Source organism: Malaclemys terrapin, chromosome 7, assembly GCF_027887155.1.
Source record: "Malaclemys terrapin pileata isolate rMalTer1 chromosome 7, rMalTer1.hap1, whole genome shotgun sequence".
Classification (NCBI taxonomy): domain Eukaryota; kingdom Metazoa; phylum Chordata; order Testudines; family Emydidae; genus Malaclemys; species Malaclemys terrapin.
The window spans coordinates 55305977-55809282 of NC_071511.1; the positions used below are offsets into that span (position 1 = coordinate 55305977).

A 503306-nucleotide genomic window follows, 5' to 3' on the forward strand; every position below is an offset into this window, starting at 1 on the left:
TTACTTGTCTTCTAATTCTTAAAGGCTGCTTTGACTGGGATGATTGATAGCTCCCTAGGCCCCCTTAGAAAATGTATTCATCAGAAGTGTACAAGGAGGCAGCTCCTCTCATTTTGCTCTGAGACCTCTACTGACTGGATGAAATTAATCAGACACAAAACCCTTTTAGTGATATGACTAGCTGAGCCAAGGCATGTCTCATGCCTTAACAAACTGCATTTCTCCTTCTATGACTCTGACGATGTCTTAGAGCTGGCACTTGAAGCACTGCAGGCTTCAGGGAAGGGGGTGAGAAGAGCAGGCCTGCGAAATGCTTTTCCAAAGCCCTGATGTGACTGGTATACTAATTTGTATGATTACTCAGATTTCTGTCCACAAACTTTTCTCTACAACAGTATAAAAGTCTGTACTGGAGAGCGGCTGGGCTTGAGGTGGCTCAGGGCAGCTACAGACTAATCTGCATATCTCAGAATAGATCAAAGCAAATCTTGATAACTTTGGAGAGTTCAGATAAAAATGTGAGCGCATCAGGGATAGTGTAAAAATAGTTTTGAGTAGATAGGCCTGGATAGAAATAGTTCTGAGCAGTTTAGGATCAGGATCAATTGGGATAGCCTGGAGCAACTCAGAACAAATCAGGGGGGGTTCAGGGTAGTACAGGAAGAATTAGAGAGGTCTGGGATCTAATTGGGATTGCTAGAAAAAGATTGGGGTAGGTAGTGGCAGCTCAGATTAGATTTATATTCTATCATGGTGGTATCCAAGTGTCAATATGGGTCAAATGGAATAGCTTGGGCAGATGGAAGTAGCTGTGGGCTGGGTGGAATTGATGCTCTAAGCATCTTGGATCAGATCAACACAAACCAAGTTTATTGGGGAAAGTTAGGGCAGTTGTAGACAAATGGGGATAGCTTGGGGGTAGAGTAGAACAGCTAGAAACAGGTTGGAGCAAGTTGGATTCCTTGAGAAGGACCAGGGCAGTTCAAAATGGATTTTGAAGTCTTAGAATGGGTTGGGTGGTCTTGAAGCAGGCTGGATCAGGGCAGCTCAAGAGGTCTTGTGGTCTTCATGCATTTATTTGTTTGCACCACATTCAAAATGCTGGGCTCAAAATGTTGAGGAAATGAGGCAGCCCTTACTCCATTTGGAAATTGCTCTGGGATTTTTAACTTCCTCATGGATGGATGCTCAAGACAGACAGAAGAAACCTTAGTCTAATTTCTCACTTGTTAAATAGGTAAATGACAACTTGGTCTCATCTGAAGGGTGGATTTATTATAGCATGGTGCTAACATCACTGTAGTTGTGATGGAAGAGGTTCTTGCACTCTAAGCCTGTTTCAGGTACATATAATTTCCTGAAAACAAAATTATCTTTTGAGCTGAAATTTCTCATGCCTCTTTTCAAGCCCAATGCTATTTGAGACTCAGACCAGGATCCATCTCCTAACCATGTTTATTAAAATTTGTGGTCATTAGATGGCAAATGCATTTTGAATTTTGCATGTTCTTGGGTTGTGCAGCCAGGATTTACAGTAGCACATGAAGCTCTGTGGTTCTTTAGAAAGGCTGCCAAATAGATCAGACCCCTTCTGAGTCCATCTGAATAGTAGGAATTTCTCCTACCCCTTCCATTTGTGATTCTGTTATTACTGGGGTGGTGTACAGCCTGGAGCCACCCTTACCCTTGAATGTTCCCTTCTGTTGTTCCACTGCATGCCTCAAAACTGACTTCCTTTTCTTACTGCAAGCATGTCTCCATGGTGTACGCAGACACTGTCATGTATGTACTTCTATCTGCTCGAATGGATTTTATTGGAAAGGGCTGAGCTGCAGAGGGGATCAGGTAAAATAGGAGGGGGAGTGAGCACTGACCTCCAGCAGCAGCATGACACGTGTTCACAACACTATAGGCTGAATCATGGGTAGGGTTACCATATTTAAAAAATAAAAAAAGAGGACACTCCAGGGGGGCCCGGGCCCCACCCCTTTCCCACCCCTGGCCCTGCCCCAACTCCACCCCTTCTCCAAAGTCCCAGCCCTAACTCCGCCTCCTCCCCTGAGCGCCCCGCATTCCTCCTCCTCCCTCCCAGCCACACAAAAAGGGCTGCCCGAGCGCTACCAGCTTCATGGTTTGCCGGCTAGCCCCCAAACCCCCCGGTGCAGCTGGAGCCCGGGAGGGGAAGCGCCCAGCTGGGGGTGCAGGGTCTGGGGGATGCCCAGAAAACCATAAAGCCAGTAGCGCTCGGGCTTCGGGCAGCCCCCATGCCTCCGGACCCTGCGCCCCTGCCAGGCACGTCCCCTCCCGGGCTCCGGCGGTGTCTGTGCTCCCTGAACTCCTGGGCTCTTTAAGCGCCGAGCTGCCCGAGCGCTACCAGCTTCAGGCAGCCCCCATGCCTCTGGACCCTGCGCCCCCGGAGCCCGGGAGGGGAAGTGCCCTGGTAAGCCAGGGAGTATTTTTCCCGGACATGTTCAGCTTTTCTGAAATTCCCCCCGGACAAGGGTTTGATTACCAAAAAGCTGGACATGTCCAGGAAAAACTGGACGTATGGTAACCCTAATCATGGGAATGCATCGTTAAGGCCTTGTTTGCCCTGAACAACTGAATAATTTGAAAGAGCACTGTTTTGCACCAGTTAGGGTGACCAGATGTCCCGATTTTATAGGGACAGTCCTGATTTTTGGGTCTTTTTCTTATATAGGCTCCTATTACCCCCCACTAGGGTGACCAGACAGCAAATGTGAAAAATCGGGACAGGGGGTGGGGGGTAATAGGAGCCTATATAAGAAAAAGACCCAAAAATCGGGACTGTCCCTATAAAATCGGGACATCTGGTCACCCTACCCCCCACACTCTCTGTCACGATTTTTCACATTTGCTGTCTGGTTACCCTAGCACCAGTTGAAGCACAAATGCTTCTAGTTAGCCATTCCTTGGGTCTGCTGTAGGAGGTGAGATAGGATGTGAATTTCCAAAGCTATTATCATGCTTCCCAAAACATGCACCATGCAGTTACTTATCTTGTATGTACTTAAGGTTGTGGAGGAGGGATGGGAGAGAGAGAGGGACAGACATGTCCTGGACTGAATCCATTTTTGGTGTAACTTCAGTGGTTAGCTAGAGTATCAATTCAGTTTACTGACCACTGCAGCCATGTTCTTCACAACTGCACATGTAGTATCATAGCTTCAAGGACTGGCTCACACACTCCAACCTCCTCTATACATGCACTACAAGTTCCCATGGAACTTCCTCATGGAAGCAGCGTAAATGGGGTGAGATATTAATGTGGCTCTGCAGGGTACTGCCACAGCCTGGACACATGGTGAGTTTGACATGACATCACTGCAGCTGTACTACTACCTGGTGGGGTCTGAAGGGATGTAGCTCTGCAGCAGGATTAGCAATAGAACGTGATGGGGTTTTTCAATGCAGGAAGACTTGGTGTGGCATTGTTGCAGCCCTAGGCATGATGCCGGTTGATGCAGTCTCCATGAAACAGTAGAGGTGTGGGGGGAGGTTTTCTGTGACCTTGCTGTGTGCCAATCTTTGCACATAGTGGGCTTTCTGTTACCATCTGACATGGGGGTGGAGGGGGTGGGATCACAACAAGGCAGCAAGGAAGGGGGAGGCAGATGAGGAGTGACAAAGAGGAGGGTTGCAGGATGGCAGGCCACAGCAGGGCTGTAGGGGGTGGGTGTGCAGGTAGGGAAAACGAAGGGGGCTATGGGGTGGCAGGGCACAGAAGGGCTGTGGGAGATGGGGGATCCAGGCGAAGGGCATGGAAATGGGGATGGGGGTTGCTCCATGAGGATGCAGGAGGGGGCATGGAGGTAGGATGCATGTGGCAGGACATTGCAGGGCTGTGGGGGTGGGGAATGCAAGTGGGGGACATGGAGGAGGGATGTGGCAGGGCCTGGGAGGGCTTTGGGGGATGCAAGTGGGGGGCACGGAGGAGGGATGCACGTGGCAGGGCACAGAAGCGCTGTGGGATGCATTTGATGGAACACAGCAGGGCTGTGGGGGAGGCAGGCGGAGGGCACAGAGGAGGGATGCATGAGGTGGGGCACAGCAGGGGTAGGGGGTGCAGGCAGGGAGCACAGAGATGGGATGGATACATGTGCCGGGTCACAGCAGGGCTGTGGGGGGTGGAAGGATGCAGGTGGGGGCACAGAGGAGGGATGCACGTGGTGGGGCATGGCAGGACTGCTGCGGGGGTGGATGCAGGCAGGGGGTACACAGGCGGGATGCACGAGGCAGGGCTGCGGGGAGTGGCGGGGTCAGGGATGCACGTTGCGGGACCCCGCGAGGCCGCAGGCAGGGGGCGCTGCGGAGCACTGAGGGGGCGGAGCGAGGCCCGGCAGCCCTGTGGCAGGGATGGGCGTGGAGCTGAGTCTGTCACTTCTCGCGAGTCGGAACGGGGGTCACGTGGGACTGGGCCTCTCTCACTTTACGGCCCGTCGCGAGGGTCATGGTGGCGCCCGTGTACCCGGCCTGGCTCAGGCGCTTGGCCGCCGGGAGGCAGCAGCAGCGGCGGGCTCCCGCCGTGCGCCCCGCCCGCCCCCTGGTGCTGGCCAACCAGGTGGCGAACCGCCGTCTGCGCCTGGGAGGTGAGTGCGGGGCCGGCGGGACCCAGGTGTCCGGCTGCCCACCCCGGGGGGGGGGAGGCACTGAGCAGTGGCTTACAATCCAACGCAACGCAAACCTCGCTCCTCCGGAACAGGCCCCGGGGCGGGGTCCCCATCCCTGGCAGGCTGGAGACCGGGCTTCTGCCCCAGGAATTTTTGTGGGCCGTTTCTTTGGCCTGTGTCACCCAGCCTGGGGCCCGGCTAGGTTAGGTGCTCACAGGGCTCCCTCCTGGCCTGGAATCTGTGGATGCAGGCGGGGGGCACGGAGTATTGTCTGTGAGCTGCTCCAAGCGTGCGTGCCTGCGCACACACAAGGGAGAGAGGCTTGTTGTTGATACATTTACTATAACAAACATTTTTAATGTAAGGTGACTGAAAATGTTTGGCTTTGAAGAAGGAGTCGCCAGCATGAAAATGTGGATAAACACCAGTTTGGGTGGTGATGCTCCCTCTTCCAGAGGCTGATCACCTTTAATCTTTCTGAAACCCCCTTTAGACTAAAGAGGTTGCTGCTGGTGCAGTGTAGCTGCCTCTGGGGAGAGAATAGGGGGTACTTTTATATGAAGAATTTATTTAGGGCTTGATACATGCTGGGGCTCCATAAGAATGATCTAGTATCTTATGTTCTGAAATGCTCTTATGTAAAGAGAAGTAATTTAAATTATTTTGTGCTGTTTCTTCTATGATATCACTGGTATTCAGTCATGAACAAATGGATTTACTTATGTGCCAGCTGCTGTGTTCATTACATATAGAATCATAGAATATCAGGGTTGGAAGGGATCTCAGGAGGTCATCTAGTCCAACCCCCTGCTCAAAGCAGGACCAGTTCCCAACTAAATCATCCCAGCCAGGGCTTTGTCAAGCCTGACCTTAAAAACCTCCAAGGAAGGAGATTCCACCACCTCCCTAGGTAATCCATTCCAGTGCTTCACCACCCTCCTAGTGAAAAAGTTTTTCCTAATATCCAACCTAAACCTCCCCCACTGCAACTTGAGACCATTACTCCTTGTTCTGGCATCTGCTACCACTGAGAACAGTCTAGATCCATCCTCTTTGGAACCCCCTTTCAGGTAGTTGAAAGCAGCTATCAAATCCTGCCTCATTCTTCTCTTCTGCAGACTAAACAATCCCAGTTCCCTCAGCCTCTCCTCATAAGTCATGTGCTCCAGACCCCTAATCATTTTTGTTGCCTGTATATCAACCTTTCTGGTCTGCAAGGAAAAATGATAATAGCCATCCCACACCCATCATCCAGTCTGCCGTATGGAGAGACCTACATAAAACAAATGATTGATTGAAACATTTTGCACTGTGACCTGGCCTAGGACTAACAGTCAGAGGGAGCAAATTCCACACTTGGATCATTAAATACCCATAGGTGCTCACTCAATGTTTATAAAATATGCATAAGAAAAGTGTCTTTGAAACTTGGTAAGAACCCCCTTTGGATGGATAGCAAAAGGCTGAAGGCCAAACTGTTACTTCCGCAAATCATGGCCCTAATTTCAGGTGGTTTCTGGGGTATCCAGAAGTGATGTGTGTTTGTAAAGTATGTTATGCACAAAACACTATGTAAATGGTCGACATCATGAAGACTGATTGGATATCAGATAACTGAAATGGCTCAGATCCTTGGACTGAAAGGGATGCATAGCATCTTGCTGTGAGCAAAGTGATGCTGAGATTTCTTCTCTCCTGTGGTTTATTTTTTTTTTCTTCTTCCCCTCTGCCCCTCTCTCCACCTACTTGTTTTATCTCTCTCTCCTGGGAGTTATGCAACACAGAGGCTGTTAATGTGAAATATTCCTGAGTAACTGAGATTTTTTTACTGCAGTATTTCTTCCTTCCAGAGGCAACGTGTACTACAGAGATATCATTACTGATGGCTTGCTGGAAGCAGAATGAGTTCAACGATTCAGCTTGTGCCAAGGAAATCCAGACATTCTATGATTGTGTGGCAAAGACAGATGTAATTAAAGTCTCTTTGGTTGTCCTAAATTAGTGGCGGGAGGGAGGAAGCCGCCTTCAATTAGTCTCGTAATAGTGCCAAGGACACTCACTGTGCAATTTAATTTGTAGTGTACTGATCTGGGGGAGGGAGATGATCCACATTAGATAAGACACGCATTGCTTCTTGTGTGTTGGAGAGCATTTGGATGTGAGTAGTTACGTGTTTACCAACCTTTGATGAGTACAGCAGGTGCACTTTCAAACTAAACAGATATTGAGTAAAATATAAAAGGGGGTTTTGATGTCCGTTATAGTCTGATAACTATGGACTCTACAGTAGTGGAGATATAGAAAACATTTTTCCCCTCTGCACCAAGAGATAGTTTTGAATGAGGGGTGTAAAAGTCTTGGTGCAAATGATGTACAGTAATCTGTGCTATTAGTTCTGGGCCTGCCATTAGCCCTAATAGAGTGAGCTGCAGACTGATTAATCTGCTTTTTAAACTTGCGAGTTAATGTTGGTTCCTAAAGATGCGTGAATGTCTGTGCAACACAGGGGGCAGATTGAGAAGGCAGTGGAACTGGACTCCAAGCTCTGCCCACGAATCCCAGAATAGCTGGATTTTTTTCTGCTTGACTGTCTTCATAGTAAACAACTCACTGGGATGCATAAGGCAGTTTTGTCTATTAAAACCATTATGCCCAAACTGTCTTCAGACAGTTAAACTATGATGGACGGTTATAAGGTTTGTTATGTTGTTTTGGGGCTTTTTTCAACTATAAAGATTAGAAATTTTATTTAAAAAAAAAAAAGTTCAGTTACTTCAGAAATACTGGAGCTGATAGACAACTGGTGTTAGTACAGTGTACCAGACAGTACCTGCTCAATCTGACCCTGGGCTTCAGAAACATTCACTTTCATGAGTAGTGGTAGGATAGGTGGTCTTAATCTGTCACTGGAGAGCAATGGAAATCCAAACCTTCTGGTACTGAAAATGGTAATGAAAATTCAGAAGTCTTATAGAGCCATCCTTGTGGTCATGGGGAAGAAGCCAAAACGTACTTCACAGGGTGATGAGGACCCCACGGAGGTGAAAACTGAGAAATCTGGAGAAAGTGGAGGATCCAAAAGTAGTAAAGTAAAGCATAGACATAGTAAGACTGTGTTCTTACTTAAAGGAACACATTAAATTTGAAATCTAGTCAGTATTAAAAAAACCCTCCTAAAACTATTTTTATGTACTACACTTGCCTTTAAGGTGCCACAATTACTCCTGTTCTACTTGCCTTTAAGTCATTCTACTCTACTGTGTGAAAGATCTGCATAAACAGGAAACTGACTAGATATGAAGCATGTCAAATTCCAAAGTAAACAAATTGAAAAATAGAGAACAATATTTTTAACTCCCACACTGGTACTGTTTCAGTAAACCTAGAAGTTACTTATAACAGTAGTAAACTAAAATATTGAAAGCTGTTTGGGATTTTTTTTTAAGTTGACAGTGCTCTTTAACTTCATAATTTCAAATGAGAAACAAGGTGGGTGAGGTAATCTTTTATTTGACCAACTTCTGTTGGGGAGAGAGAGAAGCTTTCAAGCCACACAGAGCTCCTCTTCAGGTGTGGAAAAGGTACTCTCAGCAGCACAGCTAAATGCAAGATGGAACAGATTGTTTAGCATAAGTAATTAGCACATATTCTGAGGAACCATTCAAGTAGAGTGGTCCATTAACTCCTCTGCAGTCATAGGATTAAAAGGGGGGTTAGTGGGTTACAGATTGTAAACCAGCGTTTCTCAAACTGGGGTCTGGGAGGCTACTCCAGGGGGTCTGCAGGCCCCCCGCTCTTTAACTCTTCCCCCTCTCTCCCTCAACTTCCCCCTCCCTCTCAGTGCCTCCTGCACACTGTTCCCTGGCATGCAGGAGATGCTGGAAGGGAATGGGGAGGGGGTAGAAAGGGGTGGGGCCTTGGGGGAAGGGGTGGAGTAGGGGTGGGGTCTGGGGCTGAGCTGGGGGCTTGGGGGCACCTGAAATTTTTAAAATCAAAATGGGGGTCCTCGGGTTGCTAAAGTTTGACAACTGCTGTTGTAAACCATAAATCCAGTGTGTCTCTTAAGGCTGATTTTTAGTGTCTAGCAATTATGAATTTAAGCTCCCAGGCTCGTCTTTTGAAAGTGTTGTGCTTCCTTTGAGGGTGAGGGCTGATAGGTCAGATATAGAGTGATTGCTTCACAGGTGATGGGGTGCTTTTGTTTTTTCATTTTCCTGTGTGACTTCATTCAAGAGCGTAGTGATTGTCTGGTTTCACCCACATAGTTCTTATTTGGGGCATTTAGTGCACTGGATGAGGTACACCACATGTTGTGATTGGCATGTGCGGGATCCATGGATCTTACAAGGTGCATTGTGGGGGGGTGTTGATCATTGAATCAACCTTGAATGGTCTCTTAGATTATATGCTAGCTACATACACTAAATAGTCTGATCCATCTTGCATTTAGCTGTGATGCTCAGAGTACTTTTCCCACATCTGAAGAAGAGTTCTGTGTGGCTTGAAAGTTTTGTCTCTCTCACCAACAGAAGTTGGTCCAATAAAAGCTATTACCTCACCCACCTTGTCTCTCTAATATCTTGGGACCAACACAACTTCAACTACTGCTGCATTTCAAATAGACAGCAGTCACTGGCTTCTGAAAGCAATCCTTAGGATTATCCTGGCAATTGGTACCATAACTCTCACTCAGTGGGCAGATGGTATGCTTTTGAAATGACTGTATCATTAGAAGTATGGCTGGGGTATGTGTATGAATCACTTCAGCAAATAAAGGAGGCTAATTCTTTGTGTTTCAGGTGGAGCACAAGGAAAGACTTAAACAGGAGTCCCTGGGCCAGATGGGAAATTTATCTCCAAAGACAGTGAACAAACTGTTGAGAAGGTTCCCTAATATCACAGATGATTTTTAAAGGAAGACTTGCTTTCCCAAGTAACTGGAGACCAGTAGCTAAAGCTGGTATCCTCTTTGGAGAAGGAGTTAAAAGTAGTGATCAGCGAGCATTTGGGGCTGATAGTGGGCTGTCAGCATTCCTCGGGGGTTCTTGACTTGAACATTTCTTTGGGGGTGGGTCACTTTCTCCATTAGTTGAGATTGTTCTATGGGGTCACAGGGTTTTGTGATGACAGGATGGATGTTTGCTAAGGGTTATTCAATCACCCATAATGTGGTCTTGAGTCTTGCTTCATTGTGAAATAAAGCCTTCTAAGGAATGAAATAAATGAATTGTTTTCACAACTAGGATGTGAACAGTTCTTGTGTGTGTTAGTACATGCAGACTCTACAGCAAGCCTCCTGCCTGACTTGAGTTGCTGGTTTGTGACCCAAAATTGAGTTAACTTACAATTGATGAGAATGGTAAAGGTGTGCTTCACCAGATGTCTATTAATCTTTCTTCTCTTAGCCCTTGTCAATTTTGGACCTTCCATTAATCTATGAAGAATGACACAAATCCAGGACCAACTCCCAGAGTAGCATCCTTTTTTCATAGAATATCCGGGTTGGAAGGGACCTCAGGAGGCCATCTAGTCCACCCCCCTGCTCAAAGCAGGACCACTCCCCAGACAGATTTCTTTTTTTTTCGCAGATCCCTCAATGGCCCCCTCAAGGATTGAACCAGAACCCTGGGTTTAGCAGGCCAATGCTCAAACCACTGAGCTATCCCTTCCCCCTTTTTACCACAGAATATATTGGTGGGGAAGATATCAAATGTGACTTCCACCAAGGCACTTCTAGTTTAGACCACCTGCTTTTCAGGGGAGAAAAACAAAGGGTTTGCCATGCTCTGTTCTTCTTAGCTGTCGTATGGTAACTTCACACAAGAAGACCTGGCCTGGATAGCTTATTATAGTTGACATAATTTATGTCACTCAGGGGTGTGAATAAACCACTCCCCTGAGCGACATAAGTTACATCGACATAAGTGCTCGTTCACAGCACTATGGCGACGGGAGAGCTTCTCCCACCGACATAGCTTCTGCCGCTCACAGAGGTGGGTTTTTTTATGCCAATGAGAGAGCGTTCTTCCGTCAACATAAAGCGTCTTCACCAGACGCGCTGCAGTCACGCAGCTGTATTGGTACAACTGGGTCGCTGCAGCACTGCATGTATAGACATGGCCTTAGTGGACAATAGAAAGAGGGAGGGGGCATAGCACAGATGTAACAGTAATAAGATAATGCGGATACAGACTAACACGGCTGCTACTCTGAAACCAGTAATAAGATAATGTTACCTAAATTCGTTTCTGCTGTTACTTGTATTACAGTAGTGCCTAGAGGCCGCAACCAAGATCAGGTCCCTGTTGTGCTATACACTTTATTTACAGACAGACCCTGCCCCAATCAGCTTACACTCCACATGGACAGGACAAAACAAGTAGTGAGAGAGGAAGCAGGAACAGAATGGCAAATTGACTTATCAAAGATGACACAGCAGGACAGAGTGAGGAATTGAAACAAGGTCCCCAATTCCCAGTCTGGTGCCCTTCCCACTGGAGAATTTTTGTTCAGTCTGATAGTTCCAAATTGTGGTTTTCTCTAACTATAAATTCATGATCATTGGTTGCATTGGATTGTCCCACAGCCTAGCCAGTATAAGATGGCAGACATTACTTGTTGGTATCATGGGTCTTGAAGAGGAATCTGAAAGAGAAAGAGGATGATGTCCCTACCTGTTGGTTCAGGGAGGAAGTTCTGTGTATAAGGGCACATCTCTCACCTGGCCTGGATTTTGTGGTGCATTCTGCATTTCAGGGTTGGTCTCCTTGGCCCACAACACTCAAATACCCTTTGGTTAAATAGAATGTGCACTAAGCTGAGAGCAAAGAGGCTGTGAATTCTCAGATCACCTCTCCCCCTGACTGGTCTGTCTATTCTGTACTCTAAAACCTTTAGTATTGAGCATAGCCTCATGCCCCTTACTCAGGTGGAGAGACAAGTATCTTGTTCTAAATGTATCTGATATGAACATCAACAAATAGCCTTTTATTACAGGATAGGGTGAAAAAGAGGGAACTCATCAGTGTTTTGGGGTTTTTTTTGTTTTTTTTCCTTCACCCTTCATCTCAAATAATTCATTCAAGTGACTTTAACTGTATGTTCCATGCTAACTAATCCCTGATTTTACAGTTGCATTAGTAAATATGCAGTGCTTGTCACTGATGTAGTTGCCTTCTCTGATCATTTCAATCTCTGCTATATCTTTACCATAGCCATAGTATGCCACACTTGGATCTTACAGTTGCTAAAGTATGGAATGTGCTGTTTTTTTTTTTCTTTTCCATTAATGCACTTAGGCATTACAATACTTGTTATTTGTTTAAAAACTACTTTTGACAGTTCACTTGGCTCTGGATTTGATGCTGTGATCATTAAGTGTTGATGCTGACTATGTCCTGGGCAGTTATAGCTGCTGTGATCACCCTCTATCTGACTATTACACTTGTAATTAAGCAGAGTGTCTGGGGTGTTGAGACATTTACTTGCTCACTAACAGAAAAAGTCCCTGGGATGCTTACTGTGTGCAACTGTGCAGAGGATGATTATCTCCTCTTAATGAGTTCTGTGGGAGCACTGCTGGATGATGTACAGCACTGCTGGATGATGCTGGTGATATTGCTGGATTATGGAAGCTGGATGTACGTGTTAGATTCTGTTGCTCCATGTAGCACCACAGACTTTCTCAAGAGTGCCTCACCTTCATAGTAGGGAAGTGGGGAAAGTGATAATTAAATGAAAGTTTACTTATCTGTTTTTCCCTCTCTAAGTAAGATTTATAGGATTTAAGCAAACCTGTTGGAATTCCTTGATCTTATTCTCCCTGTTTCTTCTACTCACCTTACAGCCTGGCTATCACCAGCTCTGGGCATGATTGCGCTCTTAAATTCCTCTTATCATTTTATCATATAAGGTGTATGGAGGAGGCAAGAGGTGTATCTCTTTACTTCCCTGAACACAAACAGTGATCTCATAGGAGGCAGGAAATCATTCAGAATTCCTGAGGAGTACACAGACATGAAGGCATGGGGTAACTTTCTTCTTGCACCCGTTCTACCTTTGATGGGTGTGAGTAATATTTAAAAAAAAAAAAAAAAAGGCCTAAGGTAATGCCTGTAACTTGTAGGCTCACTGACTTCTGGGCACCGTGCCAACGGGGTCTGTATTGATATAGTGTGGACTTGCTAAATAATAGGTGTGATTATTCAGATTTATTTTAATACCTTCGTGCTTCAACCTCTTTCTTGTGGGAGGGGATATCCCTTGACATCCCCACCGCACATTCATATCACTAGAGTCTTAGAAGGAAGAGAGTAACTTGACTCTTTGGCTGCTAAACATTCTCTTCTCTCCCTGCTATCCACCCACCCAAATAACAGTCACCGGGAAATCCACTGCACTACAGTTATGGTTCAGGCAGCAAAGCTGATCTGGATTAACTTGCTCGATTAGTTACAAGCACATAGATGAGGAGGTTGGGGAGCGGGGGTGTACAGCTCCTGTGTTAGGGTGTGTGACCTCCACATTACTGAGGAAGTAAAAGATTGCCTCTCAAGAATATGAAGTCAGTGACATTTCCTGATCTTTAAACAAATGATGTTCTCTGTGCTGAGCCCACAAGAATGAGGGACTAAGGCTATGTCTACACTACCCAGCTTTTGTTGCTACAGCTGTGTTGCTAAAAGTCATGCAGTGTAGCCGCTGTTTGTCTGCTCTCCTGCCGACATAAAACTTCCACCCCCAAAGACCAGCATTTGAGTTGTCAGCAGGAGAGTGCTCCTGACGACAACGCGCTATTCACACTGGCACTTGTCATGGCAAAACTTTTGTATTTTTTGGGGGAGGGGAAACACCTCTGAAAGACAAAAGTTTTGTCATTCAATTACCAGTATAGACAGCCTAAGTCCCAAAGCTTGAGGCAATGAAGTCAGGAGGAGTCTTGCCGTTGACTTCCATATGAACAGGATTTGACACTACGGCAGCAGCAGAAAGCAATTCCACCTCCTTCCTTCTTCACAAAGGGGGATTGAGATTGACACTACGCCCCATATTCTTCAGAGAAATAGTTATAATGTGATTATAGCATATCTAAGATGTATTTTATGCAAGATGGGTTGTGTGAGATATCATTGGAAAGGTTATGATTTACTGAATATGATCATCATTTGTATGCATGTATCATTTTGGTATCTGAAGTTAGGTCTATGCACCTATTACAAATGTGTTTACACCTGGTGAATGCCCATGAGACAGAATACAATCAGTCTAGATTGCTGGCTGGAAAGGGCCATCAGGAAAAATGATAGCATCTTCAAAGACCTAATCTCCCACCTTCCTGGAAAGCCTTCCTGTGTATGCTGTAAATAGACTGAGTTATGGCTGCAGGGCCATGTGATCATGTCTCCTGATACTGGACTCCATGATAAAATTAGTACTTTTCCACTGACGGGGGTGGGAGGTGGGAATCACACTGTAAGACAAAGGATTCCTGCCATATGTAAAATCTATTTAAGGCAGGGGAATGACATAATCATGGTTCCTTCTTCATTGTCTGCCTGCCCAAGATGACTGCCTAAGACTGAACTGGGGAAGAAAGGATTGAACCTAGACTGGAGGGTGTCTTGTCTGTGAAAGAAATACCTGGAGTTTTAAGCTGCAAGCAAGAGCAGTTTGCCTTCAAGAACCTCTGCAATCTGCCTAAAACAACATTTTAGGGTGAGAATTTGCTAGTTATAACCAGTTTCTTTAGAATATTAAGCTTAGCTTGTGTGTTTTGTTTCATTTGCTAGGTAATCTGTTTTGATCTATTTGCTATCCCTTATACTCACTCAAAATCTATCTTTTGTAGTTAATAAACGTGTTTTTGTTTTCTCTAAAACCAGTTTGTGGAATTCATAATGGGGAGGGGGGACAAAAGGCTGTGCATATCTTAGAATCATAGAATATCAGGGTTGGAAGGGACTTAAGGAGGTCATCCCTGCTCAAAGCAGGACCAATCCCCAACTAAATCAATCTCCCTTCACATTGAGGAAGGGGACGAATTTCAATGAGCTTACGCTGCATAGTTATCTGTGCCTCACAAGATGATATAATTTTGGGTTTACATTCCAGAGGGCGTATGCACTTGAGTGCTGGGCAATTCCTTAGGTGAGCTTTCTCATGCAGAGCTGATCTCCGCATCTGTGTGAAACTGCAGCTAGGCATGTTCCTACCTGTTTGTGTGCTGGTAAAGCCTGAGGGCTTGGCTGATTTGCCTCAGCACTACAATGTGAAGGGAGCCCAGCTGGTGGGACAGGCGGGCTCAGTGGTACCCCAATTCCAAGTGGCACCCCAGGGGAAACCCATCACAGGGATGTTGCACCTCTAAGGGGAAGACCTTAATCCTGAGCTGTGCTCATTCAGTGCCCACAAATAGGTCAAAGGGAAGGATAACTCTGTCTCTGTGGGGGCAGAGCAATGTGCAGTGTGGGGGCAGTTCATCAGTGCTATGGTTACTGCTTGCCACTACTATGGAGGAGACCAGGATCAGCTCCTCAGGCCAATAGCACTGCAGGGGAAGGGAAAGCTTTTCCTTGCTCAGAGGGGTCAGTGCAGATCATATAGGAGCAGCATGGGTAGGTTGGCTCTGGAGGGATTCTAGTCTGCTGGCTATGGCTGAAAGGTTTGTCCCACAAAGGGACCAAGGGATGTGCTTTCATCAAAGGGGGTGGGATTTCTCTACAGATACACACTGGACTGAGGTGATTTTCACCTAGTTAGGTCTTGTCTACACGGGAAAGTTATAAAGTAAGGTGAGGACTTTAACTTGTATAGCCCCCTCTCCTCCCATTTGGACACTTATTTTAGTATAAAATGGCCCTTTTCAGTTTAGTTTGTCATTTTGGACAACCAAGCTGAAAAAGCCACTCTTATCTGAAATAAAGGTGTCCACAGGGGGAGTAATCCTGAAATACTATAGTGGTTTAATGATACCACTGTAATTACTCGGGTACAACTGGTAAAACTTTCCTGTATGGACATCCCTGAGCTCACTTGGACAGCAGCAGAGTACAAAATGGTGTGTTCTGGTGGGTAGGGAAAGGGCAGATGGGCAAAACCCAAAGGCTTCCAATGGCCAAAGTCAGTTTCATTTGCTACCACATGTTTGTATCCTTGATGCAGTTGCCAAATTAAAATAGTGTCAGGTCTCAACAAGAGTGAAATTGTAGCCCTGATAACAGTCCATTGCGAGAGGCACATGCTGCAAGTTCAAGTGTCTCATTGTCTCTAGATCGTTGGGCTCAACAGGAACTGATCAATGACTCCATGTCTAGTTGGCAACCGGTATCAAGTGGAGTGCCCCAAGGACTGAGTTGCCGTTTTACTCGCTCAGTTTGAGCACACTCCTCCCCTCAGCTTGCATTAATAAAAGCAGCCCTAGAACTCTGAAATCCATGGGCAGTGAGTATTGTAGGCCGGGGGAGGCTGAACTTCCCCAAATAGCCAGGCGTGGCCCCGCCCACACTCTGCCCCCAGACCCCCTCTTCCATGGCCCAGGCTGGCTGGGGCGACGCCACCCACCTAGTGATCTGGGGCTGGAGGCTCTGCAGTCGTGCTGCCCGGCTAGGGTTACCAGGCGTCTGGTTTTCGACTGGAATGTCCAGTCGAAAAGGGACCCTGGTGGCTCTGGTCAGCACCGCCGACCGGGCCATTCAAAGTCCAGTCGGCGGTGCTGCAGGTCGAAGTCAGGCTAGTCCCTTCCTGTCCTGGCACTGCGCTGCACCCCGGAAGCGGCCAGCAGGTCCGGCTCTGGGCACTGCCTCCGCCCTGAGCACTGGCTCCACACTCCCATTGGCCGGGAACTGCAGCCAATGGGAGCTGGGTGGTGGTGCCTGCGGGTGAGAGCAGCAGGTGGAACCTCCAGGTCCCCACCTCCCCCCACCTAGGAGCTGGACCTGTTGGCCGCTACCGGGGCGCAGCGTGGAGTCAAGACAGTTAGGGAGCCTGCCTTAGCCCCACTTACCAGGAGCCGCCCGAGGTAAGCCCACACCCCAACCCCGAGTCCCAACCCCCTCCCCAGCCCTGAGCCCCCCCAAACCCGGAGCCCCCTCCTGCACCCCAAAGCCCTCATCCCCAGCCCCACCCCAGAGCCTGTACCCCCAGCCGGAGCCCTCACCCCTCTGCACCCCAACCCGCTGCCTCAACCCACAGCCCCCTCCTGCACTCCAAATCCCTCATTCCCGGACCCACCCCAGAACCCGTACTCCCTCCCACACCCTAACCCCTTGCCCCAACCCGCAGCTCTCTCTCACATTCCAAATCCCTCAGCCCCACCCCCAGCCTGGAACCCTCTCCTGCACCCCAAACCTCTCATTCCCAGCCCCATTCCAGAGCCTGCACCCCCAGCCGGAGCCCTCACCCCCTCACTCCAACCCCTTGCCAGCCCAGTGAAAGTGAGTGAGGGTGGGGGAGAGCAAGCCACTGAGGAAGAGGGAATGTAGTGAGTGGAGGGTGGGATCTCAGGGAAAGGGCGGGGCAGGGAGTTTCGGTTTTGTGCAATTAGAATGTTGGCAACCCTATGCCCGAGCGCGTGGCACTCCGGGGCTGGGGGAGCTCGGCTGGGGCAGGGGTGTCAGCTGCAGTGGGGGTGCTCTGGGCTCCTGTGGGGGAGGAAGGGGCAAAAGGGGAGAGGCGGGGCCTCCGGCAGAAGGGGACGGGCTGGGGGTTAGCCTCCCCCAATGGCCGGTTCACCAGCCGCCCATGCTGAAATTCCTTTCTTCTCTTCCCCTCCCTGCCACTGCTGCTTTCTGTAGCAGGGCCCTGCTAGGGGCAGAGCCCACTAGGATGACCAGACAGCAAGTGTGAAAAATCGGGACGGGATGGGGGGGGGGGTAATAGGAGCCTATATAAGAAAAAGCCCCAAATAGCGGGACTGTCCCTATAAAATCGGGACATCTGGTCACCCTAGAGCCCACTAGGGTGAGGCTCTGGTTTCAGCCTCTCTTCTTGTCTGCCTTCTGCTTCTCTGTCTGCTTGCTTAGTGCTGTCAGTTCAGAGATTTGTTCCCAATTAAATGATTGCAATTCTTGGCCAGACAAGCAATGCCCAGCGCACACTGCAGTAGGATCCACCCAACAGCAACTGCTCCCTCCTCCCATCTTCTAACAGCATTGCATTGCATTTGATAAGCAATTGTGGATGAGACAAACCAGCAAGACTGGAATCAATGATTGCTGGTAACGAGCAGGGAGAGAGAAAGAGGCTTTGCATCCAGTCAAGAGGGACTTCAACAGCCTGTTCCATGTTTTTGTGTTGAAGGTCTCCTGGAAATCTTATCCAGTGGACTAGTGGATTTTCCCCTTTTGAGATGCAAGACGAACTCTTTTCTAAGGTGAATTCCACATTTCCATGCTGCAAAATCCCAAAAGAGTTAATTCCTGAAGAATAAAAAAGTACAGTTATAGGGAATGTCCATTGCATTGAACTGAGAGCAGCACATAGAAGGTGTAAAGACACTTAAAATTCCTGAACTATGTCAAATGGATCCACTCAACAGAAACTGGGAAGTGGACAGGGAAGCAGGCCCTCTGCTTATATTTATTAATGATAAACATTAAGGGGTGTATAAATAAATTGACTAGCACTGCCCATAGTGGGCAGCAATAACAGCCAACCCCTGTGACAATTTGGGGTTCCACCCAGACTAGTGAGGGGTTGTGTCACCGCCTGCCCTGCAACTCTGGATGCCTTCAATGCTGTGCTGCTGCGGACTCCAAGAGCCAGCAAACCTGCAGGTCCTACCCTGCCTTCCCCTGTCCAGTTACTGTTTGAAGAGTGATTCCAACACCTCCTGTAGTCCTAGATTTCCCTAAAACTGGCTCCAGCAATGTCCAGCCCTCTTCTGGAATGCTCAACAAAGTTATTTAGTTTGCTGCTCCTTTAAAGAGCCAGAAACACCATCTTGTGAGCTTGGCTGGAGCTAACAATCTCTTCAAGTCAGTCAGAGTACTGGGCTGGTTTAGAGAAAACGTAAAACAAATTTACATAATCAGAGAGTTTTTAATTGAGTTTGGCATGCCAATGTGCGTTTCCTTGTCTTTGGTCACACCTTGCTCCATTTATATGGGAGACCCATTCCATCAGGCAGAACTGCATTCCTGTGTCTGGGAAAAACCCTCTTTATTAACTCCCCCCGACATGCCTGGTTTAAACACATTTTAATCATAATTCCAGCAGCTCTGTGTAATTATTTGTGGGTTGACTGTACATACGTTACACACGAAGATTAATCATCAATGAGCTGTTAGTTTTATTACTTGACATCTTCGAGATGCAGATGATAACAGTAGCGAGTTGGGGTACATTGAGCTGGTCAGGCCAGCTGACACTTAGTGCTAGACACCAGTGCTTCTGGCTTAAGGCTGCTCTTTGGGTCTTATCCCCTACTAAGCACCCCCACCCACCAAGTGGAAACAACTTTCCAGCCTTAGCCCAAGGTTAAAGAAATGCTTGGCTGAAAAGATGAACCTTGGAGGTAGGGTGACCAGATGTCCTGATTTTATAGGGACAGTCCCGATTTTTGGGTCTTTTTCTTATATAGGCTCCTATTACTCCCCACCCTCGTCCCGATTTTTCACATTTGCTGTCTGGTCACCCTACTTGGAGGTGATCAGGATCTGGCAGACCAGCAATGGGAACACCCTCGAATTGGGGTGGGGGTTATCCACTGAGAGTTCCCTGTCACCTATGCTGTTCTCTTAGGAGACGTCTTAACCTGAAATGCTCTGTCTCTGATTTCCCTGGGTTCAGAGACCAGAGAAGAGGGTGTTCTCAGGGAGCTGCAGGTGGTTGAGCAAGAAGACAGAGGTTGGAGGATAAAGTCCAGTTTCTTCAAGACATAATCTCATGCAAGCACACAAAGGATTTCCCCCCACACCTTCAGTTTTATTGCTGGAATTTTTCTAGCTGGGAGTTCCAAATCTTCCACCCAGTTCCACCAGTCCCTTGCAGGCAGGAGAGAGATGAGGAAGAGAGAAGAATCAGTGGGGGAAAGGAGGGAAGTGTCAAGAGAGGAGAGAACTGCTGGGTTAGGCAGCAAGGTAGGCAGGGGAAGAGAAGGAGGCTTGCACTAAAGAGAGATGCATACCTAGAGCAAAAAAAGAGGCTGGGACAGCAAGAAAGAGGGAGGGGAGAGAGCTAGGGTAGGAGGCAGAGAGAGATGAGGTGTGGAAGCAGCCTGGAAGGCTGAAGGCTGTACCCTGCCCGTCTGCACTTGCCTCCTGCTGTTTTTGAAGGTGGATCAGAAATTCTCAGGACACATTCTCTTCCCCTCACTCCAGAACAAGGAAATAGAAGAAAGAAGAAAGCAAAATCACAAGCTGCTGCTGTGAGCTTTCATTCCCTTCCTTCCCTTCCCTGCATCGAAACGACGGAGTTGTGCTGTACAGATCCTTCCAGTGCTGTGCTGCTCCAGCCCTGCTCCCTGGGAAATAGAACAAGGGAAGGAGGGAGAGGAGGAGGCAGCTGAGCCCAGCAGCAGCGAGAATGTGAAGCCTGAAGAAGCTTCTGCCCACTTTGTTCAGGAAGAAGAATGGAGCTTCCCAAAGCTCTCAGGTGCCTGATCCTGCTGCTGAGTTTGTTACCCTGCCTCAGATGTGTGGAGGTAGGAGATTTTTTATTGTATATCTCCCTATAATGTCACATGGCTTTTTAATATCCTGTGCAAGTGGACATTCCACTTAGCAAATATGCTCTCTGAAGCACCCCGGTATCTTCTGTCCCTGGACCAGAGGGTTTATGCTGGAAGGAGGGCTATTTATCTTCTTTTGCCTCTGTAAATGCATAATCAGAAAAAACAACCCACAGGAAGCTGAGCAGGGTGCATGGGGTGCAGCTGCTTTGGCTCATGTTTTCTCAAGCTCTGCAGTGACCAAAGCAGGAGGGTCTCTTTGTCTCTGCCCATTGCCGATAGATTGATCTCAGCTATTACTGTTGTGGACTGATAATTTATAGCTACATGGACCTGGTGCCAAGAATGTAGGACAGGGTATTTGCACTCGTGCTAAAATGTGGGGGGATTGACCCTGCTAAGGGGACCAGTCTTTGGTGAGAGGGCTTTGGGAGGAGCACATTGCTCCATGGGTCTGGACTGCAGTCCCTTCCTTCATGGTCAGTCTCCAAGTTGTGGTGGATCAATTGTCCACACGGTCCATTATTAATCCAGCCTATCACATGCAGACTGGCCTGGGCATACACATCCTGTGGGAGCAGGGAGTTGGGAGACATGGATTCTGGTTCTGTCACCTGTCTTGCTGTGGGAGCTTGGACAAGCACAGGACTCCTGTGGCTCAGCTTGCCCGGCTCTGAAATGGGGAGAGTCATTCCCATCTCTGTAAAGTGCTTTGAGATCTTCACATGACTGTCGCTATAAAAGTGCAAAGTATTGTTAGTTTACTCTCCATTGTGTGGGCTCAGTGCTGTATGATACAGAGAGAGAGAGAGGCTCCCTGCTCAATGGAGTGTAAAAATCTAACTGCTGTCTACACACACACACACGTACACCCCCCCACACACACAAATCCCCCTCCTTGTCCCAGCTGATCTGGCATTTCCAAAAATGTCATTGATACATTTCTGGTCTAGAATTTCAGGTCTGGCTTTTCTGGGGTGATCTTGATGCTGTCCCATTGTCAACAGCACCTGCTGATCAGATTCAGTTCTGGCATAAGCAGGTCTGACCCCTGTTAAAACCAATGGGAATTGCCTCAGTTTACTCCAAAGATGGATGTGGCCCAGAGTCTTTAGTACAGCCAAAGAATTAGCTTCAATCACAAATTGTTCTCTCCCCTCTTTACAGAATGAGAGGTGAAGCTGAGAGAGATGAAACCATGGCAGCTCCAGTAAAAAGAGAGAGTGAGAACAGCTCCCGATGGCAGGGCCGCCCAGAGGATTCAGGGGGCCTGGGGCAAAGCAATTTTGGGGGCCCCTTCCATAAAAAAACGTTGCAATACTATAGAATACTATATTCTTATGGGGGCCCCCATGGGGCCCGGGGCCTGGGGCAAATTGCCCCACTTGCCCCACCCTCTGGGCGGCCCTGCCCGATAGCTAGGCTTCTAAAGATACACTTGCCCCCACTCTGTAACTCAGTGATCCTTGCTCATGTAAAAAGCTGCTGGTTATTTAGAAATAAACTGGAGTGTGAGGATCTAGCAGAAATACTTCAGTCTCTTTGCCTCACTCTGTTGCCAGTGGTCTGGGAAGAGCTTACACCTGCCTGCAAACCCTGTGAAAGCACCAGGTCACGTCAGAGCGGAGATCTCCACCCCCCCAGCCAGCAGTGGTGTTGATACCACCAGAAAGCATCTGCTCACACCACGGTATGCAGCTGGAGCTAGGCAGCAGCCACAGAAACCCCAGAGCTTTGTTTCATATCCCTTGTGCTTGTTCCTAATATGTCAGGCCCTGTTTGGTGTAGTGTGGTGTGAGGTATCATTGCACTTCTTAAAGGCCCTGTTGAGTTCCCTCTTATAGACACTCATCGTTTTGTATGTGGGTGTCCTCTCTGAGTGTGAACACTGACTCCTGAGGGCACCACCTCATCAGGTAGATGCCCTCTCTTCTGTTCACTATCACTGCCATAGGAAGTTGCTCTTCCATGCTCGTGCAGGGAGAGAGGGAAGGACTGCTAATACATTTTTAGAGGGTATTACCATTTCTTTCAGTCTCCCCTTTTTCCCTCTACATTTTGCCCCTATTTGTCCCTTCCTCTCCTGCTTGCTCCAGCTCCCCATGCCTCCCAGAGTACTTGGATAAAAGCCTGAAAATGACGCGCAGCAGCCCTTTAGCGGCATAGTTGTTGTATGAAGGGTAAGCTTCTGCAGCCCACAAATTATTCATTTTGTTGTTCGTGGGCAGAGCTTTGATTGGGTTCTAAGAGGGGTAATAGGGGAATCAGGGAAGAGGTGGTTACTAGGGTGTGTTTCCTCAGAGCAGCCAGAGACTGAGCAGCTTTCATGACTTGCCCACATTTATTTCAAGGGATAATCATCTCTCTGCTTTTGCTCTGTGTTTCTTTCCCAGGCTCTCCTGGGATCGCAGCCCAGCCAAAACCATTTGCAGAGTGCAGGTAAGAACAAGAAGTTATTAATTCAGTCACCCAGTCAGATTCCTCACTGCCGCAGTGCCCTGAGACTGTGAACAGAATGTAAACTGTTGGCTTGCTCTCATCCTCTGTCTCGTCCCATCGTTGTGCCATTTTCTGTTCTGTTGCACTCTTGGGTTTCTGTTTCTCTCCCTCCCTCACATTTCCAGCCTCATTTTTTCTTCATCTCCAATACTGCTGCAGTTTTCCTTTCATCCCACATTTTCTTTCCCTTTCCTCTCGCTTTGTCTCTTTCACACTGTCTCCTTCTTTAATCTATTTTAATAAATATTGAGGTCTCACCGACCCCTCATCATGGCTTTGTCAGTGAATCCAAGTCAGGCTACACATCGTCTTCCAAGTGACTCTCTCTAGACATTTATATTGCTTTCTTCACAGTGTATTGGTACCTGCTGATATACACTGCACCACAGCCCGTTCCAGCTGGGCTTGCAAACATCTCTGTTGTTTTCAAGGTCAATGGCACCAGGGCCGGCTCTAGGCTTTTTGCCGCCCCCAAGCAAAAAAATTTTGGCTGCCCCCACGCCAGCCCCGGGCTCTCCCCGCCACCTGCACCCCCTGCTGCCCCACCCTGGGCTCTCCCCCCCACCCGCACCCCCTGCCGCCCCAACCCTGGGCTCTCCCCTCCAACCCACATGCACCCTCTGCCGCCCCAACCCTGGGCTCTCCCCCCCCCACCCGCACCCCCTGCTGCCCCAACTCTGGGCTCTCCCTCCCACCCCACCCTACCTGCACCACCTGCCGCCCCAGCGCTGGGCTTCCCCCCACCAGCGCTGACTCCGCCCGCTCCCCCCTCACCTCCAGCCGGTCCAGCGCTGGCAGTGTCACGGAGTGTGGGGGAGTCAGGACCCTGCACCCCTCTCTTCCTGAGATTCACCGTGACTCTCAGCCAGCCAGTAAAACAGAAGGTTTATTAGATGACAGGAACACAGTCCCAAGCAGAGCATGTAGGTACAACCAGAACCCCTCAATCAAGTCCTTTTGGGGGGTTTAGGGAGCTTAGACCCCAGCTTGGGGTTCCATGCATTGCACCACCCAGCCCCGAAACTAGGGTTACCATATTTTGTGCCTCCCAAAGGAGGACACTCCACGGGGCCCCGGCCCTGCCCCCAGCCCCGCCACCGCCCCAAATCCGCCCCCTCCCCAAAGTCTCCGCCCCCTCCCCTGCTTCCCGCGAACATTTTTTGAGTCGCGGGAAGCCTGAAGCAGGTAAGGGGGAGTGTGGGGGGAGGAGGCGCGGCCCAGGCTGTCCCCGGCCCTGGGGTGCCGGCCCTGGGCCCAGCCCCCAGCCGACCACCCCCGTCCCGTCCCCCAGACCCCCGGCCGAGCACCCCCGGCACCGCACCGCCGGTCCCCAGCCCGGCCCCCAGCACCGCCGGCCCGTCCCCCGAGCCCCCTGCCCGGCCTGGCACCGCCGGCCCGGCCCCCGAGTCCCCGGCCCGGCCCCGCCGGCCCGGCCCCGGCCGAGCCCCCGAGACCCCGGCCGAGCCCCTGAGCCCCCGGCCCGGCCCTGGCGGAGCCCCCGAGTCCCCGGCGGAGCCCCCGAGCCCCCGGCCCGGCCCCACCGGCCCGGCCCTGGAGCCCCCGGCCAGGCACTGCACTGCGGGCCCGGCCCCGGAGCCCCTGGCCCGGCCTGGCACTGCGGGCCCGGCCCCCGAGTCCCCGGCCTGGCCCCGGCGGAGCCTCCGGCCGAGCCCCCGGCCCGGCCCCGGCCGAGCCCCCGAGCCCCCGGCCCGGCCCCGCCGGCCCAGCCCTGGAGCCCCCGGCCCGGCACCGCACCGCGGGCCCGGCCCCGGAGCCCCCGTCCTGGCACCGCACCGCGGGCCCGGACCCGGAGCCCCTAGCCCGTCCCGGCCCCGCTCCGCCGGCCCGTCCCGGCCCCAAAGCCCCCGTCCTGTCCCGGCCCCCAAGCCCCCGGCCCGACCCCCGAGTCCCCGACCCGACCCCCGAGCACCCGCACGGCCGGCCCGGCATGTCCCGATTTTCCCGGACATGTCCTTTGTTCAGTCTCCCGGGCAGAAGGTGTTATTTCTCCCAACCCCCCTCCTGGCTCAGGTTACAGCTCAGGTAGGTTCCTTCAAGGGAAGTCCCCCATCCCCAATGCAACCCCCCTGCAACATTCCCAGGTCAAATCTGCCCCGCTCCCTGCTCCATCACACGGGGTAAGCAGCGGGGCTCCCGGGCCGCGCCTCAGCCCAGGGTCCCTCCAGCCGGGGCTCCCGCCTCCAGGACCGGCTGGGACCGGGGAGGACAGAGCTGGGAGACCGCCCCGGCAGGGGGCTGAGGAGCGGGGCAGGGCAGCCCCAGAGGGAGCGGAGCCCCGGAGAGCGGGACGCGGACCCCGCATGGCAGCACCCCGCCCTCTATGGCCCCGCTCCTGCTGCTGCTCCTGGCCGCCCTGCCGCAGTCCCTGGGCGGCTCGGGCTGCTTTGCCCAGCCCCGGCTGTGGCACTGGGGGGCGGCTGCCCTGCAGCACCTGCAGGCAGCTCCGTGTGCCCCGAGGGGCAGCCCCCAGCCCGAGTGTCCCGCGCTCGGAGCCCGCCCGGCCATAAGGTGTGGGTGCTGCTCCCCGACGTGAACCGCAGTGGCCCCAGGGTGCCCCCGGTGCAGGACGCACTGCTGCTGCCAGGGCCGGCTCTAGGCTTTTGCCGCCCAAGCGCCAAAAAAAAAAAAAAAGAGGCTGGCTGGAATGCCGCCCCTGAAAATGTGCCGCCCCAAGCACCTACTTGGTTTGCTGGTGCCTGGAGCTGGCCCTGTATGGCACAGTGTAATTCTTTTGTACACATCAGCTCTTTGTCATACAAAACATATTTATCCTTGCTGTTGCAGAAGGGTTTTCTAAGAGTGTTGGCTTCTGTCTGTTTATTAAATGAATAGAGCTATTATACTGAAATTCATTCCAGAGTCTTCTCCCACATGCTGCGCTTGGAGAGACCTATCTGGTATAGAAAGCCAATTCTGTTTTTCCCTCTCTTATTCCAGATGAATGAAGGAGGATTTCAATCTGTCACAAAAACTACATACTTAATTTACTGACATTTTTTTCACAGGCAGGAATTTTGGATAAACACTGGTCTGGATTTTTGTGCCTGCTTAGAATGGGTTCTCTGTACTCCCTGGAAGCCCACTGCTTTCAAACAGACATGCTTCTGTACTCACATAAATAAAGAACATGTATATAGTGCATGCTGGAATAAGAGTCTTCACATGGGGGACTATAAATTCACTGCCTCCTTTGCAGAATCTGATTTCACAGGATCCTGGGTATGGCTCAGCTGAAAGATGAAGTGTGGCTTTCAAGTAGGCTTATGTCCAAATGTAGGGCTGTCTTATTCAGGAGTCAGAGTGGATGGGATGAGAATTAGTATTAGTGGAGCTTGGGTTCTGCCTACCATCCCAGAGTAGCTGGGAGTCCTCATTAGGGTCCAGAGTTAAGAACATAAGAACAGCCGTACTGGGTGAGACCAAAGGTCCATCTAGCCCAGTATCCTGTCTACCGACAGTGGCCAATGGCAGGTGCCCCAGAGGGAGTGAACCTAACAGGTGATCTCTCTCCTGCCATCCACCTCCACTCTCTGACAAACAGAGGCTAGGGACACCATTCCTTACCCATCCTGGCTAATAGCCATTAATGGACTTAACCTCCATGAATTTATCCAGTTCTCTTTTAAACGCTGTTATAGTCCTAGCCTTCGCAACCTCCTCAGGCAAGGAGTTCCACAAGTTGACTGTGCACTGTGTGAAGAAGAACTTCCTTTTATTTGTTTTAAACCTGCTGCCCATTAATTTCATCTGGTGGCCCCTAGTTCTTGTATTATGGGAATAATACAAGAACTAGTATTATAATACTTTTCCTTATCTACTTTCTCCACATCACTCATGATTTTATATACCTCTATCATATCCCCCCCTTAGTCTCCTCTTTTCCAAGCTGAAAAGTCCTAGCCTCTTTAATCTCTCCTCATATGAGACCCTTTCCAAACCCCTAATCATTTTAATTGCCCTTCTCTGAACCTTTTCTAATGTCAGTATATCTTTTTTTGAGATGAGGAGACCACATCTGTACGCAGTATTCAAGATGTGGGCGTACCATGGATTTATAAAAGGGCAATAATATATTCTCTGTCTTATTCTCTATCTCTATCACTCATTTCAGATGATGGGGGAGTTCACAGCTCTCAATGCTATTATTTTTCAGGAAACATTTGATCAGATCACATTTACAAGGCTTTCTTCACAACCCCAGGGCAGAGAATCTTGATTTGTAAAAGAAAATGAAGGTTCAATGTTGCAGAAATGGAAGGATCCAGCAGAAGAGGGTTGTTATGTGACACATACTGGCTTTATCCAAGCCCTTCTTGGCAGCAAGCCATCCTGAAAGCTTCCTTTCTGTCTCCAGGGTCCGGCTTGTGTGGCGTTGGGCCCCTCGGGTATTACAATGGCTCATTGGCTGTCACTGAGTCTGGGTCAGAATGTTTGAATTGGGCAGAGTTCCCTGATTATGTCCAGCAGTACCCAGACCGGGGCTTAGGGAACCACAACTACTGCAGAAATCCAGACAGGGGAGCCACACCTTGGTGCTTCTACCGGCTTGCTTCTGGAGCAATTGGCTGGGCCAGTTGTGACTGTAACCAGGGTAAGTACCCCTCAGCATCGCTGTTAGGGTCTTGGCTGCGTGCTCTCAGACCTTACCCATGGGCGGGCGGGGGGTGAGGGGAGAGGGACGGTGGAGGTGCCAAGATGCATACAGCATGGTGTTGGACCCAGAACGATGAGCACAGCACAATAGTTGGTCAGAATTTTCAGAAAAGTTTGGCTTCAGTTTAGGCCACTAACTAAGGACTTGTCTCAATGAGAAAATTATACAGGTCTAAGGTGAGGTGTGAATTTATAACCCCAGTGTGGACACTCTTATGCCAGTATAAAAGCATCTTTCTCCGCTTAGCTTAAACTGCTTCCAAAGCGACATAAGCTAAAGTCAAAAGAAGCCACTCTTAGGCCTGGTCCACACTAGGAAGTTAGGTAGCTATAAATATTTTGTTTAGGGGTGTGAAAAATCCACCCCCCTGAACAACGCAATTGAACCGACCTAAACCCCGGTGTAGACAGTGCTAGGTTAATGGGAGAATTCCCTCGTTAACCTAGCTATGGCCTCTCGGGGAGGTGGATTACCGACGCTGACGGGAGAACCTCTCCTGTTGGGGTAAGTAGCATCTTCACTGAAACTCTACAGTGGTGGTGCTGCAGCATTTTAAGTATAAACGCCCTTGTTCTGGAGTCTGAGGCTATGTCTACACTATGGACCTTACAGCAGCACAGCTGTACCACTGTAAGGTCTCCCCTCTCCTTGTCAGCAGAAGAAAGCATAGGCACTGGAACTAGAGATGCTGCTGCAGCGCCTGGCTTGAAGTGGTTTCCATCATATCCAGGGTTTACAGTTTGGTTTAATGATTCAGCACCCCCACTATACAAATTGTTCCAGCTTCCCAGGAGAGAACTCTCCTGCCAACATAATTAAATCACCCTGAACAAGCAGCATTAGCTACGTCGGCAGGAGAGCCTCTCCTGCTGACACAGCGCTATCCACACCTGCACTTTTGTCGATGAAACTTATGTCGGTCAGGGGGACGTTTTTTCACACCCCTGACTGACAAAAGTGCCAGTGTAGACAAAGCCTGAGTGTCCACATGGGAGCTATACCAGTATAACTATAGCAGTTTAACTCTGGGTATGTCTACACTTAAAGTGCTACAGGGGCGCAACTTCAGTGTAGACACTCATTACAGTGATGGGAGGGGTTCTCCCATCGCTGTAGTTAATCCACCTCCTTGAGAGGTGGTAGCTAGGTTGACGGAAGATTTCCTAGGGGTTAAGTTAGCATAGCTATGTCTGTGTGGATTGTTCACCCCCCTTAGAGACATAACTATGCCAATGAAAGGTCCTAGTGGAGATCAGCTTTACAGCAGTGTAATTATACTAGTGTAACTATAGCAGTGTATGGAAGAAATATATAGAAGCGGGCCTTTTGTGAAAATCTGGCTATTAGTGTCACAAGGGAAGCCCCTTATTTCAGTGCCTAAATGAGAGCTGAGCCCTTTAGAAAATCTGGCCCCAGTTGTGGGTGCCGAGCCCTTGAACATTTGGCCTCACAGCCTTATTTGCATTGTGTTAAGAAACAGTATTTCTACCCCCTTTTAAAAATACCATTTTAACAAAACTAGGCTCCACCTTCTCCCGCCAACGCAAACACTTTCAAATATGGCTTCCTCCAAATGAGAGGTGCCTCATGTGGGTGGGGCCTATGCCTGCCCCTCCCTCCTGTGTCACTTTCTTTTTCCTCAAAGCCATTTCTATTTGAGGCCAGCAGGGTATAGCTGTGTGTTTCTGTCCCAGTGCTCAAAGCATGTGGGTGAGGTGGGGTGGGGTGAGGTGGGGATGGAGGGCAGGCCCTTCCCAGTAACCCTCAGTGGGGTGAGGAGCTCTCCAGGTGTTGATGGAGATCTGTTCTATTGTAGCAATTTAAAGGGAGTGAATTCCTGCCTCCCCCTTTTCCTGGTGCAATCGCAGAGGAACAGCCCACTGTTACTAGCCCTCTAGTCATACTACTTCCTGTGGGACCATTGACCTTGGGGACAGTCTAGTGCACATTCAAAATTCCTGATTGGATACACAATCAAGTGTCTCAGTGTAGGAGTTTCAGCTCAGCCACAGCATGGGAAATCAGGGTGTCCAGCCTGTTTCCAGAGCCACCTCGCACAGGGCCTGAGCAGCATGCATGGCTGCTGAGAGTGCAGCAGGGAGCACTTTGGCATCAGAGTCTTTCTTTCGGAAGGTGCTGTGCGGCTGTCTGAAGGCGGCAGGGTGGAGCTATACTTCAGCGGACTCTGGGGCACCATCTGTGCTGACCGTTGGACAGACTGGGATGCCAGTGTGGTCTGCAGGCAGCTGGGAGTCAGGTAGGAACTTCAGAGGCAGATTCCAGGGATCACCCGCAAAGAACAGTCTCTGTCTCCTTGGTGTCTGAATTTGCTCTGTCCCCTGGTCTCCCAGTTAGCAGTGCTTAATGTACACTGCTGTTTTCCTTCTGTGGCCATGGCCCATCCCCTATCCAGACTCCCAATCACCACTGGCAAGAAGAGAGTCTAGACTATCAAAGCTCAGTGAGTTTCTCTGAGAGATTCCGTCCCAAGCCCCATCCCTTTCCCCTCCCACCGGAACAGGAGAAGGAAGGAGCTTTGCTAATTCACACTGGCACGCCCCACCTGCCTTGCAACATGAAATAATGGTGAAAATCCCATTGGCTCTGCTCCCGCAGCAGGCGAGAGACTGGCTCCTCTTCCTGCCAGGGAGGCCTGGCCCCTCTCTCTGGAACCTGCAGCCTTCCTGAAAAAGGAGCAACTTGGCACAAAGGCTGCCTGTGTGGCAGGACGGTTTTTGCCTTGGCCTAGAAGGTTTCTACTGAATTTTGTATCCCCTGGGAGTGGTGCTGGCTAGTGACCTGGCAAAGCAGCGTTCATCACCTTGGGGGACCCAGTGAAAAGCTCAAAGGGCCCCCAGAAGGGGAGTGCCGACACAGTGCCACCAGTTCTGTGGGAAGAGCCAGGAGCTTATGCTTAGCACTGGGGTTTCAACAGTCAGTCTGCTGAGCTGCCCCTGATTTGGAAGGGAGGAGGGGATTCTCTCCTTATGAAGGGGGCTCAATGCCTGCCGAGCATTCAGGGTGGTGTTTCAGCACTGCCCCAGATTCTCCAGGGGGAGGAGAAACATGCTCCTGTCTCCTCCTGAACTTGCCCCATCTCAGGGATTGCTGCCCTCCCTTCAAGCAGCTGGCCCCACCCCCTGGTGATGTACCTGAGTTGGGGGCAGGGCTTCTACCTGAAGGAAGGAAAGAAGGAAGGAAGGAAAGAAAAGAAGAGGGTCATTCAGGAACCACTAACATCCACATGAACATGAAAATAAAAGGAATGCCCATGACTTACCCGCAGCCTTGCGTTTATGATAACTGAGACCAGTGGAAATGAGCACAGATGCACTTTAAGACAACCTACAGCTGACAAACTCCACAAAGAGCAAAACCTGTCAGGGTCCTGTAACACGGTCCTACAGAGCTGCCAGTGTCCCCTGGAGAAGCCGCTTGCCAAGCCTTCCTTAAGAGCAGTGATTTGAATCCTCTTCCAGCCCAGGCCCCACGTTACAAATAGAAGTTTCAGGACTCATCTGTCCAGAGTGGAGGATGGGTCATCATATGCCTCCTTGCGAACCCATCCTGCAGAGAATCAGCCCTGCTCCTCTCCCCGCTCTTTGTTTCTGTGCCTCGTTCTTTATCACTAGCATGATGAGCAGATCCTTTTAGACCCACCTGCTCTCACTACTTTCTGCCTTTGAGACATGATCCTTTCTGCATGACATCCTTATGTCTTCCGCAGCAGCTGCTGGGAATGGGGAAGGCCTCTGTGCCCATTGGTGGCTTGCCACTTGGTTTCAGATGGCAGCTCTGGGTGCATGCCCGCCTCTTTGGGCTTGGTGCGTATACAGTACATCGTGGCTGGGGTCCGATTTAAGTTCAGGTTACAGGCACCACATGAAAATGTGGGAGTGACAATGAGGGGGGATGGTGACTCAGACAGTGCCAGAAATGCTAGTATTGTCCTTGTGCTCTCCTCTCTTTGCTCAGTGAGATAGGCACAGCTGGGAAGAACAGCCATGCTGCCTTGGGACCAGTTCCACTCCATCTGCAGTCGGCAAACTGCCATGGGGATGAGAAGGCCCTGCTGCAGTGTGGCTACCAGGAAGCTACATCCGGAGCCTGTAACCAGGGAATCGCAGCAGCAGAGTGCGTTCCTCCTGCAGGTAAATCCCCAGGGAAGGGAGCTGGGAGAGAACATGTGGAGGGGACCCCCATCTCTCAGGGCCAAGTGACCCAATTCACAGTGTTGCCACCAGGATATAAAATCCCAGCTGGTAAAGTTGCAGCAATGGACAAGATGATGCAGGTTCGGCTTGGGCTACTTACTGCTGTAAAAATGGGCTCCGGTTTCCAGCTGAGGAACAACCAGCCCCTCCCAGCCCTGAGCACCCAGAGGGGAGGCATGTGGGGGCAGAAGGGAGCTGCTCCACTTCTCCCACAATCTGTTCATAAAACAGTGGAAAATGTCAGCAGTGAGCAGCCCCTCGCCCTCAGTAGGGGTTCCCTGAGCCAGGCCTCTGCCCAGGGAGCATAGCCCCTGCTCATCGACGTCCCTTGAACATCTGTGCCTGGGCTCACCTTTGGTGAGCCATCTCTTGGCAAACAGCCCCCCCACCACCACTAGGGGAGGGCTAACAGCACAGTCACTAGTGTTCAGAGGTGGCTGGGAGAGGCCAGGGCAGGTGCTGGTGCATCCTGAAGCCCTGTAATGGGTCTGCATCCCCAGCCATCAGATGCACTCTCTCTCTTCTGCTTGCTCCCTTTTCTGAAGAGCAGGTGCCGGGGCCCCGCTGCGGCTGGCTGGGGGAAAGGAGAGCTTTGAGGGGCGAGTGGAGGTCTACCATGACGGCAGGTGGGGCACCATCTGTGATGACCAATGGGACGACCGGGATGCCGAGGTGGTTTGCAGGCAACTGGGGTTCAGGTAAGTACCCTTCTGGCTGGTGATGGGGTTTGGGGAGACTTTGGGACGTAAGAATTGCCAGGGTAGATCAGACCCATGGTCCATCCAGCTCAGGGTCCCATCTCCCACAGTGGCCAGCAGCAGCTGTGTCAGAGGGAGGATGTTCTTGTCATCCATGTAAATGTCTAGTCCTTTGATGAATCCTTCCAATCACTTAGCCTCAGTAATACCTTGCAGCAATGCGCTCCACCTGCCACATGTGAATGGTGCATATTGACTTTGATCAGTTTTAATTGGATTGCCTTTCAGTTTCACTGACTGTCCCTTTGTTCTTGTGCCACATGAGAGGTAGAGGTAGCTCCTATTCATCTTCCTCTAGACTTTTCAGTGCTTTTATGGGAGCTGCTAGGTGCTCAGCACCCCTGAAACTCAGGTCACTTAGAGAGGTGCCTAAATAGAGACTTTGGAGCCTAATTGTAGATTTGATTTTTGAAAATCTTGGCCCTGGGTGTTTGAGTTTTGCCCATCCCTGCTGTTGAAATGTGATTGTCTCATTGACCTGCCATGTTTCTGGGTCATCCACGTTGCCAGCAAATTGCCAGGATATGATGTAATCATGTCACCAATGTTCAGACATGAATAAATGGATTTTACTTATTTACTGTCATGTACCAATTGCAAAACCTGCCTTTGAGATACTGAGGTTTCACATTGGGCTAGTCAATGGGCAGGTCACTGTGACTGAAATGCAGAGAGGTGTGGAATTAGCTGGAGAATCCCGGACTGCCAGCCCCCTTGCTGTAACTAGGGCCCCAACCAAGGTAGCATCCCTATGCACAAGACTTTGTGTCCCACTGTAGGTGAGGGTGGGGGCGGGGGGAGGTGTATCTTCCCTCCCTCTGTGTGTGTCTGTGTCCTCTGTAGTGGGACTCCAAAGGCCTTGTCGTGGGCTCACTACGGGCAGGGCTCTGGCCCAATCCTGCTGGATGAAGTGGAGTGCTCAGGGAACGAGCTGTCACTGGACCAGTGCAAGAAGAATAACTGGGGACAGCAAAACTGTGATCACATTGAGGATGCGGGAGTGTCCTGTGATCCCTTCACAGGTACAGATCCACCCCACCTCCCCCTGTGCATCCTGTCCCACCCCTGTATTCCACAATCTTCTCAACATATAGTCTGTCCTCCTTCCAGCGCAGGCACCTCTTTCCCGCTGGGCGGAGAGTGGGGCAGAGGCAGGAGCAACTCAGAGCCAGACAATGTAGCCTTTCCACTGTCTTGCATGGGTGCAGCAGAGGCCAAGGGGAGTCCTCGCCTGTGCCTTGTGGGCGAGCGCGTCTGCAAGGCCTTTCTGCAAAGTAATAGGGTGCTCCTCTGCTGAGTCTAACATGCACTTGCTCTCTCTTCCCGCTCTCAGACTGCACACAGCTGTCAGCAGAGGTGTGGCTGGGGATTGGTTCCTTTCTCCTTTACTAATTGCTTGCCTTTTCCTCTCCTGTCCCCTGCAGAGGGCACGGTCAGGCTGGCAGGAGGCCGCACCCCCAGCGAAGGGAGAGTGGAGGTTTATTACAGGGGAGACTGGGGCACGGTGTGTGATGACGGCTGGACGGCTCTTAGTGCCCAGGTGGTCTGCAGGCAGCTGGGCTTCAGGTACTGGAAGGATGGTATTTCTAGAGAAGCTGGTTTTACAGGTGGCTAAGTTCCCTATTGGAAAGGTTTAGGTGCCATGTCCCCTCACTGGGAAAGCTGGGCCTTAGCGTCTCCTGCCCATGCTTTGTTAGAGAGCTGATCTCCATGCTACCAGCCTTTCCAGGGAATGGTGAATCCTTTCTCTGGTACCTTCCAGGTTAGAGAGCGGGGCAAGTGCCAGTGCCCCTTTCTAGGGAATGCTAAGCTTGAGCCTCTCTGCCCCTAGCCCACTTAGAGAGCAGTGTACATGCCTGGTGCCACCTTCATGGATTCCTCCCATTAAAGAAAGAAAGATCTGTGCTTCTAAAGGATACTCCTTACATATCCAGCCATATGACCTTGGGCTGTGGGCTCATCAGCTCTCAGTTCAGATGGGTTCAGCTGGCTCAGTACTTGAATGGGAGACCTGCAAGGAAAATTGCAGTGGTATTTGTGATTGTGGAGATGGTGCTTCCCTTTAAGCCAGTACTGAACTGATGCCCCAAAGGGGTGTGGGGAAGTGCTGTCTTTTGGATGAGATTTAGAACTAAAATAGTCTAGTCATTAAAGATCCCTTGCACATTTTGGTATGAATTGGGGTGATACCCGGTGTCCCTGTCAAATTCCAAGTTAGACAGTTGGCAAAATGGCAAACTAAATTTCTCCCTGCAGTTTCAACTGGAAACAGTGTTTTTCACTTCCTGTCCTAAACTGCTCTGTAGTTTTAAACAGATGCCATGTTCTACTCCAGAGTTGGCTGCATTTCAGTGGTGGGTGAGACAATTCCTGTATGTGTATCTTGTCCATAAAATAGTATAGAAATATAGGCTATTTTATACTTAAAGTTGATTTTTTTTTTTTAGCAAAGGAACAACTCCTCTCCCTGCCCATTCCCTCCTGCTGGGCCCCTGGTGTCATACCTGTGAAGCAACCCCTAGTGAGAATTGCAAAGCACATGCAAGTGTGATTGTATGACCGATGGACACCAAGCAGTGGATTGGTTTTATCAGGTCCCCCGGGAAGCTGAGCCTATGGAGATGTCCCGGCTCCTCCCACACTGTCTCCCATGTCACGTCAGTCAATGGAATGGGTTAGGAAGGTTTGTCTCCTTTACCATCGAGTTTTTCTCCATGTTGGCCTCCTTGGCTGTGCGGGTTCTTGAGGAAACAGGGCTCCAGCTAGCTCTGGGAGTTGGGTCAGCATGCAGGGTTCTGGGGAGTGGTGAGAGATGATGTTTGATGTACTTTTCCATTTCCTTCCCCTAGTGGCCCTGCCAGCCTGGCGTCTGAGGGGGAGTACACACCCGGCCAAGGCTTTATCCTACTGGACGACATGGCTTGTACAGGCACAGAGTTCTCTTTCCTGGACTGTCCCCACAGCAACTGGGGGCAGCATGACTGCTCGCATGCCGAAGATGTGGGGGTCCGATGCTCCCCTGAAACCAATAAGATCATCGAAGACACTACTGGTACCTTACTCTTCCTCTTTCAATAGAGGGTGCAGGGAATGGCTTACTGTTCCATCCCTTCTGGAGATTAAGGGAGGGGCGGGAGCTCTCCTAGTCTGCAGACTGCTCCATGGATGAGGTTGCTTATTAAGGGATTCCAGTGGCCTTCCTCCTATGATTATGCACCTGCTGTGAAGAGTCCTAGTTATCCCATAGCCGGACCACCGAGTTGATGGTTCCACATGTTAAACGTGATGCACAGTGTGACCATTTCCTGCTGATGCTAAAAGATTACATTTTCTAAGGCATGTTCCGCATGGCCATTGGCCTGTTCTTCTCAAGTCCCCACCAAGCCCATGATCCCACCCTCACACTTCTCCTTCCCACTGTGCTGGCCTATCTCCCCCTTCCCTATGTGCAGTTTTCTTTTGCAAATCTGCGTGAATTCCACTGGCAGTGACTCCACCTTGTAAATAGAAATGAAACCCTGGTAGCCGCAATTGCGGAAGGAGGAGCTGCTGCCCATTGCTCAGTAGTGGGACGCTTAGACCTTGTTTACAGAGGAACATTGTACCCTTTTGACTAAACCAGTTTAGAAACTGTTAAATCAGTGCAAGGACTTTGCAAAGACAAATGGACTTAGGCTAAATGGATATCAGGGGCTGTTAAGTTGAAATCAGTGTCCATGCAAGGGGGTTACACCCATTTAATGAAATTGGTATGTAAATGGATTTAGTTAAATTGGTTCAATTTCCTCATGTACACAAGGCCTTATTCCCCATGGCCTTCCCTACAGCAGGCATACCCTGACTCTCCAGCTGGATTTTGTCATTTGGCTTTACAGCGGGACTTTCTGACCTTGCCCAGGGGGAGAAAGTCTCTCTTCCCACTTGAAATAAGCTCATCATTCTATTCCCAAGGTGCATGTGCGCATGCCCACTGTTGGCCCCATATTTATTAACTTTCCCCCCTCTCTTCCTTTTCATGTTCCCCTCTTTATTCAGCTTGTGGTAAATTAATTTCTTACACCCAGTGCCCTACTTCTTCAGCAGGGATGTGGTGATTGGTGGAGAGTGTGGACGCTGCTTTATAGATAGAACTATTGGTGTTTCCTGGCTTCTGATGTCAGTTCTGTGGGATTCAGCTTTCTGTCCAGATCCCCGTCTCATTTGATGCATTTCCCTTTGTTATGATCACTGGGCTTATTCTTGTGCAGGGCCCCCTGTGCGGCTGGCAGATGGAGAGAGCACCAAGGAGGGGCGGGTAGAGGTGTTCCTGAATGGGCAGTGGGGCAGTGTCTGCGACGATGGCTGGACAGACAAGGATGCAGTTGTGGTTTGCAGGCAGCTGGGTTACAGGTAAGAGGATCGGTCGGTGTAACTTGTAAGCAGGGGTCATTTCCTTCTGCCTTGTCCTCCAGGAGGGAGATTTGGGCTGTTTTGTATGTTTGAGCATTGCTGTGTGTACAGGATAGCTGTACGCTGACACACACCCTGCAGCTGTGGGGTGCTGGGCATACTGCAGGATTGGAATAGTGTACGTCTATGCAGAGAAACCGATATTATTGCCACAAGAGTCTTTTGCTTCACATTCAAGATATGTCTACAGTACAGCTGGGACCGTTCTTTCCAGCCTGACTAGACAGACATAGGTTAGCTCCGCTCAAGCTAGCATGCTAAAAATAGCAGCATAGCCAGGGTTTGCATGGGCAGTAGCTTGGGCTAGTCACCTGGGTACAGAGTTGCCTGGACCCCTGGGGTCCATACTTGGGCCTGTAGCCTGAGCCGCTGCTCCTGCTACCCCTAGCTACACTGCTATTTTTAGTGCGAGTCTGTCTACCCAAGCGTGAACCACACCTCCCTGCTGCAGTGTAGACGTACCCTCTGTGTAGATGGGTCATCCCTTCTCTCGTTGCAGTGGCGCAGCAAAAGCCAGGACGATGGCGTATTTTGGGGAGGGGCACGGCCCCATCCATCTAGACAACGTGGAGTGCAGTGGCACAGAGCGCACACTGGGGGAATGTGTCAAACCCGACAATGAGATTCACAACTGTTGGCACAGTGAAGATGCTGGTGTGATCTGTGACTATATGGAAGAGAAGGCCCAGGACACCAGAAACGCAGGTGCTCCTGCCCCTTGCCCTGAAGAGTCTCCTGCTGGGAGAGGCAGGGCCTCCCAGAGGGGGGGCAAGTGGGGCAATCTGCCCCAGGCCCTGGATCCCGCAGGGGCCCCCACGAGAGTTTTTGGCGGGTCTTCGGCGGCACTGAGTGAAGGACCCGCTACCAAAGACCCAGAGCTCCTTCCACTCCGAGTCTTCGGCGGCAATTCAGCGGCGGGTCCTTCACTCGCTCCAGGACCCGCCGCCGAAGTGCCCCGAAGACCCAGAGCAGAAGGACCCCCATGACTGAAGACCCCAGGCCCCTGGAATCCTCTGGGCGGCCCTGGGGAGAGGCTGGCACTGAGCAGATGTGAGCTTCCCAGCCGCTAGTACAGCTATTCCCCTTATCTCAGTGTCTTCTGTTAGAAATGTGGCCTGGAGTCACTGTGCGCTGCCCACAGCCACCACTGCTGCTCCACCCCTTATAGTGCCTCTGAGCCTGCAGGAAATCCAGGCCACCAGTGTTTCTGCCCCATTGTGCAGTGCAGAGTGGCAGTAACTGTGCTCTCCCTTTGGTCTCTAGCAGGCTGAGGAAGTGGATTCTGCAGAAAGGGCTGAATGGCTCCTGCCCCAGGCTTGGAGCTAGAATCACAGCGAATAACCATCTCCAGTCAAAGGCAGGGCCGGATTAACCTTTTGTGGGCCCAGCGCCAAACATATTTGTGGGCCCCCATGGGGGTAATGGAACATGGTGTGGAGAGGTCGGGTCCCTGGAGGTAGGGGCCGGCCAGGGGCAATGGGGCATGGTGCGGGCGGCCCCACTCTGCTCAGCCCTGTGTGAGGGCACTGTTTACAAACTGGCAGTTGCCAGACGCACACAGGCCCACCTGGCCCTATGCTGCCAGTGGGCCCTTTCCCCTTGGGGGGGCGGGCTCATGCCGTGCCACACAGCCCCGCCCCCCGCGCCCAACAGCCCCCAACTCCCTACGCCCAGCGTCCCCATCCAGAGACCCCCCACAGACCGCTATGCCCAGTGCCCCCGACCCACTATGCCCAGCACCCCCCTGCCCAGAGACCCCCCCCCCCACAGAGCCTCCCTACCAGAAATGCAGTGCCTTGCACACCATCATCCCTGCCTGGTGCCCCCCCAGCCCCACAACTGCCCAGCACCCCCCCACAGCCCCATCACAATTGCCCAGCACCCTACACAGAACCCCCACTCCCTAGTGCCCCAACACACACACAGATCTCCCCCACCCCCCATTGTCCTTCCCTGCAGCCCCACCTCCACAACTACACAGCACCCCACATAGACCCCCCACTGCCCAGCACCTCAAAACACACAAACCTCCCCCACTGCCCAGCGCCCTCCACCCCCTCACAGAGCCCAGCACCCCCTACAGACCCACTCCCCCCACCCTGCACCCCAGGTTTCCCCCCGGGGCTAGCGGACCCAAAGCAACTCGCATTCCCAAAGCCCTTTCGCAATCCAACTCCAACCCCCAGCCTGAGTGGTGCTGGGGCAGGCGGGGAGGAGCGTCCAGCCTTGCGAGGGGGATGGAAGTTCTGGCCCGGGGCCCCCCACACACCCAGCTCCGGGAGGAGACGCTGCTCTCCAGTGTGCACAGCTCCTGGCACCCATCACCCCACACCGGCTCCTACCTTGTTGATCTCCCAGGGGCAGAGAGAAGCCCCCGTGGGGGGTTGGCAAGGGGGAGGGGAGCTAGTGGCCAGATGGGAGTTTATTCCTCTTCCCCGCCAGGGAGGGACAGCAGAGTCAGAGTGCAGCGCAAGTGGAGTGGGCTGGGGCCCCTTCTGAGCATGGGCCTGGCACCATTGTAAACCCGGTACTGGTCAAATACCATTCTCACCAGCCCCACAGAAACAAGTGTGCTGCACATATGGCTTTCACAACAAAGTTCTTAATCAGACCAGTCTACTTCCTGGAGGATGAGGGCCCCCCAGGGAACAGGGAGTGGTGGTTGATGCTTGTCAGTTAAGCAAAGGGGGGGCTGCCTATAGGGTGACCAGATGTCCCTATTTTATAGGGACAGTTCCAATATTTGGGGCTTTTTCTTATATAGGTGCCTATTACCCCCCACCCTCTGTCCCGATTTTTCACACTTGCTGTCTGGTCACCCTAGCTGCCTAACTGTTCTGGTTTTGCTGTGCAGGCTCAGCATCTGGCATGTGTGGGATGCACTTGCTTCACCGTCGCAAGAAAAGGATAATTGGTGGAAACAAGTCCCTCAGGTACTGTCCTTTGATGGCTGGGGAGAGCAGAGCTGGCACCAGCTTGCCTGCAAGGAGGCAGGGATGTGGCAGGCCATGCCAAGAGGCAATGGTGTTTTTGAGAACCCTATTTTCTTCCCATAGGATGCAGGTTTCCTTGGGACAGCCACATACCATAGTGGGCCAGAATGGGGATGCTGCTGTTTTCTGTTCTGTGCTGCTGGCTCAGCAGCCCTGGAGACTGAACTCTATGTACTCACAGGATAGGGGCTGCAGCTGTGCAAGCTTTGCCCCTGCTACTTGGGTACAAGTGGTTCAGTCTCCATGGCAGATTCAGCCTGAGGCCCAGCCAGAGGCTATCATGAGGGGCAATTAATGCCAGTTGTGATAATGCTCTCAGTGACAGGAATGCTTTCTGCCTGGGAACAGAGCCACTGGGCTAACTCATTATACACAGGTTTCAGAGTGGCAGCCGTGTTAGTCTGTATCAGCAAAAAGAACAGGAGTACTTGTGGCACCTTAGAGACTAACAAATTTATTGGAGCATAAGCTTTCATGGGCTACAGCCCACTTCATCAGATGCTTGGCATAGCATCTGATGAAGTGGGTTGTAGCCCACAAAAGATTATGCTCAAATAAATTTGTTAATCTCTAAGGTGCCACAAGTACTCCTGTTCTTTTCATTATACACAGGCCACCCAAAAAACACCCAGGATGAGTCTGGGTCTCTGATGATCTGGCCCAGATTTTAACGGATGCCTCTCACAGCCAATGTCTCCTAATAGAAAGCAGCCTGGAGCAAGGTGTGTTATTGATATATGTTTAAACTGCCATCAGCGCACAATTAGTTAGAACAAATTACCAGGGGAATAATCTCCGTGATCCCGTATTGCAGTATCTATCTGTAAAAGTGGGGGGATGTTGTTGTGCCCAGGGCAGGGCCGCCCAGAGGATTCAGGGGGCCTGGGGCAAAGCGGGAGAGCTGCGGTGCTTGTACTCACCCGGCAGCGGTCCGGGTCTTCGGCGGCATTTTGGCAGCACGGGGCCCTTCAGTCGCTCCGTGTCTTCGGCAGCACTGAAGGACCCGCCGCCGAAATGCCGCCGAAGACCCGGACCGCCACCGGGCCAGGGCTCGTGGGGCCCCTGCGGGGCCCGGGGCCTGGGGCAAATTGCCCCACTTGCCCCCTCCTTCCCCCGGGCAGCCCTGGCCCAGGGTCCCAGTGGGGGCCAGCTATGGTCACTCAATTAGGGTAGACAATCCCCATAAAGCTGGTGGATATTCCAATACTTAGATTTACCAAGCCAGCATAAAACAGCTTCTTTATTACCTTACTGGTTACTCAGAAGTCCAAACAACACAGTTCCCTTAAAGTGATCCAGCCTCAGGCCTCCATCCAGGTACCCACGTCAAATATGATGAAAATTTCTGTAAATCTTATTTCATCATATAAAAGAAAAGGTTCCAACAATCCCAAAGGATTGGACACATTACTTCCCAGATTAATGAATGTTTCAGATCTTACCCATATACACGCTACAGCCATTTCTTAATAACTAAACTAAAATTTATTAAAAAACAACAGAGAGAGTATGGTTAAAAGATCAATATACATACAGACATGAGTTCAATTCATTGAGGTCCAGATTCATAGGGGATTTGATAGCTGCTTTCAGCTACCTGAAAGGGGGATCCAAAGAGGATGGATCTAGACTATTCTCAGTGGTACCAGATGACAGAACAAGGAGTAATGGTCTCAAGTTGCAGTGGGAGAGGTTTAGGTTGGATATTAGGAAAAACTTTTTCACTAGGAGGGTGGTGAAGCACTGGAATGGGTTACCTAGGGAGGTGGTGGAATCTCCTTCTTTAGAGGTTTTTAAGATCAGGCTTGACAAAGCCCTGGCTGGGATGATTTAGTTGGGAATTGGTCCTGCTTTGAGCCGGGGGTTGGACTAGATGACCTCCTGAGGTCCCTTCCAACCCTGATATTCTATGATTCTATGATAGCATAGATGGTGAGCTTTGTAGTTGCAAAGAGTTCTTTCAGAAATAGTTCATAGGTTATAGTCCAATGTCCAAATATCATATTCAGGGTGTACCAGCTTAACTGGGACTTCAGTCTTGTGACACAAACTTCCCCTGATGAAACCTAAGCAGATCTGAGATGACAGAATCAGGACCCAATGATCTTTTATCCAATTTCATGTCCTTTTTGACAAGTTGGAATTCAGAAGGTAATGAGCATGACTTTGAAGGAGGTCCATCACCAGTACTTAGCTATAGAATTAACATAAGGCAACTTGCTTGTTCCTCCACCATTCACAGATTAGTTGCTATAAATCTCAAAGAGAGATGAATGCAGAGATATCCCTTGTTTACAATTCATTTAAATGCTAGGATGTTCTTTTGATCTCTGAATTATCAGAATACAGCATAGACAGAGACTGTTGATTACATCATTGATCCTACTCATACATATGTAAATACACAAACATTATCCCTCCACATGTCTTTTGAGGGTTATTTATTTTGCAGGATGTTTAACCCTTTCTGGCCATGCGTCACAGTTGTCAAGGGTGGATCATTGTTAGTTATGTGGGATTATATAAGAAATTAGCCTTAGCACCATCCATCACAAGGATGGGGCAATAATAATATATTACTGTATTCTAATGTTCAGTTGAATTAAGAAATGATTGCTACAAATTGGCAGGAATGCTATTACCCAGGGATACACCTTCATATGTGAGGAACAGAGATAAACTATTTGTATATAAGAATATGCCCACTGATCTTTAACTCTACATAACCTATTGAACTGAAGAGTACCTAGACTTGCTTCTTTCCGGCAACCACACTTAAGCCCACATCCAGCCTTGGACATATAATTGCCTATTGTTCATGGTGGGGATCTTACACCTTTCTCAAGCAAATCAAGTGCCTGCCTCTCTTGGAGACAGGATACCAGACTAGTTGAACCATTGGTCAGATCTGGTATGGCAATTTTTTTGTTCCATCTACAAGCAACCTGGAAAATACCAGCAATTGTCCTTCCTTGCCAGCTTTGGGCTGCAATTGTTCTATTACCCATTTCCCTAAGGGCTCCTGGAGACTTTTTCTGAAGTTCAAGACTCTTCATGCTCAGTCCCACCACCACATCATGTGTGTTAAAGCAACAGTGATGCCCAGACTCTAGCTGTGAATTGAAAGGCATTGCAATACTGGTTTCTATTTTCTGCATTTTGCCACTTATGTATATTCCAAAGTGCTTGTGGGACAGTCCATCATGGACTCCAGTCCTTGTTACCTGCCCCCAGCAAGTCACTTGGAATGCTGGTTTCTGCTTTCAAAGCTGAGGACAGGGATCCCAGGCATGTTTCCTGTCTTCCCCAAAGCAGTGACTAGCAATGCTGAGGAAGCTGGAGGTGATATGGCTGGAATCGCTCCTTGATTTTTATTGTGCTCCCAGTGGTGAGTACAGCTTCACTAACTACCTCCCTCCTGATTCCTGATGTTACCTTGACTGAAGAGCAGCGCTAAGGGAGGATGAGAAGTGGCTGAGGCGAGATGGGGCAGTGTGGGTGGGGTGGGAGAGGACAGCACCATGCCATTGTGTGCGTACTGCCCATTATTCCCCTGTTTCTCTTTCAGAGGTGGTTGGCCATGGCAGGCCTCACTGCGGCTAAAGGGGTTTCACAGAGACACTCGTCTGCTGTGTGGCGCCACGCTCATCCACAGCTGCTGGGTCGTGACTGCAGCGCACTGCTTCAAAAGGTAACGGCGGGGAGGGGGAGTTCTGGTGGGGGGGGGGATGAGCAAGGGACAAGGAAGATAATCCCATCTGACTCAGTCACCGCCCTGCCTCCACGTATAGCATCAGTTCCTTCCAAAGAGGATGTGATCTCTGAGGAGCGTTGTTCCTGTAAACAGTTGCAGGAGCCATGAGCTCTGTGCACTCCCAGCACTGCTGCTGCTAGAGAGGCCAGCCGAGAGCTAAGCCATGACCCAGGGGTTACTGAGCTATTTGTGTGGGGCACATGAGCCTGTAACTTCCAAGTGCTATAACGTGGAATAAACCTGCTCTTTGGTACCCTGCCTATAGTTTGAGGAACAGTAAACTGGGGTGGTCAGGAGCCTGGAGTGGCTTTGGTCCAGTCACATGTTCCTGCTGCCTCAGTCTAGAGCAAAGGTCCCCAAAGTGTGGGGTGCGCACCCCTAGGGGGACGTGGAGAAACGTCGGGGGGTGGTGGTGCAGCGGGCCCGGGACAGCCCCCACAGGGGCAGGGAGGGAGCACCACCCAGCCCCTCCCCGCCCCCAGCTCTACTCCGGTCCTGCCCCTAGCCACGTCTGCCAGCCCCATGCCTGGCCCCATCCCCAGCCTCAGCACAGCTCTGCTCCTGGCCCCATAGAATCATAGAATATCAGGGTTGGAAGGGACCTCAGGATTTCATCTAGTCCAACCCCCTGCTCAAAGCAGGACCAACCCCCAATCCCATGCCAGCCCCAAGCCTCGGCTGCTGGCCACAGCTCTGTTCCTGGCTCAGGGCCAAGGCTGGGGGCAAGGCCAGGAGCAGAGCTGCACCTGGCCATGGGCCTGGCTGCTGGCCCCCACAGCCCAGCTGCGGCTCCGCTCCCACTCCCAGCCTCGTCCCCAAGCCATGGCCCTGCTCCTAGACCCACCCCTAGCTGTGGCCCCAACCTTGGACCCCTTATCCCGGCCACTGCCCACCCCCTTTCCCCCACCCCCCTGGAGCCACAGTACTGCTCCCAGCCCGGTGTGTGTGTGTGTGTGGGGGAGAAGGGCATGGAGATGGGTAAGGGGGGTCACGACCCTCAAAAGTTTGGGAACCACTGATCTAGAGGGTCCAGAAGATAATTCATAGCCTGGTTCATGTCAGACAGAGAGTTGGGGTGCTTGGTGGCGGCATGAACAGATGTTCCCTTCACTGCTAATGGGAACCACCAGTCCCCTGCTTAGCACTGACTTGCTGGGGACTGGGAGGAGCTGGCTCTGAGGCAGCTTGTGAAGTGACCAGACAGCAATGCTCTTGCCTGATGCGCTTGTGGGCACTGTAGTGGTACTGAGGCCTTTCTGCCAGGGGCATGGCCCTGGATCCAGCAGTGCAGTGCTCATGCCCCAGGTGGTCACCACGTGAGCTCTTAGGCGGCTCTTTGTCACCTGGCCAGGTTTGGCACTGATGTGCACCGCTACCTGCTGCGGGTAGGCGATTACCATACAGGCGTGAGGGAGGCGTTTGAGAGGGAGATTCCCGTCGAGAGGATCATCCTTCACAGGAACTACCGGTCCAGCAGCAATGACAATGATATCGCCCTGGTCAGGATGCGGGGCAGGGGTAGCCACTGCCTCTCCTTCAATCGCCACGTCCTGCCCATCTGCCTCCCTGACAGGAAGGAGAAGGCTGCCATTAACAGGCAGGCCTGCATTATCTCTGGCTGGGGAGACACAGGTGAGTCAGAGGCAGGGCCGGCTTTAGGCACCAGCAAAGCAAGCAGGTGCTTGGAGCGGCAAATTTGCAGGGGTACAAAAATCCAGCATGGGAGCTGAGAACCAACAGGGAGCCCTGGGAGCTGTAGTTCCTTGGTTAGCTCCCTGCCTATAGAGCCAGCCCTGGAGCAGGGAAAGAACTACATTTCCCAGCATTCCCTTGGCCTCAATTAACAGGAAAGGGAGGGGGAAGGAGTGTGGAACTGAAACCTCATGCTGCAGCTTGCTGTAAATGGTAGGGACAGAGCTAGCTCTAGTTTTTTTGCCGCCTGCCCACCCTAGCCCTGGGCTCCCCCTGCACCCCTGTGTTGCCCCAGCCCTGGGATCCCCCACACCCCCTGCTGCCCCAGCTCTGGCCCCCACCTGCACCCCCCTGCTGCCCCAGCCCTGGGCTCTTCCCGCACCCACATCTCCTGCCACCCCAGCTCTGGCCCCCACCCACACCCCCTGCTGCCCCAGCCCTGGGCTCTCCCCCCACCTGCACCCGCACCCCATGTTGCCCCAGCCCTGGGCTCTCCCCGCACCCACACCTCCTGCTGCCCCAGCCCTGGGCTCTTCTCCCTCCCCCTGCACCCGCACTCCCTGCTGCCCCAGCTCTGGCCCCCACCTGCACCTCCTGCCGCCCCAGCCTGGGCTCTTCCCTCCCCCTCACCCCCCCGCACTCGCACCTTCTGCCGCCCCAGCCCTGGGCTCTCCCCCAAAGAAAGAATTGGGTGGACTAAATGGACATTGCACCTCTCTATCTGAAGCCTAGCAAGGCAGGTACATGGATCCCACTAGAATTTAAAATGAAAAGTAAGGGAGGGCAGGCTCTACTAGACTGGGCAGTTTTAGATACAGTACCAGGCATGTAGGAGGATTTACACTTCTGAGCCATGGAAGCAGAAATTGACTTTTCTTTTCCAGATTTAGCTAATATTCAGAAAGGGAATCCAGCATCTGCCTTCCAGATTTGAACACCCTCAAAATTCAGGAGTGCTCAAGCTCAATTTGGGCAGCTGTTACTTCATTTCTCCCAAATCAAATATACTGATCCACTGTAACTTGCTGTAGAAAAAGTAGAATAAATTGAGCAAGAAATGCTTCTCAGTGGTTATTAGGACTGGAATTGCTATTTTCAACAGCCATTGCCTCATTATTATTATTATTATTTATTATTATTTTAAGTTTTAGTTTTATTTGTTTAAAAGGAAGACAGTGATATTGCATTGGCAAATTCCCCATAGAAACAAAGAATGCAACAAAAGAATAATAAAGGCACCTCAACTTTTCCTCATTTATGTAGGACATTCTTATAATATGCATCCAGATAGCCTTCAATCACACAAGCTGAAAATTGTTCCACTTTACTGCAGTTCTGTAACCATATGGGAGCCAATCCTTTCTATGTGTTTGTGCACATCCAAAATTCCTACTGAATGACCCGCCCTGGGAGCAAGTTACCAGTGACCCAGGGCTGGGGCGGCAGGAGGGTGCAGTGGAAGGGGGCAGCAAAAAACCTAGAGCCGGCCCTGGTCAGAGGTGGATGATGCTCATGGGAACAGCCTCAAGGGAGCGGGGGCTCAAATGCTGGGATATTCCCACGTGAAAGGACTTGTGAGGAAGAAGCCCAGACAATAGAATGGTTGAAGGGATGGGCAGATACCATGGTGCAGTATAAGAACCTGAGCAGAATGGATGCGCTGAGATGGAGGCAGCATGCTCTCCTAGAACACCTGTATTCAGTAGTCTGCACTGGCTACTAATTTATTTCTCGATACAATTCAAGGCAGTGTCCCTGATTCTCTTACTCTCTTTCTGTGCCCAGTGCCATTTTGTGTTCTCTTTTTCTGGGGTCTCCTTTGGAGCTGTGAGCAGCAGAGACCAACATAAGTTTCAGTGATAGAAGCGCTAGTGAGGACAGCACTATGTCGGCAAGAGATACTACATCGGCGGGAGAACTACAGCTGCTCGTTAGGTGTGGTTTAATTACGCCGGCCAGAGAACTTTCTCCCGCCTGCATGGAGCGGCTACATGGGAGACCTTACAGTGGTGCAGCTGCAGCAGTACAGCTGTGTTGTTGTAAGGCCTGTAGTGTAGACATAGCCCGAGTGGTGAGTTGTGCTGTTCTGTTCTGTTTCAGGGAAATCCTATTCAAGAACATTGCTCCAGGGCGTGGTGCCCCTTCTCCCAAGAGAAGATTGTGAGGCTCGTTACGGGGGCAAGTTTACTAACCATATGATCTGTGCTGGAAACCTCTCTGAAGATAAGCGGGTGGATAGCTGCCAGGGTGACAGCGGTGGGCCACTCATGTGTCAGAGGTCAACTGGACACTGGGTCATTCTGGGGATCATTTCCTGGGGTTATGGGTGTGGCCGGAAGGACTCCCCTGGAGTTTACACTAAGGTCAGCAAGTTTGTGCCCTGGATCAAGAAAGTGACCAAGCTATAATGCAAGTCCCTGAGCTCCGAGATCTTCATCATTTAATCCCTCTTGCCCCTACAGAATTAAAACTTTGGCCCACACTTGGAAACTGTAGCTTCCTTCTACCTCCACGGGGGCTGCTGCTTCTGTGTGTACCTGGCAGAGACTTGTTTTGTCCTTGAACACTGAGAAGAGACTTAACCACTGGGGGAAATAATTATGCCTGTCTCTTGGAAGTCTTTGCTCTCATCGTAGTCCCTAATCTCTGAAGCAGGGAAGTGGATATGAGCTGGCAAGACAGACTGCTCCTGTAGCTATCAGAATCCTGTAGAAAAATCATACATGTCCCTCTGCTCCCAGATGGGGGGATGGCTCTGTCAGTATCACCTACAACTTTTGCATGTTCACGCATTTTGGACTTGTCTACACTTGGAATGCTATAGCAGCACTGTTGCGCCACTTCTGTGTAGACACTACGTACGCTGATGGAAGGGGTTCTCCCATCGCCATAGGAATCCACCTCCCCAAGAGGCGGTAGCGCTGTCTACACAGGGACATAGGTCGGCTTAACTACATCACTTGGATGTGCATTTTTCACAGCCCTGAGCAACGTAGTTGAGTCAATCTAAAGCTCTAGTGTAGACCAGTCCTTTGATGGCACTGCAGAAGAAGATGAGATTCATGAGAAATGCCACCAGGCTTTGCTGCAGGGATCTTTGTAGCAGATTGCTTGTAGCCACTTCCCAGACCCTACCTCTTGGACAGCAGGACTGGGTTGGGAGGAGCAGGACGAGGAGGCTGCACATGTTCTCCTCTTCCCCCCCACTCCACCCCCTCAAGAGGTTTTTTTCTCCCTTTTCATATCCCCATGAGGGACTTGCTCTCTTTTGAATATGAGCTCCACTCCCTTTTTGTCCCTGGGAACATCTCTATCCCTGCTAGGAGATTCCCGCCTTCCACATGTGCTCCCCTGACCCCATATGCTCCAAATTCTCTCAGTGTTGTGAGACTCATGATAAAATTGCAAGAGCTGGCAATGTTTGTTGTTTTTTCTTAAAGCTCCAGCTCCTGGAGTCAGATGATCACATGAGAGTCTGTCCTCATTTAAAAAAACCCAAAAGTATCTAGCCATCATGGTTGCAAAGGGAAGCTTGAAAATGTGACCACCAAAGGCTGAAAACCCAGAAGGTAAACAACTTCCCACCCAATCTATTGTTAAAGCCACTCTCAAATGTTTGGGTCATGATTTGGCAATACCTCTATCTACCTGAGGTAAACCCCCATACCCTTAGCACCTCACAGTCTTTAGTGTATTTACCCCTGTGAGGTAGGGAGAGCCTGTAATCCCCATGGGGGAAAGAAAACAGAGACTTAGTGATAGGAAATCCGTAGCAGACCAGGGACTTGAACTGATGTCTCCTGCAGCCTAGCCTAGCCTAGCCCAGTCCTTTATCCACTGGGCTTGTTTTTGCAGCATGACCCTCTTCATCCCCCTCAGAAATCAGAAGGCCAGTTGGTATAAATTGATGTAGCTGTATTGAAATAGCTACACACTATGGATCTGGCCTATGGTCTTATTATGAATAGAATTAATGTGATCTTAAGAGAAAAGATGGGTTGTGATACTCACCAAGACTCTTCCTTGTTTTCTGTTTCTTCCACCCTGGGGTGGGTGACCAATGTAAGAAAATCCTAGGACTTCATTTATTTATTGGAGACAACTTATGCTTTTTGAGTAAGTGGAAGCAAATGAAGACAGACAGGAGTTCTAAGTGTACCTGTAGTTCTAGCTGCACACAGCAGAGCCAGGAGCGAGAGGACAAATTAAAACTACAGATGGTAAGCAATAATACCTGACCAAGGGGTTGAAGATGGTGCCAAATATCCACGCCTTCAGTGTAATGCTTGAGGATGGGACCAGTGGTTCTTGTGCTAGCTGTGCATGCTTTGGGTTCAGTGTCACTTTGGAGGGTATGCATTTTCGGGGCTCACATGCATGCACCCACTGCCATTACGCATGGGAGGGTGTCTGCACACATTGCATGTAAATATACTACCAGTGTACAATAGCTGTGCAAGAATAGGTGACTGACACAGGGCTTACGCACATAGTGGGTGAATTAACAAGACAAGTGTCGCTAGTGTTACAGTGCACGAACACTATGTTACAATAGTAAACCTCAAGGCACATAGTGGTGGGGTTCCAGACACGTGTTTTAGGTTTGATAGGCAGCAACTGTATACCACATTTGCCTTAGCTCCACCGAGAGACCTTAGTTTAAAGGGAATCTACCAGATTAAAAATCTAGCAGATTTCCCCACTTACATTAAACTGAATAGTTCTCTCTCACTCTCTCCCCTGTTTGCATGGTGGTTGGGTTGTGAATACTATAGTGGCAGAATGTTTCAGACAAGTTTCTGCTGGGATTGTTAAACTGTGTTGGTTGAGGGATGGGACTTTGTACAGAACTTGACTTTGAGTCAGATCTGATTTGTCAGTGCCCCGTTAAGGGCTGAGTGTCTGCAGTGCCATATATATGAAGTGCATCCACAGTACTGTAACCATGTGACTGTACCACCAGGCCTGACCTGTGTAGAATGGGGTGTGTGACTCCTTGTGGGTTTGCTGTCCCGCAACTGCTGGCAGAAAATCCCCATCAGACAGATCAGCTTGCTTCCTCCCTCAATTTAAATGACATGTTGCAGGGAGGGGAGGCCCTAGGGAATGCGGGGGTGAATATTTCCTAGAATTCTGGTGTTTACAGTGGAGTGAATTCTGCCACTGATTTCCATAACAGCAGTGACAGTAACTGACTGGGGAGCACACTGTGGCTTGGCTTTACTTGGGGCTGACCAAAGACACTGTTCTCAGCTCATGTGGAGTTTCTGCTTCTCTAGCTGCTGACACCTGTCCTTTACAGCCTTGCTGAGCTGACCAGCTGTGCCCAGAATCCCACCAGGCAGAGTTTTTCTTGTGAAGGGAACAAAACTCTCTGTATTTAGCTGAGCTGGCAGACAGGGTTGATGCAGGTGACCCACATAAAAAGTTACCATTTAACAGACACAGGCCAGTGTCTCCTCTTTGAGCCTACCGCGTTCACATTGCTGTTTCTCCTGGTCTTCACAGTAACCATTGAAGTTGTGAGAGGCCTTCAGTAAGTCCCTGGGATGCTACGTAGGGCAGAATGAATGAAGGGGTATCACTTGTACATCATCTCATTCATTTTCCACGCTCCTTACCAGTACCCAGAAACAAGTCAAGTCTGTAAATACTGTTCTTAATTCTCCTGACCTGCCTGTTTCAGAACAGCTCTCTTGCTAGTTAATTTGGCGTATAATTCCACATTAAGTCAATGTACCTTGTCACAGGGGAGTAATGGAATGGCCTGGCTGGATCAGACCAGTGGTCTAGTCCAGTCTCCTGTGTCCAGGAGCAGCCAGTATCAGAGGCTTCAGAGGAAGGTGCAAGAAACTCTGTGCTGGGCAATTAGGAATAACCTCCCCTTAGGGAAGCTTGTGCCTGACCCTTGTACCCAGTTAGTGGGTAGTTTATGTCTGAAGGGGGTGGTTATGACTGTTTAAGGAGAGGTAGTGCAAAAGGTTATAACTTTTTTTTGAATCCTGGCTAAGGTGACTTTCCCCACTTCCCACGGAAATGTCTAATACTTCATTTAATTCAGCTAAGCTCTTGACCTCAATGCAATGTGCTGGCAATGCGTTCCACATATTAATTTTGATGCTACACAATACGTAATTTCCTTGTATTGGTTTAAAATGTATGCCTTTCAGTTTCATTGAATGGCCCCTGATCATGTGTTCTTACTTATTAGTGTAAATAGGAGTGCTTGTTTTCTCTATACCATCCATTATTTTATGGGTGGCCTCTTCTCTAAACAGTCCCCGTCTTTTCAGTTTGTCTTCATACAAAACTATCCATGTTTCTAGTTTCAGGGTAGCAGTCGTGTTAGTCTGTATCCTCAAAAAGAACAGGAGTACGTTAGTCTCTAAGGTGCCACAAGTACTCCTGTTCTTTTCATGTTTCTAGTAACTTTTGTTATCTGTCTCCTTCATGCCTTCTGTGTCTGCTAGATCTTTGAGCTCTAGTAACCAGAACTGAACAGTCCCCCAGGATAGGCTGTATCATCAGTTTATTTTCTAGTGTACTTTTTAGCTATGTTAAAACTTTGCCCACTGTTTTGATGGCTGCTGCGTTTGAGCAGAGCTTTTTGTCATAGTGGGGCTCAGGTCTCTGCCTCAGTGGCAGTGCTTTTTTCAGAACCCAGGAAATGGACTTGGACGATGTGCATTAGTCAACATTGAGTTTCATTGGCCACCGCATTGCCCACACGCCTAGCTTTGTTAGGTCCCTTTGAAGTCCCGCATAAACTTCTTCAGTCTTGACTAATCTACATAATTTTGCCTTTTGCAAATGTTACCATCTTGCTGTTCACTCCTTTGTCATATCCTAAATAAATACTGGTCACTGCCCCCAAAACAGCACATGGAGGGAGGCGGGAAACCTTTTATTTCCTTTTTGAAAATGGACCATTTATCCCTACTGCTTGCTATCCATCAGCTAGTTTCTAATCTATGACAACACTCTAGCTTCTCACCCCTTAACTGATGAGTTGTCTTGATAGCTTCTTATTAGTGACTTTGTTAAAGGCTTTTTGAAAGATTGAACCATGTCAACCTTATTCTTCTTCATCCTCCCTCTTGTGGACATGGTCAAAGAATTCTAGTAGATTAGAGAGGCAGGAATTTCCACAACAGAAGCTGTGCCCATTGTTTCCCTAGGATGTTCATCCAAGAGTTTATATTTGTGTTTTTAAATGTTCATTTCAAACAGTTTAATCAGGTACAGAAGGGAGGCTCATGGATCTGTAATTCCCGGTAGCACTTCAAGCACCTTTTTAAAGTTGGAGCCATCAGCAGCTTCTCCTTACACAAGTGCTGAAGGGAATGGCTAAAGGAGTGAAAAATATGTCTGTGGGAAGGTTAGGCTTCACCACCAGCATTAGTCATCTGGGTTGAATCCTAAACTTGGGGTAGCGATGCTGCATAGGTTATTTCTCTTTTTGTGATGGATACGAATTCTTGAAGATCCCTGGCTGACTAAACAGTTTGTTTTTTTTCTGTTTTATTCCAGTGGTTTAGGTGCCCCTTCTTACCTGCCCCATGCCTAGTAGAACAATACCTGTTTTGTCCTGGAAGATTGGCAGCTGTCCTACATTTCCTGGGCTTGCAGTATGGGAAGAGGAGTTATACTTTGATGCTGCATGAAACAACCTCACATTGTAGCATGACAGAGCTGGTGCTGGCATGGGAGTGCATGCCCCACTAGGACAGAGTTTGGAGGCAGTAACTATGCCAGCTTGACTGTTTAAGGAGAGGTAGTTCATGCTGCACAGTTGCCTGTCATCAGGGAAAGTGTTCCAATCCTCCATGAATCCAACACCTCCATCCACAGTCAGTGGTTGGCTCTGGTGTTCGCTCCCTTTCTGACCTGTAATGCCTGCACAGGTGCCCTTATCAGCCCTCTCTTGAAACCAGTCCAGGCTCTGACCAGCTGGTGCTGGATTAGATGTCTATCCCTTTGAGCTGTATGCTGTGCAGATAATCTCTATGAATTACATTCCCTGCTACGGTTAATCAGGCAGCTGTTTATTAACCTCTGCAGGAGGCCGATTACCCTTGTATTGGAGGGTAACAGCTGTTACATACATGGCTATAGAAATGGGTAAGGAAATTGGGGGCATGGCTTATTTGAAGTGCTATCTAAGCCGCTGCAGCACAAGAAGCTGCTGTGACCCAGTAACAATGTGGAGCAGCGTGTTTACATTCACATGCAGCGGGCATTGGGGGAGATTCTCTCTGTGGATGGGCCTGAGAAGATCAATGGGTTACAGTGTGATTTTTTTTTCTGAGTCACCTTGACAGATTCACAAGAGTCTCCTGCAGTCAGAGAAGGTGGATACATGAGCGGGCACAGGCATTGAACAATCTCAGGACTAACAGAATGCTCCCAGGTTCTTGGGTGCTCCTTGTGAAATCGGTCCAATTGTGACATGCTCAACTGCACCCCCCCGTGCTCTGTTTTTACTTGTTTACAAAACATTTAAATCCCCAAATGCAGGGAGAATGTCTCACTTGGGGAGGAGCCAACCTAGTCTTGTTATAACCCTCTTCTACCATCCAGGGGCTGAGCCCCTCCTCTCAGCGCTAGATGGAGTACCTCTGAAATTAGTTAAGTGCTAAAAGTGTTACATCCACCTGGATGAACAATGACAGCTCACAAAACATGTTAATAAACAGATTGCACTGTCACTGTGTGGGATTGTATGTTATTTTGTGGTTAGTTCTCCTATGTGGGTAGGGTTACCACCTGGCTGGTATTTGACTGGCTTGGCTGGTTTTTTTAAAGGATTTGCCAGTGGCCAGAAAAATAATTTAATCTGCCCCGGGGGGGGGGGGGGGGCAGGAGTGGAAGGGGTTTACATGGGCTAAAGCTTTCCATTATTACCACAATACAGGGGGGTAGCTACTGGTAAAAGCTTCATGTCCAGCTAAAGATGCTGCCATGTTCCCACTGCCACCGTTTAAGCAATAACAGATCAAAACTGTTGAACATACAGCAGCTGTCTGCCCATGGACACACAAGTGCACTGCGTGTGTGTGAGAGAGGGTTTGAGTCACGCGAGAGTGAGGAGATGTGCGATGTTATCAATCTTATCTATGTGTGTTCTCTGTCTAGACACTATCAGTGGCTGTTCAAGGTCGGGGGTTGCGGAGTTGGCTTGTGGTTGGGGTTGCCGAGGGCTTGCCTTGTGGGAGGGCATGCCGGGTTTTTTGCATTTCAAAGGTGGTAGCCCTACATAAGAACATAAGAATGGCCATACTGGGTCAGACCAAAGGTCCATCTAGCCCAGTACCCTGTCTTCCAACAGTGGCCACTGCCAGGTGCCCCAGAGGGAATACACAGAACAGGTAATCATCAAGTGATCCATCCCGTCGCCCATTCCCAGCTTCTGGCAAACAGAAGCTAGGGACACATCCCTGTCGATCCTGGCTAATAGCCATTGATGGACCTATCCTCCATTAACTTATCTAGTTCTTTTTTGAACCCTGTTATAGTCTTGGCCTTCACAACATCCTCTGGCAATGAGTTTCACAGGTTGACTGCATTGTGTGGAAAAAAATACTTCCTTTTGTTTGTTTTAAACCTGCTGCCTATTAATTTCATTTGATGACCCCCTAGTTCTTGTGTTATGAGAAGGAGTAAATAACACTTTTTTATCTACTTTCTCCATACCAGTCATGATTTTTATAGACCTCTATCATATCCCCCCTTAGTCGTCTCTTTTCCAAGCTGAAAAGTCTCAGTCTTATTAATCTTGCCTCATACGGAAGCCGTTCCATACCCCTAATCATTTTAGTTGCCCTTTTCTGAACCTTTTCCAATTCCAATATATCTTTTTTGAGATGGGGTGACCACCTCTGCATGCAGTATTCAAGATGTGGGCATACCATGGCTTTATATAGAGGCAATAGGATATTTACTGTCTTACTATCTATCCCTTTCTTAATGATTCCCAACTTTCTGTTCACTTTTTTTGACTGCTACACATTGAGTGGATGTTTTCAGAGAACTATCCACAACTCCAAGATCTGTTTCTTGAGTGATAACGGCTAATTTAGACCCCATTATTTTATATGTACAGTTGGGATTATGTTTTCCAATGTGCATTACTTTGCATTTATCAACATTGAATTTCATCTGCCATTTTGTTGCCCAATCACCCAGTTTTGAGAGATCCTTTTGTAGCTCTTCGCAGTCTGCTTGGGACTTAACTATCTTGAGTAATTTTGTATCATCTGCAAATTTTGCCACCTCACTGTTTGTCCCTTTTTCCAGATCATTTATGAATATGTTGAATAAGACTGGTCCCAGTACAGACCCCTGGGGGACACCACTATTTACCTCTCTCCATTCTGAAAACTGACCATTTATTCCTACCCTTTGTTTCATATCTTTTAACCAGTTACCGATCCATGAGATTCCATCTTATCCCCGACAGCTTACTTTGCTTAAAAGCCTTTGGTGAGGGACCTGGTCAAAGGCTTTCTGAAAATCTAACTACACTATATCCACTGGATCCCCCTTGTCCACGTGCTTGTTGACCCCCTCAAAGAATTCTAGCAGATTGGTGAGGCCTAATTTCCCTTTACAAAAGCCATGTTGACTCTTCCCCAACCAATTATGTTCATCTATGTGTCTGACAATTTTGTTCTTTATTATAGTTTTAACCAGAAGTCAGGCCTACCGGCCTGTTAATTGCTGGAATCACCTCTGGAGCCCTTTTTAAAAATTGGCATCACATTAACTAGCTTCTAGTCATTTGGTACAGAAGCTGATTTAAATGATAGGTTACAAACTACAGTTAGTAGTTCTGCAATTTCATATTTGAGTTCCTTCAGAACTCTTGGGTGAATACCATCTGGTCCTGGTGACTTATTGCTGTTTAGTTGATCAATTTGTTCCAAAACCTCCTCTAATGACACCTCAATCTGGGACAGTTCCTCAGATTTGTCACCTAAAAAGAATGGTTCAGGTTTGGGAATCTCCCTCACATCCTCAGCCGTGCAGACCAATGCAAAGAATTAATTTAGTTTCTCCGCAATGGCCTTATCATCCTTGAGTGCTCCTTTAGCATCTTGATTGTCCAGTGGCCCCACTGGTTGTTTAGCAGGCTTCCTTCTTCTGATGTACTTAAAGATGTTTGCTATTACTTTTTGAGTCTTTGGCTAGCTGTTCTTCAAATTCTTTTTTGGATACATGTGAGTATCAGTGTAAGCAGAGTCAGGATAAGCTCTACCCTGACATCTGGTGGTGAATTATGGCGAGGGTGGAAAAGAACTTCAGGGGCTGATCTTGTTTGCATAGGCATACCCACCCACCTAGCCTGACACAACAACAACTGAAAGTGGTTACTCTGGCTGGTGTGGGATCCCCAGTTTCTCTGTTATTGGGGGTGGGGGGAGAATAAAGTGTTGTTACCCTGATTCTGTGAATCAAGGCCAGTGGAACTGTTGTATGACAGAGGGACTCACCAGTAACTAAGTAGCACTCGCTAGACAAGGGGCATGGGTTACAAAACCCAGTGAATTGAGAGAGGTTGGGGACAGGTATGTGTACCTGATGGTATGGGCCCCTTTTGAGGGCCTGGAACACAAATTGCACTACCCCCTCTCTCCAGTGTTGAATAGCAGAGCTAAGTTTGCTTCCATTAGGAGTCTAGCTAGAAGTTGCTGAACTGAATTCACTTTGGGCCAATGGTGCACCAGCACTGGGGCTCCCCTACTATAAGCTGAAATCGCTAAGAGCTGAAATCACTAAAAGAGCTAAAATTGCTGAGCTGAGATCACTGAATGCTGTGTTAACCAGTGGGGGAGCCTGAAGATATCTTGCTAAGCAGCTGGCAGAGCCGAGGAGTTTGTGGGACGGTTGGAGCGGCCCATGGAACAGCGAGCGGAGCGGTGCAGAGCAGAGCTGAGCCATTTGCAGGGGCAGCTGGAGCGGTTCATGGGATGGCTGGTGGAGTGGAGAGGCTGGCAGCGCTGAGCAGTTTGTGGGATGGTTGGAGCGGCCCACGGAACGGGGAGCAGAGCGGAGCAGTTTGCGGGGGCGGCTGGAGGAGTGGCGCGGCGTGGCTGGTAGAGCGGAGCCATTTGTGGTAAAGGCTGCAGCAGAACTCCACGGAGAGGTGGGGCAGTCGGCCTCGGACCACATAAGGTGCCCCTTAACATCCCGTGTGCCCCCCCCTTTTCCGCCCAGGCTGGGGGGGTAAAACTCTGCAGATAAACTTTTGAACTCTGGTGCAGCACTGACCAGGGACAGAAACTTTGGGGTTGTTGGACTTTGGCATTATTGGACTTAAGACCCTGAGGGGAAAAGGACACTGCCAAACTTACTTGGAGGTGGGTCTCTTGCTCATGGTTTGTGTTATGAATCCTGTTTGTGGTGTTTCCCCAACATAATGCCGCATTGTTTCCCTCCTTTATTAAAAGGCTTTTGCTACACTCAGACTCTGTGCTTGCAAGAGGGGAAGTATTGCCCCCTAGAGGTGCCCGGGGGGTGGTATGTAATTGTCCCAGGTCACTGGGTGGGGGCTCGAGCCGGTTTTGCATTTTGTTATTGAAGCGGAACCCCTAGATACTGAACCCGGCCCTTGTTGCTGCCAACTCAGAGGGGCAGAAGGGTTACATCAGTATTTTGATCAGTGCCAGACTAAGCCAGTTGAATTTTTCTGTTAATCTTACATTGAGAGAGCAGCTTGGACCCTAAAGCATTTTACAAACATAAGGGATCAGTGTCGCTTCATTCACCACCAAAATGCAACACAACAGCTCTTTCAGCGGCATACTCTGCAGCCCTTGAGAATGAGCAAAGGCTATTCTCACACTTCAAAATCAAACCTCTTACATCTAAAACTCAGAAAGTTTTGGTTTAAATCACCTTCATAATCTGTCAGTGTCAGAACTAATTTTTTTCTAATACTATACTTTAAACCAAGTCATGTACTACAGATGGAGAACCACTGCCCTGCTCTATGGGAAGTGGAAGGAGGGGAGAAGTGACCCCAGTTTGAATTTGGCCAGGACACTTGTGCTAACACTCCTATTTTTACAAAACTCGTCCTGAGGTCTCTTCCAAGGGGTCTGTATTTATGTTTGAAATACAGTAGCTGTATCAGCACCAGACCTGTAAGAATCCTGCTGGGGTACGTATGCAGTAGTGACTCAGCAGGAAAGACAGTCCCCTTCCCAAATCAATACAACTTGATTGCATGGGCTAAGCAAAGTCCCACTCACAGTACAAAGTGTTATGGCTTCAGGCTGTTTACACATGTCTGTTATCTCCAGGCTGCTACTGGGAGTTTTGCACTGAAGGGAGAATAAACCTGTTTGTGGTTAACACTTCAGCAACTTCATATCTGACTTTAGGGTTCCCGCATGGACCTGTATTTTTTGAGGGGAGGGCAGGGGAGGAGGAGAAAGGGGAGGTAATTTGATTTAACGGAAACACTCAATTCCATTACATCCTCAACTTGCCAAATTCATCCCAAGAGCATTTTGAAAGTATATATCAAAACCAAATGGGGGCTTAGTGCCAAAGCAGATGGCTGGTGGAATGTTTGATGTGGATGTTGAAACCAAAGCCTGAGTCAGCAGAACAGGAGCCCCAGCTCTACCATTTTTGTAGCAATATAGCTAGTCCCGTTAGAGAATACCAGCCCAACCCCTATAATGGACACAGTTACACTGAGGTAAAGGTGTCATAGCAGACTAGCTTATTCTCCTTCCTGCATGGGAAGAAAACATACTGGTATAAGCAACTTTATACTGGTATCAATGCATCTGCTCAATGGGGTTGTGCCTCTTTAAGTATCATAGTAATTCGTAAAACGTGTGTATAGGAAAACATTTGGCCTTCAGAGTTGCTGGGGATGGGGAGATAAAACCCAAACAGGTGTAGTCTTTTCCCTGGCCTCCCTCCCCTCTTGAAAACCCACCTGTTGTGTGCAGGGAACATGAGAAAGGGGCCCCTCTTTATCCTTGCAAGATTGTAGCCTGTCTTCTGACATGAAGAACAGGCAGCTGCTGTTTGCCAACTTTACCGAAAGGGAAGCTATATTACCATAATGTGTGAACCAAGCATAAGGTCTGATTATTTCTCTTCCTATCCATAGCTGCCGGTGCCCTGGTACAGGCACCAGGGTGGCTTTGGCTCAAAGAGCTGAGCTGGAAAGAAGATGTCACTCAGGCCTGCACTCAGATTAAGGAGCAGGCCGGGGGAACCAGCTGGCAAGAATTAAAACTGCAACAAATTAATTCTGCTGCAAAGCCCTTGCTGAGCACCAGGGATCCTAGAAACTTGTTTGCTGTGGGAAAAATACAGAACCCAGTTTATCTGAGCCTCTACTATCCAGCTCTCCATATTAATCAAAACGCGGCGGGGCTTGGGCTGTCAGCCCCGGGCAGCCGGATTTCTGCCTGGGGCTGACAGACATAGAAGAATGTGGTATATGTAAGAAATACAAATTACAGTTCTATTAATTGTATTATACTGATTGATAGCACTGGCATGCTTCAAACATGCTTAAAAATTGTAAATATGTCAAACATTGCATTCAACTGATACCTATATATATTAGAGACTAACAAATTTATTAGAGCATAAGCTTTCGTGGACTACAGCCCACTTCTGCAGATGCATATAGAGTGAAACATATATTGAGGAGATATATATACACACATACAGAGAGCATGAACAGGTGGGAGTTGTCTTACCAACTCTGAGAGGCCAATTAAGTAAGAGAAAAAAAAAAAACTTTTGAAGTGATAATCAAGATAGCCCAGTACAGACAGTTTGATAAGAAGTGTGAGAATACTTACAAGGGGAGATAGATTCAATGTTTGTAATGGCTCAGCCATTCCCAGTCCTTATTCAATCCTGAGTTGATTGTATCTAGTTTGCATATCAATTCCAGCTCAGCAGTCTCTCGTTGGAGTCTGTTTTTGAAGTTTTTCTGTTGTAAGATAGCCATACATATACATATATAGTGTGTATATATATCTCCTCAATATATGTTTCACTCTATATGCATCCGAAGAAGTGGGCTGTAGTCCACGAAAGCTTATGCTCTAATAAATTTGTTAGTCTCTAAGGTGCCACAAGTACTCCTGTTCTTTTTGCGGATACAGACTAACACGGCTGCTACTCTGAAACCTATATATATTGCGGCTAGAGAAACTAAAGTTCAGCATTTCATTTGGATTTTTATGTCTTTTTATTGGAGAATTTTGGGGGTTTTTTTAATCATAGAAAACAAGGATCACTGCTGAACAAATTGAAACTCCAAACCCGTGCGAGCCCAGGAGGGGTCAGGAGCAGGGGCGGCTCCAGGCACCAGCACTCCTGGAGCAGCAAGCCGCGGGGGGCGGCCTGCCGGTCGCCGTGAGGGCAGCAGTCAGGCCACCTTCGGCGGCTTGCCTGTGGGAGGTCCGCTGGTCCCACAACTTCAGTGGTAATTCAGCGGCGGGTACGCCGAAGGCGCGGGACCGGCGGACAACCCACAGGCATGCCGCCAAATCCACGATACCAGCGGACCTCCCACAGGCGTGCCGCCGAAAGCCGCCTGCCTGCCGTGCTTGGGGCGGCAAAATACATAGAGCCGCTCCTGGTCAGGAGCCAGATAGCTCGCAAGTGCTTTGCTGTATAGAGGTCATACAGCAGCTTCTCTGTATTTGTGTGCATCAGATATCATGCTGGATGTTGGGCACTCCTCCCCTTGCTGGGTAGGGTTATAAGCACTGCAAAGAGATTTGCAATAGCAGCTTGCCCTGATGTAGGGTGGTCACAAGAAGGTAAAAACAGTGACCAAGATGGATCTTTAGATGACTGGATCAGCCTGCTGGAGTCATCTGCAGAGAGCTTACATTTCTTCTTCTAGTGACATCCCTGTGGGTGCTCCACTTCAGGTGTTGATGTGTTTCTGCGCCTTTGATCAGAGAATTTCAAGACCAGTGCCTGTCCAAGTCGCACATGCATAGTCCCTGTCTCACGGAGCCATTGGTGCCTCATGTAGCATGTGTGTGACCTGATCCCCTCAGTTCCTTCTCAACTGTCCTTGGCCTGAGATGGAGCTCCCAGCAGTGTCACGAAGTTAGCTCGTTTAGCATTAAAATAGTTTGCTTAGCATATTTTTAGCTTAGCAGTTTGATTACTTACCCTTTTCCCCATTTTCCTTCCTAGTTACAAAAAAACAAAACACTTTTTTTTTTTTTTCAGAGACTGACTAAGTTCATCCTTGGAGTGAACCGCTGACTTTTCAGTTATGCCTGGTTCACCAGGCTTTAAGCACTGATGGCATGTCAAAACACCATGTCAGTGTTGGGCGGGCACGCACAGTTTGTCCGCTGCTTGGGTGAGTCACACATCCTTCAGAAATGTGCTCATTGCAGCAACCTAAAGGCTTGAGCGTGGAGGGACAGGGATCTGCGCCCAAGTGCCTCTTAATGGAGGAGTCTCTGCATCCAGCTTCAGACCCAGGCCAGCAGACTCTCTCTGGACAAAGATCTCCAGAGACCTCACCCTCTTCTCAGAGGAAGGCTTATTCCTTTAAAAAATCAAGGAAACGAGCAATGACTTCTCCTCAAAGAGAACCAACCAAAAAGAAGCGATCTCCAGCTCGGTCTCTCTCCTTGGTACCGACCGCACCGCTATGAGACACCAGAATTCTCCATTGTCGCCCGCACAGACCTCTGCTGATCCCAAGCACTCCGGTGTGGAGTTGAGAGGCAAGAGCAAGCCTACCTTCTCCACTGTGGCACCGTCAATCCCGCTGAAGGAGATGGCACAGAGACCTCCAACACAGGCTGTGCCACCTCTGCCTGCTCTGCCAGCTTCATCGGCACTGATGACCATATCAACATCAGCACCGGCAACTCTACTGCCAAAACCATCAGCACAGTCTACTGCAACACCGAAACTCTGAGCACCAACCTCTTTGGTGCCAAGCCACTGGCACCGTGCCACTTCCTTCATCAGAAGGACCTATTAGTATCGTCAACGTCAGATTCATCACTTTTCAGCACCAATGGCTCCTTGGTGCACATGGTACCAGAACAACTTATCTCTCCAATAGCCCCTTCATTTTCCAGCAAGGAGGAACAGGATGAGGAAGAAGGTGTTTTTTCCTCACACCACTCCTCATCCATCAGCAAACCTAACCCATGGATCTCTATGATCAAGGTCTCACTATAGGCAAGACATACAGCTATGGTATAGGCATCCATGGATGGGACTATCCATGCTGTTTCCCATACAATGCCTTACTAGGCAGCAGTCCCTATACAGAGGGGATTAGATTGCCCCCAACACCGTCGGTGCCTGCAACGTCAGAGCCCACAAGGAAACAGTCCAGGAATGTGAGGAGAGCATAGAGCAAGACACCACACGACCTACTAACAATTCCTGCTCTTCCCCGGATGAGACCATAATGCCTCCGCCGCCCAGAGCCCCCACTGACTTTAAGCAACTTCAGGAACTTTTTAAATGTGTGGCTGACAGATTAGAGATCCCTCTTGTGGAGGACCCAGAGGCCCAACATAAACTGCTGGGCATCCTGGAAGCCTCCTCAACTTCCAGAATAGTGCTCCCGATTAATGATGCCTATTTCCACATAACAGTACATCCCACTCACAGGAGGTTCCTCAGATTTACCCTGGGAACAGACCATTACCAATACAAGGTCTCACCTTTCAGCCTATTCACAGCACCATGAATTTTCTCCTAAATTCTCACAGTAGTAGCGGCACACCTGCGCAAGCAAGGGGTAATAATATTCCCCCACCTGGATGACTAAAAGCTCCCACTCGGGCAGACACTGTCGACATTACTCACAGGATGATTGCCCTTTTCCAGAGTTGGGAGTTACAGATAAATGCACAAAAATCAACTTTAAAACCCCGTCAACAGCTGGACTTCATCAGGGCCCATCTCGACTCCCTGGAAGCCAAAGCGTCATTACCAACAAATAGGTTTATTACTATGATCAATCTCATCTCTTCAGTAATTAATAGTCCACACACATCAGCATACACCTGCCTTCAACTCTTAGGCCACATGGCTACAACCACATCTGTGGTATGACGTGTATCTCCACATGTGCTGTATTCAGGGCTGACTCAGAACTGTGTATATGCTACACAAACATGGCCTAAACAGACATCTTACGATGCCAAACAAAGTCAAAGATTCTTCACACTGGTGGACACAACCCAACAACGTGTGCATGGGGGTTCATAAGAACATAAAAATGGCCATAATGGGTAAGATTAAGGTTCACTCAGGCTACATCCTTTATGATACTGTGACAAAGTTCCTCCTCTACCTTGGTGGGTCCTGCGCTTCTTGGCGGATTTGCTCGCTTCACAGATTCACCCTGTGGGCCAGGAAACAGTCCAGAGATCTTCCCTTCTGGTAGAAGCTATAGTCCAGGTCAATTCCTCCTGTGTTTGATCAAGAGTTGGGAGGTATGGGGGGAACCTGGGCCCGCCCTCTACTCTGGGTTCCAGCCCAGGGCCCTGTGGACTGCAGCTGTTTAGAGTGCCTCCTGGTACAGTTGCACGACACCTACAACTCCCTGGGCTACTTCCCCATGGCCTCCTCCCAACACCTTCTTTGTCCTCACCACCGGACCTTCCTCCTGATGTCTGATAACACTTGTACTTCTCAGTCCTCCAGCAGTACGCCTACTCACTCTCAGCTTCTTGCACACCTCTTGTTCCCAGTTCCTCACACACACTTCCTCTCCTCTGGCTCCCTGGCTCCCCCTGGCTTGACTGGAGTGAGCCCTTTCATAGCATCAGAGGGGCCTTAATTAGAGTCAGGTGCTTAACAGCCTCACCTGACTCTTAGCAAGTTAATTGGCGTCAGGTTGTTGGTGTCACTAGGCATAGCTACCAGGTAACTCAGGGGAGTGGAAGGCCATAAGTGCCGATGAAACTCCTTTGCTCTGGGTCTAAGTGAGCCACAGTGACTCCATCTTGTGAACTTTCACCTATTTCCATGCTAATTGCTTACATGCTGAAGCAGGCTAAAGCAGTAATGTAATGGTCAGCTTTTCTAGCAGATAGCTGCTGTTTCGTTCATACTACCAAGGTCAAAGATAAGCAGACAAATGGGAATTTTCCTAACTGTAACTGCTTGAGGAAGGAGGGGAAGAAGGGGTAGGGGGAAAAGTAACAGACAAAGCCTACACAGAAACTGCTTGGAATATAAAAGGGAAAACTTGCTTGTACGTGCTGCGCTTGATTTGAGACATGGGACGCCAGACAGTGTACACGTGATAAGCCATCGGCGTTGCCATGGCGACTCCCTGCTCTGTACTGTATGCGGAACTGGAAAGGTTGGAGGGATAAGAACCACCTTGTTACCCTTGTGTTCTTTTCCTTGTTCCGTTGCATCTACTGAAGAGGGGCATGGTCGGTCACGAGGACAAATCTGCGCCCCAGCAGGTAGTAACGCAGTGTTTCCATGGCCTATTTTATGGCGAGGCATTCTCTTTCCACCACTGCATATTTTTGTTCCCTCGGAAGGAGTTTCCTGCTGAGGTAGAGAATTGGGTGTTCCTCTTCCCCAGCCATCTGCGACAGGACAGCCCCTAGCCCCACCTCGGATGCATCTGTCTGAAGGATGAATTCCTTGGTGAAATCCGGGGCTATCAATATGGGGTTACTGCAGAGGGCAGTCCGTAGGTCTGCAAATGCATTCTCTGCTGCGTTGGACCATCTGACTGGATCCGGACCACAGGCCTTCACTAAGTCCATTAGGGGACTTGCCCTTGTGGCAAAATGGGGAATGAAACGCTGGTAATACCCCCACCACCCCTAGGAATGCTTCTTACTACTTGGTCATGGCCAATTTTGGATGGCCTCTAACTTGTTCAGTTGAGGTTTCACCAGACCTTTTCCTACCACATAGCCAAGATATGTGGCCTCTGAACCCCACAGCACACTTAACAGGGTTTGCCGTAAGGCCAGCTTGCCTGAAGGTATCAAGGACCGCCCCCACCTTCTTCAAGTGGGTTTCCCAGTCTGGGGTATGAATCACCACGTCATCCAAGTAAGCCGCAGCATAGCTGGCATGGGGGCATAATAACTTGTTCATGAGGCGCTGAAAGGTAGCTGGGGCCCCATGTAGTCCAAAAGGAAGGACCGTATACTGGAAAAGACCCTCTGGTGTAGAGAACGCCGTCTTCTCCTTTGCATCTTCAGCTAGGGGAATCTGCCAGTACCCCTTTGTCAAGTCTAGGGTCGTTAAGTACCGGGCATTCCCCAGACGGTCCACTAATTCGTCTATGCGGGGCATAGGGTAGGCATCAAACTGGGATATCTCATTTAGTCGCCGGAAGTCACTGCAGAACCTCGTGGTGCCATCAGGTTTGGGCACCAACACTATTGGGCTGGACTACTGACTGTGAGATTCTTCAGTGAACCCCATCTCCAGCATTTTCCTGACTTCCGCTTTTATTTCCTCCCTTTTGGCTGCTGGCACCTGGTAGGGCCTCATTGTTACTCTGGCCCCAGGGTTCTTGACGATGTGATGATATGTCCCAGTTGTGCAACCTGACTTTGTTGAGAATACATCTTGATATTGGGAGATCATCTCAGTTACCTCTTTCTTCTGGGCTGTCGTTAGATCGGGAGACACCCTCACCTGTCCAGGGTTTTTGTTCCCTGGTTGTAGGTCTTCCTGAACCACTATGCACGCCTCTCGGGTATGCCAGGGTTTCAGAAGGTTGACATGATATATCTGTTCTAGTTTTCGACGTCCCGGTTGTTGCACTTTGTAATTTACTTCCCCTATGGGTCAAACTATTCACTATGGGAGTGACCCAGGCTATCCGGTCCCTCATCTGTAGCACATGCTCTATTATGTTCTTCCCCTCACTGGGTTCCTCCTCACAAATTTCCTTGGCTATGTCCAGGATGCCTCGGGGGTTGCGCCCATATAACAGCTCAAAGGGGGAAAATCCAGTTGAGGCCTGAGGTACCTCCTGGACAGCGAACATAAGGTAAGGTAGTAGGGTTCCCAGTCCTTCCTGTCCCAACTTACCACCTTCCTTATCATAGCCTTGAGGGTTCGGTTAAACCTTTCTACCAACCCATCAGTCTGCGGATGATAGACTGAAGTTCTCAGGGTATGTATATCGAGCAGCATACAGAGGTCCTTCATTAGCCTCGACGTAAATGGGGTTCCTTGGTCTGTTAATATCTCCTTTGGTAGCCCCACTCGGGCAAAGATCCCCACCAACTCCATAGCTATCGTTTTCGAGGCCATGTTTCGCAGGGGGACGGCTTCTGGGTAGCAAGTAGCATAATCCAGAATGACAAGTATATATTGGTGGCCCCGGGCTGTCTTCTCCAGGGGTCCCACTAGGTCCATGGCTATTCGCTCGCAGGGGACCTCTATGATGGGAAGGGGTACTAAAGGTGCCCTCAAGACGGGACGGGAACTGTGCAGCTGACACTCCGGGCAGGATGCACAGTACCTCCGCACTTCTTCATGTACTCCGGGCCAGAAGAACCATCGTAGGACCCTGGCCAGGGTCTTCTCTATCCCCAAATGTCCCCCAAAAAGATGACTATGGGCAAGACTTAATACAGCATTCTGGTGTTTTTGAGGTAGTAGGATCTGCTGTACCTTCTGCCCCTGTACTGGTGCAACCCGGTATAAGAGATCCTTCTTCATTATGAAGTAGAGTCTCTGGGTTTTCCCTTCCATGGGGACCCCATCTATTTCAGTCACCTCCTTCCTAATGTTGTCATACCTTGGGTATTCTGCCTGGTCCCGTCCAAAATTTCCTCTCCTGGGGCTAATCTGCCCGAGATCTAGGGGGCCAGTCTCTGTTGCCTCTACTGGTTCAGAAGTGTTAGGGTGGGGGTCAGACTCGGGTGCCTCTCCCTCCTGGGTGGCCTCCTTTTCAGTTGCTCGGGTCAGCCTATCTACGAGAGCGACCCTCTGGCTTTGGGTCAGTATTCGGGTTCCCAAGGCCTTAGCTGCCCTCCTTTCCCTTTTTGTCTTTCTACCCTGTCTGGGAGTGGAGAACAAATCTGGGGATATTTCAGAGAAGACTGGGGGTTGACAGTCTACTGTGGATGCCTCTCTAACTTCAGGGTTTCCCCCTTTCTCCAATCCCCTTACTGGGAGTAAGTCTCCAAATCCTGGGAAATCCCTCCCTATGAGCACTGGGTATGGGAGTTTAGGGACTACACCTGCTGCTACCTCAGTAGTGTTCTCCTGAATCTTGATTTTTACTGGGATGGTAGGGTAATAACCAACTGTCCCATGGACTCAGGTTATCCCCATATGCTTAGCCCACAGCAGCTGACTATGCTTCACGAGCTTCCCTGAGACAAGCGTGATAGCACTCCCTGAATCAACCAGTGCTGTGGTCTCTACCCCATTTAGTTTCACTGGTCTGGTATACATATGTGGGGTTAGTGAGACCCCCACAAGGTGGATTAGGGAGCCCTAGGCATTCCCAGGTCTCTTGGTTTGGGCAGTCTAACATCCCGATCCTCTTCTCCCTCAATGCTCTGACTCTCTGTGGCCTCTAGTGGGCCTTCAGCCCCGCTCTTTTTAAACCTGGGCCCTCTTGGTGACCCAGTCACCCGAGCTTTGGGGCTTGGTGCTGCTAATTTAACCTGGGGTGCCTCTTCCTTAACTGGTCGGGTCAGCTCCCTCGCCGTCCTTCGCCTCTCTACCAATGCGACGACCCCGTCGTAGGTGCAGGGTTCGTTCTGGCTTACCCAGGCGCGAAGGTCTGGCGGTAGTCCCCTCATGTATTGGTCAATGACCAGAACCTCTAGTATCTCTTCCGGATTCCGGGACTCAGTTTGCAATCACTTTCGTGCGAAATGGATGAGGTCATACAATTGGGACCGTGGGGTTTTGTTTTCCTGGTACCTCCACTCGTGATACCGCTGGGCCCACACTGCAGTCATTACCCCAGATCTGGCCAGGATCTCTGCTTTCAGCTGGGGGTAGTCTGCTGCAGCCTCTTTAGGCAGATCATAGTAGGCCTTCTGGACCTCCCCACACAGGAATGGGGCAAGGATGCCAGACCACTGATCTCGAGGCCAGGCCTCCTGTAGGGCTGTCCTCTCAAAGGCCAGAAGGTATGCCTCTACATCATCCTCCCGCATCATTTTCTGCAGCCAATGGCTGGCCCGTATGAGCCGCATCCTATCATGGCCACGGTTCAGCTCTGTAAGGGTCTTTACCTGGCTTACCAGTTCTCGCAACGTAGCTTAGTCTTGAGCAGCCTGGTCCATCAGCATGCGATTAGTCTCTTGCTGCAGCCGCACTGCCTCCTGTTGGGCGGCTGCCTAGACATGGGTAGCCTCCTGCTGGGCCGCCGTAGCTTGTATCAGTGCCCGCACTAAGTCATCCATTGTGGTGAAAAAATAAATAAACCCTCTCCTTTTTATTTATTTTTTTTTAAATCACCCTCCTTCTTCCACCGCGCTGTGCACCCTAAATCCCACCTCTGACACCAGTTGTGACAAAGTTCCTCCTCTACCTTGGTGGGTCCTGCGCTTCTTGGTGGATTTGCTCGCTTCACAGATTCACCCTGTGGGTCAGGAAACAGTCCAGAGACCTTCCCCTCTGGTAGAAGCTATAGTCCAGGTCAATTCCTCCTGTGTTTGATCAGGAGTTGGGAGGTATGGGGGGAACCTGGGCCCGCCCTCTACTCCGGGTTCCAGACCAGGGCCCTGTGGACTGCAGCTGTTTAGAGTGCCTCCTGGTACAGTTGCACGACACCTACAACTCCCTGGACTACTTCCCCATGGCCTCCTCCCTTCTTTGTCCTCATCACCGGACCTTCCTCCTGATGTCTGATAACGCTTGTACTTCTCAGTCCTCCAGCAGTACACCTACTCACTCTCAGCTTCTTGCACACCTCTTGCTCCCAGTTCCTCACACACACTTCCTCTCCTCTGGCTCCCTCTGGCTTGACTGGAGTGAGCCCTTTTATAGCAACAGAGGGGCCTTAATTAGAGTCAGGTGCTTAGCAGCCTCACCTGACTCTTAGCAGGTTAATTGGAGTCAGGTGGCCTATTAGCCTGGAGCAGCCCCTGCTCTGGTCACTCAGGGAACAGAAAACTACTTATCCAGTGGCCAGTATATCTCCCTTCTGCTACTCTGCTGTTCCCAACTGGTCTCGGTCTATCACAATACTCACAAACCTCCTTGATAGGCTGGGGAGCTCATCTGCCACACCATATAATCTAGGGCAGGTTGTCTCCCTCCAAAACACTGCTACACATAAAGCTATTTGAACTCTATGCAATTCACAATGCATGTCTCCACTTCCTGCCATTGATAAGGAACGAGACCATAAGAGTAACGACCAACAACATCGTTTGCATGTTTTCTATAAATTGACAGGCAGGAGCCCAATCCCACTCCCTATGCACCGAAGCCATGAAACTGTGGAATTGGTGTATCTGAAAAACAATATCAACATCTCAGCCTCCTATCTCCCAGCCTGTCAGAACACTACAGCAGACATATTAAATAGATAATTTTCTCATGATCACAAATGGGAACTAAATGACGTGGTCCTGCAGAACATACTTCAACAATGGGGACACCTATCTATTGATCTCTTTTTGACATCACAGAACTGCACATGCCTACAGTTCTGGTCGAGAGCAGGTCTGGGGCCCCAGTCACTGGGGAATGCCTTCCTCCTCAAATGGGAAGTGCCACTTCTATACGCGTTCCCACCAGTAACACTACTATTGAGGGTAATAAACAAAATACATCTGGACAAAGCGAAAGTCATACTGATAGCCCCAACATAGCCCAGAGAGACTTGGTACTTTTACCTGCTGTGGATGGTGCTATCTGCACCATGCACTCTCCCACTCCAACCGGGCCTGCTATCACAGAATAACGGACAGGGCCACCAACCTGGAGAGACCTCCTGAAGGCGTGGCTCTTACATGGTTCCATCATGGTGAACCAGCCTGTTCGGAAGAGGTTAGATACATATTACTAAACGGTAGGAGGTCAACCACATGCAAAACCGACCTTCAGAAATGGAAGAGGTTCGCCATATGGTGCCAAGCCAAGCAAGTCACTTCGGTTTCCGCACCTCTACCCTTGATATTGGACTAAATTGTGGAGCTAAAAAACTCGGGACTATCCACTATTAATGCCTTTCATCACAAGATTGATGGAATGTCACTGTTTGGGCACCCAATTACCAAACGCTTCCTTACAAACTTTCAGAACATTTACCCTGAAGTACATGCACCCACGTCACCATGGGACTTGAAGCTGGTATTATGCTGCCCCCCCTGGGGCCCCATTCAAAACCTTAGCAACATGCTCTCTGGTACATCTATCAATGAAGGTAGCATTTTTAGTAGCTCATTGTGTGGGTGAGTTAGGAGCTCTCATGGCTCACCCTCTTATACCATTTTTTTCAAGGACGAGGTCACCCCAAGACCACCTCTGAGATTTATATCTAAAATATCTTCATCCTTCCACATAAATCAACCAATCCACCTGTGACATTCTATACCTTAGGGGAGAGTGCTGTAACTCTCATATTCCTCATTTTCATATAATCGTGAGCTTACATATAAAGCATGCCTTGTAAGGTATCAGGGGAAATGTTATGATCTGCTGAAAGTCATTTCTCTATCCATATATTTATATCATTAATGCATATGAAGTTATGAGAATTGTGTAGTATGGTTGTCACTAAAACATACTGTAAATTGGGTGAATCAGCCAGATATTAGCTCCCTAGAGGCAACAGCAAGGAAAGTAACAAACGCCCGGGTGGAGTGTCAAACAACCCATCAGCAGCCATTGTCCAGCAAGGGAGCTACAATGCAGTGACTCACCTGCATGAGGCCAAAACAGGGGAATTGCTTGCTTTGAGAGACTCAGTACTGCTCACCTGACTCTGAAGGGAGGGTGGGGGACAAAGCCAAGAGGGAGGAAAGGACATGATAAAAGGGAGAGATGTTTGCCATGCTCTTCCTCTCTCTTCCACCTATATCTACAGACACCACCACATCAAGCGACTGAAGTGCTGATCAAATGGGAGAGCCTGGCTGAAGAACAACCAGCCAGCCTGTAGTGAGAAGCATCTAAGTTTGTAAGAGCATTGAAAGTGTTAAGATCAGCTCAGAATGCATTTTGCTTTTATTTCATTTGACCAAATCTGACTTGTTGTGCTTTGACTTATAATCACGTAACATCTATCTTTATTATTAATAAATCTGTTTGTTTATTCTACCTGAAGCAGTGCATTTGGTTTGAAATGTGTCAGAGGCTCCCCTTGGGACAACAAGCCTGGTACATAGCAATTTCTTTGTTAAATTGATGAACTTATATAAGTTTACAGTGTCCAGCAGGCATTACTGGACACTGCAAGATGGAGGTTCCTAGGGTTGTATCTGGGACCAGAGATATTGGCTAGTGTCATACGGTTGCAAGTAGTCGGGAGCAGCTTACATGCCAGAGGCTGTGCATGAACAACCCAGGAGTGGGGGTTCTCACAGCAGAGCAGGGTAAGGCTGGTTCCCAGAGTTAAGGATTGGAGTGACCTAGCGGATCACCGGTCCAGACAACACCTTCCTGTATTCTTTCCAAAACTTCAGAAGAGCACACAGGACTCAGTACTACATATCCTGGATGTTAGACGTGCACTAGCATTCTACCGCGATAGAACTAAGCCTTTCAGAAAATCCCCAAAGCACTTTGTCTCCACTACCAAATGCTGTAAAGGAGCCGCAATTTCCACACAGAGACTTTAAAAATGGATCTCAGTGTGTATTCACCTCTGTTACCAACAAAAGAACCTACAAACCCCATCCGGGATCAGAACTCACTCTACTAGATCTGTTGCTACCTCAGTAGCCTTTCTAAACAACGTACCACGCATAGACATGTGACTGGGGATCCCAGGGGAACCAACTGAGGTCACTTAATTAGGGTGAACTGCAAAGAATGGGGCAGACAATCCCCAAAGCTGGTGGATATTCCAATACTTAGATATTTACCAAGCCAGCATAAAACAGCTTCTTTATTACCTTACTGGTTACTCAGAAGTCCAAACAACACAGTTCCATTAAAGCAACCCAGCCTTAGACCTCTACCCTCTACTCATATAAGAAAGTTCTACCAATCCCAAAGGATCGGACACATTACCTCACAGGTTACTGAATATTCCAGATCTTACCCAAATATACGCTTACATCCAATTCTTATTAATTAAACTAAAATTTATTAAAAAAGAAAAGAGAGAGAGTATTGGTTAAAAGATACATACAGGCGTGAGTACAGTTTCTGAGACCAGATTTATAGTAGAGATGGTGAGCTTTGTAGTTGCAAAGGGGTCTTTCAGAATAAATTCATAGGTTATAGTCCAATGTTCATAGTCAGGGTGAATCCAGGTTAGGACTGGAGATGTCAGCCTTTTGGTTTAAGCTTCCCCTGCATGAAGCATCAAGCAGATCTGAGATAAAAAGGATCAGGACCCAACGGACTTTTATACAGTTTCAGGCCCTCTTTGTCAGGTCAGAGTCCCAAGGCGAACAACAGGCAATCAGGGAGACTTTGAAATAGACCTATTTGGTAAACATCCCCGGTCATTAGCTGTATGGATTAACATAAGGCAATTGCCCATTTTCCACCATTCTCAGGTGATTTGCTATACATTTCAAAGTGAGATGAATACAGTGATATCACTATGTTTACAGTTCATTTAAATGTTAATATTTCATTTTGATTTCTGAATCAATAGCTATAGTGACAGACATGAACTGTCTGTTTACATGTGGCTAATATCTGACAAGATATAAGTACACACATAAAATTAGTATCACCTCCAATTCTCTAACAATACAGGTTTGCATTTCAAAGTTCTAGCCTATCTAGCATGGAACGGCCCTAATTACCATTTACATACTTTTCTAACATGTCTCTAAAGGTTGGCTCTGGGTCATTTATCTTGCAGGATGCTTAATTCTTTCTGGCCATGCATCACACTTTGTATAAGATTCATTGCAATTATATCACAGTGGTAGCAACAATGATTTGCATGGTCACATTCTAATTAGATAATGTCACAAGACATATGTAGAGCTACCATCTGGGCCTCTGAACATACGTTCACAAAACACTATGCAATCACCCAGAGTTCAAGATCGGATGCACTGCTAGGGCTAACAGTGCTGTCTTCACTCACTAATGCAACTCCGAAGCCTCTTCCATCCAATGTGGGGCACTGCTCTACAGTCACCTGAAGTAGAGCACCCACAGCAACATCACTCGAAGAAGAAGAGAAGGTTACTCACCCTGTGCAGTAGCTGAGGTTCTTCGAGATGTGTGTCCCTGTGGGTGCTCCACTACTCACCCTTCTTCCCTCTACTTTGGAGTTCAAATTCCGGACTCCTCAGTAGAGAAGGAATTGAGAGGGTCAGGTCATGCACACGCTAGATGAGGCACCAACAGCACCGCGAGACAGGGACCATGCATGTGCGACCCGGATGGGCACTGCTGCTGAAATTCTCTGATCAGAGGCCCAGGGATGCACCAACACCTGAAGTGGAGCACCCACAGAGAGACACATCTCTAAAAACCTCAGTTTCAAAAGAGAAGGTTTCTTACCCTGTGCACTATCACCTATCCATCAAAATATGGACCTGCCCCAGCAGTTGAAACAATCTGCTCTGTTTACACAGGAAGAGAATGGGCTTGTCCTCTTTTCTTTAGGAGAAGTTTTCGAGGAAGGTTTTTATGTTAGAATATCAGTTTCTTCCTGCTGTTTTTCCCCACAAAGTCTTTATAGATGGCTAGAGAACAAGTAAGACTATGATCTATCATAGAATCAAGACCTGATTGAGAGAGGAAGTGTGTATTATTCAGACTGTTTAAATGTTTTGTTTCTGTTAGTTCCAGTAACCAAACACAGAGGCGGTCAGAGATGCTCTTTTTTTAAGGAATCTCTCATTCTCTTCTTGGCTATTCTATCATATCTGGTTGGTCTTGTTCAGAATACTTGCTATTAATGATACTTAACAGGGATTTCCAAAGAATGAACTTCACTTTTCTTGTTCTAACAGTTTGTCCCATTCAAACTTACTTTAACTCATCTACTGTAAATAATGGATTCTCTGTAACTTGAAGTCTTTAAATCATGGTTTGAGGACATCAGTAACTCAGCCAGAGGTTAGGGGTCTATTACAGGAGTGGGTGGGTGAGGTTCTGTGGCCTGCAATGTGCAGGAGGTCAGACTAAATGATCATGATGGTCCTTTCTGACCTTAAAGACTATGAGGAAACTAATTAAAGAGTCAATGCTTTCAATAGCTGAGAGCTTCCCATTTCCTCCAGCAAGACTAGGGAAAGGAAGGTCTTGTGTGCTGCATAGCTATTGAACAGTTTCGGTGAGCTCTCAGTTGAATCCCTTTAGCTTCCCAAGCAGTTAAACCACAAATAGCTTTCTAAACTCTGAATATCCTTTTCTGATCACTAAGGCCTTGTCTACACTACAAAGTTTTGTCAACAAAAGTGACATCGACACTCAAATCGACATAATAAAAATCGGAATGTCATGTTCACCCTCGCTCCCATTGTTGGCAGAGTGCATCCACAGTGGGGGCACTATCATCAACAGTGTGAGCAATGCACTGTGGGTACCCATCCCACAGTCTAGCTCGACACCTTCTGTCGCTAGGTGTTGTGGGAAGGCGGAGCAAATCGTGGCACATCTTGGGACCAGGCTCAATGTCCCATGATGCATTACGTTCTATCCCAGTACTCCATGGGCTTCCAGCTTTCTTTCACGGCATTTTTGCAATGGCCTTTGTTTGCTGTCCATGCCGGCATCTTTGTGAGAAGGGATGGATCCCGCCCTGTTCTCCTATGCTCTGTTAACTGTCATCTGGACATCGCAGTTGGCAGTGCAGTTATTCGTGAAATTCCTAACTGAGGAAGACTCCCAGGTGCCTGACATTCTGCGTGATCTGGATAGGAGCAACTTTAGATTGCTTTTGGCATTCACAGAACAGCTGCATAGGATAGATCATCACTTTTGGGCTCAGGAAACAAGCACAGAATGGTGGGATCATATTCACATGCAGGTGTGGGATGATGAGCAGTGGCTACAGAACTTTCGGATGCGGAAAACAACTTTCCTGGAACTGTGTGCGGAGCATGCCCCAGGTGTGGTGCAAGGACCCCAGAATGAGAGCTGCCCTATCGATAGAGAAAAATGTGGCAATTGCTGTGTGGAAGCTGGCGACTCCAGACTGCTACCAGTTGGTTGCGAATCAATTTGGAGTAGGGAAGTCGACTGTTGGGGCTACGTTAATGCAAAAGTGTTCCGGGCAATTAATCACATCCTGCTATGAAAGGACTGTGACTCTAGGAACTGTGTGTGAAATAGTGGATGGTTTTGCAGAAATGGATTTCCCTAACTGTGGAGGGACGATACATGGCACACATATTCCAATTTTGGCACTAGATGACCTTACCACGGAGTACATCAACATGAAGGGGTACTTCTCCCTGGGGTTGCAGGCACTTGTGGATCACCACGGGCATTTCATTGACATCAACGCAGGGTGGTCCGGGAAGATGCATGACGTGCACATCTTCAGGAACACCAGCGTGTATAGAAAGCAACAAGCAGGGACTTTCTTTCTAAACCAGAAGATTACAGTGGGGGATGTTGAAATGCCCATAGTGATCCTGGGAGACCCGTTGTACCACTTACAGACATGGCTCATGAATAAGGCTACATTTTAGCCATGGGTATTTTTAGTAAAAGTCATGGACAGGTCACGGGCAGTAAACAAAAATTAATGGCCTGTGATCTGTCCATGACTTTTACTATATACCCCTGACTAAAACTTGGGGGGAAGCATCTTGGGGGCGTAGCCCTGGGAGCACTGCAGGTGCTGGAGGGGGCAGCCCGGGGGGATGACACGGGTGCTGGGGGGGTGCACATGCTGGGGGGGGCGCAGCCCCAGGAAGCACCACGGGTGTTTGGGGGGGCTCGGGTGCTGTGGGGGGCACTGTGGGTGCTGGGGAGGGGGTGCAGCCCGGGGGGCACCTTGGGTGCTGGAGTGGGGGACAGCAGCCAGTGTGAATGGCCCAGGGGCTGCCTGAGCTGCTCAGGTGACTTCCGGGCCAGATGCACTGGGCTGCTGCAGAAGTCACAGAGGTCACAGAAACTCACAGAATCTGTGACTTTCGTGACAAACACGGAGCCTTACTCATGTAACTTGTCTAAGTCATTTTTAGCTTGTTCTTTCCCTATTTTAGCCTCTGATCCTACCTCATTTTCACTGGCATTCACTATGTTAGATGTCCAATCACCACCAACCTTCTTGGTGAAAACTGAAACAAAAAAATCATTTAGCACTTCTGCCATTTCCACATTTCCCCCCCTCATTGAGTAACGGGCCTACCCTGTCCTTGGTCTTCATCTTGCTTCTAATGTATTTGTAGATGTTTTTTTGTTAAACTTTATGTCTCTAGCTAGTTTAATCTCATTCTGTACGTTGGCTTTTCTAATTTTGTCCCTACATACTTGTGTTATTTGTTTATATTAATCCTTTGTAATTTAACCTAGCTTCCACTTTCTGTAGTTGTAGTCTTTTTTGAGTTTCAGATCACTGAAGATCCCCTAGTTAAGCCAGGGTGGTCTCTTGCCATACCCCCTATCTTTGCTATACAGTGGAAAGTTTGCTCTTGTGCCCTAAATAATGTCTCTTTGAAAAACTGCCAACTCACCTGAACTGATTTTCCCCTTGACTTGCTTCCCGTGGGAACTTACCTACCAACTCCCTGAGTTTGCTAAAGTCTGCCTTCTTGAAATCCATTTAGGGCTGTCGATTAATCGCAGTAAACTCACATAATTAATCGCAATTTAAAAAATTAATCACAATTAATCACGCTTTTAATTGCACTGTTAAACAATAAAATACCAATTGAAATTTATTAAATATTTTTGGATGTCTTTCTACATTTTCAAATATATTGATTTCAATTACAACACAGAATACAGGCTGTACAGTGCTCACTATATTATTTTTTTACAAATATTTGTACTGTAAAAATAAACAGTATTTTTCAATTCACCTCATACAAGTACTGTAATGCAATCTCTTTATCGTGAAAGTAACATTTACAAATGTAGGGGTTTTTTTGTTACATAATTGCACTCAAAACAAAACCATGTAAAACTTTAGCGCCTGTAAGTCCACTCAGTCCTGCTTCTTGTTCAGTCAATCGCTAAGACAAACAAGTTTGTTTACATTTGCAGGAGATACTGCTGCCCGTTTCTTATTTACAGTGTCACCTGAAAGTGAGAACAGGCATTTGCATTGCATTTTTGTAGCCGGTATTGCAAGGTATATATGTGCCAGATATGCTAAACATTCATATGTGCCTTCATGCTTTGGTCACCATTCAGTATCAGGTGAATTGAAAAATATTATTTCTTTTGTTTTTTACTGTCCAAATATTTGTAATAAAAATAATAATATAAAGTGAGCACTGTACACTTTGTATTCTGTGTGGTAATTGAAATCAATATATTTGAAAATGTAGAAAACATCTAAAAATATTTAAATGAATGGCATTCTATTATTCTTTAACAGTGTGATTAATCGCGATTCATTTTTTTAATCACTTGACAGCCCTAAATCCATTATGTTTATTGTGCTATATAGTATACAGGTCTGTCGCATCTTAGGCGCATTTATCATGTGCGATTTCAGCTTTACACGGCTGGCAAAACCAAACAAAAAACAAAAAAAAAAGAGAAAAATAACAATTTAAATACTGTTTCTGTAGTGCGGGCGATTCCGCCTGCCATTACACTCAATGTAATTTTGACTATACGCGATTTTCGCTTTAGGCGCTGACTGCGGAACGTAACCCCAGCATAAGATGAGACAGACCTGTATACCTATTGGCTATGTTTAACAGGAGGTCAGACTACATCAGCAGTGCTCAAACTGTGGGTCGTGAGCCCATTTTAATGATATCACCAGGGCCAGTATTAGATTTGTTGGGACCCAGGGCTGAAGCTGAAGCCTGAGCTCTGCTTCCACCCAGGGTGGTGGGGCTCCAGCCCCCTCTTTACCAACCCAGGGTGGCGGGGCTAGGGATCAGGCTCTGCCTGGGCTCACATAGTAATTCTGGTTGTCAGAAGCAGGTCGCAATGTAATGAAGTTTGAGAACCGCTGGACTAGGTTATCATAATGGTCTCTTTTGACTTTATAATCTATTAACAGCATCCTGCTTAGGTACCAACTCTTGCAGCCTCCCTACCAGAACCTCCCCCTCTCCCCAGTGCCTCCTGCCTGCCAGCAGGCCCCACCGATCAGCGCCGCCCCCTCCCTCCTGACGCCTCCCGCCTGCTGCAATCAGCTGTTTCACAGCATCAGGAGGCGCTGGGGGGGGAGGGGGGATGAACAAGGGTGCAGCATGCTCGGGGGGGAGGGGGCAGGACTGGGCAGAGAAGAGGCAGGGCAGGGGTGGAGCGGGGGTGGGAAGAAGCAGGGCGGAGGTGGGGCCTTGGGGTAAGGGATGGAGTGGGGGCATGGCCTGGGTGGAGCCCGGGGGAGCACCCCCCAGCAGATTAGAAACTCAGCGCCTATGGCTTCCTGTGCTAATTGAAGGGGAGTTACTACATTCATACATCAAATCTTATCCTGTGGTTACATTAGTCACTACTGAAGAGAGAAGTTATTCTCTTACTTTCTATCACAATGTTTAACAGTAATTTTAAGATCTGGTATATATAATATCTTTGATTACTCAATTTTGTATCAGAATTATGTACCAGTGACTCATTTTACAAATAATGAAACCATTTTTGAAGTAGCCTTTAATATTATGCTAACACCCATATTATATACCAAATTCCACTAAAGAAAAACTCGCTGAAGCCTTCTTTCTAACTTTATCAGGAAAGGATTAGACAAAGACTGGAGGCTGCTAAATCCAAAAGGAAGCGTTTCTATTCCAAAATTCATGATTCCTCAGACTAGTTTTTGTTTTTCCACTGTTTTCAACCTCAATGTTCAACTTCTGAGATCATTTCAATGCTTCTCAGATCATGCACCTGTAAATGTCTGGCTAGAAGCACAGGAATCAGAGACTAAATAACCACATGAATATTCCCTTTCTACATGATAAAAAAAATAAAGAAGTACTAATAGAACAGAACTACTAATAAGAGAATCACTCTTTGCGGATTGTGCCTTCCTAGCACACATACAGGGAGATCTCCAATGCATCGTAGATCGCTTCGCTGAAGCATCAAAATTGTTTGGCCTCACAATCAGCCTGGAGAAAACTGTGGTGTTGCAGCAATCATCTTCACCACTCCGTGCTATATCCCCTAGCATATCCATTAGTGGAATCCAACTAAAGCAAGTTGGCAGTTTTACCTATCTCGGCAGCAACATCTCCAATGATGGATCTCCTGATAAAGAGCTCATGAACAGAATACAGAAAGCTTCTCAGTCACTAGGAAAGCTACGTAACAAAGTCTTGAAATCCCACAACATAACCCTCTCAACAAAAATAAAACTTTAATATGCTGTGGTGGGGCAGCTGCCCCACCCCTATGAGAGATTGGGCTAGGGCAGGCCAGAGCAGCTGCGCAAAGAAGCAGCCAATCAGGGAAGGCCTGTGGGAGAGCCGATGAGGGCTGAGCAAGTGGCGGCCAATCAAGGGCAGGCTCAGCCCTATATAAAGGCTGCCTAGGTGAGGAGCAGGCAGTCTCTCCCAGACCTCTAACAGGGAAGGTCTGTTTCCTGAGCTAGGAGACCAGCACCTGGGACAGCGCAGTACTGGGCAAGCTTGGGGGAGCCAAAGGAAACTCCAGCCCACTACCTGCCAGGCTGTGGGCCCTGAAGGAAAAGCCTAAAGGGTCAGAGGGGAAGTGACTCAGGGAGAGCGGACAGCAAGCAAGGGGAGAGAATGAGGGCAGGGAGGCTGCTCCTAGAGGGCCCGAGGGTCGGGACCCAGAATAGCGGGTGGGCCTGGGTCCACCCCTGCCCCCTTATATTGCACCTGGCTGTGGGAAGTGGCCATATTGGACTACACCATACTCCTGATGGAAGGGGTTAGACCTTGGGGTGTGGATGGCCACTGCAGCAGGTGGAGGACTGCTGTTAATCTCCCACCCCCCGGAAGAGGGTTAGAACGGACTAGGGGGCACTGCTGGAGGGCAGTGTCCTGAAGGGGATGCTGCGAGCAGAAGGGAGCAACGCAGGTCCAGGCACCAATGGAGGGTGAGAGATGGATGGGACACCACCAGGAGAGGGCGCTCCCCCTGGACTGAGCTAATTCCCAGAGCGACCTGCGGGAGGCACCGCAGGGGTGAGTCCCAACCCCGTCACAAATGGTTTTGTGCTCACATCTCTCCTCTGTGGCAGTGAGACCTGGACACCATACAAATGGCATATCAAACAGCTAAAGGCCTTCCATTTGTGGTCTCTGCACGCCATTATGGGGATCCGCTGACAGAAGAAAATTACTAACCTGGAGGTTTTCCAAAAGTCAAATGCCATAAGTATCGAGGCCATGCTGATAAAAGCCCAACTACGCTGGGCTGGACACATCATTAGGATGCCTGAATATCGACTTCCCAGAAAAATTTTCTATGGAGAATTGGCACAAGGATGTTGGAGTCAAGGCTACCCCTGAAAGCACTACAAGGACAGCATCAAGAAGAGCATACACTTTGGTGCAATAAAACCAGATGATCTTGAGAAGACTGTGTTAAATAGATCAGCCTGGCAACACACAACACTCAGAGCTTTTCAAGCCTTTGAAGAGGACAGAAATAATCGACTGTTAGCTGCAAGGGAAAAGTGTCATACTACTGGTATAGCTACCAAGAGGCTCACCAATGACTTTCTGTCCGATCTGCTCACGAGCATGCACGTCACACTTTAGACTTCAGAGTCACTCCAGAACCCACAAAAAGAGAGAGCATGAAAATGTCATCATCAAATCGACAGACTACACACACACACGCTGAAAAAAATAAAGTATTTGTTCAATCCATCAGTGAACATAACAGCAATATTTTGAAATAAATGACAAGGGGACAGTCTATTCCCCATAGATTTTGAGGGAGGAAGCATTTAGTATATTATAGGAATGACCATGATGACAAATCAACAGTCCCTCTAGCAGACAACTGATCTTGGAAAACAAACTACTGTCTCCAAAAGCAATTGATCATTGGAACTTCCCAAGAAAAAAGAACTTAAACTGAACAAGTTCAGTTGCAACTTGCCAAAATTACCACATACCCCAGGGCATGCTCATTCTTTATATCTCCTCTACTCGTTTACTTAGAAATAAAGTCAGCTGTATGCTTTTAGAAATCTGCAGGGCCGGCCCACAACATTTTGGCACCTGAGGTGGGGAGCTGAAATGACACCCCCATGCCCCCTCGCTTGGGCCAAAACTTTGAAAGGTCTCAATTCTGCCTTCTTTCTGTTCTACTCCTCTCATGGTACTGCTCTGCTACCTATCCCAATAAAGGAGAACTAACAACTTAAAATGCCTTGTTCAAAAATTTTAAGTAACACTTAATTTTCAAGGAAGCTCCCTGAGAAGCTGGTGTTAATCAGTCCAGGCTCCTGGGAGTGCTAGAGAGGTACATAAAAGGCTCCTCCTCCTCTCTCTCCCCTGCAGCTCTTGCTACTTTCTGTTATTCCCTCTCACCTTTTCTCCTGCCTATCTGTTATGTCTCTTGTGCCCTTCTTCCTCCAGTACAGCACTCCACCATCTCTGTGCAGAGAGAGCAGAGAAAATACATATGCACCAGCAGCAGACACAATTTTCTACACTCTGGGTCCTAGTGGCACCCCCCCCCCCCCACAGTCTGGCACCTGAGGCGGCTGCCTCAGGGCATGTCTTCACTACCCACCGGATTGTAGTGTAGATGCGATAAAATCGATCCACGATCGCGCTGCCGTTGATTCCGGAACTCCACCGCAGCGAGAGGTGGAAGGGGAGTCGACGGGGGAGCGGCAGTGGTCAACTCGCCACCGTGCTCACAGCCAGGTAAGTCAACCTAAAATACGCAACTTCAGCTAGACTATTCGCGTAGCTGAAGTTGCGTATCTTAGGTCGACTCCCCCCCCTCCCCCGTAGTGTAGACCTAGCCCCAGTTTGCCTCATGGTAAGGCCAGCCCTGGAAATCTGCCATTCCACCAAAGCCCTGTCTGCTTTATCCATACTACTTGTAATGGCAGACAACAAAAATAAGTGATTTAGATCATGATATTTTAAAATTTTTGCAATAAACTATTCTCCCTCAGAACTCCAATAGCAATGGGGGGGGGGGGGGGAAGGAAGGGATTTGAGAACCTAAAAATGCCACAGATAATGGAAGAATAATACAGTTTGCATGAGAAATAGCAGTTTTGAATTTAATAAACAGACCTTTCAAATGCAGAGCACAAAGCAAAGACCCATCCCATTTGTTCTCCTTTGCAGGTCACCTTTAGTGACTTGGGGAGGAGGGATAGCTCAGTGGTTTGAGCATTAGCCTGCTTAAACCCAGGTTTGTGAGCTCAATCCTTGAGGGGGCTACTTTAGGGATCTAGGGCAAAATCAGTACTTGGTCCTATTAGTGAAGGCAGGGGGCTGGACCCAAGGTCCCTTCCAATTCTAGGAGATAGAATAGCTCCATTAATTTTATTTATTACACAATGTGTGAGAGGGAAATTAAGTCTGGTTAAAATCAGACCTTAGATATCTCAGCTGGGAGAACCTCATTGTTGCAGGATATGAAATCCCAAGCTCAGCTGTTCTTGCTGTTGAGTTTGTCTAGCAGACTCCGAAAGGATAAATCTTACATTTGAAGTGCTTTCCATACCACAGGAAAATGAAAGCACCTTACAAGTTCTATCCATTATATCACTCACCCATCACTGTAATGCAGCCATTTCTGGGATGGACTGTGCAATGTTTGATAGTGCACAGCAACAGTTTAGAACAGGAAATGGAGCAGGTGCAAGATCAGTTTTCCCCAACTTGCAGATGCTGAATTTGGAAAAGCAAGTATAAGGAGGAAGAATAAGATTTGTCTAATTCACTTTCTTTCCCCTTCTTAAATACTGTGGTACTGTCTGCACAGCATCCTAAAGAAGAAAAGCTCACTGACTATTGAGTCATCTCTGCAGGGCTCGTTGCTGAATTTTCTCCTGACTTGCAGAGAAGAGTTGAAACTGTCAGATGTAGTTTTTCATGCTGTCCTCAAGAATAATTTTACCCTTTGTCTATGGGGAGAACTTGATGGGAAAATATGCCCCTGCCTCATGTAATGCACATAGCTGGAAAAATTAACACAAAGGAACTTCTTTATTACAGTGGGGGTTCATAATCACACCTGTACTCACCTGCATGCTGGCCAGAGGAAAAAGCAACACACTCTGGATGGGTTGTACCAGCTTGAAGCAGCACATTTCTTGTCAGTTGAAATGCTTTTCCAGATCTCTGGCCACATGCCGCTTGCCTAATGACTTTCCTGGCATCTTCCATACTATCATCTCCCTAATGTTTCCGTGAAAGCCACAAAACATCACTTCACGCAACAGTCCCACAACTTCCACTTGAGATGTTATGGAGATATGAGGGGAAATCAATGTGGGGCTACTCTTGTTTTCCATGCTCACCTATTTAAGCAATTGCTTTTAATACACCTTAATGTCAAGGCCCCATGTCAGACCACAGAATCCCACCCTTAGAGTTATTTTCTATTCATATTGCCATAAAAGTACGTCTCTTCCCATCCCCCTTAGAACAAATATCTTGGGTAGAGATTTTTCAGAGCAGATGCAATCTGACTGACTTGAAAGTTTCAACTTTGAGCTTTATTTCTTCAGATCCCCATGATCTTTTAAGTCACAGTAGGTTCAAAGCAATGCTAGCTATGATCATGTCTATTGTTGGGAGAATTGATAAGGCTCCCATCTCTGTAGTAGAGGGATACACTTTAAATAGCTGAGATTAAAAGCTGACACATTTACCCTAGTACCTGGAGCAGACACCATGACCACAGAGTGCTGCTATTTTAAACTCCAGAAGAAAGCTTTCTGAGTGAGATGAAAGTAAGAGCTAGCAGTTAATAAAGATTACTTTATTAACCAGGCGTTACTGTATCAGACAATGCCTCCCCAACTTAGTTCAGGCTTAAATCTACTTCTGACAGGAGTAAATTCTAGCTGTGAGGTCCTGGTAGGGAGACTTCCTTGACCTTAAGCTTTCTTGAGCCTCATGGGGGGATAGTTAGCAAAATTGTTCTACTTAAAACATAGTTGTTGCTAAAATGAGAAGAAGGCTGTTTCCTTGAACGATAAGGATAGGGATTCATGTTAGATAACTTACTATTGTCCAGCCAAGGGATTTGGGTATGCATAGTTTATCAAGTAATACCAAATCCACTGTGGTCAGGAAAACTATCCTATGAACTTGCTAACCACAATGGTGGTAGAATATGGCTCCCAGCAAAAGATGTGAGCCAAAGAAGAAAAATGGAAATTATAATGGACCTCAGTTCTCTGGTTACTCACAGGCTACAGCCATTGAGACACTACACTCCTTCCAGCAGGAGAATCCTTTTCTTCTCGCATTGTTCAGTGACTTTGGATGCCTGCATCAACTTCCGCTTTGCAAGCTAGCAAAGAAAACTAATTCATTGTATTAAAGCTCACAGGCAGTGCTTAATTTCTAATGAAAGGTGCCATGGCTCAAGCAATTATTTTACATTCATAACTGATGCAGCAAGCACCAGAGGTGCCAAGGCTCTGAACTGCCAAGCCCTGGCATAAATTAAGCACTGCTTGTAGGCCAGATTTTCAGCTGGTTTATGTTGACACAGCTCCCTAGAAGTCAGTAAGCCACAGCTGTTTATTCCAACTGGGGATCCAGGCCCTTGTGTTCAGTTAAAAGCAGCCTTCTCTATCCTCCCCTCAACACTGTACAAGGACCAAGAACAGTAATTACCCAATTGTCTGACTATGTTATTAGCACAAAGAGTAATTACAGCAGCCATTGTTAATTAATAATATCTCTTTTACTAGCAAGAAAACAGGTCCCAGGCAATCTCTTTTCACATGGGAAAAGTCTCTGCATATTGGAGATTTTTAATTGGTTGAATAAAATTATTGTAAAAATCTACCAGAGAATTTTGTCTAAAGGAATATTTATTTAAAAAGATGGATTTCTATCCTCCAGAAACATACTCGGACCCCCATCCTACACACCTTTATGTATGAGCGGCTTTAGTTTAAGCACACGAGAACTTCCTTTGAGATCAACAAGGATATTTATGTACTTGAAGTTAAGCATGTGTTCAAGTATTGCAAGACAGGGGCTGTAGTGAGGGGCTTTAACAGAAATCCCTGACAAGAGCAAAGCAATCATATTAAAGGAATAAACTGACAGGGCATTATGTAGTAAAAGTCTATGTAAAAGTACATTAAATAAATAAATTCCCTACATACCCAGCCACCATCTGAGATACCTTCTTATGAAGAGAGTCTAGAAGAATTGTTCAGATTTTTTAGAACACACCACCACATTAGGTTGCATGAAGTCCTGAGCAGGATCATCTTAATCGACTTTAGAGCCGGTGGAGTACTTCTTTTCTTTACTGGCTAGGACAGCAATCTCCCCCTCTTAGCCAGTATTCTGGACTCAGAAATAGAGTAAGGGAATGATACTAGACTTATGCCCCACAGCCCCCCACCTCTGCAGACATTTACATACACATAAGTAGTCCTACTGGAGTCAGGTGAACTACGTACATATATAAGTTAAGCATATGTTTGCAAGTTCAGGATCTTAAATGCTATGGCGATAGGTACCATGGGAACCTAGATAGAAAGTGTAGCCTATAGCCACAAGAGTAGTTCCCTTGAAATCACAGATACATAAAATAGCAATGTTAAGGAAGTGCTTGCCGATCAAGGCCTGCATGCTAAATTAATGTGTAAGATTAGACCAGTTCTGAGAGTTTCTAAGCCAAGTAGCTTTGCTCCCTTTATAGAGGTTTACATCCTCTCCCCCCACCACCACTGTTTCTCATTACTTCTGTCTTCATCTCCTTAGTTCCTTTCCTCCTAGACTCTTACCTCCCCCCCTTCCAGCCATAAAAAGGGCAATGCATACTCTGCCTGAGTTTGCTTGACATTCATTTATTGTAGTCCAGAGAGAAGACTTAGTACGGAGTATTCCCCAAATTCACATATTGGCTATAAAATAATCTCAGACAAACAATGTAAAAATAAGCACTTTCAACACTGGGATAACAGGGGAAAAAAGGCTTATATAGAGTCAGTATGCTTTTACTTCATTAGCAGCCTGGTTTTTCTAGGTCTTCCCCCACAAAAGTGTAATTCTCCTAGCTCACTTTTATTTATAACTTTTGTCCAGCTGTAGGTGAGATCACCTGTGTTCTGGGCGGAGCAATGTATCTAGCACCACCTTAGCTGTCTCCTTATATAAATGGAATGGGCGGTGGCTCATTCTTCCTAATATTAGTGTTACTCTGAATATCTAAACCCATTTCACCCCACACACAGGCCTATCTTCCTCCAAGCTTTGTTGGAGCAAGAAGATTCTTTCTTGGTCTGAGGTAAGCGGAATGGGCTTTATAGTTTGATTCAGACTGCTGAATATGACTCCTTCCACCAAATATTATTCCAGACATAATATTCATGCAGGAATTCCCATCATCTTATTTCTTTTGTGTTCTCTTCTTTTCCCATAGACTTTCTTCCCCAATTAAAAACATGTACTTTTAAAGTTAAAATTTCATTGTGGGGTTCTTTGCTTGTTCTGTGTCAAGGACTTCAGATCAAATGAGAGTGAAGCTAAGGTATCCATGTCTCATGCAGCATCACCAGTAATAGATGTTATGAGCCAAATTCTGCTCTCAGTACCAGGACAGGCTCTGGCTTTTTTGCCGCCCAAAGCAAAAAACGCCTGGCCGGCCAGAGCAGCAGCGGGAGGGGAGGGGAGGGGAGGAGGAAAACAAACCTACCCCCAGCCGGAGCGGCGAAGGGGGAGGGGGGAGAACAAACCGGCCAGCCGGAGCAGCAAAGGCAGGGGGGGACAAACCTGCCCCCGGCCAGAGCGGCGGGCAGGGGGATGACAAACTGGCCCGCCTGCCGGAGCACCGAAGGAAAGAAAAAATAAAAACAAACAAAAAATACCTGCGGGGCGGTGGGAGCGTGGGTGCAGGGGGACTCCCAGCCCTGCAGACCCTGGGCAGTGGAGTGCGGACCCCGGCTAGCGGGGGGGGGAGAGATAAGGGGGGTGGCCAGGGCTTCCTTAAGTGGGGCGCTTGCCACGCGGCCCCTTCTGCTGTGCTGCCTGCTGGGAGGGCTCCGCGCCGCTCCATTCAGCAGGCAGGGAAGGATGTGGGCTGCCCTACTGGGCTTGATGCAGGGCACTCCCCTCCTTTGCCCCCTACAGGGTGGCAGGAGCAGTAAAGCAAAAAGAAAAAACCTGCAGGGGCGGCCGAAGCGATGAAGCGCAAAACAAACCAAAACCAAAAAAAAAAAAAAAAAGGATTAGATGGAATGCCGCCCTTTGAAATCTGCCGTCCCAAGCATGAGCTTGCTCAGCTGGTGCCTGGAGCCGGCCCTGCTCAGTACCATGTGTGCAGCTCCATTGTGTTCAATCTGTTTGCACAGGCATAACTAATAAACAATTCTGTTGATGCACAAGAAGGAATAGAATCCAGGTCACTTCCTCTTGGTTATGTTGGCTCTGCAGGATTAATGGAGTAAAAAGTACCAAACATGTATTTTAGTCACTCAAGTGATTGATACTGACTGACTGATACATGCGTGAGCAGATCTGCTGAACAAAGGGTGCTTTTTTCTTTATAGTGATGCTCAGAGTAGAATTACCCTTCAAAAAAGATAATTTATCTCGGCAAAGAGTGCTTGATTCCCTGTCTCTGTTTTTGAATTGTTTGCTTAGCTTGGTGCTCTGCTCTGCTACATATGTGCTATGGACAGAGGCCAGCTATGCAAAAGGAGAGTATTGGAGCCATTTACTGTGGTTATCAAGATACATTTACTTCTAGAGTAATCTTAGACAGACATTCTAAAAGGTGTTAAAATTCCCACATACTGTTTGTAATAAGACTGTGGGCTAACCCTGCTGTTTTGGGCCTGCCTACTGGCAATCAGTTTCTAATGCATGTGTGTAAGGTACTGGCCACCGACTGTCAAAGCAGCCACCTGAGCAAAATGAGCTCGCCTTTCCTGAGGAATTCCAACAATATAGAGGGCCTTTCCCACCCAGCACAGAACTGGATCTATGCCCAGCTTCCCATGTACACGTGAGCACCCCCCTGTTTGCAAGGGGTTATCCAGAGAGTATTGCACTTTGGGGGAGCAGTGAGGTGAGGCCTAGGTGTCCTGTACCTTGGCTGCTGCAAGACCCATAGAGGCCTTGGATGGGGATGCAAGTTAGAGCATCCCTGGGAAAGTGGGTGAGTTGCAATTTTCAAGGCTGGGCCTGTATCTGGAGTCTGACCCTCTCAAAGATGGGGGCCAGGACCCAGGCTCTGGAGCTTATTCAAAGAGAAGAGGGGAGGGAAGCCCAAAGCTGATAGAAGGGGAGAGCATGATGGGGGAAGGTGCACCAATGTTGTACATATAACAGGAGGGAAAGCGGCATCAGCAGAGAGATCTGGCAGGAGCTGGGCTAGAGAGGCATTTATTAAGTGATCGCTGGAGGGGTGTAGCTGAGTGGGAGGAGTGAGGATGAGCAAAAGCCTCAGGATTCGGTGGGTGGGGGGGAGGAGAGGAAGCAGTGCCCATCTCCCTGTGCTTTGGGGAGTTCTGTCAGCACCTGGCCCTGAACCGTCTTCAGTGGGGACTGCCCACATGTGTCCTGCAGGGGATAAGCTTTCCCTGCTTGTATTGGGTGGAGACAGTACCTGTTCTCTTCCATCCCTTGGGTGTTCTGGGTCACCCTCACTCTGAACTGTTCCCTGGTAGAAGACTACAAATCCCAGTATGCACTGTGAGCCCCCCCCCTACATATCCCAGTATGCTGTGTGAAAGCCCACTCCCTACAGGAACTACACATCCCAGCATGCATGGTGAGCACCTCCGAAAGGTGACCAAGTGTCTGGTTTTCAACCAGAACACTCGATCGAAAAGGGACCCTGGCGGCTCTGGTCAGCAACGCCTACCAGGCCATTAAAAGCCTGGTTGGCAGTGCTGCGGGTCTAAGTCAGGCTAGTCCCTACCTGTCCTGGGGCACTGCACTATATCCTGGAAACGGCCAGCAGGTCCAGCTCCTAGGTGGGGGCCCCCCACTCCCATTGGCTATCAACCGGCCAATGGGAGCTGGGGTGGCAGTGCCTGCGGGTGAGAGCAGCATGCGCCGCAGAGCTTCCTGCCTTCTCCCCCCGCCTAGGAGCTGTACCTGCTGCGCCGCTGACCAGGAGCCGCCCGAGGTAAGCCCGTGCCCTAGCCCTGAGCCCCCCCAAACCTGTAGTCCCCTCCTACACCCCAAACCCCTCATCCCTGCTGCCACTACAGAGCCCACACCCCCAGCCCAGAATTCATACCCCTCCTGCACCCCAGCCCTAAGCCCCCCCAAACCTGGAGCCCCAGCCCAGAGCCCATAAACCCTCCTGCACCCAGCCCTTAGCCCCCCCCCAAACCCCAGAGCCCACACCCTCACCCCCCCACACCCCTTCCCCAGCCCAGAGCCCCCTCCCGCACTCCGAATCCCTTGGCCCCATCCCCCAACCTGGAGCCCCCTCCCCAAGCCCCTCATCCCCAGCACCACCCCAGAGCCAGCACCCCCAGGCCATAGTCCTCACCCGTCCCACACCCCAGCCCAGTGAAAGTGAGTGAGGGTGGAGAAGAGCGAGCTACCGAGGGGGGAGGGGAATATAGTGAGCAGGGGCAGGGTCCCAAGGAAGGGGCAGGACAGGGGCAGGGCCTCAGGGGTGGGGCAGGGCTAGAGTGTTCGGTTTTGTGTGATTAGAAAGTTGGCATCCGTAGCCTCCCACCCTATAGAAAGTACACATCTCAGAATGTCTGGTGAGTGCCCCCTCTCCCTACAAGCACTACATATCCCAGCATGCCATGTGAGGGTCTCCTCCCTATTGGAATTGCACATCCCAGCATACACTGTGAGCCTCTCCCCCCGGAATAACATATCCCAGAATCAGAGGGGTAGCCGTGTTAGTCTGAATCTGTAAAAAGCAACAGAGGGTCCTGTGGCACCTTTGAGAGTAACAGAAGTATTGGGAGCATAAGCTTTCCTGGGTAAGAACCTCACATGTCTGGTGAGCACACCCTCTTCCTACAGGAACTACATATCCCAGTATGCACCCTGATGCCAGCCCGAGGTGTTGTCCTCCGGCCGGTGGGGACTGCCAGTCCCAGCATGCACGCGGGCCCCGTGGCATGCTGGGACTCGCGGTGTCCCGCGGGGCGGGCGGAAGCCGGAAGCGGCGCGGCGGAAGCGGGTCCCGGCTGGCGGGGGTCGGCAGGTGATACTGTGCGGCGCAGAGCCATCTTACCCGGCCGGGGAGAGGAGTCCGGCCGCTGCCTGCGCCAGGAGAGGAGTCGGGACCGGGCTGCGGGGGAGCCTTCGCGGGGAGCTGGGGCCATGGAGCGCTAGAGACCGGCACCCCGGAGCCGCGCGGTCCCAGCCCCGGGAGGCGGCGGCGGCAGCAGCTCCGCGTCCGTCAGCCGCTGGAGCGGCGCCCCCGCACTTGCCCGCCGGCCCCATGGAGCAGGAAACGCTGCCAGCGCTCTGGTAGCCACCCCCGGGACACAGATTCCTATTCCCCCTCGGGGCACCGATCCGGGGCATCGCTCCTCCTATCCAACATCTCCTGGGCAGCCCCCTCCCCGGGAACTGACCCCTGGGGCCACCGCGCCCCCCACCTCCTGGGCACTGACCACGGCTATCACTGCTTTCCTTCCTCCACCCCAGGGACCGACCCCAAGCGACACGGCTCCTTTCCTTCCCCGGACACCGAGTCCTGGGACACTGACCCGGGCACCGCTCCTCCCCAGAGCCCTCCAACCTTCCCCTGCCCAGGGCGCTGCTTTTCCCTTCGCTCTTCCTCCTACACCTGGGGCTGTTTCACCCGCGACGCGCCCCCTGCCTCCCAAGCAGTGCGTGAGGACCACCCCCCATCCCGACCCCTCACGAGAACAGGGGAGGTTTTACATCCATTCAAACACAGGAAGTGTCCCACCTCCAGCCCCCCACTACTTTTTTTTGTGACGGGGAGAAAGCAGATTTTTTTTTGTTGCACTTGTAGTGAGAGAAAAGCACAACCTCAGGGAGACCTGAATCTATAGTGAAACTTAAAAGAAACAAACAACCCCTTTTCCCCTATCAGACTCACCAGTCACTTGCAGCTGAAACCTTCAGACTTTCCTGTGTCTGTCAGACACACGCCTGTGTCACAGCTGGAAGCATCATTCAATGGACTAACCAAGTCCTAGGGTTTAAGTATGTTTTGTGGACATAAAACTTTTTAAACTTTTTAAAGAACTTGGTATCTTTGGGATTTTTACGAGTTTCCCTTATTTTATGTCACTTTCCTGATCTCCCCGCTTGAGACAGCTGTTGCTCTGTTTTTTCCCTGGTATTGTAGTATGGGGACCTGAGTGGAGCTGGACTTTTAATTATCGATAAAAGTTGTCCTGGAGTCACGTTCATCCATCTGTCTGAGTGATCAGGTCTGTCCCTTTCCTTCCTCGTGTCTATTGGATGTGATGGAACTCATGTTTGCGGAGTGGGAGGACGGGGAAAGGTTTTCGTTCGAAGACTCTGACCGCTTTGAGGAAGACTCCCTTTGTTCCTTCATCTCTGAGGCGGAGAGCCTTTGCCAGAACTGGAGAGGATGGAGGAAGCAATCGGCTGGACCCAATTCCCCCACTGTCAAAATGAAAGGTGAGAGCACTGAGTTTCACTGGGATGTTCTGGGAGTTTGAGTGAAACTTTTGGGCCACGTGGGGATGGGGAAACAGACATGTTGGAACCACCCAAGGCATGAGCCAAAATCAGTTTGCTAGTAGGGATAGCTTGTGAGTAGAGGTTGCACAAAATTGTGCTAGAAACTTGGATGCAATGATGGTTTCCTATTGGAGGAGATTGTTAGTGCAGGTTTTCTGTAGTGCTCTTCTGTCTCAGACCACATTTGCCAAAGCTGCTGTTGGAAATCTGGAGGGAAAAAAACAAAACCTATGTTGCAATAAGCGAGGTGCATACTTCAATGGAAATAATTAGTCACAGGTTCCCAGTTGTGTTTAACTGAATAAACTGCTACATAAAGATTCTTACCACAACAAATGCTATAATGAAGTTGTGTGTAGGCTTCCCCCCCCACCCAATGTACAGCAGTCCATTTTCATGTTCACTCTTCCGTATTTCACTTTATTCTTCTAGTGCCTATAGCAACTTTCAGCAGTAGCTGTTGAGCAGGCAGGTATAGAGATCTTATTGCAAGGAGTGACTGAACCAGTAGTGTCAGTTCTGCCCCAAGGTTGATTATATTCCTGCCCTACTGACAATTATCCCCGTCTGGCTGGAGAAAGCCTAATATACAGTACCAGCCTTCAGAAACTGATTTCCAAATAGTGGTAGCTGTTAACTTTTTGTCTGAGCTGACACATATTTGTATTAAACCATTTTATTGAACAATTGTATTAAATCACTTGTCTAAAGTGACTTTATCTCAGAACTCAGATACCGATCATACTGAATAGAGCCAGGCATAATGCTAGCAGAGCTAGTTCAACCTTGCTTACATAATGACCATTTCTCTTTGTCCTGTGTCCCTCCATAGCTCTGTCAATCCCCATTAATTCTGACCTGTGTGACCTCACCTGCTTTTCTATTACTGCACTCCCCACAGCTCTGCACCTCTATTCTGAGCTACAGCACTTGCTGCTTTTCCAAGCCTAGGGTCCTTCGTGAACAGAGAATGTTGTTTGTAATACATTGTGCTGAAATATGGTAGTTTTGTGATGTACACAAATGTCCTCTTGGCATTAGATTAGGACCAGAAAATGCGTTTTACTTTGAACCATCGTCTTCACATGACAGCCTAATTTTTCTCTGCTTAGTGAACTTGAACACTGGCACTAGTTCAGGATACTTAACCTCCTTTGTCTGTCTCTGCTGAGTGTCATGAGGCTATGAACAATGACTGGGAAGGAAAGGAGCTTGGAAATCTTGCTGAATGAGAGTGCAAGCTGGATGGTTTTTTGAGATGCTGCTGTCATGATACATTTTGGTTTCAGTACTGAACACTCCCAGGTAAAATGAATAAGGAATGGTAGCACCATGAAGTGTCTAGCAAAGCCATGTTATACTGATAGGTAGACACCAGAGCCCTGTTCAAAGCAGCATATAGACAACATGGCTCTTTTGTTTTTGTGTTTCACTTTAAACCCAGTTGCACACACTGGTGCACTGAAAGAGGAGGTGTTGTAGAGCTGAAAAAGTCCCAGTGCAGAGAGGAAAGTCCCCTCGAGTACTACAAAGATAGGGGTGTGAGACTGGTCCATGCAGGGTCAGGGGTCAGATTGCAGGCAGTGGTGTAGCCAGGTTCTAAGTGTTGGGGGAGCAAACATTGGGGGCGCCCCCCTTGGCTCCTCCTCTGGCCACGCCCCCCTTGGCTCCTCCCGTTTCCTCCCCTCCACCCCCAGATTAACCCCGGGGCCCAGCTCGGGATTCCTGCGGGCTTCCTGGGGGTGCAGATACCCCATCCCCCCGCGGTCCCAGGAGAATCTCTCCTGCCCAGCCTGCTCTGCCGGTGTCCCCCACCGGGCTGCGCTGCCCGGCCCCACCCGCAGGGTCCCGTCCCTCCTGCCGCGCCAGGGCCCCCCGTCCAGATAGCATGCCCTGCAGCCCTGGCCCCGGGGAGCCCCTCGCCTGGATCCCCCAGTGCAAGGCACCGGACCCCTGCCGCTCACCTTCCATCCTGGCCGCCTGTCCCCGGCCGATCCTGGCCCCGCGCCGCGGGCGGATCCCAGCTCCAGCTCGTGAGTTGTTGGCCAAGCCTCGCTCCATGGCGCATTAGCAAGGGGCGGGGAGCACTTGGCCGCCGAGCCCTGACCCGCTGCAGGAGGTGGCTGCGGCGATGTTGGGGCTGCGCTGAGCGTGGGGCGTGATGGCTGAGGAGCCGATCCCCTTCACGCGCCACTCCCCTGCCATGGATCCTCTGGCCGTGCTGCTCCCAGCGCCGGCCCGGCAGGCACCGCTTTTGGGAAATGTGCTGAGGGGAAGCGGCTGCTTTCCCTGCACCCCGCTAACTATGCTACTGATTGCAGGAGAAAAAAGGTGGAGGTACTTTTTCAAACTCCGCCCACAAAATAAGGCCTGCCCACGAGTCGCCAAAATGAGGCAGTGTTCACTATAGATTGTGCAGATGTTCAAGATACAATTGTGTGTGCTGCTAGGCTCTGTTGATTTCTGCTCCCCCTCAGTGGGGCTTGAATATTCATTCCCATGGACTCTTCTAGGATACATTGACATGGTTTCTTCTTAACTGAGTTAGAAATAAGTGGTGATATCTCCCAATTGTCATCCACTGGTGGCACCAAAATGAGAAGCCACTCAGTCAATTGTGCAGGTCTGTGATCCTCACTCTCCTTTCTAACATGAAAAATAAAATGGTTAAAATATATAAATTATCACTAAAGCCTTATTGAGAGGAATGGGGCAGTTCACACTTCTGAGAGTGATAGTTCCAGGCTTTCTGCAAGTTCACATAGAGAGCTGTACTGGTTATACTTGGTTCACATTTCTGAGGTTTTCTTTGCAACCATAACTACTAGAGATTTATCTTTTTCTTTTTAAATGGAAACTGATATTCTGGAGAACAAGATGGTAACGTCAGAGAGGTGCTAGTTCTGCATATGGTATGTACTGGCTGTTTCTAAGCAGTAGTCAAGGTTAATCTGTGAAATGTAAAACGTGCACTTTGTTTCACTTCATAAGCATAAACATAGAGGTACATCGTTTAAAGAAATGAAAAGCACACACAAGAACACAGCATAATTAGGGCAGTTGGTAGCAAATGTAGACTGGATTTTCCTGAGAGTTCCACTGAGTTACTGGAAACAGGGCTGTTAAATCCTTTTTATGCTCACTCAATCCACCTACCATGAGACTGATCATAGAAGTGTAGGGCTGGAACGGACCCTGGGAGGTCATCAAATCCAGCCCCCTGCACTGGGGTAGGACCAAGTGAACCTAGACCAGCCTTGGCAGGTGTTTGTTTAACTTGTTCTTAAAAACCTCCAATGATGGGATTCCACAACCTCCTTTAGACGCTTATTTCAGAGCTTAACTGAAAGTTTTTCCTAATATCCAATCTAAGTTTCCCTTGCTTCAGATTAAGCCCATTACTTTTTTTGTCCTACTTTTAGTGGACATGGAGAAGAATTAATCTCTGTCCTCTTTATGACAGCCCTTACCATATCTGAAGACTGTTATGAGGTCTCCCTCAGTCTTCTTTTCTACAGGCTAAACGTGCCTATTTTTAACCTTTCCTCACAGGTCAGGTTTTCTAAAGTTTTTATCATTTTTGTTGCTCTCCTCTGTACTCTCTCCAGTTTGTCTTATTGTGGCACCTACCCCAAACTGGACACAGTACTCCAGCTGAGGTCTCAGCGGCGCTGAGTAGAGTGGAACAGTTACCTTCTGTATCTTGCATACAACACTCCAGAATGAGATTAGCCTTTTTCATCACTGCATTACGTTGTTGGCTCATGTAACCCCCAGATCTTTTTCAACACTACTGCTGCCTAGCCTGCTAGTTCCCAATTGTATTTGTGCATTTGATTTTTGTTCTTCCAGAGCGAAGTATTTTGCACTTGTCTTTATTGAATTTCATCTCGTTGATTTCAGACCAATTCTCCAATTTGTCAAGGTCACTGTGAATTCTAATCCTGTCCTCTAAAGTGTTTGCAACCCCTTCCAGCTTGGTGTCATTTGCATATTTTATAAGTGTACTCTTTGCTCCATTATCCAAATCATTAATGAAAATATTGAATAACACTGGATCCTGGACAGATTCTGTCTGGAATTCTGCTAGATACGTACTCCCAGTTTGATAGTGAACCATTGATAACTACTCTTCGAGTACAGTTTTTCAGTCAGTTATGCACTCTATTATAGTGATTTAATCTAGACCACGTTTCCCTATTCTGATGGGTGGTTTGGAAGAATATTTGAACTTCTTCAGTGTGATTTAAGGACTGATATGTGTACTACTTTTTCAGCAATGTTTAAGTGTACTGAACACTCAGACATCAGAAATTTAGGATAATTGCACCTGCTAAACTCTCATCTCATTTTAATTGCTCAGTATGAGCCCCTTCTTGTCATACTTTCTCTGTATTTTGGGATGGCATTTTCAGCAAATTCACACAATATATTTTTGCTTTCTTTTCAGATGAGGAATCAATAATGTTAAGTAGGAATGCATTTTGTCCCCCATATGGGTACTAGTACTTGTTGAATCTACACTAGCACTCATTAATTTAGCTGAACTGGTAATAACTTAATTAGGGAATTTCAGGAAAACATTCCCACTGTAGTCAAAGCTTTTGAGAGCAACTAAAAATCCTTCCTAACTTGCTATTTAACAACTCTTGGCAATAGTATACATTTTACTTCAGAAGAATTGTTGATTTCATTACTTCAGTCCATTCAATTGCTTGTTCCTGCTTCTTAGACTCAGGTCATAAGGGGCTATCATGATCTTCTAGTCTGACTGCCACACTGCAGACCACAGAACCTTATCCACCCACTCCTGTATTAGACCCCTAACCTCTGGCTGAGTTAATGAAGTCTTCAAATCATGATTTAAACACTTGAAGTTACAGAGAATCCACCATTTACACTAGTTTAAACCTGAAAGTGATCCGTGCTCCATGCTGCAGAGGAAGGTGAAAACCCCCCAGGGTCTCTGCCAATCTGACCTGGGGGAAATTCCTTCCTGACCCCAAATATGGTGATCAGTTGTACTCTGAGTATATGGGCAAGACCTACCAGACAGACACCTGGGAAAGAATTCTCTGTCGTATCTCCGAGCCCTCCCCTTCTAGTGTCTCCATCTTACTCAGTGCGCTGAAAGTGAAGAAAGATACAGTCTTACACCTGATGTTTGGTAATTGCCTTTTTGCAGTATTGATCAGCAGCTTTCAAATTTACTAGTTGGACTGAGAAACCAGGCACCCAGTGAATTCAGCACTGTGAAGACTGGAAAAATAAGTTGAGCTAGCCAGCTTTCTACTGAACCATGTTATTAAATGACTTTTCCACCTTCCAGAAATTTATGGAATTTAGCAAACCAAGCCCCTGTAATGTTTCACAGCTCCACCCCTCCCGTATCATTTGATCCCATCCATTAGCCATTCAAGGACTGTGCCCAGCCTCCTTTCCTCTAAGCTTCAAGGCAATTTTTTATTTTCTAATAGGCATAACAAAGACCTCAGTGATCTCATCATTGACCTTTTAATTTGTTTAAAATAATTAATTTACATTTGAAACTAGATGCTAATATTTCTAGTATGAAAAATCTTTTCAAGCATATGATCATGTAAACACTTCCGTGGTAGATAAAACAGCTCAAAATCCAATTGCCTCCCCTGCACATATGCACACACAAATCCATTGTGTTGGGTTTTTCTGAAAAATGTTTTTCACGTTCCTGTCTTCCCACCCCCAATCTCTTCTGTCTCAAGTCTCTCAAGGACAGATGTTTACCAAACACTTCAGAAGGCTACCAGGAATACTGAAGAACTGTGAAGTATTGTATTCCCAATTCTTTTTGCTCAATTTGTATTTGTGCTTTCGCACCAGCTTCTCCTGAAAGTATAGTGACAACTCAAACCTGTGTAGTAATAAAACTATTCATATACAGGCAACTCATGTGAAGAAAAAGCTTACATTTGCTTTTACAGCAAACTTTAATAGTTATACAGTGTGTTCTGAAAGGCTAGAGCTTGTACAGAGAAATTGTGGCAGCAGGTGGTCATCTAGATAACATCCTCATTAGTTGCAGAAGGTTAGTAGCAGCAGGTTTAAATTAATAGGCACCAGGTTTAAAACAAACAAAAGGAAGTATTTCTTTACACAACACAGTCAACCCATGAAACTCTTTGCCAGAGGATGTTGTGAAGGCCAAAACTATAACAGGGTTCAAAAAAGAACTAGATGGGCAGGGATGGTGTCCCTAGCCTCTGTTTGCCAGAAGCTGGGAATGGGCGACAGGGGATGGATCACTTGATCATTACCTGTTCTGTTCATTCCCTCTGGGGTACTTGGCATTGGCCACTGTCGGAAGACTGGATACTGGGCTAGATGGACCTTTGGTCTGACCCAGTATGACCATTATTATGTTCTTATGGTAGGACTCCTTTGAAGAGGTTTAAATTATAGTATACTATGTCAGTTGGAAAAAAGCCTCTGCCAAACTACTGGGACCACCCACTGTGTTAAGTTTGGGGTGCCATGCTTTGAAAAATCAAACTGGAGCGAGACAGAGGAGAGCATCTAGAACAGAGGTGGGCAAACTATGGCCTGCAGGCCACATCCAGCCCGCAGGACCTTCCTGTCCGGCCCCTGAGTCTAGCCCCCCGCTCCTCCCCTGCTGTTCCTCCTCCCCCGCAGCCTCAGCTCACTCCGCTGCCGGTGCAATGCTCTGGGCGGCAGGGCTGTGAGCTCCTGGGGCAGCGCAGCTGCAGAGCCGGGACCTGACCTGGTGCTCTGTGCTGCCGGTGGTGTGACTGGCTCCAGTCGGGTGGCGCGGCTGCCTATCCTGGTGCTCTGGGCGGCACGGCTGTAGCACCGCCAGCCACCAGTGCTCCAGGCAGCACGGTAAGGGAGCGGGGGGTTGGATAGAGGGCAGGGGATTTGGGGGTGGTGGTCAGGGGCCAGAGGTATGGATAGGGGTTGGGGTGGTCCTCATGCCAAAAAGTTTGTCTGCCCCTGATCTAGAACACTAGAAGGTTTGGCAGAGAGACCTGAGGAAAGGCTGAGGGCATGATCGGTTTTGAGAGAAGACTCAGTGATAGAACAGTGTCTAAATTTGTAAAATGTGATGTAAAGAGGACAGTGGCTAAGGGTATGTCTTCACTAGCAACGTTAAAGTACTGCCACGGCTGCGCTTTAATGTGGCTGTGTAGTCGCGGCACCAGCGCTGGGAGAGAACTTTCTGTTTAAAAAAAAAAAAAAAAACCACCCACCCCAATGATGGGAGTGTAGTGGCAGTTAATAAGGAGAGAGAGAATTAATGGGATCCAGAGAGCAACAGCCCCTCATTCTGTGCTGTCCCTTATGTTTTACTGCTCTCCACACTCGAGAGGTCTATGGAGATATCTGAGGTATTGTCTCTGTGGTGTATTATATACAGATGTAGAAGAACTTGGGGGTGGTGATATTTAAAATGTGCACTGCGTAGCCTGCTTCTGTGGTGCAGCTTTTACTAGTGTGTTGCATGACCTGAACTTAATTCCTCTAGTTTGTTTGTGTTGTGGGAAGAGGGGTTTTTGCAAATATAACCCAGTCTTTATGCATATAGAACAGACAGATACAACACATCTGCTCATCATGTCTGAAATGGTTAAACGAATCTGCCCACATAGAACTGCAAATATTATAGTGCATTACTGCTCCCAAATATATTAACAAAGCAACTATTAAAAACCTGGTGGCCGGCGTGTAAAAGCCACATATAAACACTCAGCGAAAGTTTCCTGTAGAGAAGTAAAGTAAACCCTTTAAAAACTAGAGAAAATACCACAAAAACGCATGATCTGATGAGAGATCAGATACTGCTGAAAATAGGTCTGCTCACATGGTGATGTTGGGGGAGGACTCAGATGCTAGCAGTACGTAGACTTTTCTAGACCATTGTTTCTCAAAAAACGGTCCATGGACTGGCGCCAGTCCCTGAGATCTCCCTGACACAGTTTAGGAAGGCAGCAGGCCGGTCCCTGGTATAAAAAAAAGTTAAGAAACACAGCTCTAGACTATCAGTCAACCCAGGGAATGTTGTTTCACCTGTTTTGTGGTGGATATTGCAGGTGTCAGTGACTCTTTAAATAGCAGCAGGGTAAACTAAAGTTAATTAGGAAACAGTTCGTGGATTATTAGAATAATTGGGGCTATGGAATTAGCTTCATGGGGAGGTTATGGAATCACCAGCACTGGGGAGACTATAAGCGAGGCATTAGGTACTATTTTGTCAGGATTGGTTTTGTAGTGTGCCTAGCACTGTGGGGCTTGGTTTATGACTAGGTCCCCTAGGCACTACGGTAACACCACTGGTACTGCAATTACTGTAATAATAATCTTCAGTGCAGAAATGTGGGCCACAGAAGCAACACAGAGTTCTTTCCCAAACTCAACATTTTGCTTTTGTGATTCAGGTGGTACCCAGCGATATCTCCATCTTTTAGGAGTCTTTTCCTATTAGGTGAATAGCTACCTAAAGCATATGCCTGCCTCTTCACCTTCATTATATTCCCCACCCCCTTTAGAAGCCCAAAGTAATTATTTCCAGGCTCCCTTGAGACCATTTAGTGTGTGTGTGTGTGTGTGTCCCCGTCCCCCTCCCCCAAGAACGAGATCATAAAAAGTTACTGGGGAGAAGTTTGATTTTTTTTGTTTTTTACTAACTACCATTGGGCTGGACATTGGAAAAACTCAGATATAACCCTCCCCCTAAAATTACACATTGCGATTCCCTTTCTTTCACTAGTGTCTTATGGGTTTTTGTCTTTGCCTTGGTTTGGAATTTCTCTCACCTTTTTATTCATAGGTCTTCCTGGATTCCCTTTTAGTACTTAATATCTATCCTCACCAACACGCCTTGTAGAGACCCTCCGATTGCTAGAGGATTGGAGATCACAGATGAGTTTCCAAAAGAATTATGGTAATCACGCCTTTCCTTCTAGGGACTGAGTGCAAGGCTGTTTTACCCCAGGGGATGAGGATCTGTGTTTGGTCCTAAACTCTGATTTGCTGCTAAGCCCCCTTCTATTTTCTTCCCTTCCCTTTCTACCTTCTCTGTTTGTCCTTATACTTATTTAACCTGTGCTCCTGCTCATAGCTCATTTCCCAGTGGTAACAGCAGAAGTGGCATTATCTTTGTCAGTTTCATTCTGCTGGGCCACTGGTATGATCTGGTGCTGTGGGCATGGAGAGCAAGGAGAGACTAATTATATTGCTATCACAGCCACAGCTAGGCCGGCTCCTGCCCAGAGTTCTGCCCCCAGTGCATCCCTGGATCACCAGTTAGAATAGCAGTGTGGAACTAAGAAAGAGCTGCTGCTGCTCTGATGGTTACAAATATAGGTATGGGGAACATGTAATTCCTCCCTCCATTAAAACTGTGAGGTGTGGTAAAACCATGAGCTTTGCTGCAGTGAGAAGAGCTTCTACTATGTAAGAGTATCCCAGGTGATTTTATTGAATCTCAACTTCTAGATTTGCTAAGCCTGTTCTCAAAACAGCTAACCTTTCTAAAATGAAGATGAATATTTTCAACTCTCTCAGCTGATCGTTAGTGATGTTACATATATATTGTTCTGTCCCCAAAAGCAGCTATTTGGCTCCTTAAAATTTCCAGACTTGGTTCATCTCCAAAATGGTTTAGTGGATTCATGAGACTAAACTGGCAATAGTCCAAGTTATACAGATCTGTGCTCTGTATTTGCACTGTCTCTGGTTCAAATGTGGTGAATGTAATCTGCTTCAAGAGCCAGTGGTCAAATGCAACATACTGTGACAATTTATAACTTGGGAACTCCAGTTCAGTTTGAAGAAGAGCAACAAAACCAGAAGATGATGTTACATAAACTATTTATAGGGAAACTTTACTCTTTTTATGTTTTTCATGGAAGCTATGCCTCCCAGAATGCTTTAGTTAAACAGAGGCATTAGGAGGGCATAAACAAGGGAGGTTTTCAGGTGAGATTTGAGAAGTAAAGCCTGTTCCACTTACCAGGTAGCTACAGAAAAGGCTTTCATGTCAGTAGTGGCAAGACTGAGGAGGGACATGAAGCTTTGCATTACTTCACTGAGAAAAATAGTTAGTGTGTGGATTACTTTGTTCTTTGTAAGGTGTGGTGTAATAACCATATTGTAGTATGTCAGGCCTTGCTCTGCTTCCACAGTAGTTACCTTAATGTGTCAGCAAATGCATGCTCAGTATAATGACTTAAATATTCAAAGTATTTCTTCCTGAAATACTGAAATGCCATATGAAAACAGCTATTCGGTATAACTGAGATGAGGCATATGGGCTGCTATGATGTCTAGGTTTTCTTTTTAAAAATATATGTATAATTAAGGGTTACTGTATAGGATATTCATGAAAACTGAGATGCCCTGACATGTTTTCATATGTGCTCAGAGTTGAAGGCAGTCCTAATGGCTCACAGTAGGTTGTTGGCATGGATGTCATGTAATGCTACTGATTAGTCTCTAGTCCAGGGGTCGGCAACCTTTCAGAAGTGGTGTGCCGAGTCTTCATTTATTCACTCTAATTTAAAAAAAGAACAGGAGTACTTGTGGCACCTTAGAGACTAACAAATTTATTAGAGCATAAGCTTTTGTGGGCTACAGCCCACTTCTTCGGATGAAGAATGAAACTCTAATTTAAGGTTTCGCGTGCCAGTCGTACATTTTAACATTTTTAGAAGGTCTCTTTCTATAAGTCTATAATCTATAACTAAACTATTGTTGTGTGTAAAGTAAATAAGGTTTTAAAAATGTTTAAGAAGCTTAATTTAAAGTTAAATTAAAATGCAGAGCCCCCGGACTGGTGGCCAGGACCTGGGCAATGTGAATGCCAATGAAAATCAGCTCGCGTGCCGCCTTCGGCACACGTGCCATAGGTTGCCTACACCTGCTCTAGTCCATACTAGGTTTTTTGATTGTTTCTGGGTGCTGGATGATAGTATTTTTACTAGTTTGCTGTGGAAAAAGATACACACAAGCTCTGGAATACACACCTAAATATAAGTAAAACTGCCTTCACTAAATAAGGACACTCCACCAGAGAGCTCGCTCGCATTATGGAACCTGCTTCAGGGCGGGTGGGGACGGGACCCACTAACTGCTCACCCCTAGTTGTCCCTGACCACCTCACACTGGAACCCATATGGGGTATCACAAAACAATTACGACTCATACTTGAGGAAGACTGCATCCTGAAATAAATCTTTCCCATACTCCCTCGTCTGGCCTTCAAACAACCCCCGAACCTCTCCAAGCTCATCATCAGAAGCAAGCTCCCCACAGACCAGTACCCATCAACTCAAAGCAGCACCAGACCCTGCCAGAATAACAGATTCAAAACCTGCGGACGTATCTCCACTGCTACAATGATCAACACCTTCCACAATGCACCTTTCAAGATCCATGGGTCCTACACGTGCCTATCACAACATGGGGTGTACCTCATCCTGTGCACTAAATGTCCCAACAACAGCAGCTATGTGGGTGAAATCAGGCAATCACTATGCTCTCAAATGAACTTGCACAGGAAAATGATAAAAGGCAAAAACACCCCATCACCTGTGACTGAACACTTTTCACAAAGCCATTGCTCAATATCTGACCTCTTACTCCTGGTCCTCAAAGGAAACCTGCACAACACTTTCAAAAGGCAGGCCTCAGAGCTTAAATTCATAACTCTGCTGGACACTAAAAACTATGGATTTAGCAGAGACACTCTTTTTAGGGCTCATCACAGCAATGTGCAACAAACCCTGTTGTCTGCTAACCTTTAATTGCCCTCTTCATTTTAAGTGGTCTCCTACGGCATGTGTGAAACCCCTACGCTAAACAGTTTGTCCCGCCTTGTATTTAGCTCTGGTTACTTTCTCCAGATCAGACAAAGAGCTCTGTAAAGCTTGTCCCTTCCACCAACAGAAGTTGGTCCAATAAAAGATATTACCTCACCTATGCTGTCTCTTTCATATCCTGGGACCAACACAGCTACAACAGTGCTACAAACAGGAAAAAAAGATAATCAAACAAGCAAAATGTTAAAAAGAATTATGAAGCCACTGGAAGACTTGCAGCAAAATTGAAGAAATGAGAAAAGTGCACAGGAAGGATCAATGAGTGCTCCCCAGGACCATTGTGCAAATGACACCTGGGTATTCCTGGGAGATCTGGGAAGGCTACTACCTGAGCTGATCATGGTGAGACACGTTATTGCTCCATAGTTCGTATTGAAGCTAGCTTTCCATTATAAGCTTGATTATTCTTGTACTTGGACACACACATACTTTTGCTCATTTGTTTCATATTGTAAATATGACATTTCATGGTGTCTTATCAAAGGGTGGGTATTTTTATGAAGACTTGGAGAAATCGTACAACTATCTTGGATTTCAAAATTTCCACTGTTAACTTAGTTCAAAGGTTTTGTGAGGCTTTTTTGTCTCTCCATAGCTCAGAAGTAGCCTATCCTAACAGTCAAAACTGATTAATCTTTTGGTGCTTGAAGTGTAGGAATGTCTTTTAGTATGATTTCAAGGGTTATTATAATAATTAAAGATTTACAACTCATTTCACACAAATACTGAAATCTGTTTAAGCCTAAAATCCAATTATAAAAGTTACTTAAACTGTTCGTCATGGTAAAAAAGCAAATGTTGCAATTTTAGTTGAAACCACCTTAACCCATTCATCCCTTTCCAACCCCCCCCCACCCCAAAGTTAATGGCACACATCTTATCAAATAGATTAGATTCAATAGTCTTTCCTTTGAATGCATTGATCTTTAACATTTTTAAAGAGGAATATACACAGAATATTGATACAATTATTATCGAAATGGTAGTGGGTCTTGTTTTGATAAAACATGTTCTACATAATCTAACTTATCTCTTGTGAAGCGCTGTGCTCTGGAGGAATGGGCAGCAGTCAAGAGGCCCTGGTTCTCGCCAGGACTTGTGTGGCCTTGGATGAGTCGCTTTTTTCTCAGTTTCCTGAACCGTAAAATAGCCATACTTATTTATCCACCTCACATATGTTTTGTGAGGCTTAATTAGCTAATGATTGTATAGCTCTTAACACACAGTACTAAAAATGTGAAGTATCACTACTTTTTCTGTCCTCTCTAAGTACACTTTTCTATAGAGCAGGGATGGGCAAACTTTTTGGCCCAAGGGCCACATCTGGGTATAGAAATTGTATGGCAGGCCATGAATGCTCATGAAATTGGGGGTTGGGGTGCGGGAGGGGTTGAGGGCTCCAGCTGGGGGTGCAGGCTCTGGGTTGGGGCCAGAAATTAGGAGTTTGGGAGGAGGAGGGCTCTGGGCTGGGGCAGGGGGTTGGGGTGTGGAGAGTGAGAGCTCTGGCTGGTTGTATGGACTCTGGGGTGGGGGTGCAGGAGGGTGCTCCGGGCTGGGACCAAAGTGTTCAGAGGGCAGGAGGGGGATCAGGTCTGGGGCAGGGGTGCAGGGTCCGGGTAGCGCTTACCTCAAGCAGCTCCCAGAAGCAGCGGCATGTCCCCCCTCTGGCTCCTACATGGAGGTGCGGCCAGGCGGCTTTGCATGCTGCCCTGTCCGCAGGTGCTGCCCCTGCAGCTCCCATTGGCCGCGGTTCCCGGCCAATGGGAGCTGCGGGGGCACTGTGCAGAGCCCCTTGGCTGCCCCTACATGTAGGAGCTGGAGGGGGGACATGCCACTGCTTCTGGGAGCCGCGCAGAGCAGGGCAAGCTCCCAACTGCGCTCCCGGTCTGGAGCTCGAGGGCCGGATTAAAACATCTGGAGGGCCGGATGTGGCCCCTGCGCTGTAGTTTGCCCACCCCTGCTATAAAGCATTAGGACATTCTGCAGAAGTAAACTGCTTGTTTGAACTTACAGAGACATCCCAGCAACTTTATCTTGGCTTTTAGATGACTGCAGGAAAAAAAATTCAAACAAGAACAACATTTTGTAATCAATTAATTTTAAAGCATAAGCACTATTTTGGCAAAGCTGTCAGCTGATTTCTTTATATCTTCCAAAAGCCTGAAGTTGCTGAATAGATTCAGTACCCTGGGGAGTTTCTAAATTCTCCAGGTCACAGGAAATTAGGAGGACCCATTAATTCTATCAGCTGGTTAAAATTTAGGAGATGTGAAAGGAAATTGACTCATCTGAGCCAATGAAGTACTTGCATTTAAAATTAAGTGCTTACGATTTTCACTGGCTCAGCCAGGAGGTGGTTTCCTATTACTGCCCAAAAACTTGGCTGCGCTTTAAGCCAGTTTATCTGGCTATCAGCCACTGGAATTTTAAGACATGAAGCAAACGTAGATTCAAAAATTAAGGCAGTGTCCAGTTACGCTCCAAGGAAAAGTGTGGTAGAAAACTTTGTGAATGACAGTTTCCCAACCTATAGCTGTTGGGAGCCAGGTGCACTTGAAAATATCCAAGATCCAAAACTGGAAGTGAGGGATGGGTAGAATAGCAGAGACATCTGCTTGTAGCAGCCATGAGCCTCTGGGGTAGGATAGAGAACACGGACAGAGAGAATGTGCTTCTCCCTGGTAGCACGCTTGCCATAGAAGATGGAGCCTCAACTACGATCTAGGGACAGGACCTTAAAGTGGAATTCCAGCCTCTTTCCCAGTTGAAGTGGGTAGGGGATCTGGACATTACTTCTAGATGGTCCAATATCTTGTATCATTCTTTTGTTTGGGTTTAGTTCTCTATCAGGTGTCTGGTAAAGTTTCCCAGCCCCTCTTTGTAAGTGACTGGGGGGAAATGGAGAAATTAAGGGAATAACATAAGAACGAAATAACATGGGATTTTTGGAAGAAGAAATGGTATAAGGGAAGCGTTGGATGCCACAATGCAGGGGGAGAGAGAACTGGAGAGAGAAGTTAAAAAAAAAAAAAAAAAAAAAAAAAAAAAAAGTCACACTGATAAGAATGTAGCAATGTCATGATCTACTATAGACTATAAAGTAAAATGAAGGCTGTAAGGAGATGATGTAACAAAAGGAACCTTATCCAGAATTTCCAAGTGTATGTAATGAGAATCTCAATGACATAGTCCATTCATCCTGCATGACTTCCAGATGGAAAAGATGGAAAACAAGAATTGGGTGGGGAAAAACTGGAGGCACAAGTTCTTGCTCCATCTCCTGTGCAGTGATATGCAATATTGAAACTCCTTCTGCATTTATCATGGCCGTGCCCCTTCTTTCAGAAATCTTCGTAAGAGATACATAGTGCACTAGTGGAATTGCAAGGACTAAAAGGGCTAGTGTTCCAGAATCTAATTTATTGCGGTTGTTACTTGACTTCCCACTAATAAATTACTATAAAGAGTTAATTGTGACTCTGTCTGCTACACTTGTGATTTTTGGGGGTAGGCATGTCTTCACAGTTGGAGATCTAGCCAAGGAATGGAAAAAGTGAGACAGCCTTAACAGTAAATATAGCCAACTTACCATCTTGGCCTCTTTAAATATATTAATGAAAACAATACCAGCATGTGGCCAAACCATTCTCACTGGCATCTTGTCAATTTGTATGAGAGAACCAGACTCTTCCTTGAAGTAAATATGCTAAGGAAAATTTTGCTGAATCTGTGAATACTGAGTGTGACTTTATGGAATCTTCACGCTTTATTTTTTCCATATGTTGGACTTACTGTTCTCAGTAATGTGTGTTTTCTATTAAGTGATGGCTACCAAGTAGACTAACTCTTCCATCGTCTAATTTTCTTCTTACCTAAAGAAAATCACCTTTATGATTGGTATTGGGACGTGTTTGGACTAGGCAACATTCTGAATAGTCTTACCCCTAATTTACAGAATTTCATCTGGTTCATCCCCTGGAGGCCAGTGCAAGGGGGGGTTAGATTTTTCTAGTGCTTTCTCCAGACTAGTTTAAATATGCCAAGTGATATTTCTCCTCTCTTGGGGTACTATTCCACTATCTCACCTAAATCTCGCTCTTTTTTGAGTGTCTTCTGCATATTATCACTCATGGGATGCTCTGACTGGTACAGCCTGAGCAGTAGAACTCAGGCTTCAATGCCTTCCTTACCCTTTCCCTTAGTAAATGTCAAATGTTTCTGGGCCAAGGTATAAAAGGGGATGGTATTCCAGCTGCCTAATTTCCTTCCAACCATGAGTGGCTGAACGAAAGTGGAACAGTTCTGGAATACTGCCAGACTGCACAATTACTAGTTAGTTTAGTTAGTTATAATTTTAGATTTAACTTAGAAAAGTCTTTAGTGCCAAGATGGCATAACCGAAGACAAAAAAGCCCAGATTTAAGAGATGCATTTCATGTCCAGCTGTGTTTCTGGTGTCCGATACACATGCAAGATGTTTATCGTGTTTGAGTGAAGGGCATTTCCCTTCAAAATGTTTGCTTTGCTTGACCTTCATGACGTGAGCGAAGAAGGAAAGACAGAAGAGGCTTCAGGCCATCTTACTCCAAAAAGCTCTGTCAGCACAGTTGACTGGAACTGAGAGACAGCAAACCTCCAACAAGTCTCAGAGACTGCCATAGTCTGAGCAAGTATGTAGGAAGGAAAAGTAAATCTGCATCTTTGGCACCGAGTACTAAGGAATCTGTTAGAGGAAAGAATCCAAAGATCAAGACTATTGCATACATACAGTACCTAGTGTTATCAGACTGTCTCTAGGGCCAATCCACAAGAGAAGAACAAGGCTATTATAATGACTGCAAAGGACTCCATCCTTGTTGTTGTCGGCCTCCTTGTTAGGGGGCAATCTATGCCCACCAAGTCTGAGTGTATTTAAAGAACCTGGCCCCAGTAAGGAGACTCCGTCTAAAATCGGGAGACACTTCAGATCTGATTGTTTTGGACACAGAAGAGCTGGATCAAAAAGAGAAGATGAAACAACCTGTTATGTAGGCTGAGGATACGACTCCAAATACTGAGGATCCAAGAACCTGGTACTGCTATGGATGAAGGTTGTGATGCTGACATGCCAATGCCAGCACATGCCAGTCTCGGGACAATTCACTTGTATGTGAATATTAAAGAAGTGTTAAGTGTTAGTATAGGTTCAAACTAATTCACTCCTATGCTAATGGAGGTAAGTGACCAACCCTTTGGGGTTGGTAACCTGAAATGGTGTGATTTTTGGTTTATGTAACCATTATCACTAAGTCCAGTTTGTCAGGGTGGTAAGACATGCTGGAGAGTCTTAAGGGTACTGTCTGTGACTCAGTGGTAAAACTAATATAGTGATCCAGGAGTTCACATTTGTTGTTGGCATGGTGAAATCAAATTATAAACTGTACCACCAGTTTTGGGTGTCTGCCCTGTTTTCTGACGGTCTGATCGGAGATTGGCACTTACAGTTCAGAGCCACTCCAGACAGCAGGACAATGGTTACGGCACAGATTCGTCGATTGGCTCTGCATCTGCCTTGGTTGCTAGTGAATGCACGTGTGTCACTGGAACAGAAACCTGAGATTTTACTGGCACCAATTCAAATAGATAGTCCTCCAGAGAAGTGGAGGAGGATAGATTAGGTTAGAATATTTCTTGTAATTCTACCACCAAAGACTCCTTTTGGATCTCCAGAAAAAAGGTTTATCTCCATATCCTTCATTCAGCATAGAAGGTTACTATCTCCAGTTCCCTCTGAACCAAGAATGGGTCTAGATCAGAAAATGAATCTAAAGAAGAAATCTTATAAGCAGACTTGGTTACTTGTTCTGTATCTGTATGGTCAAAGGTATTTTCAGTTGGACCAGCGTGTGGAGTTTTGGCTGGAGCAGCAATCCCCTGCTTGGTTTAGGATGTTTTATTGGTTTTCTGTACCTCATCAGGAAATTCCAATGTATATTAATACACCTTTGCTGACTTGGTACCATGAAGGGATTCAAGCTTTGGATCCAAAGGAGTTGGATCCAGTGGTCCATCAAAGTCCTACTAGATCTTCTACATTTGTAACAGATGTTTGTCAGAGGAAGAATAAGTAATGAAGATTCAAGAGTCAGATCCAGACTTGAGGGACTTTACTTCTCCAAATGAAAGGCTAGGGGTTTGGCTTCATCATCTTCATATGGTGCAATGCTCTTCTGTCAACTAGTGAGTCAGAATTCAAGGACATTATAGATTCCTTTGATTCATATTGAGGAAGCTTTACATCCTGTATTTGACATTTTAGGAGGAGCTACTTGACAAAGTTATACTTCCTTTTATTGGAAGGACTGTCAACCTGCAAAAACAACTTGGATTACATCCTCATCAGCTCAGCCTATGTCAAAATAGGCTGATAAACTGTACAGGAAGGTCTTGTGGTGTTTCATACTCACCCTTATCCTAATTCACTGGTGGTAGATGCTGCGATGCACAAATCAGAGTGCTCAAGTTAATTCTACTCCTTCTAATAGACTGGAAGAGACTGGATGTTTTTGAAACATAAGTATTTTCCTCAGCCGCTTTAGGCATGAGAATAGCGAGCTATCAAGTTGTGATGGTGAGATATCAATAACATCTGTGGGGAAAGATGATGTCTTCATGAATATTCTGCCTGAGGAGCACAGAAAATTAGCAAATGCTCTTTTGATATAAGGGCAGAATGTTGCTAAGTATCAGTTGAGGGCTACATCTGACTCATCAGCTGCTTCGGCCTGAGCAATAGCCTGTTGTTTCCTTATTTCTTTAAGAAGGCCTGCTTTGCTGAGATAGGTGGGTCTTCCTACTGAGACAAGGATCAGAATTGAGGATCTTCTGTTTGAAGGATATGGGTTGTTTAGTGGACAGACAGCTGAAGGGCTGGAGAAAATGAAAGATGTTAGATCTATGGCTAGATCTTTGTTTTTTTCCCCCTCTTACAATTAAGTGATTGTCATCTGTTCCACTGTCAGAGACGATCCGCACATTCTTCATTCCTCTTTACTCATATCAGAAGGAATTATTAGCCTCAACATTATTCTCATAACTGCAACATCAGCAAAAGAAGAGGTCCTTTAAACATCATAATAATAAGGGGAAACCTGCAACTACAATGTCTGCTACTACTAATGACTACTAACTGTGGTCTATAACCTATCATTTAAATTAGCTTCTGTACCAAATGACTAGAGGACAGCTAATCTGAGGCCAATTTTTAAAAAGGGCTTCAGAGGTGATCCTGGCAATTACAGGCCTGTAAGCCTGCCTTCAGTATTGGGCAAACTGGTTGAAACTATAGTAAAGAACAAAATTGCCAGACACGTAAATGAACATAATTTGTTGGGGAAGAGTCAACATGGTTTTTTTAAAGGGAAATCATGCCTCACCAATCTGCTAGAATGCTTTGAGGGGGTGAACAAGCATGTGGATAAGGGGAATCCAGTGGATATAGTGTACTTAGATTGTCAGAAAGCCTTTGACAAGGTCCCTCACGAAAGCCTCTTAAGCAAAGTAAGCTGTCATGGGATAAGAGGGAAGGTCCTCTCATGGATTGGTAACTGGTTAAAAGATAGGAAACAAAGGGTAGGAATAAATGGTCAGTTTTCAGAATGGAGAGAGGTAAATAGTGGTGTCGCCTAGGAGTCTGTACTGGGATCAGTGCGTTTCAACATATTCATAAACGATGTGGAAAAGGGTTTAAACAGTGAGGTAGTGAAGTTTGCAGATGATAAAAAATTACTCAAGATTAAGTCCCTGGCAGATTGCAAAGACCTACAAAAGGATCTCTCAGAACTGGGTGACTGGGCAATAAAATGGCAGATAAAATTCAGTGTTGATAAATGCAAAGTAATGCACATTGGAAAACATAATCCCAACTGTACATATAAACTGATGGGGTCTAAATTAGCTGTTACCAAGAAAGAGATCTTGGAGTCATTGTGGATAGTTCTCTGAAAACATCCACTCAATCTGCAGCGGCAGTCAAAAAAGTGAACAGAATGTTGGGAGTCATTAAGAAAAGGATAGATAAGACAAAATATCATATTGCCTCTATATAAATCCACGGTACACCCACATCTTGAATATTGCATGCAGATGTAGTCACCCTATCTCAAAAAAGATATATTGGAATTGGAAAAGGTTCAGAAAAGGGCAACAAAAATGATTAGGGGTATAGAACAACTTCCATATGAGGAGAGAGTAATAAAACTGGGACTTTTCAGCTTGGAAAAGAGACAACTAAGGGGGGATATGATAGAGGTCTGTAAAATCATGATTGGTGTGGAAAAAGTAAATTTAGGAAGTGTTATTTACTCCTTCTCATAACACAAGAACTAGGGCATCACCAAATGAAATTAATAGGCAGCAGGTTTAAAACCACGAAAAGGAAGTATTTTTTCACACAGTGCACAGTCAACCTGTGGAACTCTTTACCAACGGATTTTTGTGAAGGCCAAGACTATAACAGGGTTCAAAAAATAACTAGATAAATTCATGGAGGTCCATCAATGGCTATTTTTCGGGATGGACAGGAATGGTGTCCCTAGCTTCTGCTTGCCAGAAGCTGGGAATGAGCGACAGGGAATGGATCACATGATGATTACCTGTTCACTCCCTTTGGGGCACCTAGCATTGGCCACTGTCAGAAGACAGGATATTGGGCTCGATAGACCTTTGGTCTGACCCAGTATGGTTGTTCTTATGGTCTATACTTTCTTCAAGACAACAGCTTTTACATGAGGACACAGAGCTGCAGTCCAGTGTTATTAAACACTTATGCCCCTCCCCACCAATTTGGGGACTGCTTTTCCCATTTTACTGTCAGGGCAATCGATAACATCAAACAGGTGGATTCTAGAGAAGAATGCATGTGATTACTCCATGCTGTTCAAAACCCTTTCTTATTCCAAGTCTATCCCTTTCTGCCCCCCCAGTCAGGGATGCAATTCAAGAGAGCCTGCTGAGGGAGGAGATCAGTTTCCTGTTGCAATCAGGGGCAAGAGAAGGCATCCCTCATAAGCACAAAGGGAGAGGTTTTTATTTGCATTATTTCTTGATTCTGAAAAAAGATGGTGTCTTTGGCTCCATTTTAGATCTCAGAAAATGAAACAATTTTATAAAAATTTTGTTTCCGCATGTTGTCTCTAGCTTCCATAAGCCCCTTCTCTTCCCCTCCAGGGTTGGCTTGCACCTTTGGATTTAAAAGATACATATTTCAATAAGACCACGTGTGCACAGGTATCTAAGTTTTATGGTAGAGAGAACTGCTTTCAGTACAGAGTCCTATGTTTTGATCTGTCCTTGGTTCCAAGGGTATTTTACTCCCGGGGGAATTCTGAGCCAAAAAATTAAAAATTCTGCACACAGTATTTTAAAATTCTGCATGTTTTGCTGTCAAAATAACACAGTATAATCATGCCAGTTTCAATAATTTGGGTAATTTATTTCAAAATATATCTCAGTAGATATCTGTTACAATACAGACAACACAAGAGATTCAGGAAATGTTTTTTGGCGTAGGTTTCTTATTAGACATATTAATACAGAACTCTATGTAATTTATTTAAACTACAATACAGAAATTTATTTCTCACACCCCTCAAAAGCAGTGCAAAGGCTTGGGGGAGTCAGGGGTAACGGAGGAGCTGAGGGAGAGGGAAGTAATTTCTGGGAAGGAGCCTGGTTGTGAACTTGGAGGATTGTTGGGTGTGGGTGGGAGAAGTATGGAACAGGGTTGTGTTTTTGTTTTTTGGGGTGGGAAGGGGTTGTTAGGGAGCCTCCACCATGCAGATCCTGGTTGATCCCTAGCCTCTCTCATTCAGTCAGGCGCATCCGCCCCTGTCCCCATGTGTCCCTGCACTCCCACTCAGCCAGCCAGGCCCCATCCTATGTATCCCTGCACCCCCCTCCTCTGTGTCCCTATACCCTGTTCTCCTGTCCCAACGGCTGCTCTTTGTTCTGAAGCTACAGCAGCCCTGGTGGGCAAAAGGAGTAACTCCAGCGCCTTTCCAGCAGAATGTATTTTCTGGGGGGGGGGGAAGAGTGTGTGGGGCACACGAATTCTGAGCATACGCAGTGCTGCAGGATTCTCCCATGAGTAGTATTTACAGAATATCTGTCTTTGGCAGCATACGTAAGGAAGTGGGATTTTTGTATATCCATACCTAGACTATTGGCTAATAAAAGTATTATCAAGGAAGAAAATATTACATAGGATGTAAAGCAGATATGTTTATTTTTTGCCAATCTGGATTTACGCATACATTGGGAAAAAGCACTGTCCAGCACGGAGGATTCCTTTCATAGGGACCATACTGGACTTCGCGGTGGTCAAAGCCTTTCTTTCCAAAGAAAGGTTTGTAAAAAATAAAATCAACTGTACTTCTGCTCCTGCAGTCTCTACAACAGATGTTATTCCTCTCCCCTTTGATTGATGGGTCTTTCAGCATTGACCACATCAGTGACCATCCCTCCGACTGAGGGAACTACAGCACTGGTTATTTATCAGCTACAAATCAGGCATAGACATGCATCAAAAATTCAAAATTCTACAGCAGATGTGAACAACATAAAGTGATGGATGGAAGGGTCTAAATGTAAGAGAGTATAGCATTCACTCTTTCTATGCCATCATTAATAGTTACCAGAGATGTATCTACTCTGGGATGGGGGACTTATTTGGGTAACAATCTGATAATCAGGGGGCATGGTCACCAGGAGAGAGAAACTTCAGTGCTCTGGAATTGAGAGCAATAAGATGGGCTTTAAAATCACTTCTGCCTTGTGTAAGACACTGTGGTTCAAATGATGACTGACAACAAGGCAGCATTATATTATGTAAACAGGCAAGGGGAGAACCCATTCTCTAGAGCAGTGTTTTTCAATCTGTGGGTCACAACCCAGTACATGTCAGGCACTGGGTCGCCTTGCTCTGGTCAGCACTGCTGACTGGGACGTTAAAAGTCCTGTTGGTGGTGCTGCCCAGCTAAGGCTAGTGCCTACCTTTTCTGACACCGTGCTGTGCCTTGGAAGCGGCCAGCAGCAGGTCAGGCTTCTTTCTAGGCAGGGGGGCCTCTGGGCTCTGCGCATTGCCCCCGCCCCAAGCACCACCTCTGCACTCCCATTGGCTGGTGCCTGCGGGTGAGAGTTGCGTGAAGCTGCTTGTGCGCCTTCGCCTAGGAGCGGAACTCACTACTGGCTGCTTCCAGGGCCCAGCACAGTCCGTGGTGCCAGGACAGGCAGGAAGCCTGCCTCTGCACCCCAGCTGCGCTGCTGACCGGGAGCCGCCGGAGGTAAGTCCGTGTCCCAATCCCCAACCTGGAACCCCTTCCTGCACCCCAAACTCCTCATCCCTGACCCCACCCCAGAGTCTGCAGCCCCAGCCCAGAGCCCTGACCCCCTCCTGCACCCCTACCCCAGCCCTGAGCCCCTCCCACACCCCAAACCCTCATCCCCAGCTCCGTTGGGTTGTGGTCATCAACAGTTTTCCTCAACTGGGTCCCCAGAAAAAAAGTTTGAAAACCATTGCTCTAGAATTGTGCAGAGAGGTAATGTCTTTATGGAATTGTTGTATAACACACAAGATTCACCTGAGAGCAATTCATGTAGCGGGGAACTAAATACGTTAGTAGACCATCTGAGTGAGTCAACATCTCAAATACACAACTGGTTGCTGAAAGAGGAAGTGGTATCACACCTCTTCAGCTTGTGAGGAACCCCTAAGAGATTTTTTTGTTTTGTTTATGCCTCCAGCATCAACAAGAAGCATCAGAGCGTTTGTAAAATTCAGACAACTTTGAAGGTGTCAAAAAACATGTAGCAAGGGTGATATAGTGTACCTGGACTTTCAGAAAGTCTTTGACAATGTCCCTCACTAAAGGCTTTTAACTCAAGTAAGGAGTTATGGGGAAAAATGAAAGATCCTCTCATGGGGTTAAAAGGTAGGAAACAAAGAGTAGGAATAGATGGTCAGTTTTCACAGTGCAGAGTAGTAAATAGCAGCATCCCCAAAGGATCTGTACTGGGACCAGTGCGTTTCAACATATTCATAAATGATGTGGAAAAGGGGTTAAACAGTGAGGTGGTGAAGTTTGCAGACAATACAAAATTTCTCAAGATAGTTAAGTCCAAAGCTGACTGTGAAGAGTTACAAAGGGATCTCACAAAACTGGGTGACAGGGCAATAAAATGACAGATGAAATTCAATGTTGATAAATGCAAAGTAATCCACATTGGAAAACATAATCTCAACTATACATACAAAATGATGGGGTCTAATTTAGCTGTTACCACTCAAGAAAGAGATTGTGGAATCATTGTGGATATTTCTTTGAAAACATATCTCAACATGCAGCATCAGTCCAAAAAGTTAACAATGTTGGGAATCATTATGAAAAGGTTTCAGTGTGGTAGCGGTGTTAGTCTGTATTAGCAAAAACAACAAGGAGCCCTTGTGGCACCTTAGAGACTAACAAATTTATGTGGGCATAAGTTTTCATGAGCTAGAACACACACCATCAGATGCATGGAGTGGAAATTACAGGAGCAGGTATAAATACATGAAAAGATGTGATTTGCTTTACCAAGTGTGAGGTCAGTCTAATGAGACAATTCAATTGACAGCAGAATACCAAGGGAGGAAAAATAACTTTTGAAGCAGTAATGAGAGTGGCCCATTTCAGATAGTTGACAAGAAGGTGTGAGTAACAGTAGGGGGAAATTAGTATTGGGGAAATTAGGTTTAGCTTTTGTAATGACCAAACCACTCCTAGTCTTTATTCAGGCCTAATCTGAAAGGGATAAGACAGAAAATATCATAATGTCACCATATAAATCCATGATATACAAATGCCTTGAATACTGTGTTCTTCACACAACACACAGTCAACCTGTGGAACCCCTTGCCAGGGGATGTTAAGGCCAAAATGATAACTGGGTTCAGAAAAAAATTAGCTACGTTCATGGAGGATAGCTCATATAATAGCATTAGCCAAGATGGTCAGGGATGCAACCCCATGTCTGGGTGTCCCTAAGCCTCAGACTGGGCTGGGACTGGATGACAGGGGATGGATCACTCTGTTTGCCAGGTTCTGTTTATTTCCTTTGAAGCATTTGGCACTGGCTGCTATTGGAGACAGGATAGTGGGCTAGATGGACCATTGGTCCAACCGAGTATGGCCGTTCTTATGTTCTTAAAGATTCTGCTTGTGAGCAGGCAGAGGGTATGTCTATGCTACGGGACTAATCCGAATTTACAGAATTCAAATTTTGGAAACAGATTGTATAAAGTCGAATGTATGCGGCCACACTAAGCACATTAATTCGGCGGTGTGCGTCCATGTACCTGGGCTAGCGTCAATTTCCGGAGCGTTGCACTGTGGGTAGTTATCCCATAGCTATCCCATAGTTCCCACAGTCTCCCCCGCCCATTGGAATTCTGGGTTGAGATCCCAGTGCCTGATGGGGCAAAAAACATTGTCGCAGGTGGTTCTGGGTACAGCCTCACCCCTGCCTCCATGAAAGCAACGGCAGACAACCATTTCGCACCTTTTTTCCTGGGTGAACACAGCAGACTCCATACCACGGCAAGCATGGAGCCCGCTCAGCTCAAGACAGCAGTCATGAACATTGTAAACACCTCGCACGTTCTCGTGCAGTTTATGCTGAACCAGGACCAGAAAAATGAGGAGAGGAGGAGGCAGCGATGGCAGCGCAGCGACAAGAGTGATGAGGACATGGACGTGGACACAGAATTCTCTTTTCTGCGGGCCCCAGTGCTTTGGAGCTCATGTTGTTAATAGGGCAGGTTCTATCTGTGGAACGCTGATTCTGCGCCCGGGAAACAAGCACAGAATGGTGGGACTGCATAGTGTTGAAGGTGTGGGACGATTCCCAGTGGCTGCGAAACTTTCGCATGCATAAGGGCACTTTCATGGAACTTTGTGACTTGCTTTCCCCTGCCCTGAAGCGCCAGAATACCAAGATGAGAGCAGCCCTCACAGTTGAGAAGCGAGTGGCGATAGCCCTGTGGAAGCTTGTAATGCCAGACAGCTACCGGTCAGTCGGGAATCAATTTGGAGTGGGCAAATCTACTGTGGGGGCTGCTGTGATGCAAGTAGCCAAAGCAATCACTGAGCTGCTGCTATGAAAGGTAGTGACTCTGGGAAATGTGCAGGTCATAGTGGATGGCTTTGCTGCAATGGGATTCCCTAACTGTGGTAGGGTGATAGATGGAACCCATATCCCTATCTTGGCACCAGAGCACCAGGGTACCCAGTACATAAACCGCAAGGGGTACTTTTCAATGGTGCTGCAAGCATTTGTGGATCACAAGGGATGTTTCACCAACATCAACGTGGGCTGGCCGGGAAGGGTTCATTTCTCTGGATGATCGCTTTATCCCTCCCCCCACCGTGTGGCTGGTATCAGGGAAGATCCCTGCAGGAACCAAACTAATACCCCCAACCCTGCCATGAATTCTCTGGGATGATCACTTTACACTCCCCCCCCCCCCACGTTGCTGGTATCAGGGAAGATCCCTGCTAGCCAAACGCGAAAAGCTCAGGGCCAATTCCCCCCCCCCCCCCCCCCCCCCCCGCGCTTGGCTAATTGCAGGGAAGGATTTCTTTTCAGCCACAGGCAAACAGCTCAGTAGGAAGGGCCACCTCTGTCCCCTTAATTAAATTCCCATATTTCAACCAGGTTACCATGAGCGATATCACTCTCCTGAGGATTACACAGCGAGATAAAGAACGGCTGTTGCTTGAATGCCAGCAAACACCGGGACCATACGCTGCCAGGCTTTGTCATGCAATGATACCAGATTACTTGCTACTAGCATGGCGTGGTCAAGTGTCCTACCATGGAGGACGGAATAAGGCTGCACTGCCCAGAAACCTTGTGAAGGAGAGCTTCATGGAGATGTCCCTGGAGGATTTCCGCTCCATCCCCAGACATGTTAACAGACTTTTCCAGTAGCTGTACTGGCCTCGAATGCATCCCAAGTCCTCAGGGCAAAGTAATCATTAAAAAACGCTTGCTTTTAAAACAAGTTTTATATTTTAAAAGGTAAACTCACCTGAGGTCCCTTCCATGGGGTCATGGTCTTGGATACTGGCTTGGGAGGTTTGGGAGGGTACTTCAGTCAGGCTGAGAAAAAGATCCTGGCTGTTGGGGAGAACGGAGTGCTGTGTGCTCTCTGCAAGCTCGTCCTCCTCCTCCTCCTCTTCCCCGTCCGCAGAATCCTCAGGTGTAGCTGATGAGACTATCCCCGCCTCGGAATCCACGGTCAGAGGTGGAGTAGTGGTGGCGGCCCCCCCTAGAATTGTATGCAGCTCGGCGTAGAAGCGGCATGTCCGCGGCTCTGACCCGGAGCGACCGTTTGCCTCCTTTCTTTTTTGATAGACTTGTCTGAGCTCCTTGACTTTCACGCGGCACTGATCTGAGTCCCTATTGTAGCCTCTCTCAATCATGCCCTTGAAGATTTTTTCAAAAGTTTTGGCATTTCGTCTTTTCAAACGAAGTTCTGCTAGCACTGAATCCTCTCCCCATATAGCGATCAGATCCAGTATCTCCTGTACGGTCCATGCTGGTGCTCTTTTTCGATTATCGGCCTGCATGGTTACCTGTGCTGATGAGCTATCTGTGGTCACCTGTGCTCTCCACGCTGGGCAAACAGGAAATAAAATTCAAATGTTTGCGGGGCTTTTCCTGTCTACCTGGCCAGTGCATCCGAGTTCAGATTGCTGTCCAGAGCGGTCACAATGGTGCACTGTGGGATAGCTCCTGGAGGCCAATACCATCAAATTGTGGCCACACTAACCCTAATTCGAAATGACAATATCGATTTCGGTGCTACTCCGCTCGTCGGGGTGGAGTACAGAAATCGATTTTAAGAGCCCTTTATTTCGAAATAAATGGCTTTGTTGTGTGGATGGGTGCAGGGTTAATTCAATTTAACGCTGCTAAATCCGAATTAAAGTCATAGTGTAGACAAGGCCAGAGACAAAGGCTCAAGCTCAGGGATCAAGAGCTTATATATGCGTTTTGCCTCATTTCCCCTCATTCAAAGGTTGCTAAAATAAAACAAGAGAATCCCAGAGTAATTTTGATTGTGCTTTTTGTGGGACAGGAAGCAGTGATATCCAGATTTAGTTCATCTGTGGTTATACAAACTTTTGCCATTAATATTGGACTTGTTGACACAGGAAAAAAAGAAATTTGTGTACCATTCTGCTCTTTAGTGGTTTCACCTAACTACGTGGGGGGCAGAGACTCTGGGTCTACTAGAACAGTCTTGTTCTCTAGAAGTGCAAAATGTATGTATTAATTCAAGGAAAGATTCCACACAATTTTTAATGAACGTAGGGGTTGAGATTCAAAAAGTTAAAGCTTTATAACTGTTAAACCACAAATTGTCAACATCATGTGTCAAAATATACAAAGTAAATATCTTTAAATGAAACTCAAATATGTGCTCAAGCAGCATTTTTCGTACTTTGCCCCTTATGTAAATTTCAATTATCAGTGGAAGTATTTTTCGTTGGTTTGTGTGTGTATGGTGAAATCAAAGTTTACCAACGTTTACTAATAAAAATTGATGCTTCCAGGCCTACTCAAGATTCTGGAAAGGTGTTAATCTATATCCACCATTCAGGAATCCTGTACCATCTTGGCATTTAAACATAATGCTTAGGTTCAAACAGATATTTAATTAATTGTCTATGTAGAGTTGTACTTCGTTCTATTTATCTATTAAGATAGTCACCTTGATGGCTATTCCTTCAGCAAGGTACATAAGTGAATTAAAAGTGCTAATGGTGGACCTACCATTGACTGACTGTTTTTCAGGAGGATAAAGTAATTCTCTACACGCCCAAGATTCTTACACAAATAATATCAGCTTTTCATATACATCAATCTATATTACTACTGGTATTTTTTCCCAAACCTCACATGCAAGAGAGTGGGGCTATATTATGTGCACTAGATGTTAGAAGGGCGTTAGCTTTCTATTTCGATCAATCTCCAAATTCCTCTAATATGAAAAGAGGAATAAAGGGAGAGCTGTCACTGTTCAGACTCTTTCAAGATGGAGTAGACCAGCGGTTTTGAAATTTCATTGCACTGTGACCCCCCTCTGACAACAAAAATTACTACACTACCTCAGGAGGGTGGACTGAAGTCTGAGCCCGCCTGAGCCCTGCTGCCCCAGGTGGGGGTCTTGTAACCTGACCCCCACCACCCAGGACTCAAACCCTTGGGTGTCAGCTTTAGCCCTGGGCCCCAGCAAATCTAACACTAGCCCTGGTGACCCCATTAAAACGGGATCGTGACCCACATTGGGGTCCCGACCCACAATTTGAGAACTGCTGGGTTAGACTATGTATTAAGAAAAGCTGATAAGATAATGGATCTCCCTCTTCCTGAGGGAATTAAAGCTCATTCTGCTGGATCAAAAGCAGCTTCTGTGGCATTCCCTGGACTTATGCCTTTAATAGAAATATGCAGCACAACAATGTGGAGTACAGTCCACACATTTACTATGCATTACTCACTAAACTTAGAACCTATATCAGATGCAAAATTTGGTGAGGTAGTATTGCAGTCCTTATTTGATTAGGACTCCATGTTTCCCCCATCCTGGGTCTGAATTACTGCTTGTTAGTTCATCTGTGAGTGGGACTATGCAGAGGACACTCAAAGAAATGAAGGTTACTTACCTGTAACTGGAGTCCTTTGAGGTGAATTCTGCATATTTACACTCCCCACCCACCTTTTCCTTCTCCTTGGAGTCCTGCTTACCAAAAGAACCAGGGCCCAGGGGAAGGAACTGAATAGCTGGAGTGCCCACTCCCCTTTTATACCTGTGACAGATATGGCAATTTCCTGCAATATCCTTGGGAGACCTTCCTGAATTAAATTTAAATGTATTTGGGGTCCTTTGTGTTAAATGCAAATATGTATTATTGTGGTCCAGGTTTATACGTAACCTCTCTAGAGGGGAGATGTGATATGAGACTTGGGAGTTCAAAGGATTATATTGAAAATGTGCCAGACAAGAAATGTACTTTTGGGACAATAAGTGTTAAGTGGATTTCTTGGGGAATTCATAGGGGACGGTTAATGAAAATTCCTCACTGGTTATGCAAAAGCCGTGCCTTTTGAAGCTATGCCCTGAGGAGAAGGTTTTTGCTGGGGACTGGAGATCAAAGGCCCAAGCTGTATAAAGAAATGGATGAACTGCCCAGCTGGTGAATCTGGTTCTGAGTCTGAGAAAGTGATGAACTTGTAACCTTGGGGAAAACCCATTTGTGGGTTTTGAAGGACTCACATCTACTAGAGCACGAGGTTGGAGTTAGGGTGACCTCTGGTAAGCTTTTAGCCCGTCTGTAGGTTCTTTTATTGTTTTTAATAAGATTTCTTTGTAATGCTTTCACCTTAAGAATAAGTGTGCTTGCCTAGAAAGAGGTGGGTGGTAACTGGTAACTGCGGCAGTTATGCTGTTGATAGCCGTTGGCGAGAAAGCAAAGCAAAGGTGCTGGTCTGTTTAGGAAGTCTGGCTTGCTGGGGACAGTAGCAGTGTAGGCAGAGAATTCTGCAGCCTGGAAGTGCCCCAGTCAGGAGGGAATGATACGTGGGTCTCCACCAAGGTAAGTAATGGCTGAGAGCCAGAAGAAGTTTGAGTGGCTGCCATTGGTAGATCACAGAGGGGAATTACAGGAAACTGTGACAGTACCCTCGCCCAGCATATTCAGCATTCGTTCACTCACGGAAAGGGTGAGGGAGGAAGGTCAACGCTCCCACCAACACTGCTAGTAGCTGGAGTTCTACCCTTCAGGTCAAAGCATCCCATGAGTGTGAATAGGCAGAGTTCATCTCAAAGAACTCCAGTTATGGGTAAGTAATCTTCATTTTTATACCCTCACCCCTTATGTCTTGCTAAACAACTCCTTTTTCTCCTTGGCCAAATATATTCTGGCTATTCTCAAGGCTTGAAAATCACCTTGTCTATGGCAAATAAGCTTTCCTGAGAGACTTCCACAGAATCTAAGTTTTCACTGAAAAAAAAAAGTCAGTTTTTAGGTCTTATGGTTGCTAAAATAATCTTCCAAACATGAGTGGAGTGTAAACCAATGCAGATCAGTTTTGGATTTGCAGACATGTCCACTGCTTGTGCTTCTGTGCAAAGCTTTTTCTTTTGCAGCTGCTATTCTGAACCCAGTGGGCAGCAGTGAAACTAACAAAAACTATGTCAGTTTCAGTCTGCTGTTGCTTGGGGAAAGTCCTGAGCAGTAGCAGAGGCAGGCAATGGGAGGTATTCACTGGGGAGGAGGATCCAAAAACAGGTTGTGGGGAGAATAGAAAAGTGTATGGCTTGTGTAACATCCAGAAGACCTAGGGAGGTGTAGAATAACAAAGGCACACACCAGTCACAGCAACCAAAAAGCAGGGGAGTTGGAGGCAGGAACTAATGGAGAGAATGTTCCTTCTCTTATAGTAGCTGATGTGGGTTAGGAAGGAAGCTTCAAATATATCCTACACCTACTAGTCAGGCTGATTGGAACCTCCAGGCAGAGTCCATAGGCAGCACCCTGGTAGGATTCTCAGCACCCTTCCCGTCAGTAACAGTTGGTTGGAAAGATAAGCTTCTCACCTGGTTATTGTCCCTAGACAGTAGAGTCCCACCACATCTTTTGTATCTTTTTTTTTGGGGGGGGGGGGGGCTAGTTGGTTTGGTTCTCTTGTATTTAGTTGTTTAGAAAGTTCTTCAAACGCTGTGTGGGCAGCTGGTAGTAAGGCAGATGGGCGAATGAGTAGGAAGAGGGAAAGACTAGGTTAGACAAGAAAAGTGTTGCTAACTATTTGCAGTGGGTGGTTTAAGTTCCATATTGCCTAAAAGCTGTACCTTAGCAGTAGGCTCCGTGTATCTTTGAACAAATGGCATTGTTAAAAAACAAATTTCAGAACAAATTTCCATTCCAAGCAGTTCTCATCTCACAATGAAATTATAAAATTTGCAGCTTCTGCTTCCATCACACTTTCTCCAAGTTCTGTGGCTCATGTTACCTGCATGGAACTGTATTTGTCCTTAGGCTGTTCAGTAAGCACAAAAACAAATACTGTGCTTTTGACTTCCAAGTGGATCCTTGAGCGCGCGCGCGTGTATGTGTGGGTGGTTCTCCCCTCCCCCGATGAATAATCCATGCACAAGCTTGAATTGGTGTTGCTACAGGTTGATCCAAATTAGACCCTAATTGAAGAGCGATAGAGTTTGAATGACTGTAATTTCCAATCAAATGTTTGTGGGATGCTTTGATTACTGATGAAAAGAGTTGGGTAACCATTTGGCATTTTAAATGCCATGACGTTGCTGTTGGTGAGTTAATTACAATCAGCAACTGCAGCGATGGACTGAACTTGGAATTTTATGAAAATCTAATATCTTGAAAAGTCCTAGAGGGTGATTCAATAATTCTCTTTTCAGTTGTTGCAGCAAATTATATGGAACTGTGTTCATCATTACCTGATATGTGGGTCAATATGTGCTGAGGTGACGGAGGCTATAAATCTGTTGAAAGGGCCTTTTCCGGAGTTCCAGGGAAGCCGCACTGAGGTTACTCAATTAGAGTAAACTGCAAAGAATGGGGCAGACTATTCTCAAAGCTGGTGGATATTCTAATACTTAGATTTACCAAGCCAGCACAAAACAGCTTCTATAATACCTTACTGGTTACCCAGAAGACAACATTGTAGTTCCCTTAAAGTAGCTCAGCCTCAGGCCTCCACCCAGACACCCAAGTCAAATATGATGAGGATTACTGAAAATCTTATTCAGCATATAAAAAAGTTCTACCAATCCCAAAGGATCAGACCCATTACTTCCCAGGTTAATGAATATTTCAGCTCTTACTCAAATACACGCTTACAGCCAATTCTTATTTAACTAAACTAAAATGTATTAAAAAAGAAAAGAGAGAATTGGTTAAAAGTTCAATATACATACAGACATGAGTACAGCTCTGAGATCAGATTCATAGTAGAGATGGTGAGCTTTCTAGTTGAAAGAGTTCTTTCAGAATTAGTCCATGGGTTATAGTCCAATGTTCATATTCAGGATGATCCAGATGGGACTGGCAATCTCAGTCTTATGACTTAAGCTTCCCCTTCATGAAGCGTCAAGCAGATCTGAGATGAAAAGGATCAGGCCTTCTATACAGTTCCAGGCCTTCTTTTGACAGCTCGGAGTCCTTTATCGAACAACAGGCAATCATGGAGACTTTGAAGTAGATCTATTTCCTAAACATCACCAGTAATTAGCTTCAGGGATTAACATAATGCAATTGCCTGTTTTCCACCATTCATAGGTGATTTGCTATACATTTCAAAGAGAGATGAATACAGTGATATCTCTATGTTTACAGTTCGTTTAAATGTTAATTCAGAGATCAAAAGGAAATATTAACAGAATACTGCATAGAAAGGGACTGTTCAATTGCACTTAAAGAAGGTCTGTACAAAGGTCAGCTAAGCTGCTTATTCCTCCAAGGACAGGGGCAGTTTGATTTCTCTGGCAGGTGGTGAGCAACAAGTGTTTGAAAACTTCCTGCATAAATGTAAGAGGGTTCTCCCTGAAGCAGTTGGAGAAAATTGTGGAAAATCCACACCCCTGAGTGATGTAGTTATACCAACCTAACTCCTGGTGTGAACAGAGCGATGTCGTTGGGAGGGATTCTCCTATTGACATAGCTACTGCCTCTCAGGGAGGTGGAGCACCTAAGCCGGCAGGAGAAGCCCATTGTCATAAGTAGCATCTTCACTAAGTGCTGCAGCACTGTAAATGTTGACAAGCCATAATATGTTGCAGAGGTCTTGGGAGAATCCTTCCATCTGACAGAGCAAATGTCACCGCCTATATTTGACAAACATCTCATAAAGCTGTTGTGCTTTCTTTATCTTGTCTTTCCCTCCTTGCAAATGTTAAAGGTGTGCTTGTGGTTAGCTTTTCTTCCACTACAACCTTATGGGAAGGTGTGTGTTTCACACCTTCCCTGACTTTCCCTTAAAAACTACTATACCAATTACCTTTCCATTGTCCCACTCTCTTATCTTTTTCTTTAAAAACCCCATTGGATCACGGAGGAGGAATCTGCTGTAACTTTGTGACATCAGGTAATGCATACTGGGAGTCGCATAAGTATCCTGTCCTAGACACACAAAAATCGAATTGCTGGCTTAATGTAGGGCTGGTGGAAGGTTCTGGATTGACAGCCTTGGAAACTGGTGTCTACAGCAAACCCATAGGTGGCAGTACAAGCTTCCCCGCGTCCCTGCCAGTGTGCTGCAACTCTGAACTGGAATGGGGATAACTAATTTTCCATGGTCCACTCATTTTTTGATATCTCTGCTAAGGCTATCAATAACATTGCTAATTATGAGTGGGTTTCATGACACCTCTACAGGCCTGGAACCAGATTTTTAAAGGCTTTTAAGCTCCTAAAGATGTACATAGGGGCCTAGTGGGGTTTTAGATGTGCCTAGACACCTACCTATGCACTGACTTTAATGGGAATTAGGCACCTAGGCTCTTTTGGAAATCCCACTAGGTCCCATCTGCATCTTTAGACACTAAAATACCTTAAAATTCTGGCTCTTAGACCTCCAATTCATATTCCATTGGTCACCAAGCCGTCAACAGATGGTATCTGCTTTTGGTTACTGATCTGGGCTGGATTTGAACTTTTGACTTGGAGGTGAAAATCCCCATATACAATTTCCTGAGCCATCCATTTAAAACAACCTACAAACTACCATGATAAAATTAGCCTTCCTGACTCATTCAGTAATAAAGCACTTCAGTGTTTGCCATCACATTTGTTTGGCGGTAAGTGATACTACAGTGGGATTTAGGCATGAGGAAGAATCTGGTTAGAGATTAATTGTGCACACAACTCTTCATAGCAGGCACTGATGGGAAAAGAAATACAATAAAAGTATAAGCTGCATGGTATTTGGTAAGGCTGTCTAATGCGCTGGAGATGGCAGGGGTTCTCCATAGAAACAGATACCAGGTCAGAAGTGGAGTCTGATTTTTCTGGTTTGGGTTCCACCATTTATTTTACCTATGTTTGGAAAACACTTGGCTCATCTCTACCATTGATACAGCTTTGAAACAGGGATATTTCAAATGTTACGATATGAGCATGAGTAGCTAATTCTGTGATCTGTGGCCTCAGTGTATATTGTATGGGGGAGCGCAAAGAACTGGCAGCACTGGGTATTCCTATAAGAGAACAGCAGCTGTTTGTTCTCTGTGCTCTGAATACACAATATCAAGGTTATGCAGCACATGTTCTGCAAGGAGAGAAAGTAAGATTAGCAGTGCAGTGAAAATGGCTAGCCTGAAGCTGATCTGCTTCATTGGCTGTAGAGTTATTCAGAATGCAATCTGCCCAGTTTATCATGCAGCCTTGGCCAGCTCTGGCACAAGTACTGATTTGTAGCACTGTCTGGCTTTACAAAAACCTGCTTTTCATTTTAGGATCCTAACAGCTGTGGGTACTTGCCACTGCTGCTCTTTTTCTGAAATGAACCCTTGCGGCGACGGGATTGAAAAAAATGTGCTCTTGGATTGATCTGCTCTGGAGAACCCAGACAAGTTGTGTATGCCTTGTTTTTGCTGATGCTGAGTGGCACATTTTGGATCTCAATCATGCTTGAGATTTGACTGGATGAAAGAGAGTCAAGGAAACGGCTTCTTGATATTTAGCTCTTTAGGTTCTGAGTTCATGCAGAGAAAAATTGATCTCATCTGGTGTGCTTAGATCACTCAGAAGGCATCAGTAGAATACTAGACACTGAGAACTTGGCTGTTAGCACAGACACAGCACAGAAGATTCCCTGGCAAGATTGGGTAGATGTGGATGGGAGAAGCAGTAGAGTTAAATGGGAAATGTGAGTTGTACTTCCTTCCTTCCTTCCTGCTTGAGATTGGACTTGTGTTTGGAGAAGTTTTATGTTGCCTCAAAGCTAAGGTCCCCTGAAGTTACTTTGTACATGTGTGTAGCCAGCTACCTGGAGTAATGCACATTGGGAAAAATAATCCCAACTACACCTATATAATGTTGGGGTCTGTTACCATTCAATAAAGAGATCTTGGAGTCATCATGGATAGTTCTCTGAAAACTTCAGCTCAATGCGCAGCAGCGGTCAAAAAGCCTAACAGAACAGTAGGAACTATTAGGAAAGGGATAGAAAATAAGACAGAAACTCATAATGCCACTATATAAATCCATAATATGCCCACACCTTGAATATGGGGTGCTGTTCTGATCACCCTGTTTCAGAAAGGATCCCAGTGGAACTGGAGGAGATTCAGAGAAGGGCAGCAAAGATGATCAAGGGTACGGAATGGCTTTTATACGAGAAGAGACTAAAAAGATTAGGGCTGTTCATCTTAGAAAAGAGACAATTAAGGGTGATACGATAGAGGTCTACAAAATCATGAAAAGTGTGGAAAAAATGAAGAGAAGTGTTACTTACCCTTTCCCACAATACAAAAGCCAGCAGTTACCTGATGAAAATAATAGGCAGTGGGTTTAATACAAATGAGGGAGTACGTTTTCACACAATTAACCTATGGAACTCATTGTCATCAGATGATGTGATGTCCAAAATTATAACTGGGTTAAAAAAAAAAAAAAACTAGATAAATCCATGGAGGATAGATCCATCAGTGGTAATTGGCCAAGATAATCAGGGATGTAACCCCATGCTTGGGGCGGTCCTAAATCTCTGACTGCCAGAAGCCAGGAGGGGAGGATGGAGGTGGGTCTCTTACAAATTGCCCTGGTACTGGCAACTGTCAGAGATGGGATACTGGGCTAGATGGACCATTGGTCTGATGCAGTATGGCAATCTTATGTTCTTAACTAAAATTGTGCACTGGGCTCTTCTCACTAAGCCAGTACCTTTTTCTGGGAGTTGAGTTCAGTAATAGAGGAATGTGCTAGGCTTCGTGTCCTGGAATTAAGAACTTGCAGGAGCTGGCTTTCTCTCCCTTTTCCTAACATGTTTGCAGTTATAAAATGTAACATGGAACAAGTGAAGGGGAGCGGACACCTCCCAGTGATATCAGTGGGTCGCTTCTACTTATGCCAGATGTGAATCTGGCCCCTTGTTTTTAGGATTTCATATTGTATATGATGAAGGGGTGATTCTTTCGAACGACTTGCCACTAAAATGATCATTGCTGATGTTGGAAATAGAAGGTGGAAGAAAGGGCAACCCCCTTACTCCCTAGAGGCACTGCTTCCAAACACATCCATTGGCAGGTGTGCTCACTCTTGCACATATTGCTGATTGATCTCTTGAAGACATACTCTTGTATCATTGTACCAATAGGTGCTGCAGAAGAATGTGGCAACCTTTCTTTTCTAGTCTATGGGTAGTCAGGAGGCCTGGGACCCCAGTAGTACTTTCTTTAGTTAATTTGTGATATCTCCCCCTTTTTGATTATACTGTGGCTAGCGTAACTCTTGCCAACTGTGCTGGCTGTTTGTGCAGGTATGGCAGCTACTCTTAGTTTGGTGGATAGTAGAATATTACAGTACTACGGATCAGGACAGTAGATTATTGGTTCCCAGACCATTTTAAATCTCTGGTATTGCATATGTGTAGCATGGCGAGCTTCAAATTGATGGATCTGGCAGCCGAGTATTCTCTCTCCAACGCTCAGCTAGGCACTGAATTTGTTGCCTCTGGTGTTTAACTCTGCTCTTGTGTGGGCATGGGGCTGTCAAAAACTCCAAGAGTCTAGTAAAGAAAAATTCTGAACTCTTCTCCAAAGGAACCCTTTTCTTACAAATGTGCCTAAAATTCAGAAGAAGCAGACGCTGCTCTTATTGCTGCATGCTATAAAAGAAACATCACCTATGTCCAGCTTGCGTACTCTTTTCAAGACTGTTTTAGTCTTAAAAAGTAGGAGAGCTGTGGTGGTGGTGGGGGTTGGAACTAGAGGGTCTCAAAGGAAGCTTTTATGCAGTTTGGTCGTGACTGTTTTACATAAGAACTGAGGGTTTTTGCTGTGGGCTGCAGAGGAACAGGAATAGAGGGGAACTGGCATAGAAGCAGAGATGGGATTTGATGAATGTTAGCAGCTATTTTAAGCAAAGCTGCAGTCAGGGGTTTAACACAATGTCCTATTGATCCTACTTCTACTCTCCAGCTCAGTGTGTGAAGAAGAGGCAAGTGTTGACTAGTGAGAAATAAAATAGTGTAACCCCTCTTAGGCCTGGTCCACACTAACCCTCCACTTCGAACTAAGGTACGCAACTTCAGCTACGTGAATAGCGTAGCTGAAGTCTAAGTACCTTAGTTCGAACTTACCGTGGGTCCAGACGCGGTAGGCAGGCTCCCCCGTTGACTCCGTGTACTCCTCTCGTGGAGCGGGAGTACCGGTGTCGACGGCGAGCACTTCCGGGATCGATTTATCGCGTCTAGACAAGACGCGATAAATCGAACCCAGAAGATTGATTGCTTACCGCCGGACCCGGAGGTAAGTATAGACGTACTCTTAGATGCCAGCCCCTGACTATCTGCTATCTTTTCCCTGCACTTGGATCCTGTTACCTAATGAAGTGCTCTGATAGGCACTCTGCTGGCCGAGTGTGATACTGATATGATGTTGGGCTTAAACCACCATGTTATGTCTGGACCTTGCTAATGGGGGTGCTCTGGTGGATTTGTTTTAAGCCCCACCAGCTATCTTGTTGAAGTTTTTTGAAGTCTCTTTTCTCTTTAAAGATAAACCTTTCACTACTCAACCATATTTCTGTTCGATGAGTTAGCAGAAGCCTGCCTCTTTCAGACATGCCCACTCCACCTGTTCAGAGCTGCTAACATGTTGGGTGAGGGAGAGACTTTGGAAACCATACTATCTAGGAACAATTCTGTAAATCTGTATGTGTCAATGGCCAACAGCAGTCTCTGTAGTTAGGTATTCAATGTCCGTTTGTAATCATCCACTTTCAGTTGGTCATGACTTTCTCAAACAAATTCCTTTGGGGCTTAAGTTTCCATGCTTAGCACAAAGGTTCTTTCTTAAAGTTGAGCAAAATTAGCCTAGCCATTTTTTTTTTTAGTTAAGTGCTCAGGGAAAAACCAAACACCCTATAAAGATGATCAGAAATGTTGTGCTTTCATAACTTAGATGGCCAAAGCTAGAAACTTCAAACTTGGCTGATTTGTGCCTATTGATACCTAAAAAATTTATCCAAACTCAGCCCAGTTTTCTTTAGTATTTTTAAAGTTGTGTGTTTAAAATCTGAAACTTTTTGTTTGTGAAGTATAAGAAAATGAATATTCCTACTCCAGTTTTTGGATGCATTTTCAAGAGTTGCCAGAGGAGAAACCTCACTTGTTGCCTCAAAAAATCAAATGGTTCCTAAACTCAAAACCAGATAGGGCATGTCTACACCACAGGCTTAAGTTGACTTAAGTCAATATCCAGCTGCCGAAGTAATTAAGTTGGTAGTTCATGTCTACACCACAATTCTTGTATTGGTGGAGCACGTCCTCACTAGCAGCACTTGCATCGATGCTGAGAGGAGTGCACCGTGGGTAGCTATCCCATAGTGCAACTCACTGCAGGGGATTTTGGGAATGGCTTGCAATGTCTAATGGGACCAAAACATTTTCTCAGGGGGGACTGGGAACATGGCTTCAACGTCCCATAATGTGGTTTTCTCCCCCCACTCCCTGATCACAACTGCAACCCATAATATTTTGTGCCATTTTTCAAAAGGCTGGCATAGCCATGAGTACGCCATCTCCTGAGAAGCATGGATCCCACTCAGCTGTGCACTATTATTGTGAGCATTAAAAATACCACAGGCCTTATCCTACAGTATTTCCAGAGCTGGGGGAGGAGCCGCCACGCGGAACATAGCAACGTCCTTCAAGTAGTCTTTCTGGAAGCCAAAGAATGAAACAATTCCCAGTTGTTGCTGGCAGTTGCGCAGCATCTGATTCTGGTCCTGAGAAACAAGCTCTTATTGGTGGGATCGCATCGTTATGCAGTTATGGGATGACGAGCAGTGGTTGAAGAGCTTTCGTGTGTGGCCACTTTCCAGGAACTATGTGCAGAGCTCTCCCCAGCCCTGTAGTGCAGTAACACTAAAATGAGACCCACTCTGACAGTGGAGAAGTAAGTGGCAATCACAGTGTGGAAGTTTGCAATGCCAGACTGCTACCAATCAGAGAGGAAAAAATTTGGAGCTGTGGGAGCTGTTGTGATCCAAGTATGCAGGGCCATTAATCACCTTTTGCTAAGAAGGATAGTGACTCTTGGCAACGTGCAGGAAATACCTGATGGTTTTGCCGTGATGGGGTTCCCTAACTGCAGTGGGGTGATAGATGGCATGCATATTCCTATGTAATGGTCCTCACTCAGGTTCTGGTTGAGAAGTGTGGTCTAGTGGTCCCAGCCATAAGCCTGGACTGCCAAGGGGTTTGTGGGGAGGGGAGCCTGGGCCGCTCCACTCCACTGGGCTCTGGCCCAGGGCCCTTTGGGCTACCAGTAATCTGGCAACCAAGGCTGCTTAAGGCTGTCCTCCCTCGGTCTGTCTCTTCCTCTCATCTCCTCCCCCGGGGTCAGCTCAGTCCAAAGCCTTTGCCTGGTGGGAAAATCTAAATGAAAAGAAGTAAAAGGGAATTGCCAATGTCCAAGGTCACAGGATACTTCCCTCTCTTTCTCTCGGGTGGGTCCTCCCTTCCCTCAAGGAGGGCCTCTTTAGGCCTCTGCTCTGCTGAAGCTGTGGGCTGCAGGTCTGCTCACCTCCATCTCTGCCACCCAAATGAGCTACTTCCCTGCCTTTTAATTCCTCCAGCAGATGGAGCATTTCCTGCAAGTGATCCCTTAATCCCTTGTTGCTCAGGGTGTGATGGAATGTACAAACCCCTCGCTATCTTGACACCAGACTGCCTTGCTGAAAGGGATACTTTTCAATGGTATTGCAAGCACTGGTGGATCACTGGGGGCATTTTACTGACATCGATGTGGGATGGTCAGGGAAGGCACATGATGTCCACATCTTTAAGAACGCAGGTCTGTTCAGAAAGTTGAAAGTGGGGATTTTCTTTCTGGAATGCAAAATTACCATTGTTGACGTTGAAATGTCAATAGTGATGGGAGACCCATCCATACACCTGGATAGCAGCAAGGAACAGTTCAACAATAGGCTGAGCAGGTGCAGAATGGTGGTTGAATGTGCCTTTGGCCATTTAAAGGGTTGCTGGTGCAATTTGCTTACTATGTTAGACCTCAGTGAAAGCAGTCTCCCCATGGTTATAGCTGCCTGCTGTGTGCTCCATAATATCTATGAGGCAACAGGTGAGTAGTTTTCACAGGGATGGAGCATGGAGGCTGATAAGTTGTCTGCTAATTTTGAGCAGCCAAATATCAGGACAATAAGAAGAGCATTTGGAGCACTGCTTCTTAGGGAGGCTTTGAAAACCCGATTTAGTAATGACCCACAGTAATGTGTGCTGCTTCTTTAGTTGTGCCTTCCCATACTGTGAACCCTAGTGTGCCTGCTGGGTTTGATGCAACCCTGTTCTCTAGACTGGAATGACTCTCAGCCAGCCTAAAACAGGAGAGTTTATTGAGCATTGAACACAGCACAGGAAACTCTCAGGGTCTCAGGCCTGGCCTCCCTCAGCACAGCACATCAAAGTCTCCCCTACATCCAGGTGGGATCTGCCTGCTCACCCTCTCCAGCCCAGAGCCCCCCTGCTTCCCAGCTGGGCATCTGATATCACCTCCCCCAAGCCCCACCTCTGTCCATTGTCTTCTCTCCAGGTAAACCGGGTTGCCTGGGCCTCCTCTCCTCTCTTCTGTCCTCAGGCCACTCTGGCTGGAACCGGCTGGTTAGGTCACCGGGGTCCTCTCTTCACAGTCCATTGTCCTCCTACTAGCCAGAACTGGCTGCGACTCCTGAGCTGGACCTCCAGGTCACCAGTCGCTGGGGTATCCATTCTCCAGGCCATTGGCCGGGGTCCCAAGTTCTCTCGCTGGTCCTCTGTAACAACAAACTCCTTCTCCCCTCACTTCGTTAAACCAGTAACACTCAGGGAAACTGAGTCTCACCTCCTCTGCCTGCAAACCATTGGAAAAACACAGAAAAAACAAGAAAATCCCCCACTTCATCACACCAGTACCTCTCCTTCCCCCATGGTGTGAAGTAATAACAATTATTTCATTTTCAGGACCTGGACTTTTATTGCACAAACGTATTAGAAGTGAAAGATCAAAAAAAGAATGTAACCTTGGACAGTCATTAGAATAAAATTTGGAGGAGAAAAACACAGTGATCTAGTCTTTTAGATACAGTGGCCTTTTATTGCTAGTACCCTCCTCCGTGGTGGAGTGGAAGAGATATAGCTGTTCCCCACCCCACACCCCCCCCGCCTCCTGGAACGTTTGGGAGAGGGGGAAGGGGAATATGGCGATGCAGGAATACCGTTCTGCAGGGGCTGCAAAGGGAGTCTACCCTCAAGGTGTTTCTCTTGAAGTTCTACCAAATGCCTCAACATGTCTGTCTGTTCCTTCAGAATCCCCACCATCTGCCGCTGCGTGCCATACTCGTGCTTCTGGGCTTCTCTCCTGCTCGCAAAGTCCATATCCAGTTTTTCAGAGTGAGAACTCCTCCATGCTCTCTGCTCGGTGTCAGCTGTCTCAGAGGCATTCATAATCTCATTTAAACATGTCATCACCTGTTCTCTTTCACCTTCTTCTAATCTAGGACAGCCTTCTGCTGGTGTGGAGGATGAGCTGAAGGCTATGCTTTCATCTGTAAGACATGGAAAGCACAAAGCAATTATTGTCAGTGCATAATCAGGGTCTAGTGCACAACTGATATATAAAAATCACCCCCTTTATTCCACTGAAGTACAATGCAGAACATTTTCATTTACACAAGGTGTTCATTTAACTGGCTTGCTATACCAGGCATGGTGAACATGGCCTGGGAACATGGGCATCGGACCGTCTGGAGCATTGGGTGGGCAACCCACAATGGGAGCACAGATGGCATTGGCCCCCTGCTCTTTGTAACATGGATGTTGTGAGGCAATCGGGGACCACTGTTGACCTTACCAAACTACAAGCCTTGGCAGAGGCAGGCTCAGGCAGTGGGCCTGCGCAGCAAGAATGTGCGAGCAGATTTCCCTTTCTCCTCCACCAACCTCCCCAACTCTTCCCCTCCCTCCCGTCCACTGCTGTTAGTCATGGCCCAAGGCTTGCAGCTTCTAAGCTCAATGCCAACCGCTGCCATCCAAACCACTAGCATGTCTGGGAAACCGTAAAAGAGCAGAAGAAAAGCACAATATGGGTGAGATCACATGCACTGTTGTTTTGTTGTCCAAGCAATCAAAATGAAAACTGCCACCATCTTCCCTAGGTGAGCTTAGCTGATATCACTCTCCTGAGGGTAAGAGGTGGCAAAGGTACAGATGCTGCAAACATATAGGGTATAGACTGGGTCCTTATGCTGCTATGCGATGTACTGCGGTGAGGCCAGCAGAATTAATACTGGAGTGGTGTGGGAAAGTGTGCTGCCGCAGTGGAAGACGTAAAGCAGCCTTCCCCAGAAACCTCCTGCAATGGATTCCAGAGTACCATCATGTATAGAGCCCTACCAAATTCATGGTCCATTTTAGTCAATTTCATGGTCAGAAGATTTTTAAAATAGCTGAACTCATGACATTTACTATTTAAATCTGAAATTTCATGGTGTTGTAATTGTAGGGATCCTAACCCAAAAAAGAGTTGTGAGGAATTTGCAAGGTTATTGTAGGGGAGTTGCGGTATTGCTACCCTTACTTCTGCACTGCTGCTGGCGGAGGTGGTGCTGCCTTCAGAGCTAGGCAGCTGGAGAGCGGTGGCTGTTGGCCGGGAGCACAGCTCTGAGGGCAGCGCTGCCGCCAGCAGCAGCGCACAAGTAAGGATGGCATAGTGTGGTATTGCCACCCTTACTTCTGTGCTGCTGCCTGCAGAGCTGAGCCCTCAGTCAACAGCTGCCACTTTCCAGCTGCCCAGTTCCAAAGGCAGCAGTGCAGAGGTAAACGTGGCATGGTATGGTATTGCCACCCTTACTTCTGCGCTGCTGCTGGTGGGGCACTGCCTTCAGAGTTGGGCGCCTGGCCAGCAGCTACTGCTCTTCGGCCATCCAGCACTGAAGGCAGTGCAGAAGTAAAGGTGGCAATACCATGACTCCCCTAAAATAACCTTGTGATCTTCCCTTTTGAGTCAGGATTCCCAATTTGAGAAACGCTGGTCTCCCCTGTGAAATCTGTAATATTGGGTAAAAGCACACAAAAGACCAGATTTCACCGTCTGTGATGCATTTTTCATGGCTATGAATTTGGTAGGGCTGTAGTCATGAAACTTTCCTGGAGATCTCTTTGGAGGATTCCCGGGCCATCCCTGTGTGTATAAACAGTCTTTTTTGTGGGGCACCTTCTGCCTAGCAAGTGCGGCCATTGGGAAGCAGATAGCCACTGTACTTCATCATTTTTTTTTAAATTACACATACAGTATAAGAACATGAGTCCTCCAGATATTAATTAGAATTGCATATGCACCAGAGGTGCGTTCCCTAGCATCACGCTCAGCCGCGATGCTGTTCTGCGACTGGCTTGACTGCTCCAGGGTTTCAAACAGCTCCTGGCTATCGGGGAGGATGGATCCCTGCTCACCTGTTTCCCATTCCCCTCTTCCTCATCCTCGTCCAAGACCACCATCTCAGTGTTGCCTGTGGTGGCGAATGACTCAAACTCCTCAGAGGTATCCACGCTGCTCTTGGGGATCGTTGTGGGTTTGCCACTGTGAATTGCATGCAGCTCATTATAGAAGCGACATGTCTGTGGTGCAGAACCAGAACAACTGTTCACCTCCCTTGTCTTCTGGTACGCCTGCCAAAGTTCTCTGATTTTCACACAGCACTGCTGTGTGTCCCTGGTGTAGCCCTTATGCCCCATGCAATCTTTTCATATATGTCTAAGTTTCTATGACTGGATCAGAGCTGTGCTTACACATATTCTTCTCCCCACTGACCAATAAGATCTACCACTTCTGGTGTACTCCAGGCTGGAGCGCGTTTGAGATGTTGAGTTGCCATGATCAGCCATGCTGCCGAGCTCCAGATGCTGAACAAACAGGAAATGGGAATTCAGAAGTTCCCGGTGCTTTAACAGGGGATGGGCTGTTTCCTGTGTACCTGGCTGCTGAGCCGCGGAGTTGAAAACACTCACCAGAGCGGTCACAGCAGAGCATTGTGGGGTGCATTGTCTACACTGCTGCTTTGTTGACCTACCAACATTGATTTAAGTGCTATGCCTCTTGCGGAGGTGGAGTAATTAAGCCGACATGGCAGGAGAGTTTTTTGTTGGTGCAATAGACCTGGTAATGTAGATACAGACATTATTAAGTCGACATAAGCTGCCTTACATCAATCTAACTGGGTAGTGTAGACCAGGCCTCAGTATCTCAAAATGTATACGCTTATCTAAGTTATCTACATATCATCTGATTTCTAAGGAAGCTGTGAAGCCTGCAACAGAAAACAGAAGAACATATTGAGCCATCAAATATTTTGGCTAAGCCAGAGCTGTTTTTGATGGATCAAACAGAACCCTCAACATTGATTCTATATTATAAGAGAGACAACGTGGGTGAAGTAATATCTTTTGTTGGACCAACTTTTGTTGGTGAAAGAGACAAGCTTTTGAGCATCCTAGGACCAACATGGCTACAACAACACTGCAGATCATATGTGTTATAAATTATTTGTCTGGAAGATGGAGCTTCAAGGTCTGTGTACATGTAAGGGTGAATTAGTTATCCTATTCTTGTAAAATTAGCTTTTTGCAATATGTGAGACCATATGTGAGACCACTCCTTAAAAATATTTACTGTGGTGGCTGTAACTTAGTAGAATTCATGTAGAGATACTAACTTATTTTTCCAATTAGAATAAGTTTTTAATCCCTGACCCTAACATGGTATCTGGTATTCACATTTCCAGCAGATGTTGGCTCTTGCCCACATCTGTCCAATAAGTTCTTAACAAAATTCTGTGGTGCTTATTCCACTTCCCAGCTGTGTGTTGTTCATAATCTAAGTCTAAGGCCTTGGCTACACTCGAGGATTCACAATGCTGCTGCGGCAGCGCTGTGAAGCGCGAGTGTAGTCGTGCCGCCAGTGCTGCGAGAGCTCTCTTGCAGCGCTGCAAGTACTCCACCTCTCCGAGGGGAATAGCTTGCAGCACTGCGAGAGAGCGTGCAGCGCTGCAGGCGCTGATTACACTGGTGCTTTACAGCACTGCACTCGCTGCGCTCGGGGGGGGGGGGGTGTTTTTTCACACCCCTGAGCGCAGCAAGTGCAGCGCTGTGAATTGCCAGTGTAGCCAAGGCCTCAGACATCTTCCTGTGGCTTAGCTGTGATGTGGGTACCAAAGCTGCTTCCTATTTAGTTTTAAATTTTAAAATGATCTTTCCATCTGCTGCTTATCTCTCATGGAATCATACACCTCTATTTTTACATGTCTATTAACTGCTGTGGAGTGAATTATGAAATCCGAGGTATATGACTTCAGATGGGAGAAAAAGCAGCATAAACAGATGATCCCTTAAATGCAGATCCCATTTTCATTGCAATGTTGTTAGTAAAGTGAAAGGGAAGTAACAGAAGCAGAACTGTTTCTAAATAAAACAGAGAAAACCAAAAAAGTGCCACCTTGGCTAAACAACAAAGTAAAAAACTGGTTGAAACTATAGTAAAGAACAAAATTGTCAGACACGTAGATGAACATAATTGGTTGGGGATGAGTCAACATGGTTTTTGTAAAGGGAAATCATGCCTCAACAATCTATTAAAATTCTTTGAGGGGGTTAGCAAGCATGTGGACAATGGGGATCCAATGAATATAGTGTACTTAGATTTTCAGAGAGCCTTTGACAAGGTCCCTCACCAAAGCCTCTTAAGCAAAGTAAGCTGTCATGGGATAAGAGGGAAGGTCCTCTCATGGATTGGTAAATGGTTAAAAGATAGGAAATGAAGAGTGGGAATAAATGGTAAGTTTTCAGAATGGAGAGAGGTAAATAGTGGTGTCCCCCACGGGTCTGTACTGGGACCAGTCCTATTCAACATATTCATAAATGATCTGTAAAAAGGGGTAAACAGTGAGGTGGCAAAATTTGCAGATGATACAAAATTACTCAAGATAGTTAAGTCCCAGAAAGACTGCAAAGAGCTGTAAAAGGATCTCTCAAAACTGGGTGACTGGGCAACAAAATGGCAGATGAAATTCAATGTTGATAAATGCAAAATAATGCATATTGGAAAATATAATCCCAACTGTACATATAAAATGATGGGATCTAAATTAGCTGTTATCACTCAAGAAAGAGATCTTGGAGTCATTGTGGATAGTTCTCTGAAAACATCCACTCAATGTGAAGCAGCAGTCAAAAAAGCGAACAAAAAGCTGGGAATCATTAAGAAAGGGTTAGATAGTAAGACAGTAAATATCCTATTGCCTCTCTATAAATCCATGGTATGCTCACAGCTTGAATACAGTGTGCAGATGTGGTCGCCCCATCTCAAAAAAGATATATTGGAATTGGAAAAGTTTAAAAAAAGGGCAACAAAAATTATTAGGGGTATGGAACGGCTGCCATTATGAGGAGAGATTAATAAGACTGGGACTTTTCAGCTTGGAAAAGAGACAACTAAGGGGCGATACATTAGAGGTCCATAAAATTATGATTGGTTTGGAGAAAGTAAACAAGGCAGTGTTATTTTTTTACTCCTCATAACACAGGAGCTAGGAGTCACCAAATGACGACAATAAGCACAATGCACAGTCAACCTGTGGAACTCCTTGCCAGAGGATGTTGTGAAGGCCAATACGCCTGATTTTAAAATTTCTCTTTCTTATAATAGAGGGAAAATGGGGGTAGGGAGAGAATCTATACAAACTTGTATTTTTAGAATTCCCAGGTTGAGATCTAGTGTCTGATACCATGATCAAGTATCAAAATCAACACACTGAAAAATTAGGATTTTTTTTGGCTCTGTGGAAGGGGGTCCTCAAACTGGTGTGAGCTATGTTTGGCTTTTGAGAGAGAGAGAGAAAGACACCTTTCCTCACAAAATGCGCCATAGCCTATGGAAAGGAGCAGTGGCTGGGGGTCAGGACAGCTGCCCTGAGTTCATCTGCTCTGCCACTGATTGCTCTTAACATATCTGTACACTTAGCAGGCCTTGTTACTGCCCATGGTTTCTTGGAAAGCAGCAGCTATCATTCCTTCCCAACATCTTATAGATAAGAGAGCTAAGAGGCTGCACAAGGCTGATTTAGGTAAAGCTGGGACTAGAACTCAAGTTTCTTATATGGTGGAACCAGGTCTCAGTTAGTCAGTCACATTCTGCCCTATGGAATGGTCAGCGCTGTTGTTAGCATCCACTGCACTAATCGCGAGGCCACATTTCTCTCTCAGAGCCAGTAAGAGAACCCAGGAATCCTGACTTCTAATATTCTACTGCTGTCTAGCTGAGTAACTCCTTTGCAGAGTATTTTAGCTGAAGTGGAAGAGGGATGTGATGTGAATTCGAAGGCCCCATTTCAGTCCCTTACTGCAAAGGAGCATTGACTAGGTGACCCTTGAGGTCCCTTCTAACAGTATGGTTCTATGATTATGGTTCCATAAGATGGTATTGCGCTTAAGAACATAAGAACGGCCATACTGGGTCAGACCAAAGGTCCATCTAGCCCAGTATCCTGTCTTACAACAGTGGCCATTGCTAGGTGCTTTAGAGGGAATGTACAGAACAGGTAATCATCAAGTGATCCATCCCCTCTCGCCCATTCCCAGCTTCTGGCAAACAGAGTTCTTCTGCCAATTGAGTTCATTTTGCAGCTAAATTTCTTTTTAAAACTAGGGTTTTGCATCCTCTAGATATACCCAAAAAGTCAAATAAGCATTAAAATTGTTAGGTAAAGGGCCAAATAGATGCTTCTGGCAGAGCCAGGAATAGTACGTAAGGCCCTCTTATCTACTTGGGGAATGTTTTTATGACAGATTGACAATATCCTGAGCGTACCTTGTGGAATTAAGTTAAACTTTATTGAACTTTGGGTACATTGTATTAAAAGTGCAATTGTGTATGTGGTGTTAGGGCACTGTAGGTACTTTGTCTAGTAAAGGGGGGCATGCTAGTGTTCTTCCTCTGTTATTAGTCCTCTTAAGCCATGCCCCTGGTGAGGTGTGCATATACTAGTTCAAACTGGATTTTCCAGGGACCAACAGCCAAAGAGAGGGTTTTTGGATAAATAGTCTCATTTTAAACTGGCTCATGGCCTTCTTCCTGATCCTGCAAACGGACAGGACACCTGGTACACGGAGGGCCCCAATCCTTTGGGAAGGGTTGGAAGGACTGGGCTTACTAAAGTCTCATAAGACTGTATGCTTGTTCTGAGCTGAAGTGGTGATGAACTGGTAACCACAAGGAATCCCTTTTCCGTAGCAAGTTGAAGGACTGTGCCTGCTAGAATTTATGTTCAGAGAACTCTGGTAAGCTTATTGGCATGCATGATTCCTAAGGTTCCTTTATTGCTTTTAATAAATTTTTTCTGTAATGCTTTTTACTTTAAGAATACAGTAGACTTGCACAGAAAGTGCTGCATGACACCTCTTACCTATAGCAATTACACTTGAAACGACAGCAGACAGGTATCCTCGGGCAACCTGTCTGTGCTGAGAGTAGCTGTTCATGGAGCTGTGCAGCCTGGAAATACTCCTGTCAGAAGGGAGGGCGACAAAGGTCTCCAGCCAGAAAGGCAACAGCTGAGGAGCACCCTTGCTTTACCACTGAGGGGAAATATAGATGCATTTGCCCTGAATTGTGATAGTTTTCACTGCAGAGTTAACTCAAGTTATCCACACTGAGTTGCTCCTCTCAAGTTAGCCTAATTTGAGTGGAGTTGGCCTGCATCCACACTGCAAGGTGGTCGTTTTAACAGCTGACTAGTTGTGCTAACTTGAGCTGTATCCTGTACCCCTCCAAGGGTCAGACAAATATAATTAAAAGGACCACCATGCTCGATGTAAGGGCTTTTTGTGTGGATGGGACTTGAGTGAGGGGCAACACTCTAGATAACTTTGCAATGAAGACAAGCTCTTAACCATGCTGACACAGTAAGAGTAGACTAAATCCACGTGCTTGGCTATGCTGTCTGTACAGTGGAGCGCCTGCTGCATACTCACCTATGCTAAGCATTGTGAGAGAGACAGATGCATTTGCCTAGCAAATAATTGCACTTAAATACATTTCTGTGTGTCAAATGAGGACGGCAACTACAAGAACACAAAGAATGATCCTGTGGTTAAGACAATGGCCTGGGAGCCAGGAAAATGGCTTTATCTTTGACTCTCTATGTGAGGTTTGGCAAGTCACTTAAACAAGGACTCTTTGGAGGAGTCTACTAGTTTTTGCTCAGGTCTCTGTACTTCAGAGTCTTGGTGTTTCAGCTAATAGTGAAAGGGTTGGATCTGTGCCAGGGATAGGTGTAAATCAAGAAAATTCTGCTGTTCAAGGATGAGGAGGCAGGGGATCAAATAGCCATGAAAAAAGTGAGCTGAATGGCCAGGGATAAGGCCAGGTCTACTTGTCTGAGGTCAGTATATAGAATTCCTTGGAAAACTGGAGGCGGAAGGATGGTCTTTTGGTTAAGGTACTGGACTGGGACTCGGTTCAATACCTGACTCTGCCACAGACTTCCTGTGTGATGTTGGCAAGTCACTTAATCTCCCTGCCTCAGTTTTCCCCCTCTGTGGTTGACTTGCAACTGAGGAGCATTCTAAAGCATTGGGAGATCCCATATTGCCAATCATGCTCTGCTCTGGAAGTTTTCTGTACTGGGGGGATATTTGAGCATCTCATGGGTTAGTGTTGTTGTGCTTTGTGCAACAGCAACTGCTGTTAATTTTTTTTACCTGACAATAGTGCTTACACTCCAGGTTTTTGGTAGCCATGCGTGATTTTACATGTTTTCCCAAACTTTTTGTGAACTGGCATTTCAGCCTTAATTCTTAATAGTCACCTTATTGCTGTATTCCAGTGGTGATCAAGTGTGGGAATGATGTAGACCAATGTTTTGCTTAGTGTGATGTATTTAATTGTCAGTAGTGCTTATGCTCTGTCCTTTGACAAAATGAAGACTCTTTAAAAAGAGCTGTTGTACATGCAAGTTCTCTGTGTGGTGACTATGTCTGGAGCCCTGTTGTCAAAGGATGACCCTGAGGCAATATTCAATATTGTCTGTGAAGATATGATTTCCCAGCCATGAGAGAGTAAACCTGTCTTGTTGACAGAGAGAGACTCTTGCCTACATGCTCGGGGTCTTACTGATCGCCATATTTGAGGTCGGGAAGGAATTTTCCTCCAGGGTAGATTGGCTAAGCCTCTGGAGGTTTTTTGCCTTCCTCCGCAGCATGGGGCAGGGATCACTAGCAGGAGGGTCTCTGCCGATTGAAGTCACTAAAACACAGGATTGGGGACTTCAACGGCAGAGTCCAGGGAAGGGTCTTGTGGCCTGCAGCATGCAGGGGGTCAGACCAGATGACCATAATGGTCCCTTCTGACCTTAAAGTCTATGAGTCTATGAGATGTTAGAATCTCATGGCAGCCTGGCTCATTCACATGTTAAATAAACAAACAAACAACAAAAACAAGGAAATTTCACTTTACTGTAAACTTGAGGGATGAGACATGACCATTAGAAAAATTAGTGACAGACTTTCAGCCCTGGCCACTGGTTTATAAAGGCTTACACTTTTAAAGTGATCTTTTCAAGGCAAATCATTTGAATCATTTTTAAAAACACAAGTTGAGATTGCCCTTCTCATTCGTAGGTTTCTCAAAACGAGGGGCTCTGCAGTTGTGGGTTTTGTGAGCCCTGAAATCAGGCTCTGCCATGCTGTCTTGCCCTTTGCAGTAGGATGGTGATTGTGTCAGTGTTTTGGGGACTGGTGAGTCAGGATATTGAATAGAGAGCACCTCTCAGTCACCCATTTAAATCCTCCCAAAGCTAAGCAGCGATTTAAGGGTATGTCTGCACTAAAGTAAAACACCCACGGCTGGCCCATGTAAGCTGACTAGGGCTCTGGCTGCTTGGCTATAAAACTGCAGTGTAGACATCTGGGTTTAGGCTGGAGCCCAATCTCTGGGCGTCCCAGAGCCCACGCTCAGCCCAAGCCCAAACATGTACACTGCAGTTTTATAGCCCAGCAGCCTGAGCCCTGCAAGCCTGAGCCAGCTGACACAGGCCAGTCGCAGGTGTTTTACTGCAGTGTAGACATACCCTAAGTTGGTACCATCTGATAGTTGTGAAATGGGTTTGTGATCTATAATAAAGTGGCAAGTATCAGAGGGGTAGCCGTGTTAGTCTGAATCTGTAAAAAGCAACAGAGGGTCCTGTGGCACCTTTGAGACTAACAGAAGTACTGGGAGCATAAGCTTTCGTGGGTAAGAACCTCACTTCTTCAGACTTGCATCTGAAGAAGTGAGGTTCTTACCCACGAAAGCTTATGCTCCCAGTACTTCTGTTAGTCTCAAAGGTGCCACAGGACCCTCTGTTGCTTTTTATAATAAAGTGGGAATTTTCTGAGTCCTGTGTGTGCCTCGGTTTCCCCTGTATGTTTTATGGCTACCCAGTGGGGGGAAAGGACTGATTTTGCTCTCAGGGAAGGCTGAGAGACATAGGGGGGTGTGTGTGTGTGTGTGTGTGTGTGTGTGTGTGTCTCCGTCCTCACTGTCTGGATGGAATAAATAAGGCTTGTCAACAATTGAAATATAGACACTACATACTCTGATGGAAGGAAGGGGTTCCTTTGTCAGTGTAGATTATCTACCTCCCTGAGAGGTGGTAGCTAGGGTGATGGCAGAACTCTCTCATCAGCCAGTGCTGTCTATCCTCGTGGTTAAGTCGGCTTAACTATGCCATTCAGGGATGTAGATTTTTCACACCCCTGAGCAATGTAGTTAAACCGACTTCAATTTTCTAGTGTTGACTATGCCATAGAGTCATTATGGAACAGGCTGAATCAGATCCAGATCAACAAGGGGTCCAGAGAGACAATACAAGCTCCAATGACCCATGGGTTGACACACTCAGCATGGAAGCTAAGCAGAGACCCCCAGCTCAAGAACAAAGAACTGGAAGGCATGACATGGGGGCTAAGTTGGCCCTGGAAGAACTAAGCTCTGGTCTACACTACAGACCTATATCAGTATAACTACATTGCTTGGGGGTGTAAAAAATCCATATCCCTGAGTGATGCAGTTATACTGATCTAACCCCCTATGTAGACAGCAGTATGTTGGCAGGAGAACTTCTCCCGCCGACATAGTTGCCGCCTCTCGGGGAGGTGGATTAACTAAACTGACGGGACAACTCACTCCTGTCAGCTTAGAGCGTCTTCCTTAAAGTGCTACAGCGGCGCAGCTGAATCCGTGCAGCTGCGCCAATGCAGCATTTTAAATGTAGATGTGTCCTAAGAAGGTCTGAGAGAGAGAGAGAGCCTGAAAGTGGAATTCACTACAGTTTGGCTGGAACTCTGGGCTGATCAGAATGGTCTATGCTTTAACCTTCATTTTTCTGTTAACCTAAGGATTTCCTATGCTGTGTGCCAGTTGACTAATAAGCCCTACTGTTTTGAAAAGCTGTTTGAGTACCCCTGCAAATACTGCATTAGTTGCTGAAGAGTGTGCAAGTCTCTACCAGGAGTCTGTCTCAGTTGGACTCACTGAGCAGAGCTCACCGTGTGAAGCAGGAGTGCTGAAGCCCCAGAAGTTCAGATCTGGTCTGCACTAGAAAATTAGATCGGTTTAACTACATCGGTTAGTGTTTTAAATGTAGACAAGCCCTTGGTCTCAGGAGGTGGTAAGGATATGTGGCCTACTCTGAAGAAAGAATGAGATCTCTTGAGGGTTGAGCACTCTGAAGGGGCTACTCCAAAAGACTATTCCAAAGCTGGGGGCATAGCATCGATCCTGTGAATCCATGTCATGGTCTCATTCCCACTCCCAGTGGGTAGATATGCACATCACATAAACCACCATAATAACTGGCACTCATTCACTGCCTCCACTGAGATTCAGTTGTTATCAATTCAGTTTTTGTCACCAGCCCTAAATTCACTTAGAGAGAGACAGCTTCAACTTGCCCTCTAAACAGGTTTTTTGAAAATACTAAGGCTAGGTCTACACTGGGGGGGATCGATTTAAGACACGCAAATTCAGCTACACGAATAGCGTAGCTGAATTCGACGTATCCTATTTGACTTACCCCACTGTGAGGACGGCAGCAAATCGACCGCCGCGGCTCCCCTGTCGACGGCGCTTACTCCTCCTGACAAGGTGGGAGTACGTGCGTCGATTCGGGGATCGATTTATCCGTCTAGATGAGACACGATAAATCGATCCCCGAGAGATCGATTTCTACCCGCCGATCCGGGCGGGTAGTGTAGACTAGCCCTAATTAAAAGTTGTTTTAGATACTTCACTTGCCCCCAGATCCCCTTGTCAGCTTTTCCAGTTTCATAATCACATTTCAAACTTTTTAGATCTTTTCTTCTCCTCTGGCACTGTGTGAAAGACCCAGACAAACAGGGAAAACTGACTCAATACTAAGTGCTGCTGAAAGGACAAAGGAATGATTTTTTAAAAATATTTTAGTTATAGTAATCTCAGGAGTTAATTTGTGCCTGCATTTTTACCTAGTGTAGTAACAAATATGATTTTAAAATTTCATAGTGTCTCACAAATAAAATGGCCATGGGGTTTTGAAGGCCAGACAGTTCCAGATGGTAGGAAGCACTTGACCGAAAATGAGAATAGGTCTGATCTATCCTCCTCCAAACTCTGGTTTCACTGTTAAATGTAAAGGAAGGGACACCCCCTTTCCTTCATAATTCAGTTATGCTCAGATTTTTTGGATTGAACGATGGGGATTAATGCACCACAAAATAGGGACCCCCCCCCTCTTCAATGCAGATTAAAGGTCACTGTTTCACATCCCTCTGGTTTTGGAAAAACAATGCTAGTCTGTAAAGGATTGACTCCCTTAACTGCCCCTCTAATCAAAGGGAATGCTGCTTAGCATGTCTAGGAATTTCAGTGTAATCAGATGATCAGAAATGTAGACGTTTGGAAGCTGTGTATGCTCTTTCCATCTGTGTTCATGTAATCCCTCAATTTGACAGGCCTGTTTGTGTTGGGGGAAATCTTGGCTGTTCTGCTGCGTGCATTTTCATCCCATCCTATCCCATTCTCTCAAGTTAAGAGTGCCGACTGTTCTGACTGGAGGACTGTCTCTGGGCAGAGTGAGGGAAAGCGCTTGGTGACATCAGTGCTTGGGTTTTCCTTTGAAATGTTGCCTGGAGGCTGGTGGGCAGGGAGAGGCTGGGGCTGGATTGGTTTACATTCTGCCTGCCAGCGGAGGTTTAAAAGCTGGTTAGGGAGATTGAGACATAAAACATGGAATATCAGAAACTGTATTAATTAGGCACTGGACAAAGAAGGTTTTGGCGGGAGGTTGGGGGTGGGCAGTGTCTGACCAGGGCCGCTGTCCCAGTGGGGGGATGGGAGTGGGTCTCAGCAAAGCCGTGGGGTGCTTGGAGATGAGGCCATTCCGGGATCTCTGGTTTTAGGGCCCAGGGCTGCAGTTTCCAGAGTGCAGGGTAGGCTGGATCTCTGCTACTCTGAGTAGTTGTGGGATCAGATTCCCTTTGTCCGATAGCTAAAAAATGTATGGGCTGCATATATAAAATGTATCTGACTGCATGGTTCGTCCCCTTCATAAGGCACTTCTGTTCTTGGGTAATTATTTAATATTTGTATTACCCCAGCACAAAGTGCTCCCAGTCAGGATCAGGGTTCCATTGCGCTGGGTGCTAGATAGATGTGTGCAGAGGCACTGTGCCCCTTCACTTAAGAATGAACAATCTAAAGAGAGGTGGCAGTGAAAGGACTAAAACCATACACTGATGTGTATCTATTAGGGCTGTCAATTAATCACAGTTAACTCAAGTGATTAACTCAAAACAAATTAACTTGATTAAAAAATTGATTATGATTAGTCACAGTTTTAATCATACTGTTAAACAATAATAAAATACCAGTTTAAATTTATTATAAATACTTGTGTATGTTTTCTTCATTTGCAAATATATTGATTTCAATTACAAACAGAATACAAAGTGTAGAGTGCTCACTTTATATTATTTTTATTAAAAATATTTGCACTGTGAAAAAGAAACAAAAGTAGTAGTATTTTTCAGTTCACAAGTACTGTAGTGCAATCTCTTTACTGTATCATGAAAGTGCAACTTACAAATGTAGAATTTTTTTACCGTAACTGCAACTTAAAAAAAGCCTACAAGTCCACTCAGTCCTGCTTCTTGTTCAGCCAAACACTAAGACAAACAACTTGGTTTACATTTACGGGAGATACTGCTGCCTGAGTCTTATTTACGCTGTCACCTGAAAGGGAGAACGGGCATTCGCATGGCACTGTGGTAGCTGGCATTGCAAGGTATTTACGTGCCAGATAAGCTAAATATTCATATGCCCCTTCATGCTTTGACTTTGTCATCTTTTTTACAGTGCAAATATTTGTAATAAAAATATTAATATAAAGTGAGCACTCTACAGTAGTGCCTACTTAATGTCTGTGTATCTGCAGTTAATACCAGTCACAATTGGTGGTATTTTGTGTGGAATAAACAAAATCCTATCATAATTCAGTTTTTCCTTACCAATTTTCTGGAAAGGGGGAGCATGAGATGGCAGAGTATTGCAGCTGAATCCCTTGGAAAGTTTCTTCTTTCTGGTTACCATGAGACACATGTATCATGCAATAGTAAGGCTCCTGGAGTATGTGGAACTATGAGTACTTTACAGATTTCAATTTAGCCTTGCAGAGCTCCTGTAAATTAGGAAATAATATGTCCATTTTATAGTTGGGGAAAGTAAGATTAGCCCAAGGTAACAGACTGACAAAACTGGGATTAGAACCTTGGTCTCCTGACTCCCCTTCCTTTGCTTTAGCCACAAGCTCATCCTTCCTCCATTTTAAAGTTTCTGGGGATGGAAGGGAAGATGTTTTCGCTTATTGGCATTTTTAGATATGAAAAAACTAACCCTCTTATTAGGATTCATTGGGGCCATTGAAGAGCCTGTGGGGGGAACCCCAGACATTAAAATAAAAATCTGCATCCCTTTATAGCACTGACTATCGTAGCCAGGTGTGTCCACCAGTATAATTAGTGAAGTCTCTGCAGCCTTGGGTATGTTAAACTGATTCAGAATTAGCAGAGAGGGCTTGTGCAGTTTTTGGGGTTATACTAGAATGAAAACATGCAATTTCTCATCTAGTAAATGGAAAAAAAAGCCTAACTCCCCACAGGGTTTGAACAGAAATATGTGACATAATTTGTTACCTTTTCAATAAAAAGTCTGGCATGATTCAGCACACCTAGGTAACAAAACATCTGGGTCATTGAAGCCTTATTGGGCCAACAGAACTCTCCACACACAAGCAGGTGGGTTCACAAGAGTGTGCAACTCCTGTGCCCTGGGACTGGGAACAGACATTGGATTGGCAGGTGACTCTCCAGAAAAGTCTTATGCTGCCACTCCCTTGTATCTAAACCCAATTGAAGGAGAGAAATAAGAGGAGTAGCTTCATTCCTTCTGTTTTCAGCCTCTGATTAGTTTGGCTCTATCTATGGGTAATTGTATCTAATATTGCTTGTCCTGTTAGATGGTTTGGTGATTCCACTGGTGGAACTGTCTGCAAAGCAGGTGGCGTTTCACATTCCATTCGAGGTAGTGGAGAAAGTCTACCCCCCCGTACCTGAACAGCTGCAGCTTCGGATTGCCTTCTGGAGCTTCCCAGAGAACGAGGAGGACATCAGGTAATATATTCTGTTCTGGTCGCATTTGTGCTCTGAAACAAATTGATCTCAATACAGGAGAGTCCTGGATCAAATTGGGGTCTCTCACTCTCTTGGTACGATTCTAATGCCTGCATCTTAGGCACATTTTGTGTGGTTTTTTCCCTAGTTTGAATCTGTTGCTGAAGAGGCAGGATTTAACAGATCTGAAATTCTGAAAGACATGAATTCCTATGGCGGTCTTTCAGGGTGCAGTGAGACTAAGACTTGGGCTTGCACTCCGGCGCTAAAAACAGTTGTGTAGATGTTGTGGCTTGGTCTGGAGCTTGGACTCTGAAGCCCATCATAGTCCAAGCTCCAGCCCAAGCCTGAATGTTGACACACTGTAGTGTGAGCCCAAGTCTGTAGATCCAGGCTTTGAGACTCACTTCTGCTAGTTGTGTAGACGTACCCTTAGTCATAGCAGTTCAAGAATTGGAAAGGTTCTGAACTCCTGGGTGGTGGACCAGAGAAGTGGTTTGATTTCTTACATGGTTTCAAATATATCAGTGGTTATTTGATCAATAATCTTTCTGCTTTCGGTTCTTTTGCAATTTTGACTATCGGGTGGTTCTTCAGGAATTTCCCGTAAATCTCTCCAGTTGTGGGATGCGAGCGTGTGCATTCAGTGTGCAGCCAGAACCCTCTAGTAAAGCAGTGCTCCAGGAGTTCCTTTAGAAAGGGGCCCCCTTTCACTATTTAGATGAGAGTAAACATTTCTCACGGGCAGGGGAAGGTCCCTACAGGAGGAGGAGTCCCAGATGTGCACAGTAGAGCTGTAGAGGAATACAGGCAGCTAGTTTCCTTATGTGATGACCGTAAAAAACATCCAATAACTTGCCTAATGGGTGCAATGATAGCAAATCTCATTAAGCATTTTGGTGACTGTCTCTTAAAAAGGAATCTGTAGTCATGGTACATATTTGGAACCAGTGACACTGGGAACTGAAAAAGGGCCTGTAAAGCTAATCTGAGTCTCTGAAGAAGGTTTAACTTCAAAGCCTGTATGGTAACATGCAGGGTTAGCAATTTCCTGGGGAAAAACTGGTTTAGGTCAGGGTACGATAAATACCTGCTTAAACCCAGTTTGAACCAGGAAAGTGGGGGGGGGGGGGGGGAGGGGGGGGAGAGGGGGCGAATTGCTTAGTGTCCAGCAAGCATAGAACAATTTTTTTCAAACTTTGGATACATCCATTCAAAACTAAGGAATAGACTCGGTCTATCCACTACATCAAAGAATGCTAAAGAATGCTGTGTGCCCAAATGGACCTGGACTGATAATCTGCAACTCTGCATGCTTCTGATTGATTAATACTTCAAGCCTACAACTCTGTACTGTGGTTTTCATACAATCGAATGTTTTTGACTTTTGTTTATATATGATTAAATACTGAAATGTGAATCATGACATGTATAACTTGTGTATTAATATTGCTCCCACTGCAGTTTTATTTTTATTTGTACAATCCTAAATTAATCTGCGAAACTGCTGCCTTGTGTAACCACAATTTGAATATGTAACTAAAACTAAGTATAATGTGGTGTTCATTAACTAAACAGTTTTTAACATAGAAAATGCCTTAAACTGTGACTAACTAGTTTTTCCCAAAGAGGTAAAAACCATGATTTTCCCTGGGAAAAAATTGCCTCTGGTAATGACTTGCCATCTCTGGTAAAATGTCTAGAAATGTCAGTGATTACTCACAGGATCAGTTAGACAGCGATTAATGATTTTTGTAGATAAGGTGTTAGAGAAAAATGACCGAAAAGGATGGACCCCACTTTAAAAGTGAAGCAAGAATGAATTTCTCATCCTTCATCCCAGCTGAATTTTTTTAAGTTTAAAATAAAATCTGTGTAGTCGATTTGCGTTAAGCCTGCATAAAAATATATATGCCTCTTTACAGGATCAAAGCACTGTACAAACAATAGTTCATAAATTTCCCTTTAAATTTAATTTTCTATGAATGTAGTTTAAGTGAGGCAAAGTGCTCTTGACATTTTGTAAAGAATTCCGTTAACAAAATCTTAAAATTTTAATCTAAAGCTTAATTTGAATTGCTCATATAGTTTGTGAACCAAATATTTTTTCAGATGTGTTCAATATTAAATTGCTTCCCAAACCTTAAAATACGAACTTCAGATTTTCGAGACGAGGGGATCAAATAACATTCCTACCCACTCACCCCAAATCCCTAGCAAAACCAAAAGATAAAGAACAACAACTATGGAAGACTGATGACCAGGTCTGATGGTGCATCAGCTGGACTCTGTTTCTAAATGATGCATCTGTCTCTGTCTCTCTCATACAGAACCACAGAGCCACTTACAATGGATCTTCCCTCTATGGTGCTATGGAGGCAGAACTCTTTACTGCAGTCACTCATCTCTTATGCCTCACCTACCCAAATAACCAATTAAACAAATTCTCCAAATTTCAGTTTTCACCCTTTCATGTCTCTTGGCTAAAACTATCCTTATGAATTCAAAGCAGTGAACACTTAGTGCTCCCGTAGGTTGGGAATGGGATGCAACTCTGCTTTTTTCCAGTGAAGATTGTGTTTGAAAGGGAACTATGTTTGCTTTGCTTAGGTTGTACTCCTGCCTGGCAAATGGCAGTGCGGATGAGTTCCAGCGGGGGGAGCAGCTGTTCCGGATGCGGGCTGTCAAAGACCCTCTGCAGATAGGTAAGAATGCTGCATCTGAGCTCCTATAGGTATTTTATAATCTCAGACAAAGGAATAATGGTATGACCAGAGCCTTAAGATGAGCCTTCTTTTCCCAAGGACTCCTGTAGTTTAAAGCCTACAACAGAGGACCAGTAACAAGAAGCATCCTGGGTTAAACTCCCTGCTGAGCCATGCACTTCTTTGCGTTAGAGTTCTGGACAAGTTACTTTGCTTCTTGGAGCCCCATTAGTCCAGGTGGAAAACTGAGTGAAAAGCAGGCACTTCCCTGAAATTAGATCTGAGCATCTCTTGGGGAAGTTTCATAAAATGCATTTGTCTCCATGATATTCTACTTCTTTATCAGTAACTTAATATATAATCTGGCTTTCTAATGGCAGGATGAAATTCATGCTGCTAGTAAAATAAGTGTATTGCAGAGAAGAAATGTGCAATTCTGATGAATCCTTGTATGCAGGTGAGGGCTGTATGTATGTAATTGTACTACAAGAGGGGAAGGAAATCTGGTTTTCATCCCCCTCTATGCTCATCTTGTTCTTCTGCTTGTTACTGTAAGGCAAATCCTTATTTGTTGCATTTCTTTACTAGGAAAAAATTACCATAACCCTCCTCTTTATAGGCAAGACAAGAAGGAATATCAAGTTAGTTGGCCACAGACTGATTTTAGACTGGATGAAATTAGGAGAAATAAGGACTTTAGAATGGCAAATGAAAGAACTAAAACACTCAGATGCAGACGACCAAGGGAATATTTACAATGTAATCAGAGGTTTGAGTCTAGCACTGTAGACATTTGTGAGCTGCCTTTGCTCTAGCTAGCTCGAATGATGATAGCAATGAAGCCTTGGCAGCATGGACTAGCCGCTTGAGTACATTTCCCCAAGTTCCACGCAGGTTTGTAAAATGTGTACTTCCCTGGTTTCATTGCTGCTGTGCCTACACATGCAGTTACACCTCTGATTGGAAAGTAGACATTCCCTTAGTGTTGCTGTTTCTGGAAGACGAGCAAAATCAGGAGGGGGCTACACATGCATGAAATGTAAGCTGCAGGAAGACTTACAGCGGCTCACACATCTGCTGAAGATGTTGAGAAACTGGGGAAGCTGAATGCATGTGATATAGAGGCGGAAGATGGGAGAAGGTGGCAACAAGGAAGGGAAATTTGTATGGAGCTGTTCAATCTCACCATTGCTGACAGATGCTTTGCCCTGGATGGATGTGAAATGAACAGATTAAGAAGCAGAGGACCATCAGCCTGACAAGCTATTGAAAGGGAGCCACAAAGCAGGGGAAAAGAAAATGGTCTTTGAGATGTCTGACTCAGAGCAGAATGGCAAACAGCCCCTTGGGTGTTGAAGCAAGGAAGAGGGATTTGAGAAAACGACCAAGGCATCTGGCAGGATTCTAGGGAATGTCCACTTAGTGCAGCCCACATGGGAAGAATCTCTTACGTGCATGAAGTTTTAACGGAACCAAGGACAACTTCAGGGGTCTTAGTAATGGACTGATACAGGGTCAGTGAAGGTGGCTCCCATTGATCAGGGAGGTGACATAATTTCCACCATTTCCCCTGATTGTTTCCTCTATCCTGTAAGCATTACTCAGACTTGTCTGGGTTGAGTCTGTTAGCTAGTCTACATCCATGCCACGGTTTCTGTGAGACACTAGATAAATTGCTCAATAGCACGGGCAGGATTGGAAGAGATTTATAGACCTGATGCCATTAGCAGCCTAAAGGCATTGTAACGGCCCCTAATGGCCCTCTGCTGCTATAGACCTCATGGGCAAGTTGGAAGGTAGATCACAATGTTTTTTGCATATAGAGGCAGCCTGTAAAAATGCCACTGCTCAGCACTCCTAAGGGATTTCAACTAGTCCAAGACTGACTGTAATAACAATAGTTGGAGCTCTGGGGAAGGAGGCAATGCTTCCTCATATTCGCAGAATATGGGCTATCAACCAGGTCAGTGACTAATCTCGAGCTAATCAGTGGAATCGAGCCAAATATGATTCAGTTGAAGTTTGAGAGCACTTACAAACCACTGATATCAGGACTAAAATGCTGACAGGGACCTGAAGAAAGAGCCGTACAGTAGCTATTGGACTTCGAAGAAATGCAGAATGTGTTAAAATGAAATTGGCTGAAATTCAGTAATGCCTGGGAAACTAACAACAGAAAAAGACAAAGTATTTAATGTGGGGAGCAGGGCCGACGAGGGTGTGTGTGGAGGAAAGCCGGTACAGATTACCGGGTCCCGGCTTCCCCCCTCTCGTTGCCTTACTGGGGCCTGGCGGTCCGGAAGGGGGCCCAGCTTCCCCCCAGTCTGCCCTTGCTGGGGGGCCCGACAAATTTTTTCACTGGGGCCCGAACCCGCTCTAGGCGGCCCTGGTGTGGAGGCTACCATCAAAACTTGTTCTAGTAATAAAAGGGCAACAGGGAAGTGTAGAGCAATGTTGGGAACCTTTAGGAAAGGGATGGATAATAAAACAGAAAATATAATGCCACTATATAAATGCATGGTAGGCCCACTCCTTGAATACTGCATGCCATTCTGGTTGCCTCTCTCTCAAAAAAAAGTTAGAATTGGAAAAGGGCAGAGAAGGGCAACAAAAATGAGTAGGAGTATGGAACAGTTTCTATATGAGGAGAGATTAGAAAGACTAGCACCATTCAGCATAGAAGGGAGATGACGGAGGGTGGGGGAGATATAGAAGTATATAAAATCACGAATGCTGTGGAGAAGAAATAGGCAAGTGTTATTTATTCCTTCACTTAGTCATAACATAACAACTAGGGTCACTCGATGAAATAAATAGGCAGCAGGTTTAAAACAAAGGAAGCACACAGCACACAGTCAACCATTGGTCTGACTAGTATGGCCATTCTTATGTTCTTAATGTAAAATTAACAAAGGCCAGTAAAAATCATACAACTGGGCCAGTGGAGGAGGATGGGGAGGCTTTAAAAAAAGGGGAAAGGGGGACGGCAAACTGCATAAGATAAAGTAAAGGGACTTTTCATCTCTATATGCAACTGGGCCTCTTTCAACCAGTTATGCACCCACCTTAAAGCCTCACTAAAATCAAGATACATCAACTGTATTGCTTACTTCCTATCCAGTAGGCCAGTAACCTTGTCAAAGAAGGAAATTAGATTGGTTTGGCATGATTTGTTCTTGACAAACCCATGCCGATCATTCCTTATAACCCTATTATCCTCTAGGTGCTTATGGATTGTTTATTAATTTGTTCCAGTATCTTTCTATGTATCAGAATTAAGCTGACCAATCTATAATTCCCTGGGTCCTCTTTGTTCCTTTCTTTAAAGATAGGTTTTCTATTTGCCCTTCTCCAGTCCTCTGAGACTTCATCCATCCTCCTTGAGTTCTCAAAGAAATTACTAACAGTTCTGAGATGGCTTCAGCTAGTTCCTTAAGTATCCTAGGATGAATTTTATCAGGCCCTGCTGACTTGAACACATCTAACATAGCTAAATATTCTTTAACTTGTTTTTTCCCTATTTTCCCTATTTTGTCTTGTGTTCCCTCCCACTAGCGAGTAATATTTATTGTGTTGAGTATCTGGTCACCATTGACCCTTTTGGCGAAGGTATTAAACACCTCAGCCATCTTGATGTCATCAATTATTAGCTCTCCTTCCTGACCAAGTAGAGGACCTATGCTTTCCTTCCTCTTTCTCTTGCTCCTAATGCATTTAAAGAACTACTTTTATGGCCTTTTATGTCCCTTGCTAGATGTAACTCCTTTTTTGCCTTAGTTTTTCTGATTTTGTCCCTATATGCTTGTGCTATTCTTTTGTATCCTCCTTAGCAATCCATCCATGTTTCTACTTTTGGCATGATTCCTTTTTGATTTTTAGATCATTTAGAGAGCTCACCACACATCTAACAACTGTGACAAAGTCAGGCCAGAGGGCTGCAAGAAGATGCTCATATTAGGTTGCAGGAGGTAGAGAGCAGCCTATGGGGAGCATCCACTGAACCCGGGGCTCAAATAATTATGGTGGGCAACAGAAAAATAACAAGGACGGGTGTGAGGGTCAAAGGGTCAAAACTAGTGACCCAAAAGAGGACACCAAGCAGAGAATCCCGGACAGTGCCCACGGTTCCTCAAAGGTGTCAAGGAAGCCAGCGGATGCTGCCCAGAGGAACTCTGCCTGGAGACATGAACGCAGGGAGGACAGGAAATAGGCCCCACAGTTGTAGAGAACTCCCTCAGCCAACATTCTCTCCCTGGTTTTATAGATAGCCACTTCAGCCATCGCGAAGAGGAGGTTGACGAGCAGGTCCTGCAACTTTGTGGGGCCACAGATAGAGTGTGTGTATATAAAGAGGTGGGGGGGAGAAGTGTAGCCAAAAACCTAAAAGGAGGTCCAGGAGAAGCCAGAATAGGGGCTGTAACCTGGCGCATTCAAGATAGGCATGTTCAGGGTCTCCCTCATGCTGCAAAAGGGACAGGCGTCAGGGATGGAGGTGAACCGCACCAGGTACATGCCCATTTTCACAACTCTGTGAAGGAGCCGCCAGCTGATATCCCCATGGGCCATGGGAGTAGGTTAGAATACAGGCTGGCCCAACGGGGTTCCTCACCCTAACTATGTGGCAACAGGTTCCGTCACTTAGTGTCGGGGCAGGACACGAGAGTGAGGCAATGGAGAGTATGGAGCATGAGCATGTACAGATGTGCCCTTGGTGCAGTTCTGAAGCAAACCGGTTGCAGGTCGTGCAGCCGGCTTGAGGCATACAGGTGGGGACGGACAGGAGGGGGCTTATGGGACAGGGGCCAGAGGAAAAGGACCAGAGGGCCCGGGGGGTGGGGTGGGCAGGGAACACCCTCCTGTAAGACCCGCTTGAGGTAATGTTAGCCCTAGAATGTTAAAGGCCCCTTTTCCTACAAGCTGAGAAGGGGTTACCTCAGTTTAGGGACACCTGAATCCAATTAAGAGCTGCCTGAGACCTTTTAAAACACCTCCTCTGGTGAGAGCAGATGTGGGAGAGAGAGAGAGATACAGGCTATTGGCAGCAGGGAAATAGGCTTCTCCAGGATGAGAGGCTGTGCTCCTTCCCATAGAGGAAACCAAACCTGAGTGTCTGCTAGGGGGAAGGACTGACACCCCTAGGCAAGCAACAGGACAACACCCTGCCCCACTGACAAGGCAGGGAAAGGTATCCCCTTTGTTTTTGTGTTTGTGAGACAGTTTCCTTTTTGTTGCGTGGCGGATCACCACGTAGGCCGACCCCGAGGCCTACCCTGAAAATACGGCCAAAGGAGCACAGAAGAGGGAAGACAAACACTGCCCAGAGTGGGGCTGATTTACCCCAGGCCCGCCATGGCCAGAGGGGGAAGTGCTAAGTCTGGTGAGACAAAGGAGTTACCTTCCCACACAACATATTTATCATATTCATAGTGGCACTTCCCATTGTTGCCATGTTACAAGATGAAAAAAAACACATACTTGAAAGCAGTCTGTTCACCTCATTTTGCTTGTAAAGAGAGACATTCATAATGCAGTAATGACAGCAGCACTGACTGCTAGGTGGCATAAATGCTTCCTTTCTAATCCTGTTTTCACTTGCTTGTAACTTTCCAAACTTCTGCCTTTCTGACTTGAGTCTATGGGACAAATAGAACCTCAGCAACACCAGTCAGCAAAATGGCAACTTTATTGTGAAGGAATAGACGCTATATACATAAGACATCAGTTTAATAACTCTAGTGGTCTGGGTTAAGATGCCTTAGATAGAGCTAAGAAACATTAGTGTGGAGTGTTCTGCCAGTGAGGATCACGCCTTCTTCTTAGCTGTCAAATTTGAAAGAAACTCGAGGGTTTGGTGTTTAGATATTCATAATGATCCTCTTTGGTGTCAAACTCAAAAAATGCCACATGATCTTCATACTTGTTGACTGAACACTTACGCACTTTCCCTCATAACTAGCTTTCTGGAGCCATTGCATTTTTGCAGGGATGGCAGATAACCTCCAGTTTCTTGTACCTGATTTTGGAAGTTATGAATGTATATGAGTATATAGCTCCTTGTAATGTGCTCTTCTGGGGATGTGTAGAAAAATGGCATATTGACAAATATAGGGGTAAAGTGGAGAGCGAGAGGGAGAGAGACAGTTCTTTGTGTTTCTATAGCCTTCTAAAAGGTGACCAGCTCAACCAGGTGTGCAGTGGGCATGCTTCTCCCCATGCTTTCCAGCACAGAGGGGAGAAATCGCAATTATGATGCAGTGTGATCTTCTAAGCAAACGGCTGGGTACAATGGCTATTGAATGTTGAAGATACTAAAGGACTTTCCTCCTCCTTTGCTATTAGAACCATTCTCCCCTCCCCAAACTTCTGTAAGTGATCTTTCTTCATATACACACAAAATGTCACTACAAGCTCTTGACATGAAGGTGTCAGCTTGTCCATCCGCCCTTGTTCTCTGGAATTCTTCTGATGGCTCTCCTAGCATGCATAAGCTGAGTATTGCTGCAGCTCAGACTTGTGACATGCTTAATTTTTGTTGTCTCCCCTGATATATTTCCTAGAGTAGTGAAGAGACTATTTGAGCTGTAGCATCCAAATGTAGAGCATAAATTAGACCTGTAGCTGGTGATGAGCAGTAATTTTGTGGTGAATGCTTCCTTTCATTTTGATTTTGTTCCACATTTTTCTGCCACTTTAGTGATTGGGTGACATTCAAATGCACTAATCACGCAGATCAGGAGGAGGATTTGAATCCCAGTGCACAGCAGCAATAAAAAAGATATAAACAAGGTACTAGCAAGTTTGTATTAGCATAGAGATTAGTACCTCTTGCTTGGTACTTACACTGTATATGAATTGTTAGAGAATATTGTGTGCAGTGATTATAGCAGTCTTGTAAATCATTATAAAATTTCAGTAGCCTGGGTGTGCGGTCTGCTTGCCCACCCTGACTGTGATGCTTCTGGGAGAACAATTTTACATACCTGTCCAAAAATACAATTTTTTGTCATCCCAGGGCAGTGAGTGTGTCGGAGTCTCCAAGGTAGAATATTATTATTTTGGAGGTGGTCCAGCAGAAAAGAGCACAGATACCAAGTCTGAGGAATTTAATTGAGGCTACATTAAAGGAGTTGGGACTGATATTCATTGCTAAAAAGGGATATGTCCAGATGACAGAGACTTTTGAAAAGGATTGGCATGCTTTGTTAGCTTTTTCCTGCTCCTGGCATTTAAAATATCTCAGTGAGTAACCAGTATTTGTAGAGGAAGTTGCCTTATGAAGAGAATGTGTATGCACTGTATGTAGTAGTTATTCCTGAAGCCAAGGGTCAGTGAGGTTTTTCCAGCCTTCCTGAACGTAAATATTAGGGCTGTTGATTAATTGCAGTTAACTCACACAATTAACTCAAAAAAATGAATCGCGATTAATCGCAGTTTAATCACACTGTTAAACAATAGAATACCAATTAAATGTATTAAATTTTTTGGATGTTTTCTACATTTTCAAATATATTGATTTCTATTACAACACAGAATACAAAGTGTACAGTGCTCACTTTATATTATTTTTGATTACAAATATTTGCACTGTAAAAATGATAAAAGAAATAGTATTTTTCAATTCACCTCATACAAGTACTGTAGTGTAATCTCTTTGTTGTGAAAGTGCAATTTACAAATGTAGATTTTTTTTGTTACATAACTGCACTCAAAAACAAAACATTGTAAAACTTTAGAGCCTACAAGTCCACTCGGTCCTACTTCTTGTTCAGCCAATCGCTCAGACAAACAAGTTTGTTTACATTTACGGGAGATACTGCTGCCTACATTTACAATGTCACCATAAAGTGAGAATCCCCATGGGATTTTTGTAGCTGGCATTGCAAGGTATTTATGTGCCAGATATGCTAAACATTCGTATGTCCCTTCATGCGTCAACCACCATTCCAGAGGACATGCTTCCATGCTGATGACGCTTGTTAAAAAAATAATGCATTAATTAAATTTGTGACTGAACTACTTGGAGGGGAGAATTGTATGTCTCTGGCTCTTTTTTGCCCACATTCTGCCATATATTTCATGTTATGGCAGTCTAGGATGATGACTCGGCACATGTTGTTCCTTTTAAGAACATTTTCACTGCAGATTTCACAAAATGCAAAGAAGGTACCAAAGTGAGATTTCTAAAGATAGCTACAGCACTCGACCCAAGGTTTAAGAATCTGAAGTACCTTCCAAAATCTGAGAGGGATGAGGTGAGGTGCATGCTGTCAGAAGTCTTAAAAGAGCAACACTCCAATGCGGAAACTACAGAACCCGAACCACCAAAAAAGAAAATCAACCTTCTGCTGATGGCATCAGACTTAGATGATGAAAAGGAACATGCATCGGTCCGCAGTGCTTTGGATTGTAATCGAACAGAGCCCATCATCAGTATGGAAGCATGTCCTCTGGAATGGTGGTTGAAGCATGAAGGGACATATGAATCTTTAGCGCATCTGACATGTAAATATCTTGCAACAGTGCCATGTGAACGTCTGTTCTCACTTTCAGGTGACATTCTGAACAAGAAGCAGGCAGCATTATCTTCTGCAAATGTAAACGAACTTGTTTGTCTGAGCGATTGGCTGAACAAGAAATAGGACTGAGTGGACTTGTAGGCTCTAAAGTTTTACATTGTTTTATTTGTGAATGCAGTTATTTTTTTGTATCTAATTCTACGTTTGTAAGTTCAACTTTCATGATAGAGATTACACTACAGTACTTTGTATTAGGTGAATTGAAAAATACTATTTTTTTTGTTTTTTACAGTGCAAATATTTGTAAGCAAAAATAAATATAAAGTGAGCACTGTACACTTTGTATTCTGTGTTGTAATTGAAATCAATATATTTGAAAATGTAGAAAACATCAAAAAATGTTTAAATAATTCTATTATTGTTTAACAATGCGATTAATCGCACAATTAATTGCGATTAATTTTTTAAATTGCTTGACATCCCTAGTAAATATGTAATAGAAGGAATTAAATGTTTTCTCATGGAATAATTGGATTGGTTTCTTTTTAAAAGGGTCACTGGAATTTCTCTTTACCATTTATTTTAGTTTCATACAAGAAGATGCTTTAGTGCCAGAGAATACAAGTTATAAAAATAGGATATCTACAAAATCACAAAATACAAAAGGCATGGACTTACCTTTACTCCTTCTGGAGCAATAATTCCTAGCTTGTTGGTGGTTTCTGTAGTGGAATAAGTGCTAACAGGTGCTCATGCATAACAAAGAGCTGCCCTATTTTACTCATTTCAGCATTCTGAAAGTTGATCTGGTTAGAAGTTTTTTCTTAGAATCATTTGGTTTGGCAGTAGCATCTGAGGGTTCATCTAGCCGATTCATCTTCAATATAGCAGGACTGAATTAAGTCATCCTAAACCATGCCTAATGCAGGTATCTAGTCTAGCCTTGAACATCTCCGCTGATAAAGGTTCCACAATTTTTCGTGCAAACTTGCATGGCTTTCCTTGACTATAGATTAACATTTTAGATTAAAACTGGTATTTCTGAATCTCTTTCAAGGTGTAGATGGCTTGCTTCTAAAATGTGATATACATCTGACATCAGCCAAATGGGAAGAGCCCAGTGCTGGAGACTTGACTTAAATTGCTGTCCCAGTGTGATTGCTGTTCTAATAATCAGAAGAACTTTACTGTTTAACATTAAAGTACAATGTTAAAGTGCACATGCACAAGTGTTCCTTTCCATTCTGCACAGTGTCACACACTGATGCGCATGGGACAGTAACTTTGGCCTATTCTCCAACAGGTTTCCACCTGAGTGCCACAGTGGTACCTCCGCAGATGGTGCCACCAAAAGGTGCATACAACGTGGCAGTGATGTTTGATCGATGCAGGATCACTTCGTGCAGCTGTACCTGTGGAGCCGGGGCCAAGTGGTGTGCCCATGTCGTGGCCCTCTGTCTCTTCCGGATACACAACGTAGGCCTTTAAATACAATTCTGTCATTTTCTACGTATCTTCCTGTAATGACATAGGGGCTTTGGATAGAAGCTCCATAATGTGATCCCTGCTTAGTTCTCTCTAGTGAAGTTATTCTTGACTGTTCCTTATCTAATGGCATGACAGTTGTGAGTCATGCAGCTTTTGAGACTGGAGTCTTTGTATGGTAATGCAGGCCCTATGCATTCACAGTTTGACTCTAAAGTTGATACTGTACATCCCACTGTGATTAGATAAGATATCCCACTCTGCCCTATTTAATGTTTCCCTAATGTTTCTTCCTTCAACCTGCAAGGGTCAGCAGTGGAGTAAATCTTGTGCTGGAAGTCTTTACAAGCATGGGATTTCTTGGGATTTGAAAGCTATTGTGCTGTTCAATCATCCTGAGTTGCATTTCAGTCAATCTTGGTCTTCGTATGCACTCACTCATTTAACATGCTGTGGGTAGGGTGTCTGCTACCTACCAATCTGACACCCAAAGTGCGAGTCTTGATTTTTTTATTAGTGCCAGCCATATGCATGGCAATGTACAAACCTAGTGAAGAGGCACTCCTTGCCCCAAGGTGCTCCAGTTGAAAACGGCCAGAATATAATATTAAGACACACAAAATATACACGTGGAGGGTCTAGTCTTTTGTTGCAGATTTATCTGCTTAGTGGATTGTTTTTGAGAAGCTTTGCAGAAATACATTTTAAGGAGGGATTTGATTGTGGAAAGGAAAAGAAGATTCTGCATTGCCATGGAGCAATTACGGTCCATAGTGGTTTTTAATCAATCCCAGGCCCTCTGAATACATAAATAGATGCTAATTACCTGTTGAAATTCACTAATAGTTTATCAGTGGTATTTCACAATGGATAATCATCATAAGCTTAAACTGATACTTGCTGCCTTTAGTCTCCAGGTGGCAGCTGAGTATTTTAAACCCAATTTCTGCTCTGAAATGGTTTCTCCATTGAAAAGTTGGTGCGGGAGGCTGAGAGTAGGCAGCAGCTTTCCTGATTCACAGCATTAGGTAAAAGAAGGTTTGGAGCCCCCTGTGTGACAAAAGCAAACCAGCATCTCTCCCACCAGAAAGGCTTTGCTTATTATTGAGAATATTGTGTTGTTTGCATACACTGAGTGCAAACAGGAAGCTGCATGTAAAGGGTATTGCTATATGCAGACATACTCAGATTCAGAACTAAACCAATTATCAATGCTATCTTACTCATTGAAATGCTCTTGCTTTATTCCAGTTTACATTTAGGTGGCTTCTGCTGGGAGATCTTGTTCTGCACAGTGAAAGAATTTATAGAATTGGCTTTTGCTGTCTCTAATATATTTTTTTAAAAGCCTCTAATGAAGAGAAACTGAATTTAGAATTAGAACGAATAAGCATCTAACAGTGTAAGTGGAATGAGTGGTGATCCACAGAGCTGTTTCCTTTGCCAAAAGCTAAAAAATAATGGCCTGTTTTAGAGGTTTGTTTGTGAATTCTCTGCCAGTGTTTGTGCAACTACTAGCAACAACAGAGCTTATGCACAGCTGTTAGCAGAATTTCCATGACAAGGATCCTTTTCTTAAAAACAGGTCTATATAACCAAGCCATAGATGGTTTGAATTTAGGCTACAGCATTATCTTACATGATTACAAGAAAAATCCATATCCACATAGAGCCAGGAACCTGTGTTAGGACCGTGCTGGAAACACCTGTGCTTAAACATGGCTGTTACTAGCACTGATTCAATCATCTGGTGGACAGGGCTTAGTTCTGTCTGACTTGTTGACAATAGTATTCTTACATCTCCTCTCCTCTCTCTCCAGGCATCTGCAGTATGCTTGCGAGCACCTGTTTCAGAGTCCTTGTCTCGGCTGCAGAGAGATCAGCTACAGAAATTTGCTCAGTACCTGATCAGTGAACTTCCACAACAGGTAAGTGGAGACAATCCTATACCAATGGAACCCTGTTAAACTGAGATCCTCCTGGGTTGCTTTGATCTCTGTGTGTAATATTTTCCTTCCCAAACAGCCAATTACTGTATGTGATCACTTTCTAATAACTGTATGTGATCACTTTCTAATAACTGGGGAGGCTTTCTTTTGTTGTTTACCACATGGTTTAATAGTTATTTGTTGTCCGGTAAAGGATTAGAATTGAGCCCTAAAAGGGGAGAGGAGAGTGATGCTTAGTCATCTCAAGAAATTGGATGTCACATGGGCATAAACAGGTGCGTAGCTCTTGGTTATGAAGATCATACATCTGCCAAAACAAAATAAATTAACAAGGGGGAAGGGCATAGTGTTCAAAGTACAATTCAGTGTTTGTTGCCTCTTTATTGTGTATGAATTTAGTGCTGATGAAAGCTGCCTGATTTGACAGCCCTGAGAACTGTCTACAGAACATATACAGCATGGCCAACGGCAGTGAAGGATTCCCCACCCTGCCTCACCAGTGTTTCAGCCCTAATCTAAAGAGACCACTTCACCTGTAAGGGTGAAAGGATAGTTCAGTTTCTGATTCTGAGCTGTTCAATCTTGCCATCTCTGCTGAGGCTTGCAAAGCAGAGAGACAACTATGATGGGCTTTGTGATGCGGATAACACAGTACTTTCACACAGGCTGCTGAACAGTCATTGGATCGTAATAACTTTTGGTCTCTACTAGCCTGGGCTGCATTCAAACCAGCGAGGATGAGATGTAAGGTTTTTACGTAAGCTGGTATTTCTTAACCAGTGGGTCAGGAGCTGAGAAGGGTTGAAAATTTTAGCACAGCTGGCAAAGAAAATCTCACTCCCACACACACCCTTACCCTTCAAGGCCAAGTGTTGTCTGTCTGCCTCTTGAAACGCACGCAAATTACATAGGTTTATTGTTGTTGGTGATATATTTTTTTATTCTTACTTTTATAGTAAATGTAAGGAGGTCTTGAAAAGTTTGAACTGAGAGTAAGGGTTGCTAACCTGGAAAAGCCTCTCAGTCCCCCTGCTTCCTCTATTTTTGAATGTATGTGCATTCAGTGCACAGTGGGTGCACAGCTTATTTCCACTAGGGGTTAGGACACTCAAAATGTGCACAAAGCACCTTTAGTAACTCATGGAACTTTAATAAGAACAATGTAAGTAAGACCCCAACCACCAAAAGTATTAAACTGCTTACGAGCAAAAAATAGAGCAATCACATCAATGTAAAGACAATAACATACAGGTACTGTCCCTTTGCTGTAGATAGACCGTGAACCACAAACAGTTACATTTCTTCCTGCTGGAGTATGTAAGAGAACCAGCCTTTCTCGCCTCCCTCCCGATTTTGTGGATTTAGGTATTTGGGCAGTGATTAGAAAAAGGCATCCTGAAACATGAGTAGTGCTGCTGTCAGTTGTTCCTTAGCAATGAATGAGCTGTCTGGTTGGTATAATGGAAGGTGTATCATCTCCTCCAATAGTGCATGCCCGCTGTGACCCCAGGAACAGCTGGATGATTAAATTATTGCCATTTTACCAGATGATCTGATGGGATGTTGCCCAACAGGAAAGTTTTAGGCTTTATTGGAAAATCTATCTTAATCTGTTTAATAGAATCTTGGATCATTTTCACTTCCCAAAGGGCCTTCAATAAGGGAGGGAATGCCCCAAACTCATCCCACAGCCCCCAGAGTGTTGGGGATCAAGGTGTCTTGAATGTGGATGCTAGTGAGGACTTTGTGTATATGATATAAAACATCGGTTCTGTGAACCACTGGTGGTCCACGGAGAGCTGGAGTGTCACATGAGGTGGCTTTTTCTCCTTATTTCCAGCTGATGAAATATTGCCACAGGGAAGCTATTTACTCACTAATGTGGAAGAGAAGTGGTCAACTGGAGCATGAATGTAACAGGTAGAGTTCTTGAGATAATCTCTCTGAAGATGATGTCTATGCTGTGAAAAGAGAGAGCCCTGATGTCGAGCATTTGTAATTTGTTACCCAGTTCTCCTTCCGAGGGCTTCTTGCACTGGGGAACACAGTCTCCCTATTTCAATTAAGCACACAAGTTTGTTTTGCTGAGGTATTGCTCCCTCAGGCACTTGTTGCGTGTAGTGAGTATTCCCTTCCTGCTGCAATTCCTCAGTGCTGCAGCCTTCAATGTGTGAGGTGGTCTTAGCAAGTGATCTCTCACCTCTTGGATTTCTCACCTCTCTGCATCTTGCAAAATATAGTAATGGGAAAGCTGCAAGAGGCGCCTAATGCCTAGCATGTTTCTCCAGGTGCCTCATAGACACAAAATGTCCCCACTGAACAGTTCTGGGTATTGTTTTCCTTCAGTTTGTTTATAAGTGAAGATTGGCCCATATTGTTCACAAATTTCTGACTATGTAGGAGGGTGTGCAGTGAGTATTTTATGCTTTAGTCTCATGTACACGATCACCTTTACCCCAGCATTTTGCTATGCAAAGTGGGGGTGGGTTGAGAGAGGAGGCCTGTCTTTGACCCTCTGTTGTATCACTCTTAAGTCTGAGTTATCTTCATAATCCATTGTGTTTATTGTGAGCATGAATCCTGGTAACAAATGGATCCAAGACTGCAGCTCTGTACTAGTTTGAAAATCAGGAAAGCCAGCCTTCCTCCCTGCATTGTGGCTCCTAGGAAGGCTGGACTAAACCTAGAATTTAAAGCTCCAAATCACCTGGAGACAGTGCTATTCAGCTTCTTAGGGAACGAGTTGGGGATAAGAAATGGAACCATATATAGTGGTTACAAGAAAATGGTGGTGGTGACATCTCAACTGCAGCCACTCAAAAGAGAAGCTTAGAATTTTACTGCTGTCTCCCACTCTCCCCCAGAAGGTTTGATCAGCCACTCCTTTCCGTGTTGCTTTGGTTTACCTGTTAGGATGCAAATTCTATGATGCAAACTTTGCATAAAGGTTTACATTAAAAAGAAGAAAGGTGAAAAAGTGGAATGACTAGGGTTATACTATGGTATCAGCAATAGCACATGGCGTTCCCTCCACTCTCCTGTTTTTTAAAAGGGCTATTACACGTGTCCGGCATTCAGGAACCTCTGGGTTGAAAACAAGGAAAGGAGCCTTAAAGGGTAACCTGTATTTAAGTGTTTTTAAACTGCTCTGACAAGCCAACAGTTCCTCAGTAACAATAATGAAAATCAGAGTAGCTTCTTGGTTTGTTATGACAAGGCAAGACATGCAGATTTACTTTCAAGTCACGTTCAACATGCTTCTCTTGTGTTTTAGATTCTTCCTACTGCTCAGCGCCTACTGGATGAGCTGTTATCATCTCAATCCACTGCCATCAACACAGTGTGTGGAGCCCCAGGTAATTTGGATAGTTTTTATCTGATCTGATTCTCTGTTATTTGCCTCAAAGATGGGAGCAGATATTTCTCCCTTGGGTGATGTTACTGAATTACTGGGACACTGCTCCTGAGATTGCTGTGGGAAGACAAGGAAAGGGGATAAGTATATGTGTAAACAGAGTTGCTGGAGGGAACTGCTGGTGCTGCAGACTGATGAGAAGGCATGGTGTGGAATCTTTAGATACTGCACAGCTTGGCTATTTTCAATGGAAGATATTTTCCATTAACCCATTGTGCAATGACTGCAATATGTTTCCAGGCCCCATGAACAGTTCTGAGACTGTTGCTTTCTGGAAGGGATGAAGCTAAGGTGCATTGCTTATATGCGGCCTGCAATCTCTTGGGTTGTGGGGTGTAGACTGCATCTCTCCGACACCTGCAAACTGTGTATGTTCTTTCTCAAGATCCCACTGCTGGTCCCTCAGCCTCAGACCAAAGCACCTGGTACCTGGATGAATCTACTTTAAGTGACAACATAAAGAAAACCCTTCACAAATTCTGTGGGCCCTCTCCTGTTGTCTTCAGGTAAACTGCATCATCTTCAGAGTAAGGACTGTATCCCTGCCTACAAAGGGTTGCGGAACATGGACTCAGAGTCCATGGGAGTGCTCTCCTTTGCTTCTACATGGACTGTATGGTGTATAAGTGAGCATCGTGCCATGAAACTAAGGATGCTTAATTGTGGGGTCACTCTCCCAGGTAATGTTCTCTGTCTGTGCATGTCTGTTGCAATGTTGAGTCTCAGTAGATAAAAACCCTCTCTAGCACTCATTTAGTCTTTTCACAACGTGTGTATATATATAACTTGCCTGTTCCTGTCTGACTCCTGTATGCTTACTCTTAAGTGATACACATTTGTCAAAGCCCTTCTCAAGCTGCAAATATTTGATGGCCCAGAATCTATTTTTGTGCTGCTGTGCTCTGTCTTGTCTTCATTCCTGTACTCCCTCCCCTTTCACTCTCTCAGTGATGTGAACTCTATGTACCTCTCCTCCACGGAGCCACCAGCCGCTGCCGAGTGGGCATGTCTCCTGCGTCCCCTGAGAGGGAGAGAGCCTGAGGGGATCTGGAACCTGCTGTCTATTGTTCGGGAGATGTTCAAGAGAAGAGACAGCAATGCAGCCCCTCTCCTGGAGATCCTGACTGACCAGTGTCTGACCTATGAGCAGGTATTCAGTTCCTCCTGGGGAAGCAGATCAGTCACTGGGGAACCAGTCAATGGTGATGACTGTTCAATGCTGTTAGAATTCATGGCTTGAAAAATTTACAGTCTTTATGTGCATTGTGGGAGAGGCACATTCCCTCTAAAATGAAATGCTCTTCAGTTCTGAGCTTCTGTGGTCTGACTTTGGGTGCTGGATCGGTGATGCTCACAACTCCATTGCATCCCATGATGATGTCATATGTGTGTATTTGTATTAACACTGATATGTGGTTTTAAATCCTTTTTGTCATCTCTTGCCTGTGCCTCTTCTGTCCAGTCAGTGCAGTTTACTCTGTTGATTTTTCCAAAACAAAGTCCATCTGCTATGATCATTACTTTTGCATTGACTTTAAGGGATATGTTGGATGGCAAAATTTCAGACTTTTCAGTTATTTAGTAGAAAATAGCTTTTGGAAGCTTTGAGCCTTTACTTTAAATCTGTTAACAATAGTAATAGTAATAACAATAACAATTTTGTGTGAATTTAGTGGTAGGGAAAAGGTTCATTTTGGCAATCCTAGACACTGAGGTTGTCACTCCACAGTGCAGGTGCAACCATGAGTTTCTTCAGTGCATGCTTCTCTCTCCCTTACCCTATCATATGCCTCTACCTTAGTTGGAGTAGGAAAATCAAAGCTTTCTCTCTCCATGCCCATTCAGTCCTTGCTCTTTCTGATGATGCAGCTAAGAGGAGAACCATTTGTGAGCGTGGATATTATCTAGGCATCTGTTCTTTCGCAACCAGACTGAGCCTACAAAATTCATTTCACATATGTCACTCAACTGCAACCAGGTGGTGGTAACTTTAGTCACTACCAGTGTGCTGGATTTGCCACTATTGTACTGCAGAGTATATTTTTATAGCTCTTTTCCCCATCTCCAGTCATTCTGCTCTTGTTTTCACTCTTGTGTGAGGTTCCATCCAGCCCTATGTTTCTATGGGTCCCTTCTTTGTGTGCCTCTGCTTTAATGCCCATAATTCATTTAGAAAGAAATAAAAAACAAGGCATTGCATGCCTAGCAACAGAATTTACTATTTCTGATCGTCATTTACGATTTACTTCCAGAATTCAGGTCCTCCAGCCTGTGCAAATGTGGGGTGGGTGGGACTAGGGAATCAGATGTTTGGCCACAGCTGCATTGAATGTATCTTCTTCTGCAGATAACGGGTTGGTGGTACAGCGTGCGAACATCTGCATCCCACAGCAGCGCTAGCGGGCACACTGGCCGCAGTAATGGTCAGTCAGAAGTGGCTGCTCATGCCTGTGCCAGCATGTGTGATGAGATGGTGGTTCTCTGGAGGCTGGCTGTCCTAGACCCAACCATCAGCCCACAGAGGTGAGCACCAGGATCTGATAATCTTTAATGGATTCCTTAAAGAGTCCAGTCCAACCCCCCTGTTTGCTCTGTGGTGCACACACACTCTTAGCTTTCTTTCCTTACATGTCTAGTGATTGAATCATACTTTCCTCATTCGGCAAACTGTTCTGCTGTCCATCCTCATGGCCAAGATGGGCTCTAATATCCAAGATCAACTTAATCACTTTCAGCTTTAATTGCTAGTATTACTCTTTGTTTTTAATCCTGTTTTCCAGAGTGAATAATTTGTCTCTTGTCTGTGTGGTTCCTTTTAACATGCAAGTATGGTTATGCACTTGGGCTGTCTCCATCAGGAGAGATTAGAAAAACTTTCTGGAACGGCAATGCGCTGAAGGATTCAGTTCAGTGATAACACCCAGTCTCTTCTTCATAACTGGTTTCTGGGGTTCCTAGTTTATAACTGACATAGTCTTTGCTAATTATCTTGCACTGCTTTGCATTACATTTCAGCTCACACTGGATCAGCCAGGTGGAAAAGATGTCCAGATACAACTGTATTTTTGGTTTATCCTGCTGTACTTGCTGTATATTTTAGCTTAGTATAGACTGCTGATTTGAGCCCTACTTGCATATATGTATATTCATTAGGGTATTGATGTATGTTTAAGAATACTGGCCCCTGCAGGATACCATTTTTGTCTCTGCCCCATTCTGATGTAACAACTGATAACTCATTGCCTCTTATTAGTCAGTCCTCCTTACTATACTAGTCAGACCATACTTCTCCAGTGTCTGTGCAGCTTGGACAGTGCTGTCAAATGCTTGGCTGAAATCCAGTTTAACAACGCGCCCAAATTGCCCTCACCGATCTACCCTGTTTCTACATTGAAAATGCTTATTCAGTTCAGTATGGCATGATTTGTTTTATCAATCTGTAGCTGTAACGTGCTAGATTCCTCCACATGTCACACATACATTGTAATGCTTTTTTAGTACTTTAACTTGCAATTTAGTAGTTTCACAGGTTTCTTCTTTACCCAGATTATTCATTATTTTAAATCTTTTTTTAATGTTTGGAACTATATTTTGCTTTCTGCAGTCTTGGGCAACCTCGCGTGTATTCCAGGATGTAGTGACAATTATTGCTAGTGGTCTTGTTTCCTCAGCCAGTACCTTCAGGCCTCTGGGACGAAGCATGATGCTTCTGTAGGTTTTATAAATCACAAAACCTTGCTAACTTGCACACAATTGACTACCCTCTCCATTTAGCAAAAATTGAATAGTAAGTGCTGTGTTCAGGGCTCATGTTAAGACTTCTTTAAGTTTTACAAAATGTAATAGCTTATTTCATGTTTTACAAAATATTTGCAGTTTGCAGTATTAGGCAAGATATAAGGCAGTGCGTTGTCTGTGTGTTATGAAAGATCATAAACAAGAAAAGTTAACTCTCGGTTTGTCAGAATGAATGAAGCCAGGATGATCTTTTTAGCTCTTTGTTCACTTTCTAATCTTCTAAATTATTATTAAACATTAATGTAAGGTCATAACTTTGTAGGGTACATCAGTGAGATTAAAAAATTGTGATCACTGCCCCTAGAGTGTTTACAGTTTGAAATAGAAAAAAAAAAAATATGCAGAGACAAAGAGAAGACAGTAGGGAATCAGGGACAAGGTTTAAAACAAACAAAAATGTGAGTCATGTTACGTAGTCAATAAAACATAAAAGTTGTTTTGTTGTTTATAAGGCAGGGTCAATTCATTCTTCCCTTCTATATAGTGGTTGTCTATCTTAATATGCCAGTCATCTGATTAATTCCAAATTGTTAAAAGTTCGTATTTCATTTCATGCGTAATTCAAATGCCTCTTGCTTTATTTCCAGTTCTCCTAGAGTTCTTATAGAGTCACCAGAACGGTGCCCACTTTCAATTCCTTTGACTTGTTTTATTCTCATTCCTGCATGCTGTTTCTCAGCTGCTACAGCCTTCCCAGCTTGTTGCAGCTTCCCCCTATCCCAATGGCACCTTTTCTATGAGTAGTTCCCCTCCCCCTTGCTACTTTTTTAACTAATCCCCCCTCAGCCTATTCCTAGCTAATTGGTTTTCTTAGTGGTCAAACGGAAACAGTTGGTGTTGTAGAGCTCCTTTTATCCTAATAAGTCCAAACTCTTACATCCTTTGCTCAGTTTACCTCTACCTTCTTTTGCTTCTGGGTCTGATAAAATCACTAGAAGATTGAGGTGTTTAGTGTTGTTCCCCAGAACTCTGGAATCAATGGCAAAGGTAGGAGGGGAGTTAACTGAGAAACTTGGGATTTCCCCTGTGATTTAGAAATGTTTTCCTTGGCACTTTGGATGGTTTGTGTAGGCTTTAGTGCTCACGAGAGGAGGACCAATAGCACTGATTGGAGCCGGGTATGGTACAGCTTTCTTCCCTATGCAAACTTTCTCACTTTGCTTTGCCAGTGATTCTTATTCCTGTTGTAGTCCTTCGCTGTTTTAGCAGAGTGCTAATATCACATCTGTGATGGGTGAACTACAGGATGTAGCTGTTCAGGAGCTCACAAGCCAGTGCTTCATCCTGAGCCCCCAGTCTACAACACATTCCCCTGTTTGACTTGGCAGCATTTGGCTTCCATGGCATAGGCCTGTCATTGACACGTCTCTTTCCTTTATCTTCTCTGTGCTGTTTTCTGACCGACTAATGCCATTTACACTAATTCAGCAGAAGGATTTCTTGGGGGGAGGGGCAGAGGGGAGGATGAGGTATTCTGTGAGGTTGTTTTTTTTTTATCATGGTGTGTTTTATGGCTGCTTTCTGATCTGTCTTCTCTTCCCTCTCCTCTTCCTCCAGGCGCAGGGACCTTTGCACCCAGCTCAGACAGTGGCAGCTGAAAGTCATAGATAATGTCAAGAGGGGGCAGCACAAGAAGTCCCTGGAGAAGCTCTTCCAAGGTTTCAAGCCAGCTGTGGAAGCCTGTTACTTCAACTGGGAGGAGGCCTATCCCATCCCTGGCATCACCTACAGCAGCACTGATAAAAAGAATTCGTTCTGTTGGGTAAAGGCTGTCCAGCAGAGGAACTGTCGGTTGCAGTGTGTGGAAACCACGTGTGAGGCTGGCAGAGGCCATGGGCAGGAACCTGGAGGAACCTGTCTGCAGCCAGGGGACAGGTCACGCCCCTCTTCGCAAGAGCCAGCTGTCCGTCCTAAGGAACTCATTGGGAAGCGGAAAGTTGTCTCTGAAGCCCCCCAGAGGGCTCTGCGCCGACTTTCAGCAGAAGGAGATAAGGCTGTTTATAAGACAGCAGTAGGCAAGGCCAAGCTGCCGGTGGGGAAAAGCTTAGCCAGTAAACATAGTGGGAAACGCCGCATGAGCAGTGAAGACAGCTCTCTGGAACCAGACTTGGCAGAGATGAGCCTGGATGACAGCAGCTTGGCTCTGGGGGCGGAGGCCAGTAACACCTTCAGTTTCACGGAGAGCCCCCTGAGTAGGAGCTACAGGGACACTTTTGAAGATGATGGGGGGGTGTACTTCTCGGAGGGTCCTGAGCCCAGCGTCAGGAGCAATCCCGCTGCCAAGAAAGCTCCAAAGGATCCCGTGGAAGAAGTGGGCAGCGGAGACGACGATCTGCCTTCTGCAGATGAGAACGGTGCAAGCCGGAAGCCAGAAGTGGGAGAGAATGGTGCAGCAGGGGGTGGGGAGGAGGGAGAAGAGGAAGATGATTACCAGGTATACTATCTGAATCCACAGGAGGTGGCCAAGGAGGAGGAGGACAAAGCAGAGGGTGGGAATGAAGAGGAGCAGGACATCTTTGCTGGTTTAAAGCCCCTGGAGCAGGAGAACAGGATGGAGGTGAGCGAGCTCTAGCTGGAAAATAGCAACGTGATTATTTTTCTTAGTTTTTGTGAATGTAACGTATCTAAAGTAAGTTAAAAGAACATCATAAAGTTTGCAAAGTCAGGCAGTCAAGTGAAGAAAGGCAGGAATTAAAGTTGGTTGTGCTACATTATTTTGGTCCCCATTATGATAGTCTTTATACTGTTTTTCTTTTTCCCCTGACCTCAGCAGAAGGGTGAGATTTGGAATCATAGGTTCCATTTGAGGCTCTGGAGGGCAGTGTGTTCTAGTGATCGCTAGCGCTTCTGCCCATTTCCCCCAAAGCTTGACTCTTCTGTCCCTGGCTGCTTTTTCCAGTCTCCTCACCTAGCCATTTCTAATCTCCCCTGCCCCTAGATTCCTTGTCCCTAGGTTCCCAGCTCCCCATCCCAGCCTCCTTGCCCAGTCATTTCCAGTCCTCCATAATCACCCGGTTCCTTGTTCCCAGCCCTCTCCTTCCCCCAGCACACACAATCAGCCCAGCTCCTTGTTCCTAATATCTTTGTCCAACCAGTTCTAGTTCCTCCCTTCCATCATTTTGTCTGACCAGTCTCATTCCGTGTTCCCACTGGCTCCCAGGCCCAGTCTCCCTCCCTGGATTCCTCGTATAATCTCAGCATTCTTTCCCCCAGCTCATTCTTAGATCTGTTTCTCCTTTTCCTCACTCCACTGGTTCCCAGTCCTAGTTTCCTTGCTCTGCTGGTCCCAGTCTGCCCTCCTCCTCAGCTCCTCATCCAGTCTGTCTCCTGCCACCTGCTGGCTCCCAGTCCTAGTCTCTTGCCCAGCCAGTCCCTCCAACTTCCAGCCTCAGTTTTCCTCTCCCTCACCAGCTTCCAGTCCGAATCTTCCCTCCCTTCTTCAAGTTGTATTTAGTCCAATCTGCTCCCCAAACCCCAAGTCCAGCTCTTGTCACCTCTGCATTCGAATTACACAGGTTCCTTCTCCATATTGCTTGGGCTCAGCAGAGCAGACATTAAGAGCACAGGAGAGGCAGGCTCCCTGCTCTCAATACTGTTGCCCAGCCCTGGCTGCAGCAATCCAGAGGGGCAAGTGCAGGGAAGTGCTTCCTGTGAAGCTCAGCCCTGTGTGGATAAATTTTGGAGGAATTTAGCTGTGAAGCTCCAAGTCTCTCATGAGCATGGCCAAACAGTGCTTTTTTCCCCAAAGGCTATAACTTGGCTAAATTTCGGTGGATTTTAATGGGCACATCCAAAGGCACATCGCTGACAAAGGCCACTCCCCTTCCAAATTTCAAGTCTCTACTCCTAAGCATGGGGGCACTAGAGCGTCTCAAAGAAAATGTTAAACATGAACAAAACTAACATATTTCTCCTAGCCTCGCTCTGGAACAGCTGAATTGCTGAAAATGTATTCCTCTTAGCCTGAGGCAGACACCCAATCAGGAAAATTTCAGCCCAAAAAGTTAGTTTGACAAAGTGACAAGCAAATGAAAACAGGGTCTTATAAAGATAAATGTCAGGCAATAGGTTGTGCTACCAGCCCCGTGTATCAAAACCTCAAAAGTATGCCTGGAACTTTGCAGATGAGTGGGAGGAGCTTATATCAAAGTAGACAGTGCACTGACGAAGGGATATTGGGATGCTGGGAAAGGGAGAGAAACAATTAATTATACACGTTGGTTTTGTTTTTAATTTTTGTTTGGGGTTTTTCCCCAGTCTATTCATAGACACTTAGATATCTATGAAGATCAGAAGGGGCCCCCATGATGATCTAGACTGACCTCCTGTATAATGCAGGCCACAGGACTTCACTGAATTGATTCCTGTTTGAACTAGAGCATACTGTTTAGAAAAATGTGCAATCTTGATGTAATTGCCTGTGTTAGTGCTTTGAGGGAAGGGGACTAGACCCCTTGGAAGCTGTGTTTTTGAGAAGCGCTGGAGAGCATGGTGGAGCTGTTCCAGGCAGAGGGACTGCATAACAGAAGGCAGGAACATGAGTGTTAGCTACAAATCTGATCTGAGATCTGTGTTTAACTCTGTCTTTAGTGACACCAAATAAGAAAGTGGGCAGGGTGGGGTTGACTCCAGCTGTGAGGCTCATGGACTAAATCTGATCCTCTATCCCTTTATTTTCAGATCCTCTTTGCCTGTGCAGAGGCTCTCTATGCACACGGATACAGTAATGAAGCATGCCGTCTGACTGTAGAACTGGCCAGGGACCTACTGGCCAACCCTCCAGATCTCAAGGTGGAGCAGCCCCCAACCAAGGTAGAGAGGTGCCCTTGTGAACAGAAGGGAGAATGGGGAGGAATACACAGGATTGCCAGACTCAAAAATCATGAGTCATACGGAAAAAGATCATGAAGTTTGCCCTAAAATCATGAGGTTAAAAATAATTATATTGTGTTTTGGTCTATATTTTGATTTTTTTTAACTCCCTCTGCCTGTTCACTGTGTCAAGGGCACAGAAACACTCAGGCAGCTGAACAGAATTTCACCATGCAGCAAGCCTCAGATGCAGTAACATTCGCTGGTGATTCCTCTTCTCTCTGCACAGGGCTGTGCCGGGCCTTGACCTGCCCTGCACCCCCTTTAGATCAGGTTTCTCTGGCTGTTCAGCATTTCACCTGAAAAGGGGCAATGGGTCCTTCAGCATGACTTGAAGGGACTTTCAGTCATCCCTACACTCACTAGGCCCAGCGCCTCACACAACCTTCCTCTCCCTGGCCTGCACTCCAGTGTTCTTGTCTGCCGGATGGGAACCACAATGAACAACTCCTACCAATGGTCCCTTGTGGATCTACACCTTCCATTGGAACAAAGCACTCAATTTAACATTGCTTTAAACATGCTTCCAGAGTGCAAATGTCACTGTGTGCTACATAATTAAATGCCAATACCAAAAATACGGCCTTGTTTTTCCATAGCCTTTCATTCGCTTCACTTACCTGGTCTTCATGGATTTTCCACACCTCTTCCGTATTTAAACCCTCTGTCTCTTCCTTTAGAACAGGCACCATTGCTTGGACCCTGAGAGAGCAAACTCCTCTGGAAATTGAGCACATGTTAACAATGCATTTTTAGTCTCTAGAGTTGTCTTCTAATGTGGTGGAAGCTTTGGGATCTTGGAGTAGAGAATTGGAAGTGGGAGGAAATGAGAAAGGAAAGAATGGCTGGGAATCCACATGGCATTAAGCAGACTCTGCTCGTCTTGGTGGTGTCCCTGCCATTGAAAGGGAAAAGGTTATAGAATCATAGAATATTAGGGTTGGAAGAGACCTCAGGAGGTCATCTAGTCCAATCCCCTGCTCAAAGCAGGATCAACACCAACTAATTCATTCCAGCCAGGGCTTTGTCAAGCCGGGCCTTAAAAACCTCTAAGGATGAAGATTCCCACCTCCCTAGGTAATACATTCCAGTGCTTCACCACCCTCCTAGTGAAATAGTGTTTCCTAATATCCAACCTAGACCTCCCCCACTGCAACTTGAGACCATTGCTCCTTGCTCTGTCATCTGCCACCGCTGAGAACAGCTGAGCTCCATCCTCTTTGGAACCCCCCTTCAGGTAGTTGAAGGATGCTATCAAATTCCCCCTCACTTTTCTCTTCTGCAGACTAAACAAGCCCAGTTCCCTCAGCCTCTCTTCGTAAGTCATGTGCCCTAGCCCCCTAATCATTTTCATTGCCGTCTGCTGGACTCTCTCCAATCTGTCCACATCCTTTCTGTAGTGGGGGGACCAAAACTGGATGCAGCATTCCAGATGTAGCTTCACCAGTGCCGAATAGAGGGGACTAATCACTTCCCTTGATCTGCTGGCAATGCTCCTACTAATGCAGCCCAATATGCCATTAGGCTTCTTGGCAACAAGGGCACACTGCTGACTCATATCCAGCTTCTCATCCACTAATCCCCAGGTCCTTTTTTGCAGAACTGCTGCTTAGCCAGTTGATCCCCAGCCTGTAGCGGTGCATGGGATTCTTCTGTCCCAAGTGCAGGACTCTGCACTTGTCCTTGTTGAACCTCATCAGATTTCTCTTGGCCCAATCCTCCAATTTGTCTAGGTCACTCTGAACCCTATCCCTACCCTCCAGCATATCTACTTCTCCCCCCAGCGTAGTGTCATCCACAAACTTGCTGAGGGTGCAATCCATCCCATCATCCAGATCATTAATGAAGATGTTGACCAAAACCGACCCCTGGGGCACTCCGCTTGATACCGTCTGCCAACTAGACATCGAGCCATTGATCACTACCGATTGAGCCCAACAATCTAGCCAGCTTTCTATCCACCTTATAGTCCATTCATCCAATCCATACTTTTTAAACTTGCTGGCAAGAATATAGTTATATAGTAATAGTTTGTCCAAGCCAGCATCCACCTGCTAAAGTGGTCCAATATTGGAAGAATTGGCTTAGTGAGGAGGCAGGAGCCCCCATTGCATTGTCATTTGAGGGAAAGGTAGACAGATGCTGTGGGGGAGGAGCCATCCATAACCAGTGGCAGTTGGAATTCTGCACCAAAAGGAGATAGTGTGCAAAATTGGGTCTGTTTCATCACCCAGAAACTGCTGGATTATGGAGGGGGACAGGGCAATAGGTAGAGCCAGGACAAAACAGTGCTTCCAAAATAATGGATGCGCGCTTTCCTCAGTGCACAGGTGGGGAGGAGCTCCTGCAGGCAGGAACCTAGGGGGAATCATTGGCACATCCTCACACTGCTGGGATCAATTCATTTCCTAACAAACCTGTTATGAACTACTCCTCTCACAGGGGAAGAAGAACAAGGTGTCGACCAGCAAGCAGACGTGGATGGCAACCAACACCCTGTCCAAAGCTGCATTCCTGCTGACTGTGCTGAGTGAGAGGCTGGAATACCACAACCTGGCCTTCCGCATTGGCATGTTTGCCCTGGAGCTACAGAGGCCTCCTGCCTCTACCAAGGCCCTGGAGGTATAAAGTGGTTCAGAAAGACTGTACGTGTGAGCAGCACCACACTGCTGGGGTTTCCCCCTTCATGCTCAAGTATTCCCCATTTGAGTTCTGTGCATCAGGTCCTGCCTTTAGGAGTTCTCTCAGAATTAGTCTACATAGAGCCAAGCAGGCACTGAGTGAGTCAGTGAGTGACCTAGAATTTTTGTAGCAAAGGTTACTCCTATGTTGAAGACACCTTGGGCTAAATCTGTGGGAGGAAATTCAGTGCTTGTCTACAGGAGAAAGTTGCAATTGTTTACTTTAAGAGGTAAACTTAAAATGATTTAATTAGACCAATGGAAAACCCTGTGTGGGCACTCTAAACTGATCTGAAATAAAGCCATTCTGGAGCTCCCCACAGGGTTTACACTGGTTTAACTAACTCATTTTAAATTCACACCTTAGGGTAAACTGGTGCAACTTTGTAGGCCATCACACTTGCCCATACTATGTATTTAGACACCTAAATGCATACACAACGGTAAGTACACAACTTCACACACTTTAACTAATGCCCATAGGCCGCCTTCTGTAAAAATGTGATCTGTTCAGACCTTGGTTTTGTGAGTTGCTGCTCCTGTCACTTTCTAACTAGCAAGATTGCAGAATCCCCTGAAGGTGCAGATATTACCAGGCTACTACTGAGGAATAAACTTGTTACCCTAAGGTTATCTACATTCATACTTAACAGTGTCTGTTGAGAAGATTAAATGTGGGTCTGGCATTCACCGGATGCGTAAGCTGGCATGGGAAACAATGCTTTAAAAATGGAAAGAATACTACAGTGGAGAAAAACACACTGTAATGCAACAATCTTTGTTCAGTGGAATATGTACTGGAATATTGTCCATTCCCCTCCTGGACAGTCCTTTCCTCCTCAGCTGTTGTATTGCACAAGGTAACATCCTTCTCTGTATCAGAGGGGTAGCTGTGTTAGTCTGAATCTGTAAAAAGCAACAGAGGGTCCTGTGGCACCTTTAAGACTAACAGAAGTATTGGGAGCATAAGCTTTCGTGGGTAAGAACCTCACTTCTTCAGATGCAAGTCTCTTCTCTGTAGGATTGGGAATGATCTACCTTTCTAGTGACCTATCTCGCTGGATGCTTCTCCATATGTCCTTGTGAAGACTGACCTTTTTTCCCCAACCAGACCTCAGAGTAATTGGTTGGAAAGGGAAGGTGAGGAGAAGGTTGTGTATAGAGTAAAGCAAGTCTATTAAACTTGCATGTCCTATGGGACGGCGTCCAGCTGGGCACCATCCTCACTATTGTCTCTGTGTGGGAGAAGGCAAGGAGTGGCATGAGATCAGTGGATTGTATACTAATGAATCAATAAAAACTATTTCAGGGTTATTCCTATATTAAATCATCTGCGTAGGACAAGATGGTTCTATGTCCAATGGTCTCTGATGGCTTCTTTTTGCTTCCTTGTGGATACCCTCAGGTGAAGCTGGCATACCAGGAATCTGAGATTGTGGCCTTGTTAAAGAAGATCCCTTTGGGCACTAATGAGATGAACACCATTCGAGGAAGGGCTGAAGAGCTGAGAGAAGGGACCTTGTGTGATTACCGCCCTGTCCTTCCTCTCATGCTGGCCAGCTTCATATTTGATGTCCTATGCACTCCAGGTAATGTCTCGGTTGGTATGTATGCAGAAGGGGCACGTTCCTAGACTTTGAACCTTGGGGACAAAAAGAAGCTTTCAGGGAAAATCTGCACTTCCCTTATGATGATTGCAGCCCTATTCTTACCTGTTCACCCTAAAGTTATACCTACTTCTGCTGTTCCCTCCACACTGGTATGGAGACTCTCTCTTCTTCAGTACTGACCTCCTTCCTAGCTCCCCTTTCATACAAAAGCATTGGGAATCTTATCACATTTCTGACCCATCTGTGTCCCTGTAAAATAATCACGGAGCCTTTAAATATATTTTTACGACCCCACTGCTGCGTCTGTTGGGGGAAACAAATACATTAACCATCAGAAAGAGAACTGGGCTTCCAAAACCATCCTGAAGCAGAGCTTGCTAGGGTTGGAGGGGTCCAGTTGAGGGAGAGAGAGAAAGCAGCAGACCTGTGCTATGACCTTAGGGCCGGAATGGTGGTTTGAAATGGGAGCACAAACCCCAGACAGATCCTAGAATACTTTCTGCTTTTTGGTCCTAGCTTCATATAGCTAGGCACTAACTGCCCTCTCCTGTCTCTCCAGTGGTTTCTCCGACAGGATCCAGGCCCCCAAGCCGTAATTGGAATAACGAAATGCCTGGAGATGAGGAACTTGGTTTTGAAGCAGCTGTTGCTGCTCTTGGTAAGAATCCAGCTCTTCCTCCACCTCAGAGGAGGAGGAGGGATTTTCTCATTCACATTCCGAATCCTGCCCCTTTTTGTGGAGTGAATTGGTGCCTGTTGACCTGGATTCAAATTTGGTGCAGAAGTGGAAGTGTTTTAGTGGGACATTGTCAGAGCTGGGGAGGGAATCTGGGACTGGGATAACAGGAGATCCTGTGTGCCAGGTGGGTCGTGGGAGAAATGCAGCTGAGAACTGAAATTGACAGGTGGGCTGTTAAAGGGGTTAGAGAGAGTGTTTTCAACCATCTTTGCTGCTATTTGGCCTGAAAGATTTGACAGCTAAGTATAGCTGGAGCCTGAACAGTGCAGAGATTAACAGGCAGTCAGTTCAGCAGGGGTTAAAACTTGACAATAAAAACCCAGTAGAATTACTCTGTGGGATACTCACTGTTAGCTCAGACTTTGCTCAAAATCTTCATGGGTGAGTTGCACAAAATTCCTGGCTTCCAATTCATGTGTTTTAGCATGGAAGTGGTGGTGTATATAGCAGGCTTGTGGTATTACGTACGTGAATTTAAAGTAGTGTATGCGTGGTGTTATCAGAACAATTTTCTCTCCACCACCTCCTCCCCAGAAGGAAAGATACACTGATGGTGTTTGAATGTTTGCTAAGTGGCTGCTGTAGAAACTGGAGGCGGCAAAGAGCATGAACAGTCTGAGTGTCTAGTATTCCACTTCCTTTGTCTCCAGGAAGGAGCCTCAGGCAGGCCTGCACATTCACCTTTTGGCCTGTCAGGATCAGGTTGCCCTGGCAGTTGCAGTGCAGACTTCTGGGACAGACTCCAGCTTTCATTCTCAAGGGCATAAACTATGTATAATGTCAACAAGCAAAATAGGACAAACTCTTTCCTTCATGACTAATAGGGGGAGATGAGCAAAAGGGTACAGGGAAAGAGGTAAAATGTATCCGATGCTCTTAAGCCTCTTGAATTCACTTGTCTCTGCATTTTTCTCTTCTTGGCCCTGCAGGCATGAAGACGACTGTGAGTGAAGCAGAGCACCCTCTTCTGTGCGAAGGAACCCGAAGAGAGAAGGGTGATCTTGCTCTAGCTCTGATGATCACATACAAAGATGACCAGTCTAAACTGAAAAAGGTGTGTCCCTTTAAGTGATCAGAGCTGAATTACCCTGTGTCATATCCCACTCATGGCCTTGGGGCTGCATTGTATTGCTTATATTATCCTTCCAATGCAAAATCTGAGTGCATAGCGTACTTTACTCTGCAGAGGCATAATTTCCAAGGGGTTCCTAAATTCCAGCATGGCAGCACACATCTCTCACACTTAGTTCTCGTTCGCTACATATGATCTCTCCCTTCATCCATTAGGATGCTGTCGCCTGTGCCCTTGGATTTTCAGGGTAGTTCTGTATCTGCCCTGGATGCTGGCTCACTTTTGCCCCAGGGATATTGGCCTGCATTCTTTGCCTTGCCAAAGTGTTAGTCCTGTGTTCTTTGAGGTATTGGGCTCTGTTTTACATGTTGTCCTAGTGCCAGTCCACTTTGCCCTGTGACCTGGGTGCCTGTATAGAAAATTGTAACCAACATTTTACTTCATACAATAGAACCTCAGAGTTACGAACACCTGGGGAATGGAGGTTGTTCGTAACAGTGAAATGTTTGTAACTCTGAACAAAACTATATGGTGGTTCTTTCAAAAGTTTACAATTAGTATAACTTTGAAACTTTGCTGGGCAGAAGAAAAATGCTGCCTTTAACCATCTTAATTTAAATGAAACAAGCACAGAAACAGTGTTCTTACTTTGTCAAATCTTTTTTTAAACTTTCCCCTTTTTAAAAAAAAACCTCTGCTGCTACCTGATAGCTTCTGCTTCCAAATGAGGTGTGTGGTGTGATGGGTTGGATCACAGAAACCCTGTTGGGAACTGCCAACTGATGTGCCAAGACTACTTCTGCCCCTGCTTTCCCTGCCAGCTCGGGACTCCAGCAACCTGTCTTGTTAAGCAAACATGCTAGTCTGCTCCAGCACAGACCCACGTGCCCCAAAGCTGCAGACTTAACTGAAAGCAACTTACAGAAGTTTTCTGTCTTTAACACTCAGATGCCCAACTCCCAATGGGGTCTAAACCCCAAATAAATCCATTTACCTTGTATAAAGCTTATACAGGGTAAACTCATAAATTGTTCACCCTCTATAACACTGATAGAGAGAAAGACATGCATAGCTGTTCCTCTCCCCCCCACCCCCGCCTCCCCCCATGGCTTTAATACATACTCTGGGTTAGTTAATAAGTAAAAAGTGATTTTATTAAATACAGAAAGTAGGATTTAAGTGGTTCCAAGTAGTAACAGACAGAACAAAGTGAATTACCAAGTAAAATAAAATAAAACATGCCAGTCTAAGCCTGATACAGCAATAAAACTGAATACAGATAATATCTCACCCTCAGAGATGTTTCAATAAGTTTCTTTCACAGACTGGATGCCTTCCTAGTGTGGGCACAATCCTTTCCCCTGGTACAGCCCTTGTTCCAGCTCAGGTGGCAGCTAGGGGATTTCTCATGATGGCTCCCTAATTTGTTCTGTTCCACCCACTTATACATCTTTTGCATAAGGTGGGAATCCTTTGGTCCTTTCTGGGTTCCCTCCCCCCTCCTTCTCAATGGAAAAGCACCAGGTTAAAGATGGATTCCAGTTCAGGTGACATGATTACATGTCACTGTAAGACTTCATTACCCACTTGCCAGCACACACATATACAGGAAGACTTACAAGTAAAACAGAGCCATCTATAGACAATTGTCCTGGTTAATGGGAGCCATCAAGATTCCAAACCACCATTAATGGCCCACACTTTGCATAATTACAATAGGCCCTCAGAGTGTATTTTTTATTTCTAGTTTCAGATACAAGAATGATACATCTATACAAATAGGATGACCACACTCAGTAGATTATAAGCTTTGTAATGATACCTTACAAGAGACCTTTTGCATGAAGAGTATTCCAGTTACATTATGTTCATACTAGTTAGCATATTTTCATAAAATCATATAGAGGGCAACGTCACATGGTTGACCAGTCAGTTTGTAACTCTGGTGTTCGTAACTCTGAGGTTCTACTGTAATATATCCCAACTCAGCTGCATGTGTATACGTGTATATCTTATTTGCACTTGGAAGGACATAATTTTGGAGAACAATTAAAGAATTGCTGATTCTGCATGAAAAACTTTGAAGCCCATTCTATTGCGAGACAATTCTATTCTTCTAGAGTATTTTCAGTATTCTTCTACCTTCTTAAAGAGTTTGCCTGTTCTGCTGCTCTTTCCCCTATTTCATGTTACAATCCTCTGCCTGTGGCATTGCCAGTAATCTAGACATTAATTCACTGAGACATCAAAATTGGTTACTTTTGTGTGAATGAACAACACAAATGGACAAATTCTTAAAACCCAGATTGTTTTCATGCAAATGTTCCCTAGTAATAAAAATAGAAAAGTGAGGATCAGAAACTATTGTTAAAGAATAATAGAGTGCATTTCTCTAGTATATAGAAGTCTCAAAGGCCTTTCAACACTTCTGTACAGTAGGTCTGTATTTTACAGTTAGAGAAACTGAAGCACAAAAGTGTAATGACTTGGCCAAGGTCACCCAGTGAGTCTGTGGCAGAACTGTGAATAGAACCCAGATCTCATGGCTCCCAGTTCTGTGATTTAACCACCCGATGAGAATCAGAATTGTTTCTATATTGAATGTTGGAGGGGTCATTGGCTTTTTAAGATGCGTGTAAATGGAGAAGGAGCAGTCGGTACCATTTGAGTCTACCCTTCCAGAATAGTGCAGTCATGTGAGTATGGAACCTGTCTGGCTGATCTCAGAGCCTGCTTTTCCTAAAGGAGCTGAAAAGGACCTAGGGGTTACAGTGGACAAGAAGCTGGATATGAGTCAACAGTGTGCCCTTGGTGCCAAGAAGGCCAACGGCATTTTGGGCTGTATAAGTTGGGGCATTGCCAGCAGATTGAGGGACGTGATCATTCCCCTCTATTCAACACTGGTGAGGCCTCATCTAGAGTACTGTGTCCAGTTTTGAGCCCCACACTACAAGAAGGATGTGGAAAAATTGGAAAGAGTCCAGTGGAGGGCAACAAAAATGATTAGGGGGCTGGAACACATGACTTATGAGGAGAGGCTGAGGGAACTGGGATTGTTTAGTCTGCAGAAGAGAAGAATGAAGGGGGATTTGATAGCTGCTTTCAACTACCTGAAAGGGGGTTCCAAAGAGGATGGATCTAGACTGTTCTCAGTGGTACCAAATGACAGAACAAGGAGTAATGGTCTCAAGTTGCAGTGGGGGAGGTTTAGGTTGGATATTAGGAAAAACTTTTTCACTAGGAGGGTGGTGAAGCATTGGAATGGGTTACCTGGGGAGGTGGTGGAATCTCCTTCCTTAGAGGTTTTTAAGGTCAGGCTTGACAATGCCCTGGCTGGGATGATTTAGTTGGGGATTGGTCCTGCTTTGAGCAGGAGGTTGGACTAGATGACCTCCTGAAGTCCCTTCCAACCCTGATATTCTATGACATGTATTTTCTTGACACTCTTGTCTAACAGAATTTATTTTCCCCCAGTAAGAAACTGAATTAGTACCTTGCCTGTATCCTTTGGGATAATGGGTGTTCTCTCACTCTGCCTCTAACCCAATTTTTCTCCCCCTATTAAAGATTTTAGACAAACTGCTAGACAGAGAGAGCCAAACACACAAGCCACAGACTCTGAGTTCCTTCTACTCATCCAGCAAGCCCACAGTAGCCAATCAGAAATCTCCTTCCAAACATGCTGCCCAATCCACCACAGCTATCCAGCAGCTTCCAGGGACGTCGGTCACTCAGCAAGCAGGTGTAACCACTGCAGTCCAGAGCAGTCCTTCTGAAAGCTTTGTGGAGAAGAGTGCACAGGGTAAGAGATCTGCTGTTCCAGTGGGATCATGCAGAATGCCCTGTCTTTACTGACAGGAAGGGAAACTAAAGTACTTGTTCCTTTTGGGAGGAGGCCAGGGCTGATTTGTGTATGGTCTGGATAATCGACTGTCACTGAACTCCTTCATCTATTGTACCTCGCTCCTAGGGTAAAACCCACTTCAAGCATTTCTGTCCACTCTGGTATTACAGAACAATTCACTCAACTCTTCAAGCTTCCCGTCTCTAGAGAGCAAATGGTAAACTGGTTCCTGATTCATTGTAAAAGAGATTACTCTAGTAACGTCTTTTATGTCGGTATTGCAATGCTGTGGAGTTACCAAAAAAACCCTATGTACAGCTTCAGGGGCATCTGTGACATCAACAAACTAGAATAGCAAACTAGATGAGAGTGGGAAGTAAAGGTGAAAGGGAGTTAACTGTGGGAGAGAAGCATAAATTCCCCTCCCTGAAGTTTGTTTCCCCAGGTGCTCTGTGTCCTTGCTTTAATGGCAAACGTCACATGACATGTATGGGAATGGCAAGCAGTGCAAGAGAGATGTTCCCTTCTAACTTCTTCCTACCAACACATGATTTGAGGACTTCAATGGCTCAGACACAGGTTTGATACAGGAGTGGGTGAGTGAGATTCTGTGGCCTGCGTTGTGCAGGAGGTCAGACTAGATGATCATAATGGTCCCTTCTGACCTTAAAGTCTATGATTCTATAGCTGGAGACTATAGCAATAGCTACAGGAAAGGTTCCTGGAGCATTTCCATTCTAAACCCCTGGCTTCAGCTGCATGGAACTCTCTGAAAGTTTGAGCTGTTAAACTGAACCGTTCTAAGCCTGATCTCTGACAATGGTTTTTTTAACTTTGAAGGAAAACAGTTCATTGATTGTGAACAAAAGGAATTAGAAAAATACATTTTGCTCCCCTTTATTTAAAAAAAAAGGTCTTGACCTTTCTTTGAGCAGCTAAAACTGCTGGGGCAGGAAGTTTAGCATGGAAATAAATCTTGGTTGGCTGCAAAAGTACAAGCTGTCCCCTCTAAGTGTGACACGATGGCTGCATCCCCCAGGAGCTTGGGGGGAGGCATTGTCTCTCTGTGCTCTTGCTGGGACACTGCAGTTCTGTGCAGTCCCATTGCAAGGCTGAGGCTTAATGCCACAATTTGTCCTCAAGTTTTGAGTGGCAGAAGTGTTTTGCTGGGTCTTGTGGAAAAACTTCATGGCTCAGTAAACTTTAAGTGCTGAGTGTGATTTTTTTTTTTTTTTCCATGTGACCCCGTGGAAGCCTGACACCACTGGAAACATTATGCATATCTGTAGCTTTACCTCTTCTGCATATGCATTACAGTATAGTATAGTTTTTAATTACATGACCATGTACTAATTGCTGTATTTTCCCCCTACAACCTTATTTATACATGATGAGGAAACAGCTTAAATGGCTTGCCCAAAACCCCATAATAGGTCAGTGTCAGAGCCAGGAGTAGAATTCAGTCTACCTCCCTTCAGTATTGGTTCTTAACCACTAGATCATCTTTTCTTTAATTGCTAAATTAGAAACTCAGCGATTTTGACACTCCTGTGTTTCTTTCATTTGCATGTCCTAGCAACCCTATCCTGATTCTCAGCTAATACAGTCCCATGTGTTCTGATTCTGTCTTTACAGGAAAAGAATCTTCAAGAACATTTTTGGAAAATAAGTGATTATTTAATACTAGCAGTGTCTTTAAAAAAGAATTGTGAGAATTTAAAAAGACATTAAAACCTCTTTGTTTAAAGCTCTTCTAATGTAAAACCCTCTTATTTTTTTTTCTTTTTAAACAGCCCCACAAGAATATTCTGTTTTTTAGGGACCTTTTAGTATGAAGACTTAGCCTAAGGATGTAGGAATACTGTAACTGAAAGCTTAAGAGAATTCATTATCGATGTGCTACCACTGTAATGTAAGAAGGGATCATTTGGATTTTCCTTGGCAGTTGCAATTGGGACAAGTGACCTTTTAAGAGTCGCTTCTAGAAACAACTCTTTTCCTGTTGTATGCTGAATCCTGGCCTTCGCTTATTGGAAATGTCCTGCTCTTCTTCTGAAGAACATGAGGGGCAGGTGAAGGTGGACAGGGCAGGACCTGAAACACAATGTAAAGTGTATTCACTCTCAGTCTGGGGCAGGATTATGTATGTGGAACTCAGATAAAAATACCAGAGTACCCTGTCTTAACTCGACTGAGGAGTAAACCTGTACATGTAAAAGCCAGCTGTGCTTTTAGTACCCATCTCCTAGGATGAGAAAAGGGGGATCTGTATCAAAATCCAGGTCTGGCAGATTATCCTTCACCTGGCTGCATTTCTTTTGAGCAAGAGAAGCCGCGTTTATGCCTTTACAAAGGCATGGTAGTGTTCAGAGACATCTGGCTTCACATACGTTTCAAGACTTGTTTCATTGTCTCTTGCTGCTTTCCCGTTTGTCCAGAGAGCTCTCAGAGGTCTCCTTGCGAGCCGCCTGGGGAGTCCACTGTCGTGAAACAGGAGGGGAAGGTTCCCAGTCGTCTGGCCCTTGGAAGTCGAGGTGGATACAATGGGAGATGCTGGGGCTCACCTGTCAGGCAGAAGAAGAAACACACAGGTAGCTGTGCTAGGCCCTCTGCAGGGACAAACCAGTTCACCCACCATTCCACTCTCTTGTCAGTCTCTCCCCTCAGTGAAAAAAGCAGTTCTTGTCTGTCTGAAAGCTCTTTGGGATGGGGACACACGTCTTGCCCTGTAAAGTCCCTTGTGTTTAACACTAGCTGTGTTCTGGCTAGCGAATTAGGTATGTTGGAACTGAATGGGTGCATTGTTTCCATGGTGCCCCCAGCTCCTGCTGGCCCAGGGAGCAGGGCACCATGATTTTGGGCTCTGTGCCAAACTCAGATATGCTGCCACTGGCTCACTGGCTGAGTTACCCCTGCTTTCTGCTGCTTTCTGTGGGGACTGGGTGTGTTTGGGGGTAAGTTGCCTTGGGATTGCGGGTGGGGAACTCTTCTGTTTAAATTGGATGGGATGTTAAATATCGTATATACAATGGGGACGTTGTACTGCACTATTTCGATAAAACCATAAAATAAATACGCAGTCTGCTGGGCTTGGTGGTTGATATGTACAATTGCTTCGATTCTCGTCATCAAAATGTACCAAAGATCTATGTGGAGTGCGCGTGGCAGGGAAATGTGTGCAACAGGCTTCCCTTCCCCGTCTGTCGGGACGCTGTGGACTTCTCTGTATTTTGAAACTACAAAATCAGTGCAGGGTTGGTTGGATGAACTGGCCAGTTTTGTCTATGAATGTACATTCCAGTTGTAGTTTGCAAAGAAATGAAACCCTCCTCAGCTGTTTACACTGCCTGTGGTGTGAATGGCTTGGAACCTGTTCAGGTGTGCAATGGTCCTGGAGAGGAGCTTGCCCGTTGACCTGCCCTTTGTTGTCTGTGGTGTTGTAGGCATGGCCAGTATTGACAGCAGTGCTCCCGAAACCACCTCTGACAGCTCTCCAACCCTCAGTCGTCGGCCCCTTCGTGGGGGATGGGCAGCCACCTCCTGGGGCAGAGGACAGGACAGTGACAGCATCAGCAGCTCATCCAGTGACTCACTGGGCTCATCGTCCTCGAGTGGCAGCAGGAGAGCCAGTGGTGGAGCACGTGCAAAGACTGTGGAAGTTGGCAGGTAAGATCCACTTTCCTCCCTCAGTACATGACACCTCGTGGCTTCCTTGGTCCGGAGTCAAGTGTGTACACGGGCATGTGTACATCTGTGGAGTGCCTGCTGGTGAGAGCTCGCTGAGCCTGAAGAGAAGAGCTCTGTGAGTGCTTGCTCCTGTCCAAGTGGCTCCTGTATCTTGTCATTCCAGGTATAAAGGGAGGCGGCCGGAAAGCCATGCACCTCACGTCCCAAACCAACCCTCGGAAGCAGCTGCTCACTTCTACTTTGAACTGGCCAAGACCGTTCTTATCAAGGCGGGTGGAAACAGCAGTACCTCCATCTTCACTCATCCCTCTTCCAGTGGTGGACACCAGGGGCCCCACCGCAACCTCCATCTCTGCGCCTTCGAGATTGGGCTCTATGCACTAGGGCTGCACAACTTTGTGTCTCCCAACTGGCTCTCTCGAACCTACTCCTCCCACGTCTCTTGGATCACAGGTTAGGGCAGCATTACTAGGGTTCTCTTTATCTGGTGGGGTGGGGAGCTTGATCTTAGTAACATCACTGCTGAGACACCGAGGCACACAGCTGCAGCCTGCCATGGACAGCTGCACACACCAGGTGGCAAGGATTTGCAAAGGCGGTGCTTACTACAGCTTGGGGAGGATTCCGGTGCCAATACCTGCTTCTTGACTTTGCACCATAACCAGCTGCAATGCTCAGAAGTCTCTGGGCAAGGTGGGGGCCCATAGGATTATCTTAATGGGATAGGGCCTCTCTGAGGATCTCTGCTGATGAGAGACACTTGCAAAGCATTGTTGTGGCTGAGCGTGTTGGAGACTTTGACCTTCCTCCTCTACCCCATTACACTCAGACTAGCTTCCCCCCTGTGGCTTGGAGAGCTCAGATAGCCGTAGTGGAAAGCTAAAGGAATGTTTATGAATTTCTCATATAAGGAAAAATTAGTTCCCTTTTCTCAGGCTGGAATATCCCCCAAGCCCTCTACAAGTGTCTGACTCCTTCCTGTGCATTAGCATACATTCAGGCATTCTCCAGGTCATCTAAGGGGAATGTTAATCCAGTGGCAGTGGGGGACACTTGGCTAGCTTATCCTGTTGCTGCCTTCCATCTTCCCCCTGTAGACAGTGCTCTGGCCTACCATGCCTGACTTGCTGGTCGAGCAGCTGCACAGAGCTGTCTCTAGGATTCCGCAGTGCTACTGTGTCACTACTAGCATGATGCAAGAGCGTGAGCTCCCTGCTTATTCAAGGCCCTGCCTTTGCCAGTCGGACATGAAGCTTGAGGAGAGCACTTGGGTTCCACCTGCCTTCCCCAAGGGGTCTTGTACTTTGGGAAATTCCAGGCTTCTCTCCCTGCAGAGCCATGGCGTCTCTAACCTTAACCCTCCTGATAATATCCAATGGCTGGAAGTGGAGACGAGACACATTCAGACTGGAAGCAAGGTGCACATTTTTAATCATTGGAACAGTTTACCGAAAGGCGTGGTGGATTCGCCAGCACTGACAATTTTAAAATCCAGACTGGATGTTTTTCTAACAGATCTGCTCTAGGGATGATTTGGGGGCAGTCTCTGGCCTGTGCTATACAGGGGGTCAGACTAGGTGAGCCCAATGGTCCCTTCTGGCCTTGGAGTTGATGGGTCTATGATTCTCCCCAGAAGAGCTGATTGGTGCTGTGATTGAGTCTGTGGAGGATGGTGTGTGATGCTCGTCCTTCTCTTCCCCTCTGGTTACTAGGGCAGGCCATGGAGATTGGCAGCGCAGCCTTGAACATTCTGGTGGAGTGTTGGGATGGACACTTGACTCCTCCGGAAGTGGCATCATTGGCAGACAGGGCTTCAAGGGCCAGGGACTCAAACATGGTGCGAGCAGCTGCTGAACTGGCACTCAGCTGCCTGCCCCATGCCCATGCCTTGAACCCAAACGAGATCCAGAGGGCCCTGGTGCAGTGCAAGGAGCAGGTGAGCATCGCTTCCTGGGGGCAGTCTGACCTCCAAAGGTCCTGGACATGCCAGGGAGTCAGCTGGTATCAGTGGGATTGGCTCCTCCCTGCCTTGTGAAGACAGAGTAACACAGCACTGATTTCAGTGCTGCATTATAGAGATTTCTCCTATCCTTTGTGGGCAGTCCCTGGTTATTATCCTGCTGGCTGGCTGCTTTGGGCAGCATTGGCCATTCTGAGGCATGTTGCAGTTCTTGGTATCTTACCTGCTGCAGTTTTCTCCTATCCCTCATGCTGTTGGGTTTGTTTTCTCCACTCTCTGCCCCCTTCTCAGGATAACTTGATGCTGGAGAAGGCCTGCATGGCCGTGGAAGAGGCAGCCAAAGGAGGTGGGGTGTACCCAGAAGTCTTGTTTGAAGTGGCACACCAGTGGTACTGGCTCTATGAACAGACTGTTGGTGGGACCCCGGCGCAGAGAGAAGGAGCCACTGGTTGCAGCGCGAGTGGTGCCCGGGCAGGCTCTGAAGCAGTGCGCGGATTGACAGACAGCAGGGTGACTGCTGAGCCCACCACTGTGACAGTGGCAGCTGCAGTGACAGCAGCAGCCACAGTAGTGCCGGTGATCTCTGTGGGGTCAACTATCTACCAGCAGCATACGATGGCTGGGCCGGCAATGGCACATGCACACACCCAGGGCCTGCACCCCTACACTACTCTCCAGACCCATATACCCTGTAACCCCCAGTATATTGGACACCCAATCCAGCACATGCCACGCCCAGCAGTCTTCCCTGTGCCTGGCTCAGCGTACCCCCAGGTGAGTCACCATCAGTGGCCTGGTGTTCTATAGATAATCCTCTGTGTTCGTGATAACCTAGCTCAGCTTCTTCGAGAGGGAACATAGTCTAGTGGGGTGAGCTTGGGGTGGGAACCAAGATCTCTAGAGCTCCAGTCTCAGCTCTGCCACTGATTCACTTAGTGGTCTTGGCAAGTCACTTCATGTCTCTAACCCAGCTTTCCCATCTGTAAAGCAGATTTATTTACTTACCTCCCAGGGGTGGGTAATGCATGTAAAGCAACTTGAGAACATTAAGTGTAGTATTAGCTTTTGGCATTACAACTGTATTGCTATAGTGCCCAGAGTATGCTAGGCACACTACAGAAATGTCCCATCCCTGAAGAGTTGGCAGTCTAGGCAGCAGAGGTGTAGGGAGGAGGGCGTTAGATTTATTAGGAACTGGGTAAACTTTTGGGAAAGGGGGAGCCTATATAGGACGGATGGGCTCCACCTACACCAAAATGAAACCAGATTGCTGGCGCTTAAAAAGGTCGTAGAGCAGTTTCTAAACTAAGGGCTGGGGGAAAGCCGACAGGTGTGGAGGAGCACATCGTTCGGACAGAGACATCCGTTAGGGGAGGATCTATTAATGGAGATTCTCTATGTTCTAGTAAGGAGGAGAGTATGGAAGATAAAATACAGGTAGGAGAAAAAGTCTCATTCAATTACATCGGTAATGGGTGGCAGCTAAAAAGTGACAAGATTTTAAAGTGCTTATATACCAGTGCTAGAAGTCTAAATAATAAGATGGGTGAACTAGAGTGTCTCGTATTAAATACATATATATTTATTGATATAATAGGCATCACAGAAACTTGGTGGAATGAGGATAATCAATGGGATTTGTACCAGGGTACAAAATATATCGGAAGGACAGAACACATCGTACTGGTGGGGGAGTGGCACTATATGTGAAAGAAAGCGTAGAATCAAATGAAGTAAAAATCTTAAATGAACCAAATTGTACCATAGAATCTCTATGGATACTAATTCCATGCTCGAATAATAATAATATAGCAGTAGGGATATATTACCGACCACCTGACCAGGATGGTGATAGTGACTGTGAAATGCTCAGGGAGGTTAGAGAGGCTATTAAAATAAAAAACCTCAATAATAATAATAATAATGGGGGATTTCAACTATCCCCATATTGACTGTTTATGTATCGCCTCAGGAGGGGATGCAGAGATAAAGTTTCTTGACACCTTAAATGACTGCTTTTTGGAGCAGCTAGTCCTGGAACCCACAAGAGGAGAGGCAATTCTTGATTTAGTCCTAAGTAGAGCAAAGGATCAGGTCCAAGAGGTGAATATAGCTGGACTGCTTGGTAATAGTGACCATAATATAATTAAATTTAACATCCCTGTGGCGGGGAAAACACCACAGCAGTTCAACACTGTAGCATTTAATTTCAGTAAGGGGAACTACACAAAAATGAGGTTAGTTAAACAAAAATTAAAAGGTACAATACCAAAAGTAAAATCCCTGCAAACTGTATGGAAACTTTTTAAAGACACCATAATAGAGGCTTAACTTAAATGTATACCCCCAAATTAAAAAACATAGTAAGCATAGTAACTCATGGCGATCGGGGGAGGTCCCAGATGACTGGAAAAAGGCTAATGTAGTGCCCATCTTTAAAAAAGGGAAGAAGGAGGATCCGGGGAACTACAGGCCAGTCAGCCTCACCTCAGTCCCTGGAAAAATCATGGAGCAGGTCCTCAAGGAAACAATTATGAAACATTTAGAGGAGAGGAAAGTGATCAGGAACAGTCAGCATTGATTCACGAAGGGGAAGTCGTGCCTGACTAACCTAATTGCCTTCTATGATGAGGTAACTGGCTCTGTGGATGAGGGGAAAGCAGTGGATGTGTTATTCCTTGACTTTAGCAAAGCTTTTGATACCGTCTCCCACAGTATTCTTGCCGCCAAGTTAAAGTAGTATGGGCTGGATGAATGGACTGTAAGGTGGATAGAAAGCTGGCTAGATCGTCGGGCTCAACGGGTAGTGATCAATGGCTCCATGTCTAGTTGGCAGCCGGTTTCAAGCGGAGTGCCCCAAGGGTCGGTCCTGGGGCCGGTTTTGTTTAATATCTTTATTAATGATCTGGAGGATGGTGTGGACTGCACTCTCAGCAAGTTTGCAGATGACACTAAACTAGGAGGCGTGATAGATACACTAGAGGGTAGGGATCGGATACAGAGGGACCTAGACAAATTAGAGGATTGGGCCGAAAAAAACCTGATGAGGTTCAACAAGGACAAGTGCAGAGTCCTGCACTTAGGACGGAAGAATCCCATGCACTGCTACAGACTAGGGACCGAATGGCTAGGTAGCAGTTCTGCAGAAAAGGACCTAGGGGTCACAGTGGACGAGAAGCTGGATATGAGTCAACAGTGTGCTCTTGTTGCCAAGAAGGCTAACGGCATTTTGGGCTGTATAAGTAGGGGCATTGCCAGCAGATCGAGGGACGTGATCGTTCCCCTTTATTCGACATTGGTGAGGCCTCATCTGGAATACTGTGTCCAGTTTTGGGCCCCACACTACAAGAAGGATGTGGAAAAATTGGAAAGAGTCCAGCGGAGAGCAACAAAAATGATTAGGGGTCTGGAGCACATGACTTAGGAGGAGAGGCTGAGGGAACTGGGATTGTTTAGCCTCCAGAAGAGAAGAATGAGGGGGGATTTGATAGCAGCCTTCAACTACCTGAAGGGGGGTTCCAAAGAGGATGGAGCTCGGCTGTTCTCAGTGGTGGCAGATGACAGAACAAGGAGCAATGGTCTCAAGTTGCAGTGGGGGAGGTCCAGGTTGGATATCAGGAAAAACTATTTCACTAGGAGGGTGGTGAAACACTGGAATGCGTTACCTAGGGAGGTGGTGGAGTCTCCTTCCTTGGAGGTTTTTAAGGCCCGGCTTGACAAAGCCCTGGCTGGGATGATTTAGCTGGGAATTGGTCCTGCTTTGAGCAGGGGGTTGGACTAGATGACCTCTTGAGGTCCCTTCCAACTCTGATATACTATGATTCTATGATTCATAGTAAGAGAACCAAAAAAGTACCACCGTGGGTAAACAACGAAGTCAAAGAAGCAGTGAAAGGCAAACAGACATCCTTTAAAAAGTGGAAGTTAAATCCCAATGAGGAAAATAGAGAGGAGCATAAACTCCGGTAAATGAAGTGTAAAAATATAATTAGGAAGGCCAAAAAAGAATTTGAAGTACAAGTAGCCAAAGGCTCAAAAAGTAATTGTAAAATTTTTTAAGTATATCAGAAGCAGGAAGCCTGCTAAATAACCAGTGGGGCGACTGGACGATCGAGATGTTAAAGGAACACTCAAGGACGGTAAGGTCATTGCGGAGAAACTAAATGAATTCTTTGCATCGGTCTTCATGGCTGAGGATGTGAGGGAGATTCCCAAACCTGAACCGTTCTTTTTAGGTGACAAATCTGAGGAACTGTCCCAGATTGAGGTGTCATTAGAGGAAGTTTTGGAGCAAATTGATAAACTAAACAGTAATAAGTTACCAGGACCAGATGGTGTTCACCCAGGAGTTCTGAAGGAACTCAAATGTAAAATTGCAGGACTACTAACTATCATTTAAATCAGCTTCTGTACCAAATCACTGGAGGACAGCTAATGTGACGTCAATTATTAAAAAGGGCTCCAGAGGTGACCCCAGCAATTACAGGCCAGTAAGCCTGACTTCAGTACCGGGCAAACTGGTTGAAACTGTAGTAAAGAACAAAATTGTCATATACACAGATTAACATAATTTGTTGGGGATGAGTTAACATGGTTTTTGTAAAGGGAAATCATGCCTCACCAATCTACTAGAATTTTTTGAGGGGGTCAACAAGCATGTGGACAAGGGGAATCCAGTGGATAGAGTGTACTTAGATTTTCAGAACGCCTTTGACAAGGTCCCTCACCAAAGGCTATTAAGCAAAATAAGCAGTCATGGGATAAGAGGGAAGGTTCTCTCATGGATTGGTAACTGGTTAAAAGATAGGAAACAAAGGGTAGGAATAAATGGTCAGTTTTCAGAACGGAGAGAGGTAAATAGTATTGTCCCCCAGGGGTCAGTACTGGGCCCAGTCCTATTTAGCATGTTCATAAATTATCTGGAAAAAGTGAGGTGGCAAAATTTGCAGATAATACAGAACTACTCAAGGTAGTTAAGTCCCAGGCAGACTGCGAAAAGCTACAAAAGGATCTCACAAAACTGGGTGACTGGGCAACAAAATGGCAGATGAAATTTAATGTTGATAAATGCAAAGTAATGCACATTGGAAAACATAATCCCAACTATACACATAAAATGATGGGGTCTAAATTAACTGTTACCACTCAAGAAAGAGATCTTGGTGTCATTGTGGATAGTTCTCTGAAAACATCCAGTCAATGTGCAGCGGCAATCAAAAAAGCAAACAGAATGATGGGACTCATTAAGAAAGCGATAGATAATAAGACAGAAAATATCATATTGCCTCTATATAAATCCATAGTATGCCCACATCTTGAATAGTGCATGCAGATATGGTCACCGCATCTCAAAAAAGATATATTGGAATTGGAAAAGGTTCAGAAAACGGCAACAAAAATGCTTAGGGTTATGGAACGGCTTCCATATGAGGAGAGATTAATAAGACCGGAACTTTTCAACTTAGTGAAGAGATAACTAAGAGGGAGTATGACAGATGTCTATAAAATCATGACTGGTGTGGAGAAAGTGAATAAGGAAGTGTTTTTTACCCCTTCACATAACACAAGAACCAGGGGTCACCCAGTGAAATTAACTTTAAACAAACAAAAAGAAAGTACTTCACGCAATGCACAGCCAACCTGTGGAATTCGTTGCCAGGGGATGGTGTGAAGGCCAAAAGTATAACTGGGTTCCAAAAGGAATTAGATGTGTTCGTGGAGGATAGGTCCATAAGTGGCTGTTAGCCAAGATGGTCTGGGATGTAACCCCATGCTCTGGGTATCCTTAAACCTCTGACTGCTAGAAACTGGGACTGGATGACGGGGGCATCACTCAAAATTGCCCTGTTCTGTTTATTCACTCTGAAGCATCTGGCATTGGCCGCTGTCGGAAGACAGGATGCTGGGCTAGATGGACCTTTGGTCTGACCCAGTATGGCCATTCTTATGTTCCTATGACTGATATCCAGCTTCCTTTCTAGGGTGTCCACCCAGCATTCATAGGAGCACAGTATCCCTATTCTGTAACAACACCATCTCTGGCAGCTACAGCAGTGTCATTTCCCGGTGTGCCCGTCCCATCCATGACACAGATTGCAGTGCACCCGTACCATGCCGAGACAGGACTGTCACTGTCTTCCAATGTAGCAAGTGAGTATCTTGGCCCCCAGACTCTGTATGTAATAGAAGTGTGGGTCATAGTCCTCCCAGTTTTATCCCAGACAGGACCGATGCGCCTGGGACAGGACTATCACTGTTTTGAAATGTGCCCAGCGTGTGCATCGCAGTCCAGAGATGTACATGCAGAAGGAGGTTAGGCCCATGATGGGGAAACACCTAATGCACCAATCAGAAGTAAACCAGCAAGTGGAACTTCACAGTGTCGATCCATTGAAGTTTCCAGAGTTTCACTCCCTCAGACTGAATTGAGGCAGATACCTGCTAGCAGTCTGACTCCAGATAACTGGGTGAGCTTTATTTCTCTCTCCTCCCATCTGCAGCCCTTCAAGTAAGGGAAGGCACGTGTGTCATTTGTGATGCTGTGAGGTACTTGGGGCAGGAGGCAGCCAAACTTCTGCCACAGAGACTTCCAAAGCCTTTGTCATCTTCGTGAGAGCTTGGAAATGGTCTTGCCCCAAATGCACTTGCTTAGGAGAGAGGGTTTTGTCAGCAGGAGTACGTCAGGGACAGTCTCTGAGTGACTCTGCCATGCTGCAGTCTGGCTGGAGTTCAGCCAGTGTGCAGTGCTGGGAATAGCTGCTGTGTGTGACTATCACTGATCTGCTCCTGTGGGGCATGGCTCTGGCAGGTGAAAGCTGGACCTGGGCTGAATTACACCATCATTTTCTACAAGAACAGTATTGCAATTGGAAGTGGGCTGGCTCTTACTGTAAGTACTGCCAGTGCCTCCCAACTGATAAAGTTCTGGAAGAGCCAGCACAGCGGGGGCATTTGCTAGACATGTTGTCCTCCCTCCCATCCAGATGCTCAGGGAAAAGGGGCTCTTCTTTCTGCTTTTTTTTAAAATGCACTTTCACTCATTTTAACTAATGTAAAAATGACTAGAAAAACCTTGGAGGTCTCAGGATCTTAAAACTCCCCAGGTCTGCTCAGCCCAGCGCCTTTACTTTCAGCTTCAGACTTCAGCTGTGCAGTGGCTGTAACTCTCAGCTTAGAAAAGCAGTTGCTGTTCTCTTCCCTGATGTGCTGGAGTCTGCAGGCTGCTTGCTCATCCTAGGTTAATGTAAATGAATACAAAATGCCCCCTCTCTGGCTGCCAGGATGCGACTTACCTGAGTTTGGATTCTCTTGCAGTTTATGTACTCTCTAGTTTTTAAAACACTGTTGCCAATGCCTGGATACTGTTCAGAAAGTGCTTACCCATGCGATGGTGTCTAGGTCTGGGTGATGCTCAGCACTCCCCTAGGGGTCAGTCTCCCTGGCTTGCCTTGGCAGGGATTTCACTTAGCTTTGTAATTTGTGTTTCTGACATCTTTCTGTCTGCTTGTGTGATGAGGTCAGATAGATCTGGTCATGAGACACACATTGTCTCCTGGGGAGCGTGCATCTGACACATGCTCATCTCTTAACTAATGTATACAGCAACAGAGAGCATATTTTGAAAAAAACATGAATGAGAAGAAATGAGAACATAGACTCCTCCCCAGGCTGACTCGCTTAGCCAGATGGATGTAGTTGCATATAGGGAGGCTGTGAAATAATGGCATCTACTCTGAAGCTGTGAGGCATGCCACAACTCTCCCTATTAATGCCCTTCTCTGGGGGAGATTCAGATAAACTTTGATCCCTTGCCTGAGTCCATCTTATTGACTCACTTAATGTTACTTAAGATTGTACATGCATAAATTGACATAACATACCAGCTTCTATCATGTGTACTTGGGGAGATGTTTCCCTCAATTCCTTCTCTGCCCTCACAGAGCTTTTTTAGAAGTTTTCCCTCTTGAGTATTGGTTTAGCTTTATTGATGCTGGCTCTGGTGGAAGCTCAGCTGTCATCTCCATGGTCAGAGATGTAAAAGCACCAGTGGCTGGTCTACAATAGGACGTTCGCCATACTGAGCTTTGTTGGAGTCACAGCGATGCTACAACGACACTGCAGACGTAGCTGAGGGAGGGGGAGTGGATCCCACCTCACCTACTGTTCCACCCTTCTTAATAGCGTTCCTTCTGAATGACTGTCCCAGCCAACTCTCAGTGGAGAACTCAGCTGAGGTACCCTGGGCAGAGACCCACCTCCTTGGGCAAGTCACCATCAGAGGTGTTACTTAAGCCCAGTAAAGGCACTGGAGTCAACAGCTCTCGTGACTCATGCTGCCCTCTCTGTTCAGCTGAGTTGCCCACTGTTCGCACAGACATTGGTCTGAAACGTCATTTCAGTTTTCCTCAAGCCCGAGTTGCAAAGAAATCAAATGGTGTATTAATGAGTCCTACCGTCTGTAGCACATGGTGTGCAGAGTGGGGCAGGAATGCATGCAAACTGACCCTCTTTAGAAGACTCAGTTCCTGTTTCTTAAGCAAAATATGGATCTTATTTCCATTCTGTGCCTTGCAGCCCAGTTTTTTCCAGTCCACTTAAAAGGGGTGTCTGCTGTTCTCCACCAGTATGATTGCAGCTTTCAAATGGGGGCAGTTAGCAGGATGGCATGGGTGGAGAAAGGGGTGCATGTGTCATGAGGGAGAAGGTGAGTTAAGAACCTTTTCCTAGGCTTGGTTGTATGTCCTAATGCTGCTGTTTCTTCTCTCCAGTAGGGAGTGTCCATGCGGGGTCAACATTCCCAGCAATTCAGGGGGCTCCCTTGACGGCTCTTTCCTCGCAGCCCAATTCCCTTGTTACAGGAGGCTTTCCTTCAGAGGATGAACAGCACAGTCAGCCTGTGAGCCCCCAGGGTCTGCACTACCTCCACTCTGCCTACCGAGTTGGTAAGGACAGCCAATCATGGCTCCCATGCCCTCTCGAGAGGGATTCAGGGCAGGGCTGCAGGAGGCTCTCACCGCTGTATGGTAATTCCCTCCTGCACCAGTCTGGTGATTATGGCACCCTGGGGAAGGATTGTTCACTGTCGCGTGTTGATTCTGAGGTGTGGAGACAGGGCAATTTCAGACTGTCCAGTATCTCTGCTGAGCACTGTCAGTCTGCTGTAGCTACGTGGACAGGAAGGGTAGATAGACATGCAATGGGGAAACAGTCCAATAATCCAGCAAATGAATGTTCAGGAGTTTGGGTAGGTTATGAAGGGGATGAAATGAAATACAGCTCTGCAGGCAAATGAGTGTTCAGCAGCCATGTGGAAGACTGGGATTCAGTTTCTGCTACTCTTAGCAGAGCTGTTAAGCTATGGCCATGCCTCCAGTTCTCGCTCTCCCTGGGCCACACATGTGCATTCCTGGGCAAACTGGCTACAAGACAATAAATAATCCCCCAGAAACCCCACCTGGACTGTCACTGGCCTGGGGGTGTTGGAGTCCCAGGGCCTGTGACTGGTCACAGATCATATTAATTTATATGGTGCTGTAAATTTTACAAATACGTTCCCTGAAGGATGTCTACTGCGAGACAGGTACAACAGACACAGGGCAGTAGGTTGAGGCAGGGAGAGCCAGGGTAAATCTGGGGCTAGAAGCTGTAAGGGAAGGGTGACTGGAAGAGAAGTGGCTTTTCAGGAGTGCTCTGAGGGAGGAGAAGGTGCTCATCAGCCAGTAACCGGGGGAGTTCTTCGCATGATTGCACGTCTATTCCATTTCAGGGGTGCGCATGCCCTGTGCACTAGCATCAGAGATTTTTCCTTTAGCGGTACCTGTCCATGTGGCGCATGCACCCTCGGCAGGCTTGTGCTGCCGTGCCATGGTATAAAGGGCAAAGCTACCCCCAACCCCCTAGATCCTTACCGCCTGTGATGGTTGTCGGTGCAGTCTACCTTGCGACTGCAAGTGTTCTCCCTGTCTGAGTGTTTATATTAGGTGTAGTTTTTTTTACTAGTAGGTTTCCTTTTTCTTCAAACTGGTGTATTAAATGCACACTATGGTTCCTGGCAGTTTGGGGTGCCAACGCCCAGTACCGGGGCATGCGTCAGTCCCCAGGCTTCAAACCTTGTGATGGATGCAAGAAGCCAGTGCCAGTCAGTGACCTGTGCTCCAGGTGTTGAAGTGCCTAGGAGAAGCTCACATCAGGGACAGGGAGGCACCAAGCTCCTCTGCTTTGGGTAGAAGCGCTCCTCCTGTCATGGCAGAGTCTCGATGCTGATCATCTTCTCTGGTAATGAAGAAGCAGCATTGAAGACTGCACAGAGGGACCTGTTGTCTAGGAGATCATGTTTCCCTGGCACTACAGTCCAATGAACAAGCTGGGAAGGAGGGTAGCGTGTGCTTGGTGCCAAGGCACTCCCCAGTCCAGACAGCTCCAGCACTGGTATGGGTGCCGTTGAGACCCACCTCTGAGGAATGCCATTCAGTGGTATCGTCATCTCTCCCTGTGCTGTCAATGCTTGAGGCATGTGCTGCGACAAGCCATCTGCTGAGTCTCTTGGTGCCAGCTATGCCCGCGGTTCAAGAGACATCTCATCTGGTACTGAGTGATTCTTGCATGTATTTATCAGCTACAAGAATTCAGTACCCGGTTCGGCAGGCACTTCTGGACACTCTGGGTAACCCCCTTGTACAGTACTGTTGAGACACAGGCAGGCAAAGATTTCCCTGATGCTGTCCTCTCTGGACTCCTGGCACCAAGAGGTTCCATACCTCCTTGGTCAGATGATTCAGGATCATTGTCAGAGTCAAAAATTGGGTTTTATGTGTTGCAGCCACATCACATAAGCCATCATTCTTCTCCAAGAGGTTTTCACCTCAGGTATCCAGCAGAGCCTCCGTGTTGGTTGGCCAGTAGGGAGCCACTCTGTGACCATATCAGTGGCTCTCTTGGAACCTGTGGGGTTTTCCCCCTGCCTCCAGATTGTCTATGAACCCTCCCTCCTCTGCATCCTTCAGCAGGTGTCATGAAGCATGCAGGCAAGAGCTGCTTCCGGTACCGAGCTTGGTACTGAACACGGGTAGTCTGCCTCAGTGACTCCCCCTTTGGAGGAATTGGGGGAAGCTCCACCTCAGCCAACCTTGGGTGTATACTCCTGATTGCCCAATGGGTGATTGCCCAGTGTTTCCTCACCACCCCCAAATGATTACAGGGCCCACCAGGGCTTCTTAAAGAGGGTGCCTCCCTCCCGAGATATCCCAGTCTCCTGCATGGCTGCTGAATGCTTGTTTGTCTCCAGGAGTAAAGGGAAAAGTTGCAGGAGGGTATCGCCTGTGCTGCCTCTTTCGTTCGCCGTGAGCTCATCCAGACAGCCTGGGAACACCAAGCAGTTAGTTTGACATTCTCATCAAGGACAGGTTGCCAGTTTCTCCTACCCTGGTGCTTTCCGAAATGCTAGCCTGCTTCCTAAGTGATTGGTCCCACATCCAAAGCCTCACACAACCAATGAGGAGAGGCAGCTGCATGCTCTCGATGTCAAGCATGCCCTGGCGTTCTACCTGGAACACACCAAGCCCCTCCGCAGATCGAGCCAGCTCTTTATTGCGATAGCACAAGGATTAAGGGCCTTCTGGTGTCCTCTCAGAAGATTTCAAATTGGATCACCACCTGCATCCGTACTTGTTACGAGTTGGCACAGGCTGTGCCTCCACCGATATTGAAGGCTCACTAGACTAGGGCTTAGGCATCTTCTGCTGCCTTCCTGGCACACATCCCTATCCAAGACATCTGCAAGGCCGCAACGTGGTCTTTGGTACACACGTTCACAATATATTATGCCATTACCCAGCAAGCCAGAGATGACGCTGGATTTGGCAGAGCTGTGTTGCAATCCATAAACTCCTACCTGACTCTGATGGTACTGCTTGGGAGTCACCTACAATGGAATGGACATAAGCAAGCACTCGAAGAAGAGATGACAGTTACTAACCATTCGTAACTGTTATTCTTCAAGATGTGTTGTTCATGTCCATTCCATGACCCGCCCTCCTTCCCCACAGTCAGAGTTCCGGCAAGAAGGAACCGAGGGCGGGGGGAGCTGGTGGTGCCTCTTATACCAGTGCATTCGTGCAATACTCCATAGGGTGCCAGAGCCGGTCCCCTATGGATACCACTGAGGGAAAAACTTCCAACACTGATGCATGTGGCAAGCACGCATGCCTAACGTGGAATGGACATGAGCAACACATCTCGAAGAACATCACTTACAAAAGGTAACTGTCTTTTCTTACAGACAACACTGTGGTGATGTTCTGTGTGAACAGAGAGTAGGGGCCAGTCATCGCTTCTGGGCCAAGAAGCAATACTGCTTTGGGAGTTTTGCATCAACGGCTCAATCCGCCTCAAAGCCTCCTGCCTTCTGGGTGTCCAGAAGAGTGTGGAAGACCTGTTGAGCAGATCATGTACCATGAGTGGTCTCTCCACCCAGATAGTCAGACACATTTTCCAACCCTGTGGCGTTCCCCACATAGACCTGTTTGCAATCCGACGACACATCAGCTTTGTTCATGAGGAGGTCATAGTTTGGGGTCTCTGATAGATTCTTTCCAGGACAACAGAAAAGTGTCCAACGTATCCATACCTTTGGTTCAGCTCCTACCCTGGGTGCTGTTAAAAACCAAACACCTGCATTATCCTCATAGCACCGGCGTGGCCTCGCCATCATTGTTTTCCACACTGCTGACCCTCTCTACCAGGGTTCCACTGACACTACTGCCAGACCTGGACCTGATCTCATGGGACCACGGTCACCTCCTTCATCCCAACCCGGAGCCCTTCACCTTACAGACTGGATGCTCCATGGTTAACACCTCAGGAGGAGTTCTGTTCAAGGGATGTGCAAAATGTCCTCTGGAATAGTAGAAAATCTTCTAGGTGTACTTACCTCTTAAGTGGAAAAGATTCTCCCTCTCGTCTCAGCAAAAAGGTGTTTCTTGGTTCCAGGCTCCAATAAAACATGTACTGGACTATTTGTTATACCTGCAACAGCAAATTCTGCCCATTAGTTCCATCAGAGTGCACCTAGTAGCTCTCTGCTTTCCGCTGTCCAATTGGTAATCACGCACTTCTTTGCAACCCCATGTCACTTGTATCTGCATCCGATCCGCAAAAATGACCTGCGGATAGCCACAGATTTACAAGGTTTTAGACATAAAATTTGGATCCGCAATCCACAGAAATGGTCTGCGGATGTGGATATCTGTGGATATGAAGCGGATAGCTGTGGATTTGCAGAGCTCTATCTATTGGGTTAGGGTTAGGGTTAGAAGGAATTGAGGGGACTCGGGTCAGGGGTAGCTCTGTCCTTTATGTCATTGTGTAGCAGCGTGAGCGGAGGGTACATGTGCTGCCCTGACAGGTACTGCTAAGGGAAAAATCTCTGGTGCTAGTGCACTGGGTGCACACACCTGAAGTGGAATGGACATGTGCAACACATCTCATAGAACAGCAGGTACCAAACAGGTTCGTAACTGTTTTCTGGTTGCAGCCACAGAGGCAGGATGATGACAGTCACCGAGTGGAAACGGTAAATGAGAGCACTGAAGCATGAGGGCTGAGAGGGAGCGTGAGTTGGGGGGGGGGGGGGGGAATGTGGTGGAGGCCTGTAGGTGAGGACAAGGAGCTTGAAATTAATGCTGTAAGTGATAAGCCAGCGAGAGGATGGGGGAGGGCACAGCTAGGAAGAGGAGCGACCAGACTGGAAAAGCTGAAATGACAGAAGTGTGGGCATTGCAGCATAACTGCATGGTCTGTCTCTTGCAGCTGAACGTGCTGCTTTAGATAGTCTGTTACTGCGGGGCCACTGTGCCCCGTTCTGGTGTCCGCAACTCAGGAATGGTTAGCTGGAGAGGGTTCAGAGCAGAGCTACAAGTACGATTAAAGGGCTGGAAAACGCACTCAATCTGGTTAGCTTAACCAAAAGAAGATTAAGGGGTGACTTGATTTGTCTAGAAGTACCTACATGGACAACAGATACTGGATAATGGGCTCTTCAGTCTAGCAGACAAAGGTATAGTAATGTCCAAAGGCTGGAAGATGAAGCTAGACAAACTTGAGACTGAAAGGAAGGCACAGATTTTTAAGAGTGAGAATAATTAACTGTTGGCACAATTTACCACGGGGTGTCGTAGATTCTCCATCACTGGCGATTTTTAAGTCAAGATTGGATGTTTTTCTAAAAAAACATGGTCTAGTTCAAACAGGAATTATTTTGGGGAAGTCCTATGGCCTGTGTTATGCAGGAGGTCAGACTACATGATCACAACTGTCCCTTCTGGCTGTGTAAGCTCTGAGTCCATGAACAAAGGGGAACCAATAGCAATGCTATTAAGATGTGCTGCTAGGATACCAAACTGCCAGCTCACCTAGCAAAACATTTGGGGTCTCGCATGCAACCAGAACTGCCAAGAGCGCTAATAAAATCCCTTTGCAGCCCCAGGGAGCTGTTTGCTCGGCAGAGATTTCCAGCCTGGGATTGGTGTGGGATTGCTAGCTGCCCTTCTGTTAGTTATCTTCAAGGTGTGCACTTTATCTCCTGTTTGCTGCCAGAGGATCTGCTCTGTATGCAGTGGTGGTGTAGCCATGTCGGTTCCAGGGTATGGTGGGTGAGGTAATGCCTTTTATTGGACCAACTTCTGTTGGTGAGAGAGACGAGCTTTTGAGCTTACACAGAGCTGTTCCCCAGGTTGGGGAAATGTACTCATTGGATCTGATGTCGGCCTACAGGATGATATAGAGCTAGGTCAGCTGGATAGGGGAAGAATCTCCATGGGGTCAGGGTGCCTCTTCCTTGCTTGTTTGGAATGCTGTTTGACTCTGACTGCCCCCTTCCTGCAGGGATGCTGGCACTGGAGATGCTTGGCCGGAGAGCTCACAACGACCATCCCAACAACTTCTCCCGCAGCCCGCCCTACACAGAGGATGTGAAATGGCTCCTGGGTTTAGCTGCCAAGCTAGGTAAGGAGCAGTGGAGCTCTCTGGCCCTTGCATGCAGGGTTCTTTGCCCTGGAGGGAAGGCCCTGTTTTCTCATCTCCCAGGGTAGAATCAGTGGGCCTCAGAACTGAACAACTGCACCAAGAAAGAATTGGTTGGGTCCACTTCTGCCTCCATTCCCTGGGGTGTTTGGGAGAATCCCAGCTCCCCTCAGCCCATTCAATGGTGATCTCTCTGGAGCACATGGAGTTGGACAGGACACAGTGCTCCAATAATTTCATTAATTGGCATTTTCAACAGCCCCTAGGTGTTGCAGTCCAGGCCACAGACCTAAGACACCCCGTGCCATCCCTGCCTTTCCTGGTATTCATGCTCTCTGAGACCCTCTGTAATGATAAATGCCTGACTCACCAGGAGAACTGTGTGGAGAAAGGCAATTCCATTTCACTGAGGATTTCGATATTTCCAAAGTTACTTTCAATAAAGAACAAAAATAAAAAATGGAAATTCTTTGTGAAAGGAAATGGAGCCCAGGGGCAGGTGGATTGCACCACAGCTTTGGACCCTGGAAGCCCTGGCTCTCCAGCCCTGGGGCAGACTGAGTGGCTGGCTGGGACCATGGAAGCCTGGGAACCCCACATACACCCTGTCTGGTTTCTTTGGTAGTTCAGCAAAATGTCACCATCTCCACAAAACGTTCCGATTTTGCCAGCTGACAGATTGCAACAAAACAACGTTCCGTCAGGATTTCTGAACAGCACATGTCTCCAGTTCTATTTCCCTAGCCCTCTTTGGCCTGGTCTGAACAGCAAATTTCTGATTCTCCCACTTAGCCACCCCTGCAAGCGGGAAGAGCAGGCCTAGACGACAGCCCAGCTATACTAGGGTTTCCACTGTTAGTGTCACTGGGGATCTGCACTGGTTATAGTGCAGTGGTGGAAATTCCAAAATTGTCCAGTTTTACCAAGGACTTGATGTTGTGTGTCCATGTGTCCCAGGAGGGAAGGCAGAGGGAATGGAAATGGAGGCTAGCTAAGTGTCTTGGTGGTTGGATGATCCCCCCCAATGCACAGTTTCCTTTCATGTTCCTTTAAAGGGATGTAAGTTGGGAGAAACGCCAGGAGTGGGGCCGTCTCTCCTCACCCCTGATAGATACTTATGAGTGTGAACTCTTGTCCCCTGGAGTGTGGTTGTGTTTCCTGGTCTCTGCCTCTCCCTCGTACGGGAAGTACAGCTCCAGACGCTGGTCTCTCCAACTGGAGCCAGTGCTGCCAACTTGGGAGCTGATTGATTTCTCATGGGTTGGTTTCTCCTCTCTCCTTGACATCCTGTTGCTCTTGCCCCCCTTTCTTGTGCAGGTGTAAACTATGTACATCAGTTCTGCGTTGGTGCAGCCAAGGGGGTGCTGAGCCCTTTTGTGCTGCAGGAGATCATCATGGAAGCACTACAGAGGCTCAACCCTGCCCATGTCCACAACCACCTGCGCACTCCAGCCTTCCACCAGCTGGTGCAGCGGTGCCAGCAGGCATACATGCAGGTAGGGTGCTGCCTGACCCCTGCTGCCAGGCCAGTTTCTCTGAAACTGCAGGCACTGCTCTGGCATGGGGAGGGAGGGGAATCCATTGGCTGTCTGATTGGGCTGATCTGTCTAGCTTTCTGAACTGGTGCATCAAATGGGAAATCTCTTCCCAGCACGGAGAGACTGTCTCCAAAGCACGCCACAATACCCATTCTTCCTCTCCCTGTCCCACTGGCACCTGCCAGCTGGAGTGTTTGCCTCAAGGTGCCTGCTCCTGTCTCCAGCCCTGTGGTGGAGCGTCTTACCCCATTGCTCCATGCACCCTATACCTTTCATTGTTCTCTTCCTTCCCCACTTCTTCCTGCCTCCAAGTTCTACCTTATTTTTCACTCTTGCATCCTCCCCTCCCCCCCACTCCAGGTTTTCTTCCCACATCTCCTGCCCAAACTGGCTGCCTCTTTCCCTCTGTTTGGGTCCCCTCTCTTACCATTTGTAGCTCCCCTTTTTCAGGTTTCCAGACCGTTTTCTACCCTTCTCCCGCACTTCCATTCACAGGTGTGTAGAGGAGGCAGGCTGGCCGGTGGCCCTGGGAGTGCCTAGGTATCCCAGGTTTATTGAAAACAGGACAAATCCCAGTTTGTGGCCAGCTGGGATGGGATAGGGCTGTGCCTCCAACCCAGGGCAGTCCTGGCAAAAATGGCCAGGGGACCAACCCACACACCTGTTGCTCTGTGAATAAATTATCAGAGGGGTGAGGACACTGATCTAATAGCTCTGTTGAATATATTAACCTGCCACCTAGAGACTGTTTGGTGTAACAGATCTCTGTGTGAGAACTACCGAAGCTTGACTTGAAATGTTTTTACAAAATACGTGAAAGGAACATCCTCTCATGCACTGGGCCAGCAGCACTGGGGCCTCAGCCAAGAGACTTGTGGGGGTGACTGTTTCAGGCCCCTGGAGCAGAAAACGTGGAGTTAACCTGCAGCAATTTAGCATCAGTGTTACTCAAAAGGGATAGGTTTCAGAGTGGTAGCCATGTTAGTCTGTATCAGCAAACTGGGAGTGGTTGGGTCATTACAAAACCTAAACTTAATTTCCCCAATACTAATTTCTCCCTACTGTTACTCACACCTTCTTGTCAACTGTCTGTAATAGGCCACTCTCAATAACACTTCAAAAGTTACTTTTTCTCCCTTCGTATCCTGCTGTTAATTGATTTATCTTGTTAGAATGACTTCACACTTGGTAAAGCAACCCCCATCTTTCATGTATTTATACCTGCTCCTGTATTTTTCACTTCATGTATCTGATGAAGTGAGTTCTAGCCCATAAAAGCTTATTCCCAAATAAATTTGTTAGTCTGTAAGGTGCCACAAGGATTCCTCCTTGTTTTTTCAAAAGGGATAGCTTCCCTTGCCCTACACCGTGAACGTGCTGGGGTGGATGGAACTATAAATGGCCCTTGTGTGTAACCTGCAGAATGCACGTGGCCTGCTGGAGGCTGCGTCTGTGGAGCTGACTGGGGTGTGGGGGATTTCCTTATCCCATGGGAATTTTCTTTGCTGCACTCTGATAGGTTCTCTCCTTCAGGAGCTTTGTAGTAGCTGCCTGTTGCAGAGTAAGGTGGAAGACCTGGATTTTCATTCAGTGTCCCCGTTGGTTTCCGTGGGGTGTGAGGCATAGCGCTGTCATCTGTTGTAGCAGTTATCCTGCTGGTCAGAGCCTCTGTGTCTTGGTGCTGGTTTTGGTAACCCTTATTGCAGAATCCTGCGATGTTTCACCCTGGGAGCAATTGAGCCCTGTGCTGAGCACTTCACAGCCAGTGTTAAGGGGAAGAGAGCAAATACCTTAATGCTGTCTCCTTGTCCCCCCAGTACATCCACCACCGGTTGATCCACCTCACCCCAGCTGACTACGATGACTTTGTGAATGCCATCCGCAGCGCCAGAAGCGCCTTCTGCTTGACTCCCATGGGCATGATGCAGTTCAACGATATCCTCCAGAACCTAAAGCGCAGCAAGCAGACCAAGGAGCTGTGGCAAAGGGTCTCTCTGGAAATGACCACCTTCTCCCCGTGACAGTAGGCAGAACACTACAGACTTGCAGACCCCCACCCTGGGTAGCTTTAGTTCCAATCACACCATCGTTCTTTATGGTGTCTTTTTTATTTTAGTTTTAACTTGTTGGAAACCACTGATCTGATGTATTTATACCGTGACATTCCTCTCCAGCGCCACCGCATAGTAGTGCTCGGCATCACTTGCTCTTCCTCTGACCCCCTGCAGGCCATGGCCTTCGTAAGGGGGAGGAAATAAGAAGCAGTTGAGCTGGCTTCCCTGCGGTGTATCCTTGATTTCGCTCCGTGCCCCCAAGGCTGTCCCACGAGCGGTTTGCAGTGTGTGTGCGCGTGTTTGAGGGCGGGGAGAGTCTGTCTTCAAACAAATATTTATTTTGGCATTTATAAATGTGTAAACTTCTTTTTTTGTATGGGCTTCTCTCTCTCTCTTCACACGCCAGCTTCTGTCAGGGAGGCTGGGGCTGTGCTCTGCAGAGCCAGAGCTCCCAGGCCATTCCTCGCAGCACCACCTGCTGAGAGAAGCTGGAGTAGCAGGGAGCTCCTCGCTGCCCACCCACCTCCACAACTCCCTGCAGCAGCTTCTGATGGGAGAGGCTGGGACTTGGAGAGTTGTGTACCGGGACTGTGCTCAGCTGCCTGGAGGCCTGGCTGAGCTGCTGGGGCTCTTTCCCAGGAGTCTTGCTGCCCAGCCACTGCTGGCTCCGTAGGATGGTCTGAGTTGTACAATTGTGTTCCTTTGGCTGGGGTATTACTCTCCTGTAATCAGTTTCTTATCCCTGGTCTCTTCTCGTTTCCTGATTAAACACTCATTTTCTTAGACTGATTCCCTCTTCTCTCGGCTCTGGTGGAATGTTCCTGCTGTGGGCCAGTGATAGCTCTTGAAGGGCTCACAAGTACTTTGCACTTGGGCAAATCCAGGCTGGTAGAGGTGGGCGTGGGGGTCGTCGCTTTCAGTAAAACCGTGGCAGGTTGGAGAATCTTTTGCCTGGCACAGCACTGGAAGAGGACTTTTCTCCAAACCGTTCAATAGACAGCACCTTAGCTGGCCTATCTATCGGGGGCTGGGAAGTTCCTTCTGAATTCTCATGGCTGAGTGTAAAAGGAGTGGGGATTCCCATGTGTTCTTGCTTAACGTTCACTGACAACCAGGTTCCCTCATAAGGGCTTGAATGCCAAGGCTCCTGTTTGTTAATTTATTAGTGAGCGATAGAATAATTGGCTCTTACTGTGCATAGAGCGTCACGTCTCCAAAGTCCTGTTCTAACAGAAACTACTCTCCCTTAACCGTACCTAATCTTTATAAGGTATGTAGTGACAAATATTAGCTCTCTGCTCAGTTTGGAGAGATGCTCAGCTGAATAAGTGGGTGAGACTGTGGTGGACGTGCTACGGAATGTTCATTTGAGAAAACATTTCTTTTTATATCAAGGAAACATAAAGAGTTGCTGCCATGTTAAATAGACGTGTTAAAAAAATCCTTTCATGTGTTACTGCTGGCTCCTCAGATCATTAAACCTGAAAGGAAATTAAGAATCTCCTGCACTTTTCACTAGTTGTGCATTTTGCTCTTCATTTGCCTTGGCCAGTACCAACAGAGTTTCACACTCTGGCTCTTCCTGCATTTGAGCTTCGAGTGCCATCGGGGGATGTTTTAATCCAAGCGAGCTCCAGTGACATTCGGAAAAAAATGTCATAGATTTTAAAGCCAGAAGGGACCATCTTGAGTGCTGGAGAATCCACTGCACTCCTTGGTAAGTTGTTCCAGTAGCTATTGACTCTCACTTGAAGTGGTTGAGAACGGTTTAAGTTTGGTGGTTTGGTGTTGGTTCTCCCCTGCCTGAGGCCCCTGTTAAAAGCTCCAACATTGCCCTTTTGTTTCCTACCCTAGACAGGTGAAAAACAGATTAAAAAGCTGCTGTAATAATGAGCCTCCATAAACATCTGCGTTTGACAGAGGTGAGGTTTTTGCTGGTGTCTCACTGAATGTGAATTCAAACTTTGGCCCCCTTATGAACTCTGGAGCTTTCAGTACCCTGGCTATCCACTCAAGTACGCTGGAAGACTGGCATTGTAAAAGGTAACAGGTGGTGCTGCATAACTGACGGCTGGGTTTGACTCAAGTTATCTGCAGTGCTGAAAATGGAGACGGCCAGGTGATCCAAAGAGAGGTTTGGGTTCCTGGCACATGGGTGTGCTCTCTGTGCTGGGAGGTGGTTGTCCGCTCAAAGTAGGGCTACGTCCTGGGGTCACTGCTGGGTTATCAGGAAGGCTCTGAAAGAAAACTGTCTCCCAACCATCCCACTTCCCCCAGATTTAAGTGAAGAACAGTGGGGGCGGGACAGGGGAGACAAAGGAGAACATTTACTGTCATCTCCAAGAAAGGCAGGAAGTATAGGAGAAAGTGGCAAAGCTACACCCCTTACATAAGTGCTAGGAGCACAGGTGATAGTCCTAGATTGAGGATGTGGGTTTAGCTTAAAATGTGCGATAAAGGGAAAGGCAGAGACTTGGTTAAACCACAATATGGAGTTGGAGACTAAACTTACAGTGGGGAGATTGTGTGTGTCTAGATTCACCTGCACCACCATCAGGAGGAGGTGGCAATGCGGAGAAGAGTATTGTCACTGGGATCTGTAGTTTGGGCTAACACAGCAGAGACTGCTTGTATGAGGTTAGTGGGGAATTTCTCACTGGAAATGTACCAGCTCTAATTCCATGTAGCCCCTATGATCCCTGTAGCCAAAAGGAGGTAGTGGGACAGGTGATCTTTTTCTGTGCGCATCACTGTGTATGTCTCACAGTCTCACAGTGGTGTCTTATACTCGTTTTCTTTTCTGCTTCTGTGGGGGGGAATGGGGAGCCTTCTGTGTTCATGTGATTGGCCACTGCTCCCAGTATAGGGAGAGGAGCTGCAGCCACACCAGAGCCTCAGCAGGCACAAAGCAAAAGGGATAGGGGAGTTCACCAGATGGGACGGGATCTCACTCAAGACAAACATGGACTGAGCAAAATGGCCAAGCCAGGCCGGGGTCCAGGTAAAAATATTTTTAGGGGTTTCTGTCTGTCTCTCACAGGACTTCCCCCAAGGCCCAGGAATAAGGCTTCTAGGAAACCGTCTCCTTGAGCTATGCTGGAGTGCATGTCTGAGCGCGAGTAGGAGCATTTAATGAGGAAGGTATTTTTTCCCCTGCCATGCGATCTAAGGGGCTCTGAAGTTTCCTCCATGTTCCTGGGAGAAGGCAAACAGTCGCCCTCACAGGATACCTTGGAAATGGCACATTCCCACCTGCTACCACAAGAGCTTTTGGGCAGCTTGAGCAGGCTGTGGGGCAGTCAGGACATCCCTGATGAGTAGCAGTGTGGCTGTGGCTAAGTTGAGCCCCAGTGGCACCCGGCAGCCTTTACTAATTTAATAACATTCTATTATTAAATCAGCATTTGTTGCCCAAGATGACTTTCTTCCTGCTGGTTACTTCTGAGAATAGGGGTGAAGGAATTAGCCTCACAAATTCATCTTCTGAAGTGGCAGAAAACCTGGCAGGGGCAAAGGATGACATCAGTTAAGATTTGGTCTCGCTTCTACTGAACCGTGAGGTTTTTTTTCTGAGGCCCTGCCCTAAACTCAAGGCCAGAGGAGAGAATGTGGCATTGCTTAGACCTGAGTAGGGCTCTAAATCTCACTCAGTCTGAATCCTGGAGGAAGCTAGATTTACTCTCAGCCTTCTCAGAGTGCCTCATGTCCCAGCAGGGTGCATTTCAGTCACTCCCCTCTAGGAAGAGTTCTGCATGGCTGAGGACCTGTGGCCTTACAGGGCAATTGCATATTCAGCCTCGACCAAGGGTTCCCACAACACAATTTTTGGTGGCCTTGAGTCCAGCCACCAACTCTTGCTTGTGCCTGCACTGACACTCCCCTCCCCCCTCAAGGAGCCAGTGGGGGCCCGGGGTTGGGGGGTGGGTGGATGCAGGGCCAGAAAGGCAGTGGAGCCAGAGGTGAGGAAGAGATGGGGGGATGGATGTGGGGCTGGGGGAGGCAGCGGAGGCTGAGAGGGTGTGGGGTGAATCCTGCTGCTGTATGACCAGAGTTGAGGATCAGGTACTATACCCTACCTGGAGCAGTGGGGCAGGGTGTGTGTGTGTGACATCGAGGAACAATGGGAGGGACCAGTTGCACTTTTGTGGCCTGAGTGATTTATGGCAGTTCTCAATTGGGGAAAGTTGGCGCCATATTTCCAATCAAGGCCAATACTTAGTGAATAGCCCCTATGCCAGATGAGGCAGGAGGCTAGTTCATGTGCTCTAAGGCACAAGTGCTCCATTACAGTCATGGGTCATAGTATATGATCCTGTTACCCCCCACCCCCAACTGGAGACCAATGGCAGGTTTGTCATAATAGCCCTTGCTGAGAGGCCAGTGAGGCAGGGGCACCATTTCAGATGGGGGCGGGGGGCAAACTTTAACTGTGATTCCAGATAACTTGGCAATTAAGTGACAAGAGCTCTGTATCTAATTCCTATTCAAAAGAAAGAAAATTAAATCAATATTAGACCTACTCAGCTCTAATCATGGAATCATAGAAGATGAAGGTTGGAAGAGACCTCAGGAGGTCACCTAGTGCTACCCCCTGCTCAAAGCAGGACCAATCCCAACTAAATCATCCCGCCAGGTTGCTGGGCTGGGTGAGGGCAGGGAGGTGGGTACCAGGGCCATCCCTAGATATTCTGGGGCCCTATGCAGCCCCAGTCCTCCATGGGGGGGGGGGGGGGGGGCAGCTTCCGGAGGGTCAGGGCTGGCTTGAGGGCCAGGGTGGCGCAGCTGGGGCTGGGTCTCTGTACTTCCTGCTACCCTGACCCTGCTGCAGCTCAGGGGAGTGGGGGCAGGGTGGGGGCTGAGCCCTGGGGAAGAGCAGCAGGGAGCAGCGCCCCTGGCGGCTGAAGGAGGAATGACATCACTTCCCGGCCAGAGCTGATCAAAGCCGCAGCACCCCCTCGCACAACGGCAGGAAGAGGGTTACACGTTTAGCCAGCGCCGGGTGGGCACTGCTTTTTGGCGCCCTAGGGGATGGGATTCTGCACTTCTCCTTGTTGTACCTCATCAGATTTCTATTTGTCTAATACTAACATGTTCTGACATCTTGTGGCAAGACACTGGTTGGGTTTAAAATTTTAATGTATAGTCTTACTTTGTTACTAATTCTGCGGAGAGAGAGACACCCCCATCAGGACTCCATCTCAGCTCTTGGAGGGGAGGGGGTCTAAGTGGGTTACAATGGGGGAGGGGAGCAGCTACATCTGGGTACTACTAAAGAACATCAGAATGGTTATACTGGGTAAACCAATGATCCACGTAGGCCAGCATCTTATCTTCCAACAGTGGCCAATGCAAGGTGCTTTAGAGGGAATGAATAGAACAGGTAATCATAAAGTGATACACTCCCAGCTTCTGGGAAACAGAGGCTAGGGACACCATCCCTGCCCATCCTGGCTAATAGCCAGTGATGGACCTATAACTTATGAGAACCCTGTTATAGTTTTGGCCTTCACAACATCTCTGGCAAAGAGTGCCAGAGGGTGACTGAAGAAATACTTCCCTGTGTTTGTTTTAAATCTGCTGCCTATTAATTTAATTTGATGACCCCTAGTTCTTGTGTTACGTGAAGGAGTAAATAACATTTCCTTAGTCAGTTTTTCCACAACATGATTTTATAGACCTCTATCATATTCCCCCTTAGTCATCTCTTTTCCCAGCTGAAAAGTCCCAGTCTTTTTAATCTCTCCTCATATGGAAGCTGTTCCATGCCCCCAATTATTTCTGTTGTCCTTTGCTGTACCTTTTCCAAATCCAATATTTTTTTGAGATGGGATGACCAGTCTGTTCACTTTTTTGGCTGCCGCTGCACCTTGAATGGATGGTTTCAGAGAACTATCCACAATGACTCCAAGATCTCTTTCTTTAGCAGCAACAGCTAATTTAGATCCCTTCATTTTATATGTACAGTTGGGATTATGGTTTCCAATGCGCTTTACTTTGTATTTATCAACATTGAATTTCATCTGCCACTTTGTTGCCCAGTCACCCAGTTTTGTGAGATCCTTTTGTAGCTTTTTGCAGTCTGCCTGGGACTTAACTATCTATCTTGAGGAGTTTTGTATCATCTGCAAATTTTGCCCCTCACTTTTTACCCCTTTTTCCAGATCATTTATGAATATGTCACAGTGCAGACCTCTGGGGAACACCACTATTTACCACTCTCCATTCTCACCATTTATTCCTACCCTTGGTTTCCTATCTTTAATTATGCCTTTTGTTATCTTAATCACCCTGCCTCTGTTTGTAAACAAACTCCCTCCCCCCCACCCCCCAGGGTGGAAGCCAGGAGCAGCACAGAACGCATCACATTCCAGCTGTGTGCAGTTAAGAGCTCCATCTGGGGCTAGGCCCTGTGCTGTGAGCAGACCTCAGGTACAAAACTTGGGGGGTAGGGTAGAGGCCCCCTGCCCTCCCTAAATGGCACCCCTGCAGTTAGGGTCTCTCCTGCTAGCAGGGTGGTATTTCCCCTTTGAGCCGGAAACAGGAGACAAGAAATGTGTGCACCCAGGAGAGGCTCTTAACACAATGCAGAGAATAGACTCTTCCCGAGACTCAACTGCTCTCCTGGCTACTCACAGGCATGGCTTAGGTTCACCCCATTTCCTGGTGGTCTCCTTTTTCACATTGCTACCAAAAATAGCCAGCCCACATCCAGACTTTGGGCCGCTGTGCTCAAGAAAGGGCTCTCCCCGCCCCATCACGAATCTGCTCACAGAAAGCTACTGGCAAACAACACACCCTTTAAAATACAATGGGTGCTTGTGGCACCTTAGAGACTAACAAATTTATTAGAGCATAAGCTTTCGTGGACTACAGCCCACTTCTTCGGAAGAAGTGGGCTGTAGTCCACGAAAGCTTATGCTCTAATAAATTTGTTAGTCTCTAAGGTGCCACAAGTACTCCTGTTCTTCTTTTTGCGGATACAGACTAACACGGCTGTTACTCTGAAATGGGTGCTTGGTTCTTCCTGATTTCTGTCAGCTTCCCAAGAGGAAGGTTGGTTTTGGATGTAATCAGTTCAGAGACTCTAGCCTTAGGATGAATGCTGTAGGCAAGCTGCTCTTACTACTTACCTCACAAAAGTTTTCTTAAAGTGATTTTTATTCCAGTGACTCAGTTTGTGGGGGGGGGGGGGGGGGGGGGTGTTCCACTCTGCACCAAAACCCTGATCATATCTGATCACAGCTCTGGAGTTCCTGCCTGGTTGTACTCATGTCTCAGAGTCCTACATGGAAGGGAAACTGATTGCAGAGGGTGTCCTGATATTCCAACCCTGCTGCAAGGTGACTTTCACATGGTAGTGCCCCAGAGCTCCTGTCTTGTGGCTTTCATTTTTGTGGGGCAGGTAAATGAGCTGGAATTCTCCTTTCATGTGTCGAGCCTTACTTTAAATTTGCTAGATATGGTGGGCTGTACTTATGGCCTAGAGTAACTAGCCTAACTCAGAACTCAAATGCTCCCTAATGCAGCCAATTCCTTTTGGGTCATTTTACCCTGTCAGTCCCAGGCCATGGTTAATACATTCTAAGCTGGCATGAGCCCCCTGGCTCAACTGATTGCATTTTTGCAGCTATTTAATTTTAGGCTTGTTCTAGCTTCTGTGAGAGGTCATTGGTGTGGGTTACTTCCTTTCTCTGCAGTAACGTGTGTGTGTTCGCTTGTTACTCTATGCGGTTCCTGGGCTGTTATAGCTCCTGGTGATTAGTTGTCCAGAGCAACAATGCAGGACAACTAGATAAATTCATGGCAGATAGGTCTGTCAGTGGTTATTAGCCAGGATGGTGTCCCTAGCCTCTGTTTGCCAGAAGCTGGGAATGGGTGATGGGATGGATCACTTGATGATTAGCTGTTCTGTTCATTCCCTCTGGGGCACCTGGCATTGGCTGCTATTGGAAGACAGGATATTGATCTAGATGGACCTTTGTCTGATGCAGTATGGCCGTTCTTCTGTTCATTTTGCCTAAGTTGGAGCAACTGCTCTGACCAAACCCTTTTTGAATCTCTTGGTAATTTTGAATCTCCCTTTTTGAATCTCTTGACAAAAGGAGGCAGATGTTACAACCAACAGCACCATTACCATTGAGCCATAAAATTAAATGGGGCAGGCCAGCGAAACAGTTCCCTCCCGTCTCACTACACATTGTGGGTGGTTGCAGTGCCAGGAGAGCTTCATCACTCACAGTCCTGCCATGTTTCACCAGCCGGCCAGCTTCTGCAAGCCCGAAGCTGTTGGTAAAGGCTTGCTCTAGTCAAGAAACTGCAGGCAGAAGTCTTGCTGGCTGCTGGGTGGCAGCATAGGAATGGTCTTTATCTGACATGCAGCAAGGAACAGGCTTTTCTTTAGGGCTGGCACCAGCTTCAGAGGTGGTCCAATGCTGCTCAGAGCTCACTGGCCAGCAGCCTGAGCTTGTTCACATCACGTTAACCTCAATTCACTGGGTAGCTAAAACTACCCCAGCAGCAGGGAGTTGCTATTACACTTCAGAAGCAGGAAGCTGCATTCAGCATAAGCAGCGTAGGTATCTTTACATCCTGCCTTCCTATGGAACTCTAGTGGGTGTTCTCCAAGAGGAAGGCCCTGGCCCCACTAAGCGCCCCTAGGGGAGTGCTCTGTGCATTGTCATTACTTCCTGCCGCTGGGCTTGCACTGTTTCTTTTCCTGTTACCTTGATTGTCTCAGGTTTGAGTCCGAGACTTCGTCACAGCTGTTCCATTCAGAGTGGGAAGGGGCTATTTTGTCCAATAGAGATGTCAGCAATTTTACCACACAAACTAGTTCACTCCTGTGGAAGTTCATTCTTAGCTCTTATGCGAGAGCCACTGCTCTGGACAAATCACATTTTATGGCTATTCATATCCACTCTAGTTGATGGAGAAGAGTTTATTTTAAAACAGAAACCCCCACCGGCACATTTGTTGAAGTAGCCCCCCATTCCCCAGCCAAAGCCTTCTAACCCTACAAACACAAAACCAGGTTGGACCTGAAGAACCAGCACACTCAGGTTGGGGTGGCCTTAGTGTGACCCTGCTAACTTGAAGTCTGACAGTGTCTCATGCCAATAATACATAGAGAGATTCAAAAAGGGAGATTCACTTTTGTCACTGTACATCTTCATAGAATATCAGGGTTGGAAGGGACCACAGGAGGTCATCTAGTCCACCCCCCTGCTCAAAGCAGGACCAATCCCCAGAAAGATTTTTGCCCCATATCTCCAAATGGCCCCCTCAAGGATTGAACTCACAACCCTGGGTTTAGCAGGCCAATGCTCAAACCACTGAGCTATCCCTCCCCCCATGACCCTGTTCCTAACACCCACCGCACCCTTCCCAAATACCAGCTTAGGTCACTATTCTAAGTTGTAGCTTCTTTGTTTCCTGCCTTTGCCCAAGCACAGGGATGCATGTGTGTGGTGGGGAAGGGGGTGATCCCAGAACCAGAAAGAGGACAACACTCCAAACCGTCAAAACTCATAGAAAATAAGTGGTACATTTATTGAATCCACTGAATGCTACTTCTAGCCTTTATTCAGACACTTGTGCTCAGCTTCGAGAGCCAAGAATTTCTCCATTATCATCATTCAATGTGAATGACACTATACATGAATCCAGTGCAGGAAGTGGGGCTCTCCTCTGTTCTAACGGGGGAGATGGGTTTCTATTTCTGTTCCTCTTTTTGGTTGCACAAGGTTAGCCCTTCCTTAGGGCACATGGAATAAAATACTATATTGCATACTATATACATTTACATACAATGGTAAATGCACCATTTAAAAATACACAATACCTAAGGCTCAATGGAAAAGCTTGGTTGAAACAGCTTCTCTCCCCTTTAGAAAAAAGGAGACCGCAGAAGTTGCCATACATTGTATTCCTGTCTGGGTCAGATACCAGTCCAAGACCCCTGCCATACTATAAGGTTGGAGAAGAAGTAAAAAAGCTGTTTCCAGAGCCACTCTCCTCCGTGCAGTGAGATGGGGGAAGTTGGAATTTAGATGCCCATGGCTCAGTGAGAAAGAAAACAACCACTCCAGACAGCGGCAGACGCAAACATGCAGGGACTAGCTCTTCCAAATTCTAGTCATAATTAGTACCCTGCGACAGCCTAGCACTCTGGGTATTCCCTTGCCAACCTCAAAACCCCCCCAATGCAGTTGGACAATTGTCTCCGCAATAGAAGCCCCAGCCCCTTGGCAGCGGAGCTGCTTTTACTCTCACTAAGCTATCTGGCTTGGTACAGGGGTGAGAGCGTCTCTTCCCTTTCAATTCACAAGGACCAGGGCCTTGTTCTTTTGCACTGAGGGAGGATCAACAAGCTCTGCTCTGAGTGCCCTGGATCTTGCCTAGATTGCTCCTCCTCAGCTTTTGCGCAGATGACATCCTCGGGCGCCAGATCTGTTGAAGGGATCGGATAGATAACTAAGTGCTAGTCAGAGGATGTTCCTGTTTGACTCAATTCCTCTCTCACTGATGTCCACTGAAGAAACTAGCTTTGCGGCCTGGTATCTTCTGGCACCTGCCATCACGTGGATGCTGATGCAGCCCCAGAAAAGAACTGGACCAGTCTGCCTGGTATCAGTAATGCCTGGGAAATATGTAAGAGAGGAAGCAGCCACCAGGACACGATCCTCAGTTGTATTCAGAAACAGCAGCACCGCTTAGAGCCTTTCCAACCAGGGGCCTTAGGCTAACTCATCAAGCCCATTCCCAGGAGGAGGTAGAGGACATATTTGGCAACCTCTATTCCCCTCCCTCTGGAAGACAACAGACAGATTCTTTATGACAACTTCTGCAAGCCTCTGCCCCTTCACCTAGCTCCCTGGACACACTATCCCAAGGGCACAGCTGCAGGCAGAGCCAGGCAGTCCACTTTACATCACCCCCCTCTCTGAGCAGGGAGCCTCAGCTGAGGGGAGCCACACAGGTGGCCAACAGCAGGACCCGTCTCTGAAGAACAAACTCCACATGCAAGGCGGAAGAGGGAATGTTGCCTTTCATGACTGGCATTAAAACTGCTCCCCAAAGCTGGGGTTCTCCCGATTCCCCCCTCTTGGGGCTGCAGCGGCTCTTCCTGGTACAAAAGTGCAATTACCACCTTGCTATCAACAACAAAGGCCAGGTGCTGCACCCAAACCTGTCACAACTGGAAGACATTAACCCCCTAGGTACTGAGCATTTCAGACAGTAGTATTATAGGAGTCTGAAAAATCCCAGTCTTTAAAGGGTTAGCATGCTCTCCTCTGGGTGGGGGGGAGGGAAGCCCACGGATGTTCCCTGGGATCACAGTCCTCCTGGAGCAGCCGCTACACTTTGTGCAATTTCCTTTTCTTTGTGTCTTTCTTACCAAAGTTTTGTAACAAACCATTAATATTTAGGGGCTTGATTCGCACTGGGTGCAACAGTCTCGCTGGACCCCCTGCAATGACACATCCCGGGCAGCAGTGGGAGGGGGAAGGGCTCCTGTCACAATCCCAAGATCCTGGCTGCCGCTCTTTTCTCTAGTTTTTTGACTGACAAGAGATGCCATCATAGTGTATTTTCCACCTGGCTTTTATACCCATGGATAGACAGCACCATGCATCCCGCAGCTCCGGGGCAAGTTCTGCCACCTCAGCTCCAGCTGGAATTCTGCAGTTCCTCGCGGAGCCACGTGGGAAGGGGCTGCCCAAGTCTGTTCATCAGCTTGGATAACTCGATGTTGTACTCCCGATAGAAGTCTGTGAGGAACAGCCGAGACTGCAGGGGGAAGAGAGAGCACACGTTAGCGAGGGGTACACGCAATCCTGTCACTGCCCTGAAAGGCATCGCTCTAGCACTTACTTAAGGCCCTGTCTGCCGTCACTGGCATATAGTCCCCATAGCTCAGAAAATCCACCGACACTGCACCTGTCCCTAATTGCCCGAGAGTGCTCTCCTTCAACCCACTATGCCTCTTCCAAGCAAGGCACATTTCCCCAAGCTGGTTACTCACCGAGGAATCCATGTCAGGGTACTTCCTTCCTTTACTCTTTCCCAAGCATTTAGTCTTCCCTCCGTCTAGCACCTGGCACCAAAATCCTTTTGCTTCATCAAACCTGAAAGGGACACACATAGTTAAAAATTCTAGGGAAGGAAACGTGTGTCTGTCTGTGTTACTGATCCCTTAGCTGACTCCAGTTCAAAGATTTTAAAATCAAATTAGTTTCTCACTTTGTTTCCTTTTTTGACACGCCTCTTGGCTTTGACAATGAAAAGCACTAGTTTTACTTTTGGTTATAACGCATGTCAAGTCAATTTCACATTCAAGTTCAGGCAAAATGTTGTGGTGACCAACAGGAAAATTTAATTTTGGAGGCTGTTTCCATAGGAACTTACACCAATAGAATTTTTTTTTAACAATTACTTTAAAACAAACAAAAACACCCTACCTTAATGCCACACTGATTTGACAGCTTCCCATGGTGCTCAAAGCCCCAACTCATGGGCACCTTATCTTATTAAAATACAGATCTAATACAACTACGAAAACCACCATCTTGTCCCTAAAATGGGCTACATATCAACTTACCACACAAATTTTCAGGACTGCAAGCGGACCAACACTGCTTCCTCCTCCTCTGCTGCTTCAGCAGTTGCAGGTCATCAGTGACCCACGGCAACTGAAGATGGAGGAGTGTCTAGAATTCCGCTAATCCATCACAGCTGCTCCAACAGAGAGCCAAATAGTCCTAATCCCTGACATTTCTCTAATGCCATTCTCCCAAGTGAAGTCTCACTGCACTGTTTTGGGGGGGTGAAGTGACATGTCCGCTGTCACACAGGGCCATATCTGTGTCTGAGCTGGAAAAGGAACCCAGACCTGACCCTGAAACCTTTACCACTAGACAATGCCTCTGCTAACAATTTCTCAGGCATATCTGGGACCCAATCAGATCCATCAGTCTCCTACATTGAAAACAGGCCCTCCAGACCAACACCAATGGGAAAGGTCCCTCACCTTATAATAATATATAGCCTCCGATTTAATATATAGCTTACCAGAGATTCAAAAAGGGTTTCGCCAGAGCAGTTGCTCCAAATTAGGCAAAATCAACATAAGAACGGCCATATTGGGTCAGACCAATGGTCCACCCAGCCCAGTATCCTCTCTTCCGACAGTGGCCATTGCCAGGTGCCCCAGAGGGAATGAACAGAACAGGTAATCATCAAGTGATCCATCCCCTGTTACCCATTCCCAGCTTCCGGCAAACAGAGGCTAGGGACACCATCCCTGCTCATCCTGGCTAATAACCACTGACGGACCTATCCTTTTTGAACCCTGTAATAGTCTTGGCCTTCACAAAAATCCATTGCTAAAGAGTTCCACAGGTTAACTATGCGTTGTGTGAAGAAATACTTCCTTTTGTTTGTTTTAAACCTGCTGCCTATTAAGTTCATTGTGTTATGTGACGGAGTAAATAACACTTCCTTAGTCAATTTTTCCACACCAGTCATGATTTTATAAACCTCTATCATATCTCCCCTTAGCTGTCTCTTTTCCAAGCTGAAAATCCCAGTTTTATTAATCTCTCCTCATATGGAAGCTGTTCCATACCCCTAATCATTTTTGTTGCCCTTTTCTGTATATTTCCAATTCCAATATATCTTTTTTGAGATGGGCAACCACATCTGCACGCTGTATTCAAGATGCGGGTGTACCATGGATTTATATAAAGGCAATATGATATTTTCTGTCTTCTTATCTATCCCTTTCCTAATGATTCCCAAAATTCTGTTTGACTGCCACTGCACATAGAGTGGATGTTTTCAGAGAACTATCCACAAAGACTCCAAGATCTCTTTCTTGAATGGTAACGGCTAATTTAGACCCCATCATTTAATATGTATAATTGGGATTATGTTTTCCAATGTGCACTACTTTGCATTTATCAACATTGAATTTCATCTACCATTTTGTTGCCCCGTCACCCGTGTACCCCCTTTTCCAGATAATTTATGAGTATGTTGAACAGCACTGGTCTCAGTACAGACCCCTGGGGGACATCACTATTTACCTCTCTCCATTCTGAAAACTGACCATTTATTCCTTGGACTAGATGAAGTTGTGATCTGACTTTCTACCCCTTGTATCTCCCAGCCCAGCCCAAAAATAAGATCCAGAGCGTGTCAAACTACAGGAATGAAGCCAGCAAAAGTCCCAGTTCGTTGGTGATACCATGAGGTACTGAATAAAAACTCAAGGAATTACGGTTCCAGGTAATTTCAACATCCACACCAACAACACTTGATTACTTCAGTGTCAATGTCAAAAAGGGCTCAGCTCAGGGAGGGATGTAGGAAAACATTAGGTTACTTCTCCATCAGCAACCGGAGGACACCACAAAACGAGACCACAAGTCCAAATATGGGGTGCTGTACTGCCTACAAAAAGAATAACCAGACCTCTCTACCATCCCACGCTCATTCTTGGCTCACATGAAGCTAAGTGACAGGTGGATGAAGGCAAGCAGCATTTTCCAGCCAGCTCTGGGAATCAAGTGCTTAAGCATGTTGTTAGATCACATAAAGCACAGTAGAGAAGCTTCTTTAAACTCACCACACCAGTCAGGCCAACTTGCAATCGCTTCTCAGGAGAGGCCAGGGACAGAGCTCATGACAGACCACCTCCCCTTTCACCTGAGGTGAAGGTCACGAGCAAGCTCACAATGCAGCTGCCTAGCAATATTAGCAGTGGTACGTTCATACTGACGAATCCTTACTTGAGGGCCTGGGTGTAGTTGAAGAGTGGTGTCACCCCCAGAAACTTCTGGATGTTCTCCATGATGGAAGCAGGGCTGTGCCGGAGCTCCTGGCCATCCACAATCAGAATCTGAAACAACAGAGAGGCCACAAAGCTTTCAGTGTGAGTTAAGTCAGCCTCTGGCACCAACCCAGAGAGCAGCCCCTCTGGAACAGGACATTCCCCCAAGAGCCCTAACGCTTGCGGCTTCCAAACCCTCAAAGAGCCTGAGGGGAAAAGCTGGTGCTGTTCCTCTTTTGGGTGCCGGCCCTTTGTTGCTGGAGACAGAAGAGTCCTAACGTGACCAACATTTACAACATAAAAGCAGCTCAAAACAGGGTGTCAAAATTTTTAGCCTGTAACTGAGCACCTAGCCTCAGCGCTAGCCATCAATTACATGCATCCTTTTTGACAGCTGATGCTTCCTTTTTACATGACCGTCTGCTCTGGCTCATTTCCCTCCCTCGGAGGATGACCGACAATAACCATCAGCCTCTTTGTACTAGCTGGACTAGCCATTAAAGAGGAAATTGTCCAAAAGAAATGACTTGGGGTGAGTTCTGGGGAGCTGGGGCCTAGACCACTCCAGATCCAGTAATGAAGCAGAAGTACTTGGCCACAGAAGGAGATGGCTTCTGGCAATTTTGATGGTAGGTCAGGCACTGTGGGGAAGCGATGTATCTCTTTGCAGACACTGATGTTGACCTCAGAGTGGGCGATCTGCTTTTCCTCTCCTGCTCTGGGATGGGTATCTTCTAGTGGCAGGAGGAGGTGATGGAAAGGCCCCTGCCCCTCACCTGTGGAGTCACTCTGTGATAAACCTGCATGGACGCAAACCATTGTAAAGAACTGTGGGGTATTTGCAAAAAGTTTGAGAATCCTTCTCCATGCAATTAGTTCATTGTCCAGGGCAGACCTGGACAAGGCTCTGCTCCTTGTGTGCCCAGAATCCCAGGCCAAAGAAATAGTTACAGGAAGCTGTGCTCCAGTTCTGTACAACCATTACACCATTAGCGGTTTTTGGGGGGTTCCTTTTTGGAGAAACCCAATTTTTAGGACCAGTTCTTTCTTAAAGGGGCCATTAAACCCACCCAGTCACCCTGGCCGTGAGACTGGAAGGTGCAGGGCTTCTGCAGGTGCACCATTTCAGCCAGGAAAGGGGGGCAATCTTATGCAAATCTCTGTTGCCAGTTATGGTAGGTAGCTTTTGTAAAGCAAAGTGGAGAGATCCCATTGCTTATATAGGGAGAGAAAGTCTAGGCTTCCAGCTCAGACAGCAGGTCACGGGTCCACAGTACAGTTCTAGTAATAATGAGGATTCAGTGAATAAATAATATATCGCTTTCCATCCATCACTGCCACAGCACTCTCCCAAATCACTTTGTGTTGTTATCCCGTTTACTGGGTGACTGCAGCTCAGCAGATCTGTGACTTGGGCAGTGGCTCCATACTGTCAGCCCTGTGCTCACTCCACTCAGAGCCCAGTTGCCTGACCTCAGCTCTGCAGATCTGTGCTTGTAACTAAGCCCTTTGCTTCTCTCCCTGATGGACCGTGCCCTTTGTGGTGTCCTGGAGAAGCAGTGTTTCCTGGGTCGGTCTTCCAAAGGGGACATATCCATGTCCTTTTGCATAACCAGCTCCTTCAGGGTATGTCTTCACTGCAGAGTTTACTTGGGTGTTGTCCCTAGCCCCACTCCTGTCCCCCCATGAATGCTCTGAGTTGAATGGTGCTTTAAACCCAGGCTAGCTGGTTTCTCTGGGAGCATGGGCTAGTGGGCTGCTGCTGCATTCAGACTGGTAACCTGCCCACTTTGCAGAGAGGACACAGACAAAATCACTTCAGTGCCAGTAGGCCTCCAGCACCTCCCACTATTCCCCAAAAGGGCAAACGTTCTTCTTCAATTGACTAGAAAAGGATGATAGAGAGGCTCAGCTTACTGCAGCGCTGAAAATCATGGGATATGCCCCCCAAAGTAAGTGACACACACAAGGGACAGCAGCACCAGTGAGGACGCAGTTACTTGAGTAGGGCTTTGCAGTGTGGTTACTCACCCCCAGGCCAGGCTAACCTAAGTGCTGATCACCCAAGTTAACTCTCCAGTAGGGATACCACAGTCTTATTCTAAAGAGTCCTAGTCCCTGCTCAGTGTGGTAGCCGGTGCTCTGATGCTCATTCTGTAGAGAAATGCAAAGTCAGCCAGAGATGAGAGCTCAGGTGATTTTGTACAGAGCAGGAGGGTTCCCAAGTTCCATGTTTTCACAGTGCTCCAGGGTGGTTGTGATTAGTTCGGCTGAAGAGTTTTCTTGCTGTATTATGTCCTGACATAATTTTATGTGCCGTCCTCTACTAAGAGGGTATTGTCCTCTCTTCACTCTCATCTGCTCTAACAGTCCAGTCAGCTTGAATACGAAGGCAGGGAGATGTGAGCCCAGGGATGTGCCCGCACACTTTATGCAGGACAGATTCCTTCCACCATCTCCCTGGCTCTGACCACCAGATGAAAGCCCTACCCTGTCTCCTGCGCTGGGGATCCTGCAGTTGCTGCATTTGAATTAACTGGTGGGGTTTGCAAGCTGTTGGCTTAAGCCAGAATTTTCCAGGAGATGTGGAGGGAACAGCCCAGGGCCGGGGCTCTCCCTGGACAACATCATGCCTTAGAGGAGTTCATATCTGTTACTCCTCCTCACTGCAATTGCACAACTCATCTGCTCTTGTCAGGCACTGGCTCTGCTCTGACAGCAACCAGGCCATGTATACAGATTCTGGCTTTGTTTTACCTTTGCCTGTTAGTTCTATAGCAGTACTACATTTTCTGGAAGCAGAACCACTGCCTGGTCTTAGAGCTATTGCTGCTGCAGGGAATAAGTGCCTGAAAATGCATGATGGGATCTGCTGGTTCATAACTCTGGCAACAGAAGCCAAGATCCAGGCAATCTTGCTTTACATCTGTCAAAAAAGAGAAGTTGCTAAAATGTTTTCCGACTCCAAGCACACGGGACAGTTTGTAAATGTCTTGTCACAATGAAGGCAGATTCAGAGACGGAAACAAGCTGTAGTTTGTGTTGACCGACCTAGAAATCTATAAACAGAAGGCAGGCTGCACTCCAGAATTCAGTAGTCTGCGGACTCCAGACACCTCCGCAATAAAATCCACACTCAGCAGCGCTACAGGCTTCATGAGATGGGGAAGAAACAAGTGAATGTGACAAGCAGCAGAGCCCAAAGCCTCTGGTGAAAGCTACGGTATCACGGCAGTAGCTGAACACCCACTGGGCATCGTGAGTATCCCAGGGGGACACACTGCCAAGATAAAAGGAAAAGAACCTAATGCTGCAATAAGCTAGTGCTTCCTGGTCCTCCTAACGCTGCTGTGCCGTTTGGGCACTCAGCCACCTACTACACACAGGCATTTGGAAACCTATAGACACTCGATCATGACTGGATAGACACAATCAATAACAAATCAGCCTGATTCTCTATCAGGTAACATGGAAGGAAGGAAGCAGCAGTTTATATCCCCTTCCCCAAAAAAGAGTCATAAGCTAAAGTAAAGAGAGAATGAGACAGACAGGGAGTTTCCTGTCTCTACAGCCACCAAGCTGAACTCTGAACCTATTCCCTGTGCACCATGCTTCACTCGGGACTGTGACACCCAGCCCCTGGGCACTAGGGCTTTCTGACCCTCTTCCCCAGAGTTGCTGATGTCCAAGCAGCGCTGCTCATTAATCCAGAACAACCTTCTGCCAATTATTAGAGATGCTGCCAAGCGCACCAGAGTTCTGTACCTGCCCAGAGGGGTAATACGTCAGCCATCGTTCCAGGTGAGTCGAATACATTCCAGGGAGTAGGCATCGGCTCTGCAGGTTGCGCAGCTCCAGGTGGGCCTGGGACTTGGCAGTAATCACCTGGTAGAAGGTGTAATTGAGAGCCACAGGGTCGCTATGAGCGCGCTGGTGCTGGGAAACAAACACATAGTTAGGAGGTCAGAACACAGAACTCTGCCCTTCCCTAGCCAATGTGCATGCAGCCCCCTGCTCTCTGCTGCCCTTGGGCAGCACAAACACACCCCAGTTCTCCTGTGAACAAATCCACATGCTCCCATCAGTACTAACCTACCCTGGCCTCCTGGAGAAATCCATTCACACAGGGGCTGCATGCCACACTGGAGCATATCTCCAACCCTCCCTAGGGCCCCCCGGGAAGGAGTGATACCTGGTACCAGGAGTAGGCTCGGATGGCCGGGTTGATCAGAATGGAGATGATTTTGGCTCGTGGAAGCAGGGCCGCGCCACGCTTCGGTACCACCTCTGTATCAAAGTAATTGGCACTTTTCTCAAACATGAAGTCTGTGCTGGCGTTGGAGGGGATGGGGAAGAATTCCATGTACCTGCCAAGCAGAGCAAACCAGGAGAGCCTGATGGTACACGTGTGGGGAGCACAACCCAGCAGAAAAGTGGCACAGGGCAAACCAGCCTGCTGGCATCTCAGAACTGTAGAGGGCATGCAGAGGAGCTTGGGGTGGCCAGGCTCATGGAGAGTCAATGAGGGGATGACATAGAATGGGGATAGTGGGGAACAGGGGTAGGGTCTGATGTGGAGTGGGGGGGATGCAATAAGAGGCAAAGACATTGCCCTGCATGTATGGCAGAGCACCCTCGGGTGGTGCCTGGAACTAGCTGGGGATGCAGACAGGCCTCAGGATTATTGCCAGAGTCTCTGCTTTCAGTAAAAACAAGTGAGCCTTTAGCTGTTGTGTGAAGAACAAAGGACGGCCCAGTGGGTAGCATGTAGCTGGGACTTGAAGATCTGGGTTCAATTCCATGCTCTGCCACTGACTTGCTGTGTGACCTTGGCCAAGTCACTTAGTCTCTCTGTGCCTCAGTTCCCCCCTTTGTACCACAGGGACATGAGTCCTGCCCTGCCTCACAGAAGCGCTGTGAGGATAAACACACTGTAGATTGTGAGGTGCTCATATACTAGGGGGCTGGGGTACATACAAGAACCGTAGGGCTTGTCTTCACTGGAAAGTTATCTTGAGTTATATCCATATAACTCTCTGAGTGGATACTTTTGTTCTGGATAAGAGTGCTCACATAGGGGTCTACACTGGTATAACTAGAGTAGTATAAAAATTCCCCATGTAGACAGACCGACCGACCAAACCAAGTGTAGGAGACAAAGACATCTGCTTGGGTCTGTAGAGAGCGTGGAACAATAACTCTGAGGTGTGAACCACCCTGTCCATCTCAATGGGCACTAATTCAGGCCTTGTCTACACTAGCTATACTGGAATAGCTATACCGGCAAACCCTCCTAGTGGAAATGCAGCTTATGCTGCTAAAGGAGTGCTTTTGCTGGTCCTGGGTGATCCAACCTTTTCACTGCTGCGGGCCACATGCAGTTGTCTGGAGCTCTTCCACGGGCCATGTACATAAATACGTGCTCTACAAAATGATGTCCTCCAAGCAGCATGACCTTGCATGTACTGTGCGTGCAAGGCCATGCCACACAGAGGACGCCATTTTGTTGAGCAGATCTGTGGCAGGCTGGACATGTTTGGGCCTGGAGAGAATCGGCCCGTGGGACACATCCGGCCCACAGGCCACGAGTTGGACCACTCACTGCTTCACCAAACAAATTTAGCTATACACTGGTGAAAGGACTTATACTGGCAACCCCTTTTTAGTATTGGGTTTTTGCCATATTTGTAACTATGCCAGCAAAACCTTTGCGTGTAGCCCAGACCTCAGATGCCAGTGAGACTACGTTAAACGTGAACACATCAGAGCATGTGACAAAAGAGAGCAAGTATCGTATGGAGATTTCCCCAATCTGTTCGTGGGCAGACTTTCACAGCACGTGCAGGGTTGCAGGGGCATGCGTGGCTTCATTTCCCTAAACGGGGGCTCTGCTTTCAAAGTTTAGGAAAACCTGGGCTAAGGGCTTATAGCAGGGGTGTAGCTGGGGCATAGCAAGTGGAGAAACGGAGCGAGCTCTTGTGAGACTGTGAGCACCCAGAGGTGCAACGTGCCAGACAGAAATGGAGGGCTTGCCAAAACGCTTGAGGTGGATGGAGCCCAGGGACATTCAGGAGGACGCGACATGACGACTGATCCCTATAGGGGAGCACAAGAGCTAGGATGCTTACCAGTCAATTCCTTTATGATAGTTGGGCCCATTGAAGAACTGGATCTCTTCGAAGGTGGCTGGACTCGGGAAATTACTAGTGACCGCTGGGTGCATGGTCAGGAAGAAGTGCACAGCTGTTGTGCCTACAATGAGCAACAACAATTAGTGGAGCTGGGGTCACCCAGGGTAATAAGAGAGGCTGGCGTCTCCTGACGACTCTGCTGAGCACAGTGAGAGCTTCCAGCATGCCGATGGTCAGCCAAGCCAGGTACCCTTACCACGCAGCGACAGTGCGGCACGGGCACAGGGCACAAGAGCTGCCAGGGGCATAGGCACACCAGCAGAGATCCCCAATGGCTCATGTGAGGGGGATGGCAGCTGGGTTGGGAAGAGGTTCGCCCATAGGGCTGAGGCCCCCATTCTACACAGGTGGCTGGCACCTGTCATTGCTGGAAGTGGCTCCTCAGTTCAATACCTCTCTAGCCCAATCACTGCCCACAGCAATCCCAGATGAGTTACTGACCCCATGTTCAGACCTGGTCCCAGATCCCTGTGCAGTGTGTCAGCGTGAGAGGGCACAGACCTGTTACTGGGAAGGCACTAGAGGAGCACATCGGCTCAGCTAAAGAGGGTAAGGACTTGTGTGGGTAAACCAAGAGCCTGCACTACTTCTCACAGTGACTTAGCAGGTGCAGCTCTTCCCTGTGAGTTCGGATTATGACCCAGCAGGGTGGTAGGAGCATTGTGCTGATGGAGGTGCTCCACTTGGGTGGGACAAACCAGAGGCCCTAATCACATGATCACTGGCTGCTGCTGTGCAGATCTACGAATGGTCTGTCTGCACAGGAGGCAGCCAAGCCAGGAGTTTATCTTTAAATGGGTTATACAATTACCAGTTTTCTGGGGTCCAACGACAAGGAATTTGGGGAGCCGGTCACATGTTTTCTCTTTGGACCAGATATCCTTGTGCCTCTTATCATCACAGGGATTCTGCACAACAGAGTGAACAGGATTTAATATTAGTGAGGGAGCTGATGAGGGCTCCTGCGGATAGAGCGTAACACACAAGGAACAATTCACAACTACATCCCCATTCCACTGAATGCCAGCACGCTGCACTGCACAGACCAAGCCACGGGAACATCTTCCAAAGCACCCAAGTGATTTAGGAGGGAGGGTCCCTTTTGAAAGTGCTACCCGCAATTCCTGTCCAAAGTAACCAAGATGTGGGCCCATCATCACTGCTGGGCTGAGAAGCAATCCCTTCCCTGCTGCATCCCAGCACAGCAGCTCTGGCGGACTGACAAGTCCATCACCTTCACTTCATTTCATTTGCTTATTAACATGCAGAGAGCTGCTGTGCTGGGATGAAGTGGAATAAGCATGTTTTTATTTAACTAACACGAATTCTATACTGTGAAATTATGTCAGGATAAGTCACATTAACATGCCTGCAAGCTCTTCCAGCCCCACGGACATTCCTCCCCCCACAGTTACATCCTCAACGAGCCAAGTACCTGGGACCCCTTCCAGGCCAATGAGAGCTCTCTCTGTCTCCACAGCTCACACCAGGAGCGTGGCCCATCACTCCCTTCCCCCAACGTCCTATCTTTGGGATCTGGGGAACGAGGCAACAAGGACCAAACCCCACGGCCATACGTTCGACCCTTCTGGGCACTGGAGCGGCAGTGTCACCATGGTAACCCTTCCCTCTCCATGTACCTTCCAAAGAGAAAGCAGCCTCCTGCAAGAGGCCACAGGGAGGAGTCCCGAATGGCCAAGGGAGATCAGAACAACCTACTCACCTGCCACAGTGGGTTCTTCTCCTGGGGAAAGATTTCAAAGTACTTCTTTGCTAGCTGGACAGGAGGCAGAGTCTGCAGGCGAAGGTTGGTCCAGCACTGCACAAACTTGACCAGGCTCTCAAAAGTGTACAGCCCCAGCCGGTCATTCCCATAGTTAGACAGGTGTGTCATGAAGATGCTGATCTGCAAACAGGGAACACAAGGAGCATTTACAAGTCAGCCCTGCGTCATCCCAGCCTGCTCTCTGCCACCCTTTTGCATCCCATCGCCAGACAGAAGCTGCTGGCTTCCCAGGTCTGCTCTGGCTATCTGAGCTGGTAAATATGCATCTCTCCTAGGCTATGGGGCAAAGGCAAGAGAATATATTGTGCCCCCTGGATTACTGCTCTGCAATCCACACCTCTGCTCCAGACAATGGGCACCGCGGGGAGAGGGAAGTGGGTTATTTTCCAAATAGCCCCAATTGGGCTAGTCCTGGGAAATCCCAAGTGCAGACCATGTGTGAATCAGAGTGCGTTCTCTGACAAAGCCCCAGCGCAGATACTAGTGCCACAGACAGCTGGAACAGGGACCCTGTTCGGCCCTTACAAAACACTGACTGGTGGGGACAGGGTCTACCATGGTCTTAGCTACCTGGTCCTAGCTCTCCTGGCAAGTGCACTGTGCATTCCCAGAGACAGCAACTCACCTCTCCTAGGAGCCCCAGACCCGGACACTCACAAGTCAAACACATTCCCATCCTTAACGAGCTACGGCTCCACATTCCAGGTGACCACAGGACAGTTTTGGACGCTGGGCTGAGGCCAAAGTAGTGATTTGTCCACAGTGACCCTTTTCAAGCAGTCAACAGCTTAGAAAGCCCCTGTCCAGGAGGGAATTGGGAGCAGAATCTCCTGTATGCTCAGAACTGGAATTCAGTTCTTCCTCCTCTTCCCATTGTTAGAGGGGATGCCAAGCCCTGAGAGCAGGGCACTCCCTGCACTGGCTGCGGCATGTGCCAGCTTGAGCAGGGGACACAGAGCTGGGCAGGGGAGTGCTGAGGCTGGCTTTGGGTGTCAGGCAATGTCCTGGAAGAAGCAATCCAGGGCAGAGTGGATGATCTCACAGGAGCATCCCAGATCCCGAGTCTGTGGGAAGCCAGCTTCGACTCACTAGCAGCGTAAGGAACAATCTTGGGTTCACTCTTTAAACCACTAAAAAATACACTGGGACCTTACGCTGCTGGTGAGGGAACAGACATTCTCCACCAAAAGGTCCTCCTAGGGGGTGTGGGCATCCCCCTGCTGAACTTCTTGCCAACTTTTGGGCATGGGACCCTCCCAAAGCTCAGGGGCATACGCATATCCTCTCTAAACTCCCAGGAGGGCACCTTCTGCCCACCAGGTTACAGGGCTCTGCAGAGCTGGTATGAGACGCTCACAGACCTACAGCCAGCACGAGCTGGTGCATTCACCCTGCCTTGCTGAACCGCCTACTCCCGTCATTGCATTCATTTGTCCCCCAGATAGTTTGCTGTTAAGAATTTTAGCGCTCGGCTGAAAGTGCTGCCAGCTCGAGTTCTGCACACGGCTTTGACGGCTCCAACGCACTACCGGGCACAAATGCTGCAAGGCCAAAAGGTCAGCAGCACAGCAGGAGAGTTCCTCACTGGGAAGGAAGCAGGTGGTTTAGCACCCCAGGGTGCAAGAGGGGCGTAGGCAATCACGTGGGCACCCACTGCTGGAAAGCTGGAGGCGAATCACTGTGAGGCTCGGGGAGCAGGTCCACCTGGCAAGGTGAGAGGAACAGGCTCAGGAGTAGCTGTCCGTATATCAGGAGAAAGCATCCATTTCTCCAACTGCTTGCGGAGCCACTTGATAGACAGGGATCATTGCACAATGACCCCTTTCCTCACCACTGACACAGCCCTCCTGCACTGGGGGTGGGGATTCAATCACCACACCTGCTCACCCGGAACACTGCCTGCGTGACAAATGTGGCATACAACAGGGGCAGTCAAATCTCCAGGCCTGCCATGACCAGTTCTGGTAAAATCATTGCCCATAAATGGTCCCAAGCAAGAGGAATCGCAACCAGCCAAGCCAACCAGGACTTTGCAGGGCCACTGCCCTCCTCTTCCTACTGAGTCCGGCTGTCTTGTAACAGTATAACATGCATGCCCCATCAGATCAGCTCTGGTGGCCTGCCCTGCCCTGTCTGGTTCTGCCAACACAGCCCTGAGCGAACCTGCTGATGTAATCTATGACCAAGCTCTGCCCCTCAACTGACCCATGACTAGCTTGGCAGTAAGCCCCCATCTGCAGCATGGCATTATCTCCCCTGCTCAGCCCTGACAAGAAGCTGTAGACAGAGAAGCCTGGAGTTCAGAGAATAGATGATGAGGGAGTCTTTAGCAATATAAAGCAACAGCTGTGGGTACAGCAATGGCCTTAATGGCATGTAGTGTGAACAGAAGGGCCTGTGAGAAGTGCTCAGAAACATCCCCTTCTGCTGCTAGGAAATACAGCCAGGGCACGTGGCATTCCTGAAATTAAGGCTTGCTCACTAGTCAGAAGATCAAACATCATCTGTTGACACTGCAGAGTTATCCATACACCCAGGACTCCTGCACGTGGGCCACACTCAGGCGGGCTGGAAGCACCACAGAGGAGTGCAAAGATGCTGTGCCCTCAGTCTGCTATGGATCACTGACGCAATGCGGGGCTGGCGGCTTTCTCCAAACACTGAGATGTCTCTATCACTGGGGTTGGAGAGCAAAGCTCTGGGCTCCCTCTGCAAACAGGAGCAGTGAAGATGTGCTGATAGCATAGCCCTCCTCTGCTTGCAGGGATGAAGGGAAATGAGGGAGAAATACCCAGCAGAAGGAAAGGTGCAAATACAGGAAGAGACTGAAGGGGTTCAGAGGAGGCTAGAGAGTCACAGTGGGGAGCCAAAGCCAAGGGGACAGTTTTATCTGCTAGAAGACACCACAGCCCTTGAGAGATGCCAAGGTGGTGCCTGCAGTGGGCAGCCAAGGCCTGGCTGTACTGCAGCGGGGCTCTTGGAAGGGTGGAGTTCACCTTACACCACACTGAGGGCACCAGATAATCTGACAGACCATGAGGCAGTGAGCTACAGAACTGAGCCTGTCCAGAGTGATGCCGATGATACAAAGACTGACTCTCTAGACACAGGCTTGTGTATCTCCTGCTGAAGGGGACAGATAAGGCGATGACAACTGTTAACATAGGTGGATTTGCTGGCTGTGTAAAGGTAACGGCCTCAATCGTGGCCAACACCTGACTTCAGAGCTGAAAGCAGGAATCTTTACAGCTTGAGCTAGAAAGCCAGGCTGGGACTGTGGAGCAGGTACAGCAGGCTGCATAACACACACTGACCAGTGGGTTACAGGAACAGTTACATTATTGGTGGGTCAGTCACAGCCTGTGATCGTGTCAGGGACCCAGCGTGTGTTATAAGAATTTATCATTACACTCCCAACCCTGCCTCTAGCACCAGAGCTGAGCTAAACAGGAGGAAGGTGGCTGAATAGAGGGCTGGATTTCCCACAGTGCTGCGTTCCAGCCAAGTCAGAGGGAGGTGCTGCCTGTACTGACCAGAGGATGTTTGGATTCTGATGTCAGCCCAGTTCTGCAGCCTGACAGAAATCAGGTGTTGTCCCCAGTGTATACAGAATTCTTCTTTGCAGCCAAACTAGTCTAACATGCATTTTGCTAACTGGAATTGGAGCAGCAAAACAAAGAAAATAAATGCTTCATTTTCCAGCTTTGTGGGTGAGAGAACTATAAGTCAAGATTATAATGAAGCTCCTTCTGACCTGACAGCTCAGGCATTGTCAGTTTCATCCAGAACAATTTACAAACTTGGAACCTAATTCTGTAAACCCTTAATCATTTGATCAATCCCATTGAAGACAATGGGATTATTTGCATGGCTATGGACCACTTTTGTAGACTGGTAAGAGTTTCAGGAGTTTGTTCCTATAAAGGAAGTTGAATCACCCATTGAAATGCAATGTTTGGGTGCAATACCATAAAGCAGTTTAGGATACAGTTCTATTTAAAATTTGTCTTTTAATAAGTCAAGACATATGCTGAAATGGCTCCTCACCCAACTCCCATATTCCATATAAACAAACCGAATATTACATATTTGTGGGGAAGTGAGTAGTTAAGCATGTTGAGGTCTGTATGTACAAAGGGGGGTGTCCGAGGAGACAGGGAGAGAGCAAGGGGGCCTGGGCTGGGCGGAATCATATGGAGGGTCATGTGAGGAGGTCACGTGCCCCCCCTTGTGTCCCTCCCATAAGTGCAGTACCAGCAAGAAATGATTTCTACTTGCACCACTGACTGGAAACCACAGGCCAGGAGTCTGTTTGCGGGTGACTGAAGGAGGGGAACAGCCAGCGTGGGTTGGTGCTTTGCGCATTAGGACACAGTCATCTGGTCACCACTTTTTACATAACAAATCTGCCCTCTTGGATAGAGAGGGGGAGCCCAGTGGATTGTGATCTCTGGATTTCAGCAAGGCTTTTGGCCCAGCAGTGCCCTCACTCCCAGTGCAGGCTCTGGGGTAGGGAAGGGAAGGAAAGATGAGCTGAAATGATCCAAGGGACCAGAGAATGATGAATTTATGAGAGAAGATGAGAGTAATAATGATGGTTTCCCTTAAACTGTGAGGCTGGTTATAGGGGTGGAAAACACAATAACTCTGACTGGATAATAATACCCATACCAAGACAGGACACTTCTAGGGGACAGGGGGAGTAAACTGGTTTAAGTTTAACAAAGGAAATTAGGGAAGATCTTTGGACTCGAGACCAATGAGAAAGGGGAACATCTTGCTTTGACACACTCACTAGGTATCTGTAAGGAAAGAGAACGTCTGGGAAGTTTAGGAAGGGAGTGATAGAGGGATGGACTAGGAAATGCAAGGCCCCTTCGGCTGCCTCCTTCTCAATTTTCTGAACCGGACAGTCTGAGCGCACCGTCTCTCTGTTTATTTCTCTGGATTTAAAAAAACAGAGGTGGGAAAGCCCCCAGCTGCCATCCGCAGCAGAAAGCTGGGAAGAGACTGGAGAGTGCAAAGACAGTGCATTACTCAGGAGTTTGCTGGAGCCAGGCAGTGACTGGGGAGGGCGCGGGGGGGGGGGGGGGGGGCAGGAAAGAGCTGCATCAGACCTGGAGCTCCTGAAAATGCCTCAGGCAAGACAGCAGCATCACAGGAAAAACTGTTTCACATGTATCCAAGTTTCAAGGAAATGGATATGGGGGGTGGGGAGACACACCCTAGCAACGAAAGCCCAGAGGAGGATTTGTCACAGCACCTGGAGACAAGCCAAATGCAGCCAGATGCACAAACCAATAAAGGGAGCCAAGGACTTTTGGCTCTGCAATTCGTTGGGGGGAAGACTGCAGCACATGTGAGAGGAGCTCCAGCATCTGGCTGGGCTCAGCACGCCAGCCCCTTCTTCCAATCCTGTGCTTGAGGAGGTTTGCTCTGGCTGACCCTGAACTCTGATATGAATTGACAGGGGACAAAAGGGAAGCAGGGTTTGCTAAGAATCCCCCTAAGTAGCAAGGGCTGCTTTAGCCTTCTCTGTCCAGGTGAGCGGCTGCCGCACCCTTCCCCCAGCTCTCGCTCTCCCACTCTAGGCAAACCTTGCGTATGAGAGCTTCCACCCCCGCACTCTCCATGGACACTGATAATGGGCCTTGCTTTCCATGCTGGCAAGCTTACTGGGTTCAGAAGCACAGTCAGGAAGAGTTCACCACCCCGAATGCTTTTGTCCAACTCCTTGGAGCCCCCAGGATATTCGTTGTAGAAGATGGTGTGAGTAAAAAGCCCACACGTCTGTCGAGGCAGCACCTAGTGGAGCCAGAGAGAGGGAACATTAGAGAGGAGGCTGAGACCATGTGCATGGGTGTGTCGAGGCAGCACCCTACAGAATGACCTGGAGAGGACACCACGAGCGAGGGACCCAGAGCATCACAGGTTTACAGGATTCAGACATTCCCCTCATTCACTTGCTCATCCTGCTCTGAGTAATGGCGCAGGGGGTTAGTGGGATCTCAGCTTCATGCTAGTGTGCATGGTTCTCCACCACATTCCCACAGGGGCTGACCCATCCATCCGACACACAGGTCAGGGCAGGTGCTGCAGACGTGCCTCCTCGGAAAGAGCCCTGGAGTCTGAAGAGGAAGAGTTGGCTCCTGCAGAGATGGTGCTTTCATGGGCCCGGGATGCATGGCTTTGTAGACATGTACTTGCTGGCATTTGGGAGTTTTCATTCTAAAACCTCACATACGGTAGCCTCTGCACTGCACTGACTCCGACCACAGAAGCACAACAACGGGCTCTTCCTTAGCTTTGATGGATGGTTTTGGGAAGGTTCAGCACTCAAGGTACTGGGTGGAGCTTCTCAGCACTAGTCACCTAGAAGCCTCCCTCAGCTGATTGCCGCCATAGCTCCTCCCAGAACTAACCCAAAGGGCTCCACTCTCCCAGCTGGTAACCACTCACCATGATGCTGTTATGGATGAACCCTCGCCGGTACCGGGCGGGCCGCAGGTGGGGATACTCCTCAGTGCTGGTCACCTGGATGCCCCAGACAGATTTCCAGGCCTCATAGAGCTGTGTATGGATGGGATAAACTCCAGAATGATGGGGGGCCACAGCATAGCCCAAGTCCGTGGGGATCCCATGTTCCTGGAAGCAGAACACAGCTTTAGCTCAGTATTTAACTCCCCATTGTCTTTAATGAGAACCACAGCAGTGCGAGCAGTCTCCCCGGGGACCCTGTGTGAAATGGGAAGCTCGGAGTGCTGCCAGAATCTATCCATACAGGTAGCAAAGGTGCTTATACATCAACCAGGGCATTCAGCACCGCAGCAGCTACTCAACAGCCACGGGTCACTTGGAGCTGTGATGAACAGGACTAATTCACCAGCCTGACCTCAGCCCCATCGGTCACAATGGCCAAACCAATCAGTGCCACTGAAGAGGCAAATCCCGCTCCTATGCTGTCCAGAGGAGCGTTACCAGAGCAGAAAAGCAAAACCATGCCTGCCAAGTGTGGAGGGAAGGGAAGATGCAACTTGGCTCTGTCTTCGAGAGAGAAATGCTAGAGGCAGCAGGGAGCAAGAGGGCTGTGCAGAGTGGATCGGGAACTTGGAGCCAGGTATTACACCAAATCAACAGGAAAAATTTGAATTTTGTGGTTAGAACTTCATTGAATGGTTCTGGTAATGACAGGAATTAGGACACCTTTGCCGTGGTGGTTTACAATACACCGGGGCCCCCTGACGGAGTCACAGCCTGTCAAGCTCATTGGCTAGGGTATTCTATATTGTGTGTTTAATTGCTCTCTGAGTTTTGTATCTCTTTGCAACGGACGGTCACGTTTCTGGGCCTGTGTCTGAAAGAAAATAAAATCAGATATTTAAGCGGGGAAGAAAAGAGGTGAACTGTCGTTATAGCACTGTGGTAGCTGTGCTCTGAAGTTAGGAGAACCCATGTTACCCAGGGTCAAGAGGTCCAGTGACCTGGGCATGAAACAACAGACTCTTACTCCAATGGGGCTTGGCTTATAACTAATAAACCCATAGCATGGGCTGAAGAGAGGCTTGTTTTCAAAGGAATCTGCAGATGTTTCACCCCCATGCCCTGTGCTGTGAGTATTAAGCATAGTGGCCCCAGCAGCCCAGGACTTTCCAGATGGTCCTCTCCCTCCACTTGACAACAGGGAACTTCCCTTAAACTGAAGTGACTCTCTGGGAGGCCAGTATTCCAACCTCGAGCACCCTATGCTACTGATCAGTTGAGGGTAATGCCATGTAGCCCCCTGAAAAACCTCAATGAAGCAATAAAGACAGAGCAGGAAATGCTTCTTTACAGTCTGAGTTTGTACCATACTTTGAATTGATAGTAGAAGTAGCACCAGAATGACTCAGCAGTCAATGCCCCATGTCCACACCCAGCACTGCGTTGGGAGCCATGCTTTGTAATGTAGTAGGAACCACACACTGGTGCACAAGTACCAGGACACACGTTCCCCTGGACACTAATGCTTGGTGTAATACTTTCAGGCAGTAGGGACCATGCACCAGGCCAGGGATTCACACTCAGCTTTTCAATCCACCAGGAATACCACATTAGTGCCTGGGCTCAGCAGGAGCCAAGCACCCATTCCCGGGTGGATGCTTTGGGATTTTGAAGCAAAGTGAATGAGCCCACGGACTATTGACGTCACCTCTTACCAGCGCAAATTGCTTGTTGAGCTTCATTTGCTCAGCCAACACGGTGACGTTGTGGAAGAGGTGAGGCTGCATGTGACTCCACATGTGCGGGAACCACCAGAACTCCTTCCTGTGTTTAAGTAGCATGTCATCACCTTCATCTTCCTCATCTGTACCTGCAGGGAGCAGAAGGTCAATAGCAGGAGGGTGGTCAGTGACCTGAGGCAGTAGCTAATCTCTTGTAATTCAACACTGGCAGTGCCCAGAGACATCCTGCATTAGTTTTACTTACTTACTTACTTACTTACACACACACACGCACTGCTGCCGATACCACCATCCTGCTGGAGGCAGCCCCACTATGCTCAGTTCACAAGAGCTGAAGGAAATGATTCGATCAGACAGACAGCATTTTAGAACCACAGGCTGTTCCCAGCACCCCAATACGCTGTTGGGGAGCTGTGCTACACTATGGGACACTGCAACCAGAGGACAAAGACTCAGGGGAATGTTAGGTGGGTGGAAGGAGCTTACCTGTGTGGTAGAATTTCCCAGAGAAGCCCAAGTTGAAAGTGAAATTGGGGACTAATGTTCTCAGCTTGTTCTGAGTGTTCAGGAGAGCCTGTTCGAATGGAACGGGAGAAAGAAAGATTCACATTCAATTGCTCAGTCACATCTCTGCTTTGCTGCGTCCAGTTCAGTTCTGGAAGGAGGTAGAGTAGCATGGAATCCTGTTGTCCTCCATTGTGGCAAGGCACCGTAGCCCCTGCAGCAGTGGTTCTGAATCCGCGGCCCAATCAGCACACAGCTGCAGCCCATGTGACATCCTCAGGGCCATACTGATATTTTATATATTGTGTGGATGCGGCCCACATAGCACAGAGAGAACTGCATATGCGGCCCACAATGATAAATAGGTTGAAAACCACTGCCCTGGAGTGAACCATGAATCAGGACCATGCCACAGAGGAATTTCCTCAATCCCACCCAGAGGGACCCTATCCCACTTCTCTAGGTGAGGGATGGACTACGCTCCATTACATGGAGTCTAGTCTTGTCTCCTGCACAACCATATCAGCCCAAAGGCCACAGTCAAGTGATGCCCCCTTGTCCACGGTCTCAAAACCACTGAAATGGATGTGAAATGCCTGTTCTGAGACACAGAAAGGCAGCAAATCCCACCTCCCCACTGCAGCTTCTTAAGGCGTCTCAGACCCAACATCAAGGCTCCCCTCCTCACCCCTCCTAAGCTGGCCGGGACCATGTTGTTGAGTTCCCACCCCAGAGCAGACTAATGGAAGGCAAGTTTCTGTGCACTCTGCTGGGTCGGGCTCTCGAGGGTGGAGAGACAAAGGGGGAGAATTCAGTGCTGCTGCAGGGATGAACATAAGGGAGTGCTCTCTGCTTTAAAAGGGACCCAGAGCTCACAGCATCGCTCGTGACGGGTTACCGGATATACATATACTGCTGGGGCAGGCCTCTCCCAGGTGATCCTGCCACCGGCTAAGTGCTTTAGAGAATCATAGATACGGGCAAGGTATTAATTCAGATTCTTACTGGGGGAAAATAAATTCTGTTAGACAAGAGTGTCAAGAAAATACGTGTCATAGAATATCAGGGTTGGAAGGGACCTCAGGAGGTCATCTAGTCCAACACTGCTCAAAGCAGGACCAATCCCCAACTAAATCATCCCAGTTACAAGCCTCCCTAGGTAACCCATTCCGGTGCTTCACCACCCTCCTAGTGAAAAAGTTTTTCCTAATATCCAACCTAAACCTCCCCAACTACAACTTGAGACCGTTACTCCTTGTTCTGTCATCTGGTACCACTGAGAACAGTCTAGATCCATCCTCTTTGGATCCCCCTTTCAGGTAGTTGAAAGCAGCTATCAAATCCCCCCTCATTCTTCTCTTCTGCAGACTAAACAATCCCAGTGCCCTCAGACTCTCCTCATAAGTCATGTGCTCTAGCCCCCTAATCATTTTTGTTGTCCTCCGCTGGACTCTTTCCAATTTTTCCACATCCTTCCCGTAGTGTGGGGCCCAAAACTGGACACAGTACTCCAGATGAGGCCTCACCAATGCCGAATAGAGGGGAATGATCATGTCTCTCAATCTGCTGGCAATGCCCCTACTTATACAGGCCAAAATGCCGTTAGCCTTCTTGGCAACAAGGGCACACTGTAGACTCATATCCAACTTCTTGTCCACTGTAACCTGTAGGTCCTTTTCTGCAGAACTGCTGCCTAGCCACTCAGTCCCTAATCTGTAGCAGTGCATGGGATTCTTCCGTCCTAAGTGCAGGACTCTGCACTTGTCCTTGCTGAACCTCATCAGATTTCTTTTGGCCCAATCCTCTAATTTGTCTAGGTCTCTCTGTATCCTATCCTTACCCTCCAGCGTATCTACCACTCCTCCCAGTTTAGTATCATCTGCAATCTTGCTGAGGGTGCAGTCCATGCCATCCTCCAGCTCATTAATGAAGATATTGAACAAAACCAGCCCCAGGACCAACTCTTGGGGCACTCTGCTTGATACCAGCTGCCAACTAGACATGGAGCCATTGATCACTACCCGTTGAGCCCAATGATCATGAAGCTCCCTCTCAGTGCATCTCTTAATCAACAGGGACCAGGCAGGAGTGCTGGAGCTGGTGAATTAGGAGCTACCTGGTGACGGAGATGGCCCAGTCCCAGGTAGTTATTTACATTTTCATAGTTTTTCTAAAAAGTGACGGATCAGTGACTGTACCAAGGTGAAGGTGGTAACCTAGCAATAGCAGATTTGGGCTAAATGCTAATGCACAGCGAGGTGGCCACATGGAGCGTGCGCACAGCTCCTCTGGGCCACAGGCACAGAGAGGAAGATCTCCCTGCATCAGCAACATTTCACAAGTTCCTAGGAGTGTTGGAGAGTACATTGGGGTGCCCCAACATGGCTCATGCCACATGGGACATTGGTAAGGCACACTGGTCTCCAGCTGGTAAAAATCACATCCACAAACCCATACTCTTGTGCCATGGAGGGACCACGCATTTAGTAACCAACTGGCATGCATGCAAATCACTGCAATTATAGTTATTTCCAAGGGATGCCTTGTGTGCAGTGCCTGTGCCACTAATTCAGTAGCTCATGCTGACTGGCAGAGAGAATGAATTTCTGTCTCTTCCCACCTGCTGTGCGCTCACATCCCCTGGAGAGGGAGTGGGAGTGCTGGAAGATGTAGGAGTTTATTATCTGAGCCCTCCAGCATGAGCTCTTCAGTGCAAACCTATAAACTGTATTCACTGGGCTGGGAAAAATTCCTCCTCCCCTCTTGCATGCATGTGCTTCTTGGTGAGAGCTAAGAGGAGGAAGGAAATGGGCTCTTAGTGCTGCCTGGTGACACAGGGCAAGGTGCTGATCATCATCACCATATTGATTATTTCTGGAGTGCCAATGATGCACTTGAAGCTGTCCAAGAGCCTGCACTAACCCAGCCACCCAACTCCTTTCTGGTCAAGGGGCTGCTGGCCTCTCTCCCAGCACAAAAGGCCAGAAATTTCAGCTCCCCCTCCTCACTCAGATGTCAATGGCAACAAATGAGTAATGAGCCTGGGACAAAAGGTAAGAACAACAGTAGAGGCTAGGCGCCAATCCCCACTGTGCTCATGGGACTATCCCATTCCTAATCCCCCAAGAGAACCGATGCATTGGGGAAACATGGCCTACGGCATCTTCTGGACAGGGCCTGCTCCAGGCACCAGCCCACCAAACTTGTGCTTGGGGCGGCACCTGGAGGGGGGCGGTGCGGCGCTCCGACTCCGGCCGCCGGGGAGAGCGGAGCCCCGGCAGGGCTCGCCACCCTCCCCCCGGCGCTCTGGCCCCCGGGGAGCGTGGAGCCCTGGCCGGCTCGCTGCCGGGGAGAGCGGAGCCCCGGCAGGGCTCGCCGCCCTCCCCCCGGCGCTCTGGCCGCCGGGGAGAGCGGAGCCCCGGCTGGGCTCTGCGCCCTCCTCCCGGCGCTCTGGCCGCCGGGGAGAGCGGAGCCCCGGCCGGGCTCTGCGCCCTCCTCCCGGGGCTCCAGCTGCCAGCAGAGCCGCAGCGGGCTTGCCGCCCTCCCTCCGGCGCTCTGGCCCGTCGGGGAGAGCGGGCCCAAGGCCGGGTTCGGCGCCCTCCCCTGCCGCACTGGGGGTGGGGAGGGGGGCAGCGGGAAGCTTTTTTGCCTGGGGCGGCAAAAAAGCCAGAGCCGGCCCTGCTTCTGGAACCTATTGTAAGGGCTAGTTTACACTAGAAGCGCTAGAGCGGTGCAGCTGCACCATGTCCGGTGAAGATGCCCTATGTCAATTGGAGAGAGCTCTCCTGTCAGCATAATATAAAACCACCTCCGCGAGCGTGTCAGCAGGAGACATAGCACTGACCACACCGACGCTGAGGTCGGTGTAACTCACGTCACTTGGGGGTGGCTGATTCACAGCCTTGAGCGACATAACCTGTAGTGTAGATAAGCCCTAAATTCATCCAGTGCTTTGGAAAGATTCAGCCTGGCTGTTCTGGGGCTAAAGGCTACACATGGTTCAGAGCAACAGCTTTCGGTCACACCAACCAAATGAACAAGGGGAGGCAGTTCCTGTGCTACTCGCTGCTAGCTGTGAAAAGCTCCATCTTTATTACCATCTCCAGAGCCACCCTCCTTTCTTTGTGGGAGTGAAAGCGGTCTCCAGCTACTCCTGTTTGCTGGGAAGGTGAGAGAGAAGAGAGGAGGCTAAGGAGCTTAACATTCCTTTGCAGAGGGAAGTTTAAAGGCTGGCTTGGGTTACCAGGACAACCCTTCTGTCAGCTAATAAATCCTAAATAACCCTGCTTCAGAGTGGGCAGCAAGTCTACTGCTTAGAGAGAGGCACCCTGGGGAAGAGGTGGGGCAAAGGGAGCCCAGGAACTCAGACTACGGAGAGTATTATGCTGCTTTCTGGGCAAGTCTGTTCTTAATGATGTGCTAGATCTTCTACGGATTACTGGTCCTTCGTAAGAGCTCACTCAGAAAACAGCACCACACAGGTTCAATCCCACTCACACAACTAACTGCTGAGCAGGAGAAGAGAAATGATAGGAACCAACCAGGGCCTGCAGTGGAAATTCCTCCAACCTTCTCCTGATGAACTGATACCCAAGTCAGGAAAGCTGAGTGTGGGGGGAAGATGGTGTTTGTAATGGAAGGGAGAGAGTGTGAGGACTGGCAGGCAGGAGACCTGGGCTCTAGTCCCATCCCTGCCACTCGCTCAGTTTATTTTCCCTTCCTATACTCACCTCTTAGGGGTGCTGTGAGGTGTAGTTCATTACTATGTGGAAAGTGCTCTGAGATGCTTGGAGGAAAGGTGCCAGAGAAGGGCACAGTGTTAGATTTACTAGTACATGAAGTAACCAAACAACTGCAGGCAGGTCCTCAGCCCCAAACTCAGCTCACATGACACTGAACTTAGTCTGCTAATTGCCCTCTACCCCCAAGAAACTGCCAGCTTCCTCAGCTGGTGGGAAAGGGGGAGCCTACCTGTGGTCCTGGCTCTTCTTTTCAGCAGCCTGACCACAGACCAGAAAACCTCTTCTGGATTCCAGCAAACTCAGACCTAGCCTTATTTTTGCTCTGAATCCCTTGGAGAGCTCTGAGTATCTCTATTTGATATCCTCTATTTACCACCATTCGAAGGCTCCTACTGGAATGTAATAATCCTGCCCTTTAGCTGGCCAAAAGGGCCACTGTTGGCTAACAAGCAGTGCTGGCTCCAGGAAACAAGAGACTGGGATTCAAGTGCAGCTCACTACCATTAACTCGCCAGGCCAGCCTAGATCCAACCTACCTTACAATTGCTATAATCTGATGGAGAATGTCCTCCAGATTCTAAGGACTGATTTTTCAGATGTCTCACTCCAGCCTGTAATTTAGCTCCAGTAATCAGCTGAGAGAACAAAACTGCAGGCACAAGCAATGGATACCTAAATTCCACCACCCAGATTTGTATGCACTCAAGAGGATGTCTAAATTCTATCACTTGGGCCTGCAATTAATTACCCTCACAACTGGGGGGGGGGGGAGGGGGGCTTTAAAAATTATCCTAGGGCCCTAAATATTTACTTAAAAAAAAACATTGGAAAGAAATTAAAAGAAAAGCCCCCATCTTGGTGTAACCCTTTTAAAACAAAGTTTGCAAGCTCCCACTGCTGGCTCTGCAGAAGAATACACCAACAATCACTACAAACTCCTGATGCTGCTGGTGCACAGACACAGCCCCTTCTATGGAGGTTAGGAATTCTGTGTGAGGAGACAAATTAGCTCTGACTGTATTTTGTTCAATGTGGCTATTTAAGCCGCCAATCCTTTTCTAACATGGCATTATGGTCCTAGACATCACAGTGTTATATGGCTGAACAGTTCTTTATATGACTGGGCCTTTTTTAGATGTAAAATGTTTCACTGAATAGAGATTTTCACTATTCAGTACAAAACCTCTCTCTCTCTGTCACACACACACACACAAGAAGAGAGAAAAGAAAGATGAAAGGAGACAGGTAAGAAATGGGGGATGGGGATGGGGTGGGGAGAAGAAGAAAGAAACAACAATGCTGAGGGGGAAAGAATGTGCGGAAGAAACAAGAGAGGAGTCCACACAGAGAAAAGCAGGAGGGAGGAAAGCAGAGCGCCCAGCTTGGCTCTGAGCTGCTGACAATCCTGGCATACGTGCACACAAGACAGACTCCTCTGTGTAGAAACTGCGCCCATGGCAACTGGACTGCATCTACTTTGGCAATTTTCTGCAGTTTTCCCACTGTTGCTCCAGCACCGGGTGCAGCTCAAACAATGCTAGCAACTGTGAAAGTACTGGTGGAGACAGAGGCCAAGCATTTTTAGTGCTCCAACCAACACTAGCACCAGAGGGAGAATTGCTAAATATTCTCTGTTTAGGTAAGGACAGATTGTACGATTCAAAGGGGCAAGTGCCAGGATGCCCCAGCCACCCTCAGACAGTCATTTGAATTCCTTTCTTCTATCTACATTCACTGGTGAAGTGCAATCATTGGCTTACACCAACAGCTAAGCTACCAGACTCACCAAACAAGACTGCTCACCAAATGACTAGACAACCTGTGTTCTTTTAAATGTGATCTGCAAAGGAGCAAACATTAGACTTGTGGGTTTGGTTTCGGTTTTTTTTGGGAGGTGCTTATTTGTGGTGCATAAGGAGGGCCTGAAAGGATTGGGGAGGTTAGATAGAAAAACGGGGCTCTGTTATATTAGAAATATCTCGCCTCGACTTCCAGTTTGGCTGGCAGATTCTGTGGCGGATGGAAGCACTAGCAGGATTATGGATTCACAAGAGATTGAAAACCGAACAAGTGAGAGGTGAAAGGATTCTCTGAACGCTAGGAAAACTTTTTTTGTTTTTGTTGTTAACTATGTAACTCCAATACCTGACAAACACTTGGGAGAAAAGTTCACCCTATGAAAGGTCCACCCCAGCTTTAACTGAAGGTTGAGAATGCTCCCATGCCCATTTTTCAGCAAGAACAAGTAGTCAAGGGCTAATATTTATAACATAAAAACAAGAAGGGAATTTTTTTTTAAAAAGGAAACATTCCCTCTGCCCAAGTCACCTATAACTGGCACACATCTGGCCAAGAAACATGGAGGGTTTTCATCCTCCCTGGGATCTACAGAGTTCCTTGAATGTAGATCTGTGAACTGAAACAGCCTGGCTGAAACAGCAGTAATATCTGGGACCTGAAGCAATGTTCACTTCCCAATCTGCCCTCCCTATCCACTGTCATCTAATCTAAACTTTCAAATAAAGAGCTGTGGTGGTGCAGTAATGTCCCTGAAACCCAGAGTTCATGTTAAAAGCCCAAAGAAACACCAGCTGTTTTGTCATGGTTAGGTTCCCCTCCCCACAGCACAAGGCCATTAACAAATCCATGAAGTTAGTTCTTGCTTTAAAAAAAATAAAAATTCATGAACCTCTCCTGGTGCTGCAATCACAGAGCCTCTTTTAAATGGATAAATCTGGGCTTTATCTGCTTTGCCTGAGATTCTCTGTTTACTGATCTCAGATTATTCCTCCATTTCACAGTTAAAACCCAAAATGAAACATCTTTTAGAATTATCTGGTCTGGTTGGTTTTTAAAATCATTAGGACAGACTTGTGTCCTGTCTCCGGGGCTTAGACCATTTGTTTCCTGCTTCCCTCCCAGGGTCAGTGCTCTGCACGGCTAGGAATGGGGTCCCCACCTTTCCCAGTTTGGGGAGGGGTGTCCTGGCTGGGATAATGTAGACCAGTGTCCTTTGAGCTAGACTTTCATGACATCTGAATGTCCCAAAACACAGAGCTGCAACCAGGATTCATAGTGCCTGGGGCAAGGTGTAAGTGCAGCCCCAAGGTGAGTGTGTACACATACAGAAATAATTGTTTGGCACATACTGTCAGCAACCACTTAGCAAAACAATTAATGATTTATTTACAATACCTGCTCCCTGGTCCGAGGCTTGTGCCTTCTCTTTCTCCCCCTTTGTGTTTCCCTCTATCTCCCTTCCACCCTCATTTCCTTTTATTTTACACTCCATAAAAACATTTCAGTTTTTCTTTCACATTCACAAGATCTTCAGGAAATTATTGCTATTTCCTATATAAAAAACAATTAAAAAAAAAAGGTCACCAGACAAAGTAGCAGCACATACTGAACTTAGGGTGACCAGATGTCCCGATTTTATAGGGACAGTCCCGATATTTGGGGCTTTGTCTTATATAGGCGCCTATTACCCTCCCCCCCGGTCCCAATTTTTTACACTTGCTGTCTGGTCACCCTAACTGAACTCCCTGTGGACACAGAAACTCAACACAAAAGACAGTCAGTCCCCTTGCAAGAGACAATTTTACCAGAAGAAGCATTAGGTGGGAGTGACCATACATATGACAGCAAGCCATGTAACACTGAACAAGACCACTTTTCTGCACATAGTACGAACCAGTAACACTTTGAAGGGATGAGAGGATGGGATTTTTAGTTGAAATTCCATCAATTACAGTTTCAATGGATGGCAGAGTAACTTTGAGGAGGGTTAGATAGATGTTCAAGTATTATAGGGCAGTTCTTAAATAACAGATGAGATATAGTAGCTCAGCAGGATAGCCCGATCACTTCATTTAAAGTCCCTGATTCTCTGCGCTAGGTAAAAGCACATACAATACAAAGGCAAATGCAGAAACACAGGAAATGCCACACCTAAATAGATTCCTGTCCAGATTCCACCCCACTCTCTCCCTGTCCTGTACCTTTCTGACTCCTTCCTCAGTTATATCATCACCACCCAGTCACTCAGGGCTGCGATCAACAAACCCCCCAAAATGGCCCCCCTCAGATTCCTCTCCAGCAGTGAGGCCAAGGGTAGAGCTCCTGGCCTGAGCTCTGGGAGCTGCTCTGTGCATCTCCGCTGACCCTTATTCCAGGATTGCTGGACACTCCTTACTCCCTACACAACAGGTGATCTGCAGAACTGGGGACAGACGAGCTGAGAGGAGTAGCTGAGTAACCTGAGGCGAGAAGAGAGCTCCCCACTCTCCCAAGTGCTGTCCTGAAAGGTCACAGGAGGGTTAAACACTAGACTCCAGCAGTTTTATTGGTTGGTGTGCCAGGTGCCAGCCTTTGGGGCTGAGAGAGGACATTAGGCTTCTCTGCATGTGATGCTCTCAACAGAAGCTGCTCAAATCAAGATGGAGCTGCTCAGATCAAGTTGCATTCTGGGACCCCCATGGACTCCATCACTATATTAAAGATGAGAAAGAGTAGACTGCTGCAGTCATTCTCACCTTTAACCTACAAGTGCTATTCCTGAGGGACCCACCACCCTCAACCCTCCATTCCAAAAGCCCATCCCACTGAAACTCAACTGCTGCATCTGGAGCCCCCCTGCACCAGACCCCCACCTCTGCACCCAGACCACCCCCCACTGAGCTCTCTGCACTCAAACCCTCACCATGAGACCCACCCCCCTGCACCTCCCTGAGGCCACACATCCAGAACCCCACCCAGTAGCACCAGACCCCCCACCCCACCAAGCCCCACTCCCCCAGGCCCCCCTGCTGAGACCCCACACCCAGACCCACCCACCTTCACCTGGAAGCCCCTGCAGTCCCATTGCCCCTGCACCTAGAACCCCCCCAATGAGCCTCTGTGCATCCAGAACCCCCCACACCTAGACCCCTCACTGAGCTGCCTGCACCCAGATTGTCCCACACAGAATTCTCTCACCCCACACCTGGATCCCCCCCACACTGAGCCCCTCCACACTTGGATCTTGCCTGGTTAAGTCTGCCCACCCCACACCTGGTGCGCCTGGTGCAGAAGGGCAGGGCCCCAGAGTGTTTCTGGGGCAGGCCCAGGCCTTGTGCTGTGTCAGAGGCGGGTGCAGCCTCACCACTGAGTCCATGTCCCCAGGGTGGGAGGTGAGGAGGCTGCAGGGTGATCTCCCACCTTCATGCAGCCTGTGGCCTGTGCTCCCACTGCCATGCTGCAGTCTCCGTATTTATTTATTGACAAATAAAACTTGCAGAATTTTAAAATATTGTACACAGAATTTTTAATTTTTTGGTGCAGAATTCCCTGAGGAGTAAAGTGCAGCCCATGAAGGCTACAGGTCCCAGAATGCAATGCAGCATCTTGATCTGGGCAGCCTCTGTTGAAAGCATCACATGCTGGGACATATAATCTGCATGGACTACACTTCTACGATTGCAGCAATCTTAGGGGCAGCCCTGCAGCTCCTGGCAGATTGCCAATGCAGCCCTTGATTGGACCAAGGGGCCTTATTTAGGTGCCACTGGGTTATCCCTTCAGGCTTTACCTCCACATCAGACACCTTCATGCGAGTGCCCTCTTTGCCCACAAATATGTCATCGATGTCCACGAGGATGTAGCGGTCAAGAGTGAGGCAGAGGCGCTTGCCAGTCAGGTAAGCAATGGCGTCCACAAAAACAAGTTTGTGCAGCCAGAAGTTGAGGTTATTTCCAAAGAGGACCCGCTGGATCCCATCATGCAGACCCAGGTCCTGCACGACAGTGGCATGCAGTGCTTTGTGGGTGGCCAGATGAGGAATGGATTCTGAAGACTTTGTGCTGGCCAAGAGCACAGGCTCATAGGTGCTGTGGTTTGATTGGAACACAGTCCAGTCGTCACCGGGCAGGGGACCCTGCTCCACCTCGTTGGCCCGAGTGATGTAGAGCAGAGGGGCACTGGGGTTGATGTGATAGTCCCGGAGCCCTAGGTTAGAGTGTAGGAAGAGGGGGAATCCCTTGAGCTGAGCACTGAGCAAGCTGTTCTCATTGGCTTTGAAGAACCCTATAATCCCCACTCCATACTCCACACAGTATTTGTCCAACAGCTCCCGGTTCCAAGCATCTAGGTTCACATATTTAAGGACATTCTCATAGATGATAAGAGCATAGCGGCCCCTGTCCTTGTCTGTCAGGGTGGGCATATCCCCCTTGCCAGGGGCAATCTCTGTCCTATATTTAAACCGGCTGGATTCCAGGATGGCCACAATTTCCTGCCCCAGCTGGGAGTAAATGCTTTCCACAAAGACTAGCACCACAGGCTCAGTGCGCGAGGTGTCAACGGATTTGGTGAGCCTCCAACTGGCCTGGGGTGGGATCGGGACCCTGTGCTGGTTGCTGCAGTCGCTGAAGGGCAGGGGCAGTGGCTCCTTGATTTTGGGGCTGTTGGTAACATAGTAGGCCAGGAAGCACATGGAGATCAGGCTGAAGGCAATGAGCACCAGGATCAATCTGTGGAGCTCCAGCTGTCGCACGTGCCGCACCACTTTCCACAGCTGAATCATGGTGAGGCGGGCGGCCCACCCCCTCCTCAAGCTTTGCACTCAAGTCGTCCTGGAGACCTCCAGCGCCACCGTGGCAGCACCCAGCGGCAGCTCGCGAAGAAGAAACAGTGGCTGCAGAGCGAGGGAAAACTAAAGCGAGCAGCTTCTAGACTAGACTCCCAGGGATCTGCCATTTATCTCAAGTAACCATGGTCCTCAATTCCCATCGCTCCTCCGTCTGCTGCCCCCTCCGCCACTCCTCTCTCTCAGCCAAGTCCTAGAGAGGACGGGGTGCTTATAAACGCCTTTGTTTCCAAGCCCAAATCAGTCAGCCATCCTGCGTGCTGTGTGTGAAGCCGGGGAATCCCACCTGGAGTCTATTCCTCAGCTAGCCGCTTGCCATTCACATGATGGCACCTTCTGGCTACACCTGCAATTAAAGAGAGAGAGAGAGACTTTCAGTAAGGCTACAGGGATCAGAGGGGCTGGGGTAGCAGGTGGGCATGGAGGCAGTGGAAGGGCAGTCACAGATCAGACCAAGCTGCTGGTGGTAGGAAATGCACCATTAGTAAAGGAATTCAGATGAGCTGGGGAATGATTCTGTTGGGCTTTCTAGGAAGGGATCTGCAGGGAATAGAGATGGTGCTGTTCCCTCTTCTGGGATTCTCACACACTGTGATGCCAGAAGCCTGCAGCATTTGACGTCCCCTACCCCTCCTTGTACCATCTATGGCACTGGGCACAAGAGAGGAATCCCCTCTTACCCAAGCCTTCCTCTCACAGCAGCATCACGGGCCCTCACTTCCCCCCTTTTAACCTGCTCTTGTCATAATAATGTCCGTCCCCTCTCCTCTCCTCCCTTCCCACCGTTGCCTGCTTCCTTGTGGACTCTAGGGCTACTGCGGTCCCCACTCCCAAGGGAAAGCCTCTCCAATTGCAGCTAGCTCTCTCGCTCCTCCACCCTTGGAACGACACCATCCCATGTTCCCTGGCTCCTGCTTCGTGAGGCTGCCCTGATTCCCACAGGAGACCCTGCTCCTCCTGAGCTCTCAAGCTAATGCCTTCTCGAGTCCTGAGGGACGCTGTCATTTTAACAACAGAGGACATGTACTCCCCGTGTGCACACCGTGAGCTATAAAAGGCAAAGGCAGGGACAGCAGTTTCATTTTTATACGTGAGGAGGGTGCCCAGCAGTGATTCCTTTCCCCAGCATAGGAACTCTGATGCTCAGGTGAGTCGTCCAGCTTTCATTTAAACATATGCACACTCAGCCAGTGACGTGTGCCTGACTGACAACCTTGGAGACTAGTGATCTACCTAACAGGATCCTTGATGCATCACCAAACCTTCCCATGGTACCAATGTGCCTCATATACTGATCTGGAGGCCTTCTCCAGGGCACCTCTAAGGATGAGAGGGGAGTTCAATCAATCTTTGGTCTCTGCTGAGACTGCCAACAAGGTCAATTAGTGCCAAGTGACTGGATGGTGATGGGGAGGGAACACCTGCTTACATCTCCCACTTCCCGCTCCATTTTACATACACCACTAAAGAGCATCATGCCATCTTTCAGTCCCACACAGCCTGGGTGCATTTGGGCCAGGTTAAAGTTGTATATCTCATTACTGATCACCAGCTCTCCTGTCATTTTTATACCAGCAGCCTTGTTTCACCACATGCTGTTATTTTTATAGGAAAAGATCCCCACAAGGACAGACAAGCACCAATCCTTCCAAGATGCAAACACCAGGGAACTTACAAGATCTGCCCTGATTTCAAAATCACTGCTTCTTTCTCCTTGCCAGAAACACGGTTACCTAATGCAAAGCAGCTTCCCAGGAACTCACAGGAGCACATGGGTCTCACTCCCTCTCATGCACACCCACCCCTTCCCAGCCAGGCAGATGCTGAGCAAGCACCAGGGCCCTGTCACAAGGAAGTACCAGATGTCCCACACAGAGTTAGTCACATGTTCACAATGAGTTTTTTCTGAAAGTCACAAATAAATCCAAAACACATAGTTGCACAACACACACACAAACATTCCCTCTTCACCCTATGCAACTGGCACAGCACGTCACAGCTGTTTCCCAGCAACAATGAGAAGAGAAATGAGGGGCTGCTGAAGTGGACCATTCAGCACCTTTTCCTTGTACCTCCCTCTTTTTAGCCTTTTTGCTGTGATTTTTATTATTCTAATGTATTTGTAATTTGATTAGCCCTATTTGTCTCTGATTGTAAAACAGACACAGGGCCTGTTTATCAAAGAAGGGCTTTAAAATCAAATGCCACCAGAGAAGAAACTGCTCATGATTAAAAGATGCTGACTTTGTAATGTGCATTTCGCAATAGAAAAAAAACTACATCAGAGAAAAGATCAATTCACAGCTGGGACCAAAAGTCAAACTGTAAAGGTTCCCACCAGGTTACTTTCTAAGCTCCAGGTATTACTTGAGACAGAGATGACAAAGCAAGTGGGTTGTGATGTAAATATATAGCACCACCATCTTTTACCTGCGGAATGGGATCAGAATGCTCTTTACTATCATTAAAATTCACAATGCCTTTTGATCTCAGCTCATCGAGGCAGGGACCACTTTTTTGCATACGTCTGTGCAGTGGCTAACACAGTGAGGCCCCAAACCTGATAGAAGACATACTTTACACAGGGGAAACTGAGGCATAGCAAGGGTGACTTGCTTAAGGCCACAGTGGAAGGGTCAGGACTAAGAGACCCAAGAATCCTGCTTCCCCATCTCCTGCTGTAATCCTGGACAGCCCTCTTCACTGACAGAGCTGGATTTGGAAGTCCAGCCCAGCCAGCGGGAAGGTGCTGCATTACCTTCATCACAGACATACTGACTATTTTTGAAAGCCTGGATTCTAGATAAGTATACTGTGGGGGGGCTCAGCACCTCTGAAAATCAGGCTCTTAAGTGTCTCAAAGTTGGACATCCAAAAATGCAACACCAAAACTCACTGGCCCTGTTTGAAAAACACTCAAGAAAATGACTTTTCTCCCTCCACTGTGAGCCTTCCTGCACTAACACTGCAAAGGGGGCCCCAGCACCATCACCCTCTTGTTTGGCACCAGAACTCTGGAGGTACTTTACATTAAATGGAATAGCACTGAAAGGAGCCGGTGTTCAAAAAAGGGAGGACAGTAGCTGGACAGAAAGAGCCAATGTGCTATGTTCTTTCTATCAGGGAAGTTCCTGCTCTATAGTTGGGTCTACCAGGCATTATAACCCACATGTCAATGGGCATTAATTGCTATGAGAAACGCCCTTTACTCTGCTTACACAAATGAACTTCCAAGCCCACTTGGGGCCTTGGATACTCAATCCTGCCTGTGAGAAGGGGTTTTAGGACTGAGAAGCCAACTGCATACCACAGAGCTCACCTTTTCCTCATCCCCCTGCCTTGGGCTGCCAGGGGACACACATCATCTCCACATACATGGCACAGGAGGTTCTTCTTGCAAGGATGGCTTTAAGAAGAATGTAAGGAGGTATTTGTAAGCCAAGGAGCCCATGGGCTGGGCATAGAGGTTACCAAATAAATGCTGATTGGACAGAATTTGCAACCCAGAGGCTACTATCAAGGAAGATCCCACAGTGCATCCTCAAAAAACAGCCTGGAAAGCAGCACTAGTTCACTTCCCTGATTCTATTTACCCATCTATTCACCCTCCCCTGTCAGTGCTGAACCGTGTGTCTCTACAGCACAGCACTGCACCTTCAGTCTTCTGGTTACACTTCTCAAAAGGAGAACTGCAAGACAACTGGATTGTTCTTTTTAAAGTTGGGGTGACCTGGGATTTAAGCTAGCCTGCTGCACCTGCAGTGCCCAGCTGAGGGGCACGAGGGAAGGATACCCCCTGTACTGGGGACTTCTGAATCATGTGAGTGTTTGGATAACAATGACTCCATTCAATGGTCCAGCGACGCTCCCAAACAAGCCCCCATTTGTTACATGGGTGAGCGCAAAAAAACAAATTAAAAAGAGGCCTGTATCAAATCGCTGCTCAAGAATCTGTCAGCTCTGATCTCTCTAACAAGGCCTACCAGCCAGAGGGCATGCCAGCTGGCACACCCTGCACTGAGCTCTTTGGGGACTGCTTCAGCTGGTTTAGTTAAGAAAAAAAAAAAACCCCACAACAAAAATTACATCAGAAATGGTGAGGGAGGCATCTAGCCGCCATCCCTACCCAAACCGCAAAGCCCAGGCTGATTTCCAGGAGGAGGAATTAAACAGTTCCTTCTTACGGGAGAAGAAATTACCTGTGTGGTGGGTCAAACTCATGAGGATCTAACACTTCAGAAATATCAAGTTCATGGAGAAGTCAGGGTCTGTTCCAATCTGGATGTAAGTTTGCCAAGACCGCTTGATCTCAAAAGGTATGGAAGCAGGAGGTCAGAATGTGCAGCCAGGACTAAAAATTACATTAGTCCAAGGTCCCAGCCTCACTGTGTTCAGTCCTGCCACAGAAGCGCTGCTAGATGAATGCGCCAGTAACAATTTTAAGGTCAGCTATCACCAAGGCTAAACCAAATGCTTTGTACCACTTTGAAGCTAAGATTCTCAATTCCATAGTGACACACAGCATTAATGTTGAATTTCAGCTGTTTGTGAAATAAGAAGTACTAAAATCATATTGCTACTGTAGTAGTATAACAGCAAGATAGTAATCAGAATGATGTGGTTTTAGATCTGCTACGCAACCATCTGCAAAGGACTGGAAATTATTTTGTGGGATCAGTCCAAAAGCGTTCAAGACCAGTACATGTTCCTAAGCCGTGACTCTGAACCAGTGATCAGAAACAGAGAAGGTCGATCTCCACATTGAGGTGCACAGAAACTGGAACCCATCTGGGATTCACAGTGTGTCCAGGGACAGGGGAAGTATTGAAAGTCTGATAATATCAGCAAGAACTCCTGTCATGTAGAGGACCCACCTTCTGACTGCACTGCAGAAGGCTCACTGCCCTAGGAAACAAATTTTCTGGTGCAACATTCTCCTCCCTCCCCCATTAATCACCATCTAATGGATTTCTAGACTCCACAATGGCAGGCTCCTCTCCTTTGCCACAAATGACTCCAGTTCCATGCTCTCCTCCCTATACTTCCTATGCAACAAGAGCTGCTCTGGACACCAAAGACAGCACAAACTGGTTTATACAGTAGTTACAGAAGGAATCTAATTGATTTTCTCGTCTATTCCATTCCACCTTAATACACCATCTCCCAGGAAACACCGCGTTTCCTTTGTAAGAAGCAGCATTTTTTTAAAGTAGAAATTCCAAATTCTTGGTGCCATCAGGATAAAAACAAAACAAAAGTACCTTGCTTGTCAACTCCATAGTGGAGCAAAACTGTCAGACACCCCTGCCTCTCCACTCCTCTACAGCTGTATCAGCACTAGGATCTGGAACTACCTGACAATGGTTACCAACCATGCATGGCTCCCCCTCTCCTGTGGCTGTGCAGCGTCTGGTCACTAGTGTAGACAGGGCATGTTTAGCTCCAACTGCAGAATGGGCAGTCAGCCCTTGGGTAGGCAGGAGGCTGATTACTCTTTGTGGGACAGGTAATGAGCCTGGTGTGGCCTCTGTATGCTATGTGTTCAAACACAGCTCATTGTGGGGGTGAGGGTGGAGCCATAACTGACACTCATTGCCAGCTAGCGCCAAAGTCTTGGATAGACAAGGCCCAAAGAATGGAGAGCTCAAGCAGGAGATCAGCTCCGGCAAGAAGCATCAGCAGTTGCTGCCCTGACAGACGCTGAGACAAAGTCAAACCAGTTTTGTGATCTGCCTGGGTGAGTCACCCTGAGGAGATAGGCCTCTTCTGGCAGGGATCCAGGGTAAGTGGGAAATCTGCCAGCTGGCCGACAAGCCCTAAGGCATCAGCCTGAAACATGAGGAGAAGGGCTGGAAGAGGAGATAGCAATTACTTCTCTTCAGACAGGTGTGTAACTTCACACCCTCTGCATTAGCACAGCCTGCATTAACTCCGCCCAGTGCAGAACTGAAGGGAACTGAGCAGTAGCCTGGAGCTCAAAGTCACGCTGCCAGATCTCTGAGATGCTCGCTAAGCTGCAGCAGGGCAGCTCCGAGCTATCTGCCAGGGGTGCGGCTGCACAGGACCCCATGATTCCCGGGGGCCCCGGCTGTCAGCAGCTCCTTCCAGCACACCCTTCTGACCTCCCATTCCCATGACTGGCACCCTGATCCAAGCCACACACTCCTCCTGGCTTAACCCCACTGACAAGCACTCCAATGCCATCCTCCCAGTTGTGAAAAACCTTCCTGATAAGCACCTTCAGCCAGGCCAGCTGTCAACCCAGCCCCCACCAACCTGCTACACTGATTGCCTCTATGGTGTCGCTACACCTAATCTAATCTAATCTACAAAACTAATAAATTTGTTAGTCTCTAAGGTGCCACAAGTACTCCTGTTCTTTTTGCTACACCTAGAGTGGACCTGACTCATCTTCCTAGGCCCAGGAATTTCAGACTGTTGTATGCACTGATGTGCCACTGGGCTTGGCTGTCAGCACAAGCCCCTACCTGTGTCGCACGAGCTGGGAGGGGAAGGCAGTCTGTCCCCACCTGGCATCCCAGATGCACAAATCAGAAAACAAAAGAAACCTTTACAAACAAAAATCAGATACTGCAGCATTCAGCAATTTTGAGTGCTACCTACCCCAGTGAAAGGAATGCAAAGAGGCAGCTTGCCAGCTACACACACTGGCTGGAATGAAAAGGAGAGTGTGTGTGTGTCCTGGCAAAGCAAGTGCATGGAAAGGTCAGTGCTCTCAGCAGCTGAAGTGACGTAACTGCTCGGTGGCTGACCAAGCCCTGAAGTTAGAAAGAAGTGGGATTTTCCTCACAGCTTAGGAGTCACAGGTATCCAAGTGGAACCTTCACTTCCTCACCTCATACTTGCCAGAGCTCTCACTTCAGGATATTAGCCCATTCCAAAGGCTTTATCCCTTTATTCTGGTATTAGCTTCCCTTCTCTCCTCTGCCCTTCCTCACACTCTCAGACCCCACACCAACTGCTTGGAGTGGTGGGGAGGAGGAAAAATGCACTGGCTCCTTGTTCCCCACACAAAGACAGAGCAGTGAATGATGCTCCCTGCCCCACCTGAATGATGAGTCAGGTCCCCCCAAACTTGGGATATTTCCACATTAAGCACAGGTTCCCAGTACACTAGCCATCAACCCAAATTCTTTACCATGTAAAATCCCTCTGGTTTGGACACGAGCACAGGAAATAGCTGCTGTGCCTTCAGCACTAGATATGGACAAGGATCTACCCTCCATTCCCTAACACGCCTCTCTGCCACCACTCAGACAGAAGACTGGTGAAAAGAACAAACATCTCTCTCTGCAACCAGCCTCTGACAGATAACCTAACCAGGCAGGGAGATGCAGCAAGCACCAAATACGGGAGCTCATCAGACCCGAGGTGTCTCAATCGCAACACCCGCTGGAGCATCCAAAATCAGGACCATTTTCAAAAGTTTGGCTCTAAATAGCCATGAGACCAGTCCAAACGTCTTACAGCTTTTCCCTTTGCTTTGAGTATTTCCTCTTAAAATCCTGTCTTTAACCACCAAGATCAAGCCTAGATTGTGTTCTGTCTCTTATACATCCCTGCTGAGGGGCTGTGCCTTGCACCGACCCTGACAGAGGGACTCCAGGATCTAATATGTCTTTCCCATCTTGAACATCTCGGTGCATACAACAGTAGGAATCAGTAATATCAGGGTAAGAACTGTCGCACTGAAATCTCCCGTGAGATAGCAGAGGAAGAAAGCTCCAGCAGAGGGTGAAAACCACCAGAGAGGCCTCCATGCTTACCTGTCCTTGTGGTTTAAACCTTGCAATTACAAGGGAGCCACAATTGCTTAGGTTTGCAAAAGAACAAGTTGCATGGCTGTGTACCAAGGCTCCTTCCCGCCTGCCAGGGCTGGCTCGCATGAATGGAAAGCTTCCAGCAGACAAAGCACACAGTTAAAGGAATGTTAGTCCTACCATTCGGTTCTCGATGGACAGACCTCCAGCTAAGCACACAGCTCCCCGATCCCTTTGGGGCACTGTTAAATATAACCTGAAATATAAAAGGAACCACATCCTGAGCCCAAGCAACCCCAGCTGCCATTCCATGGGATGTACATGTGCTTTCCAAGGTCTCTCCTAAGGGAAGAAGGGTGGCCACCCTGGAAGCCCCATCTGTGGAAAGATGTTAGGGTTCTATGGCCACTCCCTTGGTCAACTCCCCAACAATATCTACCCCATACGGGTCTAGGGGGCAGGCAGGTGGGGGACAGCTCAGGGGAATGAATCAACCCAGGTCTGAGCTACAAGGGGGACCTTGCACTTGGAGGACAGTCCAAGGCCTAGTTATGAAGGGGATCAGTCTGGGCCCAGCTATAGAGGTGTCTGGGACACAAAGGGATGCAGTGTAATTGATCAAACTTGAAAAGTGGCGTGGAGCCAGTATCATTAGTCATTGCTAAATCAAGCAGCAATTTCAAGCCCCAATCCATTTGCTTATGTCCCAAACCCCGTTAAATAATGCATTGGGATTTGATACACAAAATGCACATTCTTTGGCAGGTTTCGCTATCGCAGGATAGCTCTTCATATTATCCAAAGAAATACACACATTTGGGAGCGGACAAAATATCCTGTCTCTCTGGCTGTTTGTTTTAACACATGACAAACACCAAGTTTCAGAGCCTGGTGTCTTTATTTCGGCAGCTGGAAGAGCTAACACAAGAGCCCCGGGCTGCACAGAGAAAGGAAGACATTCCCTGCCTCTGTGGAAGTGGAGATGTTCTGCAGTGGGCAATCTCAGTATATGCAGGAGGAAGGGTGATAGAGAAAGACATAACTAAATTCTAACATATGGCTGCAACAGACCATCAGGGACACATCAGTTGCGTTCCTGGAGAGGACTATCCAATCCACCCCTTGCAGTGGGAAAGGTGAGCCAGAGTTCTAGCATCTCTCAAGGAAAAGCACTTGGTCCCTACTCAAGGGATCAGACACCATCTCTTGATGCTGAGACTCTCACAAAGTATCATCCTACCTTTAACCTTCCTCTTTGGGGGAAGGTTACTGAAAAGGAATAGCAAAGCAATTTTGGTAACACCTGGAGTACTCAGATATCATTGATTCCAGATTGCTTTAAGCCTGGGTATGGTCTGGAGTCTGCACTGGTTTCACTGGGTGACAATACCCTGATGGTGATGGATGTATAGCAAGACACAGCCCGGTTGCAAACAGCTTACACTCCAAATTAAGACAAAATGCAGTAAGCGGGTGTTACAAGGAAGGGAAGGGAAGGGGTGAGGATGACCACAGTTATGGTGACAGGAAGGTGAGTTACACGGACTTAGTCAGGCAAGCAATCTGCAGGCGTGAGGGGAGTTTGGATTCTTTAAAGATATAAACAGATGAGAGACACTGAATGTCATCAGTAATCTGCTGTCTTGCCTGTATCAGTTAGGGGCATTATTTCAGAAACATGTTGGGGTGGGTGCAAAACTGTTAGCATATGTGATTATACTAGATCCTGCAAAGTTGGCGGGGGGGAGGGGGAGGAGGGAGCAAAGCATACAGACTTATGAAAAGCCAGTGGGGGACAAACCAAAGTTGGGGGGGGCAAATACCTCCTCCTTGCCCCTTAGCAAATGGCACCCCTGGTATCAGCTGCCCGTTTTTCACAGGCAGCATGGCAGAAGTGAGAAGTGAGGAAGGATCTGGAGGAGGACAGCATAGCAGCTTGGGGAAGAGGCATGAGAGACAGTGCGAATGCGCCTGCTGGAAGACCAGGCATATGGGTAATAGAGAGCTGGAAGCTATTGTTAAATTTGTCTTCCTCTATGTGGGTGGAATTATTTCATCTTTCAAACCATCTGCACTCATAATCATTAAAAAAAATATCACAGCAATGCAGGCAAACACACAGTTGCTCCCACAGTACAAGGTTTGCCTTACCACCAGCTTTACTCCTACTCCCTACAAAAAATCCAACACCCCCCTTTTACGAATGAACGCCCACCACACAGAAAGGTCCTGTGCTTAGACACTACTTAACCAAGGGTAGATAAAAATCATGATTTAAAAACAATAAATAAAAGTGATGGATTTTAAATTTAAATAATGATTTTTATTTAAAATTGATTTTGTAATTACATGTTGCTAGCTCTTCATTTTCTTCACATTTTACAGACTTTAATTGCCCAAGTGGGTGTTTTGTCCTTGTTTCTTTAATTAACTAACGAACAGCAAGTAGAATTTTTGATTTCACCTACAGATGTTTTTTCTACTGTGAAATTTCACATTTAAAATGCTGCCCTATGCTAAAAAGACAAGTCCAGGGCCTCATTAATGTCATTACTATGAGAACAACAAAAACTGAATCACAAAACTCTCAATAGCCCATACTATATTTGTTAATCTCTAAGGTGCCACAAGTACTCCTCGTTCTTTTTGCGGATACAGACTAACACAGCTATCGCTCTGAAACCTTCCACAAGTCAAGCAGCTTTGATACTGTGACCAGGCTTTGTTCCTCCATCAGCCTTTGCATTTCCTAATACACTTGGTTAAAGGACAAACAGCCTAAATAATTTTTACTGTTAATTCTGAAGCAATTTTATTTGGAAGATTTTATGCCACTAAGAAAAAAAGTTCTTAATAAAAGTACAATTGTAGCCTGTGATGTTGAAAGCAATTAAACATATGCTTAATTTTAACTTTGAAGTCAATGGGGCTATTCATATGAGTACACTTACATACCTGCTTAAATGTTCCCAGGTTCCTTAATTTTCAGTATTTGTTTTTTTGCCTATGGTAGTTTTGTAAATTCAAGTAAGATACCCTGCTAGCAGTGGCTTAACTAAACCACAAAAAACACAGTATTTACGGCTTAGTTTATTATAAATTTAATCAAACGGCAATAACACACATTTTCAAATTAATTTTAAAAAGCCTCAACCTGATGTAAATCAAATTATTTAAATTGCCCTGCACTCGACTCTGGATTGGGGAGGGTCGGAGAAGCTGGAAAACAGAATCCCTCCACAGACAGGGAGGCAGATTTCAGCCTTATTGAGGAAGACAAAACTCCAAGACCCGCTAGAGAATGGAACCAATTGGTGTAATTCTAGACTTTGTTTTCTTCAGCATGTAAAACACATACGAGCTGACAACTGCACCCACCATTTGAATCCTGATATCCAAGCAGCTACTGTAGAGTGATTACACCAGTATAGTGGGTCTCATGCTCTTCCTTGAATTTTTTCAAAGAAGAGACGTATTCCAGAGTGTAGAAGATGGGAGTTCATTCTGCACAAATATCTTAATAACAACGGACTCTTATGTTTACATTGTATCTTTCACTTTAAAGAATTCCAAAGCATTTTGTACACTATAAAGAACAGTCATACACAGAGAAATCTCTACATTCACCGCTAGGGCCTTGTCTACACTAGAAACAGCAACTGTCACCACCAGAGGAGCAACGGTATTTGGGTCCATGTGTTTTTACCACTGTGAATACCCCTGAACCCTGTCTATACTAGCAACCTAGAGGCTGGCAGGTGCTATAATACCGGTACTAATTTTACTCATGTAGCAATTCCCTTAGGATGAAACATGGCAGCTGTTTAACAGCACACAGACAACAGTACATGACAGTTTAGTGAAGAACACTGCACTCAAATAAAACTGTAAGAAGAATTTACTACTAATCATGTATACAGTGCTTAAAATGTACACAATGCTCTACAAAACCAAGTCAGAAGTGCTCCCTGCCCTGAAACACTTACAGTCGTAGATAAGAGACAAGATCTGGAACAACAGTAATGAGAAAGGAGCATACCGAGTGATTATTGGTCAGGAAAACAAAGTGGGAACAGTTGCTGGAAGGAGACAGAGGGTTTGGCAGAGAATAACAGAGACTGTTCTAAGCAAAGGAGGAGCACAAAAAAAAGGTGCAAAGGGGAGAGTGGGAGGAGATGAAGGGAGCAACAAGAAGTGAGAGAGGGGAAGCAAAGCACAGAGGTAAGCTAGGAGCAACTACTCAGGGAGGCAGAACACCGTTACAAGAGACGGAATTTACCCAGGACTATAGTGCTAGATGCCCTCTTCTTTATAAAATAAATAAATAAATAATCACATCACAGGTTCATTAATCAGCACAAGACGGGTGAACGCCTAGACCAGGGGTAGGCAACCTATGGCACGTGTGCCGAAGGCGGCACACAAGCTGATTTTCAGTGGCACTCACACTGCCCGGGTCCTGGCCACCGGTCCAGGGGGAGGATCTGCATTTTAATTTAATTTTAAATGAAGCTTCTTAAACATTTTAAAAACCTTATTTACTTTACATACAACAATAGTTTAGTTATATATTATAGACTTATAAAAAGAGACCTTCTAAAAATGTTAAAATTTATTACTGGCATGCGAAACCTTAAATTAGACTGAATAAATAAGACTCGGCACACCACTTCTGAAGGGTTGCCAACCCCTGGCCTAGACTGTTTAACATCTCATCTGAAACACTGTTTCCAGCAGCAGTTCCCCTATCACCTTTCAGGGCCACTGTATTCAGTACTGACTCGGGAAGGAAACGTGAAGCCTGTTAAAAATCACCAACTCCTGCAGTTGCCTAGATGGAGCTTGCGGGGTGGCTTCCCATCCAAGTATTGACCAGAGTCTGTGCGGCTTGGCTTGTGTACCTGGCACATTCACAGCCCAAAGGGGTATGTCTAGTAGAGCTGGGTGAAATTTTTCAACCAAAACTTTTTTTGGGTGAAAAATGCAGATTTGGCTAAACCAAAACATTTGCTGAATTTGTGTCAATTTCACCAAACTGTTCCTATAGACAAGTTTCAGAGTAACAGCCGTGTTAGTCTGTATCCGCAAAAAGAAGAACAGGAGTACTTGTGGCACCTTAGAGACTAACAAATTTATTAGAGCATAAGCTTTCGTGGACTACAGCCCACTTCTTCGGATGCATATAGAATGGAACATATAATGAGGAGATATGTGTGTATATATATCTCCTCATTATATGTTCCATTCTATATGCATCCGAAGAAGTGGGCTGTAGTCCACGAAAGCTTATGCTCTAATAAATTTGTTAGTCTCTAAGGTGCCACAAGTACTCCTGTTCTTCTTTTTGTTCCTATAGAAATTCTCAAAAAAAGTCAATTAATTTCAATTAAGTTTTGCGTTTTTGATCCAACACATTATTATCATTATTAATTATTATTATTATTATTTAGTTATCATAGTTCCTACGAACTCCAGTCATGGCCAAGGAACCCCTGGGGCTCAGTGCTGTACAAACACAGAACAAAAAGACAGTCCCGCCTGAAATGAACTTTTCTTTTTTGAAATTCCCAGTGAATCAAAAACATCCGTTATTCTCCCTGCTCTAGCATCTGTGTTCATCAGCGTCTCTTGCCAGAGAAGCAGCATTTGGGGAATGAGAAATAAGTCAAAAAGAGTGCACACATGCAAAGAAACTGCCTAACTATGGTCTCCCAATGCTCACTGCCAGCCCAATGGTAGCGCATTTCCTATGGCGAGAGAATCAATTAATCATTGAGTGGTATCACAGCCACATTTTATAGATCCCAGGCAAAAACTATGTTGAGTTGGAGTTATGGTTAAATATCAGCTATTTAATTAAAATATGCTATTGGAATGATGAAAATATCCTAAATACAAGTGTTACAAATCCAGGAATTTCAGAGTCAAGGTTAAAACTTAAAAGAAATCCAAACATATTAAAGGTATGGAAATTATTTCAGTAACAGCATATACAGACTCTTCAAACTTGCCATATAGCTAAAAATCATTGAACCAGGGTCGGATTAACTTTTTGTGGGCCCGGCGCCAAACATATTTGTGGGCCCACCTGGGGAATGATTGTAAAAGGGGCCGGGGGTAAAAGCACAGTGGGGCAGGAGCTAGGGTTGGTCTCTGGAGCAAGGGAGGGGTCAGGGGTAAACTGCAAGCGCTGCAGGACTGGGGAGGGGGTAAACAGGATCCCCCCCCCCCGCACCTGCCCACATAGAGCGGGTACCTACCTGGTTCTAGCCCATTCTCTTTGTCTCTCTCTGCACTGAGCTGTCCCTCCTCCCACAGCAGCAGGACAGATTCTCTTCCAGCCCTCTGGGGTGGGTGTTGGGAGTGGGAGGAGCGGAGGCTAAATGTGGTTACTCCTATAACTGGACATTTAGTTTCCAGTCAGCACTGCTAACCGGACACTCAGGTCCCCTTTTCTACTGGAGTTTCCAGTCTAAAACTGGATACTTGGCAACAGGGGTGCCAGAAAAGCCTGACGGGGGGAGAGGGGCAAGCAATAATTTTTAAAAGAGGGCTAAGCCTTAAGGTGGGGGGGGGGGCAAGTGGTGGGTGGGCTAGGAAGTGGAGAGGAGCTAATGGGTAGGGCCGTGTCTGCTGTACTGCCCAGGTAAGTTGGAGACTGTGGGGATCAGCTGACACAGTATCCAGGGCCGGTGCAAGGATATTTTGCACCCTAGGCAAAACTCCTACCTTGCACCCCCAGCCCCGAGCATCGCTTATTATAAATTTTCAAAAATGAATACAGTGGAGTCACATCTTACGCGGGGGTTACGTTCTAAGGTCAGCGCGTAAGAGGAAAATTGCATATAGTGAAAATTACCATAAACTACAGTACACACAGTATACACTAGAACAGGGGTCCTCAACCTATGGCATGCATGCCAGAGCTGATTTTTTTTTTTTTTTAATGGCAGGTTGTGGGTCCCAGCCACCGCTGAGCCTGCTGCCGGCCTGGGGTTCTGTTCACTCAGCTGCCAGCTGGGGTCCCAGCCAGCGACTCCGCTCAGCCTCCTGCTGTTCACCCAGGCTGGCAGGAGGCTGAGGGGGGCCGGTGGCCAAGACCCTGGCTGGCAAGGGGCCGGCAGCTGGAACCCCAGATCGTCAGCAGGCTGAGCAGGGCCGGCGTCCGGGACCCCAGACTGCCTGTGGGCTGAGCTCCTCAGCCCGCTGCCGTTCTAGGGTTCCATCTGCCGGCTCCTGCCAGCCGGGGTCCCAGCTGCCCGCCCCGCTCAGCCTGCTGCCAGCTGGGGTCCTGGCCGCCGGATCCACTCAGCCTCCTGGCGGCCTGGGTGAATGGAACCCCAAGCCAGCACGAGGCTGAGCGGCTGGGACCCCGACTGGCAAGGGGCCGGCAGCTGGAACCCCAGACCAGCAGCGGGCTGAGCAGGGCCAGCGGCTGGGACCTCAGCCTGTCCCAGCCGCTGGCTCCGTTCAGCCTCCTGCTGGCCTGGGTGAACGAAACTCCAGACTGGCGGACAGAACCCTGGGTGAACGGAACCCCAGACCGTTCACCCAGGCCGGCAGGAGGCTGAGCGGAGCTGGCTGGGACCCCAGCAGGCTGAGCGGGGCTGGCGGCTGGGACCCCGGCTGGCAGGAGCCGGCCCACTGCTGGCCCTGCTCAGCCCGCTGCCGGCTCAGTGAACGGAACCCCAGGTTGGCAGCAGGCTCAGCGGTGGCCAGGACCCGCAGCCTGCCATTAAAAAAAAAAAAAAAAATCGTCTTGCGTGCCACCTTTGTCATGCATGCCGTAGGTTGAGGACCCCGTTCTAGTGTGTACTGTACTTCATAGTAATTTTCACTATACATGATTTTCCTCTTATGCGGTGACTTTAGAACCTAACCCCCACATAAGATGTGACTCCACTGTAGCGTAAAAAAAAAAAAAAAAAATTGGGGCTCCGCTTTTTAGCGCCCCCAAATCTTGGCAGCTGCCTAGTTTGCCTAGTGGTTACACTGGCCCTGACAGTATCCCCAGCCCAGGTGACGTGACAGCCAGTGGTGGATTTAGAGTTAGTGGGCTCCCCCAGCCCTGGGCTCAGCTTCATTTTTGGGGCTCCTCCTTGGGATCCAGCCAAGAAAAAGAACATTCTCTCGTATCTCCCCCCGCCCCCATGTTTCATTCTTTTTTTCTTCATCCTCCTCCTTTAAGTAATAGGAAGTAAATGAAAATAAAGTGAGGTACCTTGATTGTTCTTGTAGTCTAACTTATTTTCCCACAGACCACTTGAAAATCACGGAGGGTCTCGACGGACCACTTAATGATCTTTCCAAATATTGTAAAAAAAATGTTGGGGTGCGGACTCTGGCCAGGAGCGAGGACGGGGGCTCAGGGTTGGGGCAGGAGGTTGGGGTGTAGAGCACTTACCTGGGGCAGCTCCTGTTTGGTTCTCAGGATCGGGGTGGGGATGTGGAGGGGTGCAGGAGTCAGGGCAGGGGGCTGTGTGTGTGTGAGGGGGTGCAGGAGTCAGGGCAGGGGCTGGGGGGGGCGTGAGGAGTCAGGGCTGGGGAGGTGTGGGGGTTGCAGGGGTCAGGGCTGGGGGCGTGAGAGGGGGGTGCTGGGGGCTGGGGAGGTGTGAGGGGGGATGCAGGAGTCAGGGCAGGGGACTGGGGAGGTGTGGGGAGTGCAGGGGTCAGGGCGGGGTTGCAGGGGTATGTGAGGGGGTGCAGGGGTCAGAGGGGGCTGGAGGTGTATGAGGAGGGTGCAGGGGTCAGGGTGGGCAGAGGGCTGTAGGTGTGGGCTGGGGTTGTGGAGGTGCTCACGCAAGGTGCTGGAGGGGGTATGCCCCAATTCTAGCCCCTTCCCCAAGGCCTTGCCCCCACCTCTTCTCCTCCTCCTCCCTGGAGTGGCATGCATGCTGCAGCTCCGCTCCTCCTCCCCCCTCCTGCCGGAAAGCAGCTGATCGGCGGGGGGGGGGGGGGGACGGGGGGGACGGACATAGCATGCTGGGGAAAGAGGTGGGGGAGGAGCTTGGCTGCCGGCAGAGCCTGCCACAGAGCCCCAGCAGCCGGCAGCATCAAGCTTCTGACCCCACAGGAGAGAGTGGGGGGCAGAGAAGAGCGGGGGGGGCCCTTTCGACCATGGGCCCGGCACCATGGTAAATCCGGTACTGCTGTACACTGGCTACTCTGAAGAAAGTACAAAAATACACTGTTAGGGCACCCACATAATTTTAACTTTGCTCTACAGTGATGTCAGACAATAACTGTCCGATTTTGGTTAATGTATCTCAGTGCCTGTAGTCCCAGATTAGATTAAACTCAGGTTAAAAAGAAGAGGATATTTTTTCTTTTTCCCCTCATGGTGTCACTGCACAGGGCAGAATTAAGGCTGTTTGGGTGACCTACTTGCATTTCTATACCTTGCTCGGTGCAGCCAGTGCCCAAGAATTACACAATTTTTAGCTACAAGAGAAGTCTGAAGAGTCTGTTATTCTGTTACTGAGGTTATTCAAGGCAAAAAATGACTTTTAAATTCTCACACTATTACTTTGGCGTTCATTCTGGAGAAGACAGGTTGTGTTTTTCATACATAACAAAGAGACCGAGTCCCTACTTTAAGTGCAAAACTCAAACTTAACTATGGAGCTGTGACCAGCGTTTTCAGAATCACATGAAGAGTTCACAGACTGCACTCCAACCCCACCTCGGAGCACCAAGCTGTCCTTCAACACTACTGAGGTGGGGCTGGTTGATGCAAGCTGGTGACCTTTATTCAAACAATACATTCCCAATCTGCTATACCTGTCACCACTCAGCCTCGCTGTTGCGCTGCCTCTTGACTGCACTTCACCTCTCTTGTGCCTGCACCTTCCATTCCAGCTTATCCAGAGCGACCATACAAAATGTCACAGGCAAATGCATCTCAGCCCCAGCTCTTCACTCGAGCGAGCCTGTCAAGCTCTGAAAGAACCTGTGCATTCCACCTTCAGAATCCTGCTCAAAATGGAGAAGGAGGGGGACACAGCCAAACACATAAGTTGAAAGGTACACCTCAGTGCCATGACAAGGTGCACCTTCCCTTCAGCCACACTGGGCCATCAGCTTGACAAATATCTCTAATTTCAGCTCCAGGAAATCAACCAATGCAGCCCTCTGGTTTCAATCCCCTTGATTCCTTCTGCTCCGGTGGGCAGCCTTTTACTAGCAGTAACTGATAACTATCTGAGCAAAGCCAAGGGGTGTGCGTAAGGGCTATCCAAAAAGATGCTGCTCTCACTCACATTGCCAGTGTAGTTAATGCAGGGGCCCTTTTCTGACACATTCCCGCACACACCCTGGGGCCTCAATCTTCTCCTGTTCCTCAGAGGTTATCGGACAGTAAGTTCTCCTGAGTACAGAAATGATTAATCTTGAGTGGAGAAAGAAGCCAGTAAGGAAGGCCAACTTCTGGAAATGCATGTAATGAGAAAAGCCCTTTCAGTGCTACTGGCCTCCATGTCTCCTTGAACACTCAGGGGAAGGGATGAGGGAAGAGCAACAGCATCAAAGAGATAGAAGCAGAATGAGATATTTGGGTCTTCGCTCCATGTTTGGTCCCCAGTCCACAAGCATTAGAGGCAAGGTCACAGATTCACTACTCACGTCGGCTATGATAATGTGAGGGAGTGGGGTGAGAATTAGGACTTCTGGTTCTAGCTTCAGTTTTGTTATAGACTGTGTGGCTCAACTTTGTGCAAGACACATGAACTTCCTGTGCTGCAGTTACCCCAGAGGTGAAAGTAAGCCAGTACGCCCCGGTACGACATACCGGCAAGAGCCAGTTTGCCGTACCGGGGTGGCCCAGCTTCCCCAGGGGGCAATTTAAAGGGGCTGGAGCCCCAGGCCCTTTAAATTGCTACCAGAGCCCCACTGCTGGAGCCCTGGGGTAGGGCTGCAGGGCTCTGGGGGCTATTTAAAAAGTCTGGGACTCCCGCTGCTTCTACAGAAGCAGGGGATCCGCAGGCCCTTTAATGGGGGGAGGGATAGCTCAGTGGTTTGAGCATTGGCCTGCTAAACCCAGGGTTTTGAGTTCAATCCTTGAGGGGGCCACTTGGGGATCTGGGGCAAAATCAGTACTTGGTCCTGCTAGTGAAGGCAGGGGGCTGGACTCGATGACCTTTCAAGGTCCCTTACAGTTCTAGGAGATGGGATATCTCCATTATTATAAATTATAAATAGCCCCCAGAGCCCAGGGGTAGCGGGGGGCTCCAGGGGCTATTTAAAGGGCTAGGGGCTCCAGCTGCCTCTGCTGCCCTGGTCCTTTAAATAGCCGCTGGAGCCCCGCCGCTTCCCCAGGGCTCCCGCGGCTATTTACAGGGCCGGGACGGTAGAAACAGGGGAGCCCCGGGCCCTTTAAATAGCCCCCAGAGCCCCGGGCTGCTGCTGCTACCCCGGTGGGGGGGGGCACTTACCTTACAGGGTGGACTGGGGCTGGCTCTGACTCCCTCAGCCACGCCCCTTCCGCCCTAGGCCCTGCTCCTTCCGGGGGCCAGAACTGGCCCAGGCGTACTGGTAAGTCACTGGACTTACTTTCACCCCTGAGTTACCCCATCTGTAAAGTAGGGACACGTCTACACTGGGGTGCTATGAAAAATGATGTCTGCATGGCACTCAGACGGAAAGAGCTATATTAATGTGAACTATTTTCTAACTGAGGGCAACTCACACACTTCCGTACACTGGTAAAAGATTTTTATTGCTGTCTGCTCTGTTGTAAACATTCTGGATTATGAAATTTGAGACAGTTACAAGGTGGAAAATCCCTCAGTAGTTTCCAATTAGAAAAACAATTCTAGCTTTACACACTTGCTTATAACAACCCCATGGATGAGAGAATTTATTTTCCTTCCATTGCACCTATCTCAGTTCTTGTACTGCACCCATCATTAGGGGGGAGGGAGAGCTGCAGACACTCATGTACCACTCTAGTATGGGGCTATGGAGGTTAAACTGCTGGGAATGGCATTTATTTGGGGGTGGGGGCATTTTCTTTGACTAAAACCCCACATATACAAAACTACACAGGACTTTGCAAAGGCACAAAATAGCAACAAAGGAAGATGCTATTTTTGGCCTCCTATCTCTTACAGAAAAATACCCCTTATCTCTTCCATGCATCGCAACTTGAGGAGCCAAAACTAAGCACCAGGCTAATTTCAATCAACCAATTCAACGTGAGTGAAATGAACCAAGAGATCCAGACCAATCCCCCAGTAAGAGATCCCATGTTGTGCCTAATCACTTCCACCTCCCTCTGGAGCTCCCATCAGAGATGCTGTGTATGTAGGCCAGAGGGGGACACTAGTGACCTATGCAAGATGCTCTCTCTCCCCATTCCCTCTGGGGTTACATGTGTGGCCACCACATGATAAAACTGGTATTTTAATTTTCAATGTAAAAAGGCTTCCTACTCCCCAAAGCTCCCACTGGTATCATTCAATGGCCATTAAGGACCAGGGACTGCCACATAAAAACCTCCCCCAAACAGGAACACAAAGCAAATGAAGAGGTTAATGTCTTCCTTTTGTCTTCCCCTTCTCCCAACCCAGTTTGCTGTTTTACAGAGCAGGGACTTTACATCACCCCAACACATGTAATGGAGTGAAAGACAAGTGCACCCTTTCTGCTGTGAATTAACCCCAAACCTTACTGTCTTTTGTTTAGGAGAAGGCACGGTGCTGGCTTGAATGTGACTTCTGAAATGGTTAGCAATGAAAACAAATCCCTTGGAGGAATATTTTGCATTAAATATGGCTTCAGATTCACAATGAAACATTCCAGTACCAGCCGTATTCACATAGAACAATGCGGGGTCTCTCTCTGCCAGCCCTGCACCTGGCTTGCTTGCTCTACAGAGAGTTTGGTACTGCCCTGAGGGAGTATTAGATAAGCAAGAGCTCTGCGCCTTCCTTTCACCTCATGCCTGGGCTCATCCTATGTATGTGAACAGGCTTAGTTCATAGACTTTGCTTCTTATCTCTCCCCCCAACCCTGCATGTTTTGCAGATGATTCGCATGAATGAGCAAGAGGAATTGCAGCTCTGGGATCCCTGGCACCCTATTTGGAATCAGCATCAGGGATGCTCTCCCCATCCCCCCTCTCCACAGGCAGGACAGGATGCGGCACATTCCCAAGCTGGTATAGAACTGGATGTTTGGGAAGGAGCTTCACAGTCACTCATCCTGCCTGCACGGCAGCTGCCAGCAGAGAGGAGACAGCCTGTGTGTGCTTTAGCAGACTCTGGAACAATAAGGTGCAGGAGCCAGCATGCTTAAGGGGGCTGAATGGGACAAGATAACTGTCCCAGTCTGTAGGGGATATTCCATACATACCAGTCTCCCATCTGAGGGCAATCGACTTTGCCAGCTTTCAAACAGACCTAAAGTCTTATGGGCACAGGGATACTCCCTTATGAAACATTGCCAGGAACAAGCACCCTGCAACATGACAGACACTGAAATACCCACCCTATTTTAGGTTTCAGAGTAGCAGCCGTGTTAGTCTGTATCAGCAAAAAGAACAGGAGTGCTTGTGGCATCTTAGAGACTTTTGCTTATGCTCAAATAAATTTGCTAGGCTCTAAGGTGCCACAAGTACTCCTGTTCTTTCCACCCTATTTTAGTACAGCTGCAGAGGTCACACGCCAGGAGTGCTGGAACAATTTGTACAGTGGGGGTGCTGAGAGCCATTGTCCAAACTGTAAACCCTGGATATAATGGAAACCACTTCAAGTCAAGGGGTGCAGTAGCACCCCTAGTTCCACTGCCTATGGCATTACTTGAAGAAGAGAACTTCCAAGAGGCCCAGGTGTGTGGGGTGGGGGTGAGTAGCTAATCACATCTACACACCCTGAAGCAATACTACCTGACAGAGCGTGAGGTCATGTGAACAGACCTCATCTGTGTTTGGAGACGCATGGCTGCAACACCTGAAAAGCCTGCCATACACAACCTGAGACATGCTACTGGGCTTGTAAAATGGTTGTTTCGGTGTTAGGGATAGTAATGGGGCTAATGACTCTAGCTCTGTGTAGGATTTTGCTTCTTTACACTGTTGAGAATCCACATAAGACGGGCAGACTGTGTGCTCCGGAGATCGTAAAATGATGGAGAGCAGAATGATCATTTTTATTTTTATAGCCACTGCTTCCAAATAATGAAAACAGATAAGCCTTTTAGAGTGTTGTCTAAGGATTGCAGCAGGGAAATGGGAAGCAAGATTCCTGGCTCTGTCACAATGTGACTTTTGACAGGCTGGTCACACTCTGTGCCTCAGTTTCTTCATGTGTAAAATGGGAATGGCAACAATACATGCCTCATTAATCGCTTTGAGATCTTTGGATTTAAGGGATTATAGAAAGGCAAAGTATGAGTATTCCTCCTGTGGCAATGCAGGGAAAGAACTCCAGCACAGCAAGCACTGCTGCTCACTATCCAAAGACACATCAGATTCACAGCTCAGATGTCTTGTGCTGCTCTACTGTATTCCAGCAGCAGACATGCACTGAATAGCCCTGGCATATTCCACCCTCTCCTCACCCTTCACCTACATTTCCCTAGGTTAGCGGTGGGCTGTGACGCAGAAGGTGTGCACTTGGCCCATCGGGTGGTGTCAGCACTGTATGTTCAACAGGAACTTCACTGGTTGATTAAAGAATATTGTTAATGGTCTTGGAATTAAGTTCCATCTAATGTCCCTCGACCAGCAGGATGGTAGCTGCATTATGGAGTTCCGTGATGGGGGAGAAATCCTCCAGGAGAGCAGTTTAGACCTTTCTCCCCAGAAAACCAACACTGAAGAATCTGTGATACAAAGTTACTCAAGGCTTTGCTTTCACTAATTTTATTCTCTGTTCTTCATATACATTTATATGAATCTCTCTTTTGAAGCTTTCAAGTTACCAAACATTACTTTTAAAGCCTCTGGTTTTGCTCCTGACATGAAAATGAAGATTTAAACAGCTGTATAACAAAGCTCTAGAAAACAATGTAGAGAACAATACTGCCCTGGCCCTTGGGGGATCGACAAGATCTAACCTGATCTTCAAATTTTCCATCTCTAATTTCTCTGGTCTTTAAAATGACTTCACCAGTTACTGATTTCGCTGCAACGTGTTCCTCCCCAGAGCAGTCTGCTTACCCAGGACTAAAGTGACTGACTGATAAGGGTCAAGAGTGTGTTTACTTGTAATATAAGTGAGTTTAATAGGACAAGACATGCAGTTATACTAGGATCCCTGTGCTGTTCCGATGCACCGTGAGCCACCAAGAAAATATCTGAACTCCACACTGGGCAATCAATCAGATTCCTCCTTTTATCCAGCACATTTTAGAACCTAAATTTAACCCAGTAGCAAGCCAAGACAAAGCAACAACCTATCAGCGAGGGGCAGAGAGGAGGAGGAGGGGAGAGAGATAACAAAGAGTCTTAATGGCCATGACAAGCCAAATCACCTAATACAGTTACTATACTGCAGCCTCTCATCCCTTCTCCTGCAGCATGGCTCTTGCAGATGAAGATTTGCTAAATAAACAGTCAAATGACAGTGCACAAAAGCAAGCTAGAGACAAGCTCCCTTGTACCTGCCAGAGTATAAATGACAATCGATGTGAAACACTACAAATGCTTTCCAACTCCCTACCTTTAAAAAGCGTGTTTCAAAGTGAAGTGGGATCTCTCCAAGGTGTCCAGGAAGCTTGGTCTGATAACTCTGACAGCCAGCAAGCCAAGGAAACACACCCAAGAAAAAGGGGAAGTGAGGAAAAGCACAAGTCCCAGAGCAAGTCTTCACAAAGACATGAAAGAAGCAAGCTGGCCCTTCCTGAAAAGGCAGCTGGGCTGCACAGCCGGTGGATGGCTGAACAGTCATTTGTAGCAGTGGCTCTTTTCTTTTCCCTTGGAGTTGCCAAAACCTCTCAAATCAGTTTGTGAACATGAGGACACTGGAATTTTACACACAGAGAAAAAATGTAAATAAATCTACACTGAAAGCAAGAGCTTCACTGCTGAGCATGGTGAGCACCGGACAGAGAGTAATCAGCTTGCAAGGAAGGCTGTCTGCAGCCACAGGTGAGCTAAGCAGGGTCCTATATAATAGAGGGTCCAGCAGCACAGTTTTTTTCACCTCATTTCACAGCTCCTATCTGAAAAGCTTCCACCTTATTCTCTGAAATCCCAGAAATAAAGTAGGGATAGTGGTGTCCAGTGGGAGGCAGAGAGAAGTCTGGCATGAAGCTAGGGTGACCAGATGTTCCGATTTTATAGGGACAGTCATGATTTTTGGGTCTTTTTCTTATATAGGCTCCTATTACCCCGCACTCACCCCTGTCCCGATTTTTCACACTTGCTGTCTGGTCACCCTACATGAAGCAGTCATCAGTCACTCCTGTGGGGTAGGAAATCACAGATTAAATTGCTTGTCCTTTTACACATACTGCGTATCTACTCACAAGAGGGCTTTGAACTCTGCTCGCACAGCAGCTGAGGCGATCTGGCGGTGGTTCAAAGCATTGCTTGCGAAGCCACTAAAGCTCCCCGTTGGTTCCGACACAGAACGAGATGCAGAGAATCCCCCAGCCCCTCTGAGACAGCACAGCCTGGTGCTGCACCACTGGAAACGAGTTCGCCTTTTGTTTCAACGGGGAGAGAATCCGGAAGAGGAAAACGAAAAATGTAGTGCCAGGGAGAATGACAGCATGAAAAGCCACATCAATCAGATAAGGAGCGAGGGAGGGGTAGGGACGGGAGGAATGGAGCCCACACAGACAGCAGCGCCTGACACCCCAGTACACATTGATATGTTGCTGGGGGAGTTTGTCTTTTGAAGCGGTCATGTGTTTATGCTGCCTACAGATATGAAGCTCTCAAGGTGAGAAGTGCTAACCTAGGGAAATTTATTCACCAGTGGAAAATTACTCCTGTTGCCACACTGTAGCTTACAACTTCACCCAAACCAATATCTATTCGATGAACAAATCTCATAAAAAAAAAACAAATTTTCCATATGACATATGACCAACAAGCCTCCAGTCAAACATACTGAGGCCCTACTATAGGAATTTGAGTACGGGAATAAATAATAAACATGGTAAAAGGATCAATTCCTTGTGCACCAAAAGGGAGAAACAAGTGTGTGTGTGTGTGGGGGGGGGAATCAGCACATGAACAGGTTGTGCATTCATTAAATCTAACCGTGTTTCACTAAACTCTGAGCCTTATTAAACAGGTCCATGATAGAATGGTCTTAGAAATAAGAGTCTAGAGCAATGCAGGGGGGGGAGCAGAATGTGCTAGAGGAAAGGATGGTTATGAGTAGATGTAAAGCTCTGTATATGCTTAAAGTTTTATTCTTTGATAGGCAGCGCATCAGGGCAAGGGGGTTTCAGACAGGACGACACATTGGCATAGCTCTCCAGAGGTTAATTTAACAGCTAGTGATAGAGAGCACAGAACTAACACTTCAGTAATGAGACACCAAAATCTTACAATGAAGCGAAAATAGAAGAATGCAGAGAAATCAGGGAACATTATGGAAGGATGTTAAAGCAAACATCACAGGAGGCCCAAGCCTGACTGATTTAGATGATGCACTCTCTGTTAGCTGCAGACAGCATCTTTCAAGGTTTTTCCAACAGCTATGTACAGTGCTAGAGCGAGAGACACTAGGGCCAGTTAGACTGTTTGGGTCACCTGCTCTGATTCCTGCACTTTGCAGGATGTCTCCCTCTTCTACACATACCAACATCTTGTATCTAAGTTGATCATGAGAAAGTGCAGTGATGGCACCTTGACCACCTCTGCTGGGATTCTTTTCCACTGTCTCACTGAAGCTAAATGAGGAAAAGTTTAGGTAATATATTAGGACCAGACTATTTTCAGAATTTCAGAATGCACTCAAGGAATAAATCCCTCAAAAGGAATAAATATAAGTTAAGAGGATATCCTGAACCTTTTTAAAAAACGTGTTCCACAGCTAAAAGTGAACACTATGTTTTCTGCCATTGTGCTCCAAGTGTTTTCACTAATACGCCATCACCACTAAGCAGTGTTGTTTTACTTTGAAAGTTAAGTAGAGGCAATAAAACCATTAAGAGAGAGTATCAGAGGGGTAGCCGTGTTAGTCTGGATCTGTAAAAGCAGCAAAGAGTCCTGTGGCACCTTATAAACTAACAGACGTATTGGAGCATGAGCTCTCGTGGGTGAATGTCACATGAATCCGACAAAGTGGGTATTCACCCACGAAAGCTCATGCTCCAATACGTCTGTTAGTCTATAAGGTGCCACAGGACTCTTTGCTGCTCATTAAGAGAGAGACATTCCTTTACACCTAACTAAACACGTTTCAATCTTTAGCTTCAAGACACTGCTCCCATCTCCAGTGACTGTCAATGAATTACTTCCCTCCAAGTTATTGTATGCAAAAAAATTATGTTAAAATCTCTCACCACTGCATTAATGGCATGGAAGTCAGCAAATTCACTGTGAACCTTTCCTGGCTCCACACTATTTAAGAATGATTTTCAGAAGAGCCAAGATTTCATTTGTTAGTTCTCTTTAAACTCTTGGGAACACTTCCCCCAAGCCTACAGATTTATACAGATACAGGTTTGCTGAATACTCGTTAACGATCTCTTTAATTTTATTCACTCGAGGAAGATTAGAGAAAGCCTTTAATGTTATTGTGTACCTGTCATAATGACCAACTTTCTTGCCGCCAAGTTAAAGAAGTATGGGCTGGATGAATGGACTGTAAGGTGGATAGAAAGCTGGCTAGATCATCGGGCTCAACGGGTAGTGATCAATGGCTCCATGTCTAGTTGGCAGCCGGTTTCAAGCGGAGTGCCCCAAGGGTCGGTCCTGGGGCCGGTTTTGTTTAATATCTTTATTAATGATCTGGAGGATGGTGTGGACTGCACTCTCAGCAAGTTTGCAGATGACACTAAACTAGGAGACGTGGTAGATACACTAGAGGGTAGGGATCGGATACAGAGGGACCTAGACAAATTAGAAGATTGGGCCGAAAAAAACCTGATGAGGTTCAACAAGGACAAGTGCAGAGTCCTGCACTTAGGACGGAAGAATCCCATGCACTGCTACAGACTAGGGACCGAATGGCTAGGTAGCAGTTCTGCAGAAAAGGACCTAGGGGTCACAGTGGACGAGAAGCTGGATATGAGTCAACAGTGTGCTCTTGTTGCCAAGAAGGCTAACGGCATTTTGGGCTGTATAAGTAGGGGCATTGCCAGCAGATCGAGGGACGTGATCGTTCCCCTTTATTCAACATTGGTGAGGCCTCATCTGGAATACTGTGTCCAGTTTTGGGCCCCACACTACAAGAAGGATGTGGAAAAATTGGAAAGAGTCCAGCGGAGGGCAACAAAAATGATTAGGGGTCTGGAGCACATGACTTATGAGGAGAGGCTGAGGGAACTGGGATTGTTTAGTCTCCAGAAGAGAAGAATGAGGGGGGATTTGATAGCAGCCTTCAACTACCTGAAGGGGGGTTCCAAAGAGGATGGCGCTCGGCTGTTCTCAGTGGTGGCAGATGACAGAACAAGGAGCAATGGTCTCAAGTTGCAGTGGGGGAGGTCCAGGTTGGATATCAGGAAAAACTATTTCACTAGGAGGGTGGTGAAACACTGGAATGCGTTACCTAGGGAGGTGGTGGAGTCTCCTTCCTTGGAGGTTTTTAAGGCCCGGCTTGACAAAGCCCTGGCTGGGATGATTTAGCTGGGAATTGGTCCTGCTTTGAGCAGGGGGTTGGACTAGATGACCTCTTGAGGTCCCTTCCAACTCTGATATTCTATGATTCTATGATTCTAACTTCATGTTCAGTGCTGGAACTACAATTCCCAGCCTGCTCTCCAAAGACTATATCCTTCTCAAAAAAGAGGCATGCTGGAAAGAAAGCCCCTTTCCCCAAACTGTCACTTGCGTTGTCCCATACTTACTGGAAGTAAAGAGGCATTTAGGTCAGCAGCGTCACCACCATTTAGCATCCTTGGGTGGATTGTACACTAAACTACCTTTCCATCTGCCTTATCCTGCTTTAGACATCAGGATCTTGGCATCAGGTAAATACCAGGATGTTCAAGGGATACTTGCCCTGGGAGTTCCTGGGCTGTGGAGAAGCAATTAGTTCTGCCTACCCAGACTGCAGGCTCTAGCACAGTAAAGGCACATTCCCACATACCTTCACTACAAGGAATGGGGTGCTCCCCCCTTTTAGGGCTCTGAAACTAAAGCCTGGGAAAAACATGGTGTGTGTTGCTACCACCACAATCACCACCTTGTCTACCTCACTTCAGAGGCCACCTCTTCTGACAAATTCCACAGTCACAAAGACTATGACAAGTTACAGGAAAACAGGGTGGAGGGCCCTCTGTAATACTCTACACTATGTCTACAATAGGACTAGTTTACCAGTACAGATATACTAGTGTGGATGCTATCACAGTTCAGTGCAACTGCACCTGTATTCCCTCTCCATGGTCCCTTGAGGGCACCAACTGTAGGCTCCCAGCTCCTCAGTCACCCCATCTCTCTTGGATAGAGACCTGTCTCTCTCCCCTTTCTGACTGGGATTTTTCTCAGGCTGCATAGTTCCCTGTCTACACTTTGATATTAGTGGCAAACCAGACTGCCTAAATATTCCTGCATCTGTTCTTTGCCTTCTCTCTGAAGGCTATGAACAGCTGTAATTGCCAGCAGCTATGAGTTATCACACAGCTCTTTATAAGCAAGCACATTTATTCTTAAGGTGAAAGCATTACAGAGAAAACATAAAAATAATAAAAGTTTTTTTTACACAGGCTAAGAGCTTACTAGAGGTCACCCAGCAGTCTTACGGGGTCTCAGTAAGCCAATGTCCTTCCAACCCTTCCCAGGAAGGACTGGGCCCCCTGGGACAGAAGGTCCTGTCAATTCACTAGATCAGAAAAAAGGCCCTGAGTCAGTTTAAACTCAGGCCATTTATCCAAAAGCCCTTTCTTTGTCGGTCAGTCCCTGGAGAATCCAGTTTGAACTCATACATCTGAGTGTCTCCAGGTGGTGGAACTTCTCTGAAGGTGTTACAACCTGAATGAATTTGTCTCATCACACCATACTGTTAATTATTCTTGGAGGTGGTGTGGTCAACTCTTTCATAGACCCTGGCCACAATAATACATAAACTTAATACAGTAAGATTTCCCAAAGATATTGCAAGCAATTGCTATACCTGTCATAGATGTAACTATACCTACGTCTCATAAAATCATGGACCATGAGCAGAACGGACTACACTAGTAAAATCACGTTTTGCCAATATAATTGTGCCTGCTACACTAGTAGCTTTTGCTGGCATAGCATCAGTCAGGAACCACACCTCTTCACACTTCTGACAGACATACCTATGCCAGTAGAAGCCTGCAGAGTAGACAGACTTGGAAAGCTCAGATCTACAAGATAGGCCTTCTCTGCTACCTTCAAATGACCTATAGCCTCTATAGAGAGAGTTTTGATAAGCCAGGTATTTTAATTATTGCAGTGAGGGCTGAAGCAGGATCTCAGTGCTGTACGGTACATTAGGGTAACATTGGGGAAAAGGAAGGTAAACCTCAATCCCCTCACAGGCTTGGTACTCCAAAACAAAACCCCTTCTCTAATCACTGAAACAATGATTTGGGAGAATCACTGAGAACTACAGAGGAGGTGTGTTCATTCTGGAGATGAAACCAGTTTAACCCTTATCTATACCCCTCTCTCTGGCTACCAATACTGAGCTTTAAAACTGAGAATTCCAGCTGACAGCAGTGAGTGCAGGGAAAGAGGATATTACTGGCCTCTGCAACCCTCCAACACAAGCAAAGACTATCTTTATAAAAATATTACTGCAACAGTACACCTGACATGTTTTGGCTCATTGCTGTGCAACAGCACAGTTGTGGGGATGTTTCGTTAAAGGGTAATGACAGTTCTGAGTCCATCACAGCAGCTAACTCTGCATGCAGGCCCAGCCTGCAACTTCAGAGTCCTTATTTAATCAGCACAGAAGCACCAGCAAGGTAAATATGTTTGGGGTTAGTGGCCTTGTTTGTAGCTAATCCAATCCTAGTAAATTAAACAAAAGGGAGCAAAACCCCATCCTCCCAAGTAAATCTCTTAATAGATCTAGATTAAGATCTCGGCTTCATACCCCATGGAGTCCTGCTAATCCTCTCTCAGATGTCCCCCGCGTTAATTGGGCTGTGCTGGCAACTTGTTTACATGGACTTTTAAAATGACTTTAAATAGAAAAGCAAACAGCCTCTTCCTGCCCTGTCTCCTTCCCTGGAATGCCAGCACATAGCTCACCAGGCAGCTTCAAAGGCAAAACCGCTATCAGCATACTGGAATGGACCACAGGACAGCTCTGGAAACCACTCTCTCTCAAGTCACTGGTTCCAATCCAGCCCTGGCAGCTAATGATTGAAGATCAGCCATCTGATGGCACACTGGCATGTACTACATAGGACTGGTAGAGAATACAGGGTATTTTGTGGAAATATATCCCATTCCTTGCAAAGAGAATCAATTTCAACCACTGAATATCAGCTGCTTCTCAATTTAAAGTCGGAAGTGTCTGTCAGAATCACTTGACACACAACTTCTTAACAAAAACCAGAGCAGCTCAGTGACTCCTGACTTTGTCACTTGTGAAGGGAACAACTTGGAGGGGAAAAAAAGCAGAAGTTAAACAAAACCTTTTGAAGTAAGAGCACAGGCCACATCTAGACATTGGCTTGAGGAGAACTGCCGGAGTCATCACTATTCTCCATGGCAACATACTTTAATAGAATAGTCTCCCCATTTATCCAAGAGAAAAATCACTACTTCTGGTAAGCAAGGTTAAAGGAGCAGGATGAGGGATCAGAGTGGTGAGAGAGATCAGACAGACTACAAACAACACACTTCTGAGCTTTCGTGTAAGACAATTTTCTTTCTGACGCAGATTTAGGCCTTGTCTACACATGGTTGTATTTGTGGTATAGGTAGGGCCCTAGTGATTCTGGACACAGCGTCATTACACTAGTAGCCAGACCCATGTTTATTTTCTTTTCAGTCTTTGAGAAGTTTTCCTGGTTCAGCCTTGAACACTTTTACTCGTAAGCCTTCCCTGCCCAGGCTATGACAACCAGCCAGGAGCAAATAGCAAGTCAACAAAGGTTACAATAATCTGCCAAAATTGGGCACTGAATCACTCTCTCTCTCATACACACAGACCAGTCCTATCTGTGCAAAGGGCCCCACCCCTAACTCTTAATTGTTTTGCTAGAGTTTACAGGTGAGAGGCAAGAACAAAGCGAGACACAAGAAGGTTTAGCTGCAGCCAGTCAAATAAACCTTGGGTAAGAAATAGGTCCCAGGGACTGCAGGTGGTGAAAACTGAAATACCTTCTGTCCGGTGAGAGACAGTGAGAAGCAAACCGGTTTGTATGTACATTTCTTTGGAAAAATACCAGCATCCACTGCTGTTCTCTCAAAGAAAGGGCTTAAGGTAAGTTCAATGTCTTCAACACGCTCTCTGTGATAAATGCAAAATTAAGTTCTTAAGAATAAATTTGGTTTTCAAATTAAAAATAAAAAATCTGTGAAGGATGATCTACGTTTCCAGATTTTCTCTTGAGGATTCTCCTGTTTGCCCTCAACGCTGTGCTATCTACACATATCTTAGTCAAGGGTTTATAATCCTGGCAACCCACACAGGGGCAAATATCTTCTATTCTTCCTTTCAGGCAGACTTCTTGGATTCTGAGCAAATATAGATCAGATTTCCTTGCACCTCCCTCCATATTAAAAGGCGGAATCTGGTTCCCTTAGTTCCTCCCAAAAAGTCAGAGACTTGGACTTACTATTCACTTGCCTGGGGCTTGCTGAGGGAGGACGGGGAATTCCCCATCCTCTCTCCCAGCCTTGAGCGGGTAAAGATAGGAGTGAGTGTTTTATCCACAGTTCTTCAATATTGTCTGGTTTTCTTGGTTCAAGGATTAATGGAGGAACCCAGTTTCTCTGTGTAAATTCTCCCCAGAATCAAGGGAAACTGTCCCAAGCACCACCTGGCCTCAGGAAGACAACAATTATATCCAATAATGCTTTAATGGCATGACAAGCCACACAAGTATTGCCAATATGCAAACAAGATAGACCCCGTAGGTACACATCAGAGGTAGATACTATCCACTCAATCCGAATAGGCTTGTTCTTTTTCTGGGACATTTTGGTAGATTTCCAGTTATACTGAATGTTTATGAGAAATTTTGTGTGGAGAGTGTTTCACCCATGACAATACGAGTCAAACTCAATCACGTCCTATTTGCTGTCTTGTGAACAGAAGAGAGAAAGAAAAGTGAGTTTCTCTCATGGTACATCTACACTGCAAAAAATCCCCCGCCACAGTGAGTCTCAGAGCCCGGGTCACCTGACCTGGGCTTGCACTACAGGGCTAAAAAAGCAATGTGGTCATTCCCGCTTGGGCTGGCACTCACTGCTGCGTGTTATGTGGGATTTTTGTTTTTTTGTAATATAGACCCTCAGGTCACTTACTGAACAGGGAATCAGGGGACTAGGAATGCAGAGACTCCCAACAAAACAAAGCCCAGAGTGGTTCTTGGGAGAGCGTGGATGTTAACGAACATCAGATTAAAGGGGCCAGTTTAAGAGGCTCAGATTCCTAAGGAAACACCTCTTTCCCTCTCTCAGGTCAAGTTACAAGTAACCCATCTCACTCCTCTTTGGACTAGAGGGCCTGTCTGATCGGTGACCATCACTCCTGGGGCAAGGAGGCTCATGTGCTCTCCCCATGTCACTGAACAGGCTGTTATAGCCTAGGTATCACTTCAATCGTTAGTACTTGTGGGTGATGTGTGACAGGAAACAGCATGCTGATCAGTTTTCCATTTGTACGATCTGTACTGTTGAGATTGGGCAGTTGTGTAGTGGCTGCAGCAAGATGCAATCAATGAACACAAGATCACTCATCTTTTGATGACTCGTGCATAGATAGGTTCTTTTTAGGGGGCTCTCACAATTATCCCTATTCTGCCATCTGATGATGTCCAAGCCTGTAAGAATGGCCCTGGAATGATCTTTGCAGCATAGCAAAGCTCAGTGCCTCAGTCAGTATCCAAATGCCAGTGCAGAAGCTGTAATGTGAAGAGCTGAATATACTTTTCTAAACGTGTGTGAGCGCTGACCTGCACAAGCATGGCAACTTTGTTTTCACACCATGCAAGAAGGAGAAAGAAAGGAGTCTGTATTATGTTCAGATGAGGGAGCAGAAGGGAAAACTGTCTCACTGATAACTGTATGTCACTCTTCTTCTCTATCTCAGAACAGAAAGCACTCCCACAATGAATGGAGTAACAAATACGCTATTATTATGTATGTTATCATAGCATCTAGGAGTCTCAGTCATGGACCAGGATGCCACTGTTCTAGGCGCTGTACACACAAACAACAAAAGACAGCTCCCGCCCCAAAGAGCTTACATTGTAAGCACCAAACCATGAGAGTACATTCATTTCAAAGTATAGAGCAAGAAGGGTGATGAGGGCCACACATCAAACTACTACCTGATGTATTTAAGAGAGAGGGTGCTGCTGACATGGCATTTTCCATGCAGGGTCCTCACCTTTGGAATCCATTTCCTCCCTTCCTTCAAAAGAGCTCAGATTTGGTAACCTCCCAGAAAAGCTGCAGCACCCACTTGGTGGTGATGCAAATTAATTGGGTGGGGTATATAATGGGTTTAGTTATGGATACCATGTGAGCAGCTTGCTTCAGATATTGCACACAAGTAAACAGCATGCATTAATACAACTAAATGTAAATGTACATGTGACGCTGTGCAGTCTATATGGTTTTATAAAAACAACATAAGAAGTGAATATAATGTAACTGGAATATGCTTCATGCAAAATGTCTCTTGTAAGATATCATTACAAAGCTTATAATCTACTGAGTGTGATCATCCTATTTGTATAAATGTACCACTCTTGTATCTAAAACTAGAAATATGAAATATAACGCTGAGGGCCTATTGTAATTATGCAAAGTGTGGGCCATTAATAGTGATTTGGAATCTTGATGACTCCCATTAACCAGGACCATTGTCTGCAGATAGCTGTGTTTTACCTGTAAGTCTTCCTGTATATGTGTATGCTGGCAAGTGGGCAATGAAGTCTTGCAGTGACATGTGATCATGTCACCTGACCTGGAATCCATCTTTAACCTGGTGCTTTTCCAGTGAGGGGGGTGGAAACCCAGAGGGACAAAGGGTTCCCGCCTTATGCAAAAGATATATAAAGGGGTGGAAGAGAACAGAGGGGGAGAGGAGCCATCATGAAGAATCCCCTAGCTATCACCTGAGCTGCAACAAGAGCTGTACCAGGAGAAAGAATTGTGCCCAGGCCTGGAAGGTGTCCAGTCTGAGAAAAAACTTACTGAAGCATCTCTGAGGGTGAGATTATCTGTATTCAGTTTGATTAGACATAGATTTGCACATTTTATTTTATTTTGCTTGGTGACTTACTTTGTTCTGTCTGTTACTACTTGGAACCACTTAAATCCTATTTTCTGTATTTAATAAAATCACTTTTTTCCTTATCAATTAACTCAGAGTATGTATTAATACTTGGGGGGAGCAAACAACTGTGCATATCTCTCTATCAGTGTTATAGAGGGCGAACAATCTACGAGTTTATCCTGTATAAGCTTTATACAGGATAAAAACGGATTGATCTGGATTTAGACCCCATTGGGAGTTGGACATCTGAGTGCTAAAGACAAGCACACTTCTGTGAGCTGTTTTCAGGTAAACTTGCAGCTCTGGGACAAGTGATTCAGACCCTGGGTCTGTGCTGGAGCAGACGGGCGTGTCTGGCTCAGCAAGACAGGGTGTTGGAGTCCTGAGCTGGCAGGGAAAACAGGAATAGAAGTAGTCTTGGTACATTAGGTGGCAGTTTCTGTGATCCAACCTGTCACAGTACACATCTGAGAACAAAGAATGTTGGCCATACTTACAGGATGGTGGGCTCTGGGAAGCAGTGATTCTGAAAAAGATTTGGGGGTCATGGTAGATAATCAGCTGAATATCAGTGTGAAACTGGCCAAAACAAGTAATGTGATCGTGGATGCATAAATAGGGAAATCTTGATTAGGAGTACAGAGGTTATTTTACCTTTGTATTTGGCACTGATGTGGCAGCTGCTGGAACCCGATGTCCAGTTCTGGTGCCCTCAATTCAAGAAAGATGTTGATACAATGGAGAAGGTTCGGAGAAGAGCCATACGAATGATTAAAGGATTAAAAAACACATTTTATAGAGATAGTCTCAAGGAGATCAGTCTATTCAACTGAACAAAGAGAAGGGTAAGGGGTGACTTGATTACAATCTAAATATCTGCACAGGGAACAAGTACTTAATAATGGACTCTTCAATGATCCAACAGGTGGAAGTTGAAGGTAGACAAATTCAGACTGGAAATAAGGTGCAAATTTTTACTGGTGAGAGTAATTAACCATTTGAACAATTTGTCAAGGGGCCTGGTGGATTCCCCATCACTGACAATTTTTAAAGCCAGATTGGCTGTTTTTCTAAAAGATCAGCTCTAGGAATTATTTGGGGGAAGTTCTATGGCCTGTGTTATACAGGAGATCAGATTAGATGATCACAATGGCCCCTTCCGGCCTGGCTTTTCTTTAAATTGTGAAGTACTAAAAGTTTGAGATAGATTTATTGATATCAGTTTATCAGCACTGAACAGTCCTGTTTCCAGGAGTGTGTCTTCAATCATAATTGGCAAAAACTACTATTTTGTAGCTTGCATTCTTGTAGAGCTTCAATCCAATAATCAATTCAGATGCTCGAGATCTGGTTTTGCCCAAGTAGCAATCGTTACTTCTGAGCACGTATGCAGCATGTCATCATGAAGAGACCCCATTATACTGGTCTAAAATCATGTTGGGGGCACGTCAATGGTCCTGCGGGACATGGGATCTCTCTAGTGAGATTAGGTAAATCCCACAAAATTCAGGACAGGCTACCATATTCTGTCTCAGACAAAGAGGGGGAAGAACCAGTGGTTGCTATACGTATATTGTGTTCACCTGTTTACTAAAACCATCAGGAAGGACAAAGAAAGAAACACAGACAAGAGCTGGAAAAGGGCAAAATACAAGAGAAGAAGTGGAAGTGAGCGGGCCAGTTCCTTTATTCCAATTATGACTAACTGCTCTTTTGCCTTCCCAATAGGAGATGCAGTCTGACAGTGCAGAATAGAGCCAGGCAATCCCACTGGAAAGGACAAGAAAGCAAGGACTGCCAAGGTTGCTGTAAAATAAGTTTTTGGCATTATGTATTAGGTTTTCAGCTAGTCACAGTGTAACTGTGGAGTGGTGTTGGTCTAGGTTTCTCCCTGCAGAGCATGTGTAGAATAGATTAAATCACTGTTAACCAAACCAGCAGAACAGGGGTCTCTGAGCTTACATGTGCTTAGCACAGGCAAAGCCTATATCAACAGTGGTCCACTGACAAATCAGTAAAGACAAAACAGAACTAACAACTTGTGAAGTCTCTTCTTCCCCATTTGTGAAATGGATTCTGCATTGGCAATCCAGCTGTACTCTGCAGCACAACGCCACGATGGCTGTTTCCTCCTTTTGATTAGATATAGTGATTTAGGACAGCTCTTAATTTCCAGCAGCTTTCCTTTAACCCTGGACTTTTGATGGGATATGAAAAATATGTTCCCTCTAACCCTTCTCTTCCCCCAGTCCCCTTGGCCTTTGGAGTCAATGAAGAGAATGGTGTCATAAAGGAAGATTATCTACCTAGTTCTAGAATCATCACCACCAAAACTGTAAGGAGACCCTTTCTCTTCCTGCTGCTGCTCTTCCAGTGATGTGCCACACATGCTTAGGTACACAGCACTCCACTAATGACAGTTTTATTCCCTGTCTCATTGAAAACACAGACTTTCTTACCTATGAATGTAATGAAAAAGTATTTATGGAATCACAAACTTATTTTAGCCAGGAAAGGAGGCCTGATGGGTCACTCTGCCCCTCCTCCACCATCACAGACTCTGTACAGTTTATTGACATGGTGGTGTTGGGATTTGCCAAAGGAACCCTGCTTCTGCCACCATTCCCCATCCCCTAGAAATTAATTACTGGCACCAGAATCTCTGCTACACAGTTCAAGTTCACTCTTTTCCCTTACTGGTCCCTGCAGATTGCTCATGCACAGCTGACAGTAACATATACCAAAGGAGTACTGAAGTCCCACGATTACCATCCAAACACCACTGGGCAAATGCTGTGTGCAGTTAGGAGTTCCCAGGTACTCCACGGTGTGTGGGCCTTGCCTTTCTCCTGCCTCTGCAGAATTAGTAGAGGAAGATATCCTGGTCAGGGCTGGCTCCAGACACCAGCTTAACAAGCAGGTGCTTGAGACGGTCAAGGGAGAGGGGCAGCACCTGTGGCAATTCGGGGGCAGCAGGTCCCTCACTCCTTCTAGGAGCGAAGGACCTGCCGCTGAACTGCCGCCACCAACTGCAACTTTTTTTTTTCTCTCCAATTGCCGCCGCCGATTGCAACTTTTTTTTTTTGTGGCTTGGGGCGGCAGAAATGCTGGAGCCGGCCCTGACCCTGGTGCTACTCTTCAAATGGACTCAAATGTTTTATTTAACCACCCCATCTTTCCCTACCACCCCACTTCTTGTACACTGAAACTCTGCAGTAAATACCAGCCACATGCCAGCCTACTCATTTCTCTCACTTCAACCAGTCTAATTGCATATATTGGACCAGAACAGCATTATGCTATAGTCCCTTTGTTTCCCTCTAAATTTCAGTGGCACTGAACCTGTTGTGATCCACTCATCTAAAGGAATCTGAGAGATCCATTTCACTGAGAACACTCCTTATGCACTCTGAAGAACAGGTGCTTCATCAAGGCATCTCCAGCACAGAGACAAGACCAAATCACCAGGCACAGAACCTAGGAACCTCTGCAGAGAAACAAAGCTTTATGATCCTTGTTATAAACAGATCACAGGAACATGCATCACTGAGACATGACTGAACTACCTCTATTCTAGCACAGTATATCGGAACTTCTACCACTCACAGACTTTAAGGTCAGAAGGCATTATGGTGATCATGTAGTTTGACTTCCTGCACATTGCAGGCCATAGAACTTCACCCTCATCTGTAGTAACTCGGAGCCCTCTCCATCTAGCGTCCCATCACCAGCCGATGGGAATTTTTGCTACTGGCAGTCACCGAATGGCCACATGCCATTGTAGAAGTCCCATCGTACCATCCTCTCCATAAACCTATCAAGCTCAGTCTTGAAGCCATTTAAGTTTTTTGCCCCCACAGCTCCCCTTGGAAGGCTGTTCCACAATTTCACTCCTCTGATGGTTAGAAACATTCATCTAACTTGTTGATGGCCAGTTTATAGCCATTTGTTCTTGTGTCCACATTGACACTTAACTTAAATAACCCCTCACCCTCCCTGGTCCTCTGATGTATTTATAGAGAGCAATCATATCTCCCTTCACCCTTAGTTTGGTTAGGCTAAACAAGCCAAGCTCTTTGTGTCTCCTCTCATAAGGTAGGGTTTCCATTTTTTGGATCAGCCTAGTAGCCCTTCTCTGCACCTGTTCCCGTTTGAATTCATCTTTCGTAAACATGGGAGACAAGAATTGCATACAGTATTTCAGATGAAGTCACTAACATAGGACTGTCCCTTTCCAAGTATTACAGCACCCAAAACCCTGTAAGTATCAAAGGCTTGATCCAAAGCCTATTGATTTTAACAAAGATTTCTGTGGGCTTTGAATCAGGCTGCAAGACAGGACTGGTGCAACACTACTGCACTACAATTCAACACCCAGGCACAAACTCATCACTCCCACTACATCACTGAAATGGGTCACAAGGCTCCTTTAGCATCACTCTTCCCCATCATCCCTGCAGACAGAAGTTCAAGAGAAAACATGAGCCCTTCCCTTCAGCACAGCATTTAGAGAAACACAATGCCACTGTTTACTTTTATGGTAGCTCCTAGAGGTCTAAATCAGGACTGCAGCCCTATTGTGCTGGGACCTGTTCAAACACAGAAACAAACACAGTCCCTGAAGAGGGATCTTACAGCTGTTAGGCATGGTGCCATGGAGGGGTAAGAAATCTGCCTTGCAGCTTTAAATTTGTAGGAGCATTTTAGCCGTCCACCCCCATCCTTCCAGTTCTTATTCTGTCTCGTCCAAGTCAGAGTTACTGGATATTGAACCACATTGCCCAGAATTCTGCACGCAAGGGTTGCATGTATCAACTCCATTGGAATAAAATGTTTAGCAACAAGTAAAGAGCCTCCCTCCCTGCACCCTTCCCGATACAGAATGCCCACCTCGCTCAGTAGTTGTGTCAGAAATTCCCTTCTCACCCAATTTGCCTCTCTTCCCATCACACACTGACAACGGTGCTACTGAGGGCAAACAATGTGAAACTGTTTCCTCTCTAAGCCATTCTGCATAGCTGAGAACCACTTACAAGTGCGCCTTTTCATTCTTATTGGCTCAATACAAATCCAACCCTCTTCCTCCCAAGCTGCTCCCAGTCCCCGACCTCGTATTTTGACATGAGAACATTTAAAAACTGGAATTCTGAGTAGCCTTATCTTAGCCCCCTAATCAAACCAGGGTGTCAGCACAGAGTGAGTCAAAAGACTCCAAACTCACCTCAAGTCAGTCTGAAGAAGGGGAGCTGCTCCTTGGATTTTGTGCTCTCAAAGTCAAGCAATTTTCTCTGTTAAATTAAATCAGAGAAACAAGGTTTTAAAGGGTATTCCTCTCTTCCTTTCCTGAAAGTCAGCTCTCAGCAGTGTTTGTAAATATTTGCTTAGCAGGAGCACCTTCGCTCTCCAGAACCCAGGTAATGATTACATTGCCTTATTCTGTCCTCATAGCACGGTTACTGTAATGAAAAGTCTTGTTGGCACCGGACAGGCTTCCCAGGCAGTGAAGTACAGTTGCACTTCAGTGGGCAGGATTGTGGAACACAGAGTGAGAACAGACAGAGGAGGAGCTGAGAAATGACAAACACTGAAGAAACAAGGGACCCAGGGTCAAAGGAAAAATACAAAGAACAAAGGGGGCAGTAGGGGAGGAGGAATGTGGTGTGAGCTGGGAGGCTGGCAAAAAGACTGGGGAGAGCTAAGAAATCTAATGGGATTTTTCACATTTTGTCCATTAAATACAGAGCTTCCTTTAACATGGTCTGTAAATCAATCTTCAAGGCTCCACTCTTTTTATTTTGGCCACTCCTAATTCAGTTCGATAGGCTTTCTTGGCATGAAAAGCTATACACATGTTGATGTGTAAGAAAGAGTCAGACCCATATGATAAATATCAGGGCAGATGCAACCAACCCAGATCAGGTTACACCCCTTCTCCACCTGATTACCAGTGCAGTTTTCAAACAGATAAAGATAAGGCGGGAGAGGCAAAACGTCACTCCGGTGCTGCACCTAAGACCTGCCAGTTCTATAAAGAGCTGGATGCTATCCTTGGTGGTGACTCCTCTTCCAACACCAAGAGACCCACGGATACTTTGGCTGGCCTGGAAGCAGCAGAAAGAGGACCTAACTAGGAGCACGAAGTCATTGATGAAGAGGTGGAGTTAGACAACGATGTGGAGCTCCCGGCAGGGTCACCTGGTGGGGCAGGCAGCCAGGAATTGTTCAGCACTCCGGAGGTGTCTAGCTAGTCTCAGCAGTTGCTCTCCGGCAAGCAAGAAGCAGTAGAAAAGACGCCTGGTAAGTGGCTGTGGTTTGTGTAGTGTGGAGGTGGGTTCAGGGTATAGAAATGTGGAAGGCTATGTTTCTGTGAGCTGGACATTTCCCTGTGTAGCTAATCAGTACGGTGGAACAGGGTGTTGATGCACACCGAGATCTCACAGGAATCCTCCAGAGATCTCTAGGAAAGTTTCCTGGAGGTACTCGGCAATCCTCTGCTGAAGGTTCCTTGGCAGAGCTGCTCTGTTCCTTCCCCCATTGTAGGAAACTTTCCTGCGCCATTCAGCAATCACTTGTGCAGGGACCAAAACGGCACACAGGCGAGTAGCATAGGGACCAGAGCAGAAGCCACAAGCATGTAACAGCTGTACCCTTGTTTCTCTGCTTACCCTCAGCAGTGACATATCTGCTACAATGACCCCACCTGTGAAAAAGAGTGAGAGAACTTTAGATTTTTTCCGCTACTCAGCTTAACTGCAACCCTTGCAAAGTGAGTGCTCTTTTCCCCATGTAGAGCACCCCCACCGCCAACACTCACCATCCTTTGGGTGTTCACAGAGATGTGTGCTTGCAAAGGGTGAGTGAGAAAGTGATTGTTAGGTTACAAAAGGTGTATTTTACTGAAATGTTTCAATGCTGTGTGTGAAATTAATCATGCTTCTGTGCATTGTTCCTTCTGCTTCGGCAGATATGGCCTTCAGGAACACCCCCACACACCAGCCAAGCGTCTCCGCTAGATAAGAAAGCGCCCAAGATGGAGCAAAGAAGACATGTTTGGGAGATACTGCACTTCTCCAATGCAGAGAAAAGAGAACACAAGGTGTTGAGGGAAGCTGAAAGGCAGGGCAGAAAAGAAAACCAGGACTTTGTTAAGGATGCTACTGAGCGGATGATTGAAGTCATGGAGGAGCAAACACAGATGCTGAAGTCCTTAATAATGCTGCAGACTGAGCAAATGCATGCCTCCCTTTCCCTGCAGCACATTCAGAATTCTTTTCCATATGCTCCCAAACTCCACTCGCACAGTCCTTTCCACTTTCCGGGACTTCTCGGTTTCCCTATCACTCCACTCCCTCGGACAACTTTCACAATCATAGCTGGACCTACACACAGCTCTGAAAGTCTGAGGTACCTTCCCTGGTACCTCCCTTCCCACCAAGCATCTGTGTGTGTGTGTGTGTGCGTGCGTGTGTGTGCGCGCGCGCGTGTGTGTTGTTTCTTGTGCAATAAAAGCAAAGTTTTTGAATGGTAACATCTGTATTTGTTTCCTACAAATTGAGAAAGCAGGCACTACCAATACATACACAGGCAGTTTAATCATTTGCTTACTGAAATGTAAGGCCCCAAATGTCACCATTGCTTCCTAAGAAAACTATATGTAATGTAACAGCATCAATCACAGATGTACATTACTCATTCTCATTTTCAAAGTGTTGCCTCAAACCCTCCCTGATTCGAATTGCCCTCCTCTGGGCCCCTCTGATAGCCCTGGTATCTGGCTGCTCAAAATCAGCAGCCAAGCGGTCTGCCTCAACATTCCACCCCTGAGGAAACCTTTCACCCTTAGCATCACAAAGATTATGCAACCTACAACACACAGCTATGACCATGGCAATATTATCCGCACTGAGGTCTAACCTGCCATAAAGGTGTTGCCAGCGCACCTTTAATCTGTCAAAGGCACATTCCACTGTCATCCGGCACCTACTCAGCCTGTTCTTGAACTGCTCCTTACTGCTGTCCAGGTTTCCCGTGTAAGGCTTCATGAGCCATGGCTGTAAGGGGTACACTGGGTCTCCCAGGATCATTATCGGCATTTCAACATCTCCCACTGTAATCTTCTGGTCTGGAAAGAAAGTCCCTGCTTGTAGCTTTCTATACAGGTCAGTGTTCCTGAAGATGCATGTGTCATGCACCTCCCCAGGCCACCCTGCATTGATGTCAGTGAAATGCCCATGGTGATCCACAAGCACTTGCAACACCATAGAGAAGTACCCTGTTGATGTACTCCGTCGCAAGGTGTCTGGTGCCAAAATTGGAATGTGTGCGCCATCTATCACCCCTCCACAGTTAGGGAAACCCATTTCTGCAAAGCCGTCCACTATTTCACGCACATTTCCCAGATTCCTTTGTAGCAGGATGCGATTTATTGCCCTGCACACTTTTGCATTAATGCAGCCCCAACGGTCAAGTTCCCCACTCCAAACTGATTTGCAACCAACCAGTAGCAGTGTGGAGTCGCCAGTTTCCACACAGCAATTGCCACACACTTCTCTACCAATGGGACAGCTCTCATTCTGGTGTCCTTGAGCCGCAGTGCTGGGGTGAGTTCCGCACACAGTTCCAGGAAGGTGGCTTTCCACATCCAAAAGTTCTGTAGCCACTGCTCATCATCCCACACCTGCATGTGGATATGATCCCACCATTCTGTGCTTGTTTCCCGAGCCCAAAAGTGACGGTCCACCCTATGCACCTGCTCCGTGAATGCCAAAAGCAATCTAAAGTTACTCCTATCCATATCACACAGAATGTCAGGCAACTGGGAATCTTCTTCAGTTAGGAACTTTGCGATTAACTGCACAGACATCCGCGAAGTCTTCATGAGTTATCAGAGCATAGGAGAATAGTGCAGGATCCATCCCTTCACACAGAGATGGCGGGGTGAACAGCAAACAAGGGCTGTTGAAAAATGCCGCAAAAGAAAGCCAGAAGCCCATGGAATACTGGGACAGAAAGAAATGCATTGATCCGCTCCACCTTCCCACAAGACCTAGTGGCAGAAGATGTCAAGCTGGACTGTGGGATAGGTACCCAGTGTATTGCTCACACTGTCGATGCTAGTGCCCCACGTGTGGACGCGCTCTGCCAACAGAGGCAGTGAGTGCGAACATGCAATACCGATTTTAAGTATAGCGTTTTTTTGAGTGTCAACATAACTTTTGTTGACAAAAACTCTACAGTGTAGACAAGGCCTAAGTCAACAGGAGAGCTCTCTCCATGTGCCGCTGTAAGCTCTGTAGTGTAGCCATAGCCAGAGTAACTCAAGCAGAGAGGGAGCACTTACAAGCAGGGTTATTTACTGCAGCTGCTGGCCAGCCAGCCTCCCTAGAGCCAGAGCTCCTACTTCAACAGGGCATCAAGAGCTGAGGGACACTGTGCTGAAAAGATGTGCTTTCCAACAGGTACTGATTCCAGACTAAAGCAGAAGCTCTGCCCTTGGAGTTAACCAGCCCAATAGAGGTGTTAAATAAACTTTAATATCTAATATCTATTTAATATCTCTAAAGCCAATTAGTAAACAAATAAGCAATCAGATTTGCAAGAGACCAAGTGCATCTACCTTTACTAGGCCGGCTCTTGCCTTCGGGACTTCTACACAGCATGTTTCTGGAAAGGGCATGGCAGCCTCCTCTAATAATCAATATTATTTATATTGATACTGCAGTACATCCAAGAGGCCTCTGCCATGTCAGGGCCCTCTGTAAGAGGCACTGCACAGTCACAAAGCAAATGACAGTCCCTACCTCCAGGAGATCAGGATGCAGATGTCTTCCTCTGAAGCACTGCTACTGGCCTCAGAGGCAGGATCCCGACCAGCTGGATCCCCAGTCTAATCCACTCTGGCACTTCTCGTGTTCTATGTACAATTAACATTTCAAAATGATAAAGGGAGTGGAATCTAACTCCCCGGCAGTATATGAGACTCGGAGAGTTAGCCAGCAGCCAAGGGCATCACCACCATGCTCCGGGATGGATCACAGCAGCAGATGACACATGCTGAGAGGTGCGTGGGCTGTGATTATAGTTTATTTTTCAACTTTTTAAAAAGTGACTCTCCGGCATGTGCAAATGCTAAAACAAAGCTCAGTAACAATGTAAATGGCCTCCTTCCTCCATGTCACAACTCCCTTCTTACCCTGTCCCCCACATTCAGTCAAGACATCTCGATACAACACACCTTCCCTTCTTCCCCCAGGAGATATCCAGAAGATGGAAAGTGGATCGGCAAGAGGGACTCAAATGTGATCACTGTAGAAGCCTCAGAGATGAGCGCGAGGAATTTGCACTATGCATAGGGGACCATGTGAAAGAGGCATGGAGGGAATTACACAAGAAGCTGACAAGCAGGCAGGCAAAGTTGGGAAGATGTGCAGAGTAGAGGTGAAAGGGGCCACGTGAAGCTTGACGAAGCAGGATAGATGGGGAAGGGCAGAGTTACATGGAGGGTGGTGATGTGATAGTGAATGGGTAGCCAGTGACAAGATTGAGAGAGGAGTAATGTGATCAAAGTGATGGGCTATTTCACTGCTGGAATACTCTCAGGCCATATCTACATTACAGATGCTATAGCAGCATTTTTCCATTGTCCTAGTTGCATCTACACTGCGTGTTAGATCGGCCTATCGATGGCACTCAGGGATGTGGATTTTTTTCCACACACTTGAACACCGTAGCTATGTCAACTTAAGTTTTAAGTGTAGACCAGGCCTCAGAGTTGATCAAACCTGGGTTTTCCTGTAAACTTTCCCTTTTACTGAGCTTTATGACTGAGCGCTTCATTAAGAGCACCAAAAGATTATCTTCTGCCATGCTATTTGCAGAGAACTGAGTTGACTCGTAAATAAATTATTTACCGTTGTTCCCTTGCCCCCTTCCCTTGGAGTACTCATCTGCCTGGCTTTAGATTGTGAGCAGGGACCATACTGCTGGAGTGTTTTTGAAAGCCCCTAATGTATATTTAATGCTACCAGAACTAATAATAGCAGCTAGACAACAGCTTCCAAACTCTCAGCAGAGGAAGTAGCAACTCATTCCCTCCTGGAGGCCCTAGGGAGTTCACCAGTGTAACAACAAGACACCTGCTCAGTACACATTTTGATAAGTCATTTTGGAAAGCGGGTAAATACTGCCATTAAGCACCTCTCTTCTTGTGTTTGTGTTCAGTTATCAATTCAATAGCACAAACAACAGAGTCAGAGAGCTCTCTCAGTTAATAGAAACTTGGCCACGTAGCCTGTTCCAAGCAGAAGCTCAAAGGTTCTTGTTAGTCAGTAGATATGTGGTGTGGGCACTTGATAAAGAATGGCCATATGGATTTGTATTACCTAGGGATTTAAAAAAAAACAAAACAGTCACACTAGAAGTTTCACTTTGCATATTACTCCAGAAAAGAGAAAGCTGGCGTGCAACAGATGCTTTGTGGAGTGCGTGTGGCTCATCTGTGAATGTGTGTGGTTCTAACAGTGCAGTCCTCCACCACTATGATACAAACAGCTTTCCTGAAATCTAGAAGGGTGCTAAGTTTTTCTACGTACAGAAATCTTAATATTTACACTGATCAAATACAGCAAGGTCCACCTGGCCCAGAGAGCAGATTTCACATGGGAGCCCAAGTGCAGGTAGCTGATCCCAGAAGGATTTCATCCTCAATCTGGACAAGCAACCCAAATAAAACTAGAGAGGTAACAATGCCACTTTATAGAGCCCTGTAGCAACTGCACCAGAGAAATTAAGTACACTTCTGGTCTCCTCAGTTTAAGGAGGATATAAAAAATAAACAGATGGACAATAAAAATATACAAGGGTTAGAGGATAAGACACAAGTGGAAGAACAAAGGAAGTTTTTTTTTTTTTTTTTTTTATAGAAAAAGAATGGATTCAGGAGAACATCACAATCTAGAAAAAAACTTCCAAGTAACACAATAGGGTTTTTTTTTCTGATTAATTGGTTTATTGATTATGGTAAAGAAAAACAGTACAGAAAGGAAAATGACCTAAAGCTTGTATATGTTCCCGAATACAACATGCTTCACGGGTTCTCCAATAGAGTTATGCAATTTTACAACTTAGCAAACAGCACAAGACAAGGCAATGCTATACAGACATGATATATTAGAGGTGGGGGAATTATAGAAATCAAATAGGCTAAGATGCACACGAACAGGGAGAAGAGGATGGCAGGGAACCTGGAGGGGTGCAGAATAGAGGTTTGGCATTCTTCAAGCAGTCTCAAACATTTTTTTTAATCCAAAAGGATCTAGAAAAGAGATCCAGATATCTTTGAACTCATAGCTGATCTCTACAGCGATAAACTATAAATCCATTTTGACAGCTTCTGGGGGGAAGATAGTTTCTCCTTTCATATGTTAAATGAATGAAAGAGTGTCTCGGAGGCTTTCAGAAAAAAACAGTTACTCACCTTCTCGTAACTGTTGTTCTTCGAGATGTGTTGCTCATTTCCATTCCAAGGTGTGTGTGTGCCGTGTGCACAGTCATCAGAAAGTTTTTCCCCTAGTAGCACCCGTCGGGTTGGCTGTGGAGCCCCCTAGAGTGGCGCCCTCATGGCGGTGAACATAGGTCTCTGCCAACCTGCTGCCTCTTCAGTTTCTTCTTGCTGGCTACTCTGACAGAGGGGAAGGCGGGTGGGTTTGGAATGGATGTGAGCAACACGTCTTGAAGAACAAACAGTTACAAGAAGGTAACTGTTTTTTCTTCTTCAAGCACTTGCTCATGTCTATTCCAATTAGGTGATTCCCAAGCCCTAACTAGGAGGTGGGGTTAGAGCTTGTGGAATCGCTGACTGGAGCACCGTTCTGCCGAATGCTACATCGTCCTTGGCGTGCTGGGTAATAGTGTAATGAGGTGTGAAAGTGTGAACTGAGGACCACTTCGTTGCCCTGCAGATCTCCTGGATTGGGACCTGGTCCAGAAACGCTGCTGATGAGGCCTGCGTTCTTGTGGAATGTGCCGTCAGTGCAGAGGCTGGAACCTTTGCCAGATCGTAGCATGCCCAGATACAGGACATGATCCACAGTGAAATTCTCTGTGATGACACCTCGAGGCTCTTCATTCTATCCCCAACCACCACGAACAACTGGTTCGACTTACGGAACGGCCTTGTGCGTTCCATGTAAAAGGCCAGTGCTCATCAAACTTCCAAGGAATGTAGCCTTTGCTCTCGGCTATCTGCATGAGGCTTAGAATAAAAGACTGGTAGGAAAATGTCCTGATTGGCGTGGAATTGGGACACAACCTTGGCAGAAAGGCTGGATGAGGCCTGGGTTGCACCTGGTCCTTATAAAAAATGGTATAAGGGGGATCGCAGGTTAGGGATTTAAGCTCCAATGCTCTCCTTGCTGATGTAATGGCAACTAGGAAGACCTTCGATGACAGGTAGAGCTATGAACAAGTCACCAGGGGTTCAAACTGGGGCCCCAATAGTCTGGACAGGACCAGGTTGAGATTGGTTGGAGGATTGGTTGCCTAACCCATGGGTATAGCCTGTCCAGACCTTTCAGGAAAGGACTGACCATTGGGTTGGCGAAGACGGAATGTCCGGCCGCATCTAGGTGGAAGATCAAGATGGCTGCTAGGTGGATCTTGAGAGATGATGCTGAGAGGTCCTGCTGTTTTAGCTGTAGTAGATAGTCTAAGATGAGTGGTATAGGAGCCTGTGTTGTGGGAGCATGATTCTGAGAACACCAGATTGCAAATCTTTTTGACTTGGCCAGGTAAGTGGCCCTGGTGGATGGTTTCCTGCTACCAAGTAGGACCTCCCTAACTGGCTCAGAGCACGAACTCCATTGGGTTTAGCCATGAAGCTTCCAAGCGGTGAGGTGGAGAGACTCGAGGTCGGGATGATGAAAGAGACCGTGGTCTTGGGTAATGAGGTCCGGAAACAGGGGCAATGAATCTGGAGCATCCACCGACAGTTCCAGGAGCGTGGTATACCAATGCTGGTGAGGCCAGGCTGGTGCTACCAGTCTGACCTCCGCCTTGTCCCTGCAGATCTTTAGCAGGACCTAGTGGACAAGTGGAAATGGCAGGAACATGTACAACAGATGGGCCGTCCAGGGGTGGAGGAACCCGTCTGCAAGGGAGCCCGGACTGTGATTCCGTAAGGAACAGAACCGAGGACATTTTCTATTGCTCTTTGTGGTGAACAGTTCAATTTGGGGAACTCCCCACCTTTGGAAAGTCCAGGCAGATAGACCACTCGTGACTGTGGAAGGATCTGCTGACGTAGTCCGCCAGCTCGTTCTGAGAACCTGGGAGGTAAGATGCTTCCAGGTGAATGGAATGGACTATGCAGAAGTCCCACAGCTTGAGGGCTTCCCGACACAGGGGAGAGGAACAAGCCCCACTCTGCTTGTTCATATAAAACATCGCAGTTGTGTTGTCTGTCATGACCCCCATTCAGCTCCCTTGCAAATGGGCCTGGAAGGTTTGGCATGCCAGTTGGACCGCTCTCAACTCTTTGACGTTGATGTGGAGTGACAGCTCATCTTGCGACCAGAGACCTTGGGTCTGGAGTTTACCTCGGTGAGCGCCTCTTTCCCACACTGACGCATCTGTCACCAGGGACAGGGAGGGCTGGGGCTTGTTAAAGGATTCTCCCTCGCACACCTCCTGTGGCTTGAGCCACCGGTGAAGAGACTCGAGAACTGCCACCGGGACGATGACTCCCTTGTCCAGACTGTTGCGCCCCGGCCGAAAGGTTAATGCCAGCCAAGCTTGGAGAGGCCTGAGCCTCAGCCTTGCGTGTTGTACCATGTATGTACATGCCACCATATGGCCGAGGAGCTTAAAGCAATCCCTTGCTGTGGTAATGGGGTACCACTTGAAGCTCTGAATGAGGTCTGTCATTGTCCGAAACTGAGCCTCCGGCAGGGATGCCCTGGCCCAAGTCCAACACTGCTCCAATAAACTCTATTCTCTGCGTTGGGGATAGGGTAGATTTAATGTCGTTGAGCAGGAGACCCAACCTGTCAAAGGTGGATCTTACAAAGCTGACTTGGCACACCACTTGGTCCCTGGAATGTCCTTTGAGCAGCCAGTCATCGAGATATGGGTATACCTGCACCTGCCTCTGGCATAAGAAGGTGGCTACGACCGACATATACTTGGTGAACACTCGTGGGGCTGTTGACAGGCCAAAGGGGAGGACTGTGAATTGGTAATGGTTGGGGTTGACCATGAACCTGAGGAACCATCTGTGGGCTGGAATTATAGATATATGGAAGTAAGCGTCCTTGAGGCTGAGGGCAGCGTACCAGTCTCCTGGATACAGAGAGGGAATAATCGTGTTCAGAGAGACCATGCGGCACCTTAACTTCTTCATGAATCTGTTGAGGCCACACAGGTTGAGAATGGGTTTGAAATGCCACTTAGCTTTGGGGATTAGGAAATAACAGGAATAGAATCCCTTGCCCCTTAGCTCCCACAGCAAGGAGCATTTGGACCTCCTGCATGAGGAGATGCTCATGAGGAAGGGGAAGGTGTTGGGAGGGAGGGAAGGAACAGAACTGGAGAGAATATCTCACTTCTACCATGCGCAGGACCCAGTGGTCAGAGGTTATCTGGGACCAAGCATGGTAAAAGTGGGACAGATGGATCAGAAAACTGGGAGAAGGAACCAGTATGTAGACTGGTGCGTCACCCTCAGGAGCGCCTTCAAAAGGCCTGTTTAGGGCCTAACGACTGCCTCACCGAGCCCCTTTCCCTTCCGGTGGCAGGGGTCTCTGTCTTTTGCCGCTCCTTTGGCACTGGCAAGGGGGAACGGAGCCGGGCAGAGCACTCCACACTGAAGCCAAAGTGCTTGGCATGGGGTCCAAGTGGGAAGGCTCCGACGCAGAACAAAGCACAGCCTCCAGGAGAAGGGGCCCCCAAGCGCATATCCCGCTCCTTTTGGGTCTTAGGGTGAAAGTTCTTACAGATTCTGCACTTGTCCTTTTTATGGGACTCCCCCAAGCACTTCAAACAACTATCGTGCGGGTCATCTGTTGCATGATGAGCATGGTTTGAAACTGGGAGAGTGGGGCACACAAAATCCCAGCTGGGACTCTAACTACACTGGTCTACAATTTTTGAGAAGTCGTCTGCTTCAGGGATAAAATGTGCTATTTATTATGTATTTTGATGTGCTGAATTCAAATATGACAATTAAAACAACTGATTGGCTACTGTTTCTAAGATATTTAAGTTTTTATATTATGTCTATGTATATTGTGTAGATAGTAGAGTTTTAATCATAAATTGTAAACCTAGGTCTTTTCATGTGTATATGGTTGCTTTACATGATAATAGTTCACCTGTCCTGTTTATGTAACACTTTAAAAATCAGCAAAAGGGTTATATAAATAAAATGTATTATAAAACAAAAGGCAAAAAACTATTATGTACATAGTTTAGTCCTATTCAGTGTCTACTCGGAGCTCCTTGGCTTGTCTCTTGTATTCATTAAGTGGAGCATCTCTTATCACTGTCCAGCAATAGTCTGCAAGCATTGATGGGCTCCATTTGCCCTGATAGCGTTTCTCCATTGTTGCAATGTCCTGGTGAAATTGCTCGCCGTGCTCGTCGCTCACTGCTCCGCAGTTCGGTGGAAAAAAATCTAGATGAGAGTGCAAAAAATGTATCTTTAGTGACATGTTGAAACCAAGGCTTTTGTAGGCCTTGAGGAGGTTTTCCACCAACAACCTGTAGTTGTCTGCCTTGTTGTTTCTGAGAAAATTTATTGTCACTAACTAGAAGGCTTTCCATGCCGTCTTTTCCTTGCCACGCGGTGCATGGTCAAATGCATCATGTCGAAGAAGTTCACGAATCTGAGGACCAACAAAGACACCTTCCTTTATCTTAGCTTCACTTAACCTTGGAAATTTTCCACGGAGGTACTTGAAAGCTGCTTGTGTTTTGTCAATGGCCTTGACAAAGTTCTTCATCAGACCCAGCTTGATGTGTAAGGGGGGTAACAAAATCTTCCTTGATTCAACAAGTGGTGGATGCTGAACACTTTTCCTCCCAGGCTCCAATGACTGTCGGAGTGGCCAATCTTTCTTGATGTAGTGGGAATCTCTTGCACGACTATCCCATTCGCAGAGAAAACAGCAGTACTTTGTGTATCCAGTCTGCAGACCAAGCAAGAGAGCAACAACCTTCAAATGGCCACAAAGCTGCCACTGATGTTGGTCATAGTTTATGCACCTCAAAAGTTGTTTCATGTTGTCATAGGTTTCCTTCATATGGACTGCATGACCAACTGGAATTGATGGCAAAACATTGCCATTATGCAGTAAAACAGCTTTAAGACTCGTCTTCGATGAATCAATGAACAGTCTCCACTCATCTGAATCATGAACGATGTTGAGGGCTGCCATCACACCATCGATGTTGTTGCAGGCTACAAGATCACCTTCCGTGAAGAAGAATGGGACAAGATCCTTTTGACGGTCACGGAACATGGAAATCCTAACATCACCTGCCAGGAGATTCCACTGCTGTAGTCTGGAGCCCAACAGCTCTGCCATACTCTTGGGTAGTTTCAAATCCCTGACAAGGTCATTCAGTTCACCTTGTGTTATGAGGTGTGGTTCAGAGGAGGAGGATGGGCGAAAATGTGGGTCCTGTGACATTGATGGTTCAGGACCAGAAGTTTCATCCTCTTCCTCTTCCTCGTCTGACTCAAGTGAGAATGATTCTGATGCATCAGGAACCGGCAGTCCTTCTCCGTGGGATACTGGGCGTATAGCTGATGGAATGTTTGGATAATGCACAGTCCACTTTTTCTTCTTTGACACACCTTTCCCCACTGGAGGCACCATGCAGAAGTAACAATTGCTGGTATGATCTGTTGGCTCTCTCCAAATCATTGGCACTGCAAAAGGCATAGATTTCCTTTTCCTGTTCAACCACTGGCGAAGATTTGTTGCACAAGTGTTGCAGCATATGTGTGGGGCCCACCTCTTGTCCCGATCTCCAATTTTGCAGCCAAAATAAAGGTGATAGGCTTTCTTAACCATAGTGGTTATACTGCGCTTTTGTGATGCAAAAGTCACTTCACCACAAACACAGCAGAAGTTATCTGCACTGTTCACACAAGTACGAGGCATCTCTGCTCACTTTGGCTAAACAGAAGTGTGTCCCTTTGCAAAAATCAAACACTGACAAATAAGAGAGCACGACACTGTATGATTTCTAGAGCTGATATAGGGCAATTTGTTCAGCAGAGTGATGTAAGCTTCGTTATGATTGCATCATCCATGACTTCTAGGAATAACATGATGCAATTCATATCATGTATGATGTAATACCAGCTTCAGATTGCATCATTCATTGTTTTGCCTAAAAAGCAAGTACTGTCCAAACCCAGTCATAGATTTATTCATAGATCCAGTCAGAGATGTATTTTAGTCATTTCTGGTTTAAATTGAGATCCCTTCCCTTTATAACTCACTTATCCTCCGCCATTCCCAAGTCAAGGGTCGTATATACTGACCCAATAGCATATCTTGAAAACTAGAGCCAATCAGCAATTTTAAGCATCATTTTTGTTCTCAGTGACCCAGAATTAATAAAGTTTGACTACATTTATTTCAGAAGCATTTTGGCTGTAGAGCAGTGCTATCAAACTAACCTAAGACTTAATTTAATACCTAAATAAATACCTACAAACTACATACAAAGAAGACAGACAACTGGCTGTGAAGAACCGCTAATGCTCTTGCAAGGCAAGACAAGGCGCTCAGACCAACTGTCACGGGTGGTAAGAAGGAACGGAGAGGGCATAGGATTGGCAGTGCCTAATATACCAACACATGAGCGCAGCACTCAAGGAGGTGCTACAGCCAACCCTATGGATACTTAAGGCAAAAATCTCCAATGATCGGCACGTGGGCGTGCGCACACTTAGAATGGAATTGACATGAGCAAGCACTTGAAGAAGAATTAATGTTTTGTTCTGTTTTCCTTTCTATGGGCCTATTTACATCCTGACGGGTCTGAGCAAGGTTCCAGCCAGCGTGGCTGTACTTGTGTGCACCTGTGCTGGAGTCCTCACTAGCCAAACTGCAGCCTTCAGATGGTCCAGTTCATAAAAATGGGTAATGCAAAGGAGGAAGCATTAAAACTGATGATTATATTTGTCATTGTTTTCCTCCTCTTCTCCCATTCTATAGCAAGAAGCACTGTGACAGGCAGCCGGCTGTCTCCTTATAGCAGAAAGCACGGAGGCAAACCAAGTGCAGTTAAGACCAATGGGGAAAAGAAAGAAAAAAAGACACCAGATACCAGCCCTCCGGTTAGTAAAACTACCACAGCCCAGCAAACAAAGATCAGGCCAACTTCACAGCAAGAGAAGGGAACAGTGTAGAAAGAAAGGCGGGGTTGTGTGGTAAGATGATAGCCCAAAACCGCTACAAGGGATTTTTCCTTGTCCTTTCTCCTCTTCCTACATTTGGAGGGGAGGCATCTCCCTGGATTGCTGAAAACCCCACTAGGGTTGCAGTTCTCTTCTCTTTTATTTGTTTCAGCCTCTGTTCCATTTGTAACCAAAGACTGACCCTGAACAACGTCAGGAGCCAAGCACTAGTGTCTTGGAAGAGAGTGGCAGTTCCATTCCTGCCATGGGGTAGAGGTTCAAGACAGCAATACTATAATTAAGATGGCAGCACTGCAGTGCTGTCTGAACTACTGGATGAAAGTGGCACAGCTTTGTACTCACACCTTTCACTTCAATCCAATTGTTCAAACAGCTTTGCTGCTGGCTTACTCAGCTCCACTTCTTCCACACCATCCTAATTAACACAGCATGCTACTGATGGACTAAGGGTAGGTCTACACTGCAAGGTGAGACTGGACTCAGATTCAAGCTCAAGCCTAAATCCCCTTCTATCTACACACAAATCTCTTGGACTCAGGCTTAGACACAATGTGGGGAAGCAAAACAACTGATTTTAGTAGGAGTACCAGGCGTACCAGCAAATAGAGAAGAAGCTGGTGGTGTTGGAAATTTACCAGTACAGAGAACGGATTAAATGGTTCAAGACTGAGTACCAGAGAACCAGGGACCAGAACCACACCTCTGACAACTCGCCAACATCATTCCCATCTCATAATGTGTTTGACTGAGTACTGGGGACTGTGCTGAGCACTGAGCCACCAGCGGAGTACAATGACCAGGCCAGCTGGGATGGTGCCCTGATGGCCCCAGAAGTCAGCCTGGGAATTGATGGAAGCCAGCAGCAGGTGGTATTATGAGGCAAATTAAGTGACTATGCTGATGAAACCAGTCCCAGAAGAGCTCTGTTACAGGAGCAGCTGCAGCATTTCCTGGGGCCATACTCTGACCTTTCTGATGTCCCCTAGAACTGCTGGCTGCAGAATCAGCAGTAGAAACAGAAGAGGAAGAAGCTGCTGCAGAGCCTGGTGTGTTTCTGGCTCCATTTTTGGGTTTATTAATATACAAATGGGATGGACTTTTTTAGAACTTTAAGAACTAATGGAACAGATATTATAATCCCTGGCAGCATGTATCTGCTAATGGCGGATTGCATGTGAGTGCCTTGACATCCCCCCGGATCCCCCCCACCATGTGGAATTCAAAATGGAGACCGGAAAACACAAAAGTAAAACAAGCATTTAAAGAGAATTTGTACTGGGAAAGAGCATATTTGTGCTAGCACGTTCCACATTGTTAAAATTAGAACCTTATATTACCTTCCCTGTACCAATCCAATAGTGTAACGAGCCACCTAAAAAGACTGTTCTGTGTGGGGTGGGGTTAGTCCCGTTTCTGCTAAATGCAGTCCATGCATGCCATGGGTGATGAAATCATTAGTCCCAAATATGACTGGGGATTTGAATTAAGTCAAGAAATTTGTCAGGAGGAGAAGGGGGATGGCAGTGGATTTCTGTGTGTTTGCATGCAGTCCTAAAAGACCATTGGAAACTGTGGGGGAGGCGTTAAGCCATGTGGATGCTCACGCAGCATCCTGTTGAGTCCCCCATGAATTCTGACCCAATCCTAGGTGCTGACAGCTGCAAACATTTCCTGTAGCAGGAACCCGACAGGTAGTCACATTTTGAGGAAGGGCATATATTTCAGGGCCACCTCACCAGCCCACTCCACTTGGAGACATGCTATTGGGTCACCACACATTTGAATACTTTGGTGGCATACACGCCTGGTTTCCTTCTGCCCACTTAGAATAACATCACTCTCTGCCAACTGAGCATCCCAAGAACTGTTATGTCCTCCACAATGTGCAGTGCCGGAAATGACAGAGAAGACTTCCGCAGTATGGCACAGTCTGAGTTCCCACAAACTCCATTTTATTGAAATTTTTTTAAAGTTGTGATTTTTAGCATACCATTCTCTCAGCACTTCTTTCACTGTGATAAACCTGGCTGTGTCCAGGGAGCTTCTGTGGTCTGAAGCAGCTCTCTGCCAATAAACTGAATCTCAGTTTCAAAATGTAACATTTTCTGTCCTTGAAATTCCATAAAGATTTTTTTCTGTGCTCCTGCACTGAGCTATTCGAGACAATAACCCTCTGTGTCTCATCCTATTCCAGGTCCCTTGACCTCTACACTCCACAGCTTGCCCAAACTGCAGAAGCCTGGCTCACTGTACCTTTGTGGACCATTTCAAGAGGAAGTCTTTCTATGATGAACTTATGATTGATCTTCTGGACAGGGTGAACCAGCAGGTCCAGTAGCAAAGACACCAGGACTTGCAGCAAGAGGAAAGACATGTCGAAAGGTGAGCAGAAAGGCTCAGACTGCCTTCACAGCTTGAGGACAGGGTAATGGTACGGGAGCAGGCATTCACTTCATAGTCCCAGGAACAGGAATGTTGGTTCAGGGAAGAAGATACAGTGCAACAAAGAGAACTGTTTGAATGGCTGCTGTCTCCAGCGGCTGCAATGGTGCAGGTTCCTGCTGCATCTACACCACAGCCTACGTCCTCGCCGCGTTACTAAATTCCAGGAACAGCTTAGACAACCCCATGGCTGGGAGTCCCATACAATCAGGTCCTATAAGCGGCTGGTCAGGGCAAATTGCCCCATGCAGTCCTCAGTGCTGAACCCCTCCTCTGTGGATACTTCCAATCACAGTCCATAAAAACACATTATCATGGACAACTGGGAGGTTGTGTGCAAAACCCATGTCTTAATACAGCTATAAACAATCACAGTTATTTACATCAATCCATACTGTCCCCCCCATTCCTTAAATGGTCATGTCATTCAAAAGTGCAATGCATGGCAATCAACCCAGCGCCCCCCACAAGCACAATCAGAAAGATACATTCCTCCCTCTTCCACTGGCCCAATGCAAGTCCATAATGTGGGAGCCCAAACCATCCCTGATTTCTGCTGCCCGGGAGCAGATAGCTCCAGCTGTGGTAGGTAGGTGCATTGGTGGAGTGTACCGATTCAGCAGCCCCTGCTGTCATAGGTCCATTCGGGGGGAAATGGCTCACCTCTAGCTTCACAAAGATTGCGAGGAACACAGCAAGCAACAGCGATGAGGACAGTACTGACGACACTGGAATGTAAACGGGTCTGTAAACATCGTCAGTGGAATTTCAATCGTCCAAACACACATTCAACCACCCTTCTCCACCTGCTGAGTGTGTAATTAAACTGCCTTTTGCCAAGGCCTCTGAAATCAGGATACGGTTTCATAAGCCAAGGCAAAAGAGTGTAAGCGGGGACTCCCAGAATAACAATCGGGACAGTAACTCCATTTTAGATGTCATGTGGTGTGAATACCATGGTCATGAATGTAGATTCCCAAAGGGCGGAGAATCTGGCATCATGAACTTTTCCATTGCAGCCAACATTTGATGTTCATAAATTGCTCTCTCTGGTCAACGAGGGCCTGCATACCAATGGAGTAATACTCTTTGCAGTTTGTGTATTCATGTGCTCCTTGAAGAGGGCTGTGACGTTCGGCAGTCTAAATGGTTTTATAAAAATATGGTAATGAGTGAATATAATGTAACTGGAATATGCTTCATGCAAAAGGTCTCTTGTAAGGTATCACTACGAAGCTTATAATCTACTGAGTGTGATCATCCTATTTGTATAAATGTACCACTCTTGTATCTGGGACTAGAAATATGCAATATAACTCTGAGGGCCTATTGTAATTATGCAAAGTCTGGGCCATTAATGGCGGTTTGGACAATTGACTGGGGCTCTGTTTGCAAGCAAGCCTTCCTGTGAGTCAGGCTGGGAGGAATGAAGGCTTGGGGTCTTACAGTGACATGTGATCATGTCACATGAACTAGAATCCATCTTTAACCTGATGCTTTTCCAGTTGGGGGGGGAAGTGGAAACCCAGAGAGAGACAAAGGATTACCGCCTTATGCAAAAGATATATAAAGGGGTGGAACAGAACAACAGGATGGAGCCATCATGAAGAATCTCCTAGCTACCACCTGAGCTGGAACAAGAGCTGTACCAGGGGAAAGAATTGTGCCCAGGCCTGGAAGGTGTCCAGTCGGAGGAAAAAACTTACTGAAGCATCTCTGAGGGTGAGATTATCTGTATTCAGTTTGATTAGACATAGATTTGCACATTTTATTTTATTTTGCTTGGTGACTTACTTCGTTCTGTCTGTTACTACATGGAACCACTTAAATCCTACTTTCTGTACTTAATAAAATCACTTTTTACTTATTAATTAACTCAGAGTATGTATTAATACCTGGGGGAGCAAAGAACTGTGCATATCTCTCTATCAGTGTTATAGAGGGCAAACAATTTATGAGTTTACCCTGCATAAGCTTTATACAGGGTAAAATGGATTTATTTGGGTTTAGACCCCATTGGGAGTTGGGCATCTGAGTGCTAAAGACAAGCACGCTTCTGTGAGCTGTTTTCAGGTAACCTGCAGCTTTGGGACAAGTAATTCAGACCCTGGGTCTTTGTTGGCGCAGACGGCAGTGTCTGGGCTCAGCAAGACAGGGTGCTGGAGTCTTGAGCTGGCAGGGAAAACAGGAGCAGAGGTAATCTTGGCATATCAGCTGGCAACTCCCAGGGGGGTTTCTGTGATCCAACCCATCACAAGGGCAAACTATGGCACGAGTCCCATCCAATGGCCCCAGCACAGTTTAGAAATGCCACTCTCTCAAAGCCAGCCAGCCATTCCCTCAGAAATTACCTCCTGAGGTCTCTTCCAATCCTAATCTTCTATGATTTTATGAAATATTTTTAATGCCCACCACATTGGGGTAAGCCACATGCCCGATTGCCTTTACCCACAGTTAGCTTTCCAACACCAAACTGGTTTGCAACAGACCTGTAACACTCTGGGGTAGCCAGCTACCAGACAGTTAGAGCCACCCACTTCCGGACCAGCCTGGCCACCCTCAGGCATGTGTCTTTATGCTGGAGGGTTGGGGCAAGCTCCTCAGGAAGCTCCAGAAATGTAGCTTTCTTCATGCGAAAGTTCTGGACCCACTGCTGGTCATCCCATGTCCGCATGACGCTGTGATCCCACCAATCTGTGCTTGTGGTCCTTCTCCAGCAGTGACTGTAGGGGGGAATCAGTGTCTATACCAAATGTCACAAGCAGTATTGGTCAATTTGAGTCTGCCATGTCTCCATCTTTCTCCTCCTGCTCCAATATGAGCTCAGTCAGGTGCCTTTGGTGGGTCAGAAACACCACTGAACTGCCACCAGAGTCTCCTGAAAGCTCTGCCTGTGTTCTGAAACAGGAGCCACAGCCCAAGCAAGTGGAATTCTTGAAATGGTGACACCTCCATTCGGCTGGCTCCAGTTGCTGATGGTACACAGATCAAAATGATGGCTCAGCAGGATGTGTTGGAGGGCTATTCAAACTTCCTGTAACCTGTGGTGTGGACAGTCAAGTTTTCCCAGTGCACCATGAACAAAAGGCTAGAGCGGCCACATTTCGAGAGGGAACTAGGAAGGCTGGGATACAGTTGGTTGGACTTGGATCTGCATACTGCAGAGAGGATGCTGGAGCCCTGATTTTGAGCTCTGGTTAAAATATTCTTAACCTAGGATTGGCAGTCTGTATACATGCTCAAGCCCTGGGTTCTCAAACACAGGGTCCACTCACTTGAGTAAACCTGGGCTCCCACTGCATTGCAGACATAGCCTAATGTCCTGGCCTTGGCACCACCCTCTCCCTAAATTGGAGAAACCAAAGATGTCCATCTTGACAATATGCTGTTTCATCATTCCTAGGACAGTTACTGAGGCTATGTCTACACTAGGAAAACAGGTGTGTTTTGAACATATTAGCAAACGCATATTGGTTCTCCTATATTTATGGCAGAAGACTGGGTTTCAGACAGACAGCTGGAAAATGCCCTATGAATTGATCTCCCACAGACATGAATTTAATCCCACCACTGTATGGAAGCCTTGCACCTAAATTGGCGCACATACCAAGCTACATGCAGTGAAACAGAAGGCTCTCACCGGGAATTTCAAGAACTGGAAGCTTGTTCATTTCTCTCTCAATCCATCCCCTCTTTAAGGGTAGCTGATTAGGTCAGAGGCTTTAATTCCACTGGCATTTTTTATTTATCATTATCACTATTTGATCTTGACTGTATTGCCTAATTAAGCCCCTCATGCACCCCTTTATCTGTATCCTTTATCAGAAAGTGAAGCACACTCTGCCTTCCACAGGAGATTCCAGAGGAGACAGTGTCTAAGGGGATGGGAAGACAGACTTAAATCATACAGGTAGTTCCTCACTTAACCCACAGAGAAGTCTACAATATGAATTGGAGACACTTGTGTTATAATTTTTACAAAGGACTCTAGTAAAGGAGCATGATGTTCATCCCCACAAAAGGCTACCTCATACAGAAAGGACAGTACCATGTACCGCCCCAAAAAGCAAGGTACAAAACAACACATCACAGAAGCAAGGTCAGCCTAGATGTAAAGGGGCACCCTCTACACTGAAGTCAGTGGAGTTGTGCTCACTTATGCCAGGAGTCAATTCAACTGTAAGTGTTTAAACAATGTGAGTCATCATTGCTACACACTGAAGTCTGAACTTCACTGTCTAAAACAGAGATCGAGGTGCAGGGAACACCAATGAGTGCCCAACAGGTTACCAAATCTCACTGGACTGTGTCCTTGTACACAAGTATCAACTTCATAGTAAAAATTCCACAGGAACAGCATAACAGGCTGAAGGGATAAAATGTTTAACAAGAAGAGAAACTGCTTAAAAAAAAACCCAACCCCCAACATTTAGCACTTGTCCCCACTTGCAGAAAGCCAGGGTTAAATGGACCCTTGGTTTGGAACTCAATATATTTGAAACCTGGGGCCCAAACTGTTGGGTGAAAGGACAGAAACTCCATATATGAACATGGGTAGTGGGCTTGCTGCTTCCACACCAGCAACCAGTTAGGCACGCTGCACCTCTTAATAAAGGAGAGGAAGAAAATGGAATCAGTATAAGAAACAGATTAATCTGAAACAGTTCCTGCTGGGGGGGGAATTAAACCTTCTTACCCAATTTATCTTTCCCATGCTGTGACAACCCTCAGTCCCTGTGAACCAAGCACAGATCCTTGGGTTTTCACCCAGGCTCATGATTTCAAGCTTGATTTGATCTCTCTCTCCCCACTCAGCTTTATAAAGCTCTGATCCTCTCTGCAGCTGCTTCCTGAAATGCCTCCACTGCTCAGCCCCTGGTGTGGAATGCCGCAGATGCTGCTGCCTCACAATCAGATGGCGAGGTGTGCACAAGAGCTAAACAGTCTGTTCCATCTTCCCCTGGAGGCTCCTGGCTATCCCATGTTTGGCGATAGAGGTGCCAGCGTCATTGCCAAAGCTTGTTGTGCAACCTACTGGAAACATCAAACTGGTCAATCCAAGGAAGGTTCTGGTTTCCTCTAAAAATTCTTGGAAAACCATCCAAGTCGCCTGTTATACCTCTACCTCTCTATCCTTTTTGACTTCTACCTATGCGGATATAGAGGACCTTGGCACCCAACTCCATTCAAATGAGATTCATTACTTTAGCTGCATGGTTCCCCAAACTTATTCATATTATGGATTACTTCTTAGGACAGAGATCTTTGAATGGACCATCCCCCCACCCAACCAGCTGTTCCTCTTTCCACACCTTCCATGAGGCACCTACAGAGCTTGGTTACATGAAAAAGTAACCAGGATAGTCTTAAGAAAACAATATGAACATAAATTTCCTTTGATGCCTTTGGTGCAGGTGTTTGGCTGCAGCCCCTCATTTTAGATCTGTGCTGTTTATTTTCTCTTTGTGGGCTTCAGACTCTGACAATTTGATTGTGGGTGAATTTACAGGAAAACAGCACCTGAAAAATGTACACCCAGGGTGCAAGGAAGTGCAGAGGGGTTTTGAGGTTAGCTGGTAAAAAAAAAAAAAAAAAAAAAAAGACTCCAGAACTGGAAACCCTCAGGGTACGTCTAACGCTGCAATAAAACACCCATGGCTGGCCCATATCACCTGACTTGGGCTCACGGTGGTCGGGCAGCAGGGTTATACAATTGCAGTGTAGACATACAGGCTCGGGCTGCAGCCCAGGCTCTGAGACCCCACAAGGGGGAAGGGTCCCAGAGCCAAGGCTCCAGTCCAGAGGTGGGCAAACTTTTTGGCCCGAGGGCCACATCTGGGTGGGGAAATTGTATGCAGGGCCAAGAATGTAGGGCAGGGGTGCGGGAGGGAGTGCGGGGTGTGGTGTGCAGGAAGGGGCTCAGGGCAAGGGGTTGGGGTGTGGCGGGGGGGTCAGGGCAGTGGTTTGGAGTACAGGAGGGGGTGCAGAGTGTGGGAGGGGGCTCAAGGCAGGGGGTTATGGGGTTCAGGGCAGGCGGTTGGGTTGCAGGAGGAGTTTGGGATGCGGGCTCCGACCCAGCAGCGGCATGCAGCAGGGCTAAGGCAGGCTCCCTGCCTGTCCTGGCCCCGCGCTGCTCCCTGAAGTAGCCAGCATGTCTGGCAGTGGCTCCTGGGGGCTGGGGCAGGCAGCTCTGCCACGCGCTGCCCTCGCCTGTGAGTACCACCCCCAAAGCTCCCATTGGCCGCGATTCCCTGTTCCGGGAGCCAGTGGGAGCTGCGGGGGGCTGTGTCTGCAGGCGAGGGCAGTGCACGGAGCCCTCATGCCCCCCCCTTGCCACCACCAGGGGCCACAGGGACATGGTGCTGGCCGCTTCCGGGAGTGGCGCAGGGCCAGGGCAGGCAGGGAGCCTGACTTAGCCCCGCTGCACCTCGTGGGCTGGCAATCCCATGGGCTGGATTGAAAGCCCTGATGGGCAGAATTTGGCCCGCAGGCTGTAGTTTACCCTACCTTGCTCCAGCCCAAGCACTTTAGCCACCCAACCCCAAGTCAGCTGACAGGGGCCAGCCACAAGTGTTTTATTGCAGTCAATGACTGAAGATTGACAGATGCTTCACAACTGTGACTGAAGTATCTCTATTGTCCATTGTTTGAGAATCACTGACATAACAAGACAGTACAGCACTAGCTCCATATAACATTCCTAATGCAGGTTTCAGAGTAGCAGCCGTGTTAGTCTGTATCCGCAAAAAGAAAAAAAGGTGTATGGTAACACCCATTGTTTCATGTTCTCTGTGTATGTGTGTATAAATATGTCTTCCTACTGTATTTTCCACTGCATGCATCCGATGAAGTGGGCTGTAGCCCACGAAAGCTTATGCTCAAATAAATTTGTTAATCTCTAAGGTACCACAAGTACTCCTGTTCTTTATTCCTAATGCAGGCACTCAGTTCTGTGCCGTGCTGCTGGAAGGAGAAACCAGTCCACAGAATTTTACGGCATACTTACGGACCATATAACTGACTATAGATTTTTGTGCTGTAATGCACCTAAGGAAACTCTTTGCTTTCTTTCTCATCATCTCCTCAGCCCCCAAGGTAGAAACTCTCTGCTACCTTCCTGCTTCCTTTTCCTCCACTTCATTCTGTCCTCTCACCGTGATTTTGTTTCGGTCAATCAAGTGATCAAACGTGCTTCCAAGCAGACAGCTGATATTCCAGCTTCACTTAAACATTACTGATGGGAGCAACAGAGGGTCCTGTGGCACCTTTAAGACTAACAGAAGTATTGGGAGCATAAGCTTTCATTACCCACGAAAGCTTATGCTCCCAATACTTCTGTTAGTCTTAAAGGTGCCACAGGACCCTCTGTTGCTTTTTACAGATTCAGACTAACACGGCTACCCCTCTGTTACATTACTGATGGGCTCGCTCTCTCTCTCTTCCCAAGAGATCAACTACATACACAATCCTATTTGAGCCTCATTTCCTGGGGAAGACCACACTTGTGTTTTTAAGAGAGGCATCTAGCCAGCTGGAAGATCCCTTATGACTGCACTAAGTGCAAACCCTTTTCCTCTCTTTGTAGAATGGGCCAAAGCCCTGATGTAGTGTGCCCTTGTGGGACAGCAATAGGTTTCCACTACTGGAGAAAAAACATGAGCTGTCAGTTTAGAAAGCACTGGATGAGTATCATCACTGTAGGAAATTGTAAAAATAGCATTTCAGTGAAGGATATAACAACATTTTGGCCACTTTGTCAAATAACTTACAGTTCCCATTTTAAGGTAGGTGAAATAAATACTACAAAGAAATGAATTTGTATCATTCTGGATACAAAACACCAACATTTTCCATAGTGGCAGCCAAATGAGGACCTAAGCCAATTCCCACTGAAGTCAATGGAACTCTTTCTGCTGATTTCAATGGGCAGTAGATCAGGCCCTGAATGTACTGTGTATGTATAAGCATGTGTGTGCGTAAAAACCTAATGGTGTGCTCGCTGTGAGAATAAACTTAACGGTGTGCATTGTTATAACAATTTTATTGGCATGAGTTTCACACTGCATTACACATGAGTGGCAAAGCAAGCTTAGCTTAGTATACAAGTTTTAAAAGTAGATCATTATTTCTCTTTCTTTTGGTCCAGACACAAGCCATTCTCATTTCTGCAATAAATCAGATTTCAGATGACTCTGTACATTCTCTTACACCTATTTGGAACTCAAAAGAGAATTTGGAAAGCCAATGAACAGCTTTCATCAAATAAACCCAAGGGGATTGATTGACTGAGTAAAAAAGTTCACTTTCCAACTACATTCTTCTATTTATTCATATTTCTTGAAAGCACCTGTTTCTTGTGTTTGAACAAATATACAAGAGATACAGACTAAGTCAACACAGACTTAAAAAATAGCAATACAATAAAAACGTTCTTCCCCTGACAAGCCCATCCCTCACAGCCTACCTCATACTCAAAGCTTGGGAAATATATAAGCCTTGCAACTGTCCTGAAGATAAACAAATTCAGGCTCTGATGGTCTGAGGAAGGGAGACAGTTCCAGAGTCAAAGAGCCTTCATGGAAAACACTTTTCCCTCTTCTCTCAAAAATAAAGGGACTGCTAGCTCAAGCATCTCTCCTTATTAAAACTGCAACAGCACTGGAGGTCACCTCTCAAGTAGCCAAGACTGAAACCACGAAGTGCTTTATTGGTTGGCACCAACAACTTGAAATCTACCTAGAACAGGGGTGGCCGAGGGCCACATCGGGGTTGCGAAACTGTATGGAGGGCCGGGTAGGGAAGGCTATTCCTCCCCAAACAGCCTGGCCCCCGCCCCCTATCTGCCCCCTCCCACTTCCTGCCCCCTGACTTCCCCCCTCAGAACTCCCGACCCATACAACCCCTCCTGCTCCTTGTCCCCTGACCGCCCCCTCCCAGGATCCCCGCCCCTAACCGCCCCCTGGGACCCTGCCCCCTATCCAACCCCCCTGCTCCCAGTCCCCTAACTGCCCCCCTGGCTCCTATCCACACTTCCGCCCCCAACAGGCCTCCCTGGTTTGTTCTCTGAAAGTTCTGGACTCTTCTTGAGCCCTCTACCACCACAGCAAAGGCAGAATAGAAAATATAGGGCACCTTGATGTTCAGAAGTGTCCCACAGGGAAAGGCAATAACGTAACACACACATACCACCTGGCAAGTTTCCTTCACCCAGCTCCTCCTCCCCAGTTCAAGTGCTCTGCTCAAAACCAGTTATATAAACTTCTCCCCCTTGCAGCAAACCCCATTCTACATCCCTGAATTCAGCAAGGACAAGACTAAAAGCTTCCAACCAAAGCTTCTGCTAAAAAAGCCACATCTTACAAGTTACCAGAACAGAATATGTAAACAAACCTTTCCCCTCCCTAAAGGATGCTGGGTAAGAGTTGTCTGCCTTTATTGCTCTCTCCCTGGTCTACCTCAGCTGGACCCACACTAATAAGCTTCGCATTAATGGAAAGACTATGCCAAGCTACTGGCAGATGGTCCTATGTTCCAGCCACATCTTTCCATTCCCTCCCTCCCAGAAGTCCTAATCTATACAGAGTGTAATCGCCACAAAAACATATGCTTCCTGTACAGAAAGCTTCCTTTCTATTATCTCCGTCCTCTGGAGGATTGACCTTCAAAAACTCAGGGGCAAACAATTCTATACTCTTTCCATTTACAGTCCTGTGTGCTCTCCACCCTTCTCCCTGGGTGCTGCCACAGTGTCTGATACAAGACTTCACATCCATGTTGGTCTCCCTTGCACCTCATTCCTTTTGTAAACATCCTACCCATTTCACACATGCCTATAAAAACAGGGCACTATAGAACTGGTGTTTCTTCCCTACAGTAACTCACCACTCTGTTTTATTTATGGGTCCCACTAACAGTCTGCATGTCACACTCTCAGCCAAGAAACCATAGAGTGTAATTTATTGTGTTGGTTACCAGTAAATCTCTCATGCAACACTTCCATTTAAATGCTGAGTGAGTCAGTCGCTAATTGGGTATCTCTTGTATCTTAAAATAATCTATTTATATCATCTGCTGGCTCACTCTCCTTCTCCCCCATCAATTTAATCAGATTATGGTGATTGATGAATTCATTAGTGCAGTCATCATATCCTAAAAGCACAGCAACTTCTAGATGGAAAGTTTCAGGGAACACGAACACACACACACACAACTACTGAATAAATGAATGTGTTTAGCCCTGCAGTTACAGACAGTGGGTTGGGGAAAGGTTATATCTAAGCAGGCAGAAGCACCTTGGTTGGCTTTCCTGAAGCTCCTCAGAAACGCCAAGGGGATGATGAACATAATCAGGCAGTTATAATGTAAAGGGTCATTTTCTCACTCCAAACTGAGTCTGAGCTTATGCATATAATTTCCTGTTCCAAGGGAACACAGAATTTTACTCTCTCAATATCATTTTTGCATTTAATCCAAACCCACTGAACAGCTTTTCCCCATGGCAGACAGGCAGAAGCACCAATGAAATGGGGGCAAGGGATACCTTGGCCCCTTGCCTCTGCCATTTGAGTCTCTAGACCAGGAGTGGGCAAACTTTTTGGCCCGAGGGCCACATTGGGGAATAGAAATTGTATGGCGGCCATGAATGCTCATAGAATTGGGGTTGGGGGGAGGATCAAGGGATTTGGAGAGCGGGAGGGGGATCAGGGCTAGGGCAGGGGGTTGGAGCATGGGGACAGGCTCGGGGTGCAGGCTCCGAGCAGCTCTTACCTCAAGCGTGGTGCGGCCCCCAACCCAGCGCACCGGCCTGAGTGAGACCAAGCCACGTGGTGAGACCCCGACCCTGCGCCTTGGCCAGAGCGGAGCCGAGCCGCGTGGTCCGGCCCCTGACCCAGCCGGAGCGGGGCCGAGCCGCGTGGTCCGGCCCCCGACCCAGTGCCCCAGCCAGAGCGCCAGAGTGGGGCTGAGCTGCATGGTGCAGCTCGCAGCCTGGCTTAAAACGGCTTGCAGGCTGAATCCGGCCAATGGGCCATAGTTTTCCCACCCCTGCTCTAGACAAAGCTTTCCTAGTACTCAAAATTCATGTTTGACAACAATTTAAATTATTCTGTTTGTAGCAGGAAAGTTGACCTCTGCTCAGTAATAAAAAACTAACCACAGATTTAACAAAGGTGAAAGAGTAAACAACATAATAAAGCCCAAAAGAGTAGGCCAAACAGAGATAAGAATAGACAAGGAACAGGAATGGAAGAACATGGTCTTCTGAAGCAGTACATGCATCTATTAGTAAGTACATCATAATAACAATATTTTGCACTTCGATAGCTCTTTCTATCCAAGAAACTCAAAGTGCTTCATAAAAAAATTACACAGCTCTCTGTGAGGTAGCTAAGGGATACTTAGGGAATAGGTCACTCACCCACGACAAACAGCAGTTGTTCCACAGCTTGCAGCAAAACCTACCCAACTGTTTAAGGCAGAAGCCCAGACAGTCTGAGGAAGGTGCTAAGAATGCCTTGCCTACCTTTAACTATACCAGATTGGTGAACTGTGTGCTGGGGTTACAATAGTGCCTTGAGCTGTGCTCCTGGCAAGTGTTTCTGACAACTCTGCACCCCAGCAGGACTAGAAGAAAGATGCACAATAATATTTAAGAAACAGAGTTGCAAGGAGACCACAAAGGCCGTCTCTATTTTTTAATACTTGCTGCAGGAGCAGGGCAGCATACGTATTGAACATGGAGTCAAAACAGATCCCAAGAGGAGCACTTTCATGCAGATCACTAGAAATTCTGGATGAGGAGCCTTATCTTCCTTGGGAGGACAGCCAGCCCGATAAATACACACAGCAAAGATGACTTGAGAGAAGCAGAAGTGCACAATAGACTTCCAGAAGCTAGGGGTTGTGTGCAATATGTAATTAAAGCAAACCACAGCACTGATGTGGCTTAGAACGTCTGCAGACAGGTATTCCCCTTTTCCATTTTAATGTGAGATGCTCACTGATGAAGCACCAAAGGAAATATTCACATGGTTTTGATCATAGTAGAGCCAAGTATGAGAATGGAAAAATTCAATCCAGTAATATATTTTCAAAGGTCCACAGAATCCTCTCTCATCACTGCATGGCACCACATGCCTGGGACATTATAACCAGGGGGGCCTGGAAAACTGCTCATGAACTTCACTTTGTCTTTTGCTAATGGAGCTTTGTGGCACTATAGCATATGGGAGGGATAAATTCTGTCCTGGCAGGAATCTCAGACTTCTGGACGCGTTACACCCGACTACAAGCAGAGTGAGCTTAGTTAGTCAGAATGAAGCACAAATGAGGAAAGCTAAAGATGGAGGCTGCTTCCCCTCCCAACTCCCTTCCCATACAGCTGGTTTTAATTACACTGGTTGGGTTCACTGCTGTCAGCCAATTTACAATCTCTCATTCAGATGTGCCATAAAACAATCGTTCAAGGGGAAGTTAATCCATCACAATGAAATTCTCCCTCAAACCAGGCAACCCTTTCCCCATCCCTCATTTGAGTAAAAATAAAAGTTACTCTGGCTTGACTGCCCTGACCTTTCATCAACCCCAGCAGAAGTTCATAGGTGCAGGTTGCAAAGCACTCAGAAGTCAATGCTTTGCATAGGGTTACCATATTTCAACAATCAAAAAAGTGGACACGGGGTGCCACCTTAGCCCCGCCCCAGCCCTGCCCCCTCCCACTTCCCACCCCCCTCAGAATCCCCCTACCCCCTGTCCCCCCCCACCCTAACTGCCCCCAGGACCCCACTCCCTGTCCCCTGACTGCCCCAACCGCTCTCTACACCCCCTTCTCCCGACAGCCCCTCCCCAGAACCCCCAACCAATCTAATCCCCCCGTTCCCTGTCCCTTGCCTGCCCCCCCCCGCCGAGGGAGAGCTGCGGGCTCCATGTGCAGCCAAACAAATAAGGCGCTGCTCTGCGGGAGAGCGAGGGAGGGGGAGGGACTCTGGCTGCTAGAGGACCCAGTGGCGGTGAGCGGCTTTCAATCAGGCACAGCCGTCCAATCAGTCACACCGCACTCTGCATGAGGGGAAGGGGGAAATCCTGGACATTTCTACCTTATTAGAAATCCCCCCCGGACGGCCATTTAAAGCTAAAAAAGCCGGACGGATGGTAACCCTAGCTTTGCAAAGCAGACAACACGAAGAGGGCACTAAAGGCTTTGCTGATAAATAGATACTGACAAAACGAGGCATACTGGCACCTTAACATTGTGAGATGAGCGCATTCATATGTTGCATCAAACATCTGATCTTATAATTACAGGCACTATTACACATCATCTTCATTACTGGAAGCATCAGAGAATTCAAGAGCCCAGCATCATTGGTTAATTTGACAGAAAAGGTTACTAGTAAAAATGGAAACTTAGATTCCAATTTACCAGGAAACAACTCTGTCATTGAATTTCAGACGCTCTACAAGTCCATGCCAGAAAAAGTTCCATTCTGCCATCCATAAATACTTGTGCAAGGCAACTGCTTCATAACATGCCCCATTCCCCTGCAACAACGGGGAATGGGGCATCTGTGGAGCTCTGAAGATGGAGACAGACCTAGAAACCTTATAATATTGCAGCTTGGAAGTACTGCACAGTTGGAAGTTGGAAGTACTGCACAGTTGGATGGAAGATATGGCCTGCAGGACACAGCAGTTATCCAACCTTGCTTCTCTGCTGGAGGTAAAACAGAACTAAATATTCCCCGTAAATTAGGTGGTGAAGGGAGAGAAGGCAAAAATTGTTTTTAGGGTTTTAGTCTAATGACTATTGGGCCTGGTTATCCTGGAGCCAGATCTCCTTCAGAACAGAAGTGCTAAGGAAGGATGAATATATCATCAAGTGCACTGGGTATAACAGACCGACCTATGATTTAGCTAATGCCTCTTCCAAAACTACTTCTGGGTATGCAATATTCCATAAAGGTGGGAAACTACAGTCTTAGGTCTTCTGAGTTCACAATCAAGATTTGTCTCACTTCTAGACCAGCAGAGCCTGGGACCCAAGACCCAGATGTGAGACAAAGACCCAAATAAGGTAATAATACAAATATACTAGTAGGCCTGTACTATCAGCCTCCAAAATCAGGAAAAGGATACTGAGTACATAACGTTGAGAGAGATCAAACAGGCAATAAAGTGATCAAATTATAATAGTGGAGGACTTCAAATACTAATATATACACTGGTCAGTTGACACAATGGAACATGGTTTAGAGACTTGGGCATAGCAAATGTTTTGCTTGTATTTTTAAGAGGTGCGAGGGGTGATTTGGGGAATTACAGACTAGTAAACCTTATTTCTGTATCTTGCTAATAGGTTAAAATGACAAAAATAGAATAAAGAGACTTCAGAGGGACCTAACCAAGCAAGGTGACGGGGAAACACGATGGCAAGGAATAATTTGAACTACTCATACTGGGTTCTAAATTAACTGCATCAACAACTCAGGAAAAAGACACAGACATCACTGTGGATAGTTTACTGAAAATCTGCTTAACATGCAGCAGCTGTCAAAAAAGCTCCATAAGGAATGAGAGGGAGAATAATACAGAATTATAGATCAATGGTATCCTCTCACCCACAATAAACTGTTCATTATTGGTAACACAACCCCAAAAAGAATATAGCAGAATTAGAAGAGGGGTTCTGAAGTGGCAGATAAGAAAGACGAACGAGTCACAGGGACCAGATGGCATTCACCCAGGAGTTCTGAAAGAACTCAAATGTGAAATTGCGGAACTATTAACTAAGGCTTCTGTACCCAATGACTGGAAGATAGCTAATGTAACGCCAATATTTAAAAAGGGCTCTAGAGGTGATCCCGGCAATTACAGACCAGTAAGTCTAACATCAGTACTGGGCAAATTAGCTGAAACTATGGTAAAAAATAAAATTGTCAGACACATAGAAGAACATAACTTGTAGGGCAAAAGTCAGCACGGTTACTGTAAAGGGAAATCATGTCTTACTAATCTATTAGAGTTCTTTGAAGGGGTCAACAAACATGTGGACAAGGGGGAATCCAGTGGACATAGTGTACTTAGATTTCCAGAAAGCCTTTGACAAAGTCCCTCACCAAAGGCTCTTACGTAAATTAAGTTGTCATGGGATAAGAGGGAAGATCCTTTCATGGATTGAGAACTAGTTAAAAGACAGGGAACCAAGGGTAGGAATAAATGGTAAATTTTCAGAATGGAGAGAGGTAACTAGTGGTGTTCCCCAAGGGTCAGTCCTAGGACCAATCCTATTCAACTTATTCATAAATGATCTGTAGAAAGGGGTAAAGAGCGAGATGGCAAAGTTTGCAGACGATACTAAACTGCTCAAGATAGTTAAGACCAAAGCAGACTATGAAGAACTTCAAAAAGATCTCACAAAACTAAGTGATTGGGCAACAAAATGGCAAATAAAATTTAATGTGGATAAATGTAAAGTAATGCACATTGGAAAAAATAACCCCAGCTATACATACAATACGATGGGGGCTAATTTAGCTACAACTAATCAGGAAAGAGATCTTGGAGTCATCGTGGATAGTTCTCTGACGACAGGCACGCAGTGTGTGGCAGCAGTCAAAAAAGCAAACAAGACGTTAGGAATCATTAAAAAAGGGATAGAGACTAAGACGGAGAATATCTTATTGCCCTTATATAAATCCATAGTACGCCCACATCTTGAACAATGTGTACAGATGCGGTCTCCTCATCTCAAAAAAGATATACTGGCATTAGAAAAAGTTCAGAAAAGGGAAACTAAAATGATTAGGGGGGTTGGAACGGGTCCTATATGAGGAGAGATTAAAGAGGCTAGGACTTTTCAGCTTGGAAAAGAGGAGACTAAGGGGGGCTATGATAGAGGTATATAAAATCATGAGTGGTGTGGAGAAAGCGAATAAGGAAAAGTTATTTACTTGTTCACATAATATAAAAACTAGGGGCCACCAAATGAAATTAATGGGCAGCAGGTTTAAAACAAATAAAAGGAAGTTCTTCTTTACACAGCGCACAGTCAACCTGTGGAACTCCTTGCCTGAGAAGGTTGTGAAGATTGGGGCCTGGTCTACACTAGGAGGTCATGTCGAATTTAGCAGCATTAAATCAAATTAACTCTGCACACGTCCACACAACAAAGCTATTTAGTTCGACATAGAGGTCTCTTAAATTCGACTTCTGTACTCCTCCCCAACGAGGAGAGTAGCGCTAAATTCGACATGGCCATGTCGAATTAGGGTAGGTGTGGATGGAAATTGACGCTAATAGCTCCGGGAGCTATCCCACAGTGCACCACTCTGTTGACGCTCTGGACAGCAGTCCGAGCTTGGATGCTCTGACCAGCCACACAGGAAAAGCCCCGGGAAAATTTGAATTCCTTTTCCTGTCTGGGCAGTTTGAATCTCATTTCCTGTTTGGACATCGTGGCGAGCTCAGCAGCACTGGCAACGATGCAGAGCTCTCCAGCAGAGATGGCCATGCAATCCCAGAATAGAAAGAGGGCCCCAGCATGGACTGATCGGGAAGTCTTGGATCTGATCGCTGTGTGGGGCGATGAGTCCATTCTTTTGGAGCTGCGATCGAAAAAACGGAATGCAAAGATCTATGAGAAGATCTCAAAAGCCATGACAGAGAGAGGATACAGCCGGGATGCAACGCAGTGCCGCGTGAAAATCAAGGAGCTGAGACAAGGGTACCAGAAGACCAAAGAGGCAAATGGACGCTCCGGATCCCAGCCCCAGACATGCCGTTTCTACGAGGCACTGCATTCCATCCTAGGTGCGGCCGCCACCACTACCCCACCACTGACCATGGACTCTGAGAATGGGATATTGTTGACGGCCGCTTCCTCGGAGATGTTAGCGGATGGGGAAGATGAGGAAGGAGATGAGGAGGACGAGGCAGTCGACAGCGCTTACAATGCTGATTTCCCAGACAGCCAGGATCTCTTCATCACCCTCACAGAGATCCCCTACCAACCGTCCCCAGGCGTTAACCTGGTCCCAGAATCAGGGGAAGGATCAGTCGGTAAGTGTTTTAAACATGTAATTTTGAACAGAACATGTTAATATTAACATTTGGTTTTTCATGATTAGTTTGCCCTAGGCGCTTAACGTTTTAGTCCTTGGCAGTGCAACTACTGCAAAAAAATCTAACAATGTCTGGTTTATCATGATTGGTTTGCCCTAGGCGCTCTATTGTTTAGTCCTTGCCAGTGCAGCTACAGTAAAATTCGGCCTATATGTCCGGGGATAGAGCTGAAATCCTCATGGGACATCTCCATGAAGCTCTCCTGGAGGTAATTGGAAAGCCTTTGCATGAGGTTCCTTGGGAGAGCGGCCTTGTTGTGTCCTCCATAGTAGGAAACGTTTCCGCGCCAGGCTAGCAGCAAGTACTCCGGGATCATTGCCTTGCAGAGCATGGCGGCATACGGCCCTGGTCTTTGCAGGCTTTCACGCAGCATGCGTTCTCTGTCTGTCTCTGAAATCCTCAGAGTGATGTCGCTCATGGTGACCTGCTTTGAATTAGGGGAATGTTAGTATTGGGACTGCTTACCTGTTCCTTTACAGAACTGTAAACGGCGGTTTACAGCCATGCGGTGGAGGCGGGAGAGGGGCAGCATACAGGGATCTTTCCCGGGGACAGCCGCGAGGGGGTGGGACAGGGGCAGAGTTCATGCTTGCCGGATTGCCGGCAGCAGGAACTGCCCAACGATAGGAGCATTGCTTTGAATGTGAAAGGAGGGCAGTGCTATTATTAAAGTTTTAAGCAGCCACAAGTCTACGGCTTACCATGTCAGCCTGCTACCCAAATTCCGCTGTCCTGCCCCGCTTGTCTGATCTGCACTGCAAGACCCCAGGCACTGAATGCGAAGGCCGAAAATTCGACCTTGTCCTGAGTGCGCATGTGATAGGTGCTGTGCATGGTCTTGTTCACAGAGAAAGACTATGTTCTTTGTTCACAAAAGAATTTATCTTTGTGAGGAATTCACTCCCTTTTTCCCATCCCACAGCTGTGACTGTCTCCCGACCTACCCTGGCATCACACTCCCAGAGGCTGTCGCAGATTAGGCGTAGAAAGAAAAGGACATGGGACGACATGTTCTCAGAACTTATGGGCTGCTCCCGAGCCGAGGCAACCCAGCAGACTCAGTGGAGGGAGAACATGTCGCAATACCAGCGAGCACACAGCGAACGGGAGGAGAGGTGGCGGCAGGAAGACCAGCAGGCGACTCAAACACTGCTTGGACTAATGAGGGAGCAAACGGACACGCTCCGGCGCCTTGTGGATGTTCTGCAGGACCAGAGGCAGGAGGACAGAGCCCCGCTGCAGTCTATCTGTAACCACCCTCCCCCGCCACAAAGTCCCATACCCCCCTCACCCAAAGTACCAAGAAGGAGGGGCGGCAGAGTCCGTGAAAACTGTCACTCCACCCCTGCAGACTGCTCAAGTAGCAGAAGGCTGTCATTCCCCAAAATTTGATAAGTCCTTTCCTTCCTGCCTCACCCAAGCCCCCATCCCAGTTTCATCCCCTAACTGTGTAGGTGCTAATAAAAAATACGTTTCTGTTAATTACTGTTTCCATCATTTTTTTTAGAGGAGAGTCTGTTTGAAGGGGGGTAAAGGGGTTGGTAATTGGACAGGACAGTCACCTTTACCAGGGTACAGACACGGGAGCAAGTTCAGCAGCAGGTCACACACATTGCAGTCACTAGGCACCCTGGTGAGTCTGGGAGGTGGTTTTCATTTTCGGGGGGCGGGGGGAGGCTATGTGACTTTGTGGTGGGAGAGGGCAGTTAGAGATCTTATGCAGCAGTCCTTATCCTGGATCACAGAGCCACGCAGCAGGGGATCTGTAACCGTCCTCCCCCTGCCACAAAGTCACATAGCCCCCACACACAGAGTCCCTAACAGGAGGGGTCGCAGGCTCCGTTGAAACAACCAGTCCACCAGTGCAGACCACTCTAGAAGCAGGAGCCTATCATTCCTCGAGTTTAGAAGCGTCCTTTGCATCACTACACTACACCCGCTCCCCACCACTGCGTCCCAGTTTCAACACTTTACCGCGAAAACAGTAATAAAGAAAACGGTGTTCATTAACAATTTTCCAGTGATTTTATTTTTAAACGTGTGTTGGAAGGGGGTGAACGGGGTGAACGGGGTATGAAACTGGAGAGGATAGTGAACATTCACTGGGTAAAGAAACGGGGGCAGGTTCAGCTTCTCTGTAAACAAACTTAATAGTCACAGGTTACCCTGCTCACTCAGGAACCTAGCTTTCAAAGCCTCCCGGATGCACAGCGCGTTCCGCTGTGCTCTTCTAATCGCACGGCTGTCTGGCTGGGAGTAATCAGCAGCCAGGCAATTTGCCTCAACCTCCCACCCCGCCATAAAAGTTTCCCCCTTGCTCTCACAGAGATTGTGGAGCACACAGCAATCTGCAATAACAATGGGGATATTGGTTTCGCTGAGATCAGAACGAGACAGTAAGCTTCTCCATCTCCCCTTGAGACGTCCAAAAGCACACTCCACCACCATTCTGGACTTGCTCAGACGGTAGTTGAAGAGTTCTTTTTCACTGTCCAGGGCGCCTGTATAGGGCTTCATGAGCCAGGGCATTAGTGGGTAGGCTGGGTCCCCGAGGATCACTATAGGCATCTCCACATCCCCAACAGTTATTTTGTGGTCTGGGAAGTAAATACCTTCCAGCAGCTGTCTAAACAGACCAGAGTTCCTGAAAACACGAGCGTCATGAACCTTGCCCGGCCATCCGACGTTGATGTTTGTAAAACGTCCCCTATGGTCCACCAGTGCTTGCAGCACCATTGAAAAGTAGCCCTTTCGGTTAATGTACTGGCTGGCCTGGTGGTCCGGTCCCAGGATAGGGATGTGAGTTCCATCTATAGCTCCACCGCAGTTTGGGAATCCCATCGCGGCGAAGCCATCTATTATGACCTCCACATTTCCCAGGGTCACTACCTTTGACAGCAGTACCTCAACGATTGCGTTGGCTACTTGCATCACAACAACCCCCACGGTAGATTTGCCCACGCCAAAGTGGTTCGCGATTGACCGGTAGCTGCCTGGCGTTGCAAGCTTCCAGAGGGCTATGGCCACTCGCTTCTGGACAGTCAGGGCTGCTCGCATCCGGGTGTCCTTGCGCTTCAGGGCAGGGGACAGCAACTCACAAAGATCCAGGAAAGTTCCCTTCCGCATGCGAAAGTTTTGCAGCCACTGTGATTCATCCCAGACCTGCAGCACTATGCGGTCCCACCAGTCCGTGCTTGTTTCCCAGGCCCAGAATCGCCGTTCCACAGCATCAACATGACCCATTGCCACCATGATGTCCACGGCGCAGGGTCCTGTGCTTTGTGACAGGTCTGTGCCACTCTCAGACTTCATGTCCTCACTGCGCTGCCGTAGCCTCCTCACCCTATTTCTCAGCATCTGCCTCTGGAAAAGGTGGATGATAAGGTGCGAGGTGTTGACAACAGCCATAACTGCAGCGATGGTTGCAGCGGGCTCCATGCTCGCAGTGCTGCGGCGTCCGCGCTGTCACTCACCAGAAAAGTGCGTGAATTGATTGCCCGCCGGCGCTTTCAGGGAGGGAGGGAGGGAGTGATGGTTGGATGATGACAGTTACCCAAAACCACCCTCGACACATTTTTTTCCCCAGCAGGCACTGGGGGCTCGACCCAGAATTCCAATGGGCAGCGGGGACTGCGGGAACTGTGGGATAGCTGCCCACAGTGCACCGCTTCCAATGTCGATGCTTGCCCCGTTAGTGTGGACTCACACAGTCGAATTACTGTACTTAGTGTGGATACACACGTTCGACTTTGTAATATCGATTCCACATATTCGATTTAAGTAAAATCGAACTACTCTCGTAGTGTAGACATATCCTAGGACTATAACAGGGTTTAAAAGAGAACTAGATAAATTCATGGAGGTTAAGTCCATTAATGGCTATTAGCCAGGATGGGTAAAGAATGGTGTCCCTAGCCTCTGTTTGTCAGAGGGTGGAGATGGATGGCAGGAGAGAGATCACTTGATCATTACCTGTTAGATTTACTCCCTCTGGGGCACCTGGCATTGGCCACTGTCGGTAGACAGGATACTGGGCTGGATGGACATTTGGTCTGACCCAGTATGGCCATTCTTATGGTCTTCTTATGAAGGGTATGGAAAAACTCTTATATCAAGAAATATTGGGAAGTTTGGGATTGTTTATAGCTGTGGTCTCCAACCTTTTTAAGCACAAGATCATTTTTTGAATTTAAGTGCAACCCAGGATCTACCAAGGCCCTTCCCCTAGGCCCCACCCCACTCACTCCAAACTCCCTCCCTCCCTCCCTCCCTCGCTCACACTCCCCCACCATCACTCACTTTCAACGGGATGGGGTAGGAGGTTGGGGTGCGGGCTCTGGGCTGGGGCTGACGGGTTCAGAGTGTGGGAGGGGGCTCCAGGCTGAGCCTGGGGCAAGGGGTTGGGGTGCAAGCTCTGGGAGGGCGTTTGGGTGCAGAAGGGGGCTCCAGGATGGGGCAGGGCGTTGGTGCGCAGGAGTAGGTAAGGGTTACGGGCTCTGGGAGGTAGTTTGGGTGCATGATGGGGATCAGGGTTGGGGCAGGTGGTTGGGGTGTGGGAGGGGTTACAGGTGCAGGCTCCACGAAGGGGCTCAGGGCTGGGGTGCAGGAGAGGGTTCAGGGTACAGGCTCTGTGAGGGGGCTCAGGGCTGGGGTTGGAGTGCAGGAGGGAGTGCGGGCTCTGGGAGGGAGTTTGGGTGCAGAAGGGGGCTCAGGGGGCTAGGGTGTGGGAGAGGATTTGGGGTGCAGGCTCCAGGAGGGGCTCAGGCCTGGAGCAGGGGGTTAGGGTGCAGTAGGGGGTTCAGGGTGCTGGTTCCGGGAGGGCGCTCAGGGCTGGGGCAGGTGGTTGGGGTGCAGGAGGGGATGCAGGCTCTTGGAGGGAGTTGGGGTGCAGGAGGTTGCTTAGGGCTGGGGCAGGGATGCATGAGAGGCACAGGCTCCCACTGGGCAGCGCTTACCTTGGGCGATGGTGCAGCGGGGCTAAGGCAGACTCACTGCCTGCGCCAACCCCACGACACTCCCAGAAGCTGCCGGCACATCCCCTACGACCCGTGGGGGGGGACATGGCTCCACGCACTGCCCCTTCCTGCAGATACCACCCCCGCAGCTCCCATTGGCCGTAGTTCCCTGTTCCTGGCCAATGGGAGCTGCAGGGACAGTGCCTACAGGGAAGAGCAGTGCGTGGAGACCCCCCCGTCATCCCCCTCCACACAGGGATATGCCGGCCACTTTCAGGAGCAGTGTGGGGCCGGGGCAGGAGGGAGTCTGTCTTAGCCCCGCTGCACCGCTGGACTTTTGCCGGCCGGAGACTACGATATACTGGCAGAGGCTCCACGATCGACCAGTTGATCGCAATCTACCGATTGCTGACCACTGGTTTGTAGGGTTGCCAGTCATCCGGTTTTCAACTGGAATGCCCAGTCGAAAAGGGACCCTGGGGGCTACGGTTGGCACCACAGATCGGGCCGTTAAAATTCTAGTCGGTGGTGCAGTGGGGGCCCAGGGCTAAGGCAGGCTCCCTACCTGCCCTGGCCCTGCACTACTCCCAGAAGCAGCCGCCAGGTCCTTGTAGCCCCTAGGACAGGGGAAGGCAAACCAGGATCCGGCCCATCAAAGCTTCCAATCTGGCCTGCAGGATTGCTAGCCCTGTGGCGCATCAGGGCTGAGGCAGGCTCCCTGCCCACCCTGGCACTGCACTGCTCCCAGAAGCGACCTGCACCAAGTCCCTGAGGGCCCTGGAACGGGGGGGTAGGGGGTGGCAGGGGGAAGGAGGAGAGAGGGGGGGGAACAGAGGGTTCCATGCACCGCCCCCCCACAGCTCCCATTGGCTGGGAACGGGAAACACGGCCAATGGAAGCTTCGGGGGTGGTACCCACAGACGAGGGCAGCGCGTGGCAGAGACGACTGCCCCACCCCACCTCCACGAGCCACTGCCAGACATGCTGGCCACTTCCAGGAGCAGCACAGGGCCAAGGAAGGCAGGGATCCTGCCTTAGCCCGGCTGCACACTGCTGCCACCCTGGAGCTGCTCAAGGTAAGCAACGCCGGGCTGGAGCCCGTACTCTGAACCTCTCCTGCACCCCCACCCCAACCCCGAGCCCTCTAACCCCCTGCCTTGAGCCCCCGCCGCACCCCAACCCCCTGCCCTGAGCCCCCTCCTGCACTCTGCAGCCCCTCCTACACCCTAATCCCCTGCCCTGAGCCCCTGCCACACCCCTCCTGTACCCCAACCCCTTGCCCTGAGCCCCTTCCTGCACACCACACCCCCTCCTACACCCCACACTCCCTTCCCCAGCTGTACGTTCATGGCCCTGCATACAATTTCCCCATCCAGATATGGCCCTCGGGCCAAAAAGTTTGCCCACCCCTGGCCTAGGAGCATGGTCAGTCAGGAAGGCTCCGTGCGCTGCTCCCGCCCGTAGTGCCAGCTCCGCATCTCCTACTGGCTGGGCATCACAACCAATGGGAACTGCAGGGGCTGTATCTGCAGGCACGAGGGCAGCACACGGAGCCTTCTTAGCCGCCCATGTGCCTAGGGGCTGCAAGGACCTGGCAGCCGTTTCCTGGGAGCTGCAGTAAGCGCCGCCAGGACCCCACACTCCCTCCCGCACCCCAACCCCCTGCCCCAAGTCCCTTCCTGCACTCAAACTCCCTCCTGGAGCCCATGCCCCCCTCAACACTCCAACACCCTGCCCCAGCCCAGAACCCTCTCCTGCACCCCAAATCCCTCATCCCCAGCCCCCTCCAGAGCCTGTACCCCCAGGCGTAGTTGTCACCCCCCTCCCGCACCCCAACCTCCTGCCCCAGCCTCGTGAAAGTGAGTGAGGTTGGGGGAAAGCGAGGGATGGAGGAAAGGGGGATGGAGCGAGTGGCCTCGGGGAAGGGGAAGGGCAGGGGACGGAGCAGGAGTGTTCAGTTTTGTGCTATTAGAAAGTTGGCAACCCTAATTGTTTACCTAAGGCTATGTCTACACTACACACCTTTTAGCGACACAGCTATGCCGCTAAAAGATATGCTGTGTAGCTGCCGTTTGTCAGCAGGAAAGAGCTCTCCTGCCGACAAAAAACTTCCACCCCCAATGAGCAATGGTAGCTTTGTCAACAGGAGAGCTCTCTCACCGACAAAGCGCTGTTCACGCTGGCGCTTTTCATCGATAAAACTTTTATCGTTCAGGAGGCGGGGGTGTTTTTCACACCCCTGAATGACAAAAGTTTTACCAACGAAAGTCCGGTGTAGAGAAAGCCTTAGAGAGGAGAGGAGTAAGAAGAGACTCGATAACATTGTGAAATAATCAACAGTACAAAGAAGATAAATCAGAAATTTCCATTCACTTTGTCTGATAACACAAGAACAAGGAGATACTCATTGAAACTGAAAGGTATCAAATTCAAAACTGATTAAAGAAAATACTTTTTGATACTATGCACAGTTAGTCAGTGGAACTCCTTGCCATATGAGTTCAGCAGTGTTCATAAAGGGATGAGACATTTATATGAAGAAGAAGAAGAGTATTCAGAACTATAATAGTATATTTATACTATAGGAGCTCCAATCCTAAAGGAGCTCCAATCCTTTGAGTACTACTTAAATACTGATAAAATACAAGCTGTCCTTCCACAGCAAGGTGTCAGGGTTGCTGCCTAAAAAAAACAAATAGAAAATGAACCCTTCGTGTTTGAAATTCCGATCTTGTTCTGCCCTGAAAACTCCAGAATTCCTAGAGAACTAATGAAATGACATCGCAAGAGCCATGGGAGTAGAAGTCAGGCAACTGTGAAAGAAAGGGACTTTGTAATATTTTGTTTGGTTTTGTTAACATCTATTTAATGCTAATGACTAACAAACATTACAGAGAAAGGAAGTTTTTGTTAAAGATCTAACTCTCTCTGGCCTTTCAGTTAAAGGGAGAGCGCTCCCAATTCACACTTGAGCCCCTCCTCCCAAGGAGTTCCTCCAGCAAAATCAGGGAAGACTATACTTGACATTTTTAAGATAAAATAAAAAAAGGAGAAAAACACTTTTTAAAAAATAAAACATTCTGGCCCTCTGTAGACATCATAAAGAAGTGAAAAGGATACAAGTCCAACTTAAAATTATATCTACGTTCAGGTCACCTTTAAGTCAAATGTCTGAGAGAGCACTCAGAAAAAAGAAGTCTGCTACAGATTCTAAAGTGCTGTACCCTCAATTAAGGGCTGAGAATGCTACAAATACATCCCTTTGAGTCCCCCAACGTGTTCTTCAATGAGTCCAGTAAATCCAGGGAAAAGCAGACTTAGCATGCCCAACCACAAGTATAAACCTTCGCACTACCGGCTCTCAAAAACATTAAAAAATAACTTCACGGCTTCTTTATCCATTGTGAGGCAGCAGGAAGACATATAAACCAGTTTTTTCTTTTTATTTTGTAGGACACCTCTAAGGAGCATACGTGGGCCCCAGTACACTCTAAACAGGCTCCACTTTGTGAGAAGGAGCCTCAGGGATGATGTCCCTTCACAGTCAGAGATGGAAAAAGCCCTGCGGAATTCTCTTCATCAATCCCTTGCATGATAGCTTCAAAGGGCCTATGCATACCCAGACCCAGGCCCTTCAACTAACTCAGAACTGCTGCTGCAGGCTGTACAAAACAGCTTTGCCATGCAGCTTGCCGGGAGTCTTGGGGCACTGAAAGGCTCTGAAGCTATGTTCTATTCATTCACTCACTCACTCTCATGCCTTGGGTGGATTTAGAAAACACAGCCAGAGAGTGACTAGTTCCCGTTTCAAAACTGGACGTGTGCAGGGTTCAATTTACAGCAGGATCCCAGGAGGAGAAATTGCAGGGGACTGTGGGGAGCCTACTCACTTTCCTCACCCCCAGGGCAAGATTTCTGATGGAAGTTGGTATTTCTGTGGCTGCACAGGCTCTGTAAGATCACACATCCTGCTCTCCAATGGCATTGATTGAGAGCCTGCAGCTTTTAGCACTATGGTGTTTTCTACTGAGGAATCCCTCCAAAGTCAAGGGCTATATCATGAATACATTTACAGGTTTGGGGATTTTTGTTGAATAAAGGTTTTTCTCTGGCAGCTGTGAGAGGCTTGGAAGCAGATTACTGCATAGGGAACTCATTAGCAGCATGGGAGAATGCACAGAGTCAGGAAGTGACTGTCCAAACACACTGGCTGGGTCCTAAACTCATTGCTTTACAAGCTGGACAGCATTGCTATTCATTGGCTTGTGTCAGCAGCAGAGATGTTGGCCATCACTGTCAGTTGCTGCTCCCAGTGTTGGTCCTGCTGCAAGCGTGGGAAGAAGTGCAAGGCAGTGCTTGCTTTTTACCAGTGTTGTGGGTGGATGCTCTGTCAGCCATGGACAGCTTTAAAGAAATATCAAGCTTTGCTCTCATCTACTCAGCTGTTCCAGCCTTGCCTGGGTGCTAGGGATTTTACAGGTAGTTGTCCCTAATCCCCACCCCACTCTGGATGCTTTTCCTGCCTGAAATGTCCAGGCGTTAGGGCTGACATCTCTCAGCTAGTCTCTGAAAGAGCCTCTGAATCGGCGATACTGCCCACACTCAGAGGAACACACGAAAGCAGAGAGGACTGCAGCATCAAAGCTGTTTTGTATTCATACATTCTATTGTCTCCAGAGGAATAAATACAAAATTACATTTATCTGAAAGCAGTTTTCCCTACAAATTAAGCACATACATTCCTGTCAAACACTGGGAAAGTGTCTCTCTCCCTCATCTGCATCACTCCAAATGCACTGGAGCTCTCTGCAGCCATTCCTCCCTGCCCCAGGCCACACTGGCCCCTACACGCCTCACATGCCTACTCCACCTTGGTTCACCTTTATCTCAGAAGGTAAGAAGGAGTGCAGCTTCCCAGCCGAACATCCATCCCATTCCCCCAAAATGTTCTTGCCCTTACATTAGAAACACGTGTACTTGTTCCTCCCTCCTTCTCTAACGTGCACTCCCACAAATACACCTCTACCCCGATATAACGCTGGCCTCGGGAGCCAAAAAATCTTACCGTGTTATAGGTGAAACCGCTTTATATGAAACTTGCTTTGATCTGCCGGAGTGCGCAGCCCCGCACTCCCCGGAGCTCTGCTTCACCACGTTATATCCGAATTCGTGTTATATCAGGATAGAGGTGTACAATGCTCAGGGAGTGGGAGGCACCACCCCCAGCAGTAAATAGTTCAGACAGTTACAGGGTAGGAGGATAGTGAGCAGATGGGCTGGGATGGGGAGAGCAGGGAATGGCAAGGTCAAACAAGGGGGTGAACGTCAGACCAACTCCTTCCATAGTAGACCCTCCATTTCCCCACTGTTAATGCCATCCTGGTGGAATGGTGGAAGCACTAACACAGAGTCTGATAAACCTCCTCATCTAAACCGGCTGCAAGTAGAGCGAGATGACACAGTGGTAAAACCCTGTGTCCCATGCTCACACTCTCAGCATTGCTGGTGGAGCTGCACTGGTGGTAGTGAAGTAGGCAGAAAGCTTGCAAAAAAGACATGTAGGCACAGCCATTATGTTCATACACTGACAGGAGGCGGAAAGATTCCTTGTTCTACTGCCTGGGGATCTCCTTACTGAAAAAATCATGGTCCACACTGTATAAAATGCACACATACTTCTCTATGTACATTTCTGAGGCAGGAACCATTCCTAGGAGTTTAATCTCAAATGCTAATCAGGCCAAGAGGAAGAAAATTGTAGATGCCAAAAATAATGGACTCTGCTGCTTTTGGGTCTCTGCTGCTTTTGGGTCTCCACAATTTTTCTTCTTTTCCCCATATAAAACTCTCCATAAATTTGTAAATTTGTAAATTTTCATTTAATAAAAATGGTGTTCATAGATTTCCCTTTTTGTCAAAGGGCTTCAACCTGTAACAGATCCGAGTAGCTGGCCTTGCAGACAATGATCTCCAGCCAAAGAGCCGCAATGTCGTGAACTCTACTTTATGGCTCTAACTTCAAAGCCTAGTTGGACATTAATGGCAGTACATTCATGTACTGACATTATTAAGCAAGGCAGGATTAGTAAACACCCAAATGGAGTCAGAGTGCCTTATATAAAACATTGTCTCTCTGCTCTCCCTCCCCCTTATTTCCCAGGGTAAGCTTACCTGTTCTCCAGAGCAGGACTTTCCAGTCACACTGCCTCGGATGGAAGGGAGTGGTGCTTCCCTGCTCTCTCACACTTGGGCAGTTTCTTTTTTATTTCCCAATCTCTCCTCCTTTGTAGCAGTTGCAATGGAGGATAAGGCACATCTCCTTTGTTTAAAGTCACAGGGCCTGCACCTTACCCCTAGTGGTTGAGCATATTCCTTTGCAATATTAAGTCATTTACAGACAGGAAGAGTGGAAGACTGAATTCAAATCTAAGCATGGGTCTCCCACTTTCCTGCCTAATGTAGCTATACAGAGACCCCTAGCTACTGCTTTGCTGAGCTGTTTTTTGCATCAATGTACCTGCTTATTCCATTTTAAAGAGACAGTAACACCACAGAGACTTGATTTAGATACCCAAGCAAACATATGTTTAATCTGCAAAAGTGAGCTAAAAACATAAAACAGCCTCAAAAGGGTATCAGGGAAATTTCCTACAGTTATCCACAAGTTTCACAAAAGAACATTATTTTCCTACCTCGTAAACAGAGTTTCTGCATGAGACTCCACCAGTCTGGGCTTCTCTGCCACTTACCCATCTTCCCAGACTGGTGGAAACTTCCAGCTGAAGCTTTCTGGAACTTTTACAATTTATCCCCTTCACAGTGTGTCACTAACCCTGCATATAATGATGGGGGGAGGAGTAATTATGTTGCAATCACAGATTAATTAACACGGCTGCACCCTATGTTCAAAGGCCTGCTCTATGCTACAAAAACTGTCTGCTGCCAACAACAGGCGTCAGAAACTGGTGTAGCTGAACCATTGCTGCACATAGTTCAATTGCAAGTATAGCCAAGAACAAAGCTTTAATGATGCTTTCTGAATCATTACTGATCATGGTTTGCCATCAGCAACACTTGCAGCTAAACTATGTTCAGACGCACTCACTGCTGGCACATGCTAGCAACAGGTAATGTTAGTAGCATAGACAAAGTTCAAGAAGTAAAAGTAGCTAGTGTCTCATGTAGAGAGAGTATTGCAGTTCCACTGGCAAGGGTGACTGTACTAAGAGCGGGTATCTGCAGATGCAATTCTCAACAGACCCCCAAAGAAGTTTCTAAGGAACTACCATTTCCACTCATCTTCCCTGTTTATGTCACTTGCAGAGGCTATAATGCATTTATGATTCCCCAGCCCATTACTAAAGCACAGTGTACACTATAGTGTCTTCCTAACAGTCCTTACAGTTCTTTAACAAAGTTAAATCCAACATGCTCACCCAACACCCATCCCAAAAGTAGTTTATGTACAAGAGTATTCAGAGATGATCCTCCCAGGGAAAGCAGCAAATCTTTGTACCCAATGAGTGGTTGTTAAAGACTCTTAGGGAATCTAGGGTAAACGTTTAAAAAGCACCTAAGTCACTTAAGAGCTTAATGCCCAGTGCAAGTCAATGGAATTTAGGTTTCCAAGTGATTTAGATGCTTTGAAAATATTACCCCAGCCATGATTTTTTTGAGGATGGCTGAATTCAGTGAAAGTCTATGCACACAGAGGATATTTGTGGGGTTTCTGTTCAGAAGCAAAGCAGTTCCTGGCACTGGGTTTGTGGCTATCTTCCTGTAGCTCCTTGCTCCTATGCTTCCCATGTACTACTCTGCAGCCTTTCCTAAGGCTATGTCTACACTACAGACCTGTACTGCTGCTGCTGTGCCACTGTAAGATCTCCCGTGTAGCTGCTAAACGCTGGTGGGAGAGAGCTCTCCTGCCAGCATAATTAAACACTCCCACCGAGCGGCAGTAGCTATGTTGGCAGGAGAGCATCTCCCACCGATATAGTGCTGTCCACAACAGCACTTTTTGTCGGTGAAACTTATGTCGGTCAGGGGGTTTCACCAACAAAAGTGTTAGTGTAGACAAAGCTTAAGAGAGTATGTTTGTTAAATTAAGACACACCCAAGATCTACTCATGAACATAAGAACGGCTGTACCGGGTCAGACCAAAGGTCCATCTAGCTCAGTATCCTCTCTTCTGACAGTGGCCAATGCCAGGTGCCCCAGAGGGAATAAACAGAACAGGTAATCATCAAGTGATCCATCCCCTGTCTCCCATTCCCAGTTTCTGACAAACAGAGGCTAGGGACACCATCCCTGCCCATCTTGGCTAATAGCCATTGATGGACCTATCCTCCATGAATCTATCTACTACTTTTTTGAACCGTATTGTAGTCTTGGCCTTCACAACATCCTCTGGCAAAGAGTTCCATAGGTTGACTGTGCACTGTGTGAAGAAATACTTCCTTTTGTTTGTTTTAAACCTGCTGCCTATTTATTTCATTTGGTGATGCCTAGTTCTTGTGTTATGAGAAGGAGTAATAACATTTCCTTATTTACTTTCTCCACACTAGTCCTGATTTTATAGACATCTATCATACCACCCTTAGTCATCTCTTTTCCAAGCTGAAAAGTCCCAGTCTTATTTATCTCTCCTCACACGGAAGCTGTTCCATACCCTTAATCATTTTTGTTGCCCTTTTTTTAACCTTTTCCAATTCCAATATATCTTTCTTGAGATGGGGCAACCACATCTGCACACAGTATTCAAGATATGGGTGTACCATGGATTTATATAGAGGCAATATGATATTTTCTATCATCTTATCTATCCCTTGCTTAAGGATTCCCAACATTCTGTTCGCTTTTTTGACTGCCGCTGCACATTTAGTGGATGTTTTCAGAGAACTATCCACAATGACTCCAAGGTTTCTGTCTTGAGTGGTAACAGCTAATTTAGACCCCCATCATTTTCTAGGTATAGTTGGGATTATGTTTTCCAATGTGTATTACTTTGCATTTATCAATATTGAATTTAATCTGCCATTTTGTTGCCTGGTCACCCAGTTTTGATAGATCCTTTTGTAGCTCTTTGCAGTCTGCCTGGGACTTAACTATCTTGAGTAGTTTTGTATCATTTGCAGATTTTGCCACCTCACTGTTTACCCCTTTTTATGGATCATTTATAGATATGTTGATTAGGACTGGGCCCAGTACAGACCCCTGGGGGACACTACTATTTACCTCTCGCCATCCTGAAAACTGACCATTTATTCCTACCCTTTGTTTTCTATCTTTTAACCAGTTACTGATCCATGAGAGAGGACCTTGCCTCTTATCCCATGACAGCTTACTTTTCTTAAGAGCCTTTGGTGCGGTACCTTGTCAAAGGCTTTCTAAAAATCTAAGTACACTATATCCACTGGATCTCCACTGGATCCCCCTTGTCCACATGCTTGTTGACCCCCTCAAAGATTTCTAGTAGATTGGTGAGGCATGATTTCCCTTTACAAAAACCATGTTGACTCTTCCCTAACAAATGTTGTTCATCTATGTGTCTAACAATTTTGTTCTTTACTATAGTTTCAACCAGTTTGCCCGGTACTGAAGTCAAGCTTACCAGCCGGGGTAACTTCTGGAGCCCTTTTTAAAAATTGGCGTCACATTAGCTATCCTCTAATCATTTGGTACAGAAGCGGATTTAAATGATAGGTTACAGACTACGGTTAGTAGTCTTACAGTTTCACATCTGAGTTCCTTCAGAACTCTTGGGTGAATACCATCTGGTCCTGGTGATTTATTACTGTTTAGTTTATCAATTTGTTCCAAAACCCCCTCTACTGACATCTCAATCTGGGACAGTTCCTCAGATTTGTCACCTAAAAAGAATGGCTCAGGTTTGGGACTCTCCCTCACATCCTCAGCTGTAAAGACAGATGCAAAGATTTCATTTAGTTTCTCCGCAATGGCCGTATAATCCTTGAGTGCTCCTTTATCATCTTAATCGTCCAGTGGCTCCACTGGTTGTTTAGCAGGCTTCCTGCTTCTGATGTACTTAAAAATGTTTGCTATTACTATTTGAATCTTTGGCTAGCTGATCTTCACATTCTTTTTTGGCCTTCCTAATTATATTTTTACACTTGATTTGCCAGAGTTTATGATCCTTTCTATTTTCTAAATCCTCACTAGGATTTAACTTCCACTTTTTAAGGGATGCCTTTTTGCCTCTCACTGCTTCTTTTACTTTGCTGTTAGGCCATGGTGGCACTTTTTTGGGTTCTCTTACTATGTTTTTTTAATTTGGGATATACATTTAAGTTGGGCCTCTATTATGGTGTCCTTAAAAAGTTTCCATGCAGTATGCAGGAATTTTACTTTTGGTGCTGTACCTTTTGATTTTTGTTTAAGTAACCTACTCATTTTTGTGTAGTTCCCCTTTCTGAAATTAAATGCTACAGTGTTGAGCCGCTGCGGTGTTTTCCCTGCTACAGGGATATTAAATTTAATTATATTCTGGTCACTATTACCAAGCGGTCCAGCTATATTCACCTCTTGGACCTGATCCTGTGCTCTACTTAGGACTAAATCAAGAATTGCCTCTCCTCTTGTGGGTTCCAGGACTAGCTGCTCCAAGAAGCAGTCATTTAAGGTGTCAAGAAACTTTATCTCTGCATCCCTTCCTGAGGTGATATGTAACCAGTCAATATGGGGATAGCTGAAATCCCCCATTATCACGGAGTTTTTTATTTTAATAGCCTCTCTAATCTCCCTAAGCATTTCACAGTCACTATCACCACCCTGGTTAGGAGGTCGGTAATATATCCCTACTGCTATATTAGGATTATTCAAGCATGGAATTACTATCCATAGAGATTCTATAATACAGCTTGGTTCATTTAAGATTTTTACTTCATTTGATTCTACGCTTTCTTTCACATACAGTGCCACTCCCCCACCAGTACGATGTGTTCTGTCCTTCCGATATAATTTGTACCCTGGTACAAATCCCATTGATTATCCTCATTCCACCAAGTTTCTGTGATGCCTATTACATCAATATCTTCATTTAATACGAGGCACTCTAGTTCACCCATGCCTATAAGGGTCCCCCCTGTTTATATGCATTTTGTCCTCCACTTCCCAAGGTAGTTCCCAGTTTCTGGGCGTCTGAAATAATTCATTTTACATCCTGGCCACTCCCAGTGGAGTCTCTGAGGAATCAGGGAAGAAAATGGTCACAGCACAAATATCCCAGATCAATTACGGAAATGGATCCACCACATTAAAAGCCTTCTATCTCTGACCCCACCAAAAAGCCCTTTGGGATGCACAACACTTCTTCAGCATGAGGTAGTGATAACTTAAAGGACGGAAAGATGGGAGGGGGGGAGAATCCCAAAATGAACCAGTTTAAAGCTCTAAGGAAAGCTGAATATGTTTAAAGAAATGGTCACTAGCACAATAACATCATCTTTAGACTCAGCCTAGAACGAGAAGATCCTGGTGCCTGATCTGGGAACCATGAGGAAAAGTCTTAGCCATTACAATAATTCCTAACATGCCAAAGCCTTCTCGAGTGACGCTGTCCATAACATTATCCTGCAGCACATTAACTGACATATCTGGAAAGTATCTTAGCACCATCTCTGAAAGCAGCTACAAAGAATGAATGGCTTCTTTCAAACCTCACCAGTTTGGTGAGGAAGAAATGGGGGAGAAGAGCGGTGGTTGGAAAGAGATTCCTCTGGGTCTGTATACTACTGCATGTTCCTGAGGGACTCCCCAATTGATTCAAGGCACAGAGTGCTGCTGCTGGAACAGCAGCGCCCTGTAGCCTCCTGGACATTCAGGGCTGACATTTGCCTTCTTTCTTTCAGACGCGCTGCTCAAATTACTAGTTTGCCACAAAACTTTTAACAGCCCCTTCTTCCTATTGGCGCCTGGCATCACAGGTTTAAATTTCCTTTCATCCCATCATGCTTTCAGAACAGCTTGAATAAGAGCTCAAAGGGCATGAATAATACAGGAGGACTCCACTACAAGGACCATTAGAGCCCCAAAAAGCTCTCACCGGATCTCTCACCAGCTCTCACTCACCATATCTTTGATTTCCTTCAAACATTACGATGCCAACACTAAATCAAAGTCAGAATTCACTCCCATCCAGCCCCTCCTTTCACCCATCCACCTCATCAATAATGCAGCTGACAAATGGCAGGGACATATGATCCTAAAGGGGGTGGAGGAAGGTCACTGCCGCTGAAGCCTCACCACCCTGCTTACCTACCCTTCGGACTCATCAATAAGAGAACTAGTGGGTAGGCTCAACCAAATCAAAAAAGGGGGCAGGGATGCTCACAGCCATGGCCCTAAGGTGACCAAGTGTCCAGTTTTCGACCAGAACACTCGGTTGAAAAGGGATCCTAGCGGTTCCGGTCTGCACCACTGAGCGAGCCATTGACTGTCTGGTTGGCACCGCTGTGCAGCGGGGCTGGCAGGCTCCCTGCTAGCCTCCGCGCTACGCGGCTCCTGGGAAGCAGCCAGCATGTCACCCCTCCGGCTCCTACGTGTAGGGGCAGCCAGGGGGCTCAGCACGCTACCACTGCCCCAAGCGCCACCCCTGCAGCTCCCATTGGCTGGGAACCCAACTAATGGAAGCTGCGGGGACAGCGCCTGCGGACGGGGCAGTGCGCAGAGCCGCCTGGCTGTGTCTCCACATAGGAGCCGGAGAGGGTACATGTCACTGCTTCTGGAAGCTGCTGGAGTAAATGTCGCCTGGAGCCTGCACCCCTGGCCCCAACCTGCTGCCCCAGCCCTGATCCCGCTCTCAACCTCCAAACCCCTCAAGTCCCAGCCCCTCCTACACCCCAAATCCCTCATCCCTGGCCCCACCCTAGAGCCCACAACCCCAGCCAGAGCCCTCATCACCCCCCAGCCCAGTGAAAGTGAGTGAGGGTGCGGGAGAATGAGCAGTGGCCAGGGCCTTAGAGAATGGATGGGGCAGGGCAGAGGTGTTCGGTTTTGAGCTATCAGAAAGTTGGCAACCCTATATGGCCCTACTATTCCCCTTTGCTCACAATTCATAGTGCAGCCCACAGACTGTGGGGATATGTTTGAGTTAGTCTAAGTCTTTCACCACAGGAGCACTGCCTCTTTCTGTGTTGTAAAGCACCAAGGACTTGTACGTAGGTATATGCTTACACAACACAAATCACAAGGGTAAAGGACACTGTCCACTGCCCACAGTGCTCTCCCCAAGAAATAATACAGCCTACAGACTATGGACACTAGCAGAAATAGAGGCTACTGTAGCTACACACACCCCCAGGCAAAGTATCTCCCTGAGAAACTCATATGTTACAACAACTGGTCAACTAACTGCAGGGCCTGAATTCAAATTCACAACACATATCCATATAGCTCTGAGATCAGCAGATCACTGCCCAGACTAGCTGTGACGAACTGGGCCTGTTCTCACTGTGGTCTGTGAATGCTGACAGGGGAGTGTGCTGGGATAGTCTGCATTGGAGGATGGGATCTGCCCGAGGGCGCCCGAGGGCGCATACCTGAGTGTGTAACATGAGAACCCAGGAAGGGGTTGAAGGCGAGGCGACTCCTTAGCCCGGGAAACTGAACAAAGGCGGTGGGAGGGGTCGCTGAAGGCAGTGTGCTGGAAGCAGGCGGGAGAGAGGGCTGGGGGCAGAGATGGCTCTGACCTCCCAAGGGGGGCTGGGCTGGGATGCCCGGGGACCCCAAGATGGACCTAACTGAGGGGGTCCCTGTTGTCTGTGCCTGCAAGACCTGTCTTGGACTGTATTCCTGTCATCCAAATAAACCTTCTGCTTTACTGGCTGGCTGAGAGTCATGGTGAATCGCAGGAAGCCGGGGGTGCAGGGCCCTGAGTTCCCCAATACTCCGTGACAACTGGTGGCAGCGGCGGGATCTACTGCACCCCGTGGACGGCGCTTCCTGCAGTAAGTGACTGGGGAGCAGTAAAACGAAGGGGGATTGACGGGGACCAGGCCTGCTGAAGAGTGGGAGAGAGACGGTTATTACCCCTGGGAGTGTGTGACCAGCGAGAAGGACTTTTGCAGTAACAGGGTCCCCCGGGGGGATCGCAGCGAGTGGTCCCAGGGGCGGAGGAGTCTGCAGCTCGACCCTGGCAGAGAGGCGGTGACCTCGAGAAGGGCTGGCACACTAGGGGTCCCCCTGGGAACTGTGGGGAGCTGTGAACACACAGGCCGGTGAGTGGCCAGCAGGAAGATGTATGCCAAGCGGCTTAAGAGCGACCTGGTGGAGCTGTGCAAGCAGAGGCGGCTGCGCATTGGGAGGCTCACCAAAGAACAGCTCATTGCCCAGCTGGAGGCGGAAGATCGCGCGAATGAACTGATCCCTGTGTCTCAGGGAAGCAGCCTGGCAAATGCAGCGCAGGCACCAGTGTCTGTCCCAGCTGGGAGTGGTCAGCCGGCTGCTGAGGGCTTCCCGAGACCCCTCCTTCCTATGCCTAGGGGAAGGGTGGGGAGGAGCCCAGCAAATACTGAAGGCGCCGGGACCCCCCCGGCCAGCAGGGGACCCTCCCGGCGAAGCTCGCCAGCCAGCAGAGGATCCTCCCGGCGACGCTCGGCATCCGTGGAGCGGAATTGGCTGGAATGGGAGAAAGAGCTAAAACTGAGAGAGCTGGAGGATCGTGAACGACAGAGACAGCATGAACGGGAGGAGAAAGAGAGACAGCATCAGCGTGAACGGGAGGAGAAAGAGAGACAGCATCAGCGTGAAGAGAGACAGAGACAGCATGAACGGGAGGAGAATGAGAGACAGCGTCAGCATGACCTGGAACTGGCGAGATTGAAGGGCAGCGAACCCCCGGCTGCGGTGAGTGAGGGGGGACCCAGGACTGCACGGAGCTTTGATAAGTGCATCATGGCCCCATACAAGGAGGGGGAGGACATGGATGACTTCCTGGAGGCCTTTGAGACGGCCTGCGAGCTGCACCGGGTTGATCCCGCGGACAGACTCCGGGTCCTTACCCCCTTACTGGACCCCAAAGCCGTGGCATTGTACCGCCAACTGGGAGAGGCAGAGAAAGGGGACTACGAACTATTCAAAAAGGCCCTGCTACGTGAGTTTGGGCTGACTCCTGAGATGTACCGGGAAAGGTTCCGGAGTCAGGATAAAACCCCTGAGATCTCATATCTGCAACTAGCCGCCCGCATGGAAGGATACGCCAGCAAGTGGGCTGATGGGGCCCAGACGAAGGAGGACCTGGTCAAACTGCTGGTACTGGAGCAACTGTATGAGCGGTGCCCATCTGACCTGAGGCTGTGGTTGGTGGACAGAAAGCCAGAGAACCCGCGACAGGCAGGCCGGCTGGCCGATGAGTTCGTAAAGAGCCGGTCAGGAGATAAAAGGGAGGAGTCCCAAAGGAGCAATCCCACCACAACGCAGAGAGAGAGTCACCATGGGACCTCCCCGTGGGAAAATACAGAAAAACCCCATCAGAGGGGAACATCCGGCATCAGGACCATCCGACCCACTCAAGGGGACCCATGGGACATGGGCTGCTACCACTGTGGCCAAAAGGGCCACATACGGGCCCAGTGCCCCAGGCTCAGGGACAGACTGAGCAGGCCGAACCCACAGAGGGTTGACTGGGTAGAGACCCAGCCCGGCGAGAGGCAGCATTCCCAGGGAAGGGGGGCTGGCAGAGTACCACCTGCTAAGGAGGGAGGAGAGCCCCAGGCCAGCTTCTCTGGGGGGCCAGATGCTCCGGATTCAAAGTTCTCCGTTTACAGGGTTGGCGCGGGGCTGTCCCTGCGGAGCGAGTGCCTTGTTCCCCTGGAGGTGGATGGGAAGAAAGTTTATGGTTACTGGGACACGGGCGCAGAGGTGACACTGGCCCGGCCCGAGGTGGTGGCCCCAGATCGGGTGGTGCCCAACACCTTCCTGACCCTGACCAGGGTGGGCGGGACCCCATTCAAGGTTCCCGTAGCGAGGGTACACCTGAAATGGGGGGCCAAGGAGGGCCCCAAGGACGTGGGAGTGCACCACCATTTGCCCACTGAGGTGTTGATGGGGGGGGACCTAGAGGACTGGCCAAGCAGCCCCCAGACCGCCTTAGTTGTGACCCGCGGTCAGAGCCGGCGAGGGGCACTGCGCCCTGGCCTTGGGGGGGGTGCCTTGCCTGAGGCGCGGGACCCTAACCTGGTGGGGAGGGAACGCCCAGGGACGCGGCTCAGGGAGGCTGCAGCTTCGGACCCAGCGGGCGAGAAAGAGCAGGTGGCCATCCCCGTCCCAGCTGCTGAGTTCCAGGCCGAGTTACAGAGAGATCCCTCCTTGCGGAAGATAAGGGACCTGGCCGACCTCAATGCGGTACAGACCATGGGACGAGGTGGCCGGAAAAGGTTCCTGTGGGAGAAGGGGTTCCTGTACCGAGAATGGGCTCCCCCAGGGAAAATGGAGTCAGGGGGGGATCAGGAGGCAGCTGGTGGTACCCCAGAAGTATCACCGCCAGCTGCTGTGCCGGGCCCATGACATTCCCCTCGCAGGGCACCAGGGAACCTGGCGTACCCAGCAGAGGCTGCTACGGAGCTTTTACTGGCCTGGGGTCTTTGTTACTGTCCGACAGTACTGCCGATCCTGTGACCCCTGTCAGAGGGGAAGGAAGGCCTGGGACAAGGGGAAAACAGCTTTAGGACCCTTGCCCAGCATAGAGGAGCCTTTTCGGAGGGTGGCCAAGGTAAAAAGGGCGGCTCTAAACCAAGAGAGCCCAAAGCACAGACCTCCAGACTGGAGCGCTGGGAGAAGACCACAGCCCAGTTGGAGCCCCAGAGGTATGGGGGTGGGAAAAGGGCGCAGGCCGCATAAACCTTCCCACATGCGAACTGCGAGTGCCATCAAGCACCCCCAACCTAAGGGGGAGCGTGAAACTGGGGGGGCCTGGTGTAATTCTCACCAAGGAATGGGAGGGATGCGGGGGCATCCATGGGAACGGGGGTAGGTTCGAACTTCCCCGGGTCACTGGCTAAAGTGACCCTGCTCAGTTCGGTCTCGAAGGGGGGAGAGATGTGACGAACTGGGCCTGTTCTCACTGTGGTCTGTGAATGCTGACAGGGGAGTGTGCTGGGATAGTCTGCATTGGAGGATGGGATCTGCCCGAGGGCGCCCGAGGGCGCATACCTGAGTGTGTAACATGAGAACCCAGGAAGGGGTTGAAGGCGAGGCGACTCCTTAGCCCGGGAAACTGAACAAAGGCGGTGGGAGGGGTCGCTGAAGGCAGTGTGCTGGAAGCAGGCGGGAGAGAGGGCTGGGGGCAGAGATGGCTCTGACCTCCCAAGGGGGGCTGGGCTGGGATGCCCGGGGACCCCAAGATGGACCTAACTGAGGGGGTCCCTGTTGTCTGTGCCTGCAAGACCTGTCTTGGACTGTATTCCTGTCATCCAAATAAACCTTCTGCTTTACTGGCTGGCTGAGAGTCATGGTGAATCGCAGGAAGCCGGGGGTGCAGGGCCCTGAGTTCCCCAATACTCCGTGACACTAGCATGTTCCTTTTCCTCTGCACCCATACCCACTCTCTGCACCCATACCCACTATGTAAGCGTAAAACATTATCAACACCATTGTTCAGATTAACAGAATAATCACATCAGCCACACTATCAGAGGCTCGTTCATCTGCACATCTACCAATTTGATATATGTCATCATGTGCCAGCAATGCCCCTCTGCCATGGACACAAATCAGACGTCAAGAATTATAACATTCAAAAACCAGTTGGAGAACACTTCAATCTCCCTGGCCACTCGATTACAGACCTAAAAGTCGCAATATTACAACAACAAAACTTCAAAAACAGACTCCAACAAGAGACTGAATTGGAATTAATTTGCAAATTGGACACCATTAAATTCGGCTTGAACAAAGACTGGGAGTGGATGGGCCATTACACAAAGTAAAACTATTTCCCCATGCTTATCCCCCCCCACCCCCCACAGTTCCTCATGTCTCCTTGTCAATTCCTGGAAATGGGTCATTTTCATTACCACTACAAACAGTTCCTTTTCTCTCCTGCTGATAAAAGCTCACCTTAACTGATTACTCTCCTTATAGTTTGTATAGTAACACCCATTGTTTCATGTTCTCTGTGTGTATATATATATATATATATATATATATCTTCCTACTGTATTTTCCACTACATGCATCCGATGAAGTAGGCTGTAACCCACGAAAGCTTATGCTCAAATAAATTTGTTAGTCTCTAAGGTGCCACAAGTACTCCTATTCTTTTTGCAGATACAGACTAACACGGCTGCTACTCTGAAACCAGAATAAGGCTAGTGACTTACCTGGGGTCATGGGTCAGACATCAGCTTTGGAACATCTTAAACCTATCTTTACAAAGAGACTTTGCAAACGTCTTCAAGGTGCAAATTTGTGTGCCCATGAATTGAACATGCAAAGCACCCAGTACATGCTCATCTAACTTTACATGTGCACAGCCCTGGCTTGCACCCATATTTTTAAAAAGGCTGTCCCGGACCTGTAAAATGGAGGTAAGTAATACCTAAAAGGGAGCTGTGAGGACTAAATTAGGAATGTTACAACCTGGAGGAAGGGAGGGAAGTGCTGCATAGGGAGAACAAACCTCTCTCCCGTCCACAGAACCCAGAAAGAGTGTTGTGAATGAAACTTGGAGTATGTGACTAGAGAAGGCATGGAAAGGATTTTGAGGAAGAGAAGGTTTGATGCAAACAAACCTGTGGAAAGATAAAATGATTTTAAAAGAAAATGAGAGAAGTGCTCAAAGTAGCAATGGAGGTTCAGGCTTGACTGGAGGGGATAACTTAGTGGTTTAAACATGAGGTTTGAAATATTTAGTGTCCTTAGAGCCATCTGCTCAAATTTAGGCATGTTTGGTCAGACCCTCTTCCACACAAGGTACATAAACAGAGTTCCATGCAAGGTACCAGACGAATATTTTCAACAAGACTTTAAAAAAGGTAAGTGATAAGAGCAGTGTGTAAAAGTTATAAAAATGTATCACAGGGTATGAATTTGTTCTGGTCATAATACAACATTTCCCATTCTAGAACTGCTGTACTTCCCTGGTACTAAAATACTTTGGAATGAAAGGTGCTATTTAAATATGAGATATTAATACAATATGCTCTATTTAACTGGAACATGCCATAGCTGGATGGCTCCTTTATTGAGACATCTTCTAGGAACTAGATTTGGCCAAATGATAGTGAATGGTAATAAGTGCTACTTAATCAAGACAGTATTAACATAAATTGAGCTTGTGTCAAGTAGTTTAATGGTGAATTACTTAGTGTTAAACAGACATGAAATTTCACACTCTGATCTTTTAATAAACAAATTGTCAGGCACAGCAGAAGGCATAGTTTCTTAATTAAGTAGGAAAACTCAGTCAAGAGGACCTGGGTTCAGGACGGATCCAGCTAAATAGTGTAAGATTATGAAATTAATAAACCTTATTTGCAATTTTTACAAGCTGTTAGAATGATGTGGCTCTGGAAACTGATACTCCTAAAGTATTCTTTTTAAAGAAACCTATGAAGTTAAATTAAAAATCTTTCTTTAATGCAACAGTAAATGCATCTAAAAATATTTTTTATAATTTAGAAATTGATAATGCTTTAAGAGGAACTCTTAAGTCTGTCCCTTGTGCATATATACCACAATACAATCTTCAGTTGTATGATCACAAATTATTGCTCAAATATGTTATTTTACCCCTCCCCTCACAGCCCAAAAGCTAAGGTACACATGTGCGGTTCTGTGAGCTGCTATGCATATGTCACACAAAGTCTGTAAGAGTTATTTATATAAAAGCAGTAAAATGTACTACACTAACACAAATAGTGAAAAGCATGGTATGCTAGTCCCCATAGGTGTTTACAAGGTAATTACAACATGAAGTTCTTCAGTGAGCACGTCATAAACTTTACTCCACTGATACACTGAGGAAAATAGAAGTACAGTAAGAGGTAATACAGTTTAACCAGAACTATAAAATCCATGTTGAACATGAATAAATTCTGTATGCGAAATTAAACAAGCTAGCAAAGACAGCCCATTAAAAACGCAAATATCTGAACTGTATTAAAACAATGTGAGGATAAATCACATTAAAATGCAGATTAAATAAAGTTCTACATAAAAAAATCAATCAAAATATATGATTAATACAACTCTTTATGTACTTATTTGAGAAAACACGTACGAGTTACAGTTACTTTCCAGCGAGGTATTTGTCTCCAAGTTGAAGGAAGGGGGATATCCTGTTAAGTGTATACTATAGAAATTAAATTAAATTATATTATTAAAACACACTTCAGAGAGAAGAAAAATAAATATCTAGGCCAAAGGTATACTTGAGCATTCTGTCAATTAAGTTAGTGTAACTTTAAAGAATTAAAAAAAGACAGTTACCCTTTCTGTAACTGGTGTTCTTTGAGATGTGTTGCTCATGTCTATTCCACAATAGGTGTGCAGGCTCAATTTTCCCCTAGCAGTACCCGTAGGGGAGCGCCATGGAGGCACCACTCCAGGGGTTGCTAGGGCGCTCCCCTACGGGTACTGCTAGGGGAAAATTGAGCCTGCACACCTATTGTGGAATAGACATGAGCAACACATCTCAAAGAACACCAGTTACAGAAAAGGTAACTGTCTTTTCTTCTTGGAGTGATTGCTCATGCGTATTCCACAATAGGTGATTCCAAGCTATATCTGTTGGAGGTGGGAAGGAGTTCACAAACTCTCAGGATGGAGAACAGGCCTGCCGAACCCGGCGTCCTCCTTGGTCTGAGAGACAATCGCATAACGCGAGGTGAACATGTGAACTGAAGACCACGTGGCAGCCCTACAAATGTCCTGCATGGGGACATGGGCCAAAAAGGCAGCTGACGAGGCCTGCGCCCCAGTCGAGTGCGCCTTCACAATTGGTGGCAGAGGGATTCTCGACAGGTCATAACAGGTACGGATGCATGAGGTGATCCAGTTGGAGAGCTGCTGAGTGGAGATCGGTCGACCTTTCATGCACTCGGCCGAGGTGATGAACAGTTGCGAGGACTTTCTGAACGGCTTAGGCCGCTCCAGGTAAAAAGCCAGAGCCCGTCTCACATCCAGCGTGTGGAGGCGGCGCTCTTCACTGGACGCATGGGGCTTGGGGCAGAGGACCAGCAGAAAAAAATCTTGACCCATGTGATAGGCAGAGACCACCTTCGGGAGGAACAAAGTGTGTGGGTGGAGCTGGACCTTATCTTTCTGAAACATCGTGTACGGGGCTCGGAGGTCAGGGCCCTGAGTTCCAAGACCTGCCTCGCCGACGTGATCGCAACCAGTTAAGGCCACCTTCCACGAGAGGTGTGACCTGGCTAGCGGCTCAAACGTGGGCCCCATGAGACGAGCCAACACTAGGTTTAGGTCCCACTGCGGGACTGGGGGCCTAACATATGGGAAGAGACTCACAGACTCATAGACTTTAAGGTCAGAAGGGACCAGTATGATCATCTAGTCTGACCTCCCACATGATGCGGGCCACAAAAGCTGACCCACCCCCTTCCCTTGACTCAGCTGTTGAAGTCCCCAAATCCTGTGATTTAAGGACTTCAAGTCGCAGAGAATCCTCCAGCTAGCGACCCCCGCCCCATGCTGCGGAGGAAGGCGAAAAACCTCCAGGGCCTCTGCCAATCTACCCTGGAGGAAAATTCCTTCCCAACCCCAAATATGGCGATCAGTAGAACCCTGAGCATGCAAGCAAGATTCTCCAGCCAGACCCTCTTTGACCATTCATACTATTTACCCGCGATGGCACGCTGTTGATTGATTGACTAAAATCACATTATCCCATCAAACCATTCCCTCCATAAACTTATCGAGCTTAATCTTAAAACCAGAGAGGTTGCCCCCACTGTTTGCCTCGGAAGGCTGTTCCAAAATTTCACCTCTCTGATGGTTAGAAACCTTCTTCTAAGTTCAAGCCTAAACTTCCCCATCGCCAGTTTATATCCATTCGTTCTCGTGTCCACATTATTACGGAGCTGAAATAATTCCTCTCCTTCCCTGGTATTTATCCCTCTGATATATTTAAAGAGAGCAATCATATCCCCCCTCAGCCTTCTTTTGGTTAGGGTAAACAAACCGAGCTCCTCAAGTCGCCTTTCATACGACAGGTTTTCCATTCTTCTGATCATCCTAGTGGCCCTTCTCTGTACCCGTTCCAGTTTGAGCTCATCCCTTTTAAACATTGGATACCAGAACTGCACACAGTACTCCAAATGAGGTCTCACCAGTGCCTTGTGTAACGGAAGCAGCACCCCCTTATCCCTACTAGATATACCTCGCCTAATGCATCCCAAGACCGCATTAGCTTTTTTCACGGCCACGTCACATTGCCGACTCATAGTCATCCTGCGGTCAACCAGTACTCCGAGGTCTTTCTCCTCCTCCGTTACTTCCAACCGATGTGTCCCCAGCTTATAACTATAATTCTTGTTAGTCATCCCTAAATGCATCACCTTACACTTTTCACTATTAAATTTCATCCTATTTATATTACTCCAATTTACAAGGTCATCCAAGTCTCCCTGCAGAATATCCCGATCCTTCTCCGAATTGGCAATACCTCCCAACTTTGTGTCATCTGCAAACTTTATCAGCCCACTCCTACATTTGGTTCCAAGGTCAGTGATAAACAGATTAAATAAAATGGGACTCAAAACCGAACCTTGAGGAACTCCACTGGTGACCTCCCTCCAACCTGACAGTTCACCTTTCAGTACGACCCGCTGCAGTCTCCCCTTTAACCAGTTCCTTATCCAGATCCAACCCCTTAAGGAATCGGCCAGTCATAGCATGGGAGAATATCATGTGGCCCTGCACCAGCGGATGGAAGGCCGATATGGTCGCCAGGTGCATCTTGACTGACGAGGGTGCCAGGTCCTGGGCTCTAAGGTGAAGGAGGTAGTCCAGAATAAGCTGGATCGGGCGGCCACCAGGGAAACGCCCCGCTCGTGTGCCCATCTGGAAAACCGAGACCACTTTGCCAAGTAGGATTGGCACGTGGAGGGCCGCCTGCTTTCTAGGAGGATGCGCTGAACCCCTTCTGAGCATGTCCTTTCCTTCCTACCTAACCATTGAGCCACCATACCGTGAGGTGGAGTGCTGCTAGGTTGGAGTGGAGGAGGTGGCCCTGGTCCTGCGAGAGCAGGTCCAGGCGGGATGGCAACAGCCACAGTGGGGCAACCACCAGGCCCGTACGGGTCCCATAACAATGCTGCCTGGGCCATGCTGGGGCAATCAAAAGGACTCGGGTCTTGTCCATCTTTATCTTTTCCAGGACCTTGCAGATCAGCTGGAACGGGGGAAAGGCATAGAAAACTGGCCTGACCAGGACAGGAGGAAGGCATCGGAGATAGCGCCCCCTCCCCTCCCCCTCCCCCCTCCCCCGAGCAGGACTCGACGGTTCTGCCGAGTCATGAACAGGTCCATCTGGGGAGTTCCCGACACTTGGAAAAGTCTGTGCACCACCTCTGGGTGAAGAGACCACGTCTTCTGAGAGGAGAAGTCCCTGCTCAAGCGATCTGGGCGCCCAGCAGATGGAAGGCCTGTAGGCAAATGTCGTGGGCTACACAAAAGTCCCACAGCCTGAGGGCTTCGCGGCAGAGAATCGGGCCCCACCTTGCCCATTGATGTAGAACATTGAGGCCGTGTTGTCCGTGAGGACCCTGACCACCCGGCCTTCCAGGTGCGAGCGGAAGGCCATGAACGCCAGCCATACCGCCCTGAACTCCTTGACGTTTATGTGGAGGGTCAGATCCTGAGCCAACCACAGACCTTGGGTCTGAACGTTCCCCACAAGGGCCCCCCATCCCAGGTCCGATGTGTCGGACACCTGTTCCAGCGACAGGGCCCTACCCCTGAACGGGACCCCTTGGTCATGTTTCTCAGGGAGGACCACCACTGTAGGAGGTGATCAGTAGCTCGGGCACCGTGAGAACTTTGTCCATCCTGTCCCTGGCCTGGGAGAACTCAGAGGCCAACCAGAGCTGGAGGGGCCTCATCCTGAGTCTGGCGTGACGGACCACATACGTGCACGCCGACATGTGACCCAAGAGCTGGAGGCACGCTCTGGCTGTTGTCACCGGAAACCTTGTGACCGTGTCGATGAGCCCCTTCAGGGTCTTGAACCTGTCCGGTGGGAGAGAGGCTCTGGCCGACAAGGCATCCAGGACCACCCTGATAGTCCCGGTACAATGCATAGAGTTTAACGTGGACTTGGTGCTGTTTACCAACAGGCCCAAAGTGGTTCATGTGGACAGAAGGAGCGCCACCTGATCCCTCACCTGCGACCGGGAGCTGCCCTTGACCAACTTGTTGTCCAGACAGAGGAAGATCTCACCTGAGGTAGGCCGCCACCACTGACATACATTTCGTGAATACCCTGCGGGCAGTGGAGAGACCAAACGGGATGACCGTAAATTGGTAGTGTTCCTGTCCCACTGTGAAACGGAGGAAGCGTCTGTGCCCCTCGAACATATGAATGTGGAAGTACATGTCCTGCAGATCGAGGGCGGCATACTAGTTCCCACGATCCAGGGAGGGAATGATGGAGGCCAGGGAGGCCATGCAGAACTTGAGCTTCACAATGTACTGGTTCAGGCCTTGCAGATCCAAGATGGGCCTGAGCCCCCCTTTGGCCTTCGGGATAAGGAAATAGCGGGAGTAGTACCCCTTGCCTTTGAACTTCCCCAGTATCGCTTCCACCACTCCTAGGCCCAGGAGCCGCCTCACCTCCTGCTCAAGCAGAGCCTCATGTGAGGGGTCCCCCAGGAGGGACGGGGCAGAGGGTGGTTGGGCAGGGAGGAAGTAAACTGGAGGATGTAGCCCTGGGAGATGGTGTTGAGGACCCATCCGGAAGGAAAACATACAACCGATTGGAGAAGGGAAGCTTTTTTGAGGGTGGATCCCTGATGAGAACTGGCAGGGCACCCCCAGGCGTCCCATCAAAACCGCCTTTTCCCTGCTTTCTTGCCCTTGGAGGACCCAGGCTTGGGGGCAGGCCGAGACTGCCTTTGTGGGTGCCTCTTATAGTCCCGCGACTTCTTATAAATGGTCTCATATTTTGAATGGGTGGCCTGAGCGGGAGTCTGCTGCGGCTTGAACTTAGGTTTAGCCAGAGCTGGAACATAGAGACCCAGAGTCATTCAGCTTTGTATACATTTGTTCCGCAAACAGAGCTTTGCCGTCTAACGGGAGATCCTGTAGGGAGCTCTGCGCCTCACTGGACAGCTCAGAGAGCAGGAGCCATGATGACCTTCTCATGGACACTGCAGAGGCCATGGAATGCGCGGCCATGTCCGCTGCATCCGAAGCTGCTTGCAGGGCTGCCCTGGCAGGTGCTGTGCCCTCCTCCACCCGAGCTTTGAACTCCTTCCTGTCGTGCTCCTGGAGGGAGTCCTCGAGCGTGGAGCCCCACAGATTGAACTCCTACTGGCCCAGGAAAGACTGGTGATTCGCCTGGAAGCTCGAGGACAAATAAATTTTTCTTCCAAATGAGTCCAGCCTCCTTGAATCTTTATTTTTTGGGGTAGGGGCTGGTTGGCCCTGCCGTTCCCTGTGGTTGACCAACTCGACCACCAAGGAGTTAGGAGCAGGGTGGGTGTCTAAGTATTCATGCCCCTTGGCAGGTACAAAATACTTGCATTCCGCTCTCTTAAAGATGGGGGGCCAATGAGGCTGGGGTTTGCCACAGGGCATTTGAAATTTTTGCCATCCCTTCGTGGAGAGGCAAGGCCACCCTGCCCGGTGCCAAGGAGGACAGTACGTTAAACAGGGAGTCCGAGGGCTCCTCCTCTGCTTGGAGGTGGAGGCTTGATGCCACCCTTTTTAAAAGGTCTTGGTGGGCCCTAAAGTCCTCCTGCAGGACGGAGGGAGGAGGGGCTGTAATCGCCTCATTCGGGGAGGGTGAGGGTTGGTGCAGTAGTTTGTGTGTCCACCGGCACCAGAGGATCAACCACCTGGTCAGTCTCCGGGCATGGTGCCAAGGATGTACGTCCCACCCACTTCTTCTTCAGGGGTCTGGAGAGGGAAGCCGATGGTCCTTCTGAGGCTCCGGCCACCGAGTGAGCCCCTACTGGGGGCTGCGTCGAGGGCCACGGTGTCCACCGGTACCATTGGGCCGGCCACGGGGCTCCCGGCCAGGAGACCGCCGAAGACCGAGGCCTGGACCCTAGCTGGCCTGAGCTACCCCAGGCACGCTACGAGGAGGAGCCGCCGGAGCCCGTCCACTCCCGTCGCTGGGAGAATCCCTGGGAACCCCACCTCACCAACCCTGAGGGTGAGACTGCACCCGAACCCCTCCGCCCCTGCTGTTACCCAGAGGAGCCGCCAGAGGACCGTTGGCCTGACTTCCCGGCAGAGCTACCGGACCTGCCACCGAGCCCTGGCCGAGAGGAGCCCATGCAGATGGACTGGCCCGAGCCCGGCGCGACGAACGAGGTAGGCTCTGAGGGGGATCACGGAAGTGGCCCGGGGGTAGCCGACCCCGGTCCGGCTGCAACTGAGTGTGAGCCAATGTCAGTGTGTTGCGGTCTGGATACCCCACTGACCAGCAGCGGCAGCAACCGCTGCTAGGGCCCCGGGCTGGAACGCAGTGGAGTGGGTGGGCCTGCGTTCCCCCCTGCCACCCTCCGCTCACGGGTGGCAGGCTTCCCCCTCACCCAACGTTCGGCTACAGCAGCCTAGGCATATCCTGTGCTTCTGAACTGTCTGCTCGCTCAGCCCCTGCAAACAAGGGCCTGAGCTAACTGTGTTTGCCCCGCCCTGCTCCAGGGCCTGGGCTCTGAACTGTCTGCTCGCTCAGCCCCTGCAAACAAGGGCCTGAGCTAACTGTGTTTGCCCCGCCCTGCTCCAGGGCCTGGGCTCTGAACTGTCTGCTCGCTCAGCCCCTGCAAACAAGGGCCTGAGCTAAACTGTGTTTGCCCCGCCCTGATCCAGGGCCTGGGCTCTGAACTGTCTGCTCGCTCAGCCCCCTGCAGTCAAGGGCCTGAGCTTTAACTGTGGTTGCTCCGACCCTGCACCAAAGAGCCGGAGTTTCGGGACTAACTGACTGCTTATTCCCACAGTAGAGAGTCGGTGTGGCTCCCCTCCTGCCCGGAAGGGTCGAGCCCCGGCTAGGACCTATTACAGATGGGTTTCTCCCAAACAGCGTAAACATTCTGCTTGCGGATCACTCACTGGCATGGATCGCCTACAAGTGTTGCGCGACTTAAAACCTGGGGCATGGGGCATGCCCCGGCTCGGGCGCTCTAGCTAAACTAAACTAACTGAACAATTAATACACTGAACGAACAAGGAGTTTGGGGATGAGCTACAGAAAAACTGGAGCAGAGCAGTTCCGAAGTACCTTCACTGGCAGCAAGAACAAACAGGGTGGGGGGAGCGTGCAGCCATGTAGGTGCCACTCCAGGAGTCGCTAGGGGAAAAACTTCCAGCACCGGTGCACATAGCGAGCATGCACACCTGTTGAGGAATACCCATGAGCAATCACTCGAAGAAGAATATGAAATAATTACAAACCCAAATACCTGTGTGTAAGGATGTAGAAATCCTAGATATAAATGTATAATCAATAGGATCGGATTGTGTCATTAAAGATTGTTGTAATGAAAGAGTACAAAGCAGCAGCATTAAGGTCGTGCATTCAGTCTCAATTTTGACATGTTCTGACTAGGGAGCTCAACCCTGAATCCTTAACGGCTTTGCATTTGACTGAGGTAAAGGTAACTAAACAATTCTGTCTAGTCTGTGCACAAATGGTGCATCTCTCCGCTATGACCATCTTATGCCGTGTTATACATTGTCCATATCATTTTGCGAACCAATGCAAACTAGTGATTCTGTGGAGGTCGATTTCATATCTCCAGTGTCCTGAGCTTGGAATAGTAGGGACTGGAATGGTGAAGATCCACTATTCATAGATTCTAGGACTGGAAGGGACCTCGAGAGGTCATCGAGTCCAGTCCCCTGCCCTCATGGCAGGACCAAATACTGTCTAGACCATCCCAGATAGACATTTATCTAACCTACTCTTAAATATCTCCAGAGATGGAGATTCCACAACCTCCCTAGGCAATTTATTCCAGTGTTTAACCACCCTGACATTAGGAACTTTTTCCTAATGTCCAGCCTAAACCTCCCTTGCTGCAGTTCAAGCCCACTGCTTCTTGTTCTATCCTTAGAGGCTAAGGTGAACAAGTTTTCTCCCTCCTCCTTATGACACCCTTTTAGATACCTGAAAACTGCTATCATGTTCCCTCTCAGTCTTCTCTTTTCCAAACTAAACAAACCCAATTCATTCAGCCTTCCTTCATAGGTCATGTTCTCAAGACCTTTAATCATTCTTGTTGCTCTTCTCTGGACCCTCTCCAATTTCTCCACATCTTTCTTGAAATGCGGTGCCCAGAACTGGACACAATACTCCAGTTGAGGCCTAACCAGCACAGAGTAGAGCGGAAGAATGACTTCTCATGTCTTGCTCACAACACTCCTGTTAATGCATCCCAGAATCATGTTTGCTTTTTTTTGCAACAGCATCACACTGTTGACTCAGATTTAGCTTGTGGTCCACTATAACCCCTAGATCCCTTTCTGCGATACTCCTTCCTAGACATTCTGTATGTGTGAAACTGATTGTTCCTTCCTAAGTGGAGCCCTTTGCATTTGTCTTTGTTAAACTTCATCCTGTTTACCTCAGACCATTTCTCCAATTTGTCCAGATCATTTTGAATTATGACCCTATCCTCCAAAGCAGTTGCAATCCCTCCCAGTTTGGTATAATCTGCAAACTTAATAAGCGTACTTTCTATGCCAATATTTAAGTCGTTGATGAAGCTATTGAACAGAGACGGTCCCAAAACAGACCCCTGCGGAACCCCACTTGTTACACCTTTCCAGCAGGATTGGGAACCATTAATAACTACTCTCTGAGTACGGTTATCCAGTCAGTTATGCACCCACCTTATAGTAACCCCATCTAAGTTGTATTTGCCTAGTTTATTGATAAGAATATCATGCGAGACCGTATCAAATGCCTTACTAAAGTCTAGGTATACCACATCCACAGCTTCTCCCTTATCCACAAGGCTCACTATCCTATCAAAAAAAGCTATCAGATTGGTTTGACATGATTTGTTCTTTACAAATCCATGCTGGCTATTCCCTATCACCTTACCACCTTCCAAGTGTTTGCAGATGATTTCCTTAATTACTTGCTCCCTTACAGGGGTAGGCAACTTGTGGCACGTGTGCCGAAGACGGCACACGAGCTGATTTTCAGTGGCACTCACACTGCCCGGGTCCTGGCCACCGGTCCAGGGGGAGGATCTGCATTTTAATTTAATTTTAAATGAAGCTTCTTAAACATTTTAAAAACCTTATTTACTTTACATACAACAATAGTTTAGTTATATATTATAGACTTATAAAAAGAGACCTTCTAAAAACTTTAAAATGTATGACTGGCACACGAAACCTTAAATTAGAGTGAATAAATGAAGACTTGGCACATCGTTTCTGAAAGGCGGCCGACCCCTGCTCCATTATCTTCCCTGGCACAGAAGTTAAACTAACTAGTCTGTAGTTTCCTGGGTTGTTTTTATTTCCCTTTTTATAGATGGGCACTATATTTGCCCTTTTCCAGTCTTCTGGAATCTCTCCTGTCTCCCATGATTTTCCAAAGATAATAGCTAGAGGCTCAGATACCTCCTCTATTAGCTCCTTGAGTATTCTAGGGTGCATTTCATCAGGCCCTGGTGACTTGCAGGCATCTAACTTTTCTAAGTGATTTTTAACTTGTTCTTTTTTAATTTTATCTTCTAAACCTACCCCCTTCCCATTAGCATTCACTATGTTAGGCATTCCTTCAGACTTCTCGGTGAAGACCGAAACAAAGAAGTCATTCAGCATCTCTGCCATTTCCAAGTTTCCTGTTACTGTTTTCTCCCTCCTCACTGAGCAGTGGGCCTACTCTGTCCTTGGTCTTCCTCTTGCTTCTAATGTATTGATAAAAAGTCTTCTTATTTCCCTTTATTCCTGTAGCTAGTTTGAGCTCATTTTGTGCCTTTGCCTTTCTAATCTTGCCCCTGCATTCCTGTGTTGTTTGCCTATATTCATCCTTTGTAATCTGTCCCAGTTTCCATTTTTATGACTCCTTTTTATTTTTTAGATCACGCAAGATCTCGTGGTTAAGTCAAGGTGGTCTTTTGCCACATTTTCTATCTTTCCTACCCAGCGGAATAGCTTGCTTTTGGACCCTTAATAGTGTCCCTTTGAAAAACTGCCAACTCTCCTCAGCTGTTTTTCCCCTCAGTCTTGCTCTACCCTCTGTCAGGATTCCTTCTGGCATTGAGCTGAGCCCTTACAGTAGACATTTCCTCTTAAAAGAGAGGATTCCAACACTCAACCTTGGTGAAACAATCAATTTGTCTGGATCAAAATTTAACTTTTGCAAAATGTTTAAATGACCTGGTGCCTAATCAGTTAATGAGCCTGTCCGTGCAGTACCCTATACAACCAGCTCCCTACACTCTGCAGTTTCAACTTTTAAAAAGGTGCATTCTCAGGTGAAGGAAGAGGAAAGACAGGGATAAACAACGTCAGAGAAAGTACCTTGGTCTTTTATACATCTGCTGCGCTGCACAGAAAAAGGGTTCAAAAAAGAACTAGGTAAGTTCATGGAGGATAGCTCCATTAATGGCTATTAGCCAGGATGCATAGCGATGGTCCCTAGCCTCTGTTTGCCAGAAGCTGGGAATGGGCGACAGGGGATGGATCACTTGATGATCACCTGTTCTGTTCATTCCCTCTGGGCACCTGGCATTGGCCACTGTCAGAAGACAGGATACTGGGATAGATGGACCTTTGGTCTGACCCAGTATGGCCGTTCTTATGATGTCTCAGCTCTTAGAATCAGGGACGAGGGGAGGGAAGAGAGTTAGACAGGGAAAATAAAACAGTTGCCATTCAAAAGCACCTACAATTAAACTGCCATTAGGCAGTGGCACACAAGAAGAATGTGGTTTCCTAACCACAGGTCACAAGACGAACATACAGTATTCTGGGGGAAAAGACAAGCTATCACAGTTCATGCTGATGTGAATCCTGATACCAAATCGCCTCATTCTGCTTGTCTATTTTTAAATGATGACTATTAATGACAAGACCCAGATCTACTCAACATTTTTAAAAAATAGATGTGTGGGGGCAGTTCCTCAACTGCTACAGTCCCAACCCCCAAGCAGGCGGCACATTGGGGAATACCCTGATTTGTAGAGGAGGTTCTGGCTACCACAGAACCATCACGGCCTAACGTAGCCCAGCAGGAGCTGCCATAAAGAATAGCATAATACAATAGAACCTCAGAGTTATGAACACCAGCATTACAAACTGACCAGTTAACCACACATCTCATTTGGAACTGGAAGTACACAATCAGGCAGCAGCAGAGACAAAATAAAATATAAATTAATAAAAAGCAAATATAGTACAGTACTGTGTTAAACGTAAACTACTAAAAAAATAAAGGGATAGCAGCATTTTTCTTCTGCAAAGTTTCAAAGCTATATTAAGTCAATGTTCAGTTGTAAACTTTTGAACCATAACGTTTTGGTCAGAGTTACGAACAACCTCCATTCCCAAGGTGTTCGTAATTCTGAGGTTCTACTGTACTGCTTTGCTGGTTTCTCAGAGCCCCTCCTACTTTGCTAATAAATGCCTTTTACTGGGATAGATGGGAGCATACAGCACTGCCTGCTTTTCCTTGCAAAGTGGGATAAGTTTCATAAGAATCAATGAGTGCATTAATGTGGTGTGCAAAACACCATCTACAAGCAGACATACAAAAGAGTGTGGGTCTGGGCCTGTAACTATGCATGAATGTGTCTCAGGGAAAGTGTCTCATGTGCAGTTACAAGAGTACAGACAGAACCTGAAATGGCTGGCTGTAACTCCAAGGTCCCAAGCCCCGGCGAACACACACAGTTAGGGACAAGCCAACACTTACAACCATCTTATTAACATTAAAAACCACAGGGCTAGTTCCTTCCACCACCACTTTGTGATCACATCGATTCTGCCAGTGGTCACATTCCCCCCATCCCACCCCTCCCAGCTGCAGACTCCCAGGCTGGTGGAACGCTTGGTGGGGGACAACAAGGCCAAGCATTTTCTAGAGGTTCAATCCTCAAAGCAACAATCATCATGAGGAAAAAAAGAGCATGCTATTGCCATGGAAACAGCACACAAATACTGTTAACAAATCAAGCAGCCCTGGGAGTGGAGACACTGATCACATTGCAGAGCAGTTATTGGAATTTAGTTTCACAAACAAGAGGGGTTAGGATACTCAGAAGGCCCACAAGGAACATTGTCAGCCCAGATGTCTCCACCCCTTCCCAGATTTTACTGGGACCAGGCCAGCTTTTCAACACTGACTCCCTCCCTGTGCAATGTGCACTTGGTGAGAGTGGTGTCTTGTTAAGGAAACCAATTCCTCTTCAACACCTGAGCTGGGGAAGAAGGATAAATTGCACAATTTGGCTAAAATTACTCCTAAATTTGTTCTTTATATAAAATCCTTGTGGACATGGTGCTTTACAGACAAATAAAGCACCAAGGCTCTGCTACCCCGAGAGCTTACTAAGAGTCAAAAACTGATGTTTGTTGCCACTATAGAAAAAAAACAAACCCATGTCCTGGTGAAGTGCAGAACCTCAGACTCCTTAGTCCACGAGGGACGGAGTGGAAAAAATGGAATGTGATCATGTAATTCAAAATGGTATAATGGATACTCACAAGGAGGGCCAAATTAAGGTAGCAAGGGAAAACTTAATTCTGACATTTCCCAACTTCTGAGTGCTTGACTCTGAAACCTCAATAATGTTCTTTTAACATAGTTGTTTTTTTGGGTGTGTATGTAATAACAGCTAAAATTTTGCTTTTTTGCTTCTCTTTCCCATTCCCTGTAAGAGCCCTTAACTGAATATAAGCAGCACGGCCTGTTGGAGCTCTAAGAAGAATACGATGGAATGTTGTAGTTGAATAACATCAGTCAATGAGAATGCTACACATCCAAAAAACGGCTTCAGATTCTGACAAATTTGACGAGAGGAAGAAATTGCCAAGTGCAAGCAGTACACAGTACAGACCCCTCATGCTTATTAAGGTTAGATGATATCAGCAACTAATAAGCATCCGATGCTCTGAAGCACTGATTTTGACAAGTCATCTCAAGCATCTTGCATGACAGCAGGGAATTCCAATAGACTAGCAAAGTCTTACCAATGCAACTGTTACATCAGGATGTTTGCTCCTCCCTAAAGCCTAATTCTCCCATTCCCACAAAAAAATCTCATATTAAAAAAGAGATACTGGACACTGGTAAGCCAGAAGCATGATTTATTTCACAGGTGTGTTGTGAGGCTTAATTTATGTCTGTAAACCCTTTGTGTTGTGCCTCTCCTCTATTGTAAGAGGCTCTCAGTATTATCAATAAGGTCCTCTCTACACTAGCAAGAGTTAGCCAGTATAGCTATATCAGTAAACCCCCGTATCGGAGAGACAGTCAGCATAACTATGTTTACACTAGGGTTTTTGCTGGCATAGCTGTGTTGGTTAGGGTTTGATTTTTTCACACTCCTAACTAACATAGCTATGCTGGCAAAACTTTTAGATGTAATCAAAGCTAAGTGCTGTGTTGCTTGCAAAAACCCGATTAGGTTTGGAAGGATTCAATTTGTATCAGTAAATGTAGATAAAACATTGATTTCACTGTACATACACATACAAACTGACAAAAAATATTTCCACTGATAATCATCAAAATGTACAGATAGACAACGTAACAAAAATTATTCTTGAGAATTTATTAGAGTTTGATTTCAGGCTATTTACTTTATACACTGACATATGATGTCAACAAATTGTGTTTTAATGGTTATGAACCTTTAACTTTTTGACTCTCAACATCGACTGTCATTCAATAATTGTCTGACCCCTCCTAATTTCCTACAGCTGTGAAAATTTAAAATTGATAAAAATCTAAATGCTTAAAAGTAAACATTAACATTATCAGTCAAAATTATAAAACAAATCCAAATTGAATTCTGCCAAGCCTACGCATGATGAACATGTAGTGCTTCCACACGCCCAACTCTCTGCAAGTTTGTTCAATTTATGCGAACCAAACAAGAACCTTGTCAGAGGTAGCCGAGCTCTGGTGTGGTTTAAGTAGGATCTTCCCAGCACTACAGACAGTTCTATTTGGTTTTGGCAGTGAAATCAGAAGGATCATAAGAATGAAGATAATGCATTTGTCAAGTAAGTGCTATCAACTGTAATTGCGCGTGTCTCCTTTAACAAAGAATACAGAATACTGACAGTAGTAAATGATTATATATGATTTATACAGCTGGCAGGGACATTCATTCTTGTACAAGGATCTAGTTCATTCATGGTATAGTGCAAGAATCATATTCAGCTTTGCATTGGTCCCAACTATGCCCTCCAAAGCTGCTAAGTATTTTTTTTCTACCCCAGCTTATCCTCCACACTCCCCCCAAAGTAATTTAAAACACTAGACAACATCCAATTGTATTTATTTCCCGTAGAAAGGCAGAGCAAGGTGCCTCCCACACCAGGCTTCCCAGTGTCTTGGGTAGCCATCTCTCCCCTTCTCCTAGTCATTTCTAAGCATCATTCTGTGCTGGTTTGGCAGGCCTACAGCCATCAGCAGTAAAGCATTTACATTCTGCTTTTACCCAGGATAGTCTTGTTAGAACCATAAACCAAATTGTATCACCTGAGGGCTTGTTAATGGAAGGGAAGGAAGCAAGAACATCTCACAGCATTTCTAATCTTCCCAGAGAAAAAGGAGAAAGAGAGACACAAAGATGAAACCAACATATTAAACCTTCCCACTCATGCCTGCAATCAAAGGACCACTTCTGCACATGGAAAGGAGTCAGTCAAAGCCATTCCCATGGCAACAAGGTAACACACAAATTTCTGAGAACTTAGCCAACTTTAACCTCTAACCATTGTCCCACATCTGCACTGAGATTCCACCAGACTTCACTGCAGCTGCAACCTGACAGAAATAAGTCCCAATGCTCCAGTTCCAAATAGCCACTTTTTTTCCAAATTTAAACACTCCTGGTCTCCCACATCCCAAGGAGTCTTTTCTCCAACAGAGATTTCCATATTCCTTCTGGAAAGAACCCTCACCACATCTGTCAGCAGAAGCATAGGGAATTCTAGTACCCACAGCACCAAAGTTATGCACCACAGCTTAGCACTAGGGCAGAGATATATTTCACATCTGTGGCAGATTACAAATTAGCTAAGTATTTCCCCATGCACCCAGTCAGCTCAGGCCCCCGCATGAGACAGTTTGAATCTGGAATCTCAGAGCTCTGATTTCAAAGACTGAAGCTACTACAGTTCAGGGAAGTAAATGATCTTACAATAAAGGAAAGTTGTTTTCCACATGAAGGAAGGTTTCATCCATTATCACAGCTTAGACAGGTGTATCCTGTTGCCTTCACTGGAAAAATCAAGCTAAACTGTCACTAAAACAAAACTAAAAATTAATCCCCCATCTACTCTATTATCTGAGCAAATATAAAGTTATTAATAGCAAGTAATTCAATACTGGTGATGCAGTTTTTACCATAAGAATTCTGTATAATCCACAACACAAATACCAGACCTACTCAATATAATACTGTATCACACCTGAAATATTCACTAGGTGTGTATGACAGTGCAGATTAATTTACAGCTGCTACTCTGACTGTAACCTCATCTCAGAAATTGGTCTCTAAAACATACTTGACTGTACAGTAGGAATTGAGGAGGACACTGGCCCAAGGTTTGGGACCTGCTACAGTCACTCCTGGACTAGTGTAAAAAAAAATGTTCAAACCAATGTAAGTCTGGCAAAATTAAGTATGATATCTTGTGAACTAGCAGGGGTAGAGATAAATGCTTTATCCCACTGGAAAGCTGAGCATTCCCACTTTCACTCAGAAAGTATTTCCTTGACTTGGTAGGATGCAAGATACTGGACCTTTAAAAAAGAATAAAACCACCTGATTCTAATTTCTATCTCATTTTCCCTCCCCTCCCAACCTACCTGAATTCTGAATGTTAGTGGGTATCCTTAAGCTTCTAGAGCTGGAGATTACCACTTTCTACCATGTGAAAGTTTGGAATCTTAGCTCTCTTTCAAATGGCATACAGCTGGCGTATCGTCCTCAGTCTGTGGAATAGGCTGACTTACACTTTTAATTTGGAGCTGGGAGCTTTGTCTCCAAAGCGAGAGCCATGTACTACCCTCAATCCCCAGATGCACTCCTACTGATATCAAAGGTTTGTGCAAAGATCAAGGATAGCATATGGACATTTGGTAGAAACTGTATTTTAACTAGTGAAGTTAATGATTGCCTGCAGCTCATTCAGTGGGAAAACATGATGCTATACACTTTCAGAACCACAGCTGTCCTTGCTCTGTGTTTCTGCATGTTTGTTTTCCTTTCTTCTCCCTGCACATATCCCCGTTTTGGCCTCTCTTCAGTCTGACTGTTTGCAGTGATGGAGATGACCTGAAATGTTATGGGGTCCAACTCCTAGTCGCCCCTGCAGCCACTTGTCATTGCCTCCCTCTGAGCTTCACTTTAGGCCTCTCTCCATTTGTCAGACACCAAACAATGAGTGCATCTTCTTGTCCCCACCACCCCCCCCCAATTCTGAGTTGGAGCAGCAACATTTTTCTTTTGTTCCCTTTCTAGGCCTTTATCAGACCAGCTATCCACTTCTTCTACAGCTATTCTGTGTCTCTCACCCACCTTCTAGCTCTTTTGCACTAAATAAGAAAGCAGCTGGCTGGGGGTGCAGAGGAGAGGCAGTTATATGCTGATGCTCAGTGGAGCCATTTGTCTGGTTAATTCCGATAACAAACAAGACGCTGGCATGCTAACTAGTCATGTGACTCCCAAGCGATTGGTGTCCAACTTCTTAGAGGAACAAGTGGCGTTCAACCACCAGAGATTGAGCAACAGGTCTGTGATGCCCTTAGATGTCTAGGGCTGCACATGCCGACAGGCGCAAGTAACATGTTGAATCCCATTCGTGATGGGGATCGGAGATTGCAATTATTCACCATGAACAAGTAATGCCCAGTAAGTGTGGGTCATATGCTCACGTTGATTAAGTCCCTTAAAAAAATAAAAAAGCCTTGACTGGCCAGAGGAGAAACCTGAAAGACTGTTTTTTGCCCTCCCTGTACCTCTGGAGCAGGAGGTAAAAGGTAAAGAAATTCAAAGATATGACTGCCACAGCCACCAGAACTCAAGTGCCCAACCGTATAACCCTGAAGTGAGGCGAGGGAAGGATCCTCACAGCATGCTGAGAGTGACTAATGCCCCTATTACTGAGAATGCATTTTACATGAAAGCATGCTCGCACATGACGGGCAGCCTGCCGAAGTGGTGCCAGGTTCACCTCTGCTTGTTGTTTCACTGGTCACAGCCTTGATAGTGGGATGGGTCAAGGCTGCAAGACTCCAGCAGGAAAGATGTTCGAAGTGCTGGTTTTGATCCACAACGTCTTTATGTCCTGGCTACCATTTGTGTCCTGGCTACCTTTGAAACTATATTTTCCTTCAAACTCTTACTGAACAGTTATGATCAGTGAGGTCTCTGGAGTGGGTGATGCCCAGATTTAGCCATCTGGGAGCAAATATTTCTCAATGAGTGGTGCCTGACTCCAGAACTCACTCCTCCCCACCCCACACTTTGTCCAATAGAGGTCAGGTTTGCTGACCTTCAGAGCACATTACAGTGTGTCTGTTTATTCAAGCTATATGTGGCAGGGCAGGGAGAAGGGTGAAATAAATAATTAAATGAGAAGAGGTATTTTTGGGGGTGGGAGGAGGCAAGGGAAAGGAGTTCTTTCAGCAGCCCCAACATTTTGTAAGTATAGATGATTTCAGGAATAGATTTTATGCTTTTGTTTTATATGCACTTAGATATATTTATGGTAAGGAAATGATATAATCTGGGAAAAAAACACAGTAATAAAGACAAACTAAACGTGCACAAGGGGGCAGTTACATAATGCAGAATTTCCTGAATTTTAAATAATGTTTGAAAGCTCAACCATAACACATTAACAAATTTTTATATAAAAAACCCCCAAAACATAAGGAACAAAACTCTATGAACAGGTGATCAATCAGTTTGTCTGGGAACGTGTTTCTGCAATCAAAGTCATTTGTCTGAATGTGCAATGAAGGATTCAAATGAAGCTGTATGTATTTTAACGTGCAGATCATCAGATACACACAAAGACTGCATGCAGGTCTTTACTGCTATCTATGGCCTTTACAACAAAACAGTTAGTCTTCACTGAAGACAAAATGCACTGCCAATTTGAAAATAAGCCTCCTTTGGTTACCAAAAAGTAACATGTTTAAAAAAAAAATCTCACCACTGAAATTCCAGTTTTTCCTACTGTGATGAAACCACAATACTCAGAAGCAATGTTGTCATTTTTTTCACGGGGTGGGGGTGGGGGTAGGGGGGGAGAGAATCACCTTTGGGATAGAAACGAGCCTGAAAAACATTACCTGAAAACTAAATGTGTGATGTGTGTTTGTTTTTATGTGCTTTACATGAAAATGCCTCCTCAATCAGAACTTTAACATCCCTAGTGCAACACTAATAAAAGGAGAATCTTTTCTAAATAAAATATTTTCAGAGGCTTTTCTTGAAGCAACCACAGGTCTTTAAAAACAGCCCGCTGAGGATCACAACAGTGTGATGGGAGGTACAATATTCCCTTTCTCTAGCAGCATTTGCCAGAGACTGGGTCTCTCACATGGAAGTACAGAAAGAATATTACTAAGTAACCAGACAAGCCCACTGTATGACAATCTATAACATGTACTTGCAATATCTGACACAGTACTAAATTCCATAGCTCTGAGATTTGCAAGGTGAAGAAAGAATTAGTGCCTGGTGAATTTCATCTCATTCAAGTGGATGTCTTTATTTTTTTTGGTAATGATGAACTTAAAGTTTGTATTGTTGTTTTCATTACTCCTTTTAAAATAATCTCTTACAGCTCCAAGCTAGAGATCTTCCAGGAGATTCTAAACGACAGCTGCAGCATCTCAGCCATCTGTTTCATTTATATTTGTTAATGCTGCTCCTGCTGTTTTCAACTGACAATTTACTCTCTCTTATTCCCCGCACACGGGAAGTCGCCGTACTCACCAAAGTTCCTCTTTAGTCTTAGCCGTCAAATCACGTCTGGTAACAAAAACACACGAACAAGGCTCCTTCCCATCCCACTTTTGCTCTATTAAAGTTATTGAGATTTGGACAGGTTTTTATGCTGTTACTTTACAGTTTCAGATACAATCATGAGGGCAGAGTATGGAAAGGGCGGGAAGGGGAAAGAGCAACACAGCAAAGAGAGAGAAGGAAGAAGAGAATTATACTCCCTCCTACTACAGCACTGCTGCGGGGAGGATGGGGCTGGAAGCCCTCCAAGCTACCCTCACAACCAGTACACCTTCCATACACCATTACCTAATGCTAGTATTCAACCTTTTCAGGCCACTATACCCATTACCCAACTACAGAATTGGCTGTACCATTTGACCACGGCCTTGATCTCCCTTCTCCTGTACACAGTGATGACCTCCCTCCTCTTCTGCACAACACTAAGATCAGGATCAGTCCAAGAGCCAGTGTACTTTACAGAAGGCATAAGTGAGTGAGAAGTTTGTTGAGGCAGAACACCAGGGCTCAGAATTTTAAGTACCAGTGATTAGGAACCACCATCCTGCTGGGAGATGCTGAGATTATAGCTCTCCCATACTGTTACCTGTGATGCTAACAGACACTCTGGCTAAAGACACAAACTGACCAGCTCCTGGAATAGTGGTTAGCCAGCATGACATGCAATAAAATGGTAGCACAGGGAGATTTGACTAACTGGCCTTGGTGGTGGCTGCTAATGTCACTACTACATGCCAGGGAGCTCATTAAGCAAGTCTCCAAGACAGCAGGGAAATCTAAGGGCTTACCGCTCTGGGAAATGACATTGGGTTGTAATGCACAACTTAGCACTTAGTGTACACAAGGACTGTCATCTTTTAAAATCATGTGAGCTGGTCATGGCTAACCTCTCCACAGAGTGTTTAAATGTGCGGTGTGCTAGCACATGTTATAACATGTCTTTATTTCCCAGCATTGACTAGCCCAACTTGGAAACAGGTATGGACATTAAACACAAAAAGGGCTGCACACAAACCAAACCAAGATGTGTGACCCTGCATCTCCCCTTCTAATACACCCCCTTCTCAGTGATTGTATTAATTACTGCAGTACAAGGCGACATGAGAGGAGCAGGCCCACAGGGCTGGAAACTTTGTGCTGGAACATCCTTTTCAGGTCACAAACACACAGCCCTGAATATCATGCTGATAAGAGGCTGAGGGAGTGCTGGGGAGATATCAGTCAGTCAATCTCTTATCTCTACTGTTCCCTGAAGACAACCTGAAATTACCCCTCAATCTGCTGTTCCAACACCACTGGCTGGAGCTGGCTCCAGCAGCCACGTGGGACCCATTAACTCTTTCATAATCCTCAGCCCGCTTCTTCTACTACAATATATTCCTAACCCCCACTGTGTGCTACCTTCTGAATAATGGGTAGACAACGGAGGAGGAGAGCAGAAGGAAAGGAGAAAGAAAGATAATTGAGGAGATTTGGAGGGTGAGTGAGAAAAAAAAACATGAGAAGAGGCTCCAACAGTCTGGCAGTGACACATTACCCTCTCCTACCAAAAACCTCTCCTGGGTGCTTGGTGCTGTGTCTGGATTAGTCTGTGCCTTTACACCAGCCAGCCAGTCATTCCCTCTACATCCAGAGCACAGCTGGCTTCACTTCCTCCCCAGCTTCTGTTCAACATTATACATTTGTGTATGTACCGTACTCTGCCTTCAGAGAACGGGAGTCACCTACACCTGGGAAGAGCTGGAACACAGATGCAGTTCATACAATGGAGCATGTGTTAGCTCTCTTAATATGTGGGCAATTGTTCCCATCAAACTGTGGATGGATGCGAATCATTACCACACAAAGACCAGATTTGCTTTTGAATTTACAGCTAACTAGCACTAAAAACATAGTTATGGGTGCACTCTGGAGCACCAACTGCAGCCTTTCAATGTCCCCTTGAACAGCCCTGGCACAAAGCATTCCAACTTTCAAGTGCATATTGGACAGGACAGCAAACATTACTTATTGACACCTGCATCACACTCCAGGATGTTATAGTTTCTTTATGTTTTGCAAGAAGGATGCATTATCCAGTGACTCTTCGTTCCAGTCTAAAACGCTATCACTGACTTGCGTGCCATGCCTCAGTTTACCCAGGTGTAAAATGGTGTACACATTTATCTATTTCACAGAGATATTATTATGTGTATTATGGTAGCATCTAGGACCTCAATCTTACACCAGGAATCCACTGTGCTACACACCATACAAACACAGAACAAAAGGACACTCCCTGTCCCAGTGTGCTTTTTAATGTTCGAGAATTTCTAAAGAACTGCAAAGCATTACTTGTACTCTAAGGCACCTCACAAACAGCAACAGACAAGGGAGAGCAGAGTGTACTATGACCTAATGAGGGAAGGGTGAATTCATCACCATTTCCTAGACTGAGAAAATGATCATGTCAGCAACATGCCAAACCAAAGATCCCAAGAAGAGGGCTGCTCTCATCCTGTCCCTTGCCCCACACACCCCCAATCCAAAATGATCACAGTTACATCCATGTTTCTCTTACCTCGCTGAGCAGCTGTGTGCAGAGTTGGAGGAAGAGCCAGGCTACACTGCACCAAAAGCAGACTGAGCAAAGGGCACTGTGCACCTGCCGAGAGGAAGAACAGCTTAGTTTAACATACTGATGTCAGGTACAGTGGGGCAGTGATGTTTTCCAGAACAGACACATCCTGTGGCATCTGTGTTTACCAATTTGCTATTGCCCAGCCTGACTGCAAGGAATTAAATGAAAATAGGCTGTTACAGGGAAACAAACAGGAATCAAAACAATTACAGCTATGAGGTACCTGAAGGGAACAATAGGAGAGCTAGAGAGGAAGGCAGGTGAGTGGGCAGCAGCTGGAAATGAGCCTCTGACAGAAAGAGAGAGAATGCTGCAGGGTCTGTCTCCCCCAAGAGCAGGGCATCTGGAACTCACCCAAAACTGGCAAGGAAAGGTTGAAGTTTAGGCCTGACACAGATATACAGGCCTTTTGTTGTTTTATCCCTTTTTTTCCTGCTTGCTACATTCACCTTCGGGTAAATAAATACTATTTTGTTTGAAGAAGCTGGTTTTGAGTTACTTCCATCCGCCACTGGGCCCAGAGGAAAAGGGCTAACAGGTGCTAAACACAGGTGGGCCAGTCATGTTACTACATTTGGTAAATGGGGTGTGTGGAGGGGGGCGGCGCAGCCCAGAAATTCAGTCTAAGAATGGCATGGACCACGTAGCATGTGATCCCACCCAGAGAGGGGTGAAGCTGTACTCCAGAAGCTATATTCAAAAGGAATCTAAAGCACAGCTTGACCTGTCACTGTGACAGTAGCGTTTTATAATGTGGTCACTGAAAACCTCATCATAACGTGGGTATCAGTGACATGGCAAAGCCACACACAGGAAACAAAACCTGCAAGGTAAGAGGAAAACCAACTGTTTACCACTGACAGGCTCATTTTCCTCTCTGTCATCTGCTGAGGAGGCAGGGTCTCAACAACAGTAGGCCTAAACTGTCAGTCCTGCATTGTTCCCTGTCTAGTCTCCCCTTGATAGAGCACACTGTGATAAGCCCAGCCTTCACGCACACTTCTTCAGGAATCATTTCCTCTTCACTCAACAACAAAAACTTTTCAAAATCACAATTTCAGGAGGTAAAAAAAAATCCTTAAATATTCTGGTGGGGAGAAACCTCAACATAACTGTCTTTTCCACAAAATACCCCTGGCAACCTACTCTACAGCACATGAAAACTGTAGGCCTGCTGAGCCCAGAAGTGGAAAATAAAGAAGCACTCTATAGTTCATAGTAGAGAGAGATGTCTGTATACAAAGAAGAGAGACATCAAACAGAATGAGTCTGTCCCAAGAAGAAAGCTGTTATTCAAGCATAGGTGAAGTCTGCAGCAGAGCCCAGTACAGGATTATTTGCCTTCTCTCAATTTTCTCTAACAAACATTCTGAGCACTGAGCATCCCTGGAGGAAAAGTCTGACCCAAATACTTTATTTTGAGCTTGGCCAGACTGCACATTGTGCAGTCTGCCTATGTGCTAGGTCAGAGGTCCAAAAAGAACAGGATCTTGTTCTCTCCCACATCCTCTTTGCAGCCCTTGAGATCCTCTCTTCTGACACTTGAATCATGTGCAAGGGAACCAGGCTCCTGTTCACTGCCCTGCATCCCCAGGCACTCCCTAAAAGATTCCCCAGCAAAAGAGAAATTGAAAATGGTGCTCAGGGATCTATTCTCAAGGATTTTATTAGGATCTGACTCTCTAGACTCAAAAACAGCCCCCAAAAGTAATATACTTAGTTAAGCATGGCAGTCAATGTATGCACAACACAAAGCACTACAGTACTTAGTACTTACTGGCCTGGATCTTAGCCCTGAGCTCCTTTGAGCTAGTAACCAAGCTTCCCAAAAACATCTACAGTATTTCACTTTGATTATATGAAGCTATATTCTTCAGTTGATTCCAGACACCACTCACATCCATCAGACAGAGAATTCTCCTTATTCACTCTACTTGTTTAAATTAATAATAAATGTTGACTTGTGACATGTTTAAAATGCACCAATCGCGCCAGGTGCATGGATTTTGAATTAAAGGCAGGTGCTGCTGCTTGCAGCTGATAAGACCTACTGTTAATGGTATCCAGTAATATTTGCATCATGCAACAAATCCATGAGTTTTGAACAACAGACACAGTTACTAGATAAAGTGCATATAACTGTGGAGATGGGACAAGAAACCTTGTGCTTTAGCTCCAAAACCACCCCCACTTCCCCTTGAGCTAAGAGAGAACTGGGCCTATACTCTCTTGAGATCAACTGCCAGGAAACAGTGTCATTTGCACAAGCCAGTGCGCTACACTGAGATAATACACTGAGGGAAGCAGTGGGTTCTTGGCAATCTATGCTGCTTGGCCTGGCCTTCTTTTGGAAGATAATACTCTGTGCTTATTCAAGGATCTCAAAGCATTTTACGAAGGTGGGTAATTATCCTCATTCTACAGATGGAGAAACAGAAAATTGAATTACTTGCCCACAGTTGCACAGCAAATCAGCAGCCAACCTGGGATTAGACTTCAGGAGGCTCAGTCCACTAGATCACATTACCCTTATTGTGCTTATAGGGAAGAATTCTGCTCTTAGATCCACTGAAGTCCATGTGAGTTGCACGAATGTATCTGAGAGCCAAATCTGGTCTTAAATCTAAAGTAATACTGTGCTGATGGGCTATTGCCTTTAGACAGACTTCCTTGTAGGCTTGACTAGACCCCAACATGTCGGCAAGAGATTTTTAGAACAAAATCCCTGAACAACAGTGAAATATGACAGATTTTTCCAGGAGCTCTGTTCTGCACCTTCTTATCCACACTATAATCCCTCTCTGCCATCAAATAATGGCAGATATTGTTTGGGATGGATGTAAAATTGAGTTAGTTTGAGCATCCCTTCCCAAACAGCCCTTCTTCTCCATTCCTCCAAAAACAGAACAGAAAGCCAATTCCACCGCTGAGGGAAAACAGTATACAACCAGCCAGAGATAACCATATTTCTGAAGGAGGGTGTCAAATGCCACTTCTTTGGAATGAGACTAAAGGATAGGATTTCACAGTAACAAAGCTGAAATAGCCAGCAGCTGGCCTTGAGGCATATACTCCTCAGCTACATCCGATTATAATGGGCGTCCCTCACGTTGCACCCAAATCTGATTCCATCCCATTCCAGCCTGCTATTCTCAGTCTTCACGGTAAATAGACATCAAACAACTCAGGAAACTGAGGTTAGAGGGAACAGTATTTATGTTAACGGGATTAATCCCACATCTCGTCACGCTTCCTCTGTTATGTTTTGTTTTATAGTGCCTCATTTTGATTTTGTGTTCCAAATACAGGCTAGGGCAGGCTGAGAGCTACACAGGCAGAAGGCATATAGCTCTGCATAATGTAAAATGAACTATGGGCAAAGAGCCAGAACCCCTAGCTTCCACAGAAATAGAGATATTACACACGCAGACTGAGTATCCCCCAGATTTGGGCACAGGGAGTGTGTCCGAAACACTGACCAAGGGGAGTGAAATCATGAAGTGAGCGAGGTGCGGAACCCAGGTGATGGATGCATTAGAATGACTGGAGAGGAGTTGATGGACAAATGCAAATACAAACCTTTAACTGCTGAGCAAATCAGCCCGGCTCACTTGTGCATTTGTCTTTTTGCAGCAAGCAGTCACATGGCTTAACCAATTAGTTGAATCTTCCCCATCCTGTGAGAGCTGTATCTCAGTAATTCAGTACATTGGAGCTTTGAACTAGAAGCCACTTGGTTTGCAGGGCAGCTGCTCTAGCAGGTGAAGTGAATTGAGCCCCTGCTGTGCTGAGCTAGTGGAGAAACACATCTTGTCTCAGCTGGAAATTGCTCTTATACACAGGCCTCTCAACACACTAGAAAAATAACCTAAACCAGCATTTCTCAAATGCGGCCACTGTGGCCGCATGCAGCCACCAGGGGCTTTTCTTGTGGCCACAGCCTCCTGGGTGGTGATGGGGGACGGTGGCAAATCAGCCTCTCCTGCCCCCTTCTGGAGCCACAAACATTGTAGGAGCAGGCAACTAGTGTGAGTTCCCCACTTTCCCAGTGGCGGTAGGGCTAGGGCTTCTTCGGGTTTCAGCCCTGGGGTGGTGGGTGGCAGGCTCTGGCCGTGTGGCAGTGGGTTCCGTCCCCCAGCCGCAGGGCTTCAAGCTCCAGCCCCGGCCTTACCCCCGCATGGCTGGCCCTCTCTGCCTCCCTACCCACCTCCCCATCTAGGGCTTACTCTGTCCCCCAGCTTGCCAGGGCTGAATAAGTCTGCTGTGAAAAGTGATATTAACAAATACCACTTTTCACAGTAGCAGATTTACTAGGTAACAAGTCTTTAAAAAAAAAAAAACAACAACCAAAAAAAGCAAAACATGTAAAGCACCTTATTTGTGTTTCTCTATAGGTCCAGTAAAGAATAGAGACAACTGTACATTATTTTTATTATGGAATCTGGGGGGAAAAAAAGCCTACTTAAATAAAGGACAATGATTTAGACATATATATGTGCATATTTATTTGTTTTTCCTAAAATTAAAGTATTTTAGGAAAAACTGTCAGAGCAACCGCCAGCAAGAGGTGGTGGCCATACTCGGAGGCCACCAAAAATTTGTTGTGAGAACCTCTGACCGAAACTCTTGTTTTGAATTACAGCTTTTAGGCTCTGCATAGAGATACAGCCACTGAAATCCCAATTATCCTCCCCAGTGTTGATTTAATTATATGCCTGTAATTGAGTTTATTCTGTACAGGAGACAAAAGGTGAAGATATTCCAGCCAATGACACCTGAGATAAGGAAATGAGCAAATGGAGAAAGCAGTGATAGGTCTTCACATTCAGACCTGCCAATATTACCGTACATATATAGGGTTTAAAAAAAATCCACTTGAAGAGGGCTGGTAGGAGGCTTTGCCAAACACTAAGTTAAAATAAATGAAATTTCTAGACCTTAAGGTTATGAAGACAACTTGCCAGATGTAAACCAAATGTAAACCAATGCAGACAATGTCTTCCTAAGTCTGCAGAAAGGACTGCTCCAGTGGCTTGCTGCTCAGGGCTTTTACAAGCTGCAGCAGTGGAAACCAAACTAATCTAGTCCATTATCACTGCTGCTATTAAGAACTTGTGGGCAAAAGTGAAACTGAGGAGAGTCAGGTCAGTTTCATTTTGCTGCCCCTTTGGAAAACTCTTGGCAGTAACAGAGGAAAGGGGAGAAAGGCATTCTGCACCCTGCCTAGCAGATGTTGGGTAAATTTTTCGAGCTCTGCATATTATATCACTGTATATCTGCTGGGGTCTTCAAACTGCATTGTCCCCCTCCAAAAATAGCATTTATTTGTAGAACTACTCATCCTGATCCAGGTCTAACACATCTCAAGAGGGGTGTAACAGGAAGGATTCCATTTATACAAGGACCCTTGAGCTCTGCAGCAAACTTCCCAGGTCCCTCTGGCGTTCTATTGCAGCAGGCACAGCAGAGATTCAGCCGTAGCCTCAGATAAATTCAAAGATGGAATCCAGAAAAATCTTCCACATGAAAGTGAACTACAGTCAGTTTGGCATTCCTTACATTCATTTTGATCTTCAAATCAAACTTATTTTACATGACACTCAGATTTCCAATGCACTGCAGATGTTTGTACTGGCTAGGCATAAATACATTGTAGAAGCTGTTTGAGTGGTTGGGGAGAGGTTCGAAGGTCTAGGCAGCTTCAGTGGAGACAGTTTGGGTTTCTGGCACCCAGAAGACACAGGAGGTAGCCAGAACATGGTCAGACAGCTTATGGCAATAAGTAGGAGGTGCATCTCCTCATTTCCTCCTCCTTCGGGGCAGGGATTGAGGAGCTGACCTGAAATATCCCTTGTGGTCTTGAATTCCTAACAAACACAATTAAAACAACCTCAACCAAAATAAAACAAAGACATAATTTTCCATATGGGAAGAGGATGAGGGAAACAAAGGTCACCTGTGACAGATATTAGCCATGTGACTAAATGAACTTCTGGAACAGGCTCAGATACTCTGGTGATGAGGGCAGTGTAAGAACCTGTATAGAATAGAGCAGTTTTACCCCAGAAATTCTTGATAGCAATCAGCTGCCCCATTGCCACTCCCACACCCAACAGTGATGAATGCACATAGCTGAATGTTTCCATTAGCTAACAGCAATGAAACCGTTAAAGCTAATATCAAATTGTCATTAAGTTTCAGAGTTAACAATTCAATTAAGTTGTATGGTGGGGGGTGAGTTCACACCCCAGCTTCTTCAGGATGTTTGCAGACTCAGGAAGATAACAACTGTGAACTGCCGTCACACAGTTCACATATGGAAGATTTTTCTCACAAGCATAAGGACTAGAAACATAACATTTTTTTTTTTAAATGTTAAGGTTATATTTGGAAACATAGTTTTAAGCAAACGGTGAATTCTGCAGGAAATTCCACAGCTACAGAATACATGGAGCTCTGTAAGAACAATGGCTATGGGGAGCTCGGGTTACTACAGCCGTTGTCAGCAAGAGTGGAATCAGCACAAAAAACGGCACAGGAGCAATGAGTGAAGGAACTGTAGGGAATGGGTAGGGCAATGATTGGAGCATAGTGTCCACTACTTGAGTGCTAGTTTCTAAAGACAGGAGTTATTCCTGGGAGTGGCGTAGAAGTGCCACCCATGGAGATTAATAGCGCTAACCAAAATATATACAGAAAAAGGCCTTTAATCTTGGAACCTATAAAAAAGCCTGAGTGACAGAGCTGCTAGAGCAGACAAGAATCTTAAATCAGTAGGCAGTTAAAATTTTTATCTGTGAATAATGTAATTGAAGGCTGGATGGAAGGAAGCTGACAAGCACCAGTGGAAGAGCAGAACCTGAGAAGTTCCAGCCACAAGGGAAAGTCAGACTGATTCCCAGCAGGTAAAGGATCAGAAAGGGTGGTTCTTTGTGTGTGTGTGTGGGCCGGGGGGAGCGGGGAAGGAAGAAACTTTGGTGACTCAACTGAAGCCACATATACTTGTCTAGAGAATAATGAGAAGATGCTTTTAAGTGTATTCAGATGCTGTAATCCAAGTCAGGAATGCCCAGGAAAACTTTTGACAGCACCCGAGATTATTAGTAATCATAAAAACCCCACAGGGGAGCAGAGGAGAAAAAGAGGTGGGCATTTAATCTTGTGAAAGTTCAGGAACAGATGGGCACCCATCCTCTTCCATACAGAAAGAAATATCAAAATCAAAACAGCAGCAGACCTTACAGAAGAAATTTGAATACACAACCCAAGCCTCAGGTCTGATATCGTCTCAGCTTCCTTCAGCACCAGGTTGAAACAGATGCCCTCCCTTCCCCCACACCTCTTATAAATGGAAACATAAGGCTAAGAATCTGTTCAGAAGCTAATCCTCATCTCCAATATCATGCTGTGTCCCACTGGACCTCTATCCCTCCTTTCTTACTCGATCACTTTCTTTCAACTCTATCTGACACAGCTGGTGAATTTAGGGTAAAGGGGCATTATCCCTTCTGATGATCGAGGATCCATGGGGGTAACCAGGGTACATAATGTTTGCATGGGTCTGGGGTATCCCTGAGAAGCTTAGAGAGCGCACAAATGTTATGGTCTATAGAGCAAACTCATTAAAGAATAAGAGTGGTATAATCATACATATACTTATTTTATTTATTTAATATACATATATATACACACACACACACACACACACACACCTCTGATGTGCTCATTAAAAATTCCCTTTCCACACCCCAACAGGCGGAACCATTACCATATTAGCATTTTGGAAAACACTGGCACAACAGCAAAAGCAGCCTCACAGTAGGAAATCTCCAGCAGGGAGACAACAATCCAACAACAAACAGGACATGCAGTATCAAGGAGAAGTGAACTCTGAGCTGTTAGGACGGATGCAAAAGCCCGTGGTGGTGTGGGACGATGTACTTGTCTAACAACCCCAAGCACAGGCAGAGGCTTCAGAGCAGTGAAAGAGAGTTCATGTTACCTTGAAGCAGAATCATTTGTCCATCTAATACTTCAGAGAGGATGGGGAGGGGAGGAGGAACAGAGATAATTCTGGCCTGGATCTCCACCAGGAATACACAGCAGCTGCTAAGTACCAAAACAGATTTTCACCTGTGGCCTACACTAGAATTCAAACTTTGATGTCCAGAGGTGTATATGGCTAGCAACACAATTCATATCCAAATACACTAGTACAGGGAGCATCACTTCCAGCTACAGCAGAGCAAGTAGTGGTGAGCTAGTCAATGGACTAAATCTTGAATTTTGGTTCACCATACTTGCAAGCCCATTCAGTTTGTTTAACAATGGGGTTAAACAAAATTTTGCTCATATAAATTATTATGAACAAAATAAATCAGAAACATTTTAATTTCCCTTTGGAAGGAAGCAGAAATACCAGGCGACTAAGGTGCTGGAGCAGCAATCAGAAAAAGAGAATGCAAAAATATTCAACACAACGCAGTTTGTCAAACCACCAAGAGGCTAAAATGTTTTGTATCAGGGTTTCAGCAAGAATTTCACAAAAACAGACATTTTTCCAAACAAGCACCTGTTTAGGAACTATTTCGAACTGGAAAAATGCCTGCATTTCATTTAAAAAGCCACAGATATTTACCCACCTCTACATCTAGCCTTTGACTGCAGCAAGAGCCATAGACAGCACAACAGCACGGGGGCACACTCCCAGCACTCAAGTGCAGAGTGTACTTCAAAACATTAACAGGGATGTCCTTCAAATGTACACCCCCCGTTACCCTGAACCCTCACAAATCTGCTGTTATCTCACATCAGAAGCGATAAATCATCACAGGGAAAATGTTTTCTGTATGATTCTGTAACACCGTCATTTGAAGCTTTCTGCCCCTATCATTTTTTATCCTGCATTTTGGCCATGTCCCCTACACCACATCTCACATCTGGGCCTCAGCAGTTGGAGGTATGTGCAGCAAAATCCACAATCCAACACTATTCTGTTGGGAGGAACTGTACAAATTTGATAGTAAACAATCTCTGCTCAGGACCCTGTCAGACAACATGGCATTAATGCTGTGAGGAGACTGTCAACACAGATAGGGGCAGCTGTCATTACAGTCACACACACACTCCTGGCAAACTTCACCGTTGCAGCCAGGAAACATGGCAAGTCAGACGGCAACAAAGAAATGCCACTTTTTGTATGATGAAGCCTACATGAACTATCTGAGAAAGCGTGAGTTTGGACTACAGTATTCATTGCGAAGAGTTCCTTACCTTTTCCTTCAATTCGCAGAGGTTACATCACCCCTTGAAACACAGCCACAAGCAAAGGCAAGACTTGCATATGAATCTTCCTTTCTCTGGGTGTTTTGGAGAAAGTGGGTGGGGAGAAGGGGGAGCATGCACTCAAGTGAGCATTCATGCTTCAGCCAGCTTGAGGATGAGGCTCTGCAGCAAAGTCCTTAAGACCTTCTCACGGCTGCTGATCTCATCCAAGAAACTGAAAGAGCATCTCAGCAGGACACTGCCAGCCTCCCTTTCAGATCCCTCTTCCTAATGGCCATTCTCTGGCAAGCAAAATGTCAAGAACCAGGCGGGGGCGGTGTTTGGAGAAGGAGGGAGGTGGAGGGATAAGAGATTCTCACCATCCATCAACCTCAAAACCTATTCAGCCGACAACTTGAATGGAGCCAGCATTTCATTCTCCATGGTAACAAGAGATGGAAGGAAGAGGGAAAAAGAGAGAGAGACAGACAGAGGGGGCAAGTTAAGAGCAGGCCTGGCAGAAACTGATGTGGAAGAAGCTGGGAGAGTTCTAAACCTTGCCATTTCTCTTTGCTGTGCAAGTTGCATACGGAAGAAGGAAAAGCCCTTTTCCTGCCCTCTCAGCCTCCTCCATGTGGTAAGCTGTCATAAGATCAGGGTGAGATGTCTTTGCTGCAAGCAGAGTGAAGGGGGAATGGAAATCACTCACTCTGCTATATCCATCCTAAGAAGAGGGAATGACTCCTCCATGAATGGAGCTGGGAGAAGCATCACCGTTACTAAGGCTGATGCAGCCATCCCTAGATCGGGGCATGACTACCCCACAGCAAGCAAAATGGAGGAGGGAGACGGAACTGTTATTCCCTGGACAATGCTTGATTTATAATGAACCACTAATGCAATTACAATCTGTGTGCCAACCCAGCCCTTCTGCACCCTCAAATGGGAGGGGGCCAGAGTCACCCCTGATTGCCTGCCTCCCCCATCCCTTTTCCTCTCTCATCTCACACATGGATGTACATTTATAATTTTACTGCTACAAACTGAATACCCTGGAAGCACAGAAGCCTGGTGTCTCTCTCTCTCTCTCTCTCCCCTGCCTCCTCCCCAAAGTGCACTGAAATTAAGTCACATATTTAAAATCCAGGCATCACCTTTCCCAACCTCTGGGAGCCCTGGGTAATTCAGCACTCATTAACATTTCAGACCTGGCCCTTCTTCTGAACTTTCTTTCCTATTTTACATTCATAACTCGAGCTGTCACAGCCAGAACATGCACAACGGGGAAATTACGTTTGGATTCGAGCGGGTTTGTGTTGCAAGCTGGCCCCATGCAGCTACTGAAAGAGTCTCAGCTAAAGCATTTATGCAAGATAACCAAACAAAGGAATGAAAAGCCCAGCAAATCCTGGCCGCTGTCGCCCCTGTCTTATTCCTTTTTGAATTCCTGCCACAGATTTTTCTTGAAGGACACGTTTAGACTCCCCCCCCCCCCCATCCCCAATCCCACCCCATCAGTGCTCAGACTCTCAATTCCTGGTTTGTTCCGGCCCACGATATTGTATGCGGGAAAGACTGTTGCATGATACTTCTCAATAGCCCTGTCTATACACTCAGCTTTTTGTTAAAGGTGACCCTGGGCTGAATTCTCCCAATAGCCCTCATAGCACACGTATTTTAAAATCATCTTAAAGAAAAAAAAAATAATCAGCACAACTTTCCTTCTGTTTCTTATTCCTCCTTGAAGTTTGCTTTTTGAAAACACCCTTTCCTCCTCAGCTTCCTATAGCTTGTGTAACTTGGTTTCTGCAAAATTATGACATCACAACCATCATGGACATGTTAACACCCATCTTTCCCACCCAAACACAGGCTTTATTCATTCACCATTTCAAAAACAGTCATATTACTCTGCCATATGGTTTTGCAGGCCACGCATCTGCCACTGAAAGTACATGCCAACCTAAGAGAAAACAGGCTTCATTTTCACCATCACCTTCCAAGTTTCAGAACAGTCTGAACTGCAAACAACAAAATGGCAACCTATGAGGGAACACCCCAGGGTCGCTTCCCTTCTCCTCCTCTCCTGAGGCAGCCAGCTACAGTGTCATTCAACTCATCCTCCTGGTAGGCTGCTATCCCCCTGCCTCCTCAGCCAGCACGGAGCATCCGCGCACCTTTTGATGTGTGCACCAGGGGCTTGCTTTTGCTGAGCATATGAAAGAGGGTGAGGGGAATGGGACTGGGAGTGTGGGCACTGGAGTCACATCTGTGTGAACAGGGACTACCAAAGAATTGTTAGAAAGATATTAATCTCCTAAATATCAGACTTGCAAGGAATAGTTCTGAATTGCATTCATACAAACAAACTGAACTTTAGTTCCCTTCCCCTCATTTGAGTTCCTCTCAGAGCTCTCAGGAGATATCTCTGTCCTCCCCCTTCACCCAGCTGCCCACCTCCACCAAGGTGACTGTTCTTCTAAAAAGAACAATTTGTTTTGAAAAATAAAACGGGGAACAACAATTGTAAAACAAACAAGAGCTTTGTTATTGAAGCACAAAAGGGAAGACAACATTTCCGCCAGTTGTGACAAAGCAGGATCTCTCCCAGCACTAACTGCACATTGAGATTCACCTTGATCCTCTTGAAGAGGGTTTGAAAGCATTATTGTTTATCTGTAGTTTGGAGAGAGGATTTGCTTTCTCCGTGAAGTGGGTTCCAATTTACTTCAAAGACTTGCCACCTGCTAATATGATCCTTTTTTCTCGCTGTGATCCGAAAACAATATCGGGGCAAAAGGAAAGCCTGTCCACACCCTCTCCAATGGCACGCTTTAAGAAGAGGGAAGACGCTAACCATGTCACCAACCTATGGAAATGTGCCGTGAAAAAGCATTCAAAGGGCAAACAGCTCCTCCAAATAGGTACTGTCCCCTCTCCCCCTCCATGATTCTTCTTACCCTGTAACTGATTACAGCAGCCAGGGGAAGGGGCTGTGGACTTTTCCAAGATCCAAATCCTATTTGTCAGAGAGAATCTATTGTTAACAGACTGAAGCTAGCATAGTACGGAATAAGGATCCCTCCCACCCCCCAAAAAAGGATGATCTCCCAGTACTGTAGTGGGTGGGAGAAGCCCATGCAGAGTCAAGGTCTCATTCAATTACCAAATGCAAGTGCAATACAGCTGAAATATCTCAATGGGATATTACAGGAAAAACCAAAATACAGCACTGCTATACACTAACTTAGAAAGAAGATGAGACTTCGGTTCCATCAAGTTTGGTGGTCTCTATGCAGTTCCCACATTACAAAAGCTATGATTGCAGCAACAACTAATTAGCAGAGAGTTGGGGCAGGGCAAGCCACACGAGTGGGTGGGGCACTATGGAAAGGCTATCCATTCTGCACCTGGTCTGTGAACAAACAATTTTAGTCTCCAGAGCACTATCCAGCACTAAAGTAATTTACAATGAAAAAAAGCAAACTTCTACTACAACAAAAAGACCATTCACCTCTACTGAAAAAGTCAACAAGTCAGGTAGCTGTGTCAAGCCTCTGCCATGTTTTATCGTTGGCGCATTTAGTGTGTAACAAGGGTCATGGATCCAAAGAGAACCACCCTCAGTCTTGGCCTTGCTTCCACTTGCCAACATCAGGATAGACAATCTCAATGCAGCCAGAAAACAGCTATGCTCACCAATGTTAGGCCCTGGTGACAGCTCCTAAACCAGGAAGCAATGTGCTTCAAGACTGACTTCACCAAGAAGGTTAAAAAAAAAAAAAAACCCAAAAAAACAAAAAAAAACCCACACCACCTAGGACCCAATCTGATTCATGAGCTATGCATAGAGGCTCCGTTCAGAACAAGTGGCAAAACACAGGGTTCACGGTGCCCTTCTCTATGGAAGGGTGTCTGCAAATGGAATGAAAGGTGCCTGGTAACGCAGCAAAAAGATATCTGATTTCTCAGCAGATCAGACAACACAAGCCTATAGAAGGGAAAGTCAAACCACCCCTAACTTGAGTCAGTGCCATGTACACAGTCACTGCACCTGTATTTCTGCTGTCCTTCTCTTGGACATGCCTGAAATCATTACAGCTCAAAATGGAGGTACTGCTATGCCTCCTTTACAGACACAAGCCAAGCTCAAAGCATACTGAAAAGGGTCTAACTTTATATCATGCTGCTGTGGAAGGATACCCGGGGTGTCCAAACCATGATGTTAACAGGTAAGAAAGTTTGAGAAATAGACCCTCAGCGACATGCTTCAAGGTCATCTTCTCTTCTCTGTCTGCAACAGATTAATGAACCACAGGATCATTTTGCAACTTTTCCCCTTTCCTCTGCATTCCCCTTTCAGTCAATTTTCAAAATCCCATAAATGCTCTATCCCTCTAAAAGACAAGTGTGCAAGGTATACTTGCTAAAACCCTGGCCTGGACCAGAGGAAGGAGAAGTGACTATGAACTTTCAAGTTCAGTCAATCACACTAACAAACATGGGGAGGACTGGCAAGCTCATCCCAGGGAGGTTAAAGTTAGTGACTGTGGAGTAGGGCACTGAAGACAGGAAGGTAAAAATGAAGAAGAAAATCAGTGTTGGACATCTTAGGCAGGGATGTGGGGGTTCCTGTAGGGCTGAGTAGCAATAGTGCTGTGAAGGAGGGGAGCTCAGGAGTAGAAATTCCCCATTTTGGATGGGGTAGGACAGAGGGTGCTGGAAAAGAAATCAAGAGCGGAGCAAAGATGGTGATCCTAGTTTTGGAATGTAGCATCTAGAGCGAATGGCAAGGAATGCCTCAGATGTGGAAATCGAAGGGAAAACCACTTTTGGTCAATGACCAGGTGCCAGAACCCTTAATGCTGCTGTAATTCCAAAGAAGGGGAATTAGAAACGAAAGAAGATTTCCCACGTGTTTGTTACTATACTGAAACCAGAAAGAATAATCATAGCAACCAACAACATGATTGATGTCCCCAGATTCCCTCAACTCAGGAAGCGACCAGAGTATAAATCCCCAGCATGGCAGACAGAAGGAGCTAATGGTAGCTATGAAAGAAGAGAAGGTACCCGCACTTTGCAGCTATTTACAAACAACAGAAAAGAAACCAAACTCCCTCTGAAAAATCAAAGAGGCCCAATTTAATCAAGACGTCACCCCAAAGGAAGATTAAGAATATTTATTTCTTACTGGATCTAACTAAAGTCTGTGCACACGGTGATGAGGAAATCAATGCAAAAAACATCTGGTGTAAAAACAAAGCTACACTTGGGGGGGGAGGAGGGGGAATCCACACAGAACTCCCCAAAGTTTAGAATAAAAGGTTTCCCAAGCTCAAACAGCACAGCTTCTGTAAGGAGTGAATACGAGGCGGACTAGCCAGTGGCTAGAAGCTCTCCCAAGCTGTATCTAAAGCATCCAGAAGGCTGTAGACAGCACATACTTCTCTCGTTAAACTTAATTCTTTAATTCAAAGTTGCATGTTAAAACATCACAGGGTATCTCCACTACACAGATCCCGTTCTATCTTCCCTATCAAAAATAATCCCACCACAAAAACTAGAATGTAGAGAGAACAGAAGCAGTTCTCCAAATCAAACCTCTCTTTCTGGGACTGGTGTAGAAATGAAGGGAGGATATATATATATTTTTTTTTAAGAAGATGGAAGAAATCAACAACCTTCAGGGAAGAAATGGAGAGGGGGTGTGTGTGCAGATGGGCTCAACCAGAGTTAACCAGAGGCCCATTTTGAGCTTAGCTTCCACTGAACTCCACCCTCAGCAGTTAAGTGGCTGGCAGTCAGCGTGCACTGAGTTCAACAAACAGAAAACAGCTTTCTCCTGTGAAGATTGCAAAACTGCGAATTAATCTTGGGTTTTTTAAATTATTTTATTTCCAAACAGCCTTGTCCTTCACCACCTATGCCAGCCAGCAGCCACAATGGAGTAGGGAGGCTAGCAGATCCTCATGTACAAAAAAACGTTAAGCCTAGCATCTCAGTTGCTCTTCACTTAAGATAACTAAATTGCATATACCTAACCAAAAAGTCAGGACACCTGCCAGGATTAACAGGGCCTAAGAAGTCTTGCAGCTCCTCTCCCTTTCCCCACAGGGCTCACCTCCATCTTGCACCTGTCCCGTCCCCTCCTTTCCCCTCCCCTGGTATTTGTGGTTATGTCTATACTGCAGTTAGACACCTGTGGCTGGCCTGTGCCAGCTGACTCCGGCTCATTGCAGTGTAGAAGTTTGGGCTTGGGTTGGAGCTAGGGTTGCCAACTTTCTAATGGCACAAAACCGAACATCCCTGCCCTGCCACTTGCCCAAGGCCCCGCCCGTGCCCCTTCTCTGAGGCCCTGCTCCCGCTCACTCCATCCCCCCTCCCTCCATCGCTCACTCTCCCCCACCCTCACTCACTTTCACCGGGCTGGGGTAGGGGTGCGGGAGGGGGGTGAGGGCTCCATCTGGGGATGCGTGCTCTGGGGTGGGGCTGGGGATGAGGAGTTTGGGGTGTGGGAGAGGACACTGGGATGGAGCAGGGTGTTGAGGTGCAGGGGGATATGGGGTCTGAGCTGGAGGTGCAGGCTCCAGATAGGGCCAGAAATGACAGGTTCAGGATGCGGGAAAGGGCTCCGAGCTGGGGCAGAGGTGCGGGTGAGTGCGGGCTTCGGCTGGGGATGCAGGCTTGGGGTAGGTCGGGAATGATGAGTTTGCGGTGCAGGAGGGGGCCGGAGGCTAGAGCAGGGAGATGGAAGGGTGCAGGTTCCAGGAGGGAGTTTGGGTGCAGGAGGGAACTCTGGGCTGGGGCAGGGGGTTGGGGTGCGGGAGGAGGTTTGGGTTGCGGGGTCCCAGCAGTGCTTACCGAGGCTCCCGGGAAGCGGCTGCCAGGTCTCTGCAACACCTAGACGCATGGGCAGCCAGGGAGGCTCCGTGTGCTGCCCTCGCGCTCGCAGGCTCTGCCCCCGCAGTTCCCAAGTTCAGGGAGCCTGCCTTAGCTCTGGGCCCCTGCTGCACTGCTGCCTGAACTTTTAACAGCCCGGTCGGTGGTGCCAACCAGAGCCACCAGGGTCCCTTTTTGACCATGTGTTTCGGTCGAAAACCGGACTCCTGGCAACTCTAACTGGAGCCCAAGCTACAGGACCCTCCTTCCTCGCTGGCTCCCGGAGCCTGAACATAAGCCCGAGTTAACTGCCACAGGCCAGCCGCGGATGTCTAATTTCACCATAGACATTCCCTTTAGTTCATCCACACACACATATGGAAGTAATCCTGCCCCATACGCACACACTGCCACCTCTCTCTTCCACCTGAAATCAGGCCTGAGGAGGCTGCACCCAAGGAGCAGTAGTTCTTGGGAGGAAAGGAAGCTGCTCCTCAGGCCTAAAGAGAAGTCATTTGCTGAGTGGTTTGGGCATTTTTGGGAGTGGGGAGGGAAAGGGAACCAGCCCAGAGGCCAATTGTTGCTGCTTCTCCAGTTACTGGGGCAGGAGACTGTAGGCACAAAAGGGGTTAGCTGATCAAGCTAACTCCAGCAGCAATTAAACCCAATGCAGTCTCCAGAGGCAATCTCTGAAAGGGTACCACTGTGCAACAGCACCACCCAGGCCACGGACGGCAGGCAGGGCAATTCTACAGACCTGACAACAGAGGTGGAGCCAGGACCCACCAGCCCCACTACTCCTGGTGTTCAGAGAAAAAACTGAACTATTAAGCAGTGTCATATGGGTCCTTGCTTACCAGTGTGACTTTTGCCCTCAAAAATCTTATTCCATCTTCAACAGGTGGATTTCATAGAATCATAGGACTGGAAGGGACCTTGAGAGGTCATCTAGTCCAGTCCCCTGCACTCATGGCAGGACTTGGTATTATCTAGTTTACTCTCTTCATCATGGGAGCACTGGCAGCAGGAAGGAAAAAGGATGAAGAAATATGTGGAGTTGATAGTGCAACAGACTGGGAGTCATGAGATCTGCCCACTGACTCGCTGTGCAACATGGGCAAGATGGCAAACCTCTGTGCTTGAGTTTCAATGTCTGAAAAATGGAGAGAATGCTGCTTACTCTTGGCAATGGCTCTGTAGCTCTAGGGTTAAAAGGGCACTGTAAAACATAGCGATATCTAAGGGATTGGTGGAGAAGTGACTTAACACTAGTTATGATCCCGATTTAGAACAACTCCAACACCAAACTCAGTTGTTAGGTTAAAGGCTCTCCAGGTTTCTTCTCAGAGAAAGCTGAAAATTCATCAACTCTCTGAAGAAAAACATTATTTTCTATTCTGAAGTTCATAACTTCATCCAGGCCAAAAAGGATATTAATATATATACATACACATATATACATACATACACATATATATATACACACACACACACACACACCTATATATACATACATACATATACACACAAACACACCAGGACAGAGAATCATATTTATACAACATCATGCCTACTGATGAGCTCTGTCCATGTAACAGATTCTACCTGGTTGAAATGCCAAAGTCAGGAAGAATACAGGGGGGAAAAAGATAGACACCCCCCAACTACACACTTTAGGGCAAAGATTCAGAGCACAAGCCAGTGAAAATAAATACACTGCTACCTTGATATAACCTCACCTGATATAACACGAATTTGGATATAACGTGGTAAAGCAGTGCTCCGGGAGGGGGGTTGGGGGGGGAGAGCTGCGCACTCCGGTGTATCAAAGCAAGTTCAATATAACACAGTTTTGGCTCCCGAGGACAGCATTATATCAAGGTAGAGGTGTATGTAAACCCTCTAATTGCATGTGAGGCTTTCAAAATATGTTAGAATTATGTATGCCCAGGGATAAGAAAAATGGTCAAACAAATATGCTTAGAAAACAAACCAGAAGACCTTCAACCTAGACTATATCCTGAAGAATTCTGAGGACAAGATGCTGGAAATCTCAAAGCAACTTGATTTAATCCTGACAACAAGGGCACAAATATCTCTAAGCTATGCACAACGAAATTTGTTTCAATGTGGAAATAATCTAGCTGAATATTAGACAGGCTGAATTGACTTGATTACACAATCACATGTGTGGCCTCCATAAAAGGACACTCACCACTGAGTTCTTTCAAAGACGAGCCAGATGCTACGAAAAATCAGTAGCTTACTGGACTTATTTGATATAACACAAATTTCACCAGAGCAGAAAGAACAATTTGACACAAGTATCTTTTAAGAAATCAACACTGGTGTATCAGATCTTCCACAACCCAGAAATCCTCTGTCACCCCCCAGGCCGGTGGGGCTGGGTCTGTTGGCTCCCAGGGCAGCAAGGATAAATCTAGGTTGGTCTATGTACGTTTCAGATACTGAAAAGGTTCTCCAGGCCAAATGAGGCCCTCTGACACTTAAGTCAACCCACCATCTCCACATGATGTTCTCATTTATGCCTGAGCATTACCTTTATCCTTTAACAGGGCTGCACAGGTGTCAATGTGGGTGGGCTCTGGCTATCCAAACTTGTATTATCAGCAATACCACAAAGAAGGAAAGACCCATCTTGACTTTCAGATGTCTGGTAGAGTTTGCGGGACTGACAGCAAGAAAACATCTTTTGACTTGTAAACAGAGGAAAATTAATATGGAAGCCATAAATATGGAGGTCTCACTTTCAGTGTATAAGTGAAATTTAAGCAAATTTGAACACAAGCTGAGTGCTGAGAGCATGGAACTATTTCAGGATTTCATATCAGCATAAATAAATCAGAGGCAATAGTACTCCCTGTGACACACACACCCCAGCCACCACCCACACCCTCCAAAACTGCTTTGTTAACTGATTTTCCAGCCAAATGGTCACCTCATGGTTTTAAATATCTGGAAATGAACCTATCCCTGAAGATGAATAAAGTGATTTTGTTTAAATTTTATACCACTCTGCAGATAAGATAGGATTTCAAACAGATTTCACAATTTACCTAAAGCTATTCCTTTTTGGAAGAGCTAACAATAAAAATGAGTATTCTCCAATACATTCTAGACTACTTACAAGTTTTACCTGTAATGATCTAAGCTAGCATAAAAAAGAACTAGACAAAAATATGGAAAAACTTCCACTGACAAGGAACAAACAGATCATTTACAAAAATGCAGTGGTAAATTAAACTGGACAGAATAAGCTCTTTGGGGCAGGGACAGTGTCCACTTCCACGTTTGTAAAGTGTTTAGCACAACAAGGCCCCAACTGGAACCTCCAAGAGGCTTCATAAAGGGCCAGATGGATCTACCCTGAGGCCAATGGCCATTATCTTTCCAGTCTTTTCTTTCTGGGCCTTCTAGGAGCTGAGATTACGATGGCCCCTTCTAGCTTTAGAATCTGTGAAAAAGCTAACCATACTGCTGTCTGGCTAGCTCCACTGGAGGGTTCTTTTCAAAATGCCTCTTAGCGTGCAGTGTCCTGAAAGCACTGAACCTTAAGTACCACCTCCTGAAGAAGCATTCATGTGACCGTCTGGTCTTGAGCTGACAGAACTAACTTCAACAGTTCCTTACCAGGTGCCTTCATGGGAGGATGACCTCCTTTCAGGCTGGGACTCCTCACCCAGCTTTAGCTCCAACACAGACTTTGAGCCCGCACTACTCAGTGAGAAATGCCTGCTCAGGAGAAGGATTCCCAGGCTAATGCGTTGCCAATGCCTCTTACAGCAGGAGGTTCTGGAGAGGAGTTTTACAGAAGGCCTTGTACAAATGCCCTTTCCCAAGGCATAAATAACATTCACTGTTCAGTCCTTCTGAAGCAGGGAGCACAAAAGTGCAAGAAGATGATTTTTTAGTCCCATTATTTCAGCAGGATCTGTTATGTTGGGTAGTCCCCCGGCAACCATAATAAACTTAAACAACAAGCCAAAACAACAACAACAAACAAAGAAAGTTTCCTAAAATATTCATTTCAGTCAAAGACACACATTAAAACTACTCTTGAGGTTTCTACACAACACAGAAAAAGGGAGAGGTAAGGTCTGCAATGCACTGCCTGGCAGAAAGAAAGGAACTGAGTGATGGTTAAAAGATGTGGGGTATTTATACCTGTGGGCTATGGAATCACACACCAAATGCCCTGAAAGTTGGCTGGGCCTATAAATCCTACAATGTGGGGACAACAATGTGAAGGGGAAATACAAATTGCATATTATTTCTCACATGAAAAGGACTCAAAAAGGGAAGGACAGGCTGATGTGCTAAGGCAAATGGGGCCTAACAGGCCTCTACCATCAACCCAGGCTGATTGTCTCCAGAAGTTTTAACTCAACCTTTGTTTTTACTGGGCAGTCTCCCTTCATCAGCCATCATGAAGAAGGGAGTAGGTAAAGTGAATTGGGCTACTGACGGGATGACAACTTTGCCAAGCTTTGATCGGAAGGTATAGGAGATCTGAATTTACCTGCATCCAGAGACTTGTTGAACGGGAGTAGGGTGACCAGATGTCCCGATTTTATAGGGACAGTCCCGATATTTGGGGCTTTGTCTTATATAGGTGCCAACTGCTCCCCACCCCCATCCCGATTTTTCACCCTTGCTCTCTGGTCACCCTAAATGGGAGAATGGTACCTGTAGATCATTGCTGGCCTGCTTTGCTTCCTGTGGAGCTGAGATATACCTCCTACCTTGGAAATGGCGGTAGTACCTGCCTTGCTCTTCCTGGCGGAGAACTACAGGGGCACTGTGGGATTCCAACCATGGCTGAGGCCTCTAGATGCTACCATAATAAAAAGAAAACTACAAACAGGGTCCTGGGCTCTACCACCCACTTCAGCATGAAGGGCTAGTCCTGGTAGGAAAATATTTAAGAATATAACCAGCCAACACAGGAAGGACTATTGTCAATGGCTGGAATGAGGGAATGACAATGAGTGACAGCTAAAGCTGCCTGTAAAGAAACAGTGACATCATGCCCCTCTACTAGCAGGAATAGACAGGGCTAGAAGAAAGTGATCCCATTTGTCTGGGCTGGCACAAGAAAAGTGGAGATGAGTTTATAATTCACTCAACACTAGAACTTCACCCCAAAGCCATAAGCTCCAGGGCCTGGTGCAGAACAGACACTTTATGCTATCCTTCTTCCTCCCTGGGTATGCTTTCAAACAAATCTTGGGGTGGGGTGGGGGGTTGTGAATCTAATCAAAAGCTTGCACTCTTCCACTGCACCGTGTGTACAAGAGGGATGTATATGGAGATGGTTAGGGTTAGGGTTAGGGAAAGGAAAGAGCGGAAACTGGAGTTCTCCACTAACTGTTCCCAGTGTCTGATTTCTAATGCTAAAAGCTGCTTGCCATGGGGGGAGGTGGGTGGAAGAGGAAAACAATGAAATAAAGATATATTTCATGTTATTTCCTTCCAACAGGCTCAACATCTGCTTCTACCATGGACGTGTTTGTCAGGGATTCAGTCATTTTTGTATCGCAGCTTTCTGTGTATTACATTTTCAGCCTCCTGTTGGGCAGAACCACAAAAGAGCACATCGTTGGGCTACAGTTTGTCAGGTTTGCTGTTGAACCATGCTCACAACTGGAGAAGTGAGCAATTTGTTGCCAACTAGGGTCCCACATCTATTTCCTGTCTCTCCACAGTGCCGACCTTGCCAAAGTTTCAAATCATCTATTAATAACTACAGGTTGAATATTGTATAGAATGGCACCTTTGCCTCCTTCATCCGCCTACACAGGTCCTACACCTCTGTGTCCCCTTTCCTTTCTCCCACCACTTCCCTCAGCACCTCTGCTTTTGCTCTTCAACCCCCTCACACACAGGTTACTTGAAAAAAACCTCACTGCTTCACATAAAAGCAGCTGTTTCTCTGTCAAAATACATAATGCTTGAAAATATGATGCCATCTCCCCTATTTTGCTGGTTTAAGCCATTGCTGCCACTATGGTAATCATCACAGCATCAAATATGTGGCTAGGAGTGCTTTACAAAAATACAAGAGTGCCAGAGGTAGAAACCAAAAAAAAAAAAAAAGGATCAAGACAAAACTAACTGGTTAGCATGGAAATATCAGAATCAGCAGGCTTTCAGTTTACACAAACTCCAAGGGCAATGCTGCCATAGGCTAGGGCCAAAGATGAAGCTGCCAGCACACCATCAAGACCAAAGCCAGAGGCAGCCAGCAGCTGCAACTCTCTGCCAGGCCTAAGTGCTGAAATCATTTGCTTTTTTTCCAGTGGGATTTCAAATGCAGAACTGAAAAGCCAACAGAGAAAAGCAATTCAGTATATCCCAGACCCCCAAATGTAAAACCAGCCCAAGAGAGACAAGACAGAGAAATAACAGCTTTTGTTTCTTTAAGATTTAAAAATACTTAAAATAAGAGAGTCCCTTCCAGGCTATTCTGCTTATGTTTGAGTGTCAAAACATAGTAGCGTATTCAATCACCTTCCCCTTCCTATCTACCCCTCCTCCTCTTCCACATCACAAGCAAAGCCAGAGTCAATTATTCTCAGCTTCTCAAGCAAACAAAGATTAAAAATCCTAGGGAAACATCAGCCGTAGATTTCGGTTGGACAGCTAACGAGTCATAGCTTTAGCAACGCAATAAGTAGAGCGGTCATTACCACTGCAAGACAGAGAACTCATCCAAGCCCTTTATAAATTGAGTAAGGAGCTGTCCCCTCCTCCCTCCCCTCAAAGCTCTCCCCATACATCACTTTGACATGCTGACTCAATTACAGCACACAGGAACCCCTAAGGGACAAACACAGCTTTCTGTTCACCTCCTTGAAGGCAGATACCCTCCCCCACTCCCACCCCCCACTTTGTGCTTTCCCAGAAACTCGTTTTACTCCACATTCTACCTTTCTCTCTCTGCCCCTCACAACAACTGGTACACCCCTTCTGCATGTCCTGGGCTTTCTTCACCTGTGGTGGCCTGAAGAATTAGCAAGCACTGCATCTCAAACACCTTAGATAAGACGCAGACTGTAGAAAAAGGTGTCCTGTGATGCCAGCGAAGTGAGGAGAAGAGGAAACACTCTCCATCAGGCCAGGAAGACACACCCCTCACCACAAGCAAAAATAAGGGGGGGGGGGCAGTTTAAACAGAAGTTGAAGCCTTAAGTAAGATTTGTACTAGGAGTGAGTGGGGAGACATATAGAAGGTATTTATTCCAAAAGATTCCTCCTTGAAAATTACAGAGCCTAAAACTAAAGTTACATGTTTCCCAATATGGACGACAATGACAAATGATAAAAAACAGGTGCCATTGATGGAAGGGAGCCACAATGGAAACTGGGGAGATGCCTCGCCTCCAGGTGCTGGACTGGCAGGCATTACTCCACTCTTTCGGGACTTAGCCTGAGGTACTCTGTGTCTCCCCTCCTCCTCCTCCTCCTATCCATGCACAGCCAATTACTGGCTTTTTGCATTGAGACCCACCGCCTGTGACTCAGAAAAGATAACATTATAAGAATCCTGTTTTAAAACTGATTTTATGCATGGATGATATTTAAGGCTACGGTTTTGTCACAGAGGTTGCAGAAGTCATGGAAGACCTCCGTGACTTTAGCCCTGGCGCCTAGAAGCTGCAGTCCCACCGCCTCCCACAGCGGCAGGGAACTGTAAGGTACCCCTGCCGCCTGAGGCAGTGGGCCCCCAAGCTCTCAGCCGCCATGGGCAGGTACCCCCGCAGCTCCTTGCCAGCCGCCATGGCAGAGGGACCCTCATAGCTCACCAGCTGCCATCATGGGGTAGGGGGACCCCCCTGCAGCTCCCCGTTGCCACAGCGGTGGCGACAGGGGGACCTCCCACAGCTCCCCTCTGCAGCTGGTGACAGAGGGACCCTGGAGCTCTGAGTCCCCATGGGTGTTGGGGACCCCAGAGCTCCTAGCCACCCCCAAGCTGCCCAATCCCTTCGCATTTTATCATGGATATTTTTAGTAAAAGTCAGGGACAGGTCACGGGCTTCCGTGAATTTTTCTTTATTGCCATGGCCTGTCATCCATGACAAAATCTTAGCCCTAACGATATTCTGTTGACAGTCCAAAATCTGCCAGGATCAGGTCCTTCATTGCATGACAGGGCTGGCCGTTTTGGCAGGAGCTCTCTAAGGAGATATTACCACCAGACACTAGAAGCAGATGTGCTTTTGATTTCTGATCTCCAAAATCAGAGATTACATGCTTTGGCATAGATTTACTCTGTGGGCCTGCAGGAGACAGCCTGAATGAATACGGAAGGGATGGGTGAGGAGTGAATGATTGAAAGATTTGGAACTCTGAATTATCACCATGGCGAGGGGAACAGAAGCAGTCACTAATTACAGAAGCCCAGAAGAAAGTAAGGTTGGGGGGGAGAGGGGTGTCTATGTATTCCAACGTGACAGTGCCCATTCCCAGATGCTTCAGTGGAATGTACAAGAAAGCCCAAAGTGGGCAATTATGGAATAATCTGCTTCTAAGAGCAGGTTTCAAAGTAGCAGCCGTGTTAGTCTGTATCCGCAAAAAGAACAGGAGTACTTGTGGCACCTCAGGCCTGGTCTACACTACGGGTTTAGGTCGACTTTAGCAGCGTTAAACCGAATTAAGCCTGGACACGTCCACACAACGAGGCCCTTTCTTTCGAATTAAAGGGCCCTTTAAACCGGTTTCTTTACACCACCTCCGACGAGGGGATTAGCGATAAAACCGGCCTTTGCGGGTCGGAATTGGGGTAGTGTGGACGGAATTCGATGTTATTGGCCTCCGGGAGCTATCCCACAGTGCTTCATTGTGACCGCTCTGGACAGCGCTCTCAACTCAGATGCACTGACCAGGTAGACAGGAAAAGACCCGCGAAGGTTTGAATTTCATTTCCTGTTTGCCCAGCGTGGAGAGCACAGGTGACCACGCAGAGCTCATCAGCACAGGTAACCGTCATGGAGTCCTCCCAGGATCGCAAAAGAGCTCCAGCATGGACCGAACGGGAGGTACGAGATCTGCTCGCCATATGGGGAGATGAAGCAGTGATAGCTGAACTCCGTAGCAGTAAAAGAAATGGAAAAGTATTAGAAAAGATCTCCAAGGCCATGAAGGACCGAGGCCATAACAGGGACACACAGCAGTGCCGCGTGAAAATTAAGGAGCTAAGGCAAGCCTACCACAAAGCCAGAGAAGCAAACGGAAGGTCCGGGGCAGAGCCGCAAACTTGCCGCTACTACGCGGAGCTGCATGCGATCCTAGGGGGTGCAGCCACCACTACCCCAACCGTGTGCTATGACTCTCTCACTGGAGAAACACACAGGGAAGACGGTTTGGGGAACGAGGAAGATGACGATGGAGGTACTGTAGGTAGCTCACAGCAGCAAGGAAGCGGAGAAACCGGTTTCCCCAACAGCCAGGATATGTTTGTGACCCTGGACCTGGAACCAGTAACCCCCGAACTCACCCAAGACCCTCAGGGCACACAGGAGACCTCTGGTGAGTGTAACTTTGTAAATATTTGTAAACATTACAAAAAAAAAGCAAGCAAGTCTGTTAACGTGTATGGGGATGGAGCGGAAATCCTCCAGGGACATCTCCAGAAAGCTCTCCTGGTTGAAATGGGGTGATTTTATTAAGGGGGACATTCAGAGGCGCCCGTTCCTGCTCTTCTGACCAGAAATGTTCCCCGCTGTTAACCACGCGGTGGGGGGGAGGGGTGAAGTGATCATCCCAGAGAATCGTGTGTGTGTGTGGGGGGGGGGTGGTTTACTTGTGTTTGTGCCGCATGTTAACCGGGAAACCGCAGCCCCCTCCTTTTACATTGAAACCCCATTTTAAATGGACAACCCAATTCATCCTTGATATGGGAAATGCGCTGCTGTTTGCAACCTTTCCCGCATGTTAAGAAGGTTAAAAAAGCCAAAACACTGTGGCCTACGATGGCTGCCTGCAAGCCGAAATATGCGACCTTGTAATGAAAGAGTGTACCCATTATTCCCTAAAATGTGTCTTTTTTAACCACCTCTCCCTTCTCCTCCACCAGCTGCAAATGTTTCTCCTTCGCAGAGGCTCGTGAACATTAGAAAGAGAAAACGTAAGACGAGGGACGAGATGTTCACGGAGCTGCAGATGTCCGCCCAGGCTGATAGAGCACAGCAGAATGCGTGGAGGCAGTCAATGACGGAGATGAGAAAAGCCCAATATGAACGAGAGGAGAGGTGGCGGGCTGAATCGCGGGAAGAAAAGAGCAAGTGGCGGGCTGAAGACGATAGGTGGCGTCAGCTTGCAGACAGACGGCAAGAGGCAATGCTCCGTCTGCTGGAGCATCAAAGTGATATGCTCGAGCGTATGGTTGAGTTGCAGGAAAGGCAGCAGGAGCAGAGACCGCCGCTACAGCCCCTGTGTAACCAACAGCCCTCCTCCCCAAGTTCCATAGCCTCCTCACCCAGACGCCCAAGAACACGGTGGGGGGGCCTCCGTCCACCCAGTCACTCCACCCCAGATGATCGCCAAAGCATCAGAAGGCTGGCCTTCAATAAGAGTTAAAGTTTTAAAATGCAGTGTGTCCTTTTCCATCCCTCCTCCCCCACCCATCCCAGGCTACCTTGGCAATTATCCCCCTACCTCTGTAAGGAACTAATAAAGAATGCATGAATGTGAAAAAACAATGACTTTATTGCCTCTGCAAGGGGGAGGGGAGGGTGGGGTGGGGTGGTTGGTTTACAGGGAAGTAGAGTGAACCGGGTCGGGGGGGGGGGGGGGTTGGAGGGTTCATCAAGGAGAAACAAACAGAAGTTTCACACAGTAGCCTGGCCAGTCACAAAACTCGTTTTCAAAGCTTCTCTGATGCACACCGCGCCCTGCTGTGCTCCTCTAACCGCCCTGGTGTCTGGCTGCGCGTAATCAGCGGCCAGGCGAGTTGCCTCAACCTCCCACCCCGCCATAAAGGTCTCCCCCTTACTCTCACAGATATTGTGGAGCGCACAGCAAGCAGCAATAACAATAGGGATATTCTTTTCGCTGAGGTCTGAGCGAGTCAGTAAGCTGCGCCAGCGCGCTTTTAAACGTCCAAATGCACATTCCACCACCATTCGGCACTTGCTCAGCCTCTAGTTGAACAGGTCCTGACTCCTGTCCAGGCTGCCTGTGTACGGCTTCATGAGCCATGGCATTAAGGGGTAGGCTGGGTCCCCAAGGATCACGATAGGCATTTCAACATCCCCAATGGTCACTTTCTGGTCCGGGAAGAAAGTCCCTTCCTCCAGCTTTCGAAACAGAGCAGAGTTCCTGAAGACGCGAGCATCATGTACCTTTCCCGGCCATCCCACGTTGATGTTGGTGAAACGTCCCTTGTGATCCACCAGGGCTTGCAGCAGCATTGAAAAGTACCCCTTGCGGTTTACGTAGTCAGTGGCTTGGTGCTCCGGTGACAAGATAGGGATATGGGTTCCGTCTATGGCCCCGCCACAGTTTGGGAATCCCATTTCAGCAAAACCATCCACTATTGACTGCACGTTGCCCAGAGTCACTACCCTTGCTATCACCAGGTCTTTCATTGCCCTGGCAAATTGGATCACAGCAGCCCCCACCGTAGATTTGCCCACTCCAAATTGATTCCCGACTGACCGGTAGCTGTCTGGCGTTGCAAGCTTCCACAGGGCTATCGCCACTCGCTTCTCAACTGTGAGGGCTGCTCTCATCTTGGTATTCTGGCGCTTCAGGGCAGGGGAAAGCAAGTCACAAAGTTCCATGAAAGTGGCCTTACGCATGCGAAAGTTTCGCAGCCACTGGGAATCGTCCCATACCTGCAGCACGATGCGATCCCACCAGTCTGTGCTTGTTTCCCGGGCCCAGAATCGGCGTTCCACGGTATCAACCTGCCCCAGTGACACCATGATTTCCACATTGCTGGGGCCTGTGCCTTGTGAGAGGTCTATGTCCATGTCAATTTCCTCATCACTCTCGTCGCCGCGCTGCAATCGCCTCCTCGCCTGGTCCGGGTTTCGCCTTGGCATGTTCTGGCTCTGCATATACTCCAGGACAATGCGCGTGGTGTTCATAGTGCTCATAATTGCCGCGGTGATCTGAGCGGGCTCCATGATCCCAGTGCTAGCTATGGCGCCTGGTCAGAAAAAAGGCGCGAAAGTAGTATCTGATGGACCAGGAGAAGGAGGGCGGGAGGGAGGGCCGAGTGACGACATGGCGTACAGGTACAGGAACAGGGAGAAACACAAACAACTGTCACACAGAATGGTCCCCCCAAAGATTAAACTGGAAACCCTGGGCTTAGCAGGCCGTTGATTTCACGGAGGAAGGGGAAGCAAATGAATACAGAACAAATCTATTTTTTACATCTTAAGGTGGCAGCCGACGCTGCAGCATGAGTGACAGCCATACCAGTACGATGACGATGGGTACCAATCATAATATACCATCATCTGCCAAAAGGCAAGGGGCTGCTGCTGTGTAGCAATGCAGCCCCACGTCTGCCAGCCCCACGTCCGCCAGCACCCAGCATCGCCCTCGGCCTCTTCTGGGTGCTTAGCAGACAATATTGGGCAATTGGCAGAAAATAGTATATTATGACTGGTAACCGTCATCATCGAGACAGTAGCATGTCTGCCCAGGTGGCCATGATTGACAGCCACTCCAGTACGACGACGACGGGTACCAGTCATAATATACCATCGCCTGGAAGGGGCTGGTGCAATGCAGCCCTACGGCTGCCAGCCCCACGGCTATCACTCATGCTACACCGTCTACCGCCAAAAGGCAGTTAGCAGCTGCTGCTGTGTAGCAATGCAGTCCCACGTCTGCCGGCACCCAGAGGACATATGGTGACGGTGAGCTCAGCTGTGCTGAGCGGGCTCCATGTTGTCTGCACAGGTAACCCAGGTAAAAAGGCGCGAATCTATTGTCTGCCGTTGCTGTGACGGGGGAGGGAGGGGCCTGACGACATGTACCCAGAACCGCCCGCGACACTGTTTTGCATCATCCGGGCATTGGGATCTCAACCCAGAATTCCAAGGGGCGGCGGAGACTGCGGGAACTGTGGGATAGCTGTGGGATAGCTACCCATAGTGCAATGCTCCGGAAGTCGACGCTAGCCTCGTACTGTGGACGCGGTCTGCCGACTAGAGCACCTAGAGCATTTTATTGTGTGGACATACACAATCGGCTGTATACAACCGATTTCAATAAAACCGGCTTCTATAAATTCGAACTAATTTCGTAGTGTAGACATACCCTTAGAGACTAACAAATTTATTTCCGCATAAGCTTTCATGGGCTACAGCTCACTTCTTTCTCAATGCCTCTGAGTTTGGCTCACGGTCTGCTGCATGAGGGTTTACATCCTCGCCAAACTTTGTAGTATTAGGTTTATTTTTTTATCCTCTCTAATGTAACTGTGGATGTTTCTAGTATCCATATAAAATGTCCAGTTCTTTTCTGGATCCTACCAAGATCTCGGCCTTACTGGTATCTTGTGGCAATAAGTAGGCTAACTGTGCATAGTGTAAAAGAGGGTTTCCTGTTAGTTTTAAATTTGCTGCCCTTCAGTTTAAGTGTCTGTCCCTTTGTTCTTATATCAAGAGAGAATGTAAACAGGCGTTTCTGATTTACCTCCTGCGACGCATAAGCAGAAAGGGTGAAGCATCATGCAGGATAAATTATCTAAATTCAACCCTTAAAGATACATTGGTAAAGGTTAACAATGTAGTCAAACAGTCCCTGTCTATGCTGTATTCTGTTAATTCAGAGATCAAAAGAACATCTTAATATTTAAATGAATTGTAAACATATTGATATCACTGTATTCATCTCTTTTTGAAATGTATAGCAAATCATCTGTGAATGGTGGAAAAAACAGACAATTGCCTTATGTTAATCTGTGTGAATAATTACCAGCGATGCTTAGGAAATGAGTGTCTATTGTTCACTGAGGGACTCCGAGCTGTCAAAGGCGGCCTGAAACTATATAAAGAATGGCTTGGATCCTGATCCTGTCATCTCAGATCTGCTTGAGGTTTCATGCAGGGGAAGCCTAAGCCACAAGGACTGAGATCCCAGTTCTGACTGGATCGCCCTGAAATATAAACATTGGACTATAACCTATGGACTTTTTCTGAAAGAACTCTTTGCATCTACAAAGCTCTCCATCTCTGCTATGAATCTGAATCTCAATGAATTGAACTCACATCAGTATTTATACTGATCTTTTAACCAATGCTCTCTCTCTTTTCCTTTTTAATAAATGTTAGTTTAGTTAATAAGAACTGACTAGCGTGTATTTGGGTAAGAGCTGGAATATTCATTAACCTGAGAGGTAATGCGTCCGATCCTTTGAGATTCGTAGAACTTTTTTATATGATGAATAAGATTTTCATTAATCCTCATCATATTTGACTTGGGTGTCTAGGTGGAGGCCTGAGGCTGGGTTACTTTAAGGCAGGGGTGGGCAAACTTTTTGGCCGAGGGCCACATCTGGGAATAGAAATTATATGGCGGGCCATGAATGCTCACAAAATTGGGGCTGGAGTGCAGGAGGGGGTGAGGGCTCTGGTTAGGATGGTGACAGCTCCGGGGTGGGGCCAGAAATGAGGAGTTGAGGGTGTGGAAGAGGGCTCCGGGCTGAAGTGGGGCGTCTGTCTGGAGGGTGTGGGCTCTGGGGGGGGGGCTGGGGAGTTTGGGGTGTAGGAGGGTGCTCTGGGCTGGGACCGAGGGGTTCAGAGGGTGGGAGGGAGATCAGGGCTGGGGTAGGGGTGTGGGAAGGGGTGCAGGCTCCAGCTGGGGGTGCGGGCTCTCGGGTGTGGCTGGGGATGAGGGGTTTGGAGGGCAGGAGGGGGATCAGGGCTAGGGCAGGGGACGGGGAGGAGGCTCAGAGGCTTACTTCAAGTGGCTCCCAGAAGCAGTGGCATGTCCTTTCTCCAGCTCCTATGCAGGAGGCATGGCCAGGTGGCTCTGCCCACTGCCTCATCCGCAGGCACTGCCCCTGCAGCTTCCATTGGAGCACCGGAGTGGGGCAATGCTGTGGCTTCCAGGAGCAGCGTGGAGTGGCCCCCAACCCTGCTCCCTGGCTGGAGCACCGGAGCGGGACAAGCCCCAGACTGCGGTCCCCAGCAGGAGCTCGCAGGCTGCCTTAAAACGGCTCCTGGGCCAGATCCAGCCCATGGACCATAGTTTGCCCACCCCTGCTTTAAAGGAACTGTGTTGTTGACTTCTGAGTGACCAGTGAAGTATAACAGAAGCTGATTTGTGCTGGCTTGGTAAATTTAAGTACTGGAATATCCACCAGCTTTGGAATATCTACCTGCCCCATTCTTTGCAGTTCACCCTAATTGAGTGACCTCAGCTGGCTCCCCTGGGATTCCGGTTATACTTCATTATATCATTCCTTATTTAATCTCTATCTTACATTCTTTCAGCCACCTCTTCTCTAAACAGTTTCCAACTTTTTCAGTCTCTCTTCAGATGAAAGTCTCTGCAGAACTCTTAATTTTTGTCACCTACATATGAACCCCTCTATTTCTGCTGGGTTTTTTTAAACCAGGGGACCAAAATGGAATTCAATACTGCCGGTGTGGGTATAGCCCTAAGTTATATTATGGCATGAACAGTATTCTCCAATACTGCCTTTCAAGAGAGTAAAGAGCAACAAAACCACACTATGGAACTTGTACAAAAAATTCCCACCACTTTGGCATTAGTCACAATGGGAGCCCTACATCAGACTGCTTTTTGACTCAAGCAGCCATTTATAGCACTGTCCATTAACCCTGCTCTGAGGAAGTCTAATAAACATGATTGTGTAAACAGCTGGAAGAACCAGAGAGCCCTCTACACTAAAGCTCCCACTGGATTAGCTGTGTCAGTGGTAGCTTCAGTGGGGATTTTTTGGCAAAGTGCCCTACTGCAGATGGAACCAAAGAGACATCCATAAAACAAATTACTTAGGTTTTCATCTGACTTTCTGTGATACTGGGTGTGCTGCACTGTGACACTTTCTTGGGGTATCCAGGATTGCGAGTCACCAGGTAACCCCCTGATTCAGTGAGTGAGAGAGAGACTTGCTTGTGCTTAACTGTGTGTCAGCTTCCTGATACCACCAGCCCATTTGTCACTGAAACTATCTCCTCAGGGCCCTGCCAGCCCTTACTTTGCCTTGCAGTTTAACAATAGATGCACTCCAACCTCCCTAAAGTGTTCACAATACAATGTCCAGCTCTTCACTGCTGGACACTCACCAAAATTACCTGGGAAGCTGTCCTTAAAGGAACAATACACAGACCAGCTTGTTTGATTCAACTGAGGATAGGCTTCAATAGAACATCACAGCACTGAGGTATACTTATATTGAAAACAATCATAATGCTAAGATTTAAGAGCTAGCGAGGAAGGATAACAATTGAAACAGAAAACAAAAAGTGTACTACGCTTCCTATAGTATAAACTTACTTTAACAGGCTAATCCCTTGCCTAAAGCAGTTTATCTCACCTAAAGCAATCTCCCAGCATCTCCAGTCAATAGGGCTGGAATCCCTCTTTCATAAATGCAGAAAGCACTGTCCTTTTTGCTTTCCTCAGTGAAGGACAAAGGTGTCCTTTTGCCTCCTTATGTCCCCAAAGTTCACTGTTTTGTCCCCAGAGTCACGATGACCCCATGGTTGATTCCCTGGTGTGCTGGCTCCATGTTGCTTTCACAGCCTCATGTTGATGTTATATGCACATAAGCTTCCATTGTGTTAGCTTACAATGTCTATTTTACATATGAACAGAGGCAGATAGGAGAATATACATCCTTTGGTCAAAACCTGCTTGACAACTCTGCTTTGATTCAGACTTTAAAAACACAACTCCTCAAATATCATCCGCATGTACAATTTCACAATTATTATGAGGATCATTATGACATAAGCTTTTATTAGAGACCTCACTTGACCCTCTTTGGATAAATACTATGAAAGCAATGTGTTAGGTGTAGTGAGTTTGTCAGGCCTGTCAGGAGTTACTGTTACAGTGAACCCTTTGCCAGTTGGCACTGAGGCTTTCTTAGGGTCTGTCATGGGGTTCACTCATCACAGTTGCACCTCCTGCTGGCCATCCTGGGGATTAGCTCTGCCAGCCAGTGCGCCCTCTTCTGGTGGTGCCCCTCCCATCATCTCCTCCACCTGCAGACCCACCCCCGTCCAAGTACTACAATGTCCTGTTCATGAATCAGCCTCTGGCCGAGTCACCATCCATATTTCCCCCTTCTGGGGGTGGGTATCACTTTCCACCAGTCAAGCCACTCCCTCAGTGGTGACTGAGGGGGAACCTTGGCCCTCCCACTGCTCTGGGTCCTGACCCAGGGACCCTGTAGATAGCAGCCTCATGTTGTGACTTAACTTCTCCCAATGCTGCTCCATTTCCCTGGGCCACTTCCCCATGGCTCCAGCACCTTCTTCACCCTCACCTCAGATCCTTCAGCTGTCCTGTCCCAGCAGCCAGCCAAGAGCTCCCTGGTGCTCTGCTGGTCCCTGCCAGCAGCTGCTCTGTCCAAGGTGCTACAGTTCCTTCAGCCTGTTAAGAACATAGCCTCACTCCTTGAGCTCCCAGCAGCCATCAATGTGTTCTGCCCTGAAGCTCTTCTTAAATGGGCCTGTAGGGCCCAGACTGTCTGCTCCCTGCAGCTCTTCTAATTCGCTGTGCCCGACGCAGCCTCTCTAGGCTGCTTGGAGGACTCACCTCCACTGCTCCACTCTGGGGCAGGGCATGGTAGTACCAGGTGGCCTGCGCTAACCCCTCCACCTCCTGTGTGGGGTGGACACCTCATTACAGGGTCCCACACATCATCTACAATACTAGAGGTGAAGCTTGATTTATCAGGATCTGAATTTTATTTCTGAGAGTAAATGGGGAGAGAACATGAGAGAAGCATGTGTGTACGGTTACCATACGTCCGGATTTTCCCGGACATGTCCGGCTTTTTGGGTTCCAAATCCCCGTCCGGGGGGAAAGCCCAAAAAGCCGGACATGTCCGGGAAAATCGGGGGGGCCGGGCGCCGGGCCGGCGGAGCGGTGCCTGGCCGGGGGACGGGCCGGCGGCTCGGGGGACGGGCCGGCGGTGCGGTGCTGGGGGCCGGGGGTGGTCGGCCGGGGGCCGGGCCCGGGGCCGGCACCCCAGGGCCGGAGCCAGCCTGGGCCGCGCCTCCTCCCCCCACACTCCTCCTTACCTGCTTCAGGCTTCCCGCGACTCAAATGTTCGCGGGAAGCAGGGGAGGGGGCGGAGACTTTGGGGAGGGGGCGGAGTTGGGGGGCGGGGCTGGGCGGGGCCCGTGGAGTGTCCTCCTTTGGGAGGCACAAAATATGGTAACCCTACATGTGTGTAGCTACTGGAAGTGGCACTTTCTATCCCTGAGATTGGCAAACTTTGGCTTCATTACTCTAATCCAATTCTCAATAGGGAATGAAACAGAAACCTCAGGATGGAATACTATAACTGGTCCACTTTGCAGTGAGAGGGCGGGATGAATGTGGGCTTGGGGTAATAGAATTTTATAAGCTCCCTATTAGACTCCAGAGAGGATATAAGGGCAGAAGGGATGAGGACCCTGAATCAATGAAAATCTGCAAGCAGAAGGCTCATGGAAGCACCGGGATCTATAAACATTTGTAAACACTGCTTTCCTGGAGTAGTCAGAAGGATATCTGCAATTATGCACCTACCACAGCATTTGCAAATCCCATCCACTATGCCAGAGAACAATATGTATTTGACAAGACCTTCTTGGCAGCATCACTTGGACATCAGACATGGAACACTGAAGAAACGGAGCATATCTGGACATTGATGAAATGGAAGAAGGATTTTTATAGTTGCTAGCACCTTCTCAAACAGCTACCAGCAATTCTGCAAACCAGTACTAAATTCAGAGATTAGGAGATTTCATGATTTGCGTTTCAGATCAAAGAGACAGCAAAGTTAATGCTTCTTTGGGCCTCACCAATAAAAGGGCACTGTGACACAGCGTTCCCTCTAATTTTTCCCATGCATGTGCAGAATGACACACCACCTCCATATTGGTGCATATAACAAAATTCATGTGGTGGGGTGGGGCAGAAGGTTGGAGTGCAGGCTCTGGCGTGGGGCTGGGGATGAGAGGTTTGGGATGCAGGCTGCCCTGGGGCTACAGAGGGGAGAGAGGACTCCCCCCCCTCCCCCCCCAGCTCTCTCTCCTTGCAGCAGTACCCGGGCTGGGGGGGGGGGGAAGAGAGAGAGAGAAGAGGCGCCTCTCCCTATCGCAGGAGTTCCAGGGCTGGGGCCACGAGATAGGTGCCTCTCTCCCGGCCGCAGCAGGTCCGGGCTGGGGGAGCGACGCCTCACCCCCCGGTCGCAGCAGGTCTGTCTGCAATCCAGGCTGTCAGTGATGGTCCACAGCTTTAGGCTCCCCAAGGGAACCCAAAGCAGCAGACCGTCCGTCACCAGCGGGCACTCAGGGCTGCGGCAGGGAGAGATGCCAGCCCTCCCCCAGCCCTGCCCGCATGGCGCTTAATAGGCTGCTGCACAGCTGCACAGCTTAGAGGGAGCTTAGACTAGGATATCTAGAAAGAAGCAAAAGGTTGTCTTTAGTCCATCCCTTGATTCCAGTAGGAATGCCCACTGGAAGGGTTATTTTAAGGCCTGGAATTGATGCTTTAATTTTTTTTTTTCCTTTTTCTCTGAAAAGTCCTACTCAGGATACTTGGGGTGGGGGGGGAATTCAAGCAAATGGACATAATTTGTTGTCAAGATATGAAAAGTACATGACAGATGCTTATTCCGGCTTCTTCGCCCTCTGAATAATCTCATGAGTTTAACTATGAGTTTGGTAGAGACGGGAGAAGGAAGAAGGATCTTATAACCAAGCACAGCGTAGAAAACAGCAGCTAATTATTACTTCCCTTGCCTTATAAATTATTATATGATATTCCAAATTGACAAAGACTCCTTGATGTACTTGCCTAAATTCATATGTACAACTCCCAGAGAGATGCCCTTAAAAGGTAGCCAAGCTACCACATGCGTTATAATCCAGATATAATTGTAGGTTAGTTAAGTACTCAGTCATTACCTGCAGGGGACTGACTTTTCTCCAAATACACACACATTTTTAAAACAAGGCATCAATGAGACAAACAGAGTTAAGATGCCTCCAGTGTTGTTGTAGCCATGTTGGTCCCAGGATATTAGAGAGACAAGGTATGTGAGATAATATCTTTTATTGGACCAACTTCTACTGGCAAAAGAAACAAGCTTTCGAGCTACACCGAGCTCTTCTCGGGTGAAGATTTATTTCCTTGGGCAGCTGACAATGTTCTTCAGCTGCACAACAATACTACTGTAAATGAAACCCACCACATCCCACTGATTCCGTACTGCTTAAGGGCCAACAATTGTATTGGTTGTCGCCAAACCCAGCTTGCTGTCAGGGAATTTCATACACTTATAGCCACAATGTTCAAAACCACCAGGGGGACCCGGTTCCCCATTCCGCAACAGTGCATCCAAGCCGCTTCAAATATCAAACTTGCTTGAACCCAAAAAGGTGGATGGACACCTGCTTTGGAGAAAATGAACAATTATACAAGAAAATAACAAATGCAGTTACCAGCTAAGTAGATATTTGGAATCATAATGGGTCATTGCATAGGTGCCACTTGTGCTCCTTATACTTAGCTTACATAAACTGATTACTAGCTGCCTTGCTGACAAATTAGCACCTGTCAATGTACCCCATGATTCCTGTATGTCCTCAGAAAATCTGTAACATTGTCTACTTGACACTAAACTTATGAAATACAGGCTCACTGATATTTCTTTGGTTTCTGAATAAACAAGGTTTGATGGAACTTGACAATAATGAAGGAGTATCACAAACCTCCCCTCCTGCTCTAAGTGTAGGGCACTTTTCTTTGACCTTGGCTTCTCTAACAAAAACAGCTGTGTGTGTGTATGTAGTGTGTATTTTACACACACACACACACACACACACACACACACACACACACACACACACACACACGTAAAATTCCAAAACAAAAACTCTCCACTACACACTGTTCTCCCCCCCAGGTAGATGATGAGGGAACAAACATGTGACAAACATTAGTCACATTGCTTAATGCACTATTGGAAAGAGCTCAGGTACTATGGTGATGGGTACAGTGAGAATCTGTATAAAACAGAATAGAATGTAATAGAACATGATTGCCTGATCCTTTGTGCTCCTGAGTAAGGGACTGCATGCATCAACTTGGTTAGCAAGGACAGTACCTCTTGGCACTTTTACACACCCCAAAATATATTCAGGCTTCTTCTTTTTGGGATTTCTCCCCTCCTTCCTCCAGTTAAAGGGAAACTCCTCCTCTCCTAGACAATTCAGGGGAAACTGAATAGCAAATTCCATTAACTTGAACTCTTAGACAGTAACTCAGCTACTATGAGTCACTGACAGCTGGGAACAATCCCACCAGCTTTGGAGAGATGCCATACTCAATGCAGTAGCCGCCCCCTTCCACACCAGTCCACAAAAGCTAGCAAATCTGAAAGGAATCACAAGAATGCTACTGCTCGCTAGAGAGGGAGGGGCGACCCTACTGAAAGAATCCAAGCAAAAAAAGGGCCTACTTCAGGCAAGCTTCTGAGCAGAAAAGCACTTTATGTTCAATGTCATTGTTTCTGAAATAGTCTGACCTGTGCACTGTGACCTAGGTTTCTGGTTTGAACAGGGGGCTTAGCAAGCTTTCCTGTAGAGAACAGTTATATAATTACCAAGCCTCACCCAACCACCTCTCTGGTATGTGGAAGTAGTGTACTCTTGTGCATCCATCAGTGTATGTACTCTGGTGCCTTACTGGCAGAATTCACACTCTCAGCAACAGAGACCAATAGGTTCCCTCAACCCACCAACACACACTGGTCAAGAATGAAAGCACTAACAGGTAGATATTAAAGAGCAACAGCTGCTGGACATTAGCTTCTTTCCATCTCTAAAATTATTTCCCTGAATCACAGATGAAACATGGTTTGCAATAAGAAACTTTCCTGCTCCAGGCCCTAATGAAACCCTTCGCTGGCTTCCTCTCCTGCATCCATTTCAAACTCTGCATCTTCCACTTCAGGGCCCTCTCCAATTCACTCTCCCTGAATCTCAACTCTCATTTACTTCTCACCCACCCTGCCACACTCTCCCTTTTCTCCTTAAAGCGAGGCTCTGAAAAGTGGCTAACTAAAAATAGCACCTACATGACCAGTAGACCTGCTCCATGTGTGTATTCCAAGCCCTATCTGCTTGCTTCAGTGGCACTTTACTCCCGTTAGCTATGCAAACCCAACACAGCTAAGAGAGGTTTCAGAGTAGCAGCCATGTTAGTCTGTATCCGCAAAAAGAACAGGAGTACTTATGGCACCTTAGAGACTAACGAATTTATTTGAGCATAAGCTTTCGTGGGCTACAGCCCACTTCTTCGGATGCTAAGAGAGGGGCACTGAATTCCTTTCTTCTCACAAACCAGACATGCTTGCTGAGGTCTAGTCAGTTACACAGATCTCATTGAAGGCACAGTATTTTTTTAAATAACGGTGAGGAAGCATGATGAGGAAAGAAACCAGCTTGACTCTCTGATCTCAGGTTAACTCTGCAAGTTTAGAAAGGATATCTTTTCACTTGTCATCCAAGCACATCTGAGATGGAGTTAAGAAAGAACAAAATGGAATCACAAGTTCCCCTTTTTTTGCAGTCACTTTCAAGAGTACAACCACAAAAAGGTAAAGGTCTTCAATATCTTCCTCCCATTAGCACCTTTGTTCGCTCTTAGGTCCTGACCTACACAAGGGAATTTAGAAAAGAAGTTCACACAAACTACCACCAATTCAACTGCACTGGTTGAAGCCTCATAACATTTAGCTGACAGTGATGAAAATGCCAGAAGCTGCCACAGCTGTGCATGCACTAAAACTCCCAGCAGTTCTACCACTGGTACAGCTAAACCAATAGTAGCTCTGATGGGACATTTTCCCCCATTTTTTTCCCCCTTAGGAACTAGATCCAGGCCTTTATTCAAGCCAACCCCTTACACACAGAACCACTGCCCCTACCTGTGCACCAATCACTCTTTGGTCCTCCAAATCCATTTTTGCAAACCCTTCTTTCATTGTCCCCCTCACAGCTGTTCCCACATCCTCTAGCATGGAACCATTCCAACCACAAATGCCAAAAGTGCTTTAATTTGTTCCCTATTATTGTAAGAATCTCTCTTTTGGGACTGTGACAGAGAGTTGTATCTACTTTACAAGTTACATATACTACAACATTTGGTTTAATGTTACTTTATGAGGGAACTGCAAGTTTTCTATTTAGGAAGACTTCCTGGATTTGTGGGGGAAGGGGGGATTAAAGAATATTAAAAGATCTGGCTCTAATGGGAATGTTTGTGCATGCACAAAGATAGGAAGGGATTCTTTTTACAGCTAGCTCACACCAAGCAAGACTTCAAAAGATATACTTTGAAGTTTAAAAAAAGACCTTTAAAGTGACCAAAGATGCAAAAGGAGATTTAAAAATGCTATGCAGCTGGATACTGAACTCCATTGAATATTGTAAACTGGAACATACGATGGTAACTGCATTAGAGCAGTGGTTCTCAAACTAGGGCCACCACTTGTTCAGGGAAAGCCCCAGCAGGTCGGGCCGGTTTGTTTACCTGCCGCGTCCGCAGGTTCGGCCGATTGCGGCTCCCATTGGCCACGGTTCACCGCTCCAGGTCAATGGGGGCTGCAGGAAGGACGTCCAGCACGTCCCTCGGCTCACGCCGCTTCCTGCAGCCCCCATTGGCCTGGAGCGGCGGACCGCGGCCAGTGGGAGCCGTGATTGGCCAAACCTGCGGACGCGGCAGGTAAACAAATTGGCCTGGCCTGCCAGGGGCTTTCCCAGAACAAGCGGCGGCCCTAGTTTGAGAACCACTGCATTAGAGGGAGGAATGATGCAACACATAAAACGTTAAGGCTTTCTGACATCTATATACAAACCTTTAGAAGTAACAGGAACAGGCTACACACGACATCAGATCAAGAGCTAAAAGAGTGGTCAGAGCACTGATTTTGAGAGCCAGACGGACCCACAGACAGACTGAGCTACAGTGAGAACAGCTTCTAAATGTGCATGGAAAACTTCTACCAACCTGTAACTATTTAACAAAATTTAACAACCCTACTATGAGATATTCATAAATTGCAACAGGGTCAGAATACATTTAAATACAGGTTTCTCATGTTTTAAAAAATGCATTTTACTAATAGTTTTACAGAAAACTATAATACTCTGAGTACTACAGTTTTTTTTTTATTTAAAACTTTGGCTAAGAGGAAAAAAAAAAATCAAAGGCAATAATAAAACATAGTGACAGGTTTAAAGTTCAGTATACTACAACTCGTCAAGAACTAGAGGCGAAAGTTTTAGACTCCCTGACTACACAGCACTTGCTTCCAATCGTAGAAGGTTCTGAGATATTGGACTTTACAATCACAATATTATTATGTAATGAAAAGTTTTTAGGTAATTGTTTATACATTTCTAAGACAGTTATAATTTCTCTCCCCCTCCAAAACCTGAAGTGTTGCACTCACGGCACTAAGACAGACTGGCTTTTCAGGTGGAGGGATAGTACCAATTTTTATTTATTTATTTATTTTAACCTAAAAAACATTCAGAAAGCAGATTTTCTGTCAAGTATCAGGCACGTATAGTACATGTGATGGCATAAAGATTTCATCATCACTATTTTGGGATGATCTGCAATCATTACTCATGGCTTGGCCACTTGTGAGTAATGCAGCCAGCCCAAACACATGCCAATACATTATTTACACCACATCACATCATATATTCACTTTCATCCTGTTTTCTCTAAAGCACTGATAGTATTCCTCATATATGCATTTCATCTGTGTGCAGCCAAGGCACAATCCTGTTTCACAATTACAGAATACCGTCGTGCTTTCAAACTTCTCTTTAGGATTAGTCCCTGCACTGGTTTAACCTATATATTTTCAAAAAGATCTGTTGGAAAAAAAACACTTCCACAGCAGCTCTACCCATCCCTCTGGTACTTCCCAATATTTCCTTGCCTGGAATGGAGGCTTTACAGAAATCACTGCTCAGGAACTACCAGCGGCACCTTCTGGTAACACAGCAATGGGAGTGACCCTCAGCCCCCATTTCATGCCTGTCCCCACTCCCCCACCCCGCTCCCTTCACAAAAGCATATTACTTCTTTTCCCCTCAAGTAAAGCCATAAATAGGTCTGCTTTGCTCAGACAGCACCCAACTTCACACAGGTAAGCAGGTTTATGTAGAAACACGCCACTTTTTGAAGCGCTCACCTCAGCCACACCCTGCAGTGTGGGTCTTTGGTCAACAACTGTACAAATACCAGCAAGTTAGTATTGTAATTAATACTCATTTTCAGGTCAAAGTAATTTTTGTTGCCCTAAATCCAGCCTTCCTGCCCTGCATGTGAGAGGAGAAGCATGCTTACTTTTCAGTTTCCCCCTTCTGCAGTGCTGCAAAATGCCATGCCATCCAAGCTGAACCAAAATTTAACAGCACTTTGATGGTCGACACTTAAGATTTTATGAGCTGGTAGATTAGATTCTCTCCACTGAGAGCTTAGTTATAGTTAAAGGTGACAGGTATGGCAAGCCTAAATTTATCAGTCCCTTGGAATGTAAATCTACATCAAAGAGGATGGAGGTTAAGCTCTTACCTTTTCAGCAGCACCTTTTTGTTCAGCAGCCAGCACACAGAGCAAAAACCGACAATGCTTGGCTTGCAATCACTCCCTGCAGCTGGAAAGAAAGGAAAATGGGTCTGGATTAGAGACTTGCAGGAGAGGAAGATCAGAACCTAAATAGGATGCTTCATTTCATAGGAGTTTCAAGATAATTGCAGACAACGTTCAGAGAACACTCACTTTTGGGGGGGGGATTCCCAAACAGGACTGAAATAGCCAACAAGGTGCTGCTCATCTGATTGTTCCTGGATGTGAGCCACTAAGTGCAGGTAAAGGCAATAACAACATGTAACACAGGGCATGCACCATTTCAAAATAAAACCAGGGAAGGTAATGAAAAAACAGAGGGGTGTCTGGCTTGCCATAGTCTTTCCGGATCTGAAAGTCAAAGTCCAGAGGCCTCTTCATATGAAGGTCGCAGTCCTGAGAACTCTGAAGTACATTTCACAGAGACACCTTTCTTCCTAATGTAGAGTAAACTGAGGCCCATTGGTTCATATGTCACAGCATTCTCTCTATCATGGAGCTCAGACTGCGGCTGTAGGTCCTTATGTAGACAGTCTATGTATAGAAATGCAATGTACTACTATAAACCAACTCTTTATTAATGTGTTTGAAATGTGAGGTACAGATATTCTAGTCTTACATAGGAAAACCCCAGAACTGGGACTTGTCCCAAATTCTTTGCATAATCTCCTCAAATTAACACCAGGGCTGCCTGAAAGTCAATGCCAATCAGCCAGCCAATGATAACTTTTCCTTTCATAAGCCTGTAGCCAGCGATTCATGTAACTGTTCCACACAGAGCTCAGGCTGGACTCTCCATCACAACCCTCATTTATTACAAGAGACAGTCAGTCATCTGTCAGTTTGCCCAGGAAAGCTGCAGCTCACTCTGCCTGGCAACATGAACACGTTTCACCACTTCCCTTATCACACAAGCCAAACACAGGAGTTCAGGGCCACCCTACCTTTTCTCAACAGCGCAGATGCACTAACCTTTTGGCTGCAATTTTACCACATGCTTTGGGTCATTAAAGAAAAAAAAACACCAAAAAAAAAAAAAAAAAAACAAACAAACAAACAAAAAAAACACACACCATCTCCCACACCTCCTATTGTTTTAAAAAGTTTTGCTATTATTCAGCTTGTCTAGTCCAGGGGTTCTCACAACAAAAATTTTTGGTGCCCTCAGAGTGTGGTCACCAACTCTTGCTGGTGACCATGCTGACAATTTTTCCTAAAATACTTCATTAACTTTAAAAAAAAAACAAATAAATATGCAGATATACGCGTCTACATCATCATAATTTATTTATTTAGGGTATTTTTCAGACTCAGTAGAAAACATAATTTACAGTTGTCTCTATTCTTTACTGGACCTAAACAGAATAGAAACACAAATAAGGCACTTTGCATGTTCTTGTCTTTTGTTGTTGTTGTTTCTTTTGACTTTTTGGTTGCACTCCCCCCCCCCCCGACTTGCTAGCTGGTAAGTATTCTGCTGTGAAAAGTGATATTTGTATGTTTTGTGACAAAGTTCCTCCTCTATCTTGGTGGGTCCTGCGCTTATTGGTGGATTTTCTTGCCTCAGAGATTCACCACATGATTTGGGGAACAGCCCAGAGACCTTCCCCTCTGGAAGAACCCACAGTCCAGGTCAATTGGGAGGTTTGGGGGAGGGAACCCAGGCCCACCCTCTACTCCAGGTTCCAGCCCAGGGCCCTGTGGACTGCAGCTGTTTATAGTGCCTCCTGTAACACCTGCATGACAGCTACAACTCCCTGGGCTACTTCCCCATGGCCTCCTCCAAACACCTTCCTTATTGTCACCATAGGACCTTCCTCCTGGTGTCTAATAACGCTTGTGCTCCTCAGTCCTCCAGCAGCACACCCTCTCAGCTCCTTACACCTCTTACTCCCAGCTCCTCACACTCACACCACAAACTGCAGTGAGCTACTTTTTAAAACCCAGGTGCCCTGATTAGCCTGCCTTAATTAATTCTAGCAGCTTCTTAATTGGCTCCAGGTGTCCTAATTAGCCTGCCTGCCTTAACTGGTTCTAGCAGGTTCCTGATTACTCTAGTGCAGCCCCTGCTCTGGTCACTCAGGGAACAGAAAATTACTCATCCAGTAGCCAGTATATTTGCCCTTTACCAGACTTCTGTACCCCACTGGTCTGGGTTTGTCAGTTTGTTGATATCACTTTTCACAGCAGACTTACTCAGTTCCAGCAAGCCCTGGGACAAATTAAGCCCTGGATGGGGAGGTGGGCAGGGAGGCAGCGGGGCCCAGGAGGATGGCAGGGGTGGTGAGCCTGGAACCAGAGCCTGCCCCCATATGGCCAGAGCCAAAAGCCCCATGGCCAAAGCCTGCCTCCCCTGACCCCAGGAAAGAGGGGAATTCACCAGTTGCCTGCACCTCCAGCGTTTGTGTCTCTGGAGGGAGGGAGGGCCCAACCACTGCTGGCAGCCCTGCGAGAGGGACCACTGCTTTGCATCCCCCGCCATCACAGCCCAGATGGCTGTGGCCGCAAGAAAAGGGGTGGCTGCATTTGAGAAACACTGGTCTAGTCACTTGCAAGTTTCCACAGTCGGACCATGTCAACGCTACCACTTATGTTGGCAAAATTTTTGTCACTCAGAGGTGTGGAAAAAAACATACACCCCAAGTGATATATGTTTCGCCGGCATAGGTGGTAGTGTGCACAGTGCTATGTCAGTGGCCAAGCTTCTCCCACTGGCATAGCTACCACCGCTCGTTGGGGTGGGTTAAATAGGTCAATGGGAGAGCTCTCTTCTGTCGGCACAGAGCATCTACACGAGAGATCTTACAGCAGCGCAGCTGCATCGGTACAGCTGTCCCGCTGTAAGCACTCTAATGTAGACATAGCCTCAGACAAGTCTAACACACATGGCAGCCAACAGCATGGGACCTCCCTTCACAGCATTTCCACAATACACAGCTCCAAAAAGAGAAACAGTGAACCAGAGGTTACTGGATTAAATGGCTTCCTGGCACCAGGCCACTTTCACAAACTTGGGCAAGAGCTTGTGGGTAGCAACAGTGCATTATATTAGGAGATTAAAAAGACAATGCTCAGGGAAGTCAGCCCAGAAGTCTATTCACTTTCCCTCTCCCGCCCCGTATATCTATTTACAAAGTAAATGTGATTTAACAAGCTTTTTATTTGCCAATCAAATCTTTCAAAAGAAAGATAGTATCCCACAGAGCCGTGTCCAAAAGTAACTGGTCAGCTGATCAGTCAAATATTGTCAAAAAATATCATAAATGGTGAAATATTTTAAAGCGCAGATTGACTAGAACAGTAACAACAGTAAGAAAAAAGAATAAGACCTTCTGGTTTCTAATAGACTTAGCTTTAAACAGCTACTTATGCTTAATTACAAAACCAAGGTGTTTAGCTGAGTTACTTTAACTCAGAAAAATGTGTAACACAATAAAATTAAGGTCTCAGAAATGAAAGAATGGCCGCTGCCTACCTCAGGGCAATCTTCCTGGAATAACAGACAATATTTTACTTTAGTCAAATAATAAGCGGTCAGTTGACCAGTCAATTGACATTATTTGCCCAGTCAATTAACTGGTTTGCCAAACCTAATCTCAGGTTAGAATCTATGTTCCCTCTAAGCTGCACGGTTGGGCAGCCGCCCAGGAGAGATGCAAGTGTCATGCAGTTGATTAGCATCTAGCAGTGTGTGTTCAGGTGCCCCACCCCCTGCTGCTTTGCAGCCACCTTGCTCCTGCCGCTGCTCCCAGGGCCCTCCTGCTGGCTGTGCAGAGCGGGGGTGGGGAGGGTGCTGATGTCAGGGTGCCTCTTCCCCCTGCTCTTGTACCCCATATCCACAGAGCAGGGGAGAGGGGATAGCCTGGCTCAGCACTGGGAGCTGCTGCAGTCTGAGGTCTGAATGACTCAAGCCTCCAGGTAGTGAGTGCCTTTCTTAAAGAGAGAGTGCACAATCTCTGATACTTCCCCAGCAGCCAGCTCAACCAGTCACCCCCCCACCCCCCTCTGTGGCAGGGTGGACGCCTGCTCCGGCCTGGAAGGGCCTGAGATAGCCCAGGGAGCAGGTCGTATGAAGGCTGAGCTGATTGAGGGATGTGGCTGCAGCTGGGGCCACACCCCCAATCAGGCTTCAGATGGCCTATATAAGAGGCTAGGAGCCTAGCACTCCGTAGAGTCTCTCTACCTTCAGAGAGATAGCCCCAGGCTATGGCCTGGTAATAGGCTAAGGGGTACTGGGGGTTGCAGAGGGCAGCCCAGGGCTAAGCCAAGGCAGCAGGTCCGAACCTGACCTTCCTGATGATGAGTGGCCTATACTGCAGTCTGCCCCAGAGAGTGGGGGCTAGCTGGTGACTGGCAGTGGCCTTATCCTGAGGTGAGGTGGGGTTAGTGGGTGGGGGTTCCCCTGGGAGGGGAGACCTAGCATATGTATGGGTATTGCCAGGGGGCAGCACCCAGAGCAAGGGGCACTGGGGTCCTGGGAGGGACATGGGGGCCAGAGAAAAGGAAAGGTGGATCACTGGCCTGCAGAGGGCGCTCCAGAGGCTGGTGAGCTAATTCCCTGGACGACCAGCAGGAGGTGCTGCAGGGGTGAGTCCGGACTCTCTTACACCTCCCAATACATACTTGTAGTGTTGTTGTTGTTACTTCTTGGTACTTCCTGCAATGCACATATATTCCTCTGTAGTTTTATTCTTTCAAAGTGTGTTATCTTAGTGTTTTGACTGGTCCATGCATTTCATAATTTAAATTTCTCTTACACTTAAATTTAATTCTTTGAGTAGTGAGTTCTAAAATGCCTAACCTGTCCTGGCTGGAGTAATTATCCCTGTGGTAACTTTTTAAAAATATATATCATATCTAGGTGGCATCCGCACATACCTTGGTACACATAAAATTTATTCTGCACATGGATGAAAAAAATTAGAGGGAACATTGGTTAGGATCTGAATATTTTCCCCTTTCCTTCTATTTCCATTATCTCCCTGGACCAGGGCTTTGGAGCGGAGCCTGGAGCTGGAGTGCGGACCAGTAGGTTTTATGCCTGGAGTTGGAGCGGAGCAATTCAAAAATTTGATTGCTCCAAATCCCTGCCCTGGACCCAAACATCATGATGGATAAGCAATGATCTAGATTCACTAGAGAGGGAAGGGGTGAGAGACAGAAAGAAATAGTTAAAAAGGAAGGAGACCAGCATGCCTTGATGTATCTCAGAAGCATAGAAATTAAGAGATGAAAAAGACCTATCAAATCATCTGTTTATCCCCATGCAAAAGCTGGGTCTTGGCTTTAGGATACATCTTGAGTGCTTTGTCCAGTCTAGTTTTAAATTCCTTCATCCAACTCTTCCTTTGGGGAGACTATCCCAAAAAATTAATAATTTTCAGGATCTCATTCCACTGTTCCTAGTTATGCCTCTTAGTACAAAGCTAAATTAATTCATTTCCCTCTTTCAAGAGTACTCCCCTCAAATATTTGTAGATTATCATCACTTTTCTCCACTACATGCTTTTAGTTATCACTTAGCCAATCTATTTACAATGGGTTCTTTGCTTGCATCATTCCTTTCCGTCTTTAATCATTTGTTCCTCTTCTCTCAACTCCTTCCTATTTGTTTACATGTGTTTAGTAATGAGGTAGTTGGTCCTCAACCCTACTGCAAGCTAAGGCTATGTCCACACTGGGACTTTCGTTCCTAAAACTTCTGTTGCTCAGGGGTGTGAAAAAAAACACTCCGCTGAACAACAAATGTTTTAGCGACAAAAAGCACCAGTGTGGACAGCGCTTCACCGGTTGGAGCCACACTCCCAGCAACTAAGCTACTGCCCCTCATTGAGGATGGTTTTATTTTGTCACCAGAAGAGCTCTCTCCCGGCGATAAAGAGCAGCCACACAGCATACCTTACAACGGCACAGCTGCATTGGCATAGCCACACCATTGTAAGATGCACTGTGTAGACCAGTGATCTCCAATGCAGTGCCCACAGGCGCCATGGTGCCCGCTGGGGCATTTGTGTGCCCGCCTAGTGCCCAGCAGGGGAGAGAAGCTGCGGCCCTGCACCTGCTAGGGACAGAACTCCAGAGCTGCAGGCTGCGGGCACCAGTGTTCTCGGTCCCAGGCAGGCACGGCACCGCGGCTTAAGCCAGAGAGAAGCCGTGGCCCTGCACCTGCCAGGGACAGAACTCCGGGGCTGCTTGGGGTGGCAAAAAGCCAGGAGCCGGCCCTGGCCAGAGCCCTGCTGCTGGAGAGCCAGAGCATCGTCCCCTGGAGCCGAGCCCGGGCTGCGGCGGCGAGAGGGGCTCCTGAAGTTTGTGAGGAGCCGGGGAGGGAGGGAGGGAAGCGGGGCCTGGGGGGGGGGGAGGGAGGGAGGAAGGGTCCTGCTGCCACTGTTGCTGCTCTGAGTCTTCCCAGGGCGGTGCGGCATTTCCCCGCCTGAGTGGGCTGTGCAGGGCGCCGCCGGACTGGGCAGGAGGCGCAGATCCCGGCTCACGCACTGATGGGGCGAGTGGCTGGGCAGCCCGAGCTGCCAGGGAGCTCCCCCCGCCTCAGCCCCACGCTGCTTGCCCCGGGCCCCCTCAGCTTATTGAAATCATTTACTTAATTATTTCAGCAGTAGTCAAAAAGCAAACAAGACATCAGGAAGAAGAGAATAATACTGAAATTACATCAATTAATACTATGCCCTCATCTCAAATTGTGTCAGTTTTGGTCACCCCGTCGAAACAGTATGTATCAAAAAAGAAAGAAAAGTGATCAAGAGCAACGAAACTTATTAGAAGAATGGAAACACTTGCATGTGAAGAGAAATTACAGAGATTAGGACTCATTTAGAGAAGAGGAGATTAATAAAGCTAGATAAAATAATGAAAGGTATAGCGAAAGTAAACTGAATGTGCTTCTTTATTCTCTCTAATAACAGGACACCCAATGAAATTAAAAGTCAACACATTTAAAGCCGAAGAAAGGAGTCAGGTTTATGCATAGTTTACGGAATTCACTGCCATAAAATATTAAGGCAATATTTTAGAACTCAAAACAAGGATTAGATTATTATCTGAATAATAAGACTATCCTCCACAGTTACAGTAATTAGGATGAACACTTATTAGAATAACACTTTATGCTCCAGAATATAAACAAGAAAGTTGGTTGTCTTGGATTAGGAAGATGCTTCCCCCATTGACTTTCAATGGGATGCGTGCCCTTAAGTCATTTAGGAGCTTTTGAAAGTCCCATCCATATTTATATAATTGTCCATTATGGAGATTGTACCTTTCTCCTCCAAAACATCTGATCACTGGCCACTGTCAGAGACAGGATGCTGAGCTGGGCTTGTGTTCCAGTTCTTATTTTCCTATTCCATTTTTTGTGGAGGTTTAAAAACAAAATTTTTACCATAACTGCAATTTAGGACTTCAACACAATAGAAAAAGATGCTGAATTTCACAAGAACAACCAAAGAATGGTGAGGTCAAAGAACTAAAGTGGTGGTTCAAAAGATGGAAATTATTCACAGATGCATTTGCATGTCTATATATGGGTTCCTCAAGCCACTGAGCAATAAACACATCAGGACCAAAAAAGCCAACGAGGATGAACAGGAAGGCATAGAATGTGACTGATTTTACAGCACATAAGAAAGAGTTGTGTCAAGGCTGTATTCCCACTTTGAACTTTAGGGTACAAATGTAGGGGCCTGCATGAAAACTTCCAAGCTTAACTACCAGCTTAGCTTTGGTCCCACTGCCACCATTCCCAATGGATTCCGTCCCTGGGAAGCCTTGAGAAACCTTTCACCAATTTTCTGGTGAATACAGATCCAAACCCCTTGGATCTTAAAACAAGGAAAAAATTAATCAGGTTCTTAAAAAGAAGGCTTTTAATTAAAGAAAAAGGTAAAAATTATTTTTGTAAAATTAGTATGGAAATTAACCTTACAGGGTAATCAAACTTAAAGAGCTTAGAGGACTCCCCTCTAGTCTTAGGTTTAAAGTACAGCAAACAAAGAAACACTCTAGTAAAAGGTACATTTACAAGTTGAGAAAACAAAGGAAAACTAACACGCCTTGCCTGGCTGTTTACTTACAAGTTTGAAATAGGAGAGACTTGTTTAGAAAGATGTGGAGAACCTGGATTGATGTCTGGTCCCTCTCAGTCCTGAGAGCGAACGCCCTCTCAAAAACAAAGAGCACAAACAAAAGCCTTCTCCCTCCTTTTCCCCCCCCAAGATTTGAAAGTATCTTGTCCCCTTATTGGTCCTTTAGGTCAGATGCCAGCCAGGTTACCTGAGCTTCTTAACCCTCTACAGGGAAAAGGATTTTGGAGTCTCTGGCCAGGAGGGATTTTATAGTACTGTACACAGGACAGCTGTTACCCTTCCCTTTATAGTTATGACAAGTCGTTACACCACTTGTGACAGCGGCACTGTCAGTGGTGCCAAGAGGCTCCAGTCAAGATCAGAATCTCAATATGCTAGGCATTCTATACAGACCCAGTAAGAGACAGTCCCTGTCCCAAATAGCTTGCAATCTAATTACAGAAAACAGACAAGTGTGAAAAGAAGTATCCCCATTTTACAAAAAAGGAATGAGGCCTCCAGAGAATAAATAACTTGTCCAAGTTCACACAGGAAGTCTGTGGCATTGTCAAAATTTCATCTAATTTTTTGGATTCCCATTCCACTGATTTAACCATAAGATCATCCTTCCACTCAGCTTCTTTAAACCTAGATGACACAGTAGTAAAAACCCCTGTGCCCCTCTAACAGGATCGGCACCTGCCTCTCGCGAGCACCCACCTTCTCTGGCCAATGATGCCTGCAATCTCTCAGTTCTTTTCAGCAGGGTGGCACTCACCTCTCACAAGCTCCCACTTCCAGCCAATGGATTTCTCGGTGGATCTTCAGCAACTCAGTCCTCTGCCCAAGCTGCCTACACTATTCCCTTTACAGGGTACACTGTCCAACCTGGTCTATCTCAAAGCCCTCAATAATGCCCTATAGCCCTCCCCTGGCTCTGGTCCTCAGACTGACCAATAGGGCTCTGCTCCCTGCAGCCACTCTAGCCTTCTCCTGGGATGGATGTGGCAGGCCCCTGAGGCCTTCAAGCAGGGGGCCTTTGGGCCTCATGTACCCCATCATACCCCCATGTACACTAAAGCTGATTCCATAAGTAGCATTGGTAATGAGAAACAGGAAACAATTCTCCTAGCCTACACAAGGACTAAATACCCTTTTACTGATGCATTACTGAACTCTTTCCTTACTATGCTGGATTCAGGTAGCTCATGTCACTATTTCAAAACTTCTCTATTATTCTCCCATTCTCTAGCAGCTCATCCCCAGTTGTTGCTTATGAGAAGTGGACACTAGACAATTTCCCCTCTGCTTGGAATCTTTCTGGATCAGAAAGTTGTCTTCTACATAAATTAGGATAAAAACACCCACTCTAATACACAAGTATTAAGTGGCCAGTGAATGATACAATGAAGTCTCAGAGTTTAGCATCACTACAGAGTTAACTTGGTCTTTTACTCAGATATTGCCACTAACCTGGCTCCCGTCCACACACACAAGCCTCACCCAAATGTGGTCATGTTTTACCCTAGGGTTAGTAATCCCTTCCCACAACTCTATCATATGCCCAAGACAGGTAAATTCTCTCAATTCACTGGGAAAGAAACAGAGTGGTTCAGTTTACTAAAGTGCAAAGAACCATGGGATATGTCCCCAGAAGTCCTAGCACCACACATGAGTGAGTGTAGCATCAGTGTGGACACACTCAAGTATGGCATTGCAGTGTGGCTGCTCACACCCGAGCCAGGTCAATCCAGGTGCTCAACCCCAAGTACACTCTGCAGTGAAGACATATACTCAAACCTGTGTATGTAAACAAGCTCTTTAACTAAAGATGTGATTTTAAAATTTTAGTTAAACCTGCGCAAACCAGGAGCAGACAATCTTATTTTGGTTTAAGAGTGGCTTATTTCAATTTAGCTTAAAACCTGTTCCTAACTAACTTAATCTAAACTGAAATAAGCATGGTTGAGAGCATGCATATGGACTTTTGCACTAGATCGGTTTAAAATCACACCTTTAGTTGAAACGGTGCAACTTTGCATCTCCCTATGGGACAGACAATTGTCAAAGGAGACATTGATGGAAAATGATAGACACTTGTCTTCCCAGTGTTCTAAAGGAGGATGGTGAAATGGAATGGGGCCAATGCCAGAAACCAAACATTTCCCAGGAGAAGAGGAAGAAATGTTGAAGGAAATAAGGATTGTGAAAACAGGTGATCCAGAAAGCGCCTGCTCCTCCGAGCCCAGAATTCCCCAAGTGGCGCCTTTTCCCCTCGTCCGTGATTTTGGTGGCGTGGCACTCCAACTTTTAGCAGCATTTCGGCGCATGCGCAGGGCCGCCAAAATGCCGCCGAAGGACATGCGCCTTTTTTCTCCGCCGCTCCTCGCAGCAACCCTGGCTACACCACTGATCCAGAGCCAACCATATCCATCACAAAACTTTATTGAGATGCTAAAGAACAAGGGACCTTTTGCAGAAATGTTTAACACCTTTTTTGGCAACTTGGAAGTTGTATATTTACTGAAGAAATTAATGTGGCACATTAAAGCTAAAAATATTACTTCAGACAGGAAAAAAGGATAAGAGGAGAGACAGGAAACACTGGACCAGGGACAAAGGAGAATATATTTGGAAGGTTCTGAATACTTTGAGAAGAGTCGGTATGGATTCACATCAAGGAATGGGAAAGAAGTACCAGGGAAAAAGCTGATAGGGAGCATCACGGACACAATATCATGACACAGAGACCCCTTGGCAAAGGGTCCCGTTCTTTGCAAACATCTCTCACCGCCGACCTGACAAACTCACTACACCAAATATGTCTTACACTACTTTTATCCATAAAGAGTAACATGTAAGGTATTTACACAAAGCTTGTAACCTGTCAACATTCATAGTCGTTGTGAGATGTATATACAGGTAACATTTAAGGAATAATGTATTTATATTGAAAGTATGCTTTATGGACTTCGGGTAGAAATTAGTTACCAGGAGACAATGTGTTTCAGCGATTGCCCACTTGGGGCAGGGTACAGTTGTTACCCTGTGTCCTGTTTAGCTGGTGATGTAATGCAAGGCTCAGTTGTTTAGCTTGCGCAGTACTAACCCTCTGAATGGGAAACCATCTGAGGCAATGACAAACTATCACCACTTTTTAAAAGTAAAAAAAAAACTTCATGACAAAACAGAGGTTTGCCCTGCCTGTGAACAGAAACATGTGACATTCTGTAACCTGAAAGCAACATCAAGGCACCCCCATATTTACCATGGTGATATATGTTTTGTGCAAAATATGCCCTGTAAGGTATCATTCTGAAAGTCTTGATCTGTTAAACATTAATGTCTAGTTGGATTGTATGTGCAGTCATTGCATCTGAATTATGATGTCATTATGAATATTGACTATGTACCAGTATTTAAATGTATTTGCTCCTGGAGTGACACCCACAAGGTAGCTTACATCCAGTCTAGCCAACACATTGTGGATGAACCATTCAAGGAATGGCCCATTAAGAAACTCAATAGGCCACAGAAGAAGCTTATCCTCATCTGATGGGCTTTCCTGTGGGCGCTTCAGCCCGTATACGAATAATGGCTGCTATGACGCATCGAAGCATGCAAGGGCATGTGACTAGATCATGTAATACTGGACTCCATTTTGTGCCTGTACTTTTCCACAAACTGTGCTAGGGACTTTGCTTGGAACAATGAAGTTCCCGCCACACGGAAGAAGTTATAAAAGGGGGAAGTGACATCATCACATGGCCTCACTCCCCCCCCCCCCCCAATTCAAAACCTGGAAACACCTTAAGAACAAAGACTGAACAGGGGATGTGGTCCCAGGCTGAAGGGATTTGGGATTTCTAGTCTGTGTATGGAAGATTGGAAGATCAGGGTGAGACACTGCTTGATTCAAATCCTGTCTAGTGTATAGAACTTAGATTGTGATTTTGTTTATTTCTTAGGTAACTAACTTTGATCTCTACATGTATAGATTTAAAGTGATTATTAACTACAGAAAGATTACTTAAAAAATATAAAACAGATTTATCTAAAACAGTGTGGTGTCGTAAAAAAGGGAAATTTCCTCAGGAACAGGGGCTGGTGCATTGTCCTCTCCATATTGAGGGAGGGGCGGATTGGGAAATAAACTTACACTGGGTGGCATGTGATATTCAACCTGAGAGGTTTTTGACCAAGGAAAGGGATGAGGTCGCTCTTTCAATAAGTGGGGGAAGGGTGTAGCCCAAGGTCCAGTGTGCTTCAACAGCAGCCCTGGGAACTACAAGTTGTTGATTACAAACCGTGGCATGTTGGGAGAACTTCCTGGTTCCTCTCAGGATGTACCCTCTGCCCCCCCAGCAGGAGGTCTCCGCACTGACTGAGCTGGGAGCACATAGCAGGCAAGCAGAAAGGAAGCTGCTGGACTGTAATTCTGTTCTGTGTTCTTTACAGAATAAAGTCCTGTTCCTGGTGGTTTCTCTGAGTGGGTCTGGTCTGGTCTGGAAGAAATGGAAGTCCTGGCACAGCCAAAGAACTATGATGTGGCTGGAATAACACTTGGTGAGGTAGCTCCCATGACTGGAGCACTGTCATGGATGGGTATAAACTGTTCAGGAAGGGACAGGCAGGGGAGGAAAGGTGGAGGAGTTGCACTGTATGTAAGAGAGCAGTATGATTGCTCAGAGCTCCAGTATGAAACTGCAGAAAAGCCTGTTGAGAATCTTTGGGTTAAGTTTAGAAGCAAGAGCAACAAGGGTGATGTCATGGTGTGCATGTGATATAGACCACCAGACCAGGAGGATGAGGTAGAGGCTTTCATTGGACAATTAACTGAAGTTTCCAGAACACATGCCCTGGTTCTAATGGAGGACTTCAATCACCCTGACATCTGCTGGGAAAGCAATACAGCAGTGCACAAACAATCCAGGAAGTTTTTGGAGAGTGATGGGGACAACTTCCTGGTGCAACTACTGGAGGAACCAACCAGGGGCCGTTCTCCTCTTGACCTACTGCTTACAAAGGGGGAAGAATTGGTAGGAGAAGTAGAAGTGGGTGGCAACCTGTGTGGCAGTGACCATGAGATGGTTGAGTTCAGGATTCTCACGTAAGGAAGAAAGAGTAGTACAATACAGACCCTGGACTTCAGAAAAGCAGACTTTAACTCCCTTAGGGAACTGATGGGCAGGATCCCCCAGGAGGCTAATATGGGGTGGGGGGAAGAGTCCAGGAGAGCTGGCTGTATTTTAAAGAAGCCTTATTGAGGGCACAGGAACAAACCAGACTGGTATAACCGAGGGCTCAGCAGTACCCCAGTTCCAGGTTGCACCCTGGGGAAGCCCATCACAAAACAAAAGGCTGCTTTCAGTATAACACGGGGAGAAGTATTCTGTAGCCATTCACTGAGGAAACCCCTTGTGGAGTAGGGGAGCTTTCATGAATGTTTAGATTTTGTTCTGTATTGCAATCATTTATTTCCACCACACTCTTGTTTCTAATTAAATCTTTATTCTTCATTAAATAAACCTACTTCTGTTTTGTGATCAGTTCTCACAAGTCCTGTATGGTCTACAGCAGCAGGGGTTTAAGGTAAAACCAGTAAACTGAGGTACACTGGATCTAGATTTCTGAGAGTACCCAGTGTCAGGGGAATATTCAAAGGGACTTGGAGATTAGGATGCACCTACTGTTAACCTGCAAGGTGAAATTAGGGCTGGCACAGCTCAGAGGAGAGTGCTGAAGCTACCACAAGAAAGATTCCCCTCTCCCTGGAGGTAGGGGGTAACAAGTTCACTCCAAGTCCTGGGTACTCTGGAGTTTAAGAATGAGTCTGATTTCAGATTGCACTTTGGTGCAGTCCTCTATGTCCAAGAATAAGGAATGAAAAACTGTGAATGTCAGATACAGAAGTCATTGCTAAATAGATGGAGGAAGGTGACAAAAGGATAGTGGGGTCTATTTAATTCAGTTTATATTAATGATTACTTTATAATCACTTTTTATTACTATCCATGCAGTGGGAATAAATACATATAAAAAACTAGAGTGCTATTAGTCAATATACAGCACGAGTACAACAGTAACACTTCACTCTTATGTACAGTTTTTCATCTAAAGATCTGGAAATGATGTATAAAGGAAAGCAAGTATCATCCTTACCAGTCAGGGTAAGCTAGATATACTGGAAGTCTGAACAGCTAAGTGGCTTATGCAATTTGATGTGTCATGCCAGAAAGAGTACTAATCCTACCCTAGCTAAATTAAGAGGGGGTAGAAGTCTAGCCAAAGAAATGAATGTTCTTTATTAATACCAAATGGAGCTCGGCTGTGTAAATAAAAACCCTCTTGCCTCAGCTGAAGCATCATTATCTCCTCTCTCTGTCATCCCTCCTTCCCTCTACAAGACAACTCTCAGTAGAACCATTTGGTACAAGTTTCTCACAGCAAGTCTGTTGCTCATGCAAGTTGGGTGGTGTTAGTATATAGGCTTGTTTGCCAGCCTGAGATAGAATTTTGGGTTTGACTTTTTATATTCTTATATCTTATACTAATATATGTGAACAAAGGGATCCTTACTAATATGTGTGAAGAACAATGAACACAGACACGGTGTGTTGCATTTCCCACAACCAGATGGGGCTTTTAGTACAATGAGAAAAGATAAGGGATCAGGTTAAAGTGTTAGTGGGCATGGTGGGAGTATAATATACGCATGTAAACTTGAAGACTGCCTCAACTCCTATCGCAATGCAAGGTCAAGTAACCACTCGGGAGGGGCAAGGGAGGATGGGGGAGGGTGAGCAGGCATAAGAAACACTGAAAGCCAAAGAAAGGCCTGGCCTTGGCCAGAATACAATCTCACTCCTTACTCCTCCCATGGGATACAAAAGAGTGGGACAAAGACCTCAGACTCACAACCCTCCAAAATGGAACATGACCATAAGTTGTAAGGGGTGGGACAGGGGCATGCATTGCAGGTATATTTGGGCCTGCTAAGAAGGAAGACGTGGGAAATGGGAATGGGGACACAGGCACGGCTCTGTGGTGTGGGTGTCAGAGCTCGGAAGGAGGACATGGCATAAATGCTTTGTGGCATCAGAGCTGGGAACGGAACACTGGGAAACAGACTCTGCCGGCATGTAGAGCTATGGATATGCTTGCTTTGAACTAACCCCAATAAACATCACATTGCCTGCACTTCAGACTTCTGGTCTTCTGCTTTCTGTCTGGGTGACAAGAACCAGAGGTGGAGATAAGTGAAAGCCCTCTAACAGGTGGGAGTGTGTCTGTTTTTATCTGCATCTGGCAAGTTCTCCTTAGGCTGGAGACTAAGAATGAAGTTTTCAAGAAAGTGGTCAGACAAGTACTATATTTGCAAGGCACCATGGTCTAATGCAGTAGTTCTCAAAGCCAGTGCGCCGCTTGTTCAGGGAAAGCCCCTGGCGGGCCAGGCTGGTTTGTTTACCTGTTGCATCCGCAAGTTCGGCCGATCACTGTGCTGGCTGCCCTTCCCGCAGCCCCCAATGGCCTGGAGCGGCAAACCACGGCCAGTGGTTATGGGAACATGGCATTAGCCTCCCATGATGTGCCTTATCCTGCAGTATTTACACAGCTGATACAGGAGCTGCTGCACAGAACAATGTAATGCCAAGCAAGCAGCCCTGCTGGAAGACACAGAGCAGAGCAATTTGCAGTTGCTGGCGACAGACACACATCACCTTGACACAGCTGAGCACAATTTCTGGGCCGGGCAAACGAGCACTGACTGGTGGGACCACATCGTTTTGCAGCTATGGGATGATGAGCAGTGGCTGCAGAACTTTCGAATGTGTAAGACCACTTTCCAGGAACTGTGTGAAGTTTTCCCCAGCCTTGAAGCGCAGAATACTAAAATGAGAACTGTTCTGACAAGGGAGAATTGAGTGGCGATAGTTCTGTGGAAGCTTGCAATGCCAGACTGCTACCGATCAGTGGTGTATCAATTTGGAGTGGGTAAATCTACTGTGGGATCTGTCGTGATTCAAGTTTGCAGGGCCATTAACAGACTTCAGCTAAGAAGGGTGGTGACTCTGGGCAACGTGCAGGATATATTGGACGGTTTTGCCGCAATGGGGTTCCCTAACTGCGGTGGGGCTATAGACAGAACACATATCCCTATCTTGGCACCAGACCACCTTACCAAAGAGTACATAAACCGAAACGGGTACTTCTCAATGGTTTTGCAAGCACTGGTGGATGACAGGGGCCATTTCACCAACATCAACCTAGGATAGGATGGTCGGGAAAGGTGCATGACGTGTGCATCTTTAGGAACACATCTGCTCAGAAAGCTGCAAGCAGGAACTTTCTTTCCAGACTGCACAATAACCATTGGTGACATTCAAATGCCAATCATAATCCTGGGAAACCGAGCCTACTCCTTGCTCCCATGGCTCATGAAGCCGTACACAGACAGCCTGGACAGCAGTATGGATCGGTTCAACCACAGGCTGAGCGAGTGCAGAATGGTGGTGGAATATGCCTTTGGACGTTTAAAAGGTCGCTGGCATTGTTTGCTTACTAGATTAGACCTCAGTGAAAGCAATATACCCATTACAGAATCATAGAAGAGTAGGGTTGGAAGAGACCTCATGAGGTCATCCAGTCCAAACCCCTGCTCAAAGCAGAACCAACCCCAACTAAATCATCCCAGCCAGGGCTTTGTCAAGGATGGAGATTCCACCACCTCCCTAGGTAACCCATTCCAGTGCTTCACAACCCTCCTAGTGAAATAGTGTTTCCTAATATCCAACCTAGATCATCTGCCACCAGAGAACAACCTAGTTCCATCCTCTTTGGAACCTCCCTTCACGTAGTTGAAGGCTGCTATCAAATCCCCTCTCACTCTTCTCTTCTGAAGACTAAATAAGCCCAGTTCTCTCAGCCTCTCCTCATAAGTCATGTGCCCCAGCCCCCTAATCATTTTCCTCCACTGGACTCTCTCCAATTTGTCCACATCCTTTCTGTAGCAGGGGGGCCTAAAACTCGACGCAATATTCCAGCTGTGGCCTCACCAGTGTCGAATAGAGGGGAATAATCACTTCCCTTGATCTGCTGGCAATGCTCCTACTAATGCAGTCCAATATGCCATTAGCCTTTTTGGCAACAAGGGCACACTGTTGACTCATATCCAGCTTCTCGTCCACTGTAATCTCCAGGTCCTTTTCTGCAGAACTGCCGCTTAGCCAGTTGGTCCCCAGCCTGTAGCAGTGCATTGGTTAAGTTTAGAGGCAAGAGTAACAAGGGTGATGTCATGGTGGGCATCTGCTCTAGACCACCGGACCAGGAGGAGGTAGATGAGGCTTTCTTTGGACAACTAACAGAAGTTACCAGATCACAGACCCTGGTTCTAATGGGGGACTTCAATCACCCTGACATCTGCTGTGAGAGCAATACAGCAGTGCACAGACAATCCAGAAAGTTTTTGGAGAGTGTTGGGGACAACTTCCTGGTGCAACTACTGGAGGAACCATTCTCTTTACCTGCTGCTTACAAAGGGGGAAGAATTGGTAGGAGAAGTAGAAGTGGGTGGCTAATATGAGGGGGAAAGGAGTCCAGGAGAGCTGGCTGTATTTTAAAGAAGCCTTATTGAGTGTGCAAGAACAAACTATCCCAATGTGCAGAAAGAATAGCAAATATGGCAGGCGACCAGCTTGGCTTAACAGAGAAATCTTCGGTGAGGTTAACCACAAAAAAGAAGCCTACAAGAAATGGAAACTTGGACAGATGACTAAGGAGGAGTATAAAAATATTGCTTGAGCATGCAGGAGTGTAGTCAGGAAGGTCAAAGCACAATTGGAGTTGCAGCTAGCAAGGGATGTGAAGGGTAACAAGGCAGCTTTCTACAGGTATGTTAGCAACAAGAAGGTGGTCAGGGAAAGTGTGGGACCCTTACTGCATGGGGGAGGCAACCTAGTGACAGATGATGTGGAAACCGCTGAAGTACTCAATGCTTTTTTTGCCTCAGTCATCACAGTCAAGGTCAGCTCCCAGACTGCTACACTGGGCAACACAGTATGGGGAGGAGGTGAGCAGCCTTCAGTGGTGAAAGAACAGGTTAAGGACTATTTAGAAAAGCTGGACATGCACAAAGCCATGGGGCCGGATGCAATGCATCAGAGGGTGCTGAGGGAGTTGGTTGATGTGATTGCAGAGCCATTGGCCATTATATTTGAAAACTCTTGGTGATTGGGGGAGGTCCCGGATGATTGGGAAAAGGTAAATATAGTACCCATCTTTTAAAAAAGGAAGGAGGAGAATCTGGGGAATTACAGACCGGTCAGCCACACCTCAGTCCCTGGACAAATCATGGAGCAGGTCCTCAAGGAATCCATTTTGAAGCACTTGGAGGAGAGGAAGGTGATCAGGAACAGTCAATATGGATTCACCAAGGATAAGTCATGCCTGACCAACCTGATTGCCTTTTATGATGAGATAACTGGCTCTGTGGATATGGGGAAAGCGGTGGACGTGATATATATTGACTTTAGCAAAGCTTTTGATACGGTCTCCCACAGTATTCTTGCCAGCAAGTTAAAAAAGTATGGATTGGATGATTGGACTATAAGGTGGATAGAAAGCTGGCTAGATCGTCGGGTTCAACGGGTAGTGATCAACGGCTCAATGTCTAGTTGGCAGCCGGTATCAAGCAGAGTACCCCAGGGGTCGATCCTGGGACCGGTTTTGTTCAACATTTTCATTCATGATCTGGATGATGGGATGGATTGCACCGTCAGCAAGTTTGCAGATGATACAAAGCTGGGGGGAGAGGTAGATACGCTGTAGGGCAGGGATAGGGTCCAGAGTGACCTAGACAAATTGGAGGATTGGGCCAAAAGAAATCTGATGAGGTTCAACAAGGACAAGTTCAGAGTCCTGCACTTCAGACAGAAGAATCCCATGCATCCCCATGCATTGTTATTGCTGCGTGCTCTGTGCTCCATAATATCTGTGAAACAAAGGGAGAAAAGTTTCTGGCGGGGTCGGGGGTTGAGACAGATTGCTTGGAAGCCAATTTTGAGCAGGCAGACATGAGGGCAATAAAAAGACCACATTGAGGGGCTCTCTGTCTCCGTGAGGCTTTGAAAACCAGTTTCGGCAATGAGCTAGAGTAATGTGACATTTATCTGTGTTGTTCCTTACCAAACTGTCCCCTCCATTGCATTTTCTCCCCTGTAAACTCCACCCCCACCAACCACTATGTGTTGAATGAATAAAGAGCTTTTTCTCCTCAATACATTAAGTTTTATTATGCACACACACACACACATACAGAGAGCAAAGAAAAACCTGGGGCAAGAGGGCTGATAACACTGTGGGGGGGGAGAAACAAGGACAGCTTGCTTTACAATTGCACAGCAATAACAATCAAAGGTGTGGGACTGGGCACCTTCTGGTCCTTGTACCCTCCCCTGATGTTGAGTGCAAGGGATACCAAACTTCCCCCCGCCTCATAGGACATTTGGGGGAGGAGGATGTAGAACTGTGCGATGATGGCAGCAGGTTCAGCATATGCTGCAGAGGGACTCTAGCATCCAGCTGCCTTTCCTGAACCTCAACCAGATGCCTCAACATGTCTGATTGCTCCTTCATAATCCACAGCATCTCTTCCTGCGTGGCATGCTCGTGCTCCCTGCATGCTCTCCTGTCCATGTCCAGGTTTTCAGACAGTGTAATCCTCCATGCTCTAAGCTCCAATTTGTCACTGTCAGAGGCGCACATTAACTCATTGAACACATCCTCCCAAGTCTTCTTTTTCCACCTTCTAATCTGGGAAAGGCTCTGTCCTGGTCTAGAGGATGCGCCGACAGACAAGGTTGCAGCTGCAATGAATGCAAAGCACAAGGGTAACACTGACAGTTCATATATTGTTTCTGGTGCAAGGTAGATTTTTTTTTAATAAAAAAATCCCACCCCTCAATACACTTCACTGCAAGCCACAACGTAATCACAAGCACTGGCTATTGCAAGAATCGGTTTGCTGCTTCAGCCATGGTGAGTAAGGCCACAAGGCCTGGGCAAGAGGTCTTGTGCTGCTGCTTTTGTGAAGACATCCTTGGGATCACAGGTTGGAACTTGAGAAAAAGTCCCCTTTCTCCTAGCACCTGGATGGTGCTTGACGACAGGCATCAGTGTAAAGCCCCCCCAAATAGTTTGTTTTCCACAAAAGCGGCACTGGGTTGGGGTGGGAGGGAGACAAACAGGAAGCCGCCCCCCCTTTTTTTTTCCAATGCTGCTTGCAATACATGGTTATCCCTTCCAACCACAACCACGGCACGTTTGGGAAAGCATGGTTGTGTGACTCAGATTTCACCAAACGGGGCAGATTACTTATTGAATTGTTTGCGGTTTAAGGGCTAGCATTGAAAACTTCCCCCATTTCCCTTAGGTGATCCTATGTGATATCACTCTCTTCAGGGTAACAGAGGCTGCAAGGGAGCAGGTGCTGCAAGCCTCTGGGAACAAACCCGGTCTTTATGCTGCAATGCTGTGTGCTGCAATGCTGCCAGCAGAGTTAATACTGGCGTGGCGCAGGCAAGTGTCCTACCGTGGTGGGTGAAATAAGGCAGCCTTTCCCAGAAACCTTCTGCAAAGGATTGCAGAGTGCCTCCACGAGAGCTTCCTAGAGATCTCCATGGAAGATTCCCGGGCCATCCCTGTGCACATAAACAGTCTTTTTCGGAGAGCACCCTCTGTGTAGCTGGAGTGGCCACTGATACCCACTACACTTACTTTTTTGTTCAGATTAAACATAAATATAATAGCACGTAACCCCTACAGTTTGATTGGAAATGTGTACTCACCAGAGATGCCTTCCCCGGCACCATGCTCCACCACCAACTGGTCCTGTGAAGGGATGGGCTCCAGGGTTAAAAACAGTTCTTGGCTGTCGGGGAGAATGGATCCTCTGCTTGCCTGCCTCACATTCTCCTCCTCCTCATCATCAATAATGGCCTCCTCGTTGTTGCTTGAGGTCGCTCAGGGCTCCTGGCAGGTATCCATGTAGCGTTTTGGGGTAGTGGTGGGGTCACCACCGAGAATCGCATGCAGCTCCTCATAAAAGTGCCATATCTGTGGGGCAGAACCAGAACGACTGTTCACCTCCCTTTTCTTCTGGTATGCTTGCCGAAGCTCCTTTATTTTCACATGGCACTGCTGCGTGTCCCTGGTGTAGCCCTTCTCCTACATACCCCGTGCAATCTTGGCATAGATGTCAGCATTTCTTCTGCTGGATCGGAGCTCTGCCTGCACATACTCTTCTCCCCACACAGCAATAAGATCCAAGACCTCCTGTGTACTCCATGCTGGAGTGCCTTTGCAGCCTTGAGTCTCCATGATCAGCTGTGCTGGCGAGCTCTCCACGCTGATCAAACAGGAAATGAAAATTCAAAAGTTCCCGTGGCTTTAACAGGGGAGCGGCTGATTCCTCTGTACCCTGCTGACATGCAGTGGAGTTGAAAATGCTCACCAGAGCAGCCACAGCAGAGCACTGTGGGACAGCTCCTGGAGGCCAATTCATTAAAATTACGCAACACAGTGTCTACACTATCCCCATATCGACCCATGGATGTCGAATCAAGTGCTATACCTCTCGCGGAGGTGGAGTACAGAAGTCAGCTTTACAGGCCACTTAGGTTGGCGGAAGGGACTCAGCAGTGTAGACACATACTTTATTAAATTGACCTAATGCGGCTTATGTCGGCCTTACTTTGTAGTGTAGATCAGGCCTAAGTGTTAACCAATGTTCCCTTTAATGTTTCCCATGCATGTTCAGAATGGATTTTGTTATGTGCACCAATATGACAGTGATGTGTGACACATCACCTCCATATTGGTGCGCATAACAAAATTCATGTGGTAGGGGTGGGACTGAAGGGCTCAGCATATGGCAGAGGGCTCTGGCTGGAGCCAGGGATGAGGGGCTCAGGGCTGGGGCAGAGATTTAGGGTGCGGGGGGTGAGAGCTCCGGCTGAGGGGAGGTCTCTGGGGTGGAACCGGGGATGAGGAGTTCAGGGTGCGGGAGGGGGCTCAGGTCTGGGACAGGGGGTTGGAGTGCGGGGGTGGGGGAGGGTGAGGGCTCTGGCTGGGACTGCAGGCTCTGGGGTGGGGCCAGGGATGAGGGGTTTGGGGTGCAGGCTGCCCTGGGGCTACCTGGGCTGGCGGGGGAAGAGAGGTGCCTCTCCCTGCTGTGGCAGCTCCAGGGCTGGGTTGTGGCCAGGGGATGGGTGCTTCTCCCCCAGCCATGGCAGGTCCGAGCCAGGGCTGGGTTGGGGCATGGGGAGGGACACACCTCTCCCTCGGCTGCAGCAGGTCTGGGACTGGGGGAGAGGCATCTCTCCCCCACATAGCCCTAAGTGCCTGTGCGGCGATTAATAGGCTGCTGTGCAGCTGCGCAGCTTAGAGGGAACTTAGGTGCTAACTACTACTATTATTATTGTTACTATGGGGGCTAGAACTGAAGTGGAGGGACCCAATTTCATTTCCAACAGGGTGGCTGCAGCCAGAGCTGTCTTAAGCATCAGGCCCATCTTTCTTACATCACAGGTATAGAAAATGCCAGCTGCTCCTTCCCTCTCCTGAAAACACCCCTTCCAGCCATATCTGCATCTGCAACAATGCGTGGCTGATGTCTTCTGAATCCCAGCAGCAGCAGAGGTTTCTGCATGGGATGGAAGGATTTCAGCTACAAATTTATTTTCTAAGCTGCCTAAACAAAAAGTCTCCGTTTTCATCTGTATCCAAATCTAAGAAAGGAGGTATGAGAATAAAGATACAGAACAATAAGCTATTGTGCACAACAACCATAAGTTATAAAAGGACTGTCATAAAAATATTGCCAGTGTGAATGGAGAAAATATTTTGAGTAGTCAGTCTCTTTTGGTAGCATTAATTTCACCCCAGTACATTATAAAATAATCCATCAGCCTTAAGTAACAGCTATTATCCCAGCCTCTAAATGCATTCTGCTTGGACATTTCCATGAAACGGCTTTTCTTCTCTCTTGGTTTTCGCAGACTTAATCTAACATGCCTCATGTCACATCACTGGGACTGTGAGATAACACCAGCCAAGGAGCTAAGGAGAAAACGTATATAATTGATAAACACTGGCTGAATCAAATATAATGTGGGACAGAAGCACATGCTAGAATGAACAAGCCTCTTCCCTGCCCCACCGCAGCTCCAACCAGTATACCTCCAGGCTGGCCAACAGTATCCCCTGCTATTCTAGTGTCACAAAGCTCTCCTAAATAGACTCACTCTAATCTGGTCTGCTGTTTCAGCCCTGGGATCCCAATACAGCCCTCACCAATGAACTTCAAACCAAAACAGTATCACATGCTGCTAAAGTCCACTAAATTTCACCTTTGACTGCAACAAGGAAAGGCTCAGGCAGTGGGGACAGGCTGACAAATCCCAAGTGAGGGCAAAGAATTCGGCAAAGAAAAAATTTTAAAAGGAACAACGATAGATAGGCTTAGATCCAAAATCTGATAAATTTTACTTCTCTTTAAATGGAAGATAAATTGAATGAAAATTCAATGTGTGCCGGTTTTGCCATAACCACACATTAAGACTCAATCAATCAAGTTTATTGCAGCATTTAAAAATACCTACAAGACAATCCATGGCTTTCCTCAATACTGCACCATGAGATAGCTAATAGAGTCTAGGTGCTTCAGGGAACCTGGAAGGATGCTGAAAGTGAAGAATGTCCAAGTAATCTTCTTGGAGATCCTTCACATTTCATAAGTAAAGGAAGACAGAAGGATCCTGGAAGTGAACGGCTGGCTAGGTACGTGTTGTAAAGTGGAGGGTTTTGTGGAACACTGGCCCACCCTGTGTGAGGTCAGGGACTGACAGTTTGGTAGGCCTCCATCTCAGCAGAAATGGAACCCATCTGCTAGGGGATAGGCTGGCTAGATTGGTCAGGAGTGCATTAAATGAACAACAAAATGCGAGGGTGAAAACAGGAAACAAATGAGCACTTATTTAGCACAAAATCAAGATGCTGAGAGAAAAATTAATCAAGACACCAAAAGATGTGAAGAGAAGAAATTCTTTAATTGCCTATACACCAATGCTAGAACCCAGAATAATAAACAAGAGGAACTGGAATTGCTTATTTATGAGCATAAATTCACCCTATCTTATATTACCAAAACCTGAACAGAGGATTTGCATGATATGAATGTTAAAATCAATGGTTACAACCATTTAAGGAAGGATCAAGTGGGCAAAAGGGGAGAGATAGCAGCAGTCTATTTAAAAAACAATATTACTTATTTCCAAGTCACTGGCAATTTGGAAGAAAGTGATCTTGAATGCTTATAGATAAGTGTCCTAACAGGTACAGCACAAAATGGGGTATTAGCTGGTGTGTGCTACAGACCACCAAATCACCTTAGAGAACAGGTTTACCCTTAAGCATCCAATGTATGGGGGGAGAAAGCTGCACTAACATGTGGGACTTCTGGAGGTCTCATGTTGCCAGTACTAAAACATCCTCAGAATTACTAAAAATTGTATAGCTACAATTTTTAAGTCAAAAGATGTTGAGTCCAATACAGAGGATTTCTATAGTAGACCTCATCCTGACAGACAAAAATCCTCTTTTTTTTTTTTTTTTTTTACAAACACAATAGGATTTGCCACACTGGATCAGACCAGTAACCCACCTCATTCAGTATCCTGTCACTTTCCCAGCCCAGTACCATTTGCTTCAGGAGGAGGTTCACAACACTCTACAATAGGCATTTATGGGATCATAGCCCGCAGGAAAGATTTTTCTCCTAATCCCCAACAGTTAGAAGCTGGCTCAGACCCTTGATGGTGCTAGGCCCTTTCCAAAATTCTTGGCATCTTTGTTGTTGTGGTTTTGTTTGTTTAAGTATTTATAGAACACTGGATAGTCTTGCATTCTACATAGAGGTATAATCACTTTTTTAAGCCTGCGAATATCTTGGCCTCAATGTTACATTGTGTCAATGAGTTCTACAGACTGTGTGCTGTGTGAAACATATTTCCTTTTATGAGTTTTGAATTTAAGACCTTCCAATTTCATTTACGGTCCCCCCTCTGCCAATAACGTATCTATTCTTAACTTACATCACCACCTGATGTTAGAAGTCTTCAATGTCTCCTTGGCAGAGAAGCTATTTAAGAAGTATCTATCTGTGACAGTCTGTATCCCTATGTCCACCACTTTTATAAGACTACGATAAATTTTGTGCAAACTATGCCGTGTAACGTATCATTTGAAAACTCACGATTTGTTGATCATTATTCTCCTGGATAAAATGTGTGTGGCAACACTGTAAAAGTTATAAGATTCTACTGTAAGATGTTACTAAGACATATTCCAAATCTGGGGAAGCAGCCCAAACCAGTTCATCAGAGACAAAAGGCAAACTGACGCTCAGCCAAGTGTCAACAAAATCAAATGGACTGTCACCTGGTTAAGTGGCCATTCTTTGGGAGGAAAAAGGGTGTAAGAAAAGTACATATTGGCAAAGAAACAACTGGAGGTTCCCGTCCCCACAGACTTTCCGAGTCCTGAACCGAAGTTGGAGATGATTCTCAAAGAGGAGGAAAAGTATAAGAATGGGGAAGACACACCCCAAGTTATTCTTCCCTTTCTCTCTACCCATGGCTGCCACAACCCCTGAGAAACATAGTAACAGCTTTGGACTGAGGGAGGCATCCTGTCTGAAAGAAATTCAGCCAGTAAGACATGCTAAGACATGTGGTGAGAGAGACTTTTGCTTTGAATACACTTAGCTTTTTAAGTTAGATGTTAGTTGCATTTTATCTTATTTCTTTGTAACCAAATTCTGACTTTTATGCCTATTACTTGTAATTACTTAAAATCTATCTTTCTATAGTTAATAAATTTGTTTTATTATTCTATCTAAACCAGTGTACTTGAATTGAAGTGCTTGGGAAACTCCATTTGAGATAGCACGATTTGTGGATATCATTTTCTATTAATAAAATGATGGATTTTATGAGAGCTTATGTTCTTCAGGAGAGGACTGGGCCGTACAAGATGCACATTTATGGGGGAAAGTCTGGGACTGGGAATTTGCTGGTTTTGCTCTGCAGTATAATTCAAGAGTGGCTGGCCATAGCACTCATACAGTACAGCTGAGAGTAATTTATATGTTGGGGGTAATTAACATGCTGGGGGCTGTGTGTGAGCAGATGAGGAATGGTTGCTCTCATAGCAAAGCAGTGTAAAAGGCACTCCAGGCTGGAGAATTGAGGGAACACAGCTGTTCAACCGTCCAGATTGTACCCTGGGTAATGTCGCACCATCATTATAGCAAATCCAACTAAAAATTTAAGTTACTATATGACCATACGTTGGAATTTGGGACAAAGACCTAAGTGTAGGATATTGTTTCTCTCTCTCCTCCATTTTTTTCCCCACTGAGCATCCAGATTAACTCTGAAGAGCAGTTTGTGACCCAATCAGCACAAACATGTTTACATTTGGCAATGAACAGTTCTAGTAAATAAACAACCATCATCATCTGCCAGTTACAGAACCAAGGAGGGAATTCCGAGCTCAAAAGACACCTCCCACCAGCGCACATTATGCAGACAAGATTAAAGACAGAACATTTTACAGAGAAGCCTCAGGCAAATGTCATTTTTCCGTTTGATCCTAAAAAATAATTCCTGGCATGGAGGAGCTATCCAGGGCTTCAAAACAGCAGAAGTCAGTGCTGGGCAACAAAGTGAAAAGTTCAACTACAAATCAACATCTCCTTTACTTCCTTGTAAAGACATTCAAAGAGCACTTGTGCACTTTGATTTCTCATTCTACTCCCCACATTTTCCCCTCTCAGAAACTTGAACTTAACATCATTCCCTAATTGTTCTGTTCTTTTTCATTAGGTGTCTCTCCCACCCTGCTCCGCTCAGCATTCCTAATGGACCTGGTGGAACACAGCTGTACTTACTGTTTTAATACACCAGCATCATCACCAGCATTATCCAGGGATAACTGAATGGAGAGTACAGACAGTCCTCGGACTTATGACACAATTGGTTCCTGAAAATCGCATCTTAAGTCAAAACTTCATAACTCAATTTTCTCATAGGAATAACGTCGGATCAAGCGTCAAAAGTCAAAACGTCAGAAAGTCAAAACAGGATGTCAATTTATAAACACGGTAAGTGCCATTCGTCGTAACTCGAATGTCATAAAGTTGAGGACTTGCCTATATGCTTATCAAATCTGCAGATGAAACCAAGCATGTTGGGGGACAGGATTAGAATTCAAAACAACCTTGACAAATTGGAGAACTGCTCTGAATTCAACAAGATGAAATTCAGGAAAGACAAATGCAAAATAATCCACTCACTCTCACTCAGACCTCTGTGCTTTCTGCCACATAACCCCTGAGGTCTGCAGCCCATCTCTTAACCAGCCCACCACACCTCCACCCTTTCCTCCTTGAAGTTTCTCTTTAAATTGGCCTTCATTCCAAAGGCCTGCTCAAACCCTACTCCCTCCCGTCAGCTAACAAACTTTTCCTCAGAAGAAGCTAAAATGAAGTAGTAAGGTTAAAAGAAAAAAATCCAGAGAAATACCATGAAATTGGAAAGCTCCACAGCAGACTTTGCCAGTCACTCACACTGTTCTTTGTTGCAACCCATCCTTCTCCCTGCCTTTCCCTTTGGGGGCAAGGACCATGTTGTTTCACCTGTCTGAGAAGCTTCTTGGAGCTAAGCAAATATTTTGTATTAATCTGTGCAACTCTGGGAACAAGTTTTGAGCAAGTAACCTCCTGTTACATTGCACACAAGACAACCCCAGATAATAAATCTGGTCTGTAGATTTAAAAATGTTATTAAAGCGAATGTTAAAAAAATTATATAGTACACAGTTTAAGAAAAGAGTGTCTGTATTTCTGGGTATAGAGCTTAGATTATCCACAATACAAAGTTTGTTTTAAAAAGTCGTAAGATACATAATCAGCAATAACTCAAATTAAGGTGAATAAATTTAACAATATAGTTTAGATATTAGAATCCGAAAACTCGGGTATATCACTTATGAAAGTTATACAGAGAGTTGGTTGTAGAAAGCAAATATAGGAATGAGTGTAGATTGTCCCTCAGTAATTGAGCATTTAGGGTAGACTGTCCATTTGGAAAATACTTTCCCCACTGCACTTCTCACTGGCACTCCCGCTCATCCCTCCTGGTATTGCCGATGTCCAGTGATGTGTTCTATGTAGATGTCCCTCAACCATCTGATGACGTCCAACACCATGAGTTGCTGCATCAGCCAAGCGTAGCACTGACCAATTCCGCATTCTCTCAACACTGGTTCATTACTGGGGTCCCATGCACCCAGGGCTCCGATGATCAGCGCATCTGTCTGAATCTGGTAAACCCTAGCTTTCAAGGTGTTGGCCAGAGGGTCTCCACCTTTTGAGCTCGGGCATCACAGAAGGCTGGGGTCCTGTTCTCGAAGGGCACTGTGACCTCCACCACGATGATCTTCTTCCCATCCTCGCTGGTGATAACGATGTCCGGTCGCAGTTGGCTGTCGGTTCCGGGGATGGTGGAGTTCATGGCAACCTCCCCTACAGTTGGTGGAATGGCGCCGACCAGGTGATCTTGGATGGCGTTGTGTCGCAGCTGCCAGGCTCTGGAATGGGGCTTGCAGCTACACAGGACGTGGGGTAGTGTCCTGTTGGCATAGCCGTGCTTCCTACATAGCTTGTCTCGATTCCTGTGGCAGATGGCTCCATTCAGTGAAACGCAGTTGAACCTCCAATCGGCAAATGGGGTAAAGCTGCCCCCGGGGAGGAAGTGATTGCTGGTGTCCCACTTGCACGCCACCTCGAACGCCTTGCCCTGGTCCGGCTTCCGCGTCAGGTTTTCCACATACTGGCAGCAGATGGCATCCTTCAGGGTCCTCTCCAGCATGGTTCTAGCTTTCAAAGTGAGGATTGTGTGGTCCATGTTCTTCACCTGTGGCACCAGGACTCCCAGCTCCTTGCACCACATCCAGCGGCAGCCGATACACTTCTCCAGTTGTCACGTAGTGTTGCGGGCACGAGTCCAGAGCAAAGCCAAGTCTCCCCTGTCTCTTCCAAATTCGCCTTCCAGCGACCTGCTCAGGTAGGTGGTGACATCTTGGTTGGAGGGGGTCCTGGCAATTTGCTTCTTGATGACATCCCGCATAGCACTTTCTGCAATGTTCCTCACCCTGGCGTCCAGGCACGTCAGAAGGCGGAAGGCGTGAGTGATCACTGCCACATCGTACAGATCACCCATGTGAGGGACACTGGTGTCACCCTGCCTGTGCGAGATGTACACCAGTTCATTGCTGGCTCTCTGGAGAAGAAATATCCACTTCTTTACTAACTGCCTGATGGTGTTGTCTGCCTTGTTCAGAGGTACCTTCACCATGACAGATCCCCTCAGGACGAATGAGATACAGGGGATCAGGAAGGTGTTCAAGGCATTGATCTTCTGCCATGGTGCCAGTAGGGAGGAGTGGACCCTGGCCACATCTCATAGGATCTCCGTGATGGTATCCCTCAGGTGTATGCTGGACGTGGAAACCCATGGGTGTGCTGAGATGTTGGTATCCCACCCTCAAGGAATATCATAGGTTCACCCTGGATCTGTAAAGACGTCGCCTGGACTGAGTCCCTTCTACTGCCATCGATATGCAGGGACGCGCACTTCCTAACATTGAAGCGGAGTCCCATCCAGTTGGCAGCCTGATCTCCAGCATTTGTTGGAGATACTTGGGGTTGTCTGCAGTCAGGACCAGATCGTCTGCATAGGCCAGGATATTCACGCTGTTGCTGTACAGGTCGAAACCGCATGGCTTGCTGGAGGTGGCTGGTATGAGCGGCTCCATGGCTAAGTTGAAAACGATGGGACTGAGGGGAAAACTTTGCGTCACACCACTACGGATAGGAATTTCAGGGATCTCTCCTTCCATGGAGTGGATGGTGGTGGTGCAGCCTTCATAAAGTTCCCGGATCAGTTGGAGAAAGTTTTCAAGCATCCTGAACTCTCGCAGCATGACAAAAATGTGCTGGTGGAGCATTGATCCAAAAGCATTAGCCAGGTGGAGCCACACTATGACACATTGCCTCCATGCCCTCCTGGCTGTGTGGATGGCAGTCTGAAGGACAAAGTTGTGTTCATAGCCGCCTTCGCATGACTCTCTGGGATAGGGTTACCATACGTCCGGTTTTTCCCGGACATGTCCGGCTATTTGGCAATCAAACCCCCGTCCGGGGGGAATTGCCAAAAAGCCAAACATGTCCTGGAAAAATACCGGACGGGCACTGCCTCTCCCGCAGCTGCTCTGCTCCTCCCCTGACTCAGACTTCGGCTCTGTTTAAGAGCCAAGCTGCCCGAGCCAGCGCTACCGGCTTCGGGCAGCCCCCGTGCCTCCAGACCCCGAGCCGCCGGCCAGGCACTTCCATTCCTGGGCTCCAGCTGCTCCGCTCCAGTGGCGCAGGGTCCAGAGGCAAGGGGGCTGCCCGAAGCCGGTAGCGCTCGGGCAGCTCTTAAACAGAGATGAAGAGTCAGGGGAGGAGCAGAGCAGCTGGAGCCCGGGAGGGGAAGTGCCCGGCCGGGGGCGCAGGGTCCGGAGGCATAGGGGCTGCCCGAAGCCCGAGCGCTACCAGCTTCACGGTTTGCTGGGCAGCCTCCAGATCCTGCGCCCCCGGCTGGGCGCTTCCCCTCCCAGGCTCCAGCTGCACTGGGGAAGCGCCGGCCGGGGGCGCAGGGTCTGGAGGCTGCCCGACAAACCGTGAAGCCGGTAGCGCTCGGGCAGCCCTTTTCGCGTGGCTGGGAGGGAGGAGGGGGAGTTAGGGCGGGGACTTTGGGGAAGGGGCGGGGAAGGGGCGGAGTTGGGGCGGGGGCGGGGCCAGGGTCCGTGGAGTGTCCTCTTTTTTTATTTTTTAAATATGGTAACCCTACCCTGGGAGCCTGGGGAGCAGAGTGGAGCAGGCTGGGGGGCGGTTTCCCCCCTTCCCCCCAGCCCTCTCCCCACGAAGGCCTGGGGCCCCCCACGGGGGCGGGGGAGGAGCTGTGTAGGGCACCAAAATGGCTAGGGACGGCCCTGCTCACATCATGCTGCAAAGCCAATGAGGAAAACCAACACATCAAAAATGCCTGCTTAATTCACAGCGTCGGGCTTCCAGTAGTCTAACCCACAAATATTAGCAGATATGAAAAGTGTTTAACCTATGGTGTGCTCTCTTCGTTACAGAGCTTGAATGGGTATGTATAGAGATGGAAGGATTAAAAAGCAGGTTTAGGAAGATCACCTCATTTTGTTTTTCTGTGTTTTGATCATCCATGTAACACAGATATTTGTGCAGATACTTCCAATATCAGATATCCCAGCTGTATGTGCAAAGTTGTCTAAGACTTGTCAGTACTTTTCCTGGGAGCTACGGAATGCAAAAAGAAGCAAAATGAAATGATGCTAATTTAAGGAGACATCATCTCCCCAGTAAAGTCATTAGGCAGTATCCTCTAGTGGAATAAGAGCCAGTCTTGGAATCAAGATGCTCCAGATCTCACGTTTGTTGTGTCATTATAGGTCTGTTACCAACCCTCTCCATGTCTCACTTTTCCCAAATATAAAATGGGGATAACCTCTCCCTCCCCACTGTGAGGGGCTCTGTATTAAAAGAGGGTAAAGAGCATAACTTCAGTAGAAAATGCAGTACCAGTTTCCCCATCGACAATGCAGCTGTGTAAGCACAAACATAGACAGGACACAGTGCTCATACCACCTTGTCATGATCATCTGCTCACAGGACAGTGCTGAAAATGCTTGATCCCTGCCTACACTAGTGCTTGCACCCATTGTTGAAAGATCAGCACCAAGTTTTCCAGATAAGGCTATTGTGTGCCAAATACCTTGAACAAGGGAAGTGGTATAATAAGCGCTTATCTTTCTTTTCCTTTTGAAAGGTTATATGATGCCAACAGGGGGTGGGGGGAGGAGGCGCCTTAGAAGTAAGAAAATGGAACAATTCCGCCTCAGATTCTTTTTTGGCGAGGAGAGTCAATTGATAAAACCAGGAGCCAGTCAGCACACGCTATTTCTGACTGTTGTGAGAGCGGCATGACATGGCATGGCATTTATGGCAAGATAAGAACAGGCCACAATGTTGGGAGACTAGAGCATGCTGATTGGCTGCCAATCAACAGAATCCATCAGAGATGGAAAACTTCACAGAACCTCAGAAATATGGACATCATACAACTTTGTTCAATGAACGTTCCTGAGATAAAACTATTCTTTAGAAAAAAGCAAGTCCCATTGTGCACAACAAAATCCACATGAAATGAGCTCTTCTTACCACAAATAAATTGCATTGCATTTGAAAATGTAGGTTTTTATTAGAAATGGCTTTTGGATTCTTATTGGCAGCTGACATCTTACTGCAAAGCATCACAGACAGCAGAACGGCTGATATTTGTAACCTGCTTTAGATCCCACAGCATCAGAAGGAAAACCTGACTGTTTGATATTTAAACAAAACAGTCAAGAAGCGTTCTTATTCTGATTGTCATCCCAAACACCACAGCAGGATGGCAACTGGTTTGCACACAATCTCCGATATTGGATCCCAGCACTTTTAAGGTCACTTTTCAGAAGATGGCAGCTACTAGCACAAAGCTCAGAAATGTCAATATTCATAAAAGTTACCTTCCAATTTAAAAATGTTATAGCCATGGGAAATTTCAGACTGCTGTGCTGTAGAATATGGGCAAAGCTCTCCTTTAAGACAAGGTTTTGCAATAAATCAGCAACTTGATACCAATTATTAACTGTACTGTGGTGAGGTCCAAAGGCCCGGGTGAGGTTCTGGGGCACATTGTGCTATGCACTCTCTCAGAGTGCCCCCTCTTAGCAGGAGCTAGAAGATTTCAGACACTGGTTGATTCTTCTCTATAGCAAAATTATTAACAACTTGTTGGGAACCCTCCCCCTAACCTCCACCCCACAAACCAAGCCTAACACATCTGTGAGGGGCCAGGAGGATCTGGCTTTTCCTTGAATTAGTGGATGATGCACTTCCCTGGAGTTAGACACTGCAGAGGTAACCTTATGACAGCCTGGTTTACAGAGGAGGTTGGGGCCTCTGATGATTGCACTTATTGCTGTAATCTTGAGCCAAATGCCGGAGGGTAATTGCTATTTCAAACTCTCCAAAGTCTGTGAAAACAGATAACCCATTGTTTAAAGATTTTAACTAAAAAAACAAAGCTGTGAAGCCTCAGGCAAAGAGAATAATGAAACACTGGCTAAGAGAGGAGAGTCCTTTGCATCATTTAGCTGCCTGCAGATTGCTGTGCTCTGCACACACTGCTTCTGTACAAGGAGCAGCAGTAGGATTTCTGTGCCAGGAAGATGCATAGGCTAGCTCTGCGGACAAGAGAAAGGAGATTCCTTTGCTCCACCTCAGGGCAATCTGCTCCCAGATGTGCTACAAGCTAAGCTTTTCAAAAGTGACTTAGTCAACATCTTGAAAGCTGCATGATATTTTGCTACCAGTATAACAGCAAGGCAAATATAGCTAGGAGCTGCCCCAATGCATCAAGTTAAAGAATGCAGAGCCGCCCCTTCTTCCTGCCCAGGAGAAAGATGCCATGCCTGAGCAACCCCAACAGCGCAACAACCACTATAAAAATGGCAGAGCTGCTGCTTTCCAAAACCAACTGAAATTAACATAAAAACCTCTCTACGAATTTTTAACCGGCCCAGGCAAAGTGACATTTCCTCAGTTGTCTCTGAATGGCCCTGGAGATTGGTAATAGGATAAGAAGAGCCTTTCCAATTGAGGTTCCCAATTCCAAATCTGAATCAAATCAGTAGTGACCAAAAGTTATCTGATGGCTGTATGATGGCCCTGTGACGCAAATCAGTGGATGCCAATCCTATTTATATAGGACCAGAGTCAGTATCTACAGTAGTTTGATTCTTAGGCCTTGGCTACACTTGTGAGTTACAGCACTGTAAAGCCACCCCCAGCACTGTAAGTCACTCCCCGTCCACACTGGCAAGGCATTTGCAGCGCTGTATCTCCGTGGTTGCAGCGCTGCATGTACTCCATGTCCCCGAGAGGAATAGTGTGTATTGCGCTGCCGCTGCAGCGCTGCGGCAGTGTGGCTGCCCAATGCGCTGTGACTGGCCTCCAGAAGTATTCGGCAGTATCCCTCATCAACCTTGAGACCTCAGCCGTCCCTCTGATCGCCTGCTCAGAAACTGCAAAGACTTCAGGAAGAGACCGCGAAAAAGCAAAGAAGACATGCTGTAAGAAGTGATGCAGCAATCTTTTAAAGAGAATGAGAAAGCACAGAACTGGAGGGAAAGAGAAAGCAGGATCCGCCAGGAAAACGCAGCGCACCGGCGGCAAAGCACGGAGCACCAGCGGCAAAGCACAGATCGGCTCATAAGCATCCTGGAGTGCCAAGCAGACGCTATCTAGGAGCTCGTAGCCATGCAGAAGGAGCAGTACCGCAAACGTCACCCCCCCCCTTACAGCCCTTGTCCCAAAACTCTTTCCATTGTGCCCCACTGTCACCTCCAACCCACTTTCCCCAGCTTCCGTGTTCTTCATGCCACCAGCTGCCTTCAACACCAGTATCTTCACCACCCAGCCCTGAAAACCACGACCCTTACCCTCTGCACTCAACCCCCATCACCATGCAGTATAGCTATCCTGAAGTGCAGCACTCACTGCACAGCACACCAGACAGGACATACGCAAATCTGTGATTGTACCGTTCCCCATTCCACCCCTTGTTTCTTTTCAATAAATAATTTTTTTTTCTTTTCAATACATGGATTTTTTGGCTTTGAAAACATTCTTTATTATTGCATAAAGTAAAAGCCCAGGAAATAAACAGGCACTGCAAGTCTGCTTGTCTGCTTAGCAAACACTGATTCCTAAAGATTGGAACTACTGCACTTCACTCCCGTGCAGGGCACCAGATATCACTGCTGGTTTTCAGCCTCAAATTGCTCCCTCAAGGCATCCCTAATCCTTGCAGCCCCGCGCTGGGTCCCTGTAGTAGCCCTGCTCTCTGGCTGTGCAAATTCAGCCTCCAGGTGTTGAACCTCGGAGGTACATGCCTGAGTGAAGCTTTCACCCTTCCCTTCACAAATATTATGGAGGGCACAGCATGCGGATATAACCGCGGGGATGCTGTGTTCGGCCAAGTCCAGCTTCCCATACAGAGATCGCCAGCAGGCCTTTAAACAGCCAAAGGCACACTCCACAGTCATTTGGCACCGGCTCAGCCTGTAGTTGAACCGTTCCTTGCTGCTGTCAAGGCTCCCTGTGTAGGGTTTCATGAGCCACGGCATTAACGGGTAAGTGGGATCTCCAAGGATCACAATGGGCATTTCAACTTCCCCTACCATGATCTTCCGCTTTGGGAAAAAAGTCCTGGCCTGCATCTTCCTGAACAGCCAAGTGTTCCGAAAGATGCGTGTGTCATGCACCTTTCCAAGGCCAGCCTGTGTTAATGTCAATGAAATGCCCACGGTGATCCACAAGCGCCTGGAGAACCATAGAGAAATACCCCTTCCAATTAACATACTCGGATCCTAGGTTGGGTGGTGCCAGAATAGGAATGTGCGTCCCATCTATCGCCCCTCCACAGTTAGGGAACCCCATTTGTGCAAAGCCATCTACCATGTCCTGCACATTACCCAGAATCACGGTTCTTCTGAGTAGGATGCGATTAATGGCCCTGCAAACTTGCATCAACACAATTCCAACAGTCAACTTTCCCACTCCAAACTGGTTTGCGACTGACCGGTAGCTGTCTGGAGTTGCCAGCTTCCAGATTGCAATAGCCACCCGCTTCTCCACTGGCGGGGCAGTTCTCAATCTCGTGTCCTTGCGCCGCAGGGTGAGGGCGAGCTCCTCACACAGTCCCATGAAAGTAGCTTTTCTCATCCAAAAGTTCTGCAGCCACTACTCGTCATCCCAGACTTCCATGACAATGTGATCCCACCACTCGGGTGCTTGTTTCCCGAGCCCAAAAGTGGCGTTCCACGGTGCTGAGCATGTCCGTGAATGCCACAAGCAATTTCGTGTCGTACACGTTATGCGGCTCGATAGCATCGTCGGACTCCTCACTCTCACTGTCACTTTGGATCTTAAGGAATAGTTCAACAGCCAAACGTGACGTGCTGGCGAGATAAGTCAGCATACGCCTCAGCAGTTCGGGCTCCATTTCCCGCAGACAGATCGCGCTGCACAGAAACCGTTGAAAGATGGCACCAAAGGTGGATGGAAACAAAGGGATTTCTGGGATGCGAAGCGATGCATCACGGGGCGTTGGGACAGGACCCAGAATGCCCCGCACCCACGCCCCCTTCCCACAACCCACGGCGCCAGAATGGAAAGAGGTGCTTTGTGGGATAGTTGCCCATAATGCACCACGCCCAATGGCGCAGCAAATACTGTAAATGTGGCCACGACAGTGCGCTGGGCAGCTGTCAGTGTGGACAGACTGCAGCGCTTTCCCTACTCAGCTGTACGAAATCAGGTTTAACTCACAGCGCTGTACATCTGCAAGTGTAGCCAAGGCCTTATATGGTGTCTATCATTGTAGCAACCAAATTTCTATCAAGAATTTTGGGAGAAACTACATTGACCCTTCCAAAAAGGTATGAGAAAGTTGGGTTTTCAATTTTATTTGAGAATAATTTATTGTAAGAAAATTAAGTTAGGCTTGAGTGTTGCATTTGGTGTTGAATGCAGAAAGATCAGTGGGCATTCTTATTTCATTTGGCTGAGAGTTCCAGGATCTTGGTCGAGCACTTGTGAAAGTTCTGCCATCTGTGCCCACAAGTCTCCCTCCACCATCTCATCCTCATCCCAGATATATGAAGAGTTTCAAAGTTAAAGGAGAATGCACCTGTCAAGAGAGGTCATAACTGCATAGGGAGAAGACAATCTCAAGAAGGGCTCCAAATGTCACAAGAAAAACACTGTATGGGACTCTGGATTCAATAGGCGAGCCTGTGCAGAGAGCAGAGCACTAGGGTAACATACTCTCAGTGACTTGGTTTGCTCAATACATCAAAATTGGTGTCTTTTGGTCCCTTGCTACCAGTCTAAATACAGAGACTATGAACTGATAGGGTGATGAAGAGCGAACTACCTTTGATTCCCTGGCGGTGGTCCTTCCACCTCTTGGGGCAAAAGATGGTGCTCCCTCCAAGTCTATTAATCTGGACCAATTTTTAAAAACATTAAATACAGCTTATTAGACCTAGTGGTTCATAAGCACATTCCATCCTTCAAGCAAATTTCAGCTTTGAACTTGAACACTGTATCAACCTCCACTACTGTCTAGTCTTATACTTTGGGGCAGGGACTATCTTTTTGTTCTGTGTTTGTACAGCACCTAGCACCAGTGCTGGGCTTACAATTGCACCAGTGGCACCATGGAGCCGGGCCTATGCTCAGAAGGGGCCCCAGCCTGCTCCGCTTGGCTCCCCCCAGCCCACCACTTCCTCCTCTTGGCCTGCAGGGTTGTGCAAGGCGCAAGGGGGGGACTCTGGCCATAGGGAGTGGGGGGGGGGTTGCAGAGGTGCTAAATTTCTGACTTCCCCATGGGTGCTTGACCCCAGCTCTGTCCCAAGCCCCACCCCAGTCCACCCTTTCCTCCAAGGCCCTGCCCCCCACCTCTTCTTGCCCCCGCTCCGCCCCTGCCCTGCCTCTTCCTGCCCCATTCCACACCCTCCCCAGAGTGCCCCTGCCTCTTCCTGCCCCTGCTCCTCCCCTTCCCCCCAGCACCTCCTGCCCACTGCTGAACAGCTGATCAGCAGTGGGAGGGAGGCGCTGGGGACGAGGGGGAGGATCTGATCGGCAGGGCTGCCGGTGGGTGCTGAGCACACACTATTTTTTTTCCTGTGGGTGCTCCAGCCCCAGAGCACCCATGGAGTCGGCACCTATGGGGTGCAGGGCAAGGGGGGGCCGTGTGGCATCGCATGGGCCCACCCCCGAGGGGAAGGGGCATGCTGGTAGCACTGGGCTGGGCAGACCACTGTACATCTGGCAACTGCTGGTTTGTAAATAGTGCCCTCGCACTGAGCTGGGTGGAGCAGGGCCACTCCTGCCCTGCCCTGCCATGCCCCATTGCCCCTGGCTGGCCCCTCGCTCTGGGGACTGACCTCCCTGCACCATGCTCCATTGCCCCTATGGGGGCCCACAAATATGTTTGGCACCAGGCCCACAAAATATTAATCCAGCCCTGCCTAGCACATCTGAGTCCTGGTCCATGAGTGTGCTCTATGGTAATAGTCGTAATAATAAATATGTTCTTGCCTATCTTCTCCCTCTTACAAAATGAGCTGCAGTAAAATAAAAATGTATACAAAAAGGGGCCTGAGCACTCTAAAAGCTTCAACCTTCCAGCTCCTTCATATAAGACTCCTTAGTCCCACTCCCAAACATCCATCTAGTGTAACAAGGAGGATCAGGAAGTCAGCGATGGGATGGTATGATGATAAAAGGAGATGTGTTAAAGAGAAAAAAAAATCTCCCAAGATAGGCGGGGAACAAATACTTGAGTGGAAAAACAAAAACAGGAAGCTTTTTGAAGAAAGCTGTAGGTTTATAAATAGCTGTCTGAAAACATGGATCTGATACTCTGGAGTGAAGAGAGGGAGGGGTGAAGAGCACAGGGATTAGGGTGACCAGACACCAAGTGTGAAAAATCGGGATGGGGGTGAGGGGTAATAGGAGCTTATATAAGAAAAAGACCCAAAAATCGGGACTGTCCCTATAAAATCGGGACATCTGGTCACCCTAACAGGGATGTACCAATACTTTTGGCACAGCTCATCAGACTGACTGAGAGCTACTGGAGAAAGGCTTCAAGGCAGGTATGGTGGAGCCCATGACTATAGGACGCACCCAGATCTTGACACCTTGACCAATCCAACAAAGGTGGAAAGCTCTCTCCTTTCCTGGATCTTCTGTGATCAAGCGTGTCTCCTCCACTCAAGACCATTCACACTAAGGTCTCTAGTGAAGTGCTCCCTCACTCATGGGGGGGTAGTGGGGGAGAGGAGAGTTTAAACAGAATGAGGAATAGAGAGGAGGCAGAGGTGGTACCATATCAGCTATTAGGAGCACAGCTCACAGCCTTGTTTCTCTTACCAATTTTTAGCCTGATAGGCCTTTATTTGTGGTTTCTAAGAGCGAGCTGAAGAACAGGCCATAAAATGGGAACTGGTTTCCAGCCTTAACTTTACTGTACTGTTTGCTGCTTCTCCATTATTAATTGATAATCTGGAAAACAGGTTGAGCCTGTAGCAGCAAAATTTTGAGATGATAAAATTATTTAGGTGAGTCAAGACTAATAAAGTCTGAGAGAAACTTCAAAGGTATATAAGAAACGGGCAGCACAATGACAGATGAAATTCAGAGTTGAGAAACACAAAGTAATGCACTTTGAAAAGATATATTCGAAATATTCATAACCAATACTGGCTTCTAAATTAACTGCAACTACACAAGAAACCTGCATTAGTGTGGAGAGCACAGTAGATACCTCTGCTCAGTGTGCAGCAGTGGTTAAAAAAAACCCACCATACAAACCAACGTTGGAATGTATAAACACAACGATTGACAATGTCATGCCATTACATAACTCAACAGATTATATTATGTACTACAACATACTACATTAGTGCAAACAAGGGACCTTCAAGTTCATGCCCGCAGCATCCACACAGGGCAGTTACAGCACAACACTTTGGCACACACTACTATTCATGCCCCCAAAGGTCAAACTGCAGGGCAGTGTAGACATGCCCTTTGTAATAGAAGCAGTATGTTACCCATCAGCCAAAGGGGCCATTCACTCCATCTCCATTCAGCAATACAGAGATGTGATAAAGACATCTTGACAGAAGAACAGGGTAATTATACAACAGCTGTAATAGATGCAAGAGAATTAAAGTAACGAGTCCAAGAAAGGTCACACTTAATAGTAACTGTAATTAGAACAATAATTAAACACAAGCTTGATTTAAAATCTTAAACCCAGCATACAGAAACCAATAAAACTGCTTCAAGAAATCAAATATGATTGTGGGAGGAGGGAATTTGCTTTTAAAAGTAATGGTTGGGGGTGAGAGAGGGGGAGGCAAAATCAATATTTTGCATGAACCATGACAAGTTTTACTGTGGGAAGCTCTGTGCTTATATGGCATGAGGCCAAGGCTTCATCATTCCAAGTACTGTGGGATGATACTAAGAACAAACTACTTATACTAACGCATCCTAATGGCACATGCTTTCATCATCTCCTGGAGTCAGGGTGGTATTTATTCTGGAAATATTGGTTTAAGATCGGATCTCTCATGAAGGCGGGGGGGAAATTACACAGGAAGAAGAGGGGAAGAGCACAGGCTGAGAGAGACTGCAGACAGTTCTCCTGGGGGGAATTCTGGACCACTGCGCAGATGCAGAATTCATGTCCCGTCCCCCCCGATTTTTTTTCTCCGCAGAAAATTCTGTCAGAGAGGCACTGCAGTTACACATTTTGCCCACCATGGACTGCTGTGGCACCAAAACAGAAGGCTAACCAGCCATAGCAGCCAGCAGCCAATAGGGAGGAGGAGAGGCTGCATTCCTCACAGCACTCTGCCCGCAGGGCCAGGTAAGGAGGCACAGGATATGGGCAGGCAGACAGAGCAGGGCACATGGGGCTGCTGGGAGGGTCACATAGACTGGGGTTCAGAAGGACTAGTGTGGGGAGGGGGGCAGACTTAGGGTTACCATACGTCCGGTTTTTCCCAGACATGTCCGGCTTTTCGGCAATCAAACCCCCGTCCGAGGGGAATTGCCAAAAAGCCAAACATGTCCGGAAAAATACCGGCCGGGCACTTCCTCTCCCGCGGCTGCTCTGCTCCTCCCCTGACTCAGACTTCGGCTCTGTTTAAGAGCCAAGCTGCCCGAGCCAGCGCTACCGGCTTTGGGCAGCCCCCGTGCTTCTGGACCCTGAGCCGCCGGCCAGGCACTTCCCTTCCCGGGCTCCAGCTGCTCTGCTCCGGCGGCGCAGGATCCGGAGGCACGGGGGGTTCCTGAAGCCGGTAGCGCTGGCTCAGGCAGCTTGGCTCTTAAACAGAGCCGAAGTCTGAGTCAGGGGAGGAGCAGAGCAGCTGGAGCCGGGTCCGGAGGCATAGGGGCTGCCCGAAGCCCGAGCGCTACCGCTTCATGATTTGCCGGGCAGCCTCCAGACCCAGCACCCCCGGCTGGGCACTTCCCCTCCCAGGCTCCAGCTGCACTGGGGAAGCGCCGGCCGGGGGCGCAGGGTCTGGAGACTGCCTGGCAAACCATGAAGCTGGTAGCGCTCTGGCAGCCCTTTTCGTGTGGCTGGGAGTTAGGGCGGGGACTTTGGTGAAGGGGCGGAGTTGGGGCGGGGCCGGGGGCCCGTGGAGTGTCCTCTTTTTTTATTTTTTAAATATGGTAACCCTAGGCAGACTGAGCTGGGGCTGAATGGGAGTGGGGGTGCAGGGTCACATGGGGATGGAGGGCAGCTGAGTGTGGATGAGATGCAGGGGGTGGCTGAGTGGGGGTGCAGGGACATACGGGGACAGGGCAGATGTGCCTGACTGAATGGGAAAGGCTAGGAGTCAGCCAGCATCTGCATGGGGGAGGCTCCCCAACTCCCTGACGATCCCTCACCTCCAAGGTGGATTTGATTCACTAGTCAGGAAGATTCGATCTAATCATGGATTTCTATATAAAAGTGCATTCTGGAATATGCTGCTCAAACAGTTTCACTTTTGTTTCTACTGCCTCTCCCTCCCATCTCACATTTAGCTCCAGACTTCTTCTCCTTGTCCAGATCTATTCCGCCCCCACCAATTCATTGAACTTTTTGAAACTTTGCACTTTTAGAGAGAGATAAGGGATTGACTTGGTGTACACAAATTTGCAAAGGGACAATAGGGTTGAGGTCTGTTATTTCTCACCTCTATTATTTATTTATTTAAAAACATTTTTGCTATTAACAAGCATGTTATCTCTGAAGAACTGCAAAACTAAGCATCTCTGATGGGTTTGTTTAGTTTGGAAAAGAGAAGACTGAGAGGGGACATGATAGCAGTTTTCAGGTATTTAAAAGGGTGTCATAAGGAGGGAGAAAACTTGTTCACCTTAGCCTCTAAGGATAGAACAAGAAGCAATGGGTTTAAACTGCAGCAAGGGAGGTCTAGGTTGGACATTAGGAAAAAGTTCCTAACTGTCAGGGTGGTTAAACACTGGAATAAATCGCCTAGGGAGGTTGTGGAATCTCCATCTCTGGAAATATTTAAGAGTAGGTTAGATAAATGTCTATCAGGGATGGTCTAGACAGTATTTGGTCCTGCCATGCGGGCAGGGGACTGGACTCGATGACCTCTCGAGGTCCCTTCCAGTCCTAGAATCTATGAATCTTCTAGATTGAGCACTGAGTCCCATTGGGTAGATAGAAAGATTAACCTAAATAATCTATACAGAAGCCCCTGGAACCCCATAAGATTGGGTCCCTAATCCATGAACTATTGGAACTCATTTACAAAACTTTTTTTAAACATTACATGAATATATTGTTTTATACTATAGAATCAGAATTTATAATCCCTATTCCATGATGAAATATTTTTGAGCTATAATGTATCTATCTTTAGATAGGTTTTATTCCTCAAAAAGCATTTTATCAAAAAAAATCCAATTTAAACAAAAAAGTCTGATTTTTTTTTTTTTGAAAAATGATTGATTTTTATGCACCCTGCTCCCCTCCAAAACAAACTGTTCTATACTTCTCCCATTCACACCAAACAAACCTCCAGGTTCACTACCAACCTACTTCCCTCTCCCTCAGCTCCTCCATTACCCCTGACTCTCCCAAGCCTCTCCACTACTTCTGAGGGGTGTGGGAAATACAGTTCTGTATTGTAGTTTAAATGAATTAGTACTGAAAGTTCTGTATTAATAAGGAGACTATTTGTCAAAAATCATTTCCTGAATCATTTTTTGTTTTAGTATTGTTACAGACATACTTGCTGAGAGGTATTTTGAAATAAATTACCAAAATAATTGAAACTGGTGTGAATACATTGTGTTACTTTGACAAAATATTCAGAATTTTAAAATATTGTGCGTAGAATTTTTAATTTTTTGGTGCAGAATTCCTCCAGGAGTACGATGATAGGAGTCAGAAGACAGCAGAAGGACCTGTTTCCGAAGAAGGCAAGTATGGCTCAGCCTAAAGAAAAGGGCACACAGCTTGAGTTAAAAGTACCACTCACTGAATCCAAGAGATCCAGTTCAAAACTAAGAAAAATAAGATGAGACGGACTCAAAGAACTGTGATGGCAGTTAATTTCTCATCTTCCAAGGACCTTCATATAAGAGGTCTCTCTGCAAGGAGAAACACTATCTCTTCCCCTAGACCCCCCTGTCCTACTTTTTGAAGAAATTACAGGACACTATAGGTTCCATTGCCAACAACACATTGATGAAACTTAGCTCTGAATATCTGCCGTAGACTCAGACAATGCTACAAGAAATATGGCACAATACTTGAAAGGCATTAGCACCTAGATGAATACTCGGTAAATAGAAAACTAATGTTACCTTGACTGGGGCAATGATAGTGGGAAGGGGGCAAAACTTTGAGGAGCTAGCCAAGACAATGAGCTCTCCTCCACCGAAGGCATCCACCCTCCATTAAGATAGTAAGTAAGGAGTCTCAAGTTTTATTGGATTCAGCACTAATCCTGGAGAATCAGGTATCAAGAGCAGTGAAAAAGACCTTCTTGCATCTCCAATTCACCAGAAAACTCTGCTCATCCCTCTCAAGTGATGATCTATACACAATGAGTCGTCATATTCATCACCTCCAAGCTTGGACTATTGTAACTCGCTGGGGGTAATACGAACTCCAGCTTGTGTAGAACGGAACAGTCTGCCCCCTTGGCAGGAAAAATTGCCAAGGACACATCACACAGGCCATCTGTTTGCTTCCAGTGCCAACTGAAAGCCCTTATCTTAAACTTTAAGGCCCTAAATCAGAGTCCAGATAATTCACAGACAGGGTATGTCATGACATACCCTGACAGCTGCTTTCCTCTGGGACAATGTCAGAGCAGTGAGAGGGGAGTCTGAGCAGAAGGGTAGAATGGGGGAGGGAGGGTTGGAGCAATGAGGTGGAATGTGGGGGGAAAGGCAGGGAAGAGTGGAGTTGAAAAGGAGCAGGGTGCGGGGGGCTTTAGCTTTGTCCTCATCCCCCCCATATCCATGTCCCTCCATGTCTGTCTCCCCCTTCAAAATTCATCCCCACTGACTCCTTGCTAGTTGCTATGCTATTCCTGCATCCTTTCCCCAACTCCCTCAACCTGCAGGCCCCATTCTGACACCCATCCCTCTGTGGAGAACTGGGCTATGCTGGATAGGCAGAAAGAGAGGATGTGACTTTATGGAAGGGCAGCCAGTGTATTCTGTGGCTAAGATGACTGCTGTCAAGGAGCCAGAGGCAGTGGAGGTGGACAGCTGGACTGTGGTACATGGGGATGCTGAGAAATTATTTTTAAGAAACAAAGAAATTAAATGCCCAAAAACTTTGTTACAGGTGACTTGTACCTTACTCTACACTTCCTGGTTTTCAGAGGTTTGAGTGTTGATGAACTCAACTTCTAGAAGTGCATGAGGCACCATCCAGCAACTCTGTATTAATGAGAGTTAGAGCATTTAATAATGTACTGTAGGAAATAATCCTGCACTGGGCACCACCGGATGAACAAGTGATAGTCATCACTATCTTCTATGATTTTCCAGGGGAATATGAAAGTTTGCATCTAATTAAGGTTAGTTTTAATGTTTAACTCCAGCATTTATATTTAATGAGAATTAAATTCACCCCATGGGGAAGCAGTTTGCAAGCATTTAGGCTAAGTTAAGACAATTAACATTTCACCCTGAGAGCAGTTAGAAACACTGTCAATACTAAATGTGCTACAATCCCAGCAGGAGCAACATATTTAGTTATATACAGCTACACACTCTGCAGAGACAGATATTCCTAAGGATCTTCCCTGGGTCATTAGTATGGTTGCAGGTTCTCCGTGAAGCTGCTCTGTCTTGTTTATTTTGGGCTATTCATTCCATTCAGCCTACACAAAAGCAGGTTGAGTCCATACAGAAATAGACTGCAACCGCATCTCTTCTTGTTTGGGGAGCTTTTGTGACGGCTTTAAAAACAAATAAGAAAACAAGCCCTATTTCACTGAAAATAAATAAATAAAATACAGATCTTATGGTGTTTACCCCAGGTAAACCACAAATATTTACAGCCAGGAACAAATTTTCCGGAAAGGTCCAGACTAGCCTTTACAAACATGTGGATTACCTCAAGTTAACTGGCAATCAATTAACTCAAGGTCAAAACTTTAGTGAAGACAAACCCTGAGTGGTGTGGGAGGAGCTTCCAGATGTAAGGGATCCATACACCTTTCACCTCTTCAGATGTCAGTTGCATTCCTCAATAGCTCACATATGGAATGAGCTTGGTCACCACCATTTCCTTTCTGGATATTGGTCCATACTGAAACTATGGCACAGTTCCCAGGCAGAAACTGCCCAGAAGCCAAGCTCTGAAAATACTGCTGTGAAGACAGGATAGCTAGGGGTCAGGAATGAGGTGCACTGGCAGACCTGTGGGAGATGTTCTTACAGGTCAAGGCTGAAGTGGAGTGGTACAAATTTGGCAAAGCCTGCAACTGCACCCGCCTGCATTATTATGTCTGACTCTAACCAAAGCAACTGCTTCCCCTATTTTCAGAAACAATAAATTAACCTTAAGTTTTAAAAAGACTTCTGGGTTAGATGGCCTTTTAAAAAATATGCACTAACATTACGCTCTATGCTCTGTTCAGAGTCTAACTTCACACAAAAGAGTAACCTAGAGATATTTACATTCAAGCATAGAGCTTAGAAAACAGCTAAAAAGGGGGAAATGGAACTCAAATACCCTGGACTTCAACAAAGCCAACAGGCAAGCTAGGAGGAAAAGATAATCAACAACAGGACCATTAACCCAATCGTCTCCAGATGCACAAGAATCCTGGTGAGAATAGATGCGTCAAGCCTGAGCAGCACCACAAATTGCTTGTGCTGCTGCAGAGTCATTGCCTCACGCACGCACAAACTCTACTGCAGCCGCCTGTCATGCTGGAAATCTGACATACCAGAAAGGTTGCTGACAGCCAGAGGCTGTTCTTCTATCTGTAACATACCCTGCAATAAATTACTTACAACTTGGGGAGGGGGATTCGGAGGAGAGCAAAATAAAGTACACCCTTATGGGTGTTAAATGAGGCCAATTAAGAGAGATTTGCTACAAGTGCTGAGTGATTATGACCTGTGCTATTATCATGGATGGAGATACATTCTTTAAAAAAAGGAAAATGTGTGAGAGATCATGTGTAAACAACTCTGCCAATTACAATGAAATAGATTATCTTATCTGTGCAGCTCTTCTGCACCCTTCCAGCTATACCATAGAGAGATGGAGACAGGCATCAAAACCTGTCAAACACGGCTCTGGAGATGTGCACGGGTTCAGGATGCACACATGCCTTGTTGACACTTCGATAGTTCTTTGCCATTTTCAGCTAGTGCAGAGTAGGCCCAGGCATCTTTACCACTGTGTCACCTAACCCAGAGGTGTAAACACTAATGTAGATAAGACACAGGGTCTGAAGGTTAGATGACATTGGTAAAATATGCCTTCAGGAGAGTTTATACTGTTGATAGCATCAATGCACCTGCTAGATATTACTGAAAAACATGCAAGTATTCTAGCACATAGTGCAGGTGTGAACATATCTCCCCAGTCTTCTGTTCTATAGGCTTCTAAATACTATCAATACATTAAAGCAGTGACTCTCAATCTTTTCTATACTGGGAACCCCTTTTTGCAGCCAGAAATGCCTCAGGACTCTTCCCCTCCCCCCCCCCCCCCCAACAGCAGTTTTAGGGCTTGTCTACACATGAAAATTAATCCAGAATAAGGTAGGCCATGAATTTAAAGCAGATTAGTTATTCATGATTAACTCCTTGTGTGGACACTCTTGTTCCAGAAAAAGAGTACCTTATCTGAATTAGTTTAAACCAAATGGATTACCAGTGCCTTATTCCAGAATAAAAGCATCCATAACGGAGTTAATCAGAACTAGTTATTCCGGAATAGTTCCCTTAGCAATATGGGAAGTGCCAGGTAGACATGACCCCCTAACACCTGCCTTGAAGCACATTAGCTTTTCACTTACATGACAGGAAAAGAAAATTTAACACAACCTGCAGAGATTTGCTTTTCTCTACTTTTCGGCACTTACACTGAAGTTTATATTCACTTCTCTTTCAAATTTCTAATACTGCTATTTTGAAATCCCACACACAGAAACAAAGCTGTTTTAAAAGACGTATTTGCAGCCTGCAAAAACAAAACAAACCACTGAAATGGAGATTTATCAGTACTGACTGATAGATGAAGGGCAGCCATGATTGGAAATTAAACAAGGATGGAAGGAGCAGAGGAGTGAATGTGAAGGGCTATGTGAAAAGAAGAAAGTGAAGGGGGAGACCAAAGAGTGGATTAAAAAGATTGGGGAATTTGTGAAGGGCTGAAAAGTGAAAAAAGGAAGGTAGCAAACGTACAAGAGAATCAATGAAGAGATAATCCTTAACGTACATAGCACTTTTAGTCACAAAGGATCCCAAGCTTTACCAACTCAACCAGATGTACAAATATTGGAATGACTTCTCGCACCACTGACTACCTCATTTTGTGTTGCATCATGATCGTGAAACAACTGAGTTAGATTACACAGTGCTGAACATGACTGAGGCCAACACAGACCAGACCAAAGTATGTTTGTTGCCATAACATGGGGTTTAATCACCATAGTTTGACACAATGCTGAACGTGACTTGTCCTAGTTTATGCTGACCACTCTACTCATGGTCAGCATTATGCCATCTAACTCAATTATTCAGAATCACGTTCAAACACAATAAAAGTGTGTAATGTAGATAAGGCCATGGAGATGCAGCCACTTTTGGGGTGGAACACGATGTAAGCAGCACTCAACAGCTTAGAGAAATAAGTGAATAAGAATCTGGTCTCCAAGTGAAACTCCAGTAAAAAACAGGGCTCTGATGGAGAATGGGATAGGACAGAAAGAGTTCAGAAGAAGTGGGTAGGACAGATATTCTTGTGTTTAAAGCACTAGACTGGAAGTCAGATGTGCTGCTGCTCCAGACTGCCTGTCCTTGGGGAAGTCACTTAACCCCTCTGTGCCTGAATCTTCCCATCAGTAGAATGAAAACAAAACAAACTTTAATCAAGGAAGGCATTGAGAGCTTTAAAATCCTTAGTTAGAGGGTACACAGGGTTATTCTATTCGGTGGCTGAAGGGAGTCCAGGGGAACTTCAGGCTCCAGAATGCTCTTTGCTTCTGGATTTCCTCTCTGTGGTCTGTTTCTCCAAAGCAGGTGCATCCTAATCTCTTCTGCTGCTTCATAAGAACCAAAGGAGGCACAGTACCTCCAAGTTGCCCCAGCTTCACCGGGGAAGGAAGCCACAACTCAATAACCAACCTGGAGAGGTAGATGGAGTTTGGGCACACAGGAATGCACCCCACTATATTTCCCCCATTATCAGCCACTTGGACAATCCTGTCACCCTGTACAGGTAGCTCAAAGTGCACAGATATACAGTGCTAGGCATCTTAGGGTATGTCTATAGTACAGTCACTGCAGCTGTGCGGCTATAGTGCCATAGTTTAGCCGCAGGCTACGTCGATGGAAGGGCTGTTGTTGATATGTGATCCTCCCATCTGAAAGTCCAGGTTGATGGAAGACCTAGCTGTATTACCCACAACAGAGGCTAGGGCTATGTCTACACTGCCAGTGTCACTCAGGGGTGTGAATGAGCCATGCCCCTGGGTGATGTCAGTTACACTGACCTAAGCACTGGTGTGAACAGCGCCATGTTGGCAGAAGAGCTTCTCCTGACATAGTTGCCAGGGCTCAGGGGTGGGTTTATTGAGACAATGGAAGAGCTCTCTCCTGTGGGCTTACAGGGGCTACACTAGACAGCTTAGAGCAGCATAGTTGCATAGGTGCAGCAGCACCGCTGTAAACTCTCTAATGTAGCCTAGCCTGAGTCGACCCAAGGAGGGGCTCAGGGTGCAAATTTTTTCACAGCCCTGAGCAAGGTAGCTAGACCAGCGCGTCTGAGATGTGGGCCCAGCTGGGCAATGCCTCTGCAGGCAGGGCTCGGGGCAGCGGGCACCGGGGGACGTCTGCCGGCAAAAGGGCACTAGCAGGGGTGAAATAGGGATTGCCCAAGGGCAGCCCCAGGTGCCCACCCATGACACGCTGGGCGCGCTTGGCCCGGGTTTCTGTCCCACCCACCGGGGCGGGGGATGCCGAGATTCCCGGGCACCAGGCGGCAATCCAAGGCACGGCTGGGCCGAGCCGCCACACCAGGCGCCAAGCGCGGGCGGCCCCGCGAGCCGCTGCGGGGGAACCCATTGGCCGCGGGCTCGGCCGGACACCCCGAGCCCAGCGCGGGTGGGCGAGCCCCGGTCTGCTCACTCCCTGCCCCGCCTCACCTCCAGCTGGCGCCGGGGCCCCTCCGGCGGGTGCCCGCGCTGGCTCCCTCCTCCCCCTCACGCCGGTCCCGGGCCGCGGGCTCCCGGCCGCTGGGTCCAGCTCCGGCCGCTGGGGGAGCCGCTGCCACCGCGCCGCTCCGTCGCCATCTTCCGCCGGAGGGAGGGAGCGGAGGGGAGGCGGCCGCCGCGGTCCCGCCCCCGCCAGCTGGGCCGCCACCTCCGAGCCTGCCAGGCCCTGCGGCGGCGGCGGCGGGGGGCTAGGCCAGGCCGGTACCTTCCTATCGCGACAGCCTCTGGGCGGATCGACACCCCGAGATGCCCAGGGAGGGGGGAACCAGGCCAGAGTGATGTCCAGGCAAGGGGGGGACAGGCTGGATCATCCCCCCTTCCAGGCAAGGGGCTGTCTCAGGTTACATTAGGGTAACTGCTCCAGGGGGAGCTGGGGCGCTGTACAAACACAGAAGAGACCAGCCCTGCCCCCCAGGGCTCGACTGCCACCTACAAGTTACTCCAAAATAGCTATAGTCATTTAATAATTCCCCACCCTGAAATTATTCCAGAATAGATGCTGTTTGCAACTGAGTTTAATTCGCTTCCAAAATGGCTTACCTTAAATCAGAAAAAGGCCCCCTTTTTCTATAATAAGAGTGCCCACAGGCAAGCTGTTCTGGTCAAGTTCCCACTGAAGACAAGCCCTTAGGCCTGGTCACAGACAGGTTTTGTTTTTGTTGGGGATGTGATTTTATTGTAAAGAAACAGTTATACCAGTACAACTTATTGTATGGTCACAGCCATATCACTATAAAAGTGGGTATAGGAGCAGAGTTTATTCCCTTTCCCAGATAGGAATAAGCATATAAGCCCCTTTGTATAATTCCATCCAAGCAGGGTGTGGGTGTGGACTGTCGAACTATACCCAGATGTTTAAAACAGTACAATGGTAGCAATTAAACAAGGCTTTATAATCTAGACAGAGGATATGGATATAACATACAAGCCCATGATTATGATTAATTGGCACACTGTGATTAGTTAAATGTAATGTAGTTTATTCATCCTAGTAGCTTTGCATTGGTGTTTCTAACTTAACATAGCTATTTAATGTCCACTAAATTTTGGATTCTGCTGCATTTTTGCTCTGGCTAGATGTTAACCCCCTTTCTATCTGCTCCAACTTTTCCCCTCTTTTCACACATTCAGTTCCTAGTTTTCATTAATCCCAATGGAAATAAATGTCATGTTAATCAATTTTAATCACACACACCCCTTTTTTGCAAAAGATAAATAGGTGTAGCACTTTTCCTTTAAAATAAATGGCAAGCTGTTATTGGGGCTACATGAGGCTTGTGATGGCTCCATTAAGTCCCCAGCTCAGGACTCATTTGTATTAGGGAAATGGGCACCATTGATGAAGTTACATTTCTGCAAACCTCTAGAAGACACAGTGCACTGGAGTTACAGCCTGTTTCTGAATAGAAACTGCTTGCTGTGGTTTTCTAAGTTACCCTTTGGCATCTGAGACTGACCACAAAAGTAAGTTTTCTAAATCACATGTAATGGCAGCTGAGGTCAGGATTACACATGGGGAGAGTGACAACACCACAGCTGTGAATTAGTGTTTACCGTACAATCATCACTCTCCCATCAACATAGTTCTGGCTTCAAGTCACAGGAACCGAGGATTTGTCTACAGGGGAAGTTATACCACTGAAAGGTAAGGTGTGAATTCTGCTTCTTTTAGCTTCTTTTGACATCACATCTTTTAGCTTAGGTATGAGGAGCGTTGCTGCAGGGCAAATGAGGAAACCAAAAAAAACCCACAAGGGAAAGGAAGAGAGAGAGAAGCAACTAGCTTAATCATGAAAGTTATTTATTGCCAGGTAATAACCTAGGGTTACCATATCTAATAAATAAAAAAAGAGGACCCTCCACAGGCCCTGGCCCTGCCCATTTCCCCACCCCCTAGCCCTGCCCCAACTCCGCCCCTTCCCCGCCCTAACTCCGCCCCTCCTCCCTCCCACTCCCAGCCACAGGGAAAGGGCTGCCCCAGCGCTACCGGCTTCACGGTTTGCCAGGCAGCCCCCAGACCCTGCGCCCCCGGCCGGCGCTTCCCCAGCGCAGCTGGAGCCCGGGAGGGGAAGTGCCCAGCCGGGGGCACAGGGTCTGGAGGCTGCCCGGCAAACCGTGAAGCTGGTAGCGCTCGGGCTTTGGGCAGCCCCTGTGCCTCCGGACCCTGCGCCCCCAGCTGGGCACTTCCCCTCCCGGGCTCCGGTGGCGCAGGGTCCGGAGGCACGGGGGCTGCCCGAAGCCGGTAGCGCTCGGGCAGCCCAGCTCTTAAAGAGAGCCGAGCTGCCCGAGCGCTACCGGCTTCGGGCAGCCCCCGTGCCTCCGGACCCTGTGCCCCCAGCCGGGCACTTCCCCTCCCGGGCTCCGGCAGCGCAGGGTCCGGAGGCACGGGGGCTGCCCGAAGTGGGGAGAGATAGCTCAGTGGTTTGAGCATTGGCCTGTTAAACCTAGAGATGTGAATTCAATCCTTGAGGGGGCCACTTAGGGATCTGGGGCAAAATCAGTACTTGGTCCTGCTAGTGAAGGCAGGGGGCTGGACTTGATGACCTTTCAAGGTCCCTTCCAGTTCTAGGAGATAGGATATCTCCATTAAGTTAAGCCAGTAGCGCTCGGGCAGCCCGGCTCTTAAACAGAGCCGAAGAGGAGCAGAGCCTCCAGCCGCGGCGGCTCTGCTCCTCCCCGACTCTTCGGCTCTGTTTAAGAGCCGGGCTGCCCGAGCGCTACCGGCTTCGGGCAGCCCCCGTGCCTCCAGACCCTGCGCCCCCAGCCGGGCACTTCCCCTCCTGGGCTCCAGCGGCGCAGGGTCTGGAGGCACGGGGGCTGCCCGAAGCCGGTAGCGCTCGGGCAGCCTGGCTCTTAAACAGAGCCGAAGAGTCGGGGAGGAGCAGAGCCGCCATTTTCCCAGACACGTTCGGCTTTTTGGCAATTCCCCCCGGACGGGGGTTTGACTGCCGAAAAGCCGGACATGTCCGGGAAAAAGAGGACGTATGGTAACCCTAAATAACCATAGGGGAGCCAAACAAACAAAGCAGTTATAATATTAAATCTAACTTAAATTTGATTATAAAAGTCAGGTTTACAAAACTATAACTGATCACACAAGTCAGAAGGCTATACCGAAAGAGGGAAGATGGGTTCTCACTACTCCGTGAGGCTTGAATCGATCAGGGGTCCCAGGTGGTAGTAGTAGCTGAGGGTCCAGGGTGCTGGAGACAGACAGAGCCCCCAGCATGATCAGTCACGAGAAGACGAAGTCCCAATGGAACTGATGCAGATTTTGGATCCAGGCATCAGAACACTTACTTGAGCATAGATAGGGGTTTTTGTAGAGAAACAACAATGGTTCAAGGGAGAACAATATATTTGTTTATGTGTAAACAAGGGAGTATACCAAAGTTGTTTTGTTCAGGCTAGACCATGGGAGCTGATCATTCCTGGCTTTGGGTTGTGTTCCTTGGAGGGAGCTCACAATGCAATTAGGGCGCTTCACTATTTTGGATACCAATAAAGGATTTATTACTAGAATTGGTCTGATAACTACTGAGCTGGGTGTGTGCAGGTGTGGTTTCATTAACATCCGGAGCAGAGATCCCCTATGATGCAGTGCTTCCCTGCTTTTCTGGTCCCAGAGTTCTGTGCAGGTTTTGCCTTGGAATCTCTGTTCTCGGTTCTGTATGCTAATGGAGATGTCTCCTTGTCCCATCTTTGATGCAAATGAGGCTCAGGGAGTTTCCTTAATCTTGTCATCCTTATCCCAGGGGTTTAGGTGTGTCTCCCACTGCCTTTGCATTGCTTTTTGTAAGTCTTTTTTCTGATGTAGATTTGATTCAAGCAGAGGCTGGGCAGGGAGGGCCTTTCATGAGTCAGACAGGCTGGGTACCGTGCCCTGGTTCCCCAAGAACACAGAACTGCTAGGTAACACAGGTGAGGTATCATTGGAAAGGTTATGTTTTATTGAATGTGATTATCTGATTTGTATGCATGTATCATTTCTGTATCTGAAGTTAGGAAAATTTACTATGTAACAATTACAACTGTGTTTTCACCTGGGGAATGCTCACCAGACAGTATGCAATCAGCCGGGAATGACCCATTAGGGAGAACAATAGGACTTTGAAGATACTATTTCCTGAGAAGTTTCCTGGGATGCTGCTTTGACACTGCCGGGTCATGTGATCATGTCGCCTGGTACTGGATATCATCTTGGACTGCTGGTATTTTTCCACTAAGAGGGAGTAGGAGGTCAAACTGGGAAACAAAGGATTCCCGCCATTTGCAAAACCTATTTAAGGCTGGGGAGTGAGTCAGTCTAGGTTCTTCTCCATTGCCTCCCCACCCAAGAAGGAAGACTGCTGAAAACTCCTGAAGAAACAAAGGATAGGGGCTGAGCACAGACGAGAAAGGTCTAGCCTGTGAAAGGAATACCTGGAGATTTAAGCTGCAAGCAGTGAAGTTTAACTTCAAGAAACTCTGCAACCTGCACAAAACAACGTTTAGGGTGAGAATGTGCTACTATTAATCAGTGAATTTAGTGTATTAATCTTAGGTTGCATGTCTTGTTTTATTTACTCAGTAATCTGCTTTGATTTGTTTACTTTCCCTTATCTTCATTTAAAATTTACCCGTTGTAGTTAATAAACTTGTTTTTGTTTATTCTGTAGCCAGTTTTTTATAATTCATAACTGGAGGGCAAAAAGCTGTGCATATCTTCCTCCACATTGAGGGAGGGGGCGGATTTCAAGAGTTTACGCTCTATAGATTTTGGTGCTGCGCAAGACAATATAATTTTAGGTTTACACTCCAGAGGGTATGTGCACCTGAGTGCTGGATAATTCCCTAGCTGAAAGCCTTCCCATGCAGCACTGATTTCAGTATCGGCGTCATTCGGCAGCTGGGTGTGTCCCTACCTGTGTACAGCAGGACAGGGTGAGGGAGCCCAGGCTGTTGGAATGGGCGGGCTCAGTGGAACCTCAGTACATCAGGTGGCACCCTGAAGAGTAGGGGTAACCCATCACAGTGGCACAGCAAGCAGGGTAATGTGCACAACTTATTGAGACACTGGTGGTGATTTTAAGTGAGTTTAAAGTGTGTCAGCTAGAGAACAGACAAAGTGGTTACTGGTTTGTTGTTGTCTGTTTGCTTATTGTGGGCAAGGGAAGTAGGGACAGGAAAAGAAGGAAAATGAGTGAAAGTGAAGCTACCAAAAAATTGGATCGTCACAGATTGCAAGTAGAAGAAACCAAAAAGATGTACAAGAGACAGGTGGAATTAAGACAATTGCAGATAAAAGAATAGGAAGCAGAAGAAGCCAGACAAAAAGCAGCCCACAAGAGGGCAGGGCCGGCTCTAACTCTTTTGGTGCCCCAAGCAGCAAAAAAAAGTGCCGCCCCGCCGAGCCCCCCCTCCCCACCGAGCGCCGCCCTGCCGGAACCCCCCCCCCCCCGAGCGCCGCGCCCCGCGCTGCTGGAGCCCGCACGCCCGCCAAGCGCCGCACCGCCGGAGCCCACCCCCCCACCGAGCCGCCGGAACCCCCTCCCCCCCCCGGCGCCGTGCCGAGCGCCACGCCGCCGGAGCGCCCCCCCCCCCTGCAGAATGCCACGCCGCGCTGCCCCCCCGCCACCCCAAGATTGGCCGCCCCTTACCAGGTACCGCCCCAAGCATGTGCTTGGTTGCCTGGTGCCTGGAGCTGGCCCTGCAAGAGGGCCAGGGAAGCCCAGAAACAAGCCATGGAACTGAGAGGCAAAGAAATAGAGGAGAGGGGAAAAAGAGAAAAAGCATGAATGGAAGGATACCTCAGTGGTTTGAGCATTGGCCTGCTAAACCCAGGGTTGTGAGTTCAATCCTTGAGGGGGCCATTTAGGGATCTGGGGCAAAAATCTGTCTGCGGATTGGTCCTGCTTTGAGCAGGAGGTTGGACTAGATGACCTCCTGAGGTCCCTTCCAACTCTGATATTCTATGAACTGGCCTTAATGGAGTGGAGGAGACAGGACCTTGGTGCCATCATTGCAATGAAGTCCCTGGCAGCCTCAAAGGTGTCCGGGGTGAAAGGCAGTTCTACCTCCTCCATCACTGGACCCGGGGAGTCCAAGTGCACCTGACAACACTCCCCCTTGCAGGGCCAAAGTCAATGGTGCAGGCTCCAAAAGTTTTGGGGCCAGGGGGGGCTCCTCCCTGTGGCGTGTCCCATTGGCCGGCTCCGATAGGGTGGGTCCTGAAGTAGGGGAACCACTCCTCCCTTGTTTCTGGTGCTGCTTCTGCGCCGGTGAATGGAATTGGTGTCAGGCCGGTCCCACCCTCTTCAATGCCAGGGAGCTACCAGAGTCCTTCCACGGTGCTGCCTCCACCACTGCTACCGGAGCACTGCACATCAATGAACTTGGCGCTGGGTCCTACCACGCCAATGCGGGTTGCAGTCTAAGTGCCCCCTCCATAAGGAGCTGCTTCAAAGTCCTGCTCCTTCTTGGTTCGAGGGTGAAAGCCCTTACAAATCCTGCACTTTTCTGACTAATGGGCTTCCCCCACTTTAAACAAGTGTCATGAGGGTTGCCCGTTGGCATGGGCTTGTTGCAGGACTTACAGGGCTTGAACTCCTGGGATTTAGGCATGTATGTCCCCCAAGGAGAACACAGTCAGGGTGGAGGGTAAACCCCCCCGTCCAACAGCTGAGTAACTAACTAACTAGAACTGCAATAACTAAGAATTAATCAACTATAAAATACAAACAGTCCAAATCAGAAGCTAGGGAAATTGAGGAGAGCTTGCAAAGCAAGATGCCACAGTTCCAACGACCGTCACTGACAGTAAGAAGGAACTGAGGTGGCGCGGGGTCGGCGGGGTCATATATTGAGCACCATGGAGGGGCGCCACTCTAGGGGGCTCCACAGCCGACCCAACGGGTGCTGCTAGGGGAAAAACTTTCCGACGACTGTGCATGTGGCGCGCGCACACCTAATTGGAATTGATTATGAGCAATCACTCGAAGAAGAAGAGGGTCTTTCTAAGAACTGGTGTGTCAGTGAAAATGCTAATGACCCACCTGACAAAGGGGAGGAGGCAGCCATTTCCCAGGCAGGCAAACTCCTCCCAACAGCTAAGCATAGGTCACTGCGTAATGGGAGTGAGAAACACAAAGACACCCCAGGAGGGAGGGTGGATTCTTCCATGGGCTTAGCCCTGGAAATGAAATGCAACTCCACAGGGGGAGGGCCAGTAATATGCAATATGCAAGGTCTCCTTCAGGGCCAGCTCCAAGTTTTTTGCCACCCCAAGCAAAAAAATTTCCCGTGCCTCCCCGCCACAACTCTGCCCCTTCCCGGCCCCATTCCAACCCCAAATCCCTGGCCCCGCCTCCTCCCCCGGGCGCGCCGCATTTCCCCTCCTACTCCTCCCTCCCAGGCAAGCGGTGCGCTCAGGGGAGGAGGCGGAGGTGAGCTGGAGTGGGGGAGTGGTTCCTCTACCCCCCAGGGTTACTTCCTGCGGCCTTCCCCACGCCCCCACCGCCGCAGCTCACCTCCGCTCAGGGCCAGCTCCCCTGAGCGCACCGCCGCCTCTCCGCTTCTCCCCCCTCCCTCCCAGGCTTGCCGCAAAACAGCTGATTCGCACTGAAAGCCTGGGAGGGAGGGGGATAAGCGGAGTGGCGGTGGCACGCTCAGGGGAGCAGGCGGAGCGGAGGTGAGCTGCGGCGGTGGGGGGCAGTTCCTCTCCCCCCCCCCCACCCCCAGGGTTACTTCTTGCGGGCCGCGCCCCGCCCCTGCCCCACCGCTGCAGCTCACCTCCGCTCAGGGCCGGCTCCCAGCTTTTTGCGCCCCCGGCAAAAAAAAAAAAAAAAAGGGAGCCGGAGTGCCGCCCCTTTTACTAAAGGGAAGAGAAAACCTGTATCTGAACACATACCAGGGTACAGGAAGGGGTTGGAAAATGCAATAAATGCTGAACAAACTGGACTGTCTAAACAGAAGTCATGGTATGATAATCCTAGTCAGAAGCGAAGTCATGAATTTGATGGTCAATTTTATTTCTCTTCATACACAATCTATGGGTTGACAAAAAGAATTTGGTACTGATGGTAAATCCTTTAAAAATGTGTAATATGCATGATTTTTGGAACAAACTTTGTACAGGCCAGGAGTGAGAAGAAGGAAGTCCTATTAAGAATACTGCTTCTCAGCTAGTACCTGTAAACAGGCTCAGAGCTTGGCACAGCAGAGAAAGCATAACCAATCTAGACTGCTATGTGGAGGGCGAAACTGGGGCACACCACCTCATGGCATGGGTGGCTAAATGCCAAGACCCCTAAACTCTAGAACAGTGGTGGGCAAACTGTGGTGGGCCACATCCAGCCCGTAAAACCTTTTAATCCGGCCTTTGAGCTCCTTAGGTCACATGACCCTACCGCCCTGTGTTTCAGGGTGATTATATAGATGCCAGTCATTGGGCTTAGAGCCCTGCGGATCAGGTCAACTCTATGGACTTCAGCCCTTAGGTCTCATGGTCTAGAAACAGAGGGCAGCTCGAAGGGGGGTCTACCCACCCTGTCACACCCTCCAAGAGCTCTGTCATCTGCTCCTGCCCCCTTTTCAGGCTATCCAGCCTGAGTCCTTCATTAAGTGTCTCCCTTCACGCTCTTGTTTTGCTATGTGCTGCATCTGGTGGACTGAAGCACTTCTCTAAACATCTCCTCCTTACTCCTTTTGTTTTGCTTCCTTAGCTAATGGAGGCACTCTGCTGGTGTGTTGGTCCTCAAGGGCACATCTGCAGAAGCCAAGGAAACAATGAACAGAGACAATATTGTGAATGTGCTCACAGCTGTGAATCACAAAAGTTACACACACCTCTTTCTCACTGTCCCTTTGCTAGAACACAGCTGGCTGCAAGTACCAAATATGACAGCTTTGCCGGGGTGGCGTGGCAAGAAGGGACAAAGGGCAGTTTGCAAAGGGGGTTACAACAAGTGGCTAGGGAGACTATTCTGAATATTGGTACCCTTTTCCACAGGCTGGGGTAATTGAATCCAATATCTCACTCTTAAGGGTAACCCAGGATGCAAGGGTGCATATCCTCTATGTGTGGGGCTTCAAACCAACTCCATATGTTGCTTGCCTGTGTGCCACTCTCAGGGTTGAAAGTAACTTACAGGACTTACCGGTACTGCCGGAATCCTGAGGGGGGCGTGGCCTCATCCAGAAAAGGCATAGCCTCAATCGGAAATGGCGGGGCCTCTCAGGATTTAAAGGCCCCTTGGGCTCCGGCTGTGGCTGGGCGTCCGAGGGCCTTTAAATCAACCCAGGACTCCCAGCTGCAGAGGTGGCTGGGAGCCCCTGGGGCTCATGGGCAAATTAAAGGGCTGGGGGCTCTGGCTGCTGCGGAGCTCCGGGCACTTTAAACCCCCACCGCAGCTTCAGCTGGGATTTAAAGGGCTCGGGGCTCCCGAGCCTTGCCGGGCTGGGGCCAGGATTTAAAGGGCCTGGAGTTCCCGCAGCTGCAGAGGATTGTAGATACCTACAGGAAAGTTTCCTAGAGATTTCTATGGAGGATTCCCAGAACATCCTGATGTACATTAACAAACTATTCCACCAGGTCCCCACTGTGTAGATGCACAGGTTCTGTTAATTTGTCCCTTATCCCTTCTCTATCATATAAAAAAGTACATGAGAGCTCAATCACCTCTCACTGTGCAGCATCAAAGCAAAATGAGCACTCACCAGAGCTAGCCAATCCTGCATCCTGCACACCAGAGCTAGAGTGCTGGGACTGGCTAGACCCCTCCAGAGTTGAAAAGAGGTCCTGACTCGCCAAGCCACTGGACAACCGTCATGTGCTCCACATCATCCTCCAGCTCCACTTTCTCATCCATCATTTTGTCATCGGGGTTGAGTCCACGGGCTGCTGCCTCCAGTCCCCCCCGAAGCAGTGATCTGTATGCTCTGTATAACCTGTATGTTGAAAAGATCTGTTACACCTTCCCCCCTCCTTTTGTCTCCTCCCCCTCTTTGAATACCTGTGAAGTGGTTTTCCCCCTCCCCCTTCCTCCTGGAATGCTTGTGGGATGAATGGGCTGCTTGAACAGCAGAGCTCCCAGGTAGACAAGGTGTCTGGAACTCTAATTTGGCTGTGATCACACACCCAGTGTATGGACACTGCCCGAGGTGGAGTGTGACCAGATGCGGCCAAGTCATCTCTAGTCACAGGCCATGAGGAGCAGGTCCTTAAAAGGGGAAGGGGCCATGTGCTCGGGAGTGCACTCACAAGATTGTACCTCCCGTGAAGGCCCTTCGCCTGGACCGCCTGGCCAGTGGTTTGCCGCATTGCATTCCATCGTGCCTTGGGAAGACTTACCTTCATCGCACCATCCATCGCTGCACTGTGGGACACTTACCTTGAAGGATCCTGAAATCTCCAGGGCCGTGCCTGTGCTGGGAGCATGAGTATGCGAGTATGAGTGTGACCTCCCTCCCCCTTTTGAGCTTAGCTATCAGTATAATAAACGTGCTGCTTTCTGCCAAACTCTGGTGGGTCATTAGTCCTCCCTAAGCTTACTAGCTGGGCCAATTTTGGGTAACATGCTCCACATCATCCTCCAGCTCCACTTTCTCATCCACCATTTAGTCATTGGGATTGAGTCCACTGGCTGCTGCATCCAGTCCCCCCTGGAGTACCCACGGGGCTCTTGGTGGTGGGGTCACTGCCCAGGATGACGTACAGCTCCTTGTAGAAGCAGAATGTCTTCGGCACCACACCAAAGCGACGGTTGGCCTCCCTTGCCTTCTGGTATGCCTGCCTCAGCTCCTTGATCTTTGCACGGCACTGTGTATGTCCGGTTTGTAGCCCTAATCCAACATGCCATGAGAAATCTGACCCTAGGTATTGAAGTTCCCACAGCTGGAGCGAAGCTGCTACTGCACAGCCTCCTCTCCCCATAGGCTCAGCAGATCCAACAGCTAAGTGTGCTCCATGCAGGGGAGTGTCTGCTGTGGAAAGCTGGCATGGTCAGCTGGGAAGATGTGTGACCGGCACACCCCGAGCAAACAGGAAGGGGAATTTCAAAAATTCTCCAGCCTTTAAATGCGGGAGGGATGCATACTTGTGTATCTTCAGGGCAGCGGAGTTCAAACTGCTGACCAGGGCAGTCAAGATGGGCTTTGTGAGGGGACACCTGGAAGCCAGTTAGGGCAACATAAACAAGCGCGCTGTCTACACTGACGCTGCATCACTAACCATGTTGCAAAAAGCTCTATGCAACTCATTGAGGTGGTTTTATTATATCAGCATAGCATGGGAGTTACATCAGCAGGAGGAGCATGGTAGCGTGTAGACTTCCACTGTTTTGTCAATGAAAGCTGACTTTTGTTGACAAAATTGTGTAGTGTAGACAAGGCTTAAGGAGTTCCCAATTCCAGTGAATATTGTACTGCCTGAGAGAGACAGGTCTTGTCATAGAGTTAGGCCATAACTTAAGTCGACTTAAAACTGTAGTGTAGACATGGCCTTAAACTGCTGTAGTGATACAGGTATAGATATACTGGTTTAAATTCACATTAGATTGTACCAAAAACTGAGGTGTAGACAAGGCAAGAGGGTCAGTATCACAATCTCCCTTTTAACAACAAAGAGACTGAAGCACAGAGGCAGTAGTGTAGCTGGGGGGGAGCAGGGGAAGCGGCCGCTCCTCCACTGAGCACAAGTGGCACCTTTTAAATTTTTTGGTGCCTTTTTAATTTTTACTCCGAACGGGGGGGGGGGGGAGGGCGGACATAAAAAAAGGTGCCACCCGCTGCTCCCGCTTGTACTCACCGGGCGGCGCTCCGGGTCTTCAGCGGCAGTTCGGTGGCGGGTCCTTCATTCACTCCAGGTTTTCAGCGGCGGGTCCTTCAGTGCCGCCAAAGACCCGGAGTGAGTGAAGGACCCGTCGCCAAAGACCCGGAGCGTCGCCCGGTGAGTACAAGCACCGCAGCGGGTGGCACCTTTTTTTATGTCCGCCCCCCATGTTCGCTCCACCTGGCTATGCCACTGCACAGAGGTTAAGGGCTTGGCTACAGTTGTGAGTTAGAACACATTAAAGCAGCCCCAGGCGCCCTAACTCATGACGCGTCCACATTGGCAAGGCACGTAGAGTGGCCGGACTCCATGGCTGGAGCACTCCTGGCAATCCACCTCCACGAGAAGCATAACGCTTGCTGCACCCCAGCTGGAGCACCGGGGCACCAGTGTGGACACCCTGGTCTATTAATGCGCTCTGATCAGCCTCTAGAAATGTCCCACAATGCCTGTTCTAGCCACTCTAGTTATCACTTTGAACTCTTCTGCCCTGGCCTCAGGTGACCAACCCTCAGACCTGCCCTTTAAACTCTCTGGGAATTTTGAAAATCCCCTTCCTGTTTGCTTAGCAAAGCGTGGAGTGATCTCAGCGAATCTTTCCAGGTGACCATGCCTCCACGCGCCAGGCGATCCCCAGTATGGAGAAATGGCGAGGTGCTGGACCTCATCAGTGTTTGGGGGGGAGGAAGCTGTCCAGTCCCAGCTGCACTCCAGCCATAGGAATTACGATACCTTTGGGCAGATATCAAGGGACATGATGGAAAGGGGCCATGACTGGGAAGCACTGCAGTGCAGGGTTAAAGTGAAGGAACTGCGGAATGCCTACCGCAAAGCCCGTGAAGCAAACAGCCGCTCCGGTGCTGCCCCCAAGACCTGCTGTTTCTACAAAGACCTGGACGCAATACTTGGGGGCAACCCCACCTCCACTCCGAAGACCACCCTGGACACTTCAGACACTTCAACAAGGCAGGAGGAGGAGGAGAAAAGCGGGAGCGAGGGTGCTGAGGAGGAGGGAGACAGCCCAGCATCCCTAGATGCATGCAGCCAGGAGCTGTTTCCAAGCCAGGAGGAAGGTAGCCAGTCGCAGCAAACAGTGCTTGGGGAAGAACAAACACCAGAGGAGGTGCCCGGTAAGTGGCTTTTATTTTGGGAAGGAAGTTGTTCAGTGTGGGCTCTTGGGGCGAGGAGGGTTAGGGCTGCATGCATGCCTAGATGCGGAATAGGGCATTGATGTGCTCTCTCACATCACGGTAATCGGCCTCAGTGATTTCTTCAAAGGTCTCATGCAGAAGCTGGGCAATCTACTTGTGCAGGTTCCTTGGCAGAGTTACTGTGCTCCTTGTCCCAGAAAGGCTAACATGTCCACGCCACTGTGCCGTGACTGGCGGGGGGACCATTGCTGCACACATGCAAGCTGCATATGGGCCTGGATGGAAGCAGCATTTTAGTAGAAGACCCTCCCTTGCTTCCCAGGTCACCCTCAGCAGCGAGGTATCTTCCAGGATGAACTCATCCTGTGGAAAATATGGGAACTATGTTCAGTATAGGGGCCCCCTGCAGCTGTTGGCTCTCCCCAAGGCACAGAACCCCAGAGGACAGTATGACCGTGAAACAATCAGTCCCCCTTGCCCTGGTGCTTACTCAGCATTTTGGGGCTCCTGTGGGTTGCGCGCGCTCACTTTGAAATGGGCAATTTCTGCTACTGTGTACACTGTGCTTGTCTTTAATCTGTCTGGTGTGAACAATGCTGCCTCTGTTAAGTGTTGCATTTTGGCTTTACAGATGCAACCTTGAGATCCCCAAAAGAACAGGAGTACTTGTGGCACCTTAGAGACTAACAAATTTATTAGAGCATAAGCTTTCGTGGACTACAGCCCACTTCTTCGGATGCATACTTGAGATCCCAGCCGTCCTTGTTATCAATGGCTGAAAGTCTCCAAAGAATCAGGAAGCGACTGCAAAGAAGCAAAGAGGACATGCTGCATGAAGTAATGCAACAGTCCCTTAATGAAAATCAAAAAGTGCAGGAGTGGCGGGAGAGTGAAAGGAGGGTCCGCCGGCACCAAAGTACGGAGTGGCTGCTAAGCATCACGGAGCGCCAAGCGGACTCGATACAGACGCTCGTAGCAATGCAGGTGGAGCACTTCTGCGCCTGCCTCCCCCCACAGCCCTTGTCCCAAAACTCTTTCCCTTGTGCCCCCATGTCACCCCCAACCCACTTTCTACAACATCTGGGTTCTTATCACCACCAGCTGCCTCCAACACCTATAGCTTCACCACGCAGCCCTGCAAACTACGACCCTTACCCACTGCATTCAACCCCCATCACCATGCAGTTTAGCCAGTCTGAAGTGCAGCACTCAGTGCATGGCACTCCAGACAGGAAGGCTGAGTATGATAATAGGACATGCGCAAATCTGTGATTGTCCGTTCCCCTCCCCACCTCACTCCCTTCCCTCGTCCCAAACAGCACAGATGTCATGCCCTTTCTGTTTCCCAAGCAGTTGTGTTTCTTTTCAATAAATGAATTTTTTGGCTTTGAAAACATTCTTTATTATTGCATTAAGTAAAAGATACTGTAGCCCAGGAAAGCAACAGGCACTGCAAGTCAGTGCATCATACATAGCAAACACAGATTCCTACTAACATTGGAACCAGTGCACTTCACTCCCATGCAGGGCAGCAAACATTACTGGTGGCTTTCAGCCTCAAATTGCTCCCTCAAGGCATCCCTAATCCTTGCAGCCCCATGCTGGGCCCCTCTGATAGCCCTGCTCTCTGGCTGTGCAAATTCAGCCTCCAGGTGTTGAACCTCCAAGCATCATAATGGACATTTTGATTTCTCCTACAGTAATCTTCTGGTCTGGGAAGAAAGTCCTGGCTTGCAGCTTCCTGTGTTCCAAAAGATAGGGTTACCATTCGTCCGGATTTACCCGGACATGTCCTCCTTTTTGTGCTAAAAATAGCGTCCGGGGGGAATTTGTAAAGCACTCACAATGTCCGGGATTTCCCCCTCCCCCGGCACAGCAGAGTGAGCGGCTGGGAGGGCTGCAGGAAAGTCCCGGGCTGGACTCCGGAGTAGCTGGAGAGGAGCTCCGCCCTGCATTCTGAGCAAGTGTCTCAGCACAAAGTGCAGCCCTCCCCTTTTGCAACTGGGAGCGGTTTCTGCCATGCAGCGTAGCAAAACGGGAGCGAGAGCACTTTGTGCTGATACAAGGGCAGCTCTCCCCTGCAACCCGGTCCGGATCTGGGACCGGGTTTTGTTGTGCAGGGCCAGGGACCGGGTTTTGTTGTGCTGGGGAGCTTAGCCACGTGTCCGGCTCGCACAGAGCCCAACACCCTGTTCTGAGCAGCAGGGTAAGGGGGGGCAGGAGAAGGGGCAGGGAGGTTCTGGAGGGGGCAGTCAAGAAACGGGGGGGGTGTTTTGGGGGGGAGTGGAGAAAGTTTTGGGCAGTCAGGGTACAGGTAGGGGGTAGGGTCCTGGTGGGCAGTTGGGGGGGGTCTTAGGAGGGGGCAGTTAGGGGACAAGGAACAGGGAGTCTTAGGTAGGGGGTGGGGTTCTGGAGGGCAGTTAGGAGCAGGGGTCCCAGGAGGGGGCAGTCAGGGGACAAGGAGCGGGGGGGTAGGGGGCTGGGAGTTCTGGGGGGGAGCTGTCAGGGGGCAGGAGTGGGGAGAGGGATCGGAGCAGTCAGGGGACAGGGAGCAGAGGGGTTTAGATGGGTTGGGAGTTCTGGGGGGGGCTGTCAGGGGGCAGGAGTGCGGAGAGGGATCGGAGCAGTCAGGGGACAGGGAGCAGAGGGGTTTAGATGGGTTGGGAGTTCTGGGGGGGGCTGTCAGGGGGCAGGAGTGCGGAGAGGGATCGGAGCAGTCAGGGGACAGGGAGCAGAGGGGTTTAGATGGGTTGGGAGTTCTGGGGGGGGGCTGTCAGGGGGTGGGGAGTGGTTGGATGGGGCGTGGGAGTCCCAGGGGTCTGTCTGGGGGTGGGGGTGTGGATAAAGGTTGGGGCAGTCAGGGGACAAGAGGCAGGGAGGCTTAGATAGTCCTGGGGGGCAGTTAGGGGCAGGGGTCCCAGGAGGGGGTAGTCAGGGGACAAGGAACGGGGGGAGGGTTGGGAGGTCAGGGGGGGCGGGAAGTGGGAGGGGCAGGGGCGGGGCTAGGGCGGGGCTCCTCCCGTCCTCTTTTTTGCTCGCTGAAATATGGTAACCCTACAAAAGATGTGTGCGTCATGCACCTTTCCAGATTAGCCTGCATTAATGTCAATGAAACACCCATGGTGATCCACAAGCGCCTGGAGAACCATAGAGAAATACCCCTTCCAATTTATGTACTCGGAGGCTAGGTGGGCTGGTGCCAGAATTGGAATATGCGTCCCATCTATCGCCCCTCTGCAGTTAGGGAAACCCATTTGTGCAAAGCCAGCCACAATGTCATGCACGTTACCCAGAGTCACAGTTCTTCTGAGCAGGGTGCGATTAATGGCCCTGCAAACTTGCATCATCACAATTCCAATGGTCGACTTTCCCACTCCGAACTGGTTAGAGACCGTATCGGTAGCTGTCTGGAGTTGCCAACTTCCAGATTGTCATAGGCACCTGCTTCTCTACCAGCAGGGCAGCTCTCAATTTCATGTCCTTGCGTCGCAGGGTCGGGGGCGAGCTCAACACACAGTCCCATGAAAGTGGCTTTCCTCATCTGAGAGTTCTGCAGCCACTGCTCGTCATCCCAGACTTGCATGACGATGTGATCCAACCACTCAGTGCTTGTTTCCCAAGCCCAAAAGTGGTGTTCCACTGTGGTGAGCATGTCTGTGAATGCCACAAGCAATCTCATGTTGTATGTGTTATGTGAGTCGATATCATCATCAGACTCTCACTGTCAGTTTGTAGCTTAAGGAGTAACTCGACTGCAATTCATGACGTGTTGGTGAGACCCATCAGCATATTTCTCAGCAGTTCGGGATCCATTCCCGCAGATTGAAAGGGAAGACAGAGCACGCAGTACAAAAAATGTTGAAAGATGGCGCCAAATGTGGACGGAAGCACAGGGATTGCTGGGATGTAAAGCGATGCATCACGGGGCATTGGGACAGGACCCAGAATACCCCACAACCCCCTTCCCCTTCCTACAAGCCACAACACCAGAATGGGAAGAGGTGCTCTGTGGGATAGCTGCCCATAATGCACCACTCCCAATGCCACTGCAAATGTGGCCACGCCAGTGCACTTGCAGCTGACAGTGTGAACACACTGCAGCGCTTTCTCTGCTGCAGTCTCCAAGGGCTGGTTTAACTCACAGCGCTCTACATCTGCAAGTGTAGCCATGCCCTGAGTGACTTGTGTAAGATCACACTAAGTCAGTGGCATAACTGAGGAGAGAAGCTATGAGCCTGATTCCCTCTGGACAAGAAGGTTTCTATAGTTACATCATCAGAACCTTCTCCTGACTAGTCCCACTGCCAGCCTACACTGCCAGAATGGCCACAGCTGAAGTCATCTTCCTCCCTCCTGCTCTCACCCTATCACATTCCCCCTCTGAATGTTATCTTCCTGGGGCTTATCACATCATACGTGTTCTCCTCATCAGCACCTACAAGTTTTTGTCCTGACCTCAGCTATCATTTTCCTCCACTACTTCTCTTGCTCCCCAAGATCTTCCAAGTGCTCTTGCTTTAGTGCTCCCTTCATCTCTTCCTATTCTTGGCTATGTGCCTTCTATCACATAGCTGTGTGCGCCTGCAGTACTCTCCCTGTGTTCATTGGGCAAGTGTCCTCCCTCCTTATCCAAATCCCTCTTTACAACCCACCTTTTCAAAGAAATCTCTCTCCTCTTCTCATCATGAATTATCCCACACACACTCCCTGTCCTGGACAGTTGACTTGAGTTTTGTGTTTATCTTTATTTATTTAGATTGTGAGCTCTGTGGGTCAGGGAGCCTGTCTCTTTCTTAAAGGGATGAGTAAATTTATGGTGCCATATCAATGTTTAAATAATAAAATGATACATCTTTGAACACTCTCTCTCAAGAGCTAAGAAAACCCTTTTCTAACTGGTGTAGAAGATTTTTGCTGATATCCATTACATATAAATACATGGCAAATTAGAGAAAATTTGTGGTACACTAGTCAAACGACACATTGATCTGTTTAAGATCATTAGGTTTTAGAATTAACACTCCATTGGGATAAATGGGAGGGGGGCAGTTCACAACTCCTCCCAGAACTATTATTTCAGTCTACCTATCTCCAGATTCAGGCCTTGTCTACACATGAAAGAGTTTTTGGTGTAACCTAATGTGAATTTATACTTAAGTCCAGTAGAATCCTCTGTGTTAATGCTCTTATTCTGATCGAAAAGTGGCTTCTTCTGTTTCGCTTAGGTCACTCAGGATGGGTTTTAAGCTAAGCCAGAAAAAGTCACTCTCATTGGAATAAGAGTACACAGATGAGGTGTAATACCAGTTTAACTATAGTAATATAATCAGTTAAACTTTCCCATGTAGACAAGACCTCACACAACACTGTCTTAATTTCACACTGGCAAGATTTCCTTTGCTACCAGAAAGGCTAAAAGTGATTCTTACAGAATTACTGAAACTAATGGGCCCAACTGAAGACATAGCATATCACAGTACTGGCTGAACCTGAGCTCTGTACATGTATAATGTGGGATAATTTGGAGAAAAGGTTTCCTGGAGATGAATTTAGGACTGCCATTTTACTCATGAGTGATGATGCAGGTCCTCCCAAATGAGCATCAATAAAACTTCTCTACCCATGCACACCATTGCATTTAGTTTATGCCACATAACAGAGAACTTTCAGTTTTAAAACTTTATTATTTCAGTTCTTTGCATCTCTCCACCAATAAGCCAGGTTGTCTTAATTACCATGAACATACAGGCTTTCAAGTGTGTGTTAATATATGTTTCCTAAAAACTGTTTGTGTGTATAAGGAAATTCCTTACCTATTCTCCCTGATGATATACATCATTGCAGGTTCCAGCTCTTGGGTCTGTGCTTCCAGTTTGTGATCAGGCAAGAACGCCTATCATTGAAAAGCTACTGAGGCTACGATCAGCAGGTATCTCACACCCTTCAGTCAAGTGATTTGGGCTGTCCCCCCGCAAATTCTACGGTATGTTCCTTCCAAAAACAAGTATGACAAAAGGAGTACGGCAAGAACTAGCGGTCACCAAATAAAATCAATAGGTAGCAGGCTTAAAACAAACAAAAGGAGGTATTTTTTCACACAATGCACAGTCAATCTATGGAACTCCTTGCCAGAGGATGTTGTGAAGGCCAAGACTATAACAGGGATCAGAAAAGAACTAGATAAATTCATGGAGGCTAGGTCCATCAATGGCTACTGACAGGGATGGTGTCCCTAGCCTCTATTTGCCAGAAGCTGGGAATGGGCGACAGGGGATGGATCACTTGATTATTACCTGTTCTGTTCATTCCCTCTGGGGCACCTGGCATTGTCCAGTTTCAGAAGAGAGGATACTGAGCTAGATGGACCTTTGGTCTGACCCAGGATGGCCATTCTTATGAGTACACACCCTTCCAAATTCTCAGGGGAGCAGGGTTGATATGAAAGAACTGGAATCTACTGGGGTAAGGAACGATTCCTCACTCCCCTCTAGTACTTTTCAACAGTAAATCTCAAAGTGCTTTACAAAGTAGGTCAGTATCATTATCCTCATTGTAGAGATGGGGAAACTGAGGCACGGAGCAGGGACATGACCTGCCCAAGTCACCCAGCAGGCCAGTGGCATAAACCAGAATAGAACCCAGGTTTCCTGAATTCCAGCCCAGCACTCTATCCACTAGGCCACACTGTGTTCTATCTTCAGAGAATTATAGTTAAGTAACAACTATGGACATGACTTATTAGAAAAAAAAATACTTATCAGCGTAGACTCCAACTCTTGGAGCTAAAATACTTGAGAGATGCCTATATGAGAGTAACCCAGCAACCAGCATTACACAGATGAAAAAGAGCAAAAATGTATCTTGAACAGTAAAGAGGGTTCCCCCTACTGGTCTACTAATGAAAAGCGCTATATAAGAGCTAGATATTATATTATCTCTTTTTGCATACCCCTAACTGAGGACATATTTTTGAATATCTTCACAAAAAAGTGAGTTCACAGGCATACAGAATTACCTAGGTGCATATATTGTGCCTGTCATTGTGGTGTTTGGGCATCAACAGAATTACGTATACAAATTCAGTCAGAAGAATCGGTGTTCTCCACTTTCCCTTTAAGTAGTCAGGATGTACAAAGAAAGGAAATTATTTATCATTATTAACTCCAGTGTGTGTTGCCAAGTCATTCTGATGTTATTGTGGGAAAGCAAGTGCAAAGAGATACATCTTCACTAGTGGTGAGATCTGGGCTCACTAATTTCCAGAGGGATCATACTCCATAGCTGGGGTCCTTCTGCAGAAATAGCTTTGTCTTTTCTCAGTGTATGTCCCAAAGCATCACTGTGGTCTTTGCTAGCTGTAGAATTCCTGGAGATGCAGCAGCTTGATAGCTGGGTTGTGGAAAGGGCTGATCTCCAAAGTGCTCAGTGCCCTAGTCCACTGAAGACTTTACAGATTAGGTTCAGGATTCTGAAGTTCTTCACAGGTAGTGAGTATAAATGTGTGGAGCACCAGAGTGGCGTGTGTGCTCTTAGCACAGCAGTCTGTTCTCATCAGAAAGCAGGCCTCAACCTCAACTAGTTGGGTTTCCTTTCTGGCTTTTGCTTCCTTCCTGAGGCACAGGCCATTACATTAGGTAAACCTAAAGGTGAAGAATATGTAGAACATCATGACTGTATTCAACAGGAAAAGGCACAGCTCTTGAATGAATGAAAAAGGCATTTACTTCTATTGCTATTTAGCTGCTTAGCAGCACTGAGGAGTGCAGTAGGACCTCAAGACTATACATCACCTCAATGGCAGAAGCATAAATACCTTCAATGTTCATGGATTCAGTCAACTCTAGCAAGCTGCACGTGAACTTGACAATAAAGGACTGTACATAAACTACTCTATTTTTCACCTGTTCATGGCAGGCCAAAAGAGTGGCTGAATGAATATTAAAAGATGATGTGTGTGTTAACTCAGACAAAAGAGGTAGCCAAATTAGTTGTATTTGGGGGCCCTTAAAGGATCCAGTTGGGCCTTTTCACACCAGAGTTCAAACCATTTCTATATAAAACTGTAAACTCCTCTGGTTGTCTGCTTTCAAGAAGCCAAGAGAACTTGAAATGCTGGTTCAAGAACACTATACCTCTGGAGTTGCACCTTGTCAGGGGCCATCTGGAATATACAGTGTGCGCACAAATGCTAAGGGATAATCTAAGGCCAGGCTCCCTGACTGATGGAGCTGGTGACCACTATCCCTAAGCAGATGGAGAACTGTTTCTGGCTGAGCCAGTATAATGAAGAGCCATCCTGTCTCCTCAGCTTGGTCAAAAATGGAGGTTGCTTACTGTACCTGGAGGTTCTTCAAGATGTGCAGTCCCTATCTGCATTCCACATGGGATGGGGGTACGAATGCTTGCTATATGCCTGAGTCTGGAAATTCTTCAAAGTAGTGTCCGGTAACCTGCACATGTGCAGTAGCTTTCCTCGTGCTCCTGTCCAAGGCTATAAGAGGCAGTGCAGGTCATCGGCTCTCCAGTTCCTCCTCTTCCCACAATCCAACAGGATCCAAAGCAGAGGAGAAGGAGGGTGCATAGGTGAATACAGATAGGGACCCCACATCTCAAAGAACTTCTAGTTACAGTAAGTAACCTCCAGTTCTTCTTTGAGTGCAGGTCCCCATGTTATTCCACACATGGGTGACTGGCAAGCAGTGTTCAGAGTGGAGGAAAGCGTGAGGAAGCTGGTAGCAGAGATGCACATAGGTGTACCTGCAGTGAACTACGGGCCAGACCAGAAATGTTTAAGGAGATGAGATAGTTTAGGGTAATCAGAATGCCCACAGAATCAAGCGAATGTTGGTGGTGATGCAGAAAAGCATTGCCGTTTAGCCAGGTAGCAGACTCTAGTAGAATCTTTTCAACTTTGGTTAGTGATTTCCTGAATGGGGCGGAGCATGAGTGTTCTATTTCCAACACCCATCCAAACACCAGGCTATGAGGTGGAGTGAGCCTGGGTTGGGGGTGCTTGATTTTCCCCATCCTGGGTTAGGAGATCCTGAAATGGGCAGATCCTGATAGATGGGCATATGGACATAGGAGTTCCATGACTCAGAATTGTCTGGAACAGTAGGGTGCAAGGAGGATGATAGTGGCTCTGTTGTGCCAGATCTTCTGTACAACTTGTGGTAGCAGGGAGACGGGAAGAAAGGTGCATCTGAAGTTGTCAGTCCAGAAGAGTGTCGCTCTTGGAATCAGCCTAGGGCTCCCCTGGAGCTTCCTGTTTTACTCCTGGGGGAATTCTGCGCCACTGCAAGTGCGCAGAATTCACGTCCCCTGCAGATTTCTTTGCTTCCCCACAGAAAAATGACTTTCTGATGGGGAACCAAAGGGAAGCTGCAAGTGCAGACATGCACCACTCCCTAGCTGCGCAGGTACATTGTTTCAGGCACCCGTAGCAGCTGGCGGATAGGTAAATCCCTGCAGGGCTGGGGACACCCCAACCAGTGGCTCCTACTACCCTGTGCCGGGATCATCTGCTAGTTCCATTTGAGCTGGAGGCAGGAGAGGACAGGACTTCCTCTTCCCCTGTGTCAGAGACCCACCCCCAGAACTTCCCCCAGCTGCAGGGGAAGGGATCTCTGTATGGGGAGCTGCTCCCCCATCCATCCAACCTCCATGCATCCAGACTTCCCATTCCCAAACACCCCTGCCAAGCCTCACCCAGTACATCCAGAACTTCACTAGCCCTCCATACCCGAACCCCACTCCACTGAACTTCAGACCCCCACCCCTCCCCCCAGACCACCCCCCCACTGAGCTGTCTGCACTCAAACCCCTACCCTGCTGCCCCATTCCCTGTACTACCTTGATCCCCCACATCCAGACCCCCTCACCACTGACCCCCAACTAGCTGCACCCAGACCTCACCCCACCAAGCTCCACTCCCCCAGCACCCCCCCACACTGAGCCCCAACCACCTTCACCTGGAAGCCCCTGCAGAGTCCCATTGCTCCTGCACTTGGAAACCCCCCTCCCATGAGCCTCTGTGCATCCAGATCCTCCCATATCTAGATCCCCACTGAGCTGCCTGCATCCAGATTGCCCCACACAGAATCTTCTCACCCCACACCTGGATCCCCCCATACTGAGTCCCTCCACACCTGGATCTTGCCTAGTTGAGCCCGCCTGCCCTGCACCTGGCACAGAGGGGCAAGGTCCCAGGGTGCTTCTGGGGCAGGACCAGGCCTTGTGCTGTGTCAGGGTTGGGTGCAGCCTCACTGCTGAATCTGTGTTCCCAGGGTGGGGAGGCTGTAGGGTGATCTCCTACCTTTGTGAAGCCAGTGGCCTCTGCTCCCCACTGCCATGCTGGAGCCTCAGCATTTATTTATTGACAAATAAAACCTGCAGAATTTTAAAATAGCGTGTGCAGAATTTTCAATTTTTTGGTGCAGAATTTTTAATCTTTTGGCACAGTATGCCCTTAGGAGTATTGTTTCTCTGGGATGCAAAGAGGCCCCATAGTGGAGTACCACATTGTGTGACTATGTTGTTTAGAACTGCATCATGGATTTCCCATTCGTGGTCTGCAGAAAAACTGCTTAACCAGGCTGCCAGGGAGTTGTGAACACTCAGGAGGTAGGTGGCCTGTATCGTAATGTGGTTTCTGATACACCAATCCAGAGGCTGACTGCTACTAGGCAGAGGGGATGAGATCTCGCTGTTTACGTAGACCATGGTGATGATATTATCTGACGTTATCTGTAAATGGAGTGAGCAATGGAGGAAGGCCTTGCACGCAAGGCAGAGTGCGCTCTGTTCCAGTAAGCCTGCCCTCTGTTGAGTCCAGGTACCCTGAACAGTGTGGTGATCCAGGTGCGCACCCCACTCTGCAAGGGAGATGTCTGTCAGGTTGGTGGGTGTGACAGGATCCCTGGGGTGCAGCCTGGGACTGTGGGAGCACTATGTCCCCTTAACTCTGCAGCCTGGGCTGACTCTCACAATGCTTTACTAGTGACAAGTAGCAATCCCCTCCAAGCACTGTTGTTCTCTCAGCACAACCGCATGTGGAGCCCCACACCCAGCTAGATTGCATGAATGCTCCCAGAACCACTCATGAATTACACAGAGAAAGGCACCAGCCAAATCCCTCCAGCTCCCAGCCTGGTACCTCAGGAATATACCATCTTGCACTGCTCAGATCCTTTCTTGAGCAATGCAAGTTTATTAATTGGTTCACTACTTCATCAATGGAAAGTGGATATACACCAGCCTTTGTAAACCTGAACAGATTTACCAAGCACTTCAGGCAGACTCACTGGTAAAGATAAACAAGTTTATTGACTACAAAAGATAGATTATAAGTGATAGGCAAAAAGTCAGAGTGGTTTCCAAAATTAAATAAAATATAAGAGCACAGTCTAAACTCTCAACTCTATTAGACTGGGCAACATCTAGATTAAGCAGTTTTTCTCACCACATTGGATAGTGTAGTTCATAGTACACAGCTTTCACCCTTGAAACTTGGGTCAGTCTCCTCTGTTGGAGTCTTCAGTCTTCTGCGTGTCCTTGTTTAGAGCATAGGTGGGGAAAGCAGAAAAGGCCAAGCATGAACACAGTCACACCCCTTATAACTTATGGTCATGTTCTGTTCTGGAGGGTCATGAGTCGGGGTCTTCATCCCACCCCTCTTGAGGGGTAAGGAGTGAGGTTGTGCTCCAGTCAGGGGCAGGCATTTCTCCGGTCTTTAGTGTTTTACCTCCCCCCTTGCCCTTCCCAACTGGTTGCCTGACCTTGCTTTGAGATAAGGAGTTGAGGCAGTTGTGAAGTGTGTACTTATATATTACAGGGTATGGCAGGAGTGTAACACTTTTAGCTCCATCCCTTATCTGTCCCATTGTATTAAAAGCCCCATCTGGTTGTGGGAAATGCAACACACAGCATCTTTGTCCTTTGTTCTTCACACATATTAGTAAGGATGTAAGAGTATTAAAAGTCAAACCCAAAATTCTATCTCAGGCTAACAAACAGGCTTATATGCGAACAGTCTAAAGACCTGTCTCCAGTGTTTCCTCCTGGGGGCTGGAGAGTAAGTCCCCAGGGATTGCAGAGTGGATTTTGAGTCTTTTAGAGAATGCAGGGATTCATCCATCTTTTCATTTAAAAGGTTGGTGTAGCAATGTGCGATTCACCCCTGCGGCACCTCCTGCTGGTCCGGTATGGGAATTAGCTCTCCAGCCTTGGAGCACCCTCTGTAGGCCAATGTCCCGCTGTCGCTGGCCCTGTGTCCCTCCCCCCTGGGTGCTGCCCCCCACTCTCCAGGCTCCCCTCCCAGGGGAATCCCCACCCTCTATCCCACCTTGCCTCAGTGTTCACTGCCAGTCCTCATCTAGTCCCCGCATTCTGGGGCAGACTGCACTCCATATTACTCATCATCGGCAAGGGGGGTTTGAACCTGCTGCCTCCACCTACCCCCGGGCTGCACCTCTGCAACCCCAAAACCTTTTCAGGCCTTGGGCTAGGCCTGCAGCCTGGGCATTTTCCAGGCGGGAGCTCCCCGGTTCCCTTGCCCTATTCCCCAGCACTGCTCTAGTCCGGTACCCTACTCAAGTCCCAGGCAGCCAGGCCCTTCTCTCTCTGGGCCTAGAGAGAGACTGCCTGTGCTTCCAGCCCACAGCCTCTTTATATGGCCAGCTGCGGCTACTTCCCCAATCAGCCCAGGTTTTCCCTTACCACAGCCCTCTCCCAGAGCTGTTTTAAGCCCTTAAGCCCTTCAGGGCAGGAGCGGATGGCCACCCCACTACACCCCCCCCTTAAAATCCCCACCCCGGGGATGGGGGGCTCCTGGCTTAGGCTCCTCCATACTGCTCCTCCAGGACTGCCCCCTAGGGCCGCCCGCCTTCTCTTAGCAGCTTCCCAGCCTCGGGCCATCTCCCGAGCGTGCGCCTCCACCTTCCAGCAAGCCAACTCTGCGGCCTCCAGGCACACCCGCAGGTTGGGGTCCCCCAGGCCCTCTTCCTTCTGGGTCTGGGTTCCCACTACTTACTTGCTGTACCCCCGCCTGGGCCCTGGCCTCCTGCCAGGCCCACTCAGTCTGGGTTTCTTCTTGGGCGACGGGGTCAGTGACGGTCTGGGTCCCAACCTCCTGCCAGGTCCCCTCCATCTTGGTCACTGCCTCCACTTTGTCTTGTTTTGCCCCTTCCATGATCTTTGGCCCTTCTGGGCCCACCGGCACCTCCTCCAACCATCCCTCAGTTCCCCTAAGGGGGCAGTGCCTCCTATCATGGCCCGGTGTCCGGCAGCTCCAGCAGGCTTCCCACCTTCTGGCTGCCTGGGGTCTCATGGTCTAGCTGGGGTCTTGTCCTCTTGCCGGGTCCGACCTGAACCTTCTGCGCTGGGCCTGGGCACGTCCACCACATGTGGCCTCATTGCTCACAGGCCCAGCATATCGACAGTCGCCTGGGTTCCCTCACCCGGCGAACTGTCCGAGGGACTTGCCTCTGTCCCTTCTCTGGGTGCAGCACCTTTCCCCCATCCCAGTAGGGACAGTCCCACTTCAAATGTTCCCTCCGCCCGCAGGTGTAGCAAGCCCGACACTCTGCCTCAGGCCTCCAGGACCTGGCGCTTGACTTCCCACACCAGTCTCGGTGGTCTTCTGGGAACTCCCTCCACAGGAGTCTCCCCAGGGCCCGCTGCTCCCTCGCCAGCTGGCCCACCTGTTCATGGAGGGCCAATTGCACCTCCCAGATCTTCTGTAGATCTGTCCCCTTCAGCTGGGGCACTGCACCCGGGCCCCAACCCGGGATGGCACCAGGAGCCTCAGCATAAAAGCCTCCGGTGTAACCGGAATCCATTATCCCCTGTTTCCCTCGGTCTCTGGGCAATAGTCCTGCCGTCCTTGCCCTGCCCCTTTTATCGGGGGCGGACCGCCTATGCCTGCATTCTCCACCACCGTGTAGCAATGTGCAACTCACCCCTGTGGGGCCTCCTGCTGGACCGGTATGGGAATTAACTCTCCAGCCTTGGAGCCCCCTCTGCAGGCCAATGTCTGTGTGGCCACCCCGCTACAGTTGGACTCATCGAATGGGAAGTCTTGGATGATGTTTTGGAACTCTCTAGAAAAACATAACTGGAGTCCCTTCGCATGACCAGTCCTGTGACCATTCTGGATACTATATCTGCAGCATCTACTGCACCTGGATAGCCGCCTTTGATACGAACCTCCCGTCATCAAGAAAGCACTGGAACTGGGCTTAGTCTTCCATGGGAAGTTTGTCTCTAAAGTCTGCAAGCCTGGCATAGGTGTTGAAATTGTATTTTGCTAATAAAGCTTGATAATTAGCTACACAAAATTGGAGACCTGTGGAGGAGGAGGACTTTCCTACCTGCTGGGATGGATTTCTGTTAGAGCGAGCAAATTCTTTCCAATGCCACTGGTACCACCACCGATTTAGGGGCAGGATCAGAAAACAAAAAAGCAGTTTCTTTGGTAGGAACAAAACATCTTTCAGCTCTTTTTTTGGTGTAGGGGCACAAGATGCTGGTGTGCACCAAACCACTCTGACTGGTTCTAATACAACCTTGTTAATTGGAAGAGCCGCCCTGGTCAATCCCTGTGGTTGCAAAACATCCAAAAGCCAGTGTTGAGTGTTGTGGACCTCTTTTAATGGGATCTCTAGATTTTTAGTAACCATTTGTTAGTAACCAGTAACACCTCCTGATACTGACGGTGGTCATCTGGTGCAGAAGGCAATGAAGGGGTGATGGTGTCATCTGGAGATAAGGTGTCGTCTGAGGTGTCTTCCACTCTGAGGAGTCGTCCGCTCCTCCCCCTCTTGTCAGACACCGGTTCCGGCTCTTCCTTGTCATACACCAATGGAACTGGCTAACGAGAGGGAGAGGAGAAGTACAACACCTGAGAAGGATTCAGGTACCTGCCCTGGGGGCCCAAAAGGCTCAAATAAGGCTAGAAGGAAGGATCCTTTGGTGGCCCCCCAAGGGATCGGTACCAGCTGTGTTGCGTTGTGTGGGGTTTCATATCCAGAGGGACAGTAAGTGTAGCCTCTCAACTGTCTGTCAGGGCTCCTGTGCCTTCATGGATACCTAATTGGAATGGACGTGAACAATCAGTCGAAGAAGAACTTCAGTTTCTTCATGAACCTGTTGAGATGTCACAGGTCTAGGATGGGCCTGAGGCCTCCTTTGGCTTTTGGTATTAGCAAATACCGGGAATAGAAGCCCTTGCCCCATAGCTCTTGAGTAACCTCTTCCACTGCCCCCAGCGATAGGAGCGAGTGCACCTCCTGTATGAGGAGTTGCTCATGAGAAGAGTCCCTGACGAGGGATGGGGAAGGGGAGTAGAAGAGCAGGAGAGCAGAGAATTGGAGGGAGTATCCCCTTTCTACTGTGCGGAGTACCCAGCGATCTGATGTAATATGGGCCCACACAGGGTAGGAAGGGGGCAGTTGGCATGAGAAGGTAAGGCGGGATGGATCTGGTGTCCAGACTGGCCTGTTGCTCCTGGGTGCATCTTCAAAAGTTTTGTTTCTGTCCAGAAGACTACTTCATAGAATAGAATGATAGAATATCAGGGTTGGAAGGGACCTCAGGAGGTCATCTAGTCCACCCTCCTGCTCAAGACAGGACCAATCCCCAGAACACTGTTTTTTTTACCCCAGTTCCCTAAATGGCCTCCTCAAGGATTAAACTCACAACCCTGGGTTTAGCAGGCCAATGCTTAAACCACTGAGCTATCCCTCCCCCCCAGAGCCCTGGCTTGATGAAGGGTGAGGCCTCCTTCTATTGTTTCTATTCCGCCTGCAGGAGAAGTCTTGCCTGGTAAAAACGAGGCAGAGGCTGCAACGTAAAGTGTTTCCTTTGATTAGTCGGAGTATGGCGGTCAAGGGACTTGAGGTTGGCCCTTGAGTCCTTCAGGCTGTGGTGCTGGGAATCTGTTTTCTCAGAAAACAGGGCCAAACCCTCAAAGGGGAGGTCTTGTATTGTCTGCTGGACCTCGTAAGGGAGCCCAGAGACCTGCAGCCAGGAGCTCCTCATGGCTATACCTGAGGCCATAGTACGGGACACCAAGTCAGCCACATCAAGGGCTGCCTGCAGTGAAGCATGGGCAACCAGCTTCCCTTCCTCCACAAGGGAGGAAAACTCTGCCCTGGAGTCCTCTGGTAACAGCTCCGTGAACTTGGCCATTGCTTTGCAGGTGTTGTAGTTCTACCTGCTGAGGATGGCCTGGTCATTAGATATACGGAGCTGGAGCACCCCAGTCACATAAATTTTCCTCCCAAAGAGGTCCAATTTTTTTGCTTCCCGATTTTTTGGGTATGGCCCCTGGAAGCCTTGGCGCTCCCTCTTATTCGCCGTGGCCACACTAGGGACTCTGGCAGGGTTGGGTATAGAGGTCCTCGTAACCTCTAGAGCAGGGGTGGGCAAACTTTTTGGCCTGAGGGTCACATCTGGGTGGGGAAATTGTATGCAGGGCCATGAATGTAGGGCTGGGGCAGGGGGGTTGGGTGCAGGAAGGGCGCAGGGTGTGGCAGGGATCAGGACAGGGGGTTGGGGTGCAGGAGGGGCTGCAGAGTGCAGGGGGGCTCAAGGCAGGAGATTGGGGTGCAGGGTGCAGGAAAGGTTTGGGGTGCGGGCTCCGGCCCAACGCCGCTTACCTTGAGTGGCTCTGGAGTGGCAGCAGCGTGCAGCAGGGCTAAGGCAAGTTCGCTGCCTGCCCTGGGCCCGTGCCGCTTCTGAAAGTGGTCAGCATGTCTGGCAGTGGCTCCTGGGGGTGGGGTGGGACAGGCGGCTCCGCCGCACGCTGCCCTCACCTGCGGGTACCACCCCCGAAGCACCCATTGGTTGCGGTTTCCCATTCCTGGACAATAGGAGCTGCGGGGGGTGGTGCCTGCAGGTGAGGGCAGCGCACCGAGCCCTCTGCCCCCCCCAAGGGCTGCAGGGACATGGTGCCAGCCACTTCCGGGAGTGACATGGGGCCAGCAATCCCGTGGGCCACATTGAAAGCCCTGATGGGCTGGATCCGGCTCACGAGCTGTAGTTGCCATAGCCTTCCCTGCTCTAGAGGGAACAAAGTACTTCCTCTCACTTCTGGGGTCTGCCAGAAAGTTTTAGTGGTGTCACTAATTGTTTTAATAAGTGGCAGAGCAATGCGGGAGGGGCCCGAAGGGGCAAGGATGTTGACCATAGGGTCTCATGCTTCCACCACCTCCTCAGCCTGGATTACCAAGTTTGGTGCTACTCTCCTAAGAAGTTTTTGGAGCATTCTGCTGTCCACCAGGGAAGGGGGCGTCGATGTTCCCACCACCGCCTCATCAGGTGAAGACGAGGATGAGGCCCTAGCTACCAGTGGGTCCTGTTCCCTGCCCTCGGCACCGAGGGGATCTTGGGGCACTTGGTGTTCTGGTGCAGCCCCAGTGCTGGAGCCAGCGCAATTGATGCTGACGCCGCCGGTACAGTAGATGTGGATGCTGGTATTAACGTCGGCGATGTTGGGTATGTCGGTGCCAGTTCTGGATGGGTCGGTGCTGTTGCAGTCAGACCATGGTTGCGCTGGGATGGCGGAGGAGCAACAGTAGCCAACGCCATGGAAGCCAATCTCGAGTAGGACCATTGACTCTGGCAGAAAGCCCAGGGGGTCCAAAAAGGCCACTGAGAGGGGGCTGCCACTGACTCATCCATGGTGCGGACTGAAGGTGACGTCTCTGCCTGTCCAGTCTGGAGCAGAAAGACCGCTTCAGACTCGGAGGACTCCGTGTAGGACCAGGAAGGAGCAGTTCCACTCAGTGCCGGAGAGCGGCATTTAAGGCTAGGGGACTGGTGTGGGTCCCCCATGTGCACACTCATCGACGGCATCAGAGACCAGGGTCGAGGGGGTGGCGACTGACGAGGTATCATTGTCGGTTTGCCCCGGACAGCACTGGGAGTCTCATGGGAGTTGCTGCGACTCATGGAGGTGTCCTGTCCCATCTTGGAGGGAAGAGTGGCACTATGAGGGCGATAAGGTCTCTCGCCGCCTTAAATGCCTCCGGTGTGGATGGCATCTGTAGATCATGGCCCGCACTGACCGCTGACAGATGAGGGCCCGGACTTGATGCAACCCTTGAAGCAAAGGCCAAAGTCGCATGACCCGACACAGGTCTCTCGGCAGCTGGCTCCTTTTGCGCTGGTCTGGGCGTAGGGGAGCAGCCCCTTCTGGGTTTCTTCTTATGAGGCACCGGCCCCTGTCCTGTTGGTGCCGAGGGTCTGTACTCGAGTCCTGTGCTCCGCACCGATGTGGAGGTGCTCGGGGTCGACTCTGCCGAGCCAGGGTCCGATTGCAGATAGAGAGCTGCCTCCGTGAGGGTTAACTTGAGGCACTGAACTTTCTCCTTCTGAGTCCTCGGACGGAAACTTCTGCAAATTTTGCAGCGATCTTTCTGATGAGCTTCCCCAAAACACTTTAAACAAGAAGAATGGGGGTCGCTCTTGGGCATAAGCTTGCCACAAGCTTTGCAGGGTTTGAAATCCGGAGACCGAGGCATGCCCCAGTGCCAGGAAGAAAGTGTGTGTGTGGGGGGACTCCCCAAGTAAAACGTATATGTAAAACTACTTTACTACTATATAAACTAATTATATACAAGAACAACACTTCAACTGCTAGAGAGACGCTTGCCAAAGAAAGAGCGAGCGTTCTGGCTAACTGTCACAGGCGGTAAGAAGGAGCTGAGAGGGTGGCGGGTTGGCAGGGCTCTATATCCAGTGCCATAAAGGTGTGACCCCAGGGGGCACCTAAGCTGACCTGACAGATACTGCTAGGGGAAAAACTTTCCAGCTGCTGTGCACGCAGTGTGCGCACACCTAATTGGAATGGACACGAACAAGCACTCAAAGAACTATAACTACTAAGCTAAATTATAAAATTATTTACAAAGATTTTACTGTGCCAGTTATGATTCTGACTCAGGCCATGCAGCAGTAAGAAGGAATGGGGAAGCACCAACCCACACTGCCCCTTATTCCCTCGGTCGGGAGCACGACTGAGGGAAGCTACTGTGCATGTGCGGGTCAAGGGACACTGCTTTGAAGAATTTCTGGACTTAGGCTCCTGGCACACGTGTACCTCTCTCCACCACACGGATGAAATTTACATAGGGACCAGCACTCAAGCAAGAACCTTTTCTGCCAGAAGTATTAGTTGGAAGAGGTGTACGAGTTCCCTCCTTACTGGTGTCCCTCAAGAGGGCAATCTTTCCTCGGTATCTTGAGCAGAACCAGTAGGGAGAGTTTTATTCAGGAGACTTAGGTAAATCTACACTGCCTGTCTGAAGAGGACATGAATTAAGAACTCTTTAGTTGCACCACAGCCTCCAAGTGGAGGAGTTACAGCGCAGTACGTTGGGACGCACTGCTATTCTCACCCCCATAGTCTGAACAGTAGACAAGCCCTTAGGAAACACTCACTCCTGTGTAGCCCTTGGCAGGAAATGTGTTCCCCAGCAAAGTCCTGCTGGACCCTGCCCAAATCCCACCTCTGCTGGAGTTCCTGACTCAGGAGATTTGTTCATGTTCTTTGCTTGTCCCTGTAAAACATGGTGGGCCTACTTGCTTGAATCAGCCACTGTTCTGGGGGTGGAAGTGATGCTACAAAGTCCTCTCCTTTCATCGGGCTTGCACTGAAGCTGGCAACGTGCAATGTGTGGGAGCTGAATCCTGGTCTCTGTTTCAGGGCTCTGGCCTTGGAGAGCTTTGTGCACTAGAGACAGCTAGGAGGGATTTAGATGCACTCTTGGGGATGTTATAAGGTGACATCAGAGAACAGAACTTCTACATGTCACAGGCCTTCCCCACAGTAATCAGCTCAACTGCAGGAGCTTTTTAAATCCAGAAGAATCTTCTGTTCTGAAAGATGGCAAAATAATGCAAGCCCCGCAGCATCTAGTGAGCTGTCAAAGCTTGAGGTGGGAAAAAGCACTGGGTTCTGGGGGGGAACAGACCAGCCCCGGGAGCACAGCAAGAGAACTAGGTAGGTAAAATGCTGAAAGTAGAAGATAGAATGATTACACAATGGGTAGAGGGCTTTCGTCCATACCAGAGGCAGCACAGAGAAGAGCCTCAATACTGCAATGCAGGTGGACAAGAGAAAATGTGTCAGTGCATCAACTGCATGAAAAGTACCAACAGCTGGGCAGAGCAGAAACATGGGTTGAAGCCTGAAGGCATCAATGATGCAGTCCGCCACTGCTGATTGCACAAGAGTTTCTTTTTTCACTTGGAATCTGACTCAGAAAAGAGGGGAAGGATGACGTGGAATTTGATAACACCACTAAGCTGAGCTGATCACTGCTGAAGCACTTGGTTCTCAAGAGCTCTTTCACCAGCTGCAGTTAGAAAGGATGTTAGCGTGAAATATCTGTACCACAACACTGCCCAGAGGCAAGAGTCAGGATCAGAACCCTCTGTAATAGGCACTGTATAAAACACATGGAGAGAGCCCTACCCAGAGGAATTGACAAACTCAGGACAAGTGGCATATGAAGGAGTGAGCTTGGGGAGGAGAGGGATACAGTTTTGATAGATATTTGAAATTTTTGTTATGATAAAGTTGAATTTAGGATGTACGGAACAGCCCATGACACTGATTGACCTGTGCATAAGACATGTCTATATAGGTGCCTTGACAGCTCAGAGCTTTCACGGGGGCTCCCATTTGGTCATTCAGGGATCCAAGAGTGGGAATCCACTGGGAGATGTATCTTTGGAGAAGTCAGTATCTTCCCATTTAAGAGGCAATATTGTGTGGCTGCCAAGCCTAGAAATAGACAGGTTTAAAACAAACAAAAGGAAGTTGTTCTTCACACAGCGCACAGTCAACTTGTGGAACCTAAGGCTAGGACTATAACAGCGTTTAAAAGAGAACTGGATAAATTCATGGTGGTTAAGTCCATTAATGGCTATTAGCTAGGATGGGTAAGGAATGGTGTCCCTAGACTCTGTTTGGCAGAAGGTGGAGATGGATGGCAGGAGAGAGATTGCTTGATCATTACCTGTTAGGTTCACTCCCTCTGGGGCACCTGGCATTGGCCACTGTCGGTAGACAGGATACTGGGCTAGATGGGCCTTTGTTCTGACCCAGTACGGCCATTCTTATGTTCTAAATAAATGCTGTATGTCACTGCAAAGCCTGGAACTCAGCTTTCTATGTGATACAGCAGTTACTCACCCTAATATATGAAAAAACAAACAAATTTTCAAAATATAACCATTTCAGGACTGGGTATTCATAGATTAGAGTTGGAAGAGACCTCAGGAGGTCATCTAATCCAACCCTCTGATCAAAGCAGTACCAACCCCAACTAAATTATCCCAGCCAGGGCTGTCAAGCTGGACTTTAAAAACCTCTAAGGATGGAAATTCCTTCACCGCCCTCGGTAACCCATTCCAGTCCTTCACCACCCTCCTAGTGAAATAGTTTTTCCTAATATCCAACGTAGACCTCCCCCACTGCAACATGAGACCATTGCTTATTGTTCTGTCATCTGCCACCACTGAGAACAGCCAAGCTCCATCCTCTTTGGAACCCCCCTTCAAGTAGTTGAAGGCTGCTATCAAATCCCCCCACTTTTTTTTCTGCAGACTAAACAATCCCAGTTCCCTCAGCCTCTCCTCATAAGTCATGTGCCCCAGCCCCCAATCATTTTCGTTGCCCTCTGCTGGACTCTCTCCAATTTGTCCACATCCTTTCTGTAGTGGGGGGCCCAAAACTGGACACAATACTCCAGATGTGGCCTCACCAGTGCCGAATAGAGGGGAATAATCACTTCCCTCGATCTGCTGGCAATGCTCCTACTAATGCAGCCCAATATGCCGTTAGTCTTCTTGGCAACAAGGGCACACTGTTGACTCATATTCAGCTTCTCATCCACTGTAATCCCCAGGTCCTTTTCTCCAGAACTGCTGCTTAGCCAGTTGGTCCCCAGCCTGTAGCAGTGCATGGAATTCTTCTGTTCTAAGTGCAGGACTCTGCACTTGTCCTTGTTGAACCTCATCAGATTTCTTTTGGCCCAATCCTCCAATTTGGGCTTTCAACACTACTGTGCGGGGTCGATCTAAGATACACAACTTCAGCTACGTGAATAGTGTAGCTGAAGTTGATGTGCTTAGATTTACTTACCGCAGTGTCTTCACTCCGGTAAGTCGACAGATGATGCTCTCCTGTCGACTCTGCTTTCGCTTCTTGTTCTGGTGGAGTACTGGAGTCGATGGGAGAGCGCTCAGCGGCTGATTTATCGCGTCTATAGTAGACGCGATAAATCGACCTCCGCCGGATTGATCACTGCCCGCCGATCTGGCAGGTAGTGTAGACAAGTCCTCAGTCTAGGTCACTCTGAACCCTATCCCTACCCTTAGGTATTGCCAACCTTGGCCTGCAGGTGGGGCCATTCTCAGATCCTGCCACGGGCTGAGCCAGTGGGAAGAAAACACTTTTGTGAAAGGTTTTAATAGCTGCTCTGAGGTAACTAATCAGAAGTCTGGGATTTTACTGATGTCCTGGCACAGATGGATTAGTGGAAAGATTGCAGGTGGTGAAGAGGCCAAAGGTGCAAATTAAATGCAATTAATTCACATGCATACAGTATAAATATGTATTGAGACACATATGCGCAGACCCTGTCAAAGACCCCATCTATGCTAGGGAAATACTGTGTCTATGAGGCTTTCTGTAATAGTGTGGAAATGGTTTCTCCTGGCTACACTAGCAACTAAAACAGATTTCAAGACCAGTCATGAAGAAACCATTACTACCACCGTGGACAAGGGGTCATTTTCAGTGTATACTGGGCCACACTGAAGTATATTTTTCTTCCAAAAACACCTCTGTTGTGGTTTAGGGCTTACCTGGCAAGCGATCCCGTCTCTCAACACCAGAAATGATAGCAAGGCCTCTCTTCATCCCTGGAATTCAGGGGGGCACTGACATCAATGTAGGAGTCCTTGAAAGGCCATATTTTAATTCCCAGTAGATAGCACAGATTGCTCTTTACCCACCCCGTGGTGCAGGGGCAATTCTCCTCACTCTCGGGAGGAGACGTGATAGTCCCATTGAGAAGTGGCCCTTGACACTTATCTGATAGGTGATAATAGTTACCTTCCAAGGGGATTCGCACAATGAAACGCTCACAGTGGGAAGGAAAAATTGTCTACATGAGCATGTTCCACACACGCTCTCACTGTTACACTACTGCCAGCACAGCTCCACCATGGGTGGTAGCAGGAAGCACACTAATGTAGCCAAGCACCGGTGTTTTTACCCTTGTGTTTACTAGCCTGGCTCTGAGCAGATCTTGACAAAAAAGGTGTTAAAAAGTTGGTGCCCTGTGTATGCTAACATGGCCACTATTGCTACAACTAGTGGTGCAGCACAGGCCATGCAACACGGGCAGCGGCGGTGGGGGTGGGACTGAGAAAAATGTTGGTGGGGACAAGGCCTAGGTGATGTGAAAAGTCTACTGAAATATTATTTGCATTATGGGACTGGTCACAATTGGGGCCCCGTCACAACAGGTACTGTACTGACAGATGGGGTATACCTAGACTATAGTTTTAACTCATTGGCCAACATGTTTATAGTGTGAGCCTTCCCATGACTTTTGCTCCAGGACAGAAAATGGATGGGTGTCCTAGAACGAACACTGCTGGAGTTTCCAGACCAGCATGTGCAAACATGTTAGCAAATAAACATGACTTAGCTATCAAGTAACTTGAGTTAAAAATGTCAAGGCCTGACAAACCCATAGCAAGAGAAATGTTCTTCCCCAAAGAGCTTGTAATCTAAGCAGAGAAGACAAACGGTGGGAAAGGAAACAAAGGCTTGGATGTCCCCAAACAGCAAGTCAGTGGAAGGGTCAGATAGAGCACTCAGGTCTGCTGATGGATGCCCAGTCCAGGATCACTGGACCACACTACTGGGACTTACTC

At 47.4% G+C, this 503306-nt stretch overlaps 4 protein-coding genes across 13 annotated transcripts; 3 read left to right on the forward strand and 1 right to left on the reverse strand.

The window, feature by feature from the left end:
• The first annotated feature begins 4429 nt into the window (after positions 1-4429).
• CHCHD1 (coiled-coil-helix-coiled-coil-helix domain containing 1) lies at positions 4430-9870 on the forward strand. Its single transcript, XM_054034933.1, has 3 exons — positions 4430-4610; positions 6482-6600; positions 9431-9870. The coding sequence occupies exons 1-3, from the start codon at positions 4472-4474 to the stop codon at positions 9542-9544; spliced, it is 372 nt and encodes a 123-aa protein (XP_053890908.1). The 5' UTR covers positions 4430-4471; the 3' UTR covers positions 9545-9870.
• Positions 9871-17931: 8061 nt separating this feature from the next.
• Positions 17932-52949, forward strand: LOC128841104 (neurotrypsin-like). 4 transcript variants are annotated; one of them, XM_054035818.1, is made up of 16 exons: positions 17932-18000; positions 19949-20271; positions 22692-22737; positions 27173-27409; positions 29606-29729; positions 31448-31623; positions 32237-32384; positions 33288-33466; positions 33869-34010; positions 35294-35496; positions 36692-36833; positions 37393-37598; positions 39748-39826; positions 43455-43577; positions 44992-45272; positions 47433-52947. In XM_054035818.1, the coding sequence occupies exons 2-16, from the start codon at positions 20200-20202 to the stop codon at positions 47738-47740; spliced, it is 2466 nt and encodes an 821-aa protein (XP_053891793.1). In that variant the 5' UTR covers positions 17932-18000; positions 19949-20199; the 3' UTR covers positions 47741-52947. The 4 variants fall into 4 exon arrangements, 3 of the variants coding, with proteins under 3 accessions (XP_053891793.1, XP_053891795.1, XP_053891794.1); XR_008445772.1 differs by lacking the exon at positions 17932-18000 and having other exon boundaries at positions 19727-20271; positions 47433-48901; positions 52863-52949; XM_054035820.1 differs by lacking the exons at positions 17932-18000; positions 47433-52947 and adding an exon at positions 46217-46389 and having other exon boundaries at positions 19727-20271.
• Positions 52950-90847: 37898 nt separating this feature from the next.
• ZSWIM8 (zinc finger SWIM-type containing 8) lies at positions 90848-212047 on the forward strand. 3 transcript variants are annotated; one of them, XM_054033779.1, is made up of 26 exons: positions 90848-92314; positions 150168-150321; positions 152932-153026; positions 162846-163018; positions 164848-164955; positions 168251-168332; positions 168777-168897; positions 169340-169541; positions 170739-170914; positions 173747-174746; positions 176870-177001; positions 179504-179683; positions 181148-181331; positions 181912-182010; positions 183021-183145; positions 186731-186965; positions 189446-189598; positions 190451-190673; positions 190858-191147; positions 192407-192630; positions 192946-193428; positions 198636-198804; positions 201423-201596; positions 207535-207654; positions 208990-209168; positions 211028-212047. In XM_054033779.1, the coding sequence occupies exons 1-26, from the start codon at positions 92137-92139 to the stop codon at positions 211229-211231; spliced, it is 5463 nt and encodes a 1820-aa protein (XP_053889754.1). In that variant the 5' UTR covers positions 90848-92136; the 3' UTR covers positions 211232-212047. The 3 variants fall into 3 exon arrangements, with proteins under 3 accessions (XP_053889754.1, XP_053889755.1, XP_053889756.1); XM_054033780.1 differs by having other exon boundaries at positions 201426-201596; XM_054033781.1 differs by lacking the exons at positions 90848-92314; positions 150168-150321; positions 152932-153026; ... (2 more) ...; positions 168251-168332; positions 168777-168897 and adding an exon at positions 168961-169071.
• An 8742-nt stretch (positions 212048-220789) lies between these two features.
• On the reverse strand, positions 220790-466465 carry NDST2 (N-deacetylase and N-sulfotransferase 2). Of its 5 annotated transcripts, XM_054034851.1 has the most exons (17): positions 466320-466465; positions 416440-416521; positions 374398-374481; positions 293731-293797; positions 253112-254513; positions 242783-242870; positions 242270-242424; positions 240534-240719; positions 239751-239879; positions 234012-234194; positions 233100-233196; positions 232226-232349; positions 230290-230464; positions 229863-230033; positions 226057-226166; positions 223290-223392; positions 220790-223054 (listed from the first exon to the last, which is right to left on the reverse strand). In XM_054034851.1, exons 5-17 carry the CDS (start codon positions 254102-254104, stop codon positions 222929-222931), a joined length of 2640 nt encoding a protein of 879 aa, XP_053890826.1. In that variant the 5' UTR covers positions 254105-254513; positions 293731-293797; positions 374398-374481; positions 416440-416521; positions 466320-466465; the 3' UTR covers positions 220790-222928. The 5 variants fall into 5 exon arrangements, with proteins under 5 accessions (XP_053890826.1, XP_053890825.1, XP_053890827.1 ...); XM_054034850.1 differs by lacking the exon at positions 293731-293797; XM_054034852.1 differs by lacking the exons at positions 293731-293797; positions 374398-374481.
• Between the last annotated feature and the right edge of the window lie 36841 nt (positions 466466-503306).

Bases quoted from the DNA above. Each gene is read 5' to 3' on its own strand.
- CHCHD1 (XM_054034933.1), top strand. From the start codon at position 4,472: ATGGTGGCGCCCGTGTACCCGGCCTGGCTCAGGCGCTTGGCCGCCGGG. The intron at 4,611-6,481 runs GTGAGTGCGGGG...TCTTCCTTCCAG, and splicing joins CCGCCGTCTGCGCCTGGGAG to AGGCAACGTGTACTACAGAG. The intron at 6,601-9,430 runs GTAATTAAAGTC...TTTGTGTTTCAG, and splicing joins ATTGTGTGGCAAAGACAGAT to GTGGAGCACAAGGAAAGACT.
- LOC128841104 (XM_054035818.1), top strand. From the start codon at position 20,200: ATGGAGCTTCCCAAAGCTCTCAGGTGCCTGATCCTGCTGCTGAGTTTG. The intron at 29,730-31,447 runs GTAGGAACTTCA...CTCTTTGCTCAG, and splicing joins TGCAGGCAGCTGGGAGTCAG to TGAGATAGGCACAGCTGGGA. The intron at 35,497-36,691 runs GTACCTTACTCT...ATTCTTGTGCAG, and splicing joins GATCATCGAAGACACTACTG to GGCCCCCTGTGCGGCTGGCA.
- ZSWIM8 (XM_054033779.1), top strand. From the start codon at position 92,137: ATGGAACTCATGTTTGCGGAGTGGGAGGACGGGGAAAGGTTTTCGTTC. The intron at 182,011-183,020 runs GTAAGAATCCAG...TTGGCCCTGCAG, and splicing joins AGCAGCTGTTGCTGCTCTTG to GCATGAAGACGACTGTGAGT. The intron at 190,674-190,857 runs GTAAGATCCACT...TTGTCATTCCAG, and splicing joins AAGACTGTGGAAGTTGGCAG to GTATAAAGGGAGGCGGCCGG.
- NDST2 (XM_054034852.1), bottom strand. From the start codon at position 254,104: ATGATTCAGCTGTGGAAAGTGGTGCGGCACGTGCGACAGCTGGAGCTC. The intron at 233,197-234,011 runs GTGAGTAGGTTG...TCTGTTGTGCAG, and splicing joins AGAAGAACCCACTGTGGCAG to AATCCCTGTGATGATAAGAG. The intron at 230,465-232,225 runs GTAAGCATCCTA...TCTGCTTGGCAG, and splicing joins TATCATAAAGGAATTGACTG to GTACATGGAATTCTTCCCCA.